This window comes from Pongo abelii, chromosome X (genome assembly GCF_028885655.2).
Source record: "Pongo abelii isolate AG06213 chromosome X, NHGRI_mPonAbe1-v2.0_pri, whole genome shotgun sequence".
NCBI classification, from domain to species: Eukaryota; Metazoa; Chordata; class Mammalia; order Primates; family Hominidae; genus Pongo; species Pongo abelii.
Genome location: NC_072008.2, coordinates 143,708,209 through 144,284,924, shown reverse-complemented (window position 1 = coordinate 144,284,924; position 576,716 = coordinate 143,708,209). Strand labels below are relative to the sequence as shown.

Below are 576,716 nucleotides of genomic sequence, written 5' to 3'. Positions count from 1 at the left end.
GCCCCTCATAAATTGGCTGTTGTCTGACCAACTGAGACACAAATTTGGACCTGCACAGCAGCACTCAGTCATCAACTAGAGACTACAGATTAGCTTAGTCTCAATTAGGTCCTGGAGGCAACAAGTAAGTTGCATGAGCAAATGGCCCAGCTGCACATTACCCTTGCTTCTGCTGTATTATCTTCTCTCTCCCAGCCTGCATGTATGGTCTCATGAGGAATTCCTTATGAGCTGATCTGAAGAAGAAAAAAGTCAAGATCGGTTTTCAATATTGCAGTCACCACCCAAAAGTTGACAGATGTACTATTCCTGTCTCACTCTGGATGGCCCTGAAAGAAAGTTGTGAAGGGAAATCCTTCTCATAGGCAAAATTTTGATCAGTGCATCTGGTTGCTCATTGTGCCTAAAAGGAGAGATGGCTGGAGGCGCACAGATCTACATTGATTCATGAGCTTAGATAGTGTTTTGGCTGGATGTTCGGGGACTTGGAAAAACATAATACTGGAAAAGTGGTGACAAGGAGATCTGAGGAAGCACTATGTGGATAGACCTTTGTCAACAGGCATAGAGTGTGATGATATTTGTGTACCATATAAATGCCCATCAAAGAATTACCTCAGCAGAGAAGTAGCTTAATAATCAGATGGACGAGTTTGCCTGTTCTATGTAAGCCAGACAGCTAACTTATTTCTCCAACTCCTGTCACTGCCCAATATATTCACAACCATAGTAGCTATAGTAACAAGGTTGAAGATTATGCATGGGCTGAGCAACATAGGCTTTTTCCTACCATGATTTATCTGGCTACAGCCACTGCTGAGTGCCTAACCTGCCAAAAGCAGAAATCAACAATGAGCTCCTAATATGGCAGCATTCTCTAGAGGTATCATCTAGCTTCCAGGTAGTAGATTTATTGTATTGGACTCCTTGCATTAATAGAAAGGGTGGGGTTTACATTGGAATAGACACTTACTCTGGATAGAGGTTTACCATTCCTGTCTATAATACTTCTACTATAACCACTATATGTGTCTTCTTACCCCTCATGGTATTCTACAGGGTATTGCTTCTGACCAAGGAACTAATTTTAATAGACAGTAAGATATGGTAATGGGCTCATGCTGTGAAGACCCTGTGGGTCATCCACATCACTGAAGTTAGTAGTGATGAGAGAAAGATGCACATTCCAACTTATCTTCATGGATTCCAGCTTGTATTCACAAGTTCATTTGCTCTTGTGGTTTCCACTTTGTCCTTGATGATTTCACTTCATTCTCATACATTCCAGCTTAACCTCATGGGTTCCAATTTGTCCTTGCTCACCCCACTTTATGCGCATCTTTCTTTCCTGGTTGCCAGCCCTGATTACTTCAAGCCTGTTAAAACAAGTTTAGCCTAAAGCTGCCTCCTTACATATTTAAGTTCAGCCTAAAGAGCCTCCTTACATATTTAAGTTCAGCCTAAAGGCTTTTTTTTTTTTTTTTTTTTTTTTTTTTTTTGAGACAGAGTCTTGCTCTGTCTGTCAGGCTGGAGTACAGTGACACAATCTCGGCTCACTGAAACCTGCACCTCCCAGGTTCAAGCGATTCTTCTGCCTCAGCCTCCCAAGTAGCTGGGATTACAGGCACAGGCCACCACGCCTGGCTAATTTTCATATTTTTGGTAGAGACAGGGTTTCACCATGTTGGCCAGGCTGGTTTCGAACTCCTGACCTCAGGTGATCCACCCAACTCGGCCTCCCAAAGTGCTGGGATTACAGGCATGAGCCACTGTGCCCAGCCATACATAAAGGTTTTTCTGTACATGTGAACTATGACAAATGAAGATGTAAACCAACGGTAGCCCACAGTCGTGCCAATCACTGAGTTTTGACCAATCAAATGTAACCAACTGTTCAAACTGTGTTGAAATAAGGCAAATGCCGAGCTGTAACCAGTATAGTTGTTTCTGTACCTCACTTCCGTTTTCTGTACTTCACTTTCCTTTTGCTGTCCATAAGTCTTCCAGTGCATGGCTGAGCTGGAGTCTCTGAATCTGCTATGATTCTGGGGACTGCCTGACTCACAAATCATTCATTGCTCAATTAAACTCCTTTAAATTTAATTTGGCTGAAGTTTTTCTTTTAACATGACCAACACTAGATGCAGAAGCAACAGCCTTACATGGACTACTTAACCATATCCCACAATAGTATAACATCAAAGTTCTGTAATAAATCCCTTACTTTATATCAATTATAGTAGCTCTGCTTCTCTGCCCAAACCCTGGAATGTATGACAATGATATATGCAAGCTGTATAAGTTTCTGATGTAGCTTACAGTGTTGTATTTCTGATGTAGTGGTTAATTCATATGACAGGGTTTGTCCTTGTTGCTTTGTTTTGTTTACCTTTAAAAAGCAAAGAAAAAATCATTTTTGCTTGTGGCAATCTTCTTTCATCTTTGCTCCTGTAATGTGCTGCTTCTGAGCATAATTTAGCATTTCAAGGTCTAATTAAAATGGCAATGCATTTCAAAATGCTGAAACTAACAGTGAAACTAAAAAGTGGGGTGTTCCTTTCGCCTATGACTTCATACGAATCAAGTAATTTCATAGTTCTGTTCTTACTTAACCTGCAATTTCTCTATCTCTGTGCTGATTTAGAAAAGACTATTTTATGTTTAAAGAATATGAAAATGACTATGAAAATGGGCACATTGCACTCTGCTTAATTATGGGTGGCAGAATGTACAATATACTCAAAGCAAAATAAATCTGATTAAAGACTTTCTGAGTAGGTCCTATCTTCATCTTGAGCTTAGTTAAAGTATCCCTGGGAGATTGCAGTCAGCAGGAGCAGCTATAGCAATTCCACAGATCATTTGGTCAGATGCTTTCTTCTAACATTTTTTTTTTCATTTAAAGAGGAGAAAAATGAAAGCTTGGAGTCTCAGGGGATGGTAATATTATTCTCTCCCGTCAGGATTTAGAAGGGTCTCAGGGGATCCATTAGATCCCTGGTTCTGGAAGGATATAACTGTGAAACTAACTGAATCTCATATATTAATCCACCTGTACTTCCTGAGCAAGCACATAGGTTGCTGGCCTGGGTATTCTGTTCAGCAATTTCTGCTACATACTGTATTTATGAGATGCCTCAGAGCCAGGCCCAAGGAATGTTAGGACAAACTACCCAGAATTAGCAACCTTCAGGAAAATGAAGGGGACCTTTTAATTTTTCTCTCCCTAATCATAGTTTATCCACACGTACCCATGCTGCATTGGGTAGGCCAGGTGTGTTAGGTAGAATAATGTGCCTCCTCCCCAGAGATGTTCACATCTTAATCCCTGAAACTTGTGACTATGTTAGGTTACATGGCAAAAGAGACTGAAGGTTGCGGATGGAATTAAAGTTGCTAATTAGGTGGCAAGATTATCTCAGACTATCTGGGTTCAATGTAATCACATGGGTTCTTACAAGTGGAGGAGGGCAGTAGAAGAAAGAGAATTAGTGAGATGGCAGCATGAGAAAGACTTGACTCAGTGTTGTAGGCTTTCAAAATGGAGGAAGAGGACCACTAGCTAAGAAATGTGGACAGTCTCTAGAAGCTGAAACAGGCAAGAAAATGGATTCTCCCCTAGAGCTCCAAAAGGAATGCAGCCCTGCCAATACCTTGATTTTAGCTCAGCAAGATGTATTTTGGATTTCTAACGCTCCAAACTGTAAGAATAATAAATTTATGATATTTTAAGGACAACTAAGTTTGTGGTAATTTGTTACAAACTTTCAGCAATAGAAAACAAATACATGAGGCGACAAGTTTCAACATTCAACTATTTCTGTGCTAACCATCAAAATGGCCATGCGAAGGCCTCTTTTCTGACCTTTTATCTTTCTTCCTTTTTTCTGCTCTCTTTTGTTGGAACTCTAACAGCCCTTTCATTTCCCCTGTGAACTCTATGTTCTCATATCATCTTAGACCCAGGTTCATAAGTCTGTTTATAGTTTATTTACTATAAACTATATAAACTATAAACTATAGTAAATAAACTAAGGCTAACAGGGAGATGCAGTCACATCTCCCTGTTAGCCTTGTCTCCCTTCACCCAATCCATTTTGTGCTTTCATATGCCTTCTTGCTCACGTCAAAGACCACTGAGATTTGTCCATCTCTCGTTCCCATGCCAAGATTCAACACACAGCCGTGGTCCTACTCTCCTACTGTATTAAAAATCCTATTTCCTCAGTGCAGTTTGCTTATTAAATGTTAGAAAAGCAAGTTGATTAATCTAATTCACACTGAGTCCTTTTCCTTCAGCCATCTAAGGAGCACTTGTCACAGAAGAAGGGAATGAGCTATGTGTTTAGCAGGATGAGGAAGTATGGCATTAAAATATAAAAGTTGCTTCCTTTCAACCCACCAGCATGTTATGACTGCTAAAAACAGATCATTTGTCTGATTTCAGGATTATATCTTCAACTTTGTTTCCTCTTTGAACTTTATGAGACCAGAGGAATTATTTATTCTGGTATAATACACTTCTTAATCTCCATGTTCATTATCCCCTAAAATTCTTTCTCCTTTTGTCTCTATATGGTACCTAAACTGGGTTATCACTTTTATTTATTCATACAATTATTCATTCAACAGCAGTCAATAAGTACCTACTCCATACCAGGCACTGTTCTGGATGCTGAGACTGCAGTATTTAACCAATCTGGAATCTCTCAAACAAGTAAATATTTTTCCCGAAAGGACAAGGGGTGAGGGAAAGGTTGTTTTTTGGGTTTTTTTTTTTTTGTATTTTTTAATGTACTTTAAGTTCTGGGATGCATGTATCCCAGAATGAAAGAGGAAAAGTATTTTAATCAGAAAGCCATGGTAGCATGGAGCAGGTACAGGTGACTAGGGAACTTTAAAATTTTGGTACAAATAGAGCATAAATGTATGGGGGGAAAATGGCAAGATATAAAGCTGGAGAAATAGGAAACTGACATTACTGAAAGCCGGACTAAGGTGTTTGGTTTTTGCCCTACGAGAATCTATCAAAAGTATTAAGCAAAGGCGAGACATGGTTAAATTTGTAAGAGTGGTTACATTGGCTTGAAGTGTGAAGAATAAATTGGAGGGAAATACTCGTGAGTAAATTATTCTAATTACATGGGCAAGAGAATATGAAGTCTAGAAGTAAGGCAGTAACAGTAGCAATGGAAGGAAGAAGACAAGTTGAAGATATATTCTAAATGTTGGTGAATAATTAGATGTGGAAAGATGAATGAAAAAGAGTTTTCTAAGAATCCAATAGGCCTGTCTTGAGTGGTTAGTATGATTGAATATTTTATTAATATTTACTGAATGCCTATACTATACAAAATGCAAAACTACAAAGATAAATAAGATACAAACCCAGCTCTCATGGAGTATATTGCCCATTGAGAAAATTGACACATACACAGATAATTTCAGAAAAATATGGCATATGTAATGCAAAAAGTCTATACAGATGCCATGAGAAGTCTGAAGCAGGGCACATAGCCTGGCTCAAAATCTCCACGAGGAAATTATTGCTGAGAGTGTGTTGGAATTTTCTATATGGATAAATGCAGGAAGGAAAAGTACAACAAATCGAAGTCAGCACACTATTTACAGAGAAGGATGTGTAATTTGCTAGTAGTAGACTATACAGAAGGAGTGAGAAATGACCAAAAGAAATGATGTTTTAGAATCACACAGGGGCCAAATCATGAAGTATCCTCTAAATTATGATAAAGGAATCAACTTTTATTCTCTAGAAGACAGGGATCCATTAAAAGTTTTAAATATGGGTGTATAATTGTCAGATTATTTTAGAATGATCAACCTGGCCACTAAATGCAAGAAGATGATTGACAAAAAGTGGAAAACGGAAAGGCAGAGAGGAAAAGGAAAGATGCTAGGATAATTCTCAGGTTGCATTATTAGATGCCTAGATAGATGATGCAATTTACTAAAACAAGTAGTAGACGATGAATTCAGATAGGGTCACACTTAGACTAAGGTACAGGAGGCATGCAACAAGAGTCAGGAGTTCGAGATCAGCCTGGTCAACATGGTGAAACCCCGTCTCTACTAAAGATACAAAAAATTAGCTGGGCATGGTGGTGTGTGCCTGTAATCCCAGCTATTCGGGAGGCTGAGGCAGGAAAATTGCTTGAACTCAGGAGGCGGAGGTTGCAGTGAGCAGAGATCACACCATTGCACCTCAGCCTGGCCAAGAGGGCGAGACTCTGTCTCAAAAAGTAAATAAATAAATAAATACAATAAAAATAAAGAGAAATAAAAGTCCAGAGCTCAGGAGAAAGGCCTAAGCTGAAAATCCTATTTTAAGTGTCAGTGTTCATATAAGTTGTAGTTGAAACCTTGGAAGATGATAATATGGCCCAAGAAAAGCATGTAAAGAGAGAGCAACATTGGGCCAAGGAGGGACTCATGAGAGACATAAATATTTAAGAGACAGAAAGAAGAGAAAGAACTGTTGAAGAAGATTGAAAAAGAGTGGCTATAAAGACAAAGGAACAAAAACAAAAACTAGTGTTATGGAAGCCCAGGAAATAGAATGTTTTAAAACAAAGATGAAGTAGAAATCAATTTCAAGCATAGCAGATAGATGCAATACGTTAAAAATAGAGAGCTAGCTATTGAATTTGTCAGCTTGGAGATTATTAGCCTCCTTAGTAAAAAGCCTTTAGTGGAATGGTGAGAAGAGAATCTAAATTGCAAGGCATTGAGTATTGCATTGCAAATGAATTAATGGAGAAAGCAAATATGGAATACATTTTCAAGAAGCAAGGCTTAAAAAGCAAAGACAGACAGACCAGAGTGAAATTAGTAGAGAGAAAGGATAAAGAAATAGAATAATGAGTAACTAACTTATCCCAGAAAAGGAGCTGATTCTAAATATGACCAAAAACCAGGGTAAGGGAATGAACTTGATTTGAAGAAAGGACACATCTTTCACCGAGAATCAAGAAAAGAAGAAAAACCGGAGACCAAGGAAAATATAGTAGAGGAGGGCCAAGAGACTGGGGAAAACTCATATCTGATAACTCTAACTCTCTTAATGAAGTCATGCAACATCATCTGCTGATAGTTGGATACAGGACTTAACGAGACTAGGAAAAATTTGGTACAATCACTGAAAGAAATGACAAGCAAAAATGACGTCCAAGAAGTATCAAGAATCCAACTGAGACTGATGGTCATGAATTTTTAGAAGGATTTCCTCTTACAGTACGAAGATGCTCTGGGACAAGACTAGAGAAACATATTGTGGGACCAGTTCCAGATGGTATTTGTCCAGGAAGATTCAATGACAGAATATAATGCAATAAGTGGTGGTGTCACTCACTGAAAAAGGAGATACATTTCCCTCAACCTTTTCTTTCTCCAAGGAGTTACTTTGGAATAGCTGAAAAAGCAACATATTGAAGTGTCAGAGACCAAGGTTCTATCCTAGCATGTACTAACTCTGAGACCTTGGATAAATCATTTCCCGGGCCTCAGTTTCTCCATACAATCATGTTGGGTTTAGGTGATCTCTAAAACCCTTTTCAGCTCTGACATGCTATGACTCTGTGAAACATATCATAATTCCCAGAATCAGGATCAAGAAAGTCTCATAAACATGCAAGTGTGAACATACTATACTGCCAGGCTTGGAAGGTGCAGTTTGGCCAAATCCTCTCATGTCTGCCTCTTCACTGATCCAGATCCTCTTTAGTCTCTTCAATCTCTAAGCCCAAACATAAAGACGCAGGTCACTACAAGAAACATTCAAAGTACCCAATGCCTTTCCAACATACGACAATTACATGGCTCAAGTCTAAGCATGTTTGACAAATTCAGAAAGGTCCCAAAGCGCATACCCTTTACTCAGGAGCAGAGGCCAAATGTCCCCTTTTACTTATGAATGCCAATGCATTTGTGCTGTTTCCAGGCCTCTAATCTTATCATTTCATAGACACCAAATTTATCCTAAAAGCTAAAGTTAGAAGAGTAATAACCTTAACATTTAGGCTATGAGAATCAAAATGTTTTTTAGGTTTCTGGCCTCCATGTAATTTATCAAGGCCTTTCAAATTTAACTTGACTTGAAATTCTAAGCCAAGAGGATAAGGATTAGCTCTGAAGTCACATATCTCTTAAATCACATAAACCCTCTGATGGATTTGAAATACAAAATTTATCTTCCTCAAGTGGTTGAAGGACTAGACATTTTCTTTCATTTCTGAAGTGCTAAGGTAAAATTCTGAATGCATGTCTACCACTACTAAAGAAAGTCTTTGTGATCTTGTTTGGATTTTAAAATGTATTTATCTTGCGTGAAGTATTTCCTGAATGAACTAGTTCAGTGTTCTTCTACATAGACTGGTCCTCTATAATCTCTCTCAGCCAGGACTGACACCTTCCTCCAGCCAAGCCTCTATCTGGTCCACACATTCATTCATTTATTTAATCAGTCAACATACATTATGAGAGTTTATGATGTGCTAGGTATTGGACTAGGCACTGAAAATATGTAAATAAATCAGATATTGCCTTCAAGGAGTACACAGGCTAGTGGTAAATACAGGCATAGAAATATATCATTACATTAGAGAGAAGATTAATAATAGGCATATGCTAAAGAATCAAACCAACTTGGGTTTAAATACTGGGTCAGCTATTTTTAGCTGTCTGACCTCGGGCAAATTACTTATAATGCTTTAGTCTTAGGTTTTCTATATATTAAAAAAAATACAATATTGGGGCTTACTTCAGAGCACTGTAGTAAGGATTAATGTTTTACATTTAATAAGTACTTAATAAATGGTAACTACTTAGATAAGTAGATTTTCCCATAGATCTAAGAAGGGTTACATGTTCTGGTTTGTGCAAAGACACAGAGATGTATGGAAACATCTGGTATATGTGGGGAAGAGTTAATAACTAAGTTTTGGAAGAGTTAGAGTAACAGGAATCTGAAAATGTTGCTTTGCAATAAGGGGTCATTTGCTTTCCAGTATTTGGCAATAAGATCATATGAAAATGAAACACAAATGTTAATCAATCAAAACGTTAGAGAAAAGAAGACAATTTCTTCAAGCCAAGATGAAGTAACAAGAACCATATTTACATGCCCACACGAAGCAATTAAAAAAAAACAGTCGAAATATATGAAACAATGGTATTAAAGACACCAGAAACATCAAACAATGAAAGACCATGAAAGAGATGGAAAACAAATAAAGAGAGCCCTATGATAACCCAACTTGTCTTGAGAGAATTTCCAGGCTGTAGAGCAAAAAAAAAAGAAACATAGGCAGAGCCTAGAAAACCCTTTGAGTTAAGGAAACAGAACTGAGAGCCCAGGGAGTCCATAGCTGCTAGAGTTCCCATGATATCCAAAGAAGAGAGAGCTATACAGGGAAAGAGTCCTGGAGATTAAAGAGAGTCTCCTCAAGTATTCAGCAGAGCACGCATGTGAGGAAATTATCAAGGGCTAGGGGGATGAATTAGCCAGCTAGAGCTTGCATAACAAATTACTGAAATACAGGCAGCTTAAACAACAGAAATTTATTTCTCACATTTCTGGAAGCTAGAAGTCCCAGATCAAGATCTGGCAGGGTTAGTTTCTGGGGATGGTCACTTACTGGCTTGCAGACAGTAACCTTTTTGCTGTGCTCTCACATGATGCTTTCTTAGTGCATGCAGAAAGAGAGAGAGGGGAAGAAAGAGAGAGAGAGAAAGAGGGGAGAGAGAGAGAGAAGAGAGAGACAGAGAGCGGAAGAGAGAGAGAGAGAAAGAATGTTTTCCTCTTTTTATAAAGCCGCCAATTCTATCAGAATATAGAACCCCACACACTTATACCATAATTTAAACCTTATTAGGCACCTGTAAGTTCTACCTCCAAATACAGTCACATTATGGCTTCAACATATGAACTTTGGAATGACACAATTCAGTCCATAGCGAGAGAGAACCATTTGATAGAATTAAAGGGAGCAGTGTCTCACACTTACATAAGACTGGGAATACTGAACGTTCCCACAAGGCAGACTGGAAAATTCATAATTTACAGGTCATTGGATAGAGTACACAGAAAGGTCTAGCCTCAGTAATGACAAGTAATTAGCTCTACATGGAAAAATTCTCTGGATCCACCAAAAAAATTTAAAAAGCAACATGTAAAGGGCCTATACTTTTCAAGTCACTTAACTGTATCCCAAAACAAAGCTTAAGAAGATTTATAGAAATAGAAAAATATTCAGCAACTAACGAAGTAAAATTAACAATATCTGGCCTCCAGTCAAAGGTTACCAAGCATCGAAAGTAGCAAAAAAAAAAAAAAAAAAAAAAAAAAAAAACCGCTATGCATAATGAGGATAATTAAATAATTGAAACCAAAACTCACCCAAATGTTAAAAAATAGAAGACAATAATATCACAACAGTTATAACTGTGTTCCATGCATTCAAAAAGTTAAGTAGAAATGTGAGCAATTTAAAAGACACTCAAACCCAACCTCTAGGGATAAAAGGACACAGTGTCTGAGATTAAAAATACACTGGATAAAATTAAGAGCAGAAAAAAAATCAGTAAACTCAAGGACAGAATAATAGAAACTATCCGAAATGAAACACATGGGGAAAAATGTATTTTTTCTCTGAATTACCAAGAACTTTTGAAAAGTTATATTTTATTTTTAGTTGACAAATAATAACTGCACATATTTATGGAGTACAATGTGGTGTTTTTGATACATGTATACATTGTGTAATGATCAAATCAAGATAATTAGCAAATCTGTCACCTCACACATTTATTATTTTTTATGTTGAGAACATTCAAAATTCTCTCTTCTAGCTATTTGGAAATATACAATACATTATTGTTAATTACAGTCACCCTACTGCAATAGAACACCAGAACTTATTCCTCCTAACTAACTTTATAACCTTTGACCATTGTCTCCCCATACCTCTTTCCTCCAGCCCTCCAGCATCTGGTAACCACTATTCTACTCTCTGCTTCTATGATATCTACTTGAACAATGTATTTTAAAACTAAAAAGACCATCAGTGAGTCTGGAAATACCCGAAGTAGCCTAATTTATGGGACTCCCAGAAAGAGAGAAGAGAAAGGAAAGAAAACAAATAATTTCTGGAGAAAGGAATGAGATGGCTGACTAGATGTAGCCAGGAAGCACTGCTCCCACCGAGAAAGACAGAAATTTTGAGTAAACCAACATAATTTGAATAGCTCTTCAGAGAGAAAATGACAATAGTTGATGCAAAAGCCACACAGACACTGCGGCTTAAGAGGGAGGAAGCTGGGAGCCTTGTGAGGGGTACCCACATGCTAGGGCTACTTCCCAGCCCCAAATGGCTCCTGGGGAAGGAGTTAGTGAAGAGACCATGGGACTCCCTACTCTCACTGTGGCCCTCTGGGATCCTAGCTGCAGGGAACCCCATGTCCCCCATGGACATTTGAGCTGGCAGAGGAATGTTCTCAGAGAGTAGGCAGAGACAAGGCTTCAGCCAGCATGGAACCAGAGACCTTTGTGCACGGGGCAGCCATAGGAACACACCCCCACGGGGCTCTACATCTCCTTCCAAAAAGCTCTAGACCCAGTTGAATGCTGGACCTGGAGAAAGTGGAGCCGTCTTCCCTGTGGTACTGGGGCACATCTGTTCTGCGGGCCCCTCTGCCACGAGCCCTTCCAAGAGCCGCTGCTTGGCTGCCCCACAGGAACATGTGCACGGCACAGTCTCTGATGCCTGGCCTTGGTTCCTTGCTCCACCTGAGTATGTTCCCAGTAGCCTGTTCTCAGACCTCCCAGTACACCCAAAACCTGATGCCAAAGGTCAAGAGGATGGAGCCATGAGCAGGTACCCATGCCCCAGGGCTGCTGCATACAGCTTGAGAGTGCGGAGCCAAGATTTGTGGCTGGCACTTCAGTGAAGGAGAAGCCACACTCTCAGAACACTGAGAAGGGTGACACACGCAGTTTCATGCGCTGGCACGGGAGCAGGGTGAGGCACCCTACACAGGGCCAGTATGGAGAGTGTGGCCGATCTCCCTGTGGTGGCCTCCACTCAAGGGAGCCTGGTAGCCCAGAACACCTAATAAAAGAAATGTGAGTACAGTGCCAGTGACAAGAGGCAGCCCCCCCAAGGCCCAGGAGTGGACCTGGTAAGAGGGGGGCATCGGTCTTCTTCATGCAGCGCAGATCAGAGCTGCAAATGCCAGGAAGTATTAACACAAAGGAGACACGCAGCTAAGAGCCTATCTATGGGCCATTAATCCTAAGCGCCATCTACTGGATCATAGCGCAAACTACAACATCCAAAATAAATTGCAAGTACACCCTCCCTGTCAAAATAAGGGCAAGAATTCAACCCCAGATGAAGACTCTGTACAGAGTGTTGGCCCTGTGGAAACATCCAGAAACAAAGCCAAGTGACTATATTCAAATTACACACCAGTTAAAGGAACACAAACCCTCCCAGGTGAGAAAGAATCAGCATAAGAACTCTGGTAATTCAAAACACCAGTGTCTCCTTACCTCCAAACAAGTTCACTAGCTCCCCAGCAATGGTTCTTAACCAGTCTGAAATGACTTAAATGACAGACACAGAATTCAGAATCTGGATGGCAAGGATGTGTTCATTGAGATTGAAGAGGAAATTGAAATCCAGTTCAAGGAATCTAAGGAATACAGTAAAACAATCCAAGAGCTGAAAGATAAAGTAGCCATTTTAAGAAAGAACCAAACTTCAGGAGGCCGAGGCAGGAGAATCACTTGAGACCAGGAGGCAGACGTCGCAGTGAGCTGAGATCGTGCCACCGCACACTCCAGCCTGGGCAACAGAGTGAGACTCCGTCTCAAAAACTGAAAAACAAAACAAAACAAACAAAAAAGAACCAAACTGAACTTCTAGAGCTGAAAAGCTCACCACAATAAGTTTATAATACAGTCAGAGGTATTAACAGCAGAATAGACCAAGCTGAGGAAAGAATCTCAGAGTTTAAGACCAGTTTTTCAAATCAACTCAGACAAAAATAAAGAAAAAAGAAATTTTATAAAATGAACAAAACCTCCCAGAATTATGAGCTTATGTAAAGAGACCAAATCTATGACTCGTTGAAATTCCTGAGAAAAAGAGAATAAGATACTTAGAAAATATATTTGAGGCTATAGTCCATGAACATTTTCCTAATCTTGCTAGAGAGGATGACAAGCAAATCCAAGAAATACAGAATACCCTAGCTAGATACTATACAAGATGATGATCCCCAAGGCACATGGTCATCTGATTCACCAAGGCCAACACAAAAGAAAAGATCTTAAAGGCAGTCTGAGAGAAGGGTCAGGTCGCAACAGAGGAACCCCATCAGACTACCAATGGAACTCTTAGCAGAAAACTTACTAGCCAGAACAGACTGGGGGCCTACTTTCAGCATTCTTAAAAGAAATTCCAACTAAGAACCTCATATCCTGCCAAGCTATGCTTCATAAGTGAAGGAGAAATAAGATCCTTCTCAGAGAAGCAAGTGCTGAGGGAATTCATTTCAACTAGACCAGACATACAAGAGGCATTTAAGGGAATGCTAAACATGGAATCAAAAGAATGACACCTGCTCCCACAAAAACACACCTAAGTACATAGGCCACAGACACTATAAAGCAACTAGACAATCAAGTCTACATAACAAGCAGCTGACAATATGATGACAGTATCAAAATCTCACGTATCAATACTAACCATGAATACCTCCACTTAAAAGGTATAGAGTGGCAAGCTGGATAAAGACATGAACCAACCATATGTTGTTTAAAGAGACCCATCTGACATGTAACAACACTCACAGGTTCAAAGTAAAGGGATGAAGAAAGATCTACAAACAAATAGAAAAGAAAAAAAGCAGGAGTCACTAATATTCTTATATTAGATAAAACAGACATTAAACCAATAACAATTAAGAAGGACAAAGAAAAACATTACATAATGATAAAGGGTATAATCCAACAAGAAGACTTAACCATTCTAAATATATATGCGCCCAACATTGAAGCACCTGGATTGATAAAACAAGTTCTTTTTGACCTATAAAATACTTAGCTACATAATAATAATGAGTGACTTCAATACCACTGACCATGTTAGACATGGCAAAAAACTAACAAGCTCTTGACTTAAACTTGACACTTGACTAATAGGACTTAATAGTTTTCTATAGAACATTCCATCCAACAACCACAGAATATACATGCTTCTCGTCTATACAAGGAAGACATTCTAAGATTGACCACATGCTTACTGATAAAGCAAGTCTCAATAAATACAAAACAATTGGAATCATATCAAGCACACCCTTGGACCAAATAGAAATCAATATCAAGACGATGTCTCAAAACTATACAATCACATGTAAATTAAACAACTTGTTCCTGATTAACTCCTGAATGAACATTGAAATTAAGGCATAAATTAAAAAATTCTATGAAATTAATGAAAACAGGGACAAAACTTACCAAAATCTCTGGAATTCGGCCAAAGCAGTTTTAGGAGGAAAGTTTATAGTGTTAAATGTTTTCATCAAAAAGTTAGAAAGATCTCAAATAACCAATCTAAATTTGCATGTAACAGAACTAGAAAAAAAGAACAAACCGGCCCAAACACTAGCATTAAAAAGAAACAGAAATTAGATAAGAACTGAATAAAATTGAAATGCAAAAATTCATACAAAAGATCAATGAAAACCAAAGTTAGTTCTTCAAAAAAAAAAGCAAGATTGATAAACAGAAGTCCAGATTAACAAAGAAAAAGAGGAAGATCCAAATAAATACAATCAGAAATAATAAAGATGACATTACAACTGATTCCAATGAAATACAAAATATCCTCAGAAACTACTGTGAACAACTCTATGCACACAAATTAGAAAATCTAGAGGAAATAAATAAATTTCTGAAAACACTCAACCTCCCATGATTGAATCAGGAGGAGATTGAAACCCGGAGTAGACAAATGTTGAGTTCTGAAATAGAATTAGTAATTTAAGAAAACCTACAAACAAAATGAACAAAAAACCCACAAACAACAACAACAACAACAACAACAACAAGCCCTGGAGCAGATATGGTCACTGCTGAATTCTACCAGACATACAGAGAAGAACTGGTACTAATTATACAGAAACTCTTACAAGAAAATTGAGGAGGGGTTCATTCCTAACTCATTATATGAAGCCAGAATCAGCCTGATACCAAAATCTGTCAGAGACACAGCAAAAAGCAAAACAAAACAAACAAACAAAAATCTGGCAAGTATTCCTGATGAACATACATGCAAAACTACTCAACAAAATATTAGCAAACCATGTCCAGCAGTACATCAAATAGTTAATTCACCATGATCAATTAAGCCGATTAAGCTTTATTCCTGGGATGCGAGGTTGGCTCAGCATATGCAAATCAGTAAGTGTGACTCACTACATAAACAAAATCAAAAGCACAAAGCATGAGATTGTCTCAATACATGCAGAAAAACCTTACCATAAAATCCAACATCGCTTCATGATAAAAAAAACTCTCAACAGACTAGGCACTGAAGAAATATACCTCAAAATAATAAGAGTCATCTGTGAAAAATTCACAGCCAATATCATACTGTATGGGCAAAAGCTGGAACAATTCTCCTTGAAAACTGGGACAAGACAAAAGATACCCACTCTCACTACTCCTATTCAACACAGGACTGGAAGACCTAGCCAGAGCAATCAGACAAGAGAAAGAAATGAAAAGCAACCAAATTGAAAAAGAAGTCAAACTGTCTTTCTTCACTGGCTACATGATTTTATACCTAGAAAACTCTAAAAACTGCCAAAAGGCTCCTACAAATGATAAATGACTGGAGTAAACTTTGGGATACAAAATCAGTGTACAAAAATCAGTAGCATTTCTATACACCAATAATGTCCAGTCTGAGAATCATATTAAGAACACAATCCCATGTACAATAACAACAAAGAAAGTGAAATATCTAGGAATAAAGCTAAGCAAGGAGGTGAACAATCTCTGCAAGGAGAACTACGAAACACTGCTAAAAAAAAACTCAGAAACAATACTAATAAATGGAAAATCATTCTATGCTCATGAATTAGAAGAACTAATATCATTAAAATGGTCCTACTACCCAAAGAAATATACAGATTCAATGCAATTCCTATCACATTACCAATGTCATCTTTCACAGAATTAAGAACCTATTCTAAAATTCATATGAACCAAAAAAAAGCCTGAAGAGTCAAAGGTATCCTAAGCAAAAAGAAAACCAGAAGCATCACACTACCCAACTTCAAACTGTACTAGAAAGGCAAGAGTAACCAAAATAGCATGGTATTGGTACAAAAACAGAAACATAGACCAATGGAACAGAATAGAAGACTCAGAAATAAAGCCACACATCTACTACCAGCTAATATTCAACAGGGCTGACCCAAATACTCAATGGGGAAAGAATTCCCTATTCATAAAAAGTTCTGGGATAAACGGCTTGCCATATGCAGAGGACTGAAACTGGACACCTTACCTTTCACCATATACAAAAATAAACTCAAAGTGATTTAAATTTTTAAATGCAAGACCTCAATGCAGCTGTACATTTTCTTTATTTAAATAAATAAAGCATTTTTTTCTTTTTCTTGTCAAAGAATTTTTGACTAAGTCCTCAAAAGCAATTGCAACATAACCAAAAATTTACAAGTAGGACCTAGTAAAACTAAAGAACTTCTGCACAGCAAAATAAATAATCAACAGAGAAAACAGACAACCTACAGAATGAGAAAAAAAATACTCATAAACTATGCATCTGACAAAGGCCTAATGTCCAGAATCAATAAAGAACTTACACAAATTGACATACAAAAAATAAATAACCCCATTAATAAATGGGCAAAGGAAATCAACAGACACTTTTCAAAAGAAGATACACAAGTGGCCAACAAACACAGGAAAAACTGCTCATCATCACTAATAAATAGAGAATTGCAAATCAAAACCACAATAAGACACCATCTCACAGCAGTCAGAATGGCTATTACTAAAAAGTCAAAAAATATCAGATGCTGGTGGGGCTTCAGAGAAAAGAAAATACTTATACATTGTTGATGGTAATGTAAATTAATTCAGCTACTGTAGAAAGTAGTTTGGAAATTTCTCAAATAACTTAAAACAGAGCTACCATTCCATCTGGAAATCACATTACTGTGTATATACACCCAAAGAAAAATAGATCATTCTCCCCAAAACAGACGCACTTGCATGTTTGTCACCATGCTTTTCACAATAGCAAATACATGGAATCAACCTAGCTGCCCATTAAAGGTGGATTAAATAAAGAAAATGTACATATACACAATGCAATACTATGAAGCCATAAAAAAGAATGAAATCATATCAGGTGTTCACCTAAACAAGAGCCTTAAAGTGACACACATGGGCATTCTTACTAATAACCAGCAGCAACATGGTTGCAGCTGAAGGCCATAAACCTAAGCAAATTAACATAGGAGCAGAAATTAAATACTGTATAATTCTCACTTTTAAGTGGTAGTTGAACATTGTGCACACATGAACATGGACATGCGAAAAATTAACACTGCAGACGAGAGGGTGGAGGGAGGGAGGGGGACATGGGTTGAAAACTACATATTGCATACTATCTTCACTACCTGGGTGACAGGATTCATGTTCCAAACATCAGCATCATGCAATATACTCAGGAAACAAACCTGCACATGTATCCCCTGTATCTAAAATAAAAGTTGACTTTTTTAAAAAAAGAAATAATTTCTTTAAAAAAAAAATGGCCAAAAGTTTTCTAAATGGGATGAAAACTGTAAAACCACAGAATCATGTTTAGTATGACAGGTCCTCCACCAGGTTACTTAAGGGTATACGTCTGCTGCTTGAACCCTGGAAGCCAGGCAGTGAGCCAAAGCCATGATGCTCAGCTGAAGAGCAGGTGTCCTAAGAACCCATACATTCCACAGACGATCTGAGAGCCTACCAAGAAAAAAAGTCTCAGTGTTCAAACACATCAGGAAAAGAGCCAGAAAATTAGCTTAAAAGCAGTTTAGAAATGGGAGACAGCACACATCTCTAGAGCTGTCCTGCCTCTACACGGGAGTGCCCTGTATGTAAATCCTAATAAACTCATCCACTCATCAAGCTGGACTTTTCTGAGCCATTCTTCGGTCTCTCAGTTCCTTTCCAAATTTTTTTGCGGGGGGAGGGAGGTTGCAGTCTCACATTTTTCTTGTAACAATTGGCGTCACGGACAGGATATGAGAGATCAAATTACGAGTCAAGAAGGGGTCTCTGCTGAGGGAATCCCGGAGTGGTTGGCAATATGCATGTGTGGTGGACTTGCCCAACTGCTCAACCTTTTTGAGCCACCACGTGAGTACAGGGACATTCGGAAAATGCTGGTGGGGATTGAGGAAATATTGAAAAAGTTAAAATATTAAAGTATGATAGGAGAGTCAATACCTTGTTGTTGCAATAAGGCCGGCTACTGAGAAATTATTAGAGCAGGAAAGGAAAAAAGGGTAGTAACGCCTGCAGAAGTTCAAAGGCATCCCAGGTTTTCTAGGACTCCAGCTTGTTAACTATTCTGGCCCTTTCCTCTGTACATTTTTAAATGGATGGGAAAATTACAGCAAAAGTAAAATCAGAGCTCAAATGGTTAACCTGCAACTATAGTTAAGTCGATTTTTCTAAAGCTTTCTAATTCTCTCTTTATTCCCTTTTCTATCTGCTTTGAATCTGCTGTTATTAAGCTACTATGTTGAGATAAAACTCACTGTTTATGGTACTTCCAACTCAAGGCCACTGGAGATTTTGTTTTTCTTATACAGTTCAGCCAGTTCTAGCTAAAATGTAAACATTAAAAACTCAGTTGAAACTGTGGGGAAAGAAAGGATAAAAGAGGTTTTTTAGAATAAAACTGCTATGGAAACTGTTTCACCCAAAATGTTGGACCACAGCCTTCATTGGATTACCTATAAGGCAAACAAATTTTAATCATGTGAAGAGGTCCCAATTTTGTCAGAAGTAATTTGGATCCAGCTGTCATTTGTAAAATAGTGAGTTTGTGATGCTGTCTCGTGACTAGAGTTCTGAGGGAAAAGCTATTGAATCTTTGTGTATGTGTGTATACATGTTTAAATGTGTTATCTATATGCACATGTATTATATTAGATGTTGGGTTTAGCATAATAACAAATTGGCTTACAAGTAAATGAGCACTCATAAAATAAAGAAATCCAAATGTCTTTCAAGTTCATGTGAATTTAGTGATCTTTAATAAATAAACTGGCTTTAAAATTATTGGTAAAATAAAAATAAAAATGTCTTCAGAATTGCCAGCACACATTTTTGTCTGGGTATACTAATTAGATAAGTTTTATATTTGCCTTTGCTAGATATTTTAAGGTATCAGGGTTTGACGTGAAGTTTATAACACCATAAACTCAGACAAAAATGATCTTTTTGTTTGTGTGATTTTTTGATAAGTAAGACTAATCTTTGATTAGCCTTTGCTTAGAATGATCTTTGTTTGTGTGATTTTTTGATAAGCAAGACCAATTTGATAGTGTTGGTTTAATTAAAACAGCTAAATTTTCTGAGTTATTGGTAAAAATGACCATGTTTGTAACTTTAAGGCTCTCATTTAGGTGAACACCTGATATTCGCAGACTAAGAAAATGGTTAACAAGGAGATAACTTGGAATGATCACTAGCTTTGTCTAATGTCTTGGTTCTCATGAGTAATCTAGATTAACTGCTAAAAATAAATTGAGTAAATGTAAATGAAATAAATCCTTGTAGATGGACTTTTTGTGTAGTTTAAAATCTTAAAATTATTTTAGGTACTTGCTTAATGTGTGGGTCATTTCCAATTGAAAAGTGTCACAATATAGTTCAATGATCACACTTCTGAGTCTGTTAATGGTAAATAACATCTGTGACAATAGGGGAAGCATTGGTTGGCCTCAGTGAATTAGATATAAACAAGACCCAAGTCCAGAAAGTAATCAAGGATTGAAAAGGGAATGGGAAAAATGGGTGTCTATACACTTGCCCCAGCTGAGACAAGTAATGAACATGAAACAACACCACCTGCCAAGGAGATACTCTTAAATCACCCAAACAATGCAGAAATTACACAATTTACAAGCATTCAGGCTGGCCAAGACCCCCATAACAGCACTGTGTTGCCTGTGAAGAAGCCAGATGGCATCTGGACAATTATAGTAGACTACTATAAGTGAAACAAAATGATGATCCCTGTACATGCAATTGTACACAATATTGTTCAACTGCTAGGGAAAGTGGTCCTTAAGCTAGGAAGTGTCCATGCTATGATTGACTTGGTTAACACCTTTTTCAGTATTCCTTTATCAGGAGATTAACGAGACCAGTTTGCCTTCACTTAGGAGGGCCAACAATGGACTTTCCAGGTGCTACCACAAGGGTACCTGCACAGCTCCACCATCCATCACAGTATGGCTGAGCAAGACCTGTCTAAACTCTCTTTGCCTGCCTTGGTCGCCTTGTTTCACTATATTAATGATCACATGCTAACCTCAGAGTCTCTTACAGATATGAAGACTGCCCTACAAACTGTCTGGGATGGCCTAAAGAACAGCGGATGGGAAGTCAAACCCAAAATGATACAGGGGCCCAGCGCAGCCATCAAATTCCCAAGAGTTAGGTGGTTGCATAAGACATGAAACATGCCCAGAATTGTCATTGATAAGATAGCACAGTAGCCTGTTTCCCAGACAGTAAACTAATTTCAGGTTTTCCTATGTTTACTGGGCTACTGGTGAATATTTATTCCTCATTTGGCACAAACAGTCCACCCATTGTACCCCCTAATAAAGCAAGGTAAAAAAATGAGACTGGACACATATAGACAATGAACATTTGACAAAACAAAAATGTTGGTGAAACAAGCCCAAGCACTAGGGGCCCCACTTCCACAGCATCCTTTTGTATTAGAAGTCACTAGAGATGTCATGGGGATAAATTGAAGTTGGTGACAAAAGTAACCAATGGAAATGATACCTGTAGGGTTTTGGTCTCAATTATGAAAGGGGGCAGAATCCCACTATACGGTCCTAGAGCAACAGCTATTGACCACATATAAGGAATTGCAACAAGTGAAACCCATTGCCAAAAAGCAGTACATTACAGTGAAAACTGCCTACCCCATAAAAAGATAAGTGGAAGGCCTCCTAGTCTAGCCCACCTCTGGGGTGGCACAATCACACACCCAGCAGAAATGGCACCTCTATCTACAACAACAGAAGGGTGTCTTGTCTGCTAGTTCTTTAAGTCCAGACACTACAAGAGGTGCTCAGACTCATCCACTTTGAACAAATGGAGGAGGCCAACATGGCAATGGAGCCACCGACCAGGCCAACCACCATATATGAGGGGAATCTGCTGATACACTGATGAGTTGATATGCAACGCTAGGCAATAGAACAAAATATAGACTGGAGAATCTACTTACCATAAAACCCAACAGGGTCAGGACTCATAGAAAAGAAAAAGAATAGCCTGTTTAAAAAAAGATTATGTGCACAGTCCCAGGATGGCTCTCTGATGTCTTGGATTAAGAATCTCCTTGAAGCCATGCAAACTTTAAATATTTCACCCATTCCCACACATGGCATTACTCCATATGAATGATTGGCAAGGCTTTCAAACAGGCTCCTGAAGCAGATGGCCAGATTGTGCTTCTGAGAATACCAGTGGTTCTCCCAAGTGGCAATGTCTCTATGGACCTAAAGTTGACCTGGAACGTATCCCCATACCAGATCACTTGTGTGGCACCATAGGGTGCCATGAAGACTGTCAGAGCAGAGGTGGTCCTGGCTGTGCTCCTTGATGGAGGTCCAAAATCCTTATGATACCAACACATGGCAGCACCAATACCTGCTAGAGTGATCATAGTGTGGATTGCATAAACAGGGCTGAAAACTTACTAATTGGTTATCGTGCCTGCTCTTAGGGAGGAAAGTCATGTCTTTTGCTGTAAGTCAGGCCTGGAGCCAGTGATGGCCTCCATAACAGGGCCAATGAGAAAAAATACAATGGTAATAATATTAAAAGAAGTGAATATATCCATGAGGGTCCTTAATAAACACATGTGTTTATGCCCATAGGCTGTTCCTACTACCCCTGGCAGCTAGTAATGTTTTTGTGGACTGGGATGAGACTATAGCAGCAATCAGCAACGAGTCCAATTGTTGGATATATGGGTATCTCCTCCTATCAAATAATAATTGTATGCTTTGGAATATTCTGCTTTTCTTCCGACAGAACTGGAGTGACTAGTTCAACAGCATTGATAGTGCACCCTAGCTTACTAAGGACTGCATCCACCAAGAGGCCCAACTGACAACTCAACAGAGATCCAACAACATTTATCCTTACTGGCACTGCCTGTTGGACCTATATCCCTGATAAAGAAAATAATTTCACAAATGCTTTAAATCATTTTTCAACTCAGATTTGTGACATAAGTCAATTAAAGTTTCTTTGACTCATTCTCAAACTGGTTACAGATCTTACCTACTCATTGGAGTTATGTTTTGCTAATAGGAATCATAATTTTAGTTAGCTTCTGCTTTTTATGCTGTTGTGTGTACTGTAGATGTGGTATGTATGCACAAGCCACAGATATAGTGTGTAATCCCACACATAGTTCTTTCCCTTGTAGTCTTCTCAGGAACTCTTGTGTAAGACTGGTGGAAAGAATGTAAGAGCTGGGGGATGGGGTGGATTGTAGTGTGACAGGTCCCCAGTCATGTTACTTAAGGGTATATGTCTACTGCTTGAACCCAAAATGGTGCCTAGCTGAGGTGCATGTGTCCCTGAGAACAAAAACATCCCAAAAAGTATCTGAAAACCTCCCAAGAAAAACAATCTCAGCACTCAAACACAGTAGGCAAAGAGCCAGAAAATTAGCTTAAAAGCAGTTTAGAGATAGGAGGCAGTGCTGATCTCTAGAGCTGTCCTGCTGCCACCCAGGAGTTCTCTGTATGTAAGTCCTAATAAACTCATCTGTTCATCAAGCTGGACTTGTGTGAGTCATTCTTTTATCCCTTGGGTCCTTCCCATTTTGGGGGAACGTGTTACAGTCCAAAGTATTTCTTGTAACAATAAAAAGCTTAATGAACATGATACACTGAAAAAATGAAGAAAATTATATCGAGGCAAATAAAAATCAAATTGCTCAAAACCCATGATAAAAAACAGATCTTAAAAGAAGCCAGAAAAAAAGGGATACCTTAATACAGAAAAATATGCAAGCAACAAAAAATTCAGGTAAGGAGACAGTGGGACACATCTTTAAATAATAAAAGAAAAAAAACCTGATAAACTAAAATTTTATATCCAGAAAAATTTTATTTAAAAAAATGAAGATGAGAGGATGCATTTTTAGATTGGCAGTGTAAGGACCTCCAAAATTCTGCTCCTCTATAAAATCAATAATAACACTGACAAAAGCCAAAAGCCATCAAGGGACAATGTTTTCAGAGCTCTGAAAATAACAAAAGCTTGAAATAATTCTATAAGCATTTATTAAAGAAAAAAACAGCTAAACCTCAGTAAGAACAGCCAGCTTTGTATGTTTAATTTGCTTCAATCCCATCCCTCTCTCCTCAGCTCCACAGCAGCCTTGAAAACCAACAACCTCACAAATATGTTTAGTCGTGAAAACCAGCATCCTAGCAGCCCCTGGAGGGGAGAAAACCAGTTTGGTGCTCCCCAAAAGCCCCACCCAAGAGAAATATCACTAACTGACCTGCCTGGAAGTTGGCTGAAAAGCACCATTCTAGGGCTTTTTTTTTTTTTTAATTTGACTTAACTCAGAATTCTTTCCATATGAAAAGTTCTATTCCCAAAGCATTTGTCAAAAACAATTGACAAGAAATACTTTAAAATCAAAATTATAAATGTGTTCAAAGAAATAAAGGAAGTCATATCTAAACAATCTAAGAGAGAAAATGAAATTGATACTTCACTGAGTTGACAATATCAATAAAGAGATAAAAATTATTATTAAAAACCCCAAATACAAATTCTGGAGTTGAAAAGTAAAATACTTGCAATGAAAAATTCACTAGAAGAGTTTAACCACAAATTAGAACAGGAAGGAGAAGGAATCAGTGACTTTCAAGACAGGCCAATTGAGATTATCCAGTCAGACGAACATAAAAAATAATAAAAATAGGCAGAGCATCAGAGACCTGTAAGACACTATCAAGTATACCAACATATTCCTAATGGGAGTTCCATAAGGAGGGGAGAAGGAAATAAAAGAGCAAAAGAGTGTTTGAATAAATAATAGATAAAAACTTCTTAAATTTGATGAAAAATCTTAACCTACACATCCAAAAATGCAACAAACTCCAAATACAAACTCAACAAGACACATCATAGCCCTCCTTTTGAAAGATAAAGAGACAGTTTTGAAAGTAGCAAGAGACAAATTATTGAATGTGTATAAGGGATCTTTAATAAAATTAAGCAACTAACTTCTCATCAGAAACCACAAAGGCCAGAAAGCAGTGTGATGATATATTCAAAGTTCTGAAAGAGAATGATTGTCAACCAAGAATTTCACATCCAGCAAAAATATTCTTCACTGAACAGTAATTTGAATCCATATTAAAAAATAAAGGAAACTAGTAAAGGATTCTACGTAGATACTTACAAACAATAGTAAAAATATTTTTTTATTTTAACTATTTTCCTTTTATCTGATTTAAAATACTGCATAAAGCAGTAAATATAAATCTGGGTTCATGGGTGGCTGTTGGTTGGAACTTGAGTGCTTGCAAACCTCACCACAGAGGGCTACAGCCTCTATGTCTCCAAGTAGATTTGATAGGCAGTCTAGACTATCAGGACTGCAACTCTTAGGCTAGTCCTAGTACTGAATTAGGCCTAGAGACAATGTACACTGGGGAAATGTGACATACTGCAACACCAGCTGGGGCAGCCAAGGGAGTGCTAGCATTATCCCTCCTCTAATCCCAGACTGCACAGCCCAAGACACCAAAATATAATCCATTTTTCCACTTGAGGAGGAGAGAGGAAAGAGTGTGGAGGAATTTGTCTTGCATCTTTGATACTATCTGAGCCTCAGCAGGATAAGGCACCAGTCAGAGTCGTGAGGCTCCTGTTCCAGGCCTTAGCTCCCAGGTGACGTTTCTAGACACACCATGGGCCAGAAGGGAACCCTCTGCCATGGAGGAAAGGACCCAGTCCTGGCAGCATTCCTCACCTGCTAACTGAATAGTTCTTGGACACTGAATCACAAGCAGCTATACTCAGGTACTATGCTGAGGTCCTTGGATAAGCCTCTGATGATTGCTGGCTATACAGGTGAGTTTCAGCGCCGTATCAACTGTGGTGGCTATGGGGCAAAATTTCATTTGCTTCAGAAATGCAGAAAGAAAACTTAAGGGGATGTTGTCTTGCACCTTAGTTACCAGCACAGTCACAGGGAGACAAGGACAAGCCCAGGATTTGACTCTTCGATTCCAGGACTTGACTCTTCAATAGCATGTCTGGACCTGTCCTGGGCCAGAGGGGAGCCCATTTCCCTGAAGAGTGAGTCCCAGGCCAGAGAGCATTCACCAGTTTGGCTTAAGAGCCCTCGAGCCTGAAGGAAATAATACCAAGCATCTTCTCTGACCACAATGGAATAAAACTAGAAATTAATAACAAGAGGAATTTTGGAAACTGTACAAATGCATGGAATTAAACAATATGCCCCTGAATCACCAGTGGGTCAATGAAGAAATTAAGAGGAAAATTGAGAAATTTCTTGAAACAATTGATAATAAAAACACAACATGCCAGCCGGGCGTGGTGGTGCACACCTGTGATCCCAGATACTTTGGGAGCCTGAGGCAGAAGAATCGCTTGAACCTGGGAAGCAGAGGTTGTGGTGACCTGAGATCGCGCCATTGCACTCTAGCCTGGGCAACAAGAGCAAAACTCCGTCTCAAAAAATAAATAAATAAATAAAAAATGCCAAAACCTATGAGATACATCAAAAAAGAAGAAAAACTTCAAATGAAAAATCTAATGATGCATCTTAAAGAACTAGAAAAGCAAGAGGAAACCAAACCCCACATTAGTAGAAGAAAAGAAGTAATAAAGATCAGAGCTGAAATAAATGAAAATAATAATGTGAAAGATCAATGAAACACAAAGTTGCTTTTTGGAAAGTTTAACAAAATAGACAAACCTTTAGCCAGACTTCTAAGAAAAAGGAAAGAAGATACAAATACATAAAAATCAGAAACAAAAAAGAAAACATTATAACTGATACTGCAAAAATTCAGAGGAACACTAGTGGCTACTATGAGCAACTTTATGCCAATAAAGTAGAAAATCTAGAAGAAATGGACAAATTACTAGATTTATCCAGCCTACCAAGATTGAACCAGGAAGAAATCTAAAACTCTATAGGAAAAAATCAAATAATCTGATCAATAAATGGGCAAAAAAATTGAATAGACTTTTCTTGAAAGCAGTCATGCAAATGCCAGACAGGCATATGGAAATGTACTCAACATCATTGATCACCAGAGAAATGCAAATCACAATTACAATGAAGTATCATCTTATCCCAGTTAAAATGGCTTTTAATATTCAAAGATGAGCAATAACAAATGCTGGCAAGGATATGTAAAAATGGGACCCCTCATACTCTGTTGGTGGAAATGTACATTAGTACAATCGCTATGGAGAACAGTTTGGAGGTTCCTCCAAAAACTAAAAATTGAGTTACCATATGATCCAGCAATCCCACTGCTGGGCATATACCAAAAAGAAAGGGAATTAATATACCAAAGAGATAACTGTACTTCCATGTTTATTGCAGTACTGTTTACAATAGTTAATATTTAGAAGCAACCTAAGTGTCCATCAACAGATGAATGGATAAAGAAAATGTGGTACATGTACACAATGGAGTACTATTCAGCCATTAAAAAAGAATGAGAACCTGTCATTTGCAACAGCATAGATGGAACTGGAGATTATTATGTTAAGTGAAATAAGCCAGGCACCGAAAGACAAACATCACATCTTCTTACTTATTTGTGGGATCTAAAATTCAAAACAATTGAACTCATAGACATAGAGTAGAAGAATGGTTACTAGAGACTGGGAAGGGTAGTTGGAAGGTGGAAGGGGGAGGTGCAGATGGTTAATGGGTACAGAAAACATAGAAAGAATGAATAAGACCTACTATTTGATAGCACAACAGGGTTACTGTGGTCAATAATAACTTAATTGCATATTTTTAAATAACTAAAAGAGTGTAATTAGATTGTTTGTAACTCAAAAGATAAATGCTTGAGGGGATAGATACCCCTTTCTCCATGGTATACTTATTTTACATTGCATGCTTATATCAAAGCATCTCATGTACCCCATAGATAAATATACCTACTATGTACCCACAAAAATTAAAAATAGAATAAAATAAAATAAAAATAATGACAGAAAACTTTCCAAATATGGAGAGAGAAATGAAATATTAACCAAACTAAAGGGAGAAATAGACAGTAATACAACAATATTAAAGGTCTTAAATATCCCACTTTCAACAATGAATAGATCACACAGACAGAAAATCAATAAGGAAACAGCAGACTTGAACAACACAATAAACAAAATGAACCTAATATTCATATACAGAACTTTCCATCCAATAACAGCAGAATGCATATTCTTCTCGAGTACACATGGAGCATTCTTCAGAACAGATTATATGTTAGGCCACAAAACATGTATTAGCATGTTTAAGAAGACTGAATCGTATCAAGTATCCCTCTTGACCGCAATGCTATAAAATTGGAAATTAATAGAGGTAAGTTAAAAAAAAACTCACAAATAGGAGAAAAATAAGCCTGAACAAACAATGAGTGAAAGAAGAAATCAAAAGGGAAATAATAAATATTTTGAGACAAGGGAAAATGAAAACACAACATAACAAAACTTATGGCATTCAGTAAAAGTTCTGAAAAGGAAATTTATAGTGATACATGTCAACATTTAGAAAAATAAAACAACCTCACTTTATACCTAAAGGAAATAGAAAAAGAAGAAAAAATTAAGCCCAAAGTTAGCTGAAGAAAGAAAAGTATACTGAAAAGTATAGCACATTCATGATAGAAATTGAAGAATAAACAAATAAACTGAAAGAGATCCTGTGTTCATGGATTGAAAGTCTTAATATTGTTAAAATGTCTATACCACACAAATAATCTACAGATTCAATGCAATCTCTATCAAAATCCCAATGACATTTTTCTCAGAAATAAAGACTTAAAATACATATGAAACCACAAAAGATTCTGAATAGCCAAAGAATTTTTTCTTTTAATTTTATTTTTTATTGATACATAATAGATGTACATATTTTCAGGGCACATGTAATAATTTATACATAGGATACAAATAACAAGCCAGATAAAGAAATGCATGGAGCAAGGCCTGGAATGGTCTGGAGCTTCTATCCCTGTAGAGTTGGTGTGTGCCACCCTCCCAGCACATGGATGAATTCCTGTTCACCTTCCTTTAAGCATCCACATATTCATCTCTGCCAGAGCATTTATGAGGAAGAATAACAAAGTTGTAGTCATTGTATTTCCTGATTTCAAATTGTATTACAAAACTATAGTAATCAACACAGTATGGTACAGGCAAAAAACAAACAAAATCAAAACCAACCAACCAACAGAACAACAGACACATTAACAAATGAAACAGAATTGAGAGTACAGAAGTAAACCCATAAATATAGGGCCAACTAATGGTCTCCTTAATAAATGATTTCAGTAAACAGGATATGCAAATGCTGAAAATGAAATTGACCCTTATCTTACACCAGACACAAAAATCAACTCAAAATGGATTAAACACTTAAAACAAAGGCCCTGAAGCCATAAAACTCTCAGGAAAAAATAAATAACAGGGAAAAAACTCCATGACATTGGTCTTGGCAATAACTTTTTTGATATGACAACAAAAACACAAGCAACAAAAGCAAAAATAAAGAAGTAGGATTGCATCAAACTAAAAAGATTCTTTACAGCAAGGAAACAATCAACAGAGTCAAGAGATAATTACAGAATGGGAGGAAATATGCGCAAACCAAATGCCTGATAAGGACTTGATATTCAAAATCTACAAGGAACTCAAACAAATCAACAGTAAGAAAGTAAATAACCCAACTGAAAAATGGCCAAAGTACCTGAATAGACATTCTTCAAAAGAAGATATAAAAATGGCCAGCAGTTATATGAAAAAATGCTCTAACATCACTAATTGTCAAGGAAATTCAAATTAAAACCTAAATCAGATATCACCTCACACTTGTTAAGATGTCTACTATCAAAAAGACAAAACATAGGTTTTGGAGAAGATGGGGAGAAAAGGGAACCTTTGCATATTGTTGGTGAGAATGTAAATTAGTACAGCCATTATGGAACGTAGTATGAAGTGTCTTCAAAAATGCTAAATGACGAGTTAATGGGTGCAATACACCAACATGGCACATGTATATATACAAACCTGCACATTGTGCACATGTACCCTAAAACTTAAAGTATAATAATAAAAAAAAATTAAAAACAGAACTACCATATGATCCAGCAATCTTACTTCAGAGTACATATAGAAAAGAAATGAACTTTTTTCTTATACTTTAAAAAAGTTGAGATATTATCTACATAACATAAATTCACCATTTAAATTATACAGTTCAGTAGTTTTTAGTCTATTCACAAAGTTATGACAACATCAACACTATCTAATTGCAGAAAATTTGTCACTCCAGAAAGAAGCTCCATATACATTAGTAGTTCTTTACCATTTTCAATTCTTTCCTTCCTCTTGACTCTAGCAACCACTAATACAGTTTTTGTCTCTATGATTTGCTTATACTAAACATTTCATAGAAGTGGAGTCATGCAAAATGTGGCTTTTTGTGTCTTACCTCTTTCACTTAGCATATCTTCAAAGTTTGTCCATATTTTATTATATATCAGCACTTTATTTCTTTTTGGTATATTCTTTGCAGTATATTTCTTTCAGGTATATTCACTAAATGAATATCAGGTCTATTCACTGAATGAATGAATGAATGAATGAATGAATATAACTGAATGAAAATGCCGTATTTTGTTTAATCATTCATAAGTGGATTAACATTTATTTTTCCCACTTTTTGTCTATTAAAAGTGCTGCTAATGTACAAGTTTTTGTGTAAACATGTTTTTAATTTTCTAGGAGTGGAATTGTTGGATTTATAAACTATAAAGTTTATAAAGTATATGTTGTTTATTAACTGTAAAGTAGTTTACAAGATAACAGGGCTGGGGAATGGCAAAAAAAAAAAAAGAAAAACAAAAAAAAAATGTAATTGTTCAGTAAGGAAAGTCTAGCAGAAAAGAAAGTATTCCCCCAGAAATCTCCACGACATTGGTCTGGGCAATCATTTCTTGACTATAACCTCAAAAGCACAGGCTACAGAACCAAAAATAGTCAAGTAAGATTGCATCAAGCTGAATAGCTCTTGTACAGCAAAGGAAAATAATCAAAAGATTGAAGAGGTAACCTACAGAATGGGAGAATAATTTGTGAACCATGCATCTGATAAGGGGCTAATATCCAAAATATTTAAGGAACTCAACAACTCAACAGCAAGAAAAAAAAAAAACCTAATTTAAAAATGAGTAAAAGACCTGAATAGACATTTCTCAAAAGAAAGCATACAAATGGCAGACAGGTATATGAAAAAATGTTCAACATCACTAACTCTCAGGGAAATGCAAATAAAAACCACAATGAGATATCATCTCATACTTGTTAAGATGGTTGTTATTAAAAAGATGAAAGATACTGTGTTAGCAAAAATATGAAGGAAAGGGAAATCTTGCACCTTCTTGAAGAAAATGTAAATTGGTACAGGCTTTATGGAAAAAAAATATGGAGTTTCCTCAAATAAACTAAAATAAAACTACCATATTATCCAGCAATCTCACTTTTGGGATTAAAATCAGAATATCAAAGAGATACCTGCACTAACATGTTCATGGCAGCATTATTCACAATAGCCACAATATGGAAACATCCTAAATGCCCCCTTAGCAGGTGGAGGAAAACTTTGGACGGTGATGAATTTGTTTATGGTCTTGATGATGGTGGTGGTTTTGTAAGCATATATCCTCAAAATCCATCAAGTTGTATACATTAAACAAAGACACTATAGGAACAAGAGAATGTATACATGTGATAATGTGGAATGAATATAACAGCATAAAAAAAGCCATATCCATACTCTGCTTGAAACAACTATAAAAATGTTGTACATATCAATTGAAAGACATTGCACAAAGCAAAAATCAATCTGTGAAAAGGGAGGGATAAGTGACATTTTCCTTTTATCTCGAGATTGTATGTTACTGTACTGTTTTATAACAGAGAAGATTGTTTCTTAAAATATATTAAATTAAAAAGGCTTTAAAAGCTAAAGTTGCTGGGCTTGGTGGTTCAAGCCTGTAATCCCCGCACTTTGGGAGGCTGAGGTGGGTGAATCACGAGGTCAGGAGTTTCAGACCAGCCTGACCAACATGGTAAAACCCCGTCTCTACCAAAAATACAAAAATTAGCCAGGCGTGGTGGCACACACCTGTAATCCCAGCTACTCAGGAGACTGAGGCAGGAGAGTCGCTTGAACCCAGGAGGCAGAGGTTGCAGTGAGCTGAGATCACGCCACTGCACTCCAGCCTGAGTGACAGAGTGAGACTCCATCAAAAAAAAAAAAAAAAAAAAAGTTGATAACTTGAATAAATCCATTGTAATCTTTCTGGTTAAGTTATTCCTGTTTCTATAGTACTATGTTTCTATGGTACTAAAATCCACCTGATATCCAGAGGAACAAGAAAGAACCACTCTGATATGTATTGCATCTCTTTAGGACTGGGAAAAGAGACACCAAAACCCAAACTTTCAAAAGTTGTTTTTCTTTTTTCCTTAAAATAATTTTGCACTCAGTTTTCATGGAAAAGCACCAGGACTGGTAACTGGTTTTTCTTACCAAAAGAGAAGCAGCTTACACTATTAGGAATGTTGCCTGACTAGAGCATTCTGGGTCTGGAGTGACTAGAAAAATCTAGAAGTTTTTGAGCAAACACATTCCAGGCCCATATGCTTTTGGTTAAATTTGGCTGATGATCATAATACTAAATGAGGCTCTCTCTTCCCTGGCCTGTTCTACAGTAAACTATGAAGGATATCTTAGAGTGATACATGGGATTCACATAGTCATGAATTGTCAAGGAGGCCCTGAATTTGGCACTTCATTGGTTCATCCATATATAACAGTCGGTTCCCTCACCCAAGGGCTTACTGTCTGGGAAAACTGCCTCTTCCCAAGCATCTTCAGCAATGGCTGGATTTTTGTTCCATCTCTAAGAAATATATAGCTTCCTCCAAACCATGTGATTATTCATCAGGAAAACAGGGTGTTGTTTTCTTTTCCTCCTCTCTCAAGAGAGAAATAAACAAAATTACTTGAAGATGTGCCTTTATAAAATGAATAGTGGCAAGGCAAGTATATTTAAAATAAGTTTCCAGTAGTAGAAGAGTGAAAAATAATGGAGTTGAAAATGAAAGGAAATATCATAGAATCTCAGCTCACTTTTGTAGCCCAGGACTCAGCAATCAAATTTTCAAGAATCATAGACCCGGCCACGCACAGTGGCTCATGCTTGTAATTCCAGCACTTTGGGGGGCCAAGGCAGGTGGATCACTTGAGGTTAGGAGTTCAGGACCAGCCTGGCCAACATGGTGAAACCTCGTCTCTACTGAAAATACAAAAATTACCCAGGGATGGTGGTGCACGCCTGTAATCCCAGCTACTCAGGAGGCTGAGGCACAAGAATTGCTTGAACCCAAGAGGCCGAGGTTGCAGTCAGCCAAGACTGGCCACTGCACTCCAGCCTGGGTGACAGAGCAAGACTCTGTCAAAAAAAAAAAAAAAAAAGAAAAGAAAAGAAAGAAAGAAAGAAAAAAAGAAAAAAGTCAGACTCACAGGACCCAGAGTTGGGAAGATTTTAGACATCATTGAATCAAATGGTTTTCAAACTTTTGTAGTTATATAAGCCTTTGTTAACATAAGATATATCTTGGAACCCCACTATCTAAAAGAAACACAAAAAACATACCTTGATTTAAGGCAGGATAGCAAGCTCAGAAAACTGCCACCTTAGTCCTTTTCCCAGTCATAACTCCAACAGCTTCTTCCCTTTGACTCATAAAACGACTCTACAAGGCATAGCTTTTTAAATGCTGAAATTCAGCTCCATAGAGAGAAAAAGCCTTACCCAACATCACTAAGCCAGTGAGTGGCAGAACTGTGACTAGAACTCAGGTCGTCTGGCACAGTGTGTTTTCTGCTATAACATATCTATGAAAAGTCTGCAAACTTTTCAGAAAGTAATAATAAATTTTTTATCTTATGTCTATTTTAATTAGGGGATGGGTTCTGTATTAATGTTCTCATTCTTAAATCTTGGGTTTTCCTCTCATTTCCCTTGCTCATCTTGTAGTTGAGTTTCTTAACTTGTATGGGTTGTAACCAGGGATCGGAGCAGCCACATGATTTCAGGAAATTATGCATCCTAGTTAAAAGGCTCCTAAGCAGCTGTACTTAATTTGATGAAACATGTCTACCAGGATAGTGCCTGGCACTGAGCGGATGTTAAATAAATGTTAGTGCCCTTTCTTTCTCCTCTCCACTTGAAAAATAATAGATTGGAAGCCATTTTCCCAAGTGCCAGGATAAGCAAAACACTTGCAAAACAATAGGATTCTGATTGTGTAGGTGAACACCTTAGCTGGGTTCCTTGAGGACCCAGGAGGTCTTGAACATTTTACTTAAAGAAATACAATAAAAGATGCTTCCATTTTTCTATTCCTATCTGGCATCTAAGTGGCTATCTCCTGCTGCAAGTATTCTGTCGGTGATGTGTACTCTGGATCACAAAACAAAAGAGATGAAAGTTAGTCTTTCTTAAGTGCATCATTGTGCTAATGAAATTAATCAGTTGCAGTGACAGTCTTAGAGCAGCAGGGAAACTTACAAAATGGTAGCAGTTAAGAAGTGGCTGCTGGAGAGAGAACGAGAATGCAATCAAGGATGAAATAAAGCAAAGCAAGACTGGGTTAAAAAACACTCAGCAATCAAATGTTCTTAGGGCCTTGAAATAAAGGAAAAAGGGGTTTTTTTATAAACGAAGCGTTTCAAGATTGGTCTCTTTCCTGTTTAAATGTTTGTTTTTTCACAATAGCTTCAGTTTTTCTAAATCTAACAAATAGGAAGAAAATGTTCTCATTAAATTGAACTAATATGTGCCCATGTGGACATGGCTTAATTTAATAAGTCAGCACATAGAGAAAAGGGGACTGAAGTGCAGGGCATTGGGTTTGGTTCTACCAGTTGTCTGTGCTCCATTGAGAAAATCCCTTCGTTTTTCTAGGCCTCAGTTTCCCATCTAGAAAATGAGAGGGTAGATTAGACACTTTAAGGTAGATCTTTCTAGTTCTAACATTACAAAACTCTGGGGCTCCTGGGAGAAGTTTTATTACAAAGCAGATATTTTGAGTACCTAGTGGGTCATAGACACTCTTTGTAAGGTGGGCAACTTGAGTCTAAAGTACTAAACTCAATTTTCCTGATGATGTTATAGAATATTTATACATTTGAGATCAAAAGATCCTGTGAAGCAAATGGGTTAATGGCTATCTAAATGGGTTTGTTTTGAATAGTACTTACATCTCCTTTTTCATCAGTAGACCTTAGCCACTATCTCTAGGGATAGTACTTCCAACATTTTCCAATTCCATAGCTAATAGAGTTCTGCCAGGAAGCTTTGTGTGATGCTTATCATAAATTTTCTCTCCTGCAATTTCATCCATTTTCTCTTTCCAATGGTTTCAACCCCTGCTTGCCAGGCACTGGAAAAGGAATGGTTTATTTCTTTTTCTTCTTTAAACCAGGAAGTTACAGGGGAAAATGTTGGAAATGCAAGAAACACAAAATTTTGCAAAGTTAAAAAATTGGGAAAAGGTCATAGCAAATCATAAACCTTTCTCTGAGTTCTGTTAAGCTGGAAAAATTGCTGTTTGGGTTTAGTCACCATAAAACCAGGTGGAATAATTTGGTTCTGAGAGTAGCAGAGAAGATAGGGTTTGTGAGGCTCTTATATGTATTCATAGGCATGGCCGAGTGATCATATAACAGGCCACAGGTTTGGCCGGGGTCTCTAAAGGCTGCTGGTTCCCATGGTGCTTGCAGACTATGTGTGGAGGTTCAATTAGGTGAAAATTGATGAAAGAACTCTGAAATGAAATTTCATCTCGGGAAGCTCAGAATAATTTTTTGCTATTTGTTTACCAGAAAATCAAGAAATAAGGTGGTGTCTGCAAGATGCATAGTCATATGAGCTACTTTTTGAAGTGGTCTTGGGAGCTTATGGGGGTTTGCCAGAGGGGATGCTTTCGTCACTTAGAAGAATGCTTCCAGTTTTGACTTCAGTTCAGAGTGAACATAGAGAAACCACATAGAATGTACTCAGGATGACTATTTATTTCAATAGTTCCTTCTTTCATTTGTGTATTCATTCATTCAACAAATATTTAAAACTTTTATTTAGTAATACAATAAAGATCTATTGACTGAACACCTACACCACCCCAGGTATCGTGCTAAGCACTAAACAATCATTGGTAAACAAAAGTTCCCATGAAGATTATAATCTTGTGGAGAAGACAGATTTTAATTTAAGATTTAGGCCAGGCACTGTGGCTCATGCCTGTAATCCTAGCACTTTGGTAGACTGAGGCAGGAGGATCACCTGAAGTCAAGAGTTGGAGACCAGTCTGGCCAACATGGTGAAACCCCGTCTCTACTGAAAAAATGCAAAACATTAGCTGGGTGTGGTAGTGGGAGCCTGTAATCCCAGCTATTCTGGAGGCTGAGGCAGGAGAATCGCTTGAACCTGGGAAGCAGAGGTTGCACTGAGCCGAGATTGCGTCATTGCACTCCAGCCTGGGCAACAGATAGAGACTCCATTTCAAAAGATAAAAATAAATAAATAAACCAGTAATTACTAAATTATAATTGTTTTAAGTGCTACAAGTTCAAGATGCTAACAGAGAATATAACAGGGAGATTTGACATAGTACATACAGGAAATAGAAATTTCCCCTGAAGAAGTGACATTTGTAGTTAGATCTCAAAGGTAAGTAGGAAATAGCCCAGTAAAGAGAAAGAAGCTCTTATGAATGCCTCGAAGAATGTTTAGGTTGCCTAGAGCTGGAGAGTGGAGCAAGAATGGGAGTGGCTCTTAACACATAAAGAGGTTCTTTCTGGGTTAATGAAAATATTCTAAAACTAGATTGTGGTGATGGTTGCACAACTTTGTGAATATATTAATATACTTTATTGTATCTCAATAAAACTGCTTCAAAACATCAACATTACTTAATCACAGAAATGTAAAAATAGGAGCAAAATGATTCTGCAGAGATTCCTGGGACAATCACCCAGGAATGAGTAAGTGAAGGATTTTGATCTTTACCTTAAAAATATTCTGGATTGTTGCTTAAAAGTTAGATTTTAGGTGATCTTACCACAAACAAAATGAGTAATTATGTGAGATGATGGATATGTTAATTTGCTTGACTATAGTAACCATTTCACTAAGTATATACTAAATATCATGTATGCATATATAATAAAATACCATGTTGTACACCTTAAATATATAAAAAAAATATAAAATTTAAAACAAAAGAGAATAACCGTCAATACAGACAAAGTTTATACAGAAATTCATTTTACTATTTTTGTAACTTGTCTGGGATTTTTTGATATTTTAAAAAATTCTCCAAAATAAAATATTTAAAAAGAAAAGTCACTAGAAAGGCAATGAAAAATTTAAGCTGGGAAATTTATGATCCAATTTACATTTTATTTTATCTTTATTTAATTTTTAAAAATATACATTTAGGGGATATAAGTGTAGATTTCTTACACGCATATATTATGTAGTGGCTAATTTCACCAGAATGGTAAACATTGTACCCAACAGGTAATTTTTAAACCCCCACTCCCTCCCAGCCTCCCACCTTTTGTAGTCTCCAATGTTTATTAATCTACTCTGTATGCCTATGTGTACCCATTGTTTAGCTCCCACTTACAGGTGAGAATATGCAATATTTGACTTTCTGTTTCTATTATTTCACTGAGGATAATGGCCTCCAGTTCCATCCATGGTGCTACAAAAGATATGGTTTCATTCATTTTTATTGCTGAGTAGCATTCTGTTGTGTACATATGTCACATTTTCTTTATCCATTCGTCCACTGATGGACATTTAGGTTGATTCCATAACTTTCCTATGGTGAACAGTGCTGCAACACACATGTTAGTGTAGGTCTCTTTGATATACTGATTTATTTTCCTTTGTATAAATACTCAGTAGGGGAATTGATGGGTTGAATGGTAGTTCTCTTTGTAATTATTTGAGAAATCTCCATACTGTTTTCCATAAAGTTTGTACTAATTTACGTTCCCACCGACAATGTATAACTGCCCCTCTTTTCTTTGCTTCCTCACCAACATCTGTTGTTTTTAGACATTTTTTTAATCATGTAAAACTCATATTTTTTAAAACGTTAAATGGTTGCATTTTCATTACCCTTAACTTTTTTTTATTTTTTATTATACTTTAAGTTGTAGGGTACATGTACACAACGTGCAGGTTTGCTACATATGTATGCATGTACCATGTTGGTATGCTGCACCCGTTAACTTGTCATTGTAATAGGTATATCTCCTAATGCTATCCCTACCCCATCCCCCCACCACACAACAGGCCCCGGTGTGTGAGGTTCCCCACCCTGTGTCCAAGTGTTCTCATTGTTCAATTCCCACCTATGAGTGAGAACATGTGGTGTTTGGTTTTCTGTCCTTGTGATAGTTTGCTGAGAATGATGGTTTCCAGCTTCATCCATGTCCCTGCAAAGGACATGAACTCATCCTTTTTCATGGCTGCATAGTATTCCATGGTGTATATGTGCCACATTTTCTTAATCCAGTCTATCACTGATGGACATCTGGGTTGGTTCCAAGTCTTTGCTATTGTGAATAGTGCCACAATAAACATACATGTGCATGTGTCTTTATAGCAGCATGATTTATATTGCTTTGGGTATATGCCCAGTAATGGGATGGCTGAGTCAAATGGTAATTCTAGTTCTAGATCCTTGAGGAATCGCCACACTGTCTTCCACAAAGGTCGAACTAGTTAACACTCCCACCAACAGTGTAAAAGTGTTCCTATTTCTCCACATCCTCTCCAGCACATGTTGTCTCCTGACTTTTTAATGATCACCATTCTAACGATGTGAGATGGTATCTCATTGTGGTTTTGATTCGCATTTCTCTGATGTCCAGTGATGATGAGCATTTTTACATGTGTCTGTTGGCTGAATAAATATCTTCTTTTGAGAAGTGTCTGTTCATATCCTTTGCCCACTTTTTGATGGGGTTGTTTGATTTTTTCTTATAAATTTGTTTAAGTTATTTATAGATTCTGGATATTGGCCCTTTGTCAGATGGGTAGATTGTAAAGATTTTTTCCCATTCTGTAGGTTGCCTGTTCACTCTGATGGTAGTTTCTTTTGCTGTGCAGAAGCTCTTTAGTTTAATTAGATCCCATTTGTCAATTTTGACTTTTGTTGCCACTGCTTTTGGTGTTTTAGTCATGAAGTCCTTGCCCATGCCTATGTACTGAATGGTATTGCCTAGGTTTTCTTCTAGGGTTTTTATAGTTTTAGGTCTAACATTTAAGTCTTTAATCCATCTTGAATTAATTTAGGTATAAGGTGTAAGTAAGGGATCCAGTTTCAACTTTCTCCATATGGCTAGCCAGTTTTCCCAGGACCATTTATTAAATAGGGAATCATTTCCCCATTTCTTGTTTTTGTCAGGTTTGTCAAAGATCAGATGGTTGTAGATGTGTGGTATTATTTCCGGGGGCTCTATTCTGTTCCATTGGTCTGTATCTCTGTTTTGGTACCAGTACCATGCTGTTTTGGTTACTGTAGCCTTGTAGTATAGTTTGAAGTCAGGTAGTGTGATGCCTCCAGCTTTGTACTTTTGGCTTAGGATTGTCTTGGCAATGCAGACTCTTTTTTGGTTCCATATGAACTTTAAAGTTTTTTTCCAATTCTGTGAAGAAAGTCATTGGTAGCTTGATGGGGGTGGCATTGAATCTATAAATTATCTTGGGCAGTATGGCCATTTTCACAATATTGCTTCTTCCTACCCATGAGCATGGAATGTAATTCCACTTATTTGTGTCCTCTTTTATTTCATTGAGCAGTGGTTTGTAGTTCTCCTTGAAGAGGTCCTTCACATCCCTTGTAAGTTGGATTCCTAGGTATTTTATTCTCTTTGAAGCAATTGTGAATGGGAGTTCACTCATGATTTGGCTCTCTGTTTGTCTGTTATTGGTATATAGGAATGCTTGTGATTTTTGCACATTGATTTTGTATCCTGAGACTTTGCTGAAGTTGCTTATCAGCTTAAGGAGATTTTGGGCTGAGATGATGGGGTTTTCTAAATATACAATCATGTCATCTGCAAACAGGGACAATTTGACTTCCTCTTTTCCTAATTGAATACCCTTTATTTCTTTCTCCTGCCTGATTGCCCTGGCCAGAACTTCCAACACTATGTTAAATAGGAGTGGTGAGAGAGGGAACCCCTGTCATGTGCCAGTTTTCAAAGGGAATGCTTCCAGTTTTTGCCCATTCAGTATAATATTGGCTGTGGGTTTGTCATAAATAGCTCTTATTATTTTGAGACATGACCCATCAATACCTAGTTTATTGAGAGTTTTTAGCATGAAGGGCGGTTGAATTTTGTCGAAGGCCTTTTCTGCATCTATTGAGATAATCATGTGGTTTTTGTCTTTGGTTCTGTTTATATGCTGGATTACATTTATTGATTAGCGTATGTTGAACCAGCCTTGCATCCCAGGGATGAAGCCAACTTGACTGTGGTGGATAAGCTTTTTGATGTGCTGCTGGATTCGGTTTGCCAGTATTTTATTGAGGATTTTTGCATCATTGTTCATCAGGGTTATTGGTCTAAAATTCTCTTTTTTTGTTGTGTCTTTAGCAGACTTTGGTATCAGGATGATGTTGGCCTCATAAAATGAATTAGGGAGGATTCCCTCCTTTTCTATTTATTGGAATAGTTTCAGAAGGAATGGTACCAGCTCCTCCTTGTACCTCTGGTAGAATATGGCTGTGAATCCGTCAGGTCGTGGACTTTTTTTGGTTGGTAAGCTATTAATTATTGCCTCAATTTCAGAACCTGTTATTGGTCTATTCAGGGATTCAACTTCTTCCTGGTTTAGTCTTGAGAGGGTGTATGTGTTGAGGAATTTATCCATTTCTTCTAGATTTTCTAGTTTATTTATGTAGAGGTGTTTATAGTATTCTCTGATGGTAGTTTGTATTTCTGTGGGATCAGTGGTGATATCCCCTTTTTCATTTTTTATTGTGTCTATTTGATTCTTCTCTCTTGTCTTCTTTATTAGTCTTGCTAGTGGTCTATCAATTTTGTTGATCCTTTCAAAAAACCAGCTCCTGGATTCATTAATTTTTTGGAGGGTTTTTTGTGTCTCTATTTCCTTCAGTTCTGCTCTGATTTTAGTTATTTCTTGCCTTCTGCTAGCTTTTGAATGTGTTTGCTCTTGCTTTTCTAGTTCTTTTAATTGTGATGTTAGGGTGTCAATTTTGGATCTTTCCTGCTTTCTCTTGTGGGCATTTAGTGCTATAAATTTCCCTCTACACACTGCTTTGAATGTGTCCCAGAGATTCTGGTATGTTGTGTCTTTGTTCTCATTGGTTTCAAAGAACATCTTTATTTCTGCCTTCATTTCATTATGTACCCAGTAGTCATTCAGGAGCAGGTTGTTCAGTTTCCACGTAGTTGAGCGGTTTTGAGTGAGTTTCTTAATCCTGAGTTGTAGTTTGATTGCACTGTGGTCTGAGAGACAGTTTGTTATAATTTCTGATCTTTTACATTTGCTGAGGAGAGCTTTACTTCAACTATGTGGTCCATTTTGGAATAGGTGTGGTGTGGTGCTGAAAAAAATGTATATTCTGTTGATTTGGGGTGGAGAGTTCTGTAGATGTCTATTAGGTCTGCTTGGGGTAGAGCTGAGTTCAACTCCTGGGTATCCTTGTTAACTTTCTGTCTCATTGATCTGTCTAATGTTGACAGTGGGTTGTTAAAGTCTCCCATTATTATTGTGTGGGAGTCTAAGTCTCTTTGTAGGTCACTCAGGACTTGCTTTATGAATCTGGGTGCTCCTGTATTGGGTGCATATATATTTAGGATAGTTAGCTCTTCTTGTTGAATTGATCCCTTTACCATTATGTAATGGCCTTCTTTGTCTCTTTTGATCTTTGTTGGTTTAAAGTCTGTTTTTTCAGAGACTAGGATTGCAACCCCTGTTTTTTGTTTGTTTGTTTGTTTTCCATTTGCTTGGTAGATCTTCCTCCATTCCTTTATTTTGAGCCTATGTGTGTCTCTGCACGTGGGATGGGTCTCCTGAATACAGCACACTGATGGGTCTTGACTCTTTATCCAATTTACCAGTCTGTGTCTTTTAATTGGAGCATTTAGCCCATTTACATTTAAGGTTAATATTGTTATGTGTGAATTTGATCCTGTCATTATGATGTTAGCTGGTTATTTTGCTCGTTAGTTGATGCAGTTTCTTCCTAGCCTCAGTGGTCTTTACAATTTGGCATGTTTTTGCAGTGGCTGGTACCGGTTGTTCCTTTCCGTGTTTAGTGCTTCCTTCAGGAGCTCTTGTAAGGCAGGCCTAGTGTGACGAAATCTCTCAGCATTTGTTTGTCTGTAAAGTATTTTATTTCTCCTTCACTTATGAAGCTTAGTTTGGCTGGATATGAAATTCTGGGTTGAAAATTCTTTTCTTTAAGAATGTTAAGTATTGGCCCTCACTCTCTTCTGGCTTGTAGAGTTTCTGCCAAGAGATCCGCTGTTAGTCTGATGGGCTTCCCTTTGTGGGTAACGCGACCTTTCTCTCTGTCTGCCCTTAACATTTTTTCCTTCATTTCAACTTTGGTGAATCTGACAATTATGTGTCTTGGAGTTGCTCTTCTCGAGGAGTATCTTTGTGTTGTTTTCTGTATTTCCTGAATTTGAATGTTTGCCTGCCTTGCTAGTTTGGGGAAGTTCTCCTGGATAATATCCTGAAGAGTGTTTTCCAACTTGGTTCCATCCTCCCCATCACTTTCAGGTACACCAATCAGATGTAGAGTTGGTCTTTTCACATTGTCCCATATTGCTAGGAGGCTTTGTTCATTTCTTTTTACTCTTTTTTCTCTAAACTTCTCTTCTCACTTCATTTCTTTCATCTGATCTTCAGTCAATGATGCCCTTTCTTCCAGTTGATCGAATCACCTACTTAAGCTTGTGCATGCATCACGTAGTTCTCATGCCATGGTTTTCAGCTCCATCAGGTCATTTAAGGACTTCTCCACACTGTTTATTCTAGTTAGCCATTTGTCTATCCTTTTTTCAAGGTTTTTACCTTCTTTGCAATGGGTTCAAACATCCTCCTTTAGCTCAGAGAAGTTTGATTGTCTGAAGCCTTCTTCTCTCAACTCGTCAGTTTGATTGTCTGAAGCTTTCTTCTCTCAACTCGTCAAAGTCATTCTCTGTCCAGCTTTGTTCCATTGCTGATGAGGAGTTGCGTTCCTTTGAAGGCGAAGAGGCACTCTGATTTTTAGAATTTTCAGCACTGATGCTCTGGTTTCTCCCCATCTTTGTGGTTTTATCTACTTTTGGTCTTTGATCATGGTGACATACAGACGGGATTTTGGTGTGGATGTCCTTTTTGTTTGTTAGTTTTCCTTCTAACAGTCAGGACCCTCAGCTGCAGGTCTGTTGGAGTTTGTTGGAGGTCCACTCCAGACCCTGTTTGCTTGGGTATCACCAGCAGAGGCTGCAGAACAGCAAATATTGCAGAACAGTAGATGTTGCTGCCTGATCCTTCCTCTGGAAGCTTCGTCTCAGAGGGGCCCCTGGCTGTATGAGGTGTTGGTTGACCCCTTCTGCGAGGTGTCTCCCAGTTAGGCTACTCAGGGGTCAGGAACCCACTTGAAGAGGCAGTCTATCCATTCTCGGATCTCAAACTCCGTGCTGGGAGAACCACTACTCTCTTCAAATTGTCAGACAAGGATGTTTAAGTCTGCAGAAGTTTCTGCTGCCTTTTGTTCAGCTATGCCCTGCCCCCAGAGGTGGAGTCTACAGAGGTAAGCAGGCCTCCTTGAGCTGTGGTGGGCTCCACCCAGTTTGAGCTTCCTGGCGGCTTTGTTTACCTCCTCAAGCCTCAGCAATGGTGGATTCCCCTCCCCCAGCCTCACTGCAGCCCTGCAGTTCGATCTCAGACTACTGTGCTAGCAGCGAGCGAGCGAGGCTCCGTGGGTGTGGAACCCTCTGAACCAGGGGAGGGATATAATCTCCTGGTGTGCTGTTTGCTAAGGCTGTTGGGAAAGCGCAGTGTTAGGGTGGGAGTTTCCTTATTTTCCAGATACCATCTGTCACGTCTTCCCTTTGCTAGGAAAGGGAATTCCCCGACCCCTTGCACTTCCCGGGTGAGGCGATGCCCCACCCTGCTCCGTGGGCTGCACCCACTGTCTGACAAGCCCCAGTGAGATGAACCTGGTACCTCAGTTGGAAATGCAGAAATCACCCATCTTCTGCATCACTCACGCTGGGAGCTGCAGACTCGAGCTGTTCCTATTCGGCCAACTTGGAACCTCCTTTTGTTTTTAGACATTTTAATAGCCATTCTGAATGGTGTAAGATAGTATCTCGTTGTGGTTTTAATTTGCATTATAGTGATGACTAGTGATATTAAGCATTTTTTTTCATATGTTTCCTGGCCACTTGTATGTCTTCTTTTGAAAAATGTCTTTTCATACCCTTTGTCCACTTTTTAATTAGGTCTTTTTTCTTGTTAGCTTCTGTGAGATCCATGTAAATGCTGGATATTAGCCCTTTGTTGGGGCATAGATTGCAAATATTTTTCCCATTCTGTACATTGTCTGTTTACTCTGTTGATTGTTTTTTGCTGTACAGAAGCTTTCGAGTTTAAAACAGTCTCATTTCTCTATTTTTGTTTTATTTTTCTGTGCTTTTGAGATCTTAGTCATAAACTCTTTAACTGGGCCAATGTCTAGAAAAGTTTGTCCTAGGTTTTCTTCTAGGATTTTAATAGTCTCAGATATTATGCTTAGGTCTGTGATCTATCTTGAGTTAATTTTCGTGCATAGTAAGAGGTATGGATCCAGTTTCATTCTTCTGCACATGGCTATCCAGTTTTCCCAGAACCATTCATTGAATAGAATACCACCTTCCCAATGCATATTTTTACTGACTTTGTCAGAGATCTGTTGGTTGTAGGTATAAGACTTTATTTCTAGGTTCTCTACTCTGTTCTGTTGATCTATGTGTTTATTTTTATACCAGTATCATGCTCTTTTGGTTACCATAGACTTGTAGTATAATTTAAAGACAGGTAATGTGATGCCTCAAGCTTTGTTCTTTTTGCTTAGTATTTCTTTTGCTTAATCAGGCTATTTTTTCATTCCATATGAATTTTCGGATATTTTTCTAGTTCTGTGAAAAATGATGATGGTGTTTTGATAGGAATTGCACTGAATCTGTAGATTGCTTTGAACAGTATGGTCATTTTCAAAATATTGATTCTTCTTATCCATGAGCATGGGATGTGTTTCCATTAATTTGTGTCATCTATGATTTCTTTCAACAGTGTTTTGTAGTAGTTCTCCTTATAAAGAACTTTCACTTCCTAGGTTAAATATATTCCTAGGCATTCTATTTTTTGTAGCTATTGTAAATGGGATTGCCTTCTTGGTTTGGTCCTCAGCCTGATTTTTATCATTATATAGAAACACTACGGATTTCTCTATATTAATTTTTGTGTCCTGAACCTTTACTGAATTCATTTACCAAATCAAAGAGTTTTGGTGGATTCTTTAGGTTTTTCTAAATATACGATCATATCATCAGTGAAAAGGGATAATTGGACTTTCTGCTTTTCAATTTGGGTGCCTTTTTTTTTCTCTTGCCTGATAGCTTTGTCAAAGAATTCCAGCAGTATGTTAAATGAGAGTGGTGAAAGTGGACATCCTTGTCTTGTTCCAGTTCTTACAGGGAATTCTTTCAACTTTTCTGCATTCAGTACAAAACTGGTTATGGGATTGCCATATATGGCCTTTATTATGTTGACATGTGTTCCTTCTGTGTCTAGTTTGTTGAGAATTTTTATCATGAAGGGATGCTGAATGTTATTGAATGCATTTTCTGTATCTATTGAGGTGATAATATTATTTTTGTCCTTAATTTTGTTTATGTGATGTATTATATTTATTGATTCACGTATGTTGAACCATCCTTGCATCCCTGGGATAAATCCTGGCTGGTCATGGTGTATTATCTTTTTAATGTGCCATTGAATTGAATTTGCTAGTATTTTGTTGAGGATTTTTGCCTCTATGTTCATCAGGGTTGTTGGTTTGTAGTTTTCTTTCTTTGCTGTGTCCTTATCTGATTTTGGTATCAGAGTGATACTGGCCTTATAGAATGAGTTAGTGAGAATTCTCTTCTCCTTGATTTTTTTGGAACATTTTCAGGAGGTTGGGTGTTAGTTCTTCTTTTTATGTTTGGTAAAATTTAGCTATGAGCCAGGTGTGGTGGCTCACGCCTGTAATTCCAGCACTTTGGGAGGCAGAGGCAGGTGGATCACTTGAGCCCAGGAGTTGGAGACCAGCCTGGCCAACATGGTGAAACCCTGTCTCTATTAAAAATACAAAAATTATCCAGGCATGGTGGCACATACCTATAATCCCAGCTACTAGAGTTGCTGAGGCATGATAATTGCTTGAATCTGGAAGGCAGAGGTTGCAGTGAGCCAAGATGGTGCCACTGCACTCCATCCTGGGCAACAGAGCAAGACTCAGTGAAAAAAAAATTGGTTATGAGTCTATCTGGTCTTGGGCTTCTTTTATTGGGAGATTTTTTATTACCGATTTAATCTCACTGCACATTATTGGTCATTTCAAGAGTTATCTTTCTGCCTGGCTCAATCTTTGGGAGGTTGTGCATTTCCAGGAATTTATCCACTTACTCTAGGTTTTCTAGTTTCTGAGTGTACAGCTGTTCATAACAGCCTCTGATAATTTTTTGTATTTCTGCAGTATCAGTTATAATGTCACTGTTTTCATTTCTGATTGTGTTTACTTGGATCTTCTCTCTTTTTCTCTCAGTCTAGCTAGTGGTTTACTAATTTTGTCTTTTTGAAGAACCAACTTTTCATTTCATTGATCCTTTGTATTTTTTATTGTCTCTATTTTATTTAATTCTGCTCCAATCTTTATTATTTTTTTCTTCTGATATCTTTAGGTTTGATTTGTTCTTTTTCTAGTTCCTTGAAGTGCAATGTTAGGTTCTTGTTTTTTATCTTTCTACTTTTTGATGTAGGCATTTAATGCTACAAATTTCCCTCTTAGCACTGCCTTTGCTGTATCCTACAGGTTTTGGTATATTGTGTTTTTATTTTCATTCATTTATTTCTTTTTTAAATTCCATATTAATTTCTTCATTGACTCAGTGATGGTTCAAGACCATGATGTTTAATTTTTCTGTATTTGTATAGTTTCCAATATTCCTCTTGGTGTTGATTCATAGCTTTATTCCACTGTGGTCTGACAAGATTCTTGACATTATTTTGATTGTTACAAATTTGTTAAGACTTGTTCTGTGGCCTAACATGTTCTGTCTTGGAGAATGTCCCAGGTGCTGATGAAAAGAATGTAGAATGTTCTGTAAATGTCTATTAAGTCAATTAGGTCTAAAGTCCAACTTAAGTCCAATGTTCCTAGTTTTTTTATAGTCTCAGGTCTTATTTTTAGGTCTTTAATCTATCTTGATTTGATTTTTGTATACGGTGAAAAGTAGGAGTCCAGTTTCATTCTTCTACTTATCGATATCTAATTTTCCCAGCACCATGTAGTGAAGAGGGTATTCTTTCCCCAGTGTATGTTCATAGCACCTTTTCAAAACTCAGTTTGCTATAAATATGTATGTGGATTTATTTCTGAGTTCTTTATTTTGCACCATTATTCTACATGTGTATTTTATACACCAATACCATGCTGTTTTGTTTACTGTAGTCTTGTAATATATTTTGAAGTCATGTAATGAGATGCCTCCAGCTTTGTTCTTTTTACTCAGAATTACTTTGGATCTTTGAGCTCTTTCTTGGTTCAAAATAAATTTTAGTATGGTTATTTTTCTATTTCTGTGAAAAATAACATTGGTATTTTGATAGAGATTACAATGAATCTGTAGATTGCTTTCGGCGGTATGTCCATTTTAATGATGTTAGTTCTTCAGATTGGTGAGCATGGAATGTATTTCCATTTGTTTGTGTCCTTTTCAATTTCTTTCACTGGTGTTTTGCAGTTTTTCCTGTAACGATCTTTCATCTCCTTGGTTAAATTTATTTCTAGATTTGTTTGTAGCTATTGTTAATGGTATTGCCTTCTTGATTTCTTTTTCAGCTATTTTAATATTGGCGCATAGAAACAGTAGTGATTTTTGTATATTGATTTTGTATCCTGCAACTTCATTGAATTTGTTTATCACGTCTAAGAATGTTTTGGTGGAGCCTTTGGTATTTTTTAATATAAAATTATGTCATCTGCAAAGAGGGACAATTTGATTCTTTTCCAATTTGGATGCCTTTGATTTTTTTTCTCTTGCCTGATTGCTCTGGCTAGGACTTCCTGTACTATTCTGAATGAGAATGTTAAAAGTGGGCATTTTTGTCTTTTGCCAATTGTTAGAGAAAAGGCTTTCAATTTTTTACCAATCAGTATGTTGTTAACTGTGGGTTTGTCACATGTGGCCTTTATTATTCTGAGGAATGCTCCTTCAATGTAGGGTTTATTGAGAGTTTTTATCATTAAGGGATGTTGAATTCTATCAAATGCTTTTTCTGCATCTATTGAAATAACATAGTTTTGCCCTTCTTCTGTTGATGTGATGTGTCATGCTTAACAATTTGCATGTTATCTAATATCTATGTATCTGTATAGTTTCTAAAGTCCCCTTGGTCCCTTGGTATTCATTTCTAGTTTCACTTTTTGTTTTTTGTGTTTTTTTGGTTTTTTTGTTTGTTTGTTTTTTGTGGAGACAGAGTTTCACTCTTGTTGCTCAGGCTGGAGTGCAATGATGCGATCTCGGCTCACCGCACCCTCTGCCTCCTGGGTTCAAGCAATTTTCCTGCCTCAGCCTCCCGAGTTGCTGGGATTATAGGCATGCGCCACCACCCCCAGCTAATTTTGTACTTTTAGTAGAGATAGGGCTTCTCCATGTTGGCCACGCTGGTCTCAAACTCCCGACCTCAGGTGATCCACCTGCCTCAGCCTCCCAAAGTGTTGGGATTACAGGGATGAGCCATCACGCACGGCCGATTTCTAGTTTTATTCCACTGTGATCTGAGGAAATACTTGATATAATTTCAGTTTTAAAAATTTGTTGAGACTTGTTTTGTAACCTAACATACAATCTATCCTAGAAAATGTTCCATGTGCTGATGAAAAGAATATATAATCTGCAATGTTGGATAAAATGTTTTATAAGTGTTTGTTAGGTTCCTTTGGTCTAAAGTCCAGCATAAACCAATGTTTCCTTGTTGATTTTCTGTCTAGATTATCTGTCTAATGCTGCATTTGGGGTGATGAAGTTCCCCACTATTATTGTATTAGAGTCTCTCTCTGTCTCTCTCTCTCTGTCTCTTTATATGTAGTAATATTTGCTTGACGAATCTGGGTGCTCCAGTTTTGAATGCAAATATATTCAGAATTGTTATATCCTCTCGCTGGATTGATCTCATTATTATTATATAATGATCTTCTTTGTCTTTTTTTTTTTTTTTACTATTTTTGATTTAGTCTGTTTTATCTAAGTGTAGCTATTTATGTTCACTTTTGGTTTCGTTTATGTGAAATATCTGCTTCCTATTCATTTTCTTTCCACTTATATGTGTATTTACAGGTACAGTGCATTTCTTCTACACAGCATATCGTTGGATCATGGTTTTTATAATCCACTCAGCCAGTATATATCTTTTAAGTGGAGAACTTAATCCATTCACATTTAAGGTTATTATTGATATGCATGATTTTGTTTCTGTTATTTTGTTGATTGACTTTTTGGTTACTTTATATATTCCTTCTTCCTTTCTTTTTCTTATTGTTTGTCATTGCAATTTGATGATCTTCTGTACTGGCACCATTTGAATCATTTTTCTTCCTCATTTGTGTGTCTGCTTTACCAGTGAGTTTTACACTTTCATGTGTTTTCATGATGATAAATGTCCTTTTGCTTCCTTATTTAACATCCTCTTGAGCATTTTTTGTAGGGTCAGTATAGTAGTAATGAATTCTCTCAACTTTTGCTTGTTTGGGAAACACTTTATTTCTCCTATGTTTATGAAGAATCATTTCACTGGATATAGTATCCTTGACTGGCAGAGTTCTTTTTCTTTCATCACTTAGAATATACTATCTTATTTTCTTCTAGTCTGTAAGGTTTCTGATGAAAAACCTGCTGTTAGTCTGATGAGGGTTCTCTATGAATATATGCTTTTCTCTTGATATTTTTATAACTCTCTCCTTGTCTTTGACTTTAGATGGTTTTACAATAATGTGCCATTGAGAACACCTTTTGCATTGTATCTGTTAGGGAGCCTCAGAAACTCCTGTAGCTCTTGCTCAACTTGGTAAGTTTTCATCTCTGATTTTGTTAAATAGGTTTTCTAACACTTTCATGTTCTCTTTGTCTTCTGGGTCCTTGATAATACAAGCATTTGGTCACTTTACAGGGTTCTACATTTCAAAAAGGCTTTGCTCATTCTTTTTTTTTTTTTGTCTGACTGTATTATTTCCAAGACTTTTCTTCAAGTTCTGAGATTTTTCTACTTGTTGTAGACTATTGTTGAAGCTTTCAAATGTCTTTTGTATTTCAGTCAATGAATTATTTATTCCAGAATATATGTTTGATTCTTTTTATTTTATATATATTTTATAATATATATAAAATATATATTATATGTTATATATTATATATTATATATTATGTATAAAATTATGGTGATGGTGGTGGCTGCAATTGGCTAAGCAGGCCAATCTCCAGGCCCATAGATGGTGTGTAATATATATTATATATTCAATATATGTAAAACATATATTATATATTAAATATATATATATCTTTGGTAAATTTGTGATTTATATTCTTGTTTTTTCTGATGTTTTGTATTTTTTTCAGAATTTTCTTGTATCTCACTGAGCTAAGTAAGAATAAATAATTAAAATTCCTTTTCCAAGATTTCATAAATTTATTTTTGATTAGGATCTGTTGCTGATGCATTGTATTCCTTGGGAGGTGTCATATTTCCTTGCTTTTTCACGTTTCTTGTGTCCTTGCATTGATATATGTGCATCTAATATAATAGTCACTTGTTCCAATTTTTTGAACTTCCTTTTTTAGGGGAGGACTTTTTCCTGAAAATGTACCTATGGTGTTGATTGGATAGGGCACTTTCACTGTAATCCTGAATGCATACAGTAGTGTGGTCTATGTATGATTTCTTCAGCTGTAAACTGCATCAGTGGTATTTCTTATTTCCTCCATAGCTTAAGGTGTAATTATTAGTGGAGGCTGGGATATGGTTTTCTGTAACCCCACCCAAATCTCATCTTGAATTGTAGCTCCCATAATCCCCACATGTTGTGGGAGGGACCCAGGGGGAGGTAATTGAATCATGGGGGCAGTTACCTCCATGCTGTTCTCATAATAGTGAGTGAGTTCTCACGAGATCTGATGGTTTTAAAAGGGGCTTCTCCCACCCTTTGCTCTGCACATCTCCTTGCTGCTGCCATGTGAAGAATGATGTGTTTGCTTCCCCTTCCGCCTTGATTGTATGTTTCCTGAGACCTCCCCAGCCATGCTGAACTGTGAGTACATTAAACCTTTTTTTTAATAAATTACCCAGTCTCGGTTATGTCTTTATTAGCAGCATGAGAACAGACTAATACAAGTTGTGATAAAGTTTTGCTGGAGACTGGGATGCCAAGTGAGCTCCAGGACAGAGCAGTCTGTTGGGGGTGGAGCTATAAAATGGCACCCTTCTCTAGGTGCTTAGGTCTCAAGGAATGTGTGAGCTCCTTTCTGGAGTAGTGCTGTTGCACAATCCACCAGCAGCTCTTTATGTTAGTTTCAGGGCCTGTGAGGGTCAATGTGCTGTCCCCTGGCTAGGTTTGCTGGAGTCCATGGTGGGAATGTGGACCGCTGAAGTTCTCTCACTTACCCTTTCCCCATATTAAGGAGTCTTTCTCAGCTCCCAGCCAATCCTAACCAAGCAGGCTGCTTCAGTTCCTTCTTCTTTACTTTAGGTATTTCCTGTCACTTTTCTGTTGAGTTCCAGTGTTCTCTCTTGGATGATCTATTTGAAATGTGATTATCGAACTATTATTTTGTTTCTTACTGGAAGAAGTGGGTACAAAATACCTCCAGTCAGCCATCTTGAAGCCCCTCCATCTGATTTTCTTTTTCATAAAACCTGAGCAGTTTATAATATGAGTTCCATAGGCCCAATTTAGTAGCTTCAGGGATTTTATAAACACCTAATCAGATTAAAATTTCTAGGAAATGCTACAGTTTTGCAAACCGAGTAAGGCAATGTCAATCTAATCCTGTTTTATCATGGAAGCACCCTGGTGGAATCACGCTATCCTTCTACTCAGAATCTCCTGGTAGAGCCTAGTTTCTGAGAATTATGACCAAACTCCTTAGCCTGTCAGAACGATCTTCATCATCAAACCTCAACATTCCTTTCTTCCTCCTAACAAGGCCTTCTCCTATTGCTATGTTCTAGCCCAATGGAACTTATCATAATTTTCTTAAAACAATGCTCTTTCATGACTGAATGTCTTTACATATACTATTTCCTACCCCTAGAATGTTCTTTACTTCCTTTGTCATGTAATAAACTCCTTATTTCTTCTCTGACTCAAAAAAATCACCCCCTCTGCGAATATCTGCCTAACTTCCCATTCAGGAAGACTTGGTTGTGTGGACCCCACTGCTTTTTGTAAATCTCTCCAATAGAACACTGATCACAAAACTGTAATTTGTAATTCTCACTTTATGTGTCAATTTCTCATACACTGGGTTCCTCAAGGAAATAAGTACTCAACTTTATAGCCATATTATCTAGAAGAAAACTTGACATTTTGAAATTAATTGTACAATACCTGTCTTCCTTTTAAAACCATAGATTATATGAGAAGAATGTTGCTTGCCATCCTTTTCATTGTTGTATTCCTAGTGCCTAGCACAGAAAGTATGAGTTAATGTAGTTTTAGAAGGAAGAAGATAGTATCAGGAACGCATAATAAACAATAATTGGCAGCCAATTTAAGGTGAGAGATGAGAGAGGAGAGGTCAAGAATAATATTTAGTTTTCTGATATAGGCTCTTGGGTACATGATGATTTCATTCACTGAAATGGTGATCACTGGAGGAAGACAAGAGTGAAGGTGAATGGAAGGGTGAAGATTTGTATTTTATTCATTTAATACAGGTATTATTTACTAGGCATCAGCTACTGTTTCAAGTGCTTTACAAATATTAACCCATTTAACCATCCTAGCAATCCCGTGTGGTAGGCACTTGTGTAATCCCCCTTTAACAGATATAATGGAATCATAGATATTTTCAGAAATATTCCCAAGGCCACTCAGATATTAAGTGATGTAGATAAAATTCGAACGCAGTGAGTTCATTTCTAGAATTTATGTTCTTCACCACTATATATACCATTGAGTTTGTTTTTCCATATGTTACATTTTGGACAAATTCAATTTTGAACACATTGTATCTGAGATGCCCGTGGAGAAACTCGTTGACTGTTAGATATCTGTATGTTTAATCATAATAGATCTTGATAAGGGAAGGCATGTGGCTCAGCCTCTGGAGGAATTGGGATTTAAAGAATCATTATATAATAGGCAAAACTAATTTATTCACATTTCTTGAAACATTTCAGAGGATATCCCAATATACAACCTACAGCAATCCTTATTTAAACCCTCTTTTCTCTCTAATCAATTATCTTTACCCCACAAGGCCCCTAAAGCTCTAATCTCTTGCAAACCTAAGGCAAAAGAACAGTTCTTCTTACACCAGCTTTCTCAGCTTTATGTCTCTTTTCTCTTCTTCAACCCCTAAATTTTATTATATATAAATAGCCTCTCTTCCAGCAATAAATGATTGCTTCTTTGCAGGATATGAGGAGGAAAAAAGAAATTAGATGGCAATTACAAGATTATTTTTGGAGGACTGATGAATGAGAAGAGTCTGTAAATACTATCATATTCAAACATTTTATTCTGCCATACGTGGATCTGGAGCTCAAGAAAGAAGTCTGTACAATTCATGTTAGGAATCATTTGCACACAGGTAAAAATGAAACTGCATGAATAAGATCAGTCAGAGAGAGTACGTACATGTAGAAGAAAAACGAGCTAAAGATTAACCTCAGACAAACCAGTATAACCAGACAGTAAAGACTCTATGAAGTAGATATCAAAGAAGCAGTCTCAAACTTTAAACCAGTAGAAGTGGGAGAGAGTGGCATTTTAGAAATCAAGAAAATACAGTTTCAAAAAGGGAATAGTGTGGCCAATAGCCTTGAACACTGCAGAAAGAACAAGTAAAATAAGGTCTCAAGAATGTCCTGTTGGTGCTTGCAATATAAAGTTCAGTTGGTTCCTTGTCTAAATTATGTTCAGTGGAGTGGTAACCTCCAAAATTATAGTGGATTGATGAATATCTGAAAATGACAAAGGTAGAAAGAGTGAGTACAGGCTTACTTCATTTTATTGTGCTTCACTTTATTGTGCTTTGCATAGTTTATATTATCTTTTTAAAAAAATCTGAGATATAATCCACATACCATAAACTCACTATTTTAAGTATACAGTTTAAATGGTGGTTCTATTTTCAGTTATAAAGATTTGAAGAAATCTTTATATTGTTTCTGTACATCATTTGGATGATGGATACACTAAACCCTCAGACTTCTCCACTGCACAATATATCCATGTAACAAATTTACATTTATATCCCTTGCATTTATACAAATAACAAAACAAAATATATGATTTAGTAGCTTTTAGTGTATTCACAAGGTTATATCAACATCAACACTATCTAATTGCAGAATATTTATTACCACGGAAAGAAATCCTAAATATATTAGCAGTTCACCATTTTGCATTCCCTTCTTCCCTTTGATTCTAGCAGCCACTAATATACTTTTTTCCTTCATGACTGTTCCTATATAGGACAATTCATATGAGTGAAATAATATAAAATGTGGCTTTTTGTATCTGACTTCTTTCACTTAGCATAATGTTTTCAAAATTCATTCATGTTGTAGTACATATCAGCACTTCACGTCATTGTGGCTAAATAGTACTCCATTGAACAGATATACCACATTTTATTTGATCATTCATCAGTTCATGAACATTTGTACTTTTTTCATTTTTTGTCTATTATAAATAAAGGCTGCTACTGTATAAGTTTTTGTGTAAGCATATGTTTTCAAATTTCTTGTGTATATACCTAGGAGTGAAATGTTTGGGTTGTATAACCTTAACATTTTGAAGAAACACAAGACTATTTGCCAAAGTGGCAGCACCATTTTATTTTATTTTATTACTTTTTTTATTTTCATAGTTTATTGAGGAACAGATGGTATTTGGTTACCTGAGTACGTTCTTTAGTGGTGATTTGTGAGATTTGGTTGCACACATCACCCGAGCAGTATACACTGCACCCAATTTGTGGTATTTTATCCCCCACCTCCTTCCCACCCTTTCACCCTGAGTCCCCAGAGTCCATTGTGTCATTCTTATGCCTTTGCATCCTCATAGCTTAGTTCCCAATTATGAGTAAGAGCATACAAGGTTTGCTTTACCATTCCTGAGTTACTTCACTTAGAATAATAGTCTCCAATCTCATTCAGGTCTCTTTATCCACTTGTTGATTGATGGGCATTTGGGTTGGTTCCATGATTTTGCAATGGTGAATTGTGCTGCTATAAACATGAGTGTGCAAGTATCTTTTTCCAATAATGACTTTTTTCCTCTGGGTAGATATGCAGTAGTGAGATTGCTGGAAAAAATGGTGGTTCTATTTTTAGTTTTTTAAGGAATCTCCACAGTTTTCCATAGTGGCTGCACTAGTTTACATTCCCACTAGCAATGTAGAAGTGCTGCCTGTTCACCACATCCATGCCAACTTTTATTATCTTTTGATTTTTTGATTATAGCCATTCTAGCAAGAGTAAGGTGGCATCACATTGTGGTTTTGATTTGCATTTCCCTAATAATTAGTGATGTTGAACATTTTGTCATATGTTTATTGGACATTTGTATATCTTCTTTTGAGAATTGTCTATTCATGTCCTAAGCCCACATTTTGATGGGATTGTTGGGTTTTTTTTCTTGCTAATTTGTTTGAGTTCATTGTAGATTCTGGATATTAGTCCTTTGTCAGATGTATAGATTGTGAAGATTTTCTCCCACTTTGTGAGTTGTCTGTTTACTCTGTTGACTGTTCCTTTTGCTGTGCTAAAGCTCTTTAGTTTCATTAAGTCCCAACTATTTATGTTTGTTTTTATTGCATTTGCTTTTGGCTTCTTGATCATGAAATCCTTGCCTAAGCCAATGTCTAGAAGGGTTTTTCCAATATTATCTTCCAGAATTTTTATAGTTTCAGGTCTTAGATTTAAGTCCTTGATCCATCTTGAGTTGATTTTCATATAGGATGAGAGATGAGGATCCAGTTTCATTCTCCCACATGTGGCTTGCCAATTATCCCAACACCATTTGTTGAATAGGTGTCCTTTCTCTATTTTATGTTTCTGTTTGCTTTGTCAAAGATAAGCTAGCTGTAAGTATTTGGGTTTATTTCTGGGTTCTCTACTCCATTCCATTGGTCTATGTGCCTATTTTTATACCAGTACTATGCTGTTTTGATGACTATGGCCTTATAGTATAGTTTGAAATCAGGTAATGTGATGCCTTCAGATTTGTTCTTCTTACTTAGTCTTGCTTTGGCTGTGCAGGCTCTTTTCTGGATTGACTTTTAGGATTGTTATTTCTAATTCTGTGAAAAATGATGGTGGTATTTTGATGGGAATTGCATTGAATTTGTAGATTGCTTTTGGCAGTATGGTCATTTTCACAATATTGATTCTACCCATCCATGAGCACGGATGTCTTTCTATTCGTTTGTACCATCTGTTATTTCTTTCAGCTATGTTTTGTAGTTTTCCTTGTAGAGGTCTTTCACATCCTTGGTTAGGTATATTCCTACATACTTAATTTTTTTTTTGCAGCTATTGTGAAAGGGGTTGAGCTCTTGACTTGACTCTCAGCTTGATCACTGTTGGTATATAGCAGAGCTACTGATTTATGTACATTAGTTTTGTATACTGAAACTTTGCTGAATTCATGTATTCTAGGAGCTTTTTGGAAGAGACATTAGGGTTTTCTAGGTATATGATCATATCATCAGCAAATAGTGACAGTATGACTTCCTCTTTACCAATTTGGATGCCCTTAATTTCTTTCTCTTGTCTGATTATTCTGGCTAGGGCTTCCAGTACTATGTTGAATAGAAGTGGTGAGAGTGGGCATGCTTGTCTTGTTCCAGTTCTGAAGGTGAACTCTTTCACCTTTTCCCCATTCAATATAATATTGGTTGTGGGTTTGTCATAGACCGGTTTTATTACCTTAAGGTATGTCCCTTGTATGCTGATTTTGCTGAGGGTTTTAATCGTAAAGGGATGCTGGATTTTGTCAAATGCTTTTTCTGTGTGTATTGAGATGATCATGTGATTTTTAAAAATTCTGTTTTTGTGGTGTATCACATTTATTGGCTTACATATGTTAAACCATCCCTGCATCCCTGGTATGAAACCCACTTGATCATGGTGGATTATCTTTTTGATATGCTGTTGGATTTTGTTTACTAGTATTTTGTTAAGAATTTTAGCATCTATGTTCATCAGGGATATTGGTCTGTAGTTTACTTTTTTTAAATGTCCTTTCCTGGTTTGGGTATTAGGGTGATGCTGGCTTCATAGAATGATTTAGGGAGGGTTTCTTATTTCTCTATTTTGTGGAATAGTGTCAATGGGATTGGTACCAAATCTTCTTTTAATGTCTGGTAGAATTCTGCCGTGAATCCGTCTGGTCCTGCAATTTTTTTGTTGGTAATATTTTTGTTACCATTTCAATCTCACTGCTTGTTATTGGTCTGTTCAGGGTATCTAATTCTTTCTGATTTAAGCTAGGCGGATTGTATCTTTTAAGGAATTTATCCATCTCCTCTAGGTTTTCTAGTTTATGCCCATAAAAGTGTTCATAGTAGCCTTGAATGATCCTTTGTGTTTCTGTGGTGTCAGTTGTAATATCTCTTGTTTTGTGTCTAATTGAGCTTATTTGGATATCCTCTCTTCTTTTTTTTTTTGGCTAACCTTGCTAATGATCTATCAATTTTATTTATCTTTTCAAAGAACCAGCTTTTTGTTTTATTTATCTTTTGCATCGTTTTTTGTTTGTTTGTTTCAATTTCACTTAGTTCTGCTCTGATCTTGGTTATTTCATTTCTTCTGCCAGGTTTGGGTTTGATTTCTTTTTGTTTCTCTAGTTTTTTCAGGTGTGACCTTAGATTGTCTGTGCTCTTTCAGACTTTTTGATGTAGGCATTTAGGGCTATGAACTTTCCTCTTATCAGCACCTTTGCTGTATCCCGCAGGTTTTGTTAGGTTGTGTCACTATTGTTGTTCAGTTCAAAGAATTTTTTAATTTCCATCTTGAATGCATTTTTGATCCAATGATCATTCAGGCGCAAGTTGTTTAATTTCCATGTATTTGCATGGTTTTGAAGGTTCCTTTTGGAATGATTTCCAGTTTTATTTCACTGTAGTCTGAGACAGTGCTTGATAAAATTTCAGTTTATTTAAATTTATTGAGGCTTGTTTATGGCCTGTTATATGGTCTATCTTGGAGAAAGTTACACGCACTGTTGAACAGAATGTATATTCTGCTATTGTTGGGTAGAACGTTCTGTATATATCTGTTAAGCCCATTTGTTCCAGGATATAATTTAAATCCATTGTTTTGTTTGTTTGTTGATTTTCTGTCTTGATGACCTGTCTAGTGCTGTCAGTGGAGTATTGAAGTCCCCACTATTATTGAGTTGCCATCTATCTCATTTCTTAGGTCTATTAGTAATTTTTTTATTAATGTGGGAGCTCCAGTGTTAGGTGCATATACATTTAGGATTGTGTTATTTTCCTGTCGGACTAGTCCTTTTATCATTATATAATGTCCCTCTTTGTCTTTTTAAACTGCTGTTGCTTTAAAGTTTGTTTTGTCTCATACAAGAATAGCTACTCCTGATTGCTTTTTTGTGTTCATTTGCATGGAATGTCTTTTTCCACCCCTTTACCTTAAGTTTATGTCAGTCCTTAGGTGAGTCGCTTGTGGCAGCAGATAGTTGGTTGGTGACTTCTTATTCATTCAGCAATTCTGCATCTTTTAAGTGGAGCATTTAGACCATTTAGATCCAATGTTAATATTGAGATGTGAGGTACCATACAATTCATCATGCTATTTGTTGCCTGTATACCTTGGTTTTTTGTGGGGTTTTTTATGGCATTTTTGTTTTATAGATCCTGTGATATTTATGCTTTAAGGAGGTTCTGTTTTGATGTGTTTCCAGGATTTGTTTCAACATTTAGAGCTCCTTTTAGCAGTTCTTGTAGTGCTGGCTTGGTAGTGGCAAATTCTCTCAGCATTCGTTTGTCTGAAAAAGACTGTATCTTTCCTTCATTTATGAAGCTTAGTTTCTCTGGATACAAAATTCTTGGCTGATAATTGTTTTGTTTGAAGAGGCTGAAGATATGGCCCCAATCCCTTCTAGCTGACAGGGTTTCTGCTCAGAAATCTGCTGTTAATCTGATAGGTTTTCCTTTATAGGTTACCTGGTGCTTTTGTCTCACAGCTCGTAAGATTCTTTCCTTTGTCTTAACTTTAAATAACCTGATGACAATGTTCCTAGGTAATGATCTTTTTGTGATTACTTTTCCAGGTGTTCTTTGAGCTTGCTGTACTTGGATGTCTAGGTCTCTAGCAAGGCCAAGGAAGTTTTCCTTGATTATTCCCCCAAATATATTTTCCAAACTTTTAAATTTCTCTTCTTCCTCAGGAACGCCTATTATTCTTAGGTTTGGCCTTTTGATGTAATCCCAGACTTCTTGGAGACATTGTTCATATTTTCTTTTTTTTTTTTTTTTTTTTTGTCTTTGTTGGATTGGGTTAATTCAAAGACCTTGTCTTCAAGCTCTGAAGTTCTTTCTTTTGCTTGTTCGATTATATTGCTGAGACTTTCCAGAGCATTTTGCATTTCTATAAAGGCATCTATTGTTTCCTGAACTTTTGATTGTTTTTTATTTATGCTGTCTATTTTGTTGAATATTTCTCCCATCATTTATTGTATCTTTTTTTTTTTAATTTCCTTAGATTGGGTTTTGCATTTCTCTGGTGCCTCCCTGATTAGCTTAATAACTAACCTTCTGAATTCTTTTTCAGGTAAATCAGGAATTTCTTCTTGGTTTGGATCCATTGCTGGTAAGCTAGTGTGATTTTTGAGGGGATGTTAAAGGACCTTGTTTTGTCATATTACCAGAGTTGGTTTTCTGGTTCCTTCTCATTTCAGTAGGCTCTGTCAGAGGGAAGGTCTAGGGCTCAGGAGTGTTTTTCAGATTTTTTGTCCCATGGGATATTCCCTTGATGTAGTACTCTCCCCCTTTTCCTAGGAATGTGGTGAGCTGTAGTGATTGTTACCTCTCTTCTGGATCTAGCCACCCAGCAAGCCTACCAGGCTCCAGGCTGGTACTGGGGGTTGTCTGCACAGAGTCCTGTGATGTGAACCATCTGTGGGTCTCTCAGTCATGGATGCCAGCACAGTATTTGGGGTGTCTCCCAGGTCCTGCAGGAGCAATCTGCTTCCTTCAGAGGGTCTGTGGGTTCTCTCGGCTTTCCTAATGTATTCCTGCAGTTGTTCTGGGGCAAAAGTTCATGATGTGAGCCTCCACATGCTGCTCTGTCTGTCCGAGTGGGAGCTGCAATCTAGTCTTGCATCCCATCTGCCATGATCCCCCTGACAGCAGCACCATTTTATATTCCACCAGGAATGTATGTTTCTCTACATCCTGTCCAACACTTGTTATTATCTATCTTTTTATTATGCCCATCCTAGTGTGGGAGAAACAGTATCCAAATGATTTTGATTTGCATTTACTTCATATGGCTAATGATGTTAAGCATTTTTGCTGTGCTCAGCTTCCATTTGTACATTTTCTTTGGAGAAATGTTTATTCAAATTGCCAATTTTTAAGCTGGGTTTTCTCTTATTGTGCAGTTATCAAGAGTTCTTTATATATTCCTGATAAAAGATACTTGTCAGATATATAATTTGGAAATAATTGCTAACATTCTGCAAGATATCTTATCACTTTGTTTATAGTATCCTTGGGTCCACAAAAAATGTAATTTTGATGAAATTCAGTTTTTTTAATTCTTTTTTTCATTCATCGAAAAATAGGAAAAATTCTATTTTCCTGTAGCTTCGTTTGCTTTAGGTGTCTTGTCTATGAAACTGTTGCCTAATTCTAGGTCATAAATATTTACACTTATGTTTTATCCTAAGAGTTTTATAGCATTAGTTCTTACACTTGAAACTTTGATTTAATTTGTGTTGATTTTGGTATAGGGTGTGAGGTAGAGGATTAAATTCATTCCTTTACATACGCTTATGTAGTTGTCCCAGCACCTTTCTTTTTTCTTTTTCTTTTTCTTTTTTTTTTTTTAAGACTACATTCTTGGCCGGACATGGTGGTTCATGCCTATAATCCCAGTGCTTTGGGAGGCTGAGATGGGCAGATCATGAGGTCAGGAGATCGAGAACATCCTGGCCAGCATGGTGAAACCCCGTTTCTACTAAAAATACAAAAATTAGCAGGGCATGGTGGCACATGCATGTAATCCCAGCTACTTGGGAGGCTGAGGCAGGAGAATTGCTTGGTGAGGGAGTCAGAGGTTCCAGTGAGCCGAGATCGTGCCACTGCACTCTAGCCTGGAGACAGAGCGAGACTCCGTCTAAAAAAAAAAGACTACATTCTCTCATTATTAAATTTTCTTGGTATCTTTGTCAAGAATCAATTGACCATAGAGTTTATGTCTGAACTATCTATTCTATTCCACAGATATATATGTTTATCCTTAGGCCAATACCACACTATTTTGATTTTTGTTTTTGATTTTATGTCTGAACTATCTATTCTATTCCACAGATATATATATATCTCCTTAGGCCAATACCACACTATTTTGATTTTTGTTTTTTGTAGTAAGTTTTGTAATTGGAAAGTGTAATCTTCCAATTCTTTTGAAGATCATTTGGCTATTCTAATTTCCTTGAATTTTCATAGAAATTTTTTAATCAGCTTGCCCATTTCTGCAAGCTAACACTTTTCAAAGTCCCCTAAGGTCATCTAATTCCTCAGCTTTTCCTTTTTAAGTTTTTAATTAGCTCATTATTTACCCCAGCTGTTATCCACCACCTCAAGTTGCTATGATGCTAAACAATTGCTGCTGATTATTTTTGACAAATACTTTTGGTAAAAGTCAATTTGCACCAGGCAAGTCCAGGCATGTAAAAACAAACGTTGTGAATTGGGTCTTCCAGAGAACCACTAAACAAATTGAATAAAGACAATTATCCCTCCCACTGCCACAATCTCCTAGTTGCTGACAAGCCGTTGTTTACCTGCAGAGTCGGGAAAAGGGAAATGGAAAAAGGCAAGTAAAGATGCCATAAAACTCACTGATCTTACTGTGTTTCAGCCATTTTTCTTAAATGTATACTTCCTGGAATGATGCAAATCTTTGGTCAACTTTCAGAGTTATGAAAAAGAAGATTCTGACAATTTTTTCCAGTATCTGCATTGCTTTTATAAAGGGGAAGATTTTCGCTGGTCCTTACTCTGCCATTCCCACTATTTTACTAGATGCTGAGATTGCAATGTCTACACCCTGCTGCATCTTCACATCATTTATTTGATGTCAATCCAGGATCAAAAAGGTTGACTTGCCTGATTAGTTAATCAGCTTTTTAGCATCTTGGAGACAGTTTTAAGAAATAAAAGTCAAAGGAATGATGACAACCTTGGAATGATCTTAACTCCTGAATAAAGTTGGAAATAAGCTAAAAACTGCTGAAATGTATGTGTCCCAACTTTTAAGAAAGTTAAGAAGACAAAGATAGATGTCCTAAGCACAGAAAAAAGTGGGTGCTTCAATATTTCATGAATTTAACAGAAAGCAGAAAAAATGCCACAGATTTTCACATTCCACCAATATTTCTATCTTAAAGGAATTAAATTAACTGTAACAACCATCATCATACTTCATACTCTGCTTTCTACTACGCTGTACTGAAATCGCAGTGCTGTCCCTCACTCAAAATTTATCAGATTAATACTGTTCGTTGCATTCACTTTTACTTAATTACAAAATAATTACCAATAATGAGTTTCTTATTGAAATTATTTTTATCAAAATGGAATAACTTCATCACAAAGAGGCTTCTGGCCATGTCCAAGTCAAATATATGTGATCTTTCCGTTGTCTGTCATTATCATTAACCACTTTCTCTTTTTAGAGATTTCCTACTCCTTTGTCTTCTTTACAGTATCCTCTTTTAATTAGCCATCTATCTCTCAAACCTTCCTTTCTCTACCTCATTGTGAAGTTTCTCTTCCTCCTTCTTAAACCTCAGTATTTCCCAGGGCTCCATTCTCAACCCTATTATTCTCACCCTGTATGTTGTCATAATTGATGTTATCTTCTTCCACACTTCAGTTACCGTCTATGAAATTATGAATCTCAGATCTGTATTTTCAGCTATAGTCTCTCTCCTAAACTATACATGCAGAATATCCAGCTATTCACTGGTTATTTGATTCTAATTTTTCTACAGGTAACTAAAATGCAACATGTCAAGAACTAAATTGATCATTTCCCTCACCCCAAACATTGGACACAATCTGATGGATTAATAGGTCCATACAGTCAGAACATTCCATGGAATAACCCCAAGTAAACAAATTCTAATGACAAAAAACAATAAGGGGAAAAAAACTCTTTCAAAAGTCATATGCAGATGATCAACCCACATCCTAAGGCTGAGATAATGCTTAACACTACTGTGTGTTTGAGTAAGGCTAAGCACATGGTTTGGAGTCTTTGGTGACAGAATAAATAAACCTTTTAGAAATTATGAAGACATAAATCCTCAGGCAGAAGACTTGAGAGAACAAGTTCTATGTGACCAGGTCAGCACAATGATAGTTTAAAGAAATTTTGGAATAGTTCTCAGGGACATGGCTCACTTTGGGTTTGCTTTGGATTACTCTTAAGGAAAGAGTCATACTTTAAACAAGGAATAACAAAAAATCTAGGAACCAGAATTCAAAGACTTTGCTTCTTCTGTGATAACAGGATTGGAAAAAAAATTGAAAAGACTGAAAGATTCAATAGGTTAAACTATAAGTGTTAGCTAATCTATAAGTGAAACAAAGAGGACTTGAGTAGGACCAGCAATGCTTTAAGGCAAGCCAAGCTCAATAGAAGAATGTGTGATTATGTACTTGCAATTTACCAGGATTGTAGTGAATGCTATGTCGTGGGAAAACTGTAAAGATCACATAATAAGATCATTTGAACATGAGACACAGAGAGGACAAGAAGCACATTCAGAGTCACACAGTTATGGAATGATAATGACAGACAAAGTTCGTTGGTAGAAAAGAATCTCTAAGATTGCTAATTTTGGTGTGGTGCTACTTCTACTATATCATATTTGTTTACTCTGTGATAAAATAGTTATTTTACACAACGACTGTGTATGAGTCACACTGCAGTGAACACTGAGGGGGCAGTATACCACAAGAAATGTAAAAGGGGCATTTACCTACTATCCCAAGGGTTCAGTCTTTGGAGAAAAAATTGCCCCAATCCTTTGGTAGGCAGAAGCAGAAAAATGTCTAAGCTATGCAGAACCCAGCCAAGAACTGCTGGGGTGGAGATGTTTATTTACTCATTTGGTTGTAAATATATTTTTTTACAAGTTATTGCATAAAAATCTTAAAACTAATTTGGGCAGCAAATGGGTTAAAGCTCTTTAAAAACCTAGAAAAATATACGCCATTAAAAGTCAGCCTGTGCATCATTTGCCTTGTCAGCTGCTGTGTTTGTGCAGACACCAGCAACCTCAGGCTGTGTTGTCCCTGCAGAGAGAAGGAGCTGCTATGCATTTGTTTTTAGCCAAGGCCATTTCATCATTTTGAGTTCTTCAGGACAGAAAAACGCTTACAAAGCAAAAGGCAGTAAAATAATTAGGTGCAAGGTTATGGCTGAGCAGTTCATTTAATATATTTATGTAATTCCTAATGTGTTGCACTTTTGGGTTTCCTTGAAATAAGACACAGCAACCATGTGTCCCAGAATTACTAGGACCTGATGCACCCACCGGCTGACAGCATGCCAAGGGAGACAGCAGCAAGCAAAGGGAGTCTACAGGGCTTAAAGCATATCAATGCTGAATTCTCCCTGCAGCCATCTGCATACTGGGCCTGCTACTCTTAGGGTGCAGCATTTTTCTAGGAGCTGCACACAAATCTAGGTGGAAGAGGAAATAGTGGAGATTGCCAAGATTCCTCTCTGAGATTCTGAAAATGAAAGAGCTCTTCAAAAACATCATTTCACCTCATTTTCTCCCCATCCCAACCCCTACACCTCCTGCAAAGAGTCTATTCCCACCACCTGCAGAGCAATGCACCGAACAGAGGAAGAAAGCTAAATTAGCAAAGAACAGCACATGTGCCTTTCTGAGCCAAGTACTTACAGGCATTTCTCATCTAATCCTCAAAACAACCCTAATAAGTAGGAATTGTTAATATCTCTATTTTGCAGAAGAGGAAAAAAAGGCTCCAAGAAATGCACTGACCTACCCATAGTCATGCAGCTGGATCAAGCAAAGGTAGGGTTTTAACCCACATAGTCTAGCTTCAATGCCCTATGTTCTTTCTGTTAAACTACGTCAATTTGTTTCTCGAATGAGGTAGCTCCAATGTTATCTCTTCTATGCACCCCTTCCCATCACCGTCCAGTGCTTTTTCCTATGCCCTCAAAGTTTTTTAATGGCATCGTTAATCTGCCTCTTAATATATTCGAGGTGTGCGTGTGTGAATGTGTGTGCATCTCTGTGTGTGTGTGTGTTTGCGTGTGTTTCCCTGGGACCCCTTGGAAAGCAGGGTCTGTTTCCAATACAAATCATAGACTCGCAGTTCTTTATCACAGGGCTCCTACAGAAAAGGTTCTTATTAATATTGATTGGACTGAGGTGAAATTTTTCTTTTTAAAAATGTTTTATTGGAGTAGAATTCATGTAACATAAAACTAATCATTTTAAAGTGTACAATTCAGTGGCAGTTAGTATCTTCATAATATTGTGCAATCATCACCTCTATCTAATTCAGAAGCATTTTTGTCATACTAAAAGAAAACTTCCTGCCCATTAAGTAGTCACTCCCCCTTCCCCACTCTCAGAGCCCCTGACAAGCAGCATTCTGCTCTCTATCTCTATGAATTTACCTATTCTGGATACTTCATATAAATGGACTAATACAATATGTGACCTTTGGTGTCTGGCTTCTGAGATTCATCCCTGTTGTAGCATGTATCAGTACTTTGATCACTTTTATAGCTCAACAATATTTCATTGTATGGATACAACCAATTTTGTTTATTCATTTATCAGTTGATGAACCCTTGGGTTGTTCCCGTCTTTTGGCTTTTCTGAATAATGCTGCTACGAACTTTTCTGTACAAGGATATAATTAAATTTCTGAGCACTTTTAAGAAAAGAAGCTTCTGAGTTGTATGATAGCTCTATCTTTAACATTTAATGAAGCATAAAACTGTTTTCCAAAGTGGCTGCACTATTTTACATCCATACCAGGAAAGTATAAGGGTTCTAATTTCTCTATGTGCTTGCCAACATGATATTTTCCTTTGTTAAAAAAAAAAAACAGTCATCCTATTGGGCATGAAGTGATATTTCATTGTGGTTTTGATTTCCATTTCCCTAATGATTGATGATGTTGAGCATCTTTCATGTGTTTATCGGTCACTTATATATCTTCTTGGGAGAAATATGTTCTATTCAAGTCTTTTGCCCTTTTTTGTCTTTTTGTTATTATGTTGTAGGAGTTTTTCTATATTCCGGATGTTAAGCTTTTATCAGAGTCATGATTTGCAAATGTTTCCTCCCATTTTTTTAAGTTGTCTTTTCACTTCATTGATAATGTCTTTTGATGCCCAAAGTTTTTAGTTTTGATAAAATACAATCTATTTTTCCTTTTGTTACTCATACTTTTAATATCATATCTACACAATCTATTGCCAAATCCAAGAGCATGAAGATTTGTAAAATACTCTTCATCTTGTTGAGCAAGCTTCCTCTATTTCTAATTTAAGTGTTTTTATATTGTAAGGGTGCTGGATTTGGTCCAATGGTTTTTTTTTCTGTATCAACTTAGAAGATTGTGTGTGCATTTTAAATTTTATTTATATGATTTATTGCATGACTTGATTATTTTTATGCTGAACGTTGAATTCCTAGGAGGAAACTCACTTGACCATGGTGTACAATTCTTTTAATATGTTGCTAAATTCTTTTTCCTAGTATATTGTTGAGGATTTTTGCATTATTTTCATAAGGAATATTGGTCCTTTATTGTGATGTGTCTGTCTGGCTTGGTTATCTTAGTAAAGGTGAATTCATAGAATGAGTTAGGAAGTGCTTCTTCTGTATTTTTTTGGAAGAACTTGAGAGGGTTTCAGTTAATTATTCTTTAAATTATTGGTAGAATTAACTAGTGAAGCCACCTGGTCCAAAACTTTTCTTTGGTGGGAGGTTTTTGGTTGACTGATTTAATCTCTTGTTATACATTTGTTGAGATTTTCTATTTCATCTTGACTCAGTTTTGTTCATTTCACTGTTTCTAGGGATTTGCAAATTTAATTTAGGTTATCTAGTTTGTTGGCAAACAATTGGTCATAGCATTCTTTTACAATACTTTTTAATTCTGTCAAGTCAGTAGGAATGCTCCTACTTTCATTTCTGATTTTACTTATTTGCGCTTTTTTATTCTTTATCAGTCCTAAGTAAAGGTTTAGCAATTTTGTTGATTTTTTTAAACAACCAATCTTTGATTTTGTTGATTCTCTCTGCTTATTTCTTCTCTATTTAATTTATCTCTGCTCTAATATTTATTCTTTAATTCCTACTGAAGCTTTGTGCTTAATTTATTCTTCTTTCTCTAATTTCTTTTTTATTATTATTATACATTAAGTTCTAGGGTACATGTGCACAACGTGCAGGATTGTTACATATGTATACATGTGCCATGTTGGTGTGCTGCACCCATTAACTCGTCATTTACATTAGGTATATCTCCTAATGCTATACCTCCTCCCTCTCCCCACCCCATGACAGGCCCCAGTGTGTGAGGTTCCCCACCCTGTGTCCAAGTGTTCTCATTGTTCAATTCCCACCTATGAGTGAGAACATGTGGTGTTTGGTTTTCTGTCCTTATGATAGTTTGCTCAAAATGATGGTTTCCAGCTTCATCTATGTCTCTACAAAGGACATGAACTCATCTTTTTATGGCTGAATAGTATTCCATGGTGTATATGTGCCACATTTTCTTAATCCAGTCTACCATTGATGGACATTTGGGTTGGTTCCAAATCTTTCCTATTGCGAATAGTGCCACAATAAATATACATGTGCGTGTGTCTTTATAGCAGCATGATTTATAATCCTTTGGGTGCATGCCCAGTAATGGGATCGCAGGGTCAAATGATATTTCTAGTTCTAGATCCTTGAGGAATCACCACACTGTCTTCCACAATGGTTGAACTAGTTTATAGTCCCACCAAGAGTGTAGAAGTGTTCGTATTTCTCCACATCCTCTCCAGCACCTGTTGTTTCCTGACTTTTTAATGATCGCCATTCTAATGGGTATGAGATGGTATCTCACTGTGGTTTTGATTTGCATTTCTCTGATGGCCAGTGATGATGAGCATTTTTTCATGTGTTTGTGGGATGCATAAATGTCTTCTTTTGAGAAGTGTCTGTTCATATCCTTTGCCCACTTTTTGATGGGGTTGTTTGATTTTTTCTTGTAAATTTGTTTAAGTTCTTTGTAGATTCTGGATATTAGCCCTTTGTCAGATGGGTAGATTGCAAAAAATTTTTCCCATTCTGTAGGCTGCCTCTTCACTCTAATGGTACTTTCTTTTGCTGTGCAGAAGCTCTTTAGGTTAATTAGATCCCATTTATCAATTTTGGATTTTGTTGCCACTGCTTTTGGTGTTTTAGTCATGAAGTCCTTGCCCATGCCTATGTCCTGAATGGTATTGCCTAGGTTTTCTTCTGGGGTTTGTATGGTTTTAGGTCTAACATTTAAGTCTTTAATCCATCTTGAATTAATTTTTCTATAAGATGTAAGGAAAGGATCCAGTTTCAGCTTTCTACATATGGCTAGCCAGTTTTCCCAGAACCATTTATTAAATAGGAAATCCTTTCCCCATTTCTTGTTTTTGTCAGGTTTGTCAAAGATCAGATGGTTGTAGATGTGTGGTATTATTTCTGGGGGCTCTATCCTGTTCCATTGGTCTATATCTCTGTTTTGGTACCAGTACTACGCTGTTTTGGTTACTGTAGCATTGTAGTATAGTTTGAAGTCAGGTAGTGTGATGCCTCCAGATTTGTACTTTTGGCTTAGGATTGTCTTGGCAATGCAGGCTCTTTTTTGGTTCCATATGAACTTTAAAGTTTTTTTCCAATTCTGTGAAGAAAGTCATTGGTAGCTTCATGGGGATGGCATTGAATCTATAAATTACCTTGGACAGTATGGCCATTTTCACAATATTGCTTCTTCCTACCCATGAGCATGGAATGTTCTTCCATTTGTTTGTGTCCTCTTTTACTTCATTGAGCAGTGGTTTGTAGTTCTCCTTGAAGAGGTCCTTCACATCCCTTGTAAGTTGGATTCCTAGGTATTTTATTCTCTTTGAAGCAATTGTGAATGGGAGTTCACTCATGATTTGGCTCTCTGTTTGTCTGTTATTGGTGTCTAGGAATGCTTGTGATTTTTGCACATTGATTTTGTATCCTGAGACATTGCTGAAGTTGCTTATCAGCTTAAGGAGATTTTGGGCTGAGATGATGGCGTTTTCTAAATATACAATCATGTCATCTGCGAACAGGGACAATTTGACTTCCTCTTTTCCTAATTGAATACCCTTTATTTCTTTCTCCTGCCTGATTGCCCTGGCCAGAACTTCCAACACTATGTTGAATAGCAGTGGTGAAAGAGGGCATCCCTCTCTTGTGCCAGTTTTCAAAGGGAATGCTTCCAGTTTTTGCCATTCAGTATGATATTGGCTGTGGGTTTGTCATAAATAGCTCTTATTATTTTGAGGTAAGTCCAATCAACACTTAGTTTTTGAGAGTTTTTAGCATGAAGGGATGTTGAATTTTGTTGAAGGCCTTTTCTGCATCTATTGAGAAAATCATGTGGTTTTTGTCTTTGGTTCTGTTTATATGCTGGATTACATTTACTGATTTGCATATGTTGAACTAGCCTTGCATCCCAGGGATGAAGCCGACTTGATCGTGGTGGATAAGCTTTTTGATGTGCTGCTGGATTCAGTTTGCCAGTATTTTATTGAGGATTTTTGCATCATTGTTCATCAGGGATATTGGTCTAAAATTCTCTTTTTTTGATGTGTTTTTGCCAGGCTTTGGTATCAGGATGATGTTGGCCTCATAAAATGAATTAGGGAGAATTCCCTCTTTTTCTGTTGATTGGAGTAGTTTCAGAAGGAATGGTACCAGCTCCTCTTTGTACCTCTGGTAGAATTTGGCTGTGAATCCATCTGGTCCTGGACTTTTTTTGGTTGGTAGGCTATTAATTATTGCCTCAATTTCAGAACCTATTATTGGTCTATTCAGGGATTCAACTTCTTCCTGGTTTAGTCTTGGGAGGGTGTATGTGTCCAGGAATTTATCCATTTCTTCTAGATTTTCTAGTTTATTTCCGTAGAGGTGTATATAGTATTCTCGGATGGTAGTTTGTATTTCTGTGGGATCGGTGGTGATATCCCCTGTATCATTTTTTATTGCATCTATTTGATTCTTCTCTCTTTTCTTCAGTAGTCTTGCTAGCAGTCTATCAATTTTGTTGATCCTTTCAAAAAACCAGCTCCTGGCTTCATTGATTTTTTTGAAGGGTTTTTTCTGTCTCTATCTCCTTGAGTTCTGCTCTGATCTAAGTTATTTCTTGCCTTCTGCTGGCTTTTGAATGTGTTTGCTCTTGCTTCTATAGTTCTTTTAAGTGTGATGTTAGGGTGTCAATTTTAGATCTTTCCTGCTTTTGGTGTGGGCATTTAGTGCTCTAAATTTCCCTCTACACACTGCTTTAAATGTGTCCCAGAGATTTTGGTATGTTGTGTCTTTGTTCTCATTGGTTTCAAAGAACATCTTTATTTCTGCCTTCATTTCATTATGTACCCAGTAGTCATTCAGGAGCAGGTTGTTCAGTTTCCATGTAGTTGACCAGTTTTGAATGAGTTTCTTAATCCTGAGTTCTAGTTTGATCATACTGTTATCTGAGAGACAGTTTGTTGTAATTTCTGTTCTTTTGCATTTGCTGAGGAGTGCTTTACTTCCAACTATGTGGTCAATTTTGGAAGAAGTGTGATGTGGTGCTGAGAAGAAAGTATATGCTGTTGATTTGGGGTGGAGAGTTCTGTAGATGTCTATTAGGTCTGCTTGGTGCAGAGCTGAGTTCAATTCCTGGATATCCTTGTTAACTTTCTGTCTCATTGATCTGTCTAATGTTGACAGTGGGGTGTTAAAGTCTCCCATTATTATTGTGTGGGAGTCTAAGTCTCTTTGTAGGTCTCTAAGGACTTGCCTTATGAATCTGGGTGCTCCTGTATTGGGTGCATATATATTTAGGATAGTTAGCTCTTCTTGTTGAGTTGATCCCTTTACCATTATGTAATGGCCTTCTTTGTCTCTTTTGATCTTTGTTGGTTTAAAGTCTGTTTTATCAGAGACTAGGATTGCAACCCCTGCCTTTTTTTGTTTTCCATTTGCTTGGTAGATCTTCCTCCATCCCTTTATTTTGAGCCTTTGTATGTCTCTGCACGTAAGATGGGTCTCCTGAATACAGCACACTGATGGGTCTTGACTCTTTATCCAATTTGCCAGTCTGTGTCTTTTAATTGGAGCATTTAACCCATTTACATTTAAGTTTAATATTGTTATGTGTGAATTTGATCCTGTCATCATGATGTTAGCTGGCTATTTTGCTCATTAATTGATGCAGTTTCTTCCTAGCCTCAGTGGTCTTTACAATTTGGCATGTTGTTGCAGTGGCTGGTACCGGTTGTTCCTTTCCATGTTTAGTGCTTCCTTCAGGAGCTCTTGTAAGGCAGGCCTAGTGGTAACAAAATCTCTCAGCATTTGTTTGTCTGTAAAGTATTTTATTTCTCCTTCACTTATGAAGCTTAGTTTGGCTGGGTATGACATTCTGGGTTGAAAATTCTTTTCTTTAAGAATGTTGAATATTGGCCCCCATTCTCTTCTGGCTTGTAGAGTTTCTGCTGAGAGATCAGCTGTTAGTCTGATGGGCTTCTCTTTGTGGGTAACCTGACCTTTCTCTCTGACTGCCCTTAACATTTTTTCCTTCATTTCAACTTTGGTGAATCTGACAATTATGTGTCTTGGAGTTGCTCTTCTCGAGGAGTATCTTTGTGGTGTTCTCTGTGTTTCCTGAATTTGAATGTTGGCCTGCTTTGCTAGGTTGGGGAAGTTCTCCTGTATAGTATCCTGAAGAGTGTTTTCCATCTTGGTTCCATTCTCCTTGTCACTTTCAGGTACACCAATCAGATGTTGATTTGGTCTTTTCACATAGTCCCATATTTCTTGGAGGCTTTGTTCATTTCTTTTTAGTCTTTTTTCTCTAAACTTCTCTTCTCACTTCATTTCATTCATTTGATCTTCAATCAATGATACCTTTCTTCCACGTGATCAAATTGGCTACTGAAGCTTGTGCATGCGTCACGTAGTTCTCATGCCATGGTTTTCAGCTTCATCAGGTCATTTAAGGACTTCTCTACACTGGTTATTCTAGTTAGCCATTCGTCTAATCTTTTTTCAAGGTTTTTAGCTTCTTTGCAATGGGTTTGAACATCTTCCTTTAGCTCAGAGAAGTTTATTACTGATCATCTGAAGCCTTCTTCTCTCAACTCGTCAAAGTCATTCTCCATAGAGCTTTGTTCCATTGCTGGAGAGGAGCTGCCTTCCTTTGGAGAAGAGGTGCTCTGATTTTTAGAATTTTCAGCTTTTCTGCCCTGGTTTCTCCCCATCTTTGTGGTTTTATCTACCTTTGGTCTTTGATGATGGTGACATACAGACGGGGCTTTGGTGTGGATGTCCTTTCTGTTTGTTTGTTTTCCTTCTAACAGTCAGGACCCTCAGCTGTCGGTGTGTTGGAGTTTGCTAGAGGCCCACTCCAGACCCTGTTTGCCTGGGTATCACCAGCGGAGGCTGCAGAACAACAAATATTGCAGAACGGTAGATGTTGCTGCCTGATCCTTCTTCTGGAAGCTTTGTCTCAGAGGGGCACCTGGCTGTATGAGGTGTCAGTCAGCCCCTACTGGGAGGCGTCTCCCAGTTAGGCTACTCAGGGGTCAGGGACTCACTTGAGGAGGCTCAGATCTCAAACTCCATGCTGGGAGAACCACTACTCCCTTTAAAGCTGTCAGACAGGGACGTTTAAGTCTGCAGAAGTTTCTGCTGCCTTTTGTTCAGCTACACCCTGCCCCCAGAGGCAGAGTCTACAGAGACAAGCAGGCCTCCTTGAGCTGTGGTGGGCTCCACATTTATCCATTTCAACCCATTCTAATCCATTAAATTCAAGTAAAATAATACTTTCTGGAGCCTATTCTGGGCCATGTGCTGTGCTAGTCTTCTGGAGGATGCAAAGGTGAATTACTAGACCACTACTTGTCATGTTACAGTGCAGTAGAATATGAAAAGTATAAAAATAACTCAGAAGGAAAAGACCCGGTACCACAGACATAAGTGGGAAAAAAGCAAAAGTGGATGAGTAGATAACAAAGGAAAAGCTAATGAGTGAGGTGTCCATAGGAGACTTTGAAAAACTCCAGAAAACTTTAAAATCTAGAAGGCTATGCACATGTCTAGGGCTGTATGTATTCTCAGGAATTATCTTAGATGGATGGCTGTAGGTTCTCATGCCAGGCAAACCTTCAGATTCTATACAGTCAGAATGGGAAGAATAAGGCAGATTTGTAAACCCTCTGAATGAGTGTTCAAAACATGCTCCAGTACATACACAGAGCCTCTCAGCAAAGAAGGGGAGAATATTGGTTCCAAGCAGTTAAAAAATCTCTGTAGAAGCATTAGGTGACTACTAGATTAAACGTGGATTAAGTTAAACATGACAAAAAATACAGACTTCAAGGAAATAGACCAAGAATGTCACTAAACAGCAGCATTTACCCTGGAATGGGTAAAACTGAATATTCATAGTTCCCTAATTTATTACTTAAAATGTACAGTTTTCAACAAAAAATTAGGAGACATTCAAATAAATAAGGAGGTACACCTCATACACAGAAAAAAGCAAACAATAGAAACCGACCCTTAGAAAGCCCAGATGTTGAATTTACTTGATGAAAAATTTAAATCAGTTATTTTAATATATTTTAAAAACTAAAGAAAATCACGTTTTTAGAAAAATATGAAAATGATGCTTCACCAAATTCAGAATATTAATAAGACATAGAAATTATTTTAGAAAGAACTGAATAGAAATTCTTGAGTAGAACAGTATAAACACTGAAATAAAAAATTCACCAAAGGAGCGCAACAGCAGATTTGAACAGACAAAAGAAAGAATGAGTGACACTGAAGATAAGCCAATTGAGATTATCTAGTCTAAGGAACAGAAAAAAAATTAAGAAAAAGAAACAGTTCCTTAGAGACCTGTACAAACTGCACCAGTGTGTCCATACTGGAAGTTCCAGAAGGAAAGGAGAGGGGGAGAGAAGCAAAATAAAACAGTGAAAAGATAATGGTCAAAAACTTTCCATATTTCATAAAAAATAATAATCTATACAACAAAGAACCTCAAAAAACTCCAAGTGAGATCAACTCAAAGAGATCTGTACCCAGACACATCATAAACAAACTGTCCATTCTCAAAGACAAGGTGAAAACCTTGGAAACAGCAAGAGAGAAGTGAGTCACCACATACAAGTGCTTTTCAGTAAAATCAAAAACTGATTGTCCAGCATAAACCATGGAGACCAGAAGACAGTGGGGTGACATATTTGAAGGACTGGGAAAAAAGCCTGCTATCCAAAAATTCTATATAGGGTAAAACTGTCCTTCAAAAATGAAGGATAAATTGAGAAATTCCCAGATAAATAAAAATAGAGAATTCACTTCTAGCAGACCTGCCCTACTAGAATTACTAAAGAGAGTCTTCTGGTTAAAATGAAAGAGCCCTATACAGTAACTTGAATCTACATGAAAAATTAAAGAGCACCAGTTAAGGTAACTATGCAATTAATATAAAAGATAGTACACATATATATTTTATTTGTAACTATTTCTCCTATATCATTGAGACAACAATTGCATAAGCCACTAATGAAAACTTTTTCTACTACAATGAGATACCATCTCATCCTAGTTAAAATGGCTTTTATCCATAAAACAGGCAATAATGAATTCTGGCAAGGATATGGCAAAAGGGGAACCCTCATACACTGTTGGTGAGAATGTAAATTTGTACCATCACTATGGAGAACAAAGTTAAAGTTTCTCAAAAAACTAAAAATATAACCACCGTATGATTCAGCAATCCCACAGCTGGGTATATATCCAAAAGAAAGGAAATCAGTGTATCAAAGAGCTATCTGCACTCCCATGTTTTTTGCTGCATTATTCACAGTAGCTGACATATGGAATCAACCTAAGTGTCCATCATCCATCAACAGATGAATGGATAAAGAAAAAATGTGGTGCATGTGTACAAGGGAGTACTGTTCAGCCATAAAAAAAGAATGAGATCCTCTCATTTGCAACAACATGGATGGAACCAAAGGCCATTATGTTAAGTGAAATAAACCAAGCACAGGAAGACAAACATTGCGTGTTCTCATTTATTCGTGTGATCTAAAAGACAAAACTGATCTCAAGGAGATAGAGAGTGGAATAATGGTTACCAGAAGCAGGGAAAGGTATTGAAGAAGGGGAGATAAAATGGGATTGGTTAATGGGTACAAAAATGGACACTATTGGGTATTTTTGGATAGCAGGCTTTTTTCCCCCAGTACTTTAGTTGGGTAATTAGATAGAATAAATAAGATGTAGTATTTTGTAACATAATAGGGTGACTACAGTTTAAAATAATTTATTATATATTTTTAAATAACTAAAAGTGTGAAATTGGCATGTTCCTAACATAAAGAAATGATAAATTCTTAAAATGATGGATACCCCAATTACCCTGTTTTGATTATTACCAATTGTGTGCTTGTATAAAACATAATATGTAACCCATAGATTTATACAACTATTATATACTCATAATAAAAAATGAAAATTTTTAAAAGTCGTGGCACACAACGTGTAAAGCCATAATCTATAGAACAATAACAGCAGAAAGAATGGGGAGAGAATAGAGCTATATAAAAAAAAATTCATATGGTACTAAAATTAAAGTGGTGGTAATCCAAACAAGATTGTTATAAATTAACATGTTAATTATAGTACCAAGATAACTCTTAAAAAATAGCTTAAAAATGTATAGTATAATTGAAAACAGGCCTTCAGACAGATACTCATACAACATTGTTTATAGCAGAATTTTTCACAATAGCCAAAATGTGGAAACAACACTCTAGCTTCAACTGGATCACCCCTGATTTGTCTGTTTCATATAGTGCAGTTTAAGTTAAGATTTCTATTTAAAAAATAAAAGATGTACAATTTTTAAAAATTATCCCTCCCTGGTCACTTACACATGCTACTCTCTTGGCCTAGAGACCTCTTCTCCCCAGTGTCTTGTTTGGCTGACACCTTCTTAGTGTCTCAGCTGAATTACCACTTCCTCAAAGATACCCAGCCTAGTTCAGATTCTATTGCATGTGATTGCCCTCTTTTCAGTTCTTTGCCTCTTGGAAATTCTGTAGTTATTTATTACAATCCCTTAGTCAATATCCACCTTTCCCACTAGATTGTAAGTACCCAAAGGGCAGCAATTATGCCTGTGTGGCTCGCTATGCTGTATGTAGCACGTTTCCTGGCACAATATCTAGCGTAAAATACTCCAGAGCCTAGCAGTCTCAGACTAATTCAAAACCATGCACCAGGCAAAGCCAGCTGTGGGTACACAACATGCTACTTTATTCCAGCAACTCCTAGGAGGCTATCCTTTGTGGCAGCAAGGAAAAAGGGAGGACTAGTCTAAGGGATAATAGCCATGAGCGTGGCTCTGTTGAGTACTCATTACAGGGACCCTTTTGAAGATTCTTCTCCACCCTGCTCTTTTCATCTGTAACTGAGGGAGACATTGAGGGTACCCTGAGAAACCTGTCACTTGGTCCAAGCTCAGCTTGTATTCAATTAGGAAAAGAGGAAGTCAAATTGTCCCTGTTTGCAGATGACATGATTTTATATCTAGAAAACCCCATCGTCTTGGCCCAAAATCTCCTTAAGCTGATAAGCAACTTCAGCAAAGTCTCAGGGTACAAAATCAATGTACAAAAATCACAAGCATTCTTATACACCAATAACAGACAAACAGAGAGCCAAATCATGAGTGAACTCCCATTCACAATTGCTTCAAAGAGAATAAAATACCTAGGAATCCAACTTACAAGGGATGCGAAGGACCTCTTCAAGGAGAACTACAAACCACTGCTCAACGAAATAAAAGAGGATACAAACAAATGGAAGAACATTCCATGCTCATGGGTAGGAAGAATCAATATTGTGAAAATGGCCATACTGCCCAAGGTAATTTACAGATTCAATGCCATCCCCATCAAGCTACCAATGACTTTCTTCACAGAATTGGAAAAAACTACTTTAAAGTTCATATGGAACCAAAAAAGAGCCCGCATCGCCAAGTCAATCCTAAGCCAAAAGAACAAAGCTGGAGGCATCACACTACCTGACTTCAAACTATACTACAAGGCTACAGTAACCAAAACAGCATGGTACTGGTACCAAAACAGAGATATAGATCAATGGAACAGAACAGAGCCCTCAGAAATAACGCCGCATATCTACAACTATCTGATCTTTGACAAACCTGAGAAAAACAAGCAATGGGGAAAGGATTCCCTATTTAATAAATGGTGCTGGGAAAACTGGCTAGCCATATGTAGAAAGCTGAAACTGGATCCCTTCCTTACACTTTATACAAAAATCAATTCAAGTTGGATTAAAGACTTAAACGTTAGACCTAAAACCATAAAAACCCTAGAAGAAAACCTAGGCATTACCATTCAGGACATAGGCATGGGCAAGGACTTCATGTCTAAAACACCAAAAGCAATGGCAACAAAAGCCACAATTGACAAATGGGATCTCATTAAACTAAAGAGCTTCTGCACAGCAAAAGAAACTACCACCAGAGTGAACAGGCAACCTACAAAATGGGAGAAAATTTTCGCAACCTACTCATCTGACAAAGGGCTAATATCCAGAATCTACAATGAACTCCAACAAATTTACAAGAAAAAAACAAACAACCCCATCAAAAAGTGGGCAAAGGACATGAACAGACACTTCTCAAAAGAAGACATTTATGCAGCCAAAAAACACATGAAAAAATGCTCACCATCACTGGCCATCAGAGAAATGCAAATGAAAACCACAATGAGATACCATCTCACACCAGTTAGAATGGCAATCATTAAAAAGTCAGGAAACAACAGTTGCTGGAGAGGATGTGGAGAAATAGGAACACTTTGACACTGTTGGTGGGACTGTAAACTAGTTCAACCCTTGTGGAAGTCAGTGTGGCGATTCCTCAGGGATCTAGAACTAGAAATTCCATTTGACCCAGCCATCCCATTACTGGGTATATACCCAAAGGACTATAAATCATGCTGCTATAAAGACACATGCACACGTATGTTTATTGCGGCATTATTCACAATAGCAAAGACTTGGAACCAACCCAAATGTCCAACAATGATAGACTGGATTAAGAAAACGTGGCACATATACACCATGGAATACTACGCAGCCATAAAAAATGATGAGTTCATGTCCTTTGTAGGGACATGGATGAAATTGGAAATCATCATTCTCAGTAAGCTATCGCAAGAACAAAAAACCAAACACCGCATATTCTCACTCATAGGTGGGAACTGAACAATGAGAACACATGGACACAGGAAGGGGAACATCACACTTTGGGGACTGTTGTGGGGTGGGGGGAGGGGGGAGGGATCGCATTGGGAGATATACCTAATGCTAGATGATGAGTTAGTGGGTGCAGCGCACCAGCATGGCACATGTATACATATGTAACTAACCTGCACATTGTGCACATGTACCATAAAACCTAAAGTATAATAATAATAAATAAAATTAAATTAAAAAAAGAAAAAGAAAAAAGAAAATTCCAACTCTGTAATCACTTGGTCTTCCTGGTGCTTCTGGTATTCCCTGTAATAAAGGAATTCTATTTACCCTTCTAAAAAAAAAAAGAAAGAAAGAAATCAGAGGGCTTGCCAAGAAAGTGACTAAGAGATTCCTGACCTTTTCTTCCTTTCCTGACTTTGCTCAGCAAGTAATTCCTAAAGGGAGCCAGTAAGTAGGGACGAAGAGGAAGTACAGTGCTGAGCAGAGAGCACAGATAAGGAGTCAGACAGCCTTGGATTGCATTTCCAACTCTCCTCTTTACAGGGAAGTGTTGGGTATGTCAACTCCATGCCCAACAACTCCAGAACTCCAAAATTAAAAGTGAGTTTTAATTTTCTCATCTACAACATGGAGTTGACTCTGTTTCTTAGCATTTTTGTGTGTATTTGAAGTGCCTAACAATGTGCATGGGTACATACAAACTACTCAACAAATGTTTATTGCTATCCTATTCCACAGATCCAGCTTTTTAAGCAAGTAAAGTCCTTAACAGAGATGAAGGCAGCACCTATGACTCCTTCCCTTAAACGTAGTTGCTCAAACGCTGCAGCTACACTGGGGGTTCATTTTACATTTCTGCCATTCTTTTTTACTTTCTCACCATCCCCTGCTTTCTCAATGCTCTGTCAAGCAACCACTTCCTTATGCATGTCCCCCAAAGGGCAAAATCCTGAAAAAAAACACTGAAAGTGATATTCACATTCTCTGAGTTGAATTTTACATCAAATATAGAAATCACCTCTTGCCTCTGCTTCAGTGCCTCTGGTGATGGGCAGCTCACTTCCCACTGAAGCAGTTCTTCCCATCTTGGAGTAGCTTCAGCTTTGCACAGTCCTTCTAAATAAGAAACTCAGATATTAGCGGATTTGGTCTACCTGCTGACAATCAGGTGGCCTCACATGGACTGACAATGAAACTGAATCTTTGAAATTGGCATAGTCAGGGAAAATCCAGAAAATCTGGTTAACAAGGAATTGGAAGTTCCATGCAAAAGGGAGACAGAATAGAGGACACAACCTCACATAAAATTGGAAATTACTTAGAAAAACCTGCTGGAGCTCTGTAGACCTCAGCTGAAAGAGAATGGGAGTGGAAGAGAAGTATGTGTGCACACACATACACATTGTTACCCTATAACGGTGTTGTAGAAAAGGCAATAGAAGTTTCCCACAGACGGTTCAGAGTTGTACCTTTGAGCTGCCTTATTAGATCCTGTACTATGCCTGGCAGGCCTACTAGCTTCCCAGTACCGACCTTGCCCACATGCTCTGCCTCCTGACCCCAAGGTCCATGTGATTTCTGCTCCAACCCCAGTGGCATGACTATGGCACTTGGAACACACCAAGATGATATGTGCTGGAAAGCTCAGCCATCTCCAGTCTTGTAGATTGCTTAAAAACCACATCTGTCCTATACATGATCTGAGGCTTTAGCTATATCTACAATATACTTCATTCTGTCTAAAGGGGGAGCTGCCCAGAATGATGGAGCTGGGAATAGGAACTATTAGCGTTGATATTCTTCAATCTGACCTTCTCTCTTCTCCTGGTTAATGTCCTTAGGAGCCATCCATAACCACTACTGCCCTAAAGATAACTGATTCCATCTTTATTTGGTGACAGCCTTGCCAATATTGGAGTTTGGTTTCCCACACATTCTTTTGCTATATCAAAACTATCCCCAAAGAAGTGTTTGTTGCAGCAGCCTGAACTTTTCTCTGGAAACACTGAGAGCATAAACGCTATATAAACCACATGTGGTTTAAAAGTGCTTATGATAGCATTCTCCAGTTTTAAAAAAAGTCAATAAACTTGCATTAAATATTGATTTCAAACTGTTTCCTGCTACTCTGCATGTAACCGAGCTTCTGAAAAGACTATATATTATCTGCTGTTGTTTTTTAAAGTCAAGGTAACAACCGAACACTATAAATATGCTCATATAAACACTTGAGTCTAATGCAGGTATGTTGTGCTTTGTATACTTGCATAGGGTCCATTTTGCTTCACCAAAATGGACATAATCTCCTGAAAAGCAATTACCGATTGGCTATGGGCATTGCTTTCTAAGGTTCAGAGCTTAAATGAACTGCATTGGAATTCTATCCCAATTATAGCTCTTTATCACAAATTCTGAACCTTTAAGATCAGTTTTCTAAGTGCTGATAAAATAAAATACTGATTTGGTTGTCGCTTAAAAAAATTATTTTTCTTCTTTTAGGGTTATTATTCTAGCAGAAATCACAACTCTGTGGATTATTTTCCATTCCCCTTTGTAAAAGTGTTTCTGTCCCAGGTATAAACACTTAAGTCCCAGCTCTGTTCTTACTAGCTATGTGATACTAACAAATCATTCTATCTTTCCGTGAGAACTCAGTTTCTTTTATAAGAAATGGGGGAAATACCACCTGTACTTTAGAGTTACCAAAAAAACAAAGCAAATGGGATGGAATTTGCAAAGAATCTAGCATAGAACACCTGGAACACATAGTAGGTGATCAATACAGTAATATTAGTTATTTTTATTTCTATGCCGTTTACAAGTTGTGATTTATTAAATGTCAAGTCACAATTCAGTATAGCCACTACCTTAAATAAAGCACTGATATAAACTGAAACAGGTCATTGTAGTTTCTATATATTGTGTTTTCTTCTTCTAAAGATCTACTTTTAGTTGAATAATATCCACATGGACCCAGAAATTCCTTTGATTGAGAGTTGTTTGTTTTCTACTGATCTATATTTGATGCAGTTTGTTTTTGGAACTTACTCTTAAACATCATAATATATCATTCTATTTTGTTTCTTTTTGTTTTAGCTTTCAAGACCAAGGAATAAGATTCTTGTATATATAAGGAACTGGATTTTAAATGTTACTGAAAAGTATTATGAGACCTTTGTATATTTTTGGTGAATTTACAGCCTAGTATTAAAGTCACAAAATGAAATGACGGCAAGTTTTGTACAGAAAATTTGTCATGTTAGAAGCAAGAAAACCTGCTGACCTCAAGATGGCCAGAACATGTCCTATGGACTCACATCTAACTTTTCCTTCACATGCACAGAAGAGAAGGGAACCAGGGCAAAGGTGATGGTAGCAGTGCTATTTAGATGACAAGGCGATCAAGGAGAAAGAACTGAACTACATCCCGCCAAGGAGGAGAAATTCAGTGTGGGTGAAGGGTGTGAGATGCCCTTCAGTAGGAGCTGGAAGCCTAGAAAGGAGGGAGACTGATAAAGTAGACCGTTGTTAAGAAACTTCAGTCCTAATATTCTTCTGGAAGTGTAATCAACACCACTTCCACCCACATCACTGGAAGATGCTAAAAGGAAGCAGTGGACACTAGCTAGCCAAGGGCTTGGTTTTCATCCATGTGCTATATACAGACAACACAAAGAGAACCCAAGATGAGAAGTCGGAAGGTCTAGGTTCTGTTCTTAATTCTGTCACTCACTAGCTTTGGGACATAAGCAAGTCCTTTGTCTTCTGTGGTTTCTGTTGGCTTAACCATAAAATGAGAAGTTTGAATGAGATCATCTTTTGGGAGACTTCCAACTTTATCACCATCCTGTGTTTTTCAATCTCAGAAGTTAAAAACACTAAGATGTGAAAGCAGACTTTTTGTTGTTATTATTTGTTTCTAACCACCTTTTCAGGGTAAACATCAGGTCTTTCTACATAAGAAACTTGGTCAAACACTGTTCATGTAGAATTTAGTAAACAACTAAATTTAAATCCTTCCCACCACCACTTTGATTTCTCTGTAAACTATGAACTTGATATGATATCATGGGCCTGAATAACTTTGGGTTCCTTATGCCTGGCAAAAACAAGTTTAAGTCCTTGAGCTTGAAATGTTTTCGTCTTTACTTAACCCTAAAGAAAGAGAGATGTTTTAGCTGCACTTTGTTTTGAAAGATTTGTCTTGGGCAGTATTTTGTGATGCACAACTGCAGCGCCTGGGCTTGGCCATGATTGCAATCACAGAGGTGCTGAAGACCCTCCCACTGATTTCAGCACTTCCCTGAAGAGCTGGGCAAATGTTCAAGTGTGAATGTTCCCATCGAATCCTGATCTTTTTAGCGACATCGTGTTTTCAAAGCAAGCTCAAGACCACAGGGGTTGCTGGGCTTAGTGTGAACAATCAAATTCTAAGTAAACAGCCTCATCTTCCACCCTTCATCTCTCCTTCTTCCTCTGAATTTTGCTATCCATTTGGAAACTGCTCTTTCATTTGGCTTGGAGGACCCCCTTTTGAGCCAGAGCCCTTTGTTTTAGTCAGAGTATGCTCTGGAGTTGTTAGAGCCTGCATTAACTTCACTGTTTGTCATTGTCAAGGTGTTGTTTGAAGTTGCTAACTTGCCCTTTGGTGGGTGTGCTAAATGTAGACGGAATGAAAAGACTATCATTCCCTCCTAATTCTCCCACTAGACCAACCCAAAGCTACATACTTCCTTTGGGGTGACAGAAGGTGACAAGCGGCAGCTGCAGCAGCATTCATTTAATTAAGCTTTTATCTGGCCTTGGGCCTGGTTGTCCAGTTTATACCCTACCATGAAAATTCTAAAATTCTATCATTTACTGAGGGAAGATCATAAATCCTGGAAATTTTAGAAGAATCCTCTTTTCAAGTGTTCTGCCCACTCATACTTGTGTGTTGATTTGGGATTTGAAAAAGTGGTTTCTGCATTCACTTTGTCAGAGGTGGGACTGAGGTTTTCAGTGAGCACACTGTTTAAACTTTGGGCAATCCAAAAAAATTGGGTCATAAATACTTTAAACTGAGAGAATTGTTTTCTCCCTTTGTGGTACACATTCGTAAACTTGGGTACAGATAAGTAGAAGGTCAGTAGATGAGTTTACATCTCTGTAGCCAAATCACCTTTCTAGGCAGTCAAATGAAGATGGGAAACATTTTCAGACTGTCTTCATACAGTATTGTCCTTTGACATTGAAGTTTGAGACATAGAATGTCAGAGGTGCAAGGAGCCTTGGGCATCTTCCCACTCTCGCCTTTTACATATAAAGACACTGAGGCCTAAAAGAGGAAGTAACTTGCCCAAGGTCAAAAACCAAGTCAGAGGTTGATCTGGGGCCCAAATGCACACCTCCTGAATATTAAATAGAACCTGTTAATATTTACTAGACAAAAGAGACAAAGCCAAAAAGAGAAAGGAAACAGGGATATGAGCTAAGAAAAAACTTGAGGTTTAGAAATCATCTAAGGCAGAAAGACTGCCCTGTCTTAAAGAACTGTTACCATTAGTAGCAGCTAAAGAAAGCTGAGCACAAAGCTATGTGCCCAGAGAAGATGAGACAAATTCAGGCTGTGGACAGCACAGTCATTCTATTCCAGGAAACTGACGAGAAACCTGAGAAAGAGATTGGTTTTCCTAGACACTAACGATGCTAAAAGAAATTATTCTGCCTCTGGACTGAACCATGGCAAGAAAGCTCAGACTGACCCTGAAGATGAGGTTAAAAGAGGGGTCAACCTGTCCAAAGGGAAAATGGGGAGGGCTTGGAGGAGCATAAGTAAAGTTTGAGACTGAGTCACTAACGTGGAACATTTCTGTTTAGAAGACCTGAGAGTCTACTAAGGATATACAATCCCTTCAGCCAGCAGCTCCTAGACTGCCCACTGCATTACAAGAGGAGGTTATGTAGTATAGTGAATGGGTGGCAGGTCTGGAGTCCAACAGACTTGAATCTGTATCCTGGCTCTGCTTTACCTCTTTTGTGACCATGGACTAGCTGTTTACCTTCTCTGGGCCTAATTTTTCTTTAAATTCAAGAAACCCCAAAGGATTATTTGTAGGATTCAATAAAATAATACTTATTAGAATGTTTGGAATATAGCATGCATTCATATATGCCAGATATTATTAATAACAACCAGCTGAGAGTGAAAAGATCCACTGAATTCAAACACAAAGTGACTGGCTCTTTAATATGTTTGCTTTTCCTTGATGAAAGTATCAGAGCACTTCTGGTCTCTGAACTACAATTTCCTAGTTTATCAAAATGAATATTGTATTTATAATAATGTCTTAGGGTTGTTATGACAGTTCATTGAGATATGGTGTGTATAGCATCTGTTCCACTGGGGTGGTTATAATTATTGAATTGGGGTCAGATATTCCACAGATGAAGAGAAAAAGGGCCAAATCTAAGAGGTCTGATTTTCCAGAGATGGTGGTAGTGTAATGATACCAATGCAAGTAAGTACAGAAACAAGACAGGGGTTTTCCTGTTGGGAACTTACCTTTGCTGACTTTTGCCAGAAACTTCCAGAATTAATTACAAATGCCCCCTCTCTCTTTGGTTCACTTGGAATTGACAGCATGTCAGCAGAATCACTGGCTTATCTTGGATGCCTCCCTGGAAATCCAAGGCTTCTCACGACAAAGTCACATCTAGGGTGGTCTCAGCAACACTTGGCCTGTGGTCCTATTCATCATGTTAATGCTGGTGACATTAATCAATTCCTGAGGTTTTGATTCAGGGAACCCACTTCCACTTCTAGGGGTTGTGCTTTGAAAGTATACAAACATCAATAGGAGCCCCTACTGTGTGTAGGATGTTGTGCCTGGCTCAGAGTAGGCACTCAAATATTTGTTGATGGATTGATTGATTAGAGAGGTTACTGAGGTTAGTAAAACATTCTCTACCTTTAAGACACTGGCATCCAGTGGGGAATATTGACTCATACGAAGCAGTTTGCACCCAGAATAAACTGATTAAAGGTAAGTAAAACGTAAAAGACAGCAATTGGGAATCATTCCAACTGGAGGTGTCTAAGGTGTCTAGGAGAGCTACTAGGAGAAGAAAGCACTTGATGTGTACCTTTGCAGCTAATTGAGATTTTTGACATCGAAGAGAAAGGGCCCTTCAATTACAGAGTGTAGAGTAACTATAGGAAGCAATAAAGAGCAGGCCTTCTTATTGGAAAATAATAAGCAGTGATTTGTGTGTCTGTGTTCTCATGCAAACATGTGTGCATGTGTGCTGGGGTCAGAGCACGGAGAGTCATGATGCCCACACAAATAATTTGGATCTTTGTTTCTGTAGGTGATGGGTATCTGGGGGAGATTTTGAGCAAGGGGATGATGGAGTTAACTAGATAGCTTGAGTTTTATTACTAGACGTAGACACTTCAAAATTACTAAGACACAACTTTTCCACCATCAGTAAGGCTACTAGGGTCAGGAGAACAAAGAGAAAGCCATAAAAGTTTATTCAGATGAACAACAAACTGATGAAAACAACTTTAAGGAGAAAGGGACAACTTCAGTGAGCTGAGCTCTTGGGCTGGTGACCGACAGCTACCCTTGCAACATCACCATCATCCCTGCTTTAAAAAAAAAAATTATTTGACACCAGCTGTCGACAGCAGGATCAATACTTGCTGCAGCAGAGGTCACTGCTGGCAGGTGTCCACCAAACATTGGGATTCCATTTTATTTCAACTGTGTTTGAAAGAAGGGACTGCACTCTAGAGTCCACCAGAGGGAATGCATTGCAGATGAAGAGAATAACATTAATATGAATTTCACAAAACACAATCTTTGCAGGTCTTACTAGGTTTCAACATTTTAAAAAGAGTTCTAGGTTTAAATAAGTTTAGGAAACGATTAGCTAACAAGATTCAACTAGTATCTTTGCTGCAGGAATTCTCAGAGCCTTCCCTAGGTGAATGTGTATTGTGATCCTTTAAGAAGGGGCTTGAATATACAGTGTTTTCCACACTTATTTGACCTCAGAACCCTCTGTTTGTGTTTGGTTGGGTTTTTAAATATTTCTAATTAACAAATAAAATATATATGTTGTATAATATGATGTTTTGATATATATGTTGTAAAATTATTAAATCAAGCTAATTAACATATCTATCACCTCATACTTAGCACCTTTTTGTGGTGAGACAGCCAAAATCTACTCACTGAGGGCCAGGCACGGTGGCTCATGCTGTAATACCAACACTTTCAGAGGCTGAGGCAGGAGGATCACTTGATCACTTGAGGACAGGAGCTTGAGACCAGCCTGGTAAACGCAGAGAAACCTCTTCTTTTTCTGTTTTTTTTCTCTGTATATATAAAAAGTATATATATATAATATATATATATTAATATATATATTATATATTTATATGTAATAATATATATATAAATATATAATATATTTATATGTATATAAATTATATATATAATATATATATAAATATATATATTATATATTTATATGTAATAATATATATATAAAGTATATATATTTAAAAAGAAGTATATACAAAGTATGTATATGTATACACTCACTTAGCAATTTTCAAATATATATTATTACCTCATCACTATGCTATCCAATAGATGTCCAGAACTTATTCCTCCCATGTAACTGAAACTTTGTTTCAACATCTCCTCATCCTCCTCCCTCCATACCAGCCCCTAGTAACCACCATTTTACTCTCTACTTCTATGAGTTCTACTTTTTCATATTCCACATATACATAAAATCATGCAATATTAGTCTTTCTGTGCCTGACTTATTTCACTTAACATAATGACCTCCAGTTCCATCCATGTTGCTGCAAATGATAGGATTTCACTTTTTTTTAAAAGGTTGAATAGTATTCCATTGTGTATATATGCCACATTTTCTTTATCCAATCATCTGCTGATGAGCACTTAGGTTGAGTCCATAACTGGCTATTGTGAATAGTGCTGTAATGAACATGGCAGTGTAAATATCTCTTCAATACACTGACTATTTCCTTTAGATATATAACCAGAAATGGAATTACTGAAACATATGGAAAAAAATTATTTGTTTTTGGAAGAGTATGTGGGATGAATCCACATTGGAAATGCTGTTGCAGAGAATAGGATTCAATTTAAAATAGTATTTTGGACTTGAGTCTTATAGATCACTGATAATGGTACTCTGTTACAAGGCAATTTCTATTTACTAAGCTGCTCTCTGCTTTAATAATGCTCATCAATCAGAACAACTCTCATTTGCACTCATTTCAGTGCACATGTCATGCAGACTATTTATATTTTTTTCATGCATATAATACATTGTCTTCCCTAATACCCTACTTCCAGTCCTTCCAGTCCTCTTGTTTGAACTATAGCAATGGCCTCTTAACAGGTTGTCATTCCTATCTATGTTGTCTTCTCTTTCGGATTCATCCTATATGATTGTTAAAGCATAGGTTCACTCATGTTAGTACACTGCTCAGAGTGACAATATCTTTCTTTAAAATGTACATTAAAAAATTCTCACTATGGCATTCAATGCCCATCCAACTCAGGCCCTAACCTAATTTTCTTTTGAGTCTCTCCTTCCCCCAATTTACATGATTGTGATGCTGGAATCAAATGAGTCCACTTGCTAATCTCCATTCCTTGAACCTTAGTGCCTCCATGGTTGTGCTAAATCTGTTCTTTGCTCAGGAAAACACAGCTGAAATACTTCGTCCTCCATGAAGCACTTGCCTAATAACACCTGATGAAAGGGATTACTTTCCCATTTGATCTGAAGCACATTGTAATATTACTAAGAAAACACTTACACTAGTACATCCTATTATTTATATAAGTGTATGGATGTCACTTGCTAGCTGTGTGAGCTTGGACAAGTCACTTAACCTCTTTTAACTTCAGTGTTCACATTTGAAAAATGGGACAATCATAACATCTACCCACAGGATTGCTGTGAAGATTAAATGAAATAATACATGTATGGCAGCTGCTAGCTTAATCAATGCCACTTTCTTACATAATATTGTAAACTTCCTGATGAAAGTTACTGAGCCTGATTCTCCTATGCATCCCACATACCCGGTTCAATGCCTGGCCTTGGCAGGCACTTATATTTATTGAGTGAATTACACATGATTGGCCAGGCTTCCTCTCCTTTGCCGCTCTGCCCTATTGTGAAGCCAGGGTGAAGTTACCCTGCAGGGTCAAGCACACAGTTCTTCTACCAATGGTTCACCACTATCCTACAGTTTTAAGCACAACTACTTGGAAGTTCAAGAATAAATTTGGTTCTAATTTTTAAAATAACTCAGAAAAGGGAAAAACTCATTAAAACACAAATGAAATCTCACTATAGTACTATGTTTCAATCCTGAATCATATCAAAATTAATCAAAATGTCTTCTATAATATTCAGCTATCTACATGGTTTTTTTTTTTCCTATAGTGTCACTGTTTTATTTTCAGAGAGAAAAATGTTATTCCCTTTGATAAATTGATGAAGACTGCCACCTATTCGCTATTTGGCTGAAATGCCATGCATGTGGCATCCTACTCATACCCACTGAAATCTAGCAAGTTACTTCTGAGAGGCTGCCATTCACCTCAATTGATCCAGTGAGCTTATCTGGGAATGAGATGCGGATAGGGGTCAGGGATCATTTCTTCTGATACATAGAAAAATATAATTCCATTCTTGCTGAGATACACACAGAAGTATTTGAAGTAATAAAGTCATGGTCTAGTCACAAGCCCAAATAATAGAAACACCTCTGTGCTGATTATTCTCTAGCTGAGTTGCCAGATAAAATACAGCATACTGAATGAAATTTGAGTATCAGATAAACAATGAAAACTGCTTAGTGTAAGCATGTTCCATGGAATATTTGATACACACTTATACTAAAAATTTATTCTTGTTTATCTGAAATTCAAACTCAACTGCATGCCCTGTATTTGTATTTGCTAAATCTGTCTACTCTACTTCAGTGCTCCTTTCCCTATATACTCTCCATTCTTAGGACATCCAGCTCTATGCCCTGGAGGCTGATCACAGTTGCAAATCTTGGGCTCCCTTTTCCCCTGGCTTTTGTTTTAGTTTGTTCAATGGGAAGTAGTAAAATAGGATCTAAGAGTGGAAGGGAAAATGAAGCCAGCCACTTATCCCTTACCCTCATGGTTCTGGAAGTGACTATATTCATCATTGGCCACAAATCCTGCCTGCAAATATTTTCTCCCATTCTTTAGGTTATCTGTTTACTCTGTTAATAGTTTCTTTTACTGTGCAGAAGCCTCTCGTCTGTGGCTCCAAGCTCTCTCAAGATTCCCATAATTCCATTTCCTTCACCTTCAGGCTTAGGGAAGGAAAGGTTTCTCACGGTTACAGATTCCTAGTGCTTTGGCATCCTGTGATGTTTCCTTAACCCTGACCATAAATTTGTAACTAGTCTCTTCGTTCAATGATTTTCAACTAAACTCTTTGATTGTGTCCTTTGTTTCCCAGATGATACAACATTTTTTTAAATTAATTTACTTTTGAAAACTTTTAGGTTCAGGGGTACATGTACAACTGTGTTACATAGGTAAATTTGTGTCGTGGGGGTTTGTTGTACAGATTATTTCATCATGCAGGTAATAAGCATGGTGCCCGATAGGTAGATTTTTTTGTTGTTTTCACCCTCCTTCCACCTTCTACCCACAAGTAGGCTACAGTATCTATTGTTCCCTCCTTTGTGTCCATGTGTACTCAATGTTTAGCTCCCACTTATGAGTGAGAACTTGTATTTGGTTTTCTGCTTCTGTGTTTGCTTGCTTAGGATAATGGCCTCCAGCTCCATCCATATTGCTACGAAGGACATGATCTAATTCTTTTTATGGCTGTGTAGTATTCTATTGAGTATATGTACCACATTTTCTTAACGCAGTCTATCATTTGTGGGCATTTAGGTTGATTCCATGTCTTTGCTATTGTGAATAGTGTGATGAATATACGCATGCATGTGTCTTTGTGGTAGAACAATTTATATTCCTTTGAGTATACACCTAATAATGAAATTGCTGGGTAGAATGGTAGTTCTATTTCAAGTTCTTTGAGAAATTATCAAACTGCTTTACACAGTGGCTGAACTAATTTACATTCATACCAGCAGTGTATAAGCATTCCCTTTTCTCCACAACTTTGTCAGCTCTGTTATTTTTTGCCTGCTCAATGGTGGCCATTCTGACTGGTGTGAGGCAGTAAGTTTCTTATTGTGGCTTTGATTTGCATTTCTCTAATGTTTAGTGATATGGAGCATATTTTCATATGCTTGTTGACTGACTGTATGTCTTCTCTCAAAAAGTGTCTGTTAACGTCCTTTGCCCACTTTGTTATGGTGGTGTTTATTTTTTGCTTGTTCATTCATTTGAATTCCTTATAGATTCTGCATACTAGACCTTTGTCAGATGGATAGTCGGCAAATATTTTCTCCCATTCTTTAGGTTATCTGTTTACTCTGTTAATAGTTTCTTTTACTGTGCAGAAGCTCTTTAGTTTAATCAGGTACCATTTGTTAATTTTTGGTTTGGTTGTAACTGCTTTTGGCATCCTTGTCATGAAACCTTTGCCAGGGGCTATGTTCAGAATGGTATTTCAAAGGTTTCAGTCAAGGGTTTTTATAGTTTTTATGTTTTGCATTTAAGTCCTTATCTTGAGTTGATTTTTGTATATGGTGAAAGGAAAGGGTTCAGTTTCGATTTTCTGCATATGGCTAACCAGTTATCCCAGCACTATTTATTAAACGGGGAGTCCTTTTCCCATTGCTTGTTTTTGTCAACTTTGTTGAAGATCAGATGATTGTAGGTGTGTAGTTTTATTTCTGAGCCCTCCATTCTGTTTCATTGGTCTATGTGTCTGTTTTTGTAGCAGTACCATGCTGTTTTGGATACTGTAGCCTTGTAGTATAAGTTTGAAGTCCAGTAATGTGAGGTCTCCAGCTTTGTTCTTTTTGCTCAGAATTGTTTTGGCTATTTGGGCTCTATTTTTGTTCCATATGAATTGTAGAAAGTTTTTTTTCTAACTCTGTGAAAAACTTTGTTGCTAGTTTGATAAGAATAGCATTGATTCTGTACATTGCTTTGGGCAGAATGGACATTTTAACAATATTGATTCTTCCTATCCATGAGCATGGAAATTTTTTTATTTGTTTGTGTCATCTCTGACTTATTTCAGCAGTGTTTTCTAGTTCTGTTTGTAGATATTTTACGTGTCACTGGTTAGCTGTATTCTTAGGTATTTTATCTGTTTTGTGAATATTGTGAATGGAATTGCATTTTTGATTTGGCTCTCAGCTTGGACATTGTTGGTGTATAGAAATATTACTAATTTTTGTACATAAACTTCGTTGAAGTCATTTATCAAATCTAGGAACTTTTAGGCAGAGACCATGCCATTCTCTAGGTATGGAATCATATCATCTGCAAACAGAGATAGTTTGACTTTGTCTCTTCCTGTTTGGATGCCTTTTCTTTCTTTCTCTTGCCTGATTGCTCTGGCAAGGACTTCCAGTACTATGTTGAATAGGAGTGATGAGAGTGGGCTTCCTTGTCTTTTTCCAGTTCTCAAGGGGGATGCTTCCGGCTTTTGTCCATTCAATATGATGTTGGCTGTGAATTTCTCAGAGATGGCTCTTACTATTTTGAGGTATATTCCTTCAATGCCTAATTTGTTGAAGTTTTTTAACATAAAGGGCTGTTGAAACTTTTTCAAAAGGCTTTTGCATTTATTGAGATGATCATGTGGTTTTTGTTTTTTCTTCTGTTTATGTGATGAATCACACATATTGATTTGCATATGTTGAACTAACCTTGCATCCCAGTGATAAAGCCTACTTGATGGTGGTGAATTAGGGATTTTTTTGTTTTTGTTTTTGTTTTGTTTGTTTTTGTTGGTTTGTTTGTTTTTTAGATGGAGTTTCACTCTTGTCACCCAGGCTGGAGTGCAATGGCATGATCTAGGCTCACTGCAACCTCCACCTCCCGTGTTCAAGTGATTCTCCTGTCTCAGCCTCCCAAGTAGCTGGGATTACAGGCATGCACCACCACACCCAGCTAATTTTGTATTTTTAGTAGAGATGGGGTTTCTCCATGTTGGCCATGCTGATCTCGAACTCCTGACCTCAGGTGATCTGCCTGCCACAGCCTCCAAAAGTGCTGGGATTACAGGCATGAGCCACCACACCCTGCAGTTTTTTGTTGTTGTTGTTGTTGTTGTTGTTGTATCTCTGCCAGGTTTTGATATTAGTATGATCTTGACCTCATAGAACAAGTTAGGGAGGTGTCCCTCCTTTTTAATTTTTTGGAATAGTTTCAGTATAAATGGTACCATCTTTCCTTTGTACCTCTGGTAGAATTCAGCTGTAAATCCATCTGGTCCTGAGCCTTTTCTGGTTGGTAGGCTATTTATTACTGTCTCAATTTCAGAACTCATTATTGGTCTGTTCAGGGATTCAATTTCTTCCTGGTTCAGTCCTGGGAGGGTGTGTGTGTCCAGGAATTTATCCATTTCTTCTAGATTTTCTAGTTAATGTGCATTGAGGTGTTTATAGTGTTCTCTGATGGTTGTTTGTATCTCTGTGGGGACAGTGGTGATATCCCCCTTATTATTTCTGATTGTGTTTATTTGACTCTTTTCTCTTTTCTTTTTTATTAGTCTAGCCAGCAGTCTGTCTATTTTATTAATTTTTTCAAAATGACAGCTCCAAGATTCATTGATTTTTTGAAGGGATTTTCATGTCTCTGTCTCCTTCAGTTCTCCTTTGATCTTTGTTATTTCTTGTCTTCTGCTAGCTTTGGGGTTTTTTTGGTTCTCTAGTTCTTTTAGTTGTGATAGTAGGTTGCTAACTTGAGATCTTTCTAGTTTTTTGATGTGGGCATTTAGTGCTATAAATTTCCCTCTTAACACTGCTTTAGCTGCATCCCAGATATTCTGCTACATCATCTGTTTGTTCTCATTGGTTTCAAAAAACTTTTTTATTTCTACCCTAATTTCATTATTTACCCAGGAGTCATTCAGGAGCAGATTGTTAAATTTCCATGTAGTTGTGTGGTTTTGAGTGAGTTTCTTAATCTTGATTTCTAATTTGATTGCTCTGTGGTCTGAAAAACTGTTTGTTATAATTTCAGTTATTTTGCATTTGCAGAGGAGTGTTTTACTTCCAATTATGTGATCAATTTTAGAGTAAGTGCCATGTGGCAATAAGAAGAATGTATATTCTGTTGTTTTTAGGTAGAGAGTTCTGTAGATATCTATCAAGTCCACTTGATCCAGAGCTGAATTCTGGTCCTGAATATCTTTGTTAATTTTCTGTCTCAATGATATAATATTGTCAGTGGAGTGTTAGAGTCTCCCACTATTATTGTGTGTGAGTCTAAGACTCTTCGTAGGTCTTTCAGAACTTGCTTTATGAATCTGGGTGCTCCTGTATTGGGTGCATAGATTTAGAATTGTTAGCTCTTCTTGTTGAATTGAACCCTTTACCATTACGTAATACCCTACTTTGTCTTTTTGATCTTTGTTGGTTTAAAGTCTATTTTGACAGAAACTAGGATTGTGACCCCTGCTTTTTTTCTGCTTTCCATTTGCTTGGTAAGTTTTCCTCCATCTCTTTATTGAGCCTATGTGTGTCTTTGCACATGAGATGGGTCTCTTCAATACAGCACACCAATGGGTCTTGGCTCATTATCCAGCTTACCATTCTGTATCTTTTAACTGGGGCATTTGGCCCATTTACATTTAAGGTTAATATTGTTATTTGTAAATTTGATCCTGTCATCATGATGCTGGATGGTTATTTTGCAGACTTGTTGATGTAGTTGCTTCATAGTGTCACTGGTCTCTGTACTTCAGTATGTTTTTGTTGTGGCTGGTAGCAGATTTTCCTTTCCATATTTAGTGCTTCCTACAGGAGCTCTTGCAAGACAGGCCTGGTAGTGACAGATTCCCTCTGCATTTACTTTTCTGAGAAGGATCTTATTTCTCCTTCCCTTATGAAGCTTAGTTTGGCCAGATATGAAATTCTGGGCTGGAAAATCTTTTCTTTAAACTTCCCTGTTGGTACTGCTTTTGCTGTATCCCATAGGTTTTGGTATGTTGTGTTTCCATTACCATTTGTTTCAAGAAATTTTTCAATTTTCTTCCTAATTTTTTCAATGACTCACTGGTCATTCAGGAGCATATTGTTTAATTCTCATGTTTGTATAATTTCCAAAATTGCTCTTGTTACCAATTTCTAGGTTTATTTCATTGTGGTCAAAGGAGAAACTTGATATTATTTCCATTTTTTGAATGTCTTATTAGTTGTTTTGTGACCTAACATATGGTCTATCCTTGCGAATGATTCATGTGCTGTGATGAAGAATGTGTCTTTTGCAACCATTGGATGAGACCTGTCCAATGCTGAAAATGGGTTGCTAAAGTCTCCAGCTATTATTTTATTGGAGCTTATCTCTCTGTTTAACTCTAGTAATATTTGCTTTATATATCTGGATTCTCCAGTATTGGGTGCATTTATATTTACACTTGTTATATCCACTTGCGGAATGACCCCTTTATCATTATATAGTGATCTTCTTTGTCTCTTCCCAGAGTTTCTGTTTTAAAATCTATTTTGTCTGATATAAGCCCAGCCACTCCTGCCCTTTTTGATTTCCATTGGCATGAAGTATCTTTTTCTATGCCTTTATATTCAGTTTATGTACATTTTCATAGGTGATGTGTGTTTCTTGCAGTTAACAGATTATTGGGTCTTGTTTTTTTAAATCCATTCAGCCACTCTATGACTTTTGATTGGAGAGTTTAGTCCATTTACAGTCAATGTTTTTATTGATAAATAAAGATTTCCCCCTGCCATTTTATTATTTGTTTTCTGGTTGTTTTGTGGTCTTCTTTTCCTTCTTTCCTTACTTCCTGTCTTTCTTTTAGCGAAGGTGATTTTTTCAGGTGGTATGATTTAATGTCTTGTTTTTTATTTTTTTCTGTATCTGTTGTATGTTTTTTGGTTTGAGGTTTCCATGAGGCTTACACATGCTATCTTATAACATATCATTTTAAACTGAAAAAAATGTAAGATTGTTTGCATAAACAAAAAAGCAAACAAGCAAAAACAAAGCCAATAAAAACTCTACACCTTAACTTCATCTCCTCACTTTTTATCTTTTTTTTCCACTTATATCTTATTGTACTATGTTATAGAAATTCTTTCTAGTTATTATTTTTTGTTCATCATTTAGTCTTTCTACTTAAGAGCAGTTTACACAACACAGTTACAATGTTATAATATTCTGTGTTTTTCTGTGTACTTACTACTATCAGTGAGTTTTGTACCTTCAGGCAATTCCTTTTTGCTCATTAACGTCCTTTTTTTCTGATTGAAGAACTCTCTTTAGCACTTCTTGAAAGACAGGGTCTGGTGTTTATGAAATTCCTCAGCTTTTATTTGTCTCAGAAAATCTTTACTTCTCCTTTAGCTTTCAAGGATATTTTCACTAGATATACTTTTCTAGGGTAGAAGGTTTTTTTCTTCAAACCTCTAAATATGTCTTGCTACTCTCTCCTGACCTTTAAGGTTTCCACTAAAAAGCCTGTTGCCAGATGTGTTGGAGCTTCCTTATATGTTATTTGTTTCTTTTCTCTTGTTGTTTTTAGGATACTTTCTTTATCCTTGACCTTTGGGAGTTTGATTAACAAATGCCTTGAAGTAGTCTTCTTTCTTGAAGTAGTCTTCTTTCTTGAGGTTTGGAAAGTACTCTGTTATTATCCCTTTTAAGAAACTTTCTACTCCTATCTCTTTCTCTACCTCTTCTTTAAGGCCAATACCTCTTAGATTTGCCCTTTGGAGGCTATTTTCTAGATCCTGCATGCGTGCTTCATTGTTTTTTATTGATTTTTTAAAATATCTGTTCTGACTGTGTATTTTCAAATAGCCTTTCTTCAAGATCACTAATTCTTTTGCTTGATCAATTCTACTATTTAAAAAACGGATGCGTTATTCAGTATGTCAGTTGATTTCTCAACTCTAGAATTTCTGCTTCATTTTTCTTAATTATTTTGATCTCTTTGTTGAATCTATCTGATAGAATTCTGGATTTCTTCCCTAACAATTTTGAATTTCTTTTTAATTTCCTCAGCACATCTATTTTGAATTCTCTGTCTGAAAAAAACACATATCTCTGTTTCTCCAGGACTGGCGTCTCGTGCCTTATTTAGTTCATTTGGTGAGTCTATGTTTTCCTGGATGGTATTGAAGCTTGTGGATATTTGTCAGTGTTTAAGCATCGAAGAGTTAGGTATTCATTGTCGTCATTGCAGTCTGGCTTGTTTGTTCTTACCACTCTTGGGAAGGCTTTCCAAGTATTGTAAAGAACTTTGGTGTTATGATACAACCTCTATCTGCATTAGAGGGCCCCTCAAGCCCAGTAACACAATGGTTCTTGTAAATTTATAGAGGTACCACCTTGGTTGTCTTGAATAAGATCCAGATGAATTCTCTGGATTACCAGGAAGAGATTCCTGTTCTCTTCCCTACTTTCTCTCAAACTAACAAAGTCTTTCTCTCTCTCTCTCTCTCTCTCTCTGGTGAGCCATCTGAAACTGGAAGTGGAGTGACACAAGCACCCCTGTGGTTACCACCACTGCAACTTCACTGGCTTAAATATGAAGCCAGCACAGCACAGGTTCTCACCCAAGGGTCACTCTAACTACTACCTGGCTATCACCTATGTTTGCTCAAGGCCCTGGAGCTCTACAATCAGCAGGTCACCAAGTCACCCTGGCTTGTGTCATTCCCTTCTGTGTGACAAGTTGCCCCAAGCCATGGGCAGATCCAGAGGTACCATCTAGAAGCCAGGAACTCAGTCAAAAACCTTAGAAGTCTACCTGTTGTTCTATTGTACTGTGACTGAGCTGACACTGAAACCACAAGATGCAGTCCTTCCCACTCTTCCCTCTTCTTTCCACAGATGAAGGAGCTTCAGCTCATGGCCACTACCACCACAGCACCACAGGGAGTACTGCCAGGCTATGACTGATGTTCCCTTAATTCCCAAGGGCTCTTCAGTCATGTTGTGGTAAATCCTGCCTGGCCTGGGACTCACCTTTAGGGAAGTGGGCTTCCCTCTGGCCCAGGGAAAGTCCAGAAATGCCATCCAAGTGCCAAGGCCTAGAATCAGGGACCCCAAGAGCCCACTAGTTTCTCTACCTGACCCCATGGGCACGCTGGTACCTAAGGTTCAAGACAAAGTCCCCTTTGCTTTTTCCTCTGCTTTTCTCAAGCAGAAGGAGTCTCTCCCCATAGCCACCACAACTTGGAATGTGCTGAGTGTCACGTGAAGCCAGCTAGCCTCACCCAAGGCCCACGGCATACTACCTGGGTATTGCTGCTGGTTATTCATGGGCCATTGGCTTCATATTATCAGGTGATAGGTCCTGCTTGTATGGGGTCCTTCCCTTCATGGCAGTCAGTTTCCTTCTGGCTCAGGGTGTTACTATAAATGTCATCCAGGAGCTAGGTACTGGAAAGGAGGCCTCATAACTGACTGCTGAGTTATCCTGCTGTGGCTCAGCTGGTATCCAAGATGCAAGACAAAGTCCTCTTTATTCTTCCCTCTCCTCTCCTCAAGAAGAATGTAGGTGTCTCTTTTAGAGTTGTGAGCTGTGCAGGCTGGGGTTGGGGTGGGGGGTGGCACAAGCATTCCTCCCTTAGCATCCCTGGCTGGTGTCTCAGTAGGTCACATGTCCTCCAAGACCACTAGCTCTGAGCCCAGTTTAGCACTAGGACTCACCTAGTATTTACCGTCCTTGTAGTCCAGACAACCTTTCAAGTTTAGTTTGGGCCCGAAAGCACTTAGCCCGTAGTGCTGAAGCTTACTGGAACTCAAATTCTGACTACTGGGAAGGGTGATTCCTCTCTGGCTGGGGCTGATTTAAATACTCCCTCCATGATCAGGCATTAGCTGAGTTCACCCTGGTTTTGCTTTCTGCTGTAACAGGGCAGCACTGAGTTCAATGCAGTGTCTCACAATTCCTGTGTTCTCCGTCTCCCAAGTGCATAAATACTCTCTCCTCACCATGCAGCTGCTGCCAGGGGATAAGGGAGAGGTGGTGTTGGCCATCCAAGACTGTCTTTTCTAGCCTCTTTCAATGCCCCTTTCAGTAACATGACATTAAAACAAGGTACTGTAAGTACTCATCTGACTTTTGGTTCTTATGAAGGTACTTATTTTTTTATGTAGATAGTTGTTAAGTTGGTGCCCTTGTGGAAGAGATGTTCAGTGGAGCCTTCTAGTCAGCTATCTTGCTCTATCTCTCTATCTACCATTTCTTATTGCTTTGGTAAATGGAGTATCCTTCAGGTTCACTTATGTAACACAGTTCTTTTTTTTTTTTTTTGAGATGGAGTCTCACTCTGTTGCCCAGGCTGGAGTGCAGTGACGCGATCTCGGCTCACTGCAAGCTCCGCCTCCCGGGTTCATGCCATTCTCCTGCCTCAGCCTCCCGAGTAGCTGGGACTACAGGCACCCGCCACCACGCCCGGCTAATTTTTTGTATTTTTAGTAGAGACGGGGTTTCACCATGTTAGCCAGGATGGTCTTGATCACCTGACCTCGGACTCCCAAAGTGCTGGGATTACAGGCGTGAGCCACCGCGCCTGGCCAACACAGTTCTTTATCCTTACATAAATACATCTACTCTAGGATGCCCACATCTCTGTGCCTTTATATTTCTTCTACCATTGTTGGCTAAGACAGTCCTGTCATTTCTCCTTCACCCAGTGGGGCCTAGCACTTTTTCCAGGTTTCTAGGAATCATTCTGGTGACATTTTTACCCTGTGCCCCAGGGTCCTTGCTAACATGTTAAATTCTGTATACTAGAAGAGTGCTTTCAAATGATTATGCTCACCCTTATTCGATTTTATTTTCTCCCCAACCCATAATCCAGAATCTACATCTCTCAGAATCTAGTCCGATACATACTTCACTGGTTCATGTAGATGGTACCTGTTAGTTAGGTCCTATAGCTCTCTTGAGGCATATTCTATTTCTCCTTTTAGCAAGCCAAGCATGCCCTTGCTAAATTATGCCATGACTGACTCCAGTTATTGTCCTAGTAGCTATAAGTTGAGGTTACAGCAGATCTCTATGAGAGCAGATGTCTAGGGGCAGCAGATGTTTTCTTGATGAGGAGAAAACTCTGCATTGTCTTCAAATAAAGGGTAAGCACTATCTCCTAACAAGGAGGAATGTGCTCTTTTGCAGGCTCAGACATTTTAGTGAATGTCAGGATTCAAGATTTTGGAGTGCATCAACCCAGATATCCCTATGCCAAAGATGTGGCATAACCTAGGATAAGGTCTTCAACTGAGGAAATTCCTAGAGAGTACCGGCAGCTATAAGCTGGCAGCGATGAGCATCCCCAGTGTCTGGGGAAATAAGTGTTCCAGCCTGAAGGGGGATCTCAGTGGCAGCAGCAGAACATTCTTTACCTCTGCATTTTTATCAAGCTCTCCAGGTGATTCTGATACAAACTAAAGTTTGAAGACAAAGAGAAAACTCTGCATTGTCTTCAAGTAAAGGGTAAGCACTATCTCCTAACAAGGAGGAATGTGCTGTTTTGCAGGCTCAGACATTTTAGTGAATGTGGAGATCAAATATACATTTGGCCTCCACTGTCTTTAAGACATTTCTATAAGAGTTGGAATTTCAAGCAAACATTGAGGACAATATGGGCTTTCAAAAACATGGACACTTTTGATTTTTAACAATATTTAAATAGTGAAAAATCAAAAGATTTAAGAATTTTTAAAGTGTCTAATATTGTTACTTGAATTCTACATAGAATTAGGGTTTCTTCATTAAGCAAATGTGGAATGGAAAGTCTGTCCCCAAATCTTAATTTTTAATCTGTTATAAAATCTGGATATTATGGAGAAATGTTATTTTGATTTTATATATATATACAGTAGTCGGGAGAAAGTCTTTACTTTTTTAATCTAATAGGTTTTCCTTTGTAATCACATAGTTATACTTTTGTTTGTCCACTAGTGGACACTGTTGAGCTTCCAAACTTAAAGCTATTCTGACGGGATGGTGAGGAGGCAAAAGAGGAGACATGAATGGAAATATAAAACCAAAATTAAGACAGCGACAATCTTTGTACAATCCTATTTGTTCACCATATAACAAGCTAATAAATGTTTATGTCAATCATATTTAGAATAACAAAGTTAGAAACAGCTAGACTTACATTGCTTAGGAAGAATATTTTTACAGCAGGGAAGCACTGCTTAATGGCTAATGGCATAACTAAACTACAAAACAGTATTCTATTCCATAGGGAAATCAATGCTTTCATTTCAAGAAAAAAAAATATTTTCTATTTTCCCGGTTTCCTTTACTTCAAACCTCTTTATTTTGAGAATATTGTTAACCTTTTCATCAAGATTCAACCAAAATACTGAAAAGTAGACAATAAAAAGCTATCATTAAAAGGTGAGCTTGTGATGATAATTTGGGTCAAAAGACAATGAATAAATTTTTACTAATGTATAATTTGTTTCATTTTAATGAATAAAATTCTGAACTCATCATATAGATTATAAGAATTTCTGTGAAGAGAATCCAAGATTATTTAATTATCTGAGCTATTGTGATGGTGTGCTAGCAATCATTTCATAACTTTGGAGGTAGCGGTTTTTTGTTTTTTCTTTTTTTAAATAGAGGTACTGTAAGAAGTACTGTAAGAAGTACTGGAATGAAATCCGGAAATAAACTCCAATTCTATTGATTACTTGCTGCCTGACTTTGAGTAGGTTGCTAGACTTCTCTGATCCTCCATTTTCTCATCTATGAGAGTGGAAATAAATAATACTTTCCTAGTAAGTTTATTACAAGAAATAAATGAGATACTGTAGGCAAGAGGCCTAGTATAGTGCCTGGTACAAAGAAGCTGTCAGTAAATCTAGTTTTATTTCCATCTCCTAAAAGAAGCCACAAACAAAGGGTTCTGCCAAAGTCTTACGCTTTCAAATGAGCATGGGCAGCAGCAATCACTGATTAATTAATGATGCCTCTTTCTCTTTCTCGTACATAAGTTCCATGAAAAAAACGTTGAGTGTGTGTTTTTTGCTCATCATTAGATCCCCAGCCCCTAACAAAGTACATGATATATGTTAGGGGAAGAATAACTCTCATATGTTCTGAGTTGAAAGGCACCCTTGTAAGAAGAGATAGATTAACAGGAGAAAAAGAAACATAAGTTTATTTACATGTATATTTCATATATACAAGTGAGACACCCAGGGAATGAGTAATTCTCAAAGATGTGGTTTTGAAATTCAGCTTATATTCCATTGTATTAGTCTGTTCTCACACTGCTATAAGGACATACCCGAGACTGGGTAATTTATAAAGAAAAAGGGGTTTAATGGACTCACAGTTCCACATGGCTGGGGAGGCCTGACAATCATGGCAGAGGTGAAAGAGGAGCAAAGGCATGTCTCACATGGTGACAGGCAAGAGAGCCTGTGCAGGGGAACTGCCCTTTATAAAACCATCAGCTCTCGTGAGACTCACTCACTATCACGAGAAGAGCATGGAGGTAACCGACCCCTTGATTCAATTACCTCCCACCTGGTCCCTGCCATGACACATGGGGATCATGAGAACTATGATCAAACTGAGATTTGGCTGGGGACACAGCCAAATCATATCAATCATTTTCAACAAAGAACAGTAAATGTTTTTCCAACTTTTGTTTTAGATTCAGGGAGTGCTTGTGCAGGTTTGTTACACAGATATATTATGCGATGCTGAGGTTTGGGATATGGCTGAACCTGTCACCCAGGCACTAAGCATAGTACCTGGTAGGTAGTTTTTCAACTCTTGCCCCCCTCCCTGCATCCCACATCTAGTAGTCCTCAGTATCTATCATTCCTATCTTCGTGTCTACATATACCCAATATTCAGCTCCCACTTATAAGTAAGAAAATACGGTATTTGGGTTTCTGTTTTTGTGTCAGTTCACTTAGAATAATGGCCTCCAGCTGCATCCATGTTGATGCAAAGGATATAATGCCATTCCCTTTTTTGCCTGCATAGTATTCCATAATGTATATGTACCACATTTTCTTTATCTAATTCATCATTGATGGGAACCTAGATTGACTCCATGTCTTTGCTATTTTGAATAGTACTGCTATGAATATATTGGTGCATGTGTCTTTTTGGTAGAACAATTTGTTTTCCTTTCGGTATATACCCACTAATGAGACTGCTAAGTCAAATGGTATTTCTATTTTTAGTTGTTTGAGAAATCTCCAAAGTACTTTCCACAGTGGCTGAATTTACATTCCCACCAACAGTATATAAGTATTCCCTTTTCTCTGCAGCCCCACCAACATCTATTACTTCTTTACTTTTCATTAATAGCCATTCTGACTGGTATGTAATGGTATCTCATTGTGGTTTTTATTTGCATTTCTCTGATGATTCATGATGATGAGTATTTTTTGATATGTTTATTGGCTGTTCATATGTCTTCTTTTGAGAAGTTTCCATGTCCTTTGCCCAATTTTTAATGGAGTTATTTGATTTTTGCTTCTTGATTTGTTTAATTTTATTATAGGTTCTGGATATTAGACCTTTGTCGGATGCATAGTTTGTAAGTATTTCCTGCCATTCTGTAGGTTGTTTACTCTGTTGGGAGTTTCTTTTGCTGTGAAGAAGCTCTTTAGTTTAATTAGATCCAACTTGTCAATTTTTGTTTTTGTTGCAATTAATTTTGATTATATACATTATATATAATTATATTATATTACGAAATATAATATAAATATTATATTTTGTAATAATACTTATTACAAAATAAATTCTTTGCCAAGCCCAATGCCAAGAAGTGTATTTCTTAAGTTTTCTTCTAGGATTTTTATAGTTTGGTGTCTTTGATTTACATTGAGTTAATATTTGTATGTGGTGAAAGGTAGGAGTCCAGTTTTATTCTTCTGCATAGGGCTAGCCAGTTTATCCCAGCACTATTTATTGAATAGGATGTCCTTCCTCATTGCTTATTTTTGTCGACTTTGTCAAAGATCAAATGGTTGTAGTTGTGCAGCTTTATTTCTGGGTTTCTATTCTGTTCCATTGGTCTATGTGTCTGTTTTTGTGCTAGTACCATGTTGTTTTGGTTAACTTTGCCTTCTAGTATACTTTGAAGTCAGTGTCTCTAGCTTTTTTTTTTTTTTTTTTCCTTGGGATTGCCGTGGCTATGCTGGCTCTTTTTTGGTTCCATATAATTTTATAATAGTTTTTTCTAATTCTATGAAAAATGACCTTGGTAGTTTGAGAGAAATAGCACTGAATCTGTAGATTGCTTTGGGCAGTATGGACATTTTAATAATATTGATTCTTCTAATCCATAAGCATGGAATGTTTTTTCAGTTTTTGTATCATCTATGATTTCTTTCAGCAGTGTTTTGTGGTTCTCCTTGTAAAGATCTTTCACCTCCTTGGTTAGAGGTATTCCTAGGTATTTTATTTACACATTTTTAGTGTATGAAAATGTTCATGATTTTTGTACATTGATTATGTATCCTGAAACTTTTCTGAAGTCGTTTACCAGTTCTCAGAGCCTTTTGTCAGAGTCTTCTATGTATAGAATCTTATCATCAGTGAAGACAGTTTGACTTCTTTTTCCTATTTGGATGCCTTTTATTTTCTTCCCTTGCCTGATTGTTCTGGCTAGGACTTCCAGTACTATGTTGAATAGGGGTGGTGAGAATGGGCATCCTTATCTTGTTCCAGTTGGCTCAAGAGGAATGCTTCCAACTTTTGTTCATTCAGTATAATGTTGGCTGTGGGTTTGTTATAGATGGCTCTTATAATCTTGATGTATTCCTTCAATGGCTAATTTATTGAGCATTTTCAATAAAGAAGGGATCTTGGAATTTACTGAAAGTTTTTTCTGCGTCTATTCATATAGTCGTGTGTTTTTTGTTTATGTGATGATCACATTTTTTGATTTGTGTATGTTGAACTAACTTTGCGTCCCCAGAATAAAGCCTACTAGATTGTGGTAAATTAATTTTTAATATGTTGACAATTTGGTTTACTAATATTTTGTTGAAATTTTTGTGTCTATGTTAATCAGGGATATTGTCCTGTAATTTTCTTTTTCTGTTGTGTCTTTGCCAGATTTTGGTATCAGAATGATGTTGCTTCATAGAAAGAGTTAAGGGGAGCCCCTCCTCTTCAATTTTTTGATTTTTTGGAATATTTCCAGTAGGGTTGCTACCAGCTCTTCTTTTTACATCTGGCAGAATTCACTTTTGAATCCATCTGGTCCAGGGTTTTGTTTTGTTTTGTTTTGTTTTTTTGTCGGTAGGGGTTTTATTACTGATTCAATTTTGGAACTCATTACTGGTGGTCTGTTTAGGGTTTCAATTTCTTCTTGATTCAATCTTGGGAGGCTGTGCATTTCCAGTAATTTATCCATTTTCTCTAGATTTTCTAGTTTGTGTGTATAGAGGTGTTCATAATAGTATCTGAGGATCTTTTGTATTTCATGGAATTGGTTATAATGACACTTTTGTCATTTCTGATTTTTTATTCGGATCTTCTCTCTTATTTTTTGTTAATCTAGCTAGCTATTTATTATTCTTGTTTATCCTTTCAAAGAACCAACTTTTGGTTTTGTTCATCCTTTTTATGGATTTTTGCATCTCAGTTTCATTCAGTTCTGCTCTGATTTTACTTGTTTTCTTCTGATAGCTTTGAGGTTATTTTGTTCTTGTTTTTCTAGTTCCTCTGAGTGCAATGTTAGATGGTTAATTTGAGATCTTTCTAACTTCTTGATGTAGTCATTTAGCAATATAATTTTTCCTTTTAACACTACTTAAGCTGCACCCCAGAGATTTTGGTATGTTGTGTCTCTGTTTTAATTTGTTTCAAATAATTTTTAAATTTCACCCTTAATGTTATTGTTTACCCCAATTTATTTCAGGAGGAAGCTGTTTAATTTTCATGTCATTGTGTGGTTTTGAGAGATCTTCTTGGTATTGATTTCTATTTTTATTCCACTGTGGTCTGAGATTATGCTTGGTATAATTTTGAATTTTTTAATTTATTGATACATGCTTTATGGACAAGAACGTGGTCAATCTTAGAGGATGTTCTGTGTGGAACTTAGAGGAATGTGTATTCTGTGGATGTTGAGTGGAGTATTCTATTACGTTCAATTGTTCAAGTGTCAAATTTAAGTCCAGAATTACTTTGTTAGTTTTCTGCCTTGATAATCTGTCTAACCCTGTCACTGGGGTATTGAAGTCCCCCACTATTATTGAGTGGCTAAGTCTTTTCACGGGTCTAGAAGTATTTGTTTTATGAATCTGCATGCTCCAATATTGGGTGCATATATGTTTAGGATAGTTAATTATTCTTGTTGAATTCAAGCCTTTATCATTGTATAATGCCTTTCTTTGTCCTTTTTTGACTGTTATTGGTTTAAAGTGTTTTATCTAATATAAAAATAGAAATCTCTGCTCTTTTTTGGTTTTCCATTAGCATGCTAGATTTTTCCATCCCTTTACTTTGAGCCCATGAATGTCTTTACATATGAAATTGGTCTCTTGAAAACAGGAGACATTTGGGTCTTGTGTTTTTTTTTTTTTTTTTTTTTTTTTCAATTTGCCACTCTGTGCCTTTTCAGTGGGGTGTTTAGACCATTTACATCCAAAGTAAATATTGATATATGAGCTTTTGATACTGTCATGATGTTGTTAGCTGGTTCCTTTGTAGTCTTGATTGTTTAGTTGCTTTATAGGATCTGTGGGCTAGGTACTTAAGTGTGTTTCTGTTGAAGCAGGTATCATTCTTTCATTTCCCTGTGTAAAACTCACTTAAAGGTTTCTTGTGAGGCTGGTCTAGGGTAATGATTTCCCTTAGTATTTGCTATTCTGAAAAATATTTTATTTCTCCTTTGCTTATGAAGCTTATTTTGGTGGGATATGAAATTGTTGGTTGGAATTTCTTTTCTTTAAGGATGTTGAAAATAGGCCCCCAATCTCTCCTGGCTTGTAAGGTTTCTGCTAAGAAGTCCACTGTTAGCCTGATGGGCTGCCCTTTGTAAGTGACCTGACCCTTTTCTGTAGCTGTCTCTTTTATTTTTCTTTCACATTAACCTCAGAATGTCTGATTACTATGTGGTTTAGGGATGGTTATCTGGTATAGTATCTCACATGGGTTCTCTGAATTTCTTGACTTTGCATGTCAACCTCTACCTATATTGGGAAAATCGATGTGGACTATATCCTCAAATATGCTTTCCAAGTTGCTTACTGTCCCTCTTTCTCTCTCAGGAATATCAGTAAGTCATAGGTTTTATCTCTTTACATAAACCCATATTTCTCAGAAGTTTTGTTTATTTTTATGAATTATTTTTTCTTTATTTTTGTCTGACTGGGTTGATTCAGACTGATCTTAAAGCTCTAAAATTCTTTCCTCAGCTTCTTCTTGCCTATTGTTAAGTCTTCCAACTGTATTTGAAAATTCTTGCAGTGAATTTTTCAATTCCAGAAGTTCAGTTTGCTTTTTTCTTTATTTTACTTTATTTTATATTTTGAGACAGAGTCTTGCTCTGTCACCCAGGCTTGAGTGCAGTGGCGCGATCTCAGCATACTGCAACCTCCACCTTCTGGGTTCAAGCAATTCTCATGCCTCAGCCTCCCCAGAAGCTGGGATTACAGGCACGCGCCATCACACCTGGCTAATTTTTGTATTTTTTAGTAGAGACGGGGTTTCCGCATGTTAGCCAGGCTGGTCTCGAACTCCTGACCTCATGATCTGCCCACCTCGGCCTCCCAAAGTGCTGGGATTGCAGGCATGAGCCACTGCGCCCAGCCTGTTTTTTTCTTAAAATGGCTATATCAACTTTCAACTGCTGGATCATTTTACTGGTTGAGCTTCAACTTTCTCTTGAATCTTGTTCAGTTTCCTTGCCATCCAGATTCTCAATTCTATGTCTGTCTTTTCAAACATTTCAATTTGTTTAGGATCCATTGCTAGGAGCTAGTTAAAACCTTTGGAGATAAAGAAACACTCTGACTTTTTGAATTGTTAGAATTCTTGCGTTACCAGAAAGGGGTCCCAATTCAGACCTGAAGAGAGGGTTCTTGGATCTTGCACAAGAAAGAACTCAGGTCGAGTCCATAGAGTAAAGTGAAAGCAAGTATATTAGAGAAGAAACAAAAGAATGGTTACTCCATAGGCAGATCAGCCCTGAGGGCTGCTGGTTGCCCATTTTTGTGGTTATTTCTTCATTATATGCTAAAAAAGGGGGGAGTGGATTATTCATGCCTCCCCTTTTAGACCATATAGGGTAAATTCCTGATGTTGTCATGGCCTTTGTATACTGTCATGGCACTGGTGGAAGTGTAGCAGGGAGGATGACCAGAGGTCACTCTCATCACCATCTTGGTTTTGGTGGGTTTTAGCCAGCTTCTTTATTGCAACCTGTTTTATCAGCAAGGTCTTTATGACCTGTATCTTGTGTTGACCTCCTATCTCACCCTGTGACTTAAAATGCCTTAACCATCCAAGAATGCAACCCAGCAGGCCTTAACCTTATTTTACCCAGCCCTTATTCAAGATGGAGTTGCTCTGGTTCAAATGCCTCTGGCACTTGCACTGGTTCTTTGTCATCTGAAAGGGCTAGAGTTTCTTTATCTTTCTGAAGCTGCTTTCATTTGGATGAAGATTTTTGCTTTTACATTCTTTTTTTTCCTTGAGGATTTCACTGTGGTGTGTGTTGTCTATAGTCACTTGTCTTTGTTTCTGGGTGCTTTCAGAGGACCAAGGCTCTGTACAGGTTTCTTAGTTTCCTGCATTGGGTTTCACAGGGGATGTATATTGAATTAATTTATTTTTGTTGGTAGTGTAATTTGGCCTGTAATCCAGTAGATGGCACTTAAGAGTAAGTGCCTTCAGATAGGCTACTACTCAGCTGTGCATCTCTTTTTTATTTCAGTGTGTCCACAGCAGTACTCTGGAGAGGGGGAGACTTGGAGGAAGGTGGCAAGAGATAAACTCTCACCAAGTCTGTTCCTGGGCATTGGGGAAACACCCTACAATCACTGATATTGCGCTCACATTTCCTTAGCCCCAAGGGGCACCCTGGTGGGTTGCACTATCCCCCCTTTAGGGGCAACCCAAGCTGAAGGTTAGGTTACCAGGATACCTTCAACTCCCCAGGTACCCACTGATCCTCTGAGCTTGGCAGAGTCAAAGTGGGTTGTGTGGTATGTCTGTAGGTGGTCTGGTGATGCAGAGGGTCAAGGGCAGAGGATCCCCAGGCAGAACATTGGCCTGTTTTTGTTGTTGTTGTTGTTGTTTCCCCAGAAGATGACTGTGTAGACCACACAGCTTGCACTCACCCAATTGGATCTCCCTCTGGTGTCTGCTCCAGAAGCAGGCCCAACCAGCTAGGTTTTTCCCCTAGCCTTCCATGCCCAGATTGCTGGGCTTTTTCATCTGTCCCAGGCCATGAGCTCTCTAAAGCAGAAGTTGTGCCTGGCCAATAGGCTACACCCTTCCTGGACCTGTGTTGTGGAGGGAGGGACGCCCAGCACCCACATCGGCACACGAAATCACAGCTCACTCTTCTCAGTGTTCTGAGAGTGGGGACTCCTCCTGTGCTTGAGCTCTCGCCACAATCTCAGCTTGATAGTCCTGAGTTTTGTGCTCTAACACTGGGAGATTAGAAATGGGCCTGCAGCTTTGTTCTCTGTCCCCATAGTTTTGAGCACCAGCTCTGCTGGGGGACAGGCAAACTGCTCCCAGGCTGCTGGCCTCAGATGGTGCAGTGGAGGCTGTAATGTATACACCCTCTCAGAAGCAGCCAGGTAGGGGCCTTGGGAGAGGCCAGCAGACAAGGGAGCATGCAGATCAGCTGTGCCTCAGTCCCAAAGAAAAGGCAGCTCAGCTGTCTCCTGGCCCAGCACTCAGCATGGGCTAGAGTCACTCAGAGAAAAATGGAGAGCCTTGGGGGATGGATGCCTACTGTCGTGTTTTGCTGCACCTGCCCCATGAGCAACCCAATGTGCGGTCCACACAGGTTTGAGTGCTGCCTCTGTCTGCTCTCCAAGCAGCTCCCCCTGCCAATTCAAATGTCAATGAAGATCATAGGATCTCTTGTTGCTGGGATCCCAGAGGTCTGCAACAGGAGTGTGGTGCTCCAGAGTTCCTTCACTCCTCCTTTTCTTAGGACCCATTCATGCTAGTCCTGGCACTTCACAACTGCATGCATGCTTTCCAGCTTCCTCCCTCTTCAACATCAGTGTCTGCATTGACTCTTTATTGGATTTCAGTGTTTTCTCTCAAAAGATCTGTTTGAAGTGTCATGGTTTACTCAATATTTTGGTTTCTCTCAGTGGGAGACACATTTCCTGGCTGTGTCCATTTGGCCATCTTGCCCCTGCCCCCAGGAACAGCACATTTTAGAAAAGTAACAAGACAAAGGAAAAAGACTGAGTTTCCACAGGTGGCAACTTGGAGGAAGGCAAATAAATGGCAGATAAAGACTACTTACTAATGTTTGTTAATGTAGGTTCTTCTGGTACCATCTCCAGGCCAATACAGTTCCAAAGTTGTCTTCATTGGTTAACCTTTGTTCTCCCGGGTAGAAGGTGGGATAGGGAGGTGGGGGCATAATACCTTTCATCTTTGTAAATTTATGTCCTGCTTTTAGACAAATAAAGGGAAGGCAGAGAACTTCTTCTTAATTGGCTTCAGCTTAACAATCTTTCAAACTTTGGAGCAGTTTATTCTGGTCTTCCTTAGGGTCTAATCCATATTTGTTGAATGATAAATGGATATGCCACTAAGATCCATAAAATATGATGAATTCTTGTGACATGGAATTTATAATGTTACAACAGATAAAAGATGATAATGATAAAGTAGTCTAGAATGTCATCGCAATTCTGAAAGCCATGCATAGGAACTTGTTAGTTATACCTAACAAGACTTTCAATAAGTTTTTCAGATTGCTAATCCAACTATGTTCTGATAAAAGAGGCAAGGGCCAAGGGGGTAGAATCCAATAGAATCTTCCTATCTACAGACTCAGCCATGCAAAAACACTACCTGTAAGCCATTCTGCAGTGGGTTGCCCCACCACCTTAACCATGCCACACTTCAGAAATGTAAACTTGCCCAACATCTTAGCATTAGGTTCCTAGGCTCTATTCCTTCAATAAAAAGTTAGTCTATGTGCCAAAGTGTTACTGGTGATGAGAGAACTTCTGTCCTACAGTGATGTCGCAATGACCTTTGTGCACTTTCCAGAAAAAAGAAACAGCAATTCTCCCCAACTCACCATACGCATCAGTTTCATCTTCAGTTACTTCAAATTATAATCAGACTGCTTCCAGTGTTGTTGATGGAATCTGTCTGGTCTTTCTGCACTTTTTTATTGAAGCGTTAGATGTACATAGTTTCCTTTCTTTCTGCATTCTGAATTCATTTATCCAGTCATTGAAAAGCTTAGTATTTCATGCTCTTTTGCCTTGGTATATGTTATAGTAGTGCTATCTTCTCTGCCTTTGACCTTTTCTGTATACACAGAAAATCATATCATAGAAACCCTGTTAGAGAAGTGCACAGCATCATGGGGTCCAAAGAAAACTGGACAAAGAGTCAGACAAATCTGGTTCAGATTCTTAGTTCCTCCACTTCTGAGATGTGTCACTGTAGGCCTCAGTTTTCTTGTTTATAAATGGTTAATAATGCCTCCTCCGTTATCTACATGGCTTATAAAGGGCCATGGAACAAAATATAGTGTACATTTTTTCCAACAGCTTCAGAAAAGACACTCCCCTGCCTCCAAAGCCGAGAGATCCTTCACTGACTTCTCTGCATTCCTCAGACTGCACCAAGGAGGGACACTATGTCATCCATACATTCTTGCAGGAAGCACTTGTGTTCAAGTACTCTCTGTCACAAAGTCTCTCTTGGTGGACATATAGTTTCTATAAAACCCTCTGCCAAATCTTTTAGGACTTCCAGAGGCCTAGCATTTGCCACCATGTAAACATATATCATAAAGCCTTGGTCAAGGAGCCACCTGGGAAGACCCAAAGGTTCTCTTTTTCAGGGTCAATTCAGTCATTATGGACCCAACCAAACTCCAGAGCTATGGTACTACATCTATAGGAGCGGACACACTCAAACAAGGGCTTTTTATCCACAGTAGGATTTCATCCTCTGCCAGTGATCTACTCCAAAATAATCCTCGACCATATGACTTCCAATTATTTTAGTAAACATATATACCGTACTTATCAGGTGTTAAGAACTCTTCTAGGTACTTTACATTCATCGAATCCTCACTTTGACTCTGTGATGTAGGTACTAATATTTTCTCCCATTTTATAGATTAGGAAACCCATGCACAGCAGCGTTATGCAACTTATCCAAGATCACACAGTTTTTAGGGGTACAGCCAAGATTCCAATGTAAATCATCTGGTTTCAAGTTAATGCTTTTGGTCAGTACATTATACTTCTTTATATCCATTTTTATTCCAGTTGACTTTGAAATACAAACTAATCATGACTTTGAACTGAAACTTGTCTCTCTTATACTTAGGTGTTCCTTGGTACTTACTCAGCACGTGATGCTTATGGTAACTACTAACTGTTCCAACTCTTATTCCCTGACTCATGTGAGACCTTAACTCTTACTTCTACCATGATGATATCAGCCTCCATCCATTTCATCTTGAAAATGCCATATAATGGCCACATTAACTGTTTTTGCTTTGAAAAGTACACCAAAGGAACAATTCGTGAGCACCCATATGAACAGGTAGGGCTTCAATGGGAAAACAGATGGTATAGTCAAAAGGAGTAATTGAAGAGAGTTTAATCCAAGGGTTTCTGTGGGCTGTCGTGATATCAACCAGTAAAGCACTCAGTAAAGGAGAAAGCTAGAGCCAAGGAAAAATGACTGCCTGACAGCAATTGTGGACTAGGGTAGAGGAACACAGTCACTGACAAACTGCACCCCAGTAGGGAGGAAAATGGAAAAATAAATAACCTAAACACTCTCTCTCATCTCCCTCTCTGATTTCCTGATGGTGCCCACATTGGCCAAACCCAATTAGCAGCCAGAGGGCAAGGGAGCCAATTGATATAGTCCATGTGGGTGCTTTCCAGGACACAAAGAGGGTCAGAGAATGATATAGAGTAGATCTAGAGAAAAAATAAGGAATGTCAAGCACAGTTTGGTATGTGCCATCAACTTTCATATGCATTAACTCAATCTCTACTATAACCTAATGAGGTAAGAATTTAGTTTTCATGTTTTACAGATAAGGAAACTGAGGTTCAGAGAGATCAAGAATTAAGTGACTTGCCCAAAGTCATATGGTTGTTAAATAACAGTCAATATTCAATCCCATATCTTCTAATTCAAGACCGTGCTTTTAACCATCATGCAATAATGCCTTCCTTACAAATCACAACAATGATATTGGAAAATAAGACTCTACAAAAGACAGTTAAGAGAGTTTCATCTTCATATTTTCTAACAAGTTAGCCTTTACCAAAAAGGCCTCAAATTTCATTAGACTGAAGTCACCCACCCACTCATATTTTTTTGGGGGGTATCTTTTTAACCTTAAGAAAGAGATAAAAAGCATAGATCTAAATGGCATCAGGGAAAATAACAGAGTAGGTAACTTCAAAGGCTCATTCCTCCACAGAAACTGAAAAATCAAGCAAAAACTGTCATAATCAACTTTGGAGAAATTCTGCAAAATAGTGAAAGGCACAGCAACCATGCAAATGCTGTATCAAGAAAAGAGGCAACTTTAGAAGAGTAGAAAAGTTTTGTGGCATTTTTGCTTTCTCCTTGCCCTATACACGTCCTTGGATTTGTGGCAGTTTTGAAGACAGCAGCTCATTTTCCCAGTGTGGAACCCTGGGGCCTGGATACAGGAAAAGCAGAGCAGACCTTGTTCTCAAAGAACTACATTTATCTATTCTAACATGTCTGGGGGTTCCCTGAAGTACTGATGCAGAGTGCTTGTCTTACCTTCACCTAACACAGAACTCATTCAGGGCTAAAAACAGTGGACATTGCTGGAAAACATTGTAAGGCAAATGAATAACCCACAGCTGCTTGAGGCAAAAGATTATGATAAAGGCAAACAATAAGCCACCAGAAGCCTGGGAGGAACAGCTGGGGAGAGAGGTTTTTAGGGGGAAATTTAGGTATTTAAAAGTCCCAGTGATAGTCCTGGGGAATTTAGAAAGCCACAAGCATGCCCAGGGCACAGTGCATGCTCAGATGCTTAGGGAAGACCTAAGAACACCTTAAGCTTTCAACTCTGGGTGATTTCTGGGCTTAATGCAAAGAAATGAAAGTAAGTCAGAGTTGTAAGCAGCCTGGTTAAGTGTTGACAGAGTGGCCAGCACGGAGCTAATCTGCAAAGACTGGTAGAGGTTTTGTTACTTATTTCTTTCCTCCTTCTCTTTCTCCTCATCCTCCTCCTGCTCCCCCTCCTCCTTCTCCTTCTCTTCCTCTTCTTCCTCTCTCTCTCTTTCTCATTCTTTCTCTCTTAACTCCTGGCAGTCAAGAAAATCTCTGTGCAGCAAAGGACATAATCAAGGCCAGGTATGGTGATTTACGCCCGTAATGTCTGTGCTTTGTGAAGCTGAGGTAGAAGCATTGTTTAAGGCCAGGAGTTTGAGACAAGACTGAGCAATCATAGCAGATCCCCCTCTACAGAAAAATGTAAAAGTTAGTTGGATGTGGCAGTATGTGCCTGTAGTCCTAGCTATTTGGGAGGCTGAGGTAGGAAGATCGCTTGAGTCCAGGAATTCATGGCTGCAGTAAGCTATGATTGTCCCGTGCATTCCAGCCTGGGTGACAGAGCAAGACCTTGTCTCTAAAAAACAATGGACATAATCAAGAAAGTGAAGTAAAAATACAACCTACAGAATGGGAGAAAATATTTGGAAATTATATACCTGATAAAAATCTTGTATCCAGAATATATAAAGAACTCCTGCAATTCAACAACACAAAGACAAAAACCCAATAAATGAATGAACAAAGGACTTAGACATTTCCCCAAAGAGGATTTACAAAAGACCACAGACACACAAAAAGATCCTCACATCATTAGTAATTAGGGAAGTGCAAACCAAAACCACGATTAGTTACCACCTCACACCTACTAAGATGGCTACAATTTAAAAAATGGAAATTAACACATATTGCTGAGGATGTGGAAAAAATGGAATATACGTACATTGTTGCTGGGAATGCAAAAACGGTTCAGCAACTATGGAAAACAATTTGACAGTTCCTTAGAAAGTTATCATGAGACCCGGAAATTCCACTCCTATTTTTATATCCAAAAGAATTGAAGACAGATATTCAAACACATGTGCCCACATATCCATAGCAGCACTATTCACTATAGCCAAAGTGTCAAAGTGTGAAAACAACCTAATGCCCATCAACAGATGAATGGATAAACAAGTTGTGAGATATATATAGGAATATTATTCAGCCACAAAACGGAATGTATCTATGAATGCTACAATATAGAAAAGCCTTGAAAACATTATCCTTAGTGAAAGAAGGCAGACACAAAAGGTCATATATTATATTACTCCATTTATGTGAAATATCCAAGTAAATACAAAGAATCAGAAAGCACATTTCTGGTTTCCAGGGAATTAAGGGTAGAGGGAACGAGGATTTACTGCTTAATGGGTACAAAACTTCATTTTTGGGTGACGAAAATGTTTTGAAACTAGATAGAAATGGTGTTTGCACAACACTTTGAATGTACTGAATGCCACTAATTTATTCATTTTTAAATGATTAATTTAATGTCAAATGAATTTATCTCTCAACTTTTAAATATCTGGCATAAAAAATAGGTCCATACCTCATAGTGTTTATTTTGTTTGTTTGTTTGTTTGATTATTTGTTTGTTTGTTTGTTTTTTGAGACAGAGTCTTGCTCTTGTTGCCCAGGCTGCAGTGCAATGGCACGATCTCGGCTCACTGCAACCTCTGCCTCCCAAGTTCAAGCAGTTCTCCTGCCTCAGCCCACTGAGTAGCTGGGATTACAGGCGCCCACCATGCCTGGCTAATTTTTGTATTTTTAGTAGAGACAGGGTTTTGACATGTTGGCCAGGCTGATCTTGAACTCCTGACCTCGTGATCTGCCTGCTTCAGCCTCTCAAAGTGCTCAGATTACAGGTGTGAGCCACTGCACCCAGCCTCATAGTTTCTTATGGTGATTAGCAGAGACACAGAGTAATATTCAAAAAGTCTAACCCATATTACACAGACTGTCTGAGGCCAAGAAAGGTGCTCCTTGCAAACACAGACAATCTGGCCAGCCTTGTCTGGATGGAGTCAAATGTCATTCTGTGGTGACATTAGTAGAGGGCATAATAAGTGGTACCACTTTTGCCTTTACTTGATTCTCCTAGTCCTCCTTTTTCTCCTTCTTGATGGCTTTTTCTCTGGAGGTCTTGCCACATCATCTATTAAAAACTTGTATATGGGCATAAACTACACAAAAGTCTGTATTTAAGAGAGGATGGAATGGTGGACTTGATTATTTGCATTGTGAGTTGGGCTTTTCCTTTATTACAAAATTAATGAGCTATTAGGATTCTCTCAAAAAGTAAACACCCCTGAATCATCTGAAAGATGACTACACAAACTTGCTTTTCACCCAGCCATTGTACAAAGTAAAGCCCACATGTATGAGAGTTATTGGCACTGCTTACTAAATATTTCTAGTTGTTTTTCTAAGCACATGATAGGATGACACTTCCCTCCAGATCTAAACTGAAACTTGGGAAAGAAACTTACTTTGGTCAATAAAATGTAATCGAAGTAATATGTGTTACTTGCTAGCAGAAATTATAAATTCCCTTCTTTTTTCTGTGCTACAACAACTGGCAAAGTTCCAAATGTTTGCTGTTGCATCATCTTGTGTCCTGGAGTGAGATGACATGGAACAGAGACTCCAGCTGCCTTGTGACATGTACTGTGAGCAATAAATAAATCTTTGTTGTTTTAAATCACAAAGATTTGGAGTATGTTTGTTACCCCAACATAACTCAGCATATCATGACTAATACGTGTTTTTTTCAATCGTGCTGTCAACTCAGTGGTTACTTTTTGAATATGACTCTTGTAAAAAAATCACAAATAATAGTAGGTGTACTTTAAATTTCCATTGATGCAGGTAATTCATCATAACACAAAGCTACTAGGAGCTCTAAGATGCTTTTAAATGAATTTGTATTTTATGAATAATAAGAGGAACTGCATATCTGTGAAAATTACAATAGCTGTAATTAATAACCTACTTATTTCATCACCAGACAATGTTCAGTGCCTTTTCATGGGGTCACAGACTACTTATAATGACTCCATAGCTACCCAGTGGGTCTGTGCCCCAGGCCACTCATTCAACAAGTATTTGTTGTGGACCTATTAGCACATAAATTGTGCTATGTCCAGAGAGGAACCCAAAAGACATATGAAGGTTAATCTGCATCTTTATGATCCGAGACATACTCATTGGAGACAGGTGCCAATGAAACAGTATGTTCTAATGGTCAAGTGAATGAAGAAATACAGTTTAATGGTTAAGAGTGTGAGCACTGGAGCTGCACTGACTGCCTGGGATTGAATCCCAATTATGGCATTTACCAACTGTGTGATCTTAATTAAATTGCTTAACTTCTCTGTGTTCCAGTTTCCTCTTCTGTAAAATGGGCAGAATAGTGGTACCTACCTCATAAAATTGTTCTGACATTAAATTTCTTAATAAACATAAATATTTAAAGTAGTGTCTGAAACATACTATATGCTGCTATTTTTATTCCTTCACCTATCTTTTAACATTTGTGGTCCCCTGAAGATTCTTCTTTGGCTCTCTGCTCTTTTTCATCTATTGAGTGTCTCTAAGTCACCATTTCACATCCATAGCTTCAACTGCCACCTATATATTCCTGTCAGTATTGAGAGTAGTGGCCTCATTAAGATCTCAGAATCCCCAAATGCTAATATCCTTGACTTACTGTCTAGCTGCATATCATTGCTGTAATTTCTTAGGACATATAATGTATGGTTTCAAAATCTCTCCCTCAAAATTTCCACATCAAAAAGTGATCCAACTACGGTGAGCTGAACTGAACTACATGTGAGTCTTCTCCTTGGTCTTTTTTTTTTTTTTTTTTTTTTTTTTTTAGATGGAGTGTCGCTCTGTCGCCCAGGCTGGAGTACAGTGGCGCGATCTCGGCTCACTGCAAGCTCCTCCTCCCGGGTTCACCCATTCTCCTGCCTCAGCCTCCCGAGCAGCTGGGACTACAGGTGCCCGCCACACGCCCAGCTAATTTTTTTGTATTTTACAGTAGTAGTTTCTGACATTGAGGGAGCAGAGATCCCTTGAAGAATCTAGTGAGATATATTAACGACCACCCTCAGGAAGGTAGACATATAAACACAGGCTAATACATACAATTTCCCAGGCCCCTCGAAGCCCATGCATAGACACCAAGGGGGTCTTGTAAATTGTTCCCAGGGTACAGACTGCTATTAGAATAATATTGTTGATTAAGCCTCTGAGTCTGATGCTTGTGATTGAGTGCGACAGTCTACAAGTGAAGGTAGAGCCAGGAAAGTGAGAGCCCTTATATATAAGGCTTAGATCTCAGTTGGCCTATATCACCCATGCCAGGAATCCTTTCTCTTTTGGGCTCCTACTCTACCTTTTAACAGAAAGATCAGTATATGAGAGTAAGTCCATTTACCTGTCAAGAAAATATACCCAATAAGTCCTGCAACTCAGTTGACAGCATCTATTTTCTGATATCTTATTGAATCGTAATACAACTTTCCTTTAAATGATCCTCATAGCTTTTACCCTTACACATAATTGGCCTAGATTTTTTCAAAAATTAATTGAAGATTAAATGAATCAAGGAAAGTAAAGTGCTTAGAATAATGTCTGGCACATAGTAAGTGCTATATAGCTGTTACAATCGTTGTCATTATATGCACCCAGAATGAATATTGAAGTGATGTTTCCAAATATAACATATCAGGTAATGGGGATATGAAGAGGAGGAGGAGGAGGATGGAGAGATTAAAAAGAGGAAGAAGAAAAGGAGAAAAAGAGAAATAGGACAAAGAGGAGGAAAAGAAGGAAGTGGAGAGGGAAAAGAAGAGCTTCCATTTATTGAGGGATGAGTATGTTCCAGGCACTATATTAAATACTTTATATCTCATTTAATTCTCATCGAAGTCCTTAGATATAAGAGATATTATTATGCCCATTTTACAGGTAAGTCAGTGTCTCAAACAATTTAAGTTATGTGCCCCAGATCACAAAGCTAATAAGTAATGGAGCTGGAATTTGAAATCAGATCTGCTTGATTCCAAATCTATGTTCAATTTCACATCCATCATATACAGACTGATAGGAGAAATATGTTTTAGAAAGATTGCAGGAACGTATTTGGTTTCCAGTAAGGAATTGGTATACTTCTGATTTAGTGATATCAAGAGTTACACAATTGATTGCGTTTCCTTCTATGCCTTCACCACTCAAAAGTTTAGAACTCAGTTTGAAGCTAAACCATAACAATTATACTGACCCTCATGATTGAAATATTTGAGGGAATTTTCCTTTCTTAAACTGGATTTTCAATTTTTATCTTCTTAGTTATTAGTTCAGTGTGACTACTGTTTTGTTGTAAGCCACTTAAAGCATTTTGTGGCCAAAAAGCAAGGCACAAAACATGTATATAAATAAAGTAAAATTATTATGTTCCGTTTCTGGATAGAAAATTATTTCTAAAATTTTCTGTATGCCACTCAATTGGCTTTTCAAATCCCTTCTTCATTCAATACAAAATAATTTTTTAGCCTAATCTCCACCCCACCCTCAACTTGATACTCAGTCTCAAGATTGATAACGGGGTCCTCTCAACTCTATTTTAGTTAACAAACATTTACATATATATGTCGTATGTCAGGTGTTAAGTGCTTTACAACAATTTTCTTTTAATTTTCATTGCAACCCTATAAGGTAGGTTTCTCTTATTATGTATCCTTTTATAGATGGGAAGCTGACACACAGAAAAGTTATCTAACTTGTTTAATGTTATGTGGTTAGTAAGTTGCTAAGCCAGAATTTACAATCAGTTTGTCTTGCTTAAATCTACAACTTTAAATGAGGCTGATTATGTAAACAACTACCAATCAGGTCACATACAAATTCCTGGTACATAATAGATGCTTAGTAAATATTTGAGAAATAAATGATTGAATAAATTAATGAATCCCAACACTTGCAAAGGCCCCTCCTTATTTCCCTTCCAGGCTGACTTTATTCTGCTTTTATTTTCACAAGGATTCTGATTCAGCTTGGTCTCTGGCTTACAGCCCTACTATTACCCCTCTAGACTTAGCATCTGGTACTTAGTTTTTCTGACTTGACCCTCTGTAGCCACTAAGGACTTTGGCTTTGACTCAATGTGGTCTATCTTGACCTGTAGCTCACTTTGGCTTTGACTCACCCTATGATTCTTTCCACTCCCAGAAACCTCAAATAGGGCCCTGCCCTAGCACCAGCTCTTCAAGAAACAAATGCTAAGCTTGTGCTACTTGGCTGTAATCCTGACTTAGCCCATCCCAGGTGCCCTCAAAAGTAGCGTTCAGAAATTCTAATCAATGGTGCCTGTACTGCTCTGGGATTACCGCATGTCACTGCCTTGCACATACCCATATGTTCAGTCCACAACTGACAGAGAAAATCTAAATATGTAACCAACTGAAGTGGGACGGCTCTGGTGTGACCATAGGAGGGAAGTTTATGGGAAGCAATGCTGTTTTGCAAGGAGAGACTTTGAGTATAAAAACAGGGTTGCCATTTGAAATGCAACAGGAGACTTCTTAAAACTTTTTTCAAGTCATTAAAACTGGAAATACACATATTAGAGAAGGCATAGTCCTATATTTCCTGAAGGAGATCTGTGATAAAACTGCTTATTTTTAATCACCTTTTATTTCTCGTTTATATTGGCTTTTCTGTTTTGTTGACATTTCAATGAATGGGATAGTGTTGAACTGATACTCTTTAAAAAATTGAAAGTGAAAACTTATAGTTTTATCAAAACAAATGTTAAAAATCATTATGCTACTTGATCTCTGATCCAGTTTTGCCCCACTTCATGTGGGTTACCTCAACTTTATGATTTTTCCTTTGCCTTCCTCTTTCTTCTTCCCACCCAGCATTGGCCTGGTTTACAAAACTAGGATACAATTGGTGGAGAGACTCTCAATATCAACATGAAATTAAAAGTGACCCCAATAATATTCTTAAGAATACTCTGTTTAAGAAGACTCTGATTAAAAGCCTTCTTCCTTAGACTTTTCCCAAGTAAGTTAGCATATCTCAGAGCATAAACCTAGCTTGACAGGTTGAGGAGGTACTTGGAATGAGAGCACCCCCATACACATGGCAATGCTACTCCTTGGCCTTGAGAGAAACTCCCCCTCCTGCCGTGGGTACCCTGGAAGAACCCAGGTTTTGTGAAAGATTTCTCAAGAGTTGGTGGGTTTCTAACTTGCAGACAAAAGGGAGGAATGAAATCCAGGACCCAAAGTCCCAGAAGAGCCCAAGAAGGGAGAGACAGCATCATTTGCCCTATTCAGTTCTAATGACAAGGGACCTAGCCAATAGAACATGTTCCTTGCTCAGTAACATTCCTCTGCAGTCACTAACAATATATAGATAGTCTTCTACTGACAGAGGGAAAGACATGCTCTCCTCCAAAGGCACCTGTTTTAACTTATCTCATCAGTTGTGAAGAAGAGGAGACAGAGAATTCAAGGGAATCCAAGAAGTCTGTGGTAGGGAAAATCAGCTGACAAGGATTGGCCTTCCTTTTCCACAGTGTAGAATATCATGAAGTGTGGTTGCCAAGCCAGTAAATATATTTCCCATCCTACTTGACCCAGTAGAGCCCTGAAACTAATTTTCATAAATGGAATGTGGGAGAACTGATGTGCGTCATTTACAGGAAAAAAGTGGCTAAAAAGGAGATGTCCCTTTTTCATGATCTATTTTCCCATCCACCAGCTGAATAGAAAAGACTCCAAGGACCTGGAAGAGTGCAGAGCCACAAAAGGAGAAAACCTGAGTCCCTCAATGACTACATGTGAAAGGGTACTTCTAAGGGAGCAGCTGTACTAGACTGTGAGGTGTGTGAGAAACATTGTTTTAAGCCACTAAGAATGAAGGTTTATTTATTACACCAGGCAGCCATCACTTAACTAATACATCCAGAGACAAAAATAAGACTTCTTTATAATGCAATATAATATAACCTGCTCTTTCTTTGGGTTCTTTCTCACTTCTCTCTTATCTGTCTTCCCTCCCCTTTCCGTTTTTTCTGTTTTGTTTTGTTTTTGAAAGGATCTTGTTCTGTCACCCAGGCTGGAGTGCAATGGCACAATCATAGCTCACTGCAGCCTCAAACTCAAGGGGCTCAGGTGATCCTCCCACTTCAGCCTTCCAAGTAGCTAGGACTACAGGCATGCACTACCATAACTCTCTAATTTTTTTTTCCAAATTTGTTTACAGACAAGCCTCACTATGTTGCCCAGGCTAGTCTTGAACTCCTGGTCTCCAGTGATCCTCCCATCTCAGCCTCTCAAAATGTTGGGATTACAGGCATGAATCACTGGGCCCAGCTTAATTTCTTTTTCCATGACATAGCTACAACCTACTTTGAGTTTCTGCTTCCTTGTGACTTCAGCTTGCTCATGGGCCCTCATGACAGCTTCTACTTGCACCTTTCACACCTTAGATTCCCTCTGGTAGCTAGTTGTCTTTATATTTTCTATAGCAAGAGCCTGACTGGTCAATCTTGTTCATGCTGAATAGACCGTTCTATTGAATAGAACGGTCTATTCAACATGAATACACATGCCAGGCCACCTCATAGGCTATTGGTTGGTCTAATGAATGACGGTCCTCATCACGAAAAGAAAAAAGTATTTGAGGTGATCAATATATTAATTAGTTTGACTTAATCAGTTCACAGTGTAAACATATATACACCATCACATTTTACCCCACAAATATATACAATCACTATATTATTTGGCAATTAAAAATAAAATTAAAAGTTTTCCTCCAGCTCTTGCAACTATAGGCACCACCCATACAGCCCCTGGACTTGGAAGGCCCCCAGAAGGCTTAGCCTTACCAGTTGGCAGGGCTTAGTATTACGCAGGGCTTGCTGCCCTAAGCTTAGACACTGCCATGCCTAAATCCCACCCTCTGCCACGTATTCCCAATCCATAAATCAATGTAACCATCTTGGTTATCAGTTTTTACAGTCTTGCTGGGCAATGTGGCCTATCTTGACCTGTAGCTCACTTGGCTGAAGCCAAAACACCTGGCCATGCCCTTGTTAGCCTTCATCCCAAGAGGACAGACTCTACTCCAGGTTCTCCAGCTACAGTCTGGGGTCCTGCTCCAGCTAAATCAGACTACCCTGCACTAGTTTACTGCCCTCTCTTCTCATTTCAAGAGTCAACATTGACTGGAATTCCTGCTGCTGTGCCCTATTGGGCCTCCTTGGGCAGTAACACTGGCCTGGATAGGGCCCAAGTTCACTTTTGCTGTCTGTACATAATGATTTAGATTACACTCAGTAAGAGCACAGACAAAAAAGGAGTGCCCTTTGCCAAAGGTCCAAGTAGATGTGCTAAACAACTTAGTCCTGGACAAGGAGGTAAACCAGCAAGAAAAACCAAGTGTCCAACAGATAAAACAAGGGAGAACTGAAGGGAATGCGTTATATTTTAGCCCACATTAAATAACCTGAGTTGAATGAGGTTATAAAATCGTGTGTATTTTACCTAGAAGAAAGAGTGCTAGAAACTAGCATTTGTTAAGCACTGATTCTAAGCCAAGCAATGTACCAGTTTCTTTTTTTTTTTTTTTTTTTTTTTCTGAGACGGAGTCTTGCCGTGTCACCCAGGCTTGAGTGCAGTGGCGCGATCTCAGCTCACTGCAAGCTCCACCTCCCAAGTTCATGCCATTCTCCTGCCTCAGCCTCCCAAGTAGCTGGGACTACAGGCGCCTGCCACCACGCCCAGCTAAATTTTTGTATTTTTAGTAGAGACAGGGTTTCACCATGTTAGCCAGGATGGTCTCGATCTCCTGACCTCGTGATCTGCCCACCTCGGCCTCCCAAAGTGTAATGTACCAGTTTGTTTATGCATATGTTTTATTTAATCCTCATAATCCAGTGAGCATTATTATCACTCATTTTGAAGATGAGGAAATTGAGGTGCAGAGAGCATCTATGGCTTGCCAGTGGTTATATGGCCAGAAAGTGGCAGTGCAGGGATATAAATCCTGTTCTGTCTAATTTAAAGATGCATGCTCTCTACTCAGTATTACATGATATAATTTGTTCAAAGCACATATCTCCTGTGGTAAAATGTTTTTGGACCGCTGCCCGTACCAGTTATATGCTCTCCTAGTGACAGGGTGATGGTGGTACCCTCAAAAAAGTGAGAGGCAAAAGGCCTTACTCATAGAAGCTGGGGACTTTAGAGAACCATCTCTTCCTTTCTCTTCAGGCTCTTCTCTGTGAGGCAGCAGCAGAAAGGTACACTTGCAGGCCATGAGGACATCTGCTCAGAAGGCTGTTTGAACATGATCCTAGGGGGTAGTGGGGAACAATGTCATTGTCGCCCCATCTTTCATCTCATAATCATATTTGCTCATATTGTTCAGCTCACAGTTTACACAGAAGTCTTACACTTCTTTTTAAGACCTTTACTTTTCAAGTACCACCACATATTGAACACTTACTCTATGCCTTCACTATTCCAAAGGCTTTATGTGCAAAAGCTTCATTGGTCCTCCCACTAATCCTATAAGGCAGTGGATTAGTCAGGGCCTGTGAGGAAACAGACAACATTCTAGGTATTTCGAAAAGAGAATTTAAGGCAAGAAGTTGGTAATATGACCAATTAAGGATCTGAGAGGCCAAACAGAGGACAATTATGCAATTTGGCTATTAACAAAAGCAAGGAGTCCCAACTTTCCCTAGATGAAGAGGGACAGTGACAGAAAATGGTAAGACAGAATATGGAACTAGGACCAGCCAGCAGGGTCCATATCTACACTGTCCAATGTGGGGGCCACTAGTCACATGTGGCTATTGAGCATTTGAATGTGTCTAGTCCTCACTGAGATGTGCTGTAAGTGGGCAACACACACCGGAATTCAAGTACTAGTAGAAAAATATATATCTCATTAATATTTATATTGATGACATACTGAAACCATAATATATTGGGTTAACTAAAACTATTAAACTGATTTTACTCATTTCTTATATATTTCTAATATGGCTACTAGAAAATTTAAATTTATATATGTGACTCTCATTATATTTCTACTGGACCACACTGGGCTGAAATTATGGTGAAGGCTAGGACCATGAAGGAAGGCACTGTCCAGTAGGTACCACAGCTGCTGCCAGTAACATGTTTGAGCTACCAGGCACCTATTTGTGGTAGATAGGGGGAGATTCCCTGGTTTCTCCTTTCTTCCTCCTTTTGAGTCTCCCACCCATACCTCTCATTGGCCAAACGCTGTGGGAAGCCTGCTGACACAGGTGGCTGGGAAATACAGCCTATAGGGACAGTTCTCCTGCCACACAGGGAGAGCAGGGGGAAGGTAGAAAATCAATCTAAGACAAAACAGGTGAATTGATGGCATATGTGGGTAACATTACCCTTCCCCACCACATTTTTCAGATGAGGAAACAAACACAGATCAGTTAAGTAACTGACCAAGTTCACACAGCAAGGAAGTGGCAAAGTCAGAATTTACACCCACCCAGGTAGCCTGTCTCTGGAGGCCATGATCTTAATCATTGTTTCTTCTGTCTCCTTGTCCCTCCATCCTCAACTGCTGACCTCTTGCCTCAACTCTTCACTGTGGCCTAACACTTCAGTATGGCTCTGAAGATGGTTGTCATCTTGGTGGTCATTGCCTATGGTTCCTGCTGCTGTTCAGGTGTATTCTGCTGCTCTAGGCAGCTCCCAGTCCAACTCAGCTGTTTCACCATCACACTCTGGCCACGGTCCATGTGGTTTTACCCAATCTAGGCACTCAGGACCAAACAAAGCTCAAGTCATCCGTTTTAGAACTCTGAACTTCAGCTCCTTCTATTTCCCACCCATCAAATTGCTGCTCAGAAATTTCTGCAGGAACAAGTTAAAAGCAACAAGTTCCACTAACCTACATAATAGGGCTTATTTTTCTTTCCAAAAAAGTTAACATAGTGGTATTTTGACTGATAAACAATTCCCTTGCAACTAGAAGCATTAGCACAACCCAATTTTAAATCTTTTAATAAAAGAGACTCAAGACAAGTCGAAGTCCCAATCCCTTCTTAGTAGTCCCGTTGTAACCACACAAGCTGCTAAGGTGGGAAGAAGTTAGTCCTTTAACAAGGGCAAGCTCTTAATTATGCTACTTCCGGGAATGCTGAGGCATGGTCTGCATTCAACAGTGTTCCGGAAGACTGGCAGTGGGCTCTTTGTCATCTAATCACCTGGTAAGAACATCATCTTTGCTTAGTCTTTCCAGAGCCTCTGAGTGCTCAACATTTGGAGTAAGTATTGCAGAACAGAGAGGGGATTGTTAATTATTTCATGGGCCTTCTCTTCCCTGGGACAATAGATCAGCCTGGACGTTTATTGAGTGATGGGGAAGAGGGGGGAAACGGGTGCAGTGGTTTCAGGATGGCCTCTGGGTCACAAGGTCAGGTTTCTAAAAGTTATTGTCCAGACTGCTGTTGGTAGCTCCGCTTATTAGGGAGAATTAGATCCTTTGTGTTGTTTGTAAAAGCGAGAAAGTCCCGGCCAGACTCTGGCTTAAGTGAAACTTTTATTGCTGTCAGTCACACGGCCCCTCCAGTCTGAGCCCTCTGTGGGAGTTCTTGAAAGGCCAACTACCTTTCCTCATTCACAGATCTGCTTGGGTAGACCAAAACACTTCAGACAGCAGAGAATTCCTTGTCATGGCTATACAGGTGTTTTTCATGAGATTACATATTTAGGCAGCTCTGAAAACTGTAGGTTGCAATAATTTTTAGCTCTCATCATCCATTATTGTAATTACTTTCTTACTGCCTGTCTTCTCCACTGCAGATAAACTTTATGAGAGCAAGGACCACATCTATTTTGTTTCCAGCTCTACTTTCAGGGCCATCCATAGAGCTTGGCACAGAGTAGAAAATAAATATATGTTGAATAAAAGCAAACACTTATGTAGCACCTAATAGATATGCTTGACTAATATTCTGCAACTATCTTTCTCTCTCTCTCTCATATATATATATATATATATATATATATATATATATATATATCACAAAACCCTATGGACTAGTTGCAATTAATCCAGTATACAAATGAGGATACTGAAGCCCATAGAAGTTAAGTAATAATACACCCAAAATGACAGAGCTGGTAAGTGGCAGAGCTGGGATTTGAATCCAGGCATTTGGATTCCAGTGTCCTGTCCATGTTATTAGCCACAATGCTCTATTCCAAGGATGGTGTAGACATCAACAGTGGAAACAGAGGGTCTTTCCTCATGTGGAGAGTGCTAAGAAGACAGGTCACCTCAAGACTTGTCAAAATCAAATTTATTTTTTAAAAAAGAAATGTGTCTTTATTCCCTCAAGTCACTGAGTGAAAAGAGGAGGATCCTAAGCACAATGAGCAGGCCAAAGCTTGGAGTGAGTCATCTGGATCTCCAGCCTTGGAGATCATAGAACCAGAGAAAAGTAGCAGTGCTCTGGAGAGCAAAGGATGCAGGAGAGGGGGATGAAACCAGGAATGGCAGCCTCTTCAGTTTCTTTAAGGAAGATTGACCATCTTGAGCAGCTAGATAGGCACATAGAGAAAGTATTAGAGCATTGCCAAGGGTGACCTCTATATAATCAGTTTCCCTGACTGTCCCCCATTGGAAAGAGTGAGACAGCCAATCCCCCAGGCCTTTCCTCTAATATTTCCAGCAGAAAACAAGAAGAGGAATCGTGGGAAACCTCAGAACCAGCCCTGTCTTCCCAGTCACCTCAACAACTAAAGCACTCATCTCCTTATTACCGAATTTATAAAATTTCATTCTGCTGCCGGGCGCAGTGGCTCACGCCTGTAATCGCAGCACTTTGGGAGGCCGAGGCGGGCGGATCACGAGGTCAGAAGATCGAGACCATCCTGGCTAACATGGTGAAACCCCGTCTGCACTAAAAATACAAAAAATTAGCCAGGCGTGGTGGCGGGCGCCTGTAGTCCCAACTACTCGCGAGGCTGAGGCAGGAGAATAGCGTGAACCCGGGAGGCGGAGCTTGCAGTGAGCCGAGATCGCGCCACTGCACTCCAGCCTGGGCGACAGAGCGAGATTCCGTCTCAAAAAAAAAAAAAATTCTGCTGTTGAGGAAAAGAAGAGAAAAAATAAAGAGAAAACGAGAAGACACTGACATTCAGAGGAGACACAGAGAGCTAATAAAATTGCCCATATTACTTACTCAGGTGATACTGCATATTACACTAACAGTGTTCACTTAGTTCCCAAGTGTCCCATACGGTATGTACTCAAAACTGTTTTAAAATATTTATTTACTTTAAATCCAGTTATCCATATTTCCATTTTCATGTGCCATATATTCAAGAATGCATTTAAATATTCTATTAACATGGATTCATTGTCAAATAACATAGAATCCGCCAAACTAATAGCTAACACTTTAGCACTAAGCCTTCATCACAGCTACGTCAAACCTCTGATACCCCCTTCATTTCTTTCCAATTCTGGCACCTGTAACCATAGCAACATACACTGAAACCTTTCAAGCAGAACAGGACTGACAATCACACTAACAGCACAAATACCTGAGCTGAGAAAAGAGAGGGGCGGCCCGAATAGGTAGCTGTTGAAATTAAAAGCTAATGACAAGAAAACAGCTGGAAACACGCACCAGCTCACACTGCTGCCTCCTTCAAGCATATGAATTGTATGTAAAGCCCAATTTGATTTATGTTTTATTAGTGACACTGCCATCAATGAATACTTCATTAACCATTATCTCAACTAACAAGTGAAAGAAAACTTAAAAAAATAAGTTGTTTGGAGGAAAATTTAAGGGCTGTATCTCTTTGCCAAAATTTAAGCAATGTTTCCTGCCCATCCATGTTGAGAGACACGGGAAAGTGAACGCCATTTACTGAATCTTTTTCACACGTACACACGTGTTGGTAAACTGCAAAGAATTATCTGCTATTGAGAAAAGACTCCTATTAGCCAATTAGAGTAATTACATGGATTAAGATTTCTTGTTTTTGGTGATTTCTTTTTTTTTAATCCCTAATGCTTTCTTGCTGAGGAAAGGAAGGGCTAAACAGCCGATATGGCCAGAGAATTAAGTGGGTGCAAAGTAGGGCATTCTCATTTTCAGATTCCAAAATGTAATTGAAATTTTATGCTTACCTCAACATAACAACATGTGATGATTTCTGTGCAAGGGAAGGCATAAAGGGTGACATTTCCCCAAGACTTCAATTATAGTAGCTTCTATCTCCCCTAAAACAGCATTTGGTCTCGGAAAATTGCTTTTAATGGTGCAGGTGTTTGTTGAGAGTATCCATCATATTCACTCCCAAGTAATCCATATTAATTCACCAGCTTCATTAGCAGCAACCTTTTCTTCCAAATGACAATGCAAAGTAAATACAATTTTAAACAGATGTGCTGGTTTTCTATGAATCAGAAAGAGGGTAAAGAAGCTGACACTGGCTGGAGAAGGGAAGATAGGACTCCAGCCCTTAAATGCATATGGTGTGGATTTCCGGAACACGTTCTAAGCTGGGTCCACATACATGTCTCCCTCTGTATCAAGAGGACGTCTGCCCCTGCCCAAGCAGTGGCTGATGAGCACCACTGATGCCTATCAAGCAGACTGTTTCTGCAACGTAAGGCTATGATGGGTATTATTATGATAAAAAATAGTGACCTGCAATGCCACTGAAAACAGCTGAACCAGATTCAGTTTACACTATTTCAGATGGTAAAGTCTCCTTAGCCCTTTGAAAAATCAAAATAATAAATGGCTAAACGTCTTTCTACATACATTTATGTGTATGCATATTTACTATATGCTGCATCCAGAAGTCACATTTCTGGGAGCCTCATTTACCCATGATATAACCAAGAACTAGAGTCAGAAAATAAAGCCCTGTCTCCTTACAATTATTTCAAGTATAATTTTAACAAGCAGTGTTCAATTCAATTCAACAAATATCCATGTTGGATTCTTGACCTGTACTTGCAAGGGCAGGGAAGGGCCTAGGCCTAGTTTCCCACAGCTGCCAGTCTCTCTTTCCAGAGTAAGGAAAAACCTTTCTGTTAGCTTTGGCCTGTGAGGCTTTGTCTGCTAATTAACGGGCCCTCCATTCCATCAAGGTCAATTCCTCGGTGAGGCAGAAGCTGGTTGTTAGCAGTCATCCCTCTAAAAAAATCCCCTCAGAAAGCCTGCCCTCTAAAAGAAATACTATATTCTGCAAAGGCCTATATTTAGGGGAAGACGTAAAGCATCTGTTTATAGTAGGCATTCTAGGTTAGAAATGATGACCCTGCCAAAAATTTTCTGTTACATGAGAAGGGATATTGGAAGTCATCTAGTCCACTCACTGCATTTTACAGATGACTAATGATATCCAGGTGTGGCTATTTCATTGGATGGTGAAAACATGGAATATTCCCATCATTGCAGAAGTCAACAGTGGCCTGTGGCCTATGGCCTTCTTCAAAATCTCAAAGAGATGCAGATGATTAAAAGAAAGCTCCGAGAAATGAAGGGACTTTAATTTCTTGAACACCAAACTGACTATGTTACTTCCCAGGCAAAACCCCTTTTTGACTCTCATGGCCTCTAGGATAAAAGCCAAACTCTTTGGGATGAATTATAAGGCCTGCAAAGCTGAGCCTTACCAATATTTCTAACCTCTCCTCCTTGCCACCACCCCTACCCCTCACCCTCTGTGCTCCAGCCACACTGAACTTTTGGGGCAGTGGCTAACAACTTTGGTTGCACCTCAAAATCACCTGGCACAGTTTGAAACACCCTGATGTACCTCAGACCAAGAGATTCTGATTAAATTGATTTCATTTGAGGCCTAGGCTTTAGTATTTTCTTTTTTTTAATTATTTTTATTTTATTTATTATTTTACTTTAAGTTCTAGGGTACATGTGCACAAAGTGCCCTGGGTGATTCTAACATGTCAGTAAAGTTGAGAACCACCTAATTCAAGGTGAGCTCAGAGCTCCTTTGTGGAACTGACATATCTTTCCATGGTGGTGGTGGGGGCTGTTAGTGCAGACACATTTGATATAACTTTAAAACACAGTTAGAATTTTAATAGGTTTAAATGAAGAGTAACAGGCATAGAAAGTCAGGTCTGTTCGTCCAGCTGAGCAGACAGCGATGCAGATATTCTTCTTTCCTCTCTTGCAAGGACTGGTTTGGATGGATGATAAGCATATGGTTCAGAGTTTATATTTTTATCCATTTCTATTTACGTTTTCTCCATTGAATATTATAGCTGCCCCCATATCCACAAACACGGATACTTGTAATAACTGGATGAGCAGATATTCCTTTAGATTTGGAAACAAGTTCAATGTGTCTTCATTCTAGAAATTCAGGAGTCAACTCCAAGACAACAAAGCTAATAGTAAATACAGCTTATCATCATATAAATACAAGCATCTTTACATTCATCAGAAAGCATGCAGCGGTAATAGTAGTGAAGTGAGGGATTTATTAATGTTCATTTGCATTTTTTATATTGGGAGATATGTTTACATAATACAAGACATTTAGTAGATAATTTCTGTGATTTCCCTGGCAAATTAGTTGAAATCTAAAGTAGATATGCAACCATTTAGTATCATTACCATTTAAACAGAGGATATGTTTCAGCCTTGAAGTAGAAGGAATAAAAATCAAAATATTTGTACTATACATTCATGGTAATGCAATTAGGATATAAAGGTAGGATATAAAGGCCCCAAAAGACCAGGATTCTGTAGGTATGGTTTATAAAAGACTCAATTACACACATATGGGCTATTAGCTAACAAAGCTTGTGATATTTGATGAGGCTGTGAAATGCCAGAATAAACATTTGAAATTAAAATGCCCAATCAATTTATTCATTTGTTCAACAAACAATTGTGGCACATTTTTACTAAGCATGAGTGGCGCAACAGAAAGTTGAGTAAACCACATCCTTACTTTCAGAGTGCTTGCATGTCGAATGGAAGAAACAATAAAGTAATTAATTACACAGTGTGGTAAGTGCTAAGTTTGGTAAAAGGGCAGGGTACCCTGAGAGCACAGACCAGACTAGTTAACCAGGATTATGGGAGAGAAAGATTTCCTGGAGTGGCATTGAAGTTGAGATCTAAACTATGATATTCATGGAGTGTGCATGTGGATGTGCGTGTGTGTGTGTGTGTGTGTGTGTGTCCCAGGTTGTTTAGAAAACATAACTTATTCTAGAAACCAAAAGCTCAGTCCACTTAGGGCATGGAGTGTGAGTATGGGGCATGGCCATGGAGAAAGTGAAATGGTAGGCTAGGCTGAATCTTGAGGCTGTGACAACCATTTGATCACGAGACCCTGGTTGTTGTCTGGAAGTAGCTTTGAAAAAAAAAGAAATAAAACTGAATTCAGTCAGACTCGATGTATACACAGGACACAGCCTTGGAATAACTGGTTTGAAACTAGTATCCTTCCAGAGCTGTTCTCACACAACCACTCAGTTATTCATTTCACTATATGAACACCACTGTGTGGAAGTCATCTCCATGGGATGAATTTTGAAAGTAGAATAATATAATTCCCTTGGGGGCCCTCAGACCCTACCCAGCTCTTGTATCATGTATGTCCTTTAAAAAGCCAAATAAAGGTTAGCTCACCCTGACTTTGGCAGATAGAAGGAATCCTACAGAGGAGTGCCATCAAATAGATTCCTAATGTACAAGACCCTTTGCCTCAGACCTCATGGAAATTCCAACAACATCAAGTAGTGTTGGCAATGAAGAGATAAGTATGATTGGGATGGGATCCACTATGGCTAGTAGAATAAAGTGGCTAATTTAATTCATGGATGACACGGTGCTGGCTTCTTCGCAGAGAAATTGCTCAGAGATAGGGTGAGATTTCATGATGTCTATAAAGAGTTTTGAGTTGCTTATATTCAAGGTATAATAAAAATGCAAGGTAGTTTTGTAATGAGCACTAAAATGCTTCTGAGAATACCACAGGGTTAACAAGTTCACAGAAATTTTGAACAGTAATGACAAAATGCTTGATCTTTTTTTTTTTTCATTTTCAACATCTATGCTAGAGAAAAAAGAAGCATAACTGAATAAACCCTAGAATTAAGATCTCTTTTGAATGACAATCTCTTTAGTTCTACACAGTTAAGAGAACCCCTATGGGGTTAATAGAAGACTTGGACTCCTCAGCAGTTACATATTCCATTTAAAACTCTGGGTAACAAATCATTACCAGATCTTCTGGTACATTTTTACTGCCTTTGGAACCTCTTTTTGGAAGCAGAGCATTATCTTTATACTGCACAGGAAGTAGGGTGCTTCTAGGCCTTGCGGGACATCCAGTATGACTGTCATGCCCAGGAGCTCACAATGTCACTCCAAGCAACAGGCCAAACATAGACTCTTAGCACTAAAAGGGACATTGAAAGTTATCTACTAAAACTGCCATTATTATGCAGATGGAAACATGAGCCCTAGCAGCTTACTCAAAGTCATGGGGCTAGCTAGCTCCATAGCCAGGACTGGAACCTAGATACTGTTTTCATTTGTATATTTTCTTAAGCAAGGACACTGAATGATGAATATAAGAGCTAATATATGCTGGGCACTTAGTATGCCTCAGGCACAATGCTAAACTCTCTGCATACATTGGCTCATTTAAATCTCACAATATCCTTGGAAATTATGGACTATTATTATTTCCATTTTACTGAGTCAGAAACTGATGGACAAAGTAACTTGTTCAGAGCTACACAGTAGCAAGAATCAGAGTCAGAATTCTAACTCAGAGCTGTCTGACTATAAAGCCTCTGTGTCATCCTGCTTCTAGAATGAGGCAAAGAAGAAGAAAGTACCAAGTCAAGAGAGTGTTCTTAAGTATCCTGCCAGGCTGTATTTTAAACTTTAATAGAGAGCACCTTGCTGAGCCTGGAGCCTCCTTAGGACCAAAAAACCTCTGCGTGTCTAACAAACAGAATCCAATTTTGTAGTGCAGAACATTGTATCACTAAGCAGGCTAGTGATGATGAAAAAGTCATGCATGAAGTGTGATGATCATTTTGTTATACAGAGATTTCTGTTGCCAAGACACAAGTCGTAAAGGGTTCTGACCTGAAATTGTCTAAAATCAATGAAGATAAAAAGAACTAAAAGAAAAGAAAAGAATTTGAGAGAAGACAGCCCTGTGTTGCTTGTTAGTCACTCAGCTTTTCAGTTTTCCTTCTGTTTGAGTACTTACCACATTTCAGTGTTTAATTTTTTGTTCACGAATATTTCCTTTTAGACAAAATACAATTTTCCTAAAGAATATGTACTTTCTCTTTGTATCCCTTGTGCCAAGCAAAATGCTTGATGCATATGGGTGTTAGTAAAAAGGTCTGTGGAACTGAATATTTGTGTGCTGAAATAAATGCACTGTAGCCAAATCTATTGGATTTTATAAGGATCCTAGAAATGAAACCAAATAGGGCTGTTAGTAGATCCTGAAAGACCATGAAAGTTCAAGTCTCTGGAACTGTTTTACTACTGTGAACAACTTTTGGAAATAAATCACGACATCCAGTTCAGGTTCTAGAGATCTCTCAGACAATTCTCCCGAAGAGACTGAATCAGAACCTGATTCATTCAGATTTGAATAGGAGGCTCCGCTCTTGGGAGTGCAGTGAAGGATCTGGGGAGTGAAAGAGTATTATCTGATTAAAGGGTTTATTACACGCACTAGATTGACCTGAATTGGGGGCTGTACTGAAGATGGAAACAAAACGTGGGAACATATTTTTTTCTAAAACTTTACATCTTGACAATACATAATGATCAATAAGACCAGGTAATTAAAAACAACAAAACCTAACTTGGATAACATGACGGCATATGAGGCCACCTATCAGGCACAGCAAAGAAAACAAGGGCGACTTGCACTTTTCTTTGTCTCACATTTGCTCATGGTTTCAAGGGTTGCTGCATCAAGTGAAACAGATGCAGTTATACAAAGGGGAAGTCAGGTTACTACCCCCACTCAATCTCCCCCTGTGTTTATCTCTAGCTCCAAAAGCCTCCTCTTAAAATGGAAACTTGAATCTGATTTTCTCATTTTGAAGGCTAAGGTACAGTATGGGAGACGGGGGGCACAAAAGTGCTCAGGCAGCACAGAGTGCTCAGTGTGCAGCCTGCAATGTCTCTTTGCAGTCCCACGGAGCTCATTTGAGAGAGACGAAGGCTGCATATCATTTATGAATGCATAATATCCCAGCAGAAAAAGTCTCAGTCAAAAACATCTTTACCAACATGGTAAGAGTCACATCCTATTCTTAAGTAGATGAATCTATGATTTAGAAAAGTGTTCAAATAAATGGATAGTTTTTCCATTAGAAGATTTTTCAACTATATCCAGATGGAAAAAAAAAAAAAGAAGAAAGAAAATTAACTAGGATCATAGGGCTCCCTCCATCTTGGGTGCTAATGTTCTATTGACAAGTTATAATGAGGGCTTCTCTGTCCCAGAGTGAGGAATAGGCTCATTAAAACTTGAGGAACAGGAGAGTAAGCTTTCAACTCCCTTGTTTTTTAAACTTCACTGGTTTTTAGAAATACTAAATGAATTGCCTGACAAAACGATGTTATTGATTTCAAAGTGTGTCTGCATTCTTGTGCTTGCATTTGCATTTGAATCTGAGCTACTTAGAGTGTCAGTTGTTGGATAGAAGAATGGAAATGAGAGTTCTGTGGTGGGCTCGAAAAGACTGATGTGTTGACTCTTCCACTTAGTCACTGCGGAAATAAGCCTCATACTAACCTTGGTTTCTTCTTGATCAAAACACATCAATTAACATGGTTTGATCATTGCTTTCTTCTGGGTTAGAAGAAAGGAGGATCCCAAATTTTAAACCATTAAATAAAATAGCTGTTCCACAGTATAACCCTATTAGGATGCCAGGCAATAACTCTGGAAGGGGCTGTTAATGTACACTCTCAATAATCTAAGCCTGAGCATGCATTATGCTGTAACAGTAAATAACCCCCAAATCACTTATATTTGGTTCTGAAAATGCACTATGTGACTTGTGTGTATGTGTGGCAGGTGGGCCCTCCTAATTACTTTTTCTTATGCTAATATTAGCATGGATTTCTATACCTCAAGTACATAATTGGTGGCAGAAAGAGGAAAAAGTCAAAGGTGACTCTAAAGTTCAGAGTCATTTTTAAGAAGAGAAGTAGTTTAAGGGAGGACAATGTTTCACACATGTTGATTTGGAGTTGATATAGGGGGAACAACTCAGTGAAAATGTCCCTCGGGAAGACAGGTTCTGTATCATCTACAGAGGGCCTAGAATGGAATCTCAGGAAATGGCCACCGGTTAGGTGTATCTGAAAGCAGGGAAAAGGCAGCAAGGGAACTATAGAAGGTGATGTCATTGGCACAGAAGGAGAATCAGTCTTCTTCTAAGTCCCAGATTTATAAGAAAAGACAGAGTTTTCAGGAGAGGGCACCAGTGCTTGAGAAGCTGATGAGAAGCTCAAGGCAGTAAGGACTGCTGTAACTGGAGTTTGGGAGGTCATGGTAACTCAGATTGTACAAATAGAGGAGAGTACTCAGGAATCATGTTGCAAGGGGGTATGGAGCGGGAAGGAATAAACAGGCAACATAGGCTAAAAGGGGTTGAGAGAGAATGAGAAAAATAAACCTATGACTAACTTGGGGAGTGGGATCAAAGACAAATGTGATTGCATGTCTTCCTCAAAAAAGAGACCTGGGTTTGGGGCAGGGGGCTGGAAAAAAAAAAAAAAAAGAGGAGACCTGTTCTTTTTTCAGGAGGGACTGAAGATAGCTGATGAAGGAGGTCACTGGAGAAGCACAATTTTGAAAGTGGTGAAACACAAGGGCTTTAGGAGCACCGGGGGGGATAGGGAACCTCTGAGAGCAGAATCGCATCTTCCTCTCAGATGAGTGGGAAGCAAAGAGAGGCCAGGGATGTGGAGAGACATACTGAAGAGGTAAAAGAGGAAGGTCATGTCATCATACAGGAGGAGATGAGGGGTGGAATTACAAGTGTGAGACAGCAGGAGAGTTTAAAATAACTGGGAGTGTCCTAGGACATCCAATTCAATAAAGTAAAAGATTGTTGAGCAGCAACAGCAATAAAGTAATGAGTCTGCTCAGGTTGAGCAGTATTTTTAGGCCAAGAATAAGAATCAAGTTCAAGATCAGGGACCAATGTTCTAGAAAGGCAGGTTAGTGGACATAATCCAGCAAGAGGAGATGCATGGAATAATCTCAAAGTGCCTTTCTCTTTAGGATCCACAAGATGCTGCTGCTACTTTGTAGCTGCAGGATTCTGGTCTCAAGAAAACCCTCCATTCATTTTTTAAATCAGTGTGGAAACTGAGGACCACGAGATGAAGTTCGTTCTGAAAGAAAATATGGAGTTTTAACTAAAGACAGACAAGAAATGTGAAGAGGCAATCCATGCAACAGAAAAGAAGAAAGAAAGAATTGTGGTGACTTGGTATAATTAATGAAATCACATTGAAGATTGAATTTTTCCATAATACCCTGTCAATGAAAGACCAATCTAAACTTTTCTACAGGAGATAGCATGGGCTATGAATACACGTTCTCAGCTTCCCCTATTAGCCAACGCTAATATCCCATGGCTAAAAACAGTGATAGGCCTTAGAATTACTCTAAGAAAAACTCTGGAAGCCAAGTATATGTGTGCAAGTTTTTAAGTAAGGTAAGTTACTTATCCTCTCTATCAGTCTTAGTTTTTATCTGAAAACAGGCTCAATAAGTGGCTATGTCTCATAGACCTATTTTGAGGAGTAAATGCATGAGACCTTATTCATTTAATATATAAAATACCTAGAGAACACTAGCATAAAGTTAGCCATTGTTATTCTTAATTGCTTTTGCTCAGCATTTTTATTGCACATGCTTTATGCAAACATTAACATGTTTCTAAGAATTTTTTTGTGTGTATATTTTTCTCATGTCCCTCCTTAGATTATAAACTCCTAGGAGGCAAAGACCATATCTTATATATCTTATATTCAGCTCTGTTCTAATTATTGATAGCTGTGTTGCTAACAATCTCACAACTTAGTGGCATTAAACAGAAATCATTTTCTTATGGTCATGGCTTCTGTGCATCCAGAATTTGGAACAGACACAGCAGGGTCATCTCTTCTCTACTTCCCGAGGCTGGAGGCTCAGCTCCTTGATTCAACTGACTGGTGGGGTAACATGAAAATGCTGGGGGCTACAACCCCTGAGGGCTGGAGAGTTCACTTCCAAGATGGCTTCATCACTCACATGTCTTAGGCCTGGGCTGAAATGGCTGTAGGACAGGTTCAGCTGGGGCTATCCCTAAGAAAGGCTACCTGAGTCCTCTCCAGCATATTGGTCTCAGGGTAGTCTGTCTTTTTACATGGCAGCTCAGCACTCCAAGAGCAACTGCTTCAGAGAACAAGATAGAGTGGTTTGGCCTTTTATGATCAAGTCTCAGAAGTTACCTAGTATCACTTCTGTCATACTGTATGGGTCAAAGTAGCCACAAGCACACGTAGATTTAAGGAGAGGATCCCACCTATCAATGAGAGGAGTGTCTGAGAATTGTGGCCATTTTGTTCAACTGCCACAGTGCTCTTTCATGGCACCTTTTGTTTATAATGCCTTAACACCTCTTGTAACTGTTCCTTCCTCTCCACATGCTCTGGCATTGCTCTAGTTCAGAGTCTTGTCTTTTCTCGCTTGGAGCACTGCAACCATTATTTAAATGCTCTATCCGCCTCCACTCCTGCCCTGTCTTATCCACTTTTCATAGAGAAGCCAGGGTGAATCTGTACAACCATAAATCCTTCCTTGAAACCTGTCAATACCTTCCCACTGTCCTTATAACAAAGTCTAAACTCATGACTGCTATTGCCGATTTCCCCAGCCTCCTCTTTCATCACCCTCTGCCTCATGCTTCACACCCTGTTCACTCTCACTTTGGCTTGATTTTCTTCTCCCAGTGTTCCCCATCTAAGCAAATGGAACTACAGTGTCATACAGATGCCATCCATTTCTCTCCAACTCCACCCTACTAGTCCAGAGCCCACCATTTGTCATTATGAGCACAGCAGTGGCCTCCTAGCTAGTCTCCTTGCTTCCATCCTTGCTGTGTGACAATTTGTTCTCATCCTGCCCCTAAGAGCTCCTTCTAAAACTTATATTGATATCACATCTGCACTTCAAACTCAAATGTTTCAAAATTGAACCCATCATTGGCCCTCAAAACTGCTCTTTTTTCTGAATTACCTCTTTCATTGAGTCTCTAATCCAAAACTGTGGGCTTCATCTTTAATTTCTACTCTATCCTTCACAACTCACAATTAGGCACAAAGTTTTTTTTAAGCATACAGTATAACGCATAGTACTTAGAAAAAGACAGCCCTGGGTGCAAATCCAGGCTCTGCTATTTAGTAGCCATGTAATTTGAAGAAAGTAACTTATCTGAGTGCAGAAGTTTATGTCTGTAAAATGGAAAGGATATTAATATATATTTCTCAAGGTTGATATGTGTTTTCAAGGAACTAGTTCTTGAAACCCATTTGCATCATGAGTCCCATATAAGAAAATTAATAAAAGTTCTATACAGGTTTTCTTTTTCTTTTTTTCTTTTTTTTTTTTTTTTTTTTTTAGAGATGGAGTTTCACTCTGTTGCCCAGGCTGGAGTGCAGTGGCATGGTCTCGACTCACTGCAACCTCCACCTCCCAGGTTCAAGCAATTCTCCTGCCTCAGCCTTCCGAGTAGCTGGGATTACAGGTGCGCTCCACCATGCTCGTCTAATTTTTTGTGTTTTTTCAGTAGAGACAGGGTTGCATCGTGCTGGCCAGGCTGGTCTCGAACTCCTGACCTTGTGATCCGCCCTCCTCGGCCTCCCAAAGAGCTGGGATTACAAGTGTGAGCCACTGCACTTGGCCTATTTTTCTTATTAAATTAGATTCTCAACCTGGTTTAAGCAAACAATCTAGAAAAAGCATTTATGGAACTCAGAAAATTGAAAATTGATGTTTATTAAAAGATATTAGGAAATTAATATTAATTTTGTATAAAGTTTATTATTATATAAGTAAATATTCTTAAATATTTTTAGAGATTCATATGGAAGTATTTATGGGTTAAATATCTGTAATGTATGTTATATCCCTCAGGGAAAAATAGATGACGCATATATAGAAAAATATAAATAAATGATAAATTTAGATGATGGATACTCAGTATACTATTCTCGCTCTTTTTCTGCATTTGAAAATTTTAATAAATAAGAAGTAAATACAAGGAAAATAGTCCATCTGTTATATGCCTAGAATCATCTACTTCTCTTTATTCCTAATAATTGCTCTGTTTTAGATGTTGGCCAGTTTTTCCTGTAAAGCCCCAGGTAGTAAATATTTTAGATTATGTGGGCCATATGGTCTCTGTAACAACTATTCAACTCTGCTATTGTAAAGCAAAAGCTACCATTGATAATGCATAAGTGAATGGGAATGGCTGTGTTCCAATAAAACCTTATTTACAAAATCAGGTGGTGGGCCAGATTTAGCCCATGGGCTGGAGTTTGCTGACCCCTGCTCTAATGGAAGCGCTCATTGGCTGTCACCTGGATTACTCTTACAACCCTCTAACCCATCTCCTTACCTTCAGACTTGTCTTCACTCTAATCCACCACCCAAAGAGCAGCAGTAGCAAAGTTCCCTCTTCCCCCTGCTTATAACCCTGCTGTAGTTCCCTATCCCTTCACACCCTCACAAACCTCTTCAAGTTTGACTCTCATCATCAATCCCCAACAACCCCCTTCCAATGCACACACACGCATGCACATGCACACACGTACACTCTTTAGATTCTGTAAGGTCTTTCTGTTTTCAGATATATTCATCCCTCGGTATTTGTGGGAGATTAGTTCTAGGACCCCTCCTCAGATATCAAAATCCACAAATGCTCAAGTACCTTATATAAAATGGTGTAATATTTGTATATAACCTATACATTACCTCCCATATACATAAATCATTTCTAGATTACTTATGTCTAGTACAATGTGAGTGCTTTAGGCTATATTTGTATTTGTATTTTATTGTTGTATTATTATTTTTTAATATATATGTACATATATAAATATACTTTTTTAGATACAGGGTCTCTCTCTATTGCCTAGGCTGGAGTACAGTGGCACAATCATAGGTCACTGCAGCCTCAAACTCAAGTGATCCTCTCTCTTCAGCCTCTAAGTAGTTTAGACTACAGGTGCAAGGCACCGCGCCAGCTTCAAGTATTTTTGATCCATAGTTGAAGTACTCATACCCGTGGATATGGAAGGCCAATTGTAGATCTCTCTGGCTTGGAAGGCTCCTCTCCACTCACTTTTATATTTGAAGGGTTATTTGAACTCCTCCTCCTTCAAGACTCAACTCAATCCTCCCCTCCCATCAGGGAAGCCTCACAGTCCTTTCCCCAGCATGCATATATGCATGCCACACACACCAGAAACAGTCAGGGTTGGGCTCCTCCTTGATGCTGTCAAAACCTCCATGTTAACTCTTTGTCTTGGCACTTGTTACACTTCCTATCGTGGTGTGATTATTTCTCTGCTTTCTTCATTGGTTTAGAAGTTCCTTGAGAGTTGGGACTGCTTCTTACCCTCAATGTTTAATACAGAGCCTGATATATAATTAAATGAGTATTCTGATTCACTACAAACATGCTCTTTATTAGGAATTTCAAGGGGCTATGAAGAAAAGTATTTGGATTTCACACAACCTCTAGAAATATAAAAATTATGAATGAATAAACAAATAAATAAACACCAGAACCTAAATACTTCCTCTTGTAAGTGAGTTAGACCACTATTAGGTCTAAAGATATAGAGATCTAGACACAACGTGGAATAAACAGTGTAGAGCATGGACTAAATTTCAGCCCCCATTCACCACCTTCACCTGGAGCCCTTGTGCAGTGAGTACCTGCACAAACATATGCAGCTGCCCTGTTTGTGGCCCAGATCATATGTATGGGTGGGCCAAAACAAACAACAGCCTAATGCTTGTAGAGTCTGGGCAAACAATCCATTGGTATAGCATTCACTCCTCAGCTTGTCTTACAACAGTGGTCCTCAACAGGAAGCATGCCGTGAGGATGGTATCAGAATCCATGGGAAATTTTTTCAACCTTTTCATCTGGGCTGTGAAACCCTAGCTCCTGCTCTCAAAATTCTGATATACTTCTCTAGGGTGTTCTCATTCTGCAGTATGGCATACTCTCAAGGGGTAGAACATGTCTGGATGTGGGTTTAACTTGCAATGCTCCACAGGTCATTCTAATAGTCCTCCCATAATCCCACCTTTATTCCCCACATACTCACAGCTGCCTAAGAATCAATCAACCATTGACTCAATCAACAGATGAATGTATTGGTTTATGTTCCATGTACTTATAGTTAAACACAACCAGTCCTGACCATTCCTCTGGAAGACATTGCAATATATGACTTAAATGACTAGGCTAGACCTGACTCATGAATTCAAACACAAGTTGTTATTTTGGTTCATGCCTTGGTCTAGTTTTTTTTTTTTTTTTTTGAGATGGAGCCTCGCTCTGTCACCCAGGCTGGAGTGCAATGGCGTGATCTCAGCTCACTGCAACCTCCACCTCCCGGGTTCAAGCTTTTCTCCTGCCTCACCCTCCAAAGTAGCTTGGTTCAGTTTTTAACCTCAGTTATTTAAGCAAGAATATCTCAGTGTGAACATGTGGAGTTGCAAGTTTTGCCTCAGGGAAGTATCAATCCATGCCACTGGGAATTTAAACCATTCTATTTATAGGAAATAATACATTAGGGATTTTTTTGACACACCATCCTTAGATTTCTTGATGAGGAACTATAAAAATTATGGCTCCTCATCAGGAAATCTAAGGATGGTGTGTCAAATGTTTAACCAACATTTCAACACTTATTATGTGCAAGGCCCTATGCTGGTAACTATAAGGGACATAAATGCTTTAAAAAAAAAAAGGCAATATTATTCTCTCAAGGAGCTCCAAGACTGATGGCGAATAAATCAAGTGAAGAGATAATTCAAAGTTTACAGGGCTTATCAACCAGAAGATATCCTCCTCCCAAGAAAGGCTTTTAGGATATTTGGAATGAAGGAGTTCGTTGCTGATGCCATTTGTTGTCGTTACAAAGAAAAATATTTCAAGTTTATAATGTGCACTATTTGAAATAATCGAGCCACATGATAATGTGGGATATTTAGTTTAGGATAAGGGCTTTGAAATGACACTGTTTACCCTTCCAGTGTCATTTCTACATGACAATTTTAACATACTGTTTAGAGGGTCACAGGCCTTTCCTCTTCACATCAGAATCACCAGGGGTGATGAAAGGTGTTATAGTAAGAGTGTGTGGATGGAAGGAAGGCAAGATTAAAAGGTTAAGATGCACAGATATGTTAAATGTCTTATTCAGCTCAGGCTGCTATAACAAAAATACCATATACTGGGTGGCTAAAACATCAACATTTATTTCTCACAGTTCTGGAGACTGAGGAGTCCAAGATCAAGGTCCTGGCAGATTTGGTGTCTGGTGAGAGCTTTCCAAGTTCGTATCTGACTATCTTTTTGCTGTGTCTTCACATGGTGGAAAGCAAAGAGTGACAGCAAGCTCCCATATCTCTTCTTATAATCTCATTCATGAGAGCTTCATCCTCATTACCTAATCTCTCTCAAAGGCCCTACTTCTAGATACCATCATGTTGTGGGTTAGGATTTCAACATATGAATTTTAGGGAGACATGAACATTCAGTTCATAAAAGTAAGTGTCTTAAGAAGCATTATGTGATATGAAGTGCTACGATAGCTTTCTGAGTTCAAAAGAGGGAAGGATCACATACGGTTGGGAATCCCAAGAGATAAATGAGGTTTGAGATAGGCTCCAAAGGATTCAAAAAAATTCACCAGTGGTTGTTGAAAGCACTCAAAATAGAAAGAACAGCAGAGGTAAAAACCTAGAGGTGTGCTCTGGTTAGAATGTACGTGTCCCTCCAAAATTTTTATGTTGAACCTTAAACACCAATGTCATAGTATTAAGAGGTGGAGCCTTTAGGAGGTAATTTATTCATGAAGGCAGAGCCCTCATGAATAGGATTAGTGACCTTATAAAAGGGCTGCAGGGAACTAACTAGTCCTATTTTGCCCTTCTGCTTTTCTACTATGTGAAGTCACAGCATTTCTCCCCTCTTGCCTTTCTGTTCCTTCTGCCATGTGAGAACACAGCATTTGAGGATGCAGTGTTCAAGTCGTCATCTTAGAAGCAGAGATGTGGTCCTCACCAGACACCAAACCTGTTGGCCCCTTGATCTTGGACTTTCCAGACTCTAGATCTGGGAAAGAATACATTTCTGTTGTTCATAAATTGCCCAGTCTGGAGTATTTTGTTACAGCATCACAAATGGGCTAAGACAAAATGGAAAAGTGCTGGTAAAAGTGTTCAGGGCAAGGCAATTATTGTGTTTAGAATGACGACTTTGTGTAGTAGATAATGGGAGATCAATCAAGGAAGGAAAGTCAGTCTTACTCTTGACTCCCGGGTGATAATTTTCATCAGATATTGTTCTAGACATGACCATTGCCTTGTTTCAATCTTACTTAAGTCACTTTTGGATTAAAGGGAAACATGTTTACATCATCAGGCCTCACAGATTTCTCAAGATTTTTTTTCCACTTGGCATAAAACTGATATTGATATTGATGTCAAAATTGAGTGATGCTGTAAAGTACTGGTTTGGAGCAGACTGCCTGATTTTGAATTGCAGCTTCTCCTCTTACTTTAGACCCATGACAGTGTTATGGGTTGAGTTGCACCCACTTCCCAATTCATATTTTGAAATCCTAACCCCCGGTACATTGAAGTGTGCCTTTATTTGGAGATGGGATATTTACAGAAATAATCAAGTTAAAGTTACAGTGAGCTCTAATCCAATATGACTGATAATCCTCGTAAAAAGGAGAAATTTGGGGACAGAGACAGACATGCATGAAAGGAAGACAATGTGAAGAGATATAGGAAAAAGATGGGTATCTACAAGCCAAGGATAGAGGCTTGAAACAGATTCTTTCCTCATAGCTTTGTGGAGAAACCTACTCTGCCAATCCCTTGATCACAGACTTTTAGACTGAAAGACCATGAGACAATAAATTCCCATTGTGTAGCCCACCCAGTTTGTGGTACTTTGTTACAGCAGTCCTCCAAACTAAGAGGCTTCATCTGTAAAATTAGTATAATAGTAGCTGCCTTGGCTGGGCGTGGTGGCTCATGCCTATAATCCCAGCACTTTGGGAGGCAGGCGGATCACGGGTTCAGGAGATCGAGACCATCCTGGCTAACACGGTGAAACCCCGTCTCTATTAAAAATACAAAAAATTAGCCTAGCATGGTGGCACATGCCTGTAGTCCCAGTTACTCAGGAGGCTGAGGCAGGAGAATCACTTGAACCCGGGAGGCGGAGGTTGCAGTGAGCCAAGATTTTGCCACTGCAGCACTCCAGCCTGGGCGACAGAGTGAGACTCCGTCTCAAAAAAAAAAAAAAAAAAAAAAAAAAAAAAAAAATTAGTAGCTGCCTTATACAGTAGTTGTTATGAATAAAAGACTTAAGACACATAAAGTGCTTAAAGTAATGTTTACACTATAAGTAAGTGTGTGCTATTAATGTTAATGACTTTTTTTCCTGTCAAACCATTTATCTTTCTATGTTCCAGTAAATTCCTTATGTATGTCTTTATAAAGAAGGCTTAGACATTTGCCCTTTACTTTCAACTAGCTCCTCTTAGCTTGCAATTACAATCTCACTTTATTAAGGTTGTTTCCTATATAAGTATTTTATTCTTTGCCATCCAATCAGACTGCTTTTCAAGGTAAACATACATCTTTCATTGAACATAATGTTTTCTTTCATTTATGTTGCCTGAACTTCTGTGACCCTATCAAATATATTTCCCACAAGTTTCTTATCTTGGTATTTCTCTTAAAGATGCACTCTCAAGAACATACCTACTTTGCATTTCTACCTGCAAATAGCAAAACAATATCAGCTGACAGAGATAATTACCCACTTGAGAAAGAACCGTTATTTCTTTCTACTGCAGTACAGAGCAATAGAAATGTCACTCTGACTCAGGTTATATTAAGAAGCTTTATGTCACATGACACAGTGCAAACTGACACATGCTGTGCTTCTGGATTAGATCTGGGGTTACAAATCTAAAGAAACACTTTTGTACAGAAGCAAGTATTAGTGGCTGTAAGTAATAAACCTGCTATTTATTTTTTTTCCTTCTGTGTTCTTTATTTTTGTTGTGTTGGGACAATAAGAGTGTTGAAATTAATTGTGTAATTTGACCCACATCTCTAGTGTTAATTTTTAGCTATACTTAGTACCTTGTTTCCTGCATTTGCCTGACAGTAGGGGAAAGGCCCCTACATCCTTACAGTCGAGAGACTGATATCTGGGAATTGCATCCTGTTTTTGCTACTGACTAGCACATGACTTGAGGTGAGTTTTCTCTCTCCAGGCCTCAGTTTCTCCACTTGTAAAATTAGAATGTGAGATTATATGATCTCAGTTTCACCCAGCTCTAAAATGTGAAGATATTCTCAAGCTCTGTGGTAACACAACATAGGATTCAGTAAGGGCACAGAGGCCAGTTAACTCTGGTTTTCCCACTGGCATTTTGCCTTTCTATCTGAAGTCTTTACTACTTGTGTTTTTAATTCTGCTTTAGCTCCCTATAAGGCTTTACTGGAAGCATCAGAATTAGAAAGCTAGATATTCTATACTGGTCCCAGTGATTACATAATGAATACAAAAACATCACCAGAAAGTTATTTGACAAGGTAAGTGATGTTCACATTCAACACAGGGCTTCAACAAGGTGCTGATGTGAGGACCAAAGACGAATTACAAATAATTGATTGAAGTTTTCATGTGTGTGATGAACAACCCCCATTTTCAATTATATGTGAAAAGTAATTATCCTCCATTTTCCTAGTAGAAACGAAAGTTGTCTTATAGATGTTATATGTAAATGTGGGCACTTGAAAACACTCATCTGTAATGAGATAGAATTTGACTGGCAGGAAAGAGAACAAAGGGGAAGAAGACATCTGAGGGTCAGAAAGATGGCTCTAGGGTAGAAGTAGGAAGGCTTTTTCCTCCTCTGCCTTATATTGCCCTCTCACCCTCACCCCATGGGGACTGAACAGAGATGTTTCCAGTACAATGAGAGGCACTTTCTTTCTTTCTTTTTTTTTTTTTTTTTGACAGAGTTTCACTCTTGTTGCCCAGGCTGGAGTACAATGGCACAATCTCGGATCACTGCAACCTCCACCTCCCAGGTTCAAGCGATTCTCCTACCTCAGCCTCCCGAGTAGCTGGGATTACAGGCACGTGCCACCACGACCAGCTAATTTTGTATTTTTAGTAGAGACGGGGTTTCTCCATGTTGGTCAGGCTGGTCTTGAACTCCCGACCTCAAGTGATCCGCCCGCCTCGGCCTCCCAAAGTGCTGAGATTACAAGCGTGAGCCACCGCACCCGGCCGAGAGGCGCTTTTTAAGGTATCTGATTAAGAAAGAGGAGTGTCTGAAAGGATTAAGCTCTGTCTGGAAAGTCATGGGGAAAAAACGGTCATGGAACTCGTCCCAGGCTGGGGACAAGCTAAAGAGTGTGGGATTTAGGAAAGAAAGTTACCAGCATGGGTGCAGGATGCAGGGTGCAGAGGGAGGTGGGTAAAGGAGGTAAGGCAGGTAGATGACTATAGACAAAGTCAGTAGAAAGGATCTGGCTTCTTCTTTCTACTAGTAGCTGAAGAAAATAGAAATCGAGAAGTCAATTTTTTTTAAAATCCAGCCATAGAAAATTGGTAAATTACAAATGTATCCATCTATATTATATTTGGGTTTGACAACGGTCACCATGCCCTGAAGTACAGTTTTTTCTGTAAACGGCTGGAGAGACACAAGGGATATTGACCACTAGAGGTGAGTGGCATTCAGGAGAACAAAAGGACAGGAGTGCCTCCCAGTTTTCTGCTAAAGAGGAAAACTCCTTTAATCTAATGATCCCGAGCCTAAGGACCAGGGACTTTGGAATACTCATCATGCATTATATGCAGACAATATATATAATGTGTCTCACAGAGGCATGCATCACTGTTTGCCACTGTTTTTCATTTCTCAAATTAATGTCTATCCCTTTGCAAGTCATAAAACAAAATTCCAGCTAAAAACACTCTTGACTTATGGTTGTATTTAGTTGTTTTGTACTTTATCAATCACCAGATCACCTGACATTTCTAAAAAGAGAACTTCATTCTGAAAGTGTTTGGGAACTCTGTTTTTATGTCTTAGGTAGTGGCAATGGACCTGTTTGGCAGAAAATGCCGTGGTAAATGATTGCCTTAGTGCATTGGCTGCAATGTTTTTGACAAATTAAGAAACGTTTAAGGATGCTGGTGGATAGAATTTCTTGGAGAACCTATTGTTTCTTTTTCTGGGGTGATGGCTGTGATGAACTTTAGAAAAGCCCGGTATCTCCAGAGTCAGGCAGGGAAGGTGAAAAGGACTGAGAGACTTGGGAGCTGCCCGTATTGCCATGAGCAGCAGATTGGAGAGTAGACAGGAACAAATACCAAAAAGAAAGTCTCTCCCATTTAGAGAGCATTAGGGTACACAAAGAGTCATGTCCCATCAGCTCCCATCTTTTGGAATTCTTGGAGGCAACCTTGTCACAGAATCCTGGCCTTTCTCTCCTTTGAAAATTTTGCACAGTTCCTATACTTTCTGAAGGAAAGTAATTATGTACATACTTTTAAAGATCAATATACACACAGTACTTGGGTCTCTGACATGAGTGAGGTTACTTGAAATATGTTACATAAACTCTCTCTTTCATCCTCCCTACCTCCACTTATCCTCTTGGTGAACAGATGAAGAACTTCTTTGTGCAGGTTCCTGATAAGGTAGCAATGTACCAAATGAGTGCTGCCGTAATTACTTTTTTGAAGAATTTATTGAGATGTGGTTGTGAGAGAGCCCAGAATGTAGGCATTACGTAGACTTGAGAAAATGCTGCACAGTCCACTAACAGTAAAAGAGCACAGGTACATATTAATAATTGAGTGAATTTGTTACTGCTTCACACCAAAAAAAAAAACTGACCTGTTGTCAGAGCAATGAAAAAGAATCGTGATTTTATTTTTGCAAAGATTTACTTTCAAGAGTAAAATAATAGTTAGGCTCTTTGGTAATATAACTCCATCAATGGGCAGAGTAGGGAAACCTGAATAATCCAAGAGTGACTTGATTGGATAGGTAATTATGTAGCTTGAAGGACATGTTCATTTAAGAGAAGTATTAAAAAGAAGTAAAACCTTGCCTCCCAACCCATGGTTCATAAGACAGCAGATCAGAAATAATGAGAACTACAAAGAAGGTAAAGAAAACTAAGCTGCAGGAAATTATTTTTCATACCTAAATCCTTCTGGAAGGAGCAGGAGAGATCTTAACTGCATAACCTTTACAGGTTCTCCAAACGATTGGTCACTTTTGTCATTTTCACCACTCTCTTCACAATTATTAAATATTATTACTGCATTTGTCACAGAAGCCTTGCTTTTAAGGATTTCATTTTAAAAGCTGAAGTACCTAAGTGTTTATTTTCTATAATACAGCATATTCTAATGGTGCTCTTTAGCTAATGCTGTAGCCACCTCATGCCCAGTTTCCATTATAGTCATTATTTTAAGACGTCTAACTTGGCTACAAAAATTGCTCTATAAAGACACCTGAACAGCAAGTTCTCATATGAGCAAAGAAATTTTAAGATGATAAAACGTTTTTTTAAAGATAATAAATAATCTTTAATAGTTTAGACTACCTTTCTGGGCTCTTAAAAGTTGAAAATGAGTTGTTGAAGTTTTGCTGTTGTTTTGTTCTCTTTTTTGGAGGAAATAAAAGACAATCTATTACGCCTCCATCTAGAGCAGGCTTCTTTCTAACTTATTTACCCTTATAAGTCAGGCTATAAAGAGGTGAGAATCAGCTCCAGATTTGTTGCACCTTTCTTTTACAGTCATGAATATTGCTGTTTTCACTGGCTTGAGGGAAAAATAAAGTACAGTGCTTCTTGTAGTCATTAAAATAGCATTGTTTAAAGACGGTTTCATTAATGCTCAGTTCTTAAAAATCCTACCCTTGGGGCACGGGCACTAAGTGTGGTGAAAAAGAGCACAAGATTTGCAGTGAAACAGCACAACATTCAAATCCTGGCTCCGCCAAGCTTTGTGACCCTTACTAAGTTACTGAAGGACCTTGAACCTCAGTTTTCTCAGGCTTAAAATAAAAACTATGAGAATTGTAAGGGTTAAATGAAATAAGGCACACAAAATCATTTAAACACAGTGTCAGGTGCCTAGTAGGTGCACAATAAGTAGTAGCAAAAGTGATGGTGGTGGCTGTGATTTCTTTCCATGGGAATGTAGGGGAAGAAAAATCCATTCCTACTCTTTTTGGTTCTTGGCTGGGTCGCTGTAACAAAAGGCTGAGTAACAAGAGAAGAGCATACAAATATGTTTAATATAAGTTTTACCTAATATAAGAACTTTCATAAGGAAATGAAGACCTAAGGAAAAAGTTAAACCTGAGCATTTTTATGCTGGGTTTGATGAAGAGTAGAGAGTCATGGAAAAATGTGATCCGACAGAAAGAGGTATGAGCTAAGAGTACTAAACTTAGGAAAACTTAGCAAGGCCTGTTCATGCAGATTCTTCTCTATTTCCCTCTGTCTTGGGAGAAAAATATGTTCCTTTCCTCCAGGTATAAGAAGGGCACTTATCACATGAGGGTCTTATGACCTACTTCAGGGGAAGGTCAGAGTCCTAATTGTACCTGCCATTTCTCAAATTCCTTCAGTTTAAAATATTCAACATGCCAAGATGCCATATTTTGGGGAGAACGTTCTTAACCCCATCAGGAATAAAACTATAGTATCTCATCTGGGCCAAAGAAATAGGTAGGATGTGTAAATCCATGCAAGGTAAGGCTCTTATTAATCTCATTCCATGAACAGCAGTTAAAGATTGGGAGACACACACACACACCTACACACAATTAAACTTCCATCCTTCTGAGACCCAGAGAATACGCAGTCAAGAAGGGTTTCTGAAAGTGGGAAAGGAAAGAAAGAAATAACAGTCAATGTGAAAATAACCTGGCTTTTTTGCCAGTCTTCTGTGCTAATATCAAATAAAAGTAAATTCACCCAGTGCCCTCAAGAAAGCCTCCAAATAAGCATCAGAAAAGTTCTAGTAGCCTTAAGATATTATGAGAATAAACCTCACAGGATAAAGCTTTTGAAAACCACCCCCACTATAAATGAGATTCCAATCCCTATAGCCAGAAATAAGAGGAATTTTCTAACTTGTTTGACCCAGGCTTAAGTGACAGAGGAATAAGATCGCACATATCACTATTGTGCTGAAAGACCATGGCACGGAGAGTAAGCTATTGATATGTTCCTGACTTAATCCAACCAAATGTCTTGGGGTTAAGTCATATTCTTGTCATCCTGTGGATGTGTGTTGATATAGCTCACCATGTAGTCCACGTACGTACTTAGCACAATCCATCCCATTTAGCCAGCAACACTAAAATAATGTATTCTTGACAGTGACTTGGGTTGGGGTGTTGCATTTGCAAGCAAAACACACTCTACTTCCTCAATATTGGCTGCTTTAGTAGAGGCCCTTACAGCTGACAACACAACAGAGAACTTCATAAAGAAAGTCTCATGATAGCTGTTATTTATTATGCAAATGCTGCCTGCCATGGCAACATTGCATCTAGGAGTTTGCTTTATTTGCACTAGGACATGGCCTGCATATTCAAATGAAGGCAGCCGTACATTATGCCTACACATTACAAAGATTTTGTTTTCCTTGACACTTACAGGAGAACAAACTGCAATTAATATAGCCTGTTTAAGCAGACAGCACCCAATTAGTTATCATCCATTTTCAGATTGGGATGCTAGACAAAAAACATGGAGCTAGGCTCCTTATTCAAAAGGAAAATACATCCAAACTACAGGTTTTCAAAGACACATTTAACTCACAATGGCAAGGATACTCACTTAGTCTTTAATGTGAAATGGAGTGTTAATTTTTCTCTGTCACCTCTTAATTGCTTCCTTATTATACTGTTCAAGCAGTTAATTGCTAGACTGAGTGAAAGAGTGTTTTCAGGGAAAAGGAAATGCCACAGCATGAAAGAAAAAAAAAAATAGAAGCAGTTCACTGGAGTAATTGGGTCTGATATAACATCAGCTATGGTATTTCTTTTAATGGTATCTACAAAAATAAATAGGCAAAGCCAAATTGTGATTGGGAAAGTAGAGAAAGATTAAGTCAGTTGGCATGCCTGCATGTGACTTGTGTCACTGTCATTTACCAAGCAAGAAAGTGAACTCTTCTATGCCATCCACACCTTGCCGAGATGCAAGTTGCCTTCCCTATGTGTGGGGCAGACATGGAAATCTCCACAAGCCAGATATTCCTAGTGCAGAAGCTGGTTCCAGGGAGCCATATAGATACTTGCTTGTCACCTTGCCTGAGTTGATGTTCGCAGAATAAATGAAGGGTATGTGAAGGCAGGAAGTCAGTCATTATATAATATGCCTCTAACTACTTTGGAGCTCCCATTACAATCCCATTTTGCCCTTAGAGAGAAATGTGTCCTTCCTTTAAGTATCATCAAAAATGGGAGTTGACACTGTCAGAGCTTTATTTGTGCTTCTTCAGCAAAGAAATAGATTGTAAGAATAAAAGACAAGAATACAGACATTTATCCAAGCAACAAAACATAGATCACTGGCTTTAATGAGGATGTTTGCATGCCAGTGTTAAAGAATTCATAATAAGTATTATTTTCTACATCCTCTAATTTTATTAGAGCATAGCAATTATTAATGAAAAAAGACAGTAAAGAAAACACTTGCTTTAACAGTGAGGTTGGAATAAAGATTTTTATTTGCATTGCATTTCAATTATGATCAAAAGAAATAACTTTGTTTTATCTTAAATTTAACTTCCCAATGAAAAATAGAAAAAAATGTAAACCGTTTACTGAGTTGTATTCATTAGTATCCGTGCAATAATTAACTCATTAGCATCACTCTACCTACTGTTCCTGTTTGTTTGCTGTTTACTGATGTCTGCTGATCTTCCACCTAGTTTTTTCTCCTGAAAGAGAGGAGTGGGAGGTGGGGAAACTGACTGAGAGTGGATTACTTCTATGACTGGAAAAAATAATATGATGCTGTTCCAATGATCTACCTCCAAAGATGCAGAAGAGAAATTCAATCTTCAAGTGGAAAATACTCAGTGATAAGATATTGAACAATTAAGCAGGTAAATAAAATATTTAATACATAACATCACAAAGGAAATTTTCTAGGCATTGCACTCTTCTGCATGTTACTGCAGGACAAACATTCTAGAGCAGTGGTTCTTAAACGAGGCACCATTCATGGAAATCAGGGGTCCATCAACATCCAAAAATATTGCATAAGAATTCTATGTATATGTGAGTCTTTACATTTTTCTTGGAGAGGATCCATCATTTTTGTGTTAGTTTTCTATGCTGTATAACAAATTAGCACAATTGTAATGGCTTAAAACAACACATACATTAATTATCTCGCAGTTTATGTGGGTCAGTAAGTCTATGCATGGCTTAGCAATGTTCTCTGTGACACTGCCATCAAAGTGTGAGCTAGGCCTCTGTTCTCATCTTTAGGCTCAACTGGGGTCTGCTTACAAGTTCACTCTGGTTGTTGGCAGAATTCATTTCCTTGTGGTTGTAAGATTCATGGCAGCTTGGTTCATCAAAACCAACCAGGAAAGCAAGACCCTAAAGTGAGTCTGCTAGCAAGAGAAAGTCTTATATAAGGTAACATAATTACTGAAGTGACAGCTCAAAGCTTTTGCCATATTCTATTGGTTATAAGCAAGCCAAATGTCCTGGCCACACCTAAGAGAAGAAGATTATACATGGGTATGAACACCAAAATATGGGGGTCATAGAGGTCACTGTAGTTTTCATCAAATTTTCTAATGAATCTATGATTTTTAAAAAAATATATTACAAGTCACTATTCCAGTCTACCAAGTACAAGTGTATTCATTTTCTATCACTGAGTAACAAATTACCACAAAACATAGTGGCTTAAAGCAACAATAATCACTTATCTTTCACAGTTTCTGTGACTCAGGAATCCAAACAGGCACAGTGAAGACAGCTTGTATCTCCTCTACCATGTCTGGGGTCACAAGTGGAAGACTCAATGACAGAGAGCAGGAATCATCTGAAGGTTCATTCATTCACATGCTTGATGGCTAATGCTGGCTATCAGCTAAGGGCCTTGGTTCCTCTCTACATGTTTCTCCATGTGGTCTCTTTATTGGAAATGTTGGCATTTTTCACAGCACAGTGGCTGAGTTGAACAAATGATCCTTCTGAAAGAGAGGAAGAGAGAGAGAGAGAGAGAGAGAGAGAGAGAGAAGCCATATCGTCATCTTTTCTGACCTAGCCAGAATTCACATAGCTTCATTTCTACTGCATTTTACTGGTGAAGGCAGTCACAAAGATTCACTCAGTTTCAAGATGAAAGAACAGAGGCTGTACCTCTCCAACAGCCAAAAAGATGCAATAAATATATGTATGGGACCATCCTGCAAAATACAATCTGCCACAACACATTAATGTACGCATTCAACAAATATTCACTGGCTCTACAAATATTTACGGGGCTCCTATACTTTGCATAGGTCACTATTGCATTGATGCACCATACTTCAAAGTTACAATTAGTCCAATTGAATTGTCCCTTGTAACTTGCCAAACAAATCTATCCTCAAAAAATAACTTCTTGAAGGACTGCAAATCTTGTTCTCATGATATCGTCTCACCATCTTAGAGATAAACACATATCCACCAAAGTCTCCTCTGCCAACCCTGTGACTTAAAGAATCCCAGAGGGAGTTTGAGGCTACAGTGAGCCATGATTGTGCCACTGCACTCCAGCCTGGGTGACAGAATAAGATCCTGTCTCAAAAAAAAAAGGACCCTGGAGAAATCCTAACACTAAATACATAGAAATTTTTGACTTGTAACTAAATTCCCAGTACTGCACAGATGCACAGAAACCTGTACTTTCTCAGGACCTTTTATCTTTAACAGACAGACTCCCCAATCTCATAAATAAATTCCCTCCATCTTACAGTGGAAATGTTCAATAAAAGGTCTCTCTGTATTTTGCACACACATCAAACTAACCATATGATTAATGTACTTGTTCTTTTATTTGTTTATTCAACATATGTTTACTGAATACCTATTAGTAAACATGCCAGAGACTGTTCTGGGCACTGGGATTAAATGATGAACAAGGTAGATATTGTTCCAGCCCTCAGTAAGCTCTCAGCCCAGTGGAGAAAAGTAAAAACTAAACAAGCAATTACATTACACTGTAATAAATGCTATGATAAGGAAAATATAGAGTGCTATGAACTTAGGGCAGGAAACCCTTGCTAAAGGAAATGACAGTTATCTGCAAATCCAAACAGTATTATGTAAAGGGATGTCCTCCTTACAATACAATATAGGCACTTAATGGATGCTTAATAAAGCCTTGGTTAGTAGATTGAATCTTATCATTCTAAAACCTTCAATGGTCCACAACTATCTTAGTAGGACATTTGGAGTATTCTGTGATTTGCCATTGCTCCTCTTTTTGTGCCCTATCCACCACCATGCTCTTCCAATCACCCCACACTCTCACCATTCCCAAAACATGGCATACACCTTAACACTGCTGCAACCTATGTGATGTTACTATAGCCTGGAATGCCCTCCCTACTGTGTGTTTGTGTGTGTGTGTGTGTTTACATGTGTGTGTGTGTTTGTCCTATCTTACTAATTCAAATGTTATCTTCTACCGGAAGCCTTTCTTGACCAATTTCACCTAAGGGGGAGTTAATTGCATCGTTCCCTTGGTGCTCACAATACGTAGATTATGCCACTTGTTTTACTTTGTCTGGCATAATTACTTCTGTATGTATCTGTCCCCTCTCTTATTTATTCATTCATTTGTCATCAAGAATCAATTAAGTATATGCTATATATTCTATATATTATGCTAGATGTTAGGGATGCAATGTAGAAAAACTAAACAACCTTTCTGCCCTTAGGAAATTATCCCACTGCTCTTAGCACAATAACTCATCCATTGTAGATGTCTAATGTATGTTGAATAAATGAATGGATGATTGAATTGATATGATGATGAATTGGTTATATCTACCTTTATATATGACAGAAAGTCTATGATTTGAAACTAAGAATCTATGCTATTTTTAAATGGATCAATTTCCCAAAAAACAAATGAGCCCAAGATGGGTTATTTCAAAGGGTCTTGTGATTAACATTTTAATGAAATAGGTCCAGTGTCCCACATGAGCCAAAAAACACTACATTACTCATATGATCAGTTTCATTTACCCTAGCAAGTGAAAGCTATAGGTACCACGCCTAGACTGCAGTTTTTCTAGACAAGTAGCACTGTTCACATCCATATCTTGAAAACATATCAATGCAGGATGAGAGTCCATGGACTTCCCATTGATTTTCTTCATTTCAGATAAGGCCATAGACCATTTGTCTTATTGTACATTTCATACCACCTTCATTTTCTCAACAAATTGTTCTTGAGTTCCTACTGTGTGGCATGCACTGTATTAAGCACAGCTTTAAATAAGCTGCTTCCAGAGACTGACTAGGAAAACCAACAAAAGTTATTCCTATCAAACTCTCTGAAAGACAAGAGAAATAGAAAGAGTGCTTTTCTTACCCTTTCCCCCCAAAATTGAAGAATCACTCTTGTTAAGTAGTAAAATGCCTCTCTTAGTCCTCACTCTTTCTAGATTGGCTTTATCCTACCTGTGTGGTGTTCCTGCCAAATGGGTCAAACAGGATAGGAAAGTTAATTAGCAAGCATGTGCAAGGCAAGATCACTCTGGAACAAAAGACTTACTTCCATATGCCATACTGTTATGTCTTGCTGCTGCTCCCACACCACAACCCCCCCACATCCTCCTGAATTTAATACCTTAAAAAGATTACCTAGTTTACAGTCCCACCAACAGTGTAAAAGTGTTCCTATTTCTCCACATCCTCTCCAGCACCTGTTGTTTCCTGACTTTTTAATGATTGCCATTCTAACTGGTGTGAGATGGTATCTCATTGTGGTTTTGATTTGCATTTCTCTGATGGCCAGTGATGGTGAGCATTTTTTCATGTGTGTTTTGGCTGCATAAATGTCTTCTTTTGAGAAGTGTCTGTTCATGTCCTTCGCCCACTTTTTGATGGGGTTGTTTGTTTTTCTCTTGTAAATTTGTTTGAGTTCATTGTAGATTCTGGATATTAGCCCTTTGTCAGATGAGTAGGTTGTGAAAATTTTCTCCCATTTTGTAGGTTGCCTGTTCACTCTGATGGTAGCTTCTTTTGCTGTGCAGAAGTTCTTTAGTTTAATGAGATCCCATTTGTCAATTTTGGCTTTTGTTGCCATTGCTTTTGGTGTTTCAGTCATAAAGTCCTTTCCCATGCCTATGTCCTGAATGGTAATGCCTAGGTTTTCTTCTAGGGTTTTTATGGTTTTAGGTCTAACATTTAAGTCTTTAATCCATCTTGAATTAATTTTTGTATAAGGTGTAAGGAAGGGATCCAGTTTCAGCTTTCTACATATGGCTAGCCAGTTTTCCCAGCACCATTTATTAAAAAGGGAATCCTTTCCCCATTGCTTGTTTTTCTCAGGTTTGTCAAAGATCAGATAGTTGTAGATACGCGGCGTTATTTCTGAGGGCTCTGTTCTGTTCCATTGATTTATATCTCTGTTTTGGTACCAGTACCATGCTGTTTTGGTTACTGTAGCCTTGTAGTATAGTTTGAAGTCAGGTAGCGTGATGCCTCCAGCTTTGTTCTTTTGGCTGTTGGTGGGACTGTAAACTAGTTCAACCCTTGTGGAAGTCAGTGTGGCGATTCCTCAGGGATCTAGAACTAGAAATACCATTTGACCCAGCCATCCCATTACTGGGTATATACCCAAAGGATTATAAATCATGCTACTATAAAGACACATGCACACATATGTTTATTGCGGCACTATTCAGAATAGCAAAGACTTGGAACCAACCCAAATGTCCAACAATGATAGACTGGATTAAGAAAATGTGGCACATATATACCATGGAATACTATGCAGCCATAAAAAATGATGAGTTCATGTCCTTTGTAGGGACATGGATGAAATTGGAAATCATCATTCTCAGTAAACTATCGCAAGAACAAAAAACCAGACACCGCATACTCTCACTCATAGGTGGGAATTGAACAATGAGAACACATGGACACAGGAAGGGAAACATCACACTCTGGGGACTGTTGTGGGGTGGGAGTGGGGGGAGGGATAGCTTTAGGAGATATACCTAATGCTAAATGACGAGTTAATGGGTGCAGCACACCAGCATGGCACATGTATACATATGTAACTAACCTGCACATTGTGCACATGTACCCTGAAACTTAAAGTGTAATAATAATAAAATAAAATAAATAAATAAAAATTAAAAAAAGATTACCTGTGATTTCATTGACAAATAGTATCCTTCTATTTTTTAAATATTGAAGTCACTATGCACTTCCCACACCAAAGGAAGTGTGACAATGGCAAGTAATAGATAACTCATTATGTTAGGCAAGCACATTGCCCAAAAGCACAGTCATTACAGATCTCTTCCAAGTCTTATCCTGACCCCTAATCAGGGTTTTTAAAATTAACAATTCCTTTAATTATTTCAGTGCTGATTATCATATCCAAACCAACCAGCTATTAGGGTTTGACACTTTCCTCATTAGGAAAAGTGTTCTCTGAACAGGTTCTGAGCCACTATGCAAAGCTTTGATAATGCAGCAAGTTACCGATTCTATCACTTCTCCTTTCAGTTAGCTGGTTGATTGAGTTGTTAATACTGCTCTTTTATAAACAAAGAGAATAATCAGTGATATTTACAGTGCCATTAGCTGACAAGTTGAAATCCTGTCGTGCATTCTGTGGGTTCCCAAAACTTGCAGGAGTTTCTTTGTTATTATTATTATTATACTTTAAGTTCTAGGGTACATGTGCACAATGTGCAGGTTTGTTACATATGTATACATGTGCCATGTTGGTTTGCTGCACCCATCAACTCATCAATTACATTAGGTATTTCTCTTAACACTACACCTTCCCCAGCTCTCCACCCCCAACAGGCCTCAGTGTGTGATGTTCCCCTCCCTGTGTCCATGTGTTCTCATTGTTCAACTCCCACTTATGAGTGAGAACATGTGGTGTTTGGTTTTCTCTCCTTGTGAAATTTTGCTGAGAATGATGGTTCATTTCCAGCTTCATCCATGTCCCTGCAAAGGACATGAACTCATCCTTTTTTATGGCTGCATAGTATTCCATGGTGTATATGTGCCACATTTTCGTTATCCAGTCTATTATTGATGGACATTTCGGTTGGTTCCAAGTCTTTGCTTTTGTGAATAGTGCCACTATAAACATATATGTTCATGTGTCTTTATAGTAGCATCATTTATAATCCTTTGGGGATATACCCAGTAATGGGGTTGCTGGGTCAAATGGTATTTCTAGTACTAGATCCTTGAGGAATCGCCACGTCTTCTACAATGCTTGAACTAATTTACACTCCCACCAACAGCGTAAAAGTATTCCTATTTCTCCAAATCCTCTCCAGCATTTTTTGTTTCCTGACTTTTTAATGATCACCATTCTAACGGGCATGAGATGGTATCTCATTGTGGTTTGGATTTGCATTTCTCTGATGACCAGTGATGATGAGCATTTTTTCATGTGTCTGTTGGCTGCATAAATACCTTCTTTAGAGAAGTGTCTGTTCATATACTTTGCCCACTTTTTGATGGGGTTGTTTGTTTTTTTCTTGTAAAGTTGTTTAAGTTCTTTGTAGATTCTGGATATTAGCCCTTTGTCACATGGATAGATTGCAAAAATGTTCTCCCATTCTGTAGGTTGCCTGTTCACTCTGATGAGAGTTTCTTTTGCTGTGCAGAAGATCTTTAGTTTAAGTAGATCCCATTTGTCAATTTTGGCTTTTGTTGCCATTGCTTTTGGTGTTTTAGTCATGAAGTCTTTGCCTATGCCTATGTCCTGAATGGTATTGCCTAGGTTTTCTTCTAGGGTTTTTATGGTTTTAGGTCTTACATTTAAGTCTTTAATCCATCTTGAGTTAATTTTTGTATAAAGTATAAGGAAGGGATCCAGTTTCAGCTTCCTACATATGTCTAGCCAGTTTTCCCAGCACCATTTATTAAATAGGGAATCCTTTCGTCATTGCTTGTTTTTGTCAGATTTGTCAAAGATCAGATGGTTGTAGATGTGTGGTGTTATTTCTGAGGCCTCTGTTCTGTTCCATTGGTCTATATCTCTGTTTTGGTACCAGTACCATGCTGTTTTGGTTACTGTAGCCTTGTAGTATAGTTTGAAGTCAGGTAGCATGATGCCTCCAGCTTTATTGTTTTTTGTTAGGATTGTCTTGGCTATGCAGGCTCTTTTTTGGTTCCATATGAACTTTAAAGTAGTTTTTTCCAATTCTGTGAAGAAAGTCAGTGGTAGCTTGATGGGGATAGCATTGAATCTATAAATTACCTTGGACAGTATGGCCATTTTCACAATATTGATTCTTCCTATCCATGAGCATGGAATGTAATTCCAGTTGTTTGTGTCCTCTTTTATTTCATTGAGCAGTGGTTTGTAGTTCTCCTTGAAGAAGTCCTTCACATCCCTTGTAAGTTGGATTCCTAGGTATTTTATTCTCTTTGTAGTAATTGTGAATGGGAGTTCACTCATGATTTGGCTCTCTGTTTGTCTGTTCTTGCTCTATAGGAATGCTTGTGATTTTTGCACATTGATTTTGTATCCTGAGACTTTGCTGAAGTTGCTTATCAGCTTAAGGAGATTTTGGGCTGAGACGATAGGGTTTTCTAAATATATAATCGTGTCATCTGCAAACAGAGACAATTTGACTTCCTCTTTTCCTAATTGAATACCCTTTATTTCTTTCTCTTGCCTGATTGCCCTGGCCAGAACTTCCAATACAATGTTGAATAGGAGTGGTGAGAGAGGGCATCCTTGTCTTCTGCTGGTTTTCAAAGGGAATGCTTCCAGTTTTTGCCCATTCAGTACGATATTGGCTGTGGATTTGTCATAAATAGCTCTTATTATTTTGAGATACATTCCATCCATACCTAGTTTATTGAGAGTTTTTAGCATGAAAAGCTGTTGAATTTTGTCAAAGGCCTTTTCTGCCTCTATTGAGATAATCATGTGGTTTTTGTTTTTGGTTCTGTTTATGTGATGGATTACGTTTATTGATTTGCGTATGTTGAACCAGCCTTGCATCCCAGGGATGAAGCTGACTTGATCATGGTGGATAAGCTTTTTGATGTGCTGCTGGATTCAGTTTGCCAGTATTTTATTGAGGATTTTTGCATCAATGTTCATCAGGGATATTGGTCTAAAATTCCCTTTTTTTGTTGTGTCTCTTACCAGGCTTTGGTATCAGGATGACGCTGGCCTCATAAAATGAGTTAGGGAGGATTCCCTCTTTTTCTATTGATTGGAATAGTTTCAGAAGGAATGGCACCAACTCCTCTTTGTACCTCTGGTAGAATTCAGCTGTGTATCCATCTGGTCCTGGACTTTTTTTGGTCCGTAGGCTATTAATTATTGCCTCCCTTTCAGAGCCTGTTATTGGTCTATTCAGAGATTCAACTTCTTCTTGCTTTAGACTTGGGAGGGCATATGTGTCCAGGAATTTATCCATTTCTTCTAGATTTTCTAGTTTATTTGTGTAGAGGTGTTTATAGTATTCTCTGATGGTAGTTTGTATTTCTGTGGGATCAGTGGTGATATCCCCTTTATCATTTTTTATTGCGTCTATTTGATTCTTCTCTCTTTTCTTCTTTATTATTCTTGCTAGCGGTCTATCAATTTTGTTGATCTTTTCAAAATACCAGTTCCTGGATTCATTGATTTTTTGAAGGGTTTTTTGTGCCTCTACTTCCTTCAGTTCTGCTCTGATCTTAGTTATTTGTTGCCTTCTGCTAGCTTTTGAATGTGTTTGCTCTTGCTTCTCTAGTTCTTTTAATTGTGATGTTAGGGTTTTGATTATAGATCTCTCCTGCTTTCTCTTGTGGGCATTTAGTGCTATAGATTTCCCTCTACACACTGCTTTAAATGTCTCCCAGAGATTCTGGTATATTGTGTCTTTGTTCTTGTTGGTTTCAAAGAACATATTTATTTCTGCCTTCCTTTCCTTATACACCCAGTAGTCATTCAGGAGCAGGTTGTTCAGTTTCCATGTAGCTGTGTAGTTTTGAGAGAGTTTCTTAATCCTGAGTTCTAATTTGATTGCACTGTGATCTGAGAGACAGTTTGTTGTTATTTCTGTCCTTTTACATTTGCTGAAGAGTGCTTTACTTCCAATTATGTGGTCAATTTTAGAACAAGTGTGATGTGGTGCTGAGAAGAATGTATATTCTATTGATTTCGGTTGGAGAGTTCTGTAGATGTCTATTAGGTCTGCTTGGTGCAGAGCTGAGTTCAAGTTCTGGATATCCTTGTTAATTTCTTGTCTCATTAATCTGTCTAATATGGACAGTGGGGTGTTAAAATATCCCATTATTATTGTGTGGGAAGCTAAGTCTCTTTGTAGGTCTCTAAGAACTTGCTTTATGAATCTGGGTGCTCCTGTATTGGGTGCATATATATTTAGGATAGTTAGCTCTTCTTGTTGAATTGATCCCTTTACCATTATGTAATAGCCTTCTTTGTCTCTTTTGATCTTTGCTGGTTTAAAGTCTGTTTTATCAGTGACCAGGATTGCAACCCCTGCTTTCATTTGCTTTCCATTTGCTTGGTAGATCTTCCTCCATCCCTTTATTTTGAGCCTATGTGTGTCTTTGCACGTGAGATGGGTCTCCTGAATACAGCACACTGATGGATCATGATTCTTTATCCAATTTGCCAGTCTATGTCCTTTAATTGGGGCATTTAGCCCATTTACATTTAAGGTTAATATTGTTGTGTGTGAATTTGATCCTGTCATTATGATGTTAGCTGGTTATTTCACCCAATAATTGATGCACTTTCTTCATAACATCAATCGTCTTTACAATTTGGCATGTTTTTGCAGTGGCTGGTACTGGTTGTTCCTTTCCGTGTTTAGTGCTTCCTTCAGGAGCTCTTGTAAGGCAGCCCTGGTGGTGACAAAATCTCTCAGCATATGCTTGTCTGTAAAGGATTTTATTTCTCCTTCACTTATGAAGCTTAGTTTGGCTGGATATGAAATTCTGGGTTGAACATTCTTTTCTTTAAGAATGTTGAATATTGGCCCCCACTCTCTTCTGGCTTGTAGGGTTTCTGCTGAGAGATCTGCTGTTAGTCTGATGGGCTTCCCTTGGTGGGTAACCTGACCTTTCTCTCTGGCTGCCCTTAACACTTTTTCCCTCATTTCAACCTTGGTGAATCTGGCAATTATGTGTCTTGGGGTTGCTCTTCTCAAGGAGTATATTTGTGGTGTTCTCTGTATTTTCTGAATTTGAATGTTGACCTGCCTTGCTAGGTTGGGGAAGTTCTCCTGGATAATATCCTGAAGAGTGTTTTCTAACTTGGTTCCATTCTCCCCGTCACTTTCAGGTACACCAATCAGATGTAGATTTGGTCTTTTCACATAGTCCCATATTTCTTGCATGTTTTGTTCATTTCTTTTCACTTTTTTGCTCTAATCTTGTCATCTCACTTTATTAATTTGATCTTCAATCACTGATACCCTTTCTTCCACTTGATCAAATTGGTTGTTGAAGCTTGTGTGTGCTTCATGGAGTTCTGGTACTGTGGTTTTCAGCTCCATCAGTTCATTTAAGATCTTCTCTAAGCTGTTTATTCCAGTTAGCCTTTTGTCTAACCTTTTTTCAAGTTTTTAGCTTCCTTGCAATGGGTTAGAACATGCTCCTTTAGTTTGGAGAAGTTTGTTATTAGCGACCTTCTGGAGCCTACTTCTGTCAACTGTTCAAACTCATTCTCCATCCGGTTTTGTTCCCTTGCTGGCAAGGAGTTGTGTTCCTTTGGAGGAGAATAGGCATTCCAGTTTTTGGAATTTTCAGTCTTTCTGCTCTGGTTTCTCCCCATCTTTGTTGTTTTACTTACCTTTGGTCTTTGATGTTGGTGAACTATGGATGGAGTTTTGGTGTGGATTTTTTTTTGTTGATGTTGATGCTATTCCTTTCTGTTTGTTAGTTTATCTTTCAACAGACAGGCTCCTCAGCTGCAGGTCTGTTGGAGTTTGCTGGAGGTCTACTCCAGACCCTATTTGCCTGGGTATCGCCAGTGGAGGCTGCAGAACAGCAAATATTGCTGCCTGATCCTTCCTCTGGAAGCTTCATCCCAGAGGGGCACCTGCCTGCATGAGGTGTCTCCCAGTCAGGTACATTCTGTGAGGTGCCTCCCAGTCAGGCTACACAGGGGTCAGGTACCCACTTGACGAGGCAGTCTGTCCATTATTGGAGATCAAATGCCATGCTGGGAGAACGACTGCTCTCTTCAGAGCTGTCAGGCAGGGTCGTTTACGTCTGCAGAAGCTGTCTGCTGCCTTTTGTTCAGCTATGCCCTGCCCCCAGAGGTGGAATCTAGAGGGGCAGTAGGCCTTGGTGAACTGTGGTGGACTCCACCCAGTTCAAGCTTCCCTGCCACTTTGTTTACACTGCGAGCATAGAACCACCTACTCAAGCCTCAGCAATGGTGGACGCCCATCCACCTGCCAAGCGTTAGCATCCCAGGTGGATCTCAGACTGCTGTGCTAGCAGCGAGCAAGGCTCCGTGGGCATGGGATCCACTGATCTAGGCATAGGAGGGAATCTCCTGGTCTGCCAGTTGTGAAGACTGTGGGAAAAGTGCAGTATTTGGGCAGAGTGTACCATTCCTCCAGGTACAGTCACTCATGGCTTCCCTTGGCTAGGAAAGGGAAATCCCCTGACCCCTTGTGCTTTCCGGGTGAGGCAACACACCGCCCTGCTTTGGCTTGCCCTCCATAAGCTGTACCCACTGTCCAAACCGTCCCAATGAGATGGACCAGGTACCTCAGTTGGAAATGCAGAAATCACCCATCTGCGTTGATTTTGGTGGGAGCTGTAGACCAGAGCTGTTCCTATTCGGCCATCTTGGAATCAACTCCAGGAGTTTCTAAGTTCTTAGAAAATGTGCCTCTGTAGTCACATTAGTTTAATAAGCTAATAAATATGTCCAAATCTCTGTGACATTTTCTGGCTACAACATGAAGATGGGGAGGCTAGCTGAATACAAAACCACAAGAAAAATCTGTGGGTGTGGAAGTTAGTATTTGAAAGAAAAAAAATTCTGGATTTTTGGCTATTAACCTACACTTGAAATGGAGAAAGAAATATATAGTCCCAGGGCTTACTAATACATTTCCATTGTTTCAGAGAGGAACTTTGCTATGACTCACTCCCAATCAAACACCAGTTGTGTTTGTCTAGTTTGCCAAAGAGACTTGACTATCAACATTACTAAGAGGCATCTGAGGATATCATTTTTTCACAGTGTACAGCCAATTTATACTGGTATTGGGAGGAGTTAGAATAATCATGACACCAATGCTTAGAGCACACCACCCCACCAATATTTCACTTTGGATATCAGAAGGTTAGTTCCACAATAAATTCATACTTCTCTTCCCTCCTCAAACTCAGCTCACTCCATCATAAAAGTCTGAAACATGTCTTCCTCTATATATTGTTGTTAACCCCTTTGAGGGCAGTTGTCTCATTCATTCCAGTGTCCTCTGCCTGTGTAGTGCCAGCTAGTGTGGTGCTTTTCATGTGATAACTGCTCATCATGATCATTGCTTCTGATGGTGCTACTGATTCCCATCAGGACATGAACTTTGGGTCATGTTTTCTAATGTAGGTTGTTGGTTTCCTCCAAAACATATGTGTTCTCTTATTTGGAACTCTCCATTTGGCAAATGGCAAGCTGATGGGTTTGAGTTAGTTGTGTAATCTGCTGCCAGGAGAAATAACTTGTCTTCAGCCTTCAATTCAAAAGATTACTCTCACATTCCAAAATACTTCAAGTCTAGAACCCACACTGGGTTCCCATTTATAAATGAAAAGAGAGAGTACAAATGGACAAAATACCTCTTTCCAGAACACTGATGATAGGGAGAAGGAAGAGGGAGGACAATTTAAAACTAAAGCGTCCAGATTCTAGATAAACTGGTATTCACTGTCTTTCTAAACCTTATCAGGACTCCCTGAAACTAATGTCTCTTCTTTTTAATGCATGTTTTCACCTTCTGTCTTCAAATGAGACCTCTGACAAGTTTTTAAGTGATACTTCTCTATCAGCATAATCTTAATAATTCTAACAGCACAGGATTGATCTGAATATGTGGAACTTTCAAATCAGTATATATACCCTCATCAACACTGAATGTGCTCTTAATGTAATATGTATACCATGGATTTCTTCTATACTCTATTCTGTATTACTCTCACTCACACTGTCCCACATTTGAAATAAAGAATGATATTTTATATAGTTGGTGCAATTTGACAGTAAAAATTACTAAGGATAGGAGATAATTAAATTGAATAATCTGATGTCTGAGTTCTACGCAAATCCATTTTTATTAAGCTACATATCTATTCCCACTTCTCTGCATTAAGTTCTTTACCTAAATCTCTCTTCTTTTTTTGTTAACTTCCAATTCTCTTTTGTCTAAGCATACAACGTCCCATATAGCCTTGAAATCAATTTAGCAGACAGTCCTTTTGTACAATTTTATAATCTGCAACATCTGCATTTCTATACCTCCCTTTAATTCACAGAGAACAGCACAGCTACTCCAGAGAAGACTGAAAATTAAAGCTGCAAAAATATTAAAATCTTCTCCAACTTGGAAAATTGATTTAAAACATCAGTTAATAAAAATATAAATGATCCATTTTTGTTGCTAGCTCCTAACGGTTTCATTTTAAAAATATGTAGAAGGTCCTCATTATACCACAAAAGAGTCAAGGGAGACAATTTTCCTTGCCAGCCGATGAATTTATGCACTTTGCCAGAGTTGGAAATTGCTGCCAATATAATCTTTCTCTGAGATTCCATCCCTGTGTACTTTATTTGAGGTCTGCTGTCACCAACTCAAATCTAGATTGTTGTAGGAACCAATATAAGCACACACAAATCATCAAAAAGGGGGACTCTGATTGTTTTCCCGCCACAAGTCAAAGTTACTTTTCCTATTTAATATTTAGAAGTAATACAACAATAAACATTTCAAAAACATCCTTTTAATAGGCTATCTATCTTTTAAAAATCTTTAATAAGTTATTAGAGGAAAGAATATCTATAGAATAAATGCAAATTATCAGTAATAAGAAATTTTAGAAAAGGATAGGAGGCACAAATAGTGGAAAAGAGTAAACGGTAGAAGTTTAGGATCAATATTAGTACTTTAATATTTTTTTAAGTGAGTATTGATGATATGAATCATTTATTAATTTGTTCCTGAAACTAACTACAGGGCCTACTACGTATCTTCTATAGATGTATAGAAATGAAAGACCCCAACCTCAAGGAGGGCAAGTGTGGAAAGCAGCTACATAAATAACCCAGTGCAATGAGTGCCATAATAAAGGGACGTGGGGATGGGTAGGATGGGAGCAAAAAGATGGGGCACCAGATCCTGCCTTGGGAGTAGGGAGGACTCGGTCAAAGAAAGGGTGTCCGATATGAGGAAGGTACTTATGCAAATACTCAGAGATAATGAGAGCATACCATATATACAGACTTCCAAGGCATTCTTGAGTTAAATTCTTGATACTGTCCCGAACTTTATAGTGTATCTAAGAATCACCAAGGAAACTGCTTTAAAAAAAAAAAAAAAAAAAAAAAAGATTGTGATGCAGGTGGCCAGGACCACACTTTGAGAAAGTCAGCTGGAATAGGTTCATTCATGAACACACAGGATGACCAGCTGTCCTGGTTTGCCTAGGATTGAGGAGCTTCCCAGGAGGCAGTATTTTCAGTTCTAAATCTGGGACAGTGCAGAGGAACCCTGGATGAGTGGTCACCCTAAGAATCTAAGAATAGCACAGTGGAATTCCATTTCAAAATGTCTCTTTTGAGAACTTAAAAAATAACTACCATTCAGTGCAGCAATCCTATTGCTGGGTATATATCCAAAAGAAAATAAATCATTCTATTGAAAGACTGATTGCAAAATGTGCAAAAAGAGAGACATGCATTTGTATCCTCACTGCAGCACTATTCACAATAGCAAAAACGTGGAATCAACCCAGGTGCCCATCAATGATAGACTGGATAAAGAAAATGTAGTACATATACACCAAAGAATACTACAAAGCCATTGAAAAAGAATGAGATCAGCTGGGCACGGTGGCTCATGCCTGTGATCCCAGCACTTTGGGAGGCCAAGAAGAAGAAATCATGAGGTCAGGAGTTCGAGACCAGCCTGGCCAACACGGTGAAACCCTGTCTCTACTAAAAATACAAAAATTAGCCTGGCATGGTGGTCCATGCCTGTAATCCTGGCTACTTGGGAGGCTGAGGCAGGAGAATTGCTTGAACCCGGGAGGCAGAGGTTGCAGTGAGCCAAGATCATACCACTGCACTCCAGCCTGGATGACAGAGCAAGACTCTGTCAAAAAAAAAAAAAGAGGATGAGATCATGTCCTTTGCAGCAACATGGATGCTGCTAGAGGCCATCATCCTAAGCGAATTAACACAGGAACAGAAAACCAAATACCGCATATTCTCACTTACAAGTGAAGGCTAAATATTAGGTATTTGCAGACATAAAGATGGTAACAACAGACACTAGGGACTACTTGAAGGGGTGGCAGTGAGGGAGTCAAGGGTTGAAAAACTAACTGTTGGGTACTATGATCACTACCTCGGTGATGGGATCATTCATAGCTCAAACTTCAGCATCACACACTATACCCATGTAACAAACCTATACATGTGCTCCCTGAATGTAAAATACAAGTTGAAATTATCAAAAATAAAAAAGTTTCTTTTCGAGAATGTACACTGTGATGTCTTTTGATGAAGTGTTTAAATGTCATACTCATTCTGCTCAGAACTCTCCAGGAATAGTGATCAATTACAAATATTTGAAAATGCAGGGCATCTGAAGATTTTGTTCTTGTATCAGAATGAAGAAGTGGCATATCGAAAACAGAAATCCGCTCTTCTGATTTCTCATCTGGAGCTTTATTGGCAGAGCATAATTCCACCACTGATCAAGGAACTTTCCTTTTTCTGGAAATAAACTGAGCCAAATTTCACCCAGCCTCCCAGATCTGGGAGGATGTGGTGGTAGAGGAAATGAATCTTTCTTACTGATTGGCCATTTACATCTGCAATCATCTGCTCATACTTATTTGCATGCACAATTAAACAACTTCACACAATTGTCAACAAAACTATAGGACTCAATCTAGTTGAAATTTACATTACTAAACATCCAATCTTTTTAAAAATTTCAACTAAAAATATCACTTACTGATTTACATTGTTGTCATCAATAGAAAGCCTTACCTTGAATGAGTACTGTTATCACAGGCACCCAAGACAGTTATAAAAAATATCAGAAAGTTCTTTAGTTAAAGATTACTACTATATGCAAAACTTCTAGTATCTTCTAATATTAGAAATGTGAAGAAGGTATTGACTTCCATTGTTTGAGAAAGATTAATGATGAGGTTCCCTGAAGTTGGCTCAGGGAATCTTAATCTCAATAGATTTTCAAGTTGAACAGTTCTCAAGGGTTAAACTGATATAATTTGGATCTGTGTCCCTGCCCAAATCTCCTGTTGTATTGTAATCCCCAATGTTGGAGGTGGGGCCTGGTGGGAGGTGACTGGATCCTGGAGTTAAATTTTTTGTGAATGGTGTAGCACCATCCCCTTGGTGCTGCCCTCACAATAGTGAGTGAGTTCTCCTGAGATTTGGCTGTTTAAAAGTGTGTGGCACCTCCCCCCTCACTCTCCTGCTGCTCTGGTCATCTTGATGTGCCTGCTCCCCCTTTGCTTTCTGCCATAATTGTAAGCTTCCTGAGGACTCCCCAGGAAGAGATGCCACTATGCTTCCTGTACACCCTGCAGAACCATGAGCCAATTAAACCTCTTTTTTGAAATACATTACCCAGTCTCAGCTATTTCTTCATTATTATTATTATTACTACTATTATACTTTAAGTTCTAGGGTACATGTACACAACATGCAGGTTTGTTACATATGTATACATGGGCCATGTTGGTGTGCTGCACCCATTAACTAGTCATTTACATTAGGTATTTCTCTTAATGCTATCCCTCCCCACTCCCCTCACCCCACGACAGGCCCTGGTGTGTGATGTTCCCTGTTCTGTGTCCAAGTGTTCTCATTGTTCAATTCCCACCTATGAGTGAGAACATGTGGTGTTTGGTTTTCTGTCCTTGTGATAGTTTGCTCAGAATGATGGTTTCCAGCTGCATCCATGTCCCTACAAAGGACATGAACTCATCCTTTTTTATGGCTGCATAGTATTCCATGGTGTATATGTGCCACATTTTCTTAATCCAGTCTATCATTGATGGACATTTGGGTTGGTTCTAAGTCTTTGCTATTGTGACTAGTGCCACAGTAAACCTATGTGTGCATGTGTCTTTATAGTAGCATGATTTATAATCCTTTGGGTATATACCCAGTAATGGGATCTCTGGGTCAAATGGTATTTCTAGTTCTAGATCCTTGAGGAATTGCCACACTGTCTTCCACAATGGTTGAACTAGTTTACAGTCCCACCAACAGTGTAAAAGCATTCCTATTTCTCCACATCCTCTCCAGCACCTGTTGTTTCTTAACTTTTTAATGATCGCCATTCTAACTGGTGTGAGATGGTATCTCATTGTGGTTTGGATTTGCATTTCTCTGATGACCAGTGATGATGAGCATTTTTACATGTGTCTGTTGGCTGCATAAATGTCTTCTTTTGAGAAGTGTCTGTTCATATCCTTTGCCCACTTTTTGATGGAGTTGTTTGATTTTTTTCTTGTAAATTTGTTTAAGTTCTTTGTAGATTCTTGATATTAGCCCTTTGTCAGATGGGTAGATTGCAAAAGTTTTCACCCATTCTGTAGGTTGCCTGTTCACTCTGATGGTACTTTCTTTTGCTGTGCAGAAGCTCTTTAGGTTAATTAGATCCCATTGGTCTATTTTGGATTTTATTGACATTGCTTTTGGTGTTTTAGTCATAAAGTCCTTTCCCATGCCTATGTCCTGAATGGTATTGCCTATGTTTTCTTCTAGGGTTTTTATGGTTTTACATCTAAGATTTAAGTCTTTAATCTATCTTGAATTAATTTTTGTATAAGGTGGAAGGAAGGGATGCAGTTTCAGCTTTCTACATATAGCTAGCCAGTTTTCCCAGCACCATTTGTTAAATAGGGAATCCTTTCCCCATTGCTTATTTTTGTCAGGTTTGTCAAACATCAGATGGTTGTAGATATGTGGTATTATTTCTGAGGGCTCTGTTCTGTTCCATTGGTCTCTACTTCTGTTTTGTTACCAGTACTGTGCTGTTTTCTTTACTGTAGCCCTGTAGTATAGTTTGAAGTCAGGTAGCACGATGTCTCCAGCTTTGTTCTTTTGACTTAGGATTGTCTTGGTGATGCGGGCTCTTTTTTGGTTCCACATGAACTTTAAAGTAGTTTTTTCCAATTCTGTGAAGAAAGTCATTGGTAGCTTGATGGGCATGGCATTGAATCTATAAATTACCTTGGGCAGTATGGCCATTTTCACAATATTGATTCTTCCTATCCATGAGCATGGAATGTAATTCCATTTTTTTACATCCTCATTTACTTCTTTGAGCAGTGGTTTGTAGTTCTCCTTGAAGAGGTCCTTCACATCCCTTGTAAGTTGGTTTCCTAGGTATTTTATTCTCTTTGAAGCAGTTGTGAATAGGAGTTCACTCATGATTTGGCTCTCTGTCTGTTCTTGCTCTATAGGAATGCTTGTGATTTTTGCACATTGATTTTGTATCCTGAGACTTTGCTGAAGTTGCTTATCGGCTTAAGGAGATTTGGGGATGAGACGATGGGGTTTCCTAAATATACAGTCATGTCATCTGCAAACAAGGACAATTTGACTTCCTCTTTTCCTAATTGACACCCTTTATTTCTTACTCCTGTCTGATTTCCCTGGCCAGAACTTCCAATACTATGTCGAATAGAAGTGGTGAGAGAGGGCATCCTTGTCTTGTGCCAGTTTTCAAAGGGAATGTTTCCAGTTTTTGTCCATTCAGCATGATATTGGCTGTGGGCTTGTCATAAATAGCTCTTATTATTTTGAGATACGTCCCATTGATACCTAGTTTATTGAGAATTTTTAGCATGAAGGGCTGCTGAATTTTGTCAAAGGCCTTTCCTGCATCTGTTGAGATAATCATGTGGTTTTTGTCTTTGGTTCCATTTATGTGATGGATTATGTTTATTGATTTGTGTATGTTGAACCAACCTTGCATCCCAGGGATGAAGCCAACTTGATCGTGGTGTATAAGCTTTTTGATGTGCTGCTGGATTCAGTTTGCCAGTATTTTACTGAGGATTGTTGCATCAATGTTCATCAGGGATATTGGTCTAAAATTCTCTTTTTTTGTTGTGTCTGTGCCAGGCTTTGGTATCAGGATGACGCTGTCCTCATAAAATGAATCAGGGAGGATTCCCTCTTTTTCTATTGATTGGAATAGTTTCAGAAGGAATGGTACCAGCTCCTCTTTGTACCTCTGGTAGAATTCAGTTGTGAATCTGTCTTGTCCTCGACTTTTTTTTGTTGGTAGGCTATTAGTTATTGCCTCCATTTCAGAGTCTGTTATTGGTCTATTCAGAGATTCAACTTCTTCCTGGTTTAGTTTTGGTAGGGTGTGTGTGTCCAGGAATTTATCCATTTCTTCTAGATTTTCTAGTTTATTTGCATAAAGGTGTTTATAGTATTCTCTGATGGTAGTTTGTATTTCTGTGGGACTGGTAATGATATCCCCTTTGTCATTTTTTATTGCGTCTATTTGATTCTTCTCTCTTTTCTTCTTTATTAGTCTTGCTAGCAGTCTGTCAATTTTGTTGATCTTTTCAAAAAACCAGCTTCTGGACTCATTGATTTTTTGAAGGGTTTTTTGTGTCTCTATCTCCTTCAGTTCTGCTCTTATCTTAGTTATTTCTTGCCTTCTGCTGGCTTTTGAATGTGTTTGCTCTTGCTTCTCTAGTTCTTTTAATTGTGATGTTAGGGTTTCGATTTTAGATCTTTCTTGCTTTCTCTTGTGGGCATTTAGTGCTATAAATTCCCCCTACACACTGCTTTAAATGTGTCCCAGAGATTCTGATATGTTGAGTCTTTGTTCTCATTGGTTTCAAAGAACATCTTTATTTCTGCCTTCATTTCGTTATTTACCCAGTAGTCACTGAGGAGCAGGTTGTTCAGTTTCCATGTAGTTGTGTGGTTTTGAGTGAGTTTTTTAATCCTGAGTTCTAATTTGATTGCACTGTGGTCTAAGAGACAGTTTGTTGTGATTTCTGTTCTTTTACATTTGCTGAGGAGTGCTTTACTTCCAACTATGTGGTCAATTTTGGAAGAAGTGTGATGTGGTGCTGAGAAGAATGTATATTCTGTTGATTTGGGGTGGAGAGTTCTGTGGAGGTCTATTATGTCTGCTTGGTGCAGAGCTGAGTTCAAGTCCTGGATGTCCTTGTTAAATTTCTGTCTCATTGATCTAATATTGACAGTGGGTTGTTAAAGTCTCCCATTATTATTGTGTGGGAGTGTAAATCTCTTTGTAGGTCTCTAAGGACTTGCCTTATGAATCTGGGTGCTCCTGTATTGGGTGCATATATATTTAGGATAGTTAGCTCTTCTTGTTGAATTGATCCCTTTACCATTATGTAATGGCCTTCTTTGTCTCTTTTGATCTTTGTTGGTTTAAAGTCTGTTTTATCAGAGACTAGGATTGCAACCCCTGCATTTTTTTTTTGTTTTCCATTTGCTTGGTAGATCTTCTTCCATCCCTTTATTTTCAGTCTATGTGTGTCTCTGCATGTGAGATGGGTCTCCTGAATACAGCACACCGATGTGTCTTGACTCTTTATCCAGTTGGCCAGTCTGTGTCTTTTAATTGGTGCATTTAGCCCATTTACATTTAAGGTTAATATTGTTATGTGTGAATTTGATCCTGTCATTATGATGTTAGCTGGTTATTTTGTTCATTAGTTGCTGCACTTTCTTCCTGGCATCGATGGTCTTTACAATTTGGCATGTTTTTGCACTGGCTGGTACCTGTTTTTCCTTTCCATGTTTAGTGCTTCCTTCAAGAGCTCTTGTAAGGCAGGCCTAGTGGTAACAAAATCTCTCAGCATTTGTTTGTCTGTAAAGGATTTTATTTCTCCTTCACTTACAAAGCTTAGTTTTGCTGGATATGAACTTCTGGGTTGAACATTCTTTTCTTTAAGAATGTTGAATATTGGCCCCCACTCTCTTCTGGCTTGTAGGGTTTCTGCCGAGAGATCTGCTGTTAGTCTGATGGGCTTCCCTTTGTGGGTAACCCAACCTTTCTCTCTGGCTGCCCTTAACATTTTTTCCTTCATTTCAACCTTGGTGAATATGACAATTATGTGTCTTGGGGTTACTCTTCTCGAGGAGTATCTTTGTGGTGTTTTCTGTATTTCCTGAATTTGAATGTTGGTCTGCCTTGCTAGGTTGGGGAAGTTCTCCTGGACAATATCCTGAAGAGTGTTTTCCAACTTGGTTCCATTCTCCCCACCACTTTCAGGTACACCAATAGGACGTAGATTTGGTCTTTTCACATAGTCCCATATTTCTTGTTGGCTTTGTTCATTTCTTTTTCACTCTTTTTTCTCTAAACTTCTCTTCTCACTTCATTTCATTCATTCAGTCTTCAATAACTGATATCCTTTCTTCCACTTGATCAAATCGGCTACTGAAACTTGTGCATGCATCACGTAGTTCTCGTGCCATGGTTTTCAGCTCCATCAGGTCATTTAAGGTCTTCTCTATGCTTTTTATTTTAGTTAGCCATTCGTCTACTCTTTTTTCAAGGTTTTTAGCTTCCTTGTGATGGGTTCGAAAATTCTCCTTTAGCTCAGAGAAGTTTGTTATTACCGACCTTCTGAGGCCTACTTTCGTCAACTCGTCAAAGTCATTCTCCATCTAGCTTTGTTCCATTGCTGGCAAGGATCTGGGATTTTTTGGAGGAGAAGAGGCACCCTGGTTTTTAGAATTTTCAGCTTTTCTGCTCTGGTTTCTCCCCATCTTTGTGGTTTTATCTACCTTTGGTCTTTGATGATGGTGACCTACAGATGGGGTTTTGGTGTGGATGTCCTTCTTGTTGATGTTGATGTTATTCCTTTCTGTTTGTTAGTTTTCCTTCTAACAGTCAGGACCCTCAGCTGCAGGTCTGTTGGAGTTTGCTGGAGGTCCACTCCAGACCCCGTTTGCCTGGGTATCACCAGGGGAGGTTGCAGAACAGCAAAAAAAAAAACAGCTTCCACTGGAAGCTTCATCCCAGAGGGGCCCCCGGCTGTATGAGGTGTCAGTTGGCCCCTACTGGGAGGTGTCTCCCAGTTAGGCTACACCGGGGTCAGGGACCCACTTGAGGAGGCAGTCTGTCCGTTCTCAGAGCTCAAACTCCATGCTGGGAGAACCACTGCTCTCTTCAGAGCTGTCAGACAGGGACGTTTAAGTCTGCAGAAGTTTCTGCTGCCTTTTGTTCTGCTATGCCCTGCCCCCAGAAGTGAAGTCTACAGAGGCAGGCCGGCCTCATTGAGCTGTGGTGGGGTCCCTGCAGTTCGAGCTTCCTGGCCACTTTGTTTACCTACTCAAACCTTAGCAATGACAGATGCCCCTCCCCCAGCCCAGGCTGCTGCCTAGCAGTTCAATATCAGACTGCTGTGTTAGCAATGAGCAAGGCTCTGTGAGCGTGGGACCCACTGAGCCAGGCGTGGGATATAATCTCCTGGTGTGCCGTTTGCTAAGATCATTGGAAAAGTGCAGTATTAGGGCAGGAGTGTCCCAATTTTCCAGGAACCGTCTTTCACAGCTTCTCTTGGCTAGGAAAGGGAAATCCCCCGACCCTTTGTGCTTCCTGGGTGAGGCAACGCCCCGCCCTGCTTTGGCTCACCCTCCGTGGGCTGCATCCACTCTCCAACCAGTCCCAGTGAGATGAACCAGGTACCTCAGTTGGAAATGCAGAAATCACCCATCTTCTGCATCGATCCCACTGGGAGCTGCAGACCGGAGCTGTTCCTATTTGGCCATCTTGGAATGATCCCTCAGCTATTTCTTTATAGCAGTGCAAGAATAGCTTAACTGGATAGTCATTAAATTCTATTCTTTGGAGAAGAGTTGAGTAAGCTCTTACAGTATGTTTTCAGAGAGTTAAAAGCACAGCATGAAATGCCAGTGCTAAGTCAGGGAAATCAATACAGGTATAACTGGCTTAAATTAAGAAATATTCAAAAATTCACAGAATGATAACTAGTATGTATCTGGTCTCTAGTGTGTACCAGGTACCATGCAAGATGCTTTAGACGCATTTAGACAGGTTAATTAAAGAGAGTTATTATGAAAACAAATAACCATTTTACATCATATTAGCATGTCACTGCTTAGAGACACCAGTAATGCTGCTATTGACTTACATTTCCCTTACTTCATTCTAAGTGCCCTTCCAGAGATTCCTCCCAATGTCTTGGGCAACTTTCGGCCCATAATTAATTGTACACTTGCTCACAACATTCTTATATTAACTTCACTTTGACAGAAGGAAGTCCAGATTTAAAAAAATAATAACCAATTAGGTAAATCCCTTCTCCCATTCCTTCATACAACATATAGTCATAAGGTACCTCATGTATGTATGTATGCCAGGATAGATTAGTTATCAATGTGATGATTGCTATGATAGTGCTATGGCCAAAGCATGTCACTAAGCACTAAATGTTTGCTGCCAATCTGGCTTACCTACATGGCATGTGACCAAACTTAAGAAGCAGTTTAAGCCAAATACGGAATATCTTGATGAACAGGTCTGGACAACAACAGCTTTAGATAGAACTTCACAAGCAATGTGGAAAAGAGGTATTATAATTAGGCGGATGTGGAGAAATCAGATGAAAGGAAGGCAAGTAAGGAGTCAACACTGAATCTTCTAATGAATGTAGTCATTTCAGCTTTTTTCACATATTCTCCAGGAAGACTTCTTTTTACCCCTTTTACCTTGATAGTTTCTCCAGTTTTTCTACTTCCATATTTTATATGCAGACCAACATGCTGAATGCCTGAGTAATAAAGTCTACGTTGATGCAGAATATAGAGGAGAAGAATTATGTCCTGGCTTTTGTACATTAATAGCACCCTGTTCACAAAACCCAGGCCTATGCCAGCCTTTTAAACAATGATTCTGTATTGTTTCCATTTACTCAAGGTGTGATTCAGAGTGATAGTTTCACCAGCCATTCCTCAGCAGTTATTCGTGTGGTTTGGATTTGGGGAGCACATGGATTGCCCAGCACTGTCCCTGTTGAACATCAAATGTCAGCCTTTTTTGACAGATCATTTTTCTAATTGGTCAGGGTCACCTTGGATTCTGCTCTTGTCTCACAAGAAATTTTCAGCTTTTAATTCCCCCACCCTCCAGCTCCATTTCCTAATGTGCTGTCATCCACAAATTTAGTAGGAATGTATACATTTTTCTCATTCTAGACCTTGTAGGAAAAAAAATGAAAAGCTCTGGGACAAAACTATGTGATCTCTGGAACATGTTGTCCCAGGTTTCTCCCAAAGCATTGTTTAGTGCCCTTGGAATATAACTCATGTAATGGTACAGTCCAGGCCTGATCTCCTTGGCTCACTAATGGAAATGCCTTGCAGATCCACAAAACTTTAGTGAAGTCCAGATGTATCCTACATTGATTGCTCTCGTCTTTATTCAAGACCTGCAGTTCTGTCACAGAAGGAAATTAAATTGGTTTAACATGAGTTGCTCATCATAAAGACAGTGCCTTGGAATCTTATGTTTTCAAATGGCTTACTTGATTGTTTTTCTATGATTTTCATGTGCATTAATGTGAAAAATGACTCAATATAAGGAAGAAGTCCCTGTTAGAGCTATCCAGAAATGGAGTGGGCTACTTTGAGGAGGTGGTAAAGATGCCATCACTGAAAGTACACAAATGGAATGCTAAGAGAAGATTCCTGCGTGGGCTAAGACATTGAGTTGGGTGACTTCTAGGTTTACTTTCAGTGCTAAGTTACTGAAATTCTGCAATTTTTTTGTATTTTCCAGTAATATTTTTTCCTTCATTGTTAAAAGATTGCTTTTTCAATTTGTTTTCAAAAGCATTCTCAGACTTCTACAAAACATCAACTAATTTTTCTTTTTTTCAACATTCCACACTGAAACAAGTACACTGTAGAATTAGAAATAAGCAGAAGTTACTGATTAACTAAAAAAATTTGATCGATCATTTATCTTCAGCTTTGAAGTAAAGTGAAGAAAAGGGAGCAATGGTTTTCCTTTCTTTAATCCTTCCAGACTGGGTAAATTAAAGGAATGGGAGTTGACTCATAAATGCAGAGTTCTAGATACTCACAAAGCCTATATAAATAACTAGTGAAATCTCTGAGTTTCCACATACTGTCTTCTCAGAAGGACATGAGGCACTTTCTCATCCAAAGCCCTTCCCAGCACTGAGAATTCCTGACTTTAATCAATGAAACCTACTGGAACATACCAGGGAATATGAAAGATAGCAAGTCACAAGCCTAATAAAAAGAAAGCCAAATTTGGTCAAGTTATTTTCTTCTCAGACCTATGAGCCCAAGATAAAATAGATCTGTACTCCCTTTCTTCCATATGACTTCCTTAGGAGAAACATAACACCCCTTGATACACTGACACAGCTGAACCCCCAACTCTATTAATATAGGGTAAGTTGCTACAGCTTCTAAACAGCTGAAAACTTCACAAGATTTGTGAAGCTGCACAATGGAATCATTGTTAATCCCCCTTTCTTCATGCACTGGAATACATTTAGAATTGATTCTTTGAAAATGAATGGAACAAAAGTGAAAAATATGAATGTTATGCTGTGTTTTCAATGCGTATGTCTTATGACAGAAAAAAATATCTTGCCAAGGGAGCCCAAGATTTAGGGACTGTGCTTCTATCATGTGAGCTGGGAAGAGCAAGACTGTGTGTATTTGGACTACATATGTAAATAATTACTAATGCCTACATCATTACAAAATGCTTCATTTTATTACCTAAATAACCTAGCATCGAAAATAACCCTCACTTAACTTGAGGGTCAATTTGAAGAAGCAATAAATCTTATGAAATTTAGGCCAAATCCCAAGGTGAGTTTTGTGCCAGAATCAGCTAAGTGTTTGAGGGAAAACTGTAAGTGTAATGGTGATGAAGTACCTGCTCACCAAAATATATCTGGATCTCAGTGTTCTTGTCTAGGAGAGACTCATATGCACTTAAGCATAAAGGTGGGCTTGTGCATAATAATATTTGACCCAAGTGGCATAATGAACTTTTCTGCATCTTCCACAAGGAAAATGGAAGTAGGCATGAAAAACTAGAAGCCTGTCACCCAGAAAATGGAAGTAGACATGAAAAACTAGAAGCCTGTCACCCAGGAAACTCTGCTTAGCTGCCTGGAATCTTGAAGTCTTGCCTTATTTGCTATTGAGGAAGGAGAGAGCAAGAAACGGGAAAAGAACAATGAAAAAAACAATATGCAGAGAGAGCTACGCTCCAGTTGTATTTTACAGGAAGATAAAGAGTTTGGGGAGAGAAATGGATATTTTATTTTCATATATCAGTTAAATAGTTTCTAAGTATTTTCCAGCACATGTTATTCTTTTATCTTGATTTGAGTTCTGCTCACCAAAGCAGACCCTGAAATGAGGATTCCAGGGCAATTAGTTTTGTGGAAAGTGATCCCAGTAAGCATTCATGGGAAAGTGGGCATCTGAGACAGCAAAGGGAAGAAAGTCAATAAAGTTTGCAGTATCAAACAAGTTACCACTGTGTGCAATTGCAGCTCGGTCCCTCTGGAAAACTTTGGGAAACAGTGTAGAATACGCTTCAGAGTTATGCCAACTGATGGACAAGAAGGTGCAGTATATATCCACTGACTCCCAATTTGTCATTGTTTGGGGGCAGTTTCCAAGGCTTTTCACTCTGTACCACTTCTGGCTTGCACTGCCAGCAGGCTGAGCCTCCTCCCTTGACAATAAAGAAAATAATAATACTTCCAACTCATAGAGATGAATCCCGAGTAGACATGGGCAGAGCACTGGCACTGATCCTGGCATAAGAATTGTCTTGGACACAGGCACATTAAAATAAAAGAAAACTACAGGCCAATATCTCTGATGAATATTGATGCAAAAATCCTCAACAAAACAGTGGTAAACTGAATTCAACAACACATTAAAAAGACTTTTCATCATAACCAAGTGGAATTTATCCCAGGGACGCAAGGGTTGTTTAACACATGCAAATCAATCAATGTGATAAATCATATAAAGAGAATGAAGGGTAGTAACCATATGTTCATTTCAATCAACGCTGAAAAAGCATTTGATAAAATTCAACATCCTTTCCTGATAAAGACCCTCACGAAACTTTCTTTTAGGTATATATGCAGTGGTGGAATTGCTAGATTGTATGGTAGCTCTATTTTATTATTTTGAGGAACCTCCAAACTCTTCTCCATAGTGGTTGGATTAATTTACATTCCAAACAACAGTGCACAAGGATGTTGAGGGACATATCTCAACATAATAAAAGCCATATACTAAAGACTGACAGTTGGTATCACACTGAATGGGGAAAAACTGAAAGCCTTTCCTCTAATATCTGGAATGCAAAAAGAATGCCCACTTTTACCACTGTTATTCAACATAGTAATACAAGTCCTAGCTAAAGCAATAAAACAAGAGAAAGAAATAAAGGGCTTCCAAATTGGAAAGGAAGAAGCCAAATCATGTTTGTTTGCAGATGATATGATTTTATATTTGGAGAACCTAAAGACTCTACCGAAAAAAACATTTAGAACGGATAAACAAATTCAGTAAAGCTGCAGGATACAAGATCAACATACAAAAATCAGTAGCATTTCTATATGCAAACAGTTAGCAATATGAAAAAGAAATTTTTTAAGTAAAGTAAATTTTTTAAGTAAAATTTATCCCTTTTATAATAGCCACAAATAAAATTAAATACCTAGGAATTAACTTAATCAAAGAAACCAAAGATCTCTACAATGAAAACTATAAAACACTGATGAAAGAAATTGAAGAGCACACAAAAATTTGAAAGATATTCCATGTTCATGGATTGCAAGATTTAATATTGTTAAAATATCCATACTACTCAAAGCAATCTATAGATGCAATGCAATCCCTATCAAAATGCCAATTTCACAGAAATAGAAAAAACAATCCTAAAATTTACATGAAACCACAAAAGTCCCAGAATAGCCAAGGCTATCCTACACAAGAAGAATAAAACTGGAGGAATTACATTACTTGATTTCAAATTATACTACAGAGTGATCGTAACCAAAAAAGCATGTTACTGGCATAAAAACAGAGACTTAGACCAATGGAACAGAATAGAGAACACAGAAACAAATCCACTCACCTACAGTGAACTCATTTTCGACAAAGGCGCCAATAAATGGTTCTGGAAATACTTAATATCCATATGCAGCAGAATAAAACTAGACCCCTGTCTCTTGTCGTATACAAAAATCAAATCAAAATAAATTAAAGAATTAAATCTAAGATCTCAAAATATAAAACTACTACAAAAAACACTGGGGAAACTCTCCAGGACTTCAGTCTGGGCAAAAATTTCTTGAGTAATACCCCACAAACACAGGCAACCAACGCAAAAATGGACAAATGGGATCATATCAAGTTAAAAAGTTTTAGCACAACAAAGGAAGCAATCAACAAAGTGAAGAGGCAATCCACAGAACAGAAGAAAATATTTGCAAACTACTCATCTGACAAAGGCTTAATAACCAGAATATATAAAGAGCTCAAACAACTCTATAGGAAGAAAAATCTAATAATCTGATTAAAAAGTAGGCAAAAGATTTGAATAGACATTTCTCAAAAGAAGACATACAAATTGCAAACAGGCATATGAATAGATGTTCAACATCACTGATCATCAGAAAAATACAAATCAAAACTGCAATGAGATATCATCTCACCCCAGTTAAAATGGCTTTTATCCAAATGTCAGGCAATAACAAATGCTGGAGAGGATGTGGAAGAAAGGGAACCCTCGTACATTGTTGGTTAGAATGTAAATTAGTCCAACCATTATGGAGAAGAGTTTGGAGGTTCCTCAAAAAACTAAAAATAGAGCTACCACACAATCCAGCAATTCCACCACTGGGTGTAAACCTAAAATAAAGAAATTCAGTATATTGAAGAGATATCTGCATTCTTATGCTTGTTGCAGCACTGTTCACAATAGCTAAGATTTGGAAGCAACCTAAATGTGCATCAACATATGAATGGATAAAGAAAACGTGGTACTTATACACAGTGGAGTACTATTCAGCCATTAAAAAGAAGGAGATTCTATCACTTGCAACAACATGGATGGAACTAGGTGTCATTACATTAAGTGAAATAAGCCAGGCACAGAAAGACAAACATCACATGTTCTGACATATTTGGGGGATCTAAAAATCAAAACAATTGAAACCATCAAGAAAGACAATAGAAGGATGTCTACAAAGGCTGGGAAAGGTATTGCAGGGGAGATGAGGGGGAGGTGAAGATTATTAGTAGGTACAAAAACTAGTTAGAATAAATGAACAAGGCCTAGTATTTGATAGCACAACAGAGTGACTATAATCAATAATAATTTAATTGCACATTTTAAAATAATTAAAGGAGTATAATTCAATTGATTGTAACACAGAGAATAAATGATTGAGGGGATGAATACCCCATCTTTCATGATGTAATTTTTATGCATTACATGCCTGTATTAAAACATCTCAAGTAACTCATAAATATATACACCTACTATGTACCCAATAAAAGTAAAAACTAAAAATTTAAAAAGATTTTAAGACAGAATAACTTCATTAGTCAAAAAAATGACATTTTTCACAGAAATAGAAAAACAATTCTGAAATGTATACAGAACCACAAAAGACCCAGGATAGCCAAAGCTTTACTGAGCAAAAAGAATGAAACTGGAGAAATCACATTACCTCATTTTAAATTATACCATAGAGCTATAGTAACAAAAACAACATGAGGCTGGCACAAAAACAGACATATAGGCCAATGGAACAGAATAGAGAACCCAGAACCAAATCCACACATCCACAGTGAACTCATTTTTTACAAAAGTGCCAAGAACATACATTGGAAAAAGTATAGTCTCTTCAATGAATTGTGCTGGGAAAACTGGATATCCATATGCATAAGAATGAACCCTGCCCCCACCTCTTGCCATATACAAAACTCAAATCAAAATGGATTACAGAATTAAATTTAAGACCTCAAACTATGAAACTATTACAAGAAAACATTGGGGAAACTCTCCAGGACATTGGTCTGGGCAAAAATTTATTGGGTAATAGCCCACAAGCACAAGCAACCATAGCAAAAATTGACAAAACAGATCACATCAAGGTAAAAAGCGTCTGCACAGCAAAGGATACAATCAACAAAGTGAAGAGACAACTCACAGAATGGAAGAAAATATTTGCAAACTACCCATCAGACAGGGGATTAATACCCAGAATATATTAGGAGCTCAAACAGCTCTACAGGGAATAAATCTAATAATCCAATTAAAAATGGATAAAAGAACTGAATAGGCATTTTTCAAAAGAAGACATACAAATGGCAAGCAGGGATACAAAAAAATGCTCCATCAAAAAGCTAATCTACCACAATCAAGTAGGCTTTTTCCTTGGAATATAAGGTTGGCTCAACATATGCAAATTAATAAATGGGATTCATCACATAAATAGAACTAAAGACTAGACCCACATGACTATCTCAGTAGATGGAGAAAAAGCTTTCAATAAAATTCAATATCCATTCATATTAAAAACTCTCAATAAACTAGGTGTTGAAGGAACATACCTCAAAATAACAAGAGCCACACATGACAAACCCACAGCAAACATCATACTGAATGGGCAAAAGCTGGAAGCATTCCCCTTGAAAACCAGCACAAGATAAGGATGCCCTCTCTTACCCCTCTTATTCAACATAGTATTGGAAGTTCTGGCTAGGGCAGTCAGGTCAGAAAAATAAATAAAGGGCATCCAAATAGGAAGAGAGGAAGTCAAAGTATTCTTGTTTGCAGATGACATAATCCTATATTTAGAAAACCCCATAGTCTCAGCCCAAAATCTTCTTCAAATGATAAAATACTTCAGCAAAGTCTCAGAATACAAAACCAATGTGCAAAAATCACTAGCATTCCTATACACCAACAATAGTTAAGCTGAGGGCAAAATCAGGAATGAACTCCCATTCACAATTACCACAAAAAGAGTAAAATACCTAGAAATACAACTAAATAGGGACATGAAAGATCTCTACAAGAACTACAAACCACTGTTCAAAGAAATCAGAGATATCATAAGCAAATGGAAAAACATTCCACGCTTATGGATACAAGTATCAATATCATTAAAAGGGCCATACTGCCCAAAGCAATTTATAGATTCAACGTTATTGCTATCAAACTATCAATGACATTCTTCAAAAAACTATAATAAAACTACTTTAAAATTTCATATGGAACCAGGAAATATCCTGAATAGCCAAGGCAATCATAAGCAAACAGAACAAAGCTGGAGGCATCATGCTACCTAACTTCAAACTATAGTACAGGGCTACTGTAACCAAAACAGCATGGTACTGGTACAAAAACAGTCACATAGACCAGTGAAACAGAATAGAGAACCCAGAAATAAGACTAAACACCTACAACTATCCGAACTTCAACAAACCTGACAAAATCAAGCAATGGGGAAAAGATTTCCTATTCAATAAATGGTGCTGGGATAACTGGCTAGTCATCTGCAGATTAAAACTGAACCCCTTCTTTATACCATAAATAAAAATTAAGTCGAGATGGGCTAAAAACTTAAGTGTAAAACCCAAAACTATAAAAACCCTGGAAGACAACCTAGGCAATACCATTCAGGACACAGGCACAGGAAAAGATTTCATGACGAAGATGCCAAAAGCAATTGCTACAAAAGCAAAAATTGATAAATGAAACCTAACTAAGCTAACAAGTTTCTGCACAGCAAAAGTTATCAACAGAGTAAACAGACAACCTACAGAATATGAGAAAAGTTCTGCAAGCTCTGTGTCCAACAAAGGTCTAATATCCAGTATCAATAAGGAACTTAAACAAATTTACAAGAAAAAAAACATAAAAAAGGGGGCAAAAAACATGAACAGACACTTTCCAAAAGAAGACATAAATGTGGCCAACAATCATATGAAAAAAAGCTCAACATCGCTGATTATTAGAGAAATGCAAATCAAAACCACAATGAGATACCATCTCACACCAGTCAGAATGGCTATTATGAAAAAGTCAAAAATCAACAGATGCTGACATGGTAGTAGAGAAAGAGGAATGCTTATACGCTGTTTGTGAGAGTGAAATTAGTTCAACCATTGTGGAAGACAGTGTCGTGATTACTCAAAGACCTAAAGACAGAAATACCATTCGAAGGAATATGAATCATTCTATAATAAAGAGACATGTATGCGTATGTTCATAGCAACGCTATTCATAATAGCAAAGACATGAAATCAACCTAAATGCCCATCAATGATAGACTGGATAAAGAAAATGTGGCACATATACACCATGTAATACTATGCAGCCATAAAAAAGAATGAACTCATGTCCTTTGCAGCAACATGGATGGAGTTGGAGGCCATTATCCTTAGCAAACTAATACAGGAACAGAAAACCAAATACCACATGTTCTCACTTATAAGGAGAGCTAAATGTTCAGAATACATGGACACATAGAGGGGAACAACACATACTGGGGCCTTTCAAAGGGTGGAGGTTGGGAGGAGGGAGAGGATCAGGAAAAACAACTAATGGGTACTAGGCTTAATGCCTGGGTGATTAAATAATCTGTACAACAAACCCTCATGACACAAGTTTACCTATGTAACAAACCTGCACATGCACCCCTGAACTTGAAATAAAAGTTAAACAACGGTGCTCAACATAATTAATCATCAGAGAAATGCAAATCAATGCTACAATGAGACATAATCTCACCGTACTTAAAATGGCTTATATCCAAAAGACTGGCAATAACAAATGTTAGCAATGATGTGCAGAAAAGGGAACACTTGAACACTGTTGGTGGGAATGTAAATTAGTACAACCACTATGGAGAAGAGTTTGGAGGTCCTCAAAACACTAATAATAGAGCTACCATACAATCTAGCAATCCTATTGCTGGGTATATACCCAAAATAAAGGATATCAGTATATTGAACTGATATCTGCACTCCTATATTTGTTGCAGCACTGTTTACAATAGCTAATATTTGGAAACAATCTAAGTGTCTATCCATCAATGGATGAATAAAGAAAATATGGTACACATACACAATGGTGTACTATTCAGCCATAAAAAAGAATGAGATTCTGTCATTTACAACATGGATGGGATTAGAGGTCATTATGTTAAGTGAAACAGCCAGGCACAGAAAGACAGACATCGAATGTTCTCACTTATTTGTGGGATCTAAAAATCAAGACAATTGAAAACATGCAGACAGAGAGTACAAGGATGGTTACCAGAGGCTGGGAAGGGTAGTTGGAGTTTGGGGTTGGGAGAATTGGGGATGGTTAATGAGTAAAAAATAAATAAATAAATAATACTTAGTATTTGATAGCACAATAGAGTTACCAGAGTCAAAAATAATTTAATTGTGCATTTTAAAATAACAAAATAAGTAGAATTGATTGTAACACAAAGGATAAATTCTTGAGGGCATAGATACCCCCATTTTCCATGGTGTGATTATTATGCCTTGCATGCCTGTATCAAAATATCTCCTGTACTCCACAAATACACACACCTAGTATGTACTCACAAAAATTAAAAATTAAAAAATTTTAAAAATTCATCTTGGGATTTGACCTAAATTCTATAAGCCTGTCATTTTCTCAATTAGATAGATGGTATGTTAGATAGAGATTGAGTATTTTTCATGATGTTGACATTAGTAAAAAATAAAATATGTACTCTGATTTATTAACTGATGTGTTTAAATAAATTGTAGGTATAATGCAATCACTCAATCATGATGTCATGTGCAGTTAGTTTGTGTCAGAATCTATGCTAGATCTCAGGTCTCATAATTCTTTGGTCAACAGCAAAGTCAATAACCCTGATGCAACTATTCTAGAACTTAGCATTCTTCCTAGACAGTGACTGGCACCTTAAGGCCATTCTCCCAACTAAGAGACATAACAGATCAACTTTTTATCTCAACCTAGCCAAGCCTCATCTTAACCCATCTACCCCTCTTCATTGTCTTCAATCTATCCTCATCTGTCCTCCAACAAAGGAAAACATAATTGATCCAGTACTTTAGGACCTCTCAAATTGTTCTTTTCTGTGGCCTCTACCAATAAAATAATAGGTAACACATATTGAGCATCGAAGCACTGTTTACAGCACTCTATATGTACTCATTCAATACTTATAACGACACTATAAGGCCAGTATGTCATTATTCTCATTTTATAGATGGGTAGCTGAGGCACAGAAAGGTTAGGTAACCAGCCCAATGTCATCCAGCTAATGGCAGAGCTGGGATTTCGAGCTGGAAAATCTGGCTCTGGGACATATGTCTTAACTTTAAACTGTTGGAAACACTGCTATTGTATTTCCAGCTTTCATATTGATGGTGCTTTAATTTTAAACCTAAACTTTAGTATACATTATACACAAAACAAAGAAAAATACAGAAAAATCTTACTAATTATGCAGGGATTTGACTGAATCAATCAAAAGATTGAATTTGAAAGTATTGTTTTGTTCTGCTATGTAGAGAATAAGCTTAATTTCTTTAATTACACAAAATAAAATAAAACTAACTAGTAAGTAGAAATCCTTAGATCTGCTTTAAGGACCAGATAAGAGTAATGTAGGCCCACTTTCGCTTATATATCTATATTTATAGATTTTATTATACCCATGGGTGAAAAAGATTTCTCAGATGCCATGAGGACTCAAAGGTGGGTACAAGGTGAGCTGTCATGTGTCAATAGGAGGGTTATGCTGAAGTAGTAGCCCCTGCCTTTTTTCTAAGCCATACATTATGGAAAAAAATCCAAGCCTCTGTTTTTCAAGTCTTCCCTTGAAGCCTTACAATCAGCTAGGCAAATAGCCAGCAGCATCCCTGACCAATCTAAACAGGGAGTACATTCCTATGTGATGTGCAAAGCTCGGCTTTCTCCATTTCCCCTATATTGGAAAGAGCTTTGATAACAAAGAGAAGTGGGTTCAAATCCTGGTTTCAACACTTAGTGGGTATGAGTCAGTTTTCTTTCTTTGGAATGGGGATAATTATAAGACCAGCCTCATAGGGTTGTCCTGAGAATTAAGTGACCCATCGTAGAGAAAGCATTCAAGTCAGTGCCTGGCACGTGGTATGTGCCCATTAAGTGGTAATGTTTAATGGCTGTCATTATGTAACTTTGATAGAGTGGTTCAGTGTTCAAGCTCTGATATCGGACTGTTTGGGATGCAATTATGGAACTACAGGTTGTGTTAGGCAACTTAACCTCACTGAGCCTATTTCCTCTCCTGAAAAATAGGTTTTATAATAGTTTGGTTTAAATGAAAGAAGAAAACATTAGTGAATTGACTAATATAGTACCTGGTACCATAGAGGTGCCATTTTAAATGGGTTTTGTTTTTCTTTTTGTAATTTTAGTTTCTTCTCTTCCTTTCACTTCGGCATAGCAATTACCTAGCCATCTAGCCTCACACTTTCCACTCCCAGTTCAATAAAGGCAATGCACAGCTCTGGGGCATTAGCAGGATTGATTTGGAGAAGATCTGGGAGTGTGAATGTCTTGTACCCATGGATGGATTTCTGAATTCTGACATAGACAGATGATTTTGTATAGTGCTGAAAGCATAGATTCGGACCACACTAGGGAGTTCCAGTACGAACAAATTACTTAACCTCTCTCTGCCTCAGATTCCTCAATTGTGAAATGTGGATACAAAACAATACCTACCTTGTAGGGTTGTTGTAAGGTAAAGCTTTAAATGAGTTAATAAATGTGAAGTGCTTAGTGCAACACTCAGCACACAGTAAGTATTAGCCATTGTTACTACTTTAGAATGGACTATAGAACTTGACTATTAGGGAATACAAGGCAGGCATTGTGATTGGCCAATTCACCAGAAGCCAGTGTAAACCTGGGTATGTTTCACATGTGGGTATCTCCTACCCAAAGGTGTTCTGTGGCTAAAGCAGACATAAATTAGATCCTGCAGAACTGTGAGAGTAGATACAGTTAAGGTAAATTACTGCTGTAAAAAAGAGATTGGATTTTGTGTCAAAAGATCCAAATATGAGTGCCAGTTATGTTGCCTACTAGTTGCGCAGCCTTGCAAAACTTACTTACCTTCAGTGGATCTTAATTTATCCATCTAAAAATTGGACACAATAAACCCTCTGTTACAAGCTTTTTGTGAAGACCAGAATAAGAATTTCAAGAAAAGTGCTTGGCAAATTGCTAAGTGCTATACAAATAAAATGCCTCTTTCTCATCACAGTTGTTGCTATTGTACTTGCTATTTTACAAATATGCATGTCTTCATTCTGTTCAATTGTAAAATGGGCTTTTACCTTAGGGCTTTGTAGGACCATCTGCTTGGGTCTGGAAGGTGAAGGACTTGGACCTGAAGTGGTCAGAACTGATTGAAATTCCAAGGCCCCCGATTGAACTTGGTGCCAGTGTCTTAACAATCATACTCACACTTAAACTTGGGTGGTTGTAAATATAGGTAGGGTCACTAATCAACCAGGTGGCTACCCGCTGCCCAGAATGTGGGCAATTAAGTACAAGGGCCATTTTCATCCAGAGGGTTTGCTATTTCATAGCCAATTACCCGGGCAGCTTCACCCCACTTTGAACTTTGTGGGAAGTAAGGGCAGCGTATGCATCTGCAGCCTCAATAGCTTCCCTGTAGCTCCTGCCATCAACCCTATTCATCTCTTTCTAAAGAAGCGTCAGCATCCACCTGCCTTTCAGTATTTAACTCCTTCATTTAGAAAGAAGCAGCAGGAAATTTGAGCCAAGAGCTATTTTTATCTTTATAATGGCAAAAGCAATTTTAACACTATATCCACATCGTAATCTGCATTTCTGCAATCTGCTATATTTTAAAATATCAAAATCAGGAATGAATGTGCTCTTCTCAGATAGTCACATGGCTCCCTAATGCAATTTCTCCCTAATTAGAATGGTGCTCAGTTAAGAGAAAGATATTTAATGTTCTTAGTCCCTAGAGCAAATGTAAATTTTATCGAGGACCAGTTGTGGCTGAGCTTTATCAAAGAAAATACAGCTTTAGGATACGAGTTTATTTGAAAAAAAGACTTTATTATTAAAACGCACCGATTAGGCCTATAGCATTAAAGAAGTCCTGAGGTGGAGGTTTATGCATGTATTTACACATCCAATGACATACGGCAACATACAAACCAGACTGCCTCCAGCCCACCACCTGAGGAGAGGATGGGGAGTGATGCAGGGTAAGGGTGTAAATAATACCTTTACATTCTCTCTTCCTGTTGGTGGAATCTGATCTCCCTGATTATCGTCACCAACTCCTTCACTTTTCAGTTGCTTGTACTACTTCCCTGGAATCCTTCCCTACCTTCCCTTCTTTCCCCTGTCACTACTCTCAGAGTAGCCTTGCCAGACCCACTGGAGATAAGACAACTTGAAGGAGATAGGGAGAGTCACATCACCCCTGCCTTCAAAGCCCAGTTGCAGCATCTCTTTCTTGACATCTTTCTTGCCTATTCCCTAGGCAGGAATTGATAATCCATACACAAACTTCTCCAACTTTACTGTGCATACAAGTTACTCAAGATTCTTATTAAAATGCAGACTCTAATTGGGTAGACCTGAGCAGAGGGCCTAAGATTCTGTATTTCTATTGGGCTTCCAGCTGATAAAATTGCTGCAGGTGATCCGTGGACCATATTTTTGTTTGTTTGTTTGGTTGGTTGGTTGGTTGGTTTTTGTTTTTGAGACAGGGTCTCTTTCTGTCACCAAGGCTGAAGTGCAGTGGTATGATCACAGCTCAATGCAGCCTCAACCTCCCAGGCTCAGGTGATCTTCCCACCTCAGCCTCCTGGGTAGCTGGGACTACAGGTGCATGCCACCACGCCCAGCTATTTTTTAATGTATTTTTTGTAGAGAAAGAGTCTGGTTATGTTGCCCAAGTTGGTCTCGAACTCTTGGGCTCAAGAGATCCACCTGCCTTAGCCTCCTAAAGTGCTGAAATTACAGGCATGAGCCACCCTACTTGGTGGCAGGGACCATATTTTTGAGTACAAGTCTATACTACATAATTCAACAATTTGTTCTAATCCCTTTTTTTTCTCTCCAGATAAGTTGTTCAATTTTCTGAGGGCTGGGATTCTATCTTATATTTCTTATGTTGATCCTCAAAATGCTGAGCTCATAATTAGTGCCGCTTAAATACTTCTGGATTAAATGATTGATTCATAATTATAACAGGGGCTTTGGAGTCAGACAACCTGGGCTGAAATCTCAGTGCTGCTCCTTATAAGCTTTGGAACTTTAGGCAAGTAATTTATTATCTCTGAACCTCAATTTTCCTACCTGTAAAATAATAGGGTGACTATGACAATTGCATGAACTTTTTCTGTAAAGCACCTTGCACAGTGCTTGACACAAAGTAGGCTCCCAATAAATATTACTTCTGTGTCAAAGTAGGCTCCCAATAAATATTACTTCTGTGTTGCCTTGGATTTTCTGAAAAAAGAATTGGGGATGATCAAATCATTTTATAAATGTCAGCTAAAATTTTTAAATCAGAAAAACATTTCAAAACTACATTCATTTCTGAAAATATCTGTTTAGATATTTTTCTTCTTCCCTAATGTTTTCTGAAATGTTCTTTAACTTACTTATGTTAAAGAAACTTAACTGAAACTTATCTTTCCTGCTTGCATTTCAAAATACAAGTTTAGCGTAGTGAAAGCATTCCTGAACTTTCTAATCAGAAAACCTAGGTTCCCAGTTATGTTGTTATTACCCAGGAGATATTGATTAAGAATCTTAACCTCTCTCAGCTTCAGCCTTCCTGTTTGTAAAAGAGGAATGATTATAGCATCCACCTAGCCGATCACTGGTATATAAACACTCTTTATAATCTATAAAGCACTATATTCATGTAAAGGGTTGATATTTGCTTCAACATGCTGTCATCTATATATAGATGACTGTCTTTTTATTTTCTGTTCTAGAATCTTGGGTTTATAATAGTCTTTGTATTTATCCTCAGATACTTTTGGAAATTAAAGTTTCTCTGTAAGTATTCCTAAAGTCCTCTGCCTTTCTGCTATTTTCATTATAAAGAGAGGTAACATCAAGCACAGAAGATAAATATAATTTGGTAAAATCATCCAGCAAGTTACAGGCAGGCTTATAATAAAAATTTTCTCTTGTTTTTGTTAAAATAAAAGACACATGGAAACATTTTATTTGAAACCAGAAGCCAGTTGTTCTTTGGCAAATTACATTAAATTAAAAAATACTATCTGAAAAACAAATGTCTGAGAATACTAATTTCAAAAATATGAAAGAAATCATTTTCATGGAGCAGCTCAATTCAATCACAGCACCTGAGATTGCAAGTCAAACTTTATTATTAGTTTATTAGTTACTTCCTAGATACAATGGGGGTACAAGTATTGGATAAATACAGCCATTCCAAAAGGGAGAAATTGGCCAAAACAAAGGAGCTACAGACCCCATGCAAGTCTGAAATCCAGCAGGGCAGTCAAATCTTAAAGCTTCAAAATGATCTCCTTTGACTCCTTGTCTCATATCCAGGTCACGCTGATGCAAAAGGTGGGTTCACATGGTCTTGGGCAGCTCTGCCCCTGTGGCTCAGCAGGGTACAGCCTCCCTCCTAGCTGCTTTCATGGGCTAGAGTTGAGTGTTTGTGACTTTTCCAGGCTCACAGTGTAAGCTGTCAGTGGATCTACCATTCTGGAGTCTGGAGGACAGTTGCCCTCTTCTCATAGCTACACTAGGCAGTGTCCAGTAGGGACTCTGTGCGGGGCCACCAACCCCACATTTCCCTTCCATACTGCCCTAGTAGAGGTTCTCCATGAGGGCCCCACCCCTGCAGCAAACTTCTACCTGGGCATCCATGTGTTTCCATACATCCTCTGAAATCTAGGTGGAGATTCCCAAATGCCAGTTCTTGACTTCTGTGTATTCACATGCTCAACACCACATGGAAGCTGCCAAGGTTTGGAGCTTGCACCCTCTGAAGCCACGGCCCAAGCTCCATGTTGACCCCTTTCAGTCATGGCTGGAGTGGCTGAGAGGCAGGGCACCAAGTCCCTAGACTGAACACAGCATGGGGACCCTGAGCCTTGCCCATGAAACCATTTTTTTCTCCTAGACCTCCAGGCCTATGATGGGACAGGCTGCCGTGAAGACCTCTGAAATGCCCTGGAGACAGTTTCCCCATTGTCTTGGGGATTAACATTCAGTTCCTCGTTACTTATGCAAATTTCTGCAGCTGGCTTGAATTTCTCCTCAGAAAATGGAATTTTCTTTTCTATCACATTCTCAAGCTGCAAATTTTCCAAACTTTTATGCTCTGCTTCCCTTATAAAATTGAATGCCTTTAACAGCACCCAAGTCACCTTTTGAATGCTTTGCTGCTTAGAAGTATCTACTGCCAGATACCCTAAATCATCTCTCTCAATTTCAAAGTTCCACAAATCTCTAGGGCAGGGCAAAATGCCACCAGTCTCTTTTTGCTAAAACATAACAATAGAGTGACCTTTGCTCTAGTTCCCAACAAGTTTCTCATCTCCATCTGAGACCACCTCAGCCTGCATTTCATTGTCCATATCATTATCAGCATTTTGGTCAAAGCCATTCAACAAGTATCTAGGGAGTTCCAAACTTTCCCATATACCATGTACCTGAAGTTATGTTAATATGCTCCAGCAAAAATACCATTATCTAGATCAGCAGTTGTGATTGGGGATACTACCTAATTGAGTTTACCATAATCCACTTTAGTCCTCCAGTGTGTAGTTGGTTTTATACAAACCAGAATGGTAAATCAATGAGAATATGGTAAGGACTCACATTTCTGCATCCTTCAGAGTTTTAAGGGAGGCAATAATCTCTGTCATTCTTCCAGGAGGTAATTTTATTTTTGATTTACTGTCTTGACTGGGGATAAGAGAGAGAGGGAGTTATCCAGAGGCTTGCACTTAGCCTTCCCACTATGATAGCTTTTACCCCACGGAACAAAGACCTGATGTTGGGATTCTTCCAAGTATCATGTATAACCATTCTAATTATACATTTGTCGACTAGGGTAGTGACCCCAAGGTGAATCTATAGATATAGTGGACCTACTGTGAGCTAAACCTGAACCAGGACTCCACTTATTACCTGGCTTATATATACTCCCACTCCAACAGAGAAGCCACAATGACACTTCTGGTGTCCTGTTAGCAATGTCAACTGATCCTAACAAACTTCAAAATACTTAGGTATTTCCTTTATCCCAGTGTATAGCTACTCAAGCAGATAATTTTAAGTCACTTCAGGGAGGGACTGGAGAAAACATTACAGGCTTTTCAGCTTGCTTTGGTGTTGGATATGAGAACAGGCTTAGGAATAGAAATTGGGCAAGAGATCATATATTTTATTGGGAAAGCTGCCCTTTCTGGTCATCCATCTTTGATTTTTTTTTTTTTTTTTTTTTTGGTTGTGTCAATTAGGCAAAAATCTTGTTGGGTTCCCATCCATCTTGCTCCTAGAATACTATGTTCTATTAACTATCTGCATAGTTCTCTGCAGGTCAGGACCCCTTGGCTGCCACTCTGACCTTGCTGTTCTCTACAATAATTGTGCCCACTTTGCTCCTGATAGTAAATCAATGACATCTGGCCTCTATTATTTCCAGATCCTGTCATCACCTTTGCCATCAGGTAGCCCAGTTTTATTACAGCATTTCCCAGTGTTATCCCTGATCTGTATAGGACAGCAAGTTTCTCAGTAATGGATGTGTCTGTCTTGCCAGCACATCATTCTTTATTACTTTGGTTAAATAGAATGTCTTCTGAGCCTTTCTTCAGAAAATATTTGGCTGGCAGATTTTCCAGTCTTGCAGTGTGTTCCCTTTCCCTGGCATGACCAGTTCTGGAGAGTTCTGATTTATTCCTCCATCATCTTTCATGCAATTTCCAGCAGTTTTTACTTCACTTTTTGTGGATAATCATTTTCCCAAGATTCCAAGAGCAACCTTAGAAGCATATTAGCCCTATCTTCCAGGGTCCTTGACCAAGTAAATCCTGTATCATGGGAAAGTAATCCATATTAAGGAAAGTAATCCATATTAAGAAAACTCACATTTATCCAACTTTACATTTTGTTTTTTTGATCCAGCACACACAGGATCCAGCCTTATATATACTGTTCTGGCTCCAATTAATCACGTTGACTAGATCCTGCAGCTACTTTGGTACATAGTCCCTTTCCTCTCTTAAGAGGCCCAGCACTTCTGTAACTGGATAATGTTGTTACTTGATTTTAGTTTGGGGTCTCATGGCAAGGAAGTGAAGTGAGGATTCTGAGAGAGGATACATGTTTTCTGTGGTGGGGGGGAGTGTATTTTTTTCTTCTGAGAAAGAGTCTTGCTCTGTTGCCCAGGCTGGAGTACAGTTGCACACTGTAGCTCACTGCAGCCTCAAACTCCAGGGCTAAAGTGATCCTCTCACCTCAGCCTCCCAAAGTGCTTACAGGAGTGAGCCACCATGCCCAGCAAGGATACTTTTTTTTTTCCAAAGCAGAAATATCTAACATCTTCCAAACAGGATAGGCACTAGATTTTAGCAAGGAGGAGGATTTTAACTTTTGCAGCCCTAGAGGGATCAGGAGAATCTTGGAAATCAGGATTTTAGAGTCCATTGACCCAGATGTACCTATCCCATGCCTCAGGTCCCATTCCTTCCCAATCAGTACCCTGACCTTGGCAGAACTGACTAACCATGGTTGAAAATTCAACCTTCTCTGGACTCTGAGATGCTTTATAATTAAGTCCTGGGCCTGATCACCAGCTTTTTCTGCCCTCCAGCTGAAAGAAATGAGTGCCTCTTTATATGTTGGCAAAGATATTTGCCATTCACACTCCATCTTAAATCAATTACTAGACCTCCTTATCCTTTCATTGTTTTTGTCCAAAGCATGAATAGCATCTAGCAAAAGCCATTCAATCCCTAGTCCTTATAATTACTACCTCACCCAAATGCTGAAACATACAAGATGTTGTACTTGCCAACGTGTTCTCTTTCTCTGGTATTCCATCCCAGTTCACTGCCAAAAGATGTATAAACAATTTCACTGCCTACAGAATGCCAAAAGCAGTTAGTATTCCACCTGCCCCCAGTGAAATGGTTCCCACTCCAAGCTGGCTGATGGATAATCCACCTCCAAAATGCTGCTTTAGAGTTTTCTTTCTAGGTCTACTCCTAGAACCCAGTCTTAAGTCATATTCCTCAGTCAATACCCTCTAAAATGAACATCTGTATGAGGAGGTTTCTTCGGGAAGTCCTCTCAGAAAAAAGATTTCTAAGATAATCAGGAAAGAATATTTAGATACAGAGAAGTTTTGAACTACCATGCAGTTGCAGCAGAGGCTTCAGCCAGTTCCTTAGGGAGTTTTGGAGTTGAGATAACCCTTCAAATTTGTCCTAAACTGATGCAAGGAAGCCAGGAGCTGTAGTTCTATGTCACAGTCACTAGATGTGGACTCCTCTTCAGAGAGAGGATACAACTCTGGGTGAGCTTGCTCTCTTCAGATGAGGCCAGATCCCAGAGAGGGACTCAGCGGTGAGTCATTAACAGCCAACACTCTCAGCAGTAGTGAAAATGATTCCTTCAGTACTGAATGGAGAATTTGGGTGACAGCACCAACTATAATCTCCCTCCTTTTTGGCTTTATTGTGATGGTAATGTGGAATTAAGACAAAGGAGTAGTAAATATGGTGCTTAACTGGAGGGGGTTTTCCCACAACAAATTATTCCGTTATGTCATGCCATGTCTGTCTTTAGAACTTGGCACTTATAGAGAAGTGAGCTCAGTCTCAGAAGAGGTAGAAAAGTGGGCACTGGGGAAAAGTTTCAGGGTTCTCCTTAGGGAACTTACCACTTTTTAGGGACCATTTATTTGATGGTAGGTGGAATACCAATAGCTTTGGCATGCTGTCACAGTGAAATTATTAACATTATTATCAGTGGTTGTGTCAGTTTGTTCTTGCATTGCTATAAAGAAATACCTGAGGCTGGGTAATTTGTAAAGAAAAGAGGTTTACTTGGCTTACAATTTTGCAGTCTGTACAGGAAGCATGGTACCAGCATCTGCTCAGTTCCTGATGAGGCTTCAGGGAACTTACAATAGTGGCAGAAGGCAACAGGGATCCAGCATAACTAAAAGGGAGCCCAGTGCTGATAGCCAAGAAAACAGGGAAAACGCCTTGAAGGCATTTCAGAGACCCTTGCAGTAGCCCCTCCCATCATTGTAGCAAGTGGTTGCTCCATAGCCTGTTTGAATTTTTTTCCTGAAAATGCTTTTTTCTTTCTCTTCCACATGGCTAGACTGCAAATTTTCTAAACTTTTATGCTCTGCCTCCCTTTTAAATATGTTTCAATTTTAAGTCTTTTATTTGCTCCTGTCTCTGATTGTAGGTTGTTAGAAGCAGCCATGTCACTTCTTCAGTGCTTTGCTGCTTGGAAATTTCTTCTGCCAGATACCCTAGGTCATCCCTCTTAAGTTCAAACTTCCACTGATTCCCTAGGGCACGGACACAATACAGCAAAGTTCTTTGCTACAGCATAACATGGATAACGTTTACTCCATTTCTCAATAGCTTCCCCACTTCCATCTGAGACCTTGTCAGCCTGGCTTTCTTCCTTCCTTCCTTCTTTCCTTCCTTCCTTTCCTTTCCTTTTCTTTTTTTCTTTCTTACCACGTCTCACTCTGTTGCCCAGGCTGGAGTGCAATGGCATGATCTTGGCTCACTGCAACCTCTGCCTCCTGGGTTCAAGCCATTCTCCTGCCTCAGCCTCCTGAGTAGCTGGGATTACAGGTGCATGCTACCATGCCTGCCTAATTATTTGTATTTTTAGTAGAAATGGTGTTTCACCATGTTAGCCAGGCTGGTCTTGAACTCCTGACCTCAGGTGATCTGCCCGCCTTGGTCTCCCAAAGTGCTGGGATTACAGGCGTGAGCCACTGTGCCCAGCCCATATTTCTATCAGCAGTTTGGTCACAACAATTTAACCAGTCTCTAAGAAGTTTTAAACTTTCCCCCATCATCCTGTCTTCTGCGCCCTCCAAACTCTTCCAAACTCTGCCCATTACCAACCTCTAAAGCAGCTTCCACATCTTCAGGTATCTTTATAGCAATGTCCCCCTCCTTGTTTTCTGTGTCAGTCTGTTCTTGCATTGCTACAAAGAAATAACAGCCTGTTTAATTTATAAAGAAAAGAAGTTTAATTGGTTCATAGTTCTGCAGGCTTTATAGGAAGCATGGTGCTAGCATCTGCTTCTGATGAGGTCTCAGGAATCTTACAATCATGGCAGAAAGCAACAGGGAGCCAACATGTCACATGGTGAGAGCAAGAGTAAGAGAGAGTCTAGGGGAGGAGGTGCCACACTCTTTTAAATAACCGGACCTTTTATTTTTTGATTATGGCCATTCTTGCAGGAGTAAGGTGGTATCACATTGTGGTTTTGATTTGCATTTCCCTGGTCGTTAGTGATATTGAGCATTTTTTCATGTTTGTTGGCCATTTGTACATCTTCTTCTGAGAATTGTCTATTCGTGTACGTAGCTCACTTTTTGATGGGGTTGTTTTTTTCTTGCTCACTTGTTTGAGTTCTTTGTAGATTCTAGATATTAGTCCTTTGTCAGATATATAGATTGCAAAGATTTTCTCCCTATCTGTGGGTTGTTTGTTAGCACTGCTGATTGTTTCTTTTGCTGTGAAGAAGCTTTTTAGTTTAAGATTGTTTGTTTTGCTGTGAAGAAGCTTTTTAGTTTAATTAAGTCCCATCTATTTACCTTTGTTTTTGTTGCATTTGCTTTTGGGTTCTTGGTCATAAAGTCTTTGCCTAAGCCAATGTCTAGAAGGGTTCTTCCTATGTTATCTTGTAGAATCTTTATCATTTCAGGTGTAAGGTTTAAGTCTTTGATCCATCTTGAGTTGATTTTTGTATAAGGTGAGAGATGAGGATCCAGTTTCATTATTCTACATGTGGTTTGCCAATTACCCCAGCACCATATGTTGAATAGACTGTCCTTTCCTCACTTTATGTTTTTGTCTGCTTTGTCAAAGATCAGTTGGCTGTAAGTATTTGGATTTATTTCTGGGTTCTCTATTCTGTTCCACTGGTCTATGTGCCTATTTTTATACCAGCACCATGTTGTTTTGATGACTATGGCCTTATAGTATAGTTTGAAGTCAGGTAATGTGATGTCTCTCAATTTTTTCTTTTTGCTTAGTCTTGCTTTGGCTATGCATGCTCTTTTTTGGTTTCTTATGAATTTTTGGATGTTTTTTTCTAGTTCTGTGAAGAATGATGGTGGTATTTTGATGGAAATTGCATTGAATTTGAAAATTGCTTTTGGTAGTATGGTCATTTTCACAATATTGGTTCTACTCACCCCTGAGCATGGGATGTTTCCATTTGTTTGTGTCATCTATGGTTTCTTTCAGCAGTGTTTTGTACTTTTACTTGTAGAGGTCTTTCACATCCTTGGTTAGGTATATTCCTAAGTATTTTTGTGGGGTTTTTTTTTGTTTTTTTTTTTTGCAGCTATTGTGAAAGGGGTTGAGTTCTTGATTTGATTCTCTGCTTGGTCACTGTTGGTGTATAGCAGAGCTACTAATTTGTCTACATTAATTTTATATTCTGAAACTTTGCAGAATTCATTTATCAGTTCTAGGAGCATTTTGGAGGAGTCTTTAGGGTTTTCTAGGTATACAATCATATGTCAGGTGTATTAGTCTGTTTTTGTGCTGCTGATAAAGACATGCCCAAGACTGGGAACAAAAAGAGGTTTAATGGACTTACAATTCCACATGGCTGGGGAGACCTCACAATCATGGTGGAAGGAAAGGAGAAGCAAGTCACGTCTTACTTGGATGGTGGCAGGTAAAGAGAGCTTGTGCAGGATTTTGTGAGACTCATTCACTATCACAAGAACAGTGCATGAAAGACCCAACTCCATAATCCAATCACCTCCCACTGGCTTCCTCCCATGAAATGTGGGAATTGAGGGAGTTACAATTCAAGATGAGATTTGGGTGGTGGGGACACAGCCAAACCATATCATTCTGTGTCCCCTCAGGCTCAACACCACGTGGAAACTGCCAAGGGTTGGGTCTTGCACCCTCTGAAGCCATGGCCTGAGCTGTGCCTTGGCCCCTTTTAGTCATGGCTGGAGTGGCTGGGACACAGGACACCAAGTCCCTAGACTGCACACAGCATGGGCAACCTGGGCCTGGCCCACGAAACCATTTTTTCCTCCTAGGCCTCAGGGCCTGCAATAGAAGGGGCTGCTGTGAAGACCTCTGACATGCTGTGGAGACATTTTCCCCAGCTGCAAATTTCTGCAGCTGGGTTGAATTTCTCCTCAGAAAATGGGATTTTCTTTTCTATCACATTCTCAGGTGGCAAATTTTCCAAACTTTTGTGCTCTCCTTCCCTTATAAAACTGAATGCCTTTAACAGCACCCTAGTTACCTCTTGAATGCTTTACTGCTTAGAAATTTCTTCTGCCAAATACCCTAAATCATCACTCTCAAGTTCAAAGTTCCACAAATCTCTAGGGCAGGGGCAAAATACCAGCAGTCTCTTTGCTAAAACATAACAAGGGTCACCTTTGCTCCAGTTCCCAACAAGTTCTTCATCTCCATCTGAGACCACCTCAGCCTGGAGCTTATTGTTCATATCGCTATCAGCATCTTTGTCAAGGCCAATCAACAAATGTCTAGGGAGTTCTAAACTTTCCCACATTTTCCTGTCTTCTGAGCCCTCCAAATTGTTTGAACCTCTGCCTGCTACCCAGTTTCAAAGTCACTTCCACATTTTCAGATATCTTTTCAGCAGCACCCCACTCCTGGTACAAATTTACTGTATTAGTCTGTTTTCATGCTGCTGATAAAGACATACATGAGACTGGGATGATAAAGAGGTTTAATGGACTTATAGTTCCATATGGCTGGGGAAGCCTCACAATCATGGTGGAAAAAGGAGCAAGTCACATCTTACATGGATGGTGGCAGGCAAAGAGCTTGCACAGAGAAACTCCCATTTCTAAAACCGTCAGATCTCTTGAGACTCATTCACTATCACGAGAACAGTGAAGGAAAAACTCACCCCCATAACACGGGAATTGTGGGAGTTAAATTCAAGATGACATTTGAGTGGGGACACAGCCAAACCATGTCATTGGGGATGTGGTGAAAAGGGAACACTTGTACACTGCTGGTGGGAATGTAAACTAGCACAAACACTATGAAAAACAGTGTGGAGATTCCTTAAAGAACTAAAAGTAGAAGTACCATTTGATCCAGCAATCCCACTACCAGATATCTATCCAGAAGAAAAGAAGTCATTATGCAAAAATAATACTTACGCACGCAGTTTGTTTTTTTTTTTTTCTTGAAATGGAGTCTGTTTCTGTCACCCAGGCTGGAATGCAGTGGCACAATCTCAGCTCACTGCAACCTCCACCTCCCGGGTTCAAGCAATTCTCCTGCCTCAGCTTCCCGAGTAGCTGGGATTATAGGCACACACCACTGCACCTGGCTAATTTTCATATATTTAGTAGAGATGGGGTTTCACCATGTTGGCCAGGCTGGTCTTGAACTTCTGACCTAAGGTGACCACCCGCCTCCAAGACAGACGCCAGGCTGGTCTTGAACACCTGACTGCAGGTGATCCACCCACCTCAGCCTCCCAAAGTGCTTGGATTACAGGTATGAGCCACTGCACCCAGCCTACACATGCATTTTTATAGCAGCACAATTCACTATTGCAAAAATATGGAACCAGCCCAAATGCCCATCAATCAATGAGTGGATAAAGAAATTGTGGTATATACATAACATGGAATACTACTCAGCTATGAAAAGGAATTAAATAATGGCATTTGCAGCTACCTGGTTGGAACTGGGGACCATTATTCTAAGTGAAGTGACTCAGGAATGGAAAACCAAACACTGTATGTTCTCACTCCTAAGTGGCAGCTAACTTATAAGGATGCAAAGGCATAAGAATGATACAATGGACTTTGGGAACTCGGCGGGAAAGGGTTGCGGGGGTGGTGAGGGGTAAAAGACTACAAATTGGGTACAGTGTATACTGCTTGGGTGATGGGTGCACCCAAATCTCAGAAATCACCACTAAGGAACTTATTCATGTAACCCAACTCCACCTGTTCTCCAAAAACGTATGGAAATTAAAAATTAAAAAATAAAAATAAAGGCCAGCTCACGCCTGTAATCCCAGCACTTTGGGAGGCCGAGGCAGGTGGATCAGCTGAGGTCAGGAGTTCAAGACCAGCCTGGTCAACATGGTGAAACCCTGTCTCTACTAAAAATACAAAAATTAGCCAGGCATGGTGGCTGACACCTGTAATCCCAGCTACTCGGGAGGCTGAGGCAGGAGAATCACTTGAACCTGGGAGATGGAGGTTGCAGTGAGCTGAGATTGTATCATCGCGTTCCAACCTGGGCAAGAGCGAAACTTCATCTCAAAAATAAATAAATAAATAAAAAGGAACAATAAATAAATAAATAAGCAAGCAGAGCTCATGTGAATGGACTGAGCAAGACCTCATTCATCACCAAGTGGATGGAACTAAGACATTAATGAGGGGTTTGACTCCATGATCCAATAACTGCCACCAGGCCCCACCTCCAACATTGGGGATTACATTTTAACATGAGATTTGGAGGGAACAAAAGTCCAAACTATATCAGTGGTGAACCACTGCAGTTTATCTTCTGGCTTTTTCTGCTATACTTTACCAAAACAGAAGGAAATTCTCACTTTGAAACAACATTTCCATATGCATTGTTCAGATTATTTATTAATCTAATTTTCTTTTTTAAACATCAATTCTGTGCCTAATTATGCTTTCTACATAGCATCTATTTATTAATTCAACAATACTGACTGCATACCTACTATATGTCATGAACTGTTGTAGGTGGCAAGGATACAGTAATTAACAAGGTAGACATAATCTTTATATTCATGGAATGCACATTGTAGAAAATGGCTGGGGAGACAATAAATAAGAAGGAATAAATAAACAAGAAAATTTCAAATAGTTATAAGTAATGTAATGATAATAAAATAGTAATAGGATAACAAGTAATTGACTTTTATGGTTTGTAAATTGGAAAGGAAATTTACCGTACATAGGGCAGTAAGGGTAAACTTTTCTGACGAGGTGTTTCTTTTTTTTTTTTTTGAAACAGAGTCTCGCTCTGTCGCCCAGGCTGGAGTGCTGCAGTGGCGCAATCTTGGCTCACTGCAAGCTCCACCTCCAGGGTTCACGCCATTCTCCTGCCCCAGCCTCCCGAGTAGCTGGGACTACAGGCGCCCGCCACCATGCCCGGCTAATTTTTTGTATCTTTAGTAGAGACGGGGTTTCACCCTGTTAGCCAGGATGGTCTCGATCTCCTGACCTCGTGATCCACTCAGCCTCCCAAAGTGCTGGGAGGAGGTGTTTCTTGAGCTGCAACCTGTATGATGAGAAGGATATGGTTCATTTGAGCTGATATGAAAGTAAAGCGAGAAAATAAGCCTTGAGAAAATCTGAGGGCAGTGAGTTTCAGAACGACATAAAGAATAACTAGTACAAAGGCCCTGAGAAACCAAAAGAAGACCAACAAGGCTGGATGGAGTTTAGTGACAGAGGGGAAATCATACAAAATGGGATGAGAGACTAGGCATGGACAAATTACATTGGGCCCTGGAGGCCATAGTCAATAATTTATGTCTAAGAACAATGAGAAGGCAATAGCACATTTTGAGCCAAGGAATAACATAATCTACCTTATGTTTTAAAAGAATAATTCTGGAGGCTCTTTATAAAATGTATTATAAAGGGTCAAGAATAGAAACAGTAATGCCAGTTAGGAAATTATTTCAGTAATTCAGGGGAGGTGATGGTGGCTTTGACCAGGATTGTAGCTCCAGAGATAGTGTGAAGTTGTCAAACTCTGAATATATTTTGAAGGTAGAGCCAAAAGGATTTACTTACAGATTAGATGTAGGATGCAAGAGGAAAATGGGACTTGTATTAGCAACATTATAACTAGAGTCAAACTGTCTAGTAGTGAGTTGGACAATAAATGGGTCAGAGGAAGAGATTACTGGGGGCCAAATCAGGAAGGTTTCACGGTCTTCAAGGAAAAATCTGAGTGTGTTTATGTGTGTGTAAGAGTGTGTGTGTGTGTGTGACAGAGTACAGAGATACAGAGATATAGAGAGCAATTTATCTTATTGAAGATGATCCTGTTGACGATTTACTTCTATAATTGGCCAAAGACAATATTTTCTGTTTTGATTGACTGAATTGAGGAGGTCTTTGCTTTGTCAAACTGCTCCTGGAGCTGACACTTCAACACAAACTAGGGCACACCCACTTGGTGACTTCTGAAGTAGCAATGATTGTTATAGTGTCTCAAGCTGTGCTTAATGGGGAGACGTGGCTGGGGTATCTGCATGCATTGTGCAGATGCAGGAGAAGAGAAAGAGCAAACCTATCTCCCCAGCTGTGGCTAGAAAGCCTGCCCATTAGAGGTCCTTTTGCACTTCACAGGCAGGAGTATATTCTACAAGCAAAGCCATCCCACAGGTGCAGAACTGGAGCACAATTGATTTCCTTTGTGGAACTAGCCACAGAGAAATCCTTCATGTATGCTCCCAGACTCGGTGGCAGTTTCAAGTTGATGTGAAGTGCAGATACATAGCATAGAAGTGTTACTGTTGGAACATTTTGGAATTTCAAAGCATCACCTGATGGGAGAAGGTGTGGAAAGCAAGCACTAACCCTCCTGCCAGAGAAAACAGGGGTTAAAGAAGGGAAGCAGTTTTTCACATGGTGGAAAGCAGAGTCACACTTTTTTTTATTACGCTGTATTGAAATTTTCCTCTTTAATGCCTCTATATTCCAGGAATTGATCTTTCTTGTTCCTCTTTAGCAGAGTGACTGCCACATAGTATATGCTGATGAGATATTGTGGCTGAATGAATGAAAAACTGAACCTAAATCAAACTTAGAGTCTCTGCCAACCGAGTCATGTTGTCAATATTTGTTACTAACAAATATGAAATTCCAGTTCCAATTCCTGTCTTTGTGCTTGGTACCTGTGATACAATCAGGCTATGTCTATGTAGTGTTGCTAGAGCAGTTGGTTTTGTGGAACTTGCCAGGAAAGGGAAAGAAGTCAACAGTCTCAAATGATTGGTTTGAATGGTACGTTTTCCTGCTCAGTTGCTGAATCTTTTGTCTGAATTGACAAAGTAAACAAATAAACAAAAACCAAATAAATCAAAAAGCACATTGATGTCACTAGATGCAATTACATCCATGTCCTGACCTGTGGCCATCGGCATAAAACCTGAGACACTGAAGAGTGGGGTAAAAGTTTGTATATACAACCATTCCTTTTCATCACCTTAGGGTTTGAGGTGGGGTGGAGATGGCCAGATCAGTTGTTTGATGTCATGAATTGAAAATACTCAACTGATTTAGTCAATTTTTAGTACTTATATAATCAGGGCTCTTGTATAATCAGTGTCCACTTTTTCCGTAAAGTATCAGGCTCTTTGTCACTTCTCAAATACCCCCTTTTTAAAGACTGCAAATATTGGATACCTTAAGTCATCTCTGTTTGAAGATTTCCCCACCTAAACCTCTCCAGCCATTCTCTGCACCTCCCCCTACCTTGGCAGCTGCATGTCTTCCAAAGACTTCCTTTCCAATCAAGACTGAAATACATGTTCAATTTTTGAGTAACCAAATATGGGACTGTCTGTATCAGCAAGCGATATTTTTGCCAGTCAGTCCTGATTTGATGAATTGAAGGTTTCCATAGACTTTCCCAGGTGCCAACTGCTTAAGCTAAACAATGACACCAAATGAAACTGTCTATCAAACAAAGGCACATCAGGAGGAGAAACAAAATGACACTGATGTTATTAAGGCTGCCTCCGCTGAGGAGCTATAAGCAAGGCAGAGTCTTCATATTGCACAAGCCAGCTAAAACAAAGAAAGATAGAGCTAACACAAAGAAAAATAGGAGAAAACACACAAAGAGGAACTAAGATAATACCTATAGAAGAAAATTTAAATTGCAGATGGATTTGTCATTTCTCGTCCTTCATATATAGAAGGAGGCTATTTCTGTATATCTCCTGTTTGGCGTGTAATCTTTAGTAACAAACATGTAGTTTTAAACACTATGTTAATAAACAAATAAAATGCATAATATTGTCAGGTCTAATAGAATGTTTCCATGAGTTAAAAGTTTAACTACCCCATGGTAGCATAACTGTAAGTGAACTTATTTTCCAACGAGTGGAGAAAAAGTGATTTTATAACAACAACTTCCACATCCACTCCCTATTTATCATACAGTTCTGTCCATCACCAGCAGCCTGATATTACAAAGAGCAAAAACACTTAACGGACTTGCTCTCATTAGAAGATGCATACCATCTAATGCTGGGGGAAAGAAAACTAAGACAGCAGTTGGGAAGCAATTTATTTTATTTATTCTTGCCACTGCATTTTTTGGACCTGTAATATATTCCACCCATCAGAAAGCTTTATCTCAGCTGGAAAACATAAATTCTTATTTTGGTATTCAAAATTCCAACTCTTTGTGAAATTCTAAGTGCCTTTAAAAAATTGAAATGCTCATGGGTGACATTTATTATTATAGGTAAAATACATAGTTACATTCATATTTTAAAAGAGTGTACATTTACAACTCATATCCTTAAAAAATAAATGATTAAAAAGCAAAATAAAACACACCTTGTCAAGAGCATAATTGAAAATGAGAACTTTCCTTCATTGGTTTGATTTCAGCTTGCTTATCAGGTTTTATGCTTACTGTGTATCAAAAAAATGTACTCTTGTGCCACATATCCAAAGAGAGAATGATATCACTACAAAATATTTAAACTGTTTTCTTTACTGCCAGCTATCATTGTATCAGGATGCTGCTGAGCTTCTTGGGAGTTGTAGTTTTCAGTTCTGGTTAACTAGTAGGTATAAGAATGCTTGAGTGAGTATTTACAAGAAGAGGATACATTTTGGAATTCTCACAAGTAAAGAAATGAAATAAAAGTATGAAGGAAAGGCCACTAAATGATCTATTTTCTACTGCTTGCATGTAGTATTTTTTATTCCTTTCATTTTTGATCATGTAACTGTGACAATATAGGGCGATTCAAAAATAATTGGACGCTTGCATGAATATTTACTCAGTAACTAGGTGCTATATGAAATTGTAGAATGTACCTAATTATAGAGTTACCTTTACAAGTAGCTAACCATTGGAGAAGTTTTGGTTTCCTGTTCGTATATAACCTAGTTACTGAATAATAAATGTTTGAGTGTTCTATTGTGTTTGACTACTCTATAATTATTTGTTGTGGAAAGTGTGCATGGATGCCTTTCAATTAAAATATATGCTGCAAAATAGCAAAAATCATTTTAAGTTCTCGTGAAAACTGTCCCAAGTCATCCATCAACAGATATGTATTATTTTTATTTTAAATGCATAGTCTTCTTCCTTTTTTTTTTTTTTTTTTTGAGATGGAGTCTCACTCTGTTGCCCTTGCTGGAGTGCAGTGGCACCATCTCTGCTCACTGCAACCTCTGCCTCCTGGGTTCAAGCGATTCTCCTTCCTCAGCCTCCTGAGTAGCTGGGACTACAGGCATGCATCACCACGCCCAGCCAATTTTTGTATTTTTAGTAAAGACAGGGTTTCCCCATATTGGTCAGGCCAGTCTTGAACTCCTGACCTCCTGATCCGCCTGCCTCGACCTCCCAAAGTGCTGGGATTACAGGTGTGAGCCACTGCGCCCAGCCGTAAACACGAAGCTAGTCAAGCGCAGTTGTAGTGGGAGACCATATTTTTAAAATAAATTTTGATCTCACTAAATCAGCTCCTGTACTATGGCAAGAAAGTGAGAAATAGATATATGTACTTGAAACCAAGAAGTCAAATTTGATATTTAAAGTCAATACATAGATAGACACATAAAAAACATACTTAGATACAGAGAGAGAGAGAGAGAAAATACACTCACTACCAGGGACTGGACACATAGACTGGATTGGATCCGGGTTGTTAAAGAGCTTCCGAAAACGACTCTGACTGGGTCTATACAAGCTTACCAAATTGTCCATTTTGACTAAATTGACCAATCAATTTAATGAAATAGCCACTTAACTCCCCCCACCTCAATTTGACAAAAACCACCTGTTAAGGAACTTGGAGATAGTCTTATTTTCCTGATCTTTCCAAACAACAATTCCCTCTACTGCTCTGCTCACCTGTCTCCTCCAAGAAACACTTTACTGGTTCAATTGTTTTCTCAATTGTGACTGGAGTTAGTAAATAACTATTTGTTCCCCAGGACACAAATTTTCCTGGAATTGAGGGAGTTACAGTAATCAACTGAGCTGATGGCTGCCCTGGGCAGAACCATTTAAAGGCTACCCAGGAGCAGGTTAAACTCCTGAGTGCTCTAAGAATCCTGCTTAAATCAAAAAAATCCATGAACTGCTGGTTTGGCATTCAGTTCACCATTTCATAGCCTGTACTTTGCTTCTCAGGTAGTGATCTGAAATACTTATTCAGCTACAATTTCTCTTGGGGCTAGCCAATAAACTGAGCAGGTCAGGCCAAATCACAATTCTTCAAGAAACGGCCACCCGATGAAAAGACTCTGTTTACTATTTAGACTTAGATGCCCTGATTTTGAAACGTATAATGAGAAAGGAAACATAATTGTGCATTTTTAATTGAAATGTGTTCATTTCCATTTTAATTCTTATTATGGTTCTCTACAAGAGACAATAAATTTATTGTCTTCCAAGAGAACATGCAAGAAGGGTCTAGAAGGCTCACTTGCTTTTTTCCCTGGGCATGAGATACCCACCATCTTCCACAAGATGGCAGGCAGTTTTCATTTTACTGTTGGTGATCAACAGGAAATTGCTCCACTCTCAAACGACAGCAGCCCCAGGTAGCTAGGGTGACATTTGCTTTACATTATGATACACACTAATTAATCATTAGTGATCCCAGAGGTAAGTCTGCTAAAAATTCTTTGCTATGGCTTTTCACAGCAGGGGCTTTCAATATTGATACTATTACATGCACATATGTTCAGCCAGTATATGTTATAGCCACGGCTTTAAGCTTTCAGGTTATTTTAATTAATATTGCCTAGATTAATATTCACCTCTTATTTGGAAGGGGAAATGGTAAGGCTAGTGAAATAAATACAGAAAGAAAAAGCAGTGAACAAAACTCTGAAAAGCTAAAGGCAACTTTGCCAAGTTTTCAGCTTGAAGCACCTTTGTCTTCTGGCATTTGTTGACATCGTCAACTTTTTCCCAGGCCCAGCTCAAAATCTCTGGGGCAAAAATCCTTTAAAGATTTGGATTGGCAACACCACTGCACACTTAACTTGCATGCTATGGTCTCAAAACACATCGCTTCATGAAGGATTTACTCCATCTCATCAACTAACAGGAAATGTTCACATTACCTTTCAACATGAATTCAATTTCACAGCAAGAAGCCTCGTTATTATAAGCAATTCCACCAGGCATGAGCCACAACCCAAGCTACAGACAATGAGCACAGATGTTCTTCTTACTTAAGAAGAGCCTTTCAAAAAGGCTCATCAACCCACCTGAACAGACACAGCCAGCCCAGTTTTCTCCACCACATGAAGCTAGACCAAGACAAAGATCACCTGCCTGGATGTACCACACCCAATTCCACTCTTAAGCAGTTTAGGTTCACACCTTAGTTCCAGTTATAACTGGTTAGTTCTCTGCTTGGTTCAGCTCCACCCACCCCTAGGCCTTGGTAACACATCTCTTGTAAAGTTTCTATTACTCCTTCATTAAAATGTAGTTTTCTTCTGATAGGGACACTTCCTTCATAACCACTTTAGCAGTGTTTTTTGAACTTTAATGTGTAGATGTGTCACCTGCAAATCTTGATAAAAATGCAGATTCTGATTCAGCGCGTTAGAGGTTTAACCTGAGATTCTGTATTTCTAATGAGCTCCCAGATGATCCTGGGTGCTGTTGGTTTACAAGCCGCACTTGAGTTAGCAAAGCTCTAAAGTTCCTTCATTCATCCACACTCTATATATCCTGGGGTAAAAAGACTGGCAAGCGTTTCCAGACTCCCCATTCCAGACTCTTCTAGGCTTCTTTTCATCAGTAACCCCTCCTCGTTTGAAGCCTTCATTATTTGACTGATAAACTTTTCAGAGTCATCTTCAGATCTCTCTCCCAGGCTTTCCACTGCATTCACTAAACATTCTGAAATCCAGATTACCATCTTCTTTCCACCAGATCCCCTCTTACCTCCTGAATAACTTCAACCTTCATGTAGATAACTCATTCATGACACTGGCCTTGATCCCCTTTATTCCAATGACCTTCATCTGTATTCTACCTTACCAATCATCTTAGTGGCCACATCATGACCTTATTGTCATCTGAAACTGTTCTTACCCTAAATTCTTAAACCTCAAAATTTCACTCCCTTACTTCAGTCTGCAAGAGACTCCAAGCTCTCTTTTTCCTCAGTCCCACTAAACATATGCTCCCACCCCCATTGGACATCGGACTTTCCCCTCCTTGTATACCTCCCTATTCTTGCCACCAGGTGCTTTCACCTCTATTTCTACCCATTCAGGAGACCATGGTTAATCACTTCTAAACTCAATAATAATACATTTTCTCTAATGTCATCTTTTTCTGAGACTACTGTGCTAAACTCAATCCTGGGTGCACCCATAGTTATTGTTTTACTCCTCCCCATCTATAAAGATCCTAGTGAGCACACACACAGGCAACTCATCCTTCTGAGTGGCCCCACTATATACTCACATATCGACCTTCAGTTGGGCCTGCAACACTGCTGCTCAATGCTCTTATTTGTTTCCTGACAAATGCTTTTCTGACCCTTTCTATGCTTCTCAAACTGTCATGTTATAAAACATAAATGTCCTCAGTTCCCATTCCTTCCCACCACAGTCTTTCCATATCTTCATCCAATCTGTTTTCCTTTTCTCCTGTTATATCTTCATTTCAAAATTAACCCCAACAATTTTGTTAGCCTTAGAGTATAAATCTCTGTTATGCTCTTCATTCTACCTTGATGCATCAATTTTCCATTTTCTTAAATGATAACACTTTTTTTTCCCATTGGGTCCTTTCTCTCAGCCAACACATACTCCCATGTTTCCCTCACTAATCATCAGCCCTCAACCAAAAATGCTCTTCATAATGTTACTTCTTATTCACTCTAGGTACAATCTCAACCTTAATTTTTATTTTATAAACATTAAAAATAATTCCCTTATTCATCATTGCTACTTTGTAAATCATCCATTCTCTTATTAATTCCCTGTAAGTGTGTATCCTAATATAAAGTAAATGTCACACTTAGGAGCTGCCTTTGCAACTCCACTAAACAGCCTCTTAGTTTTCAATCTCAATAGCCTCACAGATGCCCTCAATGTATTTCACCCCTTGGCAACATTTGACACCGATGCTCAGTCTCTGACAGAAACATTTTCCTCCAATCACCCTGGTTCTCTCAGCCTTCCTATTTCACTTTTTATTTCTTCTGCTGATTAATCACTGTTATATCTCTATCAAATTCTTAATGTCAATGCTCCAAAGAGTTTGCCCTTACCCTTCTCTCTGGATTTTACACTTCTATCTCTCTCTTTCTGGGCTATCATTGGCATTCCCTTGATACCAGTTTTCTTTATAACGCTTATTATGTTCTAACTTATATTTTACTTATTTATTACGTTTATTGGCATCTACCCCCTCCCTACTTCATCCCTGCAAGAATGTCAGCCCCATGAAAGCAGAGAATTTTGTCTGTACACTCACATACATTAAGCATCTGGATTAATACTTGGAACATAGTAAGTGTTCAATAAATTTTGCGGAATAAAGGAACTATCAGCTATGAAATAATCAGTGCCATATCTAGATCTCTACACTTAATCCTTCTCTCAAATATACACATCCTTATGGTTATTTTACCAACACTTCAAACTTAACATGGCCCAAACCAAAGTCATTATATCTGCCTGTGCCAAACTTGCTCTTCCTGCAATTGTTCCTAGCTCAGAAGAAAGTTTGAAGTCATTTTGACTCCTTTATCTTTTTTCACCATGCAGAGCCAATCAGTCATCAAGCCCTGTGGATTTAAACGTCTCCAATGGCTTGCATGCCTATGGCCCTTCTATTTTCATCCTCACATCCACAGCCACAGTCCCATTTCTCGTCTTGCCTGCAATCTTAAAATATCCTCCTAAAATTACTTTCCTCCTGCCAGCAGTTTCTCACTATCATCTATCCTACACAATCTTACCTGACTTATTGTCCCCCAAAAAACAAGTCTGATAACATCACCTCTCTCTTGAAAAGTCTACAAATAATGTTCATTTTCTATAGGCCCAAATCTGAATTTCTTGGCCTGACCTTAAATTTCCTCTATCATCTATCACCTTTGAATCTCTTTTTAGGCTTCATCTACATATTTTTTCACAGTCCCTATGCTCTAGACATTTCTAATCTGGATGCTCACATGCCCAATGAAGAGAAAAGATTCTAAGAGAACACAGATTAGAAGAATGGTGACTTGTTTAAACAAAATATGACAAGACTCACTGGATGAATGGAATGACTTAAAACTAACTTTTGGCAAGGAATTGAGATCTGAAGAAGACAAGACAAAACTCTGATAAAACCCTACTTCTCTGCCCAATGGCCTAGATGGGGTTCTCAACGTGAGACCCATGGGCTATCTGCATCAGAATTTTCTAGGGGTGAACCCTGGTATCTTTATTTATAACATACTTCCCAGGAGATTCACTCACATCTTCAAGGTTGAGAACAATTGACTTAGGGAGCAATATCCGTATTTTTCATTTTTGAAGGGCATGAGAAAAAAATCTGTGTCCTCGTACCCCTAAGTAGATGGAAAAGACACTGGACTGGGAGTCAGAAAAGTTAGTTTCTTTTCTTAGCTTTGTTCCTTACTTGCCTATGTGCTTGGGCAAGTCACTTACCACCATATGCAAATGCAGAGACTGGTGGAAATGACCTCTCAGGACCCTTGTCATCATAGGAATTGTTGTTTCCATGGGCCTCATCAACTCACATCCTGGAATTTTATGCAACCACAGTGAATTTCATGCCATCACCCTGATCAACAACTATGAGTTAAGAAATGACTGAGAAAGTGACTCAAATATCCCTTTCTCAGGGACACCTTCATTGTTGACTATACCTAAAAGAACAAGCCCTTGGTCAATGCTTGTTATTCCCCTGGCCAAATTTATTTTTTGCCATTGCAGTTAACACTGACTTATTATGTGTTTCACTCCATTATCTTGCTTACTGTCTATCTTCCTCCACTGCACTGTGCGCTGTATCATGGCGGGGGTTGTGCCTATTTTGTTTGTTCATGGCTATGTCATCCGAACCTTTAACAAAGCTTGGCATATAACAAATTATAGCTTCATAGCTCTCCTCATTTTTCTTGGTTCTCACTCCTTATCTTATCCCTTTAATCTGTCTCTCTCTGTCTTTCCCTACTCCCTCTCTCTCCCGGCTTTCTTCCCCTTTCTCTGTCCTGTACTCTGACCTTTTTATACCCCTTAAAGCTGTGACAAGGAAGATGGGATAAGGCGAACAGGTTGATAATAGAGGATAAGTCATGCTCATTTTCAGTCTCTCAGTTTATACAGATGAATCCCAGATTAAGGAAAATTTTCTCCCTAGAACTTTGAGAGGTTCTTCTAGACCTGAGAAGATGTTTAGCAGAGTCTGATTGTTTATTAGGGATACGCTGACCTCTGAAGTTTAGGGAATAATGCTTATGATCTCTGTAAGGAGAGCACCACTAATCCACTTACATTATTAACAAGCAAGCAAACAACAGTAACAAAAAATCAATTCAAACAAAATAGCAGACAATGGTTCCAAGACATGGATTTCATTAAATTTTGGCATGAAGTTATGCAGACTACATTTTGCCTTTCTGCAAGAGGAACTCAAATTCATTCACAAGGTCTTCTGGAGGCAAAATTATGGAGCAGAGCATATTTGTCGCTGGCTCCTCCCTGTGAGCATCTTTTTCATTCCTTTATCTCACAGTAACTCACTCAAGTATTCTATCCTCCAGCTCCCCACTCAGATGGCATGAACCATCTTGCCCTCGTGAGCAGAAGCCCTTCAGAGCCCAAGCTTCCACCCAGCTCAGTAGACCAGGGAACCTTGGCCACTATGCCAATAGGAATGATAAAACATATTTTTGTCAACTGGGGCTTTCTAAAAGGAAGATAATGCTCCCTCCTTTGCTAATAGCCTATTGGTATGTTGGTGATGTTAAGGATAGAGATTTTGAACATGAGAATGGAAAAAGAAATGTCTTACAGTAAATCTGTTTTTCATATCCTCTAATGCGGCCTTTGAAGCAGCTGCCCACTCTTACATGAATAAGATGGAAACATCTCTATAAGTCTTGGAGTCAAATTTTGTACACAAAAACTGTGATGCCATTTAGCCAGAAAGATACATTCAGCAAACTTGTGTGAGCCAGTAGAAGAGTGCTAGGTCCTAAGAGGCTGCTCAGTAAATATGTGCTAAATGAAAACACAAAGCTAGGTCTTATGGAAGGCTGAACCTTTTATGCAAATATTAGCTGGTACAGCGAGCATAAAATAAGTGTTAAGGATTTGGTTTCAAAGTATAGAAAGGGCAAAGGGAAAGAAACAGCCTCCAAAGTAGAGATTTATATTTTCATTTAAAACAAACTAAACACTATCCTTTTTTCTCTGTTGGAACACAAGATTATCCTTTCCTCTCTGTTGGATGACAAGCAAGTTTCAGGTATCTCATGATCTGACCAAAGCTATATTTGAGGCTTAGTGTAACCGGTGAGCAACTTGGCCTCTCTGCCTCCCAGGAGATGCTCCTTTTAAGAGCTTGGCAGCAAGAAATTGCCTTTAAAGGGAAAACCTTGTGGCCAGTTTTTACTCTGTCAATTGAGGATTTAGCCTTTGACTTTGTTTAACTTCTGTTTTGGACAGGACTGTGGACCAGGACACTAAAAGACGGAGAGGGCAAACTTATAACCCTGTATTCACAAAGACTGATGAAGAAAAGATCCAATATGAATCTTAAGGATACTTGAAAGTTCTGGTCCCTCTGTTTGCCTCTCTCTTACCCAATCAGGCTAGTTGCAAGTCAATTTAACAATTAAGTATGAAGTGACAACTTGGTGTCAGGCACTTTGCTAAATGCTGTTCTTTCCATTGATCTGTCCATCTATCCATCCAACAAATATTCACTGAGTACCTACTATATCAATGCAATATGTTAGGTGCTAGATAACGTAAGCATGGTCTCTAGGTTTCATGTACATTACAATCAAATGGGGGGGACAATTTTTCTGCTGAAAAAATTTGATTAAATATCATCAAAATAACAATATTATATGTTGAGGATTTACTATGTGACTTGCACAGATCCAGATACCATGTATGTGTTATCTATTTTAATTCTCACAGCAACCTAGCAGGTGGGTCTTACTATCCTCATTTTACAGATAAAGAAAATGAGGCTCAGAGAGGTAAAGTAACTTGTTCAAGATCACAGAGATATTAACTTGCATTTAAACACATGGCTAAATGATTCCAAAGCCTATGCCCTTTCCAGAATATCCTATTGTCTCTAGAGAGGCAGTTAAAAGAGCAATCAGAATTTTTTTATCTAAACAAGCCAGATCTCTTTTCCTTCATGTTGACTTTTGCTCAGAGACTTCCGCTGATGATATGAAATGTCTGGGCACATACATATTTACCCCAAAGAACATTTTCTATGAACTTTCAAGAAAATCAATTGTGGAATTATATACTCTGCCTTGTTGAATGACTTATAATTGTGTGTTTTACCTTTTATAACCATTCTCGATGGCAATCAAGATGGCACAAAAAAGATACATAGTGTCTTTATTGAATCATGAGCCTGTGACAATCCATTGAGTCAAAAGAGAAGAGGTGTATGGGCCACTGCCATGAGCTTTTGATCACAAAAGTTGAAGGCTCCAAGTACTGACATCACTGAACCCGAGAGTCTTACTCATTTATGGATGGTTTGTACTCCAGGCATAGTATGAGACCAAGACAGCACCTCTCTAAGCAGAATTTTGTGAGCACAACACTACTCAGCCAGTGGTGCTGGGCTCCAGAGAAAATCCCTTCCACACATACATACAGGGTTCTCCCACCTGTCTCTTTCCCCTAGCCTGGAAGGTTCTTCATCTGTGTTTACTTGTAAATATCTGATCCTCCCATTGAAACCCAACTAAAATTATACATTCTCCACAATGGCCTCTCCAACAATTTCAGTCAGAATCAACTTCTATCTTCTTTCCTCAAAAACCTATACAGATCTTTGTCAGATAAAGGTTTTTTTTGTTTTTTTTTTTAAAAACAGAATTTGGTTCAATGGGTACTTTTTCATCTATGAGATTGTGAACTCCTAGCAGTCAGGGACTTTCTCTTGATCTTCTGTCTATCCCCACAGCATCCAATACGGTATGTATGAAATGTTTTACTAAATATTAAGTGCTTATTGAATACATTCAGCTGATTAATCAAAAATTTAAACCCATTGTTTCTAGACCACAATCCCCCCAGCTCACACCCCACTGGGGCCCTGGCACTGGAGAGGTGAGGAGGCAGAATAATAATGAAAACAACTTTAGCTTTGAATATAAACCACCCTGAGCTCGAATTTAACAATGTAACTTCTTGCAAGTGTAAATCTAGGCAAATCATTTTGCTCTCTGAGACTCAGTTTTCCTTGTATATACAATCGGGATAACAACTCTCACAAAATTGTTGAAGGAGATAATATGAGACAGGTGTATGTATATACATACATGTACATGTGCACACACATACCATACATTAGACACACAAAAACCTTAGTTTCTCTTTTTCTTTTAGCATAGACACAGGCCCAATGTAAAAAAAAAAAAAAAAAAAAAAAACAAAAAAAACAAACATTAACCCATGCTATTGTAGAAGCTAAGAGGAAACTTCCCTTCTGCCCTCTGAAGGTTTACTGAAAATGAACCAACAATAGGCAGATTAATAGGAGAAAAGGCATACAAAGTTAGTTAACATTGCAGGGGAATGATTACCCAATATCCCAATGAGGTCCAGATGCGTATAGACGCTTCTTCATAGGATAAGGGAGATGGGAGTGTAGGAGTAAATGATTTTTAGGGGGCAATGAATGGACCTGGGAGGCAGACATTATCTTATGAGTGATTCTATTTGGAAATCAAATAGGACTGGAGAACAAACAATGGTTTGGGACAAAGTTTGAAGTTCATTGTGCTCTAGGTGTGGTGTTTAATTTTCAGTCTTTTCCTCTGTGATATAAATTTTAATCTTCTCTGTTTAACAAAATTTCAGGGAAGGGATCTAAGGCAATTCCTCTTTGGGGATCTGGTTACTAGGTAGAAAAAGGTACTTCAGAGAACAGCCTCATCCTATGCTTTGAGAGAGACAGAGGCTTGAGGGACAGGAATGGGGGAAGGTCAGAGAGACCTTGAGGCAGCTTCTTTAGTTTAACATGTCAAAACACCATATTTTGGGGTGTTGTTTTCTGAGCTCCAACACTATCACGGGTTGTCAATCGACAAGTCGTCAAATGAATTCACATTTACTAAGCCAGGTAAATTTCACTATTTGCCAAGCTCTGTGCTACATTTTACAGGGGAGATGCAGGAATAGAAGAAAAAGGCTCTGCATTCAGAGAGCTTACAAACTATAGGTAGAGGCAAGAAAACCATGAGAGACACACATTAAGAATCCCAGAAGACATATAGCAATTGCCAGAGGTATTCAGAAGAGAAATAGGCCTAAATGGACCGACAAAATTGGGGAAAGCTTCAATGCCCTTTGAAGAAGAGGTTGAGACACAATGGAAAGAACAGAAAGTGGCCATTCCAGTCAGGAAAAATGACATGTGTGCAAATGTTGGGGTGGGAGCATGCTCAGCACACTGGAGGAGAGCCAGGCACTCAGTCTGGATCCCTCTGAGATCAGGTATTGGGGGTTGGGTGAGTTTTGGATGGTGGAGGGCCTTGAGTGCCCAGTTAAAATTAACATTACTAGTCATTGGCAAAGAGCAATCCGTGGGGTCCCCTTACTGGAAACTGATTTCCAATTTAAGAGACATCTCTGCTGAGGCCATGCTTTTCATATATATAAAGTGCCCACTAAAAAGAAGCAGTCAGGACTACTGGGCTGAAGGAAGGAAGGAGGTCAGTTATCCTGCATCAGCTTCTGGAGTTGGGGAGTCTTTGGGCCCTTTGTGTCTGACAGCAGTGATAGACTGCCCTTCCCCCACCGGAGCTGCCCTCACTGCGTGCTGGGGCCTGACTCCCCCACAATTCCAACAAAGCTACCCCAGAGAATCCAGTGAAAGTAGGCGTCACCCAGTTCCAGGCTGCACATCTCACACTGCACCCACAGAACTGAAGTCTACCACAAGTGCCCCAGAATGGTTTGCTGGCCATGGCTATAGGGTAAGGCCTCCTGCTCCTTCATGTGCCTGGGGTGGGGGGGCCGGAGTCACACTGATTGGCTTCCAGCTGGTTTTGCTGAGCTCTAACAATAATAAAGATGGGACTCTTTACCAGTGAGGTCATGAATTGAAGAGTAGGAGGGGGACAAGCTCCGCACCCTGCTCTGGATTCCCCCCATCCCCTCACTGCCCAGCCTGCCACCACCTGCTGGGTAGGAAAGTTTTCTTGGCAGGGAAGAGGAATGGTGAATGGGGAGAGGCCAGGTGGTGGGGTGGTTTGCTCTGTCTGGGAGGCTGGATGGAATGACGACAGCATTGTGAGCCTCTGGTTCTGTGTGGGCGAGCAGCACAGTAGCGAGGAGCCCTTATCAGGTGAACTCAAGTGCTTATCAGCTCACTCCACCAACTGCTGCCTCTCCTCCCCCATGCGCCTCCAGGCTGTTTATTTTCTGTTAGAAAAGGGGGATCTGCATGTCAGCTCATTTGCATTCTTTGGTCCCAAACAAAACCATATTAAAGTGCATTGAAGAGCCGGGCTAACTGGACAGGCTGCTTGCCTTGGGGAAGAAAAAGTCCTTACGATGAAAAGGAGACAATGTAGTATTCTATTTTCACGCCAAGTACAATGCCTGCATCAGGGGGAAAAATTCTCCCATTCGTTCTGATCAGCAAGCCTGAATGTGATAATTAGTTAGCATCTTCTTCAACAGCCTTCAGATATATTATTTTGTTTTTCATTATTTTTTACCAACTTGTTTTAAGACCTGTAAATGTAGCTGGAGAATAAAAGAAAGGAAAGGAGGGAGCAGCAACTTCAGCAGTGGCCTGGTGATCTCTCCAGAAGTGTGGATGCAGTTCCTTTTCTTACTTGGGAAACAGATGGTGTTTTATGCTTAACACAATCAGCACCGCCTCTCTATCTGTGCCCCTAACCTTCCCCACCTGTGTGAAACCTAATCAGCGCCTAATGAACATACTTGGAGCTGTCTGGATGGAATTAGTCCCAGTAGGAGCCGGCCTTCAGGTACCCAGCACTCTCTTAAAGCTGTGTAGCTGCAAAAGACAAGAAATCTTTACATCAGGGCTAATTAAATAAAGGTCTGCCTCTGCAAAATACATGTTGTCTCTCCCCACCCCCTCAGAAAGTAGGCAACACTCAGGGTATTACATTGTTTAGCTTCTCCCAACAACTATGGACAAAGGTTTGTATTTTGAATTTCATCCAAAAACATGAGACATCAAATTCCTTTTCAGTCATTCCCACTTGGGTGTGGGCCTCCTTTGTGCAAATGGATGCACACTAATGACCACAACATTTAGGGACAAACTTGCCCCCTTCCCATTGACAAATCTATAATCGGGTCCCAAGGGAACAAAGGAATTAGTCAAAGTGCTAGCTTAAACACACAGACACATATACACACAGACACACACACACACACACACACACACACACACACACACAGTGGCATTATCAAATTATTTTTGACATATTTGGAATTTTATGAAGCACTACAACAAGCTAGAGGCTTCTGGGTAATGTGTGAATCACTAGGAAGAAACCCACCATTTTCTGGTCAAAAGCTGTGCCTTTTGATGACATAACAAGGTCAATAGGTCATGGTAGCTCCATTACCTCACCTTGAGTTGAACCCTTCTGATGACATACCAAAGTATAAATCATCATGGATTAGCCAGAATACCCCTCCCCTCACCCTACCCACATCTCTTTAAAGTTTGTAAGGAATGAGAACCCAAAGACTCTGTCCCTACTCTCTTCATCTCCCTGTGGATTTCACTGAAGGGTCATGCTAGTGCTCCTCACCTCTCCCCCTTGGGATCAGAAGGAGTCTTATGCCTGTCCTAGTTTCATGGAACTAGAAACAATATGAATCCTAGATTGGCTTAGCTCAGTTAGGTCCAAGCAAGACCCCTGGCTCATTTCCTTGTCCTAGCCTGGACTTCCATCAATCTGTAAACCAGAGGTAAGCAAACTATAGATAGCCCTTGAACCAAATCCTTTTTTTTTTTTTTTTTGTAAATAAAGTTTTATTAGCATGCAGTCATCCCTATTTGTTTATGTACAGCTTGTAACTGCTTTCCCACTACAATAGTGGAGTTGAATAGTTCTGACAGAAATCATATGGCTCATATGGCTTAAAATATTTAGTTATTTAGCCTTTTACAGGAAAAGTTTGCTGGCCTGTGTTCTAAGGCTTTGTATTGCAGAGTTCTAATTGGACCACACTATTCTTTCTTTGGAGCTAGCTGTGACAGACAGGACTAGCTGGATTTCCTAGGCCGACTAAGAATCCCGAAGCCTAGCTGGGAAGGTGACCGCATCCACCTTTAAACAAAGGGCTTGCAACTTAGCTCACACCCGACCAATCAGAGACCTCACTAAAATGCTAATTATGCAAAAACGGGAGGTAAAGAAATAGCCAATCATCTATTGCCCAAGAGCACAGTGGGAGGGACAAGGATCGGGATATAAACCCAGGCATTCGAGCCGGCAACGGCAACCCCCTTTGGGTCCCCTCCCTTTCTATAGGAGCTCTGTTTTCACTCTGTTTCACTCTATTAAATCTTGCAACTGCATTCTTCTGGTCCGTGTTTGTTACGCTGGAGCCGAGCTTTCTCTCGCAGTCCACCACTGCTGTTTGCCGCCGTCACAGACCCGCCGCTGACTTCCATCCCTCCAGATCTGGCAGAGTGTCTGCTGTGCTCCTGATCCAGCAAGGCACCCATTGCCACTCCCGATCAGGCTAAAGGCTTGCCATTGTTCCTGCATGGCTAAGTGCCTGGGTTCATCCTAATGGAGCTGAACATTAGTCACTGGGTTCCACGGTTCTCTTCCGTGACCCACGGCTTCTAATACAGCTATAACACTCACCACATGGTCCAAGATTCCATTCCTTGGAATCTGTGAGGCCAAGAACCCCAGGTCAGAGAACACGAGGCTTGCCACCATCTTGGAAGTGGCTCGCCACCATCTTGGAAGCGGCTCACCACCATCTTGGGAGCTCTGTGAGCAAGGAACCCCCTGTAACAGTTGTATTCATATTTTGAAGGTCTAGTGGTCTCCTGTCTTTAGCTAAACTTGTCTCAGCATGTATTTACCGTCAATTCACCATAGGTGGGTAATAAAAATGAGGCAGTGGCTGTTTCCCATCTTCCTTACCTGGAAATCCCAGAGGGGACTTCAGCTTATGTTTTGTGCCCTTACTCATCCTGCCCTTGTTTTAGAAAAGGTGAGATAGGAGAATCAGAATGCCTCCCTCTCAGATCTGAAAGGCACACCAAAAAACATGAATCACTTCTAGTAGAAAGTGCAGGTGATGAAGATGCTTCAGAGGACACAAAACAAATAATATCAAAGGTAGGAGTCCTCTGAGAGAACCTGACACAAAATACACCACTTTGTGTTGGATCTAAAACATCCTCAGAAGCCTCAATGTTCCTTTTGGCCACAGCCTCAGCTAACAGAGCTTTAAAGAGAATTCCCTGAAAACTGTCCTCAATATCTGTTTATGTCTGTTCCTCAACTGTGGAAAGAAAGGGAAAACACTGTATTGCATTTCTAAGTATGATCAAACTCTGGGACAGAACTTGCCATAACTAAAAGTCATTTGGAAATATATTTAAGTATGTTAGCAACAGAATGAGCTGTGTTTCCAAGTCAGGAAGAATTTGTACCCTGCATGGAAGTCTTTGGCTACTTGATAACTTTATTTTTCTAAAACATGACTGGAAATTTTATTAATATGGAAAGAATTATTTTTAAAAATAAATCAGAAAATAGCATTAATGATAACTACTCTACTTTCTACTTAATGTTAAAAGCAATAATAGTAAAAACATTTAAGAATTTATGAGGTGCCAGACACTATTCCAAGGGCATTGTATTTATCATCTCATCATCTCACAACTCTTTGAGATTCTTTTTATCATTTTAATTTTTCATGTTGGTTTTTAATTTATTTTAATTTTTTATTTATTCCCATAGTACAACTGAAAAGGACTGAAGTTAGAGTCAAGTAACCTGCCCAAGTTTTCAACAACTAACAAGTAGTCGAGATAGAATGAAAATATCATTCACCCTGACCCTCCCACCAAATCAGGAGCCATGATGCCTTGAGCGCTCTTGCTAGTAATAGAGATGAATTTGCCTGAACTATCCATACTCTCAGATCTGTTCCTCTAGTGTCTAACACCAAATGTTATAAGACATTCCTAAAATAGAGAAAAGCGGAGCCATTTTTGCTGGGATCCAGCTTATGGGCTTTTATAAGAACTATCCTGAGCAGAGGCAGAGGAGGGGGCTGCCTGCATATAATGAACATCTGAGGGATGCCTATCATTGGAAGAGTTCCTCACCACCACTCTGGCAGACCTTTCTTTAATATTATTCCTCTGGCCTAAAGTATTGTTTCTCCAAAGCCTGTTCTGTAAAACATATTAGCCTTCCACTTAGCAAAGAGAGCTGAAGGCAAAGGAGGGAAAGCAATTAGAAGGCTGTTGCTGTGGTCCAGGAGGGATACACCGAGGACCTAAACGGTGGCAGAGTTAACAGAAAGGAGGGGCCAGAATCGAGATATTATGAAAACAGGCAGGACATTGTGACTGTACTGGGCAAGGATGGGCTAGCTACTATAACAAGCAAATTCTGAAGTGCATAATGGCTCAAACTTCTTTGAAGGAGAAGTTTGTTTCTGGCTCACATAACAGCACTGAACACCTGGAGAAACAGGCAGATCAGCCATCCTCCATGGAGGGTATCAGGCTGACAAGTGGCTCTGCAATCTGCAACATGTGAGTTTCCATGTTGTTCTGGGAGCTATCCCCACTCCAGCAAGCAGAACACCCTCTTCTCTGAAGCCACATACCCTTCTGCTAAGAACTCTGTTCAACAGCCATTTTCTCTTCATGTACCACTCTCTAATCTGGTTTCCCACAGTACTCTGGGCACATCTCATTCATAGCAGTTATTATTACTACACTGAAATTGTACATTTCTCTGTCATTCCACTAGAAGGTAAGTTCTTTCAGAGTGAACACCATGTCTTGTATTCATCTCTACATAGCTAGTGCCTAGCTCTGTGTGCTAGGTATACAATAAATGCTTGCTAAATGTCAGTTGAAAAAAATGAGTGAGTGAATGAATGAATGCATGTGTATCTCTTTACGAGCTCTTAAAGCTACACAGTACTCATGGTTTCATTATTTTCTCAATATAAAAATATTAACCTTTCTAGGATCTACATTTATGTTTTATAAACTAGCCCACCACATAAGTCAATTCACAATAAACTGAATTCACAATAAATTGGAAATGAGGGTAATTTTCTACCCATGGCCTTTCCCATCTTCCTGACTACTCAGAATCAAAACTGAAAGGTTTTGACCGATAGAAATACAGATGGGTCCACCAAGCAATCCTGTAGAGGGATTGTAAAGTAAAACCTCCCCTGGATTTGGTTATTATACGAAGAATAATCGAATAGTTTAAAACATGTCTGCCTTGTGACTTGGCCAGCATTTATATTATAACAATGGAAACTCACAAATGTGTCTAGGGAGTCATTTATGCACTGGAGTGCCATATAAGAAACCCAATTGCATATAATGAAGTGTATAATGCACATAAACTTTTAATGAAGAGTAAAAGCATTGCTAGGCCTCTCCAGGAGCAACCCTTGGCTCATACTCTCCCCTGAGATCCCCTACTGAAGGAAAGGGTTAACCCAGCTGTTCCACTGCTGCAGAAATCAGAGGACCTAGGCCAGCTGCAGATGATACAAAGGTAAGATGAGTGAACAAGGCATGGGGCTGAATTGCAGTGGATGGGGTGGGCTCATCTACTGGCCATCATCCAGCCTGATGCCTCCCAGCAAGTAAACCAGGTCAGCAATTGCACACTTCAGGGTGAGCTTATTATGTCTCAATCGAGTAACATTGTAGTATTGTGCTTAGGTGTTGGGTTATTGAGTCAGGCAGATCAGGATTTGAACCCTAGCCCTCCCAGCTGTGTCACTTTGGACAAGTCACTTAGTTTCTCTGAATCTCAGTCTGTAAAATGAGAACAACAATAGTGCCTACCTCCCATGGTGATTATGAGGATTCAAGGAGATAATGCAAATGGAAGCCCCCAGGCTATACCAGGAGCTCAAGAAATGATAGCTGATGTCATTTTCATTGTTAGAATCCACCCTCTCCCAGGCGAAAGGCTGTAATCCACATACTACTTCTGCTGCTTCCCACTAAATGTATGTTTGGTCTCCAAGGAGACTATGCAGCACAAAAAACACTCCAAGAAAACGTGTACCCATTATTGTTAGTTGGGAGTTAAGCCCCAAATCCTGTGAGCTGGGCTTTAGGACATGAAAATCTGAGAACCCCTCTTCCCTCTTTAGCTTTGAGCACAGGGCAGAGGTGTGCCTGAGAAGCCTCCTTTATGTTTACTGTATCAGCTAGATTTTGCTATGTAACAAACCACCCCAAAATGTAATGGCTAAAAACAATAACTACGTAGCTCACAATTCTGTGGGTCAGTGATTTGGACTGGGTTCAGCTGGGTGGTTCTTTTGCTGGTCTTGGCTAGGCTAATCCATGCATCTGTTATTAACTGCAGTCAATAGCCATGTCTGATGGTTGGCTGGGTGTCAGCTCAAATAACAAAGGGAACTGGTTCATGCATCTCTAATTATCTACACAGCTAGCCTGGGTTTCTTCACATGGCTGCCTGGGATTCTAAGAGCAGCAAGAAAGTAAGCTCCAACACCCAAGTGTTTTTCAAAACTCTACTTGTGTCATGTTTGTTAACGTCCTATTGGCGAAAGCAAGTCACAGGGCTAATTTCAGTAGTGAAGAAATAGTCTATCTTTGATGGGAAGATCAGAAATGGCATGGATTATATTTGCTATTGCATAGATTGCATGCAATTGCAAGGGCAGGGATGCATAAAGGAGAAGAATTCATGGTCATTTTTTAATATTGACCTCACTGCCCCTCCCCACTTCATTTCTCACCCTTATCCCCTTCACTCACTCCACTCAGTACACACAGCATATATATTCCCATCTTATGACTTTGTACATAGTGTTCCCTCTGCCTAAAAAACACTTCCCTCAGATATCCACATGAAAGTTTCATCAAAGGTCAGACCCAAGGTGAAGGGGGAATGAGGAGAAAAGCCCAGTCTTTCACAGCTGATTGGTTACAAATTGTATTTGGTACCCCCTGACTAAGGTGTGCTCCCAGAGCTGAGTCTCTCTCTTTTGGTGTGCTTTATTGACTTTCTTGAATATCTCCAGTGGGAATGTACAACTGCAACTACCATTTCATGGATGAAGTCTGTCTCTGGCTGGCCTCTTTTTTAAGCAGCTTTATTGAGATATAATTCACATACTATAAAATTTGCCCACTTAAAGTGTACAATACAATGGTTTTTAGTATATTCACAGATATGGGCAACAATCACCACAATCCATTTTAGAACATTTTCATCACCTGAAAAGAAATACTGAATCCTTTAGCTGTTACAAAACTATTCCCCCACTCCACCTCAGCCCCAAGAAACCAATAATCTACTTTCTGTCCTGTAAATTTCCCTATTCTGGACTTTCATAGGAATGGAATTATATAATATATGAGTTTTTTTAAACTCATGTCTTTTGCTTGGCATAATGTTTTCAAGATTTATCCATGTTGTAGCATTTATCAGTATTTCATTAATTTTTATGGCTGAATGATATTCTATTATATAGATACATCACATTTTAATAATTTATCAGTTGATGGACATTTTGGTTGTTTTCACATTTTGGCCATTACAAATAATATATGCCTACAAATGTACAAGTTTTCTGTTAACAAATATTTTCAAATCTCTCAGGTAGATACTTTGGGGTAAAATTGCGGAGTTATATGGTACCACTATGTTAAATTTTGGGAGAAGCTGCCAGATTGTTTTCCAAAGCTGTTGCACAATTTTACATGCCCACCAGTGGGGCATGAAAGTTCAATTTTTCCACATTGTCATCAATTATCTTTTTATCAATCTTTTTTATTCTAGCCATCCTAGTGGATATAAAGTAATGTCTCCTTGTAGTTTTGATTTGCATTTCCCTGATAATTAATGATGTTGAGCATCATTTTATGTGCTTATTTGTCATTTTTATATCTTCCCTGGGGAAATGTCTATTCAGATTGTTTTCCCATTTTCAAATTAGGTTGTCTTTTTTTATTGAGTTGTAAGTGTACTTTATACATTCTAGATACAAGGCCCTTATTAAATAAATAAATTGCAAATATTTTCTCCCATTCTGTGGATTGTCTTTTACTTTCTTGTTAGTGTCCTTTGAAGCACAAAAGTTTTAAATTTTGATGAAGTTAAATTCATTTATGTTTTCTTTTTGCATGTACGCTTTTGATATCATATCTAATAATTCATTGCCAAATCCAAGATAATGAAGATTTACCCCTATGTTTTCTTGTAAGGGTTTTATTGTAGTTTTCACTTTTGCATTTAGGCTTTTGATACATTTTTGGTTCATTTTTTTATTTGGTGTGAGGCAAGTGTTCAATTTCATTCTTTTGCATGTAGTTATTCAGTTGTCTCAATGCCATTTGTTGAATAGACTACTCTTTCCTCATTGAATGGTCTTGGGATCCTTGTCAAACATCAGTTAACCATATATGTATGGTGTATTAGTTCATTCTCATGCTGCTATAAGGATATACCCAAGACCAGGTAATTTTTAAAGGAAAGAGGTTTAATTGACTCACAGTTCTACATGGCTGGGAAGGCCTCAGGGAACTTAAAATCACGGCAGAAGGGGAAGCAAATATGTCCTTCTTCACAAGGTGGCAGGAGAGAGAAGTGCAGAGCAAAGTGAGGAAAAGCCCCTTATAAAACCATCAGATCTCATGAGAACTCACTCACTATCATGAGAACAGCATGGAGGGACCACCTCCATGATCTAATCACCTCCCATGAGGGCTCTCCCCCAACACATGGGGATTATAATTTGGATTACAATTCAACATGAGATTTGGGTGGGACACAGAGCCAGACCATATTATTCTGCCCCTGGACCCTCCCAAATTTCATCTTTCTCACATATCAAAACACAATTATGCCTTCCCAACAGTTCCCCATAGTCTTAACTCATTTCAGCATTAACCCAAAAGTCCAAGTCCAAAGTCTCATCTAAGACAAGGCAAGTCCCTTCTGCCTATGAGCCTGTAAAATCAAAAGCAAGTTAGTTCCTTCCTAGATACAATGGGGGTACAGGCATTGGGTAAGTACACCTGTTCCAAATAAGAGAAGAATGGCCACAACAAAGGGGTGACAGGCCTCATGCAAGTCCAAAATCCAATAGGGCAGTCATTAAACCTTAAAGTTCCAAAAAGATCTCCTTTGACTCCATGTCTCACATCCAGGTGATGCTGATGCAAGAGGTGTGCTCCCATGGCCTTGGGCAGCTCTGCCTCTGTGGCTTTGCAGGGTACAGCCCCCATCCTGGCTTTTTTCAGAGGCTGGCATTGAGTGTCTATGGCTTTTCCCAGCACACGATGCAAACTGTAGGTGGATCTACCATTCTGGGGCCTGGAGGATGGTGGCCCTCTTCTCACAGCTCCACTAGGCAGAACCCCAGTGGGTACTCTCTGTGGGAGCTCCAACCCCACATTTTCTTTCTGTACTGCCCTGGCAGAGGTTCTCCATGAGGGCTCCAACCCATAGCAAACTTCTGCCTAGACATCCAGGCATTTCCATACATCCTCTGAAATCTAGGCAGAGGTTCCCCAATCTCAATTCTTGACTTCTGTGCACCCGCAGGCCCAACACCATGTGTTAGCCACCAAGGCTTGGGGCTTGCACCTCTGAAGCAATGGCCTGAGCTCTAGCTTGGTCCCTTTTAGCCACGGCTAAAGTTGAAGCAGCTGGGACACAGGACACCATGTCCCAAGGCTGCATAGAGCAGGGGGGCCCTAGGCCCATCCCAGGAAACCATTTTTCCCTCTTAGGCCTCCAGGCCTGTGATGGGAGGAGCTACCATGAAGGTCTGTGACATGCCCTAGAGACATTTCCCCATTTTCTTGGTGATTAATATTTGGGTCCTTGTTACTTTTGCAAATTTCTGCAGCCAGCTTGAATTTCTCCCCAGAAAATGGGTTTTTCTTTTCTTACTTTCTTTCTTTTCTTTTTTTTTTTTTTTTTTTGAGATGGAGTCTCGCTCTGTCTCCCAGGCTGGAGTGCAGTGGCGCGAACTTGGCTCACTGCAACCTCTGCTCCTGGGTTCATGCCATTCTCCTGCCTCAGTCTCCTGAGTAGCTGGGACTACAGGTGCCCACCACCAGGCCCGGCTAATTTTTTTTGTATTTTTAGTAGAGACGGGGTTTCACCGTGTTGGCCAGGATGGTACCGATCTCCTGACCTCGTGATCTGCCCACCTCGGCCTCCCAAAGTGCTGGGATTACAGGCATGAGCCACCATGCCCAGCCCAGGTTTTTCTTTTCTACTGCATCTTTAGGCTGCAATTTTTCCAAACTTTTATGCTCTGCTTCCTTTTGAATGCTTTGTTGCTTAGAAATTTCTTCTGCCAGATACCTTAACTAATCTCTCTTAAGGTCAAAGTTCCACAGATCTCTAGGGCAAGGGCAAAATGATGCCAGTCTCTCTGCATAGCAAGAGTGACCTTTACTCCAGTTCCCAACAAGGTCCTCATCTCCATCTGAGACTACCTCAACCTGGACATTATTGTCCATATCACTATCAGCATGTTGGTCAAAGCCATTCAACAAGTCTCCAGGAAGTTCCAAACTTTCCCACATTTTTCTGTCTTCTTCTGAGCCCTTCAAACTGTTCCAACCTCTGGCTGTTACCCAGTTCTAAGGTTGCTTGCACATTTTTGGGTATCTTTATAGCAGCACCCCACTTCTGCAATACCAATTTACCGTATTATTCTGTTCTCATGCTGCCATAAGGACATACCCAAGGATGGGTAATTTATAAAGGAAAAAGATTTGACTCACAGATTTGCATGGCTGGGGATGCCTCAGGAAACTTCAATCATGGTGGAAGGGAAAGCCAACACATCATTTTTCTCAAGGTGGCAGGAGAGAGAAGTGCAGAGTGAAGGTATAAAACTATCAGATCTCGTGAGAACTCACTCACTATCATAAGAACAGCATGGGGGAACCCCCCATGATCTAATCACCCCCCACAATGTCCCTTCCCCAACACGTGGGGATTACAATTTGGATTACAATTCAAGATGAGATTTGGGTGGGACACAGAGCCAGACCATATCATATGAGTTTGTTTCTGGCTTTTCAAGTGTCTGCGAAGGGTGATGGAATGGTAATCAATACTGGAAGATAGAAGACAATAGAGAAATGCATTCAAAAGTCTGCATAAAAACCATTTTCAAATTTTAATTTGATATGCAACTAAATTATCAAGCAAGTATATGGTAAAAATAGTTTTAGATGTGCAAGTGCAGTATTTATCTTCCATAAAAACTTTCATACTCAAGAAGCTTCTGAAGGATATATTCTATGAAATGAGGGTGCAAACCAAGAAAATAGAAGACATAGGATCCAAGAAAAAAAAAAACAACCAAATAATACTTGAAGGTAAGTCCCAAGATGTCAGCTATGAAGCAAGCGTTCAGTCCAGATTGGAACAAAAGATTGGAAGGTTTCAGAGAGACTGCTTCCAGGGAAAAATAAAAATGATAACTTATTCTTTTCATTTTCCATGCAACAAATCTCTATGGAGAATATATTATGCTTTGGAGCCTGTTAGAGGCACTCAGGCTATAGTTATGAACAAAATTAAGTTTCTGACTTCTTGAAATTTACCTTCTACTGAAACTTGAAGTTTATGTCATCTGACAAGGTATGGAAAATTGTTATAAACCTCTTTACAGAACTATTGAACTATGTTAGAAGACTTCATCACATGCAAAACAAAATGGCCGGGCTCGGTGGCTCATGCCTGTAATCCCAGCACTTTGGGAGGCCGAGGCGGGCGGATCACAAGGTCAGGAGATTGAGACCATCCTGGCTAACATGGTGAAACTTCGTCTCTATTAAAAATACAAAAAAATTAGCCGGGCATGGTGGCGGGCGCCTGTAGTCCCAGCTACTCTGGAGGCTGAGGCAGGAGAATGGCGTGAACCCAGGAGGCAGAGCTTGCAGTGAGCTGAAATAGCACCACTGCACTCCAGCCTGGGCGACAGAGCTAGACTCCATCTCAAAAAAAAAAAAAAAAAAGTAACACAAAAGTTAGTTAATAAGTAACTCTAGGAATAAAAGCAAATTGAAAAAGAAAGTAAATTTATTCATAGTTCACTAATTGGCTCAACATTGAATTATACTGCATAAACACAGTAGTAAATGTATAATACATATTTCCATAAAAAAGTAAGACATACTGGAAGGATGTGGGATGGAATAGAGAAGAGTATGTATGTGAGCTAAACTCCAGATTTGGCATAATAATACTCAATAGACAATGTCTAAACTTGATCCAATAACCCTGTGTGTGTGTGTGTGTGTGTGTGTGTATGTGTGTGTTTTGAACATTTTGGAAAATAGATATAAATATCAGAGGAAAGAGTTACAGATTTGAAAGAGGTTGCCACTAGGGAATGAAGTTGATCAGGGTAGGTCAAGGAACTGATGTTTTTTATTAAAGAACTTTTAGCATTTTGGACTTAAAAAAAACTTACTGTACACATTTTGTTTTTAAAATACGTATATTTTTTAAACTAGTGGAATATATCTATTTATTAGGGTTTCTTCCTAGAGCTATGCAGGGGTTATTATGAGTGTTGATTTTGCCAAAGGTTAGATTTCACTACAACTTAAATGTGCTTTTGGACTTTCCTATGTTAGACTTTATCCATTTTTAGGTGATTCACCATCTTTGTACAGCCATCAGTGGTTTTGCAATCATTTGAATGTGTTATTGCATTTTGTTCTATTATTTTATAAAAATGACTGTACATAGAAATGAGTCTCATAAACATAACCTAATTGTGACAAAGATCATGCCCAAAGTAACAAATATTTAACTTCCTTGTGATATTTATTAGGCTTACATTGACCAAATGCAGGTTCACTTGATGAATTTAAAATTCAATTTAGAAATATGTGGAAAATTCTAGCCATATTAAACATTGAAGATTATGTGTGAAAAGCAAAATGTAATTATCAAATAAGCATATTTTAGCTTTCCAAGAACAGAACCACACTTAGAGCATCCAAATCAATTGTTTGACTTCTGCATATTGGACTGTCACCTAAATTTGCAGGAAGACATTATGTAAGAAAATTTGTGGCTGAAAATAGAGGCAACTATGTGATAGGTGGAAACTGAGAGTTAGAAGCAGGATTAAAACCCTAGTCTTATCTCAGGCCCCTAAAAATCTAGACGTATTTCAGCTTTCCTACTAATTACCATATTTCAAAACGGATAAATTAATGAGGAAACAAGAAACCTAGATACTTCACAAACTAAATATAATTCAACAGCAGATATATTGTATCCCTCATTAACAAATGTATATCTATATAATACTGGCAAAAAAACAGGATATTTCAAAAGCGATTCACCATAGGAATCTCACAATTGGACTTAAGTCATTTATTTACCTTCTTTCCAAGTAAAGACCAACTACCAAAGTTACCTAAAATGAGAGGATAGTGGTGGTTTTAGTGAGTGGTTGCTAAGTACTTCATATTGGTCATTTGCCATTTTGCACATGCACATGCATGCATGTGTACATACACACAGTGTGGAAAAGCCTATCATTAAACATATAACTACTAAGAGAATATTTTTAACTTTTATGAACTCAAGACCAACCTCATTTTTTATGACTTCCCACCTATAATTTCTTTGTAAATGTAGCTTTTTGAGCAGAGGTTCTTGTAGACTAGAAAGAGATCTGGGTATCACATCAATCAGAGATTCTGAACCTGGTGTGTGTTTTGAGGCAGTGGTGTATGTATGTGTATGCATTTCTCTGAAGCAGTCCATAACATTCGTCAGGTTCTCAGGGGTGTCCCTGACCCAGGAAGCATAACATTTGGGGAAACTGAGGCCCAAGGCGGGAAAGTAACTTGCTCAGACACATAGTGGCTGAACTGGAAGTAAAACTCACTTTGCCTAACTTCTTTCCATTGCATCCTGGAGCCTAGCCCCAAATCCATCAGCTTTCATCATGCTTTGTGGCATGGCACACACCCAAAGGGAGTTCAATTATTTACTGATGAGAATGAGGGGCATAACATTTTAATATAACCCAATAGTAGGAATTCAGTGGTGCATGACTTTCTTCCATTAAGGCAATTTCTTTTCCAAGATTGGCAGGGGTCTCCCCCATCCATTACTATAAACAGTTCCCCTTGTGAGAGATGTAAAACATTCTTGAATGCTGATGTGCACTTATGTATCAGATCTTTTCAAACAGGAATAGAATCATAGGTCCCCAACCTCTTTCAAATCTTCTACCTCAATTTAAATCCTGGCTACATAATTACTTCTCAACTTTGCATGATCTCTGCCTATTCAATATTGACTTCTTGGCAGGAACTTCCATCAAAGATCTTTATTTCTGAGACTGCAGGTTGTTGGAGTCTGACCATATGACTTGGGCTCAGAGTAGTAAATGTTACAATCCAAACATTTCTCAAAAGGCCAACATGTACATTTGAGGTGGAGCTAATTTTTGGTCTTTGCTGGTCAGAGATGATTTAGGCCAAGAAAGCTAAATATTTAGGCTACATATCTATTCCCAATGTCCTGCAATCTAACCTCCTTACTTACCGACACTTACTTTAATAGGTAAAGTCTGGGAATATCCAAAAGCATAGCTCAATTTGATGAGTCTGCACTACAAATTCGAGTGAAATGCTTCAAAAAGAGATTTTGCAAATTCTTTTGAATTTCCATAAAGTAGTGAGTGTCTTATACAATATTTATTTGCTGTGGGCTTAGCTTTGTATTTTTAACTCTCTTTGTTTCATGGCAGGCTATAATTATATGCTCAAACCGTAGTCTAAATTTATCTTATTGTAGTTTTCTGTAAAATACTATGTACTACATACAACATTTATATTTATAAAGTCTATGATGGAGGCAGAAAGGTTTGTTTAGATATTTAAATTGGGGTGTGGGAAAGAGAAGAGAGAAAAAAAACAAATATCAAGAGAATTTTGTGTCAAAGGGTACATGTTAAGTGCTCTCATGGATGTTACTGCATGAGATGATATGATAATTATTCATTACTATCTTTTTTGTGCTAGTGTTCTAGAATGAAGAGTCAGGGACCATTCATTCTCTCCCTAGCCCTGCCTTTAACTAGCTGCCTGACTGCTGAAGTTTCAGTGTCTCATTTGTGAAATAAGGTAGCTGGACTAGACAATCTTGAAGGTAACTGCTAGCTTAAAATCTGCAATATTCTGCAGAATAAGGGGCCAGAAATGTTTTCCTAGAGAGAAAAAAAAATATGCCTCAAGTTAAGCAGCCTTCTAGGACCACCATCTATAAAAATATCTGCATTATTTTGAAAAAAATTATGAAACGTATTTTGGGGAATTGTGAATCTCTGAAGATATATACATAATTACTTATTTATGTAATAACCAAGTATTTTTGAAAACAAAATGAGTAGGCTGGGCGCAGTGGCTCATGCCTGTAATCCCAGCACTTTGGGAGGCCGAGGCAGGTGGATCATGAGGTCAGGAGCTCAAGATCAGCCTGGCCAAGATGGTGAAACCCCGTCTCTACTAAAAATACAAAAATTAGCCAGGCATGGTGGCGGGCACCTGTAATCCCAGCTACTCGGGAGGCTGAGGCAGAGAATTGCTTGAACCTGGGTGGTGGAGTTTGCAGTGAGCCAAAATCGCGCCACTGCACTCTAGCCCGGGCAACAGAGCGAGACTCCGTCTCAAGAAAAAAAAAAATGAGTAATGAAGAAGAACTTGCCCTGCCAAATACTTAAATCTTTCTTAAAGCAACAATAATTAAAACAATATTATACTAGTATAGGAATAGACTGGCAATATTAACAGATCAGGAAAGAAAGCACAGAAACTGTTCCGGAAGTACATATAAATTTAGTATATGGTAAAGATGATATTTCAAATCCATGGGGGAAAGGAAAATGATGGGACAATTATTAGATCCTTGTGATTAAATTGAGCCAACATTAATTCCAGATGAATTAAAAAGTTAAATGTAAACACTGAAGTCATAAAACCTAGGAGAAAATACCATCTTGGAGGAAAGAAGGCATTCTAGGCATAGTAGCAAAGACAAAACTATAAAGATTAAACGATTTGACTATATAATATTAAAATACTCTGCATGTCAAAACAATGCCATAAACAAAATTAACAGACAAATAACAAAATCAAAGATAGAATTACATCATATATGAAAAAGACTATATAATACACAGAAAATACTTAAAATCAAAAGAGGATAAACACCTTATTGGAAGCATAAACAAACGATACGAGCAGACAATTCACACACACACACACACACACACACACACACACACACACAAACGAAATTGCCAAGAAACATGAGAAAATTATGTTCTGTCTCATTATTACTCAGAGAATTGCAAATTAAAATAATGATATATCCCTATTCAATAAACGATGCTGCAGCTAGCCATATGTAAAAGAATAAAACTGGACCCCTTCCTTACACCATATACAAAAATTAACTCAGGATGGACTAAATACTTTAATGTAAGACCCAAAACTATAAAAATTCTGGAAGAAAACCTAGGAAATATCATTTTGTACATCAGCCTTGGCAAAGAATTTATGACTAAGTCTTCAAAAGCAATGGCAACAAAACCAAAAATTGACAAGTGAGTCCTAATTAAAGTAAGGAAACTATCAATAGAGTAAACAGACAGCCTAGAGAATGTGAGAAAATGTTTGCAAACTGTGCATCTGACAAAGGTGTAATACACAGAATCTATAAGAAACTTAATTCAGCAAACAAAAAACAGATAACACCATTAAGAAGTGAGCAAAGGACATTAACAGACACTTCTCAAAAGAAGACATACAAATGACCAAGAAACATATTAAAGAATGCTCAGCATCTCTAATCATCAGAGAAATGCAAAGAAAAACTACAATGAGATACCATCTCACACCAGTCAGAAAGGCTATTATTAAAAAGTCAAAAAATAACAGATGTTGGTGAGGCTGCAGAGAAAAGGAAAACACTTATACACTGTTGGTGGGAATGTAAATTCATTCAGCCACAGTGGAAAGCCGTTCAGAAATTTTTCAAAGAACTAAAAATAGAACTACCATTTGACCCAGCAATCCCACTACTGGTTACATACACAAGGGAAAATAAATCATTCTACCAAAAAGACACATTTACTCACATATTCATTGCAGCACTGTTCACAATATCAAAGACATGGAATCAACCCAGGTATTAATCAATGGTGGATTAGATAAACAAAATGTGGTACATATACACCATGGAATACTATGCAGCCATAAAAAGAATGAAATCATGTCCTTTGCAGCAACAATCCTCATGGACATAGAGATGACAACAATAGAAACTGGGGACTATTAGAGGTGGAAGGGAGGGGAGCAAGGGCTTAAAAACTACCTGTTGGTTAGTATGCTCACTACCTGTGTGACAGGATCAATCATACCCCAAACTTCAGCCTCATGTAATATACCCATGTCACACACTTCACATGTACCCCCTAAATCTAAAAGTTGAAATTTAAAAAATAATTCCATAAACAAAATTAGGAGGCAAATAATAAACTTGGAGAAAGTATATGCTTTAAAATAAGCCACTCTTTTAAAACAAAAATACCAAGTTGGCATATTTTTCTTAATTCTAGAAATATTTTTGCAGCAACTATTACCTATCAGGCACTGCATTAAGTAATAAGTTCTGGTGAATTAGACACAGGCTTTGTTTCATAAGTGTTTGGATGGAGATGGAGAAGGAAAAGTGGGAAGAGAGTTTCAGACAAAAGGCACTGTCGTGCACCACTGGTAGGACAGTAAATTGGTATACCCCTTCTGCCGAGAAATTTGAGAACAAGCATTAAGCATATTAAAAATAGATGTACTCCTTCACCCTGCCATTCTACCTGCAAGATTTTACCCTCAGTAAATGATCAGAGAGGCATAAATTTAACAATCATAGCAAATATTACAAGTGCTTACTTGGTATTAGGCTTTGTGTAAGAATTTTACTAGCATTAACTCATTTAATTCTCTCAACTTTCTGCGACTGCTACTATTTTATCTCTATTTTATATATGGGAACATGGAAGCACATGGAAGCTAAGTAATTAGCCAAAGATTTACAGAGCTTATAAGTGGCAGAGCCAGAATCTAAACCCAAGCTGTCTTTACTCTTAATCTCTATGTCATGATATCTATAAAAGGATACTAGGTACAGCAGGATTTATATTTGTGTACAAGTGTAAATAATGTAAACAAATGCCAATAGGGGCTCACTTAAGTAAATCCAATGGAATACTATGCAGAGACAAACAATCATGACCTAAAAGATTATTTAATGATTTGAGAAAATTACCATAACTTATGTGGAAGAAAACAGTTTGCAAAATATTAATGGCGGTTCCCTCACAGTGAGGGCAATCAGAATAATTTCTACTTTTCTCTTAGAGCATGTTTGTAATCCTCAAATTTGACATAAAAGGCAGTTTTATCTTTATAATAATACATTTATCAGAAACATATATTAATTGAAAATCCATTTAACAAAATTGAATGGTTATAGTGATTTTTGTATCATATTAAAATTTGACCTTCATACTTGCACTATTGCCTCTACCAGGGATGCCATGTGCCACCCCCCTGCTATGCCCTTACCTCTCCTGGCTAATTCCTGCTTATTCCAGAAGATTCTGTTCAGGCTCACATCTCCACAAAACCTTGGCAGACCACCAGCATTTCCTCCTCTACACCCAGGCTAGATTTAGGCACCTCTCTTCTGTGCTCCCATAATCCCCTGTGCATATCTCTAGCATTCCATGTGCCATATTATTTGTTTAGCCCTCTGTTCTCTACGTCCAATCCCTATTAATGTCACAGATCTTTATAGCCCTTGAACAGTGTCTGGCCCATGGTAGGTATCAAGCCAGTATTTATAAAAGGGATGAAAAGCATTTCTTGGTGAAGAAAAGGAGGAAGAAACTCATTTTCCAACTGTGCAAAATACAGTTTTTATAAGTTTGCTTGAGAATTAGTGGAGAGGCTTGGCTCTATAAGACTCGCTACCATAGGTCACCTTAGTGTTAGAACTTTTAACAGCCTAGGTCTCTGTGTTAGTCAGGGTTCTCTAAAGAGACAAAACTAGTAGGATAGGTATATATATGAAAGGGAGTTTATTAGGAGAACTGACTCACATGTTCACAAGGTGAAGTCCCATAATAGGCCGTCTGCAAGCTGAGCAGCCAGGAAGCCAGTCTGGGTCTCAAAACCTCAAAAGTAGGGAAGCGGACAGTGCAGCTTTCAGTCTGTGGCCGAAGGCCTGAGAGCTCCTGGAAAATCACTGGTGTAAGTCCAAGAGTCCAAAAGCTGAAGAACTTGGAGTCTGATTTTCGAGGGCAGGAAGCATTTAGCACAGGAGAAAGATGGAAGCCAGAAGACTTAGCCAGTCTAGTCCTTCTGTGTTCCTCTGCCTGCCTTTATCTTAGCCACGCTGGCAGCTGATTAGATGGTGACCACCCAGATTGAAGGTGGGTCTGCTTCTCCCAGTCCACTGACTCAAATGGTAATATCCTTTGGCGACACCCTCACAGACACACCCAGGAAGAGCATCCTTTAATCCAATCAAGTTGACACTCAGTATTAAGCATCACAATCTCCAATGCCTAAGGGGAACCCCTTTTGCTACTATTGTCCCACTTTCCTTCTTCTAGCCTAACCTTTATCTCACTGTATTGTCCCCCACTAGACTGTGAGCTCCTTGAGGCCAAGAGCCATGTTTATTTTGTTTCTGTGTGTTCAGAGCCTAGTACAGTGCCTGAGGCTTTCTTGCAGATATCCTTTGACTAATTGCAAACCATTGCTTAGCAGATGGTTAGAGCAAAAGGCCTGAAGTCCTTTGAAATGAAGCTATCTGCATGGCACCAGAATTTGCTGTGCCCCTTGCTGCCCCTGCTGCCTGTGTTGAGGAACTACCGTGAATACGTATGCTAAACATTGCTTTGTTTTCCCTGTTTTACAAGGCAAACAAAAAATTCCTACCTCCAGTTATCACGACCAACTTAAGAGGGAAGTAGGTAGGGACAGAGAGTGGAGGAATAGCTTAAATTTCATCTTATGGCTGAGCCACATGACCTAATTGAAAGAGTAGTATTTCTCAGAATTTAAAGCCTGAGTGAGTAAAAATATGTAAGGAAAACCAGTGTGTTTACAAGATATCAAAACAACAGGTTGAAAATCAAACACTCAAAAGATTCCATTACTCATAGTTTACATATTTTTCTCCAACATTGGTTAGCCTCATAGCAGGCTTTTAAACTTCTTCAGTCAGGCCACCATCTCTCCTCAATTGGTATGACCGATTGCCACCTCCACCCTTCACAGAGGACGGTGTTTGCCATATCCAGGTCTCTGCTTTCTCCAGGTGTATTCTCCTCCCCCACAAACTATGCACCTGAAAGGTCAGTTGCTTTCAGTGTGTAAGGTTTCTGACCTCAGGCAGTCTGGATTCTTTATAGCCTTGGCCACAGATCCATGTTAATTTGCATTCCTGAATGCTTCACTTCCCAGCCCTTCTGATGATGGCCAAGACCCAAAGCAGAACTCTCCCAGTACCACAAGAGTACAGTTAGATTAATGTCCCACATGACTCAAAGGGAACTGGAAACCTCATCAGAGAAGTAGCTCCTGAGATTTCCAAGCTCATTTCCAATCATCATTCCCTACATTCATAAACACTTCATATACCACGTGTGGACAACATTCCAAGAGAAACTGTGGATAAGAATCTGATTGAGGCAGTATATTTTATCTATGGACATATTCTGAAAGCTCACCTGTGGAGAGCTAAAATACGACTGGGACATTGGCCAGCTATAACATGATATAAACACCCAAAGAGCTAAAGAAAGCATTTTACTAAATGATCTGTTTTTCCATTAGGCTGGAACTCAATAGAATATATTCCAACATTAAACAATCATATCGGGCAGTTATAAGTGTATAGACGTTAAGGGGTCCAACTCTGAGGTCAAGTAGAACCAGGTTTAAAGCACAGCTTTAGAGCTGACTTCCTGTATTATTTGAACCTCAGTTTCTTCATCTGAAAAATCGGGCTCACCTCAAAAATAGTGCTCACCTCATTAATGTTGCAAAGATTAAATAAGATAATGCATGTAAATGCACATTGCACAGAACCTGGCACAGAATAAGTGTCCTAAAATGTTACTTATAATAATTGTTATTATTACGTGTGGCAGAGACTAATTCATCAATATCCATGTTCTCCTCTTTTTCCTGGGCACCCAGCTACAGTACATTTCCAAATTTCCCTTGTAATTAATTGTAGTCATGTCTGGCTACTAAAAAATGAACAAAAGTTATGTGCGCCACTTCCAGGCCTTTAAAACACAATCTTATATGCTCTTTCCCCTCCCGTTTGCCAGATGCTGACCCCTAGGGCAACCTTGGATACCCCATGTTGAAGGGCAACCAGGGTCACTAAAATGACTACATAAAGCAGAGCCCTATCATTATTACCACAGACTGGGAATACCTATATTGGACCATTACATAACCAATAAATAAACTTCTATTGTGTTAAGGCACTTGATATGGTTTGGCTCTGTGTCCCCACCCAAATCTCATGTTGAATTGTAATCCTTAGTGTTGGAAGTGGAGCCTGGTTGGAGGTGATTGGCTCATGGGGGTGGTTTCTAATGGTTTAGCACCATCCCCTTAGTGCTGGCTCATGATAGAGTTCCCATGAGATCTGGTTGTTTCAAACTGTGTGGCACCTTGTCTTTCTCTCTGTCTCTCTCCTGCTGCCATGTGAAGCAGGGTGCTTGCTTCCCCTTTGCCTTCCTCCATGATTGTAAGTTTCCTGAGGCTTCCCAAGCCGTGCAGAACTGTGAGTCAATTAAACCTCCTTCCTTTATAAATTACCCAATCTCAGTTTTTTTTTTTTAGATGGAGTTTCATTCTTGTTGCCCAGGCTGGAGTGCAATGGCGCGATCTCGGCTCACCGCAACCTCCACCTCCCAGATTCAAGCAATTCTCCTGCCTCAGCCTCCCAAGTAGCTGGGATTTTCTATTTTTGGTAGAGACAGGGTTTCCCATGTTGGTCAGGCTGATCTCGAACTCCGACCTCAGGTGATCCGCCCACCTCGGCCTCCCAAAGTGCTGGGATTACAGGTGTGAGGCACTGCACCTGGCCTCAGGTAGTTCTTTATAGCAGTATAAGAATGGACTAATACAGCACTGAATTTTTAGGATCTATTGGTTATAGCAGCTAGCATTATCCTAACTATTACACTGCCCAAGTCACAGAAGAGCAAATCCGAAAATGTTTTTAAAGATCTTCTCCATTACGCCGAAGGAGACTGAGGCTCAGAGTTATTGCTGAAGGTACTTATGGATCCTTCACTTCCACGACTCCTTCAACACTAGGCCCTGCTAATTAAAGACCATATGATCAAACTTTCTCTGTTTGCCTAGTTAGAACCAGGTCTACTCCTAGGGAAATTTTAGCATGGAAAGTTGGTAATACAAACCCACCAGAAGCACAGCAGAATGGAACAAAAACAAGAAAGCCCTTTCCCGCTGTTTCTGCAGTCATTAAATCGTAACTGAAAACACTCTATGCCTTCCTCACAGGGGGTAATATGATTATCATAACATTACACTTCGAAGGGGTTTTGAAAAATAGTTAGGCCAAAATATGGTATTGTTGCACAGAAATATTTTTTGTCCTTTTTAAAATATATTTATTTTTTAGAGCAGTTTTAGGTTCACAACATAATTGAATGGACTGTACAGAGATTTACCATTTACCCGTTGTCTCCACACATGCAGCACAGCTTCCCCCATTATCAATATCCCCCACCATAGTGGTACATTTGTTACAGTTGATGAACCCACATTGACATATCATTACCACCCAAAGTTCATAGTTTACATTAGGGTTCACTTTGGTGTTGTATAGTCTATGGGTTTGGACAAATGCATAATCACATGTACCCACCACTGTAATATCACACAGAGTAGTTTCACTGCCTTAAAAACTCCTCTATACTCCACCTATTCATTCCTTTCCCCCTATGCCCCAACCCCTGAAAAACACTGATCTTTTTACTGTCTCCACAGTTTTGCCTTTTCCCAAATGTCACATAGTTGGAATCCTACAGAATGTAGCCTTTTCCGATTGGCTTCTTTCATTCAGTACTATACATTTAGGATTCCTCTACGTCTTTTCATGGTTCAATAACTCTTTTTTTTTAGCACTCAATAATATCCTATCATCTAAATGTACCACAGTTTATACATTCATTTATAAAGGGATATCTTGGTGGCTTCCAAATTTTGGGAATTATGAATAAAGCTGATATAAATATAAATATATTTGTCCAGGTTTTTGTGTGGACATAAGTTTTCAACTCCGCGGGGTAAATACCAAGATACACAATTACTGGATCATATGTTAAGAATATGTTTAGTTTTGTAAGAAACTGCCAAACTGACTTCCAAAGTGGCTGTACCATTTTCCATTCTCACGAGCAATGAATGAGAGTTTCTGTTTCTCCACATTCTTGCCAGCATTTGGTGTTGTTAGTGTTCTGGATTTACCATTCTAATAAGTGTGCAGGTATCTCGTTGTTGTTTTAATTTGCATTTCCCTGATGACATGATATAAAACATCTTTGCATATACTTATTTGCCATTTGTATATCATCTTTGATGAGGTATCTGTTAATGTTCTTGAACGTTTTTTTGGTATAGTTGTTTGTTTTCTTATTGTTGAGTGTTACTCAGCAATTTTTATTGGCCTTTCCTATGAATGATCCAGGGAAATTAATCTATAAACATTAATTAAGCCACTATTATGTGCTTTCATGGCCCTGTGCTAGTCATTGTGGGAAACTAATCACAATCCTCAAGAAGTTTACAATCTAACTGATAACCATACAAAAGATTTTAGAAAAGCATAGTTACGTGGTACTAACAATGTTGATCTATAGGCATCCAGAGAAGGGAGAGATTGATTGAGCAGTTGGAGAAGTCCTCAGAGGAAATGGAACTTAGGCCAGGCTCCAAAGACTCTCAAGAGTTAGCTAAGCAGAGAGACACACATATGGACATATATGGTTAATTCAAACAAAGGTGGGGGGGTGATGCCCGGATTACCGAGATAATTATGGCAGTTGACACGTTGCTTCTACTACTCTTCTTTTCCTTTCTACATTCATCCAGTAATAATAATAATAATACCGAAATAATGAGGATTTACTGTGGGCCAAGCACTATGCTATGCACTTTTCATCTGTTGTCTAATTTCACCTTAACTATAACCCTATAAGTAAGGTAACAGCATTCCTATTCTACAGATAAGGAAAGAGGTTCAAAGAGGTTTAGTTAATTGCTCGCAGTTTCACAGCTAGGAAGTTATAGAGACAAAATTCAAGTTTGTCCCTGTGCTCTCAGTTGACAACCCACACTATCAACAACTCATTTTAAAAGATAGCTATAACAACTCCAAGGATAGGAAGTCAAGATAAGACTCAGATATGGAGAGAAGGTTCTCTTCTTCCCTGAAAGGGCACAGCATGGCAAAAGTACTAGACTATCAGAAGATGTGCATTTGAATCCTGGATCCACCACCACTAAGCTGTGACCTAAGGCAATTTACATTACTTCTCTGAGCCTCAGCTTCTGATATGGTTTGGCTCTGTGTCCCCACCCATAACTCTTGTTGAATTGTAATCCCCAGTGTTGGAGGTAAAGCCTGGTGGGAGGTGATTGGATCATGGAGGTGGTTTCAAATGGTTTTGCACCATCCCCCTAGTGCTGTCTCATGATAGAGTTCTCATGAGATCTGGTTGTTTAAAAGTGTGTGGCACCTTCCCCTTTGCTCTCTCTTCCTTGTGCTCCAGCCATGTGAAGATGTGCTTGCTTCCCCTTCGCCTTCCACCATAATTGTAAGTTTCCTAAGGCCTCCCCAGAAGTAGAAGCCTGTACAGCCTGCAGAACCATCAGCTGATTAAACCTCTTTTCTTTATAAATTACCCAGTCTCGGGTATGTCTTTATAGCAGTATTAGAATGGACTAATACAGCTTCCTCAGTTAGTAGTTACAGTTTTTGGGCTGTTACAATTGGGCTCAATTGTAACAGTTACAGTGTTACAGTGGGCTGTTACAGTGTTTCTCAATTGGGCTGTTACAGTGTTTCTCATATGGCTGTTGTGATGATTAAATGAGATGCTATAAATTCAAATAATTTTGAACTATATAAATATAACATCATTACTTTTCTTATTAGAACTATTTTTACTTGTAAGATTAGGATCAAATATAAAAATGTTTTAAGGACATTAGAAATGACCACAGGAAAACATTGAACCAGAAGGCAGAAACTCACATGTGAAAAAGAGAGTACTATACCACAACCTAATGCAAAATAGTATATGAGAAAAATTGATAGGGCTCAGGACACTCTACCCCCAAATATGGCAACTTGGCATGTTGAATATTTTAAGCTGAAGGTATTTGAGCAATGGCAGGTGCACTTACGACTCTCTGATCTTTCCCTGAAGCTGGTCATAAGACCCTTATGTGAGAGGTGCCCTCCCTACACCCAGGCGAAAGGAGCACCCTTATTTCCCAAGGCAGAGGGATGTGGAGAGGAATCTGAATGAATAGGCCTTGCTAAGTTTTCCCCAGTTTACGGGCTCATACCGGTTTGTTCCATCAAATTTTCCCAGTTTTTCACTCCTCATAAACATGCTCAGGTTTAACCATTTCTTGGTGTTTTCATTTCTTTATGAAGGCTACCTTGCCATGATATTAAATAAGTTTGTATGCTTTTCTCTTGTTAATCTGTCTTTTGTTACAGGTGCCCCAGCTGAGAACTTAAAGGTAGGAGGGAAATGATATTTTTTCTCCCCTACATAATCATAATAGGTAAAATTTAAAGGGTTCTTAACTATGTGCCCCTCATTTCATCTGTACAACAACCCTATGAGATGGATTGTAGACTTTTTTCCAGTGATGTTTGTTTGTTTCATTTTGTTTTGACTTGCTTTATGGTAGTCTAGTACCTGAACATTCTTCCCTTGTTTGAAAATTCCACCACTGTGTGAGTCATTTTTTTTTTTTTTTTTTTTTTTTGAGACAGGATCTCACTCTGTCACCCAAGCTGGAGTGCAGTGGTGCCATCACGGCTCACTGCAGCCTCGACTTCTCAGGCTCGAGTGATCCTCCCATCTCAGCCTCCATAGTAGCTGAGACCTCAGGTATGCACCATCCCACCTGGCTAATTATTATTATTATTATTTGTAGAGGCAGAATCTCACTATGTTGCCCAGGCTGAACTCACACTCCTGGACTCAACCAATCCTCATGCCTCAGCCTCCCAAAGTTCTGGAATTACAGGTGTGAGCCACTGCATCCAACCCACCGTGTTAATCTTTATGGGAGGCAGGGTCCTACCTCCCACTACAAAAGCCAGATCTTGCTACTATAGTGATCATGAGCTAGTGCCCTAAAGTTGGCCAGTTGAATAATCCCATAGAGGACTTGGCATCTGAAACGAGTGATGTCTTTTAGCAGTAGGAACATCTAGGGATCAGAGTGATCAGTTGTCGTGGTACCAAAAATAGCCTCCAGAGTCTAGTACCTAACCTGGCCCTTGCAGTTTCCTTTGCTTTGTGCCATTTTTGAAACCTGTTTTGCCAGTCTTCCTAATATCTTTCCAAGAAATTTCTGTTTTGAACATGCTAACTGTAGTTGGTTGCTGTTACTTGCAACCAAGAAACCTGGCTGGCAAAAGTAGGCACTATTATTGTCCACATTTTATAAATGAGAAAAATTGAGGTGAAGCTAAGTAATAATGGAGCTGGGATTTGAATACTGACAACATGACACCAGATGTTACACTAAGAAAAAGAGAGAACAAAGAGACCATTTACCTAGGATATTACTGCAAATGGATACACAGAAAGATAGATAGTTCAAAAGATAGTATGTGTGAGCATATATAGGTGCACATACACATATACATAAGACCATCTGCCTCATAGGAAATTTCGAACAGTGTCTAGAACAATGTCAGTGTTTGATGTTATTATGTGATTCAAGTATTTTGGACTGCAAATCAACCTTTAAATCCATCTCAAGCAAATAATCTACCTTTTCTGAAGAAATTATCAAAATCTGATCAGATAAGGAACATTTAATATTCTAATATAAAAAATTCATCAACCAAAGAAAATCCTAGAATCTTGAGAATTTCAAAATGGCACAGCATGTGGTTAGGAAGATACATCTGTTACCTAGATTGCTTTTGCTTTTTGAATGAAAAAGGTGCAGATACCTGAGTTGCTGTCAAATGACAAAGTATCCTACACCGCTCATTGAGACAGGAGAGCAATGAAAATGCTAGCAGAAGATACCTAGAGTATTTTTCCCTACCCAACTATACCAACTCACAGAGATCAGGAGCAAGAGTTGTTAGTAAATCCAGCTCACATGTACTATAAGACAAAGAGGTACATAGGAAGGGGAACCAGCATTATTGGGACCCCTTCTACATACTATGCTCTTTAAATACATTGCCTCATTTAATCCTCACAACGACCCTCAAAAATGGATACTATGATTCCCACTTGAGAAGATAAGTGACAAGGCTATGAAACGGCAGAGGTGTGATCTGAATGGATGCCTGTTTCACTTCAAAGTGCATTTTAAAACCCTAACATGAAAACTTCACAGAAGCAAATGCATTAGCTGGGGAAACTTGAAGTACACAGCTCCAGAGAGAGGAAGAAGAAATCAACAAATGCTAGAACCTAACACAAATACAGCACCAAGGACTGTTTGAAATAATTTTCTCATGTATTATCTCATATTAGTAACCTGGCAGACTGAAGTTCAGTGGTAAAATGCTTCAGGCAATTGCTCCCTGGTATTTAATGAATTCTAAAGTGACTTTTAATAGTTGGAAAATAAGATCTTAAAATAGCTCTGTTATGCTTTTCAACAGACACAGGCAACCAGTTTGAGCCATAGAATAAACATAATACATCTTCCTGGAACTTCTATTTTCCTTAAAGATTGGGAAGGAAAAGTTATATAATTTCTGTGACAATGTAAAATATTTTTAAAAATCAAAACAAACATGAACATATCATGAAGTAGTATGCAAAGACCCGTGATGTTTTAAGATAAAACAGAATCTTCAAAAGAAATTTCAAGCTTTTAACAGACAGCTTCAGAGCCCCTGGAGTGTTCACACTCCTCTGTTGTTAGGGACACTTGGAAAGGGGGAGTTTAAGAACCTCTGCAATATTATGTCCCAGATAGGGTTATTCCATCTTGTTTGAAAGTTTCACTAAATTCTTATGTACATTTCAGTCTGTCATGACTTCACAAACAATAGTCTTGTCAGCTAGCTTTTGCATATAAATCTGGAGTGAGTAAGTTAGACTTTTAATCAAAATTGGAAAAAATAGTATACAGGCTACATTTCTTTAAGCAATGACTACCACCAAATCTGATATTCCAGACATTGGTAATAATCACGGCCCTGGTAATAATCATAGCCCAACAGCTGCCATCTACATTCTGGCTAACATCATAGTTACCTGATGGGATGTGTTATTATCCAGAGGGGATTACTTGATGTTAAATCTTGCAATGAGAACAGAGAGAATTGGTTCAGTGATGTGGACTTGCAGAAAGAACCCTCAAACTTGTATTCTAATTATTCCTCTCATGTTGCCAATTCTATGAAAACATTAGAAATTTCTTCCTCTGCCTCAGGTGAACTATTGCTTGACTTAGCCAACCAATAAATATTAAGCAAAGCTTGAGTTTTAACTGAAACACATGATTTTTTTAAACTTGTATATCCATGTCCTTTTTTAAAATTGTTACGTCCACTAACTGGGTTTAGCTGTGTGTATAAATCTTTACTTAGGAATTCTATCACTCCAATCACTTTTTGATCATAATTTCCATCTGCAACACAAATCAGTGTGTTTGTTGATATTCAGTACGCCTAAAATAAGCCTTAGCCGCACAGCCTTAGCCTCGATGCAGTGAGCTTAAGGTCCTCAGTCAATGTACAGGAACTGTAAGTGACACACTTCAAAAATGCTCGTTCTGTAGTCAGCCTTCTGGTGGATCACCAGAAATCAGCCTTGTTTCCTTTTATTTGGATGATATTAAGCCCCCAATGGAGTTGTCGACTGGCCTGCACTGGGCTCCTTTCTCTGGGCAGCCTGGCTCTCAGAATAATGGGACAATCTTATGCAGCCCTCTTTTGGCTCCCCTGCTTACAATGAGGATTCAAAAGCAAACAATGAGCCAACCTAGTCTACTCAGGGACCTTTCTATACTTTGAAATGCTGGGCTTTATTTGCCCAGCAAACCTCAGTATATGAGTTTCAGTTTTCTGCTCTGGGCTCTGCACTATTTGTCCACAAGAATGTGCTATATAGCTTTCCTTAGAACCCTATGCTATAATTTTAGATAGAAAAAAAAAAGCAGATTACAAAATTGCTTCTACACTGGAAATGTAATTATGTAAAAATTATGTATGCATATTGACAAGGACTAGAAGGGGATGAGGAAAAAATGAAAACAATTTGATTTGCGGGGGGTGGCAGGACTATGAATGAGGATTTGTTTTTCCTTTCCTTTAGAGATTCATTAACATTCTCGGAGGCTGCTTGTACAAAAAACACAAGACAGTTAAATCTGTATTTTTGAATACAAAATGTTGATCATCCTTCTTTTCATTTAGCGTTTGCCTTATACTGCCAATGTTCCCTTTTCCACATCACCTGAAAGAACAGATTTCACCATAATTTAGGGAGTCTTTGCCAAGAAAATCAATAAAGACATATTTGTACAGAGCCTAGAGTGGGCTGGTTTTATCCAGGAATGTGTTGAGTTAATTGAAAAGGTTTTGGTTAAAGTTAGCCAGTCGGAGATCACAGCATTGTAGACAACACATACTGTGAGTATGAACTTCATACAACCTTTCAAATACCTTTGGGAAGGCAGGAAATTGAAATATTGTGCTATATCGGCAACTAAATGGTCATTTATCATCCATGCTAAGTTTGGAGCTCAGAAGAATGATTTGGAAACTCTTGAGGGCCTTTATTAACAATTTCAAAGTTAGACCTGTATATTTAGATTTTCGCAGCATATTTGGGGAAAACTAAGAGATAACATCTGCGTATACTATTAACATGACCTCTCTAATAACAACTTCGGACTGTATTCACACCCACAAAAGCTGCATTAAAATACATTAAGCTTGAGACACCAACTGACAAAAGCAAGGAAATTCACAGTTAAAGGGGAAACGTGCCATATGTTCTTCAATACCTAAGAGCAACGGGGTGCATTTGGAAAGTCATTAAAGCGGCACCCAGTTGTGCCTAGGTATTGGAGAACATATGGAATCTTTTCCTCCGTGAGTGTAATTTTCCCTGCTCTCAATGAACGCATGTATCAATCTTCACTTTTTGGTCGTATAGGTTTTTGTTTGCTTAATTACCACAGCATGTAAAATAAATACCTTCTTATTTTCAAATATCAACACAATCACACAATGGAAACTAACCCTCAGTCATTGCTGCCTGATGATTCCTAGTGATTTGTCCTTCTTTCCCAAGATGCCTGCACCATCCTCACAGTTCCAGCTGTCCTCTACCCCTTAAGGACTGCTTTTCCTTTTCCTACCCCAAGGATGCAGTCACCCATAGTGGCCAACAATTGCATCTTCCATCAGCAATTCAATGGGTCAGCTGGCAAAAGTCAGAGTTTTGAGAGCCAAAAGAACCCATTCTCCTGGACATTTGCTATTAAGATAGTCTCTTTCTTCTTTATTTGTATTTTTTTTTAACTTTTATTTTAGGCTCAGGGGCACGTGTACAGGTTTGTTATATAAGTAAACTCATGTCACAGGGGTTTTACAGATTATTTTATCACCCAGGTACAAAGCCTGCTACACAATAGTTGTTTTTTCTGCTCCTCTCTCTCCTGCTACCCTCCACTTTCCAGTAGGCCACAGTGTCTGTTGTCCCTTCTATGTGTCCATGAGTTCTCATCATTTAGTTCCCAGTTAGTTATAAGTGAGAACATTTGGCATTTGGTCTTCTGTTCCTGCATTAGTTTGCTAAGGATAATAGCCTCCAGCTCCACCCATGTTTCCACAAAAGACATGATCTCATTCTTTTTCATGGCTGCATAGTATTCCTTGGCATATATGTACCACATTTTCTTTATTCTGTCTGTCACTGATGGTCATTTAGGTTGATTCCATGTCTTTGCTGTTGTGAATAGTGCTGCAATAAACATTTGCAGGCATTTGTCTTTATGATAGAATGATTTATATTTCTCTGGGTATATACCTAGTAATGGGATTGCTGGGTTGAATGGTAGCTCTGTTTTTAGCTCTTTGAGGAATCACCATACTGATTTCCACAATGGTTGAACCAATTTATACTCCCAAACAACAATGTGTAAGTGTTCACTTGTCTCCATAACCTCACCAGCATCTGTTATTTTTTGACTTTTTAATAATAGCCATTCTGACTGGTGCGAGATAGTATATTCATTTTTTTTTTAATATATACTTTAAGTTCTAGGGTACATGTACACAACGTGCAGGTTTGTTACATATGTATACATGTGCCATGTTGGTTTGCTGCACCCATTAACTTGTCATTTACATTAGGTATTTCCCCTAATGCTATCCCTCCCCCTGCCCCCTACCCCACAACAGGCCCCCGTGTGTGATATTCCCTGCCCTGTGTCCAAGTGTTCATTGGACAATTCCCACCTGCGAGTGAGAACATGCAGTGTTTGGTTTTCTGTCCTTGTGATAGTTTGCTCAGAATGATGGTTTCCAGCTGCATCCATGTCCCTACAAAGGACATAAACTCATCCTTTTTTATGGCTGCATAGTATTCCATGGTGTATATGTGCCACATTTTCTTAATCCAGTCTATCATTGATGGACATTTGGGTTGGTTCTAAGTCTTTGATATTGTGAATAGTGCTGCAATAAACATACGTGTGCATGTGTCTCTATAGTAGCATGACTTATAATCCTCTGGGTGTATACCCAGTAATGGGATCGCTGGTCAAATGGTATTTCTAGTTCTAGATCCATGAGGAATTGCCACTCTGTCTTCCACAATGGTTGAACTAGTTTACACTCCCACCAACAGTGTAAAAACGTTCCTGTTTCTCCACATCTGTAAGACAGTATCTCATTGTGGTTTTCATTTGCATTTTTCTAATGATCAGGAATGTTGAGTTTTTTTTAATATGCTTGTTGGCCGCATGTATGTCTTCTTTGGAACAGTGTCTGTTCATGTCCTTTGCTCATTTTTTTATGACGTTGTTTGTTTTTCTAAGTTTGTTTAAGTTCTTTATAGATGCTGGATATTAGACATTGTCAGATGAACAGTTTGCAAATATTTTCTCGCATTCTGTAAGTTGTCTGTTTACTCTGTTAATAGCTTCTTTTGCTGTGCATAAGCTCTTTAGTTTAGTTAGGTCCCATCTGTCCATTTTTATTTTTGTTGCAATTGCTTTTGGCATCTTTGACATGAAATCTTTGCCAGGGTCTATATCCAAAGTGGTATTTCTTAGGTTATCTTCCAGGGTTTTTATGGCTTTAGGTTTTAAATATGAATCTTTAATTCGCCTTGAGTTGATTTTTGTATATGGTATAAGGAAGGGGTCTAGTTTCAATCTTCTGCATAACTGGCTAGTCGGTTATCCCAGCACCATTTATTGAATAGGGAGCCTTTTCCCCATTGCTTGCTTTTATCAGCTTTGCCGAAGATCAGATGGCCATAAGTGTGTGGCCTTACTTCTGGAGTTTTTATTCTGTTCCATTGGTTTACGTGCCTGTTTTTGTACCAGTACCATGCTGTTAATTCCTTATTTGACAAACGTAGCAATCAGTGTGCTACAAAGAAGTGTTTATCAATATAACTGAGTCCTCTTTCTGTGACATGCATCCATTCATTCATTCAGTCATTCAATTGTTGAATGCCTGTCATGTGTAGGCATTAAGAATAAAATGCTGACTCAGACTTAGGCCCTGCTCTCTAGTTGCTCACTGTCTTTTGGAATAGACAGAACAGCAAGCAGGCAATTATGGTCCAGTGTGATGAGTGCTGTTACAGAGGTCAGCAGAAGGGGCTGATGAAGCACAGAGGAAGGGCACCTAACCCATAGGAGGGGTTCCGGATGAAGAACCTGAGAGTGAGCAATTGTCCTGACACATATCCATTGTAGAGCCAAGCTTATAATTGAATTTATGCAGTACCATCCACAAACTTATTGAGCCCCTACCACATGGTAGACCCTGGACTAGGCACTGAGACTACAGCCACAGTTTCTGTAGTTTTTAAGCAGGGGAGTGACAGAAATAGCTCAGCCCAATCATTAAAGATGAGGAGGACAGAGGAAATAAAGATACAGGGCCAGATCATGCAAGCCATCTTTTATACTATAGCAATTGAGGAATTACGGAAGACTTACAACCTGGAATGTGATGTGATCAAATTAATGTTTTAGAAAAATCACCTTGGCACCATCAAAGAAGAGATTCTGGAAGGAGTCAAGGGAGTCAGGGAGACTAGTTAGGAGGCTGATGAAAGATACTGAGGCTCACAGAAAGAAGAATGGCAGCTGAAATAGAAGGGCATGGAAAAATTCAAATAATATTTAGAAGATAGCAGAACTTGGTGGTTGATTGGATCTGGAGACTGAAAAAAAAAATGATAGATCTGTGGGATGTGGAATCCACATAGACTGAATGGTAGAGGAGAACTTGGAGATTATCCAGTTAAGTGCTCTTGTTTCACCCATAAGAAACTGGAGGTCCAGAAGTTGACTAACTTGGATCAAATCAATCAGTCTATTTTGTGATGCTGCAGTGCCTAGGACCAAGATCCTCCAGTTCACAAAAAAGTTTTGCAATAAACTTAACTTGGCATTTGGATTGATATAAAAGTATTAATTATACTTTGAAGTCCCCAAAGGTGAAAATTAAACTCAAAATTATTTGAAGTTCCTCCATACTTTCTTAGCTTTTTTTCTTCCACCATATTTGATCCGAACTCTCTGCTCTTTACAAAGTGTGGCTGTATTATGACCTTATGACACTGCAACTGTGAAACACAAATGTTTTTGTTGTTGTTGTTGTTGTTGTTTGAGACGGAGTCTCACTCTGTCGCCCAGGCTGCAGTGCATGGCATGGTCTCAGCTCACTGAAACCTCAGCCTCCAGGGTTCAAGTAATTCTCCTGCCTCAGTCTCCCTAGTAGCTGGGATTACAGGTGTGAGCTACCATGTCCGGATAATTTTTCTATTCTTAGTAGAGACAGCGTTTCACCATGTTAGCCAGGCTGATCTTGAACTCCTGACCGCAAGTGATCCACCTGCCTTGGCCTCTCAAAGTGCTGGGATTACAGGTGTGAGCCACCATGCCTGGCCGAAACACAAATGTTTTATGTAGATGCTTATTTTGTGATTAAAATTTGTGCAGGAGTGTAGCACAGATATTGCAAAATAGATAGTAATGAATTGAGGTACATCCTTGGAAAGTCGTTTTTCCCTCCTTGGGACTCAGTTTCTAACTTGTAAAACAAGGAAAATAAGATTTATTAACTTTAGGAGTAGATATTGTTTGAAGGCAATGAATTTTGAAATATAGCAAATTAAATAATGTTTGTGGTTCAAGTATAAATTTGTTATGTTACTTTCCCCTGCCCTCAAACACTGCTACTGGGGTTCTGGATCATTAATGATAAGATCAAATCAGAAGAAGCTTGAGTGATAAATTAGCAATAAATTTGAGTCAATGCATCTCCTTCAAGATATAGTTTCAACATTCTCCATCAAACAAACACCTTAAGGGGTTGCTACACATGCCTTTTCCAATGTCTTCTCAAATACAATCATCTAATGCACTAGCACTTTGAGATAGTACACACACTCAACCACACACGTAGGGGCTACTGATCCCAAGATACCCTGAATCTCTCTCTTCAATTTAAAAAATCTTACTTGGTAAACAAAGGGTTTATTCTTCTTAACATTCTCCATATTGGGTCTCTGATACTTAACACTGAAAACCACTGGCTCCCTAGTAGGCAGGGTAGTGCATCAAACTTATGCTGTAAAATGTGGTCAATAATTGAAGAGAAACACTGGGCATGGTTGCATGCACTACTACTACTCAGGAGGTTGAGGCAGAAGGATCACTTGAGTCCAGAAGTTCCAGTCTGGCCTGGGTGACATAGCGAGACTGCAGTTCAAAAAAAATGGAAGAGAAAAGATGTATTTATATAATGGAATAATGTGTTAGTTCTTTTTCATGCTGCTGATAAAGATATACCCAAAAGTGGGTAATTTATAAAGAAAAAGAGGCTTAATGGACTCAGTTCCAAGTGACTGGGGAGGCCTCAAAATCATGACAGAAGGCAAAAGACATGTCTTACATGGTGACAGGCAAGAGAGAATGAGAACCAAAAGAAAAGGGAAACAGCTTATCAAACCATTAGATCTAGTGAGACTTATTCAGTACCACGAGAACAGTATGGGGGAAACTGCCCCCATGATTCAATTATCTCCCACTGGGTCCCTTCCACAACATGTGGGAATTATGGGAGCTACAATTCAAGATGAGATTTGGGTGGGGACACAGCCAAAGCATATCAGATATATGAAAATGTTGAAAGAATGTATATTTCATTCTCCATAAGTATTTTTCTTACCCATTGAACCAATGACATTCATTGTTTAGGATGAGAGACATGGCAGGGTAAGGAGAGGGAGTGCTCCTGGTACAACTTAGAACAAAGAAATAATCAGTCAGCTTGGATTTCAAACTGCATTTTTCTAATTCCCTAACAAGACAATGATCTTAAAAGCCGGGTTCAGCTGAGAAACTGAAGGATTTCTAAATCTCTGTTTAAATCTCATTATATAGCAAAAGTTAAGCTTGGAGGTCTGAGAATAAAGATTTACTATTAGCCACAATGTAAAAGAGCATGAAGGATATGTCACAAAAAGGATTTGTCACTCAAAAAGGGGAAAACTCTTCCTGTTTTGAGAGGAAGAGTTGGTGGACGAATACATTTTGAACAGATGAGACAAGTTAGAAGCTGCCTCACTCCTGAGAAGGTCAAACAACAAAACAACTAGATATACTGAGAGAATCCAGAACATACTGGGTGGTGGTCTACTTTCATGGCCGTGTTATAAAATGGAAAGAGTAATTATGATATACTGGAAACATGAAGTGTGGCAGCATCAGCAGGAAAGGCACCTATGTGAATGGATCTGAGATAGCACTTCCAATGGCCCACACAGTCTGTGAGTAGCAGAGGAAGGGAGAAACTGAGAGAACTAATGAATTGGAAGAGGTCTGGTGCAAGATGAAGAGGTAAAGAGACCCCAAGAGCAAAGAAGCCCTGGATCATTGCAGTGGATACTACAGGCAAACAGGCATACCATAGCAGACATTAACACTGGACAGATGTGCCATAACCTAGCAGGATGAGGAATATTCCAGGAGAAACCAACAAACCTTTTCTGTCCCGCTGCTGCTGCCACTATGCATAGGCCTTCCTCTGCATACAGATATCATTGTGGGGAAAAAGGAAAGCGAAAACCCCTTGAAACAGCCTTGAGAAAGAGCTTGAACTTTGAACAAAATGACTACCTAAAAGAGAGTTTTCAATTAGAGGAGACTGAGTTGCATTCAGACGTCAGTTTAAGCTTCTTAACATCAAGATTAGAGATGCCAGAATAAGATAAGGTAAAGTTTAGATAATGCCAAATGTGACATAGGAGACCCATTTGTTTTCTCAACTTCAATGCTGCTATATTGACTTGTCGAAGTAAGGATTAATTTTCCTTCTGTGACAAAAGTACTACCAATTCCCCAAATGAAGACAGGATCCTCAAGGTTTTGCAAAGCATCTTCAGCATGGAGTGGAACTCATGGGGAGAATATAACTTGTGTTTCCTTAATTCAGATTTAAGGATATTTCTTCCTTTCCCCACCAACATAATTATGAAAAACAGGTTTGAATGCAGATAACATAAGGAATAATTTGCTTGCCATTAAAACATTCAAGTTTAGTTTCAGTCTTGATCAAATCCACTGACTCTACTCTTCTTTCATAATAAAAATAGATTCGATAACCAGCTAGGTTAAAAATGCCAAACTAGTTTGTCTATTGGTTGATGGTAGCAAGTAGTAGAGTTCCCCACTAACTGCTGTGCTGATTGACAGGGGCCTCTAAAACAATAGAAGAATATGCCAAACAACTCCCTTTTGAATTTAACTCAAAACTCCAGAATGGCTTTCATGAGGCCATGGCTGACTGGTGTCTTCTTTGATGTGATAAAATTTCAGTCATTTTCAGCTGCAGTTGTAATTGCTATGTATGGGAGGGGTTAGGGGCTGACTATCCAGTATTATTTTATTCTTTCAATTCAGTAATAATATAATAACCTGGAGACTTAACAGCTCGGTGAAAGAATGGTACATAGTGGCCTATTGAGAAACCTCAGTCTAGTATTTTGCTTTTGACAGACTGTTCTTTCAGACATTATTTCTGGGGGTTAAAAAAAACTCTGTTTGGATTATTTGCATAAGAATATATTTTATTGTAATGTGTCTAGCATTTCCATGGTGGAAAATCCAAGAAAGGGAACAGTATATTATCATTACAAACAATGATATTTGGAATTAGAACAGAAAGTCCTCAGTCATTTTTCAACCTGCCAAACAAATCAATGCCAAGAGAAAACTGTGTGTGTGTGTGTGCGCACGTGCGTGCACACACACTTATGCACAAGCCTGTGAGCTGATGAGAGCGTCTTACAAAGATATGGATTTATAATTTGCTACCACCAAAGGAAGCACTTTAAATGGCACTGTTAGCAAGGGAGCCGTGGTAGAAGGCAAGGGTCATAAACTTCAGCACAAGTGTAGGGAATGTTTCACTTTTGTGTACATTTTTCAATCTTAAAACAGATTTACTCGGGATTTAAGACTTTATTAAGGTCAAAAGGATTACATTAAGTTCATAGACACATTTGTTATATTAATTGAGTCATAAGTTCTGGCCGTCTGCAAACACATTTGAAAACAGGCATCAGCTGGTTTCCATTGCCATAATAGATCAGAAAATCTGCCAGTAAGTCTGTTTGCAGCTCTTAAAAGTTGTTGAACAAAAATGTGTTTTGAACTATCGACAATTACCTGAGAAAATAACTGGATTCTGTAAGTGGATTTGTTTATATTCCCAATATACTCTCCCTCACCCCACTTCCTCTGCTCTTATCAGGGACTTCCCTTAGCCCCAAGAATCCCGCCCCAGGGCTTCAGAGATGATCATTGCTTGAAAAGATTTCCATTTCCTCCCTCATTAAGATGGAATATCAAGAAGAATGTTAGCTGGTCTTTTTTAAAATAACTTAATATTAATAGGGGGGAAACAGTGTATCTAGAATAGGGAGACAGAGTTGGGTTTTTATTAAATTGTATGCAAAAGAACACGTATGTAAGGAATATGTATAAAATATATTTAAGTTACCATAGATTAAAAAAAAATTACCATTACATTGGGAGTCCCATTAGCCCCTCCACAATTCTACATCCTTCCCTCTGCACCCAGTGGTATGGTCCTGAATTTTGTGTTTATTACCCACTTGCTCTTTTTTATAGTGTTTACTATATACATTTGTATCTCCTAACAATATATTGCTGAATTTTGCAAATTTTGAGCTCTCTAAAACAAAATAATTCTTAATGTATCCTTCTGCATTTTTTAATATTATGCGTCCAAGGTCCATCCATGTCGTAGCATGTAACTTGAATTAAACTACTTCATGTGGTTTGGATCTGTGTCCCCGCCCAAATCTCATGTCAAATTGTAATCCCGAATGTTGGAGGCAGGGCTTGGTAGGAGGTGATTGGATCACAGGGGTGGATTTCCCCTTTGGAACTGTTCTCCTGATAGTGAGAGAGTTCTTGCAAGATCTGGTTGTTTAAAAGTGTGTAGTGACTCGCCCCTCTCTCTCTGCCTCCTGCTCCAGCCATATAAGATGTGCCTGCTTCCCCTTTGCCTTCCGCTATAATTGTAAGCTTCCTGAGGACTCCCAGCCATGTTTACTTGCAGTGTGTGGAACTGTGAGCCAATTAAACATCTTTTATAAATTACCCAGTCTCAAGTATTTCTTTATAGCTGTGTGAGAACAGACTAATACACTACTTTCATTGAAGCACAGTATTCTATTCATGTGTATATCAAAATGTATTCATATTCATACAGTCTCTACATATCCATAGATATTTATGTCACACAATTTTATTTTCATAGTACAATAGTGCCATTATAAATATTTTTGTACATGTCTCACAGTATAAAAGTGCCCAAATTTAGGGTGAATTCCTAGGAAAGAAAATACACATTTTCCTCTTTACTAGATAATGCCAAATTGCAGTTGATGCATATCTTCAGGAAGACTTGTTACTCATTCTGCTAGTCTGATAGCTGTGAAATACTTACCTCATTGTGATTTCAATTTACACCTCTCTGATTATTAGTAAAGTTGAGAAACTTTTTATATATTTATTAGCCATTCACATTTACTCGGCTGGTATGTAGAAATTCAACTTCTATATTACCTTTATATCCAAACACCTTGGTCAAACACTCTTATTAATCCTAGTAACTTATCTGTACACTTTTTAGTTTTTGTGTGTACACCATCATATAATTTGTGAATAACAATATTTTTATTTCTTCCTTTGCAATACTCAAACTATTTCTTTCTTTTCTTATTTAACTGGCTGTGATTGCCAGCTCAATGTTGAGTAGAAGTTGTAATAGCAGACAACCTTGCCTTTTTCACAAAAGTAAATTGAATATTTTCAATGTTTTACCATAAATATGATGTGTGTAGTATGTTTTTTCTCATTCAGCAGGTTTAGATGTTCTCTTTTGTTCCCTGTTTACTAAGAGTTTTAGCACGAATAGATGTTTAATTTTATCAAATGATCTTTCTGATTATATTGAAATAATCATACTGTTTTTTCTTTAATCACATGAAGTGGGGAATTCCACTAATTGATCTTAAAAGTTTAAACCATTCCTGCATTCTGGAAATAAATCAATTTGTAATGATGTATTATCCTTTCATGCGCTGCTAGATTTGGTTTAATATTTTGTTTAAAATTTTTGAATTCTATTCTCATAATAAAATTGGCTTGTACTTTTCTTATCTCTGTTCTTGTTTGTTATCAACATTATGCTAGTATTGTGAAATGAGTTTGTTAGTGTTCCCTCTTTTCTGAAATCTGAAATAATCTGTGTAAAATCTGAATTATTTGTTCCTTGAATGTTTGTTAAAACTCAGTATAAATTTTTCCACTTCATCTGCATGTTTTATTAACTTAAGGTTACTCAATAATTATTATTTTATTAATTTGTCCATTTCTGAAATATTTGTAATTATCTTTTTTATTCCTGATATTGCTTATTTGCTACTTACATCTTTTTTTCTTGATCATTCTTGCCAAAGGTTTGCCAATTTCATCAGTCTTTTCAAGGTACCGAATTTTTGGCTTTATTGATTGCTTCTAGTAAATGTTTATTTTCTATTTTATTGATTTCCACTCTTATCTTTAGTTTTTTATTCATTCTACTTTCATTGGATTTAGTCTGTCATTCTTTTTCTAATTTCTTAAGTTGGATGCTTAGCTCATGCATATTTAGTCTACACTGATAAAAGCATTTAAGATTACAAATTTTCCTCTAAGCACTATTTAAGCTGTAACTCATGAGTTTTTATATGTATTCTAGTAATTTTAGTGCTAAATACGTTATATTTAGTTTAATATTTGCTTTTGTGATACGTGAGTTCATTATAAAGAATTATTTCCTAATTTTCAAAGACATAATTTTCTACTTATATATATATATTTTTTATCTCTAGCTTAACTCCAGTGTAATCAGAGAAGTACAAAATGGGATTATTTCCTGATTTTAAATCACACTTCATCCCTAATGTGCTCTGAGTTGAATAGAACATTATTGTTTTGACACATGCATTTATACATTCTGTTCAGAACAATATCTTCTCACTATCAGAAGAAAGACAAGAAGAGATTTTGGAAGAAAAACAAATGTTTTTGAAATGTACTAGTCCTTTCCAAAAACAAAAAAGAATGTGCTGAGAACATATAATTTTTTATTGTGGTGAAAAATATAGCATAAAATGTATAATCTTAGCCATTTTTAAGTGTAAATTTCCATAGTGATAAGTACATTCTCATTATTGTAAAACTATCTCCAGAATTTTTCCATCTTGCAAATCTGAAACTCTATGCCCACTAAATAACAATTCCCCCTTTGGCACCTTCCCCCAGCCCCTGGCAAGCACCACTCTACTTTGTGTTTCTAAAAATTTGACTACTTTAGATATCTCATATAAGTGAAATCATACAGTATTTGTCTTTTTGTGACTAGCTTATTTCACTTAACATAATGTACTCAACGTTCATCCATACTGTAGCATGTGACACCATTTCCTTCCTTTTTAAAACTAAATAATATTCCATTGTATGCATATACCACATTTTGTTAATCCGTTCATCCATCCATGGGCATCTGGATTTTTTCCAACATTTGGCTATTGTGAATAACACTGTTATGAACATAGGTGTACAACTATCTCTTTGAGATCTTGCTTTCAATATTTTTCTGGATATATACCCAGAAATGAGATTGCTGAATCATATGGTAATTCTGTTTTTAATTTTTTGAGCAACCTCCATACTGCTTTCTATAGTAGCTGCACCATGTTACGACATATAAATGATTTAAAGTGAGAAAATGCTTAGAAGTTCATATGTGGGGTTTTGGTAAACTAGATATTTTGGGATCCTAAGAATGATTTAAAATAGTCCATTAAAGATGAGTTAAGTTTGCTTTTCACTGGCATTAAAACAACTGATTAATTATTTTAAAAGAAGCTAACCATTTTGCTTTACAAGTTGCCACTGTGGCATTGAGAAGTCATGGCCTCTGTCTGCAAATAATGTTTTATGGTTTTTCCTCCATGATAAAATTAGCACTTGGCTAAGATATTCTTATAGATGTCCTTGAATCTTATGCCTTATGTTTGGTTTTCACAGTGCTGTCCACTTTAGGGGTAGTTTGACTGTTGTTTTTTAGTTATCTTTGAGCACTTACTATAACGCCCAACACTGTGCTAAGGGCTTTAACTATATTCTCATGTTATCCCTCAGAGTCAAATACCATTACTAGTCTCAGTTTTTTTCAAATAAGGAAACAAGCTATTAAAGCTGAATGACTGTATTTCATTGATAATAAGATACACAGTTTACATCTCCAAAGTCAGTATGTATCTTGTAATTAATGACATCTTACAATCACTATTACCCAGATGATAGCCTGGCATAGTAGCTATTACTTGTGTGTGCGCACACTAGGTCATAGTTGTTGATATTGTTGTCACTTCCTTTGCATTTATATACAATGTTAGTACTAGACACGGTGAGTTTTATTGCCATTTTAAATGTTTTTAAGAGTATTCACTCCGAATTTACATTGAAAGGAAAAGGTATTGTGTATGCTGAAAAGCACTGAAAACACAGTAGCAAGGTAGCAATTGGGTGTTAGTGAAACAAACATACATCCTTAGAGGAATGCATGCAAGTCCTTATTTTCTTGCAAAGTAATTAAGTGCTTTGCAAGACCTAAGAAAGAAAGATGCCAACAAAAGGAAAGCTTTGTTGTATTGTGTTAACTTATGTATCCAAAAGAATTGCCAAACAGTGACTGAAGGCAGGAGAAATTGTCAAATCTCACTATATAGATGCAAAAAATTTCAAGGCTTGTAATGAGAAGCCTGTGTAGCCAACTTGCACATTGCACAGCAATATTGCTAAAAGAGCATATCACTGTTTCATTGGAATTATTTTTCTTTCTTAGTGGTCCGTAAAATAATAATGTATCATATAATTGATGACATCTTAGATTTGATGGCATTGAATATTTTGCTCAAGGTCACGCAGCTAATAAGCAAAAGAATTGAGGCTTGTATACCAGGTCTGTGTTCCTAACCAGAAGGCTTTAGTGGACCTTGTTTTATTTCGTAACTTCTTTTCTACTCTTTAACAAGCCTATAATCACTTTTTAAATGAAATATTACTTGTGTTTTATACTTTTTGATAATTTCATGACTATTTTGGGGATAATTATAGACTCCTTGGGAGTAGCTTCCAAAACAGAGTCTGGAATCACCAAAGTTAAGGAAAACAACAATATAATTAGAAAAGCAGCTAACAGTGGCTCTCAAACAAAGCAAAAACAGGTCCTGTCTGCATTAAGTCCCCCTCAAAATGGCAATGAATGTTTAGTGTACTCTATCACTTGGGAATATCAAATAGGAGCACAAATCTTAGAATCAGTGGAGTCAGGGTCTTGGCCCTGTAGTCATATTTTATGACCTTTCCATGTTTACATGACTCTTCCTATGCTTTCATAAACTATTGCTTAAAGGAGCATAAGAGAAAAAAAACAAATCATGATTACCTCACAGAGGTAATCATGGCCATAACAGTAATAAATAATTATATAGTGCCTGGTCATTTGTTATACTACCACAATTATATATCATTTGGTCCTCTTAGCCTCATCTTATAGTGGTTAAGAACAAAGTGCATTGGAAACCTTCACACCATCATCTGGGTTCAAGTCTCAACTGAACCATGAGTTGAGTTACAAGCTAGGTGACTTTGGGCAAATCACTTCATTTATATGAGTCTAATTTTTCTCACTTGTAAAATTAGCATCTAATAATACATGCCTTAAGAGCTATTATGAGAATGAAATGAGATAATGCATGTAAAGCAATTCAGCATGGTGCCTGTTATTTAAAGGCTTAGTAAATATAAGTTGCCATTATTAGTAGTAAAAAAAACTCTGTGCATAACTAAACAATTTTACAAATTAGGAAACTAAGGCTCAGAGAAGTTAAATCAATCTTCATGGCCACACAGCTAGTAAATAGCGGAGCTGGTACACAAATCCAAAACTGCACTTGCCTTGGGTGCAGGTAAAACATGCAATAGAGAACTTCTGAAGGTCTGTGCCAACTCTGTAATGACCATTCTTTTATGATTTCCATGTAACCTGACAAATTGTTGCAAGAGCTATAAAATCTTGAAAATGATTTTTCCCTTCTCTCATAAAGACTGCTAATGGATGGAGATGGAAATAAAAATTGAGTTGACTTTGCTGACCAATCATAGTATATATGGTTATCAAAATGCCCTAGGCCATCTTCTGCTATAACCAAAATTTCTTTATTACAAAAAAGAAAACAAATCCTAGCAACTTTATCACAAATTCAAGAAATATTTAAAATAGTTTTTTGAACAAAAAAGAATAGGGACAGGGTGTTGGAAGCTTAATGTAAAGGATTTGACCTGTACTAAAACACCCTTGAATTTCCTATTACTCTAACCCATGGTGATTATTCGAATTTGCTTGCAAGCTCTTCATCTGCATAATTAGTTCCAGTACCTCACAGAAGCAGACTGAGACCTAATCAAGGAGGTCAAGAGCTGGACAAGCGTGAGCTCCAGAGGAAAGGATGCTGTGTTAACCCCTGCTCTTAGGTACATCTTTATGTTCAGGAGACACGTACCTGGGAACAAAGGGATGGGCCAGGGATACAGAGAGAAGATGGAGAGAAAAAGCTCTGGACAGACAGTCTAATAGATTTCTAGAGCTGTGAGCACAGCAGCAGAGGGTGGGAAAATGGACTGAAACCCCAGATCAAATCAGGAGGGTGCTCAGCAAAGGCTGCCGTGCCTGCAAGAATCCAACAGCTAAGAGAAGACCCAAAGTTGTTACCTAGGAAGAGTGCCAGTAGAGAGCACAGAGCAGACCAAACCAGAGAAAAGAAGACTACACAAAAAGCAAGGAGAGCACAACAGTGGCACCAAAAGGTCTTAGTACAGACTACTGAAACAACCACACCAGTGGGGTGGGTAAGCCTCTCAAAGAGAGAAGAACATCCCACAAAGAGCAGGTAGGCAGTCCTCCCTAGCCTAGTAGCCAAGCCAACTCAAAGCAGTCAGCTGAAGCAAAGAAACCACCTTTGAACGTTGTGCTTGAATCCTCACCAGTAGATAGACTCTGTCCTGGAACAGTGGACCTAATCCTCTCCAGTGGAAGAATTGGGTCCTGGGAAAGTTGGGAAAACTACGTACTTGGGAGAGCTGTAGCCATGGAGTAAGCTCTCCAGCAGGGTAAGCGTCCTGAAGGAGACCTGGGAACTGTCCAGGAGCTGCTGAAGACCTCACAGCTGCTATCAAGAGTCTACCAAAGAGATCAGGGAGCATATTTCTTGTTGGAGCATACTTCTTTATATGAGAAGGTTTCTGGTTGGAGCCTCAGGCTAGGATGCATCAAAGACTGAGAGTGACAACTACAGCAGATCATCTCCAGCCCAAAAAGTACCAGGGAGTACTTGCTAACACCACGTCAAATAAGTGGGTTGGCACTTATTTTTTTGCCCACGTAACTTTAGCATCCCAAAAGATAAGAGCATACATGTATTGTAAGAAGTACCTATACTTTTATTCAGACATACATATCCTGCTCTTCGTCAAACCTTTATTCTAATTTAGAGTTTATAAAATCCCTTAATTAAAATATATAAAATGATTTTATACACAGTACATAGCATCTTATAGCATCCTCATTTTTAGAAATCATCACACCCTGGCCAGGCGCGGTGGCTCAAGCCTGTAACCCCAGCACTTTGGGAGGCCAAGATGGGCAGATCACCTGAGGTTAGGAGTTCGAGACCAGCCTGGTCAACACGACAAAACCCCATCTCTACTAAAAACACAAAAACTAGCCAGGTGTGGTGGTGCGTGCCTGTAATCCCAGCTACTCGGGAGGCTGAGGCAGAAGAATCACTTGAACCCGGGAGGTGGAGGTTGCAGTGAGCCGAGATCGCGCCATTGCATTCCAGCCTTGGTGACAAGAGTGAGACTCTGTCTCAAAAAAAAAATCATCACACTCTCAGAAATGAATTCACTACATGTCAGCTTTCTGAAACATCCCAGGTAAACTTCATTGTACATTTTGTTACACTGATTTATAATCCATAACCTATTGCTTCTATGGAGAAAAGAGGCACCAAGCCCATGAGTACATAGATATACATACACATACATGTGCATACTTAGATGCTTACACACATTTGCACAATCACACACATCCACACACCACCCACACAGTCTCATTCACATACACACACACTTATATACACATTCTCATACACCTGGACACACATTCATAAAACTTCTGCATGCTCACACGCACACGTACATTCATACTTAAAACATATGTACACATTTAAACACATTCATACACACTCAAAAATATACATATATACATATCAAGTAAGTGGTATGCATAAGTCAGCCACTCTTATTGAATCCACACAACATTATGAGTTAAGTATTGCTAATTCCATTGCACAGATGAGGAGATTGAAGCGCAGAGAAAGTAAAATAACTTGTCCAAATTCATGAACTTAGTAAATGGAAGGGTGTGTCTGATTCAGAAGTGTGTATGGCTGTTTGCAGGAATCGAAACAAAACAATTTACTGTGCGTGGGATGTCTTAAGGATTTCACTAATTAGACCATCATTTTAGTTAACATAACTCAACACATTTCTTTGAAATACTTTCCCTTAATTTTTCACTTAATTTTTGAGCTGTGCATATTTTGTGGGAAATTTAATCCACATGCTTGTGATTCATTTACACTAAAATGCTCCAAGTATTATTTCTTAAGAGGTATTTGATGTCAAAAGAAGTCTTTTGATATTTTCAGTGAGATTTTTCAAGCTCTATATTTTATTAAAAACAGGCAAAACCATTGTCCCCAGCTTAGAGAAATTTGGAGTTATGTCTGAGATTTTTTTTTTGTCATGTTGAAGATCATTTGCTATGCATACTCAGTTATTTGAATAAAAACTAATTTGTTCTTGTAAGTCCTTACTGTTTTGGGTGCTGCTGTTTTAGCCAATGATACACTTAATTACCTTAAAGATAATTCCATGCTAATTTATTTGTTTTCTGGTAAGCTAACTATACTAACAAAATAAATTTAAACAATTGGAATATTCCAAAGGAAGTTGTAAGAATATTAACAACTTTACCATTTTAGCGATAAGTCCTTGGAAAATATAAATGGAATTCACACAGGATAGTCAAGAGATTTTGAGTAGAGATGTGAAAGAAAATGTGAATTCTAGTAAATTATGGATGTTTTGTTTCAAAGTCAAGTCTTACAAAAAAATCACAGATGAGCTTTAAGCAAATCACTACCGACCTTCTGAGGACAAATGGGTACTAATTAATCATCTGAAATAATTTTTAACAGCCTTGTTTCCTCTGTGTTTTTCCCTTGATGAAAAAGTTTTAAGATACAAAATAAAATAAAGACCAACACATCAGAAGCATGTTTCACTCTTTGAGAAGTAGCTGAGTTAGCTAACTTGTAACAGGAACAGAGCAGCTGATAACATCTCCTGAACCTGGGGACAAAGAATTTATAGATACTCTCATGAGTGTGGTTCTGAGGTGGAATACTTAATTTGATACTTAGACAGTGGAATTCCTTCAGCAAGGCTGCCTTTACATGGAATGGAGAAGTAGTAGCAAAACTAACGTTTGCAAACTGTAAGTCTCATAACCACAACCCTATGAAACAGATATTTATTATTGTTGCCATTGCTATCATTACAATTATTATTGATACCATCCTTGTTTGAAAGATGAGCAACCTGAGGTTCAGAGTTGCTCAAAGCTATCATAGTTAGGAGGGCACAGAAAAGATGACTGGTGACCAAAATGTAAATCTCCATGGAGAGTCACCTAACCCCATGCTGAATGGAGACTGAAGGCAAAAGCAAGATGTTTCTGAAGTAAGGAACAAAAGGAAGTAAGATAAAAGCCAACCTCTGTGTCAACAAACCTGAATCTTCCTATCACAGCCTTGACTGTGCCCCTCAGCCTGATGCCCAACTTCAGCCTAACCTATGAAGAATGTTTTGCAGGATCTCTTTCTTGAAACCTCTCCCTGTCCCTCTCTTCCCTTCCTCTGCCCCTCTCCTTTCCCTTTCAATCTCTCTCCCTCTCTCTCTTCCTTCCTTTCTTCTCGTCTCATCTCTTCTCTTCTCTCTCTCTCTCTCTCTCTCATTTCAAACACGCAGCTCATAAAGGAAATAGTTGTTACTTTCTTGGCTTTCAGATTAGGTTTCTGTGGCTAACTGGATGCCAAATGTTCAGATGTCTAGATGTCTCTATAGTGGGTTCAAATATGGCACCCTCATTCATAGAATCACAAAGAATAAATATGGACAAAATATGGATTACAGGTTCTGGTTCTGTTTCATATTGACTGTGTACTCTTAGGGAAATTTCCCAACCTCTCTGAGACTCAATTTTATCTGAAAAATGATAATACTATCTTCCAAGACTCTCATGAGGATTAAATTCACGCATGTAAAAGTACCTAGTATAGTCTGTCTGCAGAATCAGTACTCATGTAAAGGGTTTGGGACATGGAATTTGCCTCAATAATCATATCAAATGCAATATTGGGGCATGGAGTCCATCAAAATCAAATCTACCTCATACAATGTGGCTTTTTGACAGTTTCGTAAGGATTTGTTTATTCTGGGATGTGGTCCTAAATGTCACTGATACAGCAGATGAAGGGGGCACTCCCTGACTTCCCTGGGCTCCAGGCAGTAAGAAAAACGTGTCCTATACTGCTAAGTAAGCTTCACCCTGTCCCATTGCTCACCAGCACTGCCCCCCAACACACACACATACGCACGCACACACACACACACACACACACACACACACACTTTAACATGATATTGCCTACCCCAACAGTACTTACCCCCCCAAAACTGAGGCAGAACTGTGGAGTGAGAATCCTTACTTGGTAGGGCTGATGGGAAATTTAAAGGTCATAAATATAAAATGCTTAGCACAGAAGTGGAGCTAATAAGTGGTAGCTATTAGTATTGGTGTTTGTTGTCATCCAGGAAGACTGTGGGGATGTTTTAGCTTCTAAACCTGACCAGGACCTGAACTGTATCGAAAGTTCTGAAGTTCTGGGCTATTTTGATTTTCATTTAATTACCTTCACCAAAAGAAAAAAAAGATATAAGTATTGTAAGGCCCTAAAAGACCAGGATCATATATTTTATTTATTATTATTTTTAAAGATGGAGTCTCACTCTGTTGCCCAGGCTGGAGTACAGTGGCATGATCCTGGCTTACTGCAACCTCTGCCTCTCAGGTTCAAGTGATCCTCCTACCTCAGCCTCCTGAGTAGCTGGGATTACAGGTGTGCACCACCCTGCCTGGCTAATTTTTGTATTTTTAGTAAAGACGAGGTTTCACCCTGTTGGCCAGGCTGGTCTCAAACTCCTGACTTCAAATGATCCACCCTCCTCGGCCTCCAAAAGTGTTGGGATTGCAGGCGTGAGCCACAGCACCCGGCCCAGAATCATGTATTTTAGCACTGTATGACCGCTCTCCCTTTGGTACGTGGCCCAAGGCATTGAGCAAAGTAGAAACTTAGTACTGTTTAAAGAATAAATTAATGGATAATGAATGAATGATACATGTTTGGATGTTTCTTTTTCTATTTTTTGTTTAAACAGAGTCTCACTCAGGCTGGAGTGCAGTGGCACGATCTCAGCTCACTACAACCTCCGTCTCCTGGGTTCAAGCAATTCTCCTGCCTCAGCCTCCTGAGTAGCTGGGACTACAGGCATGCGCCACCACACCCAGCTAATTTTTTAAATTATTATTATTTTTAATAGAGATGGGGTTTCACTATGTTGGCCAGGATGGTCTCGAACTCCTGACCTCAGGTGATCCACCCACCTTGGCCTCCCAAAGTGCTGGGATTACAGGCATGAGCCACCACACCTCGCCTGGATGTTTCTCAGAACCTCTCTATCAAAGCTTCTGGTCAACAGTAATGGTTTTCTGGTGTGTGCTAGTATTTCTACAGCCCAGGGCTGTAATAAGGATTGCTTAACAAATGTTAGCAGAATCTTCTGCAAGGCCTCCAGTCCTTTCAGGGATAGATATTTGCCCAGTTTAGCCACATTACCCACTCCTGCACTTCAACTCTCACTAGCCCTAAACCTACAATGCTTCCCTTTCCTTTCACTCATCTCCTTCAGCAGAAATCTTACCCTTTAAGGCTCAGCACAAATACCACTTCTTGCATGAAGCCTTCTTTGATCTTTCCATCTGGAAATGATCGCACTCTCCTTTGAACACCATTGCCCTTTGTACTTCCCTGTTGGCACTTCTCCCATTCCCCCTTATATTAGAATCATAATCCTGCCTCAGCTCCCCTACTAGTCTGTAAACTCTTTGAGGGCACAGAGCAGATTTTATACACTTTTAGTTTCCCCAACAGTGCCTAGCACTGCCTAGCTCACTGATGCTCAATATACACTCATATGAATAAGTGAATCCAAGCTAGGTGCTATAGTACACGACGTGACAAAGGTTGGCAAACCAATAGAACATGTGGCTTGACATGAAATACCTGAAAGGATAAAGCTGGATAATAAAAGTAAGCATGGTTCATGACCATATTTCTCTGTCAGAAATGTCATTATTAGCCCAAACACTGCCTAAGGCAGGATATCAGCTAAAGGGGATCTGCCAGAAAAAAAATGGTGCTTTTTACTAAACCTCAAATAAAATCACATACATTTATAAAAATAATTAAATCCTGCCGACTTTTTAAATGATTGTATCAGCATTTCAGTGGATGCCATTTAAGAGACTCAAACTGCTCAATTTCAGCCTTGACAGAATGCATCCATCACCTCAAACTTGTTTGTCTCTAAAAACGTTCAGAGTCAGCTGGTTTGACCATTTCTACCCCCTTTGACCTAAGCCCCCATGATTGCTACCTGGTGGGTTTGTACTCAAAGCTGACTGACAGTTGTGGCAGTAAAAATGCTCTTTCTAAACAGAAAACAAGACAGACCATGTAAATACAGTCCGGGCATCAGGTTGTATACTTAAGTACTAAACTTTAGTACTGCTAGGTTGCTAGACCATTAGCATGTAAAGGGTCTGCCTATACTACTACAAAATCACTCATTTGCTCCTGATTTTCTTTCCTGCTGTGTGGAGAGGTACTTTCAAAAAATTTTTTAATTTGACCTCTGTATGACCTCATCAGATAGGTCACTGTGGACAGAGTGCACCCCGGAACGAGCATAAGCCCTGGGCAAGGCTGCAAAATCAATAAAGTTACTGGATCTCTAGCTCCCTCCACTTCACATAATGGCACTTTCATTCTCATCTTGAAGCAGTTCTCTCTCTTGCCCTTCCAAATCTTATGCTGTCTCCTAGCTCTCCAGGTTGCACTGGTTCTACAAACCACCCGTGAACCTCTTCCCTGGAAACCCTATTCAAAAGTTTCCTGTTCAGTGTCCCCATTTTTCAAGATCCCACTTTCAGCTAGAGTTCAATGAGTGGTAATGAGTCAATTAAGATTAGCTCATGTACTACCACCTAGATAAACCAATGCTTTAACCAATAAAATTGACATCCAAAGTACATGATTCCCAGAAAAACCTTAGGAATTGCTGTTAATGGTGGGAATATCAGCCATATAACAGGAAATAGCCAGGCCTTTTCAGTCTGATTTAATTGCAGAGTCTTCAACTCCCATTAAAAGGACTGATTTTATGGAAACTGGCAAGGCTAATCCTCCCTAACATGGCAAAAAACCTAATGGAAAAGAAATGCAGAGGAGGAATAAGTCAGATGCACACCACTAAAAATGGGGCAAACCTAGGTATATACCCCCCAAAAATGCATGCATAAGTATACCAAAAGACAGTTGCAAACATATGTATAGCAGCCTTGTTCAAAATTTCCCCAAACTGGAAGCAACCCAAATGCCTATTAACGGTAAAATGAATAAATAAATTGCAGTATATTCAAGTATTATACAGCGATGGGTATGAACGAAGCACAACTACACCCAACAATAGGCATGAATTATAAAAACACAATGTCAAGCAAAATAAGCCATAATCAATGAAGATATGCTGTATTATTTCATTTACATAAAATGTAAACACAGGCTAAACCAATCAATCTATGGTATTCAAAGTCAGGTTAGTGATTACCCTTGGGAGGAGGAGGTAGTGACTGAGGGAGTCTTCTAGGTGCTATTCAGATTGTATTTCTTCATTTGAGTGCTGGTTACACTGGTATGTATGTTTAGTTTTTGAGATGTCATCAAGCTGACACAATTTTTTCACTTTTCTGATATATGTTACACTTCTTTAATAAGTTTAATAAAGCACAATACCAATAAAAATACTGAATAAAAGAGTTTTTGGTGGGGCAAATTGGAATGGCGCAAAAGACAGAAATGAGGTGGTTGAACATCTTGGAATAACTGTTATGGAAGAAAAATAGAAAAAAAAGACAGAGCCAGACAAAAAAAGTATTCTTACAATGATAGCATTGCTTTATTCATTCAATAACTATTTCTTGAACAACCCTCATGAGACAGGCGCCATTCTAAATGCCTGGGACACACCGTGAGGAATACACATACTCTTGCCCTTGTGGCAATCACGTTCTAGTTGGAGGCATATCCTATCAGCATTGAGTGTGGTAGTTTTTTGAAGGAAATATATGGGAATCTTCAAAACCTAAATCCTCATTGATTAGATTATGCCATGGTTTGTTTTATGTGATCAGCAGCAGTCAAGACACCAGAAGAGACAGTCGACTCATGGTCACCTGTCTTGTCTCCCTAGGTTTCAGGTGATTTGAGTCTAAGCAGCAGTGTTCTGAATGAAATCCAACAAGAAATTGTGGGTTGCATGCTGTATGTGTTCTGAGTCCAGCTTAAAGGTCGTGCTGTGCTCTCCTAAGCCGACTGAGAAACAAGCTTTGCCCTCCTCTGGCTGGACTTCTCTCACTCTGGCACCTGTCATCCATTAGGAGCCCTCCTACTGGGATCTTTCATCATTGAAAATATATGATGATTTTCATTACCGCCTAGGCTAATTGGTAGTGAGTATTCCTTTAAAATATATTCCCCTAAATACGGGGTTTTGAATTTGCTTTGAAGTTTCTAACACCAACACAGTTGGACTAAAATCATAGATACTAATCACAGAAACTGAAAAGTCCGGTGCAGGAAGAATCACCACCACGGTTCTTTTCTTATTATAACCAGTTGTGCAGTAAGCACACAAATGAGAGGGAACCTTACAGCTAAACCAGCCCATGGCTGTCTCTAGTGGCAGGCTTGCTAGGCCCACTGTGTTTATGTATCCCCTTGTGAAATTACCATCTAAAAGGAAGTGTTTGATGTGACCAGTTTGCTTTCCAAGACAGTGGAGTAACATTAGATTTAAAAAAAAAAATACAACACATCATATTGTAAGATTTCAACACTTGAAATAATATACTTAATTTAATAGAATAAATACTTATTTTTTAGATAAGGAGTAGAAATATAGTATTTTCCTCTTATTAGTTGTTAGCATCTGCTTAATAAACTGCTCAGGCTGAAAGGGAAAGATATCATGAAATACCTTATGCAATCTTCTTATTTTCAAATTTTTTATTTTCAAATGGAGACACCAAGGCCCTTAAAGTGTCAATGACTTACTGTAAGTTACTGTTGGTAGTGGAGTTCAGTGTTGAACACAGGTTTCCTGATGACTGCCCCAGCACATCTTCCAGTCTATAATATTGTTAATAAAATCATGCCGCAAACATACCTTTTACCCTTGCTGTGCACATGGATATATGTGTGCACGTGTGTGTACAGAAAAAACCACACAAAATAAAACATTTCTATTTACTTTTGGACAAAGTATATCACCATACTTTTAAGCATAAAAATTTTAAGCTAGATTTTAAACTGAGCTTGTTTATTAAAGATTATAGGATAGATGCTAGAATATGTAAATTTAAAAACAAATCTGTAAAGAAAAAACTAGTTTATAAAAATACATTAAATGTGGAAAAATGAATGGAGGAAACTAAAAGAAAAGAATATCGGATAGAATTTGCAGTTTACTTCCTTTTGTTTGTAAACTGATATGGTCTTAAGTAGCTCTTAGCTTTATAATTTTTTTTAGCATGAATTTGTCCTAAAATATATATTTGATACCACCAATCACACAAATACTTAACATTTGTGTAGCTAGTTGTTGAATCATGAAATCAGGAGTATGCAACATGGTCCATTTAGATAGGAAAATGACATGCTGGAACTTCTAATAATGTTTATTTTTTACTTTTATCTAAAATGTCTGCAGTTAGCTAGTATGGCCTATCATCTCTACGAAGGTAAGAATCATGTCGTTTCATTCACCACTGCATCCCAGTACCTAAAATAGCACGTAGCTTATAGTAGGTGCTCAATAAATGTGTTGAATGAATGAAAACAATAAATTTTAGATTCAAGCTAGCCATGTGATATGTATCTGTATGATACTTGGTGTCACTATGAATAGATTAAAGTTTCTAGACCCTAAAGAGCATGTGTTTTAATTTTAATGGGCTTTATTTATCTGGTATCCTTCATCCTTCCTCATAGAATGCTGGAACTAAAAAACAAAAAACAAAACAAACAAACAAAAACTTAAGTGTTCATCTAATCCAATTCCCTTATTTTACTGAAGAAAAAAATAGCCAAGCCCATAAGAAGTTACTTCCCAAGGATCCCACTGCTGGTTAACAAAAGAGCAAAAGAGCCTGGGCTAGACCCCAATATAAGGCCATTGGCTAGCTCCCTTTCATAGATGTATTTTTCACCTTAGCTTTCACATCACTAGATCAGTGGCTCTCAATCTAATCTTCCCTGACCAGCAGCATCAGCATCACTGGTACCTTGTTAGAAATGTCAATTCTTGGGCCCACCCCACTTCTACTGAATCAGAAACTTTAGGGGTAGAGCTCAGCAGCATTTTAACAAGCCCTCCAGGAGACTCTGGTGCACTTCAACCTAGAGAAGCACTGGTCTACATAATATGACTGGCACTCCTGATATTTTATGACATTCTGTAATTTTAGGCAAAAAAGATTGTGTTTACAAACCTGATGGTTCATTTACATAAAAACAAAGATACCATTTGTGGGTATTTTTAATCAATTGAGATTAAGGAAAGTAGTAGAGAGTCATATATGTTGTTTTCACATAACCTACTCGGATTCCTGGCACATAATAGCTATTCAGGGTTTGTTAAAGTCATTTGAGAATATTGTCTCGATTTTATGGGCATTTCTATATGTACTATATAGGAAATATAATGTAGTAGTTAATTACACGGGTCTTGGAATCAGATTGACCTAGCTTTGAATCTCAACTCTGCCACTAACTAGTTGTGGGATCTTGGGAGCATTACTTAAATCTTTCTGAGCCTCACTTTCTCATCTCTATAACGGGGATAATTATATACTTACTCCTCAGTATTGTTATGAGGATAAATAAGAAAAACGCATGCGTAGAGTTTAATATAGTGCCTTGTACATAGTAATTGCTTAGTGATGGCAGCTATTATGATGATGATGATTATTAGCATAATCATCATTACCATCATCATCATCATTTGTTCTCAAGTAGGATGGATTATTCATTTGGACACAGATTTGGCATACATTTAAAACTAGTAGGTATTTTTTTTTTGTTTTAGTATTCCAAGGGTTATGGTGCCCATGAAAAATATCTGTTTTCTCAGTATTATTTGAATGTTCCCAGGCTTTTGAAAGTGAGTTTAGGGCACAGCTTAGATAAATGTTTCCTAGGGCTCCCCGGATATGATTCACATTCTAATAAAACCTTTTAGATGAATTTGCTTGCAGTGGGTTTTCCTTGTAAAATATAAAAGCGCATCAGAAGACAAAATTATATCAGAAACATATTCTCACAGAAAGATGGTTTTAAGAAATTTGCCCAATACCCTCACTAGCCATATAGCAGAGGAAGAAATAGAAGGTCATGGTGATCAAAACTTGGCTGCCTTGCCCCACATAGGCTTTATGCTTCACTGAGTCCTAGGAATGTGGTTGAGATCATGTAAATCCTGCTTAAACTTCAAATTTAGATATTGGGACTAAATATAGTAATCAGTATTCCTCCCTAGACCAAAAGATAACCTCTAAGGAGGCAGTCACACCTCCTTTTCAATATTTCTCTTAAGAATCACAGCACCCTGAGGAATCGCCACACTGACTTCCACAAGGGTTGAACTAGTTTACAGTCCCACTAGAAATTCCATTTGACCCAGCCATCCCATTACTGGGTATATACCCAAAGGACTATAAATCATGCTGCTATAAAGACACATGCACACGTATGTTTATTGCAGCATTATTCACAATAGCAAAGACTTGGAACCAACCCAAATGTCCAACAATGATAGACTGGATTCAGAAAATGTGGCACATATACACCATGGAATACTATGCAGCCATAAAAAATGATGAGTTCATGTCCTTTGTAGGCACATGGATGAAATTGGAAATCATCATTCTCAGTAAACTATCGCAAGAACAAAAAACCAAACACCGCATATTCTCACTCATAGGTGGGAATTGAACAATGAGAACACATGGACACAGGAAGGGGAACATCACACTTCGGGGACTGTTGTGGGGTGGGGGGATGGGGGAGGGATAGCACTGGGAGATATACCTAATGCTAGATGACCAGTTGGTGGGTGCAGCGCACCAGCATGGCACATGTATACATATGTAACTTACCTGCACATTGCGCACATGTACCATAGAGCCTAAAGTATAATAATAATAATAATAATAATAATAATAATAATAAAAAGAAAAAAAAAAAAGAATCACAGCAGATCCCCATACGCCCTCCCCTTCCGGTCAGGGAGCCGGGGAAAGTAGTCACACCTGGAGTGAGTTTGGGTGGTGGTGTCCCATGCAAATTCTCCTTTCAAGTCATTTTCAGAATTTCAATGCTGCCAACTTTTATTAACAATTCTCCATGTTTCTGTCATTCAGGGGAAATGAGGAAACAGTCTCCCTGGTGGATTCTCGTCAGAGAGGCCTGAGTATATTACAGCCTCCAAATTTTTGAAGTAAGCTACATTTCAGCAGATGAAACAAAGGTAACTCTTAACATCTGCCAATATGTTTTCAGTCCTTATATCAAAGAAAGTGAAATAGCTCCAAATCCTAAGGAAAAAAAATCAGGCTTTATAATTTATTCAATCACGAAGATGTGATATGCTGGGCTAAGTCTACTTTGGTAAGCAAAGTGTGGTTGACAGACAAATGCTTTCAGGAAGAAGCATCTGAACTGCAAGACCCTTTTTGGTTAGGTTTTGAAGCCTTCCAGCTTCACAGAGCTCCCCAGATACTCTAGCAAATTTGTCAAGTTGAAAACTTGTTCAGCTTTAGGGACAAGAGTACAAGGACCTTTGCTCTGAAGTTCATTTTCATGTAAAAAGAGTTACCAGAAAATACCTATTTTTTAAAAACAAAATATATTCTTGTCTTCTTGTCCTTTTGCAAGTCTACAGAAATAAAGCCTATTTAAAATTCCACACTTGTGTAGATGTGGCCTTAGGGAAGACCCATTAGACACAGAGATGATTAATGCTCCCCTCGGAATCTTATTTGCTTCTTCAACTGATTGCTCATATAGAATCTTACTTACCAAGTACTTAAGTATTTAAATGCCTTATCATTCTTGAAAATCACCACTCACTAGCCTGCCTCTGAGAGTGAGGAGAGGTGCAAGCACACACGGCTTCCTAAATGGGCGAAGCAGCTCACTCTCTCTCCAACTCTGCCCTGCAACACCATCTTCACATTTGCCCCCCCCATCAAAACAAGACAACAACAAAAAACCTAGCCTTAAAATACTGCTTTCTATAGCACCAGCCCTTGTAATACAGGTGCCTGTAGGACATCTAAATATTGGGCACTCTGTAATTTGTAGAACCTGATTTTTTCAAATGGTGATTAGTCTTTGCAAGCTGAGGGGAGAAAAAGGAGAATGAATTGTTAATGGATTACAATTTCTAAATGTCTGCTAGACGTCTCCCTCTGGATATCCTCTGGCACAATGAACTTAAAGTGCTCTAAACCAAAGTCATTATTTATACTTGACCCCCTGAAAAAGGGCTTGGCTCCTGATTTCCCTATTTCTAGCCACATTCCCATACAAATCCTCAGAGGTATCCCTGGCAATTTCCTAACCCTTTTAAAATGCATTCCATCATTTGTCAATACTTCTTGGTAACTCTTACTAAATTCAACTTCCTCGGTCTTTTTCTAATCTCTTCCCTGCTTTCCATTCTCAGCAGTTTCCTTGTCCTGGCCCTCACCACACACCACCACATCTCTCCGCCCCCGCCCCCTGTTCCACCCCCTGCATGGAGCAGCTTCTCCACTGGCCCCCAGCCTCCTGTTTCCTCCCGCTGTAATCAGTCCTCTACATCCACCATGAGAGAGCTTTCTAAAAACACAGGCTTGATCATATCACTAAAAGCCTTAAATAATAAAAGATGTGAGAGGATAAAAGCCAAGTGGGGTTATCAGAACTCATGCTTTAGTGCTCAACATGAACAATTATCCTGATTTTAAGTATACCCAAGCCATTTTCCTAAGAATTGCAATTGTTATAGTGGAACTTTTTACTACAGTGGTTGTAGGCAAGACCATTATGTCTGTGTTATGGCCTTAACCACGTTGTGTTAGGAATATATTGTATGTAATCGTATTTCCAGGAATTTTGTTTGGCATAGTTTATCCAAACATATGCAGTAATGAATTCTGTTGTTGATGCAACATTTACTGGGCATTTACTAGGTACCAGATGCTGTGCTGTACACTTGGGGTACAAATATGAAAATAATGTGGTTCCAGCCCTCATGGAACTTTATCTGACTTTCTGAAAGAAAAATAAAGCCTTTAGTAACTCTCTATTGTCTATAAAATAAAGTCTAAACTCCTTATTATAAAACATAATGAAACAAATATTTGTTGAATATTACTCTGAGCAAGGACATTAATTCACTAGACCTCTCTCATGAAACCTTCCCTGAACAGCCCAGCCACCACTAGCCAGCTGCATGACCATGGGTAACTTATTTCCTGAGTGTTGCTTTCCTCACCTGTAAAATGGAGGAAATGATAGTAACTACCTCACAGCAAGATGGTAAGGAGGAAGTGCATTCCTGATATGAAATGTTAAATTCTTAGCACAGAGACTGGTCCACAGTAAGTGCTAAAGAGTTTGAGCTACTATTGTAATGCTTCACGATTCTTCAAGGACACTTCTCTTCAGAAATGCAAATGTGTTTTTGAGGATGAATCTGCGAAACTATATTCAGGCTGAGGTTTGTTACAGACTTTCCTTCCTATGAGTAAAAGTTCCCAGGGAGAGCACTGGGTACTGAGGCTGGGTAAAGGCACAGAAAAGGGAGGCCTCTTATTTCCCACATTTGTCTTGAGCCAGCCCTTCCCAGCCTGGATTTATTGGTAGAAGTCCTCCTCTCCTAGGGGTCTGTAGAGGTCACCATCATGCCCACTAAAGTTCAAGAGAAAGTCTGCAGCTGGCAGCAGACCTCACTTGAGAGAAGGTTCCCTGTAGCTTTCCATGTGAAGAGGAGGCTGGGCATAACACTGTGGTCTGTGAAAATCATTCTGAAATGCCATAATTGCTCTCTAGCAGTGAGCATGAAGAGTCACATTAGTGTTTAAAAATCATCCAAACAGCAGAGTGCTATGATTACATTAAATCAACCTAATTTCTAAATCACTGGAGTAAACTCTTGTTGGATGTTACCACATAAACTTGAAAGAATTCAATAAAAGAGAGCAAACCACTTGGGTGTCACATCGAGATGGCAGTGCCTGGCACTGCTGCCTTCTTCTGAGGTCTGATGGACCTCAGTTGATGTGGTGAAGGGACCTCATTCTGTGAGGTAAGAGTTTTAAACAGAGTCCTGGCGTATTATTCATTCATTTGGCAAATGTTTACTGAGCACATGCTAGTTTCCTGACACTTCTCTTGGTGCTGGTAATATGGTGTTGAGCAACAAAATTCTAGCCCTCATGGAGCTTATCCTTCAGGGGTCTGAGATAGACAACTGACACATGAATAAATATCTAATCTAGAGTGCTATGGAGAAAAATAAAACAATGTGAGAGGAAGAAGAGGTCCCAGGGCAGGATTGGGATGGCAGGTATCTTAAACAGGCTAGTGTCACCTCTGAGGAGATGACATCTGAGCAGGTGGCTGAAAGAAGTGAATGATAAGCGACGTGGTTATCTAGGAGAAGAGTGTGGTAGGCAGACGAAATAGCAAGGACAAAGGCCATTGAGGCAGAAAACAGTTTGGGTTGTTCAAGAATCAACCCATAGCAGAGTGAGTGGGGCAACGGACTGTAAGAAACAAGGTAGAGAGGTAGCAAGAAGCCAGATAAGGGAGGGCTTGGAGGCCAATGTAAGTACTTTACATTTTATTAGGAGGTCTGATGGGAAGCTATAGAAGTCTTTTGAGTAGTGACAGAATCAGATTTTTTTTTTTTTGGGGGGGGACAGAGTCTCGCTCTATCCTCCAGGTTGGAGTACAGTGGCGCAATCTCGACCCACTGCAACCTCCGCCTCCCAGGTTCAAGTGATTCTCCTCCCTCGGCCTCCCGAGTAGCTGGGATTACAGGTGTGTGCCACCACACCTGGCCAATTTTTGTATTTTTAGTAGAGATAGGTTTTCACTATGTTGGCCAGGCTGGTCTCGAACTCCTGACTTCAGGTGATCCACCTGCCTTAGCCTCCCAAAGTGCTGGGATTACAGGCGTGAGGCACTGCACTGGGCCCAGATATTTTTATTGTAATGGAATTTTTGTTATTTTGAATTGTATTAAAATATACACAACAAAAAATTGACCATCTTAACAATTTTTAAGTGGACAGTCCAGTGGCATTAAATATGTTCACCATATTGTGCAATCATCATCACCATCCATCTCCAAAAGATGAAGAACTTTTTCATCTTTCCCAACTGAAACTCCATACCCATTAAACAATAATTCCACATTACGTTTTCTACTTTCCCCAGGTTCTGGTAACCAACTTTCCACTTTCTATCACTATGAATCTGACTACTCTAGAAACCTAATATAAGTCATACAGTATTTATTCTTGTTATGACTGGCTTATTTCACCTAGTGTAACGTCTTCAAGGTTCATTCATGTTGTAGCATCTGAGAGGCTATTCTTCCTCTTGAAGGCTGAATAATATTCCATCATATATATGATATATACTGTATATATATATACAGTATCACATTACATTCATTCATCTGTCAATGAACATTTGGGGTGTTTTCACCCCTTGGATATTGTAAATTATGCTATTAACATGAATGTACAATCATTTTATTTTAAAGGATCACACAGACTATTGTGTTGAGATTAGACACTAGATTTCAAGGCTGGAAGCTAAAGATCAGTTAGGAGGCTGGGTAAGAAAGGATAGCTGAGAAGTCATCAAACTTTGATTTTAACTTGTGATAAGGCTGGCAATCTGGGCTGAAGAAGTAGGTGGTATTCTGTACTTTATTTCTTCCCAGGCTAGCATCTGGTTTATAGGATTCACTTCTCTCAACTTTCTATGGAATGTTAGTGCTGTGGTCTGAATGTATGCCCTGAAATTTGTGTGTTGGAAACTTAATCTCCAATGCAACAGTGTCAGGAAGTGGGACCTAATGGGAAGCGTTTTGATCATGAGGGAGAATGGATTAACGCTGCTATGAAAAGGACTTGTGGGAGTGAGTTCAGTCTCTTCTACTCTTCTGTCATGTGAAGACACAGTGTTCCTCCCCTCGGGAGGATGCCATGTTCAAGGAATCATCTTAAAAGCAGAGAATGGAACGTCATCAGACAACTGAACCTGCTAGTGACTTGATCTTGGACTTCTCAGTCTCCAAAATTGTGAGAAATAAATTTCTTTTCTTGTACCCAATCTATGGTATTCTGTTATAGCAGCACAAAACAAACTAAGACAGCCAGAAAAACCACTACTTCTAGAGAAATCCGATAATTAATCTACAGCGAGATTGACAAAAGTGCTAAGCAATCTGTAGTAATAACTCAGCCAGCTAGAAGCTTGGGAGATTTCTCAGGGTACCAGAATGCCTGAATAAAACAACCAAACAAAAAGTTTATTTTAACCATGTGTGATAAAAAGCCAACTAAGGTATATTAGACTTTGTCTGCTTAAAGAGAAGACATTGAAAATATTTTAAACTTTTCTGGATGACTTGCTATCACAGTCCTGAAAGAGCAACTTTGGTGCTGACACAGGTACATTATGAACAATGTCTTTAAGGCTACTGAAGTGGGCAGGGCTACATTATCCCACACTAAAGTAGTATCAGCCTTCTGTATTTTTGGTATTTTGGGGTTTTCTTACTGGGGATTTTCAGTCTCCTTTCTTGTTAAAAAGACTGTAAATACTGTTCTTTTTTTTTTTTTTCTCTTCCTATAACCTTGGAGAGCAGTGTCCAGCACTGTACCTTTCAGGTAGCAGGTGCTTGATAAATGCTGGTAGAATGAAGACAGCCAAACATGTTTATATTTTGGGTAAAATAAAAGTTGTTTTGGCTTCTTGGGGCCTCATTTGTTGTCTTCCTAGTTTTCACTTATATTCACAGCCAACAATTTTGCCATATGACATCACTCTGCACACAGTTAAGGCATGAGGCCAGTGACGGCTGGTAAGAAAAACCTGCTTGGACCATACATGTTTCATCTATTCCAGTCAGAGCCATACTGTAAAAAGATGTGCAATATTTTGAAAGCATCAACTGTTTGACATCTGTTTTAGGGAAGTTCACAAGCACATTCTTGATGACAAAAGTAGTGTGTTATTTTCTTTATTTTCTTGCCAAAAAAAATGCATTCTGAAATATAGACTATCTGGATGGGCTCACATTTAAACTAGAAGTACATGTGAAAATTACAGAATCTTACAGGAAGAAGGGATCCAGAGAGATGAGAAAAACAGGAAGACAGACAGATGTGAACATGAAGCTAGAGAACACTATCATTGTTACAGTTTACATTGCATATTTCTTAGGAATGTCTCTTTGCCAAGCTGCTCCTAGGTTTTGCTTTGCATATGTGGCTCTGTGTCTTAAGAGGAATATACCAGGAGAGATTTGGAATTGGTACTGACTCTATTGATTACATTAATTTGAGGAGCCTTGCTTTAAGAGCATGAGAGCTGACTCTGTCATCTAACAATCAACAAATGATTATTGATTATTCAACCATCAGTAAATTAAAACAGCTAGCTTATATTGAATACTTACCATATGCCTTGCACTGTATTAAGTAATTTAAGTATAACTAATTTAATCATCAATCAACCCCATGAAGTAGATTCTATTATTTTCACTGCTTTATAGATGAGAAAACTGAGGTTTAGTAAATTGCAGAGCTGGTATTTAAATCCAGGTTTGTATGAGGCCAAAGCTACTGTCCTTAACCACTGTACCATACTACATGTATCAGCAAGAGAATCAGAAACCTTGGGTCTTTGCTGACTACCCAAAAGACTAGAGCTGAATATAAGTAATAGGGTAGTACTATGGATATCCCAGAGATCTCCAAGGGAGCTGGTTTTTGCAAGAGTACAAAGCCTCATAAAAGCCAATAGAGGACTCAGCACAGACACTGCTTGCTTGAAGCTAAGCCCTAAAAGTGCTGAGAGTGAAATACAAAAGAAGCAAGAGCAAGAAATCAGAATGCTCAGAGAAATGGTTAATGGGCCCAGGCGATTGATTGTACTCAGAAAGGGAATCATGAAAAGCTAGCAAATGCTCTAGCATACCAAGCAGCAGTCAGAAGGCCACAGCCACTCACCTTTAGGTATCATCTTACAGAATGTGAGGAGCCCTAGGATAGGGTACAAATACAAGCAATGCTTTTCCCAGGGAGAAGGGTCTACTGTCTACCTACCTCTTCCCACTAGAGTGTAAGCTCCTTAAGCACAGAAACCATGACCCATGTCTTTTTGTACAAGAATTTATCCCCAATTCTTAAAACAGCACCTGGCACATAGAGGGGGCTCGAGAAATATTTGTTGAATTCAGGCATTCAGACAGTGCCCAGTTTGCTATCCTAAGCTACAACCCAGATGTCTCCAAGTTCTCCAGTCTTGAAACACACAAATTAGAGTCCAGGCTCCCAATCCCCTCTGTAGCAGTCATTAGTGCCACTCAACAAATATTTTCAACTCCCTGCTTTCCAGGCACATGGCAGACTCCACCTCCCCACTCCTTTTAAAGTTAGGTGTGGCACTGTGATGTCTCTTAGCCAATGAAATGTGACCAGAAGCTTTAACAACTTTTCCATGCCTAGGCAATCATGGAAGCATGGGGATGTAACTTCCCTGAGCCTGACACCCAGAGTGAGGACTAGAAGAAGAGCCAGCCAACCCGCAATAGACAAATTCTGTCCTTTTTTAAAGCCACTGAAATTTTAGGATTGTTACTTCAGCCTAACCTAGCTTTGCCTAACTGATGTATTGCCTAATTTGCAGAAAAACTCATCTTTTTATCAAGTTTCCTTTGCCTAGATTTCCTGGGAATCATTAAGAGATGCCTGCAGTTTATAAATCGATTCTGGTTGTCATTTATCACCTTTAGATTTAGACCTCTGTCCCACGTTTCTCTACTGGTCACTTCTTGCCTTCATGTAACTAACTTTCCCTGGGCTGCTGCTGTTTTTCCAAACCATGTCGTGGCAAATAATGACAGAGTTAAGACCTGGCTATGGAGTTTAAAAGAATTTTACTGAAGGCTTGGGGACCACAGAGGGGAGTTACAGTGTAGGGAAAAAAAAAAAAAGCTCCATGTTGGTTGTTCATTATCATGTTGCATAGGCTCTATCAGCCAGGTATGTCCACAAGAGTCCCCATTAGCAGGTTCTTTCCTTAGTCTCAGCATCTACTGCCATGGTGAAAGTTTAGCTTAGCTCACATGGAGAAAAGCGTCTTCTACCTTATCCACACTGTCCAGAGGTCACCCCCTGACCTTCTCCTTCAAGGCCCAAAGAGAGAAGGAAAGCCATCCTTGCCTCCAGTGGAAAGCATCATAATCTCTACAGATATCCAACTCTATCCCCAGGAAGCCCACCAGGTACACTCTTCTACAGGGCAGTTTACTCTTTATTTTGACAACCTCTTCATTCTAGAACAGAATGTAAGTTAGAGCTTTTCAAAATTAATGGTCCATTGAAGTGATTTTTCCCAAAAGAAAAGAGCAATATTTTTTCAGCAATGAACTCTCAAAGCAAAGGTAGCAAGCTGCTGGCAGCCTTAAGTAGCAGCTTGTCCCTGCTTCTGGTCACTTTTTGCTTGATTTTTTTTTTTTAATTCTTTTTTTTTTTTTTTTTGATGGAGCCCACTTTTCTCTCTACACAAATTTCCAGAGCTTTGCTTCATGTAGTGTGACACCTAATCACATAATGTCCTGTGCCATAATGATCTGTTCCACCAATCTTGTCTGGTGGCCTCAGCTTAAATGTAAGATCACTGGGAAAGGTAATTGTATCTGCTACTACTTAGTAAAGACAGGCAGATTCGCATAGGGTTAAGAGTTAGACGCTGTAAATAAACCTCTTAACACAAAGTAAATGTTAAGTGTTTGCTACTACCATAATGCCTCTGGGATGACCCAATGACTTGTCTGGTTTCCTTCCGAAAGGGCTGAGATTGCAAGGGCTTGCTATCTTTAATGGCCAGAGGAAGAACTAGTTCAAGGGCTGAATGCCAACCTGAATTAAAAAGGAAAGCTAAGACCACTACCGTATCTGGTAAGTGAGGCCATGCATGGCCAGGGAGCCAGGCAAGAGATCAAGAACAGCAGGAATCAAGAGCAGGAAAATAGAATCCAAGACCAATTTTGGAATTGGATCAAACCAAGGAAGCTGGTGTTTGTCATTAAGGTGTGTTGTGGGGAAAACAGAGCCAGACCGACCACCTTGCACTCCTTCAAGGCCTTACATGAGTTATTTTCCTTCTCAGAATCCTAAGGTTCCATTGAAAAAGAGAAATATTATTTTCATAAGCTAGCATTTTCCAAAGCATGCTCTGCGGAAACAAAGTTCTTGAGAAAGTTAGTAGGCATATTGTGAAACCAACTTGGAAATTGTAACATTAAATAAAGTTTAACACGTTTCCTTACTATAGGGCCCATCAAAGGATGTTAAGATGCGGTGTGAATCTCCAGGAGGGAGGTAGAGGATGCAATGTCACCCTGAAGCTACTTGAGAAGGAAACCTTCTTTTCATCACCATCTCTCCCTGCCATAACTCATTATATCTACAAAGCACTTTAAGCTCATCATAATGAAAGAGGCCATGTGAGTTCAATGTAAGCTGTAGATGGATGTATCTAATCATACTATTAGGCAAGGAACATCAAAACGGAAGCAGAAAAGGTTGCAAAGGACTTCTCCCAACCAGGTGGTTGGCAAGGTGGACATGGCAGAAATCATACATGTTATCTTGGATTTTGTGAGAGCCAAGGAAGGGGAAGCTAGAGAGTGAATGAATCACATAAGGACAAGCCCTTCTCTGAAAGGGGAGCAAGGGTGGTTTCCTGGAGGATTCGCCATTTTTATTTTTATTTGGTTTTATTTTGTGTGTGTGTGTTATTAGATACATGTATTTTCTAACATTTTATTTTGAAGTAAGTTTAGACTTAACAAATGTGCAAAAATGGTACAGAGAATTCCCTCACCCCTTTTACCCAGCATCCCCTGATGATAATATCTTACATAATCATAGGATTAGACATTTTTAGAGTATTTTTTCTGTGCCAGGCACAGTGCTGTGTGCTTAATACACAATATTTCACCAAACCATCCCAACAATCTCATAAGGTAGATCTCATGATTCTCACTTTGCAGACTAAGAAACTGACATTGAGGTTCAGAGAGAGATAGTGTAAATTGCCTAAGGTCACTTAGTATATTAGCTTACAGAGCTGAGATTACAGCTAAGGTAAGACTGACTCCAAAATCTGTAGTCTTTGCTCCCTCCAATTGACCACAGATCTCAATAAGCCTGTGCTCAGTGCCTTCTGGCCCCTGTCTTGGGGGTAAACACTCTAATAGTGAGGAAGAAACTTGGTAACAAATAACTCAAATATAGTTATGCTCAATGTTTGTTCAAGGTACAGTGGAACTTGAAGGAGAGAAAATCTTACCATGTCAGCTTAGCATGCGGAGTGGAGGGCTGGTCAGGGAAACATCGTAGAAGAGTAGCCCCTTGAACTGAGTCCTGATGAGAGTCACCAAGGACACAAGGAGTAGGCAGTAGGTGCTTAGTGGGTGTGGAGTACATTCCTGACAGGAAATATTGTTCATATGGGAATTTTCATAAAACTTTTTAAATGAAAAAACAAACTTCCAAAAAAAGAATCTATATTACAGTTGCTGATAGTTCTGTTTCATGAGTTCAGAGACTTGACCACCAAAAGAAAACACAACAGAACCAAACAACAACAACAAAAAAACCCAAAGGCACTGCTAATCTGCCATCTGCACCAACGATGTAGGAAAATAAACCAGGAGAGTTAAGCAAAGCAAAACAAAACAAAAACGCCTTAAACAAAAAAGACCTCTTTTGAGACAGGAGGAAAGCCCTGTCTCCCAAAGGCACATTCATGTTTTCTGTGTTTATGCTGTGGTGTGACCGGGGCCTAGTGTCCTGTTGGGGGCCTTTTTATGCTTCATGGCTTAATCTGTCTCCATCACTTCCCAAAGTCAGACGGGAATCAGCTTAAAAAGCCAAGACTTGACTTTAGCCCTGCAGCGCCCACCTCCCAAGCCACAACATCTTAGTGCAGCCTCCTCCCAGGCAAGGAAACAGTCAATAAGGAAATACCATAGTTAGGCTCTTTGCAACTTGCTGGAAGTGTGAGGCGGCACTTCATTTCCTGATCGCTCAGGTGGAAATTGTAAAAACAATTAAGAGCAATGACTAATCACCAAATCAAAGCAGGTTGCCCAACTCATTTGCAATTGTGTGCTCAGTTCTGTGTGCCAACAAACAAAGACTTGGGGAGTTTATTATTTAAACCAATTAAAAGCTCTAGGCAAAGCGAGTAGTCAATTTGTGGCCACGTGGTGGAAAAACATCAGTTGGAAGAGCCTGAGGAATTTCGTGAGCAGAGCCATATGGCCAAAAATGAAATGAAGCTCCCAGGATCACTGGGAATGTCTGCAGTGAAGGCAATTTCAGAATAAAAAGTGTCACCTAGCAAGAAAGACTTGCGTTCTGCGCATGTGCCCCCTCCCCCATATTCCAGCTTGCCTGCAAGGCTGGTAGTTCTAACCAACAGTAAAAGAAAAACGAACTGACTAAAATCCATACTCTGTTCAGCAAGAGACATTGCTAAATTTCCTGTCCACCATTTGTACTTTTATGTATTTTAGGGCTACCTAGAGAGTTCTTAAAGGCCCAGATGATGAAAATCGGCTGCCCTTCTTCCCAAATGAGGTGCACAGTCCATCTGGAGAGGGCACTCACACTTTTGTATGAAGCTGTAGGCCATAAAATGGAAAGTAAAGAATTAAAAACTGCAGCCATTTGGTAGCAGTTATAAAAAAAAAAAAAAAAAAAAGGACGGGGGAAGGTAGAAGGTTGTGTGGTGGGGGCAGTTGCTCCAGCAAATTAGATTTACAGAATGGGTTATAGAGTAAGCCTTTATTGAAAGTTCCTTTTCACATCTCTGCAAGATATTTTTTTGCTTACATTTTTTTCTGGCCTATTGCCTATCCTTTGCTCCTAACCGTTCCTCTCCATGTCTCCACACCCGTGTCACTGCTCCCCCACCCCATGCATTTTCCTGGAAAGTCTGATAATTCTTGAGCTCCCAATGGATCTCACTTCTTAAGGTTCTGGTTCCTTTTCCCTTCAAGTTCCCTCCAAAACAAGCATTCTCAGACAATTCTGATTACAGAAGGAGGAAGAACAACTGTGCCGGAACCAACTGGAAAATTTGGAAAGCTGACAGCTAGCTGCAGCTGTGCTGTACTATGTTGTATAACTAATGCACTAAGATTAAATGATTTTTGTACATCAATAAACAATGTGGCTCATGGTATGTCAACAAATAAATTGAGTAACAAAGAATAACAATTGTAATGTCATCCCTTTCAGAATCTAGTACTGTCAATACTTCCAGTATTAATATGGCACACCTGTTAGTGTGCTGGGATATGGTCAGGATTCTAGCTCCAGTTTTCTGCAATCTGGAGGCTGGCAGCAGGAAAAGGAAGGGAGGTTCCAATGCTGTCTATCTGGGGCTTACTCTAGACCGTCACAGGAATCCAGTCCCCTCTCATTTCATTCCAACACGTTCGCAGCAACAGCACCAACTTGCATTATAGGTGAAGGAGACTAACCCTTGCATTTTTAAATCAGATGCCTGTAATGAGTAAGATTGCAAAGCACAAAACTACAGGACCTGTGAGTTCCAAGTCTGACTCTGCTACCAGGATCTAAGAAGCCCTCGGAAAGTCACCCAACCTCAGGGGCCTGCTTGACTATCCAAAGAACATTCCTTCCTAAAACATTAGACATGGAAGAAACATGAATGATAGTCCAGGCACTAAAAGCATATCCCCATTTCTAAACCAGTGGGAATGGAAACAGCATGTCACAGAGACTAACTGAACTGTATTGAGTAGTAGATTTCAAAAGAGGTGATTAAGAAATGTGGTCCTGTCTGAAGACATCCCTGATATCCAATCTGGTGCAGATGTGGGATGGTCCTCCATCTGTGTGAAAGCACCAGGAACCCTGCTTAATTTACAAAACAGAATGTCAACCCTGCTACCTGGCTGGCTGTCAAGTGTGGTAGGCATTACGACTGCTAAACAATTTCTAGATGAAGAGGTGGGCATATCTGAGGAATGTAAGCCCAGTCCCTTTGAAGGTAGGCACAGCCATGTCACTTGCTTTGGCCAATGAAGTGTGAGTGAAAGTGCTATGTGTTACTTCTGGGTAGAAGCATTTAATTGCCAAGACTTCCAGGGCTTTCTTGCCCTGGTCTGGTAAACCCTGTAGTACAGTGTTGATTGAGATGAGGTCATGAGGTGCTATAGAGTGACTACATGAAGCAAACCCACCTATTGACCCATGCTGGACATGTAGCATGAGTGATCAAAATGTTTTTGTTGTATTCAACTACCAAGCTTTGGGTGGTGTTTGTTTTCAGAGCATATTCTAGCCTATTCTGACTGGTAACAGTCATAATCTAAGGCTATAGTTTTTTCATTCTGAGAGCTGTAACTTAGTCATTGACTGAAGAGTCTAATCTTGACTAAAAAGTTATTTTACCAGCTGGGAAACGTGATTTAGATAAGTAATATTGAAGAGGCAGTCTGAAGGACATACTGATCATCCAACAGTTTAGACTCTCCTAGGTCTAATTTTATGCAAATTAAATAAGCAGAAGTTCATTTATTTTGGCTGATTTAGCTTGGGTCTGTATGGGAATGCATTCATAAAGCCTTAAGTTGTCATTCAAAATTGATCTAAAACAAGTCATTATCTGCAGAAAACAATAGAATGTTGTATAGTGTTCTTTATATCATACTTCATGTGATAAGATCTGCCTAGAATCTGGTTTGAGGCAGAAAATTTATCTTTTGTTTATCCAGCATTTTTTTTAGTGAAGTGGAATCATATTTTCATTTCTACCTTAGCTACTAGGAAGCTCAGAGCTAAATTTATCATTCTATTTCAGGAGCTATCATATTGCTCCTTCCAGGTATAATTCCTTGTGGTTCTAACTCCAGTCTTCTCTCATTTATAACTGTCCTCATATATTCATATGTGTATTTTTATCTTATAAACTGCTTTAGAACGCTTCAGAAATATTGATGGTGACAGCTATTATAAATTCTTTTGTTTTCAAGGCAAACTCACTTGTAGAGCCAAACCATATCCACAAAGTGAATCCAGTCTATTCCCATGATACCCAGTTCTAAAGCATTACAGGTTCTCACTTCTTCTTCTATTGTCTTTAAAGAGAAGAAAATAGTCTCATGGGTCATTGGACAGAGTATGGATGGCTTTTAGAGGTATAGGGACCTTTTTTTATCTGATTCAGGGTGAAAAGAGTTAAACTACAAATTCAGAAATAATCTGATTATCTGTATTCATGGAACAACAGAATATGACAGGGAAAGGCAAAGAGACATTCTAGGCAATACTACTGGAAAGGAAACTTAATGAGGATCACAGATGAACACGAAATTTTAACATGCATAATCCTCATGAATGGAAGGGAGAGAAAAAATAAATTTATAAGGCTAACCACTAAGTTAAATGACTTTGCAAAAGTCTCAATAAGCCTAGTAAATTGTGTTTCTCAAATTAGGGCAGGGTTTCTCAACCTCAGCACTATTTCTTTTTTGAGACAGGGTCTCACTCTGTCACCAGGCTGGAGTGCAGTGGCACAGTCTCAGCTCACTGCAGCCTTGGCCACCCTGACTCAAGCAATCCTCCCACCTTAGCGTCCTGAGTAGCTGGGACTACAGGCACATGCCCAGCTCATTTTTAATTTTTTTTTTTTTTTGTAGAGATGGGGTTTTTCCATGTTTCCTAGGCTGGTTTCAAACTCCTGAGCTCAAGTAATCCACTTCCCTTGGCCTTGCAAAGTGCTGGATTACAGGCGTGTGCCACCTTACCAGGCCTAACCTCAGCACTATTAACATTTTGTAGGAATAGAGCTAACAAGAGAAGTGAAGGACCTCTTCAAAGAGAACTACAAATCACTGCTCAAAGAAATCAGAGATAACATAAACAAATGAAAAATATTCCATGCGCATGGATAGGAAGAATCAATATAGTGAAAATGGCCATAACTGCCCAAAGCAATTTATAGATTCAATGCTATTCCCATTAAACTGCAATTGACATTCTTCACAGAATTAGAAAAAAACTATTTTAAAATTCATATGGAACCAAAAAAGAGCCTGAATAACTAAGACAGTTCTAAGCAAAAAGAACAAAACTGGAGGCATCATGCTACCTGACTTCAAACTATACTACAAGACTACAGTAACCAAAACAGCATAATACTGGTACAAAAACAGACACATAGACCTATGGAACAAAATAAAGAACTCAGAAATAATGCCATACACCTACAGCAATCTCATCTTTGACAAACCTGACAAAAACGAGCAATGGGGAAAGGATTCCGTATTTAATAAATGGTGCTGGGAGAACTGGCTAGCCATATGCAGAAAATTGAAACTTGAACCCTTCTTTACACCATATACAAAAATCCACTCAAGATGGATTAAAGACTTAAATGTAAAACCCAAACAATAAAAAACCCTAGAAGAAAATCTAGAAAATACCATTCAGGACATAGGCACAGGCAAAGGTTTCATGACAAAACCAGCAAAAGCAGTTGTAACAAAACCAAAAATTGACAAATGGGATCTAATTAGACTAAAGAGCTTCTGCGCAGCAAAAGTACACTCATCAGAGTGAACAGACAGCCTACAGAATGGGAGAAAAGTTTTGCAATCAATCTATCTGACAAAGGTCTAATATTCAGCATCTACAAGCAACTTAAATTCAGAAGAAAAAACATAACCCCATTAAAAAGTGGGCAAAGGACATGAACAGACACTTCTCAAAAGACTTACATGCAGCCAACAAACATATGAAAAAAAGCTCAACATCCCTGATCATTAGAGAAATGCAAATCAAAACTACATTCAGATACCATCTCACATCATTCAGAATGGCTATTATTAAAAAGTCAACAAACAACAGAGGCTGGCGAGGCGGTGGAGAAAAAGGAATGCCTTTACACTGTTGGTGGGAGTGTAAATTAGTTCAACCATTGGGGCAGACAGTGTAGAGATTCCTCAAAGACCTAGAGGCAGAAAGACCATTTGACCCAGCTATCCCATTACTGGGTATATACCCAAAGGAATATAAATCATTCTATTCTAAAGATACATGCATATGTATGTTCACTGCAGCACTATTCACAAAAGCAGAGACATGGAATCAACCTAAACGTCCATCAGTGATAGACTGCATAAAGAAAATGTCATATATGTACACCATGGAATACTATGCAGCCATAGAAAGGAACAAGATCATGCCCTTTGCAGGGACATGGATGGAGCTGGAAGCTGTTATCCTCAGCAAACTAATGCAGGAACAGAAAACCAAACACTGCATGTTCTCACTTATAAGTGGTAGCTGAATGACAAGAACACATGGACACAGGGAGGGAAACAACACATACTGGGACCTGTCAGAGGGTGGACCAGGGGAGGACGGAGAGCTTCAGGAAGAATAGCTCATGGATGCTGGGCTTAATGCCTAGTTGATGGGATGATCTGTGCACCACCATAGCACATGTTTACCTATGTAACAAACCTGCACATCCTGCATATGTACTCCTGAACTTAAAATAAAAGCTGGAAATCAAGAAAAAAAAAAACATTCTGTAGTGGATAATTACTTGTTGGGGGTAGTGAGGGGCTTCTCTGTGTATTGTAAGATGTTTAGCAAAACCCCTGGCATCTATTCACTGTATAACAGCAACACTTCCACCAAGCAATGAAAATGAAAAATGTCTCCGGACATTAGCAAATGTGCTCTAGGGAGTCAAACTTGCCCGTCATTGAAAACCACTGAATCGGGGTATTTTTTCATCAGAAACTTCTGCAACAGTCAGCCATAACCCTCCCCTGTTTTGTATTTCTTATAAAATAATCATAATAGCTCTCATTATTGTGTACCTACTATGTGTCAGAAACTTTATATGCATTCTCTCATTTAATCCTCACCACAGCCCTGTGAACTATTCATCCCCAATTTACAGATGACAATTCTGAAGTTTAGAGAAAGTCATACCATTAGTAGGAAATGGAGCTAAGAGACAAATCCAGAACTGTTTGGCTCCAAACCTATGTTCTTATCCACTGTTCAACCCTGATCGACAACCCACTTTGACAAATGAAGAAATTGAAGTTCTTCCAACTTAAGCAATTTACCTATACTACACAGCTAGCCTATGGCAGAAGCAGGGTACTACTCTAGGTTTCTGCTGCTCAAATGATACACCTTTTTTTGTCCATATGAATCTATTAAGTGGTGGCTGGGCCATTTGTACCCTCTCCAACTTGGGTGCCAATAGAAGCAAAAGAGTGAGATAGCTGGAGCCAACGAAGCTCAGAGATTGCACCAAAAGAAAATAACAAAGCAGTGGCAATCAGCAAAAGAAAAAAAAAATCTACCAGTACTAGTGAGGCCAAACAGCTACCAAAGTTTGCAATGAGAAGAAAGAGTCCAACTTCCACTGCCACTTAGGGAACCATTTGAGTATTTCTCTGGTAATCCTTGACCCTCACCTGCTTCACTGAACTCCAAAGCCAGAAAAACGTGCGACCAGATTGAGTTTTCTTAAGGCACTTTGAGACTATTCTACTTCATTATGTCTGCTAATGGCTGAGCCAGAAAAAAAAAATCATATTTTCTGCAACGACGATGATGAAAAGTCAATATCTCATGAACTCCCCACGTGCCCAAGCTGGAATTTAACATGACAAAATTAATGTGTGAACCAGTGTTGCTGTTTAATATGGTTTCTATCAAAGTGTTCATAAAACCTGGAGCTGCAGCTGGCCCCCATTAGGTAGTTTCTTGGTGAAAGTTTTCCAAGGAAAACTTTTTTTTAACAACTTCATAAAGCCAAGCACAAAAGGACATTGCAATGACTGGCTAAAAGACATGGGACTTCTTGTCTTTGACGACTAAAATGTTAAATGGGGGCTTACTTTGTGCATTTATGGAAGAAAACTTGGAAGGCATTAAAGGCTACATTTTGAGCCTTGCATAATTTCATTCATTTATGCATGAATTCATTTGTTCAACATTTATTTAGCACCTACTATATGCCAGGCACTGTGCCAAATGTTGGGAGGAAGAAAAAGATGAATAACACTGGCGAGAACACAAGTAACTATTTCAAAGTAGTCTATGGCAAGGGCTTCAGTGACAGAATTTGTAAAGCTACCTGGAAAAGTGCTTGGTGCCAATAAATGCTCAGAATATGTGTGCTCATTCCCTCTACATACAAAATTAAATGCAAATGCTTTGAGTGCAATCATGCATTTATTGCTAAAAGATGACTATCAACCTCACACAAAAGGTATTGTTTGGGGTCCAATTTGGAAATACGTGCTATTGTTTTAAAAGGTACGTTTTCTTCTAAACAACAAGATATATATGTTAGTTTTGGCACAACACCATTACACCTTTCCTATATGCTTGCATACTTCCTCTGCTCTCAGGAGAATTATACTCCAGCTGACAAAATCGTGTTTATATTTTCTTACGAATAAAACATGAAGGAGGCTTTCCCCTTCAGCAGACTCTCTTGCCCACAGACTCAGGTTGGTTCTAGACTGGTGTAAACATTGGCCACTCATCCAACCAACCCTTCCATTCAACCAGCATAGGTAATAATAATGCTATAATAGTTCAGAGGCACAAATGATCTCCTGGGAGATGAGGTGGTCAGGCAAGGCTCTACGAAGCAGGCAATCCTGAAGCTAGGTCTCAAGAATGAAGGTTGTACACAGTACAAAGGAAGAAGAAAGAAATTCGAGAGAGGGGGAAAGCTTGAGCAAAGATGCAGAAGTAGGAACATGCTTAGCATGATTGGGAACAATGAATACACCAGTTTGACCTGAACACCATTCAGAGGATTACTGGAAAATCAAATTCACACTAGGTAGGGCCAGATCATGGAAAACCTCAAATTTCAGTCTCAGGCATTGTATAAAATTTGTAGCCTATATATGGTTGCAAACATTATACTTTTAAAAAGTATATAGCAAGAACTGAGTCCACAGATTCTCAAGTATTTTATTCTTAGCAGTATTATTTATTACAGTAAGTCTCAGAACCTTCCAAATGCTTCCAGTACTATAAAATCCACAGGACTTAGAGGCCTGTAAAAGAAAAGGTCCTGAAAACACATGGCAACACTGTACCTGGGAAATGTGTCCTTGAGAAAAGAAACTAGTATTTGCAGACATTGCGCAAGACCCTTGTACATGTGTTCTTCAATATAATTTTCACATAAAGTCTATGAGGTAGGTCCTAATATAGCCCCTGTTTTACAGATGAAAAAACTGAGCCTCAGATAGCAGATCAATACAGGATTCAAACTGTGGCCCATTTTGTTCTAAATCCACTATTCTTTTTACCACACCACACTGCCCCCTGAATGGAATTTCTCTGCAAAAATTTGAGTCAGGGTACCCTGTGATTCATCCATACCTTCAGTTGCTCTTCATCTGGAACCTAGTAAAAATGTCTATTTGCCTATCATCCAAACATCTTTGAATGTCAGATATTTTGAGGTTCTAGCCAAGTTAGGGAAAACAATGAACTCAAGGACTCCCAGGACAATTCATTATAAAGTCAAACTAGCCCTTCACTATATAGTCAAAGTACCCCCACATTTACTTAACCTTCAAGGGACTCTACAGCAAGGATCAGAGAAAATGGTGCTAACTGGAACTATTTGAGTGGTTCAGGTTGAGGGCCACAGCCAATAAGGATTGGCTCTATTATTCTGGTAGGCTCTGCTGCCTCTTCAAGTACCACATGACTAAAACGACAGCAAACAATTATACTAGCAGGTTACCTTTATACAGCACTCTATAGTTTACAAAGGTTATATACAACCCCCCTCTGAAACACCACCACTTCCAATTTCACAAATAAGAAAACTAAAGATCAGAGAAAGCAAGTAACTTGCTCAAGGACACTTATCTCAATAATTGGTAAAGTACAAATTTAAACCCCAGCTCTTTGACCTCAAAGTTCAATATACTACTTTTTAAGTGTGAAGACACTGATATTGCCTTCATTTTGGCAAAATAACCATGTAGTGAAATACTAGAAGTCATCAACTTAACTGATTTTATTTCTCACTGCTAATCTTCCAGGTTCTGAAGTGTATTAGGCCATTTTTGCATTGCTATAAAAAAATCTGCAGCTGGGTAATTTATAAAGAAAAAAAGTTTAATGGGCTCACGTTTCTGCAGGCTGTATAAGCATGATGCTGGCTTCCGGTGAAAACTCAGGAAGCTTCTGGTGAGGACTTAGGAAACTTACAACCACGGCAGAAGGTGAAGGGGAAACCAGGATGTCACATGGTGAGATAAGGATCCAGTGAGAGATGGGGAAGGTGTCACATTCTTTTTTCAATAGTTTATTAATTTATTTAAAATTTTATTTTAAAAATTATGTGGGTGTACAGTAGGTGTGTATATTTATGGGGTACATGAGATATTCGGTATAGGCATTGAGTGGGTAACAATCACATGGAAAATGAAGTATCCATCCCCTCAAGCATTTATCCTTTGTGTTACAAACAATCCAATTACGTGTTTTTAGTTATTTTAAAACGTACAATTAAATTATTACTGATTATAATCTCCTTGTTGTGCTAACAAATACTAGGTCTCATCCATTATTCTAACTACATTTTTGTACTCATTAACCATGCCCACTCCTGCTGCCCCCCACTATCCTTTCTAGTCTGTGGCAACCTTTCTTCTACTCTCTATCTCCACAAGTTCAATTGTTTTGAATTTTACATCTCACAAATATGTGAGAATATGTGATAGTTGTCTTTCTGTGCCTGGCTTATTTCACTTAACATAATGACCCCCGGTTCCATCCATGTTGTTGCAAGTGACAAGATCTCATTCTTTTTTATGGCTGAATAGTACTCTATTGTGCCACATTTTCTTTCTCCATTCATCTATTGGTGGACGTTTAGCTTGCTTCCAAATCTTGGCTATTGTGAACAGTGCTGCAACAAACATGAGTGTGCAGATATCTCTTCAATATACTGAATTCCTTTCTTTTAGGTATATATTCAGCAGTGGAATTGCTAAACTGTACGGTAGCTCTGTTTTTAGTTTTTTGAGGAACCTCCTAACTCTTCTCCGTGGTGGTTCGAATCATTTACACTCCAACCAACAGTCCCCAAGGGATCCTTTTCTCCATATCCTCTCCAGCATTTGTTATTCCCTGACATTTGGATAAAAGCCATTTTAACTGGGATGAGATGATATCTCATTGTAGTTTTGATTTGCATTTCTCTAATGATCAACGATATTGAACACCTGTTGATATGCCTGTTTGACATTCGTATGTCTTCTTTTGAGAAATGTCTATTCAAATCTTTTGCTCACTTTTTAATGGGATCATTATCCCCCTTGGAATATAACTCCAATGGACTGGGAACCACATTCCCAGCCCCCACAGCAGCCACAGCAAGCCCAACTCAAGGAGAAGCTGAGCTCAGACACTCCTATCCCTGCCCCCACCTGGTGGTTTTTCTCTACCTGCCCTGGTAGTCTGGTAGCCGAAGACAAAGGTCATAATCTCTTGGGAACTCTATGGCCCTGCCACTGCCTGAGAAACCTGAATACTTAACCAGGTGTCCCTAGGGCAAGTTTGCATCCTCCCTATAAGACTGTGGCTGATGCGTCCTTGAAAGCAGCAACTCCTTGCTGGAGGCCAGCCAACACAAAACCAGTGCACTAAACAAAAACACAACCAAGGACTCTCACAGAGTCCACTTCACTCCCCTGCTAACTCCACCAGAGCAGATGCTGGTATCCACGGCTAGAAGACCTGAAGATGGATCACATCACAGGACTCATTGCAGACACTCTCCAGTGCCAGCCTGCAGCATGGTAGCTCTGCTGAGTGGCTAGACCCAGAAGAGCAAAAGCAATCACTACACTTCTACACTTCGGCTCTTAGGAAGCCCCATTCCTAGGGGAAGGAGGAGAACACCAAATCAAGGGAGTACCCCGTGGGACAAAAGAATCTGAACAGCAGCCCTTGAATTCCAGACCTTCCACCTGACATAGTCTACCCAAATGAGAAGAAACCAGAAAGACAATTCTGGTAATATGACAAAACAAGGTTCTTTAACACTCCCAAATATCATACCAGCTCACCAGCAATGGATCCAAATCAAAATGAAATCTCCGAATTGCCAGAAAAAAATTTCAGAACGTCAATTATTAAGCTAATCAAGTAGGCACCAGAGAAAGGTGAAGTCCAACTTAAAGAAATAAAAACTATGATATAGGATATGAAAGGAAAACTCTCCAGTGAAAGAGATAGCATAAATAAAAAGCAATCACAACTTCTAGAAATCAAGGACACACATAGAAAAATGCAAAATGCACTGGAAAGTCTCAGCAATAATGGAACAGGCAAAAGAAAGAAACTTAGAGCTCAAAGGCAAGCCTTTCAAATTAACCCAATCTGTCAAAGACAAAGAAAAAAGAATTTAAAAAAAATGAGCAAAGCCTCCAAGAAGTTTGGGACTATGTTAAAAGTCAAAACTTAAGAATAATCAGTGTTCCTGAGGAATAAGATAAATCTAAAAGCTTGGAAAACATATTTGAGGCAATAATCAAGGAAAACTTTGCTGGCCTTGCTAGAGACCTAGACATCCAAATACAAGAAGCTCAAAGAACACCTGGGAAATTCATTGCAAATCACCCAGGCACATAGTCATCAGGTTATCTAATGTCGTGACAAATGAAAGAATCTTAAGGGTTGTGTAGCAAAAGCATCAGGTAACCTATAAAAAGAAAACCTATCAGATTAATAGCAGATTTCTCAGCAGAAACCCTACAAGCTAGAAGGGCTTGGGATCCTATTTTTAGCCTCCTTAAACAAAACAATTATCAGCCAAGAATTTTGGGTCCAGCAAAACTAAGCTTCATAAATGAAAAAAAAAAAAAAAAACAGTCTTTTCCAGACAAACAAATGCTGAGAGAATTCACCACTACAAAGCCAGCACTACAAGAACTGCTAAAAGGAGCTCTAAACCTTGAAACAAATCCTCAAAATACACCAAAATAGAACATCTTTAAAGCATAAATCTCGCAGGACCTATATAACAATTCAGGCAACAAATAACATGATGAATATAATAGTACCTCACAACTCAATACTAACATCGAAGGTAAATGGCCTAAATGCTCCACTTAAAATATATAGAATGTCAGTGTGGAAAAGAATTCACCAACCAAGTTTCTGTTGTCTTCAAGAGACTCACCTAACACATAAGGACTCACATAAACTTAAGGTAAAGGGGTGGAAAAAGATATTCCATGCAAATAAACACCAAAAGCGAGCAGGAGTAGCTATTCTTATATCAGACAAACTTTAAAGCAACAGCAGTTAAAAAGACAAAGAGTGACATTAAATGATGATAAAAGGACTAGTCCATCAGGAAAATATCACAATTCTAAATATATATGCACCTAACACTGGAGCTCCCAGATTTATAAAACAATTACCACTAGACCTAAGAAATGAGATAGACAGCAACACAATAATAGTGGGAGACTTTAATACTTCACTGACAGCACTAAACAGGTCATCAAGACAGAAAGTCAACAAAGAAACAATGGACTTAAACTCTACTCTAGAACAAATGGACTTAATGGATATTTACAGAACATTCTACCTAACAACTGCAGAATATACATTCTATTCATCAGCACATGGAACATTGTCCAAGTTAGACCATATGATAGGCCACAAAACAAGTCCCAGTAAATTTAAGAAAATCAAAATTATATCAAGTACTCTTAGGCCACAGTGGAATAATATTAAAAATCAACTCCAAAAGGAACCCTCAAAACCATGCAAATACATAGGAATTAAATAACCTGCTCCTGAATGATCATTGTGTCAACAGTGAAATCAAGATGGAAATTTAAAAATTATTCAAACTGAATGATAACAGTGACACAACCTATTAAAACTTCTGAGATACAGCAAAAGGAAAGAGGAAAGTTCATAGCATTAAATGCTTACATCAAAAAGTCTGAAAGAGCACAAATAGACAATCTGAAATCACACTTCATGGACTGGAGAAACAAGAACAATCCAAACCCAAACCCAGCAGAAGAAAGGAAATAACGAAGATCAGAGCAGAACTAAATGAAATTGAAACAAAAAAATACGAAAGGTAAATGAAACAAAAAAATATGAAAGGTAAATGAAACAAAAAGCCGGTTCTTTGAAAAGATAAATACAATTGATAGACCATTAGCAGGATTAACAAATGAAAGAAGAGAGAAGATCCAAATAAACTCAATTAGAAACAAAACAGGAGATATTACAACTGATACCAGAGAAATAAAAAAGAGCATTCAAGGCTACTATGAATACCCTTACATGCATAAACTAGAAAACCTAGAGGAGACGGATAAATTCCTGGAAAAATACAACCCTCCTAGTTTAAACAGGAAGATATAAAATCTCTGAACAGACCAATAACAAGCAGCAAGATTGAAATGGTAATTTAAAAATTACTAACAGAAAAAAGTCCAGGACCAGAAGGATTCACAGCTGAATTTTATCAGATAGTCTAAAGACGAATTGGTACCAATCTTATTGACACTATTCCAAAAGATACAGAAAGAGGGAATCCTCTCTAAATCATTTTATGAAACCAGTAACAATCTAATACCAAAACCAGGGAAGGACATAACAAAAAAAGAAAACTACAGAAAAATGTCCCTGATGAACATAGACGCAAATATCCTCAACAAAATACTAGTGAACCAAATCCAGTGGCATATCAAAAAGATGATCCACCATGACCAAGTGGGTTTCATACCAGGGATTCGGGAGTAGTTTAACATACATAAGTCAATAAACGTGATACACCACATAAACAGAATTAAAAACAAAAATCACATGATCATCTCAATAGCTGCACAAAAAGCATTTGACAAAATCCAGCATTCCTTTATAATTAAAATTCTCAGCAAAATCAGCATAGAAGAGACATACCTTAAGGTAATAAAAGCCATTACGACAAAACCACGGCCAACATTATACTGAACAGGGAAAAGATGAAAGCAGTCCCCCTGACAACTGAAACAAGACAAGAATGCCTACTTTCACCGCTTTTATTCAACATAGTAATGGCAGTCTTAGCCAGACCAATCAGACAAGAGAAATAAATCAAGGGCATCCAAATCAGTAAAGAGGAAGTCAAACTGTTGCTGTTTGCTAATGATATGATTGTATACCTAGAAAACTTTAAAGGCTCCTCTAAAAAGCTCCTAGAACTGATAAATAAATTCAGCAAAGTTTCAGGATACAAAATTAATGTACGTAAATCAGTAGCTCTGCTATACACCAACAGTGACCAAGCTGAGAATCAAATCAAGAACTCAATCCCTTTCACAATAGCTGCAAAAAAATTAAATACTTAGGAATATACCTAACCAAGGACATGAAAGACCTCTACAAGAAAAACTATAAAACATTGCTGAAAGAAATCATAGATGACACAAACAAATAGAAACACATCCCATGCTCACGGATGGGTACAATCAGTATTGTGAAAAAGCAATATACACATTCAATGCAATTCCCATCAAAACACCACCTTCATTCTTCACAGAACTAGAAAAAACAATCCTAGGCCAGGCACGGTGGCTTATGCCTGTAATCCCAGCACTTTGGGAGGCCGAGGTGGGTGGAGCATCTGAGGTCGGGAGTTCAAGACCAGCCTGGCCAACATGGTGAAACCTTGTCTCTACTAAAAATACAAAAATTAGCCGGGCATGGTGCCAGGCATCTGTAATCCCAGCTACTCGGGTGGCTGAGGCAGGAGAATCTCTTGAACATGGGAGGTGGAGGATGCAGTGAGCCAAGACTGCACCCTTGCACTTCAGCCTGGGCAACAAAAGTGAAACTCCATCAAAAAAAAGAAAAAAGAAAAAAAAATTCTAAAATTATATGGAACCAAAAAAGAGCCTGCACAGCCAAAGCAAGACTAAGCAAAAAGAACGAATCTAGAGGCATCACATTACCTGACTTCAAACTATACTACAAGTACATAATCATCAAAACAGCATGGTTCTAGTATAAAAAATAGGCATATAGACCAATGGAACAGAATAGAGAACCCAGAAACAAAGCCATATACTTACAGCCAACTGTCCTTCAACAAAGCAAACAAAAACATAAACTGGGGAAAGGATACCATATTCAACTAATGGTGTTGGGATAACTGGCAAGCCACATGTAGAAGAATGAAACTGGATCCTCATCTCTCACCTTAAACAAAAATCAACTCAGGATAGATCTGAGACTTAAAGCTAAGACCTGAAACCATAAAGATTCTGGAAGATAACATTGGAAAAACCTTTCTAGACATTGGCTTAGGCAAAGACTTTGTGACCAAGAATCCAAAAGCAAACGCAACAAAAACAAAGATGAATAGATGGGACTTAATTAAACTAAAAAGCTTCTGCATAGCAAAAGAAACAATCAGCAGAGTTAACAGACAACCCACAGAGTGGGAGGAAGTCTTCACAACCTATACATCCAACAAAGGACTAATGTCCAGAATCTACAAAGAACTCAAACAAATCAGCAAGAAAAATAAAACAATCCCATCAAAAAGTGGGCTAAGGACATGAACAGACAATTCTCAAAAGAAGATATACAAATGGCCAACAAGCATATGGAAAAATGCCCAACATCACTAACGATCAGGGAAATGCAAATTAAGACCACAGTGCAATACCACCTCACTCCTGCAAGAGTGACCATAATCAAAAAATCAAAAAATAATAGATGTTGGCATGGATAAAGTGAAAAGGGAACACTTTTACACTGTTGGTGGGAATGTAAACTAGTACAACCACTGTGGAAAAGTGGAAAACAGTGTGGAGATTCCTTAAAGAAATCAAAGTAGATCTATCGTTTGGTCCAGCAATCCCACTACTGGGTATCTACCCAGAGGAAAGGAAGTCATTACACAAAAAAGGCACTTGCACATGCATGTTTATAGCAGCACAATTTGCAACTGCAAAAATGTGGAACTAACCTAAGTGCCCATCAATCAACAATTGGATAAAGAAAATGTGGCATATATATATATATACACACACATCATGGAATACTACTCAGCCATAAAGAGGAATGAAATAATGACATTTGCAGCTACCTGGATGGAATTGGAAACTATTATTCTAAGTGAAGTAACTCAGGAATGGAAATCCAAATATTCTATGTTCTCACTCATACGATGAGCTAAACTATGATGATACAAAGGCATAAGAATGATACATTGGACTGTGGGGACTTGGGGGAAAGAGTAGGGGGTGGTGAGGATGAAAGACTACACATTGGGTACTGCTAGGGTGATGGGTGTACCAAAATCTCAGAAATCACCACTAAAGAACTTATTCATGTAACCAAACACCACCTGTTCCCCAAAAAACTATTGAAATAAAAAAATTTAAAAAATTTAAAAAAAAACAAATGTAAGATCATATCATCTGCAAAAAAGGGTAATTTGACTTTTTCCTTTCTAATTTGAATGTCTTTTATTTCCTTCTCTTGTCTGATTACTCTAGCTAAGACTTCCAGTACTATGTTGAATAACAGCAGTGAAAGTGGGCATCCTTGTGTTCCCAATGTTAGAGGAAAGGCTTTCAATTCATCCGTATTCAATATGATACTTGCCGAGGGTCTGCCCTATATGGCTTGTTTTTTTGTTTTGTTTTGTTTTTTTGAGACGGAGTTTCACTCTTGTTGCCCAGGCTGGAGTGCAATGGCGCTATCTCGGCTCACCACAACTTCCACCTCCCGGGTTCAAGCGATTCTCCTGCCTCAGCCTCCTGAGTAGCTGGGATTACAGGCATATGCCACCACACCTGGCTAATGGCTTTTCTCATCTTAAGGTATGTTCCTTCTATATCCAGTTTTTTGACAGTTTTATCATCATCAAAAATTTGGGACTTGATGGTTTGAGGGATGTTGAACTTCATAGAATGCTTCTTCAGCATCAATTAAAATGATCATATAGTTTTTGTCCTTCATTCTGTTGATATGATGTATCACATTGATTTGTGTATATTGAACCATTCTTGTATCCCTGGGATAAATTCCACTTGGTCATAATGAATGATCTTTTTCATGTATTGTTGAATTCGGTTTGCTAGTATTTTGTTGAGGAGTTTTGCATCAATATTCATCAGAGATATTGGCCTGTAGTTTTCTTTTTTGGATATGTTTCTGTCTGGTTTTGCTATCAGACAATATTGGCCTTGGAGGCATTTGCACTGCACAGCTTTACTCTCAGCTGTGACAAGGCAACTCTGAGTTCAATGTAAAGTCTCCCAGTTGCTGTGTTCTCCCTCCCCAAAGTGCACAGATTCTGTCTCTGCATCAAATAACTGCTGCTGTGGGGTGGAAGAGGGGTGGCATTTAGTGATTCAAGACTGTCTCTCCTGCCTCCTCAATGCCTCTTTCTGCAATATGAAGTTAAAAACAGGTGCTGTGGTTGCTCACCTGATTTTTGGTTCTTGTGAGGGTGCTTCTCTGTGTGCAGATAGTTGTGAAAATTTGGTGTTCTAGCAGGAGGAACAAATGATGTAAGCTTCTATTCTGCCATCTTGCTGTGTTCCCGAGATCACCACACTCTTGTAGCCAACCAAATCTCACATGAACCCACAGTGAGAATTCAACTTATTACCATAGGGAGGGCACCAAGCCGTTCATGAGGGATCCGCGTCCATGGCCAAATCACCTCCCACCAGGTCCCCTCCAACACTGGGTATTACATTTTAACATGAAATTTGGAGGGGACAAGCATCCAAACCATATCATGAAGTTTCTCTCTTCAGCCCTGTCTCCAGCTCTCTATTGATTGAACTGACCAGCTGGTCTGGTACCATGCAGACACAGTCTATGTGTCATAGATGCAGAGAACCCCCCCTCAAACTCCCAAATGCAATAAACATGACTTTAACCTTGAGGAAATCCAAAACACATGGAAACCATAAAAATGGCATTGGAGAAATTAACAACAGGTTATCAGAGAGACAAGAGTCTCTAGTTGTGTTATATTGATGAGTCATGACTAGATCCTGTTAAAAAATAACCTGGATGATATTACAATGATATAGACAGCAGAGAACATGTAGGAATAAGATAAATAGCTATCTGATGAGCAGGCAGAGATACTCAAAAGGTCTCTAAAAATTTCAGTCATCAAATCATGCTATTCACAGGCTACCCTATCTTATGACATATTTTTCATAATATATGCATAAAAAGGCATGTAATCATTGCCTATGTTCATCAAGTAGCTAATTACTTTAAGGACGAAAAAAGTCATTAGATTATATTCTCCAGTGAGTGGTTTGTTTATTTAACTGGTGAGATGAAGATTCTAGTTTAGGCCCTTATGGTCCAGGGGTTGAATTCTGCAAAAGCCTCCTACTTGACCTTCCTTAGTAGTGTTTCTCATACTGGAGAATCCACCAGAATCACCTATAAGGCTTGTTAAACCACAGGCTTTTGGGCCCCACCCTCAGAGTTTCTGATTCAGTAGGTTTGGGGTGGGGGTCAAGAATTGGCATTTATAACAAGTTCCCAGGTTCTGTTGACACTCCTAGCCCAAGGATCACACTTGGAGAATAAATACTGTATAGCCACTAAAGCAACCATCTGAAAACACTTACTTTGTTTGTATCACTCTTCTCAAATACTTTCAGAGGCTTACAATTGCCTACCCAATAAAGTTTAGACTCTAGTACCTAACACTGCAAGCTCCAGCCACCTTCTCTCTCCAAACTTCCCTCTCAGCAAGCAGAAACACAAACCCTTCGTTCCAGCCAAGAAGGTTTCTTCATTGGTCCCTGACTCAATATGCTTACTGCTTGCTGCTGACTTCAATCCTTGCTTCGCGCTGTTCCTCTCAAAGGAAATGAATGCCTTTAGCTTTCCTTTGCCCATCAATTTGGGCTCCTGCTCTATTTCTTCTAATTGGCCTTTCTTGACTCTTCTAGCTGCATTAATCTCCTCTTTCTATAGAGGCCAATAGCACTTCTAATTTGTATCCCTCAATTTAGCAAGCAGGAAGTTGAGTGGTTTTATGTATGTCGCTTCTCTGTAAGTAAACTCAATTCCCTGAAGGCCCACGTTTTAAGCAGTGTTCTCCTTCAGTACCTATGGCAGTGCTAGACAAATAGTAGGTACTCAATAAATACAACTTTTTAAATTACAACTTTTAAAATACAATTTTATCAATTAAGGATGTTTCATATATTTTTTAAATCTGGTGAAGCTTGGCACAGTAACAAATGGTATATTTTGGCTAGTTTTGTTATGTTTTCAAGTTTTTGTTTTATATTTCTTTCATGTTTTCAGAATTCCCGAACACACTTACATTTGTAAAATTAGGTTGAAAACAGATGTGACAACATGGGTACAATCTATGCATTTGCTGATCACTGCTGGATATTTCCCAACATACTCACACATGGAGCACAGACCTAATTTGCAGAGCTCAACTTAACCCTCTGGTAACACAAACACATCATAGGTGTCTTTGACCCAGATTCAGCACGAAACAGTGATCTAGACATATGCTAATTAAGATTTCATTAATGACAAAAATATCCTGCCTTTGAGGGATGCTTTGGTGAAACAGGATGGAGATTAAAAAGACAATTACACTTCTTAAATCACCTCCCTTGCTCTCCATGAGATATTTTGAGGCTGGTTTGGTTCAATTCCACCTTTTCAAAAAATCTCAGTTGGGGGAAAATTGGAATATAAAAATAATAATTTCTCAAAGCAAATTTAAACTATTCTAGCTGGAACATGGTATGTAGAAAGCAACTAATGTCTAAAATTTTGCTGGCTCTGTTCTTCTTCCCATAGAATCTAAATTATTTGAATTGATAAAAGAAAACACACAAATTGTGTCTATACATACAAACTAGTTTGAATTTTTTGAAAGATTATTCTCCATTTCTGAACAGATTACTAACCTGGGTTTGATTTCAGTCAAATATCTGGTACTTTTCTTATCAACTGTTGTCTTCACTCCAGTCCCACATAACCACACATATTTCTAGAGTGTGTGAGGGTATAATCACCTGGCAGCTGGATATCATTCTAATGACAAAGATAGTGTGACTCAACCCAATGACATTAGTTACAGTTGGCAGTGGGTTTTTTACTTTATTTTGGATTTCCTTCACTCCAAAGAGGCTCTCTAACTCCAAATACTTTGCTATATAAGTGATTGCTTAAATGAATGCAAAGTAACAGGCTTGTTGGTCTCTATGGCAGGCCATACATAATCACCATAGAAATATATAATTACACCTGTCAACCTCATCTTGTGTAATTGATTCAATGACTAACAATGTCAGTGGCAGGCTAAGCTTTGAGGTCTCACTGTGAGAAAATACTCATACATGACTAAATGTCTTGGTGTCTTAATTGCTTGTCATACTGCCAAGGCTCCTGTGTTGTATCTATTTCCACAGCAACAGACTGGAATAGATAAAGCATATTTAATAGCCTAAAGTGAAATGATAACCTTATTTTTGTTTCATAGGCCTTTTAAGAAAATCATAGAGTCATTGAAAATAATCTGGTCATGAAGCCAAATTTGAGAGAGAAGCCTAAAATATTCTGTGCATTAAAAACTAGATGCATGCTCTGCACTTTGAAAAAAAAATCCTCTAATTATGATTACAAGCCAAGAGGAGCAGCTCATGGTTGAACATGTGCAAAAGCCCAACATGACAAGAGGTTTTCATCACTCACTGCCTTTTCAGGAGTTGTTGGAACACATTAACTTCTATCGACCCCAAAGCAAAATACTGGAAGCTACTGACCATTGACAGTTTTTCTGAGAGGATGGGTTGGGGAAATCAACATGATGGTGAAGTAGAGGCCACCAATACTAGGGACCAGCACACTAGCCATAATCATGTGTAATGAAGATGCAGAGTCACAGCTAGTATTGTAACAAAATGCAATCAGTTAGTTTGAAATTTAGCAAATGACATCCTGTAGCTAGTGCTTAGAGGGTATAGTGACTAATTGAAAGTTGTCAAGAAGCCTGCAGATTAACCCAAGATTAAATAATTTTTGATACATTTCACAGCTACAAAGTAACTCCCATACCCAATCTCTACTGTTCTATTTATTTATTTGTTTGTTTTATTATTTTATTTAGTTTTTTGAGACAGAGTCTCACTCTGTCACCCAGGCTGGAATGCAGTGGCACGATCTCGGCTCACTGCAACCTCTGTCTCCCAGGTTCAAGCAATTCTCCTGCCTCAGCCTCCCGAGTAGCTGATACCATAGGCATGTGCCACCTGCCCTGCTAACTTTTGTATTTTTAGTAGAGACGGGGTTTCACAATGTTGGCCAGGCTGGTCTCGAATTTCTGACCTCAGGCCATCCGCCCACCTTGGCCTCCCAAAGTGCTGGAATTACAGGTGTGAGCCATCATGCCTGGCCTCTACTGGTCTCTGATTTCTCATTGACAAGCTATTTTTTGTATGAACCATACTCAGGCAACTGCTTTCCATGGCTACCAAAGCCCATTCATTCATTAATTCATCTATTTATTGACTCAATGAACATATTTTTGAGCACATACTATGTGTTAGGCACTGTGCTAGGTGTTGCATTGTAACACAAGAGAATGCGTATCATGGAGGCACATAAGAGTAGTGCTAGCCCAGACTTGATCAGAAACGTTTTCATGGAGGAGATGATACTTAACATGAGTCTTGTAGCATGAATAGAATATTAACCTGGTTTTGTGGGGAGGGGGAAATATCAGTGACAAGGTACAAAGTCACAGAGGTGAGGTACAACATGGGTGGAGCATAAAATGGCATAACAGGATATTTGGCTGGAGAGGGAAGAAGGAAACATCATAAAAGGGTTTTTCACATATTAAGGATTTCAGATCCTGATCCTGAAAGCAAAGGAGAACCAGTTTTTAATTGCGTATTAGGAGGCAGGGCACATGTTGAGAATATTATTTATGTGTAACGTTAAGAATAGAACAGTACTTCCAGAAGAATTTGATTTTTCTCTTCAATTACATTTTCCTTGACTAGAGTATTTAACACTCTTTGTAACATGACAACTTTGTTTGCTTTTCTGGTGCTTTTCTAGCTCCTTTGCTGTTCTTATTTATTCTGTCAAATCAGTGGATTCTTCCCCTTCCACTGTCACCAACCCTATACAAACTTTCCTTATTAACTTCCTAATATACCTCCCTGCTTCCTCCAATTCATCATGAATACTTCTGAAAAATTGCTCTTTCTAAATTCCACTTTCAGCAGTACAATGCGCATCTGTTGTTTCTAATTGCATAACAAACATGCCCCCATTTTTGGTAGCAGCACCATTATTTTCCTTTAGAAAACAATCCCTTCCCCAGTGGATTATGTCCCACCTTCCTCTGGTCAGAGGCCAGTTGTATAAGCCAGGCCAAGCCCATCAGACTTCCCATGAAATTTGAATCTTGACCTGAAGGATTTATTGGTATCCAGTTCACCGTAAGAGCAGAATGCTGAAGAACATGTAATTTAGTTCCTGTGGCTTTGGAACCATATAGTTCCTGTATGGTTCTTGTCCTTTCTAAAGCCTGGTTGTTGTGTATTCTCTTAAGTTCTAGAAGCTTCCCTATATCCTTTTAGTGGTGTGTGTGTGTGTGTGGTGTGCATGTGTGTGTGTGCATGTGTGTGTGTGTGTGTGTGTATATATATATGTAGAACATCTACATATATGTATATAGATGTTCATGTGTGTGTAGAGTTCAAGTTAGTTAGAGTCCACTTCTGTTGCTTGCAAATGGAAAGTGTAAGCTTCTTACTGGCATTAAAGGCCCTTGCTTAATAGAAACCATCTTGCCTATCCAAACATGTATACCATCATTAGCCAAACTAAACCCTCTGCCACAGTCTGAGTCTCCCTTCTCTACCTCTTCTGCCACACCTACTTTTATAGCCCTAACTCCATATTTTTTTCTTTCTTCTCTCATAGTCTATCCTCATATCCCATTACCGTTGACACTGATGGAGGGCAAACAATTATGAGAATTATGAGTGGCACTGTGATGATGGTTCAGGAAAGAAGAGATGAGGGAAACGTAGGTCCAACCTTAAAAAACTAACCTTCTATTCTGCAAATCTTATTTTTCCCTTTTGACCTCCTGCCTAAAGCCTTTCCCAGTAATGCTAGGAACATTCTAGGGCAAGTGTCCCCAACCCCCAGGCTGCACAGCAGGAAGTGAGCAGTGGGTGATAGAGGGGTGCTTCATCTGTATTTATAGTCACTCCCCATTGCTCACATTACCGTCTGAGCTCTGCCTCCTGTCATATAAGTGGTGGCATTAGATTCTCATAGGAGTTCTCACCCTATTGTGAATGGGTATGTGAGGGATCTAGGTTGTGCGCTCCTTATAAAAATCTAGGCTGGGCGCGGTGGCTCACCCCTGTAATCCCAGCACTTTGGGAGGCTGAGGGGGGCAGATCATGAGGCCAAGAGATCGAGACCATCCTGGCCAACATGGTGAAACCCCGTCTCTAATAAAAATACAAAAATTAGCCAGGCGTGGTGGTGTGCACGTGTAGTCCCAGCTACTAGGGAGGCTGAGGCAGGAGAATTGCTTGAATCTGGGAGGCGGAGGTTGCAGTGAGCCGAGATCGCGCCACTGCACTCCAGCCTGCCAATAGAGTGAGACTCTGTCTCAAAAAAAAAAAAAGAAAATCTAATGCCTGATGATCTGTCACTATCTCCCATCACCCCTAGACGGGACCATCTAGTTGCAGGAAAACAAGCTCAGGGCTCCCACTGATTCTACATTATGGTGAGTTGTATAATTATTTTATTATATATTATAATGTAACAATAATAGAAATAAAATCCACAATAAATGTAATGCACTTGAATCATCCCAAAATCATCCACCCAACCCTCACCCTGGTCCATGGAAGAATTGTCTTCCACAAAACTGGTCCCTGGTTCCAAAAAGGTTGGAGACTGCTGCTGTAGGGTCTAGGAACTTTGCCTTGATAGTCTCTATTGCACAGATGAGCATTAGGATAAATATTGTTGAATGCTATACTTTAATTTTCTTTTTTCCCCAGCAACATTATAAGCTCTTTAGGAGACGGTTGTGTCTTGTACTACTTTTTATTCTCCCTCCCAACTCCATCTGCCAACCTGAGATTTTGTGCAGGAGCATACTGAATTAAATAATGTTTAAGATACTAGGGAAAATATAGGAAAGAAAATTACTTTTAAATTTGTATTAATATATAATATTTGTACAAATTCAGGGGCTACATGTGATATTTTGATACCTGTAAACAATATGTGATAATCAAATCAAAGTAATTGGGACATCCGTTACCTTAAACATTCATCATTTCTTTTTGCAGTCAAATGCTCTACCCCCTGAGCTATACCCCCTTCACCTTCATCATTTCTTTTTGTTGGAAACATTACAATTAAGAAGTTTATTTCTAACTTATGCCCACTGTTGGGCCACTGGAGCCTCATTTGTTAGAGAGTGTAGTATATTACATGGGTTTTAGAATCAGACAGCCCTGAGTTCAAACTCTGGTTCTGTCACTTATGAACTCTATACCTATACTTTTACACCTCAGTTTTCTCATCTGTATATTAGATGACACTATGCATATTAAATTGCTAAGCCCAGTGCCTGGCACACTAAATAATTACTATTTTTAGTTCTTTTTATTAAAATGAAAATTGTTTTCTTAATCAATAACCCCAAACCACATTTAATTTTTTACATGCCAAATTCTGAATCTGTGGCTGCAAAGGAGTCTATATATGGGTTTCCCTCTAAAATAAAATAAGATGTATTTTGTGGACAAACCTAGAAAATTTCTAAACCACTTTTTTCTCCAAAAGTCACTGATTTACTCTCACATTTTATCTTTCCCACTTAGTATAGAAACAATTTTTTAGAATAGGTGCTGATTTCCACAGAGGTCTCAGCAGCAAACTCATGGACCAATGAGCCTTGTGGTGAAAGCCTGTATTGCAGGGGGTTCTTTCAGAAAGAGTATCAAAAGAGCATTGACACGATTTAAAGGTGGGGAAGATTTAATGTGATAATACAGGTATTTGGCACCATGACTATAATGTGGTAATTACTGAGTAAATATTAGTTGTCCTTTATTTCAATTGCCTTCATTTCTAATTCAAGTGTGTGATTTTTCAGACATTTTAAGCAACATTTTAGTTATGCATTCTTCTATGTTCTTAGGTTATGTTACCTCAAATAAAAATAGCATAGCTAGTCTACAGTATCTTGGAACCCTTAGAAATGCCGCTGATGAATTACGATTATAAATTACACACTTATGCGGGGCGCAGTGGCTTACGCCTGTAATCCTAACACTTTGAAAGGCAGAGGCAGGTGGATCAACTGAGGTCAGGAGTTTGAGACCAGCCCAGACAACATGGCAAAAACCCATCTCTACTAAAAACAAAAAAAATTACCCAGGCATGGTGTCACATGCTTGTAATCCCAGGTACTCAGGCGGCTGAGGCAGGAGAATCGCTTGAACCCGTGAGGCAGAGGTTGCAGTGAGCTGAGATCGTGCCACTTCACTCCAGCCTGGGTGAAAGAGTGCAACTCCGTCTCAAAAAAGAAAAAAAAGTTACGAACTTTTGTTTCAAAACAGTTTGTAAAACATGAATTGATTTTTATTTTAAAAATTAAGTATAGTGCATACATACACACACAGAGTACAAAAAGTCTAGAAGAAAGCAATACATTTAACACTGGTTCTCTCAAGTAAAAGGTAAAAATAAATGGAGGAAGAGTTGTTTTTATTTTACCTTATACAATTCCACATTGTTCAAGCTTTTAAAAATTTTGAAATGAACATGTGTTATTTTTGTTAAACTAATCAATCTTCTCTTGAGAACTGGCCATTTGAAGATTATATTTATACCTATCACCAAAGTACAGTCAAACATATAGTCCCAGGAATCCATGAGAGTAACTCCTCCTAAATAGACATCAGTAGATTCACAGATAAATACATGCTACCTTTTACAGTTTACTTTTTGCTTATGCTGCCAGGAAGCTTAGAGTTTAATTCTGTGTTTTATCAATAACTCTTCTCAAGTATTGGTGTATCACTATTTCTTTTAACTTTTTTAATTTCTAAAATATATTTAATAGTAATTCTTGATATGTTTTTAAATATTTTACACAACTCCAATATTTTTTAAAAGTAGGCAGAGTGTAATTGGATTGTTTGTAACACAAAGGATAAAATAATTGAGGGGATGGATACCCCATTTTCCAAGATGAGATTATTATACATTGCATGGCTGTATCAAAATGTCTTACGTACTCCATAAATATATACATCTACTGTGTACCCACAAAATTAAAATAATTTTTTAAACCTCTATTTAAGGTTTCTGAAGCAGCCATTAGAAAATGAAGAAACATTTATTTAACATCTTTGAAAATTCTGTAATGAAGATAAGAGACTGTTAATGTGAACCAAGACCATTCCCTCTCTCCCTAACAAAGCAGAGTCCACTCACTTTCTGAGTACAAGATTCCAGCTCTTCCCATCCTTCAGACACAGGGATTTATTCCCAGGAGCAGCACACATCAGTATTTCTCTTCCTGACCCCAGTTACCCGTTACCTGCTACTGTTCCAGCCATGGGTGAAATTTATGGAATTAAATCTTTACCTTGGGTGGGGCACACTGAAAATACTGGGGCCATGATGACTCTTACCCTAGCTTGTGAGACAGTGGTTCTATACCAGAAGATGCAAGTCAAAAAGACCTCAGTCTGCTTCCCCTCCCATAAAGTGCTAAGCTTCTAGAGTGGGGGATCACTCAGAAAGAAGCTTGCCATTTTCCCCATTCCCAGGTCCAAAGCCCTGGCTCAAATATTTCTGCCTAGGAGACAAGCAGACTGTAAAACAGCTAGCTCCTAATCTCTTTGCAAAGGAACTGACCTCATTTGCAACATATATGGAAGAAGTTCAAACTTAGGCATGCTCCAAAGGACAGTAGAAGTTTCAACGAAAGGCAATTAGAAGGATATTCATGGATTTGAAGAAGATACAGCCTAGACTATAGGCCTGCTAGTTTGCAGGAGGGAATCACAATATAAGACAGATGGGTCAGAATAAATATCAAACACAGATCTGAGAAACTTTTTCTGCCAAATAGCCACAACTTGATTGGATTAGTTTGTAGAGCAATTAAGGCCCCAAAGTATTGTTGAAAACAGTAGTAGAGCAATCAGCCAGCAACTAGTGGAGTTTAAGAGCTGGGTGTGGTTCAGAAAAGAGAGAAAACTCTACCAATAACAGTGTCAACCAATGGTGTGCCTTTCTGACGAGTGGCATTAGAGACTTAACACTATGGGGAGAGGAAATAGACCTCACTAAAGTAATAGATGCAAAGCAATCCATAAACACACACATAAAAATGCTGAAAGTCAAAGGTCAGGAGAACATCTGAATGGCAGCAAGAAAAAATGACTCATCACTTACAAGGGAACTTACTGTCTAGATAAAATTTTCAGTCCAGGATACAATGAAGGGCAATCCAGGTAAAGTCTGGTGGTTGCCCTGAGTTTAGTAAATAAAACTGGGAGTCCAGAGAAGCCAGGGTAGCTAGAGTTCACAGGGTAAAAGCACCAGAGAGGAGAGAGCTGTACTGAAAGAGAACTCCAGGAATCTTCAGGGGATCTCCTTTAATTTTAATCTGAGTACTTAAAAAGAAACCAATCTTAAGAGGCAGGAGACAGAATCAAAAGATGAGAGAGAAAAAATTCAAAACTCACAATGTGATATATTCTGGAATATGTATTCACTCAAGAAACTGTCATCATCATAAACTACAAACATATCAGTCACCCCCAAAAGTTTGCAGCATCCCTTCATACTCTCTGCCTGTCACTCTTCCCCACATCCCTTCCTATCTCCAGATAACCGCTTATCTGCTTTTTGTCACTATAAATTAGTTTGTGCTTTCTAGAAGTTTGTTTAAATGGAATTATACAATATATTTTTCCCTCTGGCATCTTTCACTCAGCATATTTTGAGATTCATCCACATTGTTGCATTAATTAATCACTCATTCTTTTCTTTTTACTGAGAAGAATTCCATTATATGAGTATATCATAATTTGTCCTTTCACCTTTTGATGGAAATTTGAATCATTACCATTTTTGCCTATTACAAATAAAACTGCTATAAATATTCACGTAAAAGTCTTTGAGTGAACATAGGCTTTCATTTAGGAGTAAACGCTTAGGAGTAAAATGCTTGGGTGGTAGAGTAGATGTATGTTTAACTTCTTAAGACACTGCTAAATTATTTCCAGTGTGGCTATACCATTTTATGTCTCCAACAGAAATGTCCAAGGGTTCCAGTTACTCTACATCCTTTCCATCGCATGAACTTTTAAATTCCGGACGTTCTAATAAGTGTAATGGTATCTAATTGTGATTTTAGTTTGTGTTTCACTAATGACTATGATATTGAACATTATTCATATGTTTTTGACATCAATATATCTTCTTTGATTAAGCATCTTTTCAAATCTATTCATTCTTCTAAAAATTGGGTTATTCGTTTTCTTATTATTGAATTTGAGAATTATTTATATAACCTGGACATGTCTTTTGGCAAATTATGTGATTTGTAAATATTTTTCTCCCAATCTGAAGCTTGTCTTTTTATTCTCTTTTTTTTTTTTTTTGAGACGGAGTCTCGCTCTGTCTCCCAGGCTGGAGTGCAGTGGCGTGATCTCAGCTCACTGCAACTCCGCCTCCCAGGTTCACGCCATTCTCCTGCCTCAGCCTCCCAAGTAGCTGGGACTAGAGGCACCCACCACCCCGCCCAGCTATTTTAATAAATAATAAATCATCACTTTGTTTTCCATGCCTTCATTTACATCTATATATCCCTTGGAGCTCTTATAAAGAGAAAAGGTGGCTAGGCCAGGGTTTGTGTAGTTAACCCGGCCCTCTAACTGTATACCTTCTTATACAAAACCCTCCAATAGAAACGTATATAAAAGTTATGCACTAAGAACACCAAAACTGGCTTAGATTGAGGTCTCTCCTTGTTCCTGGCATTTTATCTCTGTCCTTCAGTAATTTTTTTCCCTTCAGTTCCTGAAGATTTTCTGGTTCCAAGTTACCTGGATTTCAGACTTCCAGTTTTTCTCTAACTTTGGGTGTCTTCATCCTGCTGGTTCTATTTTAATTTTTTTCCACTTCCTTCATTTTAGATTCATGGGGTACGTGTGCAGGTTTGTTAGAAAGGTATATTGGGTGATGCTAAGGTTTGGAGTACAATTGAACTCATGACGCAGGTAGTGAGCATGGTACCAAACAACTCAGTTTTCAAACGTCTGCCCCCCACCTCACCTCCCGCCCCTAGTAGTACCCAATATCTACTGCTCCCACCTTTATGTCCATGTGTACCTCATGTTTAGCTTCCACTTGTAAGAAAGAACATGCAGCATTTGCTTTTCTGGTTCTGCACTAGTTCACTTAGGATAATGGCCTCCCAACCTGCTTGTTCTTATCTCTATACCTGGCTTCTGCCCCATGATTAATTCTAACCTTTATTCTTTGCGTGATCTGACTGTAGTTTTTCTGCTCACATGTGGCCCACAAATTTATTATTGCCTTTATTATCTGAATTCACCACTACTCTGAATTGACTAGTAGCTTCTAGACCTGTGATTTTGTTTGGCTTGTGACACTCTGTCCCAGATTTGTGATTAATCCATTCTTTTATCTTCTCCTACCTTGTATTCATAGTGTGGTTTTTATCTCTTCTCATCTTTGCACCTCACCTTGATGTCCCAAACTTGTTCGAAATTCTTCAGCGATAGACTATACAGGATGAAGCAGTTAGCTCAATTAGAGCATCATATCACTGAAACCAAGATCAGATACTTAATCTTCATTTGAGCCACCTGGTCCTGTGCCCCACTGATTACAGGGAGAACAGAGGGAGGATGTGTGGATTAAATAGTAGAAACCTACCCTGCTATTGACAGCACATCTTTTAAAACATGTCTGAGTGACTTGGGTCAGCATTATCATCTCTGTATGGGAAGGACACCACACAACTATTTACATATATAACACATGCAAATGAGTTTGAGTTTTGTCCAGAGGATGCATATGCTGAGGCCACCTTTTAAATTCCAACAGAAACAATTTGTGTGTGAGGGACTCCTGTTCAGAGAAAATGCCTCTGAGATCAGAGAAAAAGACTTGAATTCCCTGAACTAGATTGTTCAAAGTATTGGAACATGCTGTCCTTTCAATATTAAAGAAGCATGGCTTTGATCGTGATTATTTTCATTATGAATGATTATTTCTATTACACCATCCCTCTAAGGAATAGTACTAAAAGACCTCCTGAATCTTCTAAAACGTATTTATAGATCTCATCAATGAAATAAATAAATACACAAATGTTCTAATTAGCTAGAAGAAGTTCAATGCTGCCTTTAATGATATTTTTGAAACAGGAAGCAAGTGATTTTACAGCAATGAAATGGTGTATGTTCTGGTTTAGAATGTAATATTTATTAATGCAGAAAATAGAATTTTTTTCATAGTATCAGTAAGTGAGTCCTGAAGGAAGGGACAACACTGACTGATGGCAAGCATAAACATTAGGAAAGTATTCTCTAAGTGTACCATGCATTCTAATTGACCAGTTACCCGTTAAGTCACAAATGAGATCCTGCTTTGTAATTCTGTGCCGGCACTGTGTAGGAAAGTATTACAGCTGGTATAATAGCAAATACTGTATGCTGCAAAGCAGATAGATTTAAAAATTAAAACACGATATTTCATCTAGTTCTTTGATAAAAGACTAGTAGTAATCAATTATTTTCTGTATTTAGGGTCTCATTCTATATAGTGAATCTATAAAAATTTATTAATCATTGTTGACCTTAGAGAACCTCAAGTTCTTCAGTGGCTAAAGAGATAATAGACTTTTTGAAAAATTATGGGAGATACTTTCATAATAGGAGCCAGATCTTTGGATTTAATATAGAGCCTTTTGATGAGTCAATCTCACTGAGTCTCCATTTACTCTTCTGAAATGGTAAAATAGAGCTAATAATATAGGGCTGACCTAGATGTGCTAGATAAGCTTTCATTTGCCACTTCAGATCCTTCCTTCCTTCTCCACTCTGCTTTGTGACCAGGAAGCTAACTTGTATAGGCTTCCTTGTTTTCTGACTTCCAGTTGGGTTCATTCAATGGGAGGCACTGGCAAGAGGTCAGAGGTCATGAAGAGAATAAGTTCAGGGAATTTATTTCCCCAGCTTCCTCCCTGCTAGGTCATCTTGGGTTGGCTATATCCTTTTTCCTAAAGATCCCTTCACAGCCTTTCCAACGGCCCTCACCAAACAGTTATATTCTCTACTTTCTTCCCTTGTCCCTTCAGGACTAGGGGCCTAGAAGCTTAAGATTGGCAATGGTTAGATTAGATTAAATTGGCATCTAAGAATGGCTCAACATGACTTGTTGGTTTCCCTTTAACCTGGGACATATCTGTGTCAACAGTCACTTTGTTAAACTCTTAATTACTCCAGCTGAGCATGCCACCAAATTTCAGCCAGCACCATGACTGATTTAGTCACAGGTTGTTTTGATGACTAATGAGATATCACATACAAGGTCATATTGAAATACATAAAGCATACACAAATATTAGGCTTTATTTTTTATCAGAAATCAAACACTGAATAATTGAACTAAGCAGTGAGAAAACTCAGATATATCTAAAACATGAGGTTAAAGCAAAATTCAACTAGTCTATGACAAGTCAATTTACTAAAAGGTAGATTGCCAGGGTTGAAAGGGCTAATAGGGAGCAAGCAGAAGGACAAACGCCCATGAGATGGCCATCTCAAATAAGACATGGAGCAGTGAAGACTTTCAAAAGAAATAAAGGAGCAGTGTGGGAGGATGTAACTCCAGAACAGACTCCAGTGTCAGCCTTCCACCTCTGCCCCCAGTCTCTGGACATTGTAGTACCACCATTGAGAGGACAAAGCACCATTTTGTCTCTAAAGTCCACCCTTTGGCATTCATTTCTTCATTAGTTTCCCTGCCCCACACCACTGACTGCAATAGAGCATACTATGGCCAGTTGTAGGGTGTTCGCTATTTTTCTTCCACTTCAGTGCAATCTTGAGATAAAACTGCTCTTTAGCTTCTCCCAGATCATCTCTGTTTCACCATTATTATACTCTACTGTTCATCTGTTGACCCTTTGATTTACGTGTCCTTATTGCTCATTCATATGATTCCACCTCTCTTTGGTTGTGCGAGTTTTCTCTGAAAAAGCAGAGGCCTTGTCTATTCTGTTCCCTGGCCCACTCGCACCTTCAAGCTGAGATTGCTTTTCTGATTGCTTTTCTTGAAGCTTTGTGAATCCCAAGTCAGCAGTGTTCCCTAGACTATGCCTGTAGAAATTCTCTGAACTGGACACTCATCTGCTCAGTAAACAGGAGCCAATCTCTTTCTTTTCTCAAGTCTGGCAGCTGCTTAAGTCCCATAGTCCACTCAATCTCTGAGAAGCTTCAAGGTCTAAATTATTTATTCTCTCCAGGCCCCAATCCCTTTGGCAACTCTTCCCCTCCACCTAGCCCTTTGGTACTACCCGAGACTTAACCTCTCCAACCACTCTAGGACCATTGTCTCACCTCAGATAATATGAACATAGAACAATAACACATCTTCAAGTCAATTGTTAGTTCCTCTGGCTCCAGACAGACAGCAGCTACTCCCACATCTACATATACATTTGGAGGAAAAGGTCTCTGCCAGAGAGAAAGAAGAAACATCAGGTCTTTGTAGTGTAAGTCACATAGCACAAAGAAAACCGGGGGGTTTTCTATAAACTAAAGCAGAAGCCATCCTATTCCATGGGTTCCAATATACCTAGAATGAAAAGCAAAAGAGAAAACACACAGCGTTCTTCTAGTCATAAAGAAAATTTTATTTAATGTTTATGTCTCAATAGGAGCTTGAAAATATTGATGCAATAGTGCAATTTTACTTGTCAATGTAATGTCCTCAGAATTCTGAAATGAATTTGCTCAGATTCCTCAGGAGTTATGAGAGTTTGGTGTTGTGGTTAAGCACATAGGCTCTGGAGCCAGCTTACTTGGATTTGAAATGCCAAGTCTGTCACTTAAGCAAGTAATTTAAATTTTCTATATCTTGATTTCCTCATCTGGGATAATAATTGTACAGCCTACTTGTCTCACAAGACTGTTATGAATATTAAATGAGTTGTGATTGGGAAGAGCTTTGAACATGTTAAAAAGAAAATAGGAACTCAAAGGCCAAAGACTGAGTGGTATGTGTCTTACTGTTAGACAAAAACCTCAGTCTTAGGCAGATGTCATGTTCTGTGAATTTACACTAAAGGGATGGAAATGGGCTAGGGTTCTTAAATCCAAAATTGCAAATTATCTCAGTTCTATACTAGGAAAGCTGAGTGTACGATTGATTGGTTGGTTGTAGGTATCTGGGGAAATTGGTTAGTATTGAGCACATATTGGGGTCCTAGTCTGTTGTGTTTCTGAGGTTGTGCTTCAGAATTTATGGCATCCAGTTGTCATTTTAGTAGAAGTTAAGTGTGCAGTGTTTTCAATAAGATAGACGGACGTCACAGAATGCCTTAAACAATACCTGGCACCTCATAGTGGCTATTATTATTCTGCTAAAGCTATTGAGCAGGGATATATTCTTCCCATAAAAATATTAGATCATCTGGCAATGCTTCATATAGAAATCAAAGATATTTTTAAAAGAACCTCTATCTCTGGCCCAGTGCTTACTGAAGTGAGTGGATGCAGATGACTGATTTGTATTGAGATTCAAAATGATGGTGCTAAGAAACTTAATGGAAGCAGCCATAAAAATTAATTTGCGGCATTGAGTCAGGAAGAAAAGGGGGTGCCACCAGGTCAGGCCTGGTGCTAAAGGTCCCCCAAGGTCCTCTCCTTGATGCTTCCCAGGTGTCTGCCTCTACAGCTCAGTGACTCCAGCTTAGGAGTCAGAATTTATGAAGAGCACCCTCTTCCCAACCTGACTCTTACCATGGGTATTCTTAGGCCATTTATCTTTGTCTCGGTACACTTGACTCTATCAAATCTTACTTCCAGTCTGGCACCCTAAGCTCTTGGATTCTAATTCCAAATTTGTCCTTCAATCTGATTCTCTAATGCTATTATTGCTTACACATTTTGTGTATATTCTTCTCTTTTCTCAACGCTGAGCTATACCATGTCTCTGATTTACCTTATTACCACAAAGCAACAAAAAATAGCTGGATTCCTTCCTCTTGTGGTGGCAAAATTCAGACTACCCCTTATACTGTCTCTATCTTACATTAAAATAATTTAGTATGGGAGAACTTCCTGTAATAGCAGAGAAAAAGGTCACACAAATTCCCCACAGATAGTAATTACAAAAAATGGATAATTTTTGAAATTTTTTTAAAATTTAAATTAAAAAAACGTTTTAAAAAACCGACTATGTTGGCCGGGCATGGAGGCTCACGACTGTAATCCCAACACTTTGGGAGGCTGAGGCGGGTGGATCACCTGAGGTTAGGAGTTCGAGACCAGCCTGGCCAACATGGTGAAACCCCGTCTCTACTAAAAATACAAAAATTAGCTGGATGTAGTGGCGGGCACCTGTATTCCCAGCTACTTGGGAGGCCGAGACAGGAGAATCACTTGAACCCAGGAGGCAGAGGTTGCAGTGACCCGATATCACACCATTGCACTCCAGCCTGGACAACAAGAGCAAAACTCTGTCTCAAGAATCCAAAGGAGGGTTTAAGCTTATAAAACTTCAACTGAAAATACTAAGAATTAGTGATTTGGTGCTTACTGATGTGTGGTGATTTTAAAGTATGTCCACAAATTCTTTAATATTCTCCCTTCAAGAAGTAGAACCTAATCCCTTTTCCCTTGAATGTGGGCTGGACTTAGTGACTTCCTTCATTTATTTATTTATTTATTTATTTATTTATTTATTTTTTCAGACAGAATCTCACTCTGTCCCCCGCCACTGCAACCTCCACCTCCCAGGTTCAAGTAATTCTCCTGCCCCAGCCTCCTGGGTAGCTGTGACTACAGGCATGTGCCACCGCGCCCTGCTAATTTTTGTAATTTAAGGAGAGATGGGATTTCGCCATGTTGGCCAGGCTGGTCTTGAACTCCTGACCTCAAGCGATCCGCCCACCTCGGCCTCCCAAAATACTGGGATTATAGGTATGAGCCACCGTGCCCAGCCTTAGTGACTTACTTCTAAAGAAAAGATAAAGCAGAAGTGAAGGTGTGGGACTTGCAAGACTAGGTCAAAAAAGGCACTGCAGCTTCCTCCTTGCACTATCTGTTGAATCACTCACTCTGGGGAAAGAGCGAAACTCTGTATCAAAAAAAGAAAAAAGAAGAAAAGAAAAAATAACTTATGCAACAACTAGAAAACAAGTAATAAAGTGGCAGTAGTAAGTCCATATCTATCTATAATACCAGTGAAGGTAAACGGACTAAATTCTCCAATTAAAACATAGAACCACTGAATGGATTTTTTTGTTTGTTTTGTTTTTCTGTTTTTTGTTTTTTGTTTTTTTTTTTTTGAGATGGAGTCTCACTCTGTCGCCCAGGCTGGAGTTCAGTGGTGTGATCTCAGCTCACTGCAACCTCCGCATCCCGGGTTCAAGTGATTCTCCTGCCTCAGTCTCCTGAGTAGCTGCAACTACACTCATGCACCACCACGCCTGGTTAATTTTTCTATTTTTAGTAGAGACGAGGTTTCACCATGTTGGTCAGGCTGGTCTCAAACTCCTGACCTTGTGATCCACCCACCTTGGCCTCCCAAAGTACTGGGATTACAGGCATGAGCCACCACGCCCAGCCTTGAATGGATTTATTTAAAAGACCCAACTATATTCTGCTGACAAAAATCTCACTTTACCTATAAAGACACACATAGACTGAAAGTAAAGGTAAAACCAATATTCCATGGAAATGGAAACCAAAAAAGTGAGCAGGAATAGATACGTTTATATCAGATATAATAGACTTCAAGTCAAAAACTATATGAAAAGACAAAGCAGGTGGGTTTAGGTGGTTCACGCCTGTAATACCAGCACTTTGGGAGTCTGAGACAGGTGGATCATCTGAGGTCAGGAGTTTGAGACCAGCCTGGCCAACATGTCAAAAACCCCATCTCTACTAAAAACAAAAATTAGCTGGGTGTGGTGGTGCGCACCTGTCATCCCAGCTACTTGGGAGGTTGAGGCACGAGAATCGCTTGAACCCAGAAGGCGGAGGTTGCAGTGAGCTGAGACCGTGCCATTGCACTCCAGCCTGGATGACAAGAATGAAACTTCATCTCAAAAAAAAAAAAAAAAGAATGAAAATATGAATTCAGGAAGTTATAGAATACAAAGTCAATGTGCAAATATCAATAGTGTTTCTACATGAAAATGGCAATCAATCTAAAAAAGAAATGAAGAAATCAATCTCATTTCAATAGCTACAAAAAAATACCTAGAAATAAATTTAACCAATGAACTGAAATATCTCTGTGCAAAAACTATTGATTGATGAAAGAAATTGAAGAGCAGACAAAGAAATGGAATGATATCCCTTGCTCATGGATTTGAAGAATTAATATGGTTAAAATGTCTTTGGGTGGCCAAAGAAATTTATAGATGCAATGCAATCCCTATGAAAACACCAATGACACTCTTCACAAAAATAGAAAAACCAATTCAAACATTTATATGGGGCCGGGCGCGGTGGCTCACGCCTATAATCCCAACACTTTGGGAGGCCGAGGTGGGCGGATCACCTGATCAGGTAGTCTGGTCGGGAGTTCGAGACCAGCCTGACCCACAGGGAGAAACCCCATCTCTACTAAAAATACAAAAAAAAAAAAAAAAATTAGCCGGGCTTGGTGGCGCATGCCTATAATCCCAGCTACTTGGGAACGCTGAGGCAGGAGAATCGCTTGAACCTGGGAGGTAGAGGATGCGGTGAGCTGAGATCGCGCCATTGCACTCCAGCCTGGGCAACAAGAGCAAAAACTCTGTCTCAAAAAAAAAAAAAATCATATGGAACCACAAAAGACCCCGAATAGCTAAAGCAATCCTGAGCAAACAGAACAAAGCTGGAGGCATCACATTATCCAATTTCAAATTATATGACAAGTCAATAGTAACCAAAATAGCATGGTACTGGCATAAAACCAGACACATAGACCAATGGAACAGAATAGAAAACCCAGAATTAAACCCAAGCAATTACAGCACACTCATTTTTGACAAAGAAGGCAAGATCAGCCCTTGAGGAAAAGATAGTCTCTTTAATAAATGGTGCTGAGAAAACTGGATATTGATACACAGAATAATGAAACTAGATCCCCATCTTTCACCATATACAAAAATCAACTCAAAATGGATTAAACATTCAATGTAAAGCCTACCACTATGAAGCTACTAAAAGAAAAATTTAGGAAGCCATGTTAGCATATTTGTTTTGGCAAAGGTTTATTTGGTAAGACATAAAAGCACAGGCAACAAAAGCAAAAATAGACAAATGGGATTCGTCCAAGCTAAAATGCTTCTGCACAGCAAAAGAAACAATTAACAAAGTGAAGAGATAACCAACAGAATGGGAGAAAATATTTGCAAACTATCCATTCAACAAGGGATTAGTAATCATAATACATAAGACACTCTAACATCTTAATAGCAAACAAACAAGTAATCTGATTGAAATGTAGGCAAAGACCTAAATAGACATTTCTTAAAAGAAGACATACAAATGGCCAACAAGTATCTGAAAAAAATCCTCAACATCACTAATCATCAAGGAAATGCAAATCTGAACCACAACAGGATGCCATCTCCCTCCAGTTAGAATGGTTCTTATAAAAAAGACAAACAGTAACAAATACTGGCAAGGTTGTGGAGAAAAGATAAGTCTTGTACACTGTCGGTGGGAGTGTAAGGTAGTACATCCATCATGAAAAACAGTATAGAGTTTCTCCAAAAACCTAATAATAGAGCTACCATATGATCCAGGAATCCCACTGCTGGGTATATATCCAAAAGAAAGGAAATCAATATGTCAAAGAGCTATCTGCACTACCATGTTTATTGCAACACTATTCACAATAGCCAAGATATGGAATCAACCTAGGTGTCCATTAATAGATCAGTGGATAAAGTAAACATAATCTATACACACACAATGGAATACTATTCAGCCATAAAAAAGAATGAGATCCTCTCATTTGCAACAGCATGGATGGAACTGCAGATCATTATGTTAAGTGAAATAAGCCAGGCACGGAAAGACAAAACATTGCATTTTCTCACTCATATGTGGGAATTAAAAAAGTGAATCCCATGGAGCATGGGAGTAGAATGGTGGTTACCAGAGGCTGGAAAGGAGAGGGAGGAGAGGAATGAAGAGAAATTGATTAAGGGGTACAAAAATACAGTCAGATAGAAATAATAAGTTCTAATATTTCAACGTATACTAGGGAAACTATAGTCAACAATAATGTATCGCATATGTCAAAATACCTAGAGGATATTTGTAATGATCCCAACACAGGGAAAAGAGAAGTGTTTGAGGTGATGGATATCCAAATTACCCTGATTTGATCATCGCAAATCGTATACAGTTACAGAATATCACACGTATTCCAAAAACATGTACAACTATTATATATAAATTTAAAAAATGTTTTAATCAAATACATATATTACTTCACAAAAATATAATTTCAATTTAAAAAATACTCTGAAGAATTGAGAAAGAAGAAATAATTACTGAATGATGTCAGGAAATACCAAGGATAGTGGCGTTTGATTACTGGTTTGATTGATAACAAATGTACTGAAAAAACTACCACCATCCCATGCCACATACAGAAAAAAATAATCAGAATATGAAAGAGGACATAACTAACGATACAAAGAGAAATATCAAAAATATTAGGAGCATATTATGTACAACTTTATGTAAATAGATTTGAGAACTTAAATGAAATAGACCACTTTCTGGGAAACATAATGGTTATTAAAATTGACTCTAAGATAGAAATCCTGAATAATCCCCAAATCATATAAGATGCTGGAAACCTAGTCAAATATTTGCCCTTAAAAAAGCCTTAAGACCCATATAGCTTCACAGACGAAGTCAACCAAATCTGCAAAAAATAGATAACTCTTTTGTTGATTATATTTCATTAATTCTATATGTCTATTTTTCACATTCTAACATCTCTGAAATCAGAAAGAATTTTATAACCAACAGCACTTTATAGTGGCCATTTGATAGGCAACTCATGATATATCTGTCATTGTTTGCATATGTCCCACCTGGTCACAACTTCTAAAATTGTTGTCATGTTAGATATGCATAATAGACTGTTTGGCAAAAGCCTCAGTCCATAGAAGAAGGAAATCCACTGGCATTGCAGAGTCCAGAGGCAAACACTTTATATCAGTAACATTTAAATAAAGGACATGACAAGAAAAAAAAATATCTACAGAGAGTTATAGTATGATACGGGCTGGAAAAACAATATTTTAGAGATGCCATTTCTCCCAAAATTAACCTATAAATACAATGCAATGAAAAACATCATTTCAACAGGATGTTTTGTGCAACTTGGCAAACTAATTTTATATTCAACTGAGAAAGTAAAAATACATAAAAATTATTTTTAAGTGGACAAAAAAGAACAATGATAAGTTGCTCCATCAGATATTAAAATATCCTATAAGGCTAAAATAAGTTATAGTAATTAAAATGGACAAGTACATCAATAAGATAAAACAGACAGCCAGGACATCTAATAGAGGGAAAAAGTGACACTTCAAATTATAAGGGAAACAATGCATTAAGTAATATTGAGATAACTTACTTCATATTAGAAAAAAATTAAGTTCACATTCTAATTGATACCACACACAAAAAATAAATTCCAATGTCAATGACATAATTGAATAATGTACTAAGTTCTAAGAAGAAAATTTAGAAGGATATTTTTATCATAGGGTGAGGAAGACCTTTTAGTAACATTTAAATCAAGAATCCATAAAGATTTAAAGACTTAAAAGTGAAACCTAAAACTATAAAAACTTGGGAAGATAACTTAGGAAATAACATTCTGGACATAGAAACTGGCAAAGATTTCATAACAAAGATGCCAAGAGCAATTGCAACAAAACAAAAATTGACAAATGGAATCTAATTAAACTAAAGAGCTTCTGTACAGCAAAAGAAACTATCAACAGAATAAAGAGGAAACCTACAGAAAGGAGAAAATATTTGCAAACTATGTATCCAACAAAGGTCTAGTATCCAGAATCTATAAGGAACTTAAATAAATTTACAAGCAAAAATCAAAAAACCCCATTAAAAAGTGGGAAAGGACATGAACAAACATTTTTCAAAAGACGTACATGCAGCCAAAAAGCCTTTAAAAAAAGCTCAGTATCACTGATCATTAGAGAAATGCAAATCAAAACCACAATCAGATACCATCTCATGTCAATCAGAATGGCTATTATTAAAAAGCTAAAAATTAACAGATGCTGGAGAGGTTGTGGAGAAAAGGGAACACTTATACACTACTAGTAGGATGTATGTTAGTTCAGCCATTGTGAAAATCAGCGTAGCAATACATTAAAGAACTTAAAATAGAATTACCATTCAACCCAGCAATCCCAGTACTGGATATATACCCAAAGGAACATAAATCATTCTACCATAAAGACACATACACACATATGTTCATCACAGCACTATTCACAATAGTAAAGACACGGAATCAACCCAAATGCCCATCAATGGTAGACTGGATGAAGAAAATGTGGTACTTATACACCATGGAATACTATGCAGCCAAAAAGAGAACGAGATCATGTCCTTTGCCGTGACATGGATGGAGCTGGAGGCCATAACCCTAAGCAAACTAATGCAGGAACAGAAAACCAAATACCACATTTTCTCACTTATAAGTGGGAGCTAAACAGCGAGAACGCATGGACACCAAGAAGGGAACAACAGACACTAGGGCTTATTTGAGGGTGGAGAGTGAGAGGAAGGAGATAATCAGAAAAAAATACCTATTGGGTACTATTCTTATTACCTGGGTGATGAAATAATCCACACAGCAGGGAGAGGGGAGCCAAGATGGCCAAATAGGAACAGCTCCAGTCTACAGCTCCCAGCGTGAGTGACGCAGAAGACAGGTGATTTCTGCATTTCCATTTGAGGTACCGGGTTCATCTCACTAGCGAGTGCCAGACAGTGGGCGCAGGTCAGTGGGTGCAGCGCACCATGCATGAGCTGAAGCAGGGCGAGGCATTGCCTCACTCAGGAAGCACAAGGGGTCAGGGAGTTCCCTTTCCTACTCAAAGAAAGGGGTGACAGACGGCACCTGGAAAATCGGGTCACTCCCACCCGAATACTGCGCTTTTCCGACTGGCTTAAAAAACGGCGCACCAGGAGATTACATCCCGCACCTAGATCGGAGGGTCCTACCCCACGGAGTCTCGCTGATTGCTAGCACAGCAGTCTGAGATCAAACTGCAAGGCGGCAGCGAGGCTGGGGGAGGGGAGCCCGCCATTGCCCAGGCTTGCTTAGGTAAACAAAGCAACCAGGAAGCTCGAACTGGGTGGAGCCCACCACAGCTCAAGGAGGCCTGCCTGCCTCTGTAGGCTCCACCTCTGGGGGCAGGGCACAGACAAACAAAAAGACTGTAAACTAGTTCAACCCTTGTGGAAGTCAGTGTGGCGATTCCTCAGGGATCTAGAACTAGAAATACCATTTGACCCAGCCATCCCATTACTGGGTATATACCCAAAGGACTATAAATCATGCTGCTATAAAGACACATGCACACGTATGTTTATTGCGGCACTATTCACAATAGCAAAGACTTGGAACCAACCCAAATGTCCAACAATGATAGACTGGATTAAGAAAATGTGGCACATACACACCATGGAATACTATGCAGCCATAAAAAAGGATGAGTTCATGTCCTTTGTAGGGACATGGATGAAATTGGAAATCATCATTCTCAGTAAACTATCGCAAGAACAAAAAACCAAACACCGCATATTCTCACTCATAGGTGTGAATTGAACAATGAGAACACATGGACACAGGAAGGGGAACATCACACTCTGGGGACTGTTGTGGGGTGGGGGTAGGGGGGAGGGATAGCATTGCGAGATATACCTAATGCTAGATGACGAGTTAGTGGGTGCAGCGCACCAGCATGGCACATGTATACATATGTAACTTACCTGCACATTGTGCACATGTGCCCTAAAACTTAAAGTATAATAATAATAATAATAAAATAAAAAATAAAAAATAAAAAATAATCCACACAGCAAACCTCTCTCCTCAGTGACACAATGTTTACCTATATAACAAATCTGCACAGGTATCCCTGAAATTAAAAGTTTAAAAAATTTATGAAGAAAAAAATGAAGATTTAAATTTTGCAATCGATAGATCTTATAACAAATTATATAATTTAATTATATTGTTAATTAATTGATGTTGTGAGCTAAGAAGGAAAGTGTCAGAATGGGAGAATTATTTGCAACATGTATGATAACAGATTCAGATCTAGAATATATGAAAAAAATAAGAAAAAAGGCAAAGAACCTATTATTAAGAGAGGGTTAGAAATGATGTGATTATGAGATTCAGAGAGGAAGAAATTTAAAAGGCAACTACAAGTATGAAAATGTACACAAACTCACTACTTATCAGGGAAAGCAATATTAAAAAGATAGTAGTTTTTTTGGTCTGATTTGGCAAAAATTTCCACTTTTGCTTAAAGCCTATAAAATAATATTACCTCTTTGGAGGGATATTTCTCAGTTGCTATCAAAATATAAAATATGCAAAGTTTGGACCTAGCATATGTGTACACACAAAGATGCAAGGACAAAGATGTTTGTTGTTGCATTATTTTTAATTGTAAAAAGTTGGAAACAATCTAAATGCTCATCAATTGTTAAATAACGATATATCTACATTAGGTTGTGGTTAAAAGAAATGAGGTAGGTCTATATGCACTGACATGGAAAGGTCTCCAAAGCATATTATTATGTAAAAAAAGTATTAATAGCAAAACCATTTTTATCATATGATCTCAATAAGGTAACGAAACGAATTTGTAGGTACATATATATGTAAATCCATAGGGAAAAGTTTGTAAACATTCACATCAAAATGATGACAATGATTATTTCAGGAAGGAGGGTGAGATGGGAGAGTGAAATGTAAGAGGAGCACTTGAACGTTTTACTTTCCGTACTTGTGAACGACGACTCATTCCCAATGGGAATGTATTCTTATATTATTTGTGTAATTTTTTAGACATAATAAAAGTTTTAAATACTAAATAAAACTGGGTAATGAGAAAGCATAGGGCAAGGAACTGCTGTTTCTCATTATAAGCCTTTGAATAATATTTGGTTTTTAAACCCACGCATGTGCTTTAATTTGACAGAAAAAGGTAAAGGCTTAAAAATGCATTTAAAATATACACTTTTACTCAAGTCCTTAGAGCAATAAGGGCAGAGATGGTCTTCAAACCAAGGTTGTGTTAAGAGTTTCTAAAGAAAGAAATTTTTGAAAGTTTTATCTAGTAATTCATTATAATTAATTCCTATTCAGCTTTTACTTATATTATGAGAAACATGATTATGGTTTCATAATCATCTTTATAACAACCTATAATAGTAATCTATTTTAAAAGTTTTAAGTAAGGTCCTATCTATAAAATGACTTGGAGTATTTTTTTCCTTAAACATATAAATTTGGCCCTAAAACTGATGCAGTTAGGGTTAGCTTGGTGTCATCACGATTTGTTAGCAGCTGTCTACTTTAAACATACCATCTGCTCATTTATATTTCTTTTTAAGCTCATCAGATTTAGATCAGAAAGAGAAATAACTATCTGTTTTCATTGTGGGTTTGTGTATTTTTCTGCGTAGAGGATATTCTTGTTTCTACATATCTTTATTTACAGATCAGCATGTGTTCTTGGGAGTCCCTGAATATAAGACCACATGGTTTTCATTTTCCATTTTCATAAAACTGTTTTTTTTAGTTTCTGTGGACAAATACTTAATGACAAGTTACCATCTTTATTTTTATAATGCATGAAACATTAAAAAATTAAAATACACCAAAGAGAAAAAACTTTATAAATTTTGCATTCAAAGAAAATACCTTTGTTATCATTTTACAGCCCTTATACTAGAGCATACAAGGCAAAAGAAGTTAGAATTTAATGTTTAAGAACATTGTGCACTCATTATTTTTTTTAATTATTTTTATCCCTTTGCAGTATGCTAGTCAAGACTATTTTGGTTAAAAGTAGCAAACCCCAAATAACCTTAAGCCATGCCACACATGCCTGTGTATGCATGCATGACACATGCCTGTGTATGCATGCATGTCACATGCACATGTGCACACACACACACACATGCACACACACACACTTCTAGTTGGAATACAAAAAAAATATTGGCTTCGTTCTCAGACAGGCCTAGGATGATAAGGTATAGCCCAGTGGTTCTCAGTCAGGGTGAACTTGGTCCTGCAGAGGACATTTTGCAATGTCTGGAGATGGAGGAGGGTATTACTGGCACCTAGAGGGTAGAGGACAGAGATGCTGCTAAATATCCTAAAATGCACAGGGCAGTCCCCCACAGCAAAGAAATATCAAGCCCCATATGTCAATAGTACCAAGGGTGAGAAACTCTGGGTATAGGCACACTGATGAGTAACAAAGGTAGAGTAAATAGGGAGGAATTTAGAATGAGATAATTCAGGAACTGTGAGGCTAGGATGGTGCTGTAATTATTACACAGGAGGGGCTTAGGAGTGGCATTCTGATGAGAAGTGGAAAGATGGAGCACAGTTTGTTTAAAAATTTTGTGAAGTTGTATAAATATCAATTGTGTATATCAAAGAATAGGACAGGACTCTAACGTTCTCCTAATTCCCACCCCATTAGCAACACCACTAAACCAGGATGTTAAACTAGTCCTTAACTTGGATTTTTTTTTTTATTACTATACTTTACATTTTGGGATACGTGTGCAGAACATGCAGGTTTGTTACATAGGTATACATGTGCCATGGTAGTTTGCTGCACCCATCAGCCCGTCATCTACATTAGATATTTTTCCAAATTCTATCCCTCCCCTACCCCCCCACACCCCAACAGGCCCCAGTGTGTGATGTTCCCCTCCCTGTGTCCCTGTGTTCTGTTGCGGGAAGTCAGGGACCCCGAACGGAGGGACCAGCTGGAGCTGCAGCAGAGGAACATAAATTGTGAAGATTTCATTTTAATATGGACACATATCAGTTCCCAAAATTAATACTTTTATAATTCCTTACGCCTGTCTTTACTGCAATCTCTGAATATAAATTGTGAAGATTCCATTTTAATATGGACATTTATCAGTTCCCAAATAATACTCTTATAATTTCTTATGCCTGTCTTACTTTAATCTCTTAATCCTGTTATCTTCATAAGCTGAGGATGTACGCCACCTCAGGACCACTGTGATAATTGTATCTAACTGTACAAATTGATTGTAAAACATGTGTGTTTGAACAATATGAAATCAGTGCACCTTGAAAAAGAGCAGAATGACAGCGATTTTAGGGAACAAGGGAAGACAACAATAAGGTCTGACTGCCTGCGGGGTCGGGCAGAATAGAGCCATATTTTTCTTCTTTCAGAGAGCCTATAAATGGACATGCAAGTAGGGAAGATGTCACTAAATTCTTTTCCCAACAAGGAATATTAATAATTAATACCCTGGGGAAGGAATGCATTCCTAGGGGGAGGTCTATAAATGGCCGCTCTGGGAGTGTCTGTCTTACGCAGTTGAGATAAGGATTGAAATACGCCCTGGTCTCCTGCAGTACCCTCAGGCTTATTAGGGTGGGGAAAAACGCAACCCTGGTGAATTTGAGGTCAGACCAGTTCTCTACTCTCGAACCCTGTTTTCTGCTGTTTAAGATGTTTATCAAGACAATACGTGCACAGCTAAACATAGACCCCATCAGGTGTTTTTTATTTTGCCCTTTGGCTTGTGATCTTTATTTTGCCCTTTGCCTTATGATCTTTATTGGCCTCAGAAGCATGTGATCTTTGTTCTCCTTTTTGCCCTTTGAAGCATGTAATCTTTGTGACTTAATCCCTGTTCATACACCCTCTCCCCTTTTGAAGTCCTTAATAAAAACCTGCTGGTTTTGCGGCTCAGGTGGGCATCATGGTCCTACTGATACGTGATGTCACCCCCAAAGGCCCAGCTGTAAAATTCCTCTCTTTGTACTCTTTCTCTTTATTTCTCAGCCAGCCGACACCTAGGGAAAATAGAAAGAACATATGTTGAAATACTGGGGGCGGGTTCCCCCGATAGCATTCTCATTGTTCAACTTCCACTTATGACTGAGAACATGCAGTGTTTGGTTTCCTGTTCCTGTGTTAGTTTGCTGAGAATGATGGTTTCCAGCTTCATCCATGTCCCTGCAAAGGACATGAACTCATCTTTTTTTATGGTTGTATAGTATTCCATGGTGTATATGTGTCACATTTTCTTTATCCAGTGTATCATTGATGGGCATTTGGGTTGGCTCCAAGTCTTTGCTATTGTGAATAGTACTGCAATAAACATACATGTTCATGTGTCTTTATACTAGAATGATTTATAATCCTTTGGGTATATACCCAGTAATGGGATTGCTGAGCCAAATGGTATTTCTGGTTCTAGATCCTTGAAGAATCACCACACTGTCTTCCACTAATTTACACTCCCACCAATAGTGTAAATCATTCCTATTTCTCCAAATCCTCTCTAGCATCTGTTGTTTCCTGACTTTTTAGTGATCGCCATTCTAACTGGCATGAGACGGTATCTCATGGTGGTTTTAATTTGCATTTCTCTAATAACCAGTGGTGATGAGCTTTTTTTCATGTTTCTTGGCCGCATAAATGTCTTCTTTTGCTAAGTGACTGTTCATATCCTTTGCCCACTTTTTGATGAGGTTGTTTGTTTTTTTTCTTGTAAATCTTTTAAGTTCCTTGTAGATTCTGGATATTAGCCCTTTGTCAGATGGATTGCAAAAATTCGCTCCCATTCTGTAGGTTGCCTGTTCAGTCTGATGATAGTGTCTTTTACTGTGCAGAAGCTCTTTAATTTAACTAGATCCTATTGTCAATTTTGGCTTTTGTTGCCATTGCTTTTGGTGTTTTAGTCATGAAGTCTGTGCCCATGCCTGTGTCCTGAATGGTATTGCCTAGGTTTTCTTTTAGGGCTTTTATGGTTTTAGGTATTACGTTTAAGTCTTTAATTCATCTTGAGTTAATTTTTGTAGAAGTTGTGAGGAAGGGTTCCAGTTTCAGTTTTCTGCATACAGCTAGCCAGTTTTCCCAACACCCTTTATTAAATGGGGAATCCTTTCCCCATTGCTTGTTTTTGTCAGGTTTGTCAAAGATCAGATGGACGTAGATGTGTGGTGTTATTTCTGAGGACTCTGTTCTACCCCATTGGTCTATATCTCTGTTATGGTACCAGTACCATGCTGTCTTGGTTACTGTAGCCTTAGTATAGTTTGAAGTCAGGTAGCATGATGCCTCCAGCTTTGTTCTTTTGGGTTAGGATTGTCTTGGCTATATGGGCTCTTTTTTGGTTCCATATGAACTTTAAAGTAGTTTTTTCCAATTCTGTGAAGAAAGTCAATGGTAGCTTGATGGGAATAGCATTGAATCTCTAAATTACTTTGGGTGGTATGGCCATGTTCACAATATTGATTTTTCCTATTCATGAGCATGGAATGTTTCTCCATTTGTTTGTGTCCTCTCTTATTTCCTTGAGCAGTGATTGTAGTTCTCCTTGAAGAGGTCCTTCACATCCCTTGCAAGTTGTATTCCTAGGTATTTTATTCTCTTTGTAGCAATTGGGAATGGGAGTTCACTCATGATTTGGTTCTCTGCTTGTCTATTATTGGTATATAGGAATGCTTGTGATTTTTGCACATTGGTTTTGTATCCTGAGACTTTGCTGAAGTTGCTTATCAACTTAAGGAGATTTGAGGCTGAGACAATGGGGTGTTCTAAATATACAATCATGTCATCTGCAAATAGAGACAATGTGACTTCCTCTCTTCCTCTCTTCTCTTCTTCTCTACCCTTTATTTCTTTCTTTTGCCTGATTGCCCTGGCCAGAACTTCTAATACTATGTTGCATAGGAGTGGTGAGAGAAAGCATCCTTGTCTTGCTGGTTTTCAAAGGGAATGCTTCCAGCTTTTGCCCATTCAGTATGATATTGGCTGTGGGTTTGTCATAAATAGCTCTTATTATTTTGAGATACATTCCATCAATAGCTAGTTTATTGAGAGTTTTTTGCATCAAGGGGTGTTGAATTTTATCAAAGGCCTTTTCTGTATCTATTGAGATAATCATGTGGTTTTTGTCATTGGTTCTGTTTATGTGATGGATTACGTGTATTGATTTGCATATGTTGAACCAGCCTTTCATCCAAGGGATGAAGCCGACTTGATTGTGGTGGATAAGCTTTTTGATGTGCTGCTGAATTTGGTTTGCCAGTATTTTGTTAAGGATTTTCACATTGATGTTCTTCAGGGATATTGGCCTGAAATTTTCTTTTTTTGTTTTGTCTGTGCCAGGTTTTGGTATCAGGATGATGCTGGCCTCATAAAATGAGTTAGGGAGGAGTCTCTCTTTTTCTATTGTTTCGAATAATTTCAGAAGGAATAGTACCAGCTCCTCTTTGTATCTCTGGTAGAATTCGGCTGTGAATCCATCTGGTACTGGGCTTTTCTTGGTTGGTAGACTATTAGTTACTACAATTTCAGACAGTTACTACAATTTCAGACAGTTGGTAGACTATCAGTTACTACAATTTCAGAACTTGTTATTGGTCTATTCAGGGATTCGACTTCTTCCTGGTTTTGTCTTGGGAGGGTGTATATATTCAGGAATTTACCCATTTCTTCTAGATTTTCTAGTTTATTTGTGTAGAGGTGTTTATAGCATTCCCTGATGGTAACTTGTATTCCTGTGGGATCAGTGGTGATCTCCCCTTTATCATTTTTTATTGTGTCTATTTGATTCTTCTCTCTTTTCTTCTTTATTAGCCTGACTAGCAGCCTATCTATTTTGGTAATCTTTTCAAAAAACCAGCTCCTGGATTCATTGATTTTTTTGGAAGGTTTTCCTTGACTCTATCTCCTTCAGTTTGGCTCTGATCTTAGTTATTTCTTCTCTTCTGTCGGCTTTTGAATTTGTTTTCTCTTGCTTCTCTAGTTCTTTTTTTTTTCTTTTCTTTTCCGTTTTTCTTTTTTTTTTTTTTTTTTTTTCTGTGATGTTGTCTAGCTCTGTTGCCCAGGCTGGAGTGCAATGGCATGATATCGGCTCATTGCAACCTCTGCTTCCTGGGTTCAAGCGATTCTCCTCCCTTAACCTCCCGAGTAGCTGGGATTACAGACGCCCACCACCATGCCCAGCTAATTTTTGTATTTTTAGTAGAGATGGTGTTTCACTCTGTTGGCCAGGCTGGTATCAAACTCCTGACCTCGTGATCCACCCACCTCAGCCTCCCAAGCTGGGAGTTACAAGTGGGAGTTACACGCTTGTGCTGGGATTACAAGCGTGATCCACCGTGCCCGGCCCTCTAGTTCTTTTAATTGTGATGTTAGGGTGCTGATTTTAGATATTTCCGGCATTCTCCTGTGGACATTTAGTGCTATAGATTTCCCTCTTAACACTGCTTTAGCTGTGTCCCAGTGATTCTGGTACATTGTGTCTTTGTTCTCATTGGTTTCAAAGAACTTATTTATTTCTGCCTTCATTTCGTTATTTACCCAGTAGTCATTTGGGAGCAGGCTGTTCAGTTTGCATGTAGTTGTGCAGTTTTGAGTGAGTTTCTTAATCCTGAGTTCTAATTTGATTGCACTGTGGTCTGAGAGACTGTTTGTTATGATTTCTGTTCTTTTGCATTTGCTGAGAAGTGTTTTACTTCCAAATATGTGGTCAATTTTAGAATAAGTGCAATGTGGTGCTGAGAAGAATGTATATTCTCTTGATTTGGGGGTGGAGAGTTCTGCAGATGTCTATCAGTTCTGCTTGGTCCAGAGCTGAGTTCAAGTCCTGAATATCATTGTTAATTTGCTGTCTTGTTGATCTATCTAATATTGACAGTCAGATATTAAAGTCTCCCGCTATTATTGTGTGGGAGTCTAAGTCTCTTTGTAGGTCTCTAAGAACTTGCTTTATCAATCTGGGTGCTCCTGTATCGGGTGCATATATATTTCGGATACTTAGCTCTTCTTGTTGCATTGATCCCTTTACCATTATGTAATGCCCTTCTTTGTCTTTTTTGATCTTTGTTGGTTTAAAGTCTGTTTTATCAGAGACTAGGATTGCAACCCCTGCTTTTTTTTCACTTTCCATTTCCTCGGTAAATATTCCTCCCTCCCTTTATTTTGAGCCTATGTGCGTCTCTGCACCTGAGATGGGTCTCCTGAATACAGTACACTTATGGGTCTTGACTCTATCCAATTTGCCAGTCTGTGTCTTTTAATTGGGGCATTTAGCCCATTTCTATTTAAGGTTAATATTGTTACATGTGAATTTGATCCTGTCATTGTGATGCTAGCTGGTTATTTTGTCTGTTAGTTGATGCAGTTTCTTCATAGTGCCAATGGACTTTATAATTTGATATGTTTTTGGAGTGGCTGGTATGGGTTTTTCCTTTCCATATTTAGTGCTTCCTTCAGGAGCTCTTGTAAGGCAGGCCTGGTGATGACAAAATCTCTCAGCATTTGCTTGCCTGTAAAGTATTTTATTTCTCCTTCACCTATGAAGCTTAGTTTGGCTGGATATGAAATTCTGGTTGAAAATTCTTTTCTTTGAGAATGTTGAATATTGCCCCCCCACCCTCCTCAACTCCCCATCTTCTGGCTTGTAGGGTTTCTGCAAAGAAATCCACTGTTAGTCTGATGGGCTTCCCTTTGTGGGTAACCTGACCTTTCTTTCTGGCTGCCCTTAACATTTTTTTCTTCATTTCAGCCTTGGTGAATCTGACGATTATGTGTCTTGGGGTTGCTCTTCTCGAGGAGTATCTTTGTGGCATTCTCTGTATTTCCTGAATTTGAATGTTGGCCTCTCTTTCTAGGTTGGGGAAGTTCGCCTGGATAATATCTTGAAGAGTGTTTTCCAACTTGGTTCCATTCTCCCTGTCACTTTCAGGTACCAATCAAACATAGGTCTGGTCTTTTCACATAGTCCCATACTTCTTGGAGGCTTTGTTCATATCTGTTCTTCTGCTTGATCCATTCGGCTATTGATACTTGTGTATGCTTCACGAAGTTCTCGTGCTGGGTATTCAGTTCCATCAGGTCATTTATGTTCTTCTCTAAACTGGTTATTCTAGTTAGCAATTCCTCTAACCTTTTTCAAGGTCCTTAGCTTCCTTGCATTAGGTTAGAACATTCTCCTTTAGCTCAGAGTAGTTTGTTATTACCCACCTTCTGAAGCCTACTTCAATCAATTTGTCAATCTCATTCTCTGTCCAGTTTTGCTCACTTGCTGGTGAGGAGTTGTGATCCTTTGGAGAACAGGCATTCTGGTTTTTGGAATTTTCAGCCTTTTTGTGCTGGTTTTTCCTCATCTTCGTGGATTTATCTACCTTTGGTCTTTGATGTTGGTGACCTTCGAACAGGGTTTCTGTGCGGACGTTCTTTTTGTTGATGTTGATGCTCTTCCTTTCTGTTTGTTAGTTTTCCTTCTAACAGTTAGGCAGGCCCCTCTCCTGCAGATCTGCTGGAATTTGCTGGATGTTCATTCCAGACGCTGTTTGCCTGGGTATCACCAGCGGAGGCTGCAGAACAGCAAAGATTGCTGCCTGTTCCTTCCTCTGGTAGCTTCATCTCAGAGGGGCACCCGCCAGATGCTAGCCAGATCTCTCCTGTATGAGGTGTCTGTCGACACCTGCTGGGAGGTATCTCCCAGTCAGGAGTCATGGGGGTCGGGGACACACTTCAGGAGGCAGTCTGCAATGTTTAAGTCTGCTGAAGCTGCATCCGCAGCTCCTTTCCCCAGGTGCTCTGTCCCAGGGAGATGGGAGTTTTATCTATTAGCCCCTGACTGGGGCTGCCGCCTTTCTTTCAAGATGCCCTGCCCAGAGATGAGGAATCTAGAGAGGCAGTCTGAACTACAGCAGCTTTGCGAGCTGTGGTGAGCTCCACTCAATTGGAACTTTGAGGTGGCTTTGTTTGCACTGTGAGGGGAAAACCGCCTACTCAAGCCTCAGTAATGGCAGATGCCCCTCCCCCCACCAAGCTCGAAGGTCCCAGGTCAACTTCAGACTGCTGTGCTTGCAGTGAGAATTTCAGGCCAGTGGATCTTAGCTTGCTGGGCTCCATGGGGGTGGGATCCACTGAGCTAGAACACTTGGCTCCCTGGCTTCAGCTCCCTTTCCAGAGGAGAGAGTGGTTCTGTCTCGCTGGTGTTCCAGGGGCCACTGGGGTATGAAAAAAAAACTCCTGCAGCTAGCTTGGTGTCTGCGCAAACATCCACCCAGTTTTTTGCTTGAAATCCAGGGCCCTAGTGGTGTAGGCACCCAAGGGAATCTCCTGGTCTGTGGGTTGTAAAGACCGTGGGAAAAGCATAGTATCTTGGCTGGAATGCACCGTTCTTCATGGCACAGTCCCTCACAGCTTCCCTTAGCTGGGGAGGAGACTTCCCCAACCCCTTGCACTTCCTGGGTGAGGGGACGCCCCACTATCCTTCAGCTCCCCCTTTCTGTGCTGCACCCACTGTCTAACCGGTCCCAATGAGATGAGCTGGGTAACTCATTTGGAAATACAGAAATCACCCACCTTCTGCGTTGATCTCTTTGGGAGCTGCAGACTGGAGCTGTTCCTATTCAGCCATCTTATCAGCCAACCCTGCCCCCTTAACTTAGATTTGTAATGCCTGGGAATTCTTCATCCAAACAGCCAACCAGCCTTGAATAGGGAAACTGGAGACTTGAGTTCTCAGGTCACCCTCCTTTTTTGTGTGTCACTTTGGGTAAGACACTTTTCCTCACTAGGTTTTAGTTGCCTCCTTTGTAAACTGAGGACATTTGGTTCCATCATTTCTAAGGCTCTTCCCCATTATTCTAACATTTATGTGTCTGTATGTGGTTCTATCAGTTGAAAGTAGAGCAAAAGAAAGTCTAGGAACTTTTTCTTTCTTTTCTTTTCTTTCTTTTTCTTTTTTTTTTTTTTGGGGGGGGGTGATTGGCTAGGATGTACAATTCTTGAATGTGGTCAGTCCTGAAAACATCTCATCCTAGTTTATCCTGGAAGGTTGATGAAACTGGACTATGCTTGTCAACTGCTACCCTAGCAGATACAGATGATTCCATTGATGAGAATTCTACGTAGCCAAAAAAAACTGTGGTTGATTCTTCCTCCCGCTGCAGACTTACATAGGATAAAACCTTAAAACCTTTGATGATTGTAACATACAGTAATTTCAGATTTTTTGAGGTGTTACATATTTACCTAATATTCATAATGACAAATGTAATTCAATGAATAAACCTAGAGTTTTTAAAAGATTGTTTCTCATGTTTAATATATTTAGAGAAGGGGCTATTTTATAAAAATAAAAGTTTATAGGAAGAGAATCATTGCAGTGTTAGAGGATGAGAATACTTCTCATCTGAAGCAATCATTACGATCTCCCTCCTAGACATGAACTCAGTCTTTGGGCCAGGGCTTTATTTAAAATGTGAAATGCTTAGCAGAAAATATTTTATGAGAAATTTGAAGTGTTCAGTACTCAATTACAAGAGAGCAGAAACAAGATCATTCTTTGTCTTTGTTACAGATGTCTGAATCTCTATTCAAAGTGAAACATTTAGTGAAGGCTTAGCGAAAACTCTGGACTGGTGTTAGATGCACAGAGCACAAGTTACCTCGTAACGATTAGTACATACACAACACACAGGTTGTTCAGTGCACAAGAACACTAGTGGAGATGGCAAATGGAAGCTGAAATCCACAGTCCTTCCACCACTCACCAAGCCATGCACCTTTGCAGGGGGATGTGTCTGTGGGGAGGAGGTCTTTTTCCAATTCAGATAAAGGCACCATATGTCATTACGTGATAAAGATGCCTTTGTCAAAAACCAATTGCAGCCAGCCACAGTGGCTCATGCCTGTAATCCCAGTGCTTTGCAAGGATTACATGAGGTCAGGAGTTTGAGACTCGCCTGAGCAACCATAGCAAGACACTGTCTCTACAAAAAATTAAAAATTAGCTGGTAATAGTGGCGCATACCTACAGACCTACTTACTCGGGAGGCTGAGGTGGGAAGACTGCTGGAGCCCAGGAGTCAGAGGCTGCAGTGAGCTATGTTCGCCCCACTACACTCCAGCCTGGGTGACAGAGCGACACCCTGTCTCTAAAAAAATAAAAATAAAAATAAATATGAAAAAATAAAAACGAATGATGTAAATTCTTATTTCAAACCACAATAGTGTGAATTATAAAAATTGCCCAAACAACAAAGTTGATCCAGGTAAGAGAAACAGAGAGTAGAGATTTCATCAGAAAATTATCTGGATGCAACAAAAAATTTAAAAAAAAATTGTTTCTGAATACTAGAAAGTCAAAAGACAAGCTAAGGATATGAAGAGGAAGATTCTGAAAGAAGGAAACAAATAATTTGGCAAAGTCCTGCTTTAGCCCTTGAGGCAATAATTAAATTTGCAGACAGGCGCCCACATTATGTGGCCCAGGAGGTTATCAATTTGGATATCATACAGTCTGTTTCTGAGAGAGACCAATGATACATAAACAAACCTATCCTGAGGGATTGTTCTAAAAAGCAACTTTCAGGCATGTCATTGGGTCAGTACATCCCACATCTGCTACACAAAGAGAATTCCGATTTACAACACGAGCATATGAGGCTGAATCACCATAGAGAAATAACTTTTTATTCGACCTAGCTTAGATTTTGTTATTTTCATCATTTCCCAAGTCCATGGCAATTGATAATCTAGGAATAACATTATTCCTTGTTTCCTAGCTAACTCAACATTAAAAAGAGAACCAGTGTCCATGGCCATTCTGCAGAATGTATAGCACAGATCATTAAAGGTCAGAATACTGTCTAATTATTATAACCTTATATTTAGAAAGTTTTCAAATAAAATAATTCTAATAACTCATTTTTTCATTTAAAAAGTTGTAGGCATTCTTCAGTAAGTAGCTTACCAATTTAAGAAAAATCTTGTTAAATGAAAAGTATAGGATAATATTGAAATAACCTTTTCTGACTTAATTTGAATGAAAAGTCTGATTACTTTTAAGCCATTACACAGCAGATCCATATTCTCCCTGTGTTTATAGCCTTCTAAACAAGCTGAAAATTCAGATCACACCGTCAGCTAGCTCCCCATTTGCATTCTTGATTGGCATGATGAGAGCTCCATCATAGTTTGTGAATATCATGTATTACATGAGACCAAAGAGGAATCTACCCAAACCTGCAGGATGCGGTAGGCAATCAAGCAGCATAAAGGAGATGAATTGAAAGTCCTTTGAGAACGGAATCATTATGAGCTTAACAAGCATCATTCTCGGCTATATCTATTTTAGTGGTGTTAGTATGATATTCATTGTTGCATATGAGCTGTTGTGATGGCTTTAGATTTACCAAGATGATAAATATTTTAGAGTGACATCTGAATAATCACAAGGATTTGTTATGGTGCTCTCTATTCAATCGTCCATCTCCTGTGCATGGACAAAGAAGGGGTATATTTTTAGCTAAGCAAGGGGTAGAAAGAAAAATCAACATAATTAAATGCAAAGAGGATCAATGAAATTATAGAATGTCAGAGCTGAAGAGAACTTTAAATATCAGCCAGTTTATTGTTTCTGCAAATATTCTACCCAAGCGTTCCTATGGTAAAGAAAGGGTATTATGTATCCCCAGCAGCCTGGGAGTGTAGTCCTCAGAGACCAGAAACACATTTGAAACATTTATCGAAATGCCCTACTTTATCCTAAAATGTACTTAACCTCTAAGTCTCACTTTCCTCATCTGGAAGATGGAGATTATAATAGTGTTTACCCCATGAGCCGGATTTTAAGACTAAAGGAAACATGTGTATGAAACACAGAGTACATAGTACCACTCATACACTAAGGGCTAAATTAAGAGTCATTATTATTATTTATAATAAAGAAAAAATTAATTGTGTTTGTTTGCCTCTTGTGAAAAATAAACAGGAAAGGGGTGGGGCATGGAGATTGGTTAGAAATACTGGCAAGAGTAGATAGTGATGGATCCAGAACCTAGGACTTTACTCATAGGAGGCCCATACAAGATTACAATGAGAAGTGACCTGGGATGTAAGTTATGAAGCAACTTAAGCTGAGGCACAGGCACCCCTAGAAATACAGTAGAAATGACTTGATACCATAGGATAAACATAGAGAACTTCCTGGATCAGCAATTTTATTAGATACTGAGGGAGAGGAAATGGTTATCAAAATAAGCGCACACATATTATAGAATAGAATACATATTTTTGCATTAATCTTTAAGGCAAAACATGAGTCTTCAAAGAAATGCCTCACCTCTTACCCTTAGGAGTTGAGTTTATAGTGCTCAGCTGTTAGGGATACTTCTGTTGGGAAGTAGAAAATGCACAGAAGATCATTCACAAAATCACTATATTTCTCTCTTATTTCTTGTAGGCTCATTTAGAAAAAAAAAAAAAAAAAAGGCAGCCCTTGACTATAAGTTCCCTGAAGCATGAATCCGATTGTTTTTCTTTGTTTTCAGCTCTTAGCTCAGTGTTTAGAACATAGTGAAATGGTTGGATAATGGATGGCTACGTGGTTGAGGAGAAAGATGGGAGAATGAAGTGATTCATTTTGTTTCTTCTTTCCTGTATGCAGAATCTTGGTAACAGTACTAAATTGATTCACACAAAAGTCAAGAAACTCGGAAAGCTCTGATCTGATGTGGACCTGCGTCCAGATCACAGGCAATGCCTTTTTCAAGAGGATAGCTAACCCAGTCATCATCAGGATTTGCCCGGCCACAAAAGAAATGTGTTTAGTTTGCCAAATGAGAGGCAAGAAAGGGGTGTATACATGTACATGCAAGTATGTGAGAAAGTGGGTGTATATATGTATTACTAAGATTCTTCATTAAGACTAAACATCTATCTTCCTTCAATGTTGGTAGCCATCTGACTTTATGCAAGCTACTTAATTTTTGTGAGCCTCAGTTTCCTCATTTGGGATAATAATACCTGCCCTGCAGATTATATTAACTTCGCAGTGTTGTTTTGAGAATGAAAATCAAAATTAGATAATGTATGTGAAGCAATATAGATATATACTATAAAAACCTACACAAGTGCTAGAGAAAGCATCATCATACATACGTACTATGTAGTAGCAAAATTAACAGCAATAAGGTATACTGACAAACCATTTATCCCTGATATGTAGTTACTAATTGAAGTCATAAAGATTACATTTAAAAAAGAAAATGTCATGCTTGTCTACTTATTCACATACTTTGGAATGTAGTCTCAAACTGTAAGATTCCATGAAAGTGGGGAGGCAGATTTCCTCTTTGCACTTGTATCTGTGCCACCCCCACAAGGAGCCAGAAGACATTGACAAGACTACCACTCTATAGGAGGCAAGAGCCCAAGCCAGGGTTCTCACTACAGACTGACACCAGCAGCTTGTTAATTACATATTTCCATTAATGGGATGAATTCCATTGTCTTTCTAGATGACAATCTCCCTTTCAATGCATAGATGTCTTATTTTGTTCCACACACCTTAGCAACCCAGCTACTGTGTTCTGACATTTCCATTTCCTTACTAGTCTTGAAGGTGTAAAAAAAAAAAAAAAAAAAGAAAAGAGAAAAGGTTGTTTTTGAACAACCATGCGTCTTCCTACACTCGATTTTTCCCCTATGTTTTTACAATCAAAAAACGTTTAAAGAAATACATTGACTGGAAACATATAAGGGCAGCATACCTTTTATGTGGCAGCTTATTTTTTAAAACCTCATCATATCAGAATAGGATTATCTTCTGTCTTTGGAGCACAAATTAAAGGACAATCTTGCAAATATACCCAGAGTTGACTTTATAGGCGTTCTTGGTCAAGGAGTTTGCATTTGTTTAGGTAAAATTCTCCAGAAGGACATGATGACATACCTCAAAGTGTTATTTTCTACATAGAAAAGTACATGAGATGGCAGTCACAAAAACCAAAATCTAGGGAGAAACCAATGAGAATGGATATTTGAGAAAATAAAGATTTTCTTATTTTTTTCAGACTCAGTAACTACAAAACTATGCCTGATAGTCTAAGACATCTTATTAGAATGTGGCATAGAAAATATTTCTTTTGCAGAAAGATAAGTTTTACAACTCTAGGAGAGAAAGTGACAAAACGCCCCAGGCATGAAACTGAATTTGAAATAATAGCTATATAAATGAAAGGAAAATGCTTATCTTTGGGAGAACCAGAGAAGAGGTAGAGATGAAGCCAAGGTTGAGGCAAAAGAATGTTGAGCATGTGAGGGGGCAGCCATAATGTCAAACAGACATTAACACTTAAAAGTTGGAATCCTGTTTTTAACTTGGATTTCAGAACAGATAGGGAGTAGGATGGAATACAGTAGTAGTATAGTCCTGAAACATTATGAGTTCTTGATTTAAAGCAAAGGAGTTGTGAGCCACAGATTACTAATTTTCCTCAGACATTACTTCAGCAAGGTGATTAGTCTTTAACATTTCATTGAGTTTACTCTATATTCACTGAACTAGTCTTTACAGTGAATACCATTCACATATCTGAATAATGCTGCAGACTGTGTCGCTCTGTCCACTTGCACATACAGAATACTCCTATACCAGAATGTGCACATACTTTCCAAAAAGAGCAAGAGGAAAAGCAAAGTTACTGTATTAGTTTTCTATTGCTGAGTAACAATTTATCACAAACTTAATGGTTTAAAGTAACATCCACATATTATTAATACCTCATAGTTTACCTGGGTCAGGAGTCCAGGTATGGTTTAGCTAGCTTCTTTATTCAGAGTCTCACAAGGCAGAAATCAAGGTGTTAGCTGAAACTGTGATCTCATTTGAGGCTCTAGGTCCTCTTCCAAATTTACTGGCTATTAGAGAATTCAGTTCCTTATGGCTGTAGGTGAGACCCTCTGATCCTAGAGGCTACCTTCTATTTCCTGCCATGTGGCCTTCTTCACAACAACAGTTTAGTTTCTCGAAGCAGCAGAAAAACAATTATCTGGCTTCAATCCTCCCATTCTGGCCAACAGGCAGAGGTGGGAAGATACCTTGAGGCCACTACTTTAAGACCAGCTTGGGCAGCATAGCAAGTCCCTGTCTCTCTAAAAAAAAAAAAAAAAAATAGTCGGACATGGTGTTGCACACCTGTGCTCCCAGCTACTCAGCGGGTTGAAGTGGGAGGACTGCCTGAGCCCAGGACATTGAGGTTGCAGTGAGCCGTGATCATGCCACTACACTGCAGCCTGAGTGACAGAGCAAGGCCCTGTCTCAAAAAAACAAAGAAAGAAAATCCTAGTTTAATAGGAAAATTACCCTTCCCTTCCAGGGAGGTCTGAGATCTTCCTTATTTTTTTATTTTTGTATTTTCATTATTATTATTATTTTTGAGACAGTCTCACTCTGTCACCCAGGCTGGGGTACAATGGCATGATCACAGCTCACTGCAGCCTCAACTTTCTGAGCTCAGGTGATCCTCCTCCCTCAGCCTCCCAAGAAGCTGGAACCACAGGCATGTGACACCACATCCAGCTAATTTTTATTTTTATTAGAGACAAAGTCTTTCTTTGTTTTCCAAGCTGATCTCGAACCCCTAGCCTCAAGCAATCCTCCCACCTTGGCCTCCCAAAGTGCTGGGATTACAGGCATGAACCACCATGCCCGGCCCTGGGGACCTTCTTTAAAGGGCTCATCTGATTAGGTCAGGCTCACCCCAAGAATAATCTCCCTTTAGATTAATTCAAAGCCAGATGATTTGAGACTTTAATAACATCTGCAAAATATCTTCACCTTTGCCACAGAATACAATCTAATTACAGGAGTGAAAACCCCTCATGTTTACAAGTTCTGTGCACACTGAAGGGCAGAAGATTTCACAGAGTGTGTCCATCAGGAGGCAAGATTCTTGGGGGCCATCTTAGAATTCTGCCTATCATAGCTAATTAAATGGAAAATTTTCTTTGTCCCCACTTTTTCTTTGCTTATTACTAAATGATTCATAAAAAAAACTTTTTTTATAAAGTCTATAATGAAAACTGAGATATTTTGAGAATTTCTTATGAACTTTTATTTTTAATAAAGTTTTAAAACCATTCCCAACACTGTTTGGTCATGTACCACTCCCTCTCTAGAAACAGGCTTTCAAGCCTTAGGTCTCCAAGCCACAAGCAAAGGGGCAGTTTTGCAAACACATCTAGAATTGGTTTGTGTGGCCTTCCTTTGTCAAGAAGACTGCATTTGTCCAGATGAAATTATCCAGAAGGACTTGCTTTCATACCTCACAGAGGTCATTAATATTTTTTTTTTTGAAAGATAGGGTCTTCCTCTTTCACGCAGACTGTAGTGCAATGTCATGATCATAGCTCACTGTGGCCATTATCTCCTGGGCTCAAGTGTTCCTCCTGCCTCAGCCACTAAAGTAGGTAAGACAACAGGTGTGCACTACCATGCCTGGCTTTTTTTTTTTTTTTAGAGAAAGGGTCTTGCTATGTTGCCCAGGTGGATGTCAAACTCCTGGCCTCAATCTATCCTCCCTTCTTGGCCTCCCAAAGCACTAGGATTACAGGTGTGAGCCACTATGCTCAGTCAGGGGTAATTTCTACAGAGAAACATAAAAAATGGCAGCCACTAGGCTGCACACAGTGGCTCACACCTGTAATCCGAGCACTTTGGGAGGCCGTGGCAGGTGGATCACCTGAGTTCAGGCATTCAAGACCAGCTGGCCAATATGGTGAAACTCCGTCTCTACTAAAACCACAAAAATTTGCTGGGCGTGGTGGCACATGACTGTAATCCCAGCTACTCCGGAGGCTGAGGCAGGAGAATTGCTTGAACCCGGGAGGTGGAGGTTGCAGTAGGCCAAGATCATGCCATTGCACTCCAGCCTGGGTGACAAGAACGAAATTGCATCTCAAAAAATAAAGAAAGAAAGAAAAAGAAAAAAGAAATGGCAGCCACTGAATAAAGAAAGAAAGAAAAAGAAAAAAGAAATGGCGGCCACTGAAACCACAATTTAGGGAGAAACCAACAAGATTGAAGATTTAGAAAATGAAAGAGAGTAGTGATGCCCACATGGTAAGAAATACCTGAACTCTGCCGGGCACGGTGGCTCATGCCTGTAATCCCAGCACTTTGGGAGGCCAAGGTGGGTGGATCACCTGAGGTAGCGAGTTCGAGACCAGCCTGGCCAACATGGGGAAACCCTGTCTCTACTAAAAATACAAATATCAGCCGGGCGTGGTCGTGGGCGCCTGTAATCCCAGCTACTTGGGAGGCTGAGTAACAAGAATCGCTTGAACCCGGGAGGTGGACGTTGCAGTGAGCCGAGATCGCGCCACTGCACTCCTGCCTGGGCGACAAGAGTGAGACTCCATCTCAAAAAAAAAAAAAAAAAAAAAAACCTGAACTTACTGAGAAATGCCCAGTGTAAGTGGCAAGTAAGTGGCAAGTGAGGCCAAAACTGGAAGAAGTAGAAGCTCATGGTTGGCAAGGAGGTTCAAAGGTTCATTGTCTAAGACTTACGATTATTTAAGGAAAGGGCCCATCTCAGGAGGGTATTTTCAACAGGTGGCCAGCAGGCAAGACAGCCAGCTCTCATTTCTTCTAGGGAGATTTAGGGCATTCAATATTCATTTTGCATGCTATATACTGAATGCCCCTTTAATTTCTGTCTCATGGATATTGGTGCTAAGCTCAATGAAGCCATTTCCTTAAATCTTGCACATACACACACATGCACACATGCACAGGCACATGCCTAGGCAGGGGAGATTGTGGAGCAGCAGCCTGTATACTGGTTAAGAAGGTCACATCTAGATTTAGCATAGATAAGTGATCTCAGTTAAGATAATTTACTTTTTTGAATATCAGTTTCTCTAACTGTAAAATGGAAATAAATAAGCTAATCTCCCAAGATTGATATAAGGAATAAATGAGATACCATAGAAAGCTTCTAACATGCCACCTATACAGCAAATGCAAGTTATTCCTATTGATTAGTAGCAGTACAATATTCATTCTTGTTTTATATGAAAATATTTTTCAGATAAAGCTCAGAGAGAGCTCAAAATTTTGGAAGAGCAGCTTCCCATGCTTAGAGTAACCTGGGAGAGAGGGCAGATGATAGAAAAGATGACTAGACATGGAATGAGGACCCTTTGTCTTCTTTATTGCTTAAATAATGTATGGCCAGCATCCTGACTCCCTGCTTTAAAAAAAAAAAAAAAAATCATCTCCGTTTAATGATAGAGTGCGTGGGTGCTTAAGGCATTAGTACCACTGATTGAAGGGTTTGTTCTTCTCATCATAAATGTCAAGATCTTGATGATTTTTTTCACCCTACAAACATTTTTTACCTGCCTTATGCCAAGGGGGAAGGAAGCATGTAAGACAAGAAAACAGAGTGAAAAGAAAAGAACAGAAAGATATAATTTTTCCTCTCAGATGGTCTGAATTTTAATAAAAATTTCCTTGCTTTAACAGCAGTTTTGTTTGGTTGCCTTAATTTATTTCCCCCATTGAAATACATAATGAATTGCTACAAGTCCCCATGGTGAGCTCTGTTGCAGGGGGAGCTGCTCATTAGTTCATGTGAGGTCACGGGTATTTGTGTCTAATTTGCATGGCAGATATTGCAGAGATTTCTCAAATTTGATAGAGACATCAACTCACAGTCATAGTCAGATGACTGCAGAACCAGAGAAAGAAAGGAAACCTGCATTTGCTTTTGACTGTTTTCATGGCCACTTTGATCCCTTCATGTACACATACTCCAAAAACGACTCTCTGAAATCACAGAAGTAAACAAAACAATTTTAAAATACATTGAGAAATATTCTTGTACTACTGCCCTTTATATAAGGGAAGGGCCAAGAAAGACTGCGAAGAGATAGACCCTCCTTTTCCATAGAATCAAGGGAGTGTCCCTAAGGAATGAAATGAACTCCAGCTTTCTAGTGCTTAACAGAATTTCTTCATTTAGTTTAATAAGTGGGTAATATTTATGCGAACTTCTCACATAAATATCTCTGCGTTGTAGAGTATCATCATGAAAATCACTGCTCCTTATGGCCTCTGAGGTCTCTTATAACATGGAATTGCATAACGTTCATTCTTAACCTACAGATGCATGCTCAAAGTGAGGGAAAGCCCCTCAATAGATTCTCTGAGTTTACAACTTTTAGAAAGAAAAGAGGTAAGCTGGTAGGCAGCGCTGAATCGCACCAGGCATTATCCTACAACAAAAAGAACGCTGAGAATTGTATCGCACTTTTTGGACTTCAAGATTTCTTCTCCTTGGCCCTCAATTCTCCTCACAGTAGGTGAAAGTAAGTTCACCATGTCCCCCAAAGCCAAGCAGCTTTTTAATTACACAACCTTACAAGTCTTTCCACATCACTTCAAGTGAAAAAGTGTCTTTGTTTTTATCTTCAAGAACAGACCCCAATATAACACCCAGACACCGTGGGCCTTTCATTACATAGCACAGTGTTAGAGCCGCTTGAAAATCAGGATAGATTCCTTGAGAAGCAGCCAGAAATCTTCTAAGTAATCTATAGCATACCCTCGACTTTTCCAGCCAAGGAGGGAGGGGCAGAGTGGGGACGGAGAAAACCATACAGAAGAGTCACAGAACATCACAATATCTAGTGCGGGTCCATTTATTATGAAGCTGGAGAAAATGAGGTCCTGAGAAGGGAAGTGACATAGTTAAGGTCATGCATCAAGTTAGTGGAAGAGTGATGGAAATTAAGGATTAATAACAACGGCAATAGCTAACATCTACTGAGCACTTACCACACGTTAAGTACTGTTTGAGGAGCTTGTCGTCTACTTCCCAATTGTTTCTTTTTAAAAACATATCAGCTGGGTGTGGTGGCTCACCCCTGTAATCCCAACACTTTGAGAGGCTGAGACGGGCGGATCACCTGAGGTCAGGAGTTCAAGACCAGCCTGACCAACATGGTGAAATCCCATCTCTACTAAAAATACAGAATTAGCTGGGCATGGTGGTCCCCATGGTGCACATCCCAACTACTCGGGAGGCTGAGGTGGGAGAATCGCTTGAACCCAGGAGGCGGAGGTTGCAGTGAGCAGACATCACGCCATTGCACTCCAGCCCAGGCAACAAGAGCGAAACTCAGCCTCACAAAAAAAAAAAAAAAAAAAAAAAAAGAAGAATCAGAGAGAGACATTAAATACTACAGCTTTCCCACCTCCTCTCTCCACCCTTTCTCAAAAGTTGTCCCATTTCTCAGAAGTAACCATTTTCAAGAGTATCTTCTAAAACTTATTTCTAAGACTTTCTTCAAGAAATATACTAGAAATATACAGGTATATAGATATATATATGCCCTTTATATAAATAAATTACACTTTACTCTTAAATTGTATGCTTGATATCTATTAAACACATAAATATTATTCATTTTAAAGGCTGCAAAGGTATTCCATTGCATGGATGCACCATAATTTATTTAAACAGCCCCCTTTTGATGAACACTTGGGTTATTTCCAGTTTGTTAAATTGTTTTTATTCTGTTATAAATGAATACATGCAATTGTCTTTAAGAATAAATAAGAGAAGTGAAATTTCTGAGTCAGAGTGTCAATCATTTTAGTTTTTATAAATCCTGCCAGATTATCCTATAAAAAGGCTGCCTAGCTTACTCTCTTACCATCAATGCATGAGAGATGCTATTTTTCTGTATCATAGTTAATACTAGCTATTAATCCACTTCTTAGTATTTGACAGTCTGGTGAGGAAAAATAGTACTACCTCAATATTGTTTTAATTTGAATGTCCTTAATTATTAAAAAGATTGAACGTCTTTTCTACCTTTATTGTCAATTTATATTTGATTTTTTCTATGAACTATCTCTTCATATGCTCTACCTAGTATCTCCCATTGGGTTGTATTACCTTTTCATATTGATTTCTAGGAACTCCTTGTAAATTTACAATTATTCCTCTGTTGTATGTGTTGTAAATATTTGCCCCATTTGTTGAATTTTTAAAAACATTATTCATGATATTTATCATACAGAAATTTCGTATTTTTGTACAGAGTTAACAACGTACAACTTTTGAAGGCTGGTTAATCTATCTTTCATTATATCTACCTATCTACCTCAATTTCCCAGTAAAGTTAGCCTCTAGAAAATATTAAATAAATTGGCTTCTAATGATATACTAATTTATCAGTATAGCTTCTGAATAGAATATTTATTTTGAAAGTAAGAGATTTCTTTTTTTTTCTTTTTTTCTTTTTTTTCTTGAGACAGGGTCTCACTCTGTCACCCAGGCTTGGGTGCAGTGGTGCTCTCTTGGCTCACTGCAACCTCTGCCTCCCGGGTTCAAGCAATTCTCCTGTCTCAGTCTCCCAAGTAGCTGGGACTATAGATGCATGCCACCACGCCTGGTTAATTTTCGTATTTTTATTAGAGATGGGGTTTCATCATATTGATCAGGCTGGTCTTTTTTTTTTTTTTTTTTTTTTTGACGGAGTCTCGCTCTATTGGCCGGCTGGAGTGCAGTGGCACTCTTGGCTCACTGCAACCTCCGCCTCCCGGATTCAAGCAATTCTCCTGCCTCAGGCTCCCGAGTAGCTGGGACTACAGGTGTGCGCCACCATGACCAGCTAATTTTTGTATTTTTAGTAGAGACGGGGGTTTCACCATGTTGGCCAGGATGGTCTCGATCTCTTGACCTCGTGATCCGCCCGTCTCAGCCTCCCAAAGTGCTGGGATTACAGGCGTGAGCCACCGTGCCTGGCAAGAAATTTCTCTGTGGAGAAAAATATGTTAAAACTTCTGGCCAGGTGCAATGGCTCACACCCATAATCCCAGCATTTTGGGAGGCCAAGGTGGGAGGATCCCTGAAGTCAGGAGATCAAGACCAGCCTGGGCAACAAAGTGAGACCCTGTCTCTACAAAATAATAATAATAATATTTGTAAATGATCTCACAATTAGGCAATAAAGAACCTGAATTTAGTGCTGTAATCTTTATGTTGAATGTTATTAAATTACAGTTTAGCACTTAACTGTATGATATGGTTTGGATTCATGTCCCTGCCCAAATCTCATGTTGAATTGTAATCCCCACTGTTAGAGGAGGGGCCTGGTGCGAGGTGATTGGATCATGGGGGTGGATTTCCCCCTTGCTGTTCTCGTGATAGTGAGTTCTCATGAGATCTGGTTGTTTAAAAGTGTGTAGCACCTCTGACCTTTACTCTCTTCCTCCTTCTCCAGCCATATAAGACTTGCCTGCTTCCCCTTCACCTTCTGCCATGATTGTAAGTTTCTGGAGACCTCCCCAGCCATGCTACCTGTACAGCCTGTGGAACCATGAGCCAATTAAACCTCTTTTCCTCATAAATTACCCAGTCTCTGGTAGTTCTTTACAGCAATGTGAGAACAGACTAATACACAATATACACTGTTGAGGGGAGAAACTCTATGTCTCTATGTGCCATACATCATACTAGGCAATATTAAGCCCTTCCTCATGTATTATCAGTTAAGACTGTGAAATAGGTACTGTGGAGATAGGTATAAGATAGGCATAATTATGTTCATTTTTAACATGGAGAAATTGAGGCAAAGAGAAGTTAAATAACTTCCCTAAGGTTACACAGCTACGGAGTAGTAGAACCAGGACACAAAGTCACACTTTGTTGACTCCAAATCTAATGGTCTTTCCAGCAGACTACAGTCAACAAATATTTATTGAATTATTTCGCATTAAAAAGCTGTGCTGGATAGACTTACAAAGATAAATTAGCCGGGTACGGTGGCTCACGCCTGTAATCCCAGCACTTTGGGAGGCCGAGGCGGGCAGATCACGAGGTCAGGAGATCGAGACCATCCTGGCTAACATGGTGAAACCCCGTCTCTACTAAAAATACAAAAAAAAAAAATTAGCCAGGCGTGGTGGCAAGCACCTGTGGTCCCAGCTACTCGGGAGGCTGACGCAGGAGAATGGCGTGAACCCGGGAGGCAGAGCTTGCAGTGAGCCGAGATCGCGCCACTGCACTCCAGCCTGGGTGACAGAGTGAGATTCTGTCTCAAAAAAAAAAAAAAAAAAAAAAAAGATAAATAGGTCCCTGCTCTTAATAAGCTTATAGTTTAATAGGAAAAACAGGCCGGGCACGGTGGCTCACTCCTGTAATCCCAGCACTTTGGGAGGCCCAGGCGGGCAGATCACGAGGTCAGAAGATCGAGACCATCCTGGCTAACACGGTGAAACCCTGTTTCTACTAAAATTACAAAAAATTAGCCGGGTGTGGTGGTGGGTGCCTGTAGTCCCAGCTACTGGGGAGCCTGAGGCAGGAGAATCCCTTGAACCCGGGAGGCAGAGGTTGCAGTGAGCCAAGAGGGTGCCACTGCACTACAGCCTGGGTGACAGAGCAAGACTCCGTCTCCAATAAATAAATAAATAAATGATTCCTTCTTTATAAAGCTTTTTCTCAGTCCCCAAAGTCAAAATCCATTTTTTTCTCCTGTATTTCTGTTTTATTTATACTTTGTTGTTTACATGTGTGTTTTTCCTTTTTTTTTTTTTTTTTTTTTTTTTGAGACAGAGTCTCGCTCTGTCACCCAGGCTCAAGTGCAGTGGCGCGATCTCCACTCACTGCAAGCTCCACCACCTCCCGGGTTCACGCCATTCTCCTGCCTCAGCCCCTCGAGTAGCTGGGACCACAGGCGCCCGCCACCTCGCCCAGCTAATTTTTTTGTATTTTTAGTAGAGACGAGGTTTCACCGTGTTAGCCAGTATGGTCTTGATCTTCTGACCTTGTGATCCGCCTGCCTCGGCCTCCCAAAGTGCTGGGATTACAGGCATGAGCCACCGCACCTGACCAGAAGGAATCATTTAAACCAAGTACTGGAGAATGTATTGGGAGAGAACAGTTAAAGAAGAGAAGAGAAATACATTCCAGGCGAAGAGAACATAGAATGAACAAAGGCCCAGAGATAATATAGCCTGAACAAAAGCTGCAGTACAGGATGAGCTTAGGCTGGTAAACTGGATTTTGTATATTATGCAAAGGACTTTGGATTTTTTTCTGTTTCTTGTGAAATATAAAATAAACTCATCTAGTTTTTACTTTATGATGACTTATAATCATTTTGGGGAGCCAAGAGTGTATTAACCTGTGTGTTAGGAAGATATCTTGGGCCAGGCATGGTGGCTCATACCTGTAATCCCAGCACTTTGGGAGGCTGAAGCAGGAGGATTGCTTGAGCCCAGGAGTTCAAGACCAGCCTGAGCAATACAGTGTGACCCCACTTCTACACACACACACACACACACACACACACACACACAATTATTAATTAGCCAAGGCAGTGTACCATGCCTGTGTTCCCAGCTAGGATGAGGTGGGAGGATTGCTTGAGCCCAGGAAGTCAAGGCTGCAGTGAGCTAGGTTCACATCACTGTACTTCAGCCTGGGTGACAGGGAGAGATCTTGTCTCAAAAAAAAAAAAAAAGATATTTGGCAAACATATAAAATGGCCTTGCAAAAACTGAGGTATGGAGAAATACGGCTTTTCATATCTACAAGAATTTTTTTTTTTTTTTAAGACGGAGTTTCGCTCTTGTTGCCCAGGCTGGAGTGCAATGGTGCAATCTCGGCTCACCACAGCCTCTGCCTCCCAGGTTCAAGCGATTCTCTTGCCTCAGCTTCCCGAGTAGCTGGGATTACAGGCATGTGCCACCACGCCCAGCTAATTTTGTATTTTTAGTAGAGACGGGGTTTCTCCATGTTGGTCAGGCTGGTCTCGAACTTCCAACTTCAGGTGATCCGCCCGCCTCAGCCTCCCAAAGTGCTGGGATTACAGGCGTGAGCCACCCGCGCCCGGCCCATGTCTACAAGAATTCGAACTTTCAAGTGACTCACAAATTTTCATTCCTTTCAGAAAATAATACCTGACATTAAGTGCTCATTCTATGCCAGTGACTGTTTTTCTTAACATTTTGCATGTTTTATTAATTCATTTAACTCAGTAGCAATTCATTCAAACCTCAAAATAACCCTCAAAGGCAGGATTGTAATCCGCACATTACAAATCAGAAAACTGAGGCACAGAGAGGTTAATTACACCCAGGTTGAAACCTTAGGCTGTCTGGCTCCAGACTTTGTGCTCTTAACCCCAGTTTTTATACTTTCTACTTATGAAACATGCAAGAGATTTGCCTCCCACATAGCTCCTACAGGGGCTGGCCAGCCTTTGCTTACGTGCTGTCACTGTTCAGATCATTCTGTTCTGGCACAGCTTAAATCTTCAGAGTCCTGCCTCATATTGCACCCAAGCCTACCTCCCTATAACTATGAAGCAAAAGTTTAAAGTCAGTTAGCAAATTTCACCACCCCCAACTCCACTGAGGTAAGCAGAATGGTCCACTAAAGATGTCCATACCCTAATTTCTAAGACATGTGAATATGTTATATTACACAGCAAAAGATGTTTTGCAGATGTACTATAGTAAGGTTAAGGACTTTAAAATTAGAGAGATTGGCCTCGATTGGCCAGGTGGGTGAATCGAATCACGTGAGTCCTTGAAAAATAGAGAACTTTCTCCATCTGGAGGCAAGACAGATGCAGCAACAAGAGAAGTCAGAAAGACTCACAGTTTGAGTGGCACTCAACCAGTTGATGCTTAAGGAAGGCCCGTTGGAAAGCATGAGAAGGAATGAGGGCAACATTTAATTCCAAAAACTAACCCTCAGTTGACAGACAGCAAGGAAACTGGGTCTTCAGTCCTACAACCTCAAGGAACTGAATTCTACCAATAACCTGAATGAACTTAGAAGTCGATTCTGCCCCAGAACCTCCAATAAGGAACATAGCCCCACCAAAACCTTGATTTTGGACTTGTAAGACCCTAATCTGAGAACCTAGCCAAGCCCACCCAAACTTCTGACCTACAGAACTGTGATGTAATAAATAAGTGTTGTTTTAAGCCACTAAGTTTGAGTAATTTGTTATGGCAGCAATAGAAATCGAATACAATCACCAAATCTTCTCTTCCTAATTCCTTTATATTCCTGACACCACAGGGTTTTCATCCTCTTACCATCAAGTCTACAACATTTGATCATATTCCAATTTTTCTATGACCCTCTGAAAAGGGTAATGCCCATTGTCACCACCTGAGCCTGCTGATCAATGTTAGCATCATTAAGAGAAGGATAAACCAGACCTTGTGTTCCTCCTCATGGGATCCAACAGGAGGCACACAGAAGTGTCCATGAAATAGTCTTGCCAAAAATGTCTATAAACTCTATCAAACTTTTAGAGCAAGTGTCAAGTGAATAGGAAATATAGGGAATAGAGAAAAAAGTTAAATGGAACCAAAGAAAGCAATCAGAAAATCCAGAATATAAGAAGAAGTGGCTTTTCTTTTTAAGAAGGCAATGGGAGGGAATAATTGAGGGGAGACTACCCTAGTTTAAAAGATATTTGAGGGACATTACAAACAAATGTAGTGAACCTGCATTGGCTGCTACTTCAATTGAATTAAATGTCTCCAAGGTAGCCTGGGAAATCTGAATATGGACAGGGTATTAGGTGATAATAAGAAATTATTGTTAATTTTGTTAGGTGTAATAATGCCATTGTGGTTATATAAGAAAATGTGTGCCAGGCACGGTGGCTCATGCCTGTAATCCCAGCACTTTGGGAGGCCAAGGCGGGCAGATCACCTGAGGTCGAGAATTCGAGACCACCCTGACCAACATGGAGAAACCCCATCTCTACTAAAAATACAAAATTAGCCAGGTGTGGTGGCGTATGCCTGTAATCCCAGCTACTCAGGAGGCTGAGGCAGAAGAATCGCTTGAACCTGGGAGACAGAGGTTGCGGTGAGCCGAGATTGTGCCATTGCACTCCAGCCTGGGTAAGAAGAGCGAAAACTCCATTGCAAAAAAAAAAAAAAAAAAAGAAAGAAGAAACAAAAAAAGAAAATGTGCATGTTAGAGACACACACTGAAGTATTTAGAGGTGAAGTGACATGAGGACTGGGATTTGCTTTAAAAACCCCAGCAATGACAGCCAAAAAAAAAAAAAAAAAAGCTGCGTGAAACAGGTAGTAAAATGTCAATGATTATTGAATGTGAGAGAGGGGTAGTTTATGGACATTCATGACAGCATTCTCTCTACTTGTGTATTTTTTAAAGTTTTATTTTTTGTTGTTCTTTTGAGACAGAGTTTTGTTTTCTTTTGTTCTGTCACCCAGGCTACAGTGCAGTGGTGTGATCACTGTTCAATATAGCTTCAACTTCCTGGGTTCAAGTGATCCTCCCCCTTCTGCCTCAGCCTCCAGAGTTGCTGGGACCACAGGCATGTGACATCATGCCCAGCTAATAAAAGTTTTTATAATATGAATGTTCGGCCGGGCATGGTGGCTCATGCCTGTAATCCCAGCACTTTGGGAGGCCAAGGCGGGAGGGTCACCTGAGGTCAGGAGTCCGAGACCAGCCTGGCCAAATGGTGAAACCCTGTCTCTACTAAAAATACAAAAATTAGCCCAGCATGGTGGCAGGTGCCTGTAATCCCACCTACTCGGGAGGCTAAGGCAAGAGAATCGCTTGAACCTGGTAGGCGGAGGTTGCAGTGAGCCGAGATCACGCCATTGCACTCCAGCCTTGGGGACAAGAGCGAGATTTCATCTCAAAAATTAAAAAAAATAATAATAATAAATAAGAATGTTCTTAAAAATGTGATGCTTATAACTGAAAATTACATGCCAGTTCAACTTGTCACTGAAGAGTTAGCAGGGCCATCACCACCCCTGACCTGGACAGTAGACCTCTATTAATGTGGACTACATATGCCTTAGGTTTTATAGCAGCTGTGTTACAGTATTAACACAACTAAAAGAGCATTTCTCATTAAAACCAATAGAGTCAGTCTTCCCTCAGTCTGAATTTTTGCAATTCTCTGAATTTAAATGAAAAAATTTACACTTATTTTTGGTTAAATATAATCTTGCTAATTTTAACCAGTTTTGACTGATCCAGTCAGTCAAAATTTCTCTAATGTCATGGTACAGTTTAAAAGCCATGCTTTAGGCAGGGCTCAGTGGCTCACGCCTATAATCCTAGCACTTTGGGAGGCTGAGGCGGGCAGATCATCTGAGGTCAGGAGTTCAAGACCAGCCTAGCCAACATGGCGAAACCCCATCTCTACTAGAAACACAAAAATTAGCCAGGAGGGTGGTGTGTGCCTTTAATCCCAGCAATGAGGGAGGCTAAGGCAGGAGAATTGCTTAAACCCGGGAGGCAGAGGTTGCAGTGAGCCAAGATCGTACCACTGCACTCCAGCCTGGAAGACGGCGAGACTCCGTGTCAAAAAAATAAATAAATAAAAATAAAAATAAATAAATGAATAAAAGCTATGTTTTTCAGCTTTATTGCGTATGTAAATCTGCTAAGCATATTTTATGATATTTTTCCAATTATTGATACATATTTGGATTCAATACGGTAAAGGACAAAGCCCTGTCATGCTTCACTGAATACTTTTATCCAGTAATTAACATTCTCTAGAGAAAGGTAAAATATAACTTACATTTAGATTTAGAGATTAGAGATTTAGAGACTGCAATGTGCTTTCACAATGCAATCAAATTTAAACCTCACATCTCGCCTATGAGTTGTCTCATTATAGATGAGTAAACAAAGTCTCAAAGAAGTTAAGGACCAAAAAAAAAAAAAAAGATACAGGGCCAGGCGCAGTGGCTCACGCCTGTAATCCTAGCACTTTGGGAGGCCAAGTCGGGTGGAGCACCTGAGGTCAGGAGTTCAAGACCAGCCTTGCCAACATTGTGAAACCCCGTCTCTACTAAAAATACAAAAACTAGCCAGGTGTGGTGGTGGGTGCCTGTAATCCCAGCTACTCAGGAAGCTGAGGCAGGAGAATTGCTTGAACCCTGGAGGCTGAGGTTGCAGTGAGCCGAGATCACACCACTGCACTCCAGCCTGGGTGACAAGAGCAAAACTCCATCTAACAAAAAGAAAAAAAAGTTAAGGACAAATGCCTTTTCTTGATGTGATTGGGCAACATTTGGAAGAAAGAGATTGAAAACAAAGGCATGCAAAGGGGAGAGGGGTGTATATACACGTATGGATAAAAGATTGCCTGAGGTGTGATTAACCGATGAAAGATGAGAAGATAGAAAGACAAATGTAGAGATTCAGACTCCTCAGGTGAAAGAAAGGAGTTGCTGGGGCAGAGATAGGTCGGTTCATTTTGCTGGCCAACAGGGGACACAGAACATTCACAAATCAATTTCTCCATCTGTAAAGTGGGGTTAAGATCCAGATTTGCAAGTTTCTTGATAGGATAGACGAGATAATGTATGTAAAGCACATGTCCCAGTGCTTATCCTGTGGTAGGCACTCAATAGGTGTTACTTACCACTCAGACTCCCCAATTCCTTGAAACTTCCAGTACACCAGAATCAGACTTCCATTTTCCTAAGGCTCTTAACCACAACCCTATAATTTTGTTATCCACCACTTGGAGGGTCCCTATTGTTAGGTTTGTAACAAGGGTAGCAAATATTTGGATATTATGCTTTCTACCACAGAACTTCTTCCTGTTCTGTCTTCCCATTGTTCTCCCAGGGCTATTTTTCCTTTGTCCCCTATGGCCCCTTTCCTGTGGTGTACAATGTTTGAAGACCATCAGAGCATATTCTTCAATGCCCTTCAATAATGCCCTTTTATTTCATGTTTACAGTAATTAAAGCCTTTTTCTGTTGATTTTCTCATTTGACTTTCATAATAATTCAGTGAAATAGGTAGAGCAGTGGCTTGATCCATCAAGGAAACTGAAACTGAAAGATGTACATGACATACCCAAAGTCATACAGCAAGTAAATGGCTGAACTGAAACTAAACCAAGGTTGTGTGATTCTAAATCCTCTGGTACTTGAAATACAACACCAAGTCATCAGCTGTGGATCAAAAACCAAAACGGCACCACTAAAAGCTACACACAACCATTTGTTTTTCCTAGATAATGCTGGCCATCTTCCATGTGAAATATCCACATAATACATTGGCTTTCTAAAGAAAAGTAAAACCAATGTATTTCTATAGGAAGTCACAAACATTTGAGGTGCAAAATGCAACTGCTCTACTCCATAGATGGATAATCATTTTGGAGAAAGCTATTTCCATCATCTTTATAAATGTCTGTAAAACAATTTTTCTGTGCTTATAAAAAATGGTGCTCTGAATATTCTTTTCTTCCCCATTGTATTATATTACATTCTGCAGGGGTTTTTTTTTCTTTTTCTTTAAGCCTGTCTCTAAAAGGACCTCTATAGAAGTTAATGTCTGGAGTAAGATTTGCTTTCAAGGTATGAATATAGTAGGACTGTCTTGGGTCCTTTAGGTCAGTTGATCAAGTACAAAGTCCAGGATCTTCTGACATAAAAATTCTGCCCAGCATATCCTTTCATTTTAATGGGAGAAATAGAAATGTGGTTATATGCATCAACAGTTAATTTTTGGCATTTTTATTTTATTTTGTTATAATGATTAATCTCTTATTGGAATAAAGTAACTCTGAGGTCACTGCATGTGGATATCTTATTCTTATAACAAAGTGTCTACACTAATATACTACTTAGTTAAAACCAAAAGAAAACTTTTGTGAATGTCATTAAGTGTTTTTTGTTTTTTTTTTTTTTCAGACAGAGTCTTGCTCTGTCGCCAGGCTGGAGTGCAGTAGCGTGATCTCGGCCTCCACCTCCCGGGTTCAAGCAATTCTCCTACCTTAGCCTTCTGAGTAGCTGGGACTATAGGTGCGCACCACCATGCCCAGCTAATTTTTGTATTTTTAGTAGAGACAAGGTTTCACCATGTGGGCCAGGATGGTCTCGACCTCTTGACCTTGTGATCCGCCTTCCTCGTCCTCCCAAAGTGCTGGGATTACAGCGTGAGCCACCGTGCCTGGCCCTCATTAAGAGTCTTCTTTGAAAGAATGGCATATGTATTAAAGGATCAACAGTATTTGTGCCAACACTCCATTCGATTGCTGTGGCAATGGATAGTTTGATAAAACCCTCGCCATGAAAGAGAATACAGTCAAAAACAGTCAAAATGCATGTTAGTGCATTAAAATTATAATAATTTTAATGCATGGTGAAGGTAGCACTTAAAATCATTGGGGAAAAATGAGCTTTTCAAGAAATAGTATAAGGACAATTAGCTATTCATTTGAGAAAATTTAGTTAGATCTCTGTCTCATACCACGCTGCCTTGGAGACATTTTTAATTCAATTGAAGTAGCAGCCAATGCAGGTTCACTACATTTGTTTGTAATGTCCCTCAAATATCTTTTAAACTAGAGTAGTCTCCCCTCAATTATTCCCTCCCATTGCCTTCTTAAAAAAAAAAAAAAAAAAGGCCACTTCTTATATTCTGGATTTTCTGATTGCTTTCTTGGGTTCCATCTAACATTTTTGTCTATTCCCCATATTTCCTATTCACTTGACAATTGCTCTAAAAGTTTGATAGAGTTTATAGACATTTTTGGCAAGACTATTTCATGGATACTTCTGTGTGCCTCCCGTTGGATCCCATGAGGAGGAACACAAGGTCTGGTTTATCCTTCTCTTAGTGATGCTAACATTGATCAGCAGGCTCAAGCCAGCATTACCGCCTGAGCTCTGCCTCCTGTCAGATCAGTGGTGGAATTAGATTGCCCACTGCTCACTCCCTGCTGTGTGTGGGGTCCCAACAGGCCACTGACCAGTATCGGTCTGCGGTTCAGGGGTTGGGGACCCCTGGTTTAAATAACTAAATATAAATATAAATAAATACAAAGGGTATCCATAAACTAATGGTGGTAATGTAAATTGATCCAGCCACTTTGGAGGGAAATATGGCAATTAAATGCACCTACCCCGTGACTCAGCAATTGAACTTCTATACAGTTACTCTAGGGAAATGTTCACACACATGTGCATAACAGGAATTGCCTAGGATACTCACTGCAACATTCTTTATAAGAGTAAACAAATTGGAAACAACCTAAATATTCACAAGTATAGAAACGGTTAAATAAAACTTTCACACATCCAAACAATGGAATACTATACTGCAGTTAAAATGCAACAGTTTGTTTCTCAAAAAATGAAAGAAGGGGTGGTTCCAAGACGGCCAAATAGGAACAGCTCCAGTCTACAGCACCCAGCGTGAGCGACGCAGAAGATGGGTGATTTCTGCATCTTCACCTCAGGTAGCAGGTTCATCTCACTGCGGCTTGTCAGACAGTGGTTGCAGGACAGTGGGTGCAGTGCACTGAGCATGAGGTGAAGCAGGGTGAGGCATCACCTCACCCGGGAAGCGCAAGGGGTCAGGGAATTCCCTTTCATAGCCAAGCAAAGCTGTGACAGATGGCACCTGGAAAACCAGGTCACTCCCACCCTAATACTGTGCTTTTCCAATGGTCTTGCAAATGGCACACCAGGAGATTATATCCTGTGCCTGGCTCGGAGGGTCCCACGCCCACGGAGCCTCGCTCATTGCTAGCACAGCAGTCTGATATCGAACTGCAAGGTGGCAGTGAGGCTGGGGGAGGGGTGCCCGCCATTGCTGACGCTTGACTAGGTAAACAAAGCAGCCAGGAAGCTCGAACTGGGTGGAGCCCACTGCAGCTCAAGTAGGCCTGCCTGCCTCTGTAGACTCTACCACTGAGGGCAGGTCACAGCCAAACAAAAGGCAGCAGAAACCTCTGCAGACTTAAACGTCCCTGTATGACAGCTTTGAAGAGAGTAGTGGTTCTCCCAGCACGCAGCTGGAGATCTGAGAATGGACAGACTGCCTGCTCAAGTGGGTCCCTGACCCCTGAGTAGCCTATCTGGGAGGCACTCCCCAGTAGGGGCAGACTGACACCTCACACAGCTGGGTACCTGTCTGAGACGAAACCTCCAGAGGAAAGATCAGGCAGCAACATTTGCTGTTCAGCAGTATTCACCGTTCTGCAGCCTCTGCTGCTGATACCCAGGCAAACAGGGTCTGGAGTGGACCTCCAGCAAACTCCAACAGACCTGCAGCTGAGGGCCCTGACTGTTAGAAGGAAAACTAACAAACAGAAAGGACATCCACACCAAAACCCATCCGTACATCACCATCATCAAAGACCAAAGGTAGATAAAACCACAAAGATGGGGAAAAAACAGAGTAGAAAAGCTGAAAATTCTAAATATCAGAGCACCTCTCCCCCTCCAAAGTAACGCAGCTCCTCACCAGCAACACAACAAAGCTGGACAGAGAATCACTTTGACGAGTTGAGAGAAGAAGGCTTCAGACGACCAAACTTCTCCAAGCTAAAGGAGGAAGTTCGAATCCATCGCAAAGAAGTTAAAAACCTTGAAAAAAGATTAGACAAATGGCTAACTAGAATAACCAATGCAGAGAAGTCCTTAAAGGATCTGATGGAGCTGAAAACCATGGCACAAGAACAACGTGGTGAATGCAGAAGCTTCAGTAGTCAATTCGATCAACTGGAAGAAATGGTATCAGTTATTGAAGATAAAATGAAAGAAATGAAGCGAGAAGAGAAGTTTAGAGAAAAAAGAGTAAAAAGAAACAAACAAAGCCTCCAAGAAATATGGGACTATGTGAAAAGACCAAATCTACGTCTGATTGGTGTACCTGAAAGTGACGGGGAGAATGGAACCAAGTTGGAAAACACTATTCAGGATATTATCCAGGAGAACTTCCCCAACCTAGCAAGGCAGGCCAACATTCAAATTCAGGAAATACAGAGAACGCCACAAAGATACTCATCAAGAAGAGTAACTCCAAGACACATAATTGTCAGATTCACCAAAGTTGAAATGAAGGAAAAAATGTTAAGGGCAGCCAGAGAGAAAGGTCGGGTTACCCACAAAGGGAAGCCCATCAGACTAACAGCTGATCTCTGGGCAGAAACTCTACAAGCCAGAAGAGAGTGGGGGCCAATATTCAATATTCTTAAAGAAAAGAATTTTCAACCCAGAATTTCATATCCAGCCAAACAAAGCTTCATAAGTGAAGGAGAAATAAAATCCTTTACAGACAAGCAAATGCTGAGAGATTTTTTCACCACCAGGCCTGCCCTACAAGAGCTCCTGAAGGAAGCACTAAACATGGAAAAGAACAACCAGTACCAGCCACTGCAAAAACATGCCAAATTTTAAAGACCATCAATGCTAGGAAGAAACTGCATCAACTAACAAGCAAAATAACCAGCTAACATCATAATGACAGGATCAAATTCACACATGACAATATTAACCTTAAATGTAAATGGGCTAAATGCTCCAATTAAAAGACACAGACTGGCAAATTGGATAGAGTCAAGAACCATCAGTGTGCTGTATTCAGGAAACCCATCTCACGTGCAGAGACACACATAGGCTCAAAATAAAAGGATGGAGGAACATCTACCAAGCAAATGGAAAACAAAAAAAGGCAAGGGTTGCAATCCTAGTCTCTGATAAAACAGACTTTAAACCAGCAAATATCAAAAGAGACAAAGAAGGCCATTACATAATGGTAAAGGCATCAATTCAACAAAAAGAGCTAACTATCCTAAATATATATGCACCCAATACAGCAGCACCCAGATTCATAAAACAAGTCCTTAGAGACCCACAAAGAGACTGAGACTCCCACAGAATAATAATGGGAGACTTTAACACCCCACTGTCAACATTAGGCAGATCAACGAGACAGAAAGTGAACAAGGATATACAGGAATTGAGGAATTGAATTCAGCTCTGCACCAAGCAGACCGAATAGACATCTACAGAACTCTCCACCCCAAATCGACAGAATATACATTCTTCTCAGCACCACACTGCACCTGTTCCAAAATTGACCACATAGTTGGAAGTAAAGCTCTCCTCAGCAAATGTAAAAGAACAGAAATTATAACAAACTGTCTCTCAGACCACAGTGCAATCAAACTACAACTCAGGATTAAGAAACTCACTCAAAACCACTCAACTACGTGGAAACTGAGCAACCTGCTCCAGAATGGCTACTGGGTACATAACGAAATGAAGGCAGAAATAAAGATGTTCTTTGAAACCAACGAGAACAATGACACAACATACCAGAATCTCTGGGACACATTTAAAGCAGTGTGTAGAGGGAAATTGATAGCACTAAATGCCCATAAGAGAAAGCAGGAAAGATCTAAAATTGACACCCTAACATCACAGTTAAAAGAACTAGAGAAGCAAGAGCAAACACATTCAAAAGCTAGCAGAAGGCAAGAAATAACTAAGATCAGAGCAGAACTGAAGGAGATAGAGACATAAAAAACCCTTCAAAAAATCAATGAATCCAGGAGCTGGTTTTTTGAAAAGATCAACAAAATTGATAGACCGCTAGCAAGACTAATAAAGAAGAAAAGAGAGAAGAATCAAATAGACACAATAAAAACTGATAAAGGGGATACCACAACCAATCCCACAGAAATACAAACTACCATCAGAGAATGCTATAAACACCACTATGCAAATAAACTAGAAAATCTAGAAGAAATGAATAAATTTCTGGACACATAAACCCTCCCAAGACTAAACCAGGAAGAAGTTGAATCCCTTAATAGACTAATAACAGGCTCTGAAATTGAGGCAATAATTAATAGCTTACCAACCAAAAAAAGTCCAGGACCAGACGGATTTACAGCCGAATTCTACCAGAGGTACAAGGAGGAGCTGGTGCCATTCCTTCTGAAACTATTCCAATCAATAGAAAAAGAGGGAATCCTCCCTAACTCATTTTATGAGGCCAGCATCATCCTGATACCAAAGCCGGGCAGAGACACAACCAAAAAAGAGAATTTTAGACCAATATCCTTAATGAACATCGATGCAAAAATCCTCAATAAAATATTGGCAAACCAAATCCAGCAGCACATCAAAAAGCTTATCCACCGTGATCAAGTGGGCTTCATCCCTGGGATGCAAGGCTGGTTCAACATACACAAATCAATAAAGGTAATCCAGCATATAAACAGAACCAAAGACAAAAACCACATGATTATCTCAATAGAGGCAGAAAAGGCCTTTGACAAAATTCAACAGCCCTTCATGCTAGAAACTCTCAATAAATTAGGTATTGATGGGACGTATCTCAAAATAATAACTATTTGTGACAAACCTATAGCCAATATCATACTGAATGGGCAAAAATGGGAAGCATTCCCTTTGAAAACTGGCACAAGACAGGTATGCCCTTTCTCACCACTCCTATTCAACATAGTGTTGGAAGTTCTGGCCAGGGCAATCAGGCAGGAGAAAGAAATAAAGGGTATTCAATTAGGAAAAGAGAAAGTCAAATTGTCTCTGTTTGCAGATGACATGATTGTATATTAAGAAAACCCAATCGTCTCAGCTCAAAATCTCCTTAAGCTTATAAGCAACTTCAGCAAAGTCTCAGGATACAAAATCAATGTGCAAAAATCACAGGCATTCTTATACACCAATAACAGACAGAGAGCCAAATCATGAGTGAACTCCCATTCACAATTGCTTCAAAGAGAATAAAATACCTAGGAATCCAACTTACAAGGGATGTGAAGGACCTCTTCAAGGAGAACTACAAACCACTGCTCAAGGAAATAAAAGAGGACACAAACAAATGGAAGAACATTCCATGTTCATGGATAGGAAGAATCAATACCTTGAAAATGGCCATACTGCCCAAGGTAATTTATAGATTCAATGCCATCCCCATCAAGCTACCAATGACTTTCTTCACAGAATTGGAAAAAACTACTTTAAAGTTCATATGGAACCAAAAAAGAGCCTGCATCGCCAAATCAATCCTAAGCCAAAAGAACAAAGCTGGAGGCATCATGCTACCTGACTTCAAACTATACTACAAGGCTACAGTAACCAAAACAGCATGGTACTGGTACCAAAACAGAGATATAGACCAATGGAACAGAACAGAGCCCTCAGAAATAATACCACACATCTACAACTACCTGATCTTTGAGAAACCTGACAAAAACAAGAAATGGGGAAAGGATTCCCTGTTTAACAAATGGTGTGGGGAAAACTGGCTAGCCATATGTAGAAAGCTGAAACTGGATCCCTTCCTTACACCTTATACTAAAATTAATTCAAGATGGATTAAAGACTTAAATGTTAGACCTAAAACCATAAAAATCCTAGAAGAAAACCTAGGCAATACCATTCAGGACATAGGCATGGGCAAAGACTTCATGTCTAAAACACCAAAAGCAATGGCAACAAAAGCCAAAATTGACAATGGCATCTAATTAAACTAAAGAGCTTCTGCACAGCTAAAGAAACTACCATCAGAGTGAACAGGCAACCTACAAAATGGGAGAAAATTTTTGCCATCTACTCATCTGACAAAAGGCTAATATGCAGAATCTACAAAGAAATCAAACAAATTTACAAGAAAAAAACAAACAACCCCATCAAAAAGTGGGCGAAGGATATGAACAGACACTTCTCAAAGGAAGACATTTATGCAGCCAACAGACACATGAAAAAATGCTCATCATCACTGGCCATCAGAGAAATGCAAATCAAAACCACAATGAGATACCATCTCACATCAGTTAGAATGGTGATCATTAAAAAGTCAGGAAACAGCAGGTGCTGGAGAGGATGTGGAGAAATAGGAACACTTTTACACTGTTGGTGGGACTGTAAACTAGTTCAACCATTGTGGAAGACAGTGAGGCGATTCCTCAGGGATCTGGAACTAGAAATACCATTTGACCCAGCCATCCCATTACTGGGTATATACCCAAAGGAATATAAATCATGCTGCTATAAAGACACATGCACACGTATGTTTATTGTGGCACTACTCACAATAGCAAAGACTTGGAACCAACCCAAATGTCCAACAATGATAGACTGGGTAATGAAAATGTGGCACATATACATCATGGAATAGTATGCAGCCATAAGAAAGGATGAGTTCATGTCCTTTGTAGGGACATGGATGAAGCTGGAAACCATCATTCTCAGTAAACTATCGCAAGGACAAAAAACCAAACACCACATGTTCTCACTCATAGGTGGGAATTGAACAATGAGAACACTTGGACACAAGAAGGGGAACATCACACGCCGGGGCCTGTTGTGGGGTGGGGGGAAGGGGGAGGGATAGCATTAGGAGATATACCTAATGTAAATGACGAGTTAATGGGTGCAGCACACCAACATGGCACATGTATACATATGTAACAATCCTGCACGTTGTGCACATGTACCCTAGAACTTAAAGTATAATAAATAAATCTAAAAGAAAAATATAGATCCATAAGTAGCAACATGGAAAGTTTTCCAAGATATATTGTTAGATGAAAAAACTATTCACTGAAGAATATATATGAAAAAAGTGATTTCACTTTTATAAAAATAAAAACTGTACTATTTAAGTGTATGTACATTTGATTTCATCAGTGCAGAGAAAAATGTCTAGACAGAGACACAGCAATCTATAACTGTGATTACTTCTGGAGAATGGGTTTGAGACAAAGTCTGAAGATAATAAGGTATTATTAGAAGATTTTTTATGGTAACAATGTTTTCATTTGATAGTTATATAATTTTTAAATCATAAAAGCACTCACTGCAAATGATGCTACAAGCCCTTAGGAAGGTGTGCCCCCACCTCCTTCCCAAGTTGACAATAACTGGAAGGAAAGGTGAAAGGAAGAGAAAGTCCACACAGAGACTTGCTGTCTAGAATCAATTCTTCATAGTAAAATTGAATGGCAGGAAATCCTGCACGGTCATTCTAAGCTCTCATGACGCCCTCCCTTAAAATATATTTTTAGCCTCCTCTTTTTGATTACAACATTAATTCGAGTAGATACAGTGTAAAGTGCAATGCGTCACCTACTAGAGAGTAAATTCAATGAGGGCAGATACTGTGTCAGTTTAAGTCATCTTGGTGTCCCTGGCTCAGCACAGTCCTTGGTACCTGGACGTGTTTGCTAGACATTAGCTCTAACCTGGCTGGGCACAGTGGCTCACGCCTGTAATGCCAGCACTTTGGGAGGCCGAGGCAGGTGGATTACCTGAGGTCAGGAGTTCGAGACCAGCCTGGCCAACATGGTGATACCCTGTTTCTGCTAAAAATACAAAAAAAATAGCCAGGCGTGGTGGTGCACACCTGTGGTCCCAGCTACTGAGGCAGAAGAATCGCTTGAACCCAGGAGGCAGAGGTTGCAGTGAGCCGAGATCGCGCCATTGCACTCCAGACTGGGTGACAGAGAAAGACTCCATCTCAAAAAAAAAAAAAAAAAAAGAGAGAGAGAGAGAGAAATTAGCTCTAACCTGTGTCTGTATTCCTATCTTTATTGTCACAAACAGCTCCATTCTGCCTCTAGCACATTTATTCAATGGATATGTATAAGACTCCTCCTATGTGCCTGGCACTGTACATTAAATATTTGTTATATAAACGTTGAATGAAGGAAAATACCTATTAGCATCCATTAATACAATAGCATCAAAGTGCATCCATTTATATACTTAGCTAGTTGATTGAATGGGAGGGAACAGACAAATGGGGACATGGCACAGTACACACAGATTGAAAGAAAGGAGACCTGAGTGCTGTACCCTGGGAGGCCATGCAAGGAGGGTGCACCAGCCAGGTGGCAGTCCCTTTTTTAGCACCTCATTATCGATGCCATGAGCAGAGTAACACATACCGCTTCCTGTATGTATGTATTCATTCGACAACTTACTAAACAATTAATCTAGCTGGACACCTTAGTTCCTACCCTCCAGGAAAGCATATAGCAGGGGGTGGAATGAAAAAAGTGTGGGCTTTGAGTCAGGTTTAAACTATTGCTAGTTGGGAGATTCCAGGCAAGTTGCTGACCTCTCTGACCTTCAGTGAAATAGGATGATGGCACCTCTGATAAGGAGTTATTTGCATTTTTAAAACACTCTCTTGGCCAGGCGCGCTGGCTCATGCCTGTAATCCCAGCACTTTGGGAGGCTGAGGTGGGCGAATCACCTGAGGTCGGGAGTTCGAGAACAGCCTGATCAACGTGGAGAAACCCCATCTCTACTAAAAATACAAAATTAGCCGGGCGTGGTGGCACATGCCTGTAATCCCAGCTGCTAGGGAGGCTGAGGCAGGAGAATTGCTTGAACCTGGGAGGCGGAGGTTGCGGTGAGCCAAGATCGCGCCATTGCCCTTCAGCCTGGGCAACAAGAGTGAAACTCCATCTCAAAACAAAAACAAAAACAAAAACAAAAAAACACTGTCTTGTAAAATGCCCGGTACTTAGTAGGTATTCAGTAATTGATAATTAAAATTATTAATTAATCTACAGGTTTAATCTTACATTCTAGCTGGGGTGGAGGTAAGAAAGGGGGAAAGACCGTGAGATAATTACCTCTAATGGAAGGCAGAGTCAAATATGTGCTCTTATTGGGAAGGGGGGGCACGAGTTTGTAAACCCAGAGAAAAATATAATACCTTCCAACTAACTGTGGGGATTGGGGAAGGCTTCCCAGATAATGTGGCATTTCAAATTGGGCCTGAGGGGGTGAAGAGGATTTCTGTAGGTAGAGAAGGGATAAGGTATGTGACTGTGCACTCTCTTGTTCTATAAACACAAAGGTATCCCTGTAGCAGACACAGAATGAAATTTGTTAGGGTGATAAAGAAAAGCAGAGAGACGCATTTAAGATTATGTCTGTATAACAGCAAACATACATTTGGCAGCGAATAAACGGATCATCATGACTCACTTGGTTTCTCCAGACTCAGGAGAAGAAAATGAGAAAAGAACTGGAGCTGAATATCAGGATAAAATTGTTTTACTAGAAAGATGGTTTTGATTGTGAGACAATCTCCCAAGGAAAAAAAAAGAATCCCTTGCTCGTGCGTTCTATTAACTAGAAAGTATACTGGATACAGTTGAATCTTTTGATTACACAATTGAATGAAAACTCTTAAAACAAGAATGAAGAACAGACATTCCCTTGGAGATTGTGCTCTGACAGTCTAGACAGTAGCCCTGCCCATAGACACTACAGCATTCTATACAACAAACATAATCCAAATCTCACTGCCCAACTGGACCTTTTACTATATACTCTCTCATACACTTTCGTGGGCCTGCGTTACCCCCACTAGATTGCAGGCTCTCTGAGATCAGGAATGCTGTTACCTGTTTTTCCCAGAATTTAGCATCATCCAAGACACACAGTCCCCTGAGATTAGGTTTCTCCATTCAGTCATCTCTCCAGTCCTTCTAAGTCTTTATTACATGGTGATGAACTTGAGTGAAAACAGGACCCACATTAGCTCATTTGTAATTGTTTTCTGGATGGCTGATTTTAGCCCCTAAGTTTATAATTATCAGGTAGACAGAGAATAGCCTCAATTTTCAGCTCCTCTACAATACGCAGCAACAGATTTTTTCCTTTAAGACCAAGAGAGGAGGGAAATATAGAATTAGAGCAAATTCCTAAGGGTGCAGTACCATAAAGTCACATAATATGAGCAAACTCAAGGAGAGGTGTTGCTTTATAGGGTTGGCATTGGGTCACGCAAAAGGCCATCATACAGCCATGAATCCATCAAAGTTCTGTTTTGAGCCTGTCCCTAACCTGTGTGCATTGGAAAGAAAAAACCCAGCTTCCCCTTTGCCTGAAAGGGCGGTATGTGTTGTGTCCTACAGCCTTTTGCTAGTGGCTGCTGTGAGGGCCCATGAGGGTCCCTGAGCATTCCAGGAGTGGAATTGATTGGGGAATCAAAGAGTGTGGCTTGGACAAGCGGGCAGAGCATGACTTGTCAGTTATGAGACACCATCTTTTAGCCTCCTCTCCTTTTCCAGAAGGTTGACTGTACCTTTAATTAACTGTGGAAACTTGTCACAAGGGAGCTTGTTAAAAATGCAGAATCACAGGATCCCCTTTTAACAAGATCCCCAGGTGATTCATATGCACAGTAAAGTTTGAGAATCACTGCCTTAAGCCCTCTAGGCCTGTTTCTGCTTCCCTTAAATGGGATTGAGGACACCAACCTATCCCTGAGACTGGTTGTGGGTAGCAAATGAGATAACCTGGGACACCACTGTCCTGGAGCTGGCTGTTAGATTTTCAGGAGTTTTGTGAGCCGGTTGTTAAGCTGCTGCTAGTTTGAACTTGGGCTACGATGGGAGTATTTGCACCACAAAAATATGCAGACTCTACACATCAGGGCTTTTCATTTGTTTTTCAGAGATGCACTTTATCTGTACTCCATCCTAGCAGCCTTTTCCACGTAATATCCAAGACCTGTGAGCTGGGGAGTCTACCACGTCTAGCACATGAAGGACACTTGCAGGTCACTAGGGGTGTTCAGAAGTGGGGACATCAGCTTGAATTTGGACCCAGGGTCTGGATACCAAAACAGGAAAGGTAAGGGCAGAGCCTCTCCATTTGGGCTCTCCTCAGTTCCTTGGCGCTTAACTCAACAGCTGGAGCTCATTACTATACCCCTTACCCACTAGCTGCTCAAAGGCCTTGTTCTGTTATGCTGCAGAGGGTCTGTACTTCGGCAGCAAAGGAAGCCAGGCCCAGCATAGCGCCACTGGGTCCTGTCTTAGGAACCTTTGAAAAGAACTTTTCAAATCATTAAGGAAATGAAAATGAAAACAAACCCTGAGAGAGGAGAAAATCTACCTACTAGCTAGCTTACTTAACACAGACTGTGCATTTATGGGACATTAAGATCACACCAAAAGGAAAAAAGCATTTTAGCCATCCAGCTCCCTGGTTCACACAGGGCAAAGATAAACTATGTGGCTGTGGAACATTTGCACGCTTCAACATTTTGCAAGAGGATGATCTGTCTCTCAGAGGTACCATAAGGATTTTGTGATCCTGAGGTTGCTATGGTGGCTGCTTTTGTGTTGAATAACAAAGTGCTATATAAACTTGGGCAAATCTGCATAAATTATGTCTCGCTTATGGCTCCATGGCTCTCTAACTTACACACCCTGATCCATAATTGAAGAAACATGCTTGGACATAGAGCAATGGGGCATAGACATATGTTGCACCAGCAAAGGTGCTTCCCAGGTAGTTTCATCAAATAGGCTATTTATTTCCCTCTAGCTAAACAGTTGTTGACTGTCAACACACCTTTTCTGAAATTATTTTGCAAGCCTTTTAGCACAAAGGCTATTGATGAGGCACACTTGGTATTTTTCAGATAATACAAAGCACAGCCAAGTAAGCATGTTTCCATTTTGATGCACAGAAATCTAATACTCTTCTATTACTTACATTCAGTCCATATTTGTGACAAAATGAGGTTTTCATATAAAATAAAAACCCTGAAACTTACCACTATGCTGTGCCTCTGTCTTTTATCTCTTGCCCCTCTGAGCTGCAACATTCCATGGAATCCAGAATTATATTATCGCAGCCTAACTTCCTTTTGTCCAAGCAGAGCACATTGCAGTTCTCCAAAAGTAATGCAATATTGTCAGTTCTAAGCACCTTCCCACTTTCACCCTCCTCCCTTTTTAAAATGCCATTACTTTTCAAGAAGATATGTCAGTTGAACAGCGTGTGTATTTGTAGCTAGCTTGCAACCTTGGAAAAGTGGTTTGAAGAGTGTGTCAAACATATTTCATATACCCCTGGCTCCTTGCTTTAGGTCAGTAGACGACCAGGAGGTGACATTTTCCCAGAAGCAAGATAACTACGTGCCAGTTTTCACAGAGCAATGGTGTGTTGTTCTTCACCTTTTGTTCTGATGTCCAAGATCACACCTAAGTCATGCACCTTTTACTCTCTTCTGGAAATGTAGCCAACCGACCATCTACACAAAGGCAACCTCCAGCTGGGAAAGCCACTCTCATCTCAGAGGAGAGTGGAGCATGGCGATGAGTCATGAGAGCTCACAAATGGCAAAACCAGGTGTCTGGGTTTCCAAATGATATTAAAGGATCTCCGTAACATCACTGGGATTTGAGTGGAATTGAACTCCTGCTCTGCACCAACTGCAACAGGGAAACGCATGCAGGCGTTTCTGATTTTCCTGTTGCATTCTTTCAGACAGCCAACTTTTACAGAGGGTAGCCACATGATTGGAGTCAGAGATTTCACTTGGCCCTGAGCCACCAGCACTAACACATGTCTGAGGACTCACAGCTGCCTCACTAGTGGGTTCTCAGCACCTCCACTGCAGATGTGGGCTTTTCATGCTGTGTAATGTATGCTTCTCAAGCTTCTGTAAGAGAGAGCAAGACAGAGAAAAGAACAGATAGGTATGAGCTCCAACAAGTGCCCACTCACAGGTGGAAGAATATCCAGGAAGCAGGTTGGGCTAAACCCCACACTGCTAGGCATTAGTCAGGTTCTCCAAGGTAGCAGGGTCTGACTTACCAATGTTGGCCCCAATCCCATCCCTGCAAAACCCCAATCTTAGCTCTCCAAAGCCCCCAAGCCATCTGCAAAAGCAGTTTGGCCCTGACACTAACCATTGCCCAAGCCCAGCAAAGCCTGGGACAGTGCCTGATCCATTTCCTTGCATGTGAGATGAAGTTCGTCAATTGTCAGTTTCTAATGATAAGCAAATGATAAGCAATGGGCCTTGCTCCTTGTCTGAAATGTCATGGAGGCATCTGTAGGCTGGATGGTCAACACATTTTCCAGTACATAGGGCAAAGGAGATCTGAGGTCTAGTTCTAACATGTCACTGACATGCGGGCTAACCTTTGGCAGGTCACTTTTGCTCTGTGACTCAGTTTTCTCATCTCTACAAGGAGGAAGTTGCATTAGATCACCTCCAACGCCACTTCCAGTTCTGCTATTGAGTGATTCTGTGTTGCACACACTGGCTTTACAGCTAGGCTGCCTCAAATAGTCACCAGGAAGTTCTCCTTCTTTATGCTGCGTGCCCACCTCAGACCAACTTGGTTATAAGAAAAGTCTCAGCAATAGGCTGGTGGCAGCAAGAAGCAACAAGTTCAGCCCACACAGCAAGAACGTTTGCCACCACATGGTATTTTCTCAGTTAAACAGTTTCCAGACACATCTGCACAGCACCTAAGACAGAAATCAACAAGAAAACATATGAACTTCATGGGTGGTCTTCTCAAGATGTTCAAAAACATTCAGGATATAAACTCACCAGGTCTATCTTCACTCCCACCCCTGAAAGACACAGGATTCCATTAACACCAGGCCCTGCCTTGGTTGCAACAATCCACCAGCCCAGAGTCTATAGTTACCTCATACCCTAAAATCAACTCAGCTTTGTCCCCTATGTCTCAGATCTCCTTGGTTCCAGGTTAGGGGGTGAATTATCTGCCACCACTTCCTCTAAAACAGCTGGGTGCAGAGCCCACCTTTGCCTTAAGTACTGGAAAGTGAGCCCACCATTCAGCCTGCAAACACTACCATGACATTTCAGATACAGAGCAACAATTCCAGCTCTCGTTCTAGCTGTGTTACTGACATGCTAGCTAACCTTTGGCAGGTCACTTTTGCTCTCTGTGACTTGGGTTTCCCATCTGCATCTCTACAAGGGGGAAGTTGAATTAGATGACCTCCAAGGCCACTTCCTGTTCTGATACTGAATGATTCTGTTATAGGACATGCCTCTGGCATGGAGCAGGGCCATAACAGCCCTGGCCTAGAAGTCTAGCACTGCCACTCACTAGCCATGATTCTCTAACTCGTTTAGGTAGCAAGGACCTCGAAGTCATGGGGACCTTTGTGGAATACTATAAAATAGTGATATCTGGCCAGGCGTGTTGACTCACTCCTGTAATCCTAGCACTTTGGGAGGCTGAGGTGGGCAGATCTCCTGAGGTCAGGAGTTGGAGACCAGCCTGGCCAACATGAAGAAACCCCATCTCTACTAAAAATACAAAAATTAGCCAGGTGTGGTGGCAGGTGCCTGTAATCCTAGATATTCAGGAGACTGAGGCAGGAGAATCGCTTGAACCTGGGAGGCGGAGGTTGCCGTGAGCCGAGATCGCGCCACTGCACTCCAGGATGAGCCAGAGTGAGACTCCATCTCAAAAACAAACAAACAAACCAAAAAAAAAAAAAAAAAAGTGATATCTATTTTTATCACCAAACACATTTGGCTTTTTTATTTATGTACATGCCTCTTTGTCGGAACAACAATAATATCAGTATCTGGAACATTTCTAAGAAATTATATGTTAATATTTTTAAGTTTTCTGTTATACTCAATTGCTTGTGTCTTGCTTAGTTTTTCAACTACAATCCATCAGCTGTACAAGGCCTTACCTGGTGCTCTCCCTGTTACTGCCCCCATTCCGCTCCATTATCCCTCTCTCATTCATTTACCCTATCAGCCACTCTGGCCTCCTTTTAACTCCTAGAATATTACTAACATTCCTCCTCAGGGCCTTTGCACTTGCTGCTTTCTCTATCTGGAATTATCACTTCTTTCAGGTCAAATAAATGTCACTTTCTCAGTAGGGTTTTCCATGGCTTCCCCACCAAATAAATATTCCAAACCCCATTCATACTTCCTATCCTCTTTGTTCCTTTGCTCATTTTTTTTCTCCTTAGCCTTTATCACTGACATACCATACATTTTACCTATTTGTCATATTTGTTGTCTCTTTCCCCAATTAGAACGTAAGATCCATGAGGCCAGGGATTTTTTGTTTTTTGTTTTTTTCCACTGTTGTTTCTCCAGTGCCAAGAACAGTACTTGGTACAGAGAAGGCACTCAGATGCTATTGAATGAATGAAGTTCTAGCAGCAGGCACCAAATTGTTTAATAAATATTTATGGGAGAAAAAAATTATAGTTGAAAAGATGTATCAAATTAATCTGCAAACTAGGAAAGGCTTCATTTATTCTTAGAGAGTGGCTGACATTTCAGTCCAGTTCTGGGAACTTTAGGGATCCTCAGGGGCAGAGTTTGAGAGCCCTGAGTGTAAATGCCCTCGCACCATATTGTGTGTTCTGACTTGCATGGCCTAATCTTGTCAGCTGACTTCCCAATCAATAATACACACTTCTGGCTGGAAACATCCAGTAGTATGTTAGAACATGGAGTCCCCTAGACATAAAAGCAACCACGGACAATGTTTTCTGAGTGCAAAGCTCTATGCTTGAATACATTTCTGGCACTATCAGCAAAGCTCACAACCACTCTGTGAGGTGAGGAGCATTTTTTCCTGTTTTTTAGGTGGGAAAACTGAACCTAAAGGAGACTGAGTTTTTTCCCCAAGTATGCACAGCAAGAAATGGTGACATGAGGCTTTAAACTTGTGCCTGAAACACTAAGTTCTACCCTCTTACTTTCTTATCTCCTATTGCCTGCTTTCTTCCTGCTGCTGAAGTCCTCTCCTTACTCCCCACCCCCAAGCCTGGAAATTTGCATTTGGGGATTAAAATACGTAGATGTGGCCAGGCGTGGTTGCTCATACCTGTAATCCCAGCACTTTGGGAGGCCGAGACTGGCGGATCACCTGAGGTCGGGAGTTCGAGACCAGACTGACCAACATGGAGAAACCCTGTCTCTACTAAAAAAAAAAAAAAAAAAAAAAAATTACCTGAGCATGGTGGGGCATGCCTGTAATCCCAGCTACTTGGGAGGCTGGGGCAGGAGACTCGCTTGAACCTGGGAGGCGGAGGTTGCAGTGAGCTGAGATCATGCCCTTGCACTCCAGCCTGGGCAACAAGAGTGAAACTCTGTCAAAAAAAAAAACAAAAAACAAAACAAAACAAACAAAAAAAAAACCTGTGTTCCAATTTACATAATCAGAACCCTAGTTACCTCAAGTATTAACAAAAAAGAGAAAGATGATCCACTTCTCAGCATTGTCATGAGGATGAAATGAGATAATACTCAGGAATGGGCCAAGCCCAGTGCCTGACACCTAATAGCAGCTTAGTAAATGTGTGTTTCTTTCCTGCCTTTTCAGCCTCAGACATGAGCTCCCTCTTCTTTGTAGTTACCTCCAACCCCAAGGACACCTCTTGATGAGTAGCAGAGGAGGAGAACTTTTCCACCTTGAGAGATGATCTGCTTTTCCCTTTTATTCGTTGCTTTCCCTGTCACTTTGATTGCCCTTAGACTAAAGGTATGGAATTTCGAGAAGTGAAGATGACCTAAAAAATCTGACTCTTCTTAAAAATGAGGAAGATCCAGAAATTCATTATGCTATAATGAAGAATGCTTAGCATTTTCCTTCTTTTTGATAATTGATGAATGACCAGTCAGATCGTAAATGTGCCGATTCTAGATGAGACGAACTAATCAAAATTAACATTGTCAAAAGCAACTCATGTCAATTAAAGATGAAAAAAGATGAAACTCAATAAAGGATCTTTCCTAGGAAAGAAAAGTTTCAAAAATGTTTGTTTCATTTTGTTGCCATGGTACCAACATTTTCAACTATTTTCAGTTACCTTGAAATACTCAGTAAGGCCAAGCACATCCTATGATATCCAATTGTTTTCCCAGGTTTATTTTAAAGCATTATTCTGTAAATACAAATGAATGTTTGCAGACATCTGAAGATTAATACTGAATTGGAAATATTTAGTAAACTGTCTATCTTTAGATAATGCCATACAATAACACTTTGAATATATCCAATGCCTTTGTTCTGAGCAGCTCAAAGGGCTCTGAAACTATTATCTCATAATTAAATATCACATTCCTAAGCTAGAGTATCATGATGTAGCTGGTTAGTGGTGTCAGCAGTTCCGCTCTGGAAACCACATACTATTACTAGAGGACTACTGGAGCAAAATGAAATGATACGAAAAAAAAAAAAAGCTTCACAACTACCTCAATGTGAAAGTCCTAAAACAAATCATGTTGTCTATCAAAGTACTTTCCCAGAATTACACTAAGGCTTTCTATTCCCAATGCAGATATTAAGAAAGAATGCTATAGTTTCCTGAACTGGTAATACCAAGTAGAGTGGAAATAGCAGCAGACTGAGGTCAGAAGCCTTGGTTCTTATGGAGCCTCTACCTTTAACTTCCTAGTACTGCATGTCTTTTTCTTTTATGGATGGAACTTTCCTTACCGGGGAAAACAGAGAGTTGAATGGACCAGTGCCTTTCATACTGCCCTGACAGTGAAAAACTTTCCGCCGAACAATGGGAATCTATTTATCACTTTTTATCAGGCTTCTCTGTAGGTATCTGCAAAATTTCATGGCAAAAGAATTTGAAAGCCCCTACACTCATATTCCTAACAGCATTATTTGCAGTAGCCAAGAGATGGAAGCAGCCCAAGTGTCCATCAACAGATGAATGAATAAACAAAATGTGGTATCTATATACAATGGAATATCATTAAGCTATAAAAAGAATGAAACTCTGATGCATGCTATAACATGGATGAGCCTTGAAGACATTGTGATAAGTGAAATAAGCCAGACACAAAGGACAAATATTTTATTTTTCTATTTATATGAAATATCTAGAATAGGCAAATTCATTGAGACAGAAAGTAGAATAGTCGTTACCAGGGTCTGGAGAATGGGGACTGCATTTCAGTTTTGCAAGATGAAGAGTTCTGGAGATGGATGGTGATGATGATTGCACAACAATGTGAATGCACTTAATACCACAGAACTATATACTTAAAAATGGTTAAGATGGAAAGTTTTATGTTATGTGTATTTTACCACAATTTTTGAAATAAAAATAAAATACAAAATAAAAAGATCACACTGATAAAGAGCAGTTTGAAAATAACTGGGCTAAGGCCGGGCACAGTGGTTCTCATCTGTAATCTCAGCACTTTGGGAGGCCAAGGCGGGCAGATCACCTGAGGTCAAGAGTTCAAGACCAGCCTGGCCAACATGGTGAAACCCTGTCTCTACTAAAAATACAAAATATTAGCTGGACGTGGTGGTGCTTGCCTGTAGTCCCAGCTACTGGGGAGGCTAAGGCAGGAGAATCGCTTGAACCCAGAAGACAGAGGTTGTAGTGAGCTGCTGAGACCACGCTACTGCACTCCAGCCTGAGCGACAAAGCAAGACAGTGTCTCAAAAAAAAAAAAAAAGAAAAAAGAAAAGAAAAAGGGGAATCACTTGAACCCAGAAGACGGAGGTTGTAGTGAGCCAAGACCACACCACTGAACTCCAGCCTGGGTGACAAAGCAAGATTGTGTCAAAAAAAAAAAAAAAAAAAAAAGAAAGAAAGAAAAAAAGAAAGAGAAAAAAGAAAGCAAATAACTGGGCTATTATGTGAATCTGAAAAAAATAGTATTGTAACCAAGAAAAAAAAAACAATTCCTTAAATTTGACTTTGTTACTATTGGAAAATAGAGTCAACAATTGTAGACAGCAATGAATAATCTCATCTCTCCATACTGTGAGAGTGGGTTTATGTTGACAGAAAAGAGTTCTCCAGAGTTTTCTAAAAAGGGCTTTTGGTTACTCCTGATGTCTTTGCAGAGGGATAGAGACAGCCCAGTATTTCACACCCAAGTAACCAATGCACCAAATTAGAAATGGCTACTGTGAGTCACTATTTTTTTTCCCCAAAGTTGTTAGACTGGAAGATAAGGAGAGAGGGTCAGGTGAAAATGGGATTCACACTTACAATACCTGTGAGCTAAAGCAGCTTATATTTATCATGAAGTAAGTTTACCTTTTGAAGACACTTTTGCCAGGAGACAATTTGAGTCCTGCTAGAAATGTGGCATCCCCTCCCAGTCTTTCCATCCATGCCTGAGGCCAAACAAGACCCAAACCCACATCTAAGTAAAGAAACTGGGATTCTTTTCTCATGATTGCAGTCCATACTATTGGTCTAAATGTAAGCCTCCCTACAAAACTGGAGATGAACCTGGGACCTGGAAAGAGGAACCCAGCTATGGGGTTACTGTGTCCACCATCACTCAAATGCAAAAGAAGGGATAGAAGCTCTCCCCTTAGTCCTAATCTATTTTTCCCACACTGAAAAAAAAACACTGAAAAGTAATCCCTGCTGGAGAAGAAGAAAATTGTCACAGAAATTAAGGCCCAGGTGGGGTTGGGTCAAAGGCAGGGGATGGTCCATAAAGGAAACTTGCAGAAGGAAAGTTCTGTCCTTTCTTTTCCGTAAAGGAAAAAAGAGAATAGAAGGGGAAAAAGTGTTTGCCTTTCTTTCAGAGTAAGAGAAGGTTAGGGTTAGGGTTTCCAGGGTCTTGTATTCAAGGTTCCCCTGCATTAGGGGATTGGTTGATGAAGGGCCTTGTAGTAATGTACTTACTCAAAGAGGGGGCTAAAAGTTGCCATGAGAACCTTGGATCTGTATCTCTCTGACTTGGATTAGTGTGTAAAAGTCGCCTGGGTGGAGATTTTATATTAATCACTAAGTGTCCTTTAGGAGAGGATTTGAAGAATTCTCTTTAGCAGGTGCATTTCAAAATAAAACTAATTTCTCACCGAAAGCTCTCTATGAGAAGGCCTAGTTTGTTTCGAAACGGACACCATGGTGGAAAGCCTGGATGAGGAGTTAGACGATCTGGGTTATATAATCTTTGCTTGGTCACTTAACAGCTATGAGACATTGAAAAAAATCCACAACTTTGCTGGGCCTCAGTTTCCTCCTGAAATGAGGATAGTAAATCTTCATCCCCGATAAAACTTCTACAGAGTTATTTCCAGGCCTTTTCCCAACTTGGAAAGGCAAAGATGGAGCAGGGAAGGAAGTCTTGTGCCCTGGCCCTAGAAGAGATATGTCTTGAGTTTCCCCAAGATATTTTGTATCTGATTGTTGATAGAATTACTGAGATGACCTTGTGAACTTTTTATTTCACAAATTCTAAAAGCAGGTGACCCTTTTATTAGATACATGAAGTTCTGAGAGGCTAAGTGATTTGCCCAAGGTCACACAGCTACAAAGCATGAAGCTGTGATTTAAATCAAAATGCGTGTGACTTTGAGTTCAGTGTTCATTACTCCCCATAAACTTGAAAGAAAAAACAAGCCCAACAAAGAAACTTTTTTACCGTATAAGTCCAGGAAAGAAAAGCTAAAACAACAACAACAAAAATGTCTGCCTTGGTTGTGCTGGAATATGCACACAAACACAGCATGGGTGCAACACACACAGTCTCAAGATTTCCAGATCGATTTAACACCATTTTCCTAAAAAACAAAATATTACTAAAATGGTGGATGAAGTGGATCAAATAAAATAGAAAGAATATCTCTGTAGCTAGCTGGATTAGCTTAGTTAAATTTAAAGACAATTTTTAATTTTCCCTTGTTTTGCAGCTTCTGTACTTTGATTAAAAAGAAAAAGTCTCCTTTTAGATATTCACTCATCTCAGGACAATGCCTTCCTAATACCTCCAAAGGCACACAATAAGATTAACTAGAAGCTTTAAAGAAAATCTGTAATATTGCATAGAATTGGCTCCATGATAAGAAATACTTGTTTAATGTGGTTTGGTTTCTGCAAAAATAAAAAGAGCCTATCTTTATCCATCAACCAGTTTGAAAACCAGACGGCCATCATTGCTTATGCTATTTTAATATTTCTCTGCACATTAAAATTTGCCGTTCCTTTCCCATGGCAATTCAAAGGTTTTGTACAAAATCCATCAGAGCTAAAGTAAAGCCTTAGTTATACATCTTTCTATTCTCTGATGATTAGGGCTGTGTTTTTGTTATGGTAAATAAGTATCTCATAGAAGTTCAGAAAGTCCTTTTTAGTAATCGTTTGCAAAGTCGCTGAGGAAAATAATCTCTTTCTAACCTTTATGTTAGGCCTATGTGATTCTTTTCTCCAGGAATCCTTGGACGAAGTAGTACAAGATAAGCTTTGTAACAAATTTGGATGAGTTGGGCTAACTCTGGCCTTAAGTAAATGAGAGGCCTTTTCAAGAAGATACTCTTGTTGGAAGAGAAGGATGTTCTGCACAATTAATGTTTGCAAGAGGGTCATTGAGTAGGTCAAATTTTAACTGGTGGCAATATATCACTCAACATCCAATGGCAAGCTGATGAAAGCATTTGATTGGCCTCAGCCATATGAACTGAAAAGACAGGAATTTCTGAACCTTGCAAGGAGAGAGGAATAGCAACAACGGACAGCCTCTAAAAAGGGCTGTAAACCTCCAAAAGAGCTAAACCTCCAACTATTCCACCCTTCTTAAACTGATGGCTAAACAAGCAAGTACTTGTTAGCCAGCCATTCTTCATAGGTTGGCTTGTCAAAAGGAGGTCCTTCTGCACAGTGCAAGTCCAATATTTTCATCTAATTCTGTACCTGAACTGACCTGAGTCATTCAGAGCCTCAGTACAGCTGGATCTGTTAGCTCCCTGGTACGCTGACTGTTTCTGAAAGATAAACTCAAGACATCACGAAGATGCAAGCCCGCAGAATGTTAAGGCTAGAAGAGAATTTCGATTTGAAGTGGAACACCCTCCCCACTACCTTCTCAATTTTTCAGATGAGGAAACCGGAAGCCCTAAGAAGTGACTTAACAAAGTGCACAAAAGTGTCCTCCTAACTCCAGACGCTGACTATTTACCCAGTTTTATCCCACTTGCAAAGGGAAAATGCCAAGATGTCTGGTTTAATATTAAAACTAACTCTCCCTACTTCATTGTTTGGTTTCAAGGAGCTGCTTGAAAGCAAAGTCTTCAGCCCTCCGCCCCCACCCTCACTCCCACCTCCACCCCCACCCAAATCCCCAGCTTAGCAGTTCCTGTTTTCTCACTATGCCCTTCCAGCTTTCTGTCTCCTCCCCTCCATAAGGGTAGGTCCAATTACTTGGCAGCCCACTTAACATAGCAAAGAGCTGAAGTCCAGAAATGTTGTGTGGAAAAACCAGAGGACCCCCAGTTGGTGCTTTGTTCCTCCCAGCTGTGCTTACTTCCCAAGCAGAGCTGCAATCCCCTCTGCTGTGGCTTCCCCGGGTTTAGGTCAGGACCCAGGGATACTATTATTACATAATTTTGCATTGTACCTCAATGCAAAAAAATGTATGAAGGAGAAAACCTACACCTCTTTTTCCCTTTCCTTCAATGGAAAAATGGGTATCATCCCGGCTGTTCTGTGAACTGGGCCTTACTCAGGACAATAGGCTTCTGAGGACAAGGTGATTAGGCTGGCAGTGCAGTGTTTGATTAGCGCCAACCAGCTCTTTGTAGAGGGACAATATCAGTCCGTACAGTAACAAGATCACGTCTTTTGATTTGGGTTCGCTCCCTCTGTTGATACAATCTATTATCCTGTTTGCCTTTCTTACTACAGCAAGGCATTGCACCAAGGGCTTCAAGGATTTTTTCAATAATAACCTCCAAATCCCTTAGCACCTGCCTTCTGCCAAAGAACCTCCCTCTTCACCTCGGCGCTTTTCTTTGTCCTTTCAACATGACTTTGAATAGTTAGGTAAAGCTATACTCCCATCCCAAGGAAAAAGAAAACTAGGGCGACAACTACAGGGCTTCAAATTTAATAAGAAACAAAATTAGACAGAGCAATTGAGTCACTGTTTGCTTAACTCTTTCCTTGCTCCCCCTGTTTTAGTTTCACTGCACCATCTTTTCAGTTGTTTCAAAAAATTTGATAAAGAAGACAAGTTCCAGAGCTTGAGGCAGCAGCCAAGAGATGCATCAATAGATTTGGTTCAAAAAAGGCAAATACCATATCAATTTTAAACACACACACACACACACACACACACACACACACACACACACAGAGTATGAAGCTGCTTATCTCAGGCCCCCAAATTACCCAATTTCTAAAGCCGAAAAGTGAACTCACCCGGAATTTGTTCAGACAGACTTCCCAAACCTCCACTAATAATTACAAAAGATAAATGGAATAGCTTGGATTTTAGAAGTTCCTTCTCAGCTTTGAAGATGTGTTCATATTTGAAAACATTTCACATCTGACAACTTTCACTAAAAAATACACATTCAAAAAAATGTTTGATGTGATCATTTGTGGCATTTGCTGATAGAACTGGCTTATTGATAAGGGACCAGAGACCATGAGGAAATAGGACTTGTGGGAAAATAATGGGTTGTATTTTCGTGCGGACTAGCAACTCCCCCACCCTTAAGCTCTGGCAGTATTCACATAATGCAATGTCTTGTTTTCTGTCCCAGCCCCTCCCCTAGCATCTTATTTATGTTTTTGCAAGATACTCCTGCTTAATTATGATTCATCCCAATTTGGACTGTAAATAGAAGGCAAATTAATAATTTACGGTGAAAAAAGACCTGGGCCATTTTCTCTTCCCTTCATTCCTAGGTCAGCCGGCTCATTTATGAATTAGTGCTCAAGCAGCCTGAATAGCAGAGAATGAATGTTTGACTAAATCCTCTAAGTATGAAAGCTCTTCACACCATTTGGTCTTGAACTGATCCAATAGCGAGGTGTAACCACTAGTGACAATAAAGCGCCATCTGGCAAAGTGAACTCTAGGCAAACAATGACAAGCAGAAGTGAAAAGAATTGCAATGATTTCCACAAACATGTGAAATACTATAAACTGTGGGACTTAGCAGCTTCTTCCCAAGGCAAGTAAACAAATGCAACACTTCGTCGGTGGCGCTGATGTGTGGGGCTCCATCTCTGCCAGCAGGCTCGGCTCCATTTGCATTTAGCTAGGGAAAAAATGTATGCAGATTGGCGAACAAAAAAATATATAAGCACTACTAACCAGACGTCACTTTTCCTTCGCTCTTTACTGTCAGGGTGATGTACTGGAAGTCTTTATTTCTTTCAGCTTGGGCCTCTCGGTGCCTCATTCTCCTTCCAGCTTGTTCTCATGCCTTTCTCATCACCTGCTGAGGCCTTGATCACGGACAGAGCAGACGAGCAGCGGGGGGACAATTAGAGAGGAGTTCAGACTTTGATCATTTGACCATATGTGAATACAACAGCTGACCACATGTTTTAAAAGACAACTAACTTAAATGTATTAAAAAAAATCACAAAGCAAGCATAGATACTGAAATTTACATTTTAATTATCTGGCACAATGCTGCATTCAACTTTTTCAAAATATTTAATATGGAAAAATACATCTTGCCCCTTCAAAATAGGAAGAGAAAGCACTTTTCTGCGTTTTCTCCCCACCCCCACCTCCTCTCCCCCTTCAAAATGTGTTCCCTTTCAGCAAAACATTTAACCACTGCGGATGGTGAAGAATTCTGTGCCGGAGATTTCAAAAGGCACATTCAAAGCTGCCAAAAGTTGGGCATGATTACTAAAGGTAGATGAAGCTTAAAGTAAGCACAATCATATATTTTAAAAAGTGATTTTATAAGAGAAAAATCTCTGTTCAGTACTTGTAGCATAAACTAGGATTTTCTAAGTGAGAGGAACATACTCAAGGGTTTATCTTCACTTCTCCAAGTCTTTACGATGACAATTACGCAATCCCAAAACGTGTGTTCTAAATTATGTGAAAATCAAATAGCTTTCTTAGCAATAAAACTATTGAATACTTGGTGAGACAGAAGACAGTCTCATTGCAGCCACAGTGCACAAATGAAGGCTTATTCGTGGTTCATTCTACCAAAATATTGTCACTTCTTTCCTGGTTCTCTTTCAACTATCAAAACTGAACTGATTTTACTTTGGCTAGGTGAAATGTAGACATATCACTACCCCGCTTATAACCCTTTCTTGTGTTTTTGTATATAATTGATGATTTATCGTTGCTTCTGGAGATATAGAGCCCTTCTTATCTTTTCCCCCTACTAGATAATTAACATATTCATGAAATGGTTATTTACTCTCAAATAGGAAGATAATAGAAAAATAACACTAATTGTTTTGACAGCAGTTTACTTAAGAGTTATCTGGGAGAACAAATGTTTCTTTTGTAGTGTTAGGAAGACAAGCATTTATCTATGTATTAAGCTTATTTTTCTTCTTATGGTTAGATAGACCAAAGTAATCTTGGGTGAAGAATAAAAAGTCTGGAAGAAAAAATTTAAGTAAAATTTCATCTGATATTCCCCTAAATATTTTGATAGTCTATTTATTTTTTCAATTGTGAGGGAGATTAGCAAGGTGATTTACATTTTAATGGCTATATATGCTAACGTGTTCATTATCTACACATCATTGTATTTTTAAAATGCATATGACCTTTTAGTTTTAAAGAAACCCACCTGTTTTACTTTACTTTGGTACCATTTTAAATATAACTGATTTATACCCATTATCAGATGAGCTTTAGACATGGGGATTCTTATTTTAGGGCACAATGCATTTTTACTTTGAAAGACTTCTTTTTAATACATCTTTTGAAACAAAGGTTCCTGAAAATACATATTCCCCTCTTAAGTATGAGTGTCTTTATCGGGGATTCTACATCACCTTGTGACCCTGAGCATGTCATCACCCTCTCTCAGCCTGTTTCTGCCTCTGTAATACAAGTTAATTAAACTAGTCAATCTCTAAGTGCTCTTCCAGTTCCAGAGAATCTTAGATTCTATGATTGGATTGCCAAAATAAAGTTCGCAATAGAACCTTCATAAGACTTATTTCTCTCCACAAAGAACTTTTCCAAGAAGCATGGATAGATAGGTTAATTAATCTTTACATTTTACCTACTATATACCTGACACTTTACAGATATTATCTCCTTTAGTCCTTACCACCACCCTGCAAAGTAAATATTACTATCTCCATTTTATAGATGAGAAAACTGAGGTATACAGAAGTGTTGTACCTCGCAACAAGCCTCCCAGTTAGTAAGTGGTAGAACCAAGGCCTATCATCACGTAGGAATTCTCAATGCTACACAACATTCCCTCACAAAAAGATAATGGGTATCAGAAGATTAACTTTCTTGTCCCACTTTATCACCGATGTCCTGGGACAAATCCTCTACTTCAATTTCCTTAGCCCATATAGGCATTTTGTCTTCAGGGTTGTATCACCTACCTCATGGATAGAGACAAAATTAGAAGGGTAATAGTGAACAGAAGGCAAACCATGCACTTCCTCCAAGATGGCAGAAGAGACACCATTTCTGAACACAGAATGGCATTTGGTAGTTGAATTGAGACACTGAAAAAAATAATTTCAACTAACGACATTTCGGATGGTTAAAATCGTGTTCTGCAAAATGGAAGATCTTTGGAAAATAGAATGCATAGCTTCTTTTGATCCAAAGTAGAGTTTTCTGAGAAAGAAAATCCTACAAAATGAAAGAAACTGAAAAGTCAGCCCTGCAAACATGCTTTATTTTAAGTTTACATGTATCTAACACTTTTAAAGTAAACACAGAGAAAATCAGGCACATTTGAACCCAACTGAGGGATCTTCGGATTCACTGACAGATATAAGACAACTTCCCCAAATGTCCATTTTAAACCAATATTTTGGTAAGAATTTTTTTTAACTTTAAGACATGCAAAAATATTCTAGGGAATACAATGCAATAATTATATGAAATTTAAAGATAAAATTCAAAGCTTTTTGGTTGGCAGCTTCTTAAAAGGCGCCAAGACCCCCTCAGAAAAACAGATTTGCACATCCTGCTTCCCACAAGGGTACCTCCTTGGGAACCCTGTGGAAGTAAAGTGCTAGAATGGCCTTTCTCTAAGAACAAGAGGAGAGCTTTGAGAAAGGAATCAGGATTAACTCAACCACTTAGATGAGGGAGCAATGGACTGGTCCACAGAGCTCATTCATGGTTTTCCCACAAAAAAAGATTTTTCCGGTCAGGCACAGTGGCTCATGCCTGTAATCCCAGCATTTTGGGAGACAGAGGCAGGTGGATCACCTGAGGTCAGGAATTCAAGACCAGCCTGATCAACATGGTGAAACCCCTGTCTCTACTAAAAACACAAAAAATTAGCCAGGCGTGGTGGTGGGGAAAGGAATATCAATTGAACCCGAGAGACAGAAGTTGCAGTGAGCCCAGATCGCACCACTGCATTCCAGCCTGGGTGACAGAGCAAGACTATGTCTTAGAAAAAAAAAAAGAAAAGATTTTTCCAGACTGTGTGCCAGAGAGCAGGAGCATCCCAGAGGAAGGAAACTAGGAGAGGCTGAGAATTTCAGGTGTCAAAAGTGACAAAGAGGCCAGGTGCAGTGGTTCACACCTGTAATCCCAGGACTTTGGGAGGCCGAGGTGGGCGGATCACAAGGTCAGGAGTTCGAGACCAGCCTGGCCAACACAGTGAAACACTGTCTCTACTAAAAACACAAAAAATTAGTCTGGTGTGGTGGTGTGTGCCTGTAATCCCAGCTACTCGGGAGGCTGAGGCAGGGGAATCACGTGAACCCGAGAGGCGGAGGTTGCGGTGAGCTGAGACCGTGCCATTGCACTTCAGCCCAGGCAACAGTGCAAGACTCTGTCTCAACAAAAAAAAAAAAAAAAAAAAAAAAAAAAGTGACAAAGATTATTTGCTTAGTGAAACTTTGGTCAGGAATCCTCTACTAGGCCCATCTATGCATTTCCTTGTAAAATCTAGCTTTAGAAAACTAGCTAAGTCACTTTAGCAAGAATCCCCATCCTTGATATCTGATTATCCTCAGTAATTATCTGATCAGGGTCCTCAATCCTCCCTCATTCCCCAAGGGATGTCTTATCACCCCGACCTGCTTTCAGCAAGAATCCTGTTGGGTTGGTTTAGCCAGAATACCCCTGCCCCTGCTGTGGCTTCTTAGCAATTTTCCATCCTGTGATAACCTCCACCCTGCTGCTTGGCTATTCCCACTTGCCCATGCTCTATCTGGAGTTGAGCCCATTCTCTCTCTCTTCCACCTCAAGGCTCTGTTGCAGTGTACCTGTTGCCATGGCCCTAAATAAAGTCTTCCTTATGGTCGTTTAATAAGCATCACTGAATTTTTTTAACATAAAAAAGGGTATCAAGAGCTATAGTTGGGGGAGCCGCCGTGGCTCAGGCCAGTTGCCCTGGCACTCGGGGAGGCGAGGCTACATATTCGAGTCCAACCTGGTCAACATTGATTTAAAAAAAAAAAAAAAGAATTATAGTTGGGGACCATGGGCATCTTATGTGATTGCTGCATTTTATAACTTTCCCAAGTTAGTTATTTATTGCTTACCTACTTTTCATTAGTAATTTGCTATAAAACCTTTCCAGTTTTATTTTGTAATATCTTGGAGGCTTAGACTCCCTTGGAAAATCTGAGGAAGGCTACAGAACCCTTCTCAACCCTTCTCACCCTTTCTCTCACCCCTAAAGAATGCACAGAAACACAAACAACAATTTGCATGCAATTTCCGGGAGTTCCCAGCTCATCTAAGAACTCCAGGTTAAAAATCCCTGTGGTGACATACTTAAAACAAGTGCCAACTTAAGACAACAACATACTATTTTCAACTGTCAGATTGGTAATAGCAATAAAAGGCACAATAATTCCCAGTGTGGAGAAACAAGCAAGTTCACATGCCACTGACGGAAGTATGGATTGCTGACAACTCTTTGGAAATTTCTTTTTCTATTTTATTTTATTTTATTTATTTATTTATTTTTATTGAGACGGAGTCTTGCTCTGTCGCCCAAGCTGGAGTGCAGTGGCGCGATCTCGGCTCACTGCAAGCTCCGCCTCCTGGGTTCACGCCATTCTCCTGCCTCAGCCTCCCGAGTAGCTGGGACTACTGGCGCCCGTCACCACGCACGGCTAATTTTTTGTATTTTTAGTAGAGAGGGGGTTTCACGGTGTTAGCCAGGATGGTCTCGGTCTCCCGACCTTGTGATCCGCCCGCCTCGGCCTCCAAAAGTGCTGAGATTACAGGCATGAGCCACCGCGCCCGGCCGGAAATTTCTTTATATGCACACCCTCTTTGAACTAGCATATCCAAGGATGAGAAACAACATCAATGTGTACTAATAAGAGGGGTATTAAATAGAGGCAGGAATAGCCATACTTGTAGTGACAGTGTTCGTTGCATTGTTAAGCAACGACACTGTCTCCTCTCGCTATAGTCATTGTGGTGAATGGCTGGGGGTAAGAGAGGCAGAGTTGGTGGTGTGAAAAGACCACATTAGGTAGGGTTACCTGAAGTTCATACTAGGGGTTTAGTTGCTGAGTTACCTAACATGCCTCCATATTAGGTAATTCATGAGCCAGTGAGAATACTGGCTAGGAAGGAGAGCGACTGTGGTGCAGTCCTAAAGGGCTGTACTAATTAGGAGGGCAAGCATTTCAACAGTGGTTCTTAATCTTTTGGGGGTCAGACACTTCTTTGATAATCTAATGAGAGCTAAGGACCCATTCTCTGGAAAATACACATATGCATAATTTTTTGCCTGTAAGTTCAGGGGATTTTTGGATCACCTGAAGTAGCTTCAAGGACGCCAGGCCTTAGGTTTAAAACAAAAAGTTCCTTTGAGAGCAATAGACAGAAAAATAACTAAAAGTATCTTAGGACAGAGAATCCCCCCTATTCTGCGCAACAAGTTTTCTTTAGAATTCCTGATCTAAGACCTCTAATGACCCCTCAAACATTGCCCAGAAACCCTACCGTATCACTTTAGAAATATCTCCTTCCTACTTTTCAAGACAAGTATTTCATGCCTATTCCTACATCCTACCCCCCTCAGCTGTAACCTTGCTACTTAACTCATTGACAAAATAGAAGTCATCAAACAAAAATGACTTCTCTTTCTATTACAAACCTAAAAACAGAACTACACCTGCCCCCATATTTTCCTCTTGCAAGAACTGAGGAAATGCCCCTCCTGTACAAAGCAAAGCCTACCACATGTGTTTCTGAATTCCTCCCTCACCAACTTTTCTCAAGGTAAAAATAAAGTTAAAATTAAAAATAAAGTTAAATCTCAACCAAGGCCTACAAGGACAGCACACAATTTGATTTAAATTTTACAGACAACAATCTTATTTCTGTACATAAATCTGGGACAAGAAAGAAAGCTGAGAGACTAGCTATTTATTGAGCACCTACTGTGTATGTGTCAGGCAATGTTTCCTCCTGGGGAAAAAGTAGTGAGCAAAACCAGTAAGGCCATTGTCTCATGGAGCTTCCAGTCCAATCAAAAAGCAAGAGAGCAAGGTGAATGGGGACTTGCAAGTCTCACTCAGGCTCTACAATGTATTCAGAACTGAACAAAGCAAGGGAACCAAATAACAGATTCCACACTCTTTCCTGTAAAACAACAACATAATGTCCAATAGCCAAAAAAAAATTTTTTAACATGAGCAAAGGAAAAACATTAAAAAAGTATTAAACATATTAATGCTTTAAGTAGTGTATAGAAGCCAAGACTATAGGGTATTTTAAATTGTATTTCTTTTTTTTGTTTTATATATTTTCTAACATGTTTATTCTTTAATAACTTTGAAAAAGTTAAATGTATTAAGTACTGCATGTAGAAACATAAAAAATGCTATTGCGAAATAGAAAAAAAAAATCCTAAAATTTATATGGAACCAAAAATTAGCCTGAATAGCCAAAGCTCTCCTAAGCAAAAAGAATAAAGATGGAGGCATCATATTATCTGATTTCAAAATATGCTAGAAGGCTATTATAATAAAAACAGCATGGTGAAAATAGACACATAGATCTATGGCACAGAATAGAGAACCGAGAAATAAATTCACTTCACGTTTACAGCTAATTGTTTGGTGTTTTGTTGTCGTTTTTTGTTGTTCTTGTTGTTTTGTTTTCTTTTGAGATGGAGTCTCGCTGTGTCGCCCAGGCTGGAGTCCAGTAGCGCGATCTCAGCTCACTGCAACCTCCGCCTCTTGGTTTTAAGCGATTCTCCTGTCTCAGTCTCCCGAGAAGCTGGGACTATACCTGGCTAATTTTTTGTATTTTTTTTTTTTTTTTTTTTTTTTTTTGAGGCATTGTCTTGCTCTGTCGCCCAGGCTGGAGTGCAGTGGCACGATCTCGGCTCACTGCAAGCTCCGCCTCCCGGGTTCACACCTTTCTCCTGCCTCAGCCTCGCGAGTAGCTGAGACTAGAGGCGCCCACCACCATGCCCAGCTAATTTTTTTGTATTTTTTAGTAGAGATGGGGTTTCACCGTGTTAGCCAGGATGGTCTCGATCTTCTGACCTCATGATCCGCCTGCCTCGGCCTCCCAAGGTGCTGGGATTACAGGCGTGAGCCACCGCGCCTGGCCTTATTTTTTGTTTTTTTGGTAGAGACGGGGTTTCATGATGTTGGCCAGGCTGCTTTTGAGCCCCTGACCTGAAGTGATGTGCCCACCTCAGCCTCCCAAAGTGCTGGGATTACAGGAGTGAGCCACCATGCCCAGCCAGCTAATTGATTTTTAACAAAGACACCACGAAGATACATGGGGAAAAGGACTTCCTCTTTAGTAAATGGTGCTGGAAAAACTGTATATCCATGTGCAGAGGAATGAAACGGAATCTCTATCTCTTGCCATATACAAAAATCAACTGAAGATGAATTAAAGACTTATATGTAAGATCCAAAACTACTAAAAGAAAATATTGGAGAAATACTTCAGGACATCGGTCTAGGCAAAGATTTTATGACTAAGACCTTAAAAGCACAAGCAACTAAAACAGGAATAGACAAATGGGACCATATTAAACTAAAACACTTCAGCTCAGCAAAGGAAACAATTAACAGAGGGAAGAGACAACTTGTTGAATAGGAGAAGATATTTGCAAATTATTCATCTGACAAGTGACTAATACCCAGAATATACAAGGAACCCAAACAACTCAACAGTTGAAAGAAAGAAAGAAACATTAAAAAGTAGGCAAAGGATCTGAATAGACATTTCTTAAATAAAGCCATACAAATGTCCAGGAAGTATATGAAAAAATGTTCAATGTCACTAATCATCAGGGAAATGCAAATCAAAACCACAATGAGTTATCATCCTACCCCAGTTGGAATGGCTATTATCAAATAGACAAAAAATAACAGATACTGGCTAGGATGCAGAAAAAAGCAAATTGTTATGCATTTTTGGTGAGAATGCAAATTAGTACAGCCACTATAGAAAACAATATGGAGATTTCATAGAAAACTAAAACTAGAACTACCATATGATCCAGCAATCCCACTACTGGATGTTTACTCAAAGGAAAGGAAATCAGTGTATCAAAGGGATACTTGCACTCCTATGTTTATCACAGCCCTATTCACAATAGCTGAGATACAGAATAAATTTAAGTGTCCATCAATGGATAAACGGATAAAGAAAATGTGGTAAATACATACGCAATGGAATACTATTTGGTCGTAAAAAAGAATGAAATCCTGTTACTTGCAGTAATACAGATGGAACTGAAGGTCAATATGTTAAGTGAAATGAGTCAGGCACAGAAAGACAAGTATCACATGTTCTCACTCATATGTAGGAGCTAAAAAATGGATCACATGGAGGTAAAGAGTAGAATGATAGATACCAGAGGCTGGGAAGGGTGTGTGGGTTGGAAGGGCAATGAAGAGGTTGGATAATGAGTACAAACATATAGTTAGGAAGAAGAAGTAAGTTCTAATGTTCCATAGCAGAATAGGGTAACTAAAATTTTTAAAGCATGTATTGGATATTTCAAACTAGCTAAAATAGAGGACTTGAAATGTTCTCAAAACATAGAAATGCTAACTACTTGAGGTCGTGGATGTTCTAAATACCCTCACATGATCATTATACACTGTGTGCATTTAATAAACTACCACAGGCCAGGCACGGTGGCTCACGCCTGTAATCCCAGCACTTTGGGAGGCCGAGGTGGACAGATCACTTGAAGTCAGGAGTTTGAGACCAGCCTGGCCAACGTGGTGAAACCCCCTATCTACTAAAAATACAAAAATTAGCCTGGCCTGGTGGCGTGCGCCTGTAATCCCGGCTACTGGGGAGGCTGAGGCAGGAGAATCGCTTGAACCCGGGAGGTGGAGGTTGCAGTGAGCCGAGATCAAGCCACTGCACTCCAGCCTGAGCGACAGAGTGAGACCCTGCCTCAAAAAAAAAAAAAAAAAAAAAAAAAAAATCACAGGTACCCTATAAGTATGTGCAAGTATTATGTATGAATAAGAAATTTAATTTATTTTAAAATCTGTTGATATATTACATGAAAAGAGCACATTATTTCAGCATGATTATAATTGCATAAACTATAAATAAGCAGACAAAGATTTGTAGAGTGATAGAAATGAAATTAGCTGTGCTAAGGCTTTAGAGTCAGAATACTTGATTGGGCAGGTTTCTTGCTCTCTTTGTACCCCTGTCTGTCACTTTTCCCATCTGAAAAATGGTAATAGCTGTCTCTACCTCAAAAGGTTGGTATGATAATTAAATTAGTTAGTATATTAAAAATACCTACGCAGAGCACAGAGGTTTTTTAAGTGAAACTACTCTGTATAATACTGTAATGGTGGATACATGCCATTATGCATTTGTTCGAATTCATAGAATGTACCACACTGTGTTAGTCTGTTTGCATTGCTATAAAGGAATACCTGAGGCTGGGTAATACGTAAAGAAAAGAAGTTTATTTGGCACATGGTTCTGCAGGCTGTACAAGAAGCATGGCACCAGCATCTGCTTCTGGTGAGGCCTGAGGAAGCTTACAATCATGACGGAAGGTGAAGGGAAGCCAACATGTCACATGGTGGAAGATGGAGCAAGAGAGTGAGAGAAGAGGGAGGTACCAGACTTTTTTTTTTTTTTTTTTCTGAGACAGTCTCTCTCTCTGTCACCCAGGCTGGACTGTGGAGTGCAGTGGCACAATCGTGGCTCACTGCAGCCTCTGCCTCCTGGGTTTAAGCAATTCTCCTGCCTCTGCCTCCTGAGTAGCTGGGATTACAGGCCCGCACCACCCTGCCCAGCTAATTTTTGTATTTTTAGTAGAGATGGAGTTTTGCCATGTTGGCAAGGCCAGTCTCGAACTCTTGACCTCAGGTGATCCTCCCACCTCTGCCTCCCAAAGTGCTGGGATTACAGGTGTGAGCCACCATGCCCAGCCTCAGACTCCTTCTAACAGATCTTGTGGGAACTAATAAAGCAAGAACTGACTCATTACCGTGAGGACAACATCAGGCCATTCATGAGGGATCCACCCTCATGACCCAAACACCTCCCACTAGGTCCAACCTTTAACATTAAGATCAAACTTCAACATGGGATTTGGAGGGACAAATATCCAAACTATAGCATATACCAAGAGTAAACCTTAATGTAAACTACAGACTTTGGATGACAATAATAAGTCAAAGTCAGCACATGGATCATAACAAATGTACCACTGTAGTGGAGGATGTTGATAGTGAAGGAGGTTATGCATGTGTCTGGCATGGGATATATGAGATCTCCTCTTTTTGCTCCATTTTGCTGTGAACCTAAAACTGCTCTAAACAAATGAAGTCGCAGGCCAGGTGTGGTGACTTATGCCTATAATCCCAGCACTTTGGGAGGCCAAGGCAGATGGATCGCCTGAGGTCAGGAGTTTGAGACCAGCCTGGCCAACATGGTGCAACCCCATCTCTACTAAAAATACAAAAAATTAGCTGGACGTGGTGGCGAGCGCCTGTAATCCCAGCTACTGAGGAGGCTGAGGTGGGAGAATCCCTTGAACCTGGGAGGTGGAGGTTGTAGTAAGCCGAGATGGTGCCATTGCACTCCAGCCTGGGCAACAAGAGAGAAACTTTGTCTCAAAAAAAAAAAAAGAAAGAAAGAAAATGAAGTCTGTTTTTAAGATGATTAGTATACTGACCGGCACATAAGAAGCGTTCAATAAATGTCAGTTAAAATTTTCTTACCATCATTATCATGTTATAACATGCTCTGGGTCCTGGTAGGTGTTCAGTTAAGTGTTACTAATGAATAGTTGCCAATGTGGTTACTTTCTTTCCGTGTAGACCCCTGCGCTGAGCTCCAGGGCTGATCATCCAGGAGGAATTCCCACTAAGCCATCCACCCCGCCCTCTCCATTGTCTGTCTGTGCTCCCAAGGTATCCAGCAGTTGCCACTTGGAGCACTTAGGTCTCCCCACTGTAATTACCTGTTTTCCTGCCTATCTCCTCCATGCCACTCCATTGCAATCTCCCCTGCGGCAGTGATGTTCCTCATTCTTCTCTGTATCTCCAGTTCCTAGCTCAAAATCTGGAACCAAAGCAGAGTCAATAAACGTTTCATTGGAAGAATAAATGAAAGAAAAAAAAGATCAAATGAATAAATGAATAAATAGCAGGCTCTGTCACTGCATATTCAGTTGAGTCAATCTGAGCACAGTCTGAGCAGCTCTGGCTCAGTGGCCTCCACAGTTCCAACTCCTATCTAAAGGGTATAAATGCCAACCAAGCATTGCTGAGGAGGCCTTTCCCTGCTGGAGAGCACTTTATTTTACAGTTCATAAAAAGCAAGAGATCCATTTTGGGTATTTGTGCTTATGAACCCAGATTTTAACTTCCCTCTACTACCCCTACCACATGAAGCAGCCCTGAGAGTGTGGCCTAAGAGTGAGCAACCTCCTTCGGAGCCCTCCTCCCAATGAGACCATCATTATTATGCTCTCTGTGGAGCACTAAGGAGAGAGGAAGCAAACTGCAAGATTTTTCAAGGAAATGGTCTATATTACTTGCCACTTAAGCCTACTTCCAGCAGCGAGAGTCCCAAATAAAAAGATAAAGACTTTCACACTTCTCTCTCACACACACACGTATACACACCTTTATATGTATACATGTGAATTCGTGTGTTTGTGTGTGTAGACGTATGTAAATGTACATGGTATGCAGCTATGTCATGGCATTACGATTCAGAATTACTTCCGTCTCTGCTTTTCAATTTCTCATATTCCCTAATGTTTCCACCATAGGAAAGTCTCAATCAAAATAAAAGAGAATTTGACATAGACAGAGAGTAAAGAATAAAACCGTGGTAGACAGGTAGGGCCATGGCAAGGAGAACAGATGCATGAAGGTTTAAAACAAACAAACAAAAAGGCCTATGTCTTGCTTTCCTCCAAGCTTGAACAGTCCATGTCCAGAAAGGCAGTTAGGAGAATGTTGAGGAAAGTTCCCTGAGAATTGGGAACTGGACAAACTGAGTATGGGCATCTATTTCTGTAAGTTATTTAACTTCTCAGAGTCTCAGTTTCCTCATATAAGGATAATAATACTTCACAATATTACTATGAGGGATATATAAAATGTTTCTAAAACATGCAATGTAGAGAGTTGGTTTTTTTGTTGTTGTTGTTGTTGTTGTTGTTGTTTTTGTGACAGAATCTTGCCCTATCGCCCAGGCTGGAGTGCAATGGCATGTTCTCAGCTCACTGCAACCTCCACCGCCCGGGTTGTAACGGATTCTCCTGCCTCAGCCTCCCAAGTAGCTGGGGTTACAGGCATGCACCAGCATGCCCAGCTGATTTTGTATTTTTAGTAGACACAGGATTTCACCATGTTGGCCAGGCTAGTCTCGAACTCCTGACCTCAGGTGCTCCACCCAACTTGGCCTCCCAAAGTGCTGGGATTACAGGCATGAGCCACTGCACCCGGCCAATGTGGAGAGGTTTTTAAAAATGTATCTAAATTAGAGGTTATCAAACTTTGGAATTTGAGAATACATTTTGAATGTGAGGATATTTTATGGAACCGCCTCCTGCTCTCCTACACACAGAGAATAGTAAGAAAAGTATGCAACAAAGAGCTACTATGCACCTCTCACCTACTAAGATGGCTTACAAAAAAAAAAAATAATAAAAATAAAAGAAAAAATAACAAGTGTTGAGGAGTATGTAGAGAAATTGGAACCTTCATACGTTGTTGCTGTGAATGTAAAACGGTACAGCCACTGTGGAAGGCAGTTTGGTGGTTACTGAAAGTTCAATATGCAATTACCAAATGACCTAGCAATTCCACTCCTAGGTATATACCCCCAAATAATTGAAAATAGAGACTCAGGCTGGGAGTGATGGCTCATGCCTATAATTCCAGCACTTTGGGAGGCCAAAGCAGGAGGATCACTTGAGCCCAGGGGTTCGAGACCAGCTTGGGCAATATTAATGAGACCCCGTTTCTACAAAAAATACAAAAATTAGCCAGACATGGTGGTGTGCATCTGTGGTCCCAGCTATTCAGGAGGCTGAGGTGGGAAGATTGCTTGAGCCCAGGAGGTCAAGGCTGCAGTGAGCTGTGTTCACCCTACTGGACTCCAGCCTGGCTGACTGAGTGAGACCTTGTCTCAAAAAAAAAAAAAAAAAGAAAAAGAAAAAGAAAAAATGAAAACATGGACTCAAATAAATAATTATGTGCCAATGTTCATAGCAGCATTATTCACAATAGCCAAAAGGTGGAAACAATCCAAATGTCCTTCAACAGATAAATGGATAGACAAATGTGGCCTTTCCATACAATGGAATATTATTAGTCATATTAAGGAATAATATTAGTCATAAAAAGGAATGAAATTCTGATACATGCTGCAACATGGATGATCCTTGAAAACATTATCTTAAATGAAATAAGCCAGACACAAAAATACAAATATTGTATTCCACTTACATGAAGTATCTAAAATAGGCAAATTCACAAAGATGGTAAGTAGACAAAAGATTACCAGAGGCTGAACGGAGGCAAAAGTGGAGAGTTGTTTAATGGGTACAGAGTTTCTATTTGAAATGATAAAAAAAAAGTTTTGAAAACGGCAGAACAGTATTGCAAATGCAATTAATGCCACTGAATTGTACACCTTAAAATGGTTAAAATGACAAATGATGTCTTACTACCATTTTAAAAAACAAATAAAAGAAGCTACTATGAATTCATAATACATTTACATATGAAAATGAGATATACTGTTTAGTCAATTTGCATATGAATTTGTAGAGCACTTATATGGATTCCCTGCCTCCCACCTCTACCACCCACCTACCCTCAATAGAGAACCATGGATAGAGATAATTCAAGTTAATACAAAAGTTACATCTCAAACGTCTGGATAACAGCCTCAATTATTCACTGTGGTGAGAAGACAGATTTTGCCATTGGAGTTTGGTACAAGGCTTTATACATGGCAAGTATTTACTAAATTCTTTCTAAATAAATGGGTCTCTGTAGTACAATACCAGGCACCAGTTCATATAAGCCAATTAGAGAGTTTGTGAATGAATGAGTATGTGTGTATGCATGTATGTGTGTGGGTGTGTGTGTGTGTGTGTGTTTGGGGGAAAGGAGAAGTAGGCGAGAAGTGTTAGAAGAAACAGAAAGGGCCTACCCCTGAATCCTGGTTAATTGCTTCCTTTCAGGAAAAGCACCAAGGATGGAGCAGCCTGGCCTTTGCCCCATGCTGGTTCCTGCAGGTGCAAAGGGAGAACTACTGCTAATGGGACAGAGACGATCCATACTGCACATGGTGCAGAGATCAACAGGTCTTGAGCCTCCAGAGCTGTCAGCCTAGTGCTTTTCATGCGCCTTAAAAGTGAATCAGAGAGAAAACAAAGAAGGGTCACTCTTGAGATCTTCAGTCCCTGGCATTGCTGGAAGTAAATATGAAGCATCTGGGAGAAACAGAGCCTATATTCAAAAGTTCACATAAAACTGAACAGAGGAGGGAGGCGGAGAGGGGTGGCTGGTGATGTTCCAGAGTAAAAAAGAGAGAGAATCCTTTCAAAATATATTGAGAACTCCTACTACTCATCATTCAGTAAAAGCTAATGGAACTAAATGTTGTCACAAGATAAGCTTTACTTCAAAATGGTCTATTTTTTCCTGACTCTTTAAAAATTAACCAAAATCACAAGCTGATTTCTTTGGCCTAAATGGGTTTGCTTTTTCCTCTCAAAATGCACGTGAAATGCATGCAAATAAAATATATCATTGATAAATTTTTTAAGTTGTTTCAAGTTGCTTTCAATGGCCATACCTTAAAGTGGTCAGTCATTATACATTGGAGCAATTCGGACACATTATATTGTTTTCTGATCTCGATAAAGCTTAACCTATTAATAAAAGAAGTACTTTTATTTATGGTTAGAACAAAATCTGCCAATACATGAAATTCTGCTAAGTGATACGTATTTTTTCCACTCATTTACATAATAGGATTAGAGACTGTTTTACCTGAGGGGGGGTGGATCCTTCTATAAAGTTAAATTGCCCTTTATAATATAGCAATTCTCTTAAAAAACTACTCATTTCTATATATGTCTGTGTTTACATAAAGAAAGCTCTGAAATAATACACACCTGACTTTTACTGTTGTTACTTCTGAGAAACATGTGAAATAAGGGAGAAGTCACAGTGAGATGTAAATGGGGACCCTTTACTGTTTACATATTCTGTATTCTTTGAATACCTTTCATAATGAGCATATGTTACTTTTATAATTAGTAATTTAAAAGTAAAGATGGCCGGGTGTGGTGGCTCACACCTGTAATCCCAGCACTTTGGGAGGCCGAGGTGAGCGGATCACCTGAGATCAGGAGTTCGAGACCAGCCTGACCAACATGAAGAAGCCCTGTCTCTACTAAAAATACAAAATTAGCTGGGCGTGGTGGCACATGCCTGTAATCCCAGCTACTCAGGAGGCTGAGGAAGGAGAATCGCTTGAACTTGGGAGGCGGAGGTTGCGGTGAGCCAAGATTGCGCCATTGTACTCCAGCCTGGGCAACAAGAGTGAAACTCCATCTCAAAATAAATAAATAAATAAATAAAAATAAAGACAAATGAAGTCCCATGTGTGAGGGTAGGCTGATAAAACATTGCCTATACATCATGCAAAGTAATTCACAATTTTTTTCCTTTTTATAAAATATTAGAGAATAGTATCATGAACCCCAATGTATTCACTACCCAACTTCAACAATCATCACTTCCTGGCCACTGGCATTTCATTCACGGTCCCTCATATATTTATTTATTTATTTGTTTATTATTATTATTATTATTATACTTTAGGCTCTATGGTACATGTGCGCAACGTGCAGGTAAGTTACATATGTATACATGTGCCATGCTGGTGCGCTGCACCCACTAACTCGTCATCTAGCATTAGGTATATCTCCCAATGCTATCCCTCCCCCCACCCCACAACAGTCCCCGAAGTGTGATGTTCCCCTTCCTGTGTCCATGTGTTCTCATTGTTCAATTCCCACCTATGAGTGAGAATATGCGGTGTTTGGTTTTTTGTTCTTGCGATAGTTTACTGAGAATGATGATTTCCAATTTCATCCATGTCCCTACAAAGGACATGAACTCATCATTTTTTATGGCTGCATAGTATTCCATGGTGTATATGTGCTACATTTTCTTAATCCAGTCTATCATTGTTGGACATTTGGGTTGGTTCCAAGTCTTTGCTATTGTGAATAATGCCGCAATAAACATACGTGTGCATGTGTCTTTATAGCAGCATGATTTATAGTCCTTTGGGTATATACCCAGTAATGGGATGGCTGGGTCCAATGGAATTTCTAGTTCTAGATCCCTGAGGAATCGCCACACTGACTTCCACAAGGGTTGAACTAGTTTACAGTCCCACCAACAGTGTAAAAGTGTTCCTATTTCTCCACATCCTCTCCAGCACCTGTTGTTTCCTGACTTTTTAATGATCGCCATTCTAACTGGTGTGAGATGGTATCTCATTGTGGTTTTGATTTGCATTTCTCTGATGGCCAGTGATGGTGAGTATTTTTTCATGTGTTTTTTGGCTGCATAAATGTCTTCTTTTGAGAAGTGTCTGTTCATGTCCTTCGCCCACTTTTTGATGGGGTTGTTTGTTTTTTTCTTGTATATTTGTTGGAGTTCATTGTAGATTCTGGATATTAGCCTTTTGTCAGATGAGTAGGTTGCAAAAATTTTCTCCCATTTTGTAGGTTGCCTGTTCACTCTGATGGTAGTTTCTTTTGCTGTGCAGAAGCTCTTTAGTTTAATGAGATCCCATTTGTCAATTTTGGCTTTTGTGGCCATTGCTTTTGGTGTTTTAGACATGAAGACCTTGCCCATGCCTATGTCCTGAATGGTAATGCCTAGGTTTTCTTCTAGGGTTTTTATGGTTTTAGGTCTAACATTTAAGTCTTTAATCCATCTTGAATTGATTTTTGTATAAGGTGTAAGGAAGGGATCCAGTTTCAGCTTTCTGCATATGGCTAGCCAGTTTTCCCAGCACCATTTATTAAATAGGGAATCCTTTCCCCATTTCTTGTTTTTCTCAGGTTTGTCAAAGATCAGATAGTTGTAGATATGTGGCATTATTTCTGACGGCTCTGTTCTGTTCCATTGATCTATATCTCTGTGTTGGTACCAGTACCATGCTGTTTTGGTTACTGTAGCCTTGTAGTATAGTTTGAAGTCAGGTAGCGTGATGCCTCCAGCTTTGTTCTTTTGGCTTAGGATTGATTTGGCGATGCAGGCTCTTTTTTGGTTCCATATGAACTTTAAAGTAGTTTTTTCCAATTCTGTGAAGAAAGTCATTGGTAGCTTGATGGGGATGGCATTGAATCTGTAAATTACCTTGGGAAGGATGGCCATTTTCACGATATTGATTCTTCCTACCCATGAGCATGGAATGTTCTTCCATTTGTTTGTATCCTCTTTTATTTCCTTGAGCAGTGGTTTGTAGTTCTCCTTGAAGAGGTCCTTCACATCCCTTGTAAGTTGGATTCCTAGGTATTTTATTCTCTTTGAAGCAATTGTGAATGGGAGTTCACTCATGATTTGGCTCTCTGTTTGTCTGTTATTGATGTATACGAATGCTTGTGATTTTTGTACATTGATTTTGTATCCTGAGACTTTGCTGAAGTTGTTTATCAGCTTAAGGAGATTTTGGGCTGAGCCAATGGGGTTTTCTAGATATACAATCATGTCATCTGCAAACAGGGACAATTTGACTTCCTCTTTTCCTAATTGAATACCCTTGATTTCCTTCTCCTGCCTAATTGCCCTGGCCAGAACTTCCAACACTATGTTGAATAGAAGTGGTGAGAGAGGGCATCCCTGTCTTGTGCCAGTTTTCAAACGGAATGCTTCCAGTTTTTGCCCATTCAGTATGATATTGGCTGTGGGTTTGTCATAGATAGCTCTTATTATTTTGAGATACGTCCCATCAATACCTAATTTACTGAGAGTTTTTAGCATGAAGAGTTGTTGAATTTTGTCAAAGGCCTTTTCTGCATCTATTGAGATAATCATGTGGTTTTTGTCTTTGGTTCTGTTTATATGCTGGATTACATTTATTGATTTGCATATATTGAACCAGCCTTGCATCCCAGGGATGAAGCCCACTTGATCATGGTGGATAAGCTTTTTGATGTGCTGCTGGATTCTGTTTGCCAGTATTTTATTGAGGATTTTTGCATCAATGTTCATCAAGGATATTGGTCTAAAATTCTCCTTTTTTGTTGTGTCTCTGCCAGGCTTTGGTATCAGGATGATGCTGGCCTCATAAAATGAGTTAGGGAGGATTCCCTCTTTTTCTATTGATTGGAATAGTTTCAGAAGGAATGGTACCAGTTCCTCCTTGTACCTCTGGTAGAATTCGGCTGTGAACCCATCTGGTCCTGGACTTTTTTTGGTTGGTAAGCTATTGATTATTGCCACAATTTCAGCTCCTGTTATTGGTCTATTCAGAGATTCAACTTCTTCCTGGTTTAGTCTTGGGAGGGTGTATGTGTTGAGGAATTTATCCATTTCTTCTAGATTTTCTAGTTTATTTGCGTAGAGGTGTTTGTAGTATTCTCTGATGGTAGTTTGTATTTCTGTGGGATCGGTGGTGATATCCTCTTTATCATTTTTTATTGTATCTATTTGATTCTTCTCTCTTTTTTTTCTTTATTAGTCTTGCTAGCGGTCTATCAATTTTGTTGATCCTTTCAAAAAACCAGCTCCTGGATTCATTAATTTTTTGAAGGGTTTTTTGTGTCTCTATTTCCTTCAGTTCTGCTCTGATTTTAGTTATTTCTTGCCTTCTGCTAGCTTTTGAATGTGTTTGCTCTTGCTTTTCTAGTTCTTTTAATTGTGATGTTAGGGTGTCAATTTTGGATCTTTCCTGCTTTCTCTTGTGGGCATTCAGTGCTATAAATTTCCCTCTACACACTGCTTTGAATGCATCCCAGAGATTCTGGTATGTTGTGTCTTGGTTCTCATTGGTTTCAAAGAACATCTTTATTTCTGCCTTCATTTCATTATGTACCCAGTAGTCATTCAGGAGCAGGTTGTTCAGTTTCCACATAGTTGAGCGGTTTTGAGTGAGATTCTTAATCCTGAGTTCTAGCTTGATTGCACTGTGATCTGAGAGATAGTTTGTTATAATTTCTGTTCTTTTACATTTATTGAGGAGAGCTTTACTTCCAAGTATGTGGTCAATTTTGGAATAGGTGTGGTGTGGTGCTGAAAAAAATGTATATTCTGTTGATTTGGGGTGGAGAGTTCTGTAGATGTCTATTAGGTCCGCTTGGTGCAGAGCTGAGTTCAATTCCTGGGTATCCTTGTTGACTTTCTGTCTCGTTGATCTGTCTAATGTTGACAGTGGGGTGTTAAAGTCTCCCATTATTAATGTGTGGGAGTCTAAGTCTCTTTGTAGGTCACTCAGGACTTGCTTTATGAATCTGGGTGCTCCTGTATTGGGTGCATATATATTTAGGATAGTTAGCTCTTCTTGTTGAATTAATTCCTTTACCATTATGTAATGGCCTTCTTTGTCTCTTTTGATCTTTGTTGGTTTAAAGTCTGTTTTATCAGAGACTAGGATTGCAACCCCTGCCTTTTTTTGTTTTCCATTTGCTTGGTAGATCTTCCTCCATCCTTTTATTTTGAGTCATGTGTGTCTCTGCACGTGAGATGGGTTTCCTGAATACAGCACACTGATGGGTCTTGAGTCTTTATCCAATTTGCCAGTCTGTGTCTTTTAATTGGAGCATTTAGTCCATTTACACTTAAAGTTAATATTGTTATGTGTGAATTTGATCCTGTCATTATGATGTTAGCTGGTTATTTTGCTCGTTAGTCGATGCAGTCTCTTCCTAGTCTCGATGGTCTTTACATTTTGGCATGATTTTGCAGCGGCTGGTACCGGTTGTGCCTTTCCATGTTTAGCGCTTCCTTCAGGAGCTGTTTTAGGGTAGGCCTGGTGGTGACAAAATCTCTCAGCATTTGCTTGTCTGTAAAGGATTTTATTTCTCCTTCACTTATGAAGCTTAGTTTGGCTGGATATGAAATTCTGGGTTGAAAATTCTTTTCTTTAAGAATGTTGAATATCGGCCCCCACTCTCTTCTGGCTTGTAGGGTTTCTGCCGAGAGATCTGCTGTTAGTCTGATGGGCTTCCCTTTGATGGTAACCCGACCTTTCTCTCTGGCTGCCCTTAACATTTTTTCCTTCATTTCAACTTTGGTGAATCTGACAATTATGTGTCTTGGAGTTGCTCTTCTCGAGGAGTATCTTTGTGGCGTTCTCTGTATTTCCTGAATCTGAATGTTGGCCTGCCTTGCTAGATTGGGGAAGTTCTCCTGGATAATATCCTGCAGAGTGTTTTCCAACTTGGTTCCATTCTCCCCGTCACTTTCAGGTACACCAATCAGACGTAGATTTGGTCTTTTCACATAGTCCCACATTTCTTGGAGGCTTTGCTCGTTTCTTTTTATTCTTTTTTCTCTAAACTTCCCTTCTCGCTTCATTTCATTCATTTCATCTTCCAGGGCTGATACCCTTTCTTCCATTTGATCGCATCGGCTCCTGAGGCTTCTGCATTCTTCACGTAGTTCTCGAGACTGGGTTTTCAGCTCCATCAGCTCCTTTAAACACTTCTCTGTATTGGTTATTCTAGTTATACATTCTTCTAAATTTTTTTCAAAGTTTTCAACTTCTTTGCCTTTGGTTTGAATATCCTCCCGTAGCTCGGAGTAATTTGATCGTCTGAAGCCTTCTTCTCTCAGCTCGTCAAAGTCATTCTCCGTCCAGCTTTGTTCCGTTGCTGGTGAGGAACTGCGTTCCTTTGGAGGAGGAGAGGTACTCTGCTTTTTAGAGTTTCCAGTCTTTCTGCTCTGTTTTTTCCCCATCTTTGTGGTTTTATCTACTTTTGGTCTTTGATGATGGTGATGTACAGATGGGTTTTTGGTGTGGATGTCCTTTCTGTTAGTTTTCCTTCTAACAGACAGGACCCTCAGCTGCAGGTCTGTTGGAGTACCTGGCCGGCCGTGTGAGGTGTCAGTCTGCCCCTGCTGGGGGGTGCCTCCCAGTTAGGCTGCTCGGGGGTCAGGGGTCAGGGACCCACTTGAGGAGGCAGTCAGCCCGTTCTCAGATCTCCAGCTGCGTGCTGGGAGAACCACTGCTCTCCTCAAAGCTGTCAGACAGGGACATTTAAGTCTGCAGAGGTTACTGCTGTCTTTTTGTTTGTCTGTGCCCTGCCCCCAGAGGTGGAGCCTACAGAGGCAGGCAGGCCTCCTTGAGCTGTGGTGGGCTCCACCCAGTTCAAGCTTCCCGGCTGCTTTGTTTACCTAAGCGAGCCTGGGCAATGGCGGGCGCCCCTCCCCCAGCCTCGCTGCCGACTTGCTGTTTGATCTCAGACTGCTGTGCTAGCAATCAGCGAGACTCCGTGGGCATAGGACCCTCTGAGCCAGGTGCGGGCTATACTCTCCTGGGGCACCGTTTACTAAGCCGGTCGGAAAAGCACAGTATTCGGGTGGGAGTGGCCCGATTTTCCAGGTGCCGTCTGTCACCCCTGGAAAGGGAACTCCCTGACCCCTTGCGCTCCTCGAGTGAGGCAATGCCTCGCCCCTGCTTCGGCTGGCGCACGGTGCACTCACCCACTGACCTGCGCCCACTGTCTGGCACTCCCTAGTGAGATGAACACGGTACCTCAGATGGAAATGCAGAAATCACCCGTCTTCTGCGTCGCTCACGCTGGGAGCTGTAGACCGGAGGTGTTCCTATTCGGCCATCTTGGCTCCTCCCCGGTCCCTCATATATTTAAACACACAGCATAGCTAAATTTGTTAAAGCAAATCCCAAACACTATAACCTTTTATCTGTAAATACTCTATACCTGTTAGCTGAAAGTTAAACTAAAGAACAGTACAGGCCAGGCACGGTGGCTCACGCCTATAATCCCAGCATTTTGGGAGGCTGAGACAGGTGAATCACTTGAAGTCAGGAGTTCGAGACCAACCTGGCAAACATGGTGAAACCCGGTCTCTACTAAAAATACAAAAACTAGCTGGGCGTGGTGGCCTGTGCCTGTAATCCCAGCTACTAAGGAGGCTGAGGTAGGAGAATCACTTGAATCCGGGAGGCGGAGGTTGCAGTGAGCTGAGATTGTGCCACTGCACTCCAGCCTGGGTGACAGAGTGAGACTCTGTCTCAAACAAACAAACAAACACACAAAAAAATACAGTACAGGCAACTTTTCAGGATCATATTGACTTCCTAAAGATTTGTTTTCAAAACGAATGAGAAGACAAGTTTTACAAGAATGGCAAAGTGATTTTAAGAATCAACACTGGCCCTCTTATTCATAGAGTAAATTATTCAAATCCAGTCTACTTAATCAATAACTAAGAAAATATAATTAAATAGGACAGAACAAAATAACAGCAGTAAGTTAGAAAAATAAGTTCAAGAAGGTACATCTCTCCATCTGCCATTTCTGAGCCTTAAAGCAGAGTGTAGAAGTGCTCACTTTCTTGTCAGGTAATTCTTAACAGCTAGGTCTAAGAATTTGAGAGAGAAAAACTGGTTGCTCTAAACTGACAAAATGACTGGTGAATTATTCATGCAGTTGCTGAACTGAAATCTGCAACCTATGGCTTCCCTGAGCTTCTGCGTGACAAATGACTCTAGCACCAAGCATCTTTTACAATTTAAGCCAGGACTCACACCTATAAATTGCATTGCTCATCTTACCAGAGCTAATGACTTCAAGTGATCTCTCTCAAAGCTGAGGAGCACCTGGTTAGATGACCACGTTGCCCTTCCCACCATGTACCACTACCTCCACTCAAGAATCAACTTATGGCCCACAGCTACTGACTTTAAAAAGACTACCTCTTCTCTTCAAAGCACAGGCAGCCCTTAGTCCGCAGATGCTGCCCTGGCTCACAACCTTCTAACATTTTGCCCAAATGTGAATGTCTTTTGGCTTTAAAGTTTCAAAAATTCCTTGAGTCTTTTCCTTAGGCTAATAAAGCTGGCAGAAAATTAGTTAACTTTACCATCATCCCTGATGTGGATCAAAGCAACATTCACCGACTCAGACATTTGTCTAACATTTGGCCTATGTCAAAGTTCTTTTACATACACCATCATTCATCTCATTGACACAATTCTGTGGCACAATTATGGTAGGCATTTTTTTCTCCATGTTACAGAGGGGGAAAAAGAAGCCCATAGAGTGTAAATTAGTTCAACCATTAGGGAAAAAAGTGTGGAGATTCCTCAAAGAAAGACCTAGAGGCAGAAATACTATTTGACCCAGCAATCCCATTACTAGGTATATACCCAAAGGAACATAAATCATGCTATTATAAAGACACATACACGTGAATGTTCATTGCAGCACTATTCACAATAGCAAAGACACGGAATTAACCTAAATGCCCATCAATGATAGACTGGAAAAAGAAAATGTGGTACATATATACCACGGAATACTATGCAGCCATAAAACGGAACAAGATCATGTCCTTTGCAAGGATATGGATGGAGTTAGAAGCCATTATCCTCAGCAAACTAGCACAGGAACAGAAAACCAAGCACTGCATGTTCTCACTTATAAGTGGGAGCTTGATGATGAGAAAACATGGACACATCAGGGTGGGGAACAACACACACTGGGGCCTGTTGGAGGTGAGGTGGGGCCAGGGAGAGCATCAGGAAGAATAGCTAATTGACTCTGGGCTTATTACCTTAAACACACAACCTAGCTAAATTTGGTGGTGGTGGGATGATCTGTGCAGCAAACTACCATGGCACACATTTACCTATGTAACAAACCTCCACATCCTGCACATACATCCCCAGAACTTAAAATAAAAGTTGAAGAAAAAAAAAAGGAGCCCACAGAGATGAAGTGACTTGTCAAAGACCTCACAAGTATAGGAGATAGCATGCTTGAACCCAGGTCTTCTGATTTCTAGTCTACTGCTCTTGCTACTAAACGAGAGATTAGTAATCTCCAGGTCAAACCAAGCCTTAGAGCATGTGCTGCCAGCACCTAAAGATCAGGAAGTTTTTCAGAAAAAAATCTGGATTTTCAGGGGTTTTTTATTTTAATTTTTGTGGATACATAATAGGTGTATATATTTACAGATTACATGAAGTATTGTGATACAGATATGCAAAGTGTAATAATCACATCAGGGTAAATGGGGTATCCATTCCCTCAAGCATTTATCTTTTGTGTTACAAACAATCCAATTGTGCTCTTTTAGTTATTTTTAAATGTATAAGTAAATTATTTTTTACTGTAGCCCCCCTGTGGTGCTAGCAAATACTAGGTCTTATTCATTCTTTCTATTTTTTTGCACTCATTAACCATCCCCACTTTCTCCCCACTTTCCCACTACCCTTCCCAGCTGCTAGTAACCATCCTTCTACTCTCTATCTCTGTGAGTTTGTTTTAATTTGTAGCTCCCAGAAATAAGCAAGAACAGGCAAAGTTTGTCTGTGTCTGACTTATTTCACGTAACATAATGACCTCCAGTTTCATCCATGTTGTTGTACATAACAGGATCTCATTCTTTTTTATGGCTGAATAGTACTCCATTGTGTATATGTACCACATTTTCTTTATCCATTCATCTGCTGGTGAACATTTAGGCTGCTTCTAAATGTTGGCTATTGTGAACAATGCTGCAATAAATATGGGAGTGCAGCTATCTCTTCCATATACTGATTTCCTTTGTTTGGGGTCTATTTTTTTTTTAAAATGATAGAGAGTAGCCACACAAGACCCATATTCCCAAAAGGCAGTCACTTGGCTGGGGTTAAGGAATTTCTGGTCTTTGAAGATAGGACACAGACTCTCCACTTTGTCCCAGTCTTCCCTCGGCCCACTTTTTTCATTTAGATTCCTATCCCACTCTAAAGGTCTGCGGGGGCAAGCCTTTAAGACCCTGGCTTAAAACCAAGCTTCTTATCAAATTTGTAGAATTTGATTTTGGAAACTTGCATGCTAAAAATATGAGGTGACTCTATTGGTCAATCTACTTCCAGATTTTTCTTTCATGGCATATAAGCAAATAACAAGCCTGAATCATATGAATTTAGACTCTTAGGCTAAGAGCACATCCTAAGTGCCACATTACAGACTTGACTCTTGCAGTGATTACAATGACTGCAGTAGTTTGGATACTTAGGGAATCTCAATTTGTCCTTGTTAACTCTGTAAATTGTATGCTCTTAAAAGTAGACTTTGCTATTGCTTGGTCATTAGAATACTTTTTGATGAGGAGGATGATTTACCACAGATTAGACGTCATTGATAACTGCGCATTCAACAATATGCTAGAAATGCATCCAACAAAAATGGACACCAAATCAACAAGTAAGTCTCCACTGCAAGGAGACATTATAGACTCATAGCTGTCCATAATTGAGTTATCAATCTGGACAAATATACAAATGTTTTGCTCCCCAGTCCTGCTTAACCTGGCCCCTCTTGCTTCCAACGTAGCAAAGACTTCCTGACAATGCACTCTGCACTTCCTCATGGAGTGCCTGTCAGGAGTTAAGGATTTCTGCAGACCTGCCTAAGATGCACTTATGATGACAAACTGTTCTCCTAATTGGAGAAGAAGTCATAAGTGGTAATATTTCTGTGCCTACATGAGTCACCAGGGTTCTTTGGCTGACAAATGAAAACCACATCACCTTCCCATTTCTTTTGTTTTTGTTTTGTTTGAGATGAGGTTTCACTCTGTCATCCAGGCTGAAGTGAAGTGGTACAATTATGGCTCACTGTAGCCTTGACCTCTCCAGCCTCAGGTGATTCTCCCACTTCAGCCTCCTGAATAGCTGGGACTAGAGGCACATGCCATTATGCCCCACAAATTTTTGCATTTTTTGTGGAGACAGGGTTCACTATGTTGCTCAGGCTAGTCTTGAACTTCTGGGCTCAAGCAATCCTTCCACCTTAGCCTCCCAATATGCTAGGATTACAGGTGTGAGCCACTGTGCTCGGCCCCCCTTCCCATTTCTTTCACAGGCCTTGTGATCATAATGAGGATGGGGGTCAGCATTTACTTATCAATAACTCATCAAATTATACAAAATAATACAAATTTAACACTATTGTGCTGCTCTAGCTATGGCTCTCACCTTTGATTTTTTCCAGCATGGTATTTGTTCCAGTGGAGAGAATCACCTAACGATGAAGGCATGTGACAATGTCAAAAGAGTCAGGTTGACTTTAAAAGGATAATTTGAGGCCAGGCACAGTGGCTCACATTTGTAATCCCAGCACTTTGGGAGGCCGAAGTGGGTGGATCACTTGAGCCCAGGACTTTGAGACCAGCCTGGGTAACATGGTAAGACCCTGTCTCTACAAAAAATACATAACTTAGCCTGACATGGAGGTGTGCATTTGTGGTCCCATCTACTTGGGAGGTAGAGGTGGGAGGATCACTTGAGCTCAGGAGGTTGAGGCTGCAGTGAGCTGTGATTGCACAACTGCATTCCAGCCTGGGCGATAGAGTGAGACCCAGTCTCAAAAAAAAAAAAAAAAAAAAAAAGGATAATTTGAAATAACTCCTTTATATGAATCATTTAAACACAGATCAAAAGCAAAACAAATTAGCTAATAGTGAAGTCATCCTCAGTCTTTGCCTTAGTCCATTCTGGCTGTTCTAACAAAAATACCTGGTCAGTGGCTTATAAACAGCAGAAACTTATTCTCACAGTTCTGGAGGCTGAGAAGTCCAAAATCAAGACAGATTCAGTATCTGGTGAGGCCCACTTCCTGAATCATAGGGTGCTATCTTAATGCTCTGTTCTCACATACTGGAGGGCAGAAGGGAGTTCTCTGGGCCCTCATTTATAAGGGCACTAATCCCATTCACAAGAGTTCCATCCTTATAACCTTATTGCCTTTCAAAGACCCCACCTCCAAATATCAATATATTAGGGATTAGGTTTCAACATATGAATTCAGGGGGAACACAAACAGTCAGTCTATAGAAGTTCTCATGCCCTCTGGCTATATAATATAGTAAGTTTACTATGGAGTAACAAACGAAAGATAGTTGTCCTCAAGGGTCAATTCCAAGATACACCCATGCCACTGTAAAGTTGCCACCCTTAGGGTATAGCTCAAAGGGTCACCAGAACCTATAGGTGTATAACTCAGATACCAATCCTTTTGGAAGTTGAACACTAGTGCCAGGTTCTATCCCTGATATTTGGAGAAATACACTAGTTGCTGTAATTGGACCTGAGAAGCCTATGCATCAAGTTAAAAAGAGTCATAGAGCTTTGGCGTAGATATGCCCAAACGTTTCACAAATAATTTATACTTATTAACTTATTTACAAAGAATGCCCTGCTACATTATATTACTTTAGAGTGTTCAATAGCTGCAATAGCTGAAGTGAGAGAAAAACTGATTAAAATTTCACTGATTTGTGTGTGTGTGTGATGGTTAATTTTATGTGTTAACTTGACTTGGCCACAGGGTGCCCCATCACCTAAATATCTATGTATGTATGAGGATGCTTCTGGATGGAGTTAACATTTGAATTGGTAGACTGAGTAAAGCAGATTGTCCTACCCAATGTGGGTGAGCCTCATCCAATCTGCTGAGAGGCTGAATAAAACAAAAGGGTTGAATAAGAGAGAGAGAGAATTCCTTGTGCCTGACTTCCTTCTAGCTGGGACATCAGTCGTTTCCTATATTCAGACTCTAACCAAAATATCAGCTTTCCTAGGCTGGGCATGGTGGCTTACACCTGTTATCCCAGCACCTTGGCAGGCCAAGATAGGAGGGTTGCTTGAGGCCAGATGTTTGAGACCAGCCTGGGCAATATAGTGAGATCCTGTCTTTACAAAAAAATTTAAAAATAAAAAACTTAAGCAGGCATAATGGCAAATGCCTGCAGTTCCAGCTACTTTGGGGGCTGAGATGGGAGGACTGCTGGAGCCCGGGAGTTCAAAACTTCAGTGAGCCATGATTGTACCACCGGACACCAGTTACAGAGGGAGACCCTGTCTCAAAAAAAAAAAAAAAAAAATCAGCTTTTCTTCAAACCTCCTGGCTTTTCAACTGGAACTAAACCATTGGTTCTCCTGGGTCTCCAGCAGACCTTGGGACTTCTCAGCTTCCATCATCATGTGAGCCCATTCCTATTGGTTCCATTTCTCTAAAAAACCCTGACTAATACGGTTTTGGAGTACCTAAAAAAATCACGGACTACAGAAAATTTATAAATTTTAGAAATAGATTCATACATTTAAACAATTTATCATGTGTCCACAATGTGCTAGGCACAGAGCAACTTACTATGGGATAAAAAAGGGTGACCAGAACATTGGTCCTGTCCATCAAGGAATTTACAGTCTAGTCAGACATCCGTGGGAACTTCATATAAGATAGAAAGAGATATGTACCATAAAATACAAAGTATTCAGAAAGCAGGGAGACCATTTCTGGCTAAAAGAATAAAAAGAAGCTTCATGGAGGAGTGGCATTTGAGCTGTCATTTAATGAATTAAGAGGCCCAACACATGCAGTAATGGAATAAAATGCATTTTAGGTGGAGAAACTAGCATGGGCAAAGACAGAAATGTGGGAATGCATAGTCCTTTCATGGGAGAAAAGAGGGCAATTTAGTACTCCTGGATTGTCAGGTCCATGCAGAAGTAAGAAACAAGGCTGGAGAGGTTGGTTAGATTTTAGAGAATCACAAATGCTAGGCTAAGCAGTTGGGACTTTATTAAATACCGGGGGATACTGAAGGGTTGGATCATATTTGTGTACAGAAGTCACAAAGAGTCTAGGCTAGTACACTAATCTAGAAGAGAGATGAGATTCTGAACAAAATTTGAGCAAACCTGCCAGTGTGTTGGATATGTTAAATGAGGAAAATAGAAGAATTTCAGATGGCTCAGGATTAGACTCTGAATCTAAGCATTGGATAATGCCTTTGATATCATCTAGTCTTGTTCTCTGACTCTACAGATGAGAAATCTGAGGCTGAGAGAGGTCAAGTGATTTATCCAGAAAGCAAGTAGGGAAGTCAGGACTAGAATCAAGATCTCCTGCTTCTCACCTGAGGGCATAATAGAAACACTAATAAAAATAGGAAGAACAGATCTGGAAGAAAAGATGAGAAATAGATTTTGAATTATTTGAATTTGAGATGCCTCAACAACAGTGTGTCCAAACTTTTGTCTTCCCTGGGCCACATGAGCCCCAGGTTGGACAAGCTTGCTCTACAACATCCAAGCAGAGACATGCAGGGCAATTAGCTAGGTAAATCCCGTATTAATCTCTGTAGGCCCACCTTGACATCTTCAGGAATGCCATCTCTCCATGTTGCCCTCTGTTGTATTTTTAGTTCTTTTTTTAATTTTCTTATAAGTAGTAAAGATGTTTATATCACTCTCTTGTTAATAACAAAAAACCATAAGCAAACCTTGCTATCACTCTCACTGATTGATTGATGCATTCATTTATTGAACACATCTTTATTAAATGGCTCCTGTATATCCACTACTGTTCTAAGCACTAAGGATAAAGCAATAGCAAGTCAGCCATGGTTCTTGATATCATGAAACTTAAATTCAAAGACAAATTTTGAGAAAGGAATTTACCAGACTGTGGAAAGTTAGAAAGTATGCTTCAGTGGGCCCTCATTATACTGTTCTCTTTATATTTGAATATGTTTGAAACTTTTTTACAACAGTGAATGTCTTAAATAAGAGATGCTAGAGGAATGTATAAGAGAGGGATTTAATCTCAGTCTCAATGTAACTCTCAGGGAAGACTTCTTGATTGAAGGGAATTTTAAATGGGGCTGTGAACGATGACTAGGAGCTAAACCAGAAAGAGATAGAGCAAGAAGAGTATTCTTCAGCAGGCATAATAAATGGAAAGACCTCGAGGCAAGAAAAAAAATTCTCTCACCAGCATCTGAATATTCAGCCATTAGTTCAATGGGATAATTAAAACTCAGGGAACTAAAAGTCTTGCCCAGCACAAGAAAGGAGAGAAAGAGACAGATACGAAGACACAGCGAGACTGACAGAGAGAGAAAACCTACCTGGATGTGAGATCTTAAGGGCTTATATCTTTAAAGGTAGAAAGGGATGAGGTCATTTGTGTGCCCTATGATCAAATATAAGCAGTTGACCCTCCATAATCATGAGTTCCATATTCGTGGATTTAACCAAACATGGATCAAAAATATTCTGAAAAAAAAATTAACGAAACAACAATTAAAATTAAAAATTAAAAACAGGCCAACCGCAGTTGCTCACACCTGTAATCCCAGCACGTTGGGAGGCCGAGGTGGGCAGATCACGAGGACAGGGATTCAAGACCAGCCTGGCTAACATGGTGAAACCCCATCTCTCCTAAAAATACAAAAAATTAGCTGGGTGTGGTGGCATGTGCCTGTAATCCCAGCTACTCGGGAGGCTGAGGCAGGAGAATCGCTTGAACCTAGGAGGTGGAGGTTGCAGTGAGCTGAGATCGCACCATTGCTCTACAGCCTGGGTGACAGAGCAAGACTCTGTCTGGAGAAAAAAAAATACAATACAACAACTATGCACATAGCATCTACATTGTATTAGGTATTGTAAATAATCTAGAGATTATTTGAAGTATGTAGGAGGATATGCATAGGTTATATACAAATGCAATGTCATTTTATATAAGGGACTTGAACATTTGTGGATTTTGGTACCCACAGGGAGTCCTAAAACCAATCCCCCATGGATACCAAAAGACCACTTTATTTTATTTATATATTTATCAACTATCTATTAATATGTGATGTATTACATAATGTGCATATTTTAAATAATATATAATTTATATTTTATGTCCATATATATGTGCCAAATTTCCCTATACTTGCTTTCCGGTTATATTTTAGATTAGAGGAAATGTGCATTTTTGCACAAACGTTTTTTGAAAGGCCTAGATTTATAGGCTGTAATGCATTAATTATAGTCGCTTGTTAGTGCATTACTAAAAACTACTCAATAAACATCCTAGGTTTTCCAGCTATTAGGCACAGGATACTAGAGTCTCAAATAATAAACTGCATATTGAATGTTTGAAAATATTAAAAGTTCTTTCTCGTAAAGACTCCTGACTCTTTCTTTTGAATACTGCTGCTATCCACCCTCTTGTGGAGACGAATTGGTCTTCTCACCAAGTGGGAACACAATCCTGTTGTGAAACTTTCCTAATTGATTAGTGGCTTTTCCCCATCACATTTAGAATATCATAAGTGCCACTCTGGCATTAATCAACCACAAAAGTCATGTTTACTATAGGTACTCAATTCTGAATTGGTAACTCCCGAGCACCTGTTGTCAACTGGCTCAAAATAATCATTTTTTACCTCTAGAGTCTAGACTTTATAAAGTTGGGTCAGCACAAAGTAAAATATCTAGATCATATCATTTGAATATTTTTAAGAAATGTTTATACTGTTAATAAAATTTAACATTTTACCTTCAGTCTTGCATTTGAGAGACAATCCATTTATTTAAATAGAGTTGTTGTACCTTCTGCAAAACTCTCACTGAAGATATTGTTTAATGTTATTCAAAGTGGTTTATAAAAGAACTGGTGAGATAAATTTCCTTTTGAGCTTAATCTCAGGAAAGAAAAACTGTGCGCACCCATAATTTTGTAAAATAGCTCTTCTAATATAAGGAAAACTACAACACAACCTATTTCCCTTTTTACCTTTGTTGCTTGGAAATAGCTCAGTTCACTTACCTGTCAGCATCTACTCTGCCTAATTTCTATAAAACGCATCTGTTTATACCTGAATTCTCTTATTTTGAACTATGTAGAAGACTGTAACTTGCATCACAACCTCGCTAAAGTATACATCTTAATTTAAAAATCTCCTCAGTTTGAAACTATAAATACAACAGTCTTGACCAGCCCAGGAATCAGCAGAAATTAGCTCTTAAGAAATAAAGCAAGACACATGATTGAGATGAAGTTTAGAAAATGCATTTCTCACTAAATGAAAAGCAGGCAGAAATTTTAACTTTCACAGTAATTTCTTAATTATCTAAACACTGATTATAAGGAGAAGAGGAAAAGCAAACACAAACAACAGATCATCTCAAATTAACTTAGTTTAATTTTGGAATCAACCAATATATATTTCCTGAACCTCTGCTGTGTGCTCAATCCAGGCTAAACCCTATGTGCAATGACAAGAAATGTTTAGGCCTGGCCTCAAGATTTTACCATCTAGTTTAAGAAGTAACAAATAATTAGCTGTTTTTTTAAAAAAACAGTTAATTGGGAGGCAATTAGGCTGAGAGAGCTCCAGCACCTTGAGTTTCTAGCAAACCAAAACCCAATTTAATGTAAATTATAAAATGAAACTTAAGCTTAACCAATTAGAAGCAACCAGTTAGCCTCTAACTAGAGACTTTACCAATCAGAAACTGCCAACTAACCTCTAAATAAAGACTTTCCACTTTAACCAATCAAATATTTTATTCACCCTGTTTTTCCAAATACCTTATAAAAGTTGTCACCTCATGCCCCTTTAGTGGAGTGCTAAACCTCTTGTGGTCTGGTGCTGCCTGATTCATGAATTGTTGTCTGCTCAAATAAAATGTTTAAAATTGTAATATACCTAAGTTTATCTTTTAACAGAGCAAATTTAACAGCAAACCTGCCACATTCAACAAATATTAGCAGCCATAATATAATTAGATGCAAAATGGTATCTCTAGGCAAATAGTCTATTGGCTATTAGAGAAGGGTGGGTGGTCAATAAGGCATAAAGATAAAGATCTATACACCCACAATCATATAGAACCTTACTTATATATCCCTTGTCCCTACCCCATATCGCCTATGGGGAAAACAATCACTCCCTTTCCTGAATACCCAGAGAACTTAAAACTATTTACATAGGCATGTCATCTGGGGATGTGGGGACTTATCTGTCCTGCACAGGCACCTCTGCACATCCAGGGTCCTGAGGACAGGACTGGTCTACCCACCATTACTACCTCCTGCACCCAAGCATGCCATTCAGGAAATGGGGATTGACCCACCCCTCCTGCTGCAGCTAGCAACTGTGTGCACTATTGAGGAAGCCAGAAGATAAGTCTGTGAGCCCACCGCTGGTGGCCATGCATGTCATCCAGAAGTCTAGGGGTTGACCTGCCCCACCAGCCACTGCAGACATTTGGAGACCTGGGGATTGACCTGTCTTGTCTACCACTGCAGATGCCTGCATGCATCATCCAGGAGCCTGAGGACAGGCCTGCCCCTCCCACCACTGCTACTGCCAGTGCATGTGGGCATTGTCTAGGGCCTGAAGACAAGCCTGTCTCACCCATCATCAAAGCTACCTGCACCCAAGCATACCATCCAGGAATCTGCTTGCTGCAGCCAGCACTTCTGCACACTATTGGGGAAGCATAAGGACAGGTCCATCCCTCTGACACTATCATCACTGGTGCCTAAGGACCAGTCTGCCCGGAGTTCCTGTCCCCAGCAAAGCCTTACCACAGTGTCCACTAATAACCACAGTCTAAGCCATTGAGGAACTCACAGATGCCACTGGTACTGATAACAGCCAAAGAAATCATGTGGAGACAACACTACTGTGGCCACCTGGAATCAAAGCCAAACCACTCTACCCAACCAGCGCTATAGATATATCCATAGGAAGAAGTATTTTCCTATGAAAGCAAAGCAATAAAATTGGAGTAAGTGACTGTTACATCAGATGGGCAGATATCAATGTAAGGACACAAGAAACATAAAAAAGCACAGAGACATGCCGTCTCCAAGAGAACACAATAATTCTCCAGCAACAGATTCCAATGAAATATAAATCTATGAAATGCCTGAAAAACAATTCAAAATAATGATATTAAAGGTCAGTGAGATACAAGAAAACATAAATAAACAATACAAAAAAACACAAAAACAACTTATGATCAGAATGAGAAATTAAAAAAGAGTTAGATATAATAAAGGAGAAACAAACAAAAATCCAAGAACTGAAAATCCAATGAATGAAATTAAAAATATGATTATAGTTTCAACAATAGACTAAATCAAGCAGATGAAAAAATTTCTGAACTTGAAGACAGGTCTTTTGGAAAAATCCAGTCAGACCAAAAAAAGAGAAAAAATAAACAAAACCTGTCAGATATATGAGACATCATAAGGTAATTAAATACCCAAATTTTGGGTGTTCCAGAAGGCGAAGAGAAAGATAAAGTCATAGAAAATTTATTTACTGAAACAATACCTGAAAATTGCCCAAGTCTAGCAAGAGATTTAAACATCCAGACACAGGGAGCTCAGAAATCCCCAAATATATACAACCCAAAAGGTTTTCTTCCTTTTTTTTTTTTAGACAAAGTCTTGCTCTTGTCCCCCAGGCTGGAGTGTAATGGCGCAATCTCGGCTCACTGCAACCTCTGCCTCCTGGGTTCAAGCAATTCTCTTGCCTCAGCCTCCCGAGTAGCTGGGATTACAGGTGTCTGCCACCACGCCCGGCTAATTTTTGTATTTTTAGTAGAGATGGGGTTTCACCATGTTGGCTAGGCTGGTCTCGAACTCCTGACCTCAAGTGATCCACCCGCCTCGGTCTCCCAAAGTGCTGGGATTACGGATGTGAGCCACCGTGCCCCGCCTCTTTTTTTGTTGTTGTTGTTTTTGTTTATTTGTTTGTTTGTTTTTGAGATGGAGTCTTGCTCTGTTGCGCAGGCTGAAGTGCAATGGTGCAATGTCAGCTCACTGCAGCCTCTGCCTCTCAGGTTCCAGCCATTCTCCTCCATCAGCTTTCTGAGTAGCTGGGATTACAGGCATGAGCCACCAAATCTCGCTAATTTTTTTGTATTTTTAGTAGAAATAAGGTTTCACCATGTTGGCCAGGCTGGTCTCAAACTCCTGACCTCAGTTGATCTGCCCGCCTCAGCCTCACAAAGTGTTGGGATTACAGGTGTGAACCACTGTGCCCAGCCGCCAAAAATATTTTCTCCATGGCACATAAAATTCAAACTGCCAGGCCGGGCGCGGTGGCTCATGCCTGTAATCCCAGCACTTTGGAAGGCTGAGGTGGGTGGATCACCTGAGGTCAGGAGTTTGAGACCAGTCTGGTCAACATGGCGAAACCCCATCTCTACTAAAATTACAAAAATTAGGTAAGTGTGGTGGCGGATACCTGTAATCCCAGCTACTAAGGAGGCTGAGGCAGGAGAGTGACTTGAACCCAGGAAGCAGAAGTTGCAGTGAGCCGAGATTGCACCACTGCACTCCAGCCTGGGTGACAGAGCGAGACTCTATCTCAAAAAAAAAAAAAAAAAAAAAAAGTCAAAATGTGAAAAGTCAAAGACAAGGAGAGAATTATAAAAACAGCAAGATAAAAGCATTTAGTCATACATAAGAGAACCCTGATCAGACTAATGATGGATGTCTCAGGAGAAACCTTTTGCCAGGAGAGAATGTCATGATATCTTCAAGGTGCTGAAAGAAAAAGATAAAACTGTCAGCCAAGGATACTAAAACAAGTAAAGCTAGTCTTAAAAAAAATGAAGAAGAAATACTTTTCCAGACAAGCAAAATCTGAGAAAATTCATCGCCACTACACTGGCCCTGCAAAAAAAAAATGCTTAAGGGAGTCCTATATCTGAAAACAGAAAGAAAAAAGTCTACCATTATGAAAACACATGGAACTATAAAACTCACTAATAAAGCAGATACACAAAAGAGAAGGAGAAAGGAGATAAATATCACCACTGCAGAAAACCATCAAACCGCAATGATAATAAGAGAGGAAAAAAAGAACAAAAGATATACAAAACTAACAGAAAAAAAATAAAATGACGGAAATACATTCTCATCTATCAATAATAATCTTGAATGTCAATGGGTTAAATTCCTCACATAAAAGATATAGACTAACTGAATGGACAAAAAAAAAAAAAAAAAAAAGATCCAACTATACGCTGCCTACACAAAACTCACTTCACCTCTAAAGACACATATAGGCTGAAAGTGAAGCTATGGAAAAAGATATTCCACACCAATGGAAACCAAAAGCAAGCAAAACTAGTGATACCTTTATCAAATAAAACAGACTTTAAGTCAAAAACTTTAAAATGAGACAGAAAAGGTCATTATGTAATGATAAAGGATCCACTGAGCAAGAGGACATAACAATTTTAAACATATATGCATCCTACACCAGAGCACCCAGATATATAAAGTAAATATTATTAGATCTAAAAGGAGGTATAGACTCCAACAAAATAATAGTTGGGAACTTCAATACTACACTCTCAACATTAGACAGATCATCTAGGTAGAAAATCAACAAAGAAATACTAGATTTCAAATGTACTTTAGACCAAATGGACTTAACAGACGTTCACAGAACATTTCATCCAACTACTGCAGAATGCACATTCTTCTCATCAGCACATGGAACATTCTCCAGGATTGACCATATGTTAGGTCACAAAACAAGTCTCAACAAGTTTTAAAAAATCAAAATCATATCAAGTATATTATCAAGCCACAGTGGAATAAACCCAGAAAGAAGTAACAAGAGAAACTTTGGAAATTGTACAAATACACAAAAGTTAAACAATATGCTCCTGAAAAGTCATTTGATCAGTGGAGAAATTATAAAGGAAATCTTTTAAAATGTGAAACAAATGAACATGGAAATACAACACACCAAAACCTATGGGACACAACAAAAACAGTGTAAGAGGGAAGTTTATAGCAATAAAAGCCTATATCAAAAAAGTAGAGGCCAGGTGTAGTGGCTCACTCCTGTGATCCCAGCACTTTGGGAGGCCAAGGCAAGCAGATTGCCTGAGCTCAGGAGTTTGACACCAGCCTGGACACCATGGTGAAACCCCATCTCTACTGAAAATACAAATAATTAGTCGGGCAAGGTGGCGTGTGCCTGTAGTCCCAGCTACTCAGGAGGCTGGGTGAGTGAGTGAGACTCTATCTCCAAAAAAATTAACTAAAACAAAAAGTAGAATGATCTGAAACAAACAACCTAACAATGTACCTCAAGGAACTAGAAAAGCAAGAACAACTCAAACCTAAAGTTAGTAGAAGAAAAGAAATAATAAAGATCAGAGCAGAACTAAATAAAACTGAGACTACAAAAACAATAATAAGGATCAATAAAGTGAAAAGTGTGTGTTTTTTTTTTTTTTTTTTTTAGACGAAGTGTCGCTCTGTTCCCCAGGCTGGAGTGCAGTGGTGCAACCTCAGCTCACTGCAACCTCTACCTCCCAGGTTCAAGCCATTGTGAGTAGCTGGGATTACAGGCGTGTGCTACCACACCAGGCTAATTTTGTGATTTTTAGTAGAGACGAGGTTTTACCATGTTGGCCAGGCTGGTCTCAAACTCCTGACCTCAGGTGACCCACCCGCCTCGGCCTCCTGGATGACAGGCATTAGCCTCCGCACCTGGCCAAAAAGTTGTGTTTTTGTTTTGTTTTGTTTTTAAAAAAGAAAACAAAATTGATAAACTGCTAGTTAGACTAACCAAGAAAAAAGATAAACGATCCAAATCTCTAAAATTATGAATGAAAAAGGAGGTATTACAACTGATACCAAGTAATGCAAATAATCATTAGAGACCATTATAAACAGCTGTATGCTAACAAATTTGAAAACCTAGAGAAAAAAAGATAAATTCCTGGGCAAATATAACTTATAAAGATTGAACCAAGAGGACATAGAAAACCTGGACAGACCAATAACAATTAGTGAGATTAAATCAGCAATAAAAAGTCTCCCAAAAAAGAAATGCCTAGGACCAAATGGCTTTACTGCTGAATTCTACAATTATTCTCAAACTATTACAAAAAACTGAAGAGAAGAGAATTCTCTAACTCATTCTATGATGTTAGCATTCCCCCTTACCAAAACCAGACAAGGACATAAAAACAAGAATGAAAAAAATATAGGCCAAAATCCCTGATGAATACAGACACAAAATTCTCAACACAATACCAGCAAACTGAATTCAATAGCATATTAAAAAGACCATTCACCATGATCAAGTGTGATTTATCCCAGAGATGCAAGGATGGTACAACATATGCAAATCAACAAATGTATACATAGTATTATTAACAAAACAAAGGACAAAAATCATATGATTATCTTATAAATGCAGAAAAAGCATTTAATAAAATTCAACAATTTTATTACAATACTCTCAACAAACTAGGTATAGAAGGAGTATACCTCAACATAATAAAGGATATATATGAAAAACTCACCATTAATCTCATCATCAATGGGGAAAAGCTGAAAGTCCTTCCTCTAAGAAGTGGAACAAGACAAGGATGCCCACTTTCACCACTCTTATTCAACATAGTACTGGAAGTCCTACAGAGCAATCAGGCAACCGAAGGAAATAAAAGGCATCCAAATAGAAAAAGAGAAAGTGAAATTGTCCCTCTTTGCAGATAACATAATCTTACGTATAGAAAAACCTAAAGACTCCACCAAAAACTGTTAGAACTGACAAACGAATTTAGTAAAGTTTCAGGATATAAAATCAGCATACTAAACTAAGCAATGTTTTTATACATCAATAACAAGCTATCTGAAAAAGAAATCAAGAAACAATCCCATTTACAATAGCTACATAAAATACCTAGAAATAAATTATACCAAGGAGGTGAAAGACCTCTGCAACAAAAACTACAAAACACTGATGACAAAAAATGAAGAGGATGCAAACAAATCAAAAGATATCTCAGATTGTTATAATAACCACATTATCTAAAGCAACCTATAGATTCAATGCATTCCCTAAGAAAATACTGAGACATTCTTCACAGAAATAGAATAAATAATCCTAAAATTTATATGGAACCACAAAAGACTCCAAATAGCTCAAGAAATACTTACCAAAAAGAATAAAGCTGGAAGCATCACACTCACTACCCAACTTCAAAATATACTACAAGGCTATAGTAACCAAAATAGCATGGTATTGGTATAAAAATATACACATCAACCTATGGCACATAATACAGAACCGATAAATAAATTCATGTGTTTACAACTAAAATTTTTGACAAAGGCACCAAAATCATATGTGGGGAATGGAGACCCTCTTCAATAAATGGTGCTGGGAAAACTGGATATCTATGTGCAGAAGAATTAAACTGGACCTCTATCTCTCATTACATACAAAAATCAACCCAAGATGGATTAAAGACTTAAACATAAAACCTGAAACTATAAAACTACCAAAAGAAAACACAGAAGAAATACTTCAGGACATTGGTCTAGGCAAAGATTTTATGGCTAAGACTTCAAAAGCACAGGCAACAAAAACAAAAATAGACAAATGGGACTATACTAAACTAAAAAGCTTCTGTGCAGTAAAGGAAACATTCAACAGAGTGAAGAGACAACCTGTTAAATGGGAGAAAATATTTGCAAACGATTCATCTGACAAGGAACTAATATCTAGAAGATACAGGGAACTCAAACAACTCAACAGCAAAAAAACAAATAATTCCATTAAAAAGTGGGTAAAGGATCTCAATAGACATTTCTCAGAAGTTATACAAATGGCCAACACATATATGAAAAAATGCTCAACATCACTAATTATCAAGAAAATGCAAATCTAAACCACAATGAGATCATCCCAGCCCCATTAGAATGGCTATTATGAAAAATGCAAAGAATAACAGTATAGAAAAGAGAACTGTTATAGACTTTGGGGAATGTAAATTAGTATAGCCACTATGAAAAAACAGTATGGGGATTTCTCAAAAAGTGGAAGATAGAGCTACAATATGATCTTGCAATCCATCCACTGGGTATTTATCCAAAAGAGGGGAAATCAGTATGTCAACTGGATATATGCACTGTCATGTTTATTGCAGCACTATTCACAGTAGCCAAGATATGGAATCAACCTAAGTGTTCATCAACAGATGGATGGACAAAGAAAACGGTTTATAGATACATAATAGAATTTAGCCATAAAAAGAATGAAATCTTCCCATTTGCAGTAACATGTCACCTGGGCTGGAGTGCAGTGATGCAATCATAGTTCACTGTAGCCTTGAATTCCTGGGCTCAGCCTCCCAAGTAGCTGGGATTACAGGCATGAGCCACCATGCCCAACTAATTTTTTTTTTTTTTTTGAGACATAGTTTTGCTCTGTCACCCAGGCTGGAGTGCAGTGGCACGATCTTGGCTCACTGCCACCGCAACCTCCATCTCCTGGGTTCAAGCAATTCTCCTGTCTCAGCCTCCTGAGTAGCTGGGATTACAGGAGTGTGCCACCACGCCCAGCTAGTTTTTTTCGTATTTTTAGTAGAGACGGGGTTTCATCATGATGGCCAAGCTGGCCTCAAACTCCTGACCCCAGGTGATCCTCCTGCTTTGGCCTCCCAACGTGCTGGGATTACAGGTGTGAGCCACTATCCCCTGCCTTATTTTTATTTTTATTTTTTTGAGACAGGGTCTCACTATGTTGCCCAGGCTGGTCCTGAACTGCTGGCCTCAAGTGATCCTCCCACATCAGCCTCTCAAAGGACTAGGACTGTCATTTTGTTAAGTGAAATAATCCAGGCATAGAAAGACAGATATTGCATATTCTCACTCACATGTGGGAGCTTAACAAATTTATTTTATTGAGATAGAGAGTGGAATTATGGTTACCAGAGGCTGAGAAGGATAGAAGTGGGGGGTTGAGGAAAGGTTGGTTAATAGTTAGAAATATACAGTTAGATAAAAGGAATAAGTTCTAGTGTTTGATAGCACAGTGGGGTGACTATAGTCAACAATAACTTGTTATATATTTCAAAATAGCTGCAAGAGAATAAATGAAATGTTCTCAATACAAAGAAATGATAAAAGTTTGAGGTGATGGATATCCTAAATACCCTGATATGATCACTACACATTGCATGCATGTATCACATGGACCCCATAAATATGTTCAGTTATTTATGAATTTAAAAAGAATATTTATATAGGTAATACCAAAAAAGTAAAAATTATAACAGTGTAAAAGAGTGTTTAAATAAAAAGAGAAGGCCTCTTTTATTTCCTTCACACCTCCAATGCTAAAACCCAGATTTACCCACTATTTAGTTTTAAATTATTTTTACTGTGTATGAATATAAGTATATATGGATCATACTACTCTCTAGTTACCTTTTATATTGTAGTAATGTATATATATAACATGAAATTTACCATTTTAACCATATTAAGTACATTCACAATGTTGTGCACCAACATCCGTTAACACCATCCGTCTCCAGAATTTTTCTCCATCTCAGACAAACTTTCTGCCCATTAAACAATAACTCTCCATTTGCCTTCCCCCCACCTCTGTAACATCCATTGTACTTTTTGTCTCTATGAATTTGACTACTTCAGGTACCTCATGTAAGGGGAATTATACAATATTTGTCCTTAAGTGTGTGACTTATTTCTCCTACCATAATGTTTTCAAGGTTCATATCTATGTTGTAGCATGTATCAGAAATTCATTTTCTGTGACTGAATAATATTCCATTTTATGGATATACTATATTTTGTTTATCCATTCATGTTTGCGGACACTTGGATTGCTTCCATCTTTTGGCTATTGTGAATAATGGTGCTATGAACGTTGGTGTCCAAGTATCTGTTTGAGGACTTGCTTTGAATTCTTTTGGGTCTATGCCCAGGAGTAGAATTGTTGGATCATATGATAATTCTATATTTACCTTTATGAAGAACTACCAAACTATTTTGCATTCCCCCAAGCAATGTACCAGGGTTCTCATTTATCTACCACCTCCCACACCTGTTATTTTCCTTTTTTAAAACAATAGTCATCTTAATGGGTATGAAGAGGTATCTCATTGTAGATATGTCTGTCCCTAAGCCAGTTTTACACTGTTTTAATTACTGTACCTTTTTAGTAAGTTTTGAAATCCGGAAGTGTGTATACTCCAACTTTGTTCTTTTTCAAGATTGTTTTGGCTATCGAGGGTCCTTGAAATGCCATGTAAGTGTTATTTTTTCTACTTCTGCACAAAATGCTGTTGGAATTTTGATAGGGATTGCATCTAATCTGTAGATCACTTTGGGTAGTATTGTCATCCTAACAATATTAAGTGTAGCAGTCTATGAATACAGGATGTCATTCCATTTATTCAGATCTTGTTTAGTTCCTTTCAGCAATGTTTTATGATTTTCAGTGTATAAGTCTTTCTTTTCTTTGGTTAAATTTATTTCTAAGTTTTGTTTTTTTTTTTTTTTTTTTAGACGGAGTCTCGCTCTGTAGCCCAGGCTGGACTGCAGTGGTGCTATCTAGGCTCACTGCAAGCTCCGTCTCCAGGGTTCACGCCATTCTCCTGCTTCAGCCTCCAGAGTAGCTGGGACTACAGGCGCCCGCCACCATGCCCGGCTAATTTTTTTGTATTTTTAGTACAGACGGGGTTTCACCGTGTTAGCCGGGATGGTCTCGATCTCGTGACCTCGTGATCTGCCCGCCTCCGCCTCCCAAAGTGCTGGGATTACAGGTGTAAGCCAACACGCCCCGCCCATTTCTAAGTATTTTTTATGTTATTGTAAATGAAATTATTTTCTTAATTTCCTTTTTGGATTGTTCGTTGCTAATATATAGAAATGCAACAGATTTTTGTGTTTTGTGCAATTGCCTTTCGCATTCCCTCATTTCTTTTACTAGAAAACCATAATATGGCAGGGCGCAGTGGCTCAAGCCTGTAATCCCAGCACTTTAGGAGCCCAAAGCAGGCGGATCACCTGAGGTCAGGAGTTTGAGACCAACCTGGCCAACATATAGTGAAACCCTGTCTCTACTAAAAAATACAAAAATTAGCTGGGCATGGTGGCACATGCCTGTAGTCCCAGCTACTTGGGAAGCTGAGGCAGGAGAATTGCTTGAACCTGGGAGGTAGAGGTTGCAGTGAGCCAAGATTGCACCACTCTACTCCAGCTCCAGCGACAGAGAGTGAGACTCGGTCTCTAAAAAAAAAAAAAAGAAGAAGAAAAAGAAAAGAAAACCATAATATGGTTGTTCACCTGTCTAATTTATTAGACTGTCTACCGATTTTTATAGTGACCATATGTTTTATCATACAAGCCATAAGACTTTCCAGAGAGAAAGAGTGCTATCACACAGTGACAATAGGTGTTAATTTGAATTTTCCAGGGAAACCAAAATGTATGATCATCTTACCTACTATTGAAAGGATATGTATATAGCTTGGCTTTTTTGTTAACTTTCCTATATCACTAACACACTTTTACCTTAGTTCTATAGTAATTTATAAACACGTTTTATATCCTGAATCAGTTTGCCAGCTCCTTGAAGATAAAAATTGATTTCCCATTGCCTTTGTATTACCCAGTATCTAGAACATTGCCTTATGTCTGTTGGATGAATGATGACTCTTGTTTACCTCTACAGAAATTCTTGATTTTCTACCCACAGAGTCCCTCTGACTCAGTGAGAGCTTTCCACACAAAACCACTAAGAATAAATAAGGGGATGTGACCTAGGACCTACAGTAAACAAAACAATTAATCATAGAGTTTATAAGATCATCTTCAAACTACAGAACACAGCAAGTCATACAATGGGATCCATCAAGGTGGCATAATCATTTCCAATTTTCACAAAGATTATAGAATGCTATTACTTTACATTAAAATTTGAATAAATGACTGGCTAAGATTCATAGACTCTGAAATCACTTCCAAAAGCAATGATTTATTTGGAAATTTGGGCTAATAGGCGAGTTCCACAGAAAATGTGATGTGTCCTCACGCATTTTAAAATATATCCAGGAATTATTCTAAATGGTAACCCACTTTAGATGCTCCATTGTCCTATTAGATCTCAAAGAACGTACTATATGTGTTTTTATCCTTTGGATAACGAATAAAAAATACAGTTGGACTTCTATCTCACACCGTATGCAGAAAATTAACTAAAATAGATCGATAAACTAAATGTAACAACTAAAACTAAAAATCCCTTGGAAGAAAACAGAGGTAAATATGCATGGGCAGGGCGCGGTCACTCACACCTGTAATCCCAGGACTTTGGGAGGCTGAGGCTTGCAGATCACTTGAGGTCAGGAGTTTGAGGCCAGCCTGGGCAACATGGTGAAACCCTGTCTCTACTAAAAATACAAAAATTAGTTGGGCGTGTGGTGTGCACCTGTAATCCCAGCTACTTGGGAGGCTGAGGGAAGAGAATCGCTTGAACCCAGGAGGTGGAGATTGCAGTGAGCTGAGATAGCACCACTGCACTCCAGCCAGGGTGACAGAACAATATATATAATTTATATTATATTATAGTATATATTTAATATAAAATAAAATATATTTTATATATCAAATATATATATTTGATATATATCAAATGTATATCAAAAATATACTTTTTTGTGGAAGCAATAGACCAGGGCGAGGATCCCAATATACCTGCCCAGAGAAAACTTACATTATTCAAAGAGTATGCTCTTAGAACGTGTCCTTTAAAAGGGAAAAGAGGTTTAATAGGGTTTGATATTTTTTATCAAAAATAAATAAATATGCATGGCCTTGGATTTCACATATCCATACTCAGCTGATGGAAAGTGAAACATTGCGGCCATTTGTAGAATATCATCTCAAGTTACAAGTGTGAAGCTCACTCATGATCACAATTTTCCTGGATGAACACCATACCAGTTTTTCTTTATAAGTCTTACTAGGAATAAATCTGGCTTTTCGTCTGTTCAGTGTATGACACTGTTAATTGGTATGCTTCTCAATTCCTGATGTTTTCTTCTATAGGAGGGAGTTTAATTAATGTGACACTCCTAGAAGATTCTTTCTACTTCTTTACAAACCCCATTAAAGCGTAGGTGGGGTGAAATCTGTTTAACGCATCTGAGGCGAATAAGCCAGGTCTATTAGGCCCAGAGCTTTTCTCTTTTCCCTTTTAAAGGAAACGTTCTAAGAGCACACTCTTTGAATAATGTAAGTTTTCTCTGGGCAGGCATATTGGGATCCTCGCCCTGGTCTATTGCTTCCACAAATGAGCAGATAAGTATATAGTTTATCTTTTACTATGTAAGAAACCACTCCAAAATTTAATGGCCGTATTACTTTCCTGTGGCTGCTGTAACACAGTAGCACAAACTAGTTGGCTTAAAACATCAGAAATTTATTTTATCACAGTTCAGGAGGTTAGAATTTCGAAATTAAAATTCTGTGTTCCCTTTGAAGGCTTCCGGGAAGAATCTGTTGCATGCCTTTTAGCTTCTGATGTCACCAGCAATCCTTGGTTTTCCTTGTAAACTCATCACTCCAATCTCAGCCTCTATTGTTACATGGCATTCTCCCTGTGTGTTTGTCTCTATCCCTCCTCTCCTTTTATTTTATAATGACACCAGTTGTGTTGGATTAAGGGCCCAACTTACTACAGTATGACATCATCTTAACTTACATATTAATTACATTTACAAAGACTCAATTTCCAAATAAGTTCACATTCACAGGTACCAGAGGCACCAGGGGTTATGATGTCGATATATCTGTTTAAGAAACACAATTCAACCCACAACAATGGCTTAAACAGCAAACATTATTTCTTATGATTCTGCTGGTTAGCTGGACAGGATATTCTAGTCTAGGCTGGCTCAACTGGGACTGGACGGTGTAATAAAGCCTCATTCACATTTCTGGAGTCTCATCTGGGACAGCTAAGATGACTTCCATAGCTAGGGCCTCTGTCCACATGATCTCTTACCTTTTCAAAGTCTAGCACAGGATTGTTCTCACAGTGATGGATAGTTTCCTAGAAGTGGGAGGCAGAGAGTGTCAATGTGCAATAATTTTCCGAATGTTTGCTTATACCACATTTTCTAATGTTTCACTGACCAAAGCAAGCCACAAGGCTAAGCCAAGATTCAGCGCAGGAATGGACTACCCAGGAAGGGATGAACAAATTGGGGCTACTGCTACAATTATCTAGCACAGTGGCTACATCTAGTTCTGAGGTTTGGCATTCCATAGTTCCATGCACCTTCAGATATAAGCCATGTCTTCTGACTTCACCATTTGTGAGAAATAAAGGTGACATTTTAATCTCTAAATGGAACTTCTTCATCTTTTTGCTCACTTTTTTTCAAAAATAACATGAATGATTTATTGGAGCCCCCACAACTTCATTCTCCTTTTTATATAACTTTGAATAAGTGATAACATCATTTATTCATTCAACAAACATTTATTGCAAATCTATTTTATGGCAGGCACAAGAGATATTGTGGTAAGCTAGTAAAACATAGTCCCTACCCAAAACAAGCTTATATTCCAACTCCCAGTTTAGAGGTCAGGTGATGGTGAAGACGAACTGCAGCTGGGGATAGAGAAGGGCCTAATCTTTTCATAATGTCTTTCAGTCAGTCTTCCCTCAGTGCCAAAAGAAGAAAAGACAGAGTCTGGCCGGGCGCAGTGGCTCACACCTGTAATCCCAGCACTTTGGGAGGCCGAGGCAGGCGGATCACCTGAGGTCTGGAGTTTAAGGCTAGCCTCACTAACATGGTGAAAACCCATCTCTACTAAAAATACAAAAATTAGCCGGGCGTGGTGGCACATCCCTATAATCCCAGCTACTTGGGAGGCTGAGGCAGGAGGATCACGTGAACCCGGGAGGTGGAGGTTGCAGTGAGTTAAGATTGTGCCATTGCACTCCAGCCTGGGCAATATAGTGAGACACTGTCTCAAAAATAAAATAAAATAAAATAAAATAAATAAAAGACAGAATCTATGAAAAAATGTGCATAATTCTAGAGTGGTCAACAAATTCAGTATTTCCTGAACTGTTTTTATGCCCAAATTACTTTGGAGGCCATGCAACTGCCCAAATTGCACCAGTGATCTGGTTTCACCACAACTTGAAATGCTGGCCACAGGGTAATGCCACAAAGTCACGATTACTTTTTATTTTCCATTTTTTTGCAACAGCTTTATTGAAATATAATTCACATACCATATACTTCAAACATTTAAAGTTTGCAATCCAGTGTTTTTTGTATATTCATGAAGTTGTGCAACCAAAGCCCAATCAATTTTAGAATATTTTCATCACCCTAAAATGAAGTACCATGCTCATAAACAGTCACTCTCCATTCTTGCCCCCCAGCAATAAGCAACAACTCATCTATAATACTTTCTGTCAGTATGAATTTTTCTATTCTGGAAAATTCATACAAATGGAATCATACAATATGTGGCCTTTTCTGTTACTGACTTCTTTCACTTAGCATTATGATTTTAAGGATCATTCATGTCGTGGCATAAATCACTACTTCTTAACTTTTTATTACTGAATATTGCGCTGAATAGATAGTTAACATTTTGTTTATTCATTCATCATTTGATGGGCATTTAAGTTGTTTTCACTTTTTGGCCATTATGAATAATGCTGCTATAAGCATTCACATAAAGTTTTTGTGTGAATATGTGTTTTCATTTCTCTTGAGTATATACCTAGGAGTGGAATTACTGGGTCATATGGTAACTCTATGTTAAACTTTTTGAAGAACTGATAAACTCTTCTCCAAATGTCTGTAACATTTTACTTTCCTAGCAGCAGAGTATAAGGGTTCTAATTTCTCCACATCTTCAACAACTCTTGTTGCTATTATATGCTTTTTGATTATAGTCATCCTAGTGGGTGTTTGCCTTTAATTTTTACTATGTACTGGCACCTAAATTATGGTCATTAACTTAAATGACTACACTCTAAGACCTTACTACATTAAGGTGTGTTCTATGGCCCAGAAGTATAGACTTCACTTGGGAGCTTGACAGTAATGCAGAAGCTCAAGTTCCTACCCCAACCTACTGAATCAGAATATAAATTTTAACAAGATCCTCATGATTTCATGTACATAAAATACCAAGATCAGATAAATCCATAGAGAAAAAGTAAATCCATAAAGGCAGAAGATCAATAGTGGTTATCAGGGGTAGACTAAATGGTGAATGGAAGCCACTGTTTTTTGGGCATGAGATTTGTTTTTTGGGGATGAAAATGTTTTGGAACTAGATGGAAATGGCGGTTGCATAACATCGTGAGTGTCCTAAATGCTACTGAATTGTTTACTTTAAAATGGTTACTTCTATGTTATTCACTTCAATAAAAAAATATTGAGCTAGGTGTGGTGGCTCACACCTATAATCCCAACACTTTGGGAGGATAAGGCAGGAGGATCACTTGAGACCGGGAGTTCAAGACCAGCCCTGGCAACATAGCAAGACTCTGTCTCTACAAAAAAAAAAAAAAAAAAAATTAGCCAGGTGTGGTGGCATGTGCATGTGGTCCCAGCAACTCAGGAGACTGAGGTAGGAGGATCACCTGAGTCCAGGGAGGTTGAGGCTGAAGTAAGCTGTGGTTGTGCCACTGCACTCCAACCTGGACGACACAGCAAGACCCTGTCTCAAAAAATATATATATATACACACACACATATAATATATAATACATATATGTATATTATATATAATACATGTATATTATATATAATACATATATATTATATAAAATACAAAATAAATGTATGTAATCTATATACAAAGACAGAGAGAAGTTACATTGTGTTCAGCTCTGTGTTAGGGCCAAGGTAGAAACCTCGTATTCAGATTTGGGATTTGGGGAGCTAAACATTTACTTGTGGGAATAAGACTAAAACACATGAAACAATCTGTTAACAAGCCAGAAGTGTGGGGGGTAGACAAGGCTGATTGATGCCCAGTGCCCAGCATTCATTCCTACATTCTTCTAATGTACTTTCCTGTACTGCAGAAGATGAAAAGCAAAAAATAAGAAGAAAAGAAAGAAAAAAGTTATTGTGTTTTCCAGACACCTTTGCCACTAGCGTTCTCTATACAAACTGGGTTCTGCCAATTTGATGCACTCACATGATATTTGGAAAGCAGAAGAGATGTGGAAGCCATATGCCTGCTATTGCAAGCACACTTGTGGAGATGTGAGTTGTCCTCACAAACCGCATTTCAGTATCCAGTCTTGCTTATTGGTAACTGTAGGCAGCTGCTGGAGTGGTGGTGGCAAAAGTCAGCATCCTCATGCCCAGTCACCAAATTCACAGGTGTTAAGAGACAGCAGAAGCAGCGGTAAAAGCCTCATGATCAAGATTTCCTGTTCCCTATGTTGCGGCTACAGCAGTAACCTCATGAGCTCAGCACTTCCAGTGGCAGCCTCCTTTCTTCCACCACCTTGACTGTGGCGGAAGTAGTGCACCTCCCATGATGGGAGTCATTCTGAGAAGTCGACTTGAACATGTGCTGCCAATCCTGATCACAGAAAGCCAAACTGGATTTTATGTCAGTAAAATAAAATTGCAGCACTATTTACGATGATGAAAAGTGGGAAACAACCTTAACTGTTTCTTGGTAGAAGAAAGGAAAAGGAACCTGTGGTGTATTCATACAATGGACTACAATATAGCCTATTAAAATATATGAAATAGGCCAGGCGCGGTAGCTCACACCTGTAATCTCTGCACTTTGGGAGGCCGAGGCGGGTGTATCACCTGAGGTCAGGAGTTCGAGACCAGCCTGGCCAACATGATGAAACCCCACCTAGTAAAAATACAAAAAAAAAAAAAAAATTAGCTGGAGGTGGTGGTACGCACCTGTAATCCCAGCTATTCAAGAGGCTGAGGCAGGAGAATCACTTGAACCTGGGAGGTGGAGGTTGCAGTGAGCCAAGATTGCGCCACTGCATTCCAGCCTGGGCAACAAGAGCAAAACTCCATCGCAAAAAAAAAAAAAAAAAAAATATATATATATATATATACACACATATATATGAAATAGATCAACATATATCAACATACATACATCTCATAAACATACTGAATGAAAAACTTAAATTGTGAAAAAATACGAACAGCATGATTCTATTTGTATGCAAATTATTAGAACGCACAGGGCTAGAAAAACATCCAGAGGTGGGAAAACTAATCCCCAATGGCCAAATCCAGGCCTCAGCCTGTCTTTGTATGGCAAGAAAGCCACGAATGCTTTTTACAGTTTTGAAGGGTTATAACATTTTTTCTAATTTTAAAAGCAGAATATTCAACAGAGACCTGCAAAGCCTAAAGTATTTACTATCTAGCCCTTTACAGAAAAAGTTGGCAGACTTCTTTGTTTTGTGGAGACACATGCATATATTGGTAACATACATGAGAATGATACTTGCTGATTTCTGGATTAGTGGTTACCTCTGGGGAAGGAAAGCAAAGGGAAATATATCCGCATCATTCAGTTTCTTTACAAAAAGAGATTGGAAACAAGTATGGCAAAATGTTAACATCTGTTTTATCTTGGGACTGCATAGGTGTCTGCTATATTACATTTAGTTTGAATGTTTGAAATGCTTTATAATTAAAAGTAACATTTTAAGAAACAAATGAATAAGTGCATGCAAAAATATTGAAACCAACAAACAAAAACTGGAACAAGAACATACAAAATTGAAAAGTCACAGAGGCTAATGCTGCTGGACAAGTGTGGGGAGCTGGAGAAGAGGGATGGAGATTAAGAGGGGTTTCGGGCCTTATGGATGTCCTGTAAGAAAGCGGGGAGCAGGTGGCCGGGCACAGTGGCTCACGCCTGTAATCCCAGCACTTTGGGAGGCCGAGGCGGGCGGGTCACCTGAGGTCAGGAGTTCGAGACCAGCCTGGCCAACATGGTGAAACCCCATCTCTACTAAAATATAAAAAAATTATCCAGGCGTGTTGGCAGGTGACTTAATCCCCGCTACTTGGGAGGCAGAGGCAGGAGAATCATTTGAACCCCGGAGGCGGAGGTTGCAGTGAGCCGAGATCGAGCCATTGCACTCAAACTTGGGGGATAAGAGCGAGACGTCTCTCAAAAAAGAAAGAAAGAAAGAAAGTGGGGAGCAGGTGTGGGAATTTCCCCAGCTTTCTGCCATTTTGTAGTTTCCCGGATTACTATTTTTCTCACTTCTTATCTGCTTCTCCTTAGTGATTAGTTATACAAACCTTATTGTGCTTTTCAAAATACAACTTTTGATTCTCAAATCCAATCAAATTTGAGAAACTAATTAAAGCTGCAGGTGCCTCTGCACAAGAAGAATGTATGCACCCACTTCGCAGGTGAAGATTTACATAATGAGACTAGAGGAAAGAATGTTCCACCTGGCCCCAGGAATCACAGAATTTCACAGGCTGTGAGCTGCTTCCTTTCACTTTCAGGTGATTTCTCTCTTGGCAGGTATACAGAAAAAAAAACAAAAAACAAAACAAAACAAACAAACAAAAAAAGCCCCTGAGGGGCCAGTCTTTCCCAGCCAATTTCCCCCTCTAGTGAAGTGTAAGAGGAGAATATAGAAGGTGTCAATTTCCCCCCTTTCCAGGCCAAACACTGCCTGGAATTCCCTTTTTACCTCCACTAAGGGCTTCTTGTCAGCCCCAAAGTCCCACTCTCACCCTGGACTCTAGTGTTGAGCTGGGAACTACAGCAGCACATTGCCACCTCAGCCTCTTTACTAAAATCACAGAATTGGAGAGAGAAGGAAAATTCTAGTGGGACAAGAGACATGTTTCCCAGATGGCCCAGTTGTTTGACAGATGCTGAAAACTTCAATGAGCGCCTTTCTCTCTATGGGATGCATGTGTTCATGAACTACACATCCTGCTGGTCTTGAAAGCTTCTAAAGAAGTTTCCACAAGACCTTTTGGTACCTTCCTCAGTGTTGAACACTCCTCCCTGTCCAGAACTACTTTATGAATACCAAACGTGGTTGTGTGTTTTTTCTTTTTTTCTTTTCTTTTCTTTTTGTTTTTGTTTTGTTTTGTTTTGTTTTGTTTTGCAATTCCAGTCCATAGCCTTTGAGTGCATCATTACTCAAAATGAAGTAGACTCTCTTAACATTCACTTTTCATTACTAAAGCCACTAAAGAGTTAACTCCCTGTGCTTTTCTTCTCTTGGCTTAATAATCCTCATGCCCCTAGCCATATTTTGTTGCTTTATTTTCATCCTGGTGCCTAGTCCATTGGCCTCTCTCCATGTTGTTCATGTTGATCCTAGAACCTGTATGCTGAGGCATTATGTGACAAATTGGGCTTGGTCTGGGAATTTGAAGGCCTGGGTTCTAGTGCCAGCTCTGTCTCTTCCTACCCATAGGAACTTTGGCAAGCTATTTAAAATTTCTGAGCTTCAGTTTCCTCATCTGAATTATTATCAATTCAGATAATAATTGTCCTTACTGGGATACAGTCCAGACTAAATCGGATAACAGAAATAAAGGGGCTTTCTGAACTAAAGAGCATTATGTAAAAGTAAGCTATTACTCTAAAGTAAAGGTCTTTCCAGTGCTAAATAAAATAAGCATCAGATCTCCCCTGCTTGTTCACACAGTGATAGACTTGTCTGATTTTGCTCAGCACATTTTTTGAGCCATGGTATATTCCTTCCTCACAATCAGATTGTGGTTTGCCATGACCCCTCTATTGGAGACAAGATTAGAAGCTGCTAAAACTTGTTGTTGGAAAGATTAGAAGTTGTACTATTTAAAGCTGCCCATCAAGGTGATGTATCTTGTCATATATATATACACACATATATGTATACACATGTGGCTGGGCACAGTGGCTCATGCCTGTAATCCCACACTTTGGGAGGCTGAGGTGGGTGGATGATTTGAGATCAGGAGTTTGAGACCAGCTTGGCTAACATGGTGAAACCGCGTCTCTACTAAAAATACAAAAAAATTAGCTGGGCATGGTGGCACATGCCTGTAGTTCCAGCTACTGGGGGAGGCTGAGACAGGAGAATCGCTTGAACCTGGGAGGCAGAGGTTGCAGTGAGCCAAGATCACGCCATTGCACTCTAGCCTGGGTGACAGAGCAAGACTCTGTCTCAAAAAAATATATATATAGATATATATACACACACACACACACACACATATGTATAAATATATTCCTTGCCCACCAATTAACATAACTGTTCTCTTTATCAATAACTGTTTGAGATGTCTACATATCCCCTTCTCTCCATCTCCATCATTCTCATTTTACTCTAAGCAGACAGCAAATAAAGTCAAGATAAGAACAAGATAAGAGGTTATTCCATGTTTTCCAGTCTAGGGTCTTTCTATGTTTTTGGTGGTTTCCTTAGGAATGTAATTTTTCATGTTTTCATTTCATTCATTGGGAAACAGCATTTTAGCCTTTTCGAGGTCCTCTTCTTGGAAGTTCATTCCATCTGCTTTTGTCACCTCTTACAGCAAGCCGCATTTCTCCTTTGAGAAGTTGACCATTGACCTAATTTTCAGGTACAATTTCATCTTCGTTCCACTGTGCTGGAGGGACAAATTGTTTTTCCACAACCCTTCTTTTGACATTGACTCTGAAGAGCCTATATCTTACGGGAGCAGAACTTGCCTAACTTCATCTTCTCTTTTCAGGATATTACCATATCAATCTCCAGAGGCTTAAATCCTCAAATTAAAACATAGACTCAGGGGGCTCAGGAGCACTCATATACTCTGTTCCTATTAACAATTGGGACTTTTCCTTGAGTCCCCTTTTGGAACAGGATCAAAGGGTCCCCATTCCAACGTCTTTGACTACCACCTAGCATCTGCTTCTAAACATATCCCTGTCAGAGATGAGTACATCTTCTGTATATCCTTTGATGGGATGAAAGTCAGGTAACTTCAGATAGACACGTAACTGGGGAATGATCAGAAGTTCTAAAAATTCTTAGGCTGGTGCCCCATGAAGAGTAAACAACAAATGTCATCATGACTGCTCCGAGACCATTTGCTGCAGAATGCATTTACCTAAGCTGCAGAAATTAATGGTGTTTACAGCATTCAAATATACAAGAGTTGTATGCCTTCTTCTCCAAATGTAATTATGGAGGGAAAAAAGTTGTAAGATTCACAGTTAAATTGTTTTAGGTGGCCATTACTAATGACCTAAAGAATGTTAGACAATACTTTTTTCTTTGGGCCACCTGTAACTCAATGTATTCCAGAAAGTAGGAATGTAGAAACAGCTAAAAAGAAAAGGCATATTCAGAGGTTCACAAAACAAAACAAAGAAATAAAAAACTCATATTGTTAACCTCCTGATAGAGCAGCCGGCCCAAACTTTGAAAAAGAAAGCTATCACTTATTGAAAGACTGAACATGTCAGTCTTCACACCTATGTATTAACCACCATCAAGTTTGTCTTGAGGTTATCTGAGCATTCGTAGACTCTGTATATAATAATAATTGGGATCTTTCATTGAGTACCTACTATGTGGCAGGCACGCTAGCAACATCATCTTTCTTAATCCTCATGAAAATCATCTAATTTAGGTGACGTCAGCCTCATTTTACAGATGCAGACACTGAGGCTGAGCAAAGCTTGCCCAAACTTCTACAGCTAGACAGTGGATTTGCTGAGATTCAGGACAATTTGACCCCTAATGTCCATGATCATTCCACACTGCCCTTCTACCTCTCTACCCTACTGAGATAATACTATGCAGAAATGTACTGTTCTTTCTCTGGGTTAACTTATAAGCTTTTAGAGCACCAGGTCCCAGGCCCTCAATTTTTTCTCTCTACCCTGAAGTACCTGATTTAGCAGCAGACTGTATCCTTGAGCTGCTCAGACATTGGTGAGTGAGTGAGTGAGTGCTGCAAATAAGAACTAAGTCCTTGTCCTCCTAAGAACTGTATCTGCTCCTTTGCTCAGCCCCTGCCATCACTTCTTATCTCCAGGGATCTAACCTGAGCGAAGGAGAAGAAATGAGGGCATCCATGAGCTAGAAGAAATACGTATAGATAAAATATTCTTTTCATTAGGTCAATTGAATTCCCATTTATTTGTTTTGTTGTGATTTTTTTGCCATAGCCCCTTTGGCCTTCTGGTGAAGTACATTGACCCTGTTTTAGTCCACTGGGGCTGCTATAACAAAATATCTTAGATTGGATAATATTTTTTTTCTTGAGACAAGGTCTTGCTCTGTCACCCAGGCTGGAGTGGTGCACTGGTGCGATCACGGCTCACTGTAACCTCGACCCCCCTGGCTCAAATGATCTTCCCATCTCAGCCTCCCCCTGAGTAGCTGGGACCACAGGTACATGCCACCACACCTGGTTAATTTTGTAATTTTCTTTTTCTATAGATGGGGTCTCACTGTGTTGCCTAGGCTGGTCTTTAACTGCTAGGCTCAAGTGATACTCCCACCTTAGCCTCCCAAGGTGCTGGGATTATGGACGTGAGCCACCATGCCCTGGCGGGTAATTTATAAACAACAGAAATTTATTGCTTACAGTTCTGGAGGCTAAGAAGTCAAGAACAAGGAAGGCACCAGCAGATTTGGTGCCTGGTGAGGGTTCACTCTGCTTCATAGATGGTGTCTTCTAGCTGTGTCCTCACATGGCAGAAGGGGCAAACAAGCTCTCTGGGGCCTCTTTTATAAGGCCACTAATCCTATCCATGAGGGCTCTGCCCTCACGACCTGAACACCTCCTAAAAACCTCACCTGTTAATGCTAGTCCATTGGGCATTAGGTTTCAATATGAATTTGGGGAGGATACAAACATTCAGACTATAGCTGACCTCTTCTCAGAATAATCTTTATAAATGAATACAGTAACATACATAGAATTATGAAGGAAACTGATTATATGGAAAAGTTTATCAAAATTATTTTAAAAATCAACTTTATGATATAGTAATATGTGTGCTTCTTTTGTAACACATTAAATAATAATGATAATTATGGTGGGGCATCGTGGCTCACGCTTGTAATCCCAGCATTTTGGGAGGCCGAGGCAGGTGGACCATGAGGTCAGGAGTTCGAGACCAACCTGACCAACATGGTGAAACCCCATCTTTACTAAAAATACAAAAATTAGCCGAGCGTGGTGGCACGCACCTATAATCCCAGGTACTCAGGAGGCTAAGGCAGGAGAATTACTTGAACCTGGGAGGCAGAGGTTGCAGTGAGCCAAGATCGCACCACTGCACTCCAGCCTGGGTGACAGAGTGAGACTCCGTCTCAAAAAATAAAAATAAAAAAACAAAAAATAATGATAATTAAAGACCTAAAAGCAGGTGTAGTAACAACCACAGTAGTGATGAGCAAAATAATATTTAGGTGTCTTTAACACCCTTAAGATGATATGAAAATATCTGTGGTTTTCACTGGTGTCAAAGTCCTAGGCACTGCTAATATTATTGTGGTCTCTTGCCTACACTTTTCAAGAACCCCTAAATTTTATCCATGGATACTTTGGAAGTGGATGGATCTCAAGTTAGGAATCCCTGGCTTAAAGAATAATAAGGCAAGAGGTTCAATTACAGAGCTTGTATTCAAAATAGTCCACCCTATGTTCTCTTGCCTCAAACAATTTAGAATTATAGCTCCCATAATTTTCATGCTGTTTCTTTGGATCTCTGAATGCTGTGAAAAGACACAGTCTGAGATTTACAGTTGTCTTTGATTAACTATCTCAGTTTAGCCTGTGTTCTGGGGGCATGTTTAATGAAACTAGCAGCCAGTTGTCTTCATTTCCTACCAAATTTTTATTACTGCTATTCAAATATTCCAATCCTGCCTGGCCCTGATTTTTCAGCTCAGCCTCCAACTTCCCGAAGGGGTCATTTAGAAAGCAGGTAGGGTCTTATCCCCCTGACACAGAGGCAGTGCTGGGCCCAAGAAACAAATTTAGGATCTGAGATGAGAAGGCCCAGACTTGAATTCTAGCTCCACCAGCTGCTCTTACAGGCTGCACAACTTTCTGCAAGACTCTTCGAGTCTCAGTTTTCTCATCTGTAAAACGGACACATTAGGAGTACATATCTCACAAAACTGTTGTCAGGAATCAAGCACATGCAGACACATAGTACATAGTAGCTGACTACTAGTACTAGCAGCCCTCTCTGAGCCTCAGTTTTCTCATCTGCGAAAGTGGAAATATAAACACTGTGTTATACTGGCAAGTTTTGAAGCCAAGTTGAATGTACAGTGTTCCCTCCCCGATGGGCATATAACAAAACAATCTTTCCCCTTTCTCCAGGAGCTGGGGAATTTTTTTTTTTTTTTTTTTTTTGTAAAACAAGGATGAGGTTTTAGAGCATTATAGAGAAGGAGGGGAGACGGTGGATGAATGAGGTTTGGGGGAGGAAGCAGGGAGTCATTTATTGCTGTAAGCCTCTGATTTCTCAAAGCCTCTCTGAGGACTGGCTACATTAGCATCACTGGAAGAGCTTACTAAAAAGATTTTCAGCTGGGCCCAGTGGCTCATGCCTGGAATTCCAACAACTCAGGAAGCTTTTGGGAGGATCACTTGAGCCCAGGAGTTTGAGGCCAGCAGGGATAACACAGCAGGGCCCTCATCTCTAAAAAAATGTTTTTAGTTGAAAAAAATATATATTTTCAGATTCCTACCCTAGTGATCATGATTCCTGAGCCCATTCCTCAAAGTAGGGGCTAGAACTTTAGAAACCAAATCTGTGGTCCTTAACCAAAGTTGATCCCACTTTAACCCCAAGGGCCTTGTAGAAATGGACAGAAGGCATTTTTTTTTTTGTCAGAAGTAGGGACACTTAGTGGGCAGGGCCAGTGCTAAATGACAAGTATATTAGTCAGGGTTCTCTAAAGGCACAGAACTAATAGGATAGATGTATATATGAAAGGGAGTTTATTAAGGAGTATTGACTCACACAATCACAAGATGAGGTGCCACAATAGACTGTCTGCAAGCTGAGAAGCAAGGAAGCTAGTTCGAGTCCCAAAATCTCAAAAGTAGAGAAGTGAAGCCTTCAGTCTGTGGCTGAAGGCCCGAGAGCCCCTGGCAAACCACTGGTGTAAGTCCAAGAGTCCAAAAGCTGAAGAATATGGAGTACGATGTTCGAGAGCAGGAAGCATCCAGCACCACAAGAGAAAGGTGAAGGCCAGAAGACTTGCAAGTCTGCTCATTCCACCTTCTACTGTCTGCTTTTTCTAGCCGCGCTGGCAGGGGAGGGGATTGTGCCCACCCAGACTGAGGGTGGGTTTGCCTCTCCCAATCCACTGACTCAAATGTTAATCTCCTTTGGCAGCACCCTAACAGACACACCCAGAAACAATACTTTGCATCCTTCAATCGGATCAAGCTGACACTCAACATTAACCATCACACCATGCAATGAGCAGGATAGCCCCACACAATGAATAATTGTTCCACCCAAAATGCCAACAGTTCCTAAAATTATCTACCCACCCTTAAAAGGGTACTTTCATTGAAAAGCTAAAGGATAAGTTTTGCTCATAAGGAACTAACTGCAGCTGTTTAGCAAATATACCACAACCCACCCATCTAAAAGAGAGCTATCCTCTTGAACAGAGTCCCCTTGCGAAGCTGCACTCGTATTCCATATATACTTGCAGTAATTTTAACCTTTAAAAAGGTTTTTCTTTTGGAATTAACCACTCTACTCCCCAATAATTGTTACAGCTTTCCGTTTTTTGTTTGTTTTGTTTTGTTTTGTTTTTTGTTTTTTATTTTTAATTTATCTCAACAGCTAGCAATTATTCATGCTTTTGGGATGGTTTAATTTCGGGAAATATTCAAACCCCATTCCAAACACCAAAGATAAGACTGGTGACACTGTTTAGAGTCCAAATGAAATATGTCTAAAAAGTGACAAGATAATTTTTGTTTTCCCCTCCTGCAGCAAGTAAACTTGATGAGATGTGGAAAAATCTGGAGAAACAGTATTAAATGATGATCCAAAAGTTGATCAGCTCTTGAAATCATCAAGATTCGGCTATACTTACTGTTGGGGTTAGAATGACCACCAAGTAGACACATTATAGTTGGTTTTTTAAATTTTTAAAATTTACATACCCTGGGATTTCCTGGTTTTCCCATAATTACCATGTACTACTTTTATAACAGGGGGAAATCGATTCAAGTCTTAAAGTAATATTTTTCTCAGTATGTTCTATTCTTTCTTTCCCACCCTCCTCTCCTCCACCTTCCAGAAGGGGACACACCATCATGATAGCTTGCATTACCTACCACACACCACCATAAGAGAATCGCTTAATAAAGGAGCACACATCTGCTCACTGTGATGTTATCCAGCCGTTAACATGATCATTTTGAAGATTGTGCAGAAACATGGGAGCACGTATGTTTAAGACAGAATGCAACAGAAAAATTCAGACTATAAAATATTATTTACCTGGCCGGGCGCGGTGGCTCACGCCTGTAATCCCATCACTTCGGGAGGCCGAGGAGGGCAGATCATGAGGCCAGGAGATCGAGACCATCCTGTCTAACACAGTAAAACCCCGTCTCTACTAAAATACAAATAATTAGCCGGGCGTGGTGGTGGGCGCCTGTAGTCCCAGCTACTCAGTAGGCTGAGGCAGGAGAATGGCGTGATCCCGGGAGGCGGAGCTTACAGTGAGCCTAGATCGTGCCACTGCACTCCAGCCTGGGCGACAGAGTGAGACTCCGTCTCAAAATAAATAAATAAATAAATAAATAAATAAATAAATAAATAGATAGATAGATATTATTTACCTAATGGTTGCGATCATGTGGAAAAATATGCATATGCATAAGTAGTCTTCAATGATACTAACCAAAACTTAAAATATTATTAAATAGGTTGTGGAGATTATGGGTGGTTTTCTTGTTATCAAAATTGTCCTGAATATTTTATATCATCCTTTTACTTATATTTTGAATGTAAAAGGGAGATATCTGTGTTCATTATATTTATTCCAATTATTCCAATAAAGCATTTTTGCCGTTTAAAAAATGCCCAGTGACTGATAACTCAGTATTAAATTGGAAAATACAATGTGATGATTACGTGGATTCATTTTATGCAAAAATCATACTAAGTTAGTGAAACATATACTGTAAAACCTTCTACTTTACCTACCATGGAAAACAACATTCTCTTCTCTTTCAGCGTATCTGGGGGCTGAGTGTTTGTGGAGTACTTTTACATTTTACATTTATCAATCTTTGAAAAATAAACAAAATGATTGAAAATAAAGATGCAAGATTTTTGCCTATTTTTTTGTTTGTTTTCCCCTTGAGGACTTTAAACAATCCACCTGAAAAAGTAGAAACAAACATGACTATCTTTGAAAAGATCAAAGCCCAAATCAAATTATGATTTGTTCTCAATATTATAAGAAGTGTGGTTTAGGGCCGGGCATGGTGGCTTTTGGGGCCGGGCGTGGTGGCTCATGCCTGTAATCCAAGCACTTTGGGAGGCCGAAGTGGGTGGATCACCTGAGGTCAGGAGTTTGAGACCAGCCTGACCAACATGGAGAAGCCCCGTCTCTACTAAAAAAATACAAAATTAGCTGGGCGTGGTGGCGCATGCCTGTAATCTCAGCTATTCGAGAGGCTGAGGCAGGAGAATTGCTTGAACCTGGGAGGCAGAGGTTACAGTGAGCTGAGATCGCGTCACTGCACTCCAGCCTGGGCGACAGAGTGAGACTCCATCTCAAAAAAAAAAAAAAAAAAAGAAAAGAAAAGAAAAAGAAGCGTGGTTTAATTACAAAGAAAAAAAAAACAATGATTTATGATTTCCATTTTCCAAATTATCACTATCTTTTTTCATGATTCTGTGATCTTGAGTAACACAGACTTTTGGCTTTTATTTTTCTCTGCCGCGACTACAAGTAACTAGAAATGCATGTCCTTTTAATGTAATTTACTATTTGGAAAGAGTCATATGATAATACATCTATTAACAAAGGAGATATGTGCCAGCCCCACATTTTGTTGCTAAAAACCTCATTACCAAAGGTAGAGAAAATATCCAGGATGAGGGAATGAGTCCAGAATATAGATTACCTCCCTGTCATGCCCTTGCAAACCACTGACCACTTTCCACCTAACTCCAACTGGCGTGTCCTCACCCTCTTCACAAGGTGGAGAAGAGGTGATAACTTCTACTTCAGCACAAGCCCCTACTCATCAGAGACCTCAGATGGAACCTCTTTTCCCCTAGTTGCCACCACCCTGACCCAACTGCAAATCAACTGGTATTTTCCCGAGTGCCTTCCATGCCCAAGAAGCCTGTGTAAAAAGGTGCTTTCTTGCCAGGCGTCGTGGCTCACGCCTGTAATCCCAGCACTTTGGGAGGCAAAGGCAGATGGATTTCTTGAAGCCAAGAGTTTGAGACCAGCCTGCACAATATGGCAAAACCCCATCTGTACTAAAAATACAAAAATTAGCCGGGTTTGGTGGCGCGTGACTGTAATCCCAGCTACTCAGGTGGCTGAGACAGGAGGATTGCTTGAGGTTGCAGTGAGCTGAGACTGAGCAACTGCACTCCAGCCTGGGCAACAAAGCGAGACGCTGTCTTTAAAAAAAAATAATTTTATATATACATATATATATAATATAAATTTTATAAAATTTAAAAAGATGCTTTCTTTACTCATTCATTCATTCACTCACTCAACAAACATTTATAGAGCACTTACCGCATGCCTTGTCATATTGGATCCAGGTTTCCTGGACTTTTTATTCTGCCTAAAATTCCAGTAGTTTTAACCTTTAAAATTTGTTGTTTTTTGTAATTGACTAGCCCACCTCCCAAAAATCATATACAAATTGTAGGGCTGTCACTAAGAAAAATGATACCAAAAATGTAAAAACAGAATTCAGTAACAAAATGAATATTTACCTAGAATTTAGAAAACATATTTTCAAAAGCTGAAATACCACAAACATTAGAAAATCCATTAAAATGACATAATATTTATATTAATTAACTGCTTCACACATATCTACAACATTTTTCTTTTTCTTTTTGTTTTTTGAGACAGAGTTTTACTCTTGTAACCCAAGCTAGAGTGCAGTGGCGTGATCTTGGCTCACTGCAACCTCCGCCTCCTGGGCTCAAGCAGTTCTCCTGCCTCAGCCTCCCAAGTAGCTGGGACTACAGGCATGCACCACTGTAGCCAGCTAATTTTTGTATTTTTTTTTTTTGAAGAGACAGGGCTTTACCATTTTTACCATGTTGACCAGGCTGGTCTTGTACTCCTGGCCTCAAGTGATCTGCCCGCCTTGGCCTCCCAAAGTGCTGGGTTTACAGGTGTGTGCCACCATGCTGGGCTCATTTTTCTTTCTTTTTAAGCTGCATATTCTTAGATTATCTCTTCCTATAACAATAATTTTACAATAGACATCTCCATAGAGAAAATAGAAAGGTAACTCAATCTTTCCTCTAGCATCATTAATCAAATTTTTATTATTATTATTGACAGTTTAGAAAAGTATTTTCAACATCAGAGTTCTTTATTATTAATATCACGTAACTTTTTATGAAAATAAGAAGAACATTATCAAGTATCTTTCATATATAACCTGCAATATTGAGAAGAATTCTCCACAGATCAGCTTCTGGTTCTGTACATTTCAACTTTGTTTCTCCTCCATTACTCACATACTTCCAATGATGAGCACCAAGGGACACATTCATATCAGGATATAAGCTCTAGGCCAGCAATTCCATGACATGTGCCAGGTGAAATGGCACAGTGAGTGATAGAGAATTTCTGCCAGCCATTCCTATCCTTGGCAGGTAACAATAACATAATTATACCCCTAGGTGACCGCAAATAACATAGATATATTCCACTAAACTTTGGCTAAATGTATCCCCATTTCAAATTCCCCTTAGCCTGATCCCCAAAATTCCTGCAGCCACTCAGATGCCATTCAACAAGAAGGAGGAGTGTGATGAAGAAGTCTAAATGGAAAGAGACAATGGCCTTAATCATTTGCAAATTTTGCAAAAACAAGACAAAATGAACACATTCCAAAGGCCCATCCTAGGACTTTGGGAGGGGCCATCTATGTGATGGGCCCTGAAACTTAAGCCTCATTTGCTTTATGGTAAATATGCCACTCCTGATTGTATAACTTTGAGTAAGTCACTTCATTTTTCTATTCTAACTGCTCTCTTATAAAAGGCTTAATTCTACCAATTCATTCATTCATTCGTTGATTCAACCAATAGGTACTGAATGTGTGCCAGGTCCTGTGCTAGGTACTAGCATCTGGATATTAGGTACTATGGATACAACTATGAACATCACACCACCACTTTTCTCAAGGATTTAAAGAAGGATACAAGAAAATTAACAATTACAATGCAAATAGGAAGTACTATGCTGGGAGACGTACAAGTTCTCATGAAAGGCTAGAAAGGACTCAAGTATGGTAACTAGGTTTCAACTTGAATAACTAGATGGTTACTAGCACCATTCTCTCTGAGATCTGGAAGACTGGAAGGGGTGCTGGCTTGTAGGGGAAGATGATTAAGTTTGGGGTATCTCGAGTTGTCAGCAGAGTGTAGTAGTCAAAGGCCTAGTCTCTGTTATCAAGGTGCCAATGAGACCAACTGTGTGACCATGGGCAAGTTGCTTAACTTCTCTGCCTCAATATCCTGAGCTGTAAAGCAAGAAAGTAATAGTAACTATCTCAAAGAGCTGTTGGGAGGAATGAAATGAGATAATACATGTGAAGTATTTGGGAGAAAATGCTTGCAAAATAGAAAACATTCCATAAACATTTTTATACTATTATACTGTTCTTCAGGCAGTTGGATATATTGTCTGTGACGGTTTATTTTAGGTGTCAACTTGACTAGATTAAAAGATATCCAGAAAGTTGCTAAAACATTATTTCTGCACCAATTTTACAAAATAGCAATTCATAGGACTATGTTTTGATAGATAGATAGATAGATAGATAGATAGATAGATAGGTAGGTAGGTAGATAGATGATAGATAGGCAAGAAAAATTCTTCCATACAGTAGGATGCTGACTAATAAATGTACAAAAATATAATATTAGAAAATTGCCTTTGGAAAAGGATATTTACATAGTCTCAATATATTTTCTCTCAAAATGCTTGCTTATTACAAAGGGAAAATAACAACTTTTCAGTGGGAAAATCTGGTAGATGCCACTTAACCAGCAATTAAAATTAAGATCAACAGTAATGGGACAGCTCAAAGTGTCTCCTGATATGATACATTGACAAAAACACAATCTCAGTTCTGTGATATTCTTGCCAAAAATACATTACTGAATCTACTCATAAAGAATATCAGACGAATATAAACCGAGAGACTTTATACAAAATAACTGTGCTCTAAAAATGTCTACGTCATGGAAGACAAGGAATAACTGAGGAACTAGTTCCAGATTGAAGAAAACTAAAGAAACAAAACAGTTAAATGTGACACATGATCCTGGATGGATTCTGGACCAGATTAAAAAATATATTTTATTTATTGACTAATTGATTGCTATAAAGAACATTATTGAACCATTGGTGAAATTCGAATGGGATCTGTGGATTAGATGGTATTGTATAAATGTTAATTTCCTGATTTGGATGGCAGTACTGTGACTATGTATGAGAGTACCCTTATCTTGTAGAAAATACACACTGAAATATTTAGGGGCAGCAAGCATCATGCCTGCAACTTTACATTAATTCAGAAAAAATACTAATATATTTACTTAAAAAGAATTATTTTAAAAAACATATTACAGAGAGTTTAATTTATTCAAAAAAATTAGAATCAACTAATCAGAAGGAAGAGGAGAATGCATTATGTATATATAAATATTAATTATATATAATATATAGAAATATTAATTACATATATTATATATAAATATATATTTAAAGAGATTATAAAGCAAATGTAAATAATTGGGGAATCTGAGTGAAAACTATATAAGAGGTCTTTTTACTTTTCCTGCAACTTTCCTGTGAGTTTGAAATTACTTCAAAATGAAAAATGTAAAAACAAAACAGCTGGATCCACATGTCAAAATAATATATATATAATACATTAAGTGCTTACTTTGGCAACACATATACTAAAATTGGAATGATGCGGAGATTAGCATTGTCCCTGGTCAAGGATGACACTCAAATTCATGGAGCATTTTTTATATATATATATATATAATTTTTTTTTTTTTGAGATAGAGTCTGGCTCTGTCTCCCAGGTTGGAGTGCAGTGGCACAATCTTGGCTCATTGCAACCTCTGCCTCCCCAATTCAACTGATTATCCTGCCTCAGCCTCCCAAGTAGCTGGGATTACAGGCACCCACCACCATGCCCAGCTAATTTTTGTATTTTTAGTGCAGATGGGGTTTCACCATATTGGTCAGGCTGGTCTCTAACTCCTGACATCAGGTGATCCACCCGACTCGGTCTCCCAAAGTGCTGGGATTACAGGCATGAGCCACTGTGCCCGGCCTGCATTTTATATTTTTTAGAAAGAAAAAGAAAAAAAAATACGTTAAGGAGTGGGTTGTCCACTTAATCAAACAAGTCTACTTTAAATACTACTACATCTAGCTCATTAACTACTTTGAGTAGTAAGAGATGTCAAGAAAACCCATTCATGAAGGATTTTAACGTAATTATAATGATCAGTGTAAAAGTATTGTTCCCCTCTTGACCAGTTCTTAATCATACAGAACTTCTCTAAGAACACTTCTAGAGTATTAAGTGGGCTCTATACCAATTGCTACTGATCAGCCATGTCAATTAGCCCTAAGCTAGAGGTACTGGGTTTATTAAGTGAACAATGGAAACAGGTGAGACATGAATAAAAAATAGAGAAGGTGACTGTAAGAGTAGCATTGGCATTTGTTTTTGTCAGGGCTCAAAACATGATATCCCAAATATGGTGCCTTGGCATGCTGAGTATTTTGAGCTGAAGGAAACCCTGAAAGGGCCTCAGAAGTAAGAAATGTTCATTGACGAGAGTCTTAGAAAGTTTGAAGTCAACCAGGCGTGGTGGCTCACGCCTGTAATCTCAGCACTTTGGGAGGCCAAGGTGGCATCACCTGAGGTCAGGAGTTTGAGACCAGCCTGGCCAACATGGAAAAACTCCATCTCTACTAAAAAGACAAAAATTAGCCAGGCATGGTGGCACGTGCCTGTTAATCCCAGCTACTCAGGAGGCTGAGGCAGGAGAATTGCTTGAACCCGGGAGGCAGAGGTTGCAGTGAGCTGAGATCACGCTACTGCACTCCAGCCTGGGTGACAGAGTGAGATTCCGTCTCAAAAAAAAAAAAAAAAAAAAAAAAAATGAAGTCAGCGTAGCTCTGTTAAATACATAAATATATAAAAATCAATCAAAAATGCTGCTGAGAACTCTCAAATGTTTAAAAGGAAAGGGCTACAAAATACCAACTATGGCAGTGATCTTGTGACTACTGTCATTATGTTCATTAATAATGTTCTCATGAGGCTGGATGTGGTAGCTCACACCTGTAGTCCCAACAATTTGGGAGGCTGAGGCAGGAAGATTGCTTGATGCCAGGGGTTCAAGATCAGACTGGGCAACATAGAAAAACCCTGTCTCCACAAAAAAAATAACAACAACAAAAATAGCTGGACATGGTGGTGCACGCCTGTAGTTCCAGTTATTTGGGAGGTTGAGGTGGGGGGATCATTTGAGGCCAGGAGTTAGAGGCTGCAGTGAGTCATGATTGTGCCACTGCACTCCAGCCTGGATGACAGAGCAAGACCTTGTCTCAAAACAATATAATAATAATTTTCTCGGCCGGGCGCGGTGGCTCACGCCTGTAATCCCAGCACTTCGGGAGGCCGAGGCGGGTGGATCATGAGGTCAGGAGATCGAGACCATCCTGGCTAACATGGTGAAACCCCGTCTCTACTAAAAAATACAAAAAATTAGCCGGGCGTGGTGGCGGGTGCCTGTAGTCCCAGCTACTCGGGAGGCTGAGGCAGGAGAATGGCGTGAACCCGGGAGGCAGAGCTTGCAGTAAGCCAAGATTGCGCCACTGCACTCCAGCCTGGGCGACAGAGCGAGATATCGTCTCAAAAAAAAAAAAATAATAATAATAATAATAATAATTTTCCCATGAACATGATTGCATTACCTCTGCAGTGTGTCCAAATGGAATGAGACCAGGTTGTGAAGGTTGGAGAGAGAATGTTTAGGGATTTCTGTGTTGGTCTGGAAGCCAAAACTCAAAATGGGACAACAGTTTGGGACCTTATCTCAACCCTTGTTGAGATGCCTCGTGTGTGAAAATAATGAGGCTATACAGGCTGGAAGGGTCCCACTTAAGAGACTGCTACAAGATCTTGACTTTACAGAAACTGGCTAGTGGCAAAGTTAGAGCTTAAACACAGTTCTTCCTGACTCCAATCCCAGCCTTCTTTCTACTACACTACTCTGCCTTTTTGATGCAAAGAAATTCTTTTCACAAATCAAAGGTTTCCTTTAGAAACCTGTGGCACCCTGGGAAAAATATTAACTTCCCATGCCATCTGTAGATGCTGGCACTTGTAGTAAGTAGTGGCAGTTAACATGAGCACTATTATTAGGGAAGGTGTTTATGCCACTTCTGTCCAACCTCGCTGAATGTTTACTCCCCAAATCTCAATAAAGCAAAACTAAATGGATCTAATACCCATTTCCATAATTCAAGTTGGAAGGACAATTACCAATGAGCAACATCAACAGAAACTCAAAGATCTTCTTTAAACACATCACTCGCCTGAGCTATATTACAAGGAAAATCAGTCTTTTGTACAGGAGAAAAATCTCTGTGAGAAATATGCAGAGGAATCATTTCATTTCTTTGCATCTGCCCTCCTGGTGGGAGGTATCAGGGCTTGGGTAGCCCAAGAAGCTATAGGAAGCATATTACAGAGAGTTTAATTTATTCAAAGAAAATCAGAATCAACTAATCAGAAGGAAGGGGAAAATGCATTAATTAAACAGCTTTACTCATGCAGAAAAGCTGCCAGCGTGAGCACTTCAAATTACCTGGGCACACCTAATGCATTTGCATTTGCTCGGGAGAAATGTGTTCTGCCCTACAAAGCCACGAACATTTCATAATTCCATTTGAGCAAATAACAAAAGGGAATTGACAGCTAAGAACCACCTTCCACACTTGGGGGTTATAGCCTTTTCCTAGGAATTTTTAGCTCAAGTAGAAATGCTCTTCTTGACTAGATGTGGAGAGAGGAAGTTTTAAGTCTTCTGTAAAGTAAAAGGCTAAAAAAGAATCTCCCTCCACTCTACCGTTCGAACAAAGGAGGTGGGCTTTTACTGGCAGGAGGCTAACAGCATTCTTTTGTTAGATATTAACATAAAATAAGGCAGTAGAAATGGATGTCCATCAACAGAATTAGAAGGAACTAAGTAAGTTTCAAGAACAAAAGGTTTACTTATTTAAATTACAGGAGTTGAGAAACAGCTGGGAATGCAATTTCTTTCCCAGAGTTAAGAAACTACAAATAGTTAAATGTAATTATGTTGCATTATAATTTTATCGTTTCACATTGAATGTGTATAATCATTCTAACTAAAATAACCCTATCGGCAATACTTAAACATATATTTTATATATTTTATCTTAGCTTTTTTCAGTTCAGCTTATTCATCAACTAACTCAATATTTTATTTACATATTTACTCCTGAGAAAGCTAATGTGACTTTAAAGCACCTGTTCTTACCCAACGATAACTACCTTAAAAATATTTTAAAGTTGCCTTATGCTTTTTATTACTTTACATCATGTGTTTATATTGCATTTTGCACAATAAAATATACTACAATTAGTAGTAGAGTTTATTAATCTGGAATTTTAGAGTTGAGAAAAATAGAAACGTCTGTTAGAAAACTTCTTAGAAGTTTGTTTTCTATTTCAAAGGAAAACATCAATTTGAAATGCAAAAGAACTGTAATAAAACCTAAGGTTTACACAACTTTGGTCTAATTTAATATATAATATATACGGTTTATACTCAAAGAGGAAACTTAAAAAAAATTAACATATATTGTCACCTAGTGCTTAGTTTAAAATATTCTATAATTTTGTCTAAAATGCCTTATCTGTACAAATTTTGGGATCAAGCTTCTAAACAGATTGATTGTCTTAGACCTACTTCTAAAAGTGCATTCTAGGATTTCTACACCATGAAAGATTGTGGTTAAAATGGTCAAGGATGAACTGTCAATACATATGCAGGGCATTTCCTCAGAATCAAAAAGACTAACGAAAGAGAAGTTAGGCAGAAAGTAGGTATATATTTCAGAGGTCTGGGAGAAGCCTTTCCTCTAGATTATGAAAATTTTTGGAAACTCAACTTTATTTTCACGCGATCTGATCACATTCGATAAAGCTCTTTCATGTGTTTTTACTCCCCAAACTAAAATAAACTGCTTTTGTGGAATATCTTTCTATGAATTCCTTTGAATGCTATCATCATTGACTGTAGATAACAGACAATAATTTCAAACACTAATTTCAAAGCCACCAGTGAGTGGAGTGGCTGCTTAATTGCAAACACCTTGGCAGAACACTGTTGACCCTCTACTATTTAGGATCTTTCAATGCATTTAGGATCTTAGCAGGAAAAATATTCTATAGCAATGAAATATACTCAGGTATAAGTGTACTGATAAGACAGGCATCTAAAATATGAATGAAGGTTTGAATATTCAGTTTTAAATATGTTGATAAAAGAAACTACAAAGAAATGTCATTGATCTAATACTTGTTTGCACATTCTTCAGAGCTATGCATGAAGCATAATAGGATTTCTACGAACCCGAACAACAAAAGGTGTAAACTGCCTTTTCAATTGCAAACCTTGTTCATTTATTCCATTGGTAAAAGAATGTAAATCTGAAGTCATTTTTTTGTTAACCGACACCAAGTCTTTCTCATTAAACTTTTTTTTTTTTTTTTTAAAGAAACAAGGGTAAATAAAGGTCAGAATAAAGTCAAACTTCTTCCCCTGGGGGGGAAAAAAAGGCAGTATAAGGAAATTTCACTAAATCGTTCCTGTCAATTAGAATCTGACATTTAAATTAATTCTAGTGCTTGAGGTATTTTAACACACTTACAGTTATGTATAATTCAGGTAAGATAAATATGGGTACTTAAGAATCTCAACAGTACTTTCTATAAATCCTTGTAATACAAATGTAAATCAAATGATAGCAATATCTTTCACTGAGTTTGCATAAACCAAAACATTCATATATCTTGATTTAATTTCCTAGTAAACATTTAACTAAAATATGGGAGAATTAAGATATTTTGGGCTGAGTTCAGTGACTCACACCTGTAATCCCAGCACTTTGGGATGCTGAGGTGGGAGGGTCACCTGAGCTCAGGAGTTCGAGAACAGCCTGGGCAACATGGTGAAACCCCATCTCCACTAAAAATACAAAACTTAGCCGGGCGTGGTGGTGCATTCTTGTAGTCCCAGCTACTTCGGAGGCTGAGGCAGGAGAATCACTTGAACCCAGGAGGCAGAGGTTGCAGTCAGTCAAGGCTGTGCCAAGCCTAGGAGACAGAGTGAGACTCTGTCAAAAGAAAAAAAAAAAAAGATACTTTGTTCACTGTTATAATCATTACTAAAGAACTAAAGAATAAACTAGATAATCAATAGTAGGTGCTTAATAAATTTCAAACAAATTGTCCAATAGTCAACCTAAAGCCAAAAGGAAGGGAGGGGACCCAGCAGACAGAAGAAAGGAGGGAATGGTGAAAGTGACAAAAAAAGGCAGAGAAGTAGTGGAGAAAATATTTGTAACCACAAATTTGTTCATTTCTCTCAACTCTTTTAAAACATTATTTCAAGTGAAAAAAAGTCTGATTTTATTAATGTTAAATTCAGTTGCTAGCTGTGCCTGGCACTTGTAATCACAGTTACACTGTGAGGCTGAGGCGGGAGGATCACTTGACCCCAAGAGTTTCAGACCAGTCTTTTTTTTTTTTTTTTTTTTTTTTTTTACTATAAAGACATATGCACACACATGTTTATTGCGGCACTATTCACAATAGCAAAGACCTGGAACCAACCTAAATGTCCATCAATGATGGATTGGATTAAGAAAATGTGGCATATATACACCATGGAATACTATGCAGCCATAAAAAGGATGAGTTCATGTCCTTTGCAGAGACATGGATGAAACTGGAAACCATCATTCTCAGCAAACTATCACAAGGACAGAAAACCAAACACTGGGCCGGGCACGGTGGCTCACACCTGTAATCCCAGCACTTTGGGAGGCTGAGACAGGCGGATCACCTGAGGTCAGGAGTTCGAAACCAGCCTCAACATGGAGAAACCCCCGTCTCTATTAAAATTACAAAATTAGCCGGGTGTGGTGGTGCAGGCCTGTAATCACAGCTACTCAGGAGGCTGAGGCAGGAGAATTGCTTGAACCTGGGAGGTGGAGGTTGCAGTGAGCCAAGATCGCGCCATTGCACTCCATCCTTTCGGGGCTTGAACGGGTAATCTGTAGGAAAGTGGATGGTCAGGAAGAAAACACCTCCTTGGTAAGGACTGTCATTAGTCATCACCCACAGGTCCCGCGGAACACTGGGCAGGAGGATCCCTCTGCAAGTCGGTTAATTCCTTCTGGATCCGCTTTAGCACCCTCCTACCCTGCTGCCAGGGACCCGGGCGGCCCGCTGCCGGGTCAGCCGCCACCCCAGACCAGTCTTACCTGCACTTAAAGATCTTATCTGTAACTACCTCTAAGCACCAAGACTCAATACCTCAGTTAATTCAGAAGTAAATTTATCTGTTCCAGATTGGAGACTAAGGAGACATGACAACGAAATGCAATGTGGATTCTTACTCTGGACCAAAAACCTACACTGTCCAAAATGCAGTGGTCACTAGCTGTGTATGGCTATTGAACATTTGAAATGTGGATAGTCCAAATTGAGATATGCTCTAAATGCAAAATACACACCAGATTTTGAAAACATAGCATTTTAAAAAGAATGTAAAATATATTGTTAACATTAATTTCATCTGTTTCATTTTACTATTTAAAATATGGCTGGTAGAAAATTTTAAACTATATATATACAGAGCTGGTCTAGAAATCCAAGCTAAGGAGTTTGTACTTCATCCTCGGAAGCCATTGTAGGTCCTTGAGTAGGAATGTGAGATTGTTTTTTGGGGGAATTTAGTCTGGCTATGGCCTGGAAGGTGGCCAGGAGGAACAGCACATTACAAAAGTCCAGGAGAGATGTTCTGGACTAGGGTCATGGCTATGGGGCTGGAGACAAAAGATATAATACAAGAGACATTTAGATGGAAGTACCAACAGGTCTTTGTTATTTTCTGGATATAGAGGGTGGTGAAGAAAGTAGAATCTCTGTTTCATGATTTCTCACCTGAAAGACTGAAAGAATTTTGGTCTCCCTGACAGAAATGGAGTAATCACAAAGTTTTAGGAGTGATGAGTTAATATTTTTTAACATTTTATTTTGAAATAATTGCTGACTTACAAAAAAGTTACAAAAGTAGCTCATAGAGTTTTCATACACCCTTCACCCAGTTTTCTCACATGTTAACATTTTACACAAGCATAGTTTATATTTAAAAATCCCTAATTTATGAACTAATCTATAGACAAAATATTACTAGTTTCACATATAATCAATATAAAAATTATTAATAAGATATTTTATATTTTTTGTGGAGGAGATAAAGTCTTAGAAATCCAGTGTGTATTTCACACTCACAGTCCATCTCAATTTGGGGCAGCCACATTTCAAGTGTTTAAATAGGCACGTGTAGCTAGTAAGCACAGCATTCCTAGAGCATCCACAATCTACTCACAACCTTTCTTTTCAGCATTATCTCCTGCTGTACTGCCAAGAAAACTCTCTGCCCTAGCCAGTTTGTTCTGGGCCAGGATGGAAAAGGCTGACCTCATGTTCTTATTACCTCCCTCCTACGATCATAATAGACATTAATAATCATTCATATGACACTTATCTGCTGAGTCTCTGAATACTTCCCAATATGATGCTCCAGACAACACCAAAAAATGACTAGAGTTGGCACTTAAAATGAAACCCTTTTTCCACCCATCACCTAGTCACTGTCCCCAGCAACGTCTAGCTCATTCCTACCTCTAAATTTGCTCCTGCAACTTAGCCATTCTAACCAATGCCTACTTGCCTTGAGAGCCAGACTCAAGTCTCCATTCATACAGTCCTTTCCAGCTCATATTGAACATTCTTTTTTTTTTTTTTTTTTTTTTTAATAGACGAGTCTCACTCTGTCACCCAGGCTGGAGTGCAGCGGCACAATTTTGGCTCACTGCAAACTCCGCCTCCCAGGTTCAAGTGATTCTCCTGCCTCAGCCTCCTGAGCAGCTGGGATTACAGGTGTGCACCACCACAGCTTGCTAATTTTTGTATTTTTAGTAGAGACGGGTTTTCACCATGTTGGTCAGGCTGGTCTTAAACTCTTGACCTCATGATCTGCCTGCCTCAGCCTCCCAAAGTGCTGGGATTACAGGTGTGAGCCACCGCACCTGGCCTGTTATATATTTTTCTATGCTCACATGGATCGTAGAAGAATGCTGTGCATAAAGTAGATGTTCCATGAAAACTTCTTGGTTGATAGAATGGTTATAACACACACTGTTTTTATGTCTTCTATCAATTACATTTAAGCCTAAATCTATTTTTTCGTAACTACTGCTCCAAAACCTAAAATGGTCATATGACTGATATCATGAACAGGCACAATATTTAAATTGGTCTCACAAATGTTTGCTTAATATAATCTTTTTTTTTGAGACGGAGGCTCACACTGTCACCCAGGCTGGAGTGCAGTGGCACGATCTCGGCTCACTACAACCTCTGCTGCCCAGGTTCAAGTTATTTTCCTGCCTCAGCCTCCCAAATAGCTGGGATTACAGGCACGTGCCACCATGCCCGGCTAATTTTTTTTTTTTTTTGTAGTTTTAGTAGAGATGGGGTTTCACCATCTTGACCAGGCTTGTCTTGAACTCCTGACCTAGTGATCCACCCGCCTTGGCCTCCCAAAGTGCTGGGATTACAGGTGTGAGCCACCATGCCTGGCCTTTGCTTAATATTATCTTATACTCGGTTAGATATTGGTCATCAGGCTCCAGGCCCTGCTCCATTACTTACTAGCATTGTGTTTCAAAGTAAGTCAGTCACATAAACCCTTAGATTTTGTTTTCTCATCAATAAAGTGAGGTTTATAATGCCTTACCTATCTTACATGATTGGTGTGGGTATCAAATGAAGTAGTATAGTATATACATAAAAGCACTAGACATTTGCAATCAGAGAGGCCTAGGCTTGAATCCAGGCTCTGCCACTTACTGTATATGTCACCTTTATCAACTTACTTGTTACTCAGTTTACTCATTTGCAAATATAGGCACAATAATATCTAAATCTCAGTGCTATAAGTGACTTGAGGTATGTGAGGAGCTTAGCACATTGCTACAGACATTGACGTCACTCAATAAGTGATATATTGCGAATGAGGTCAAAGTGCCATGAACGGGTGATTATTATTCATTATTAATCTTCCCAAAATAGTTTGATGTGAAAGCAAATGGATAACCATTTTCGACACACTGCATCATTGACTCCTTTCCACTAAATTCAAAAAAAGTCTTCTATGTTAGAGTTTGCAAACATATATAAGAGTGGAACAGTGATTAGAAATGAACTCCCACCTTATACATGAAATTCTTGATTTGACTTTTTAATAATCGCCATTCTGACTGGTGTGAGATGGTATCTAATCATGGTTTTGATTTGCATTTCTCTAATGATAAGTGATATTGAGCTTTTTTCATATGTTTATTGTCCGCATAAATGTCTTCTTTTGAGAAGTGTCGTTCATGTCCTTTGCCCACTTTTTGATGGGATTGTTTGTTTTTTTCTTGTAAATTTATTTAAGTTCCTTGAAGATTCTGGATATTAGACCTTTGTCAGATGGGTTTAAGTTGCTTGTAGATTCTGGATATTAGACCTTTATCAGATGGGTAGATTGTAAAAATTTTCTCCCATGCTATAGCTTGCCTATTTGCTCTGATGATAGTTTTTCTTTTCTTTTTCTTTTTTTTTTTTTTTTTGAGACAGAGTCACGCTCTGTCTCCCAGGATGGGGTGCAGTGGTGCGATCTTGGCTCACTGCAACCTCTGCCTCCCAGGTTCAAGCGATTCTCCTGCCTCAGCCTCCTGAGTAGCTGGGATACAGGCGTGCACCACCATGCCCAGCAAATTTTTTGTATTTTTAGTAGAGATGCGGTTTCGCCATGTTGGCCAGGCCGGTCTCAAACTCCTGGCCTCAAGTGATCCACCCACCTCGGCCTCCCAAAGTGCTGAGATTACAGGCGTGAGCCACCTCGCCCAGCCTGATGATAGTTTCTTTTGCTGTGCAGAAGCTCTTTAGTTTAATTAAATCCCATTTGTCAATTTTTGCTTTTGTTGCAATTGCTTTAGGCAATTTCATCATAAAATCTTTGCCCATGCCTATGTCCTGAATGGTATTGCCTAGCGTTTTTATGGTTTTGGGTTTTACATTTACTTCTTTAATCCATCTTGAGTTAATTTTTGTAAAGCAGGGGTCCAGTTTCAGTTTTCTGCATATGGCTAGCCAGTTTTCCCAGCACCATTTATTAAGTAGGAAATATTTTCCCCATTGCTTGTTTCTGTCAGGTTTGTGGAAGATCAGATGGTTGTAGATGTGTGGTCTTATTTCTGAGATCTCTACTGTGTCAAGAAACAACAGATGCTGGCGAGGCTGTGGAGAAATAGGAATGCTTTTACACTGTTGCTGGGAATGTAAATTAGTACAACCATTTTGGAAGACAGTGTGGCAATTCTTCACGGATCTAGAACCAGGAATACCATTTGACCCAGCAATCCCATTACTGGGTATATGCCCAAAGGTATATAAACCGTTCTATTATAAAGATACATGTGGGGCTGGGCACGGTGGCTCACACCTGTAATCCCAGCACTTTGGAAGGCCAAGGCAGGTAGATCACCTGAGGTCAGGAGTTTGAGACGAGCCTGACTAACATGGTGAAACCCCATCTCTACTAAAAATACAAAAAATTAGCTGGTGTGGTGGCACATGACTGTAATTCCAGCTACTCGGGAGGCTGAGGCAGGAGAATCGCTTGAACCCGGGAGGCAGAGGTTTCAGTGAGCCGAGATTGTGCCATTGCACTCCAGCCTGGGCAACAAGAGTGAAACTCTGTCTCAAAAAAAAAAAAAAATACATGCACATGCATGTTTATTGCAGCAATATTCACAATAGCAAAGACATGGAATCAATCCAAATGCCCATCAAGGATAGACTGGATAAATAAAATGTGGTACCTATGCACCATGGAATACTATGCAGCCATAAAAAGGAATGAGATCATGTCCTTTGCAGGGACATGGATGAAGCTGGAAGACATCATCCTCAACAAACTAACAAAGGAACAGAAAACCAAACATTGCATGTTCTCATTCATGAGTGGGAGCTGAACATTGAGAACACATGGACACAGGGAGGGGAACAACACACTGGTGCCTCTCAAAGGGGTAGGGGGAGGAAGAGCATCAGGACAAATAGCTAATGCATGCAGGGCTTAATACCCAGGTGATGGGTTGATAGGTGCGGCAAACCACCATGGTTCACGTTTACCCATGTAATAAACCTGCATGTTGAGCCGGGTGCAGTGGCTCATGCCTGTAATCCCAGTACTTTGGGAGGCTGAGGCGGGTGGATCACCTGAGGTCGGGAGTTCGAGACCAGCCTGACCAACATGGAGAAACCCCGTCTCTACTAAAAATAGAAAAAATTAGCTGGGCGTGGTGGCTTATGCCTGTAATCCCAGCTACTTGGGAGGCTGAGGCAGGAGAATTGCTTGAACCTGGGAGGCGGAGGTTGCAGTGAGCCGAGATCACGCCATTGCACTCCAGCCTGGGTGACAAGAGTAAAACCCCATCTCAAAAAAATAAAAAATAAAAATTAAAAAAAGAAACCTGCACATCCTGTACATGTACCCTGGAACACAATAAAATAAAATAAAATACTATTGATTTGTTATTTTTTAAAATTGTTTTATTTTACTTGAAATTTTGTCAATCAAATGAAATAGCTCTTCTAAATTGCCTATACATCTTTTTGGCTTTGAAGAAAGTGGTTAAATTAATTCCAAGAAAAAAAATATGATTTGAAGTGAGAAATGAAACTTTATATTTGTGATCAAGGAAGGATCTTCTATACGACCCTTACTCATCAAGTCATAGAATCATGAAATATATTAGTGGAAAGGGCTATTAGGGACAATCTGCCAAGCCCTTCATTGTATATGTGCAGAAATTGAGGTCCAGATAGGAGAAATAGTACAAGTTTACTTAGTTTGTGAAAAACACCAGGGCTAGAACTTCCATCTTTTGATTTTTTCTTTCTTTCTTTCTTTTTTTTTTTTGACGGAGTCTCGCCCTGTCACCCAGGCTGGAGTGCAGTGGCAGGATCTCGGCTCACTGAAACCTCTGCCTCCTGGGTTGAAGCGATTCTCCACCTCAGCCTCCCGAGTAGTTGGGATTACAGGCGCGAGCCACCATGCCTGGCTAATTTTGTATTTCTAATAGAGATGGGATTTCACCATGTTGGCCAGGCTGGTCTCGAACTCCTGACCTCAGGTGATCTGCCCTCCTAAGCCTCCCAGAGTGCTAGGATTACAGGCATGAACCACCTCTCCCGGCCTTGATTTTTAAGACTGTATTCTTTCCATTGCACCATGTCTCATCAGGTGGATAGGCACCCAAGAAAGACACCATTCTTCCTTCAGGACTTTGTAAGGCAGAAGTAAAAAGATTTAGAAAAAAACTTCAAATTGTGTACTTTGATATTGAACATTTACAGAAAATAACAATTCTTTAGCCAGATCCCATATGTTCATGAGCAGTCACTTGGACCAAACCTATAGGAGAAAATAAAACTGGCATAAATGTATACCATTTGTCATTGACTGACGTCTCCCACATCTTTTGCAATTGAATTATGTGACATGATGTACAGGTCTTATAAAAACATTTATTCCAAATCATTTACATTAGCTGTCGAGTCCTCGTGATAGCGATGGACTAAATGTCTTTAGAGGACTACGCACAAACTGACCTAGCATGTTTTCTCATTGCAAAAGCAGATATAATAACATCAGTCACCTGCTTACATTTATATTATAAAGTCCATCCAATTAGTATTTTTTCACTAGAATGCTAATTCTATGAGAACAAAGAGATTTTTGTCCATTTTGTTTACTGCTCTGCTCCATTGCCTAGAAGAACAGGTAGTATTTTCTGAGTCCCAGTTTCATATTTAGATTTCCTTCTTATCTTGACTTAATTCAATAATAGTTAAAATGAGACTATAATGTAATTATTGCATAAAAATAAGCAAAGTACCCAAGATGGAACTGTACACTAGAGATTTTCTCATTTTCTCATGAACTTATTGAGTCCTCACAGCAATTAGAGACCTTTCCAGGACTTTCTTAAGACGTAGTACTTCAGCCGGGCACAGTGGCTCACGCCTGTAATCCCAGCACTTTGGGAAGCCGAGGCAGGCAGATCACCTGAGGTCCAGAGTTCCAGACCAGCCTGACCAACATGGAGAAACCCCGTGTCTACTAAAATACAAAATTAGCTGGGCGTGGTGGCGCATGCCTGTAATTCCAGCTACTCCGGAGGCTGAGGCAGGAGAATGGCTTGAACCTGGGAGGTGGAGGTTGCTGTGAGCAGAGATCATGCCATTGCACTCCAGCCTGGGCAACAAGTGCGAAACTCTGTCTCAAAAAAAAAAAAAAAAAAAGATGTAGAACTTTTATGATTCTTAATCAGAAACGCCAATCAATGAGGAAGTGGGTCCAGAGTCTGTCCTGACGATGTCCATAAACTCACATCCTTCCATGTGTTTTATCTCTCTTTAAACAGTGAAATTAGTAATGGGAAAAATGTCTAATTGCATCTTTTATATAGCACCTTATTATATAAAGCAATGAATTCTAAATGAAGTCAAGTGAATTCTAAACATGAAGCAATGAAGTGTTTAGTAAAACCACGAGGAACCCACAGAATGCAAAAGGTGTTTACAAATAAGGATTTTTGTTTCTTTTCTCTTTTTTTGTGGCACCTGATGTTACAAATATGATTAATCTCACATAATTCTATCATATTTAAACTAGAAGCACAGAGTAGAACAAAGGGAAGAATACTAAATAAGATAGTGTGGTACTTAGGATGGGAACTGGAAGCTAGCAGTGGGAGGAGAGGTGGAGAGATGGGAGGAGCAGCTTTGCAAGTGGTTCATAAATAATGGCCTGCATCCCATCTAACAACATATAACAATAAAAGAGAGTAATACAATTTGTTACTGTTTAGAAATGAAATGAAATTTTAAAACGTTTCAAATGAGCAATTTTCTCTTCACATTAGTACTCTGGGGACTGATAGGCTTTTTCTTTTGTCTCTTCCGGTTGCCTTGAATGGTGATCAGCAATGCACGATCAGCCAAGTGGCATCAGCTCTAATACTATCATCACATGCCAGCCAGAGGGAATGTGAAAGGGGAAATGGGATTTGCCACTGCAAATGCCATCTCGATTAATAAATATCTGAGAACAAAATCTATCTTCCTCTTTTTGCATGCACCATGCCTTTTCAGTTATATTACTTGATAATAAACCCTCTTTTACAGCCTGTTGTGTTTCCAGGCAGCTGACAAGCAGATCAAATCTCCCCAAAAGGGTCATGTTAATCACCATTTCAAACAGCGATCTAAAAAAATGCATTCTAACATGACTTCGCAAAGGTATAATTCAAATGATTACCTCATGTGTTCCAAAGGGGAATCGGGTGCTGTCCTGTTTCCATAGCACTCAATTTCACAACATTTTGCAAAACTGCTCTGTGAGATATCTTCCTTCAAGAGCAGCAATATCACAGTCATAACTTTCTAAATTTGGGCCTGCAGTAATGACAGACTTTGAATGAATGCTTTCCTATGATATGGGAAAGAAGAATAAGTTCAAAAAATTAGACTTTTCTCAGCTTTAAGCTCTAAGCTACACTAAGCTGACTTGTCTTCCTTTTTACCTATGTGAAATGCTTATCCTTTGACTGGAATGAAAGGCCGAAATTCACTCTGCTTTCTGCACTGGCTGTTGTTTGAATATTTTTATAATGATTACTTTTAAAATCATAAAAGAAATAGAGAATATATGTTTTAAGAATATATGTCTATGTGTACACATTATTCTTACCCATGATAGAATCCTGTCTCAAGGAGGCAAAATGATAGTGAAGAGACATGAGTTCAAATTCGAAGTCTGCCAATAACTAGCTTTGTGATCTATGACTTGTTATTAAACTCTCCAAGTCCAAATTTCCTGATTGGCTAATGAAAATGTCTCTAAAGGCTTCTCTGGCTCTTTAAAACAAAAGGTAGTAAATAACTTCTGGACAAAAAAGAAGGCATTTGTCTTCTACATGTTGAGTTTCCAGATGTACTCTAACTTGAAATTTAAAGATATTTCATGTTACATGTTTGTTATTCGGGAATTTAAAAATCCAGTTTTATATTCAGTTATTTCAAATGAATAACAATTCAGTTTCATGATCAACTATTTTTAAATTGTCAGGGAAAAGTTCATTTTCTACTCTTTCTTGCCTTATGCTGTCTAAAACAGTAAAATTAAAATGAGTAGCATTGGAATCAATTTTTCTGCTCAGAAATTATTGACTTATAAAATTTTTTCTTCACCAGGATATTTTGCAATATTTTCTCACTGGGAATTGTATGTGTAAAAGAAAAGCTCAACTAACCTATGAAGTAGAGTATTATGATCCTTAAGTATTTTGTCTTGTTGTGAAACTCTGTTCTCATAAATCTGTTCTCTCATATCTTATATGCTCAACATGGCTGTTCATCTAGTTCTCTGTGAAGTGTCTGAGAACTATATCCAGAAGACCTAACCAGGGAAAGCCAATAAGTTCCAAGAAAACAAAACAAAAATAACCTTCCAAACATGATCCGGAGCCTAGCCAAAAGCATACAAGTTTCGGAAAGCTTAAACTGTACAAAGATTTTCCTAAGTAAGTAAATGTTGTTGTTATCCTTTCCTTTATGATTTCAGAGTTTTCTGGGGAAATATTCCTTTTTAAAGATGTTGTGGTTATACTCAGTTAATACAGTCTACAGGTCTCTAAATACTCTCTCTTGCATTCCATATCAAATGTCTTCAGATATATATATATATACATACACACACACACATACACATATACATACACATATCTTCAGATACATATATAGGTGTGTGTGTATGTGTGTGTATATATGTGTGTGTATATATGTATATGTGTGTGTGTGTGTGTATATATATATATCTATACTCCTTAACGTAAAGAGTAAAAATATGTCTACATTAAATACTAAGCAAAATATGGCTGGTCTGTATTTTTATTTTTGTGCATGTAAATAGCAGCAGTTACAAAAAACAACTAAAACTGACCATCTAAGACATCATAAAATGTGTCAGACTGTTAGAAAGCAAAGTGTAGAGTGTATTTACTAGATATGTTTGACCATGAAAGGTTCAGTGAGTCCCAGAATAAAGGAATGCCTCTCATGCAAGTCTTAAACAAGAGCCAATCCAAATACTTTAATTGGAAGTCTGGTATGCGTGTTTATTTTTAACATTTGACTTCAAGTGCCTAAGATGTGGATGACATATGGAAATGATTTTTTTCCTTGACAAAGTTTTGTTATTGTGACTTAGGTTGTAGTACTTATTCTTTTACAAGATGCCTATGACTCAATGGTTAGACGTGGACTGTCTTAGCTTTTAGCAGTTTACTTTTGCATAATGTATTATAACTAACTAGTGTTAATTTCCTTGTTCTTCACAACACATTAAGCTTAGAGGCAAACTAGAATCTAGAGTCTTGATCTAGCTAAAAAAAAAAAAAATGTTTTAACTGAGGATCCAGTAGTGAACAAAATAGATACATTCCCTACTGGTAAAGAAACAGCTCATGCAGGAGACCTGTGGCTGGGTCAAACTGATCTGTTACAGACTTTCAGACTCTCATAATATACAGTCATGCATTGCTTAAGTACAGGGGTACCTTCTGAAAAGTGCATCATTAGGCAGTTTTTGTCATTGTGTGAACATCACAGAGTGCCCTTAGGCAAACCTAGATGGTATATGGTGTGACTCCTAGGCTACAAACTTGTACATCATGTTACCACACTGAATACTGTAGGCAGTTGTAACACAATGGTATTTGTGTATCTAAACATTTCTAAATATAAAAAATGTAATGCATTGTGCTATGACAATATGACAGCTAAGATATCACTAGACTACAGGAATTTTTCAGCTTCATTATCATCTTATGAAACCACCACAATATATATGGTCCATATGTGACTGTATTTTATTGTACCACTTGTCAAAGTTGAAACTTTACATTTAGGTGTGTAATTGATTAATTAATACTATTAAGAGACTTCAATGATATCTTAAGGATTTTAGTCTTCACAGCTAACATCATACTTAACCATGAAAAGCTGAAAGTGGCCAGGCACAATGGCTCACGCCTGTAATTCCAGCACTTTGGGAGGCCAAGGTGGGTGGATCACCTGAGGTCAGGAGTTCGAGATCAGCCTGGGAAAAATGGTGAAACCCCGTCTCTACCAAAAATACAAAATTAACCGGGCATGATGGCACATGCCTGTAATTCCAGCTACTTGAAAGGCTAGGCAGGAGAATCACTTGAACTCAGGAGGCAGAGGTTGCAGTGAGCCAAGATCATGCCATTACACTCCATCCTGGGCGACAAGAGCAAAACTCCATCAAAAAAAGGAAGGAAGGAATGAAAGAAGGAAAGAAGGAAGGAAGGAAGGAAGGGAGGGAGAGAGAAAGAAAGAAAAAGGGAAAGAAAGAAAGAAAAAGAAAGAAAGAAAGAAAGAAATGAAGAAAGAAAGAAAAGCTGAACGCTTTTCCTCCAAGATCAGGAACAAGACAAGGATGCCCACTCTTAACAATTCTATTCAATATAATATAGGAAGTCCTCACCAGAGCAATTAGGCCAAAAAAAAAAAAAAAGAAAGAAAGAAAGAAAAAGAAAAGGCATCCAAATTGAAAAGGAAGAAGTACAATTCTCTTGGTTTGCAGATAATACACCCTTACATACAGAAAACCTAAAGACTATTAGAACAAATTTAAAAATTCAGTAAAATTGCTAGATACAAAATCAACATACAAAAATCAGTAGTGTTTCCATACACTAACAACAAATATCTGAAAAATAAGAAAATAACCCCATTTACAAAAGCATAAAAAAACTTAGAAATAAATTTAAGAAACAAGGTGAAAGTTCTGTCTCCTGAAAACTATAAAAATACTGATGAAAGAAATAGAAGAAAACACAAATAAATGGAGAGATATTCCACATATGTGATTCAGAAGAATTAATATTGCTAAAGTGTCCATAGTGCCCAAAGCAACCTACATATTCAATGCAATCTCCAGCAAAATTCAAATAATATTTTTCGAAGAAATAGAAAAAAAATCCTAAAATTCATATGAAACCGCAAAAAAACCCCCGAATACCCAAAGCAATTGCAAACAAAAAGAGCAAAGCCAGAGGCATCACACTACCTGATTCCAAAATATACTGAAAAGCTATAGTAATCAAAATAGAATGGTACTGGCATAAAAACAGGCAAATAGACCAAAGGAGTAGAATAGATAGCTCAGAAATCAATCCTCACATTTACAGTCAGTTGGTCTTCAACAAAGGTGCCAAGAACACACAATGGGATAGAGAGAGTCTCTTCAATAAGTGGTGTTGGGAAAGCTGGATATCCACATGCAGAAGAATGAAATTGGACCCTTATATCTCATCACATACAAAAACCAAGTCAAAATGAATTAAAGACGTAAAGGTTAAGGTCTGAACCCGTAAAACTACTTGAAGAAAACAGAGAAAAAGCTTCTTGGTGCTGGTTTTGGCATTTTTTTATATCACCCAAAAAGCATAGACAACAAAAGCAAAAATAGACAAATGGGACTGCATCAAACTAAAAAGCTTCTGTTCAGAAAGGAAACAACCAAAAGAGTAAAGTGGCAATCTACAAAATGGAAGAAAAATTTGCAAACCATATACCTGATAAGGGGTTTATATCCAAAATTTATAGGAAACTCAAAAAACTCAATAGCAAGAAAACAACCAAATTGAAAGTAGGGCAAAGGACCCAAATAGACATTTCTCAAAAGAAGATATAAAAATGGCCAACAGGTATATGAAAAAAATAAAGCTCAACATAACTAATCATCAGGAAAATGTAAATTAAAACCACAGTGATATATCACTTCACACCTGTTAGAATGGCTTCTATTAAAAAGACAAAAGATAAGTATTGGTGAGAATGTAGAGAAAAGGGAACCCTTGAACACTTTGATAGGAATGTAAATTAGTAGAGCCATTATGGAAAATAGTATGAAGGTTTCTCAAAAAATTAAAAATAGAACTACAATACGATTCAGCAATTCCACTACTTGGCATAATCTAAAGGAAATGAAATCAGTACGTTGATGGGATATCTGCACTTTCATGCTTATTTCAGCATTATTTACAATAGCCAAGCTATGGAATTAACCTAAATGTCTGTCAACAGATGAATAGATTGAGAAAATGTGAGATTTTACACACACACACACACACACACACACAAAGCCTTACAAAATAAGGAAACTCTGTCATTTGTGATAACATGGATGAACCTGAAGTATATTATGCTAAGTGAAATAAGCCAGGCAAAGAAAAACCAATATCTTCCAGGGAGTTATAATCTTTTTGCTAGTGGAGGGTCTTGCCTCAATGTTAATGGCAGCTGACTGATCAGGATGCTCGTTGCTGATGGTTGAGGCGGCCGTGGCAACTTTTAAAAATAACAATGAGTTCCACGACGACAGAGCCCTCACTGAGCTGGCAGGCCCCTCCATGGATCACCGGCACCAAGGTGCTGTCCAGATCATTCATGTACTGTGAGGGAAGGGGCTGGCCATTTCTCCCTTCTTGATAGCTGACCTGATCTGAATCAAGTGTCACACGTAGTCCCAGTTTGGTCATTCCATCTTCCTTCAGAAGCTTCAGGTGAGGACAGAGAACAAGACAAAAAGCCTTGGTAACATGCTCAGTCAATCTACTGTGATCTGCAGGATCACTGAGGCAATTGTGCTGGTCAGGATTTTCTGGGAAAAACACCTCTGTCCATCTGACGACTTTTCCATTTGCTTTACATTCTGATCCATGGAATATCTTCACATTTGTTATAGTCTCAATGGACTTCCCATCTATAGAACTTACGATGCCCTTGCTAATGTTCTTGTCATCATCCACCCATTGGATGTGGATGTGCTCCTGGGGATCCTCTGCGTGCGCCTTCCCACAGATGATGGTGAAGTCCTTCATCTCTCACAGTGCCTGCCTCAAGGAATCCATGTTCTCTGCAGTGATCTGGACCATAACGCCATCTTTCACAATATTGGATTTGGCAAGGTACCCAGAAGAGGATTTCAGAGTACCACTGAACACAAAGAAACTGGCACCAGTCACTTTTCTGGGCTGACTGTGAATACTGATAGCCTGGGTCTGATAGCTTCCATCGTCATTCTGCACACACACGAGAGTCTGCCTTTTCATTGAAGCAGGCATCTCCTGCCAGGACATGCTCATTGGACTTGTTCATGGCTTTCATCATCTCATTTTATCTGTTGCTGGGAATTTTTATGCTGGTTTTCCAAACTTCCATATCAACCACCAAACCTTGAACTACTGGCAAGGTATAATGGTAATTTCTGAAGTCTGCAAGAAGATTCATGATGGTATGCCCCGTCTCTCCAAATAATGGCTTCCGAAATCTCACACTGAATAGTGGGCATGGATAAAGTCAATATTCAGCTCCAAGTCTCAACATCAGATGGATAGGAAACACTTTAGCCCAAGGACTTTCCCATTTCTGGATAAGAATCCCAAACAAGTAAGGTGGGGTTGGGAGTACTAGGTCTTGCAGTGACTGGTAGGTAGATGTCACATATAAAAATCCACCATGTTTTTTACTGCTGAGGAGACTTTGACTGAAGAAGGAATGTCCCAAGTTGCCCACGACATTCCCTGCCAGAGATCCCGATAAAGTTGCACAACGTGATTAAAGATATCCTTTGGCAAACACTTTCCATCCAGTAGACACTGTAGAAGAATGACTATCTCAGACTGACCCACGGCATGCATTCCCTTGGTTGTAAAACACCAGCACCTCCTGTTCATATAATTTACAGTTTTAAACATTGACAACAAATTTGCATTTAAAACAAATACAAGTGGGTCAGGGCCACTGTCCTCCAACTGCTGCATTTCTGAAATAAATCTGTGATGGTTTCTCTTCCACAGCATAGTCTCCTTTTACATCAGTGGAGATGAGAATAGGAGGAAGGCCATCTTCAGGAATAAGGCTCATTGCACTTCCAACAGGACTTCTGACCTGAGTTATACTGCCAGAGAATACAGGAATATCCATCTCTGCTGGTAGAGGACTAGTAGTTACTAGCTTGACTGGGTTGTATGACACAGCCAGGGATCCTTCAGAGGAAGTTCCATTCATTGTTAATTTGGCTGCATCAGCAACTTCTCTTTTGCTATTTCCACCACATCTCAAGTTACTTCCTCCACTGACTTCTTGACCCTCTCAGTCATCCATAATGATTGGAATCAGCTACTTCACTACTCCTGTTAATGTAATATTTTAACTTCCTCCCATGAATCACAAATTTACTTAATGGCATCTAGAATGGTGAATAAGGAAAACCAGCGGTTTTTCATTTACTTTACCCAGATTAATCACAGGAATCACACTCTATACTAGCTACATATAGCCTTATAAAATATATTTCTTAAGACTTGAAAGTCAAAATATCTCCTTGATCCATGGGCTGCAGAATGGATGTTGTGTTAGCAGGCAGGAAAACAATATTCATCTTCTTGTACATCTCTATCAGAGCTCTTGGGTATATTGTCAATGAACAACAATATTTTGAAAGGAATCTTGGCTTTTTCTAAGTAGTAGATCTCAACAGTGGACTTAAAATAATCAGTAAACCATGCTGTAAACAAATGTGCTGTCATCCATGCTTTATTGTTCCATTTTACAGTACAGGTAGAGTTGATTTAACTGATTCTTAAGGGCTCTAGACTTTTTGAAATGTTAAGTGAGCATTGGCTTCAACTTAAAGTCACCAGCTGCATTAGTTCCTAACAAAAGAGTCAGCCTGTCTTTTGAAGCTTTGAAACCAGGCATTGACTTCTACTCTCTAGTTATGAAAGACTTAGATGACATCTTTTTATATAAGGCTGTTCCATCTATATTGAAAATCTGTCGTTTAGTGTAGTCACCTTCCTCAGTGATCTTAGATAGATCTTCTGGATAACTTGCTGCAGCTTCTACATCAGCATTTGTTGCTTACTTTGTACTTTTATGTTATGGACATGGCTTCTTTCCTTAAACTTCGTGAAGCGACCTCTGCTGGCTTCCATCTTTTCTTCTGCAGCTTCCTCACTTCTCTCAGACTTCATAGAATTGAAGAGAGTTAGGGCCTTGGCCTGGATTAGGCTTTAGGTTAAGGGAGTGTTGTGGCTGGTTTGATCTTCTATTCAGACCACTAAAACTTTCTTTATATCAGCAATAAGGCTGTTTTGCTTTCTTATTATTTGTGTGTTCATGGGAGTAGCACTTTTAATTTCCTTCAAAAACTTTTCCTTTGCATCCACAATTTGGCTAATGCAAGAAGCCTAGCTTTTGGCCTATTTTGGCTTTCAACATGCCTTCCTCACTAAGCTTAATCATTTTTAGATTTTGATTTAAAGTGAGAGACTTGAGACTCTTCCCTTTAACTTGAACACTTAGAGGCAATTGTAGGGTCATTAATTGGGCTAATTTCAATATTGTTCTGTCTCAGAGAATACGGAGTCCCTGAGGAGATGGATAGAGAGGGGAGAATGACCAGTTGGTGGAGCAGTCAGAACACCTACAACATTTATCAGTTAAGTTTGTTGTCCTATATGGGCACCGTTTATGGTGCCCCAAAACAATTACAATAGTAACTTCAAAGATCACTGACCACAGATCATCACAACAGATATAACAATAATAAAAAAGTATGAAGTGTTGTTATAATTTTTTTTTTTGAGATGGAGTCTCACTCTGTCACCCAGGCTGGAGTGCAGCGGTGTGATCTCAGCTTACTGAAGCTTCTGCCTCCCGAGTTCAAGTGATTCTCCTGCCTCTGCCTCCCAAGTAGCTGGGATTACAGGCGCCTCCCACCATGCCCGGCTAATTTTTGTATTTTTAGTAGAAAAGGGGTTTCACCATGTTGGTCAGGCTGGTCCCGAACTCCTGACCTCAAGTGATCCACCCGCCACGGCCTTCCAAAGTGCTGGAATTACAGGCATGAGCCACTGCACCCGGCCTGTTGTGATAATTACCAAAATGTAACACAGAGACACAAAATGAGCACATGCTGTGGGAAAAATATTGCTGATAGACTTGCTCGATGCAGGATTTCCACAAAACCTCAATTTATTTTTAAAAATGCAACATCTACAAAATGAAATGCAGTGAAGCAAATAAAATGAGGTATGATTATACTAAAAACCATTGAATTGTACAACTTAAATGGCTGTGTTTTATAATACCTGAATTAAATCTCAGTAAAGCTGTTACCAAAGAAAGTCTACTGCACTAGCTTGACTGAAGGTGCTACTAATAAAGATGGAGATAAGTGGATGAATTTGAGAGGTATTTTCAAGGTAAAATCAACAGGACATGTTGATGGATTTGATGTGGAAGTTGAGAGGAAGGAAAGTATTGAGGATGACTCAAATTCCTAGCTTACACAACTGTAAGTAGCTATTTTGGCACTCTGATACAAACCACTGGAGGAGGAGCAAGTTTGAGAGAAGCAATCTAAGTTCACACTCGGGCCAGTTCAATTTCAGATGCCCTTGAGATATCCCAGTGGAGATGTTGAGTTGGACATAAGGGTTTAAGGTTCATAGGAGAAACATGGGTTGGAGATACAAATCTTTATTTATGCTCCGGAGACACACTGAGCATAAAGACATTGCAAGCCATGGGAATAGATTAAATCATTCAGAGAAAGAATACGGAGTGGGATGATAAAAGTATCTAGAACAGTGCCCTGGTGAACTTCAATGCTTAATAACCAAGTAAAGGAGGATAAATCTGCAAAGGAGCAATACAAAAGTGGGCAAATAAAACAAGGGGACTGTAGTTTCATAAAAGGCAAGGGCAAAATGTACTTCAAGAAGGAAGGGAAGATTGTCTGTATCAAATGCTACTGAGGGATTGAATAAGATGAGGACTGAAAATTATTTGTTAGACTTGGTGACTTGATTGTCATTGGTGACCTTAGTGAGAACCGTTTTAGCAGAGTGGTGTGGGTGGAAGTTTCAAGGACCATACAGTCAAAAGACTCACTGTTGTATTTGGGCTGGGGAGCTGGGGAAAGAAATTATCCATAAATGTATAGGAAGAACATGCTACTGTGATAAATATCAATGATTACTGACATATGTTTATTGAATTTCATATGCAGGTTCTTAATGTCAAAACATCATATTTGTATGCTTTCATAGGATTATCATGTTAGAAATGCTACACTATGAAATAGCCCACAACCTACCTTGGAGGTCTTTATAGACCACTCATGTGCTTCAAGCATCTGTGCTTAAGAAATCTATGCACCAAAATAACTGCTAGGAAAAAGGAAATTAAATTTAGTTATGGAAGCCTGAGGAAAAAAGTTACTTCTTTTCACTGGGCCTCAGAGTATTCAAATTTAAAATGATAAAGGTGGACTAGTCCACATTCAGCTCTCCCATTGTATCCACATCTATGGTGATTCAACTTGTAAATAAGCACCTCTATACCCTCAGTGTTTTCACAGAACACCTGTTTCCTGCCCTAATGAAGAAGACTTGGCTCTCTACAAAGACAATGAGCCTCACCATGCAGCTCTCTCCAATTAAAGCTGTTTGAGGTCTAAACATCAAATTCTGGGATGGATAAGGTCAGGTAGCATAGGGAACCAGCACCCTCCTGCCTTCCCATTGCCCTTACCAGGCCATTGCTCCAGCTTCATGAAAAGCCTCACTGCCCATGAATTTCACACCATCTGCAGATGCCATCTTTTACTCCTTCCCAGGATGATCATCTACCTCTCTTTTGGACATTTTCCTTCATTCACTGAGGACTCTGGCATCTGGCTTACCGGCATCCTCTGTACCTCAATTCCTGGCACCACTGGCCAGTTGGAAGAGCTATCTCACATCCTATACTCACATTCCTTCGCCTGCACAGTTCTCAGGGTCACATCCTGGATATTGTCACCTTCCAAAATTGCTTCACCTTGAAGTCATAGATTCATACATTCCATTTTCTGACCAAGACTGCCCATCTTTCAGTCTAGGCCTTCTCCTTGGTCAAGTCTCTACTCTAGGTTTCCATACACTCTGTTCATGACTCTACCTTATTACTTACTAGATCATATTGAAAGTCTGTTAATATGTCTGTTTCCCATGAGTACCTGGAGAGAAGAAACTGTTTCAGTCACCCTGCAGGTCTAGTATCTGGCACATGGTAAGCACTCAAATCTGAACAGATGTTTCTGAGTGACGTTTACATTCAAAGCACTGTGCTTGGTATTTGAGATCTACCCAAAGCTGAGTGAAAATAGGTTTTGACTGCAAGAAACTTAGAGACCAATATAAGACGTAAAACAAATGAATTAAAAACAAAATTTCAAGGTGGAAAGTGAGAGGGGCCTCAAGAACTATAAAAATAAAATTCTATAAGATTGCTAATGCAAGAAAGATGGGGATGGAGAGACACAAAACACTCCTTCTGTGAGGGGATCAGAGGCACTTCATAGAGGATGTGACATCTGAGCTAATTTGGAAGAATGGGTTGGGATTTGGATATATGTAATTCTAGGAAGAGAGAACAGCATGAGGAAAGACACTAAGTTACAAAAGCACAAGGTGTATCTGAGGATCAACTGATTTAATGGGAGCAAAGGGTATGTGAGGAGAAAGTGAAAACAACTAAGTTAACCTAATTTTGGAGCAACTTATCTGCCCATTTTGATGTTATTTTGGTAGTGGGTAGCCATAGGTACAGTTCCTTGGTGTCTGATTTATCAATTAACCCTTAAGCCACATACCTTTCTTCAAAAGAATATTTCAAGGATCAAAAAGGCTCTTACAAAGGCTTTTCATCCAAGATGATATTTATTATTCCTACCTAAGCTTACCTTTTTTTTATAAACATGGTCATTGTTTCCTATAACAACGTGATAAACAGGTTTGTTTATTTTGTAAAGGAAGGTAAGGCCAAACAACAAAGATGGGAATCATTTTCAATTCTTTAAATACTTTAGATGATATTTTATTTCTATGAACATATTTTCCTGTTATTGTAAATTTATACTAAGTAAATAATGATGGCATTAACTGGCATTCTTGGTGTGCTTTTGATCATCTTTCTCAAAAAGCAACTGCCAAGAGAATTTTCTAACAGACATCACTTAACCACTAAGTGGCTGCAAGTGTTAAAGGCAATTAAGCAATCATTATTTAAGAAACACAATGAAAATTACCTAGTTTCTCTACTAAAGAACTTAAAACATATTACACACACACATACATTCATACCACAGGGACCTTGGATGTATTATTTTACTGTACATTTTAAAAACTGGACCAGGTCTTCATCATCAGAGGTGTTGATTCTAATCTTATTAAGAGTCCTCAGGCCAGGGATTCACTTCAGAATCCCGGCTCTGCCACTTATTATATGTGTGGTCTTGGGCAAGTTACATAACCACTCTGAGCCTCTCAGTTTCCACATAAGTAACAAGTAGATAATTTCACCTCCTTCAAAGGGTTTTTGTGAAAATTAAATTAGACAATGCATGCAAAGTGTTTAAGCACAGTGACTGACATATAAAATCTGCTCAATAATTGGTAACTGCATTGTTATTATAGACAAAAATAGACTTTTTGGCAAACAAATCTATTTTACATAATGGATTTGTATCTGCACGAAAAAAAAACCCTCTATATGAAACTGAACTGCCCTTAGTATTAGGCTCCTGTACATTTCCTGTCTTTTCCATCACTACATAACTAAACTATTGCCAGATTTAGGATGATACTAGTTTTGAGATGTTTTTAAACTCAGCCTGAAGGGATCATATATTCTTCTTTTAATAATACATCAAGCTCAAACTTTTCCAATGCATTCTTTTCTTTTTATTCTCATGAAACAGGCACTTCTTTCCCATAATTTCAATACAATGTCAAAGCAAAATGACATTTACTAGTCCCTGATCTGATCCACATGCTAGACTGGTCAGTCCAGATCTAAGTACACAGGCAAAACTGCTGAGCTCTTTGCAACCACTGGCATATCTCCAGATTCCCAACAAGGATATACAGTTCTCCTTCACTGACTGAATAGGGAGCTATGTTAAGGCCCTGATGAAACTGGCAAAGTATAAATTACCAAGCTCTCTCTTGCCTCCCTTGCTTTTTAGAAAATACTACATATTTTCATAAACTAACATATTACTGAATGAAGTAAAGGAGGTGGGTGGTAAATAGAGATTATATTTCCCTTCCTGCATCAGGCATAAGACTTAGAAAACTTATGGCTATTCCCCTTTACCCACCCCAAGCATACACATGGACCCCACCCAACCAAACTCTGCACCCCCTCTCCCCACAAAAAAATGTTACATAGAAACTTGGAATAGCCCTGTCTGGCTGGAATGGGAGTAATTATGTAATATCTTGGGGTTTAGAAATTGAGTTTAAGTCCATTCAACATTTATTGAGCATCTAGGCTGTAAGACTATTCTGTGCTTTATATTGAGGGGAATATAAAACTAGGTAAGGTTATGATTTCTACGTTCAAGAAATATGACAAATGAATTTTTATCCAGAGCAGTAATGCACTGTTTCTGCCTGGATTAGCTGACATCTGTTTGAGCCCTAAAATCTTCTGTATTGAGGGATTTTAATAATGAAAGCAAAATAGAAGATAGACCACCAGAGAAGGAAAACACGGAAAGATAGCAGATCTACCATAACAAATCCAATCAGATTGCAATATAAGTGAGGATTGTGGATGCTGAAACCAACCTTTAAAGGCAGCATAAAGCGGTAAGAGGGGCTCTGGGATCAGTCAAACATGTGTTCTGATCCCACTATACCAGTAACTAGCTGTTATCCTTAAGCAAATGATTCAATCCCTCAGAATCTGTTTTCTTTCTGTAAAATAGTAATATTAATAATATGATTACCTGATCCATAAGATTATTTTGAGGCTTAAATAAATTAATGCAGATAAAGCACAACACCTGGCACACAGTAAGTGCTCTGAAGTATTAACTATTAATATTATTATGATTAAGGCTTGAAGCCTTTCTGGTGAAAACGTACTGCTTAAAAGCTCACCTTAGCAAAAGAGACTTGCTTCTGAGACATCACTATCACTAGGAAGCCAGGAAAGTCTTACTCAATCAGGGTCTGAATATAGCTGTACCTGAAAATTAAGGTTCGACTTAGAAAACCCGAAAAGGAAGCCACTGCTTTTTTCACCCCTTAAATAGAGGTGCCTGCAATGTTCTGTCCCAGCACAATTTATTCCAGCTATCACAACCCAAATATACACTCAATAAACACTTTCATCAATTTGCCCTGGCATCACCCCTGAAACACTTAAAATATGGAATATGCTATTAGTACATTTTATCTTCTCCAGCTGTATTTCTAGCTTGTGTGTTCATCAACATCATCAAGACATACCCCTCCTCTTCCTTTTTTTTTTTTTTTTTTTTGGAGACAGAGTCTTGCTCTGTCACCCAGGCTGGAGTGCAGTGGCGCGATCTCGGCTCACTGCAACCTACGCTTCCCGGGTTCAAGCGATTCTCCCGCCTCAGCCTCCCGAGTAGCTGGGACTACAGGCGACTGCCATCACACCTGGCTAATTTTTGTATTTTTTTTAGTAGAGACGGGGTTTCACCAGATTGACCAGGCTGGTCTCGAACTCCTGACCTTGTGATCCGCCTGCCTCGGCCTCCCAAAGTGCTGGGATTACAGGCATGAGCCACCACGCCCAGTCACACCCCTCCTCTTCCTACACACACACACACACACACACACACACACACACTGTAAGGCTCTGTCCCTGTGCTGAGCACTTCATACTCAAATGCCCAAGCCCCAGTCCATGACTCAAGGGGATCTCTGTCCAGTTTGCAAGACAGGATATACTCAGCAAACAATAGCTTAGGATACCTTAGTGCCTAGTGGAAGCCAGTGAACAGTATAGAAGGTAAGGTCTGCAGGGCTCCAGAGGAGACAGAGACTGAAATATTCCCTGGCTTAAAGGCCTTCCAAAGCTTCCCATCTCACTTGGAGTAAAATCCAATGTCTTTACCATGGCTTGCAAGGCTCTGTACGATCAGGCTCCTTCCAAGTTGTCCAGTTTTATCTCCCCCCAACTCTGTACCCACTGGCTCTACTCCAGCCACAATGGCCTCCTTGTTGTCTGTTCAACAGGCCAAGCATGTTGCACCTAGGGGCCTTTGCAGCGGCCATTCTTTCTGTCTGTAAAGTTCTGTCTCTTGATCGTTGCATGGCTGATTCCTTGTCTCTGCTCAGGTCTTAATTCAATGTCTCTTCCTCAGAGAGGCCTTCCCTGACCCCTTATTTAAAGGACTTGCCCCTTCCCCCACCCCTGTCACTTCCTATCACATCATCCACTTTTATTATCTTCATAGCTCACTACTCTTTAGCTAAAATGTCCTCTTCTTGATTGTTTTCCTTCCTGCCTCTGGGTCTTTGCATACGGTATTTACTCTCCATGGAATGCCCTTCTCCTTCTCTTCACGTGGCTTTCTCAATCTTCAGATCTCAGCTGAAGTCTCACCTCCTCAGAAAGGACTTCCCTGATTACTTAATATAAAGCTGCCCATTCCGTCCCCCTGTAACACTACCATTAGTCCCCAGCAGCAGCCTCTTCACTTCCTTCATGACACTATGGCCATCTTCAATATTATACATATCTGTTTTCTTCCTACTCTCACCCTAGACTGAAAGTTCCATGAGGACAGGGATTTTTGTCTGCTTTGTTCACCACTGGGGTTGTCAGGGAAGGCTTCACTGAGAAGGTGAAATTTGAGCAAAGTCCTGAAGATGGGGCTAGTACTACTGTTACTAATACATTGAGTGCAGATATCCTACCTGACTTTTAAAGCCCTCCATAACCTGGACAGACCTTATCTAGATAGTCATTTTTCTCACTCATCCACTAGAACACACTGTGCAATCTCATCAGACCTGTCTCACTTATTCCTACCTAGAAAGTCTTTCATATTTCCTGACCACAATCTTTAAAATGCCGTGATAGAGGTACTATCATTACACTCATTTTACCCATGACGAAACTGAGGGTCAGAGAGGTTAAATAACTTGTCTAATTTCACACAGCCAGTAAGTGCTGGAGCAAGATTGGACCCCAAATCTATTTGAACTTCAGAGCCTGTATTCTTAAAATATTACAGGATGCCAAAAACATAAGAGAATAGGCAGCACGGAAGACATTTAAAAATGCATAAAGAGAGCAAAACAGATCCTCAATTAAGTCTGTTTGACTCCAAAGTTTGCTCATAACCTCTGTGTAGGGTCGCACATGTCCAGGTTTGTCTGGAAAAATCGTGGTTTACTTCTGTTTTCCCAGCCTAATTATCAACAGTGTACCCTTTCACTCTCAATTGTTGAGATTTTTAAGAAGATTTTATATATATATATATATATATATTTTTTTTTTTTTTTTTGAGATGAAGTCTCACTCTGTCACCCACGCCGGAGTACAATGGTGTGATCTCAGCTCACCACAACCTCCGCCTCCAGGGTTCAAGTGATTCTTCTGCCTCAGCCTCCCAAGTAGCTGGGATTACAGGCATGTGCCACAACACCCAGCTAATTTTTGTATTTTTAGTAGAGATGGGGTTTCACCATGTTGGCCAGGCTGGTCTCAAACTCCTGACCTCAGGTGATCCACCCACCTCGGCCTCCCAAAGTGCTGGGATTACAGGCATGAGCCACCGCGCCCGGCCAGAAGATTGCATATTTTACACTTAACAGCACATCTGGCCTTCCCAACTCTCACAGTGCCATTTCTCTCACTGTTGAGAAATTAAGAAAAATGAAAAAAGAAAAAAAAGTTCTTCTTTTGTGTTTTCTGGCACCACATTTCCATTATGGAAATGAATTGTGTTTTCCATATGTTACATTAGCATTCCTTGAAAACCATATTTGACAATAAGTGTATAGGAAGGAATGCATCTGTATGAGCAATAAACATTGGTTGAATACTACTGGAAAATAATAAAAATAAGTCAAATTTGGTTTCAATAAATGGTCTGTTTATCATTATAACCCCTAATACTCACTGAGAGTTTCATATGTGCTAGTCATTTTACATGCATCACTCCATTCAATCTTCACAAGAACTATCATCGTCCCCATTCTTTTGTTTTTATATTTTACTTTTTTAAAATTGGCAAATAAAAATTATATTTATGGAGTATAATGGGATATTTTGATATATGTAGGCATTGTGGGATGATTAAATCAAGCTAATTAACATATTCATCATATCATATACTTAACATTTTTTGGTGACAAGAACATTTAAGATTTACTCTCTTAGCAAATTTCTTTTTTTCTTTTCTTTTTTTTTTTTTTTTAGCAAATTTCAAGTAGACAATAAAGTATTATTAAGTATAGTCACCATGCTGTATATTAGATCTCTGGCACTTATTTCTCCTAGCCGAAATTCTGTACCCTTTGACCAGTATCTCCCCATTCCCTCTCTTACACCCAGACCCCAGCCTGTGGTAACCATCATTCTATTTTCTTCTTCTATGAGTGTGAAGTTTCTAGATTCCACATATAATTGAGATCATGCAGTATTTGTCTTTCTGTGTCTAGCTTTTTTCACTTAGTATGTTTTTCGGGTTCATCCATGTTCTCAAAAAGGACAGGATTTTCTTATTTTCTAAAGCTGAATAGTATTCCCGTGTGTGTGTGTGTGTGTGTGTGTGTGTGTGTGTGTGTGTGTGTGTGTGTAGCATATAAAGAATAGTATTCCATTGTGTGTGTATATATGTGTGCATGTATATAGCGTATAAACAAAATGCAACACACACACACATGTATATATGGACATTGAGGTTGATTCCATATCTTGGCTATTGTGAATGGTGCTGCAACAAACACGAAAGTGCAGACAACTCTTTGACATGCTGATTTCATTTCCTTTGTATATATACCAAGAAATGAAATTGCTGGATCATATTGTAGTTCCGTTTTTAATTTTTTGAGAATCCGCCATACTGTTTTCCATAATAGCTGTGATAATTTGCATTTCTACCAACAGTGTACAAGGGTTCCCTTTTCTCCACATCCTTGCCAACACTTATTACCTTTTGTCTTTTTTTTTTTTTTTTTTTTTTGAGCCTGTTGCCCAGGCTGGAGTGCAGTGGTGTGATCTCGGCTCACTGCAACCTCCACCTCCCAGGTTCAAGTGATTCTCCTGCCTCAGCCTCCCAAGTACCTGAAATTACAGGCGCGTGCCACCATGCCCGGATAATTTTTGTGTTTTTAGTAGAGACAGCGTTTCGGCCATGTTGACCAGGCTGGTCTTGAACTCCTGACCTCAGGGGATCTGCCGGCCTCGGCCTCCCAATGTGCTGGGATTGCAGGCATGAGCCACTGCACCTGGCCTCTTTTGTCTTTTTGATAGAAGCTCTTCTAACAGGTGTGAGGTGATATCTCACTGTGATTTTAATTTGCATTTCCCTGATGATTAATGATGTTGAACACTTTTTCATATAGCTGTTAGGTAGTCTATGTCACCTTTTGATAAATGCCTATTCAAATCCTTTATCCACTTTTTAATTGGGTTATTTGGTTTCTTGCTATTGAGTTCTTTGAGTTTCTTATATATTTTGGATATTAACCCCTTATCACATGCATAATTTGCACATTTTTTCTTATCATTAACCCCATTTTAAGGATAAAACAACTTGAGGTTCAGGGAGGTAAAGTGACTTACCCAAGATCCCAAAGTTGCTGAGTGGCAGAGCTAAAATTCAAACCCAAATCAACCTGATTCTGAAGCCTTCGTGTTTAACCATAGGGAGGTACTACCCGTACTACATTGCATTGCCTCATAACTGCATTCAAAAGACAAAATCGGCTGGGCACAGTGGCTCATGTCTGTAATTCCAGCACTTTGGGAGGCCGAGTCAGGCAGATCACTTGAGGTCATGAGTTCGAGACCAGCCTGGCCAACATGGTGAAACCCCGTCTTTACTAAAAATACAAAAATTAGCTGGGCATGGTGGCATGTGCCTGTAATCCCAGCTACTTGGGAGGCTGAGGCACGAGGATTGCTTGAACCCAGGAGGTGGAGGTTGCAGCGAGCCGAGATCGTGCCACTGCACTCCAGCCTGGGCAATGGAGCGAGACTCCATCCAAAAAAAAAAAAAAAAAAGTCAAAATCACTACAGAATGCCCAATATTTATCATACAAAAGAAATACAAAAGGAAATGACTTCCCTAAAGTCCTACTCAAGCACTTTTAGTGATACATAAACATTTATATGATCTCCCTCCCAAATTATAGAAATGTAGCTAATGAAAAATAGCAAAACCTACAATGAAATGTTGTGTATTCAATCTCCTCTTTGCCTTTGTGACTGTATCCCCACCCAAGGCCACACATGGGAGGGAGCCCAAGTAGAGCACACCAGCAAATTTGCACTTGGGGAGTGAATGGAATATGATGTGGTGCAAACCCGAATTGTCCCACCTTCCTGCAAACAGTCACTATATTCAACTCTACCCACATCTCTGAACACCTGCTATGTGCTCACAACACTGGGCCAGTCACTGAGGATACAGAGGTGAAAAAAAGACAGTTTCCATGTTCGAGTCCCCACTTCCTGTGTTTAGAGGATGGAGGGAGAAAAGAAGAGGAGCAGTGCAAAAAAGACCAGTATAAGAGCTTCATTCCTCCTCTGAACTCCCTTAGCACATTTGCTGTACCTCTTTTCTGGCACTTTCACTTACTTTCTATCTGCTATTTTATAGAAAGGCAGTGTAGTGAATTAGCAAGCAGTGAGCTTGCCAACCAGACTTGGCCTTAAATCCCAGTTTCTCTACTTGAGCAGCTGGGTGACCTTGAATAAGTCATTTAACCTCCTTTGACCTCAGTTTCCTCACCCTGAAAATGAGATTTATAATATCTATCTTACAGGATTGTTGAAAGGAGTCAATTGGAAAGGTACTTTTGTAAAATGCCTCACATGGGACCACGAACATAGTAGTTATTCAATAAAGAGCACCACTTAATGTTCTTATGACATGTTTTATCTCCTGTACTAGCAGATGAGCTCCTTGTAGGCTCTACCTGAATGCATTTATCTGTGAATCCTCAGAATATTGAGCACATGGTCTTGCATATAAGAAACTCAAAAATAGCTGTAGAGAGAATCAAAGAATGAACAAATTATTATAGTTCAAGTACAGTAATCTGTGATCAAAAGTATTACAAACAATGTGATTGTAATTTCAAGGGATTCAAAGAAGGGCAGCAACACATGTAGTTATAGAAGGCAAAAGAGAAAATGAAGGGTCAGGAAAAGCTTTAAGGGAAAGATGGATATTGCTAGTGGAAGAAATGACATGGAAAAACATTTCTGCCTGAGGGGGTTTAAACCCATGTCTGTCTGGCTTCAATGTCTCACTGTTCCCAAAGTTATGCCAGACCACCCCTCCTATAGCTAAAGTGTAAAGTTGTGGCATACTAAAAAGCCAAGAAACGCAAGTCCCAGTCTGTCAAAGACTTGGGTTATCTTAGGCCTGGTACTTCACCTCTCTAAGCCTAAAGTTCCTCATCTGTAAAACTAGGACTTAAAAACAAGGACATCTATCTCCGTAGTTGTTTAGAGACATGTGCTCCACAAATGGCAGCAGCAATTTCTATTCTATTTTCTTCCCAGTGTTGCAAATGAATCTGCTCACACACGCTTCAAATTTGGCAAAGCAAGTCCGACATTTATGTGTACTAAGCTGGCCAGGCATCCCAGTTGCCTGGAATATTCGATTTTGCATAAAGCTTTGTATGTTGCTTTTTAGGCCAGTTTTGATAAATGCTATAAGATCTTGGAGCATCTGAACTCTTTTTGGCATGACTGGAACTTCATACTGCATGAAGTTGTGGTAAAATGAGATTGCTGGGTAATTTTATAAGATTTAGGATCATTAACAAATTTTGGGAAACATTTCCTCTAAAGGAAAATAAAATGAACTAAAAGCTGGCTAAAATGCTGATTCAGCTTGCTGATAGCAGCAGTCCTGAAGAAGAAAATGAGAGTATTGCCATCATGCAGTAAACAAGGAGCTAGACCTAGAAGGCGATGACACGGGGGCACCAATGGGGAGCTTTGCCTGTTCATTTTTATATCCAGTATTATTGGTTTCAAGGTAAATAAAGCTATAGACTATATCAGACAAAAAGGAGGGAGCTTCCAGAACCATGATGATATATTAAATTCCATCCCAGGCTCAATAAACTATGACTTATAAGGCTTGTAAAATCTTTACAGGGCTCCTGACAGCTCCACATGTGCTGATGGCCAGAAGAATGGAACCTTTTGCAAAACATCTGCTAAATCATGCATCTTGGCTTGAATGTCTCTGTCTGCCCATGAAGACAAAATACAGAGTGGAGTGCATTGAGATTTGAGGGAGTAGATGTGGGTGTTTCTGCACAATATAGAGCCTCCTTATTTAAAGTGGCATTTCGTCATAGCTTCCATCTGTAAGATGCATTTTTGACCATATTGGATAAAAGCTGCTCTCTCTTAATTTTAACCATGCCTGAGCAACATGACTTTGTTTGCCACATATTGAATTATATTAAGGGTCTACTAGAAGACACAAAGCTTCTAGTAAGTTCTGAAAAACATAAGCTTGAATAGATTACACTCAACAGGCTAAAAGAGTTTCCTATTAATTTTAACTGGAGTTCATGTCTACATGGGAAAAAAAATAGACTTTCACAGACAAGCAAATAGTTTTCCATTGTCCAGAAAAGTTGCAAATAAGAGTGACTGGAACTTTTTCATATCATGCTGAGTTTTGCTTCAGGACTCAAATGCTTGCGGGGTGAGAACATCATTGAGAAGTGAGCTGATCAAAGGGGCTTTCCTCTTTCACCTTTCCAATGCTATGTTGTAAATTTTCAAGGTTTTAAATAGTGTATTGCTCAGATGTTTGGCATGCAAGTAAGGAAGAAAAGGAATTAAAATGGTGTTCTTCCTTCTCTCCACTCTCCTCTCAGCTTTTACTGACTGCTTCACTTGCTGGCCTCACAGGACTGTGTAGTGTGGGAGAAGAAACATGCTTGGCTGAGACCCCTGAAACCGAAGTCAATACCTTCCACCCCTCCAATCTCTAATCATATCCTTGGGATTGAGACTAGCCAGGTTTAACAGTGATGCCACCTTTCCAACTGTCCACTGAATTTGCTTAGTTGATTACCTTCTAAAAATACTGGAGCAGGAGAAGGTGATTTCCAGTATGTCTGATTACAAGCACAAGAGAAAATTTTCACTGGCCCCTATCTCAGAAGATTGGATCCAATTGGAAAGCAACCAAATCCTAAAGTTCACTGGCCATTTACTAAGCATCTATCACATGCCAGGCACCATGTTTGGCACAGTATGTAGGTACAGCAGTAAAGAGGTGGCATGAGCATGAACTCATGAAGTTCAGCAGAGCAGATAGGCAAGCAACCAGATTAAGTGCAAGACAGAGGGATAACTGCTATGATAGGGGGTACAAAGGTGAGGCTGGTATAGTCTGTGCTCACAGCGAGCTCAGGGCCTAGTGGGAGATATGTACTAGCAAATAAACAATTACAATACAGAGTGATAGTCTATGGGAGAAGGGAGCTCAGGGACTGTGGGAGCACAGAAGAGAAGATGACTCCTTCCTCTATTTGGGGGAGATGGGAAAGGGCTTCACATAGGAGGTATCATTAAACCAGATCCTGAAAAATGAAATGGCTCAGGAAGTAGGAAGTTTAGGACTACAGCATACTAGCAATCACAATTTTCCACCTTCAAGTGACTGTGACCTTTGAGTAATGGCTGATGTAATCTTCACACAAAGAGCAGTAAAGAGTTAAATCTCACTTCTGCCAGTCCTTTTAAGGTTCTTGCAATCCCAGGGGAGGAAGGACTCTAATCCTGCCTCATAGCAGTAGTAGGAATGCTTCAAAGGGAGGAAACTAAGAAACATCAAAGACAGGGTGTGTTTCTGGGTAAGGGGAAAGAGCCCTGGGTTTGAGTTCCAGCTCCACCACTAACTAAGTAAATAATTAAATAAATAACTCCATGAGCTTCAAGAAAACTTTGGACTTTCTCTCAGACTCAGTTTCTTGATCTGTAGAATGGTAATAATCTTGTCTGCCTCTCAGTATGGTTATGAGGATCAAGTGGAATGATACAGCGAAGGGGCTTTGTAAACTATAAAGCCTCATACGAATGTTAGCTATTGTTTCCTAGAAGGGGAGTGGTGGCCAGAGGTCAGAGGAGCAATTGGGGTTTATTCCTGGTGTCCTCTACCAGGAAGCTGGTCTTTTTTCAGTGAAACAAGCAGGCTTCCTGAGGGAAATGCACAGCCCTTTCCATCATTCATGCAGAGAGTGAGAGAGAAAACAGTGTCCTGTGTGGCCAGGCAGCCTGGATGGCTGCCTTCGTGGTCTGAGGGATGATGCAGTGAGTCCTGCTGTCTTGGACTGGAGGACAACAGAAAGTACCCAGAAACCCATACAGCATAGTAAAGATTCAGACCAACTCAGAAGGGAAGGAGATGGGAAAGCTAAAACAGATAGAAGCTGAACAGGTAATAAAGAGCACTGTTAAGAGAGTGTGGGGGAAGCAAAGGCTTAACAAAGTGGAGCCAGCATAGCAAAGTGGTTAAGAGCACAGACTTCAGAGCACAAAGCCCTGGACCTCAAGACCCATCATACAATCTTAGATCAAGTGGCAAATGGGTTTACTAGTTTACTAGTTTACAATGATACATTGCCTCCCTGAACATGTCTTCCCTGCCTGTCCCATTGACTTTGGACTTGGCCATATAACCTGCTATGGAAAATGGAATATGAGTGGACATCACATATGCTACATATAAGCAAGGGAAAGCTTTAAATGGGTGCCATGGTTAGAATATGTCCCCCCAAAATTCACATGTTGAAATTCTAACACTGAAGGTGATGGTACTAAGAGGTGGAGCCTTGGGAGGTGATTAAGTCACGAGGGCAGAGCCTTCATGAATGAGATTAGTGCCTTAATAAAAGAGGCCCCAAGGGAGCTCATTCACCCTTTTCAACATGTGAGGACACAGCAAGAAGGTACTCTCTATAAACCAAAAAGCAGGCCCTTGCCAGACAATGAATCTTCCAGAGCCTTGATCTTGGACTTCCCAGCCTCCAGAACTGTGAGAAATAAATTTCTGTTGTTTATAACCACCCAGTCTATGGTAGTTTTGTTACAGCAACTTGAATGGACTAAGACAATGAGCTTGCATAATTTGGCTCTGCCCCTCTTATTCCTGCCCTATGAAAATAGCATGCCTTACATAGTGGCTACGCTTTCAGCCTGGATTCCAGAATGAGAAGAGTTGTGGGGCCAAGCACAGCCAAACTGAATAAGAGCCCAGCAGATCTACACCTGAACTGCAGCCTTCACATAATGTAAACAAGAAATAAATGGGAGTTTAACTTAAGGGTCCACAAACTACAGCCAATGAGGATAAATATGGCCCACACCTGTTTTTGTACAGCCTGTGAGCTAAAAATGGCCTTTACATTTTAAAATGGTTGAAAACGCATCAAAAGAAGAATGATATTTCATGGCACATGAAAGTTCCATGAAATTCACATTTACATATTCATCAATAGAGTTTTTTGGAACACAGTCATATTTATCTATTTACACGATATATATGGCCACTTTTGTGCCACAATGGGAGAATTGAGTAGTTGTGACACTGACTGTATGGCCCACAAAGATTAAAATATTTACTATCTGGACCCTTTTTTAAAAAAATTGCCAGACTCTAGTTTAAGCCCAGAGATATTGGGATTATTTGTTTGTAACCTAAGCAAAGATAACTAATATAGTAAAATACTTAAGTTCACCAAACCTCAGTTTTCTCATCTGCTAAATGGAAACAAAAATAGAACCAACATCATTGAGTTTTTAGAAAATTAAATAATATAGTGCATCTAAAACACTTAAGATGATGCCTGGCACTTAGCAAGCATTCATAATTATTATTAAGGGGTTGTAAGCTTCCTACAGCAACTATGAGAAAAAAGGAGAAAGACAAATGAAAGGAAAACAGAACATGAGAACAAATGTAATAAATTGTCACACTGACTTCAACCGGTTCATAAATCTGTTTCAAAATCATTCACAAGGTGTAGCTTGTTCATCAGATCTCTTTCAGGCTCAAGTCACATGTTAAGAGCCCCCACAGGGACATTGTTAATGTCAAAAATGTCTTCCCCTGACTATCTTTCTGCTCCTTGGGCTGGTCCCCAGATGGTAATCCATCTGGGGCCCTCCTACTTGATAGCCAAAAATTGTTGAAGGGAAAATGAATAATGCCCTGAAAAGGAATGGTCACACTATTCTCCAATCCACATTGAATGAGGATTGGTAGTGCAACTGAATCCCAGTGGTTAGAAAATTGCACATAAATTATTTCAATACAGTTTTGCTCCTTAACACACACACACACACACACACACACACACACAGATAGATAGATTAGATAGATAGATAGATAGATAGATAGATTAGATAGATAGATAGATGGATAGATAGATAGATAGATAGATAGAGTCATCAATATAAATCGTCATGTTCCATGCTTACTCTATTGTGATCTTCATTCTCTGGGAGCCTAGAAGAAAAAAGCAGCACAAAGATTTAAAGGGTGATCAAGAAGGGCATTTCAGGGCCCTTTGGATCTCAGAAGAGAAAACACATTAAAATCCTTTAGAAAAGAACAAAAGTGCTAGACCATTCTACTCCACTGTTTCTGGAGCCCTGGGAGACCTTTCTAAAATTAAATTAATTCCCTCTCTCTCTTTCTAAAAGCAGATCCAGTGGCAAGCCTATGTGAGCCACCTGATTCAACTCCACATTTTCCCTGGAGTAATCTATGCTAGGCAGAATATTGAAAAGAATTCCCAAAGTAGTAGAGTTTGAGTTAATTACTTTATTTAACTTCTACAGTTCTAAAACTGAAGTGTCTCACAGGTGATCTTTTGAAGGCTAGATGATGTGGAAATATTTTAGTCATTGGCCAAATATTTTGTTCTTTTCTCCTTTTCCAGATGTAAAATCCATTAGTTGCTAAGGCTGCCTCTGTGTTGCTGTAAAATGGGAACCAGAGTGCTTTTCTCAGAAATATTAGATACTCCAAAAGTTTCTTTGGAAGCTCACCATTCAGAGCATCTGTAACATAAGGCTGAAAACTCAAAGGTACCTCTCCCTTGATATTTGCTATGAGGAATTTATCAGGCTCTTCTGAATCTGCTAAATCATCTTGACGGCTTGCTGCAGCGTTTTCAAAAACACATGCACTATTTTGTCATGGATATTACCTTTTTATTTTTTATAAAGAGTCTAAACAAGCTAAAAAGCTTCCAAGTAATTTGGGACTAAAGAGAAAAACATTTCCAAAAGGTCCCAGTGCAGCCCCTCTGCTGGCACCCCAGGACTGGCTACACAGGGCTGAGCAGGCAACAAGACCTGTTATGCTGATTGCAGTGGCTTGGGTAGAACCCCAAAGACATTACTGCTTCTTTCTTACCTTTTTCGTTAAGGATGTGAGGGTGATCTGGCTGCAACATCTGTCACCCCATTGATCGCCAGGATTGACTGAGCTGATCTGGATGGCTCTGTGTGTGTGTGTGTGTGTGTGTGTGTATGTGTGTGTATATGTGTATATATATGGTATATAGTATACTACATATACATATATACACATATGTATATACACACGTATATATACACATATATATACACACATGTACACATATACACACACATACATACAGTCATAAGATTATAACATATTTTTACTGTACCTTTTCTATGTTTAGATATATTTAGATACACAAATACTTAGCACTGTATTACAGTTGCCTACAGTATTTAGTACAGTAACATGTTGTACAGGTTTGTAGCCTAGGAGCAACAGGTTGTACCATATAGCCTAGGTGTGTAGTAGGCTATATAATCTAGGTTTGTGTAAGTGCACTCTATGATGTTCACAGAATGACAAAATTGCCTAATGACACATTTCTCAGAATGTATCTCCATCATTAAACAATGCACGACTGTATATATGTGTGTGTGTGTGTGTGTGCACACGTGCACTTGTGCATATGGAATAAAAGAATGAATGAATGAACGAACCTATCAATCTATCAATGAATTCAGGTATTCAAAAGTAAATGAAACCAGCTATTCAGAACCTATGAAAGAAATGGCTAAGCATTAATTGCAGAGATTTGTATCTCTTCCTGGGTTTCTCAGAGCCTTTTGGTTAAATTTCTGGTTCTCTGTGATGAACTTGACAAGGAGGGTTGTTAAGCAGTGAGTGAGTGGGATTATGGGTACATAACCTACTACTTCATTTGCTAGGCAACTATAATTCTAGCAAACACACTACAGTGTGGCTGGAGAAGTATAAGAGATGTGTTCCTGCACCCACTAGGACTGTGAAAGCATTGCCTTCCTCTCCTGTCCTTCAGCTTCTGTCCTTCTTGGGCTGGCCCTAAAGAAGACTCACGTTCATCAACCCAATTGTGTCTTTGGCACCAAGAAACCTACTTATTATATCACCTTATCACCTTCTTGATCTCTCTCTCTCTCTCTCCCTCTTGCCTTCCTCTGCCCTGAATCAGAACAGGAGGTGATAGTCCTAGTGGTAGTGGTGATGGTAGGTGGGTGACATGGAATTGGGCAGTTCTGAGGGGTCTCAGTTGATTTCCTGATGGAAATTTAACTACCCTCAATTTTTTTTTTTTTTTTTTTTTTTTTTGAGATAGAGTCTCGCTCTGTCACCCAGGCTGGAGTGCAGTGGTGCCATCTCAGCTCACTGCAACCTCTGCCTCCCGGGTTCAAGCGATTCTCCTGCCTCAGCCTCCCGAGTAGCTGGGACTACAGGCACCTGCCACCACGCCCGGCTAATTTTTGTATTTTTAGTAGAGACGGGGTTTCACCATGTTGGCCAGGATGGTCTCGATCTCTTGACCTCATGATCCGCCCACCTAAGCCTCCCAAAGTGCTGGGATTACAGGCCTGAGCCACGGGGCCCGGCCTTCAAATTTTTACCCAACTCTTACAATAGGTATGCACATTAAGGCGGCCCTTCCCTTTCTACAAAAATCCATCTCTTATGAATGACCTCAATCCTAACCCACTGCATTAAATTAGGGTTTTACTTATTGTAGTCAGTTCTAAATGTGGGTTATGCAAACAATGGATTATCTACAGAAGGTTTGAAAGTCTAAACTGGCTTTCTGCTTGTTCCCCCAACCTTCCACCCACCCTCACCCCAACACATACACACTCACACACCTTACCTGTTTTCTCTTAATTGGTGTGACCTCAAGCAATACGACCAATTTTATCATTAACCTATGAAAAAAATTAATTGGATGTCAAATATGTTGCGCAAAAGCTTCTATAATCCAATCAAACGTTTGGCTCTGGATTGTTTTGCTTGTATATGAGGTGATGAAAACAAAATGAATGTGTCAGGCACTGTGGGAATTGTTTCAAATTTCTGAAGCCAATAAGGTACCACTCTGTAAATTACTATTTCAGTATATTAAACACATCCCTGGTCATCTTAATGAAGAAATATTTCTCCAAGAATGCCAGTTTACTCAGAGGAATAACTTCCCAGGTTAATAACTATTAGCATGTGATCACTTCTATAGGTAGGGAATATTTTATACTATATTGGGTTCATTGTTTAATTGGCTGGATGCTATTATGAAGCTGCTGAAAAGAAATAAACTTGCAATTATTGTTAACTATAAATCTTAATGATTTATATTAATAACTTGGGCCTGACTACATGTTCAACTGTGACAGTAAGAACAAAGTACTGGTAGAGCAGATAAGGTTCAATATTCAGGAAAGAGCATTTATTAAGAGGAGGAGACAACTTGAAATGATCAATCAGAGTGGATAATAATATGAACTGCTTCCAGTTACAAATTAATGATTTGATGACCGGGTGCGGTGGCTCATGCCTGCAATCCCCATACTTTAGGAGGCGGGGGTGGGTGGATCACTTGAGGTCAGGAGTTCAAGACCAGCCTGGCCAACATGGTGAAACCCCATATCTACTAAAAATACAAAAATTAGCCAGGCATGGTGGCATGCACCTGTAATCCTAGTTACTCAGGAGGCTGAGGCAGGAGAATTGCTTGAACCTGGGAGGCGGAGGTTGCAGTGAGCTGAGATCGCACCACTGCACTCCAGCCTGGGCGACAGAGCAAGACTCCATCTTAAAATAAATAGATAAATAAATAATAATGATTTGAACACTTCCGCAGAGCAGTTAGGAAATTATTTACATGTAGTAATCTTAAAATGAATCATCCCTCTCTGTGGTAATCTTACCTATCTGTCAAGTCCCAGCTCAAATGCTGACTTTATGAAGCATTCTTGGATTTACCAAAAGGACCATCAAGAAAGAACAGAGTGGACAAATGTCCAAGTATGGGATAGAGTTTGGCTTGTTCTTGGAGCTGAAAGGAGGTCAGTATCGCTGGAAACTGGTGAGCAAGGATGAAACTGGGAGCAAAGGGAACTGGCATGGTAATGGAGGCAGTCTTTACTGTGGAAGTATTAGAAAGTAACTGAAAAAACTTTACTCTAGGGGTATAGATAAGGGTAGAATTAGGTGGGAAATATGATCCCACCCACTTTCTCAAAGAGCATTCTTGCTGCAGTTTAAAGTACAGGTAAAGGGAGATAATAGTGGAAAGAAGACCAGTTAATAAGCTTATTGAGTTGGCCAGGTGAGAGATAATGGTAGCTTAGACTAGCGTTGTGGCAGTGGAGGTGTTAAAAAGTACACAGATTTACTACATTTTGGAGGTAAAAATGTCAGGACTTGATGAATGAAATACAAAGCGTGAAGTTTAAAAAATCAGTATGAAGGATATTTTTCAAGGTATGGACATTAATTGCTAGTTCTCTGGTTATGACACAGAGATAGAGAACCCTAGAGGCTCAAAAATAGCAGTTTGGGGATATCTTTTAATTAAGAGGTATTTGTACAATAAGGGTCAGTCAAATCACTTCTGTGCCAAAGCATCTAGGACTAATTTTGTTCCACTCAGCTGGACTCACCCTCCTTAGTCAAGGTTTAACCAGTGAATTTATTAAGAAATATTTATGGAGGGTCTATTGTGTGGCTAGTACTACTCATGATCAATGTGAGGGCAAAAAATAGCCCTCAAAAAGTAAACCAGAGCTTTTCTAAAGTCCAATTTATTAACTGGCATTCCTATTAGCAATACACAACCTTAAAGAACAAGCCACTCTCTAGTTAGAAATGATATTCTGGGTCAAGTAACATAGCTATTGATGAGAAAAAAAATATTTTAAAAATATACAAATTAGACAAATATTTCAATAGATGTAAAAATAAGTTGGATCTTGGGTTCAATGTCAGGAATTAGGGAAAAGGTGAAATAACATGGCAGGTAAAATAAACAAGGAATGTTATATTTGAAGCACTAAACTCTAAGTCAGTTATAGTTCCATTTCTGCTACTAACTTTTTGACCTTAAGCAAAAAGTTCCTTTTGTTTCTGGGCCACAGTTTTCTCATTTACCAGATAAGTAAGGTAGATTAAATGATCTCTAAGATTTTGTTCAACTCCAACACTCTGTGAGTCTGGTTCACAAAAAGTCTAACTGAGAGTTTCAAATCTAGAGATAGAGTTAGGTTACTATAATAAGCTTTTCCTAAGACAATAAGGAGATGAAATATGCACAACATAAAATAATTTCTTAAAGTTATATATTGTCAAGGCATAAAAGAGTTAGAAACATGGAAATTAAAAGTTGTAACATCAACAGGTAATCCAGAAAAAGGAAATTTATAGAGTAACAGAATAAGAAGTTCTCAGTGTTTCCACAGCATAATCAGGAGAGAGTGATCTGTTCTAGGTAGTTTAGTTGTTTAGACAGAAATGTACCAAGGGTAAAGAACAGGGAGTCTTTAGGACCCCAGAATTTGACAGAAACATACTAGAAACCCAATTTGTCTTTCCCTTTACTGTGATTCTCTGTTCATGAAGCTTCCAAGTGGTAGATTACATTACCAAGTGGGGTGCCTATCAGCCAGCTGGTCCCATTTATCGGCCTAGGGGCCACTCTCATAGTAAACTAATTAACCAACTTTCTGATTTACATTTAGTCTCTCATGGGGATTTGAAGAGTGAATTCATTCACTGGAACCAGAACACCCCTTGGTCACAAGAATAAAATGTGTTTCTGTATCCACAAGGATGAAAACCAGCCCCTGGAGCCAAAGTGGTCTCAAAGGCATAGGAAACATAAAACCCTCAAAGGAAGTAAATATACCACATGAGTCAGAGTTGTTTTATATTTTGGTTGAGATGCAGCATGTCATGGTGGTGGTGGTGATTGTTGTTAAGAACTGAAACACTGGCTTCTCCAGCTTTTCAAGTACTTGTGAACAGCAAGCAGCAGCCTTGCAAGGGCTGGTCTCAACCCATTTCTTTCCTCCCGTGTCTAGTTTACACATTCCTATGGCACCAAGTTTCCATAACCCTTTAAACTGTGAGAAAAGTACACTATATAGTAGTAAAAATCAACAGTCAATTTCATCTTCAAAATGGAAAAAGCACTTGGCAGACATCATTAATTCATCCTTACTACATTCCTATGAGATGAGCATCATCCTTATTTTCTAGATGATAAACCAAAACTTGTCTTACAGGAGCAGGAACGTCTTAGTGTATTAAATAGATCTCAAATATATTCCTCTTTCTTACTTAAATTTCATACTTCTTTTTAAAAGGCAACTAAACTCAGAATTCTTTTCATGTTTACAAGTCGTTTACATGTCATAAAGTGATTTTCCCTTTGTCAAATATGGAGAGTAATTATTAAGCAATGCAAATAGGAGGAGCACTTTGGTGTGTAGCCTCTATTTAAAATTCTAAAATATTTGGAGAGCAAGACTGGGAATTATACTATATTATCAGCAAACTGATTGTGAAAATATTATAAGGAAAAGGATTCTAGAATACAGCTTCAGCATGTCTTTATGTGAACAGCTTCAAAATTACTTCTTCACACAATGTTTTACTATCAGCAGTCAAAGAACTTGGTTCAGTTACAGCAAAAAGTGACAAAATGAAAACCAATTAAATGACATGGGGGGAGGGGCTGTCTGGAAACATCTTGTTTAAATTGTGCAGTAAACATGTGGTTTCTAATTCTCTTGGTTACTGGGTTTCCTCTAAAAGGATGAGAAACCCTTGTTTCCCAGTCCCCTGGTCCTGTACACAATTTTTGTTCCATTTCTGGTATCAACTGGAGCCTGGATTCTTTTACATAAAGAAGAAAATAAAGACCAAGAAACATCAAATTTTTTGGACTTGCTTTGCTTTTCCTTTTTAAAATTTGAATGCAGAAAAGTACACAGGAAAACAAACTATCTGATAATTTGATGTCTGGGCTCTGGGACCAAGAGTTTTAAATTGGGTAAGCCAGCCTGAAAGTACACAGGCTAATGAAAGGTGGCTAACCCCAGAAAAAGCCAAACCAGAAGTTGAGCCCTGGGGAGTAATTAAACTGGGAAAAGACCAAAAATACTTCTACTAGAAAGAAATGAAAACACAAAAGTATAATCTCTCTCCAAACAGACTGATCAACTATCTTAAATAGTGAATGCCCTCTATGATAATTCTCTTTCCCAATCTTGTACTTTTCCTCAGTTCATTTTGAAGAAAAAGTTCAAAGTCTACATTCTGTTGCTGTCAGACATACTTTTCACACCTTGAAGGAAGGGAATTCAAAATTGGTTTTGAAGTGTCTTGCAGACTGAGACCTTTTTTTTTTCTAACCACTTTATTCTGTTCCTTTTAACAATTAGCTACTTATTTAGGAGTGTGGGGGTAAAGGAGAACAGTACCCCCCATGGAAAATAAAATTGTACTTCCACTTTTGAGGCTTTTAAGCTACATTGGACTCAACTTCAATAAGCATGCCAAAAGACCTATTTGAAAGAATAGATTTTCTCTGCCCCAGGCCAAATCCATAAAAAAATACAATTGATCCATCTTTAGGATACCTTCTAAACCCCCTGAAATAAAAGACTACAGCTTCTTTAGCAATGAAATAGATCCTGGGTTAAAAATATATAATATAGAGATATATTTAAAGTTATCAAAGTATATGGTTTATAACAAATTCCTAATCAACCCATGGCTATTCTTCTGTTTGCAAGTCTTCTTAATGATTTTATACAAGGGACCCATTTCATTGAAATGTGTTTCCAGATAATAACAAAAAGAGAACAAGGCAGTAGTTTCAGATTTAGACATTGGCTTCAGAAGTTCAGTAGATTGTAGCCAAGTATAGAACCCTGGAAGTTGTCAAGGAAACAGAGTGGTTTTGTGTAGGCTTTCTGGTAGGCTTCTCTTTTGTCTCTGCCTTTGCACTTCTACTGAAGCAGTATCTGGGCATTAGGAATGTTCCAAACCATGAGACACATGTGTTCAGAAATATACTAAAGGAAGAATAGGTTCTTAGATGCCAAGAAATTCCTAGATGAAGTCTAATTTAAAGTACACACACCATTCTGAAATGTTTTTCAAAAATTATATTTTCCTTCAACCAAGAATCTCTTGAAGTTATTCCTCAAATTGAGACTATCAATATTTAAAGTTGTAAAATGTTCAAATATTACTCTTAAAATTCCTCAATATCTACTCTTAGAGAAAAGATAAAATGTCATAATCCTCTGTCTGGTCTTCACAAAATTATCTATTATACTTTATCAAAAAACCCTCTAATGGTCCTTCAACTCATGAATGGATAAATAAACTGTGGTATATCCATAAAATGGAATACAACTCAGCAGTAAAAAAGAAGGAAAACAATATGGATGGATCTTTAAGCATTATGCTAAGTGAGATAAGCTAGACTCAAATGGCTACATATTTTAAGACTTCATTTCCATGTTAATCTAGAAAACATAAAACTACAGATTAGAAAACAGAGGTTGGTGGAGAGGGAGCAGTTGACTATACAGAGATACGGGGGAGTCTGGGGAGGTGATGAAATGCTCTGTATCTTGATCAAAACTTGTAGAACTAAAAAGGGTGAATTTTACTGCAGAGAAATTATAACTCAATAAACCTTTTAAAAATTAGAAATGTATTTTAAGTTTCCCCTCCCCCCAAAAAAACAAATGCACACAGGTGGTAATTTAGATTTAGTGTATAACTTCTCAGTATAGTCATATGATAGATCATACATAATAGTATATAAAATGAACCCAGAGATTAAAATTATTCCAATGCAAGGGGCTCTGAAGCAAAATTTTATTATAATAATCTTTATACTATTTTCCCCAAAAAATGTTTTAAAGTCTCAGTGGAAATATTATAATACTAAAAGTCTCACTTATACTTTCCAAATAAAAGGTACCTAAGGCTATTTCAAAATGAACTATAAGGGTAGCTCTTTATAATATGACATAATGTGTGTGTATGTGTGTGTGTGTGTGTGTATACACATAATACATATACATAATCTCCAAATCTAGATTAAGTTTTCCAATCTATGGTATACTGATCCATCAATAAGGTAATATTTAGAAACTTTTTACCATTTGATCCATATTATATATGTGATGGTTAATACTGAGTGTCAACTTGATTGGATTGAAGGATGCAATATTAATCCTGGGTGTGTCTGTGAGGGTGTTGTCAAACAAGATTAACATTTGAGTCAGTGGGCTGGGGAAGACAGACCCACCCTTAATCATGTGGGCACCATCTAATCAGCTGCCTGCGAATATAAAGCAGGCAGAAAAACGTGAAGAGGCGAGACAGGCCTAGCCTCCCAGTCTACATCTTTCTCCCATGCTGGATGCTTCCTGCCCTCGAACATCAGACTCCAAGTTCTTCAGTTTTGGGACTCAGACTGGCTCTCCTCACTCCTCAGCTTGCAGAAAGCCTATTGTGGGACCTTGTGATCATGTTAGTTAATACTTAATAAACTCCCCTTCATATATATAATAATAGGATATATATATATAGAATAGAATATATATACATATATATATGTTCCAAACCATGAGACACATGTGTCAGAAATATACTAAAGGAAGAATAGAATTTAAAGTACACACACCATTCTGAAATTTTATATATATATATACATCCTATTAGTTCTGTCCTCTAAGAGAACCCTGACTAATACATTATACTTCTGGTAAACCAATATTTTCTTCTACATTTTATTAGCAGTGTATTAAATTGGAAGCTTTAAAAAAATTACATTAATCCAGAGAGTTAATATAAATGAGACAAACATTTATGATATATCTACTATGCTTCTGGCACTGTACTAGCTCTTTGCTATTGCAATTAATTTTACAATCAGCCTCCAGGCACGCGGCTAGAGCCTGTAATTCCAGCACTTTGGGAGGCCAAGGCGGGCGGATCACCTGAGTTCAGGAGTTTGAGACCAGCCTGGCCAACATGGTGATGTCTCTACTAAAAATACAAAATTAGCCAGGTGTGGTGGCACACGCCTGTAATCCCAGCTACTCGGGAGGCTGAGGCAGGAGAATCACTTGAACCCAGGAGGTGGAGGTTGCGGTGAGCAGAGATCACGCCACTGCACTCCAGCCTGGGTGACAGAGTGAGACTCCATCTCAAAATAAATAAATAAATAAAAATGGAAATAAAAATTTAAAAAAATCAGTCTTATGAAGTACATGCATCTATCTTCGTTTTATAGATAAGGAAAGAAAGGCTGAAGGAAATTGAATGACTTGTCCCAAATCACCCAGCCAGTTTATGGTACAGTCTGGATTCAAACCCCACTTTAACTGGCTAGCACTTTAAGGTGATTGAGCAATAAGTAGGCTTTTGAAGGGTCAACTGGGTGATGAAACAGGCCTGAGACTATTAAAAGTTTACACTATAAAGTTGAAACACCAGTATTTGATTCAAACTACAGGAAAAGCACTTTTCATTCACTCAAGAAATCTTATTTAAGGATTTTTCTTGGGTTTGACTGTCCTAACTTCATCCACTTGTTTTTCACTGTCTCAGTTGATTCCCTGAGTTTCACAGGGTTTTAGAAAAGATCTTTAATCTTCCAAGCCTGCAAACACAGTCAAGCATTTGAATGTTATTTAACGATGTGTTTGTAAAAGAAAAAACCAGGACACTGATTCAAACACACCCTGAGAGGGAATGTTCAGTGTTATACCTAGTGTTGCACTCCAGGAAAAAAAGTAACAAAGATAACCCTGGAGAAGACAGCACTGGCACACAGTTTCAGACATGCATGTTATAAAAGAAAGTGGATGCATACAAAGCACACATTACAGTGTGAAGAAGACAACAACACCTCAAATTACTTCCCCTTTTTCCTTCAGATGATTAAAAGATTAAAGAGAACATGACTGCCTTTTCCCTGTACTAAGAACTCTTTACTTGTGCAGAGAACCATGGCTCAGCTACCTTTTCTAACTATCCAGTAGTCTTAAACAATAAAATCTTTCCACTCTACACTGAAGGATTTCTACCTCATCTGTGTGTTCTGGAGTCTTAAGGTATTTTATTTCAGGATATGACTGAAATCCCCACCATTTTAACATCAAGTCAGATTTCCAAACTTCGCAATTAAAGGAGTGACTACTTTCCCAACCTAAATTATATATTTTATCTGACAGATACCTGTTTGAAATATGTCAGAAAGACATAACACAAAAGCCTATTAACACAAAGCCTATCATACACAGACCCTCAACATTCTTTTTTTGGCATACGAACCCCAAAGTTGCTAAACAAAATGATTATATAAGACTGATCAGAACTAATTACTCTTCTCTAGATGAAGGGCTAGGAAAAAGTGAAAGAAAAATTCAGAATAAATTTCCTGGAAATTAAAAGAGAAGCGTCATGTGTGGTTATGTATACTCTGGTTAGGGTTAGGGATGGAGTTAGCCCATGGATCTGTAGGAACAGCATTTTGGCTTTGTAACTATACTCATTATGTAAATCCATGCCAAGTGACTGAGTTTTCAGCTGTGCAACTCCTTTGGCCTACTTAGTCTACATAGCAGTTTAAAAATTATTTTTTTAAGAAGCTAAAATGCTAAGATAAGAAAACAGCCAAGTTCACACTATGTTTTGAAACTTTTTGACTTTTAAGTGTTTTGAATGCTCCTCTAACATTGCTTTGAGCCCATTTTTATTTAGTTTGCCCTGACAAGTCCCCCCAATTTGAAAAGAAAATTTTAAAAGCCAGTGAAGCTGTGAAGTCCCTCCTATAGTTAGTTTTAATTACCTGACAAATGTTTCCCATACTTATCATACCGTTCTACTACTGAGAGAACAAGCACCCCTTGAGAGAAGGATGACTAAATATGTTTGTGTGTGCATTTGTGAGTATGTGTGTTTGTGAGTGAGTTTAAGTCAAGGGAAAACCACTTCCTTGGTGTAGACAGCCAATCTAACATATACAAGAAATCTGTTTAGGTTGGTTCAATACTAAATTACTATTATTGGTGTTTTCAGCACTTTGTATTTTAAAGGACCTAACTCTAATGTTCATTTCCTTTAGGATATTTTCATATGCTAAAACTCTCTCTGGCAACCAGATGTCATATTCTATTCTTTTAAAATCTCATTAGGTGGCCTTGTTCTCATCTCTACTGCACTGTCTTCCTTGGATGTATAGGGGAGGGCCAGATGCTCAAAGAAGAACCGAGGGATGAGGTAATGAGACTTGTTTCTTACAAAATAGTACTGGACAATTAGCTTACTAAATAAATAAATGAGTTTTAAAAATATATACATGAGCTACACAAAATACTTTCAAAAGAAAAATAAAGCAACACACACATACAATAAACTAGAAAAATAAATATCGAAATGCTAAAAACAAGTGGTTGCCCTAAGACTGGGAATATGAAAGATGATTGTCTTCTTCCTTTCAACTTTCCTTTTCTAATTTTTTATGAGTATGTATGTTCTTTAAGTGGAAAATTAAATTCTAAAAGAGAAATGGCTTCTTTATGTCATAGAGAAAAACAGCTACGCATTTACTGGCCACGTCACTTTTTTGACAACTACAAGGGCCTCTATGGACACCCTTTGGTTTTCTAATTTTAGTACTGATTCATGGTTTCAGGTCTCCTCAAACATTCTGACTCTATTTATTCCATAACTATAATTCCTTGCTCACTGCAATTTGGAGCCAATAAATTTCATTCTATCTATAGAGATAAAAATAATCATTTTCATCATCAAGGGCACATTTTCACAGGGGGCCTATAAAGTAGGGATTAGTAGTTTCTCCCTCCTCGGGATGTCTCTGGAACTTATTGTTTATAAACATTATTTGGCATTTAGCATTATTAATGATTTATATTTTATTTATTTTTCATGTACACGTTTCATCTACCAATTAAGTAATAAACTCCTGAGAGAGCAGCAATGTTTCTTGTCCAAAGCTCCACATTATAATGCCATTAAAATAAAATTCCCAGTTGGGCATGGTGGCTCATGCCTGTAATACCAACGCTTGGGAAGGCTGAGGTAGGAGGATCGCTTGAGCCCAGGAGTTTGAGGCCAGCCCAGTCAACACAGTGAAACCCCGTCTCTACAAAAAAAATTTAAAAATTAGCTGGGCATGGTAGTGTGTGTCTGTAGTCCCAGCTACTGGGGAAACAGAGGTGGGAGAATCACTTGAGCCAGGGAGGTTGAGGCTGCAGTGAGCTATGATTGCACCACTGCATTCCATCCTGGGTGACAGACCAAGACCCTATCTCAGAAAATAAAATACAATATTCGCTCGGTGTTTGTGATAATGTGTCAGCCTCATGCATTACCAAGGTGGGGTTGGGGGGTTAGGGGGATGATGGAATGAGCATGATCTATTAGGATTTGTCCTGAATCACCCCCTTGGGGGCTGAGGAAGGTGTCACGTTGCCTGAGCATATGGGAGAGAGCACATCAAAACAAAAGAGGGGCTCTACCAACAAGGAGGAAGGGGCTGAGCTTGTCAGAAATAGCTGCACCTGCAGCAGCAGCAAGTGATGATGTTCATAGTATGATGATGGTGTTGAAGACTTCAACGGTGAGAGGATTAATTGTTCAAACACTGGGATATAGAACAAGGAGAGAAAATGAACAAATATAATAAGAAATATATTGTTCTGGCACTGTATGTGGACAACACAGAATATATAAGCACGTATTAGTACCTACAATAAATATCCACAATATAGTTGGTTATGTACCCAGTACAGTTTAACTGTGCTGTGCCACTAAAAAGTTCCTATGCCAGAGACATTTCTGTCAATTATTTTATTTCTTATGTGCAATTGATAAAATAGGAAAAGGACACTTGCTATCAGTTTGACAATTATGATTTGATAAGCCCAAGAATAAAAATTTGTTAATAATATAGACTCAATTGATGTGTTGCAGTACATTCTGGTCTATTTTTTAATGTGCATCATTTCACTTTTGCATTATGCATTTTTGCATATTCCTCAGGGTTTACACATGCCCTTGCACATAATAAATACTGAATAAATATCTAATGAATGAATAAATGAGTGATTGAACAAATTATAATTTGTTCAATATAATTCTCATGTGTAGAGGAGAAAAAGCAATATCTTTTCCTCACCCATCACAAGGTTTCTGGCTTATGCACCTACAACCAAAGACAGATTAACAAGAGAAAAGCATAAAAATGCAGGTTTTATATGAGTTTGGCATGACATGGGAGCCTCAGAAATGAAAACCCAAAGAAACAGGAAAGCTTGTGCATCCCCATTTATGGTTGTGCAGAAGTACAATTGGACAAAAGGGATGTGATCCAATGGTAATCAACTGGAAGGAAGCCAGCAAGGCCTGTTTGTTCAGATTCCTCCCTGTAACCCTGTGTCCTCAGAGACAAGGGCATTTGTTTCCTCTGAGTTTCAGGAGGGCACCTCTGGAATGAGCCTCATGGCTTAATTCAGGCAAGATCAGCTAAGTTTGATGGTCTACTTCAACGGAAAGTGGGTGAGGGAAATATGAGAGTGACCCTCCTGATCTTGTTATTCTTTCAAATGCCAAAGTGCCATACTTGGACAGCATGCCCCACACCCTATCACATGCCATTCCAGCACTAGTATTATGCTTCTGATGATGTTTAATATGAAATTTTCCATCACTTTGATGCAATTAAAAATACACTGAGGCTGGGAACAATGGCTCACACCTGTAATCCTAGCACTTTGGGGGGCCGAGGTGGGCAGATCCCTTGAGCCCAGGAGTTTGAGACCAGCCTGGGCAACATGGTGAAACCCCATCTCTACAAAAAAATACAAAACTTAGCTGGGTGTCGTGGCACGCACCTGTAGTCCCAGCGACTCGGGAGGCTGAGGTGGGAGAATCATTTGAGCCTGGGAGGCACAGATTGCAGTGAGCAGTGATTGCACCACTGCACGCCAGCCTGGATGACAAAGTGAGACCCTGTCTCAAGAAAAGAAAATACACCAAGATTCAGGGAAGATGTGAGATTGTACAATGTAGACTGGAGCCAATGTAAAGTTGAGCCAGCATCAGATATTTCCCTCTCATTCCAAAAAAAAAAGACATAGTAATTGAAAAGCATATACTTCAGAAAACTATTTTTGATTGTAGAAAGGCTTTTTCCATCTGGCTTTAAGTAAACTTAAAAAGAGAGACCTTTTCTCATTTTTTGTGTTGGATAAACAAAACAGTAGCATGACAGCAATATAAGGTTGACTAACCAATCATCAGTGAATAGCTCATTCACAGAAAAGTCACACACACATGCACACACACACACACACACACAGTAAAGACTATATCAAATGTGAATTTACGTATGCCTCTGTAGGTTTGCCAGGATGAAGAAGTAGAGAGGAAGAGATTAAGGAAATTTCAGAAGGACAGATGCACAAGAAGATAATACTCTCAAGTAATTTTACTGAAAAACATCAATTACCTAAGAGGGAAAGACTGGGCATCTCCCAAAGTCTACAGAACCATTCTAAAAGAGAGAGTAAAGTAATCAAAAATGTACATGCAGCAGTGTGAATTCTCAAAAGAATATGTAATGAAATATTTTTCTTTGGGCACAACTAGGGAATAGCATATTTCCCTGAAATTGATACTAAATAGAAACAAGATGTCTGATAACAATGTATATATAGCTCAGAACACTTTCATTCTCAAAGTATCATCAAGTAAGAGATTGTGGTGCTGTGTGCAATATGGAAAATGACAACAGATATGACATGGCTAGAAAGTAAGAAGACTATCTCCCTTAAGCCACATGTATAGATGCATCTTCTTGGCCCATCTACTCAATTCTCAAGAGAATTCAAAGTCTGTCTTTCAGAAGGCAGCAGCAGAAGGGCGTATCAGGCATGTTACCAATTAACCATAGAGGCAATTTATTTAAAACACTTCTGGCAAACTTTCTGTATGCATGAAATGGGAATGAAGAAACATCTCAATGGAAAAAAATGAGAATAAATGAAATAATGTAAATGAAAGACTTAAGCCTTTAAAAGGAATGAATCATAGAAATGGGAGGTGGGAGAATGTAGTAGTGAAGAAGCAAGGTTCCAGAGGCAGACTGCTCAAGTCCAAAAGTTGTATCTCCACCATTCACTACCTGGGCAAATTCCTTAAGGTCTGAGACTCAGTTTATTCATCTCTAAAATGAGAGATTGAATGAACACCCATTTCATAGAAATGAAAACACCCAGCCTAGCGTATGGCACATAGTAATACTTAATAAATGTTAGATTCTTCTTTCTACTACTATATCCATATATATAATAAAAATATTGTTGAGGGACTACTGTGTTATATAGATTATAAGTAGATAGGGCTTTTTTTCTACATATTAAAATCAATCTCTTTCAGATGTGAATCAAATGATCCAAATTATTCCATATGTTTCAGCAGAATAAAGGAAATGGCTTTTTATGAAATAGCATTTCTATTGAATTTAGTAATCATTCCCTAAAAAATTAATCTTGATGACTTGGTGAGTTGTTCCATAAGGAATTCCTTCTGTATTGGTGGCAAAATACCAACATTCCCATTTTAAAATATTTTATTTTCTTTTCATATTTTCTTTCCTTTTTAATTTCTTTTAATTTTTATTTTCTTTAATCAAGAAATGCTGTAGATTGTGTGCTATAGCAATAGAAGCTGATACTGACCATGAAGGTGACTAAAACAGAATGTGCATGAACAAAGAGAATGGTTTCTGCACCAGTGACATTTGTTTAGTTCTTTTATGTGACCCTAAAAATAACATTGTTTAAGAGAAAGGACAAAGAAGAGCAATGGAGAGATCAGATGTACAGACAAGAAAGTAGAGGAAGCAACAAAAAGAAAACATAAATTTTTTTACAAGGAGATATGTATGAAACAATGAAATACTGTTTTCCCCTACCCTACAATGCATGCGTGCAAGCACACACACATACACACACACATTTCTGTTCACGACTCATTCCCAAACTTAGATGATAGAAGAATCCCCTGTGGGATGCATCTACCTCCACCTAATATTCATTAATAATCTCACTTATGACAAATCTGAGCCTGCACAATAAAACATAGTTAGATAGTTCGTCCTGGAAATGAGAAGGGTTCATCAGAAAGAAACTATTATCTACTAGTTTTCTCAGTCCCCTTATCATTTAGTGATCTTTTTGGTAGATGGCTAGTCAGAAAATTCTGAGGAACATAAAAATAAAACAAGTGAAGAGATAATTAGGCATAGTGGCTAACATAGAGATAATAAAGTATAATGGTTAAATTAGACAAATATAGCCAGTGTTATGCTAGTAAATAGATGGGGTTGGGGGGTGGATTTTCCATAGTTTAAATAGATCCACCATGCTGATTCCAAGTTCACAACATGGTGTCAACCATCTCACAAAATTCTTCAATATTTAACAATTGGCTCTCAGGAGCTAGTTCAAGCCAGCTCCAGCACACCACTAATTATAACTATATGACCATATTGCAAGTCACTTAATCTCTCTGAGCTTCACTTTCTTCTTCTGTAAATCACAATCACCATAATTATGATCATATTCTATATTATCATAATTATCACCAATGATGATCATCATCACTATTATCATTTCAATTATTTCAATTAGACTTAAAGCCATAGCTTCTAATCTTTATGCCAAAGGCACCCAAAGTCTTATACCAAAGTCTTTAAGAAAGACTATGCCTTTTCACCTCATGATTAGCAAAGTAGCATAGTCCAATGTCAAAATCCAAGACTATGTTGCCTACTGCAGATCATCTCAAAAATGTCCCTTATTTCCACAATGGTTGAATTAGTTTACAGTCCCACCAACAGTGTAAAAGTGTTCCTATTTCTCCAAATCCTCTCCAGCACCTGTTGTTTCCTGACTTTTTAATGATTGCCATTCTAACTGGTGTGAGATGGTATCTCATTGTGGTTTTGATTTGCATTTCTCTGATGGCCAGTGATGATGAGCATTTTTTCATGTGTCTTTTGGCTGCATAAATGTCTTCTTCTGAGAAGTGTCTGTTCATATCCTTTGCCCACTTTTTGATGGGGTTGTTTATTTTTTCTTGTAAATTTGTTTGAATTCATTGTAGATTCTGGATATTAGCCCTTTGTCAGATGAGTAGGTTGTGAAAATTTTCTCCCATTTTGTAGGTTGCCTGTTCACTCTGATGGTACTTTCTTTTGCTGTGCAGAAGCTCTTTAGTTTAATTAGATCCTATTTGTCAATTTTGGCTTTTGTTGCCATTGCTTTTGGCGTTTTAGACATGAAGTCCTTGCCCATGCCTATGTCCTGAATGGTAATGCCTAGGTTTTCTTCTAGGGTTTTTATGGTTTTAGGTCTAACGTTTAAGTCTTTAATCCATCTTGAATTAATTTTTGTATAAGGTGTAAGGAAGGGATCCAGTTTCAGCTTTCTCCATATGGCTAGCCAGTTTTCCCAGCACCATTTATTAAATAGGGAATCCTTTCCCCATTGCTTGTGTTTCTCAGGTTTGTCAAAGATCAGATAGTTGTAGATATGTGGCATTATTTCTGAGGGCTCTGTTCTGTTCCATTGATCTATATCTCTGTTTTGGTACCAGTACCATGCTGTTTTGGTTACTGTAGCCTTGTAGTATAGTTTGAAGTCAGGTAGCATGATGCCTCCAGCTTTGTTCTTTTGGCTGAGGATTGACTTGGCGATGCGGGCTCTTTTTTGGTTCCATATGAACTTTAAAGTAGTTTTTCCAATTCTGTGAAGAAAGTCATTGGTAGCTTGATGGGGATGGCATTGAATCTATAAATTACCTTGGGCAGTATGGCCATTTTCACGATATTGATTCTTCCTACCCATGAGCATGTCAGTGTGGCGATTCCTCAGGGATCTAGAACTAGAAATACCATTTGACCCAGCCATCCCATTACTGGGTATATACCCAAAGGACTATAAATCATGCTGCTATAAAGACACATGCACATGTATGTTTATTGCAGCACTATTCACAATAGCAAAGACTTGGAACCAACCCAAATGTCCAACAATGATAGACTGGATTAAGAAAATGTGGCACATATACACCATGGAATACTATGCAGCCATAAAAAATGATGAGTTCATGTCCTTTGTAGGGACATGGATGAAATTGGAAATCATCATTCTCAGTAAACTATCGCAAGGACAAAAAACCAAACACCACATGTTGTCACTCATAGATGAGAATTGAACAATGAGAACACATGGACACAGGAAGGGGAACATCACACTCTGGGGACTGTTGTGGGGTGGGGGAAGGGGGGAGGGATTGCATTAGGAGATATACCTTTTTAACCAGAGAAAAGGGAGGAAGAGAGAGGAAATAAAGAAAGGGATGATCTTGACTTGACAAATCTATCTTCATTTTTCTGAATATTTTCTGTGTTATCCGTCTATTCACCCATTCCTCTATTAAATTAGTATTCACTGAGTACCTACTATAGTATATGTAAGTCATGCTGGACACTGAGAACCTAATGATGGGCAAAACAGGCAAAGTCACTGTCCTTGATGAGTATACTGCCTAGTGGGAGAAACAGACATTAAACAATCATCAAACCTACATGAGTACTTGGAAGAAAAGGAATAAAAACAAAGGAATATAACAAAGGAGCCTAACTTAGGCCAGGGATGGTGTGGGAGGGTACAAATGTGCCAGAGAAGGCATTCCTGAGAAAGAGATAATTAAGCTGCCATCTTAAGGATAGGCAAAAGTTGACAATTACACAGAAATGCAGAGAAGGCTAGATAAGCAGTTGGCTATTTGCGCCTGAAACTTCAAGGAGAGGTCTGGATTAGATTTTCAGTTTAAGATTCATGGGTACATAGATGGTAATTGAGCCCCAGGGGCTAGATAAGATTGCTAAGAGAAAGGGTAAAAGTAAAAAGGCAACCTAGGACTGTATCTCGAAGAACATTTAATGGATCTTATTTTAATAGCTGCATTCTCTACTAATTGGGCCTCACTTCTCTACCTACAGTCTCTTAAACTAGATTTTCCTAAGCCTAGCCATGTTAAACCTGGAGAGACATGTTATGTAAAGATTAAGAAGAGAGACTTCAGAGTCAATCTAACTTGAGTTTGAATCTTAGATTTCTACCTTTCCAGCTGTGTCACCTTTGAAAAGTTATTTTAAATCACTTAACCTCTATAACTGAGATAATTACAGTACCTGTTATATAGTTGCTGTAAACATTAAATAAAATTATGCATGTAAAGTATTTAGTACAGTGTCTGGCAAATAGTAATAATTCAATACATGGAAGTTAACTAAAGAAAGTACCACAACTCACCCTCTAACCCCATGATAGGCAGTAGGCATGAGCATAACCAGGTTAACCCATGTCTTGTATCAGTATAATTGAAATCCAGTCCCTCTTGGGGTACCATTTATAAGCCCACCCAGCCAGAGTACACAGGTGCTGGGTATTCAGAAGCATGGGTTAATTTTGCCACCAAAAACTTGTTTCTTCCCATTCTGCCAGATTATTAGAGTGGCAGCTCCAGCCATACGCTGCTCTGGCATTAACAACACTGCCATCCAGTTCAGACCACTGTAATAGTGCTGGGGGATAGGCGCAAAAATAAGTAATTTAAGAGGTTTAATTCTGGAACTTTTGAAAACAACCCTTCTACAATGCTGTATTCACAACTAACACAGTGCGTTTTCAAAAGTATAGTAAGGGAAAAAACATTTTCTATGTATATAGCTGCAGGAAAAAAACAGAAAATATTACACTGCATGAGTACATCACATACCAAAGTTTGCAACCAAACTGATTAATTTTGCTATATGGATATCCAGACATATTCTGAATCACAGTTGAATCCCTTAATGAACAGAATGTGTTTGGGAGATGCACGCATATTTACAAGATAAAATGAATGGAGTTGGCTTTGACCTATATTTACAGAAATTTTAACTGTACTGATAAAAAGTACTATTTTAGCTTTTTACTAGAAATCAAATGTATGATTAAAGACAGGCTTTTCAATCACCCTATTAGAAGCATGAGGTTACCCAAAAATGATAAACATAAACACAACATTGGGAACAAATTTCTTCTTCTTTGATAGTCATTATACCATATTCTCAAATTTAACTCCTTTTCTTCTCCTATACTATGGCCTACTTCCAAAATGATTACTATGCAGTTCTACAATTCCCTCTCCTTTCTAACTGCCTCCCCAGCTTTGTCCATGTCTTTTCACTTCAGCTTGTCTTACTGAAATGGTGTCTTTTAACAGGTATTTCCTCTTATCAGCTCTTTCCTTCCATCTACAATGTTTCTCAAGGCCTGCTTATGTGTTCTAAAGACATACGATCAAATCCAAATTCTAATAGAAGCAGAGCTTATGTCTTCCTCAAACACCTCCAGAAAATTATTATACAGCTAACTCAGTTGGATATTCAAGCACTGCACAAATTGGATGCACAAAGGAAATGGGAATGGTTGATCTCTTGCAATAAAACTAGAATTTTGAGAGTGAGATATGCAAAACCTATGGCACAACAGTACAAGCCAAGTGTGTTAGCTAGACCAGAATTTCTCTGCATGAAATATTTCTGGAAATAAGTAGATCACTGGCTGGGTCTTAGACATTTTTAAAAAGTATTGTGATATAAAGAGTTTCATTGTAAAGGCTTTTTTTGGTTATGGAATGTAATGCCAAGACTAAGATGTCTGTATGCCCAGTAAAATATATATATATATATATTTGCGACAGGGTCTCACTCTGTCATCCGGGCTAGAGTTCAGTGGCACGATCTCGGCCCACCACAACCTCAGCTCCCAGGCTCAAGCAATCCTCTCACCTCAGCCTCCCAAGGAGCTGTGACCACAGGCATGTGCCACCATGCCTGGCTAATTTTTTGTAGAGATGGGGTTTTGCTATGTTGGCCAAACTGGTCTTGAATTCCTGGGCTCAAGTGATCTGACCACCTCGGCCTGACAAAATGCTGGAAATACAGGCATGAGCCACTGCACCCAGCCCCAATCAAATATTAAAAGTTGATGTATTTCTCATTGTATTTACTACTTGAGTCATTCAATAAAATATAAGAACATCTTTGGTTTCACATGCCTGATCTACGTCAGAATTTTGCAGCTTTGAGAACACTACAAACATATAGCAGCTGCCCAAATTTAATTATAGTGGTGTTTCTTAAATTCAGTGAGGAATTCTATACAGCCTATTTTCCAGGGTTAAAATTTAAATATCCTGTATATAGTTGCCATAATCTGAAACTTTGGGTATAAAATCTAAGCTTGGGGAGAATTTTATGTGTATATATGAGTATAAAATTTTCTTAAAATTACTGCTTATAAGGCCGGGCATGGTGACTCACGCCTGTAATCCCAGCACTCTGGGAGGCCGAGGCAGGTGGATCACCTGAGGTCGGGAGTTTGAGACCAGCCTGACCAACATGGAGAAACCCCGTCTCTACTAAAAATACAAAATCAGCTGGGTGTGGTGGCACATGCCTGCAATCCCAGCTACTCGGAAGGCTGAGGCAGGAGAATCGCTTGAACCTGGAGGCAGAGGTTGCAGTGAGCTGAGATCACTCCATTGCACTCCAGCCTGGGCAACAAGAGCGAAACTCCATCTCAAAAAAAAAAAAAATCATCGCTTATAATTTTTAGACTGCAGAGTCCTAAAAGTTAAAATTCTTTTTTTAACTACCCCAATCTACAGAATGAAGAGAGAATTCACACTGATATGAAATATTGTATATTGGCTGGGCATTGTGGCTCACACCTATAATCCCAGCACTTTGGGAGGCCGAGGTGGGTGGATCATTTGAGGCCAGGAGTTCGAGACCAGGCTGGCCAACATGGTGAAGCCTCATCTCTACTAAAAATACAAAAAAACAAACAAACAAACAAAAAAAACCAAATAGCTGCGTGTGGTGGCACGTGCCTGTAATCCCAGCTGCTTGGGAGGCTGAGGCAGGAGAATCACTTGAACCATGGGGGAGGTTGCAGTAAGCCCAGATTGCACCAGTGCACTCCAGCCTGGGCAACAGCGCAAAACCCTGTCTCAAAAAAAAAAAAAAAGAAATCTTGTATGTTGATAATCTTGTGCTTAGTCATTTTTCCATTAATGTTTATTGATTTGATTTTTATTTATCATTACATCATAATATAAACTTCAAAACTTTTGCTTGGCAGCAACTTTAATCTTTAGAAAAATTTGAAATATGAAATTGGATTTTTTAAAAGATAACATCTTACAGCTACAGATTTGAAGCCAGGCACATGGCTGTAGTCCCAGCTACTCAGGAGCTGAGACAGGAGGATTGCTTGCGGCCATGAGTCTGAGGCTACAGTACTATGATCACACCTGTGAATAGCCACAGCACTGTGGCCTGGGCAATATGGTGAGATCCAATCTCTTAAAAAAGTACAGATTTGTAGATTCAATATTTTTAGGGATAATAAAGAACAATGTATTGTTATTAGAGTATGCCTCACAGTGTAAGCATTAGTCAGTCATCCATAGCACAACCTGAAGTATGTGCCAATGAAACACAATAAACAAGCAGGTCACTGGTTCTGACTTTGTAACTTAGGAGTTTCTCATAAACAATTTCTGAGGTTTCTTTTCTTTTACAATAACCACTTATAGCAATGAAATTAAAGTTGGCAATTGACCTTCCAGTTCATGACATGATGGAGAACTTACACAGGCTGTTGGCCCCTTCTGAAGTCAACCCTGGAGATGATCTAGAAATGTGTATGTGTTGAGGGAAGGAAGTTTGTGAGACCCCAGAATGCAACAAGAAAACTGTGGGGGATCCCTAGAGACATAGAAAGTGGATGGATCCCATTGCTGAGGGTGGAGGTGGGGTTGAGTCTAAAACTACCCATCACAGAGAGAGGAATGACTGGAAATAAGCTTTCCAGTTAGAGCTTTCAGTCTCACCAACATCTTCTGGGAAGGTCTTTCATGATCCTGGCACCACTGCACAGTAGAAAACAATTAGGAACAGAACCAGTCAGAAGATGCAGGGTAATATCTTGGCAGCACTCAAGCCCAGCTGTCATCAGAAGCAGACAACCACAGCTATAGGCAAATAGGCATTCTTTTCCACCTCAACTTCATGGGTTGTTTAAAACCCAGAGACAAGAGCAATTCCTAGGGTAGAAGTAGAGGAAGATTTCCTGAGAATCAAGATCACTTGATGGGGGAGGCACAACAAACAGAGAAAAGGCTCATATTATAAACTCAGAGGCTCTCTTCTTTGATATAAATCCCTAAACGCCCACACACAACCATGTGTTAATGGACAGTAGATGCTGGGAGTCAGATTTCTCACTATCCATGAAGGAAATTACAGATAAGCAAGAATGGGTAGCTAAAATGATCCATGTAATAATGGGCTAGAGTTGTAGCCATTAGACTAAATTCATGTTTAGCTTAATATAGATACCCATAGGTAAATATAGAAATATTAATAAGTGGCTGGGCGCGGTGGCTCATGCCTGTAATCCCAGCACTTTGGGAGGCTGAGGTGGGCAGATCACCTGAGGTCAGGATTTCGAGAAGAGCCTGGCCAACATGGTGAAACCTCATCTCTACTAAAAATACAAAATAACTGGGTGTGGTGGCACACTCCTGTAATCCCAGCTACTCAGGAGAATTGCTTGAATCTGGGAGGTAGAGGTTGCAGTGAACCGAGATTGCACCACCGCACTTCAGCCTGGGTGACAAGAGTGAGACTCTGTCTCAAAAAAAAAAAAAAAAAGAAAGAAAAGAAAAGAAAAAGAAATATTAATAAGTATGTGAGTTAGTATACACACATATTTCCATGCTGTTTAGCTGAGACAGTATAGAAGCAATGACACCTCTATAGCAATGAGCATACCTAGACTCCAGATCTACCATTCTCCAATAAAACAATCACTCCTTAGAGAACTCCTGACCTCAGGTGATCTGCCCACCTCAACCTCCCAAAGTGCTGGGATTACAGGCATGAGCCACCATGCCCAGCCACTTATTAATATTTCTATATTTATCTATGGGTATCTATATTAAGCTAAATATGAATTTAGTCTAATGGCTAAAGTAAAAAAGTAAGGAAATGCTCAAAAAACCCCACTATCGGCTCGGCGTGGTGGTTCATGCCTATAATCATGCCTATAATTCCAGCACTTTGGGAGGTCGAGGAGGGCAGATCACTTGAGGTCAGGAGTTCAAGACCAGCCTGGCCAACATGGTGAAACCCCATCTCTACTAAAAATACAAAAAACAGCTGGGTGTGGTGGCACATGCCTGTCGTTCCAGCTACTCAGGGGCTGAGGCAGGAGACTCACTTGAACCCGGGAGGTGGAGGTTGCCGTGAGCCGAGATCACACCATCGCACTCCAGACTGGGCAACAAGAGCAAAACTCCATTGCAAAAATAAATAAATAAATAATAAAATGGTGGGTATTTTAATGTGATAGATACATTAAATTGTATTCTAAATACAGTAGATTTTAATGTGACAGAGCACACAAATTTTGTTGATATGATCTCGGATTCCACATTGCAGCTTACTTTTAAGAAACTAACCCTTGCAAGTTTTGGTGTAGCATCAAAGAAAAATATTCATCATTACCTGGAAAGGCTAATAAAACACCTCTCCGTTTCCAACTTCATATCTGTGTTAGGCTATATTACCTTCCTATACTTCAACCAAACCATTTATTGCAATAGATTGAATGCAGAAGCAGTTATGAGACTACAGCTGCCTTGTATTAAACCGGACATTAAAGAGATCTGCAAATATATAAAACAATGCCACTGGTCTCATTAAATTATTTTTTGCTTTAGAAAACTTATTTTTTATTAAAATATGTAATTTTGTTAACGTAATCAGCTTATAATTATATTTATAATACATATTATAACTATTATATGAATATATTATACTAATTATACATATAATTATTAATTATAATTATACATATATTTAATATTACAATTATCAATACTTCAAAATTTTCTTAGTTTTAATTTCCAATATCAGAAATATTAATTGATATAACCCACAAGAACCAAAGTTCTCATGGGTTTTTGGCAATTTTTAAATTGTAAAGTGGTCCTAAGACCAGAAAGTTTGAGAATAGCTGCATTGCCCCAAGCTGCTTCCTATGATGGATGATGGATATATGAAAAATAGGAAGGCAGGTGGCTTGCTGTTCTATTGCTAAAGTTTAAAAAAAGAAGAAAGTACTTAATCACTGCCTTGCCATGCAGTTGGTGCAAACCTGACTTATGAACAGGAGGCATATTAAGCACACATCTTACTCTCTCCAAGGAGCCTTTTTTCTCTACAACTCCCTCTTCCTTCCTTTATATTATTTTCCCTTTGCCTTTAATTAAGGATAGATCTTTTCCAGTCTACATCTTGTCCAATTTACATCCCTCCCCTCTCCCTCTCTTCTCTCTCTACTACCACATTTCTTTAAGTTACTCTGCCTGCTGTTGCTATTTCTTTTATACTCTCCCATGCTTCCAAGAATGGCTTTCAGCTCCAACTTTATATGAAAAGTACTCTTTCAAAGATTAGGCATCACCTTGTTATTGCCAAATCTTTGATCTTCAGTCTGTTCTAGTTTCTGTAGACCTCAATCCAGTGCCATGTTAAATATTGGTAACATTAGGGGACCACCTCATTCTTCCTGAAAGTCTGTTACCATGTTATTACAGATGAGGCCTACCTCTAAATGATCTTCTGCTACAGATGAGGCCTACCTCTAAATGATCTTCTGCTTTATTCACTCTGTCTTCCTCCTCTCTCTCGCCAATTCTCAACACATCAGCTCTTCTCTTTATATACTTATTTCCTTAAAAAAGCATCTGTGTTCTCACGTCAGCATCTACATTTTAGCAAGTTTGAATATCTTCTTTGGTCCTAGGTGCTCTTATCTCAAAAGTCCTACCTCATATTATATAAAATATATTAAAATAACTGTAATCAGTAAAATGCACCCATAGCATTCGTGTATTATATGAGTTGAGTTGTATTAATAGTTGACGACTTGACACATTATTTTATAGATATGTAATTAAATATCTATATAAAATATTTACTGATTTTCATTTTTCAGTTTTCATATTTTAATAACTTTTTGAAATCATTTTAGATTTACAGAAAAATTATAAAGCTAGTAGAGAGTTCTTATAAATCCCACACTCAAGTTTCTCCAAGTAACATCTTACATTAGTACAGTACATTTATTATGATTAATGATCAAATATTTATAGATTATTATTAATTAAAGACTACCTTTACTCAGATTTCCTTAGTTTTTATGCAATGTCTTTTTTTTGAGACAGAGTCTTGCTCTGTTGTCCAGGCTGGAGTGCAATGGCATGATCTCGGCTCACTGCAACATTCAGCTCACTGCAACCTCCGTCTCCTGGGTTCAAGCGATTCTCCTGCCTCAGCCTCCCACGTATCTGGGATTACAGGTACGAGCCACTACACCTGACTAATTTTTGTATTTTTAGCAGAGACAGGGTTCCGCCATGTTGGCCAGGCTGGTCTCGAACTCCTGACCTCAGGTGATCCACCCACCTTGGCCTCCCAAAGTGCTGGGATTACAGGCATGAGCCACCACACCCAGCTGCAATGTCTTTTTTTGTACTAAGATCCCACCCAGAATACCACATTATATTTAGTTTTCATGCCTCTTTAGGCTCCTATTGGCCATGACAATTTCTCAAACTTGTGTATTAACCTTCAGAAAATATTGGTTGACCAAGCTATGCAAATCTTACAAGTATTAACATATTCCATTATACAATATCACAAATTCACATTCATGAATATCACCTCTGATCTGCAATACATTTGGAGTTACTTTATGTAAAGGTAAGAGGTTTAGGTTGAGGTTTGTTTTTCCATTAAAAAGCTGTGAACTTGAGAATTTCATGTAGTTCTAGAAGCTTTCTTAAAGGATTCTTCAAGACTTTTATGGAGACCATCATGTCACCTGTGAATAGGAACAATTTTATTTCTTCTTTTCTAATCTATATGATTTTTATTCTGTTTGTTGCCTTATTACATTCAATAGGACAGCCAGTATGACTTTGAATGGGAATGGTAAGAGTGGGCATCCTTGACTTGTTCCCAATCTTGGGAAAAAAATTATTCAGTCTTCCACCATTATGAATAATGTTGGCTGTGGGTTTTTTTGTGTGGATGCCCTTCATCAGGTTAGTGAAATTCTCTTCTATTCCTAATATATTGAGAGTTATTACCATGAATGGATGTTGAATGTTGTCAAATGTTTTCTCTATCAATTGCTATGATCATGTGAGTTTTTTCCTTCTATAGTCTGTTAATATGGTGGAATACATGGATTGACTTTCAAATATTGAATCAGCCTTGCATTCCCAGGATAAACCACACTTATTTGTGATACATTATTTTTATCATATATCGCAATATTCAATTTGTTAATATCTTGTCAAAGATGTTGCCCTTTTATGATAAATCTTGGTCTATACCTTTCTTTGCTTGTACTATCTTTGGATTTGACTACAGGAGAATGCTGGCCTCATAAAATGAGTTTGGAAGTGTTCTCTCCTCTTCTATTTTCCAGAAGATTGTGTAGAGTTAGTTTTATTTCTTCTTCAAATGTTTGATGAAAGGTCAGGCATTGATGGCTCATGCCTGTAATCTCAGGACTTTGGGAGGCTGAGGTGAGAGGATTGCTCGAGCCCAGGAGTTTGAGATCAGCCTGGGCAAGATGGTGAGACCCCATCTTGACAAAATATTAAAAAATTAGCCAGGCGTGGTGGCATGCACCTGTGATCCCAGCTACTTGGGAGGCTGAGGTGGAAGGATAATTTGATCTGAGGGGGTCGAGGCTACAGTGAGTTGTGTTCACACCACTGCACTCCAGCCAGCCTGGGTAACAGAGCAAGACCTGGTCTCAAAAAAAAAAAAAAAAAAAAAAGGAAAGAAAGAAAGAAAAGAAAAGAAAAAAATGTTTGATGGAATTTACCAATGAAATTACCTGGGTCTGGAGATTTCTTTTTTGGAAGATGTTTGACTATGAACTCAACTTATTTAATAATGATAGGATTATTCAGGTTATCTATTTCATCTTGGATAAGTTTTAATAGTTTGTAGATTTTTACAGATTAATCCATCTCATCTAAGTAATCAAATTTATGCCTATAGTCATTGATAGCATTCCCTTACCATCCATTTCATGTTAGTGATGTGTATAGTGATATTTCCTTTTATTAATGATATTTGTGCCGCCACCACTGCCCCCCCGCCACTTTTTTCCTATGTTAGTCTAGTTGGACTAACATTTTATTTATCTTTGCATAAAAAGAGCTTTTGGTTTCATTGTATTTCTCTATTGTTTTTCTTGTTTCTGTTTCACTGATTTGGTCTATCTTGGTGAATCTTGCATTTTCAGTGGAAAAGAATGTGTATTCTGCTGTCATTTGATAGACTGTTCCATAAATGTCAATTAGGTACCATTGGCTATTGGCTGATAGTGTTGCTCAATTCTCCTATATCCTTGCTGATAATATGTCTACTTGTCACATCTATTACTGAGAGAGAAGAGTTTAAAACTTTAAATATAATTGTGGATTTGCCCATTTATCATTTCAGTTTTATTATTTTTGGCTTCATATATTTTTAAATTCTGTTGTTAGTTGCATACACATTTAGGATTTTTTTTTTTTTTTCTTTTGAGATAGGGTCTTCCACTGTCACCCAGGCTGGAGTATAGTGGTGGATCACAGCTCACTGCAGCCTTCACCTTCTGGGCTCAAGTGATCCTCCCACCTCAGCTTCCTGAGTAGCTGGGACCACAGATATGCACCACCACACACACCTAATTTTTGTAGTTTTTGTAGAGATGGGGTTTCATCCTGCTGCCTAGACTGGTCTCAAGCTCCTGAGTTTAAGCAACCTGCTCACCTCAGCCTCCTAAAGTGCTGGGATGACAGGAGTGAACCACTGTGCCCAGCCCACATTTATGCTTTCTTGGTAATTTGACTCTTTTATAATTATGTAATGTCACTCTTGATCCTTGGTAATTTTCCTTGCCCTTAAGTCTATTTTGGTTGATATTAGTATTGCCACTACAGGCTTATTTTGATTAGTGACTGCATGACACATATCTTTTCCCATTCTTTTATTTTACATTGACTATTTGTTTATATTCAAAGAGGCTTTCTTGTAGACAGCATACCACTGAATCTTTGGAAAAATCTATTCTGAAAATCCATGTTTTTTAACTGGCATTTTTAGACCAATTTCACTAATACATTTATTGACGTTTCTATTAGCTCTAATATTTTATTACTTGTCTTTTCTCTTTATTTCCTATTTTTCCCTTACTGCCTTCTTTTGGATTAGCTTAATATTGTTCAGTATTCCCTTTTAATTTATCCATTGAGGTTTTTATTTTTTACTATATCTCTTTGTATATCTATTTGAGTTGTTACTCTAGGGGTTACCACATACATACTTGACACTGTCTACTCCAAATCAATATTTTTTACTTCAAGTGCAGTGTAGAAGCTTTACCACCATATAGATCCGTTTATCCTCCCCACTTTATGCTGTACTTGTCTTACACATTTCACCTACATACATTGAAAACCCCATCGGCCGGGCGCAGTGGCTCACGCCTGTAATCCCAGCACTTTGGGAGGGCGAGGCGGGTGGATCATAAGGTCAGGAGTTCAAGACCATCTTGGCTAATACAGTGAAACCCCATCTCTACTAAAAATACAAAAAAAAATTAGGCAGGTGTAGGTGGTGCACGCCTGTAGTTCCAGCTACTCAGGAGGCTGAGGCAGGAGAATGGCATAAAACTTGGGAGGCGGAGCTTGCAGTGAGCCGAGATCACGCCACTGCACTCCGTCCTGGGAGACAGAGTGTGACTCTGTCTCAAAAAAAAAAAAAAAAAGAAAGGAAACCCCATCAGCCAATGTTATAATTTTTGTTTTCAATCTTCACAATATGTTTTTAAAAACTAAGAGGACAGTGTATTAGTCCATTCTCACACTGCTATAAAGATACTACCAGAAAATGGGTAATTTATAAAGAAAAGAGGTTTAATTGACTCACAGTTCTGCATGGCTAGGGAGGCCTTAGGAAACTTACAATCACAGTGGAAGGGGAAGCGGGCATGTCTTACATGGTGGCAGGCAAGAGAGACAGTGAACGAAGGAGGTACTTCCAAATACTTATAAAACCATCAGATCTCATGAGAACTCACTATTATAAGAACAGCATGGGGAAAACCACCCCTATGATCCCATCACCTCCCTCCCTTGACACATGGGGATTATGTGTCCCTCCCTCAACAGGTGGGGATTACAATTGGAGATGAGATTTGAGTGGGGACACAGAGCCAAACCATACGAGATAGTTTATTATATTTACCCAAATATTTACCATTTTCTTGCTCTGTCTCCATCTGTTACTCCAAGTTTACCTCTGGTATTGTTTCCCTTCCATCTGAAGAATTTCTTTTAGCATTTCTTTTAGAACAGGTGTTCCGGTGGTGATTTCTCTTAGTTTCCCTTTTTGAGAATGTCTTTATTCGACCTTCATTCTCGAAGGATATTTTCATTGCCTGTAGAATTCCGGATTAACAGTTTATTCCCATAAGCACTTTTAAAATGTGATGACATTTCTTTCTTGCCTCCATGGTTTATGATAAGAAATTTACTCTAATTGTTCCACTGTATGCAATGTAGTACTTTCCTCTGGCTATTTTTAATATTTTTTCTTGGTACCTAATTTTAAGCAGCTTAATTATAATGTGCCTGTATGTGAATTTTTTTGAGTTGATCCTGGGTGGGATTCACTGAGATTCTTGTACATGTAAGTTCATGTCCTTTGCTGGATTTGGAAAGTTTTCATCCATTATTTCTTCAAGTATTCTTTCTGCACTATACTTTTTCTCCACTCTTTCTGGAATTATGATGAATAAAATGATAGACCTTTTGATATTGTTTCATAGGTCCCTGAGTCTCTATTCTTTTTTCAACCATTTTTCTATATTTTGTTCATTTTAGATAATTTGTATTAATCTGTGTTCAAGTACACTGAGCTTTTCCTCTTAAAACTCCATTCTGCTATTGATCATACCCAGTAAATGTTTTACTTTGATTACTGTATTTTTCAGTTCTGAACTATTTATTTAGTTCTTCTTTTTATTTTCTATTTCTCTGCTGAAGCTTGCTTTCTTTCCACTTGTTTTCAAGAGTATTTTACTTTTTCAGACAGAAAAAACTGAGGTTAATTTATCATTGGTAGACCTATCTTGCAATAAATTTTAAAAGAAGTTCTTCAGAGAAAAGGAAAATAGTATGCATCAGAAACTCAGATCTATATAAAAGAAGAACATTAGAGAAGTGATGAATAAAGGTAAACTAAAATATTTCATTTTTCTTGTTCTTAATTGATGTAACTGTTAGCTAACTAATAATTTCAGCAATGTATTTGGTGATTATGGCTTATCAATAAGTGAAATGAATGACAGCAATGTTATAAGGGACAGGAAGGAGGAATTGGGAATACTCTGTGCTACAGTCTGAATGCATCCCTCCACAATTCATATGTTGAAACACAACGTGCAATGTAATAGTATTAAGAGGCAAGTCATTTGGGAGGTGATTAGGTCATAAGGGCCCTGCCTTCATGAATACCATTAATGTCCTTATAAAAATAGGCTTGAGGCCTGGCACAGTGGCTTATTCCTTTAATCCCAGAACTTTGGGAGGCTGAGGCTGGCGGAGCAATTGAGATCAGGAGTTTGAGACCAGCCTGGCCAACATGGCAAAGCCCCGTCTCTACTAAAAATACAAAAATTAGCCAGGCGTGGTGGCATTTGCCTGTAGTCCCAGCCAGGTACTTGCAAGGCTGAGGCATGAGTATCGCTTGAACCCGGGAGACGGAGATTGCAGTGAGCCAGGATCATACCACTGCACTCCGGCTCCTGGGTGAGAGTGAGACACTGTCTAAAAAAAAAATGCTTGAGGAACCCCTTTTGCCTTTGTGCTATATGACACGCCAGAAGGTGCCATCTCTGAGAAATGAGCTCTCACCAGTCACTGAATATGCTGGCATCTTGATGTTGCACTTCCCAGCCTCCATAACTGTGAGAGATAAATTTTCATTGTTTATAAATTACCAGTCTGGCCAGGTGGGATTACTCACGTCTGTATTGCCAACACTTTGGGACGCCAAGGCAGGAGGATTGCTTGAGCCCAGGAATTCTAGACCAATCTGGGCAACATAGCGAGACCACATCTCTACAATAAAAAGAAAATTAGCCAGGCATGGTGGCATGTGCCTGTGGTCCCAGCTACTCAGGAGGCTGAGACAGAATTTTTTGAGCCTAGGAGGTTGAGACTGCAGTGAGTTGTGATTGCACCACTGCACTGTGGTGTGGGAAACAGAGAATTTGTCTCAATAAATAAATAAACAAATAAATAAATAACCAGTCCAAGGTACTTTGTTATAGCAGCCTCAGAAAACTAAGACACTCCTTTATAAGATACTAGTACTACCTGTGAAGCGGTACAGTATTATTTGAAAATGGATTAGCTGTAAATGCATATTGCAAACTGTAGGACAACCAATGTAAAAAGTAAAAAAATACATATAATTGATATGCTAAGAGAGGGAAGATAATGGAATCATATAAAATGCATAATTAAAACCAGAAAAGGCAGAAAAAGAGAAGAAGAGTATTTGCTTTTATTTATTAGACAATGGTTCTAATAGATGGATCAAAGTATTTGTCATAATTCTAAAATCTGTGTCACCTTGGGGTTGAAATTTGATAATTATTTTGCTTTTTTTGCTTGCAAGTTGAAATTCTTAATTTTTTACATGCTAAGTCATTTTGAATTGCATCCTGTACATTCTAAATATATTATGAGACTCTAGATCTCCTTTGATTTACAAGGAAACTGTTGTATTTGTGTGCGTGTGTGTGTGTGTTTCTGTTTTGTTTTTGTTGTTGTTGTTTCTTTACCTCCATATTAACAAGTTATTTATTTTTTAAATTATTATTATTTTTAAATTTTGTGCAGGTAGATAGTAGGTGCATATATTTATGGTGTACATGAGATGTTTTGATACAGGCATGAAATGCATAATAATCACATCATGGAAAATGGGATATCCATCCCCTCAGGCATTTATCCTTTGTGTTACAAATAATCCAATTAAATTCTTCTGCTTATTTTTAAATGTACAATTAAATTTATTATTGAGTATGGTCCTCCTGTTGTGCTATCAAATACTAGCTTTTATTCATTCTTTCTAACTATATTTTTGTACCCATTAACAATCGCCACTTCCCTTCCACCTCCCCCACCCCCCACTAACCTTCCTAGCCTCTGGTGAACATCCTTCTACTCTCTATCTCCATGGGTTCAATTGTCTTGATTTTTGAATCCCACAGATAATTGACAACATGCGAAGCTTGTCTTTCTCTGCCTTATTTTACTTAACATAATGACCTCCAATTCCATACATGTTGTTGCAAATGACAGGATCTCACTTTTTTACGGCTGTATAGTATACCATTGTGTATATGTACCACATTTTCTTTATCTAATCATCTGTTGATGGACACTTAGTTTGCTTCCAAACCTTGGCTATTGTGAATAGTTCTGCAACAAACATGGGAGTGCAGGTATTTCTTCGATATTCTGATTTCCTTTCTTTGGGGTATATAACTAGGACTGGGATTGCTGGATCATATAGTAGCTCTATTTTTAGTTTTTTGAGTATCCTCCAAACTGTTCTCCATAGTGGCTGTACTCATTTACGTTCCTACCAACCATGTACAAGGGTTCCCGTTTCTTCACATTCTCTCCAGTACTTGTTATTGCCTGTCTTTTGGATAAAAGCCATTTATTTATTTATTTATTTATTTATTTTAATTTTGTTTTGAGACGGAGTTTTGCTTTTGTTGCCCAGGCTGGAGTACAATGGCATGATCTTGGCTCACCACAACCTCCGCCTCCTGTGTTCAACCGATTCTCCTGCCTCAGCCTTCCGAGCAGCTGGGATTACAGGCATGCGCCACCATGCCTGGCTAATTTTTTGTATTTTTAGTAGAGACGGGGTTTCTCCATGTTGGTCAGGTTGGTCTCGAACTCCTGACCTCAGGTGATCTGCCCGGCTTGGCCTCCCAAAGTGCTGGGATTACAGGCATGAGCCACCACATTCAGCCTAAAAGCCATTAAAAAAAAAAAAAAAGCCATTTTAACTGGGGTGAGATGATATCTCATGGTAGTTTTGATTTGCATTTCTCTGATGATCAATGATGTTAAGCAACCTTTCATATGCCTATTTGGAATTTACATGTCTTGTTTTCAGAAATGTCTATTCAAATATTTTGCCCATTTCTTAATTGGATTATTGGATTTTTTTCTATAGAGTTGTTTGAGTTCCTTATATATTCTGGTTATCAATCTTTTCTTGGATGGGTACTTTGCAAATATTTTTTCTCACATTTGCGGGTAGTCGCTTCACTTTGTTGATTGTTTACATTGCCGTGCAGAAGCTTTTTAACTTGGCGTGATCCCATTTGTCCATTTTTGCTTTGGTTACCTGCATTCATGGGGGTATTACTCAATAAATTTTTGCACAGAACAATGTCCTAGAGACTTTCCCCAATGTTTTCTTGTAGCGTTTTAATAGTTAAAGGTCATAAATGTAAGTCTTTAATTCATTTTGATTTGATTTTTGTATATGGCAAGAGATAGGGGTCAAGGTTCATCTGGATATCAAACTGGATATCCAGTTTTCGAACATCATTTATTGAAGAAACTATCCTTTCTCCAGCGTATGTTCTTGGCACTTTTGTTGAAAATGAGTTCACTGTAGTTGTGTGGATTTGTTTCTGGGTTCTCTGTTCTGTTCCATTAGTCTGTGTGTCTGTTTTTATGCTAGTACCATGCTTTCTTGGTCACAACAGCTCTGTAGTCTAATTTGAAGACAGGTAATGTGATTCTTCCAGTTTTGTTCTTTTTGCTTAGAATACCTTTGGCTATTCTGGGTCTTTTGTTGTTCCATATAATTTTAGGATTGCCTCTTCTATTTCTGTAAAGAATGTCATTGGTATTTTGATAAGGATTGCATTGAACTTGTAGATTACTTTGGGTAGTATGGATATTTTAACAATATTGATTCTTCCAATATATGAACATGGAACATCTTTCAATTTTTTGTGTCCTCTTCAATTTCTTTCATCAGTGTTTTATAGTTTTCATTGTAGAAATCTTTCACTTCTTTAGCTAAGCTAATTCCTAGGTATTTAATTTTACATGTGGCTATTGTAAATGAGATTTTTAAAATTTCTCCTTCAGATTGCTTGCTGTTGGCATATAGAAATTCTACTGATTTTTGTATGTTGATATTGTATATCCCACAACTTTTTTTTTTTTTGATGGAGTTTCACTCTTGTCACCCAGGCTGGAGTGCAATGGCACGATCTCTGCTCACTGCAACCTCCGCCTCCTGGGTTCAACCAATTCTCCTGCCTCAGCCTTCTGAGTAGCTGGGATTACAGGCATGCACCACCACGCCCGGCTAATTTTTGTATTATTAGTAGAGACAGGGTTTCACCATGTTGGCCAGGCTTGTCTCAAACTCCTGACCTCAGGTGATCCGCCCACCTCAGCCTCCCAAAGTGCTGGGATTACAGGTGTGAGCCACAGCACCCGGCCTATCCCACAACTTTACTGAATTTGTTTATCACTTCTAGTTTTTGGTGGAGTCTTTAGGATTTTCCAAATATAAGATCATATCATATTATCTGCAAACGAGGATAATTTGACGTTTACCTTTCCAAATTTTATGCCATTTCCTTCTCTTGTCTGATTGCTCTACCTAGGATTACCAAAACTATGTTGAATAACAGTGGGGAAAGTGGACATCCTTGTGGTGTTCCAGATCTTAGAGAAAAGATTTTTCCCCATTCAGTATGATATACTAGCTGTGGATCTGTTTTTTATGGTTTTTATTATGTTGACATATGTTCAATCCATACCCAGTTATTTTGTTTGTTTGTTTGTAATTTGAGATGGAGTCTCACTCTATCACCCAGGCTGGAGTGCAGTGGTGTGATCTCAGCTCACTGCAACCTCCACCTCCTGGGTTCAAGCAATTCTCCTGCCTCAGCTTCCCACCAAGTATATAGCCAGTTTTTGAGGGTTTTTATCATGAAGGGATGTTTAATTTTACCAAATGCTTTTATATCATCAGTGGAAATGATCATACGGATTTTGTCCTTCATTCTGTTAATATGATGTATCACATTGATTTACATATGTTGAGCCATTCTCGTATCAATGAGATAAATCCCACTTGGTCATGATAAATGATCTTTTTAATGTATTGTTGAATTTGATTTGCTAGTATTTTGTTGAGGATTTTTGCATCAATATCCATCAGAGATATTGGCCTGTAGTTTCCTTTCTTCTTTTTTTTTTTTTTTGATGAGTCTTTGGTTTTAGTATCAAGGTAATACTGGCCTTGTAGAATGAGTTTGGAAGTACTCCCTTCTCTTGCATTTTTTCAGAATAGCTTCAGTAGGATTGGTATTAGTTCTTCTTTAAATGTTTGATAGAATTCACCAGTGAAGCCATCAAGTCCTGTGCTTTTCTTTACTGAGATAATTTTTATTATGGCTTTGATCTCGTTACTTGTTATTGGTATGTTCAGGTTTTGGATTTCTTCACGGTTCAGTCGTGGTAGGTTGTATGTATCTGGGAATTTATCCATTTCCTCTAGCTTTTCCAACTTGCTGGCATATAGTTGCTCATAGTAGCCACTAATGATCCCTTGAATTTCTGCAGTATCAGTCGTAATGTCACGTTTTTCATCTCTGATGTTATTTATTTGGGTATTCTCTCCTTTTTTTCTTGGTATGGCTAAAGGTTTGTCAATTTTATTTATCTTTTTAAAAAAACACAACTTTTCATTTCACTGATCTTTTATATTGGTTTCTTCATTAAAAATTAATTTGTTTCTGCTCTAATCTTTATTATTTATTAACTTCTGCTATTTTTTTGTTTCCACTGGCAGGAAAAATTTTTTCCATTTCTTTATCTTCAGTATATGTGTATCTTTATAGGTGAAATGTGTTTCCTTTTTTTTTTTTTGAGATGGAATCTTGCTCTGTCACCCAGGCTGGAGTGCAGTGGCGCAATCTCGGCTCACTGAGACCTCTGCCTCCCTTACTGTGTAAGGAGCACAGTACCTGAGGCTCAGGATGCCTTTTAGGGACTCTGTTTTTGTTTGAATCCAACTTACCAATTGGATGACCCTGGGCAGATTACTAATTGGATGACCCTGGGCAGATGATCGTACTTTCCTGTTAATAGTACCTAACCTACCTCCTGAGGTTGCTGTGTTTCAAATTAGATAGTGCACATAAATTACTTAGCACAGTGCCTGGCACATTGAAATAGTAAATACTTAATAAACAGAAGCGGAACTTTTTTAACTTAAGGAGAAAATTTGCTATTCTGGGACAAATTTCAAATTCATTATATCATTATTTGCAAGTATGCTATTTTATGTATTATGTGTTTTTGAATTTTAGCACAAAAGTTCTAAAAGTGCTTACATAGCCACATAACTAGGTGGAAAACAGAAAAATATTTTCATATTAGGCATCACACAAATTTATGTAAAGGATAAAATCAAATAGCTGATTTAAACTTAGAAGATAATTTAAACAAACTTAGTAATTTTATATTTATAGAGGCATTCAACAAATATTTGTTAAATGAATGACAGGTTGAAGTTTTTATTAATTTAAAAAATGAATTGCAAAAAGAAGGCAACATGAAATTTAATTTTTCCCAAACTTTTATTAATATTGTTGGGGAGAAAAAGTAACATATTTTCCTCATCCATCAAAAGATTCATGGCTGATACCCTCATTACCAAAGACTGATTAACAAGAGAAAACTCACAAAAATTTTATTTAACCAAAGCTTTACATAACATGGAAGACTTCAGAAATGAAGACACGGGCAAGTATGGTGGCTTACGCCTGTAGTGCCAGCACTTTGGGAAGCCGAAGCAGGAGGATCGCGTGAGTCCAAGGAGTTTGAGGCTTCAGTAACCAGCGGTCACGCCACTACACCACAGCCCAGGTGACAGAGCAAGACCCTGTCTCAAAAAAAGAAGTAGAAGGAGAAGGAGAGGAAGGGAAAAAGGAAGAAGAGGAAGAGGAAGAAGAAGGAGGAGAAGATCCAAATACCCAAGGAAAACTGCATTTTATTTATTTATTTATTTATTATTTTTATTTATTTATTTTTTTGAGACGGAGTTTCACTCTTGTTGCCCAGGCTGGAGTGCAATGGCACGATCTAGGCTCACTGCAGCTTCTGCCTCCGGCATTCAAGTGATTCTCCTGCCTCAGCCTCCTGAGAAGCTGGGATTACAGGCATGCGCCACCACACCCAGCTAATTTTGTATTTTTAGTAGAGGTAGGGTTTCTCCATGTTGGTCAGGCTGGTCTCAAACTTCCGACCTTAGGTGATCCACTTGCCTCGGCCTCCCAAAGTGCTGTGATTACAGGCGTGAGCCACTGTGCCCAGCAGGAAAACTGTATTTTTATGCTTAGGTTCTATGAAGAATGGACAGTCATGCAGGAGTATGATTGGACAAAAGGAGGTTCTGATCTAATGTGAATACACTGGAGGGAAGTTAGCAAGGCCTGTTCAGATTCTTCTTGGTTTTTAGTTACAGGGCAGGATCCCTCTGGATTAAGGGTCTTATGACCCAATTCAAGCAAGATAGGTCAGAGAATTTATGACAATGCTTTAGGGGAGAAAGGTGGGAGAAGATCAGACTGACCTTCTTGCTTCTGTGTTTTTCTCAATTGCCAAGATGCCATATTGTGGGCATCATGTTCTGAGCCCTAACAGTACGTTTTTCTTCCTGCCTCAAAAACAACGCCTGATGCCCAACTTTGGCTAGACTCCACTTGCCTATCAAATAAGAGTATATTCGCCAGGCATGGTGGCTCACACCTGTAATCTCAGCACTTTGGGAGGCTAAGGCGGGTGGATCACTTGAGGTCAGGGGTTCGAGACCAGCTTGGCCAACGTGGTGAAACCCACCTCTACTAAAAATACAAAAAAGTTAGCTGGGCATGGTGTCGGGCACCTGTAATCCCAGCTACTAGGGAGGCTGAGGTGCATCAACCCGGGAGGCAGAGGTTGCAGTGGGCAGAGATTTTACCACTGCACTCCAGCCTGGGTGACAGAGTGAGACTCCGTTACAAAAAAAAAAAAAAAGTATATTCACTTGCCATGTAATGTTCTTTATTCTCAGATCTAGTCTGATCTTTTACTCTACCTGTCCTCAAATCCCTGATGCCAGCCCACCTGGACTGTTCTGGATTGTTTTTTGTTCTGTAGGCATAGTCATGCTTCCCCTCAGCTTATGTCGTTTATTTTGCTAGAAATGTTCTCCCTATCTCCAGCTTACCTGTGGAATCCTACCCATTTTTTAAAATAAAACAACAATTTTTTAATCCTCATGGATCTTGTGAGTCAGAAATGCAGACATGTCATAGCAGGGATGACTTATATCTGCTCTACAATGTCAGGGACTTCAGCTGGTAAGACTTGAATGGCTGGGGTGATTCAATGACTAGAAGCTGGAAATGTCCAGAGGTGTCTTCACTCATTGGAAATTGCCCTGCTGGAAATTTCGCGCATGTTTGGCACCTGGGCTGGGTTAACTAGCAAGATCTGTTCTGCTGGGCCATTGACAGAAGCATCTATATGTGGACTCTCTTTGTAGCCTCACCTTCCCACAGCTTGGCCTTGGACATTCCAAAAGAAAGTGCTTAAGTGAACAAGTCCTACCCATTCTTGAAATCCCTTCTTACATGCTTCTCTCTCAATGAAGCCTTTCCTTATTTTTCCATTAAGCAGATGCGTTTTCTCTGTTTTGAATTTTCATCATTGTTTCTTTGTGCTCATCTTTAAGCACCGTTCTCCTTCTGCCTCAGTTTTATAGCCATTTTTACATTTATGTTCATATTCATCCTATATTCTTGTCTGTCCCCTATGAGCACCTTGAGGGCAAAAATCGGGTTTTACTCCTCCATGTATTATCTGAAGCAATTAGCAAAGTAACTTCCTAGTATATTGTACATGTTCAACAAATATCTGCTGAATCAAAAAGAAACGAAGAGGTAGTTTTCTAATCCTCCATTAAGTATTTTAATTTATTAAATACCCATGAGAGGAAAAAATGATTTTACTTGACACATACATGTGTTAGGAAATATCATGAGTTATGTCAAACCATAATAATCTTCCAAACAGGAATGCCATTTGGCAGTTGGCAGACAGAAATCGGGTAACCACTGTGAAGTGGTTATTTCCAATCAACCATGCATCCAGTGCATCCATGGATGGTTTGTGAACCATGGTTAATTTAATATCCACACATGCTTATTAGAAGTATTCAGCCTCTTGCTATAATCAACTTGTTTATATATTTACAAGTAATGACTTTCTGGTTATTTTAATTAAGAAACCCTTCATTCATTAGGATCTGTTGACTAATATAATCTCTTCCAATGTGGCAAACTAGTATTTATTGCAGTTGTAGAAAGAGCAGGTTGACAAATTGCCACAGACATGCACGAAGAGGTCTTGATTAACCTGTTAATGGAAGAATTAAATCAGATAAACATTCCAGAGAGCAGTTTTGCAATATGTATCAAATGATATTAAATTGTGCATGTCTTTTGACCCAGCAATTGCTTTTCTAAGAATTTATCCTATAATAGTTGCCCAAGTCTATGAATATGGTGTTAATGGAATCATTGGTTATAAAAAGATACATTTGGAAACAACATAAATGTGTACCAATGGAACACTGGTAAAATAAAGGATGGTACAGCCATATAATGGGCTGCTACATAGCTGTTTTAAAAAACTGAGGAAGATCCATATGAAATGATACTGAAAGATATCCATAATATATTGTTAATCAAAGTAAGTTGCAAGGCGGTATGTATATCATGCTCTCATTTGTGGTAAAAACTAAAATACTGACATGTGTTTACAAATTGTGGAAATTTAACAAGGACCAGATTTGTAGTGTTGCGGGGGAAGAGGAGAAAAAAGAAAGGTAGAAGGGAAGACTGAACTCTATTTAGTAGTTTTCTTTTTCTTTCTTTCCTTCTTTCCTTTTTTTCTCTCTCTCTCTTTTTTTTCTTTTGAGATGGGGTCTCACTATGTTGCCCAGGTTGGAGGACAGTGGCTATTTACAGTTGTGATCCCATCATTGATCAGCATGAGAGTTTTGACTGGCTCCATTTCTGACCTGGGTCTTTCACCTTTTTTTTAGGCAACCTGGTGGTCCCCCGCTCCCAAGAGGCCACCATACCGATGCTGAACTTAGTGCAGACTCCCCATTGGCATGCCGCACTACAGCCCAGAATTCCTGGCTCAAGCAATCATCCTGCTTCAGCCTCAGAGGGCTGTAGGCATGCACCACCACACCTGGCTATTTAGAGGTTTTGACAAACAAAGTGTGTTGTCAGTCTTACAAAAAAATGTAATTCCAATGCCAAGGACTCCTCTGTATTTCCATCAGTCTGTCGTCTAGTTGGTTAAGCTCAAACTCTTCATTCTGTCTGACTGACCTCTTTCTTGGTAGCCAGTTGGGAGCCAGTCCCAATCTGTCAGCCTGTCCTGTCATTTCTGTCTCCCCACCTCTCTTGGTTTTCTCTTCCTTTCTTTTTATTTCTACTTTCTGTATCTGGCAGTCCAGACCTTTATCACTCCTCACCCCGCACCTGTCAGTTATTGCAGTTGCCTTTTAGTGGATCTCCCTGCCTGCAGTTTCTCTTCCCAGCCCACAAACTCTCCCTCTGTCCTAGACAGGATACCAGGAGGGTCCTCTTAGTCCCCAGCAGTTTTGTCACAGAAAGCCTTCAGGGCTTTCTGTTCTGTGACACACCTCTCAGCTCCTTCAGAGGAAAGTTGGGCAGTCAGACACCCCTCCAACAGCCTGGCCCAGTCTGCAGTTCCATGACCCCACATGGTGAGAGGCTGACCTTCTCTGGTCATGAGGATCCCCACTTGGAAGGCCCTTTCTGCCTTTCCAGCTCTGAGACCACTACTCATTCCTGAATACCCACCTGCACCCCTATGAGGACCCACTTATTCTTCCAGCAATGCCTTCCTCATGAAACTCCTCAAACTCCTCATTTATACTTTTTATAATCCTTCTGTTATTGCCATGTGAGCAAGTCCCTAAGATGTGTATGAAAGCCCCCAAGGGTGGGAGTCGTGTCTCTTACAGCAATTGATTCTGTAACCTCAATTTCCTCAGGTTTTTTCAGCCTATGGGTACAACAGGGTCACAGAATCTATACCTCCATGACTTTTGTCTTCATCTCTTCATCTTCTGCTGTGAAACACTGCCCTCCTGCAAAGTACCTCTCAAGTTTTGCTGGGAGTCTCCAAGCAGCATCTCACCAGTGGTCATGAATAAGCCCCTGTCAGCTGTCCAGCTCTGCTACCATGTGGCATACACCATTTCTTTCTTCATTTCCTGGTCTTGTCCCCTGCCAGGCACCAATGTCCCCCACTGGGCACCATGGCTGCTTCCACTGTGTACCACCGTGTTCACTAGGCACCAGCCTCCTGCAGACACCACTACAATTATATTTCTTTGTGCCTGCCACACTGCTGTGAACCTAACAGTCTCTCACAGACATCAGCTGTTGAATGAAGGATGATATTCACTAGGACATGCTTTGATTTGCTTTTCCAGTGGTGGAGATAGGTTGCACTGATTTATCCTCACGCTCTCTCCAGTCACCCTTGGGACAACACAGACATTTGTGAAGTGGTTTTCAGGGAACAGGGTACACCATCCTGAGCTGTTGAGCAAAGTAATCCTACCTGCCAGGGTTGCCAGCCCAAATCACTGGGTCTTGCTCTGACATGTTTTGATCCTTATACGGAAACTTCCTATCTTTGGGTCTTCAAAGTTCAAATCCAGGTAGGAGTTGATATCAAATTTCAGGAAAGTTCAAGTCACACCTCAAACAAAGTTGCTTTGTGCCCATCTGCTAAGCCAAAGAGAGAGTTTCCTTATACAATTCTCACAAGGGGAGAATTGGGGATGTAAAACAATCAAAGAAATGCTTTCCCTGTAAGGAGTGGCACAGGGAAATGCAGCTAGGAATGAATGAACAAATGCACTTAAGCAAAAGTGTGGAGGAAAGATAGTCAGAAGACACTTTATGAGTGTTTGTTTCTTAGGTCTGGTGCTGAACAATATTACCATTCAAATGGTTCTCAGAGGCTTTAAAGTTAACAGCTCCTGGGAAAGAAAAGTGTTCACACTTGGGGCTTCAATCCACTAGACCCAAGGTCAAGTAAACCTGTTGGTGTGAAAGGCTCACAATAGAGATTCAAATGGTAGGAAATCTGTCTGGGGTTTCTTTCAAAATACCTGAAAGAATATGGAAATACTCTATCCTTATAGAAGGCAAAAAGTAACTCTGCATATTCTTCAATAGTCTTATTAAAAGAAGTACTTTCAGACCATACAAATTAGGTTAACAACTTCCTGTGACATCTTGGCCCCTATACTAGCCATTGATAAGATGTGACATGTAAGAAAAAAAGCTGATGAGCTGAAATGCATGACACTTCAGTAATGGACATAACATTAGAAGTTTCTAAAAGGTAGTAGGTGTCAAATTTTCTCAAACGCTACTTTCATATAAACATTTTTGGAATTTCTAGGATATGGTCTGTCACAGGGGTCTCACTCAAGGAAAATACCATAAATAATTGTGTCTACACAAAAGAGAAATAGAGAGTGATTATTTGCCTAACAAAAGGATTTTCATCCCCTGTACAGCATATGAAATCCAACTTACACAAATGTATTTTCTCATCACTTTTATTTTTTCTGTTTTTTATTTCATTTTATTTTTTGAGACAGGGTCTCGCTCTGTCACCCAGGCTGGAGTACAGTGGTGTGACCACAGCTCACTGCAGCCTCAACCTCCTGGGCTAAAGTGATTCTCCCACCTCAGCCTCCCAAGTAGCTGTGACTACGAGCATGTGCCACCATGCTTGGCTACTTTTTCATTTTTTTTATAGACAAGGTCTCACCACATTGCCCAGGCTGGTCTTGAACTCCTGGGCTCAAGTGATCCTACCACCTCAGCCTCTCAAAGTGTTGGGATTACAGGTGTGAGCTACCACGCCCTGCTTGTTTTTATTTTTTTAAGTCCCACATCCACAGATTCTTTTTGGATTATAAATGTAATGCTTAACTTTCAAGAGCACTTGAGATTTGTGTGACAGATTGTGCTGCTTAAGCCTTGACCCTTTCCCATCTACCTCTCAGTTGGTGATGGCAGCACTGCGACCAGGACAGATTTCTCCACCTCTACTTTATACTATTTCATCTTGTTTTTTTTTTGTTTTTTTTTTTAATACACCTTGAGCATATGCTTGTTGTAAAACATCAACATGATCTAGTCTAACATGGAAGTCTCTCTTTACTCAACATATAATTTTCACAACTTCTCTCCATCAAGGTAAACGTATTTTAATATTTCACTTTTTAAAAACCTACTAAGGGAAGGTGGTAATATTTTCAGCCTAGAAAAGTGTACCCCAGATCTGACTGTATCTCAGAACTACCTGAGTATGCTAAAAATAGATTCCAGGACCCACAATCGACCTACTTAATCAGAATCTCTGGGAATAAATGCAAAGTCTCACAATGTGACACCCCAAAATATGGCACCTTGACATACTGAGTATTGTAAGCTAAAGGAAATTGAGAAAACCACAGAAGCAGAAAGTTCTCTCTGACCTTATCTTTTGAAGACCCTTATGTGACAGGTGTCCTGCCAGAAACAGGAGAAAAGGAATGTTACACAGGGAAGCCAAGAAGAATCTGAAGACAGGCCTTCCCAAGTTCTCCTAGGTTACTACCATTAAGTCATATCCCCAAGACTGTCCATCCCTTTTTTTTTTTAGACAGAGTCTCTGTCACCCAGGCTGGAGTGCAGTGGCATGATCTCGGCTCACTGCAGCCTCAACCTCCTGGGCTCAAGCGATCCTCCCATCTCAGTCCCTGAGTAGCTAAGACGATAGGCATACACCACTATGCCCAGCTAATTTTAGTATTCTTTTGTAGAGAAGGGGTTTTGCCACGTTGCCCAGGGTAGTCTTGAACTCCTGGGCTCAAGCAATCTGCCTGTCTTGGCCTCCAAAAGTGCTGGGATTCAGGTATTAGCCACCGTGCCCAGCTTAGTCTTCATTTCTGAAGGCTACTGGATCATATTAAAACTACCCTTGTGCTTTACAATCTATGTTCAATTTCTAGCCCACCACCTGGCAGTATTCTCATAACAGGTGTCAGCTCAAAATTCACACTAACAGTAATATTCAGGAATTCCCATGCCTGCGATTCCATGTCCAGCTTCCCTTGGCTCCAGAAAAAAAAAAAAAAGAGAAACTCCTCCCTTCCTGCCCATCTAAAGTTAGTTGGCCTGCTTTCCCACTTGAGAGAGATCGACGCTGAAATTCTCCATTTCCTTCTGGGGGAAATCCCATTCCTAATCTCCAGATACTATGACCCAGACACATAATCACCAGAGTGCACAGTTCATTTCCCAAAGGCTGACTTATTTAATCTCAAATGATACCAAGTGAGGCCACCTTTCGTCTATCTAGCCAGCACTAAGCCAGGTGCAGCTCTGTTCCTTATCACAGCCTTTCCCGCAACTTAAGGCACACCTCTCTTGCCACAGATCCATTGAATTTACGTCTATTGGAAGAAAATTCCTGGGCAAAAAGGCACACCCATCTCCCCAAAACAAATCCAAGCTTAAGCCATCTTTAGAAAAAGGAAAATTCTCTAATTCTACAGGAGAATAGTTTGTTTAAACCCAATTTACATTACCAAACAGATTGATTAGCATCTTCCTCTAAAGCAAGTTTCCTCTTGAAAAAAGACGGAGGGTTTTTATGACCAAAGGAGCTTATTGAGGTGGAGTCCCCCCAAAATAAAGCCAGGACTTGCTACCCTTGAAGTGTGTCCTTTTCAGCCCCCTTCACACTTATCCTCCTATCTAAAACCTATCCAGCTCAAATTCCTCTTCTTCCTGGAAACCTTTGCCAATCATCTCAGACCACCAGGATGTCTCCTTCCAATGAATCCCAACAGATAGTAGCGATCTTGTTCACCTGGCAATTGCTCATACCTGGCCTTGAGACAATTTTTGTATTATTGCCCTGAACTTCGAGTTCTTTTATCATTTAACTTTGGGAATAAATATGTGTCACTACCATCATTTCATCATGATCTACTTAAGGAATGTGAACGAGAACATCTTTTAGGAGGCTTCTTTAGACCACCTCTGAGCCAGTTCTGTATTCCCCTCAGGACTAGCTCTATCTGTGCTTGTCACAGAAGAAACCACTGAGTGATTAATAGAAATCATCTAAAACGTCCTGCTGCTCACAAAAATGTTTGTGAATTTTATAACATTTGTTCAATCCTCACAACATCCCTATGGTGGAAGGTGTTGGCATTATCTTCTTTACATCGGTGAGGAAACAGCAATTCAGAAAGGTTTAACAGAGTCTCTGAGGCCACAGAGCTGGATCACACGGATGCAATTATATTTGACTCCAAAGAATGTTCTCTTAACTGTTTTTTTGAACTACTTTCCGAGGCCGGGAGCGATGGCTCTCGCCTGTAATCCCAGCCCTTTGGGAGGCTGAGGCGGGTGGATCACCTGAGGTCAGGAGTTGGAGACCAGTCTGACCAACATGGAGAAACCCTGTCTCTACTAAAAAAATTAGCTGGGTGTGGTGGCCCACGCCTGTAATCCCAGCTACTCCGAAGGCTGAGGCAGGAGAATCGCTTGAACCCGGGAGGCGGAGATTGTGGTGAGCTGAGATTGCGTCATTGCACTCCAGCCTGGGCAACAAGAGGGAAACTCCGTCTCAAAAAAACAAAACAAAACAAAACAAGAAAAAAAAAAAAAAACTACTTCCCAAGCCCAAGGAGTTTATTTTGACTAGAGCCTAAGATGAGTGAAAAGATACATGGTTAGCCGGGCGCAGTGGCTCACGCCTGTAATCCCAGCACTTTGGGAGGCCGAGGTGGACGGATCACCTGAGATCAGGAGTTCAAGACCAGCCTGGCCAACATAGTGAAACCCCGTCTCTACTAAAAATACAAAAAATAGCTGGGCATGGTGGCGCATGCCTGTAATCCCAGCTACTTGGGAGGCTGAGGCAGGAGAATTGCTTGAACCCGGGAAGTGGAGGTTGCAGTAAGCCGAGATCAGGCCATTGCACTCCAGCCTAGGCAACAAGAGCAAAACTCCATCTCAAAAAAAAAAAAAAGATATATGGCAAAAATAAGGTCCAGTTTAAGTGAGGAGGGCCTTACATATCAAGCTACAAAATTTGTACTTAATTTGGTAAGTAACGGGGCGCCATTTGAAGGCTCTTGGGCACAGAAATGACAGGATCAGTGTTGGTGTTAGGAAGATTAATCTGACAGCAGGGTGTAAGAAGAATGGAGAGAACCTGAAGGGGGGAAATCCTTCAATAGTCCAGATAAAACCGTAATTAGAACTTGAAGGAAGGGGGTGAACCTACAAGAGAGAAGGGGATTGATTATAAAAATATTGAGAAGAAATGTCAACACAATCTTTCCCCATAAATTTCTGGAGCCAGAGAAGTAAAGAAAAGGATAATCTCTTAATGTTACACAAAATGAACATACTTTGACTTGCATCCCTTTTCTCCTTTTCTCTTGTCTCTTCCAGTTCTTGCCTACTTTCTCGCCTTGTGACTGAGCTACAGTCACCTTACATGGGACTCTTCTGTTAGATGTTTTTTTCTAAAGAACACAAACGGCCGGGCGCGGTGGCACACGCCTGTAATCCCAGCACTTTGGGAGGCCGAGGCGGGCGGATCACGAGGTCAGGAAATCAAGACCATCCTGGCTAACACGGTGAAACCCCGTCTCTAGTAAAAATACAAAAAATTAGCCGGGCATGCTGGCGGGCGCCTGTAGTCCCAGCTACTCCAGAGGCTGAGGCAGCAGAATGGCGTGAACCTGGGAGGCGGAGCTTGCAGTGAGCCGAGATCGCGCCACTGCACTCCAGCCTGGGCGACAGAGCGAGACTCCATCTCAAAAAAAAAAAAAAAAAAAAAAAAACAGAACATAAACATTTAAAAGTTAGAATTGTGATGATTCCAACTTGGAGCAGAGCCACAGTATCATATCTTCAGGGCTGAAATATAGTAAAACATGCCCACTGTTTCTGCCACACATTTCAGCTTGAATAAATGCCTAAAACCAAAATATTGAAATTAAAGATGACTAAGTGTGAACCAAAAACCTCTTTTTTAAGCAGTGTGCTATAGAAAATAAGATATTTAATTTATATTCAAGTCAGGAATTTGGACCAAACCTGGAAGTTTAAACAAAAAGAAAATAATTGCATGTATTTTTTTTAACAAAGCACCAATCACTAATTTAAAACTATCTACACACCAAAATTAAACTTTCTTTGCAACCTGATGCAAACATAAGAATATTTTTCTCCTACTCACTTTCTGACCTTTCCCATCAGCTATCCTCCAGCTGGATTTTTCTAGAGTTCTTTTGATTATTTTTATATTTATATCTCCAGAAAAATGCATGGCTAGATGCTATTCAGACAATGTTATATCACGACCCCCCACTAATAAAGACTCATGTACACCATGTTTTACACATCAAATGTCTTTTAACAGCTTCAAATATTTGGTCCCTTGAGATTACTAACATTCCAATAATGTATTAAGCACATTATTGTGCTACTGACACCACAAGAAAGGAATATTACTTTATTAATACAGGGTTGAAGACATGCTCTTCCATTAAGGAAAAAAACACAGGCATTAAAAAGCACATATATTCTACTTAAATTCTCTGACACCAAGGAATCCAAAGAAAGCCCCGTCATTCATAATTAGCAAGAGGCCTGGTTCCACAATATGCCCCTCCAGTTCTCCCTATGGTCTTTCCTACTTCTGTAGTAGAATGGTTAGCACCAAAAAAAGTTGCATTGAAATGGGAAGTTTTCCTGTTTTACCACATTCTGGAAGCCCTACCGGTACCGTGCCTCTATTTGGTGTGTGTATTATAATAAAATCCATGTGTGAGTGTTTATATTTTAAAGATGCTATACTCCAATATGTTCTGAGTTAGGGCTTTTGAAAATACTGTATAGATTCAACACAAAGCTAACTGAAAGGCTAATCTTCCCATTGTTACACTTTAATTAGTGAGACCTGTCATTACAACTTTTTATGATGGAAAGTATCAGGCCTTTTATCTTACTTTTAAGCCCTATTCTGAAAACAGCAGAAAAGGAACTGAAAAGACAAAGGAAACTGCATTTTATGGAACAATAAGGAGAGTCTTTAAAAATCCAGGGAAGTTCACAAACTGCCAATGAAAACTACATGGAGGCAGCGCCACTAAGAAGGGGGCCAGTTTACAATATTAGCAATCAGCTACCTCCCTAATCCTCTCCAGAATCCAAGCGACAAGATTTCATAACAGCAGACTGGAAAGGTGGCTTTTCAACTGCATTCTTAATCTGTAAGAATTGAAAGATGTGTTCTAAAGCTATTAGAAAGGTCTTGGTTTGTCATACCTGTGTTCTAACATCAGGTTGGTGTTAAATGACATTTAGTGCAATTTGTTGCAAATTTATTATATTTATTTCATTATTTGCTTCATTAAAATTGTTCTGACACCTTTAGTAGAAAATCTGATACTGGAAAACACAAAACTCAGTACTAAAAGGGGTATAAGAAATTGGAAGATTTACAGAATTAGCCTAAAATTAGGAACCACACAACTAAAAATGTTACAGGTTGAGCTACATTTATTAGATGAGCTGGACTTAGCAAACTTGACATTTAAGTAAATAATGCACTCAAAAAGTTCTCAAGAAATGGTAACTCTTTTTTTTAAGATCTAAAAAAGCCAGAAGCCAAGACAAAAATAGGGTTTTCTTTCTGGTTTTATACAATTCTTTTTTGCAAACATTATTTATGTAAACATTATTGTACTTTGTCCTCAAGATCGAAAAGGCTTGATATAAATTAACGTGCTGTTTGCAGGAAATGTGCATGTTTTGAGAGTACATGGGACAAAAATACAAACACAAAGTTGAGGGTACAGTTTTTGGTTTGGGTAGTAAAAAAATAATTGGTTAGTGTTAAAAATATAAAAATGAAGTCAAGGGTACACTTTTTGGGAGTGAAAAATAATTGATTACTGCTGAAATACATTTCCCTCACTCTTTCGTTATTATGTAACTGGGTAGATTTGGTTGGTTTACTTTGCATCTGACTTAGAGACCAAAGCTTTAAACTGAGATAAGAGAGAGCTTTTCAGAGCAAAATAGAAAAAGAGCAGGGAGGGGGTGGTTCGGAAAAGAGAAGATGCTGCCTTACAAAGGCATTGCCTTACAAATACCAACAGATATGCCAGTTGATTCCTTTTCTTCACTCCCTGCCTGCAGTTAAAAGCCAGACTCTATGTCAAAACCCAGTTCAAGGCATGCTACAATTATTTTAGGGCTCTCCCTAGTCTTATCCAAACCCCAAGGATATTAAGAAAGAAGGAGAGACAGAAGAAGAGGAGGTGGTCTCTTTTGCTACCTCCACCATTACTGTCCCCATTTTGTCTGGGCATCTGGGGAAGGAGAGAGCCAAGGTGTGCCTTGGCATCTGTAGTTGGCTCACCAAACACTTTATTATGATACCATCATCTGACTACCTTGTGAGTTAAAGGCAGAATAGAGAAGAATAAAATAAACTTTCTGTGAGGTCATCCAGGAGTCCTAACTGTCACTGATTCTATGGAAAAATAAATGGTGAGTTTACAATAAGCTAAAATTTAAAAAGGAAATTTTGGAACATAATTCATTATTAGTTGCAACTGCCTATATTGAAAAAACTCAGCAGAAAGCATTCTATTGCTTACAAAATGCAGATGAACTAAGAATCTCTAACTGCTGCATTCAAGCAGGTATTTTCTTTAATATAAGAATTGGCTTTTCCTTCCAACTAACGCTGTTGTAATATCTGTCTAATAGAAGTATAGGGAAGGTGAAAGATTTATTGTTCTCACTCATTATACAAAAAGCAAGGACATTATTTTCCGATTCAGGAAGTGCTAGAAATTCTTAAGACAGCACAGTATTTATAATGTTACCGTTTTTAATATGTCATGATCATTGACACAGAAAGCTGCGGAAACCTGAAGAAGGACTTTTGGCATAACAAATGGGAAATATCAGAAATGCAAAAAGGCTTGGGTTTTGCATTTAAGTTAAATGTTAAATCAAACAAACACATGCTGAGGAATCTACCCCCTGCTTTGTAGATACCAATTTATCCTCAGATCTACATCTATGTGTCTCTGAATTGTTGGCAGCTCTACATTGGCAAAATTAAGTAAAAAGACTTGAGACAAATGTCCACAGTGGAAAAAAAAAATTTGCCTTAGACAAAAGTCATTTTGGGGTTTTTTAACTGAGCGGGCCATTTTTATATACTGAGTCTTAAAAGACCATGGGTGAACAAGTACATAAATTGGTAGGAAACAGTATCAAGAGTTTTTATTTTTGTCATTCTCTAAAAAACAATTCTGAAACATATATATATATCAGATTCACCTGGAACAATTATCTAAAAGGAAGGTCCTGCTGGGCACAGCGGCACATGCCTGTAATCCCAACTACTTGGCAGGCAGAGGCAGGAGGATCGCTCGAGAGGAGGAGTTAAAGTCCAGCCTGGGAGCCGGGCGCGATGGCTCACACCTGTAATCCCAGTACTTTGGGAGGCCTAGGCGGGCGGATCACCTGAGGTCAGTAGTTCGAGACCAGCCTGGCCAATATGGTGAAACCCCGTCTCTACTAAAAATACAAAAATTAGCCAGGTGTAGTGGTGGGCGCCTGTAACTCCAGCTACTTGGGAGGCTGAGGCAGGAGAATCGCTTGAACCCCGGGGTGTGGAGATTGCAGTGAGCAGAGATAGTGCCACTGCACTTCAGCCTGGGTGAAAGAGCGAGACTCTGCCTCAAAAAAAAGTCCAGCCTGGGCAACATAGCAAGGCCCCAACTCAAAAACAAAAATAAATTAATAAAAGGAAGATCCTTACACCCTGCCACTGAGCTGGGTCTAAGAAATTTTGATATAAGTCACCCACTGCCCATACATCAAGCTAAACTGTGACCATCATAATTCTGAGGAAATATCTAAATAAGCAAAAATAAAATGGCAATTAAGACACACAGTATAGGGGAGGAGCCAAGATGGCCGAATAGGAACACCTCCGGTCTACAGCTCCCAGCGCGAGCGACGCAGAAGACGGGTGATTTCTGCATTTCCATCTGAGGTACCGTGTTCATCTCACTAGGGAGTGCCAGACAGAGGGCGCAGGTCAGTGGGTGAGTGCACCGTGCGCCAGCCGAAGCAGGGGCGAGGCATTGCCTCACTCGGGAAGCGCAAGGGGTCAGGGAGTTCCCTTTCCAGGGGTGACAGACGGCACCTGGAAAATCGGGCCACTCCCACCCGAATACTGTGCTTTTCCGACCGGCTTAGTAAACGGTGCCCCAGGAGAGTATAGCCCGCACCTGGCTCAGAGGGTCCTACGCCCACGGAGTCTCGCTGATTGCTAGCACAGCAGTCTGAGATCAAACAGCAAGTCGGCAGCCAGGCTGGGGGAGGGGCGCCTGCCATTGCCCAGGCTCGCTTAGGTAAACAAAGCAGCCGGGAAGCTTGAACTGGGTGGAGCCCACCACAGCTCAAGCAGGCCTGCCTGCCTCTGTAGGCTCCACCTCTGGGGGCAGGGCACAGACAAACAAAAAGACAGCAGTAACCTCTGCAGACTTAAATGTCCCTGTCTGACAGCTTTGAGGAGAGCAGTGGTTCTCCCAGCACGCAGCTGGAGATCTGAGAACGGGCTGACTGCCTCCTCAAGTGGGTCCCTGACCCCTGACCCCCGAGCAGCCTAACTGGGAGGCTCCCCCCAGCAGGGGCAGACTGACACCTCACACGGCCGGCCAGGTACTCCAACAGACCTGCAGCTGAGGGTCCTGTCTGTTAGAAGGAAAACTAACAGAAACAACATCCACACCAAAAACCCATCTGTACATCACCATCATCAAAGACCGAAAGTAGATAAAACCACAAAGATGGGGAAAAAACAGAGCAGAAAAACTGGAAACTCTAAAAAGCAGAGTACCTCTCCTCCTCCAAAGGAACGCAGTTCCTCACCAGCAACGGAACAAAGCTGGACGGAGAATGACTTTGACGAGCTGAGAGAAGAAGGCTTCAGACGATCAAATTACTCCGAGCTACGGGAGGATATTCAAACCAAAGGCAAAGAAGTTGAAAACTTCGAAAAAAATTTAGAAGAATGTATAACTAGAATACCCAATACAGAGAAGTGCTTAAAGGAGCTGATGGAGCTGAAAACCAAGGCTCGAGAACTACGTGAAGAATGCAGAAGCCTCAGGAGCCGATGCGATCAAATGGAAGAAAGGGTATCAGCCCTGGAAGATGAAATGAATGAAATGAAGCGAGAAGGGAAGTTTAGAGAAAAAAGAATAAAAAGAAACGAGCAAAGCCTCCAAGAAATGTGGGACTATGTGAAAAGACCAAATCTACGTCTGATTGGTGTACCTGAAAGTGACGGGGAGAATGGAAACAAGTTGGAAAACACTCTGCAGGATATTATCCAGGAGAACTTCCCCAGTCTAGCAAGGCACGCCAACATTCAGATTCAGGAAATACAGAGAACGCCACAAAGATACTCCTCGAGAAGAGCAACTCCAAGACACATAATTGTCAGATTCACCAAAGTTGAAATGAAGGAAAAAATGTTAAGGGCAGCCAGAGAGAAAGGTCGGGTTACCATCAAAGGGAAGCCCATCAGACTAACAGCAGATCTCTCGGCAGAAACCCTACAAGCCAGAAGAGAGTGGGGGCCGATATTCAACATTCTTAAAGAAAATAATTTTCAACCCAGAATTTCATATCCTGCCAAACTAAGCTTCATAAGTGAAGGAGAAATAAAATACTTTACAGACAAGCAAATGCTGAGAGATTTTGTCACCACCAGGCCTGCCCTAAAAGAGCTCCTGAAGGAAGCACTAAACATGGAAAGGCACAACCGGTACCAGCCACTGCAAAATCATACTGAAATGTAAAGACCATCGAGACTAGGAAGAGACTGCATCAACTAACGAGCAAAATGACCAGCTAACATCATAATGACAGGATCAGATTCACACATAACAATATTAACTTTAAATGTAAATGGACTAAATGCTCCAATTAAAAGACACAGACTGGCAAATTGGATAAAGACTCAAGACCCATCAGTGTGCTGTATTCAGGAAACCCATCTCACGTGCAGAGACACACATAGGCTCAGAATAAAAGGATGGAGGAAGATCTACCAAGCAAATGGAAAACAAAAAAAGGCAGGGGTTGCAATCCTAGTCTCTGATAAAACAGACTTTAAACCAACAAAGATCAAAAGAGACAAAGAAGGCCATTACATAATGGTAAAGGAATTAATTCAACAAGAAGAGCTAACTATCCTAAATATATATGCACCCAATACAGGAGCACCCAGATTCATAAAGCAAGTCCTGAGTGACCTACAAAGAGACTTAGATTCCCACACATTAATAATGGGAGACTTTAACACCCCACTGTCAACATTAGACAGATCAACGAGACAGAAAGTCAACAAGGATACCCAGGAATTGAACTCAGCTCTGCACCAAGCGGACCTAATAGACATCTACAGAACTCTCCACCCCAAATCAACAGAATATACATTTTTTTCAGCACCACACCACACCTATTCCAAAATTGACCATATACTTGGAAGTAAAGCTCTCCTCAATAAATGTAAAAGAACAGAAATTATAACAAACTATCTCTCAGATCACAGTGCAATCAAGCTAGAACTCAGGATTAAGAATCTCACTCAAAACCGCTCAACTACGTGGAAACTGAACAACCTGCTCCTGAATGACTACTGGGTACATAACGAAATGAAGGCAGAAATAAAGATGTTCTTTGAAACCAATGAGAACCAAGACACAACATACCAGAATCTCTGGGATGCATTCAAAGCAGGGTGTAGAGGGAAATTTATAGCACTAAATGCCCACAAGAGAAAGCAGGAAAGATCCAAAATTGACACCCTAACATCACAATTAAAAGAACTAGAAAAGCAAGAGCAAACACATTCAAAAGCTAGCAGAAGGCAAGAAATAACTAAATTCAGAGCAGAACTGAAGGAAATAGAGACACAAAAAACCCTTCAAAAAATAAATGAATCCAGGAGCTGGTTTTTTGAAAGGATCAACAAAATTGATAGACCGCTAGCAAGATTAATAAAGAAAAAAAGAAGAATCAAATAGATGCAATAAAAAATGATAAAGGGGATATCACCACCGATCCCACAGAAATACAAACTACGATCAGAGAATATTACAAACACCTCTACGCAAATAAACTAGAAAATCTAGAAGAAATGGATAAATTCCTCAACATATACACCCTCCCAAGACTAAACCAGGAAGAAGTTGAATCTCTGAATAGACCAATAACAGGAGCTGAAATTGTGGCAATAATCAATAGCTTACCAACCAAAAAAAGTCCAGGACCAGATGGATTTACAGCCGAATTCTACCAGAGGTACAAGGAGGAGCCGGTACCATTCCTTCTGAAACCATTCCAATCAATAGAAAAAGAGGGAATCCTCCCTAACTCATTTTATGAGGCCAGCATCATCCTGATACCGAAGCCTGGCAGAGACACAACAAAAAAAGAGAATTTTAGACCAATATCCTTGATGAACATTGATGCAAAAATCCTCAATAAAATACTGGCAAACAGAATCCAGCAGCACATCAAAAAGCTTATCCACCATGATCAAGTGGGCTTCATCCCTGGGATGCAAGGCTGGTTCAATATACGCAAATCAATAAATGTAATCCAGCATATAAACAGAACCAAAGACAAAAACCACATGATTATCTCAATAGATGCAGAAAAGGCCTTTGACAAAATTCAACAACCCTTCATGCTAAAAACTCTCAATAAATTAGGTATTGATGGGACGTATCTCAAAATAATAAGAGCTATTTATGACAAACCCACAGCCAATATCATACTGAATGGGCAAAAACTGGAAGCATTCCCTTTGAAAACTGGCACAAGACAGGGATGCCCTCTCTCACCACTTCTATTCAACATAGTGTTGGAAGTTCTGGCCAGGGCAATTAGGCAAGAGAAGGAAATCAAGGGTATTCAATTAGGAAAAGCGGAAGTCAAATTGTCCCTGTTTGCAGATGACATGATAGTATATCTAGAAAACCCCATTGTCTCAGCCCAAAATCTCCTTCAGCTGATAAGCAACTTCAGCAAAGTCTCAGGATACAAAATCAATGTACAAAAATCACAAGCATTCTTATACATCAATAACAGACAAACAGAGAGCCAAATCATGAGTGAACTCCCATTCACAATTGCTTCAAAGAGAATAAAATACCTAGGAATCCAACTTACAAGGTATGTGAAGGACCTCTTCAAGGAGAACTACAAACCACTGCTCAAGGAAATAAAAGAGGATACAAACAAATGGAAGAACATTCCATGCTCATGGGTAGGAAGAATCAATATCATGAAAATGGCCATCCTTCCCAAGGTAATTTACAGATTCAATGCCATCCCCATCAAGTTACCAATGACTTTCTTCACAGAATTGGAAAAAACTACTTTAAAGTTCATATGGAACCAAAAAAGAGCCCGCATCGCCAAGTCAATCCTAAGCCAAAAGAACAAAGCTGGAGGCATCACACTACCTGACTTCAAACTATACTACAAGGCTACAGTAACCAAAACAGCATGGTACTGGTACCAAAACAGAGATATAGATCAACGGAACAGAACAGAGCCGTCAGAAATAATGCCACATATCTACAACTATCTGATCTTTGACAAACCTGACAAAAACAAGAAATGGGGAAAGGATTCCCTATTTAATAAATGGTGCTGGGAAAACTGGCTAGCCATATGTAGAAAGCTGAAACTGGATCCCCTCCTTACACCTTATACAAAAATCAATTCAAGATGGATTAAAGACTTAAATGTCAGACCTAAAACCATAAAAACCATAGAAGAAAACCTAGGCATTACCATTCAGGACATAGGCATGGGCAAGGACTTCATGTCTAAAACACCAAAAGCAATGGCAACAAAAGCCAAAATTGACAAATGGGATCTCATTAAACTAAAGAGCTTCTGCACAGCAAAGGAAACTACCATCAGAGTGAACAGGCAACCTACAGAATGGGAGAAAATTTTTGCAACCTACTCATCTGACAAAGGGCTAATATCCAGAATCTACAATGAACTCCAACAAATTTACAAGAAAAAAACAAACAACCCCATCAAAAAGTGGGCGAAGGACATGAACAGACACTTCTCAAAAGAAGACATTTATGCAGCCAAAAGACACATGAAAAAATGCTCACCATCACTGGCCATCAGAGAAATGCAAATCAAAACCACAATGAGATACCATCTCACACCAGTTAGAATGGCAATCATTCAAAAGTCAGGAAACAACAGGTGCTGGAGAGGATGTGGAGAAATAGGAACACTTTTACATGTTGGTGTGACTGTAAACTAGTTCAACCATTGTGGAAGTCAGTGTGGCAATTCCTCAGGGATCTAGAACTAGAAATTCCATTTGACCCAGCCATTCCATTACTGGGTATATACCCAAAGGACTATAAATCATGCTGCTATAAAGACACATGCACATGTATGTTTATTGCAGCATTATTCACAATAGCAAAGACTTGGAACCAACCCAAATGTCCAACAATGATAGACTGGATTAAGAAAATGTGGCACATATACACCATGGAATACTATGCAGCCATAAAAAATGATGAGTTCATGTCCTTTGTAGGGACATGGATGAAATTGGAAATCATCATTCTCAGTAAACTATCGCAAGAACAAAAAACCAAACACTGCATATTCTCACTCATAGGTGGGAATTGAACAATGAGAACACATGGACACAGGAAGGGGAACATCACACTTCAGGGACTGTTGTGGGGTGGGGGGAGGGGGGAGGGATAGCATTGGGAGATATACCTAATGCTAGATGACGAGTTGGTGGGTGCAGCACACCAGCATGGCACATGTATACATATGTAACTTACCTGCACGTTGCGCACATGTACCATAGAGCCTAAAGTATAATAATAATAATAATAATAATAAAAAGAAAAAAAAAGATACACAGTATATTGAATGGAAACTAACTTTGAGTTATTTATGCATTTATTCAACACTCATTTATTGGTGGACATTATGCCAAACCAGGCACATAGTAGGTGTGAAGTTCACACTTTTTAACGCCCAACTATCTGAATAGTTCCCTGACTCTCTACTTTGTTTTGCCCATAGAAATACAGTTGTCTCTACACAATACCAGAATAACCAGTCGATTTAGTGAATTAACTAGTTGAAATATACACAACTTCATGATTAATATTCAATTTTTTCTGAAATGACTGAAGTTTTGGATTCAATTAGATACAGCTACCCTCTGAGTTTTAGAATGCCTAATGAAGTCAAAGAGGAATGCAGTGAAAACCTTGCCTGAGAATATTCTTCAAAGCTTAAACTAAAGAAGTTCCTGGAATAGTCTTCAGGTTGTGCCCTGAATTTAATCATTTAAGACACAGGGAAAGTCCATGACATCAGAAAAGAAAAATAGGCCTATACAACATGCAAGCTTGAGGCTAAAGTTCATCTTGAGGATCAATGAGGATCTCTGCTTCTTTCATTCTAGACAATACATTTTTAGATCAGACATAAATTCTGGAGTCACTCAATATACACTTAGCATGGCAATTGTAATATTTTTCTAGCACTGAAGAAATGGGTTTTATTGTCTGCTTTAGCTCAGGAATCCTCTCTCCTGATTCTACCAGAGACTCCAGTTTTGAATGCCAGACTGTGATTAACATGTACTTTTTTGGGGGGAGGGGGGTGCGGGGAACGGGGTCTCACTCTGTTGCCCAGGCTGGAGTGCAGTGGCGCAGTCTCAGCTCACTGCAACCTCTGCCTACCAGGTTCAAGCAATTCTCCTGTCTCAGCCTCCCGAGTAGCTGGGATTACAGGCATGCACCACCACGCCCAGCTTATTTCGTATTTTTTAGTAGAGACAGGGTTTCACTATGTTGGTCAGGCTGATCTCCAACTCCTGACCTCAGGTGATCCACCCACCTCAGCCTCCCAAAGTGCTGGAATTACAGGCATGAGCCGCCACGCCCTGCCTAACACATACTTTTAATCTAAACTAATGTATATTTGTGCACACATAGCCGCAGGTCCTTTATCGAACACTATATGTGCACCAAATAAGTTTCAATTAGTGCAAGCTACAGAATCAACTCTCTCCCAATCCCAACAAAAAATGCCAGAGGCCATACATTGAAAGAAATGAATGAAAATTAAAAACAGCTGCACACGGCTGGGTGCCATGGCTCACGCCTGTAATGCTAGCACTTTGGGAGGCCAAGGCGGGTGGATCACCTGAGGTCAGGGGCTCAAGACCAGCCTGGCCAACATGGTGAAACCCTGTCTCTACTAAAAAATAGAAAAATTAGTCTGGCATGGTGGTGCAGGCCTGTAATCCCAGCAACTTGGGAGGCTGAGGTGGGAGAATCGCGTGAAGCCAGGAGGTGGAGGTTGCAGTGAGCTGAGATTGTGCCACTGCACTCCAGCCTGGGTGACAGAGTGAGACTCCGACTCAAAAACAAAACAAAACAAAAACTGCACAATTACCTTTCCAAAGTGATTTTATTTTATTTATTTATTATTATTTTTTTGAGACGGAGTCTTCTCTGTCGCCCAGGCTGGAGTGCAGTGGTGCAATCTCGGCTCACTGCAAGCTGTGCCTCCCGGGTTCACGCCATTCCCCTGCCTCAGCCTCCTGAGCAGCTGGGACTACAGGGGCCCACCACCACGCCTGGCTAATTTTTTGTATTTTTAGTAGAGACAGAGTGTCACTGTGTTAGCCAAGATGGTCTTGATATCCTGACCTTATGATCCGCCCGTCTCGGCCTCCCAAAGTGCTGTGATTACAGGCGTGAGCCACCAGGCCCAGCCAGTGATTTGATTTTAATTAACCTATTTATACTATATATGGATGCTCAATTTATAACACTTAAAAGAAATAAGTGTTAAAGAAGGAAGTATAGATTTGATAAAATATTTATTGGGTATCAAGATTTGGAATTTATCAATTACAATTTATTTTCTGATTTAGTGTTTCCCTACTATAAAACTATATTGGTTTATTTATGAATTCAAAGGTATGCCTAGACTTTTCTTTAAAAAAAAAAAAAATTGGGAAGCGAGGGCTGGATGCAGTGGCTCATGCCTTGAATCCCAGCATTTTAAGAGGCCAAGGCAGGATAGCTTGAGGCCAGGACTTTGAGACCAGCCTGGGCAATACAGCAAGACCCCATTCTCTACAAAAAATTAGAAATGTAGCTAGGCATAGTGGTACACGCCTATAGTCCCAGCTGCTTGGGAGGCTGAGGTAGAAGGATCACTTGAACCCAGGAGTTTGGAGCTGCAGTGAGCTATGATCAGGCCGCTGCATTCCAGCCTGAGCAACAGAGCAAGAGCCCATATCTTAAAAAAATTAAAAATAAATAAAAATAAAACAGGGAAGTAGTTACTGTCCTGCATTCTGATTCTGAAGTATTATATTTCAGCTATTCACTTAATCAAAGTGATTACACTGTTAATAGCAGTATTGGGCTTAAATTCAGTGTTAAAATAGCTGTATCACACTATTAGTCAATATGCAATTACAAGGAATCTGGTGGAGCCAGATGCGTGCAATCCAGATATATGCAAACTAGAGATGAAGACTTCCTCAATTTAATGCATATGAGCAAATTATATAGTTAAGCAGGGCTCACTAAAGAATGAATTGCATCCATTTTTACCAGTTGGACCATGTGATTTTTCATTTCAGTGTTTCAGAGATGCCTTAAAACTCGGAAGCTTTACAACGCTGGAAGTGGTGTGAAGTTTCAAGAACCCGTACCAAAAACAAACAAATAAAAATATGTCCTTAATGTTATTTCTAAATTAGGACTTTGTTCTCCTCCCCATCTCAATTTCTTTCACAACATTGTCTTACCAGAAAGCCTGTGATAATGCTTCCCTGCAGTCTCATCCACAAGATTAAATCTAAAACCTTGGACATAAAGATTGTGTTTCAGTGTTCAATAACATAATATTCAATGGACGAAGCTTCATTTCTCATTCCTGAGATACCATCAAATCAGGCTCAAAAATCATGGAAGGCTCAGAAATGATCAAGGAATAGACGCCTGATGGAACAGATGCACAGATGCTGTGCTAGAAGAAAAGACAAATGCTGAAGTGCATAATGATTTTGAAAAGATTTCTTTATCAAACATGTCATTTGTTTGAAGGACCTGAGTTGTTGGCATCAGATGTGGGATATCAGCTTGTTAGCAAAGTGAAACATGATGGCAGCTAGATACTAGCGATTGATGAGTCAATTGAAATCACTGATGTTGCTCAACTGAGCATCTTCATTTAATGTGTCATTGGCCAGAAGTTAATGAAACACCTTCTGTTTTCGGTTATCACCACAGCCAATAAGATGTCACATCTCAGAGTAGCTAAATATTTTTTGTAAAGAATAGTGATGTCTCCAAAGAAATATCAGCTGGCCAACCAATTACATACTCTCTTGGTGCTTCACAACAAAGATATGAGTGTAGTTTTTCCGTGTAAGTTCTGACTGGGTAACATTAGTGAATCATTTGTAAACAATTCATTTGCACTGGATTTATATCAAAATATTAAAATGCATTGATTTATTTGTACCACAAATAGCTTTCTATGGTTGACTCTGGGGCATTACAGAGGGAATTGTTAGCACAACGATTTTGCTCATTTCACCAGCGAAGTTTCTGATGACCTGATTTTTTTTTTAGAGGACTTTTGTCTGGGAGTGGTGGCTCATGCCTGTAATCCCAGCACTTTGGGAGGCTGAGGCAGGCAGATCACCTGAGGTCGGGAGTTCAAGACCAGCCTGACCAACATGGAGAAACCCTGTCTCTACTAAAAATACAAAATTAGCCGGCCGTGGTGGGGCATGCCTATAATCCCAGCTACTTGGGAGGCCGAAGCAGGAGAATTGCTTGAACCCGGGAGGAAGAGGTTGCGGTGAGCCGAAATCGCCCCATTGCACTCCAGCCTGGGGAACAAGAGCGAAACTCCATCTCAAAAAATAAAAAAATAAAAAAATAAATAAATGAATAAAAATTTAGAAAGGCCTTTTTTTTTTTTTTTTTTTTTTGACGGAGTCTCGCTCTGTGGCCATGCTGGACTGCAGTGGTGCGATCTTGGCTCCATCTCCCAGGTTCAATCGATTCTCCTGCTTCAGCCTCCTGAATAGCTGGGATTAAAGGCATGCACCACCACACCCGGCTAAGTTTTTGCATTTTTCGTAGAGACAGGGTTTCACCATGTTGTCCAGGCTGGTCTGGAACTCCTGACCTCAGGTGATCCACCCTCCTCGGCCTCCCAAAGTGCTGGGATTACAGGCGTGAGTCACCACACCCAGCCTCAAAAGAAATTTTACAAGGCTGACCTCCATGTTTAATTGGGCAGGGTAAATATGAAAAAATCAGGAAGAAAGAGTTAGACAAAGCTGATAAACCAGTGAAGAAAAGCCTCCCAGGCCTCTGTAAAACAGCCCATGTTATTTAGCAGTACAGCTTCTCTGGGAAGCCCAAGTTCCCAAAATCAGTGGGAAGGAAAGAAACACTTCCCACTCAGACAGCTCACTCAGGAAGAGCTGTGTGTTGGTGGTTTTGTTTCGTTTTTCTGTATAAATAGACTTATAATTGAAAACAAAATTCTACAATGCTGTAGTAGAGCATTTCTATGCTGTCTTTCAGTCAAGCCTCAGTTTATTAACATAATATAAAATCAGAGTACCCTTTACAACATAATAAAACCAAAAGTATGGCTGTAAAGTAGTAAGACTAGTGGCTGTTGTCTGTTTCGTTGTTATTGTTGTTATCTTAAGTGAATCCATCACCTATGGAGTCCATAAATTTATTCGAAGGATGATGACATTGGTCAAAACATTTCAGGACTCCTCACTGGGAACTGCATTCAGGGCTAGCTTCCAAGCTCCAAAGAAAATCAGTCTCATTACTCTATAGTCACAACTACATAATATGATCATAAATTTGGTAAGGGGAAACTGAATAATTTAAGACATAGATTTAATCTTTTTGTTATATGTGAATATCAACTTTCACACTGTAAAATTGTCACTGAATTCTAATATAAGAATCAAGCTGTTGACTAAAGTAAAAATTTTATTCAATTAAAACCGAACCATTAAATTACCATGTTTACAGATTTTAAGTACACAACTTATTTTTATCTAAGAATAAGTGTTTTCATTGGAAGATAATGAACAACAGGCATTTAATAACATTTTAATTTTATGTGTTTAAATATTCATAGCTATGTTCATAAACCCACATGCCTGATCTAGTGATTATGCTTATGAAATGCAGTATTTCTTACATGCCACAAATCTCCATCTACTTTCTGAAAACTGTATTAAATTTGCAACGCAGTCCAAACCACTATATGTTTTTAGTAAAATATTCTATGGTAGTAAAAATAGGAAACTACCCAAAAGCAACAAAACAATAACTACCTGCAGGGGGAAAAGAAGGCAACATTTGTTCAGGGACTACTCCGTGACAGGCTCTTTAGGAGACATTTTCTTGTTTAGTCCACAGAACAACCCTAGGAGGTATTATCACAGTGCAGCTGGCTCATGAACAACTCTGTAGCTTACCTTTCCTAGGGCTTTTTCAATAATTCCATTATTATACTCCACTGCCTGTCTGAAAGAACACAGTTCTTGTTCTTAAAAACAAAACAAAACACAAAAATTTTACCAACATTGTTATGGGGCATACAAAAATGTCAGGTGTTAGGAAGCTGAGAGTCAAAGAATCATAGGCTTCCTTGACCTGGCCCTTTCTATTATTCTTGATGTAAATGAACAATTGGCATCACAGGGACATGAGCATGTTTCCTACTACTAAAAAATTATATTATCATCAGTCTACTTACCAAAAATTTCAATAAAATTGGATCTAAAGAACCAATAGTAATATACTCTATCAGGCTGCAATTTTACACTACTTCATCATCATATAATCACGCCAAATAAATAGAATGACAGTCATTCACAGATTACATTAGATTATAGATGTTAAATTTAAAATGAGAAATCAAGTATCTGGAGTTCCAGTAATTTTTCTGTAGTGTCTTCATCTTCTCTAACATTACAGTTAATTAATGACAACTTGTGTTTTAATAACACCTATATTCCATGATTCTCTAAGTGTTCTAATCAATGGTTGTGCAAAGTTGTCTGCCCCAAAAACCACTTCAGGGCTTCTGAATAATATACGTGTAATGTTGTAATGTCTCCTCCCTGGATGCCACAGAGGCACTCTTTTCACCTTTCAGGTTATCTTCAGCTTTATCTTTCCCTCTCTTTCTCACCCATATACTGGTGTTCAAATGCTCTTTTTTTCCCTCCAAACTCCTGCATCCTTTCATTTCTTCTAATCACTCCAATCAATCCTTGACTCTGAATTCTTCCCCTGGCCTTCCCAGCACCTGGCCTTGAACCCCTCTGGGAAAACACTGTGAGTTCAAAACAGTTGTCTGGGGTTTGTTCGGCCGGTTCCCCCCCACCCCCATTTATTGCCTAGTGAAAGTCCAGCTATATCGTGAAAAATGTGAATTGAATATAAATTGTCCCAAGTCAACAGGTTAATCAAAGTTATTTAGGGGCTACTATCATTTTAATAAAACAATAATCACAAAAATAATTTAAATGGTTTTATTTAAGTCAAACAAAAATTGAAGGGATCCTGGGTATTGCTTTCTGAACACAAACATGAAATTAACAAAACAACAATTCATGTTTCTAGTTTTAAACACTTTAGTTCTACATATAGAATGCTGGTATTTGAAAAAGATTTTCACCAAGGTCAACACAATGCATGAGATAATGCATACTGGGTTATGAATTAGGCCAGTCTTCACCTCCATCTTCCCATTTATAAATCCTAAATTGGGGGGAGTTTTTTTGCTTTTTCATTTCACAAATGATTGCTCAACACAGGATGAAATACACCAAAAGAAGAAAATAGTCTTTTTATACCTAGGGAAGAAGCTACTACTCTTAAAATGATCACTTCAAGGTAACAGACATCCAAATTGATGTGGTTTTCTTTGAAACCTCATCAGTAAATCATTTCTTGCACAGTAGGTTCGGCATTAACCCTGCATTTAGGATAGGTAGTGTTATGGAGGGCTGGCTGCTGCATACCAACGTCAGTATCAAGTTCTTCGTCAGGAATTAGAGACTGTCCCGGATACCAAGCAGGACAACACTGGCAAAAAAACAAAAAGTGAACTGCAGATAGGTCAAAACAGGCCACATTTCCTCTTAGAAAAAAATGTCATAAAATGTTACATGAATATGTTGTTTTAAACTCTGGTTTATAATAAAACACGATGGAATGTTTTATTTTTAACACCTCAAATTCAAATGGTCTTGACGCAGGTTGTATTTTAATAAAACACATGACACAAGACACACACCCTATTAGAGATCAAATATTATAAATTTGCCATCTGGTGAAAGCTATTGTTATAGTTACTATAAAGCTTACATTTCTCTCCATTCATCAGATGTGTAAATAGGTTGAACTGTCATCAGATTAAAAATATACAAAACTGCTTGGTTTGTTAAATGTTAATGAAAGAGATTTTCTTCCGTTTCAACAGATTTTTTGAAACAAGTTTCTCTAATGTTCAAAGGATTTATGTTCCTCTGTTAAAAGTTACCATTAGTCCAAGTGCTCTGAACATTCCCTGGTTTTAATGCTTCCAGCAAACTTAGTGTTTTCCAAGCTGTAAATTTCAATGGTTATGACAGAACCAAACCTCGGTAAAAAAGCAGTGCCCTTTGGAGTCGTCATCCAAACAAATACAAGAGCTCTACCAATTTATCACTTGCCCAGTTTTGCAGAAATTCCATTCACATAACTCCTATGAAAATCAACCAGTTTTACCATATCAAATGACCCAAAGAACACCGCAGGTATCCAGGGGAAACAGTCCACCAATGCATCTTAGCTCGACTTTAAAGTCAATTTAAGAGACGATCTGGGCTCTGTAGCTCTTAAAGGGACAAACCCCTGTCTAACCATTGGCTAAAGCTTTTTTAACTTAATGAACTTTTTATTTTCCACGCTTTTGATACCAAGAGATTTAACCAGAGAAAAGCTCAAACCTCAGGGTTCACACTACAGAATGGAAAAATAGAGTATACAGCAAGCACCATTTACTTCCTTTGATCTCTCAAAGATGTCAATACTCTATTCCAGCGAGGGGGTGGGGAATGCGGGAGTGAGTGAACCGGGGAAGGAAACCTCACCCACAGAAAAAAAAAAAAAAAAATCGGCTTGGTGGCAATTTCAAAACAAGTTTCCAAACTACTGAAGAGGCTCCGGCCTCCTTTGACTTGCAGGAATCACACATAAGAAAAGGACAGAAAATACTACAGGGCATGCTTATTTTAATTGCCCATGGGTTTCCAATGCAAAGCACGACAACTTAAATGCATATTCCAAATTCTTGCTCCAAAGCCGTCTTCTTTGTGCACTGAAAAGGAGGAAAGACAACCCCATCAATTGTTCTCTGCAGATAAAGGCACTGTTTTGCAGATTTCCCCCTAGATCTGGGCCAGGCTTGCTAATGACCTGCCCACCCACCTGGGGCCCTTCCCAAGGTGGCCCACGGGAACTGCCCCACACCTTCAGGAGCCCAAATGCGTGACACTGGACAACCCCAAGAGGGCTGACTTTTCCGTTTGGCCGTTGGTCTCCACGAAGACCCAACCTGGAAGAGTTCGTGCCGCTTATTTTCCTAGAGGAGCTGAAATTCAATTACTACACTTTTTAAAATCTTACATTTTTTTTTCCTCACAAAAGACACATCTGAAGGTGAATCCGAAGCATTTTTCTACGGAGAAAACACGAGCTAGAGATCCCAGAGCTACCAGGGGTTCTCTCAACGCCAGCATTAAGGCAGTTAAGCAAAAGCTGAATTAAAGTTTTCAGAATTCTGGCCTTTTTTCCCCTTAACATAAGATCACCAGCTGTTAGGGCACACACCAAAGCTACAGTGCCAATTTTCATAGGCTCACGTTTAAATGAGATATACAGAAAACGGAGCCTGAGCAACGTGTAGGGGTCGAACTCGCAATGGCACACTTGTCTAACAGCCGGGGCATTTTCTTGGAAAATGGTGCCTACGTGTTCATAGACTTCGCCACTATGAACATACTGTCCACTCTTGGGGCATTTTTAGGGACTCAAAGGTTCTGTGGAATCCCGACCGGGGCCTGATAACTCGAAATGGCATCCCCTACCCAATGCAGCTCCGGGAGGGGGCGTTTTAAGTCGGGCCAGGTGGGTGGAGAGGCCTCTGGCGGGTTTTTTGTCCAAGTCCCATGGGAACCCCAAACCCAAAAAGCACACGCCAACTTCCCAGGAGAATGCCCAGGAAGAACTTCTTCGCTTCTGTTTTTTTTTTTTTAACAATTTTGCGCTCAACCGCCACGACCTACATTCTCCCGCGAGGCGCCCAGAGCTGAGGAATAACAAGGGAGTTTAAACTACACAACAGTTCTGCAGCCTTTGCTGCGCTTTGCTGCGCTCCGCGGGGGTTCGCATCCGGCCGCCATGTTCACGACTCGAGAGCCGCCCCAAAACCAGCCCCCCTTCCCACATCCCTCTCCTCTCCTCCCCTCCCTCCTAGCTCAACCGAGGCCGCGGCACTGCAAAGCCGCTTTCAACTCTATCCCCAACCCCCTCGCTGCAAAATCCGACTCGACGGCTGCGAGGTGTGCGCCTGCGCGCGGAGCGGGGAGGGCGCGGGAGTGGGGGTGGGTGTGGGAGGCCTACGGGCCCCCGGCCGCGGCTTGAAAAGGCCGGAGCCACGGGGAAGCGGGGGAGGGGTTGGGGTCCCGGCCGGAGCCACCTCTTTCCTCCCAGCGGGTCCCCGCTCCGGCCCTGGCCCGGCTCTCACACGTGCGCGCTAAAAACCCACTTCAAAGTCTGTTCCCGGCACGGGGGCAGCCCCTTTTGCGCCGGCCCCTGGGCACCCGCGCGGGCCGACAACCAGTCCCCGGCCTCGCCGCCCCCTCTATCCCAGGCGCTGCGAAAAGGCTGGAGGGGCCGAGCGAGAGAGGACGTTCGCTGATGAGCCACGGGAGCCGCAAGCGGCCTTCGGGTGGACGAATACCTCCCTGCCCCCAACCCCCACCGCTTTAGAAAATTGAATTGAACACAAAGTTTGCGGCCAGCGCTACGCAGTGGCCTTCGGAGCTCACCATTGTTTGGGCCCGTATTGACCCCAGGTCCGGATTAGGCAGAGGCTGATTCCTGCTTTACAGCCCCGCCGGCCTAATGAGGCCGGGAGGCGATGGGGCGCGAAGCGTCCTCGGAGCCCGGGCGACCGCCGGCTTACGGCCGCCAAGGGCCCTGTAGGTGGAGGTCAAAGGGTCAGCGGGCAGAGACCGCGAGAGAATTGACCCTAGGAAATGAGGTCCCTTCCCCCCCGCCCGAGCCTCGACAGAGACTTGCAAGAACTTGGTGTGTGGACAGGGACCCTGGGAGCCCCGACGAGGGGCCCGAGGACAGCTGAGCTGGAGCCCCGACTTCCGAAACGCCTGGCCTCGCCGCCTCCGCCCCGGCCCCGGCCAAGGATCCACTGGAGGCTTGGGACTCGAGGGACAGAAACCTGTGAGAGGAAACCAGTCTAGGTGCCAGGATAACCTCTCTCTTCAGGCGATGGGCACGCTGCTGGCGATTCTTCCACAAACTTAACATGTTAAGAGGCCCTTCGACTTTGCTCCTCTGTTTTAGGGAGTTTTTTTAAGAAGGGGGAGAGAGCCAGGGCGAAGAGGCAGAGACATCAGGCGGGGAGAAGGGAGAAGGGGGAGGAGCGAGGAAGTCCTGAACACTCCAACTTTCCTGGGATGCTTTGTGAGCGGAGGTCTTTGCTCACTCATGTCCAACTTTAGTAATTTAGATCGACCGGCCTGCTTAGCGTGGACCCTGTCCTGATCTTTAACCTTCCAAAGCTGGATGAAGGCCAAACTTCTGTCTTGTGTGGAAATAGCCACCTCCCTTTTGCCTAACAGTGGGAATCTTATGCAAAATCACTCATTTTGAAAAAGGGACTTTGAACAAAGATCTTACAAGGTGCAAGAGGGAAAGTAACAAGTTGATTACTAAGAGCCTGGCCCATGCCTCGGGCTTGAGCATTTATGATTTTTTTTTGGGGGGGGGGTACTTACTCTCTAAGGTTGTTTACTGAATATTCAAGAATGTAAATGTGCACTCCCAGAACCAGATTATAGTGGGGAAATCTGTGAAAAGCTTTCTATCAAAATAAGGAGTTATCTTTACCACAAATGACAAGGGTGGAGGACATGATTTTGAGAAATACGATGCTACACCCAAATTAGAGGTAATCATGTACAGGGGCAAAACTTTTATATTCTCCTAATACTGGTTATCATAACTGTTTTTCATTTAATTGATATCTTCCCCTCTTAGGACCCTCAAGTACTTTCCTGTAAAATTTTATGGTAGAATAATTTCAGGTAACTAAGAAAAGATCAAACTGCTCCTTTGTCTCCTGAGGAGATATTTAATACATTTAATTGAAAGGGAGGCAGGTTTTTGGTTGAATCCTGTACCCAACCCATGGCTCTACTTCCATGTAAAGTTAGGTTAGATTGAGGGTGGGGGAGGGAACTCATGGAGAAAGTGGTAAATTATAGAAGTTCATTGTACAGTTCAGAAGAAAAATACACTATTTAGATTTCACAATGGAACACACTTAGAGCCAGTCTTATGAATATATACTTTCTGAGAACTTGCTGAGCATTTAAAAAGGTCTCTGGTTTGAGGTGAAGGAAAAAGCCTGAAATAGGAATCTGGTCCAGCACCCTCAATGTCAAGGTCAAGATCGGAATGTCTGGGTTGGGAGTGATAGACTGACCGGGTTACCTGTTCATCACATGTGTAGTCATCCCAATCTCTGTTCATGGCATTCAGGCTTGGATATTGGTGGAAGAAAATGCAAAAGACCCCATTATTCTCCACTAACAAAAAATAGCCTCCAAAGCAATTTGCAGTTAGAAACTGTCAATAATTGTCTGTTGACAAAGATCAGTAGATAAATAGATTGCTTCAACTGCATTCACAGAATCAAAGTTTCTTTTAATCATCAGAAGTTCTGTAAGCATTTCAATTTTAGATTGATTTATTTGAACATGAAAAAAAATCAGGCACCAAATACAAAAATGTTATAACATAAATAAGATGTGCCAAGACTTTATTTCTTCAAAAAGAACAATAAACAAAATTCTAGAATTGAAAATGATCATATATAATACCAAATTGACTGCCACCAAAAACCTAGAGCATTGCCCCTTAAAGGAGGTACTTAAGCCTATTCAATACATTTCTAAATACTTTACAATTCCTTATGTCCACCTTTCTGTTATTCATGCAGAGACTGGGCTCTCAATAACAAACAGCACCCTAATAAAAAAGGTCTCAATACTCTACCCACTCCAGCCCCCCAAAATAGCAATCAATTTCTTTTCCATATAACCATTGTAAAAGAACTGTTTGTCCAAATGAGTTGCTTCACTGAAGATTAAATGGATTGTTAACATTTTATCACAAAGCAAACAACCGTTTTTCATTGTTATTGATTTTAATGGAAACAATGCTCTTAACATCTTTGCCTACAAATCATGAACTTTAAAAATACATATTTTGCAATTTTTTTCCCATAGCATCATTTCAGAACTGCTGCAGTTATTACACCGCTATATAAATGTTATGGATAATTGCGATAATTATGAATTGAACTATATACAGCAAACAAATCAGCCTTTGCCTTCCAAAATTGTAAATGGACTATGGTTCTTTTAAGAAGCACTTTAACCATAAGTAAGCAATGCTCAACTGGCCTTACTCATCACCACTGTTTCAGACATAAGCTATCTTTTGAAAATATATAGATAGCTACTAGATAGATTGATAGGCAGATTAGATAAGTCATAGATACAAACATATATAGGTATATGGGTGATCTCTAGATAGAACAGACAGACATGCATCCTGCCGCAATTTTCATTTTTATGTAAGGTAATAAAGAACTAAGGGACATAAAATTCAGTAGGTTACCTTATGTTTATATATGTAGGGCAGGGATGATTAAATCCAGCTTCTCAGTCTTTGAAGTACAAGATTGAGATGTCATGGCCACTAACTGAATTGATCAGTAATATTTGATTTGCATGCCGAAAATCCAGGACAAACACATTTAAACTCGCAGTTAAACAACCATCTGAGATAGAGATAAAGAAAGGAGAGTCTTCCCAGATGGAAACTGACACTGTAAGGAATTTATACTGTAATAGAAAAATAATTTAACAATTAAAAAAGGGATCTGAGTGAGTTATAAATACCAACAAACAAGATTTAATTTGCTCACATCTCCTCTTTGTAGAAGAAGGCTGTTACAAAACAAGAGAAAGGAGTCAGTGGTTCCAAAATTGTAAATTGTGTTCTTCTTTCAAAACAATAAATTTTTAATGCTAAAGCAGTTATAATCAAAAGCTGTACAGAATTTGTTAGAAAACATTTATCCATAAATATTGTTCACTTCCCGGCACTTGTAGCAATAATTAAATTACAAACGATAAATATGGCATCAATGGATATGTATTTACAAAAAAAAAAAGTTATTACAAAAGGCAACTGTATACTAAACGTCACAATCTGTGTAGAGTAACATCACATCCTCAGCCTGAAAAAATACTGAACAACAGTTTCGACCCTATTAGACAAAAATACATTCACAAGTGTAATGCTTTGAGGAAAAGTTCAAGACATAACAGGACTTTGGCACGGTTTAAGACTGTGAGAGTTTAAACAATCACCACTAAGGCGAAAAAGAATTTCCATCAGTTTAACATCACCACCACCAACAAGCCTTCTATAACTTCCTCTCAAGAAACAGGACAAGTGTTAAAATGAATTGCAGGAGTTTAAGAATGGGGTGTGCAGAGAGCAAGAGGAAGGGGAAGAAAAAGTAGTGTAAAGATTTTGTAAAAAATGCTTCAAATGCCAAAACATATTTTCTATCCTGAGAAAAGGGCATGGCTACTTTTGGATCTTGCCCAAAACCTTCCTGGACAATTGCAATTAACAAGATGTAGCCCTATATATGGCCTCTTGCCTTAAAACTCCATTTCCATCTGATTGGTCTCAGTTTTCTTTAAAAAATGCATTTGGTCCATTCTATAGTTAACAGGGTTTGTGTTTGTCCTCAGACGTACCATTCGTTAAAATTAGGAGGAAGTCCAGGGTTGTGGCTGGTGCTAGTTTGAACTGCAGAAGGGGTTTTAGTGGTATCTTTACTGTTTGCAGAAGCTATAGCGGGTGGAGTGGAAGATTCATAGCCTGAACTGGCAGCAGGGGAGGAATCTGACCCTTGAGATTCATGAACCTAAAATTAACATGTATATATTATAATGAATATAATTCCAACTGGCAATGTGCAAGCAAAAACAAGAGCAGAATTCGAGCACTGTAACAAGACCGCCCAGTGACCCACTTAAAAGAAAAATGCTGCTTAAAAAAAAAAAAAAAATCCATATTACCGATGTCTAGAAAACCCGGAGATGTTCGCCAAAAACCAGTTTTGCTCCTAAGACTGGTATTATGGAAAAGGAATAAAGCATTCCGTCTTGGTCATGCCACTTCAAAAATGCTTTCTCCGCGGATGGAGTGAGGTAAGCAGTTACACTGTGAGGTCCTATAAAATACTAACTCCGGGCCCAGGTTTCACCAAGCCCGTTTCGGCTTGGGAAAGCAGGTACAGAGAAGGTAGCACAGGGGCCCCGAGCGCTGCGAAGTCGCAGACAAATGTGTGGGAATCAGATTGCGCTCCTCGGCCCTATTGTTTTATCCGAAGCCAAAGAGCGAATGAACCACCCACCCTCGGGTTCGGCGCGGCTACTCTCGGTTCCCACCGCGGGCTGAGTCGGGAAGAGGCGGCCACGGCAGCCCCGCAAGCCAAGGCGAGCTCGGCTAGAGCTTCCCAGTAAACAACCGATTGTTCCCTCCGCTTCCTCCCCCTCCCAACTTTGCTCACTCCCGCCCACCCCCCCCACCCCCACCCCCGCCCGGTCCCCAAAATGGGTTCAAGGTGTCACTGCTGGAGCAAATCGGATTTAACGTGGAGGACAGAGGGTTGGCAGCGCGGGCGCTTCCGTTCTGCGGCCCGGCGTCGGGCCGAGTGTTTACAAACCGCCGACCGCTAATAAAGAGGTAATTACCTTCATGTGTTTGCGCAGGGAGCTCGGGTGCGTGTAGGACTTGTCGCACACTTTGCAGATATAGGGCTTGTCCGAGGTATGCACATGCATGTGCTTCTTACGGTCGCTGCTGTTGGCAAAGCGTCTGTCACAGCCTTCAAATTCACATTTGAAAGGTTTCTCACCTGCAAAAAGCAAAAACCCAAGGGGGGTAAAATACGGTCAGCGCCGGAGTTTCCCAGAGGCAAGCAGCAGGAGACTGAGCTCCCGGCGGTCTTCCCGGAAAGGGAGCGCCGACTGGGGGCTGCTGCTGCATCTATTTTCCCTGGAGAGAAATGAAGAGCGTAGGTTGAGCCCGCTGGGTTTGGGAGTGGTGGTCGGGGCGGGGGTGGGGCAGGGCTGGCCCAAAACCTGACCATGTCTTTGTTCTTGCAAGGAGGGAAAGCCCCTGGCTCCTCCGAAGTTTCCCCTAAGTTGTGTTTCCACCCCACCCGACCCAGGGCTCCCAATGCGCGGCCACGTTCCGCCACCACCTCACCGATGTAACCGAGCCCGGCGGGACAATGGGCCCCGGACAGGATAATCCCGTTCAGCCTCTTTGTACCTTTTAATTTGCCTCTTTCAAATGCAGCGGTTTGGCTAAGCCCGATATTAAATAGCCTGCGTAGTCGTAGTTAATGTTTGAGGAAAAAAATACAGATACATAGATAGATCGATCGATCGATCCAGGGGGCTCCAGACAGTTTTACAAGATGTTCTGAACAACCCACGAAACTGCTTTAGCTTTCCTCCCGGAGGACTGAATTGAACCTGGAACTCCAAATAAAAATAGTTTGACAAAAGTATCAGTCATTTAATTAGGAGATGTGCCAATCAAGTGTAAAAAAAAGCGGAAGTAACCGAAAGTTAGTTTTCATTAGCATTTCTATGGTTGCCTTCCACGAATGTGTGCCGAGAGCTAAGGCGCTTGTAAGCAATATGCTCTCAACACATTCGGAGTCCCCTCACGGTAACCCAGAAAGGGAGACAAAAAGAGGCGGCGCCAGTTTGTTCCTGGGCGCGAGAAGGTCCCAATTAGTTCCTGAGACCGCAGAGCAGTCTGCCCGGGAAGTTAGAACTAGGCAAAGGCGCCACGGGACGGGGAGGGCTAGGGGGTGGATGGTCACTGACAGCGCTTCTTTTTCCAGCGGCCGTTGCGGGTCGTCGCCCCTTTCCCTGGCCGCCACCTCTCTCCCTCGCGCTGTAAGTCCGCTGCGTGACGGCGTATCGCCAGTGGAACCCACGCCCGCCTGCTTTTTTCCCTTACCTGTGTGGGTCCTCTTGTGGATCTTGAGGTTCTCAGAACGGGCAAAGATCTTCCCGCAGCCCGGGAAGGGGCATGGGAAGGGCTTCTCGCCCGTGTGCACTCTGATGTGGTTGACCAGTTTGTACTTCGCCTTGAAAGACTTGCCCTCCCGGGGGCACTCCTCCCAGTAGCAGACGTGGTTGTTCTGCTCCGGGCCCCCCACATGCTCCATGGTGACATGTGTCACCAGCTCATGCATGGTGCTGAAGGTCCGGTCGCAGCTCTTCTTGGGCCGGCTCAGCTGAGCCTCGTCGATCCACTTGCACGACAGCTCTTGCTTGATGGGCTGCCGCATATAACGGAAGAAGGCGCCGGGCCCGTGGTGGGCTGCCACGTTCACGCCCATGTTCATGTTCATGGGGCTGTAGTTAGGAAACTGCGCGCCGGCCGCGTAGGGGTCCGTGCGCGGGCTGGCCACTGGGCGGTATGGGTCAGCACGACCGAACAGCTCCCCACGCAGCCCCAGGTGGACCTGGTTGTTGTCCACGTGCCCTGTGGGCGACGGGTGCCCAGCGCCCTGCTCATGCAGCCCGGGAAAGAGCAAGTAGCTAGGGGGCTCGGGGATGCCGGCTGGAGCATGCAGGCTGCTCGCCGAGCCGGCGAAGAGCCCGTGCTGCCCGCCACCCGAGGCCGCCTCACTGAGCCCGGAGCTGCGCTGGCGGAACAGAAAGTCGCGCGTTGAGTTGAAGGCGGCAGAGGCAGCGCCACTGTAGCTGGGCACCTGGCTGGCGTGGTGATGATGGTGATGGTGGTGGTGATGGTGGCCCAGGGCGTTGGCGTAGCCCGAACCCTGCGGCGTGAAAGCCGAGCTCTGGCCTGAAGATAGATCGTGCGCTGCGGCAGGGCTCAGCTTGAAGGCGGCGGCGGCGGCGGCGGCGGCGGCGTGGGTTGAGTCCCCGAAGGGATTCAGCCCCATGCCTGCCGGCTCACGGTTGGGCATCTCGTGGTGGCGCGGCGCGCCGAAGCTGCCCACTCCCAGCCCAGGGAACTGCGGGCCTCCGTCCAGGAGCATCGTCATGGGTGGGACGTTCTGGGCACAGGCGATCCGGCCGAAGTGAGAGAGGGTACCGGCGAAGGAGGAGATCTCCGAAGTGCCGTAGTCGGAAAGGGGTGGCGGCGGTTGGACACTGCGGGGAGACCCCCAAGGCGCTACCAGGGGCTGCAACTTTCCGTCACTGCAAGAGTCTCCTGCAGAGGGATAGGAGGGAGGAGGGGAAGAAAGAGCAGGGAGGGGGTGTTGGCGGGGGGAGGAGGAGGGAGGAGAAGGGAGGAGAAAAGACTCTGGGACTAGATCTGGTTTAACAAACTAACAGGAGCGCACAAAGAAAAATAAGCAAAATAGTAAGTGGAGGGCGGAGTTTGCCAATCCTGTCCCGGGCACCCCTCCTCTCCCCGAGTACACAGAACCGTGGGGCCAGGAGGCTCCCTGGGTACCGGCCTCCGGGCTGGGCTGCGCCAAGTGGCGGAGCCGGCTAGCGGCCGGCAGGCGGGCAGCGGGCAGTAGGCAGGCTCGTTACTCGCCGCTTGCCCCTCGCCTCGCGAGTCCCAGCCTCTTCGCTTCCAGAGTAATGTCCTTGGACTGATAAAGTCAATCACTCACTCCTCGCACATAAACCGAGCGGGAGGCCGCGAGGCGCGCGCCAATGGGGAGCCAGCGGGCCCGCGGTCACCTGACCTCCGGCCGGACCGCCCATTGGCCGCCGCGAGGCTGATTGGCAGCGCGGAGCGGAGAACATGGCAGCCGCGGCCGAGCGACCCGCGCTGATTGGGCAGCCGCCGGGTGCCTGGCAGGTGAGGCGGCGGCTGCGGGGCGGCCGCGAGTGGGCTCCACTGGGCTTGAGTGGCTGCGGGGAACTGGGGCCAGGCTCCAGCCGGCAAACGGCGGGACGCCGCCGGGCCTCTCGCGGGCCTTCCCCCACCCCTCGCGCGCTCTTTACCCGCTTTGGCCAAAGAAACTCTTTGCCCCGCGAGGATCGGTCCCACTGCTGCGCCGACGGAGGAGACGCGGCGCTCAACGTCCAGTCCCACTTGGGCCCCCGCTGCCTCACCACCTTGAGAACATGTCCCCTCTGTAGCTGCAGGGCGCAGATCCTGGGGAGAGCGCAGCAGTTTCGCGCTCCCTGTCCAGCCGCTGCGTCCACCCGCAATCACTGCGAGTTCTGATGGCCTCGAGGCCGGGACCCAGGCCGGGATAGTTCGCCGTTTGTGCCCCCAACCTGCCGGCAGCTGTCCGAGACCCAAAGGAGAAGAAACGATTACAGTTAGAGCTGATCTCCGTTACTTCCGTCTGCGCCAAGCGTTGACCCTTTAGTTTGTGAGCAGCGGCTGTACTCGCCGCTGCCCACTTCCCGAATTACACACCGGGCACGACACAGCAAACATATACAACGCAGTAAACACAAGCACACAGTAGGAAACAAGCACACAACACAGTAAACACAAGCGCACCACAGGAAACAAACACAACACATGAAATACGCACACAACACAGTAAGCACATACAACACAGTAACAAACTACCCACAACACAGTAAACACAGGCACACAACTAAACACAATAGAGCAAATACACATAACAGCAAACATACCCACAAATACAAAACATGCAAAGAACACTTTTAGCCCGTGTACGCAAAACATGCACACAACACACTAAACACATAATAAACACACTGGATACACACAGTATCAGGGTGGTTTCCAAATCACTAGGCTAATCAGCTTTGAATTCTCAACATTTTCAAATGCAAAAGTCGTGTTGGGGGGTGCTGATGCTGAATGGGGACTGTGACATGGAATTTTCTTTCCTCTGAACAGCCAAGGCTTTACTCTCTTCTACTCCTACCCGGAGAAGGTAAAGCATGTAGTGACCTCAGGGACTGCTTACCCCTTAAGGATTTACTTCCAGGGGTGTGTGTGAAAGTCCCTCGCCTTCTGTCTGTTGCGAGGTCTTTCTAGACATAATGACCAGGTTCAGGCAAGGCTATAAATTCACTCATTTTTGTGTCCTGCAAGGCATTTGCAAAGAATGCAGGAGAGTGAGAGTGGAAAGAAAAGGCAGAGAGAAAGATAGCTGTGATTGTTACATCCCTAGCCGGGCCAAGCCCCAAAGTCTGCGCCTTAAGGCAGCCTCACAGCCTGGCCGCCATCTCTCTGTAGGAAACAGAACATCTGATCAAGTTCAGAGGCGCCAGGAGAGACCGCCTCAAGCAGCGCTTTATAACTGCAGCCTTTCACTTCCTGCTCCCCAATCTGCCTGGCCCAGCCAACACTTCACCTTCTTTCTTAGCCAGTTTGCTAAGAGAAAACCCTACCGGTAGCACATCTTACCGTATTCACCCCCTCCCATCAAATTCGCCCCAATTCTCTCTCCACATCCAGAGCTCTCTCCCCAGGTTGGAAGGTGAGTTCACTGCTGACTTAAATTATTGCGTCTGCCGAACATAGGCTCTCCAAGAATGGTTTCAGTGCCTCTCAGCAGAGGGTTTCTTTGGGGGGTAGGAGGGCGCTGGTGTGTTCAGAGAACAAATATGCTTAAATCATGCAAATGAATCCCCTGGAGTCAGGTTTACAAAAAAGGAGGATTGCCTTTCTTCCCCCCCCCCACCCCCTTTCTTTTCACTTTCTCCTTTATTTCCTCTCTTCCCTCTACCTCTCTTCACCTCCCACCAATCCCAACCGCCCATGGCCAAGTAGTTGGTTTGAAAAAGTTTGGATTTCCTCACTGAGCTGGTCCCGCGGACAGCGGTTCTCGAGACTAGGGGACCGGGAAGGGGCGGCTGTCGAGCTCTGGCCGGGCCAGCGCTGATGCGAGAGTTTCCGGGGAGTCCCGCCAGGTACCCCGAGAATCGAGGGCCTTGCGCGATTGCAACTGGGTGAAGGGCTCAGAAGGGGGGCAGCCGAGGGAGCTCATCATGCCCCTATTTGGGAAGGGGTCTCGAGCTCAAGGCAGGGGGAAGTTGCCGCCGCTGACCTACCCGGTGCCCAGTGTCCGTTTTGATACGGCCACATTCCGATAATTAATTGCCTCCAGCACGTGCTCTGTAGTCCCTGGAACAAAAAGGCATAATTCAATTAGATCATCAACCGAGAAGTGGGGAGGTGGGGGCCGGGGGGTGGATGCTTGTTAAGGGGGCAGACCTGAGGCGATTCAGCCAGGCCAAAATCCCGGGCAATGGAGCCCTTCACGGGACAGCCGGGCCCATCCTGAGAGTGCGGTTCTGAGGAGGTGTCGTTGCTCTGTGTGGGACGCAGGGGTCCCAGATGCGCGCAAAAGGACGAGGCTGGGGGCTTTGTGAACAGCAGGTCGGAGGCAGGCCATTTCTAATTCGGTTTCAGTTGGTTTGAGTGGGAGTTTCCTTATTTGGGGAGGGGGACCCCGACCCTTAAAAGAGGGTAGAAAGCAAAATCCCTCCAGATGAAGCTAGTTACTGCACATGAAAACAAAGTCCCCACCCCCAACAAAGCAAATCACTGCTGTTGGGGGGGAAAAATCGCGAAGTTTTTCTTATGACTTAGAGCTTCTCTCCTCCCCAAACTTGATTTTCAAGAGGAGACTCTGGGAACAACTTCGGGGAACAGGGCGCTTTGGGGAGCTGAATCTGAGAACAGAATGGTGGCAGAAGAGGGAAAGCTAAGAGGAGAAAAGTTTTTCCTACACACAGGCAGAGGTGAGGGGATGGAGACAACTCTCGTGTTTTCATTTTTCAGGTGGAGACAGGAGTCACAGCTCTAGTCAGGGAGGACAACTCGAACCCAGGGGTCGTGGTTCTATAGCTGAGGCTCCCTCAGCAGCTTTGGCTTACTAGGGTTTACATGTGTAGTAGGCAACGTAAATTAACCAATAAATCTCTTTTATGTGTCCCCCAGTTGTATGTGGTCGGGTCTAAATATCCACATGTTTGTATGGATAGGAAATATAATGGGATCCTTTCCCTCACACTGAGTTCAAACGGTAAATAGGAAAAAGATTTATTTTTATGCCCAAATCTAAAGCAGTAAATAAAATCAGAAAAACTGATCACTTCTAAACCAGGAAAGCTTTTGACCCCGATTTTTAGAATCCATCTTGAAGAAGCAGTAGGGAAACAGAACGTCCTGAGGGGCAGTAGGGTAGGACCGGGTTCTTCCTACAACCCAGAGCCCAACTCCGCAGCACTTTTCTCTTCAGTCGAGCCTCCGAAAAAACAGAACATATACAGCACATTGTGTTATCATGCAGCATTTCTTTCTAAACACATTTTATGTGGTGGACATGAAATTATCCTGATTTGGTGACCTAGTAATTTTCTTTAAGTTCAAGGGAAACGCTGCGGTCTTTTCTTCTGTTTTGTATTTAGAAAAGACTTGCAATCTAACACTCGCAACATTTTAAAGACCCTTTAAACCCAGCAAGCGGATTTCCGTTCTGCCAAGGCTTCCTGATTTATTTCAATAAATGAATCTTTGAATCCAGGAAGGGAATTATTCCAAGACTCTGAATTTGGTGCCCCTGTCTCTCCCTAGTGGAGCACAAAGTGTTTCTCATTGCAACATATCCTTGAAACTCACCATTATTCGCCTTTTTTCCTGGTAAATGACACTTTCTTTACATAAATCCCCACCCTCTCTTCAGAGTCCCAGATCTTTTTAAAAGAAAAACTGCAAGTGGCAATAAAAAATGAAGGGGGAAGAAAGCTGGGAAAAGAATGCATTTTTAACTTCTCTTTATTTTTATGCTAAGATAAAGCACTTAATTGGCATCAGGGGCCAAGCTGAACTATCGATCTCCAGGACCTGCTGACACACTTGCCAACCGAGTGTGTCTGCAGGTTGGTGAGCATAAAATCACACAGCTCCAGATTTTATTGGCCACATCAGAATTTTCACTATGGTCCTATCATTCGACACATATTTTATAAGCCCTAAATACCTTTAAAATTCAATCAAGAATAAACAAATAGATATTGTTAATTAATCCCCCCTTTTTTTCTTTTTTTGCCTTTGTCCTCTGAACTACAAGGCATATTGTTGCCCAATGTAATGAAATGCAAACCAGACAGGAATGAGACATTTTCATTGTACTTGTCA

General features: G+C 39.3%; 1 protein-coding gene, 1 non-coding gene and 1 pseudogene across 10 annotated transcripts; 1 reads left to right on the top strand and 2 right to left on the bottom strand.

Moving 5' to 3' along the window:
• Window positions 1-153,865: 153,865 nt before the first annotated feature.
• On the bottom strand, window positions 153,866-574,926 carry ZIC3 (Zic family member 3). 9 transcript variants are annotated; one of them, XM_054545138.1, is made up of 8 exons: window positions 574,788-574,926; window positions 574,625-574,697; window positions 572,585-572,873; window positions 570,609-571,835; window positions 569,324-569,487; window positions 564,287-568,491; window positions 400,273-400,373; window positions 388,998-389,131 (listed from the first exon to the last, which is right to left on the bottom strand). In XM_054545138.1, the coding sequence occupies exons 4-6, from the start codon at window positions 571,663-571,665 to the stop codon at window positions 568,312-568,314; spliced, it is 1,401 nt and encodes a 466-aa protein (XP_054401113.1). In that variant the 5' UTR covers window positions 571,666-571,835; window positions 572,585-572,873; window positions 574,625-574,697; window positions 574,788-574,926; the 3' UTR covers window positions 388,998-389,131; window positions 400,273-400,373; window positions 564,287-568,311. The 9 variants fall into 9 exon arrangements, with proteins under 9 accessions (XP_054401111.1, XP_054401112.1, XP_054401113.1 ...); XM_054545141.1 differs by having other exon boundaries at window positions 572,699-572,873; XM_054545142.1 differs by lacking the exons at window positions 574,625-574,697; window positions 574,788-574,926 and adding an exon at window positions 573,978-574,221.
• LOC112131124 (U6 spliceosomal RNA) lies at window positions 454,360-454,463 on the top strand. Its single transcript, XR_002913269.2, has one exon. It is a non-coding gene; the product is annotated as a U6 spliceosomal RNA (small nuclear RNA).
• Window positions 474,195-479,745, bottom strand: LOC100444233 (zinc finger FYVE domain-containing protein 9-like; annotated as a pseudogene).
• Window positions 574,927-576,716: the final 1,790 nt, after the last annotated feature.

Excerpts from the sequence above, each read along its gene's own strand:
- ZIC3 (XM_054545138.1), bottom strand. The coding sequence starts at position 571,665 with ATGACGATGCTCCTGGACGGAGGCCCGCAGTTCCCTGGGCTGGGAGTG. Across the intron at positions 569,488-570,608 it reads CCACAAGAGGACCCACACAG|GTGAGAAACCTTTCAAATGT; the intron begins GTAAGGGAAAAA and ends TGCTTTTTGCAG. Across the intron at positions 568,492-569,323 it reads CCCTGCGCAAACACATGAAG|GTTCATGAATCTCAAGGGTC; the intron begins GTAATTACCTCT and ends TGTTAATTTTAG.